This window comes from Punica granatum, chromosome 8, assembly GCF_007655135.1.
Source record: "Punica granatum isolate Tunisia-2019 chromosome 8, ASM765513v2, whole genome shotgun sequence".
Classification (NCBI taxonomy): domain Eukaryota; kingdom Viridiplantae; phylum Streptophyta; class Magnoliopsida; order Myrtales; family Lythraceae; genus Punica; species Punica granatum.
This window is the reverse complement of record NC_045134.1, coordinates 26,575,900-27,124,083: the sequence shown is the minus strand read 5'-3', so window position 1 is coordinate 27,124,083 and position 548,184 is coordinate 26,575,900. Positions and strand designations below refer to the sequence as shown.

General features: G+C 39.5%; 82 protein-coding genes, 1 long non-coding RNA gene, 1 other non-coding gene and 4 pseudogenes across 123 annotated transcripts; 37 read left to right on the top strand and 51 right to left on the bottom strand.

Moving 5' to 3' along the window:
* The window catches only part of LOC116188905, a 1,163-nt pseudogene extending 290 nt beyond the window's left edge, over positions 1–873 (bottom strand).
* Positions 874–4,645: 3,772 nt separating this feature from the next.
* On the bottom strand, positions 4,646–5,891 carry LOC116187217 (metalloendoproteinase 3-MMP-like). The gene has a single exon (XM_031515854.1). The coding sequence runs from the start codon at positions 5,839–5,841 to the stop codon at positions 4,924–4,926; it is 918 nt and encodes a 305-aa protein (XP_031371714.1). The 5' UTR covers positions 5,842–5,891; the 3' UTR covers positions 4,646–4,923.
* A 1,447-nt stretch (positions 5,892–7,338) lies between these two features.
* On the bottom strand, positions 7,339–8,500 carry LOC116188904 (annotated as a pseudogene).
* Positions 8,501–12,348: 3,848 nt separating this feature from the next.
* Positions 12,349–13,419, bottom strand: LOC116188916 (metalloendoproteinase 3-MMP-like). Its single transcript, XM_031518366.1, has one exon. It carries the CDS (start codon positions 13,389–13,391, stop codon positions 12,480–12,482), a length of 912 nt encoding a protein of 303 aa, XP_031374226.1. The 5' UTR covers positions 13,392–13,419; the 3' UTR covers positions 12,349–12,479.
* A 1,502-nt stretch (positions 13,420–14,921) lies between these two features.
* Positions 14,922–18,573, bottom strand: LOC116187787 (beta-hexosaminidase 2). Of its 10 annotated transcripts, none has more exons than XM_031516717.1 (4): positions 18,214–18,573; positions 17,145–17,210; positions 16,135–16,959; positions 14,922–15,980 (listed from the first exon to the last, which is right to left on the bottom strand). In XM_031516717.1, the coding sequence occupies exons 1-4, from the start codon at positions 18,419–18,421 to the stop codon at positions 15,031–15,033; spliced, it is 2,049 nt and encodes a 682-aa protein (XP_031372577.1). In that variant the 5' UTR covers positions 18,422–18,573; the 3' UTR covers positions 14,922–15,030. The 10 variants fall into 10 exon arrangements, with proteins under 10 accessions (XP_031372577.1, XP_031372579.1, XP_031372580.1 ...); XM_031516719.1 differs by having other exon boundaries at positions 18,319–18,573; XM_031516720.1 differs by having other exon boundaries at positions 17,145–17,915; positions 18,140–18,451.
* Positions 18,574–18,927: 354 nt separating this feature from the next.
* On the bottom strand, positions 18,928–21,830 carry LOC116187788 (serine/threonine-protein kinase STY13-like). Its single transcript, XM_031516728.1, has 6 exons — positions 21,069–21,830; positions 20,743–20,875; positions 20,460–20,655; positions 19,884–20,008; positions 19,582–19,740; positions 18,928–19,473 (listed from the first exon to the last, which is right to left on the bottom strand). The coding sequence occupies exons 1-6, from the start codon at positions 21,203–21,205 to the stop codon at positions 19,159–19,161; spliced, it is 1,065 nt and encodes a 354-aa protein (XP_031372588.1). The 5' UTR covers positions 21,206–21,830; the 3' UTR covers positions 18,928–19,158.
* A 452-nt stretch (positions 21,831–22,282) lies between these two features.
* On the bottom strand, positions 22,283–26,354 carry LOC116187786 (protein JOKA2). Of its 3 annotated transcripts, none has more exons than XM_031516715.1 (7): positions 26,054–26,354; positions 24,423–25,465; positions 24,211–24,304; positions 23,820–24,065; positions 23,480–23,629; positions 22,760–23,392; positions 22,283–22,645 (listed from the first exon to the last, which is right to left on the bottom strand). In XM_031516715.1, exons 1-7 carry the CDS (start codon positions 26,075–26,077, stop codon positions 22,547–22,549), a joined length of 2,289 nt encoding a protein of 762 aa, XP_031372575.1. In that variant the 5' UTR covers positions 26,078–26,354; the 3' UTR covers positions 22,283–22,546. The 3 variants fall into 3 exon arrangements, with proteins under 3 accessions (XP_031372575.1, XP_031372573.1, XP_031372574.1); XM_031516713.1 differs by having other exon boundaries at positions 24,211–24,331; positions 26,054–26,353; XM_031516714.1 differs by having other exon boundaries at positions 24,211–24,328; positions 26,054–26,352.
* Positions 26,355–28,192: 1,838 nt separating this feature from the next.
* LOC116187784 lies at positions 28,193–31,587 on the bottom strand (annotated as a pseudogene).
* A 7,082-nt stretch (positions 31,588–38,669) lies between these two features.
* On the top strand, positions 38,670–40,142 carry LOC116188453. Its single transcript, XM_031517826.1, has 2 exons — positions 38,670–38,910; positions 39,707–40,142. Exons 1-2 carry the CDS (start codon positions 38,788–38,790, stop codon positions 39,860–39,862), a joined length of 279 nt encoding a protein of 92 aa, XP_031373686.1. The 5' UTR covers positions 38,670–38,787; the 3' UTR covers positions 39,863–40,142.
* Positions 40,143–40,433: 291 nt separating this feature from the next.
* LOC116188451 lies at positions 40,434–42,202 on the bottom strand. 2 transcript variants are annotated; one of them, XM_031517825.1, is made up of 3 exons: positions 41,935–42,202; positions 41,538–41,802; positions 40,434–40,861 (listed from the first exon to the last, which is right to left on the bottom strand). In XM_031517825.1, exons 1-3 carry the CDS (start codon positions 42,089–42,091, stop codon positions 40,831–40,833), a joined length of 453 nt encoding a protein of 150 aa, XP_031373685.1. In that variant the 5' UTR covers positions 42,092–42,202; the 3' UTR covers positions 40,434–40,830. The 2 variants fall into 2 exon arrangements, with proteins under 2 accessions (XP_031373685.1, XP_031373684.1); XM_031517824.1 differs by lacking the exon at positions 40,434–40,861 and having other exon boundaries at positions 41,108–41,802; positions 41,935–42,201.
* Positions 42,203–46,270: 4,068 nt separating this feature from the next.
* On the bottom strand, positions 46,271–49,932 carry LOC116188383 (ferric reduction oxidase 8, mitochondrial). Its single transcript, XM_031517698.1, has 8 exons — positions 49,307–49,932; positions 49,082–49,175; positions 48,814–48,999; positions 48,478–48,715; positions 48,055–48,382; positions 47,699–47,957; positions 46,679–47,403; positions 46,271–46,593 (listed from the first exon to the last, which is right to left on the bottom strand). The coding sequence occupies exons 1-8, from the start codon at positions 49,467–49,469 to the stop codon at positions 46,421–46,423; spliced, it is 2,166 nt and encodes a 721-aa protein (XP_031373558.1). The 5' UTR covers positions 49,470–49,932; the 3' UTR covers positions 46,271–46,420.
* Positions 49,933–53,225: 3,293 nt separating this feature from the next.
* Positions 53,226–55,250, top strand: LOC116187032 (U-box domain-containing protein 33-like). The gene is made up of 5 exons (XM_031515611.1): positions 53,226–53,702; positions 54,000–54,118; positions 54,200–54,318; positions 54,404–54,612; positions 54,735–55,250. The coding sequence occupies exons 1-5, from the start codon at positions 53,444–53,446 to the stop codon at positions 54,824–54,826; spliced, it is 798 nt and encodes a 265-aa protein (XP_031371471.1). The 5' UTR covers positions 53,226–53,443; the 3' UTR covers positions 54,827–55,250.
* Positions 55,251–56,050: 800 nt separating this feature from the next.
* LOC116186965 (60S ribosomal protein L27a-3-like) lies at positions 56,051–56,728 on the top strand. The gene has a single exon (XM_031515527.1). The coding sequence runs from the start codon at positions 56,118–56,120 to the stop codon at positions 56,562–56,564; it is 447 nt and encodes a 148-aa protein (XP_031371387.1). The 5' UTR covers positions 56,051–56,117; the 3' UTR covers positions 56,565–56,728.
* Positions 56,729–58,374: 1,646 nt separating this feature from the next.
* On the bottom strand, positions 58,375–60,564 carry LOC116186963 (myb-related protein Hv33-like). Its single transcript, XM_031515525.1, has 4 exons — positions 60,378–60,564; positions 59,966–60,141; positions 59,713–59,842; positions 58,375–59,436 (listed from the first exon to the last, which is right to left on the bottom strand). Exons 2-4 carry the CDS (start codon positions 60,096–60,098, stop codon positions 58,629–58,631), a joined length of 1,071 nt encoding a protein of 356 aa, XP_031371385.1. The 5' UTR covers positions 60,099–60,141; positions 60,378–60,564; the 3' UTR covers positions 58,375–58,628.
* Positions 60,565–66,991: 6,427 nt separating this feature from the next.
* On the top strand, positions 66,992–70,043 carry LOC116186962 (histone deacetylase 6). Its single transcript, XM_031515524.1, has 6 exons — positions 66,992–67,620; positions 67,797–68,237; positions 68,321–68,463; positions 68,896–68,986; positions 69,075–69,214; positions 69,729–70,043. Exons 1-6 carry the CDS (start codon positions 67,072–67,074, stop codon positions 69,784–69,786), a joined length of 1,422 nt encoding a protein of 473 aa, XP_031371384.1. The 5' UTR covers positions 66,992–67,071; the 3' UTR covers positions 69,787–70,043.
* A 147-nt stretch (positions 70,044–70,190) lies between these two features.
* LOC116186964 lies at positions 70,191–71,311 on the top strand. Its single transcript, XM_031515526.1, has one exon. The coding sequence runs from the start codon at positions 70,258–70,260 to the stop codon at positions 71,212–71,214; it is 957 nt and encodes a 318-aa protein (XP_031371386.1). The 5' UTR covers positions 70,191–70,257; the 3' UTR covers positions 71,215–71,311.
* On the top strand, positions 71,308–73,366 carry LOC116186961 (putative pentatricopeptide repeat-containing protein At1g64310). The gene has a single exon (XM_031515523.1). It carries the CDS (start codon positions 71,345–71,347, stop codon positions 73,019–73,021), a length of 1,677 nt encoding a protein of 558 aa, XP_031371383.1. The 5' UTR covers positions 71,308–71,344; the 3' UTR covers positions 73,022–73,366.
* An 11,828-nt stretch (positions 73,367–85,194) lies between these two features.
* Positions 85,195–88,359, top strand: LOC116187390 (protein LATERAL ORGAN BOUNDARIES). The gene is made up of 2 exons (XM_031516058.1): positions 85,195–85,603; positions 87,354–88,359. The coding sequence occupies exon 2, from the start codon at positions 87,357–87,359 to the stop codon at positions 87,927–87,929; it is 573 nt and encodes a 190-aa protein (XP_031371918.1). The 5' UTR covers positions 85,195–85,603; positions 87,354–87,356; the 3' UTR covers positions 87,930–88,359.
* Positions 88,360–105,450: 17,091 nt separating this feature from the next.
* On the top strand, positions 105,451–106,175 carry LOC116188224 (oleosin 16.4 kDa-like). The gene has a single exon (XM_031517435.1). It carries the CDS (start codon positions 105,530–105,532, stop codon positions 106,052–106,054), a length of 525 nt encoding a protein of 174 aa, XP_031373295.1. The 5' UTR covers positions 105,451–105,529; the 3' UTR covers positions 106,055–106,175.
* A 306-nt stretch (positions 106,176–106,481) lies between these two features.
* LOC116188223 (pollen-specific leucine-rich repeat extensin-like protein 1) lies at positions 106,482–109,259 on the bottom strand. The gene is made up of 3 exons (XM_031517434.1): positions 108,901–109,259; positions 107,782–108,015; positions 106,482–107,703 (listed from the first exon to the last, which is right to left on the bottom strand). Exons 1-3 carry the CDS (start codon positions 109,063–109,065, stop codon positions 106,708–106,710), a joined length of 1,395 nt encoding a protein of 464 aa, XP_031373294.1. The 5' UTR covers positions 109,066–109,259; the 3' UTR covers positions 106,482–106,707.
* A 1,077-nt stretch (positions 109,260–110,336) lies between these two features.
* Positions 110,337–115,121, bottom strand: LOC116189595 (galactinol--sucrose galactosyltransferase-like). 3 transcript variants are annotated; one of them, XR_004152432.1, is made up of 8 exons: positions 114,829–115,121; positions 114,368–114,708; positions 113,628–114,223; positions 112,214–112,391; positions 111,744–112,111; positions 110,936–111,623; positions 110,712–110,834; positions 110,342–110,607 (listed from the first exon to the last, which is right to left on the bottom strand). XR_004152432.1 is itself a non-coding variant. In XM_031519317.1 (6 exons), the coding sequence occupies exons 1-6, from the start codon at positions 115,119–115,121 to the stop codon at positions 111,066–111,068; spliced, it is 2,334 nt and encodes a 777-aa protein (XP_031375177.1). In that variant the 3' UTR covers positions 110,855–111,065. The 3 variants fall into 3 exon arrangements, 1 of the variants encoding a protein (XP_031375177.1); XR_004152431.1 differs by having other exon boundaries at positions 110,337–110,834; XM_031519317.1 differs by lacking the exons at positions 110,342–110,607; positions 110,712–110,834 and having other exon boundaries at positions 110,855–111,623.
* Positions 115,122–123,000: 7,879 nt separating this feature from the next.
* On the bottom strand, positions 123,001–124,764 carry LOC116188902 (probable E3 ubiquitin-protein ligase HIP1). The gene is made up of 5 exons (XM_031518356.1): positions 124,359–124,764; positions 123,664–124,091; positions 123,451–123,549; positions 123,241–123,369; positions 123,001–123,141 (listed from the first exon to the last, which is right to left on the bottom strand). Exons 1-5 carry the CDS (start codon positions 124,762–124,764, stop codon positions 123,001–123,003), a joined length of 1,203 nt encoding a protein of 400 aa, XP_031374216.1.
* Positions 124,765–141,663: 16,899 nt separating this feature from the next.
* LOC116187530 lies at positions 141,664–143,282 on the top strand. Its single transcript, XR_004152085.1, has 2 exons — positions 141,664–141,733; positions 141,856–143,282. It is a non-coding gene; the product is annotated as an uncharacterized LOC116187530 (long non-coding RNA).
* Positions 143,283–145,974: 2,692 nt separating this feature from the next.
* Positions 145,975–149,175, top strand: LOC116187712. 2 transcript variants are annotated; one of them, XM_031516620.1, is made up of 10 exons: positions 145,975–146,134; positions 146,373–146,478; positions 146,582–146,741; positions 146,986–147,040; positions 147,128–147,252; positions 147,347–147,439; positions 147,738–148,010; positions 148,139–148,353; positions 148,450–148,671; positions 148,822–149,175. In XM_031516620.1, exons 1-10 carry the CDS (start codon positions 146,052–146,054, stop codon positions 148,927–148,929), a joined length of 1,440 nt encoding a protein of 479 aa, XP_031372480.1. In that variant the 5' UTR covers positions 145,975–146,051; the 3' UTR covers positions 148,930–149,175. The 2 variants fall into 2 exon arrangements, with proteins under 2 accessions (XP_031372480.1, XP_031372479.1); XM_031516619.1 differs by having other exon boundaries at positions 146,091–146,225.
* A 3,688-nt stretch (positions 149,176–152,863) lies between these two features.
* LOC116187714 (short-chain dehydrogenase TIC 32, chloroplastic) lies at positions 152,864–156,070 on the top strand. Of its 3 annotated transcripts, none has more exons than XM_031516622.1 (8): positions 152,864–153,177; positions 154,225–154,456; positions 154,628–154,707; positions 154,794–154,947; positions 155,039–155,117; positions 155,286–155,378; positions 155,457–155,519; positions 155,632–156,070. In XM_031516622.1, the coding sequence occupies exons 1-8, from the start codon at positions 152,940–152,942 to the stop codon at positions 155,803–155,805; spliced, it is 1,113 nt and encodes a 370-aa protein (XP_031372482.1). In that variant the 5' UTR covers positions 152,864–152,939; the 3' UTR covers positions 155,806–156,070. The 3 variants fall into 3 exon arrangements, with proteins under 3 accessions (XP_031372482.1, XP_031372484.1, XP_031372483.1); XM_031516624.1 differs by having other exon boundaries at positions 155,473–155,519; positions 155,632–155,772; XM_031516623.1 differs by having other exon boundaries at positions 152,865–153,177; positions 155,286–155,373; positions 155,473–155,519.
* Positions 156,033–158,396, bottom strand: LOC116187715 (kinetochore protein SPC25 homolog). The gene is made up of 8 exons (XM_031516625.1): positions 158,118–158,396; positions 157,890–157,955; positions 157,653–157,799; positions 157,425–157,538; positions 157,259–157,348; positions 157,033–157,152; positions 156,646–156,884; positions 156,033–156,477 (listed from the first exon to the last, which is right to left on the bottom strand). The coding sequence occupies exons 1-8, from the start codon at positions 158,284–158,286 to the stop codon at positions 156,466–156,468; spliced, it is 957 nt and encodes a 318-aa protein (XP_031372485.1). The 5' UTR covers positions 158,287–158,396; the 3' UTR covers positions 156,033–156,465.
* A 1,129-nt stretch (positions 158,397–159,525) lies between these two features.
* LOC116187713 lies at positions 159,526–162,333 on the bottom strand. The gene is made up of 7 exons (XM_031516621.1): positions 161,668–162,333; positions 161,457–161,543; positions 161,094–161,315; positions 160,617–160,781; positions 160,467–160,520; positions 160,236–160,382; positions 159,526–160,091 (listed from the first exon to the last, which is right to left on the bottom strand). The coding sequence occupies exons 1-7, from the start codon at positions 162,025–162,027 to the stop codon at positions 159,714–159,716; spliced, it is 1,413 nt and encodes a 470-aa protein (XP_031372481.1). The 5' UTR covers positions 162,028–162,333; the 3' UTR covers positions 159,526–159,713.
* Positions 162,334–167,641: 5,308 nt separating this feature from the next.
* Positions 167,642–169,805, top strand: LOC116215854 (plant UBX domain-containing protein 10-like). Its single transcript, XM_031551643.1, has 4 exons — positions 167,642–168,452; positions 168,776–168,955; positions 169,044–169,202; positions 169,294–169,805. The coding sequence occupies exons 1-4, from the start codon at positions 167,886–167,888 to the stop codon at positions 169,519–169,521; spliced, it is 1,134 nt and encodes a 377-aa protein (XP_031407503.1). The 5' UTR covers positions 167,642–167,885; the 3' UTR covers positions 169,522–169,805.
* A 2,128-nt stretch (positions 169,806–171,933) lies between these two features.
* On the top strand, positions 171,934–173,083 carry LOC116189234. The gene is made up of 2 exons (XM_031518802.1): positions 171,934–172,217; positions 172,413–173,083. The coding sequence occupies exons 1-2, from the start codon at positions 172,008–172,010 to the stop codon at positions 172,776–172,778; spliced, it is 576 nt and encodes a 191-aa protein (XP_031374662.1). The 5' UTR covers positions 171,934–172,007; the 3' UTR covers positions 172,779–173,083.
* A 510-nt stretch (positions 173,084–173,593) lies between these two features.
* Positions 173,594–176,319, top strand: LOC116189244. Of its 4 annotated transcripts, none has more exons than XM_031518815.1 (5): positions 173,594–173,955; positions 174,374–174,440; positions 174,652–175,050; positions 175,241–175,581; positions 175,836–176,319. In XM_031518815.1, the coding sequence occupies exons 1-5, from the start codon at positions 173,875–173,877 to the stop codon at positions 176,040–176,042; spliced, it is 1,095 nt and encodes a 364-aa protein (XP_031374675.1). In that variant the 5' UTR covers positions 173,594–173,874; the 3' UTR covers positions 176,043–176,319. The 4 variants fall into 4 exon arrangements, with proteins under 4 accessions (XP_031374675.1, XP_031374678.1, XP_031374677.1 ...); XM_031518818.1 differs by having other exon boundaries at positions 173,594–174,075; positions 175,836–176,221; XM_031518817.1 differs by having other exon boundaries at positions 173,596–173,955; positions 174,679–175,050; positions 175,836–176,221.
* Positions 176,320–178,630: 2,311 nt separating this feature from the next.
* Positions 178,631–182,203, top strand: LOC116189305 (LRR receptor-like serine/threonine-protein kinase GSO1). Its single transcript, XM_031518907.1, has one exon. The coding sequence runs from the start codon at positions 179,008–179,010 to the stop codon at positions 181,948–181,950; it is 2,943 nt and encodes a 980-aa protein (XP_031374767.1). The 5' UTR covers positions 178,631–179,007; the 3' UTR covers positions 181,951–182,203.
* A 4,296-nt stretch (positions 182,204–186,499) lies between these two features.
* On the bottom strand, positions 186,500–193,369 carry LOC116187051 (homeobox protein knotted-1-like 2). Its single transcript, XM_031515632.1, has 6 exons — positions 193,324–193,369; positions 192,836–193,228; positions 192,506–192,622; positions 192,034–192,169; positions 187,363–187,631; positions 186,500–186,865 (listed from the first exon to the last, which is right to left on the bottom strand). Exons 2-6 carry the CDS (start codon positions 193,193–193,195, stop codon positions 186,710–186,712), a joined length of 1,038 nt encoding a protein of 345 aa, XP_031371492.1. The 5' UTR covers positions 193,196–193,228; positions 193,324–193,369; the 3' UTR covers positions 186,500–186,709.
* Positions 193,370–199,323: 5,954 nt separating this feature from the next.
* On the top strand, positions 199,324–204,774 carry LOC116189284. 2 transcript variants are annotated; one of them, XM_031518880.1, is made up of 13 exons: positions 199,324–199,900; positions 200,135–200,270; positions 200,366–200,502; positions 200,697–200,898; positions 201,025–201,263; positions 201,351–201,462; positions 201,571–201,715; positions 201,806–201,948; positions 202,177–202,346; positions 202,435–202,746; positions 202,839–202,894; positions 203,100–203,314; positions 203,400–204,774. In XM_031518880.1, exons 1-13 carry the CDS (start codon positions 199,682–199,684, stop codon positions 204,575–204,577), a joined length of 3,264 nt encoding a protein of 1,087 aa, XP_031374740.1. In that variant the 5' UTR covers positions 199,324–199,681; the 3' UTR covers positions 204,578–204,774. The 2 variants fall into 2 exon arrangements, with proteins under 2 accessions (XP_031374740.1, XP_031374741.1); XM_031518881.1 differs by lacking the exons at positions 199,324–199,900; positions 200,135–200,270 and having other exon boundaries at positions 200,366–200,506.
* A 213-nt stretch (positions 204,775–204,987) lies between these two features.
* On the top strand, positions 204,988–205,962 carry LOC116216082 (glutaredoxin-C1-like). Its single transcript, XM_031552007.1, has 4 exons — positions 204,988–205,169; positions 205,311–205,399; positions 205,506–205,604; positions 205,684–205,962. The coding sequence occupies exons 1-4, from the start codon at positions 205,114–205,116 to the stop codon at positions 205,776–205,778; spliced, it is 339 nt and encodes a 112-aa protein (XP_031407867.1). The 5' UTR covers positions 204,988–205,113; the 3' UTR covers positions 205,779–205,962.
* On the bottom strand, positions 205,833–207,637 carry LOC116216081. Its single transcript, XM_031552006.1, has 4 exons — positions 207,025–207,637; positions 206,579–206,878; positions 206,202–206,252; positions 205,833–206,079 (listed from the first exon to the last, which is right to left on the bottom strand). Exons 1-4 carry the CDS (start codon positions 207,581–207,583, stop codon positions 206,024–206,026), a joined length of 966 nt encoding a protein of 321 aa, XP_031407866.1. The 5' UTR covers positions 207,584–207,637; the 3' UTR covers positions 205,833–206,023.
* A 1,267-nt stretch (positions 207,638–208,904) lies between these two features.
* On the top strand, positions 208,905–210,992 carry LOC116187561. 2 transcript variants are annotated; one of them, XM_031516336.1, is made up of 5 exons: positions 208,905–209,114; positions 209,765–209,869; positions 209,976–210,231; positions 210,369–210,446; positions 210,528–210,992. In XM_031516336.1, the coding sequence occupies exons 1-5, from the start codon at positions 209,076–209,078 to the stop codon at positions 210,662–210,664; spliced, it is 615 nt and encodes a 204-aa protein (XP_031372196.1). In that variant the 5' UTR covers positions 208,905–209,075; the 3' UTR covers positions 210,665–210,992. The 2 variants fall into 2 exon arrangements, with proteins under 2 accessions (XP_031372196.1, XP_031372198.1); XM_031516338.1 differs by having other exon boundaries at positions 208,913–209,114; positions 209,774–209,869.
* Positions 210,962–213,340, bottom strand: LOC116187558 (U3 small nucleolar RNA-associated protein MPP10-like). Of its 2 annotated transcripts, none has more exons than XM_031516333.1 (9): positions 213,068–213,340; positions 212,900–212,955; positions 212,626–212,755; positions 212,399–212,509; positions 212,165–212,302; positions 211,731–211,799; positions 211,603–211,644; positions 211,384–211,452; positions 210,962–211,174 (listed from the first exon to the last, which is right to left on the bottom strand). In XM_031516333.1, exons 1-9 carry the CDS (start codon positions 213,143–213,145, stop codon positions 211,145–211,147), a joined length of 723 nt encoding a protein of 240 aa, XP_031372193.1. In that variant the 5' UTR covers positions 213,146–213,340; the 3' UTR covers positions 210,962–211,144. The 2 variants fall into 2 exon arrangements, with proteins under 2 accessions (XP_031372193.1, XP_031372192.1); XM_031516332.1 differs by having other exon boundaries at positions 213,050–213,339.
* An 836-nt stretch (positions 213,341–214,176) lies between these two features.
* On the top strand, positions 214,177–216,287 carry LOC116187560. Of its 2 annotated transcripts, XM_031516334.1 has the most exons (6): positions 214,177–214,256; positions 214,297–214,420; positions 215,076–215,180; positions 215,287–215,542; positions 215,680–215,757; positions 215,839–216,287. In XM_031516334.1, the coding sequence occupies exons 2-6, from the start codon at positions 214,382–214,384 to the stop codon at positions 215,973–215,975; spliced, it is 615 nt and encodes a 204-aa protein (XP_031372194.1). In that variant the 5' UTR covers positions 214,177–214,256; positions 214,297–214,381; the 3' UTR covers positions 215,976–216,287. The 2 variants fall into 2 exon arrangements, with proteins under 2 accessions (XP_031372194.1, XP_031372195.1); XM_031516335.1 differs by having other exon boundaries at positions 214,184–214,420; positions 215,085–215,180.
* Positions 216,288–216,434: 147 nt separating this feature from the next.
* LOC116187557 (U3 small nucleolar ribonucleoprotein protein MPP10) lies at positions 216,435–220,366 on the bottom strand. Its single transcript, XM_031516331.1, has 13 exons — positions 219,411–220,366; positions 219,264–219,319; positions 218,990–219,119; positions 218,763–218,873; positions 218,529–218,666; positions 218,095–218,163; positions 217,966–218,007; positions 217,747–217,815; positions 217,466–217,537; positions 217,325–217,378; positions 217,092–217,233; positions 216,923–216,985; positions 216,435–216,845 (listed from the first exon to the last, which is right to left on the bottom strand). The coding sequence occupies exons 1-13, from the start codon at positions 220,137–220,139 to the stop codon at positions 216,832–216,834; spliced, it is 1,689 nt and encodes a 562-aa protein (XP_031372191.1). The 5' UTR covers positions 220,140–220,366; the 3' UTR covers positions 216,435–216,831.
* A 1,014-nt stretch (positions 220,367–221,380) lies between these two features.
* LOC116187033 lies at positions 221,381–223,715 on the bottom strand. The gene is made up of 8 exons (XM_031515612.1): positions 223,056–223,715; positions 222,897–222,930; positions 222,577–222,801; positions 222,353–222,442; positions 222,205–222,270; positions 222,025–222,116; positions 221,878–221,925; positions 221,381–221,773 (listed from the first exon to the last, which is right to left on the bottom strand). The coding sequence occupies exons 1-8, from the start codon at positions 223,424–223,426 to the stop codon at positions 221,656–221,658; spliced, it is 1,044 nt and encodes a 347-aa protein (XP_031371472.1). The 5' UTR covers positions 223,427–223,715; the 3' UTR covers positions 221,381–221,655.
* A 2,284-nt stretch (positions 223,716–225,999) lies between these two features.
* LOC116215829 lies at positions 226,000–228,344 on the bottom strand. Its single transcript, XM_031551603.1, has 6 exons — positions 227,950–228,344; positions 227,664–227,777; positions 227,431–227,511; positions 226,849–227,021; positions 226,641–226,737; positions 226,000–226,406 (listed from the first exon to the last, which is right to left on the bottom strand). The coding sequence occupies exons 1-6, from the start codon at positions 228,253–228,255 to the stop codon at positions 226,296–226,298; spliced, it is 882 nt and encodes a 293-aa protein (XP_031407463.1). The 5' UTR covers positions 228,256–228,344; the 3' UTR covers positions 226,000–226,295.
* Positions 228,345–234,532: 6,188 nt separating this feature from the next.
* Positions 234,533–237,836, top strand: LOC116188564 (probable BOI-related E3 ubiquitin-protein ligase 2). Of its 2 annotated transcripts, none has more exons than XM_031518010.1 (4): positions 234,533–234,809; positions 235,380–235,490; positions 236,599–236,699; positions 236,978–237,836. In XM_031518010.1, the coding sequence occupies exons 2-4, from the start codon at positions 235,385–235,387 to the stop codon at positions 237,512–237,514; spliced, it is 744 nt and encodes a 247-aa protein (XP_031373870.1). In that variant the 5' UTR covers positions 234,533–234,809; positions 235,380–235,384; the 3' UTR covers positions 237,515–237,836. The 2 variants fall into 2 exon arrangements, with proteins under 2 accessions (XP_031373870.1, XP_031373869.1); XM_031518009.1 differs by having other exon boundaries at positions 236,341–236,699.
* A 1,355-nt stretch (positions 237,837–239,191) lies between these two features.
* Positions 239,192–242,381, top strand: LOC116187750 (triose phosphate/phosphate translocator, non-green plastid, chloroplastic-like). Its single transcript, XM_031516674.1, has 9 exons — positions 239,192–239,773; positions 240,271–240,393; positions 240,513–240,665; positions 240,924–241,009; positions 241,143–241,227; positions 241,400–241,519; positions 241,620–241,697; positions 241,824–241,953; positions 242,089–242,381. The coding sequence occupies exons 1-9, from the start codon at positions 239,360–239,362 to the stop codon at positions 242,163–242,165; spliced, it is 1,266 nt and encodes a 421-aa protein (XP_031372534.1). The 5' UTR covers positions 239,192–239,359; the 3' UTR covers positions 242,166–242,381.
* A 193-nt stretch (positions 242,382–242,574) lies between these two features.
* Positions 242,575–244,387, bottom strand: LOC116187751 (GDSL esterase/lipase At5g62930-like). Its single transcript, XM_031516677.1, has 6 exons — positions 244,213–244,387; positions 244,022–244,099; positions 243,467–243,607; positions 243,286–243,362; positions 243,074–243,199; positions 242,575–242,867 (listed from the first exon to the last, which is right to left on the bottom strand). The coding sequence occupies exons 1-6, from the start codon at positions 244,309–244,311 to the stop codon at positions 242,699–242,701; spliced, it is 690 nt and encodes a 229-aa protein (XP_031372537.1). The 5' UTR covers positions 244,312–244,387; the 3' UTR covers positions 242,575–242,698.
* Positions 244,388–246,913: 2,526 nt separating this feature from the next.
* On the bottom strand, positions 246,914–248,744 carry LOC116187752 (GDSL esterase/lipase At5g62930-like). Its single transcript, XM_031516678.1, has 6 exons — positions 248,558–248,744; positions 248,370–248,447; positions 247,821–247,961; positions 247,646–247,716; positions 247,434–247,559; positions 246,914–247,231 (listed from the first exon to the last, which is right to left on the bottom strand). The coding sequence occupies exons 1-6, from the start codon at positions 248,654–248,656 to the stop codon at positions 247,063–247,065; spliced, it is 684 nt and encodes a 227-aa protein (XP_031372538.1). The 5' UTR covers positions 248,657–248,744; the 3' UTR covers positions 246,914–247,062.
* Positions 248,745–262,835: 14,091 nt separating this feature from the next.
* On the top strand, positions 262,836–270,591 carry LOC116188322 (pantothenate kinase 2). Of its 3 annotated transcripts, none has more exons than XM_031517600.1 (23): positions 262,836–263,060; positions 263,473–263,889; positions 264,472–264,684; positions 264,928–264,986; positions 265,416–265,532; positions 265,688–265,807; positions 265,912–266,006; positions 266,119–266,212; positions 266,330–266,461; positions 266,595–266,707; positions 266,810–267,002; positions 267,431–267,639; positions 267,877–267,921; positions 268,009–268,057; positions 268,266–268,348; positions 268,540–268,656; positions 268,741–268,804; positions 268,929–269,075; positions 269,195–269,353; positions 269,447–269,530; positions 269,766–269,960; positions 270,080–270,151; positions 270,246–270,591. In XM_031517600.1, exons 2-23 carry the CDS (start codon positions 263,580–263,582, stop codon positions 270,339–270,341), a joined length of 2,766 nt encoding a protein of 921 aa, XP_031373460.1. In that variant the 5' UTR covers positions 262,836–263,060; positions 263,473–263,579; the 3' UTR covers positions 270,342–270,591. The 3 variants fall into 3 exon arrangements, with proteins under 3 accessions (XP_031373460.1, XP_031373461.1, XP_031373462.1); XM_031517601.1 differs by having other exon boundaries at positions 262,877–263,060; positions 263,476–263,889; XM_031517602.1 differs by lacking the exon at positions 262,836–263,060 and adding an exon at positions 263,114–263,382.
* A 3,455-nt stretch (positions 270,592–274,046) lies between these two features.
* Positions 274,047–276,738, bottom strand: LOC116216064 (dof zinc finger protein DOF5.6). The gene is made up of 3 exons (XM_031551982.1): positions 276,455–276,738; positions 275,340–275,551; positions 274,047–275,192 (listed from the first exon to the last, which is right to left on the bottom strand). The coding sequence occupies exons 1-3, from the start codon at positions 276,503–276,505 to the stop codon at positions 274,457–274,459; spliced, it is 999 nt and encodes a 332-aa protein (XP_031407842.1). The 5' UTR covers positions 276,506–276,738; the 3' UTR covers positions 274,047–274,456.
* A 16,430-nt stretch (positions 276,739–293,168) lies between these two features.
* LOC116187577 (serine/threonine-protein kinase ATM) lies at positions 293,169–319,434 on the top strand. 3 transcript variants are annotated; one of them, XM_031516364.1, is made up of 79 exons: positions 293,177–293,372; positions 293,518–293,626; positions 293,712–293,855; positions 294,042–294,203; positions 294,289–294,484; positions 294,564–294,720; positions 294,795–294,934; positions 295,011–295,098; positions 295,471–295,574; positions 296,406–296,504; positions 296,822–296,878; positions 296,983–297,034; positions 297,414–297,488; positions 297,669–297,710; positions 297,805–297,875; positions 298,297–298,345; positions 298,720–298,791; positions 298,932–299,084; positions 299,176–299,250; positions 299,436–299,623; positions 299,758–300,355; positions 300,470–300,541; positions 300,662–300,829; positions 300,978–301,103; positions 301,200–301,327; positions 301,852–302,011; positions 302,206–302,252; positions 302,356–302,419; positions 302,638–302,712; positions 302,941–303,063; positions 303,266–303,451; positions 303,561–303,682; positions 303,764–303,833; positions 303,924–304,051; positions 305,357–305,501; positions 305,584–305,724; positions 305,811–305,909; positions 306,006–306,052; positions 306,324–306,498; positions 306,594–306,815; positions 306,975–307,046; positions 307,151–307,220; positions 307,963–308,080; positions 308,176–308,299; positions 308,620–308,757; positions 308,920–309,030; positions 309,256–309,303; positions 309,407–309,511; positions 309,606–309,692; positions 310,112–310,426; positions 310,495–310,607; positions 311,081–311,147; positions 311,222–311,296; positions 311,840–311,953; positions 312,349–312,513; positions 312,604–312,702; positions 312,901–313,052; positions 313,141–313,342; positions 313,424–313,471; positions 314,264–314,347; positions 314,773–314,856; positions 315,129–315,209; positions 315,366–315,455; positions 315,539–315,601; positions 315,756–315,896; positions 316,003–316,059; positions 316,174–316,233; positions 316,435–316,532; positions 316,646–316,754; positions 317,064–317,153; positions 317,270–317,349; positions 317,447–317,525; positions 317,880–317,926; positions 318,021–318,120; positions 318,229–318,360; positions 318,460–318,594; positions 318,683–318,748; positions 318,874–319,017; positions 319,175–319,434. In XM_031516364.1, the coding sequence occupies exons 1-79, from the start codon at positions 293,295–293,297 to the stop codon at positions 319,250–319,252; spliced, it is 9,048 nt and encodes a 3,015-aa protein (XP_031372224.1). In that variant the 5' UTR covers positions 293,177–293,294; the 3' UTR covers positions 319,253–319,434. The 3 variants fall into 3 exon arrangements, 2 of the variants coding, with proteins under 2 accessions (XP_031372224.1, XP_031372225.1); XR_004152094.1 differs by lacking the exons at positions 316,003–316,059; positions 316,174–316,233; positions 316,435–316,532; ... (9 more) ...; positions 318,874–319,017; positions 319,175–319,434 and having other exon boundaries at positions 293,169–293,372; positions 315,343–315,455; positions 315,756–315,834; XM_031516365.1 differs by lacking the exons at positions 293,177–293,372; positions 293,518–293,626; positions 293,712–293,855; ... (9 more) ...; positions 297,414–297,488; positions 298,297–298,345.
* A 92-nt stretch (positions 319,435–319,526) lies between these two features.
* Positions 319,527–322,683, top strand: LOC116187578. Of its 2 annotated transcripts, none has more exons than XM_031516367.1 (4): positions 319,527–319,668; positions 319,759–319,815; positions 319,920–319,992; positions 321,599–322,683. In XM_031516367.1, exons 2-4 carry the CDS (start codon positions 319,766–319,768, stop codon positions 322,202–322,204), a joined length of 729 nt encoding a protein of 242 aa, XP_031372227.1. In that variant the 5' UTR covers positions 319,527–319,668; positions 319,759–319,765; the 3' UTR covers positions 322,205–322,683. The 2 variants fall into 2 exon arrangements, with proteins under 2 accessions (XP_031372227.1, XP_031372228.1); XM_031516368.1 differs by having other exon boundaries at positions 319,573–319,668; positions 319,759–319,819.
* Positions 322,684–324,495: 1,812 nt separating this feature from the next.
* Positions 324,496–327,386, top strand: LOC116189421 (synaptonemal complex protein 1-like). The gene is made up of 2 exons (XM_031519077.1): positions 324,496–325,792; positions 326,552–327,386. Exons 1-2 carry the CDS (start codon positions 324,505–324,507, stop codon positions 326,569–326,571), a joined length of 1,308 nt encoding a protein of 435 aa, XP_031374937.1. The 5' UTR covers positions 324,496–324,504; the 3' UTR covers positions 326,572–327,386.
* Positions 327,387–330,905: 3,519 nt separating this feature from the next.
* On the bottom strand, positions 330,906–335,401 carry LOC116189236 (peroxisomal membrane protein PEX14-like). 2 transcript variants are annotated; one of them, XM_031518804.1, is made up of 12 exons: positions 335,144–335,398; positions 334,646–334,890; positions 334,473–334,512; positions 334,202–334,395; positions 333,894–334,083; positions 333,701–333,790; positions 333,371–333,441; positions 333,213–333,258; positions 333,058–333,125; positions 332,117–332,161; positions 331,977–332,045; positions 330,906–331,584 (listed from the first exon to the last, which is right to left on the bottom strand). In XM_031518804.1, exons 1-12 carry the CDS (start codon positions 335,178–335,180, stop codon positions 331,129–331,131), a joined length of 1,551 nt encoding a protein of 516 aa, XP_031374664.1. In that variant the 5' UTR covers positions 335,181–335,398; the 3' UTR covers positions 330,906–331,128. The 2 variants fall into 2 exon arrangements, with proteins under 2 accessions (XP_031374664.1, XP_031374665.1); XM_031518805.1 differs by lacking the exon at positions 331,977–332,045 and having other exon boundaries at positions 335,144–335,401.
* A 453-nt stretch (positions 335,402–335,854) lies between these two features.
* Positions 335,855–338,600, bottom strand: LOC116189238 (peroxisomal membrane protein PEX14-like). Of its 3 annotated transcripts, none has more exons than XM_031518807.1 (6): positions 338,459–338,600; positions 338,293–338,360; positions 337,591–337,854; positions 337,338–337,516; positions 337,074–337,207; positions 335,855–336,957 (listed from the first exon to the last, which is right to left on the bottom strand). In XM_031518807.1, the coding sequence occupies exons 2-6, from the start codon at positions 338,330–338,332 to the stop codon at positions 336,759–336,761; spliced, it is 816 nt and encodes a 271-aa protein (XP_031374667.1). In that variant the 5' UTR covers positions 338,333–338,360; positions 338,459–338,600; the 3' UTR covers positions 335,855–336,758. The 3 variants fall into 3 exon arrangements, with proteins under 3 accessions (XP_031374667.1, XP_031374668.1, XP_031374669.1); XM_031518808.1 differs by having other exon boundaries at positions 335,855–336,939; XM_031518809.1 differs by having other exon boundaries at positions 337,338–337,492.
* A 79-nt stretch (positions 338,601–338,679) lies between these two features.
* LOC116189235 (putative pentatricopeptide repeat-containing protein At1g56570) lies at positions 338,680–341,875 on the top strand. Its single transcript, XM_031518803.1, has one exon. It carries the CDS (start codon positions 338,715–338,717, stop codon positions 341,157–341,159), a length of 2,445 nt encoding a protein of 814 aa, XP_031374663.1. The 5' UTR covers positions 338,680–338,714; the 3' UTR covers positions 341,160–341,875.
* A 166-nt stretch (positions 341,876–342,041) lies between these two features.
* On the bottom strand, positions 342,042–342,121 carry TRNAL-UAG. The gene has a single exon. It is a non-coding gene; the product is annotated as a tRNA-Leu (tRNA).
* A 167-nt stretch (positions 342,122–342,288) lies between these two features.
* LOC116189237 (CASP-like protein 4A3) lies at positions 342,289–344,150 on the bottom strand. Its single transcript, XM_031518806.1, has 3 exons — positions 343,423–344,150; positions 343,090–343,225; positions 342,289–342,798 (listed from the first exon to the last, which is right to left on the bottom strand). Exons 1-3 carry the CDS (start codon positions 343,998–344,000, stop codon positions 342,604–342,606), a joined length of 909 nt encoding a protein of 302 aa, XP_031374666.1. The 5' UTR covers positions 344,001–344,150; the 3' UTR covers positions 342,289–342,603.
* A 2,226-nt stretch (positions 344,151–346,376) lies between these two features.
* On the bottom strand, positions 346,377–350,844 carry LOC116188471 (protein EXECUTER 2, chloroplastic). Its single transcript, XM_031517853.1, has 11 exons — positions 350,346–350,844; positions 349,825–349,941; positions 349,677–349,742; positions 349,091–349,197; positions 348,919–349,000; positions 348,047–348,742; positions 347,649–347,775; positions 347,357–347,523; positions 347,178–347,252; positions 346,928–347,020; positions 346,377–346,835 (listed from the first exon to the last, which is right to left on the bottom strand). The coding sequence occupies exons 1-11, from the start codon at positions 350,691–350,693 to the stop codon at positions 346,734–346,736; spliced, it is 1,980 nt and encodes a 659-aa protein (XP_031373713.1). The 5' UTR covers positions 350,694–350,844; the 3' UTR covers positions 346,377–346,733.
* A 17,633-nt stretch (positions 350,845–368,477) lies between these two features.
* Positions 368,478–373,078, top strand: LOC116188901. Its single transcript, XM_031518355.1, has 4 exons — positions 368,478–368,711; positions 369,646–370,047; positions 372,130–372,199; positions 372,987–373,078. The coding sequence occupies exons 1-4, from the start codon at positions 368,550–368,552 to the stop codon at positions 373,076–373,078; spliced, it is 726 nt and encodes a 241-aa protein (XP_031374215.1). The 5' UTR covers positions 368,478–368,549.
* A 204-nt stretch (positions 373,079–373,282) lies between these two features.
* Positions 373,283–374,228, top strand: LOC116187351 (RING-H2 finger protein ATL64-like). Its single transcript, XM_031516009.1, has one exon. It carries the CDS (start codon positions 373,599–373,601, stop codon positions 374,070–374,072), a length of 474 nt encoding a protein of 157 aa, XP_031371869.1. The 5' UTR covers positions 373,283–373,598; the 3' UTR covers positions 374,073–374,228.
* Positions 374,229–374,890: 662 nt separating this feature from the next.
* LOC116188991 (aldehyde dehydrogenase family 2 member B7, mitochondrial-like) lies at positions 374,891–376,155 on the bottom strand. The gene is made up of 3 exons (XM_031518471.1): positions 375,784–376,155; positions 375,618–375,679; positions 374,891–375,522 (listed from the first exon to the last, which is right to left on the bottom strand). The coding sequence occupies exons 2-3, from the start codon at positions 375,671–375,673 to the stop codon at positions 375,249–375,251; spliced, it is 330 nt and encodes a 109-aa protein (XP_031374331.1). The 5' UTR covers positions 375,674–375,679; positions 375,784–376,155; the 3' UTR covers positions 374,891–375,248.
* Positions 376,156–376,260: 105 nt separating this feature from the next.
* On the bottom strand, positions 376,261–377,810 carry LOC116188992 (aldehyde dehydrogenase family 2 member B7, mitochondrial-like). The gene is made up of 4 exons (XM_031518472.1): positions 377,184–377,810; positions 376,881–377,051; positions 376,681–376,709; positions 376,261–376,431 (listed from the first exon to the last, which is right to left on the bottom strand). Exons 1-4 carry the CDS (start codon positions 377,220–377,222, stop codon positions 376,401–376,403), a joined length of 270 nt encoding a protein of 89 aa, XP_031374332.1. The 5' UTR covers positions 377,223–377,810; the 3' UTR covers positions 376,261–376,400.
* Positions 377,811–379,933: 2,123 nt separating this feature from the next.
* Positions 379,934–383,883, top strand: LOC116188900 (annotated as a pseudogene).
* A 4,744-nt stretch (positions 383,884–388,627) lies between these two features.
* Positions 388,628–391,072, top strand: LOC116189019 (spermidine synthase 1-like). Its single transcript, XM_031518500.1, has 9 exons — positions 388,628–389,022; positions 389,207–389,283; positions 389,549–389,671; positions 389,782–389,886; positions 389,994–390,066; positions 390,181–390,252; positions 390,361–390,559; positions 390,633–390,759; positions 390,850–391,072. The coding sequence occupies exons 1-9, from the start codon at positions 388,659–388,661 to the stop codon at positions 390,913–390,915; spliced, it is 1,206 nt and encodes a 401-aa protein (XP_031374360.1). The 5' UTR covers positions 388,628–388,658; the 3' UTR covers positions 390,916–391,072.
* A 43-nt stretch (positions 391,073–391,115) lies between these two features.
* Positions 391,116–393,068, bottom strand: LOC116189020. The gene is made up of 4 exons (XM_031518501.1): positions 392,596–393,068; positions 392,046–392,126; positions 391,582–391,721; positions 391,116–391,495 (listed from the first exon to the last, which is right to left on the bottom strand). Exons 1-4 carry the CDS (start codon positions 392,920–392,922, stop codon positions 391,249–391,251), a joined length of 795 nt encoding a protein of 264 aa, XP_031374361.1. The 5' UTR covers positions 392,923–393,068; the 3' UTR covers positions 391,116–391,248.
* A 5,990-nt stretch (positions 393,069–399,058) lies between these two features.
* Positions 399,059–400,295, top strand: LOC116187613 (protein NUCLEAR FUSION DEFECTIVE 2). The gene is made up of 3 exons (XM_031516449.1): positions 399,059–399,268; positions 399,342–399,427; positions 399,673–400,295. Exons 1-3 carry the CDS (start codon positions 399,194–399,196, stop codon positions 400,088–400,090), a joined length of 579 nt encoding a protein of 192 aa, XP_031372309.1. The 5' UTR covers positions 399,059–399,193; the 3' UTR covers positions 400,091–400,295.
* An 86-nt stretch (positions 400,296–400,381) lies between these two features.
* On the bottom strand, positions 400,382–404,685 carry LOC116187612 (RNA-dependent RNA polymerase 2). The gene is made up of 4 exons (XM_031516448.1): positions 404,092–404,685; positions 401,948–403,845; positions 401,636–401,786; positions 400,382–401,356 (listed from the first exon to the last, which is right to left on the bottom strand). The coding sequence occupies exons 1-4, from the start codon at positions 404,635–404,637 to the stop codon at positions 400,598–400,600; spliced, it is 3,354 nt and encodes a 1,117-aa protein (XP_031372308.1). The 5' UTR covers positions 404,638–404,685; the 3' UTR covers positions 400,382–400,597.
* A 260-nt stretch (positions 404,686–404,945) lies between these two features.
* Positions 404,946–407,763, bottom strand: LOC116189533 (probable inactive receptor kinase At2g26730). Its single transcript, XM_031519229.1, has 2 exons — positions 406,025–407,763; positions 404,946–405,740 (listed from the first exon to the last, which is right to left on the bottom strand). Exons 1-2 carry the CDS (start codon positions 407,340–407,342, stop codon positions 405,178–405,180), a joined length of 1,881 nt encoding a protein of 626 aa, XP_031375089.1. The 5' UTR covers positions 407,343–407,763; the 3' UTR covers positions 404,946–405,177.
* A 137-nt stretch (positions 407,764–407,900) lies between these two features.
* On the bottom strand, positions 407,901–410,586 carry LOC116189534 (ubiquitin-conjugating enzyme E2-23 kDa-like). Of its 2 annotated transcripts, none has more exons than XM_031519230.1 (7): positions 410,432–410,586; positions 409,927–410,003; positions 409,676–409,755; positions 409,362–409,476; positions 409,203–409,255; positions 408,876–409,004; positions 407,901–408,342 (listed from the first exon to the last, which is right to left on the bottom strand). In XM_031519230.1, exons 2-7 carry the CDS (start codon positions 409,968–409,970, stop codon positions 408,212–408,214), a joined length of 552 nt encoding a protein of 183 aa, XP_031375090.1. In that variant the 5' UTR covers positions 409,971–410,003; positions 410,432–410,586; the 3' UTR covers positions 407,901–408,211. The 2 variants fall into 2 exon arrangements, with proteins under 2 accessions (XP_031375090.1, XP_031375092.1); XM_031519232.1 differs by lacking the exon at positions 410,432–410,586 and adding an exon at positions 410,239–410,386.
* Positions 410,587–411,866: 1,280 nt separating this feature from the next.
* Positions 411,867–418,636, bottom strand: LOC116215947. Its single transcript, XM_031551775.1, has 5 exons — positions 418,135–418,636; positions 417,129–417,500; positions 412,719–417,009; positions 412,440–412,550; positions 411,867–412,287 (listed from the first exon to the last, which is right to left on the bottom strand). Exons 1-3 carry the CDS (start codon positions 418,276–418,278, stop codon positions 412,750–412,752), a joined length of 4,776 nt encoding a protein of 1,591 aa, XP_031407635.1. The 5' UTR covers positions 418,279–418,636; the 3' UTR covers positions 411,867–412,287; positions 412,440–412,550; positions 412,719–412,749.
* Positions 418,637–421,079: 2,443 nt separating this feature from the next.
* LOC116188542 (11S globulin subunit beta-like) lies at positions 421,080–423,256 on the bottom strand. Its single transcript, XM_031517974.1, has 4 exons — positions 422,821–423,256; positions 422,458–422,732; positions 421,786–422,316; positions 421,080–421,698 (listed from the first exon to the last, which is right to left on the bottom strand). The coding sequence occupies exons 1-4, from the start codon at positions 423,191–423,193 to the stop codon at positions 421,306–421,308; spliced, it is 1,572 nt and encodes a 523-aa protein (XP_031373834.1). The 5' UTR covers positions 423,194–423,256; the 3' UTR covers positions 421,080–421,305.
* A 3,298-nt stretch (positions 423,257–426,554) lies between these two features.
* Positions 426,555–429,152, bottom strand: LOC116188543. Its single transcript, XM_031517975.1, has 2 exons — positions 428,711–429,152; positions 426,555–427,962 (listed from the first exon to the last, which is right to left on the bottom strand). The coding sequence occupies exon 2, from the start codon at positions 427,912–427,914 to the stop codon at positions 427,054–427,056; it is 861 nt and encodes a 286-aa protein (XP_031373835.1). The 5' UTR covers positions 427,915–427,962; positions 428,711–429,152; the 3' UTR covers positions 426,555–427,053.
* Positions 429,153–429,685: 533 nt separating this feature from the next.
* Positions 429,686–431,899, bottom strand: LOC116188544 (RING-H2 finger protein ATL48-like). The gene is made up of 2 exons (XM_031517976.1): positions 431,656–431,899; positions 429,686–430,296 (listed from the first exon to the last, which is right to left on the bottom strand). Exons 1-2 carry the CDS (start codon positions 431,729–431,731, stop codon positions 430,121–430,123), a joined length of 252 nt encoding a protein of 83 aa, XP_031373836.1. The 5' UTR covers positions 431,732–431,899; the 3' UTR covers positions 429,686–430,120.
* A 777-nt stretch (positions 431,900–432,676) lies between these two features.
* Positions 432,677–436,447, bottom strand: LOC116188550 (protease Do-like 9). Its single transcript, XM_031517983.1, has 8 exons — positions 435,726–436,447; positions 434,944–435,143; positions 434,666–434,846; positions 434,335–434,526; positions 434,022–434,254; positions 433,781–433,882; positions 433,317–433,472; positions 432,677–433,229 (listed from the first exon to the last, which is right to left on the bottom strand). The coding sequence occupies exons 1-8, from the start codon at positions 436,300–436,302 to the stop codon at positions 433,131–433,133; spliced, it is 1,740 nt and encodes a 579-aa protein (XP_031373843.1). The 5' UTR covers positions 436,303–436,447; the 3' UTR covers positions 432,677–433,130.
* A 4,198-nt stretch (positions 436,448–440,645) lies between these two features.
* Positions 440,646–443,867, top strand: LOC116188370 (rac-like GTP-binding protein 3). The gene is made up of 8 exons (XM_031517677.1): positions 440,646–441,128; positions 441,764–441,851; positions 442,062–442,171; positions 442,265–442,328; positions 442,851–442,915; positions 443,049–443,114; positions 443,285–443,382; positions 443,632–443,867. Exons 1-8 carry the CDS (start codon positions 441,024–441,026, stop codon positions 443,669–443,671), a joined length of 636 nt encoding a protein of 211 aa, XP_031373537.1. The 5' UTR covers positions 440,646–441,023; the 3' UTR covers positions 443,672–443,867.
* A 309-nt stretch (positions 443,868–444,176) lies between these two features.
* Positions 444,177–451,532, bottom strand: LOC116188369. 2 transcript variants are annotated; one of them, XM_031517674.1, is made up of 6 exons: positions 451,010–451,147; positions 450,301–450,867; positions 449,514–449,885; positions 445,114–449,418; positions 444,846–444,958; positions 444,177–444,755 (listed from the first exon to the last, which is right to left on the bottom strand). In XM_031517674.1, exons 2-4 carry the CDS (start codon positions 450,448–450,450, stop codon positions 445,144–445,146), a joined length of 4,797 nt encoding a protein of 1,598 aa, XP_031373534.1. In that variant the 5' UTR covers positions 450,451–450,867; positions 451,010–451,147; the 3' UTR covers positions 444,177–444,755; positions 444,846–444,958; positions 445,114–445,143. The 2 variants fall into 2 exon arrangements, with proteins under 2 accessions (XP_031373534.1, XP_031373535.1); XM_031517675.1 differs by lacking the exon at positions 450,301–450,867 and having other exon boundaries at positions 451,010–451,532.
* Positions 451,533–456,851: 5,319 nt separating this feature from the next.
* On the top strand, positions 456,852–462,494 carry LOC116188215 (nucleobase-ascorbate transporter 6). The gene is made up of 15 exons (XM_031517424.1): positions 456,852–457,313; positions 457,660–457,816; positions 458,034–458,131; positions 458,226–458,402; positions 458,655–458,755; positions 458,943–459,018; positions 459,108–459,167; positions 459,361–459,545; positions 460,198–460,294; positions 460,707–460,793; positions 461,004–461,062; positions 461,154–461,245; positions 461,369–461,446; positions 461,568–461,728; positions 461,999–462,494. Exons 2-15 carry the CDS (start codon positions 457,708–457,710, stop codon positions 462,215–462,217), a joined length of 1,599 nt encoding a protein of 532 aa, XP_031373284.1. The 5' UTR covers positions 456,852–457,313; positions 457,660–457,707; the 3' UTR covers positions 462,218–462,494.
* A 251-nt stretch (positions 462,495–462,745) lies between these two features.
* On the bottom strand, positions 462,746–464,811 carry LOC116188216 (LIM domain-containing protein WLIM1-like). The gene is made up of 5 exons (XM_031517426.1): positions 464,451–464,811; positions 463,797–463,893; positions 463,660–463,694; positions 463,450–463,539; positions 462,746–463,376 (listed from the first exon to the last, which is right to left on the bottom strand). Exons 1-5 carry the CDS (start codon positions 464,589–464,591, stop codon positions 463,047–463,049), a joined length of 693 nt encoding a protein of 230 aa, XP_031373286.1. The 5' UTR covers positions 464,592–464,811; the 3' UTR covers positions 462,746–463,046.
* A 1,551-nt stretch (positions 464,812–466,362) lies between these two features.
* LOC116189432 (flavonol 7-O-beta-glucosyltransferase UGT74F1-like) lies at positions 466,363–468,564 on the bottom strand. Its single transcript, XM_031519089.1, has 2 exons — positions 467,780–468,564; positions 466,363–467,286 (listed from the first exon to the last, which is right to left on the bottom strand). Exons 1-2 carry the CDS (start codon positions 468,425–468,427, stop codon positions 466,537–466,539), a joined length of 1,398 nt encoding a protein of 465 aa, XP_031374949.1. The 5' UTR covers positions 468,428–468,564; the 3' UTR covers positions 466,363–466,536.
* A 1,571-nt stretch (positions 468,565–470,135) lies between these two features.
* Positions 470,136–473,707, bottom strand: LOC116189242 (calmodulin-binding protein 60 A-like). Of its 2 annotated transcripts, none has more exons than XM_031518812.1 (7): positions 473,452–473,707; positions 472,774–472,852; positions 472,622–472,674; positions 472,024–472,529; positions 471,563–471,723; positions 471,226–471,435; positions 470,136–471,140 (listed from the first exon to the last, which is right to left on the bottom strand). In XM_031518812.1, the coding sequence occupies exons 1-7, from the start codon at positions 473,541–473,543 to the stop codon at positions 470,508–470,510; spliced, it is 1,734 nt and encodes a 577-aa protein (XP_031374672.1). In that variant the 5' UTR covers positions 473,544–473,707; the 3' UTR covers positions 470,136–470,507. The 2 variants fall into 2 exon arrangements, with proteins under 2 accessions (XP_031374672.1, XP_031374673.1); XM_031518813.1 differs by having other exon boundaries at positions 472,024–472,514; positions 473,452–473,630.
* A 4,482-nt stretch (positions 473,708–478,189) lies between these two features.
* On the bottom strand, positions 478,190–480,574 carry LOC116215934 (putative DNA glycosylase At3g47830). The gene is made up of 4 exons (XM_031551756.1): positions 480,118–480,574; positions 479,213–479,413; positions 478,724–478,780; positions 478,190–478,642 (listed from the first exon to the last, which is right to left on the bottom strand). The coding sequence occupies exons 1-4, from the start codon at positions 480,535–480,537 to the stop codon at positions 478,385–478,387; spliced, it is 936 nt and encodes a 311-aa protein (XP_031407616.1). The 5' UTR covers positions 480,538–480,574; the 3' UTR covers positions 478,190–478,384.
* A 2,813-nt stretch (positions 480,575–483,387) lies between these two features.
* Positions 483,388–486,075, bottom strand: LOC116216045 (U-box domain-containing protein 38-like). The gene has a single exon (XM_031551962.1). The coding sequence runs from the start codon at positions 485,477–485,479 to the stop codon at positions 483,896–483,898; it is 1,584 nt and encodes a 527-aa protein (XP_031407822.1). The 5' UTR covers positions 485,480–486,075; the 3' UTR covers positions 483,388–483,895.
* Positions 486,076–487,066: 991 nt separating this feature from the next.
* LOC116216047 (ankyrin repeat and SAM domain-containing protein 6-like) lies at positions 487,067–490,126 on the bottom strand. 3 transcript variants are annotated; one of them, XM_031551963.1, is made up of 7 exons: positions 489,877–490,126; positions 489,583–489,722; positions 489,224–489,309; positions 488,527–489,083; positions 488,306–488,380; positions 487,871–487,933; positions 487,067–487,446 (listed from the first exon to the last, which is right to left on the bottom strand). In XM_031551963.1, the coding sequence occupies exons 1-7, from the start codon at positions 489,919–489,921 to the stop codon at positions 487,393–487,395; spliced, it is 1,020 nt and encodes a 339-aa protein (XP_031407823.1). In that variant the 5' UTR covers positions 489,922–490,126; the 3' UTR covers positions 487,067–487,392. The 3 variants fall into 3 exon arrangements, with proteins under 3 accessions (XP_031407823.1, XP_031407825.1, XP_031407824.1); XM_031551965.1 differs by having other exon boundaries at positions 488,527–489,075; positions 489,224–489,255; XM_031551964.1 differs by having other exon boundaries at positions 489,224–489,255; positions 489,877–490,116.
* A 13,122-nt stretch (positions 490,127–503,248) lies between these two features.
* Positions 503,249–506,012, bottom strand: LOC116187293 (E2F transcription factor-like E2FE). The gene is made up of 11 exons (XM_031515946.1): positions 505,769–506,012; positions 505,632–505,699; positions 505,492–505,544; positions 505,316–505,396; positions 505,160–505,216; positions 504,966–505,074; positions 504,760–504,827; positions 504,577–504,649; positions 504,416–504,477; positions 503,864–504,266; positions 503,249–503,563 (listed from the first exon to the last, which is right to left on the bottom strand). The coding sequence occupies exons 1-11, from the start codon at positions 505,873–505,875 to the stop codon at positions 503,478–503,480; spliced, it is 1,167 nt and encodes a 388-aa protein (XP_031371806.1). The 5' UTR covers positions 505,876–506,012; the 3' UTR covers positions 503,249–503,477.
* A 2,348-nt stretch (positions 506,013–508,360) lies between these two features.
* Positions 508,361–510,710, bottom strand: LOC116187140 (serine/threonine-protein kinase fray2). The gene is made up of 6 exons (XM_031515742.1): positions 509,961–510,710; positions 509,746–509,797; positions 509,570–509,659; positions 509,301–509,365; positions 509,049–509,201; positions 508,361–508,948 (listed from the first exon to the last, which is right to left on the bottom strand). The coding sequence occupies exons 1-6, from the start codon at positions 510,558–510,560 to the stop codon at positions 508,898–508,900; spliced, it is 1,011 nt and encodes a 336-aa protein (XP_031371602.1). The 5' UTR covers positions 510,561–510,710; the 3' UTR covers positions 508,361–508,897.
* Positions 510,711–511,244: 534 nt separating this feature from the next.
* On the top strand, positions 511,245–514,450 carry LOC116187139 (protein EDS1B-like). The gene is made up of 3 exons (XM_031515741.1): positions 511,245–511,914; positions 512,655–513,455; positions 513,584–514,450. Exons 1-3 carry the CDS (start codon positions 511,573–511,575, stop codon positions 514,298–514,300), a joined length of 1,860 nt encoding a protein of 619 aa, XP_031371601.1. The 5' UTR covers positions 511,245–511,572; the 3' UTR covers positions 514,301–514,450.
* Positions 514,451–515,466: 1,016 nt separating this feature from the next.
* Positions 515,467–518,063, top strand: LOC116187138 (protein EDS1B-like). 2 transcript variants are annotated; one of them, XM_031515740.1, is made up of 3 exons: positions 515,467–515,857; positions 516,312–517,103; positions 517,223–518,063. In XM_031515740.1, the coding sequence occupies exons 1-3, from the start codon at positions 515,594–515,596 to the stop codon at positions 517,943–517,945; spliced, it is 1,779 nt and encodes a 592-aa protein (XP_031371600.1). In that variant the 5' UTR covers positions 515,467–515,593; the 3' UTR covers positions 517,946–518,063. The 2 variants fall into 2 exon arrangements, with proteins under 2 accessions (XP_031371600.1, XP_031371599.1); XM_031515739.1 differs by having other exon boundaries at positions 515,467–515,977.
* Positions 518,064–529,563: 11,500 nt separating this feature from the next.
* On the top strand, positions 529,564–533,811 carry LOC116187694 (TORTIFOLIA1-like protein 3). Its single transcript, XM_031516593.1, has 6 exons — positions 529,564–530,176; positions 530,524–530,912; positions 531,162–531,270; positions 531,385–531,944; positions 532,395–532,814; positions 533,110–533,811. The coding sequence occupies exons 1-5, from the start codon at positions 529,765–529,767 to the stop codon at positions 532,788–532,790; spliced, it is 1,866 nt and encodes a 621-aa protein (XP_031372453.1). The 5' UTR covers positions 529,564–529,764; the 3' UTR covers positions 532,791–532,814; positions 533,110–533,811.
* Positions 533,812–534,649: 838 nt separating this feature from the next.
* On the bottom strand, positions 534,650–539,097 carry LOC116187695. The gene is made up of 4 exons (XM_031516594.1): positions 538,925–539,097; positions 538,160–538,336; positions 535,742–536,869; positions 534,650–534,981 (listed from the first exon to the last, which is right to left on the bottom strand). The coding sequence occupies exons 1-4, from the start codon at positions 538,937–538,939 to the stop codon at positions 534,955–534,957; spliced, it is 1,347 nt and encodes a 448-aa protein (XP_031372454.1). The 5' UTR covers positions 538,940–539,097; the 3' UTR covers positions 534,650–534,954.
* Positions 539,098–540,676: 1,579 nt separating this feature from the next.
* On the top strand, positions 540,677–544,987 carry LOC116188208 (pentatricopeptide repeat-containing protein At1g74850, chloroplastic). The gene is made up of 4 exons (XM_031517411.1): positions 540,677–542,589; positions 543,035–543,349; positions 543,429–543,536; positions 544,337–544,987. The coding sequence occupies exons 1-4, from the start codon at positions 540,749–540,751 to the stop codon at positions 544,659–544,661; spliced, it is 2,589 nt and encodes an 862-aa protein (XP_031373271.1). The 5' UTR covers positions 540,677–540,748; the 3' UTR covers positions 544,662–544,987.
* The last annotated feature ends 3,197 nt before the right edge of the window (positions 544,988–548,184 follow it).

Sequence of the window (548,184 nt, the reverse complement as noted above, 5' to 3'; positions counted from 1 at the left end):
GACCATTCTACCCCTCCACTCATTAAAGCGGTCGGTCGCTTCTGCGTACCTCTTCATGCCTTTCTCGTCCCTGTTCCCTGACCACATTGCCTCAGCCATTGCCGAAGCCCTCGGCCATATCCGACTATCCAGCACGGTGGGGTCTGCCTGCTCTGACCACAGAGCAACCTCCCCACCAAGGACCAACTTCGCCTCCTCCTCTGTCAACCCGTAAGTGATATCATAATTGTAAATTGTCTGCCAGGTCTTAAATGGCCCGCACCATGAGTTGCAGGTCCCTGTGTTTCCTGCATTTCCCTGGTCGTACTTGGAGTTGTTCCCGATGAAGTCCCCATGGCCACAGTCCAAGTAGTAGTAATCTGCCCAGGACACAATTGCTCGGTAGCCTGACGAGACAATCGCCTTTGTATTGTTGGGACCATCGTTCCATGTCTGCAATATGGTGTTTTCGGGTGGGAGGAGTGATCTGTTCACCCTGACAGTTTGGTCCAACAAGACATCTTCCCAGTAGACCACAGTTCGGTTCATCGACACGACCTAAGGGAAAGTGGAGTTGAGGAACATCTCGAGGATTTCGCTGAGACTACCGCCCTTGGAGAGGAACTCCTGGATTTCTGGGTCAGCCTTCCAACAGCCTGGCACAACCTCATCAGCTCCAGCATGATAGAAAGGTTCAGGGAACATCATGGTCACATCGCGAATGACATTCTTCAGGACTTGGTAGGTTTTCGGGTTCAACGGATTGAGTTGACCAGCTCCCGGTTCTGATGCTAGCCGGTCCTCCCATTTATATCCAGCGGGCCACCAGAACATGTTCGCACAGGCCACAATCTCGGGATATGCTTTTGCCCATGAGCCGGTATGACCTGCATATGAATATATATGTTCAAGTTATTAGTTTAGATCAATGTTTCAGGGTAAAATTTTCCAGCTCACATTTACAATCAGTATAGTAAAATGCATAAATTTGGTCCGTAACTGTTTGACGTTATACAACCAAGTTTCCAGAGTAACACTCTCCAGGCATATCATTAGATCAGAAAATATTTACAAAGCCCACGACATACACACAAAGGCTAGCAGCATTTATTGAAACACACCACCCTGACAGAACAACAGAGAAGCATAGATAGGGTAATTCTATTGGAATTTGGAAAGTAACTTATTTTTAGGGATCAGATTTGTTTTTTAAATAAATATAATATTAAGTGATTTATTATCTATAATATATATATATATATATAATTCTACGTGGATTTACTATTTATGAAAATATATCATCTAATTTTTATTTTGAAAAATAAATATAATATATTAATTCTAAGGAAGAATGATTGGTCCCACAATCAGTAATTTATAATTTATTAGAGTTTTAAAAAATAAAAATAATTTAAAAATTCGAGAAAATTCTATTAAGATAATATATTAATTCTAGGGTTAACGGCCTAAAAAATACAAACTTCTCACATTTTATCAATTCTAGCACGAATTTTTTTCTTGATCTAAAAATGCACGAACTATCAATTTGATATCAATTTTAACACGTTTCAATTTTTTTATTAATTTAAATGAGAATCGACGGTCACACCCTCCGATCGCAATAGACGAGGTCTTCAGCAACATTATGGGGGCAACGGTGGGCCCCGGTGAGGTCCTCACTACCCAAATTTGAAAAAAGGAAAAGTAAAATCAAGAAAAGAATGAAGGGGGTAGGTGGTGAGAGTCTCAACAGCGGTCGCCATCCCTCTAATTGGGGGCATCGTAGACCTCTGTCATCATGAGCAACCCCTATTGGGTAGGTGGTGGTTATCGTTGAGGCCCACCAATCGAAAAAATAGAAATTGTGCTAACATTGATATCAAATTGACAGTTTGTGTATTTTTAGATCAAGAAAAAAAAGTTTGTGCTAGGTAAAATGTGAAAATTTTGTATTTTTTAGCAATAAACCCTTAATTCTAAGAAAGAATGACCAATCCTAGAATCAGTAATTTATAATTTATTAGAATTTTAAAAATTCAAAATAATTCAAAAATTCGAGAAAATTATATTTAAAAACTAAGCATTGTGAAGTCATCTAACTGTGCCTACTTTTATTCTGCTTTCATATACATATATATAGATACTATTGTATAAAACAAAAGATGAGGGCTTAATTTCACCTTTTCTTTCTAAATTTACCCTTACTAATATTATTAAGGGTTAAATGTACTTTGCCTCTCGACTTATGAGGTGAAATTAGGTTTACCCTCCGACCTATGAAATTTGGCAGAATGCCCCCTCACCTAATCTAAAAATAAGCGATGTGACTCCCGGATCAAATTTCGGTCAAAATTCTGACCAAAACAAGTTTTCATAAATTGATTATCATTAATCTGATCATCAATTGGTCTTCCTTTTTCCCCGTGACTCCAAACGTTCACCTCTGCCCCTGAAAACCAATTATGAGATACACTCTGTGATATAGGATAATATATATATATATATATATATATTTATCATGCAAGCATAAATTTGTTGATATGCTTCTTTTCATTTGAATATGATTATCACATATTTTACATTTTAGAAATATATAGGACTTAAGAGTAAAGTGTTCAACTAGATTTTAAACTAGACGAATAAACAATATTATATTAGATTGCCCGGGATTCACGGAACCCCGATGATTAACCGGGCGAAACTCGGACATCCGGGTCAAAGAAAAGAAAAGAAATATATATATATATATATATATAATATGTAGTGAATAAAGAAAATTAGTCATAATTATAGATTTATTACTCAAAATTGATTTTTTTTTTAGGAATCTGAAATTATGAATTATTTTATTCAGTAGCCGTTCCTCGTTTTCGTAATTAGGAGTTGAGATTTCTCGGAGCTACAGCATTAATTGATTAAGGAAAACTTGTTTTGGCCGGAATTTTGACCGGAATTTGGTCTGGGAGTCACATTGCTTATTTTTGGATTATGTGAGGGGACGCTCTGCCAAATTTCATAGGTAGGGGAGCAAATCTAATTTCACCTCATAGGTTCGGAGGCAAAATGCATTTAATCCTATTATTAATTAGTAAATACTATTAAATTAAAATTAACTTAGTAACTTTCAAATATTAACTACCGACTGTCCATCTTTTTCTCCATTCTCTCCTCTCTTTTCCTCCCTCTTCTTCTCCCTCCCTCCCCCAATTCAACCGTACTCACTAACATTTTTTATTTAATATTACTTATTATCATAATTTTGGCAAATGTTATTAATTTTTATCATAGATTCCCAGGAATTTAACTATTGTTAGAATAAAAAAAATAAACGGTTCTTGTATACCAAATTGATCAGATTTTTCGAAATCTAGCAAATGATGAGTTTGAAACTTTCAGTTTAAAAAAAGGGGGATGACTTTGTAATTTATATTAATTAAAAATAACGTGCTATTTCTTATTAAAATAAAATTTTATATAATTGATTTATACAAATATTCCTCAAAATTATTAATTACTTTTCATATCACTAATCATAATATTTCATACTATATTCTTCTGGATAAATTTCATATAATTCCTAAAATAATATTTAAAAATTAATTGATTTTTAAATCGCCAATACTAATTATAATATTACATATAATATTATTCTACACTGGATGTTAAATAATTATTATAACTTCTCGATATAACTTAAGTACATAGGAAGCGTATAATTTTATAGACGAGTTTTGCTAAATCCTCTTAAAAACTTTCCAATTATCTTCCTAAATTATTCACGATGATATAAGTTATCATCTTTTTTTAGATCTCCACGGTCATTTTATTAGATATAAGTATGAGGAGAATCATTATACACATTTTCAAGAATAATTTGGCATTTTGAATTATAGATAGATTTGTTTTCGATGTGAACCATAGTATTCGGAAGCTAAATCGAATCCCGACAAATCTAATTGAGCTGAATCGGTCTACAAAACAGTTAAACTCTCGCAGTGTGGATTGATTTATAGATAGACTATGAATGCTGAGTCATTATTATTCTTACCATTACTTTTGCTATATATCAAGAGAAATTGGAATGCGTTACATGTCTTGGAAACTTCGGACTCTCCATGGTATTCCTACGGAGGTACCATCAGATTTCTCGTAGAGGATATCATAATAACGAGACATGAAAAACACACGATTGAATTGATTTCTGAATAAAGAACACAAGTAATTGGACTGACAAATGAATATCAGGCATTTTTCTATGGACCAGCACGCAAGCATATATTATCAAGAAAAACCGGCACGCCATGTCATATAAAATTCACGCTAGCGCTCTTTCCGATCTTAGATTAATTAATTTGTTTGGTATGAAGATATTTCTCTATAATTGTTTTCCCAAGTTAAACTTTTACAACGATGGTCGGAAGAACTTTTAAAAACCAAAACAGTTGGTATTCTCATGTTACAAATTCGGGGTCACATCTTACATGTATATAAAATAACAATTTTATAATAAATTCTCAATAAAATATTCTCAGCAATTTAATAAGTATAATTTTTTTCCCCAAACAAATAAATGTACTTGAATGGTGCTATCCAGAACATATGATTGAATAAATCAATTTTTGAACAATGAACACGAGAAATCAACATGTAGAGTTGAGAGATCGAGTTAAACAGTTTTCTGAACCACTCAAATTTATTATTTCATATATTTTCTAGAGAGGCCATAGGCCTAATACAAAAAAGAAAAAAAAAAAGAGAGAGAATAAAAGCACATGAAAAGTCCCATTAACGAGATCAAACTCGGGACCTCTGCGCTGAGGATGGCAATATTTCACCTTTAACTCGAACAAACAAGCAACTCCTTATTTATTCCGGCGGGTACTCCTATTATATCTCTGTGTGTGTATGTGTGGTGTGTAAGATAAGAGACCATGCAAGTCTCACTTATTGGTATAAAGCATTAATTCCTTGGATATCATCGTCATGCAAACCCTTAGAAACCCCCGGACTTATACTTGGGAACATGATTGCACCCGGAACCTGGCTGTGCCCTAGCCCGAGGAGGTGCCCGATTTCATGCAGTGCCACTGTCTCCAAGTGGAATGCCCCAGGAGTCGGTCCCACGGAGAATCGCTCGTCCTTATCGTAGTGGAACCACCCCCTGGTGGGGGCGAATGCATGGGCTATGGTCCCACCCGGCCCATCGAATGGCGCGCCGTCCCCGTGGTCCCTGCGTTCGAACGCGATCTGGAGATCGGCGGATTGGTAGTCTTGGACCTGAGTAAATGTGAAGTGCGTGGCAGAGGCCCACTTCTGGAAGGCCCGTGCCACCGGGCCAATCGCTTCGTTTGGTGTCCCGGATAAGAAGCCATAGGTGAGGCGGTACTTGTTGCTCGGCCACCTCGGTCTATTCGGGAAGAAACTATAGTGTCCAACCGTGTGGAGGGACCCTGGTCGGTGGTGGTTCCCCTTCCTCCCGGGACGCATCGAATTGGTGCCATTGATGATATCAGGGACACCGCAGCGGGGCTTTGTCATCTGGGAAACCGTCTCGGAATCGAGGGTCCCGGTGGCCTTCATATGGTAGTTCTGCTGGTATGTCTTAACGGCTTCCTCGAGGAGGTTGTCGAACTCCTCATCATTGGCGTGGAGGCTGGAGTGGTTGTAGTGCAAGTAACCGAACTTCTCCATGTAGTGCTTCAGCTCGAGGATGCCTTTGGTCTTGTTGCCCTTGTGGCATCCCTTGAGGCCATTGATGAACTCGAACGGCGAGCGGTTTTGGTCTGCTAGGGCCGAAGAAAAGAGGAGGGGAAGGAGGAGGAGGAGGAATGAGAGCGAGGAGATGAGCTTTACAGCTTCCATGATTCTGATTAGGGAGGGCTTAGTGGTTTGTTTGTTTGGTATGGGTTGTGGCGTTTGTGGTTCTATTTATAGGCTTCTGCTCAAAGCTCTTCGTCTGAGGTGAGCCCTTCTTCTTTTTTAACTTTGAATTTCGTCCTCTAACTCATATAAATAATGCAGTTTGGTCCTTTAACATCCAATTAAGTTGATTTGGTCAAATTGAACGTCCATATCATATGTATGTAACAACATAAAGTTAAATTTTTTGAAAAATGAACAATTTTCTCGATATAATTGAAAAAATATCCTCGAAATACGTGGTACTTTCATGTTCAATGTGTCGAATGCCCTATAAATACAAGACCTAAAAATGCTTTTCTCTTTTTTTTTTTCATCATCGTCATCATATTACTCATTATAATTTCCCAGCATCCCAACTCCTATAGAATGTCTCACTTATAATTCATGGTGTTTATTATGTTTATACGGTCAAATATATAGTTTTGAATATATCTTTTCCTAGTATCTATATATATTTATGTATCATATATGTTAAGTATTTATTTTTTGCTCATGCAAAAGCTGACAATAAAATTTCTCGCAATGTGCAGGTATTAACTAATTATAGGCCTAATTTCACTAATTCGAAGCCCCTAGTTTTTTTTTTTTAATGTAATTCCAAAATTGCAAGTCCCTCTTTCATCCGATTCAATTCTCAGTAGTAGAAAATTATACTTTTTATCTCCTCCCTTTCTTAAACTTTATCAGTTCCACGAGTAGCCTTCCTTGTGAAAAGAAGACCTTAGTATTTAAATATCAGAAATTATCCACGAACGTTCTGAGGAACATCGAATTACATTTCTGACCAATCAGCTTTGAAGAAGGGGGTCTTTCTCTTTCTTTTTGCTATTTTCTTCTTTTTTTCTACCCTCAATTGGACGCTAAATCAAAGGGGTAAACGCCGGTTGGCTTTATTAATTTTAAAGTGGACGTTGTCTAGACGAGACGACCTCCAACAAGGGGAAGACAGAGAGCCATGGACTTGGAAGATCAATTACCCCTACGCTGACTGACTTTGACGATGAAGCTTTGGCAGTTCCTCCCACGACAAGCTGAAACCCCACCACGAGAACGAGATCCCGTCTTCCTCGATGTTCATACGGAAACGATGAGCTCTACATCATCTTGGAGTCTTAAATCACGGGCAATGTGACGGTGGTCTTGTATCAAGTTTATAACGGGCCAGGTTAGAGAGCTTTTGGCCCTGTTGTAGTCTCGTAGAAGCTTATTATTTGGGAATAAACGCAGCCACAAGTCTTTGGCCCAGGGAATTAATCAGACCTCACGTGATCGGGTCGAGCTCACCTTGATGGCCCAAATGAAACGGGCAATTCCCCTTAGAATCAAAACTTTGCAAATTGATCTCCTTTTATGACATTGTAATATGTGATTACATCGTCAGGCATGTAGTGATGTTGGTACTGTCAAGAATCATCGAGATACAATAATATATGCTATTCCTAGGACGGGTAGCGTACCATCCGATGGTCGGTGTAACCAATATACATGAAATGGGCCATCGACTCACTCTCTCAACGATCCTTGAATCTATTAGAATGCAAACTCTTGTGAGCACATTGATTTCTGAATAGTGAACGTAACAAATCAACAGACGGATGAATCTGACATTTTTCTGAATCAAGAAACAAGCAATGGATGGATGCTAAGATGAGTTGACAGTGTCGCACATCCCGGGGTTCCGAGCACACCAAAGAGGCTGAATCGGCTCAGCTCGAATCCCTCTACTGACCATTCTACCCCTCCACTCATTAAAGCGGTCGGTCGCTTCTGCGTACCTCTTCATGCCTTTCTCGTCCCTGTTCCCTGACCACATTGCCTCAGCCATTGCCGAAGCCCTCGGCCATATCCGACTATCCAGCACGGTGGGGTCTGCCTGCTCTGACCACAGAGCAACCTCCCCACCAAGGACCAACTTCGCCTCCTCCTCTGTCAACCCGTAAGTGATATCATAATTGTAAATTGTCTGCCAGGTCTTAAATGGCCCGCACCATGAGTTGCAGGTCCCTGTGTTTCCTGCATTTCCCTGGTCGTACTTGGAGTTGTTCCCGATGAAGTCCCCATGGCCACAGTCCAAGTAGTAGTAATCTGCCCAGGACACAATTGCTCGGTAGCCTGACGAGACAATCGCCTTTGTATTGTTGGGACCATCGTTCCATGTCTGCAATATGGTGTTCTCGGGTGGGAGGAGTGATCTGTTCACCCTGACAGTTTGGTCCAACAAGACATCTTCCCAGTAGACCACAGTTCGGTTCATCGACACGACCTAAGGGAAAGTGGAGTTGAGGAACATCTCGAGGATTTCGCTGAGACTACCGCCCTTGGAGAGGAACTCCTGGATTTCTGGGTCAGCCTTCCAACAGCCTGGCACAACCTCATCAGCTCCAGCATGATAGAAAGGTTCAGGGAACATCATGGTCACATCGCGAATGACATTCTTCAGGACTTGGTAGGTTTTCGGGTTCAACGGATTGAGTTGACCAGCTCCCGGTTCTGATGCTAGCCGGTCCTCCCATTTATATCCAGCGGGCCACCAGAACATGTTCGCACAGGCCACAATCTCGGGATATGCTTTTGCCCATGAGCCGGTATGACCTGCATATGAATATATATGTTCAAGTTATTAGTTTAGATCAATGTTTCAGGGTAAAATTTTCCAGCTCACATTTACAATCAGTATAGTAAAATGCATAAATTTGGTCCGTAACTGTTTGACGTTATACAACCAAGTTTCCAGAGTAACACTCTCCAGGCATATCATTAGATCAGAAAATATTTACAAAGCCCACGACATACACACAAAGGCTAGCAGCATTTATTGAAACACACCACCCTGACAGAACAACAGAGAAGCATAGATAGGGTAATTCTATTGGAATTTGGAAAGTAACTTATTTTTAGGGATCAGATTTGTTTTTTAAATAAATATAATATTAAGTGATTTATTATCTATAATATATATATATATATATATAATTCTACGTGGATTTACTATTTATGAAAATATATCATCTAATTTTTATTTTGAAAAATAAATATAATATATTAATTCTAAGGAAGAATGATTGGTCCCACAATCAGTAATTTATAATTTATTAGAGTTTTAAAAAATAAAAATAATTTAAAAATTCGAGAAAATTCTATTAAGATAATATATTAATTCTAGGGTTAACGGCCTAAAAAATACAAACTTCTCACATTTTATCAATTCTAGCACGAATTTTTTTCTTGATCTAAAAATGCACGAACTATCAATTTGATATCAATTTTAACACGTTTCAATTTTTTTATTAATTTAAATGAGAATCGACGGTCACACCCTCCGATCGCAATAGACGAGGTCTTCAGCAACATTATGGGGGCAACGGTGGGCCCCGGTGAGGTCCTCACTACCCGAATTTGAAAAAAGGAAAAGTAAAATCAAGAAAAGAATGAAGGGGGTAGGTGGTGAGAGTCTCAACGGCGGTCGCCATCCCTCTAATTGGGGGCATCGCAGACCTCTGTCATCATGAGCAACCCCTATTGGGTAGGTGGTGGTTATCGTTGAGGCCCACCAATCGAAAAAATAGAAATTGTGCTAACATTGATATCAAATTGACAGTTTGTGTATTTTTAGATCAAGAAAAAAAAGTTTGTGCTAGGTAAAATGTGAAAATTTTGTATTTTTTAGCAATAAACCCTTAATTCTAAGAAAGAATGACCAATCCTAGAATCAATAATTTATAATTTATTAGAATTTTAAAAATTCAAAATAATTCAAAAATTCGAGAAAATTATATTTAAAAACTAAGCATTGTGAAGTCATCTAACTGTGCCTACTTTTATTCTGCTTTCATATACATATATATAGATACTATTGTATAAAACAAAAGATGAGGGCTTAATTTCACCTTTTCTTTCTAAATTTACCCTTACTAATATTATTAAGGGTTAAATGTACTTTGCCTCTCGACTTATGAGGTGAAATTAGGTTTACCCTCCGACCTATGAAATTTGGCAGAATGCCCCCTCACCTAATCTAAAAATAAGCGATGTGACTCCCGGATCAAATTTCGGTCAAAATTCTGACCAAAACAAGTTTTCATAAATTGATTATCATTAATTTGATCATCAATTGGTATTCCTTTTTCCCCGTGACTCCAAACGTTCACCTCTGCCCCTGAAAACCAATTATGAGATACACTCTGTGATATAGGATAATATATATATATATATTTATCATGCAAGCATAAATTTGTTGATATGCTTCTTTTCATTTGACTATGATTATCACATATTTTACATTTTAGAAATACATAGGACTTAAGAGTAAAGTGTTCAGCTAGATTTTATACTAGACGAATAAACAATATTATATTAGATTGCCCGGGATTCACGGAGCCCCGATGATTAAGAAATATATATATATATATATATATATATAATGTAGTGAATAAAGAAAATTAATCATAATTATAGATTTATCGGTCAAAATTGATTTTTTTATGAGGAATATGAAATTATGAATTATTTTATTCAGTAGTCGTTCCTCGTTTTCGTAATTTGGAGTTGAGATTTCTCGGGGCTATAACATTAATTGATTAAGGAAAACTTGTTTTGGCCGGAATTTTGACCGAAATTTGGTCTGGGAGTCTCATCGCTTATTTTTGGATTAGATGAGGGGGCACTCTGCCAAATTTCATAGGTCGGGGGGCAAACCTAATTTCACCTCATAGGTCGGGAGGCAAAGTGCATTTAACCATATTATTAATTAGTAAATACTATTAAATTAAAATGAACTAAGTACATTTAAAATATTAACTACCGACTATCCATCTTTTTCTCCATTCTCTCCTCTCTTTTCCTCCCTCTTCTTCTCTCTCCTTCCCCCAATTCAACCGACCTCACTAACATTTTTTATTTAATATTACTTATTATCATAATTTTGGCAAATGTTATTAATTTTTTATCATAGATTCCTAGGAATTTAATTATTGTTAGAATAAGAAAAATAAACGGTTATTGTTTACCAAATTGATCAGGTTTTTCGAACTCTAGCAAATGATGAGTTTGAAACTTTCTGTTAAAAAAAGGGGGATGACTTTATAATTTATATTAATTAAACATAAAGTGCTATTTTTTATAAAAATAAAATTTTATATAATTGATTTATACAAATATTCCTCAAGAATTATTAATTACTTTTTATATCACTAATCATAATATTTCATACTATATTCTTCTGGATAAATTTCGTATAATTCCTAAAATAATATTTAAAAATTAATTGATTTTTAAATCGCCAATACTAATTATAATATTTCATATAATATTATTCTACACTGGATGTTAAATAATTATTATAACTTGTTGATATAACATAAGTACATGGGAAGCGTAAAATTTTATAGACGAGTTTTGCTAAATCCTCCTAAAAACTTTCCAATTATCTTTCTAAATTATTCACAATGATATAAGTTATCATCTTTTTTTAGATCTCCACGGTCATTTTATTATTTTATTAGATATAAGTATGAGGAGAATCATTATACACATTTTCAAGAACAATTTAGCATTTTGAATTATAGGTAGATTTGTTTTCGATGTGAACCATAGTATTCGGAAGCTAAATCGAATCCTGACTAATAGTAAATATTAAAACTCTCGTAGTGTGGATTGATTTATAGATAGACTATGAATGCTGAGTCATTATTATTCTATCCATTACTTTTGCTATATATCAAGAGAAATTGGCATGCGCTACATGTCTTGGAAACTCCGCACTCTCCATGGTGTTCCTACGGAGGTACCATCAGATTTCTCGTGGAGGATATCATAATAACGAGACATGAAAAGCACACGATTGATTTGATTTCTGAATAAAGAACACAAGTAATTGGACTGACAAATGAATATCTGACATTTTTCTGTGGACCAGCACGCAAGCAATCGATAGGCACCGAAAGATTGTTTTGCTATATTATCAAGAAAAACCGGCAAGCCATGTCATGTAAAATTCACGCTATTGCTCTTTCCGATCTTAGATTGATTAATTTGTTTAGTATGAAGATATTTCTCTGTAATTGTTTTCCCAAGTTAAACTTTTACAACGATGGTCGGAAGAACTTTTAAAAATCAAAACAGTTGGTATTCTCATGTTACAAATTCGAGGTCACATCTTATATGTATATAAAATAATAATTTTATAATAAATTCTCAATAAATATTCTCAGCAATTTAATCAGTATAATTTTTTTCCCCAAACAAATAAATGTACTTGAATAGTGCTATCCAGAACATATGATTGAATAAATCAATTTTTGAACAATGAACACGAGAAATCAATACGTTGAGATGAGGGATCGAGTCAAATAGTTTTTTGAACCACTCAAATTTATTATTTTATATTTTTTCGAGAGAGGTCATAGGCCTAATAGAAAATTAAAAAAAAAAAAAAGGAGAGAGAGAATAAAAGCACACGAAAAGTCCCATTAACGTGATCAAACTCGGGAACTCTGGACTGAGGCCGACAATATTTCACCTTTAACTCAAACAAACAAGCAACTCCCTATTTATTCCGGCTGGTACCCCTATTATTTCACTTATTTGTATAAAGCATTAATTCCTTGGATATCATCGTCATGCAAACCCTTAGAAACCCCCTGATTTATAGTTGGGAACATGATTGCACCCGAAACCTCGCTGTGTCCTAGCCCGAGGAGGTGCCCGATTTCATGCAGTGCCACTGTCTCCAAGTGGAATGCCCCAGGAGCCGGTCCCACTGAGTATCGCTCGTCCCCATCGTAGTGGAGCCACCCCCTGGTGGGCGCGAATGCATGGGCTATGGTCCCACCTGGCCCATCGAACGGCGAGCCATCCCCGTGGTCCCCACGGGCGAACGCGATCTTGAGATCGGCGGATTGGTAGTTCTGGACCTGAGTAAATGTGAAGTGCGTGGCAGAGGCCCACTTCTGGAAGGCCCGTGCCACCGGGTCAATCGCTTCTCTTGGCGTCCTGGATGAGAAGCTATAGGTGAGGTGGTACTTGTTGCTCGGCCACCTTGGTCTACCATCGAAGAAACTATAGTGTCCAACCGTGTGGAGGGACCCCAGTCGGTGGTGGCTCCCCTTCCTCCCGGGACGCATTGAATTGGTGCCATTGATGATATCAGGTACGCCACAGCGGGGCTTTTTCATCTGGGAAACCGTCTCAGAATCGAGGGTCCCGGTGGCCTTCATATGGTAGTTCTGCTGGTATGTCTTAACGGCTTCCTCGAGGAGGTCGTCGAACTCCTCATCATTGGCGTGGAGGCTGGAGTGGTTGTAGTGCAAATAACCGAACTTCTCCATGTAGTGCTTCAGCTCGAGGATGCCTTTGGTCTTGTTGCCCCTGTGGCATCCCTTGAGGCCATTGATGAACTCGAATGGCGAGCGGTTTCGGTCTGCTAGGGCCGAAGAAAAGAGGAGGGGAAGGAGGATGAGTGAGAGCGAGGAGATGAGCTTTACAGCTTCCATGATTCTGATTAGAGAGGGCTTAGGAGATTGTTTGACAAATATAGTTTGGTATTCGTTGTGGAGTTTGTGGTTCTATTTATAGGCTTCTGCTCAAAGCTCTTTGTCTAAGGAGAGCAATTCTTCTTTTTTAACTATGAATTTCGTCCTCTAACTCATGTGAATAATGCAGTTTGGTCCTTTAACATCCAATTAAGTTGATTTGGTCAAATTGAATGTCCATATCATATGTATGTAACAGCATATACTTAATTTTTTTGAAAAATGAAAAATTTTCTTGATATAATTGAAAAAATCTCCTCAAATGCATGATACTTTCATGTTCAATGTGTCAAATGCCCTATAAATACAAGAATTGAAAGTTTTTTTTTTTCGATCGATGAATTACTCATTATAATTTCCCAACATTCCAACTCCTGTAGAATGTCTCACTTATAATTCATGGTGTTTATTATGTTTATATGGCCAAATATATAGTTTTGAATATATCTTTTCCTAGTATCTATATATATTTATGTATCATATATGTTAAGTATTTTTTTTCTTTCATGCAAAAATTGACAAAAAACTTTTCGCACAATGAGCAGGTATTAACTAATCATAGGTCTAATTTCACTAATTTGAAGCCCGTAGTTTTTTTTTTATAATGTAATTTCAAAATTGCAAGTCCCTCATTCCTCCGATTCAATTCTCAGTAGTAGAAAATTATACTTCTTATCTCCTCCCTTTCTTAGTGTTTAAATATCAGAAATTTTCCAATAACGTTCTGAGAAACAACGAATTACATTTTCGACCAATCAAATTTGAAGAAGGGGTCTTCTCTTTCTTTTTCTTTTTTCTTCTTTTTCAAAGGAGTAAACGCCGGTTGGCTTTATTAATCCTAGAGCGGACGTAGACTAGACGAGACGACCTCCAAGAACGGAAAAACAGAGACCGATGGACTTGGAAAATCAATACCCCTACGCTGACTGGACTTTGATGATGAAGGTTTGGCAGTTCCTCCCACGACAAGCTGAAACCCTCCTCGATGTACATACGTAAACGATAAGCTCTAAATCATCTTGGAGTCTTAAATCACGGGTAATATGACAGTGGTCTTGTATCGAGTTTATAACGAGCCAGGTTAGAGAGCTTTTGGCGCTGTTTTAGAGAGCGGATTTGGGAATAAACGCAGCCAAAAGTCTTGGCCCAGGGAAATAATCAGACCTCATGGGATCGGGTCGAGCTCACCTTGACGGCCCAAATGAAACGGGCGATGCCCCCTTTGAATCAAGACTTTGCAAATCGTTCTCCTTTTATGACAGTTTAACTTGTGATTGTATCGTCAGGCATGAAGTGCTGTTGGTACTGTCAAGAATCATCGAGATACAACAGTATATGCTATTCCTAGGACTTCCTAGGACAGATAACGTATCATCCGATGGTTGGAGTAGCCAATATACATGAATTGGCCATCGACTCACTTCTCTCAACGATCCTTGAATCTATTGGAATGCAAACTCTTGCGAGTACATCGGAAGAACAAGATGACAATTACGGGGAACACGTGATTGGATTAATTTTGGAATAGTGAAACGTAACAAATCAACAGACGGATGAGTCTGACATTTTTCTGAATCAAGAAACAAGCAATGGATGGATGCTAAGATGAGTTGACAGTGTCGCACATCCCGGGGTTCCGAGCACACCAAAGAGGCTGAATCGGCTCAGCTCGAATCCCTCTACTGACCATTCTACCCCTCCACTCATTCAACCGGTCGGTCGCTTCTGCGTACCTCTTCATGCCTTTCTCGTCCCTGTTCCCTGACCACATTGCCTCAGCCATTGCCGAAGCCCTCGGCCATATCCGACTATCCAGCACGGTGGGGTCTGCCTGCTCTGACCACAGAGCAACCTCCCCACCAAGGACCAACTTCGCCTCCTCCTCCGTCAACCCATAAGTGATGTCGTAATTGTAAATTGTCTGCCAGGTCTTAAATGGCCCGCACCAGGAGTCGCCGGTCCCCGTGTTTCCTGCATTTCCCTGGTCGTACTTGGAGTTGTTCCCGATGAAGCTCCCATGGCCACAGTCCAAGTAGTAGTAATCCGCCGAGGACACAATTGCTCGGTAGCCTGACGAGACGATCGCCTTGGTATTGTTGGGACCATCGTTCCATGTCTGCAAGATGGTGCTCTCAGGTGGGAGGAGTGATCTGTTCACCCTGACAGTTTGGTCCAACAAGACATCTTCCCAGTATACCACAGTTCGGTTCATCGACACGATGTAAGGGAAAGTGGAGTTGAGGAACATCTCGAGGATTTCGCTTAGACTACCGTCCTTGGAGAGGAACTCCTGGATTTCTGGGTCAGCTTTCCAACAGCCCGGCGCAACCTCATCACCTCCAGCATGATAGAAAGGTTCAGGGAACATCATGGTCACATCGCGAATGACATTCTTCAGGACTTGGTAGGTTTTCGGGTTCAACGGGTTGAGTTGACCAGCTCCCGGTTCTGATGCTAGCCGGTCCTCCCATTTATATCCAGCGGGCCACCAGAACATGTTCGCGCAGGCCACAATCTCGGGATATGCTTTTGCCCATGAGCCGGTATGACCTGCATATGAATATATATGTTCAACTTACTAGTTTGGATCAATGTTGCAGGGTAAGATTCTCCAGCTCACATTTACAATCAGTCTAATAAAATGCATAAATTCGGTGCGTAACTGTTCGACAGCATACAACCAAGTTTCCAGAGTAACACTCACCAGGCATATCAATTTCGGGCAGCACCCTAACCCCATGTTCCAGACCAAACTGAACGATCCGAGTAACATCTTTTGGAGAGTATTGCATGTCAGGCCCATAGGAGCCCTTGTCGGCAAGACCTGGCTCCGAAGGCAACAACAACGGGAAAGAGTGGGAGTCAGTGATATGCCAATGGAACACATTGAGTTTGTTGCCACTCATCGCGCCGATCATTCTGAGAATGTCCTCGACATTGTAGAAGTTTCTTGAAGTGTCCAGCATCACCCCTCTGTGCTCGAAGATGGGCCAATCCCACACTTCCATTCCCGAGGCCACGTGGGAAGGGTTGCCCCACACAAGCTGCGAGAAAGTCTCGAGGCCCCTCATAGCCCCCCAGGCTGTCTCGGCGGTAAGACTGGCCTCTACACCGGTGGAAGGGATCTTAAGGTGGTAAGACTCATTCACACCGTGGACAAGAGGCGCGGAAAGGTCATGTATAGTCACGATCAGGGACTGTACAACAGACCCATTTGTGAGATTGACTGTTGGGATGACTAGAGGGTGGTGGTGCTCAGTGAGGATGAGGTGGAGGTAGCGATACACGGCAGTGGAGAGGTATCGATGGTTCGGGGAAGTGATTTTGAATTTTGGGGAGAGTAAAGTTGCTAGCGGCAAAGGCCATGACACGATTCTTGGTTTAGGCCATAGGTTGATTACAGCACATTGGACCAATGTGGCTGAGCTGAAGATCATAACGGCCATGGAAAGCAATGTGAAAATGGCAGTGCCATGGATCTGGTTCTTGTCCATTTGGAATCCCGTAAGATCAGAGGCAAGAAAACTCGCTGCAAAAGAGATATCAGTCGGTGAATGGGGAAAAGAAAATTGTAATCCCATATCCAGATAAATGCATTAAAAGATTATTCCCCTTTCCATAGGCACGAGGGACTAGCACAACTTGAAAAGAAATCTTCTGGAGATCAAAGAACATGTATTATAATCGAAAAGCAAAAAAAGTTAAAATCTCAACTGCCTAAAGCTTGGCATGCAATGCCTTTCTTGACAGATTCTCGGTCAATGTTGCAAATGGAAAAACCTACACGAGACAAAAGATCTAATAGATGTATTCCATGGAAATGCATAAGCTTCACTAAAGAGCGAGAGAGATCAGTTCAAAATTTTGAAACTCGGAATTCGAACAGAACACGTATTGGCAAAGCAGAAATACATAGCACGACGAACAAAGTCTAGGACTTTCCCTTGCTAGGAACCACATCAGCACAAATCTAGAAGGAAAGCCAAAACAAGATGAGACACAATGCTGCAGATGCTGCATAACTTCTCCTGCCCAATTTCATAGTCGGTTCATGGATAAGGCACTGAAATTCTGAAAATGACAACCTTAGTTATAACACAATGCCAAATCCAAGCCAAAAAGAGGAACTGCTAACATTTGAACACAAGAACTGCTGCTGTTTTCCTCCGGAGTTGTCTGAACCAAAATTCGAAAAATGAGGTTCAAATTCAAAAAGCCACTTTCTGTTTATTTGCCAAGTCAACTGCATGGGCTACTTCCAATCCGACCTATATATTTGTTCATCGGCGTCTAAACAAATAGAGCGAGCTGGAATATTCTTGATAAACAGTAAGGCCTATACAAGGAAAACTAACGCCCAACAGTCAGACATCACACTGTTTTCCTCCGGAATTTCGGGACCCAAACCTTAACAAATGAGGCTAACCCGAATAGCCACTTCCTTTTCTTTCGCTATGTCAGCTGCAAGGCTGCTCCCGACCCAACCTATGAAATTGTTAACCAGCACCCACTTTATTCACCCAAAAATGCTACAGAGAGAAGCAAAGAAACAGAGACATAGCTCAATTCTTGAGAAGGGCAAGGGTATACAAAGAGCCCTCATGCCCATCAGTCAGACATCACATTGAAATCCAGAAAACACCCAACAAATTCAGCAAAACACGGGACAAGGCAGAGGAGGAGAACCCTGAGATGAGGCAGCGGCTTACACTTGCAGAATAGCTCAAACCCCCGATGCAAGGCATGAGAAGAAGCAGACAAATATATAGTTAGAGACACCAACCGTGAGGAGGAGGAAAACGAATTGAGTAATACAAAACAAGGAAAAGGAGTTGGGAGCCGGCTCGATTTTTGTCCGCCATGTGTTTGGCATTCGAAGGGCGCTTACCCTTCGAACAGAATACGATTCCATTGATGGGTTTGGGAGATCCTGACTTTACTTCTTTGTTTTCGGAATTTCCACGGCGACTTGTCAAGATTCCAATTTCCATTATCGAATTTCCCCCTCTGTCACTGTTCCTGCGTTAATGCCAAATGGAAGATGCCTAAGCTTTCATGGTGATGACGACGGCGATGATGACTATGATACTTAGTACAAGGGCTACGCGACAAGGTTGTATCTTTAAGGCCACAACACGACATGAAGACAAGTTTCCATTAGCTTCATACTTCGTTTTGCGAGAAAATCTAAGGAAGTCTCCGCTAGCTTTCTGATCCCTTTGTTCAATCAATAATCCAAGGAACACGTGATCAAGGGCCGTTTAATACGCGACATTACTCTTCATATTCTAACTTCTTTTAGCAACTCGACATGAACCGTATTTTTGTTATTTTGTCCGCCAGACAAAAATCATGGATCGGAAGCGGAATCAAACTTGTGCTTTGCCACCCTCTCGATCCTAAAAAGAATGACTGAAGCGCATTACTCGCCATTCCAAAAACTCATTGGGGTAGAGCTTGTAGACATATCCAGAGTGATCAGTCGAGAAGGCAGAGGTTAAGTCATGGAATGAGATCGCCCTGAATTCTCGACAGTTGATAGTTAATAATATAAGCCGCCTCTGCATAAGACGACTACAGCCCAAGTCGTCTTGTGTCCACCAAGGTGTCAAAATTTTCTTACTTGGGGATCAAAAAGCCTCGCCTTTCCGTTGCTGCCTATGGATCATAGCGCGACAGATGGACCAACAGAAGTTACAGATGCTTTGCTTTGCTTCTGTTTTAGGGGTCAATAACACTGATCGAAGCAGAAAAAGCAGCCGTTTGGCTTTCTCACTGATTCTGCTTTAGGGGTTTCTCCTGAATCATCACGGATCGCCATCAGTGAGCTTGTACCAGGAGACTCAGGGGCCAGGGCACTGTTCTCTGAAGTGAAGAACCGAGAGGGAATGACAGGCACAGGTGGAGAGACGGTGTACAGATGATTGAGGAGCATCTGAATTATCTGGCTGAAGTTGGGCCGAGCTTCTGGGTCCTCCTTCCAGCAAGAAGTTAGAATGAAAGACAGTTCCTCGGGCAGGTTATCAGCACTTGGCCGCACATTCTGAAACCAACCATATATAAAGATGCATTTTTCTGATTATTTATCAGTTACTAGTCGGGCAAGAAAAGACCAGCTTATAGTAGGAAGCTTGGAAGTTTTGGATATTACCTTGAAGGCGGCTGCGTAGGCTGCCTGGAGGTTTGACATGCCCTCGAAAGGCAGCTTGTTATGTAAGAGCTCCCACAACACGATTGCAAAGCTGTAAGCGTCGACTTTGTGGTTGTAATGCTTCTTCTCTCCTCGCCTTAAAGTAACAGTACTGTACAACTGCCCAATAGATTAGCCAGAGAGTTTAGCACGGAAAAAGTCCCTATACAGTCGCGTTCTCTGCAGTTAAGTGCAGTTAGCAAAGAAGATTTCGGAGTATAACAATATGGTGATTAGTTCAGGCAAAGGCAGAGTTTATGTACCTCTGGAGCCATCCACCGATACGTCCCAGTTTCTGCGGTCATCATCTCTGTTAGTGACTCTTCTCTTGCTAGACCGAAATCGGCCAGTTTAACGGTTTTGTGGTCAGCAGTCAGCAGCAAATTCTCTGAAAAAAGGAAAAACTAATGACCAAACTTCAAAGGTTAATTGGGGAAAATAAACACATTCATATCAAGTTTGACTCAGACATCGTACAGCAAAATTTGCAGTTGTCCAGGGTTACATTCCCGAATCAGTTTCCCGAACTAGCATTTGGCTTTTAGATAAAGAACACTAGGACACCTGATGGAGGTTCCATGAAGAACGCTATGACACCTCAATCAGTCCTCTATGACTGCATACTACCAGAGACCCCATCCAAAAACACATTACCTGAATCATGGAGCCTTAATAATTACGCGAAACTTTTGAGAGGTAACGTTGATATATACAAAAAATATCTTTCTTACTAAGAGCAAAAGAGCCTCATTCGAGTTAGCTGAAAAAGGAAAAGTATTTCTAAGATGTCGGTACGATAGTCTAACTTCACAAAGACCAAGCAGAGGGACACGACTCACCAGGTTTCAAATCACGGTGTATGATACCGTGACTGTGCAAACACTCCATGGCACGAGCAATATCAAGTGCGAAACCAACTGCCACTTTAGTGTCTAAGCACCGAGGCCTCATGCTCACCAAGTACTTGCGCAGGGTCCCTCCAGACAAAAGCTCGGTAACTATCACCATCACAGGCTCCTTGCAGGCACCTACAAACTGTCATAACCCAACACTATTCATCAAGCTCAATTAGTTCCCAAAACGATAGTACACGAAAGAGGCATTCGGGCCAAAAATATCGACCTTGACCAAATTCTTGTGTTGAACTCTGGACAACATTGCAACCTCCCGAGCAAACCTTGCCTCTATCTTGGCAATGTCCTCTGGTGTCTCTCCTTTATGAACCATCTTAATTGCCACAGTCTGGTTCTTATATCTGAAGAAACCGAAGAACAGAGGCATCTCATCAACCAAAAGATTTTCAACCCGGACACAAAGATCCATTCACCGTAACAATTCTCGAAGGCCAGAACGCCATGAGATTCTAGCAAGAATGCCAGGGGAAGTGGAACAGACAACAAGAGAGAATAGAGTAAGTGAATATCCACAAAAAAAAAAAAGGAACTCACTTTCCCTCATAGACTTTGGCATAAGCACCTTCACCAATCTTGGGCCCGACAAAGAGATGATTTGGGTCAATAAGCCACTTTGCATCCAAACGGAACTCATCAGCAGAGAAGAACCTGCTCCCAGATTCCATCATCATTTTCTTGCTAGAGGAAGGAGGAGGGCAGCAGCAGCAGCATCTAATTGTAAGACACCAAAAGAAAGCTTTAGAGCATCCCTAGGACTTCCATCTCCATGGCTACAAAAGGATGCGCAGGGGACAACCCAGAAGGGGTAAGGATTCTGAAAAGACAGGGGCAGACCTTCACTATGACAGGGAATGAGGATAAGCTGACATGACACAGAGGACCACACAGGACTTGCAGGAACCAGAACAGAGAGGTGGTGCTTTGCTGGTAATCTCATGGAGAAGAGAGGGGAATCCCCCCAAAGGGGCATAGAGGATAGATAACACAGGATCAAGTAATCAATCAATCAACTCATCAAGATTTCTTTCTTTCTGCTCCAGCTTTGTTTGACACAAGAAGTATTTCTCGAATGCTTCCACTGTTGATTTGCAGACAGGAATCGATCAATGAGGGAAGAAAAGAAGAAAAGAAAAGAACAGGCAAGGGAGATTTTTGTGAACATTGACATAAAGGGTGCGGGAGCCATAAACTAATCAAAAGCACATGCAAACTGATCTCGTCAAACAATAGAGACCCCGGAATAAGAAAAAGGGGCTGTTCTCTTCCAATTATTTTCTAGAGAAACAAACTAAGCCTTGATCGATCGATTATATTAATGGTTTTATTTTTGTAGACCTAAGAAAATAATATCACATCATATTACGAATGAGGAGAGGGGCAATCTTGTACTTTTGAGCTCTATTGGATGAGAGTTGACTTGATTGCAGACACAGCTCCTCCTGGTCTGATAATAATAAAGAGTACTGCACCTGCCCGTACGGTCCGCCAAAGCAGGACAGAGTGCAGAGAAGCCTCTTTATCTTCTTCTTTGACTTTTTCCTAGCGTAGTTCCTAAATGCAAATCTCGCTTGTAAATCCCCAATTAACATGCCATGTTACCTTTTTTTCATTGATCATTGCAAATAAATATTCAGATAGCAACTGAAGAGGAGACATGAGCTGCTGTCACCACACCGGTGCGACCGAAACTTCCCAGTCTCTACCCATATTACCAAGGGCACCATTAGAGCAAGAACAGAAAACCCGAATAAGCAAATAACAATGTACACAGCACGAACCCAGTCTCTATTGCATATAAGTAGAGATGCAAATAAAAGCTCTTACAGAGCATAGTCAAAACCTAAGAGAACTTCCGCCCACAGCTGCGAGAAGTTCCAAACCCGACATGACAACTAGAAAGCATATCTATCCCAACAGAGAGTTTAGTTGCAAGTACATAAATACGTATATTTATTCTAAAACAGTTCCCTCACATCTCTATATTTATTTATCAACTATAGAAAGGAAGTCCCTTAAGCCTTCTCTCCGGTGAGAAGATCCATCACGACCCGCCTGATGCTCCCATCATTCTTCTTCAGCAACCTCTTGTTCATCTCCTTGTCACAGAAACCCTGCAGTTCCATCGGTCGAGTTTCAAAGTAGACAAGAAACAATGGTGACGGATTAGATAAAAGAGTTAAAAACAGGGAAAGCTATAATTAAACACCATGATTTCACTCACTCACCATCTCCTGTAGCTCCTCGAGGATAGGATCCCAGTCAGAAACACCACAGAGATCATCCACAGACTGCTCCAGGTCATATGAGTTCATCCTCAAGACCTCCTTGTTCAAGTCGACCTGCTTGAATCCCATCTCAGCCAGCTCCTTCAGAAGGTTCTGCTCAACATCACCCTTTGCACCAGCATTTCCAGACGGTACCACTGCTTCCTTGGCAGGGAACAGTGGTGCAGAAGCAGGCGCAGAAGCAGGTGCAGGTGCAGGTGCTGGTGCTGGTGCAGCTGGAGTGGCAGGCGCAGGAACCGATGCCGCAACTTCGCCCACATCAGATGGATCAATGATGGGATACGAGATAGTCGAAGAAGACTCAGGAGGGGCAGATGCTGAAGCAACATTTCCAACCAAGAGAGCATCATCAATAGGAAAGTTTTGCTCCTGCTCTTTCCCCCGCTGCTCCTCCGCGAACGGTTGCACTGGCTTGCCGGCTGTAGTGGAGTTGCTGGGCCCGAAGAAGTCATCTACACCACCAGCAAACTGAGAATTCATCTCCTGCAGTATCGTACCAATGGTCTCAGGAGGCAGATTCAGGTTTAAAGCCCCAGAGGTCTTGTCAGCAGAATCATCTGCAGGAGTATCAACCTGTGCACAGAGGATAATATAAATCAAGCCAATACTCATGAGAATTCAATGCATTATAAGATAGTAAACAGGAAAATAAGTCGCTACCTGAATAAGGACCCAGACCCGCTGCCCAAATTTGTGACCAGAGGGAGATGCCATCCTCCAGTACGAGATGTACCGACCAGGTGAGGCAGGTGCAACAAAGTCAAGAGCAATATCAAGTTCCTCATCTAAGTGGACACCCTGAGGAGGAACCTGCCAGTGTATGGGGAAAACATAAAAAGACCACATCAAGCCCAACCATCCATGTATTTTGCAAAGATATGCAAAGATCAAATGCATTGTTGGCAGATAATACAAATAGTTATGCAAGTTATGACAGAAAAGGGTGTACCCAAGCAGTTCTCTTTGACACATCCAAAAAGCCATAATGAACAGAACCTACCTCTATTTCCACCGAATCCTTCTCACTGAAATTGTCACCTCCAATCCAAACAAGCCTTGTGCCTGAAACCCAATCAAAGTTGCCATTGTTGCGCATACGCCAAATCTTGGTGAAGGGGGTTGATGGGGCCATGACAGTTCCATCCATTATGGTGACATCAGAAACAAAGCGACTGTCTAGCTTGGGATGACCACGTTTGAACGCAGGGCGTAACACATGTGGTAGTGTTGGCGGGATCCAAGGTTGCTGAATGTGTTGGTTGGAGAAAACAAAAGCATGTTTCAGGTTCAAAGAGACTTTGATAAACCGAAATCGATTGCCAAACAAATTAAATCATTACATAAGCCGACAGCAGAAGAGTAAACTAAACCACTATTTAAATGGCACATACAGGTACTTGCTTGAGACCCCTCATGGATCTGAAAGACATGGGCTTGTCTATGCGAATATAGTCACCCTCGCGTCCCATTTCCGCAAAACAGATGCTGCACAGGTCATAATCAGCTTTCCTGCTTGGAAAATAACAACAGTATAAATTGAAGTAATTCCAAAATATACTTTAATTGAAGCTGACTCTGTCTGGATATCATAGCTCAAACTTACACAAGTGACTTGTACCGAGGTCCAGTGATAGGATGAACGCCACAGCCATCACAGCGAATACCCCTGTGGAATACCCCACCGACATCCGTAGGCTTGCAGCCCCTTTTAGAACGACACATGCCATGCGAGGGCATATTTCCCTCATTCAGAAGAGGCAATCCCCTAAAAGGGCATAAACTAGAGCTGCCTGTAAATCCCATGGCCTGTGGGAAATTCCTATTTGGAAGAGCAGTAGTTTCTGCTGAACCTGCAGAGCAACTAGAGCCACCAGGTTTTCCACCAACCTTCTGCGACTCCTTCATATCACTGGCAGGGTTCAAGGTCACAGTTGGATCAACATTGAGATCGATCGGATGCAGATCAGCAATAACTGGTGGGTGTACACTGGGAGTAGCAGCTACAGAATCCCCATGCGGACTCTTTTTGGAGCACGTGCTACTGGCTGCTTTAGGCAGCACATCTGGTGGCATGCCTGCCTCCTTGGTGCCCTCAGCAGCTGTAGCAGGTGACGTAGAACTTGCAGAAGCACCCACCTGTGAGACTGGATTCAAGAAAGGATGCCCCACCCCCTTCTTCACCAACTGCTCAACCAATTCCACGATTGTCGGACTTGAGGATGTAGATTTCGAACGCAAGTCCACAGAGAGCTTCGAAACCGCCTCTCGAAGTGTTTCTGGCACAGTCTTCATAACTTCTGCAACAACAGCATGAATATTGGGAATAGGTTGTTGCACACTGGGTGACCTCCGTGGTGTAGAGCATCCACTGGACCTGGCGTATGACCTGCCTCTCCTCTCAGTGTTTGGCGTCACTATAATCTTCAGGAATTTCAGGTTCTGCCTCATTACATCACGCAGATCATCGTCATCAACAAGTGTCACTATGTCCCCATCCTCGTCAATGTAGGTCAGCGTCACATCAGTATCAGTAGGGAAGTCAAAGAGGCTGAAGATCTTTGCCTTCAGACCGAGCATGTCCAGATCCAGATTCTCATTTCCATTCACGCGGGCATTGAACCGCCTCAGGGTGTCCCCATATTGGACCTATGACCATGAACAGGACAAATGAGCCCATAATCCCAACTCCTCGAGAGCAGAAAATCATACACCACACGTAAAGCACCATACTGTCTTTCGCTGATAACTCAGGACAATCTCTCGTGGTCAAAACTAATAGAGAGAGAGAGACAGATAAGGCAATATTTTTACTTTCATTGCAAGAAACCTTAAACCCCAAGTTCATACAGTCATCAACTATTAGCTTGCTATAAAACCCGAACTCGTATCCTCAAGTAAGCGAATTTGATCAGCCAGAAATGATAACTTAGGGTTCAGTCGAACAATTTTAAAGCCCAAATCAATCCCCAAGCCGACTCGTAAGAGGGCAAATTTCCACAATAAAACCAAGGCTACCAGGCCACCAAACAACTAAAGCAGATAACTTTATCACCCCCAAACTCGATCAACAGTCAAGACAGGCTGAAATTCTCATGATTTCACACAAGATGAAAAATTGTAATCGAACAATGAATCAACGCATCAGACATCCAACCCCATAAACAGATTCAACTAAGACACGGTGAAAACCAGATTAATCATGGGAAAACAAAAGGCAAAAGCAAAGTCGCTCACCTTGATCACGAGAGTGGACTCCATTCCTCTACTAAGCACGCAAGTCAGTCTAACCGTTCCCGTGAGCCGCAGCAGGAAAGGCTAAAAATCAAGAACGGAAAGGAGCTAGAAAATCCAAAGTCCTAACCCTAGATTGATCGGTTCAGGAGAGAAGGAACCCTCCAAAATATGTACACGCCGTTAACGATCGCCCCCACCTCTCTGAGCACGCCACTAAGCGTACCCGTAAGCCGCTTCTCTCGCTCTCTACTCTCTCACTCCCTCTCCCCCTGGGTTTCCTGTATGTATGGTATGTCCGTGGGTTCTCTTCTCTTCTTATTTGTCGTCTGCCTTGGCGAAGAAGATTAAAAATTAAAATACAATTAAAATAATAATTAAAATAAAAGCAAATGAAAAACGCTGTTTAGTATTTGACTTTCGACTATGTCTTCTTCCCGAAGAAATCTCCGCCATTAAGGAAGCTCAGAGAGAGGACGACGCTCGAGACCACCGTGAGACTGACCGTAGGCGAGCATACCCTTCGAGGGGCATATCGCTTCCTGTTCCGACGAGAGTAGTCAGACGTGAGGAAATCAGCCGTCGGATGTGATTACATTTCAGGAATCGGACGGCAAGTCCACCATCCACGTGGTGCTTATAGTCTTCTCACGTGTGGCCTCTGGTGCTTGCTTGCTTGCTTGCTTGCTTTATTGTCGGACAGTCATATTCTTATTACTTTTTTTTTTTGGCTAAATTAAAGGCTATGTCGGGTTATTGGCCCGCAGTGGCTGCCCCAATTAAGAGAACCTAATCACCACGAAATGTTCCTTTTGTCATATCTCGTTGAGGATTTAGCTCAACTTAGTCACCGCAGTCCCACCAAAACACGAGTGAACTAAATCCAAGACCCACTAGATCAAGTATTATGGGCTGGCCAGCACTATCCCATAATACACCTACATAGTAGCGAGCTCTACGTTCTCAGTAAGGTTCGAACTCATGATATTCAAGAGGAGCGCTTGGAGTTTAACCACTAGACCGCCGTGCTGATGGTATCATATTTTTATTACAACTAGCTTTTCTTTTAATCCGTGCATGAATTTTTAAAAATGTCACAATTGCTTTTTCATTAAGTTATATATATTCTTAAATTGAAAGCATTCAGTAATTAGTGCATACAATAACAAATTCAGAATAATTGAAAATGAATTATGTTACTAAATATGAATGAAGATAATGATATTACTTAGAAAACATATTTCATTTTATGAACTCATTGTATTTTATTAAAAATAGTGCAAATAATCTATTTTTAATAATTTTTAAATAAATTTATCCAATTACTATTTCAAAAGTGTTCAATATTTAAAGTACGTATTGCATATATTATATTTTTATTTTAGTTACTAATCATATTGAAAAGTTTTTTTACAGATATTTATTTTAAGAAATTGTATTTTTTTATAAATAAATTATGAGATTATATATTTTAAATCCATAATATATTTATATAATAAAATTATTAAGTATTTAATGATTTACATGCATCTACTAATCTAGTCTTAATTGTAATAACTATTTATTTAGACATTTACTTTTATAACTTATATCATATATAAAATTACTTTCTAAATCCTATCTATTATGGGGGATATAATTGTATATAAATATAGATATTTTCTTTTTAGTAGATTAATCCGAATCAATGAGCATGAAAAGAAAAACATCAAAACGAAGAAATTACATCAAGCAAAAGCTGGATAGAGAGCTCCAGCAGTGTCAAGAAAGAATAGCGGTGATAGCGGGCTAGGGAAAACGTCCGATGCAAGTGTTAGCTGAGCCGCTAAAAGAACCATGCAATCTGCATAGGTGTTACTTGCAAAAGTGTGCGCGATCGAATGGGCTCTTATTGGGCCCATGTGGGCTGGGCCTTTCCAGTGGGGCTCTCATTGGACTCTCCCGTTGGGCTCTTTCCAGGGAGCTCTTATTGAATCACAATCGGGCGAATAAATCGTTAATTCCCTGTGTGCTTCCTCAGCCGGAAGTGCGAGCTTTGATCAATTTCAAATTTCAAGAATGCAATTCACTGCAAATCCAATGCCAACGCGATGCACTCGTACCGAAAGCTTCTTTAGACTCAAATTTGATATAGGCATCAAGAATTACAAATCATGTGGGTATTGACTTTCATATTTTGCAAGTTACAATAGGATATACCACGGTAGAAAAACGAATGAATTCATAATTTACAATCAAAAGCACATGCCATTGGAAAGATTTTACATTACATACATGGGACATTATTCGAGACACAGATTTCTACGAGACCTCGCGCCAGTTACTATTATCATGCATCCTAAAACAGTCCTGGAAGCAACGGAAACAGAGTTGTTCGACCAAATGATACCGAGTACTAACCATCCAGCTCTCGTCTTGTCTTGCAAGTTCGCCATCTTCTCCCTCGGAAAATGCACGAGGCTGCCTCTTCACCATGAATAGCCTGATAGCTTCGATCCCTTCAGACACAACCTCCACTGGTGGAAACACCAGAGGATTTTGGTCCAAATTCAGTTTCATCAGCTTGTTGAGGCGAGCGAAACTCAAGGGGAGAGTGTGGATCTGATTGCTACTGAGATCAAGCTCCTTGAGTTCGGTCAAGTCCCCAATTGTGTCAGGAAGTTCTGTGAGGTCTGTGAAGTTACTGCTCAGGTTGAGGGTCCTGAGGTTCCTCAATTTCCCAATTGAAGGTGGGAGGCCATGGAGCTCGTTGAAGTGGACATCAAGATGCCTCAGAGATTTCATCTCACCGATAGAAGTAGGGAGAGATCGGACCTTGTTGTATTGGATGGAGAGAACCTCTAGGTTAAATAATCCGTAGCCAATATCTGTGGGCAAGTAGGCAAGGTTGTTGAAGCTCACATCCAACTCCACCAGTGACCTAAAACCACTTAAACCAATCAACAAAATGTTCTTCCGTGCAATCACATGGGAGTCAGATGATAACATCAGAGTTAAAACGTCATGAAAATTACACTATCCTCCCATACTTCTACAGAGAACAGGCCATAAGACTCTGCTACAAAGACATGGGAGATCTTCTGAATGACGTCAACTTTTCGAGTCCTTCGTCCCGGATGTGGCATAACTGTAATCAAATATTATACCTGCAGCAGCTAATGGTGTCGGGTAAGGTGCTCAGCTTATTCCCTGATGCATTCAAGACCTTCATTTTGTCCAATGACCCAACTGAGTCAGGCAATGACGATAACAGATTCGAAGAAATGTTTAGCTCCTCCAGTTTGTCCAGAACAGCTACGGAGTCAGGAATGTCCTGTCAACGTCAAAGAGGAATTCAGATTTCAGAATTACATTTACAAGTAGGAACGATCTTCGCAGTGCTAGTTATCTCATGGCAGTTCACAATGATCACTTTTGCTTACTAAATCTGCTCGATTAAGACTTTATCCTACTTACTGAAAGCACAGACCTCATACCAGCTAAGGTCTAGGTCACGAATTGAGAACGTTGTCCCAAATACATATTATACATATATAAAATATATATATATATATATATATATATATAATTATGGCAGAGGCAGGGACCACGTGCTGGCTGCACTGATGAAATGAAGGTGGCAAAGCAGGAATATCACAATATTCCAGTGCATAATAAGCCTATGAATTTACTCCAATTTGTCCAGTAATGGACATTCTTAACATCATTGGTTGAAGCTTCCTATATCCCGAGTTGGGACGTTTCAGAAAGATATTGCCCCACTAAGAAAGAGAGAATTCTTTTTTTTCCTCAAAGTTAGCAAGATTTTATGACGTACAGGAAACTAGAATCTTCAGAATTTGATCTTTAGCAACTGTTTGGTGATGGTACCCTATCCAAATTGCATTCCAGAATCCATTTCGTTCTTAAAAGGGAAAAGGTGAATGTTTTCCGAAACCAGTATAAGCAATGATCACTGGGCATGGAAGAAAGAAGCCCCACAATCATTCCGATAAGATTATTGACAAAGACTGCACCCCATTGCAGATCTTCATCTCGGTTTTCCTATAACCTCAAGCATGTCTGAAGAAACTAAATTTGCTACACCGATAATCAAGGTGGAGTGGTGATCGATGACCGATTTTATATAAGCCAATAAATGAAGTCGAGAACTAAGGCTGTAACTGGCAGCTTCCATCTCCTTCTTGACTACTTCTCTGCTTTTATTAATGATTGCCTTAAATGCCTAACAACCAAAATCTCATTTTGGCCACAAAAGCCAACTATCAGTACAGCAAGAGCAGTGTGCCCCAGTCCACACGAACTTCATTTCAACTCATCAATGACGAGCTCCACGACAATCAAGCCCCTAATGATGATTACAATCAAACCCCAGATTTGATCAGATTGACCATTGAGCCAATTAAGAACTATAACAAGTCAAATGTCCACACTCAGACATATAAATCTCTAAATGTAACAGCTTTATCATTTTCATGAAGAACTAACAAGCTAAAATCCACCTTCCCAATGCATATACTATTGCTATGAGATTGCTCATGGAACAACTGAGACGAGCATGAGCTTCTCAGCTTCAACATGAAGAAGAAGCCGAGGAGAATTCTATGAACTTTGAAGAACGATATCATTGGAAAGGAATTGACTTCAGCTACTAACCTCAAGCTGATTTCCAGAAAGATTAAGCACAACTACACCGCGAATTCTCCCCATCAACTCGTCCGGCAGAAACCTCAGCCTTCTCCCCGACAAAGTCACACGCTCTAACCTGCTCTTCTCCAGTGAATCCGGCAGCAGATTCATAAACTCTAGAGAGACCCTACCGCTCACGCGAGGCTCAGCATACCGACGGTTCTTGGTCTTCTCCTCAGCTGACTCGTACATCCTCACCAATCTCTTCTCCGCCTCACGCAGCAACCTCTCGCACTCCTGGTGCATCTCATCCAGTGACACAATCGCCCTGTACGCGCTTATCTCCTTCTCCGCCGCCTCCCTGCACGCCCTCTCTTTCTCCGCCAAGTGTGCTCTCCACTCCAATCTGTCGAGGTTCTCGGGCCTCGGCGACAGGACAATTTCCTGGAGCTTCTTCGACAGCCTTGCTTCGACCTCACGGAGCCTGGACTTGGCGGCGTCGACCTTCTCGTGGTCCGGCCGCGAACCGAGCTCCAGGAGCGCCTGTCGTTTCTGAGCCACGTCGGTCACGATCTCGCCACGACAATGATTAGGAAAAAGTGGAGGAGGAGATGGAGGCGCGGGTTCCTTCGACCCCACGGACAGGGACCGAGCGATTGCCGTTGAGAGGATCGTACGGGTCCTCGGGCTAGGAGCACTCCGAGCGGCGACAAAGTGAGATGAGGAGGGTCTCGGTGGCCGTTGCGCCGCCGGTTTAGTCACAGAGAAGGAGGAGGAGGAGGAGCCGCCCATTCCGTACATGGCCGAAAAATCTTTCACCGTAGGCGTTCACCGTTAACCAGTTCTAATGGGACCGCCGGAGATGGAGGGCGGGGAAGTTTTGACAAAGAGAGAGAGTGAGAAGAAGGACGGCGCGGGGGATTAAAAAGAATAGGTTGCTGACGTGGCTCTGACCTGAGTATAAACGAACGAGCGGTGGGACCTCCACGTCAGCCCCCCGGAGTATTGGAAGTTGACCATCTGGCAAATATTGAATTAAATACACGGTGCAACAACTTTTAAATAATTATACATACGATAAAAATAAATTATTTCTATCGATAATATATTACTTAAATTTTTAATAAATTACTAATGAAAAAAAAGTAAAACAAACGTATTTCGATATAAATTAAACAAATTTTAAAGTAAATTACGTCCAAAATAAGTAAAATACTTATTCTTTATTTAAATTTTTAGTAATTTACTTGATTGGAGATGGGAAGGGAAGACTAGAAATCGATTTGCACTCGAGGGGAGAAATTATGGGCAGCTCGTGTGAACCGTGGATCGAATCATTAGGTGCAATCGAGGGTCGTCAAAAATATTTATGGGCAAAAATATGGGTATGAGATTGTGGTTTTACAAAATCATGGACATTGTACGGACGGGATTTCTATGTTGAGATCCAATATGATAGAGATATTGCCAATTACCGTAATTATCTTTTTTAGTTAATGCACCGTAGAATCACCTATCTTCTTTTCTAACACCATAAAGAAATTTATAAAAAAAATGTCATTTTCAATTTGCAAGAATGAGTTTGAGATGGGAATACTCGAGCTTACGTCTCCATATGCCAACAATACGAAGTAGGAATTTGTTGAAAATATTAAGATGGAATTGGATTCATACTCAGAAATGGAAAATGCATATCTTCTTCCGTATGCAAGAGGATCCCGACTAAGCTCACATGCATGTGCTCCACATGATACTTTCATAAAGTACGAGGGGTCCCGACTCTGCAGTCACCAGGGGCGGAGCCAATGTAATACCAGGGGGCAATTGCCCCCCCTGAACTTTAGTTTTTTTATAATTTTGCCCCAAAATTATGTTAATTTATGAATTTTTCTATGTAAAATTTGCACTTTGCCCCCCTGAAAAAAAATTTATGTACTATTTATATCAAGTAATATTTTTGCCCCCTGAACGAAAATCCTGGATTCGCCCCTGGCAGTCACAATCTACTTTTGGGAAAAATAGTTTGACGGGCATAAGCATGCTCAATTTGGGAAAATTCAAGAATCTGAAACATGTTTAGAACAATTTATGATGTATCATTTTTAAGTATGCAAAGAAATCAACATTGATTGGTTCAAGCGATTCGGTACTTGTTCCCCTTTAATAAAGTCTCGGCTTCGAATCTTGTGAGTGATTCATATCCTCTTTCTAAACATAATTCATATATATTATGCATGAATCACATTGTTATATAATTTTGATCAAACACACGTAAAACTCATGAGTTGATCATCACGTTTCGCAGCGGAAAATGCTTTCATTTATTTTATAGGATATCAATCTCCTAAATAGTGTCAAAATGAATTAGTCTATGACATTAATTTCAACCGATACATTACGAATAATTAAATTTAAAACAATAGTTATAAAGTTTATAGAATATTAATATAATTTGAAAGATTAAGCTATTTAGAATGTTTTAATTATTGTTTTTATACATCATAAATTAGATACGTCTATATCACTATAGCAAAATCGGGCTTTGGTGATTTTTTTTTTTACCTTGGCCGGCACTTTAAACGTCGGGAAAAATACTCCCGACGTCTTTTTTTGTCAGTAGTGCACCCGTTGGGAGAAATCTCGCGACACTTTCAGAGAAACGTCGTGAAAAATCACCCTAGGCCGATGCTTTGAAAGCATATGCAAAAAACCATGCATATGCCGACATTTGAAAACGTCGGCCCAAAACATGCCCAGGCCAATGTTTCCAATGCTTAGGCCGACACCTCAAGAGGTCAGCCTAAACAAGTCTAGGCCGAAATTTAGGAAGCATCGCCCAAAACCATGCCTTGGGCCACGCTATAAGTGTCGGCCTATATCATTTTTAATTAAAAATTTAACAATCCATTGTCAACAAATTAATAACTTGTTGTGAGTGGTAAACTATACCACTAGGTACATTTACCACTGACAACAGGTTGTCAAGCTTTTGACAAACAATTGTCATGCCTTAGAAATCAAGAAAACATCTTAAATCATTCAAAGAATCACAATACAATTTTCAATACTCAACCACAACTTTGAATCATTAAAATCCAGCATAAACATCTTAAATTGAAAATCATCATATATTAATGGAAGTTCTCATTCAAATGAAAAGGGGTAAAAGTAATGAAAAAAATTGAAAGAGAGAGTCCATTAGCATGAGAGATCGAGGAGAGCTTTGAGAGGTCGAAGAGGAGCCACCGGTAGTAGTGGCAGCTTCAGGAAGGAACAAAAAATTACAGCGAGGGAATGGAATGGGAAACTGTAGCAGCAATTCAAGAACGGATTTAAAAGAGGATGTCGGGACCATCATGTTGGTCTTCATATGGTTGATGTGTCCGATGGTGCTTATGTTGATGTGCAGCTTATTCTTCTCGAACTTAACGAGCGATTAGGGCACGGTCTCAGGAGGAGGAGCTGATATGAAGGTGATGATGGGGAAGGACGGGGATAGAGGAGGTAAGGAGATGGAGGACGATAGTAGAATTGATAATGGAGACAAATGAGGAGTGGAGGAGGGAGGAATGTTATAGTGGCGATGGTGGTAGAGTGAAGATGGCGGCAATGAGAGGTGATGGAAGATAATGGTGATGGTGATGATGATGGATATAACAGAGGATGGGAATGGGTCATTTATCTTTTGGGGCAGTTGAGAAGAAGAAAGGAGAGAGGGGAAGGTTGTCTTATATGCAATCCAACCTTTGAATTTTTGGATTTTCAAATTTTCAAGCAAGGTATGAATATGATACATACTTTTAGTTGTTCAATTGATCTATTGTGATACGTGGTCATGCCTTTCGAGGATGTTCTTAAGCTTTGGAGGAAATCTAGGCCATAAGAAATTTAAAAGTTATTTTATATGATCGAAATGTTGGCATTAACTTGGTCTTTTTATTTTTACTTTGAAAATGTTGTGTTGTGGTTTTTCCTGTAAGTTTTAGCGTATAAACTTGCATATAAGTTAGTTCTTCATATTATCCTTATACTTTAAGGACAATGCCTTAGCTTCTTGATTGGGCCTCTTGGAGCTTGTACCACAGTAGCAAAAACCATTCTACTATAAAAGGCTTAAAGCCATATCGTTTACTTAATAGATATCGAAAGCCTTCGCAATATTTTTTGTAAGTAAATCAGTCTTTTGATAAATAGCCAATGTGAATTTGAGTCGATCAACAACGTACATAGCAATAAGTTAGACGTTCTCTTTTCAATTTGAGACAACTATTGAAGGTCAACGTAAATTCTAAGCGATTAATTTCATTAAAATTATCATCAATAATATCTTGTCTTTTATAACAACATTGCCCTTTTCATTATGCGCTACAAATACCAGCGACAAGAAATTGTCATATGACGACAACGTGTTACCTCTCACACTTTCATACTTTGATAACACTTTTGACAATATCTAATAGTAAAATGACAATTTGTTGACAAAAAAATTCAAATTTTCGAATGAGCGAAAATTTTCCTGCTCGATTTTTTTTTTAAAAAAAAGGCCGTCGATTTTTTAGCGTCGGCATCAATCAAAAAGTGTCGACCATGGCCTCTGTATAATGACATTTTTTATGAAGTCGGAAAAGGTTCCTAAAGTGTCGGCATAGGGACAACAAAAGCCGACGCTTTTCAAAGCGTCTGCTAAAGATGGTTCAATCTCGACGCTTTTCAAAACGTCGGGATTGACCAATTCCAGCCAAATTTTCCCGATGTTTTGCGTTGCGTCGAGATCAAAACGTTGGGCTAGGTCTGTTCTTTTGTACTGTAGTTTATGTACTAACAAAAAAAAGTTATTTAATTGATTTTCTTAGTGCTTTTGTTTACGCAGTTAAAACTCTAAAAAGTTAATCATAAATAAATTTATTGTTGAATATGAACCTTATTGATTTTTGAAAGGGTACTATTGATAAAAAAAAGTAACTCATTTAAAGTGAAATTAAATTTTTAAAACTCAAACAAATATTTACTTATTAAAATTCACCACTTAATTTTTTTTTTATTAAATAGAAGATTTTGTTCAAATAGATCAAGAAATATATTATATTTTATGAATGTCGTGTGGAGAGTTAGGAGAGTTCATTCATTCAGCTTAATATATAAATTGTTATTATATATGAATGATTGATTTCATTAGTTTTGATAATCTACGAGAGAACAACCTTATGTCACTAAATTTCTAGTGGGGAAAAAAAGGGAAAATAGCCTAGAAAATTACATAATTTCCCTAAATTCTCCATTTTACCAAATTTTCAAATTTTAGCTTAAAAAATTGAAACATTTCCCTCAGTTTCCCCTATTTACCAACTCGTCAATTTCGACTCTAACAGTGCTTGTCCATTATTTCTACCTACGTTACAGACGGAGTCAGATGTGAAAAATAGAGCAATTGGCTTTAAGCTAAAAAATCAGATAGTTTGTCAATTTTTCATAATCCACCAAAATTGTTTGACATTTTTCCCAATCTATCGAAATATCAAAAACTCAAAAAATCACATTTTTCATATGTACCCCAATCTACTAAAATGTGAATTATAAGTTTGAATTACAAAGTCATATATGTATATCATTTTGAATATTGAAAAATATTGCATATATCCTAACATCTGTAATTTTTCTCAATTTTATCACAACCTATGAACATGATACGAGGCACCCCAATGTTTAGGGTGACGTCTCAAATCTATCGCAACGTCAATATTCCGTTAATTTTGGACGGAAAATCTGACGTGACAAATAATAGTGCTGACGTGGCAGCGCGTGGGTCACTCTTGTGTTGGCTGACGTGAAAAGTTCATCAGAACAATTTCAAGCTAACTATTTTCATCGCTCAGACCATAATATTGCGAATTCTTGGATGCTATGAAAAGCTCATACATAAGACTGAGCATACAACTACGAGTTCTCTCAAATCTTTTGGGCCATCCACTGCGAGAACAAAGAGAACTCGCAGTTAATGGCCCGAGATATTTGAGAGAACTCGTAGTTACATGCTCAGTCCTATATATGAGCTTTCCGTAGCATCCAAGAACTTGCAATATGGTGGCTCGAGCGATGAAAATAGCTAGCTCGAAATTGAACCGATGAACTCTTCATATTAGCCAACCTAGCAATGACCCACCCACTATCACGTCAGTACAGTTATGTGTCATGTCAGATTTTTTGTCCAAAATGAATGGAATATTAACGGTGCTATGGTTTTGAAACGTTACCTACACGTTGGGATGCTTTGTGTTATTTTCATATGTTAGAATAAAATTGAGAAAAAGTATAGATGTTGGGATATATGCAATATTTTTTGGTATACAAACTGGCATACATATATGATTTTGTAATTCAAACTTATAATCCATATTTTAGTAGATTAGGGTACATGTGAAAAGTATTTGAAATTTTTTGAGTTTTTGATATTTCGATATATTGGGGAAAAATATCAAATAATTTTGGTAGATTAGGAAAAATTGACAAACTATCTGATTTTTCAGTTTAAAACCAATTGCTATATTTTCCCCGTCTACCACGTAAGTAGAAATAACGGTCACGTCAACACCATTAGAGCCGAAATTAACGAGTTGGTAAACGGGGGATACGGAGGGAAACGTTTTGATTTTTTAAGGCAAAATTTAAAAAGTTGGTAAAATGAGAAATTTAGGGAAATTATGTGATTTAAATTTTTTTTTTAAAAGGCACGGTTTAGAGAATGGGCCCACTTGTAAACACCTTCGACTCCAACAGAACAGATGTTTTCAGACTCAGATTTATTTGAGCTAAAAGTCGTTTCATGCATTGAACCAAAAGTGAAATTTTATTGTATAAGCCTAGGAAATTAATTAATTATAGATAGATAGATATATAAATTAAATAGATGTTGCCCATTAGGATCGCAGTGCCGTCCGTGACCTCTCGAGGTAAAGATTGGACCAGCCACCCCGACACGGCAACTACTCCTATAGGGCCATTCTTATGGACATAAATTTATATATATATATATACACAGTATGATAATCAACTAGATTTCAAGATAAGAGATGTCTTCTTTTTTTTTTTCTATTTTATTTTTTCTCGGCAAGAAGATAAGAGATGGTACTTCGACAGTGATATATGTTCTCTTTTTAAAATAAAGAAATCAAAAGTTCAATTATGATAAATAAGATGTTTCATGTATATTTATTTCTCCTCATTTCCTGTATGAGACTCATGATCTTTTTATTTTAACTTAAAAAATTGAATTAACTTATTTGAACATAGGAAGAGCTTGACATGGTTGGTTTTATTATTAGATTATTGTTGTGTTATTATCAGTCACCTAGAGAAAATTCTGCATCTTTACCTACCACTTTTTTTAAGTTACTATTAGTATTAATAATAATAATAATAATAATAAATTTATTTATATAATAATATGATAATTCATATATATTGATAATGTAGTGTATTATTTTTTTTAAAAAAAATCTACGAAACCTTATCCTAAAGTATCACTTTGCATTCGGGGCTTCACAATCACCGAGCCCTGTTGACAAACCAACGCCCACTACTTTCTATCTGTGGCGGCCCAATGATCCGACCAACGAAAAGACCCTCCTCGTATTCATTCTTACTCATAAACACCGAAAGAAGTTGATTGGTAATGCCCGAATTTCCGAGTGACTTTACTTATATGGGTGCGGCGAAATTGCAATAGGATGAGTTGTGCATGGAATCACGGGACGTCCTCTTCTGCTCCAATGCATGCTATCTCCAAGCCTCATCGACTTCTCGGAAGGGAAATTACGATTTGTTCTCAGTTTCTCTGCGATACTTTTAAACGAAATCTCCGGATTGCACACAACATTGTTATGTCTCCGCTACGCATGGATTGGGCCTAAGGTCGACTGGATTGAGACCCATATGGTGACTGGAAACCGGTGATACGTAAACCTTAGGGGGCAATCTGTCAAGTATAAAACTTCTGGGTGCCTAAGGTAATTAAATCAAACATCAGAATCCCCTGCCCACGGGCGATCGAGCTTTTCAAGCTGCAAATCGGAGCTCCGGGGGGCATCAGCACAAGGGGGAGGAAGAGCGCCATGTTGCAGTTCCCGGCGTACTCGAGGATAATTCCGTCGTCGTTCCTGCTGCCGTCGCAGTGGCCCCAGCCTCAGAACGAAGAGATTCTCCTCGCCATGGAGGAAGCGGATTATGAGGAAAAGGTAAATCTTTCATCAACCCACCTCTCTCTCCCCCCCACCATTCCCCGTCGGCGACGCTAATTCAGATTGCTAAGTAGACGCTCTGTTAGGTTCCAGCACTGCGGCTGCACCCTTGGGTTTCCTTTGATTTCAGATTGATCAGTTGCTGGCCTGAATAATGACATGACTGATGAAGTTAGGGATTCTGAGTTATACTCCTTCTGTGGAATCGATTTATATGCCGCATTGATCGATGGAATTATCCGAATTGCGGTGATGAAAAGTGAAAATGTGATCGTATGTATTCTATTGGTATACTCGTACGCTGTTTGTGTAGCTAATATTGTGAAACTCAGAAAGACCATTCATGTTCGAGATGCTTGTATCGGTGTTTAATCGGTCCAGAAACTCGTAAAGGAAAGGATAGGAATTTGAGGTTTCTAGTTAGCTTGGTGGGAGGCTTTATAGTCTCCGGTGGAAGACATAATTCGGAGGAACTTCTAGACTTTGAAATTAAGAGGGTCCAAATGGGAGACGTTCTGCTGTTGTAGGAGGATATGTTCCCAAGTTTAGTTTAATCGGTGATCAACAACAAGGGGTTTCACATACCGAAGGAAATTCGAGTTCTTATATTGGCACTTTTAGATGCAATGAATGTTTAGCACGACTAAATGAAGAACATGTTTGGTGTGAAATTTGTTACTTAACCATCCCATTGTGCGTTTAAGGGAGCTGTCTTTCTAGTGTCCGGCAGCAGCTGTTTTTCAATGATCTCACCTATATGGCCTGTCTGTCTCGGAATGGATAATTTGTGCAGTTAAATGAAATCAGGAAGATCGACAACAACCTCACCGTGGTTGGGCAGACTACTGCCCACGTAGACAAGGAAGACTACGACAACGATGCTGATGATGATGATGCTGATAATGCAGAGGAGTCCGAGGGCGATGAGTTTGAGCAGGAAACGGTTTGACGCTGATGACTACCCTCAAGTTTGATCTTTTCCATCTTGCACCTTCTCTTGCAGCTTGACAGATACATATATGCATCTTGTAGGTTTCTCAGGCACTGGTATTTCTTCTTGTCTCTGCTGTGCCTGTAATATATTGACTTTGTTCCGTTTCTTTCTGGCATCAATTCAGAGTTTCAGTTTTGTCCTGTGATACTCGGTCGGTGTCGCCGCTCAATGTCAGTTATCAGTTCCATGTACAATTCTGGCCTGAATAATCTATTATTGGGTGCGATTGGACCAATTGCTAGCATTGGACTTCCTTTGAAATTCTCTCGTGTGGGAAGAATTCAAAGTTTTTTTCCCGAGCCCGATTCCCGGTCGTCGCAATTCTTACAATGTATTTGAATGGTCTGCTCCGCCAATTCAACACCCAATGTAGTCATAGCCCTTAAGCTATTAGGTGCCACATGTTATCGGGCATTGGCGTCAAGAATCCTCCATTGATGATGGACTGATGTAACACATATTTGTCCAACTCGAGCACCTTCTGCGCTGATGTTTTGCGTCTTTGACGCGACATTGGATTATCATGTAAGTTGCAAAGTCATCTAATCTTCGTCCCGTTCAAATTCAATGAATGCTTTGATGGGTTGGGTAGAACAACCGGCCTTCCCTGGGCCCTTATCACTGTCAGTTGGCCAACTTGCAAGGGTCCCATCTGATTGGTGAAATAATTGACCATTTCTAGGAATCAACTATCATTCCACCTCAGACATTTCTGTCCTTCTATCAAGAAAAGACTGCTTCCGCGTCCGATTAATTCAATTGATTAATTTGACGGCAGATTTTTATTCTGTTTGGTTCGATTCGATTTATGTTCGGTTCCATTAATTAATCCCATGCGGCTTTAGCCACGGCTTGATGCTTTCTGACTCAAGGCTGGTCCCAGAAGGTTCGATGCAAATGAATTGGTTCCTTGCATTATTTATTCACCACAAACAATCCCCCGTCTTCACTGACCTGCAAATGCAAATAACCCAAAAAAAGAAAAACGTCAGTCATGAGATTCACAACGCAAAATCAAATAGTTCAAAACATTTAATGGAATGAAATGGAAAGGGGGGGAAAAAAAAAAGAGGAGAAAAATAGTATGGTCACCGGGACTTGACCCGGAATTAGGACGGGAACAGAGGACGAAATGTTAATAAGATAAACGACGGGAATGGAATGACGCTTGGGGTGATGATCGGAAAAAACACGGCGATGAAGTCGGGAAAATTTTGTTTTTGAAAAACCAAGCGGAGTGGCTGCGGGCACAGATCGACAGATATCAAACCGGAAAAATCTCATGGAGTCGAATTTGTACAGTCTCGTCAAATCAACCCACAAATAATAAATCGTTTTAATCTAATTCAATTAACTATGATTTTCGTCGTCGTCGTCTCTCTCTTTTCTTTTAATTGTAATTTCTTTTGCTGTTCCTATAATTAGCCCTCAATTCCGCTGTACTTCCTTATGCGGGAGCCTGGTCCCATAATTGCAGCAGCAAGGAGCGCTGCAGAAAACCCTGGGCCCTCCGCAAGCATAGTGACGGGGGTTTATGCAACGCGGATTCGCTTCTCCGCCAGTAAATCTGACCGGGAAACGGCGCGGAGGGGAGCGGCTCCGGCGACCGTAGAGTTCGCCGGGGAAGTACCTCGTCGGCCGGTAGTTGGATATCGGCGACTTGTAACTGGAGAGATCTACGGTGGAGTGAGAAGGAGAAACTTGTTTGAGAGATTCTGGAGGTGAGAGGACGGCTCGGATTTTCTGATTCGGCGAAGATCTGTCGTACTCTTCAATGATGTTGGCCAAATCCTCGTCGGACTTGACCGAGATCAGCGTCTCCAGGTCGCCGTTCGGCAACTGACACCTCAACGTGACGGAGAATCCGCAGAACTCCACGAGCTTCACCATCAGCTCTGCAATCACACCGCACAAGCCGCGAACGCCGTTAACTCACAGACAGACAGACCTCACCACACTCCGCACCGCAGCAACAACGAAACGAAACGAAACGAAACGAATCGACCAAGGGGAATGGATCAACGGACCTGCATAGGACACGGAGCGGTCGACGGAGAGGATCCTGGTGAAGCCACCAAGGTAACGGAGCTTGCCGTCCGGTCTACGTGGCGCAATCGTGCCGCCGTAGCTGCACAGGAATTTGATGGTGCTCGAGCAAGAGCTGACTTCTGATTCTCTCACCATCTGGTTTGGCTCCGTCTTCTGCTTGGCAATGGCGACTGAGAAGGTTCTGCAGAGGGCTTCGGGGGCTCTGCTTCTAAGCTTCAAAAACCAAGTCGAGCGTTCCGGTGGTATATTTATAGCGCGGGTGGGGGGTTGGGACCCACGCTCGGGGTTTCAGTTTTATAACCTGAAGGGAGGGAAAGGGCAAGGGCGCGTTTGGTTTGTTGACGAAGTTACGACGTTTCCGGTGATTCGATTATTCGGATATTCGTTTTCTTTCGGAACGGAAAAAGTAAAGAATGGGTGGCTCAGTGGGGGGCTGGCCCACCGGGGCCCACTGAGTTGGTTGTGTTACGTGGGCCTCATTTTGGTAGGCAAGCTGGCAATTTCCATAATTTCTTGCTCACTATTTTCCCGGAAATTACGCGTGAATTATGTGTACGAAAAAGGCAGGAAATTCCGAAATTCCTTCGGCACAACATGGGTATTGCACCGTTAGTACCAAACCTTTTTAAAATGTGACATTTCGATATAAAAATAAAAAGAAATCATAACAATCGTGTACAAAAGGGTTTTAAATTGTAACAATGTTAGACAATCCGTCAATTTGAGTCCAACAGGATTAATGGTTTATGATGTAACATCCTGTGTAGCAATTGACATGCCATCTATCGTTGATGTGGCTACTATGTCGTAATTGGGAAGCACTCTTGCTTTAAAAATATAAAAAAATTAAACGTAAATATCGAAATTACCATAAAATAAAAATAGTTATAAAAGTTCTAAAAAATAAAATATAAATATAAATATAAATAATTTGAAAAAGTAATTAAATTAAACATTTTTGCCCAAATCTGAAAAAAGGATAAAAATAAAAAATAAAAAACCCTAAGATCGAGTGTGGGGAGGAAGGAGAAGGGAAGCAGCGAAGCCATCGCTCCGACTCCGACTTCGGCGAACCACCCGCATCGGAATCCTTCTACTGAGCTCGGTCACAGCGCCTTCCCTCCCTATTGACCTCAGCCCATGCTTCACCGCCACCAGCAACATCCCCTGCCTCGACCTCGAACCTTGCACCACCACGAAGCTGCATCTTTGGTGAGTTTGTGAGCTCCATTTCTCTTTACGATTTGGCCGTGAGCGCCTTCCCACCCTGTCGACCTTAGCCCATGGAGGTCTCAAATGATCCGCCCTTTCTTTCTGCGTCTCATGCACTCAAAGTTTTTTTGTTCAAACATGCACTCAAATGATTTGTCCAAATTGGAAGATCTCAGTCATTATTTTCATTATTTTTATTTATCTTTTTACTTTTTAAGGATTTCTTTTTATTTTATTTATTTTTACTCTTTTTATTTTTTCATATTACTTTTTTTTTGTTTTTATTAATTTTCATATTTTAATTTTTAAAATATTTTTCAATTTAATTTTTTAGATTTGTTTTTATTTTTTATATGTTATATTTGTATTATTAAAATATTTTTATTTCATTTCATTTTAATTTAATTTAATTTAATTTTAATTTAAAATGATATGTAGGAGCCACGTATTCAAACTTTACTATTAGCGGTCCACACAGGAAGCCACATCACAGGAGTTAACGCCGTTAGCTTCAAATTGATGAAATGTAGTATAATATTACAGTTTAGAAAAGAAACGTGCTCGATTGTTATGTTTTTTTTGTTTTTGTACCAAAGTGTTATTTTTCAAAAATATTTTGTACCAACGATACAATTTATCATGCACAACACACTTGGGTATTATATGGTATTCTCTTTTTTGTCCTCTTTTTCCTCCTTTTTCCTTTTCTCTTTTTCTTTTTTCGTGTCTATTTTTATTTAATAATATTCTTTCCATTTTGTCCATGTGGCTAGAGAATATATCAATTAAATTGTAACAAGCAAGTAAGTAAATATTAATCAAGCCAATTATTGCAATATTATTGACTCTTCCTCGTAGGAGCACTTCAGATTGGTGAGACTCGTGTACAATATTCCAACTTTGGGTCTCTATTAAAGATTCTTTTTTTTTCTGTGAATAAGGTGTATATGTTTCAATTCTTATAAAAAGAAAAAATCACCAACCTGATTTGATTCAAGCAGTTCGGCGTTTGTTTTCCTTAAATAAGGTCTTTGATTCAAGTATTATAAATGGATAAAATTCACGTTGAAAGAGTTTTATTCTCTAGTGGCCACTCGGTTCAGACTGAATTAATCAGAACTCATTGTGTAAATTTTTCATTTGGACCTACACGAACTTGAGCTCATTTACAATCCAAAAGGTTAACTTAGTAGATTGAGCCCTCAATAACTGACCATGAATCGTACGTCCTCTTCCGTGCTCAGGTGAGAGGGGATAGACACCAGACTAGCCTCAAGCTCCACACTCATGCTTAACTATAAGTGCACCATTAACTACCTCGGAACTAGACCGGGTTATTCTCGGGCTTAATTAACACGAGTCGCACTATTAGCTGCATCAAAACTGGATATAGCATGGTGTGAGCTTACACGTATGCTCGAAAGCGTAATCCGCTCTGATACAGTGTAAAATTCCCGCTTGGGCCTACACGAACTTGAGCCCATCTGCAACCAAAATGTTAAACTAATAGGTTGCTGAATCCAAGTCTCATATAAGTATGTGGTTCTTTCTCAATTTTTTCACGTGAGACAACGTATCTCAACATATTGAGTTTTCAGATATCATGATGTACACAAAAAAGGCCCATTAGTTTTAAATCTATTTATTGTTGATAATAAATGTTTTTATTTAATATTTATGGCAAAAATTTTAAATTTATTGGGAGAATTATTTTTTCAGATTATTTTCAATCTTTATTCAAGAATCGGAAAAAAGTTTTAACTTTTCAAGAAACATGTAATAAGAATGATGATATAAATAAGAATTATGTTTCCATCTTTTGGTGTATATATATAAATTAAGAATGATGATAATTTTATCAATGTTTTTTTTTACTATCTATTCATGAACTAACGCATTTTTCTAATTTTTCAAGAAACAATTTAATATTATTGAAAACTGAGGACTTTTTTTATTTTTTAAGTATAAAAATTAAGAATGATAAGAATTTCATTAATATAATTAAAATTTTCGAGTAGTCATAAAGACAATCAACCACGAGCTAATATGTTCATGAAAAGTAGTATTGTGATGCTTTCTCATATCATTTTCCAAATTTTATATATTATAATTAATAATGATGGGATTTTTCTGATTCTCAGTTGATTTTTACCTTTCTTGTTAAATAATTTGGTACGCGTAATAATCTTAATTTAAAACAATGCAAAACTATGAATATCTTTCAAACTTAGAATTGTACGTAAAAAGGATCGATCGTATAACTTCTCACTGGTCATTTGGATCCACGGAACCTGAATGCAGTGGACCTCCAGTGAACTCAACAAAAGGTCGGAGTAATCAGAGGTAACCATCCCAACCTCATACATATTCGAACTCAAGGAAACATGAGCCAAGAAAAACAAATAATAATTCCCGAAATGTTGTTTTTCGCAAGGTCTTGAAATCAACGAAATCACGTTTTTAATTATAATAATTTGTACAAAAAGAAAAAAAGAAAAAAGCATCGGAAGGTTTTGTGCGATGACGTGGAGCGGCCAATGAGATGAGAAGCCAGGCAACACTCGGCCAGTAGTTAGAGAATTTTTTAGATTCTTCTGTGAAGTAAGACAAGACAATTAATTCTGTTTTTTGTCTGAAGTGCAAAGACAAGACAGTTTCCTGAAGCTAAGGAAAGAGGATGAGCAGTGGATTGGATGATGATGATGATGATGATATTCAAATTCAGTTCAGTGGCTTATCCCTTAGGCCCCAGCACCAGCTTGGTCTCCCATATTATTTCCTCGAGAAAATGATTTTTGGGAAAACGACAAAACTCAATCCCATTTCAGTCACAGACATGGCAGATTCCCTTTGTATGGCCTGGGCTTGAGGATGAAAGATGGTGGCTTCCGGTTAAGATCCGAAGGTATCGACCATCATCAGAAGATAAAAACAAAACGGCATGTCAATAAGCTTTATCATCATGAAGGTATCCATTTTGGCAAGTTGGACCAGTTGCAATTTTACGATGGGGGGCGATGCATGGTCTGATTCGAGAATAATCAGTACAGTCGCAGACGCCCATGATGCTGGACCATGGAAAAGTCCTCTGCAAACCACAAATAATTCGAGAAACAAAAGCTCATTGCTTCGAAATTCGTATTGAGTATGCATTTTCATGCACTTTCCTAATTAATCATAGTGCAGTTGCGGCGACATGCATAGGAGGAATAGCTGCAAGATTTATACATGTATTTGTGTACTGGAGTGGGATTAGAGAGCGAAGTTGAGGGAGTGGAAGGTGAATTTTGGTCTTGTCCTAGCACTAGAAGCCGGGTGAATTTCTCGGCATGCTCTGGCCACGGACTCTTTCATGGACTCAGGTCCGCACACCAGCACTACGACATTGGACCCTCCTGACTCACCCGGAAACTTTGACAATATATCTGCTCATGCGATAATTAAGATCAATGTTAGGGTCACAGGGATGACAAAGTTCTGGTGGGACATGATAAAAGAAGGTGGATTTACCTCGGAAGTTCGGCCTGCCGCCAAAGTAGATCTCATGTTCCTCGAGATCATCTGCTCCTGTTCCTCTAGGATCTGTTTCGTAGAGATTTCTGTTGCCGGCTTTCTTGGGGGGGGAAGGTGGTATCTCCTTCTTAAGCCGCCTCCATCTCAATAGGATTGCCAATATGGCACTCCCTACGATAGATAGGAGGAATGAAGCCACAAGTATCAAGTCGATCACCGAGGATGGAATCTTGTCTTTGGCTTCGAGACCCTTCGCCTTAAGTTTGGGCTTGACGGGTTTCTTTTGTTGAGGAAGAAAGATATGGTTGAGACTCAGAAGGAGCACGAAGAAGAGGATCGCAGCAATCAGGGCAATAGCGGCCATCTCGAGCAGAGTCCCCGGCCCATGGGCTGTATGGTTAGCCGATTTCGGGTTGAAATGCACTGTCCGGACTTGAGAAAAACCATCTTGAAATATTGTTCTTGAAGTCGCATCAGACTGCTCTTCCTGGGTTACATAAACTTTCAGCTTCAGATGATGTTTTTCCCCCGTTTGCTTCCATAGAAGATGCGAGATCGAGCGCAGTAGGCAAATGTCCTGCGACTTCTTCATGACATAAATGAGCTGAACTCGTTCGGGAAATCTAAAATTGCCACTACTTTGGGAAGATCCAATCTCCTGGATTATGCTCAGAAATGGGGTTACCCCGATCCCGCCAGCGATTAGAAGTATACTGTCATATCTGCACGAGAACTGACTTTCGTTATTACATGGCCACGCCGAGCAATTCTTGGGTCCAACAGCTGAATATTCAGCCAGAGCTCCCATATGAAACGTTATTCTCCTTATACAAAACGTTATTCTCCAAGTACGAAAACATTTCGTACAAAACATCTGTCGACTGATTGTTTTGTATGAAACGTTATTTTCTTGATGAAAGGTTATTTTCCGAGTACGAAAAAATTTCGTAGATTAAATATTCAGCCGCTGGACTCAAGAATTTCTCTACGAAGAAATGACTCCTGTCATACATATACCTGAGGAAGTTAATCGAAGGAGGACCGTAAGGGCCTTCAATATATACAGGTGGGCAGTTAGTCTGCCCAGCATCTGAAGCGAGCTCCTCGTGTATCATCCGATAGAGATCATTAGTCCACTTCCCTTCGCATTTGGCTATGATAGTGATCATCTCTTCATCAGCAGCAGAGCTCGAGGTTATGCTGAAAGGGTGCCATTGGAGTTTTGATATCCTCGGAATCTTCACGAAGACAATGCTTGTAGGGGCATACTTCAATCCTACGAGTCGGAAAGGCAGCAAAATTCTCAAAAACACGAACTTTATTTGATGCATGGCAAAATAAACTCATATTATAATAGAAGATAGTTTATTTACTCGGGTCTTTTGGTATAGTGAGTTCCATAGCTCTGCTAGAGAAAATTGTTGCCGAGAGAATGCAAGTTTTGGGTCTCGACTGAATGATTCTCAGTATCTTATCGAGGCCGAACAAAAAGATTCCAGGAAAGACTGTATAGAAATGCCGGTCTCCCCCATGAAACAAGAAGAGCAATAGGAAGACCATGTATAGATGGTGAGCATAGTAGAAGATCTCGAACCGCTTTCTCCTTATCATAGGAAGAGATGTGACCCAAATAATAAGGCCTGTCATGAGAGCGACCTCCCCCGCCAGGTATATTCGACCCGTTTTTTGCCATTTCCGGATCTGCTTATCAAGAAGTTATAGAACAGAAATCGGCATAACTAGTAATTCTGATTCAGATGATGGAGAATAGGAAAAGTCAGTGAGAAAGCGATGACCTCATCTTGAATGTGGTGGCTGATTGCCCATACAAAGAGCGTGCTCGCCCCATGAAAAGTTGCAAAGAATATCAGTGCAGTCCCGAGCCATATGTGGTACCTGATGGAAGATTCAAACTGGATGCCGATAACCCGGAAGAGCGGCATCACTCTCAAGACCGGAAAGAGTAGAAGAGCCAAGCAGGCTTCTGCTAACAGGCCAAACCGAGTTGCCACCCTTAAGTACTTCAGTTGCCATCTGCAATTACAATCACCAGCAAGGTTTTGTGATTCATTTATCCTCATTCCCATACTGATGTTCGGTATGATCAGGAGCAGAAGTAGTACACTACTCACGTGTTCAACGCAAGCGATTTAATTGGCATCAAGTTTTTCAAATCTTTATATATTCGGGCATAAAAAGTCCATACGAGGAACAGAATGAAGAGGCAGATCGCTAGAATTTCTGCTGCAGACACGACACCCAGAAGACTGCTCACTACAAGTGGATTGAAGAGAGCAGTGACTGCACTTCTTGATCGCCTAATGTTTTAATCACAGAAAGAAAACAGCATTATTTCGGATTATACCTATGATCTTGAACTGTTAAAGTAAACTTCACTACCTTCGCCTCATCTCGATGGACTTGAAGTTCAGGTAAACCAGTCCAATGATGGCCAGCGCAATGATAGGAAAAGTATAGACAGCAAAGTTAAGACCTGAAATATTTATGAGACGTTTTTTAAATACAAGCACAAATCAGCAGTGTAAAAAAACCGTGCTTTTTTTCCGGACCGTGAGTTTCAACATGCAGTAGATCAGTTACTGAGAAAATAGACTGCAAGATTACCATAATAGCCGAGTATGGCAGTCCTAACGTGATCCTCGGCTCTGCGCCATTTTCTGGTCCATAAGTCAGTAGGTTTCAGAAGCCAAAGAGAAACCCAACTGCCGAGTATCAGGATCATCAGTATTCTTAGAAGGCCAACGACCAAAGCTCGTGCCACTCCCATCTTCGATAAGTTACCGCTCAAATGATGAGAGAGTGAGAGATTTTCCACCGGAAAGACTATTAGATCTCGGGTTTATTTGGTCTCTGGAGAAGGCTGTGTATATAAAGAAAAGAAAGATAGAGATTGTGGGCAGCCAGCCCCACCATTGGCGCAACACTCAGGAGTGCCCATCGCTTCGTCTGCCTCTTCTTCAATTTCGAAATCACATACTTACAATCACAGCATTCTAAATGGAGTATCCATTTCATATGATGTTCCCCTCCGCTGATATCATCTTTGAGGACAGACTCAGGCTCGGGACTGAAACTTTCATGCTGTGAGGCCTCAACTACCTGCAGGTCGACTGCTCCTGGAGCTCGGCTATGGTGGGATCACCTGTTGATACTTCGTGATTTTGAGATTAGATTTTACTGTCGTTGATAATGAGATACTCTCCTGTTAACAGATAATGGTCTCCTGTAGAGCCAAGTAGTGGAGCCATGGTCCACCAAGCACTACACTCCCATTATTCTTCTTATTCCCCTTCCAATTTGCAAATAGAAAGAGACAGCAGAGCACTTCAAGAAAAAGCTCGTCCCATACGACATCGACATGGGTAATGGTACCTCGAACATATACCACATGCAATTCGGATACTATACCCTTTTTCTACAGTCGATTTTTAAGAGCTTGCTCCATCCGAGAAAAGTGCAGTAGTATGGGATGAGATACTCTTGGAATCTCTATGAATGAAATGAAATAATCATAAGAGGATAAAGGATAGAATCATAGAGACAACTTGTTTAATATATACATACGTATGTACGTACATACACACAAGCATACATACATACATACCTACATACCTACCTGCCTACATACATGATACATATGATCTCTCAACAGCTCAGTCCTAACAACCAAATTCCCACCATGAGATTCTTCAAAGATCTTTCAGAATTTGACCCAATGGAGAGTTAGCATACTGACCAGAGAAGCAAAGATTTCTTTATCCAGTAAAGGTTTGTTTTCCTTGCGAAGTCATGGAAAAAAGGAACAATTTCTCTTTGCACCATATGGTAAAACTGCTACAGGTTTCGACCCCAAAAGCATCGGTTGAGTAAGAAGTTAGCCGATGATTGTTGATTAACCAATTCACTATTAGTACCAACTTCTGGATTTGTGAGGAGCAAATTTCTGGTGCTTGTGCAGAAAGTAATTAGTGCTAGGAGAGGAGCACGTTATTAGCCTTGACGTAGACAGAGCACTGGACCGCATATTCATTTACAGCCTCAAATTGTATTTGGTTGGATGCATTTGGTTAATTTAGCTGAAAAGGGAAAGAGAGACCACAATTTGGCACTAATCCTCTCTTGCTAATTAGGCCTCAGACGCCCGAAAGCCTTCCAATACCCACAACTCATGTCATCGAATAGAGCCCGTTGAATTGGGAAATGGTGTTAGATGGGCCAAACTAAAAGCTGTCCATTGCTGCTCAAATGCAAAAGCGGAAACAAGAAAGGGACAGATTCCTATCCCTACTTTCTGAAAAATGACTTATTCTTTTTTTTTGGATAAATGGTAGAGACTTTTATTAATCAAAAGGGTTTACATCAAGAGACCATTTACCCTGTACATCATCAACAACATTAAATAACTCCCAGTCTACACCTCAAGAGAAAATTGATTAACTATTAGCACTATCAAGAGGGTAAAAGATGTGATGGACTATAACAGAGTTTACAATTTTGTGAGAGAAACGGGGAAGCACATATAACTTTGCTTTTACATCTGCAAAGATCTTTCGAACCATAGCCGCTGTAGATGCGGCTTGTCCTTGATAGATTCTAGCGTTCCTCTCTCGCCATATGCTGTAAATATAGTGTGTCCAAAGTAACTTTAGGCAAATCACATCAAGCTTCTTGCCTCGAAGAGAGGATATCCAACGAAATTCCGTACTCCAGCATACTTGTGTTCGGTGTAAGCCGATTCGAGCCAACAAACTTCTCCAAATTCCTTGGGTGACTGGACAATCAAAAAAGAGGTGGTCGCGAGTCTCCCACTGCATATGACAGAAATCACATTCAGTTGCTTGAAACTGAATCCCCCATTTGAAAAGACGATCCTTCGTCGCTAATCTGTTATGTATACAGAGCCAACTAATAAAAGAAGAACGAGGAAAGTGCCCATCAAACCAAATTGCATTGCTCCATTCAATTCTTGGACTGCTGGGCCTTAAACACTTCTAGGCATTAGCAAGAGAATATTGCCCCGATTTGTGAAGAGACCATAAAACTCTATCCTGGTTGGAAGGTTCGAGATTAGCGGCCATGTCTCGGATCAAAAAGGCTTGTGGGTCAGAGCTCCTCGGCCAATGCCAATGGCCTTCCGTTAGAACAGCGCTAACATTTACATGCTCACTAAGAGAAGGGAAGCATTGAAGTCCTCTGCAGCAAAATTTGATCAAAGGTCCGACTGGAAGCCAATTATCATGCCAAAATGAGACTGTTGTGCCAGAGCCAACTTCACAACTAACATAAGGAAACACCAGAGGTCTAAGTTGCATTAGTTTCCTCCAATTCCATGAGCAATCTCCAGGTATACGTAAAGACCAAAGACTTCGGCCTTTTGTTAAGTGCTTCTTGGCCCACGCAACCCAAAGGGATCTAGAACTCACTAGGAGAGACCATAAGTTTTTCAGCACACAAACCTTGTTCCACAAACTTAAATCTTTGATGCCGAGGCCTCCCTCAGCTTTGGGAAGACAAACGGTCTCCCAACTGATTTTGCCCCCACCTGTGTGTTGTTCTAGACCTTTCCAGAGGAAGGATCGACATTTCTGATGCACTAGCTTTACAACTTGTTTCGGAAGAATGAAGTGGGAGCACCAGTAACTGGCCATACTAAAGAGGACAGAGTTGATCAATTGCAATCTACCTGCAGAAGACAGGTGCTTCACAGACCAACTCTTGATTCTTTTCACAATTCTCTCAGTTAGGGCTTCACAATTCCTTGAAGAGAGTTTCCCAGATATAAGGGGAAGACCTAAATAACGCACAGGGAGCATACCTCTTTTAAAATGACTTATTCTTTAGAGATGTGATGGTTCTCCATCAGAAGTTCTTAGCAAACTGCGTCCCCAGACTGAGAAGATATGAGTAGCATTAATGTTCGTTCATCCATGCATTGCACTCGATAGTCGAGGACGATGAATTGATGACAATCACATCACACTGAAACTTGATGCTCAATTTTAGACCGAACATGCATCTGTATTCTTGAATCGTGGTCCACTGCAGTTGAAGATATTGACAACAAATGTTTATTATCGCTAGGAATTGATACACGAATAGAGCTGCTCCATTGTTGACGGAGGAGCTTTTGCCAACATCTTCGCATGCATGTGCCTGACAATAGGGACATTCGATGGCCCTATGACAAAGAATATGAGGATGGTACCCAAGATTCTGGTCTTCTGGCTTTTGTTCCTCACATTGCTATTGCTGGAAGTCAATCCCATGCCAAGCACTAATAAAAGATATAAAACAATGTAGACCAAAGCAAAAAAGAATAAAACAATGAACATGACCTTCTGTTCAACCCAAAAAACAACATCAGCAAAACATATATATATATATATATATATATATATTATGTATCACGTATATATATGTTATGAGTGAATTATATATATTTGGTTGTGTGTGTGTACATATGATATATGTATTATGGAAAGGGTGCCCACTTTACACATAAAATACAGTAGTTTACTTCTTGGAGCCTGCAAACCTTGACAAAGGAGAATCTGCCCTTTCCTTTTATTTTTGTGCGCTTTGAGAGCAACGACTCCTGGCCCCTTTAATAATTATATGATGATGATGACGACGATGTCGATATCCTAATCTTCGCTCACTTCCATTGTTAACTCCTCTCACCTCAGCCCTTCTTTCTCTCCTTCTCATCCTTCTTCGGACTTATGTGAAGGAGAAGAAGATATGGAGGAAGATGGGCAGGTTGAGACCGTGCAGTACTTCAGGAGCACTGGAATGGTGTCGCCGGAGATTGTGGAGATTGGAGATGACAGCAGGAGCATGACCGGGGGTAGAGATGGCACCTGTCAGGACGTTTACGTGGCAGTCGGTAAAGATGATCTAGGTGTTGTGAAGTGGGTTCTGGATCATCTTGTTACGGCTGCCAGTGGTCGGGTCTTCCTGGTCCATGTCTTCCCACCGATCACTCACATTCCCACCCCAGGTAAGTAAAGGATCCTCTGTTCCAGGACAAGTTCTCAATGGAGCAAAACTTTCCTCAACCGGCTCATGTAGCTTTCAATTGTGTCATTCGAACTTAAAATCGTGCATAGATTCTTATGTTTTCTCAATCACTACGCTGTGGCACGGATTCAAGAATAAACAGTTCTGTTCCTCGCGACACAATCCGAAATAACTTGGATGGGAATGGTAGTAGAGACGGATAATTCTCGCCGCATTAGCTTTTTGCTGCATAATTCTCTTTCTGGCCTTAAAATTGCTCCATTGGATCTGAATGAAGTTGGGAAGTTGTCAAGGAGCCAACTGAGCCAAGACCAAGTGAGAGTATACATTAACGAAGAGACGAACAGGAGGAGGAACCTTCTGCAGAAATACATCCGCCTATGCTCCGAAGCTAAGGTATGAAGGAGGAGCATCTTTGCCTTTTGTCCCATCGATGGAAGTGTTGATTTACCAACGTTTGGATCCTCGCACTTATAGGTTACAGTCGACACTATGCTTATAGAGAGCAACTCGACAGCGAAAGCTGTTCTGGATCTTATACCTGTGCTTAACATCACAAGTCTCGTGATTGGAACGAAGAGATCCCCTCACTCGAGGTAGGATGTCCGGTTCAACTAATTTTAGTCTCACGATTTATCTGACTTGGTCTCTTGCTAATCCTTTTGGCATTTTCCCGCAAAGGCGATTGGTCGGAAAACTGTCAAAAGGAGAGTTTGTGAAGAGGAATGCGCCGGAATGCTGTGAGGTCACTATAGTGTTCAATGGACAGAAGGTTATAGAGATTAACGAGTCCAGAGACCCGAACCGCCCGTCTATGAGAACCTGTTCCCCTGGAGATGAAGCTTCTCGGCATCCGGAGAGGAGATTCTTTGAATGTGCATGCTTTCCAGGCAAGTTTGACCGATATATCATGTTGGCGCTGATTCAAGCGACAACATATCGTGTCAGTTCGCAATGTAATTTATGTTCCTTTTATTAGAATCAGAGTATGTTATGAATTATCCATAAACAGTTTGTAGGCCCAAGGTTGAAGAACTCCAAGAACCCATCAGTCAAAACTCAGGAGGCTTCAGCAATGGAAAGATTGATAGGATCAGAAGATAGTTCCTGGATAGGGGGGAACTGCAGCCCAGAAAGAAGCACAGACCAAGAGGCGATCATCGAGAGTTAGACTGCACGGTAAAGCTCGAAAATATTTTTCGGAGATGGACCAGCAGAGAAGGGCTCATTCTCTTGAAAAAGTATGTTCCATGAGAAGTCCTCAACACAAGCTCCTGTTTTGGGCTCAAACTCACTAGGAAAAGTAAAATGAAACATAGAAGACGAAGAAGAACGATGATTTGAAATTAAGGAACACGTTCAAGTAATTCAATGCTAATGCTTTGCGCGGATATATACATATACGATGTGACAAGTAACTATTGTTTTGCCTACCTGTGCGTTACACAAGCTTATTTTATTTATTTATTTAGTAAGTATTTGTATTTGGCGATTTATAATGTTCAAATATAATATTAGTTACCATGCATTTTGGATTTTATCCTTTGGGACTGATGGGGCTCGAACTCGGGTTGGTTCAAGCTGTCCAATCCTTGTTCAGCTTAAGCAATATCTCGAGTTCGAGTACTTGTGAATACAGAAAATTTATGCTTGGAGAATTTTATCTCATAATGGGTCGACCGGGCTCTACTTGATTAATCGGAGCCTAATTGAGCTTTCGAATATTAGGGTTCACACTGAAAAAAATATAATATTAGTTTTTATCTAATCCAACATGTTGTAACCACTTTTCAAATTCCTTAAAGCGAAACATATTAAAAATAAGAAAATCTCATTTCATATTCACTCTCGCACATATAACCACCTCCCGCAAACTCCTGTTCAGTCACCATTTCAAAGCTTCTTACAAATCTCCACAAATCGAGTTTGCATCAAACATAAAAGCAATCGAGCACGTGGAAGGTGCGTGCATGACGGCTAGTATATGTTAATTGCTCGATATTTTAACACGATTATAAAACTTATATATAAAATACAAATACCATTCCCCTGTAATTGAAAATGCTTATTATAAATATCATATAGAAAAGTAAATATTGTTTTTGAAATTATTAAAAAAGTAATATAAATTGTTTTAACCAAATAAAAAGAAAAGGTGAATTATTGTAATATTCTCTTTCACTGGGAACTGTCAGGAAAATCCACTTAGCATTCAAAGCCCAGAACGAAGGGCCCATGGGCTATAGGTCAAAGCCCAGTTTACTTGTCAAAGGGCAAAAGAGTGAATTCGAGGTCGATCAGCAAACCTGATAAATCCCTTCGAACCAAAACCCTAGCTCTCAGTCTCCGCCGTCCGTCTTTGCAGGAAGGAGGAAGAAGCAGGAGGAGAGGCAAAATGACGACCCGCTTCAAGAAGAACCGGAAGAAGCGCGGCCACGTCAGCGCTGGCCATGGACGCATCGGGAAGCACCGGAAGCACCCCGGAGGCCGCGGGAACGCCGGTGGTATGCACCACCACAGGATCCTCTTCGACAAGTACCATCCCGGCTACTTCGGCAAGGTCGGGATGAGGTACTTCCACAAGCTCCGGAACAAGTTCTACTGCCCGATCGTCAACATCGACAAGCTCTGGTCCATGGTGCCGGAGGATGCCAAGGCCAAGGCCAAGGCCACAGCGGACAAGGCCCCGGTGATCGACGTCACGCAGTTCGGGTACTTCAAGGTCCTCGGGAAGGGAGTCTTGCCGGAGAACCAGCCGATCGTCGTCAAGGCCAAGCTGGTGTCGAAGACCGCGGAGAAGAAGATCAAAGAGGCTGGCGGAGCTGTTGTGCTCACCGCTTAATTAGGTTAAGCTTTTCGCTTCACTGTGTTTTCTACTTTCATTACGTTTTTTGCGGATTGAGATTATCGAATTAGATGTTATGTGCTATGATAGAATTTTCCTTGTTGATCGTTCCAATGGTGAAATTCCTCGTCTTCAGGCTAAAGTTACAACCTTTGCTCAAATGTCGGCATTGTGTTCTAAAAATCCCATTTTTCGACATTGTGTCGGATTCAAGCTTGCGACGAAATGCTAATGCTTATGTTTTGGGGGTGATAGTGTGCCTGATTAGGATTGCCCTGTGCTCGTCTCTTTCATAGCCATTCATGAGCTTAAGTAGCTTAGATGGAGTAAGATGGAATTCCCGAGTGATTTCGGTGACGATTAGACATGATTAAGGTAGCTGGTGGGTGTTTTCTTGGACTGAACCATGATACTAGCAGTCAACTGGGGCATGAAAACAGACCAACAGCATGTCTTTGATTAGAAGCTATGGGGTAACTTTTGGGTTAAGGAACCATTCCTGGTTGTCGCTGGTCCTATGCCAAGTTCTACATTTCGCAATGCCATGCTTCGAAGAAATGTAGTAAACAGAATTGGCAGGAGGAATGATTGTGTATGGCTATTCAATTTTGCTCCGTATCAGATGTTGTCACGAATGTGTATACTTGCTCATTAGGCCATATAATCAGATGAGGATCCGTAACCTTATCCATCAGTAGTCGCAAAAGCTTATCCTTCTCCGCATAATTGGCAATATGGAATAACTGAGGCTGTGATCATCTTCAGTAGAGGAAACCGAGGCAGCAAACATGGAATAGGAACCTGTTTGCCTTGTCCATCACTTCACTTCTCTCAGAAGTGATGTTCATATTTGATGCCATGGAAGAAGCAAGCTCTGAAGTTTTGCTTTGTGTTTCAGCTAAATCGTGGGGCCTGGGACCATTGCAAGTGAATGGGAAACCCGGAAATGTTTTGTTTCCTTATTTTTCCGGGTGATTCGAAGGTTATATAATGTGGCAGTTTAGTTAAGAGGAGCTGCCAATTGCATTCTTTGATATTTATTGAATTGCTGCTTGAGGGTATAGTTACGAGATTGTACATGCAATATCTTTGTCACACATTGAGTACGCATACTTGAATTGCTAGTGTTCTCCCTCTGCATGCAAGAATGTTGCGAATGGTTCCGTCAAATTCCGGGATGCATCGTAAGGGTCTCTCTCTTCAGGAGATCAAATAACTGAAGGTCAATATATATGTCCCGAGAAAGGTTTCTCTCTAATGCACGGAACCGAGCATTCAGATGTCTTGTGAAATGTTCGGTTTTGTCTCCGATAATTCGCGGGTTTCCTTCATCAATCTGCACGGACTACTTCCACTCGTTTCATACTGGGGAAGTATTATTAATTATATATTCCAATTAAGGTGGGCCTTTGTTTGATGAAAGAAGCAATTGGTTTGATGATTCCTCCTAGTGGAATGATGAACTTCCTGCCGAAAGATGCGGTTGTCTTTAACCTTCTCTTTGATTATGGTTCCTGTTAAAAACGAGGTCGAATGGTGCCACTCATAGCCGATGAATTATTATTCGATGCCACTTATGGCCGATGGATGAATTATTGTTCGACAGGAATTGTTTAATATGGTCATTATCGTTTTCAATGATATTTACGTGCCATGTTGTCAAAGGGAGTTTAAGTTTTCGATGCGTTAATGATTCAACGGAGCAGGAAAGAGACAGCCATGAAAGTAGCTCCACAACTCTGCGTTTTGATTATAATCAGTTGGAAGAAGCCATGGGAAAGAACAAGAAAACATCCGGACAACGAGATCAATGAAACTGTTTGCAATCATATCATGTAGTGTTAAGAAAACTATGTGGTGTACATACCACAGGAAAGAAATCGTATGCATTGGTCAGTCGACGTCGTTTTATCTTCTCTCTCTCTAAGAATACCCAAACCAAAAAAAAGTTATCGAATGAAAAACCGTCTGATCATCGATCTCTCATACCTCCTCCGGGATGTAAGTGTGCTCGTACATACGTTCTAAGTAAATGCTCACCATATGGGAGCATTGAACCGATCAAGGTTTCTGTAGTAAGAGGGGCCGGTCGACTGAAGATGTTAACGTACATGAAGCGTACAAGTCCTGGAAAACGTCATAATCTTCTGGCATCGATGTTAAGTGATAGTCCCCAAAGTCTAATGCGTTGTGCGAAGTGATAACCGACTGTTCCTGCTGACTCCACGGACTGGGCTTCGATGCTTCTTCGGACTTAGTCTCGCCGAGCTGCTGAAACTGATAGGGAGAAGAATTCACCTTATTGCAATAGCCTGATCCCCAAGAGAAAGCTGCATTTACAGTATTTTCTAGATCATTGTTTATCTGATAATCCCTAGTCACTGATGACTCATTGAAGAACAGATAACTCATTCTCGAAGCCAGGTTGTCGGAGGAAATTGATTCTGCCCCGATGATGCTCCCATGACCAGTGCAGTTGGACGATCTCATGCTTGTGCCAAGGGCCGTGCCATAGCTGACAGGATGATCAGTAACTGCTGCTTGATGGAAGTCTAGAGTGGCCGAAGGGTCGAACGTCTGTTTGTCTGTGCTGATTATTCCGGCGTTTAGGGAGAAGTCGATGGCCGGGTGAGTAAGAAGAAATGCGGGCTCGTTCGGTCTATTAATAACTAAAGGTGGTGGAAGTGAAGAATGCTCAGCCCCGGTTGAGCTAATGTTCTCACATGTCACTTCCACCTCCCTGGTGATTGGCTTGTGGGTTGCTGGGTCAATTCCTTGCTTCATCAGCTTCTTCTTCAGGTACGAGTTCCAGAAGTTCTTAATCTCGTTGTCCGTCCTTCCCGGTAACTGCGCTGCAATCTGGGCCCATCTGAAACAGTTGTATACAGAGTAAGATACTGAACACATGAGATAGAACTTCTGTAAAAAGTTCATCTGGCAGGTAAGCATCAACATTTTGCAGTTCAACATCGACACCTCGCATGCATGCGATCGTGGTTGATGCGTGAATGAAGGGGATCGTGTTGTGGTACAACTCCAAAAGATAACTCTTTTATGATATAACAGTCGGCTGCACGAGTAATTAGGCAACAACTTCTATATATATATATATATATGATCAGCGAAATAATATATGCATATATACCGATTGCCAAGAAGCTGGTGAAGGCTGAGGATGAGATCTTCCTCTTGCTGAGAGAACATTCCTCTCTTAAGGTCAGGTCTCAAGTAGTTTATCCACCTCAGCCTGCAACTCTTCCCGCATCTCTGCAACCCTGCACGCACGAATCATTGTTCCGTGTTTCCGAATAATATCACAACCAAACCATACTTGAAAATATAGTAATATCTATGTCTATTTAATTAATAATAAATCCATAAGGTATATATAAATGTACCGGCCAGCTTGGGGACAGAGCTCCAGCAGCCGATGCCATAACGGGTGATGTAGTTAAAGAGCTTCTCATCTTCCTCGGGGGACCACAGCCCTTTCCTCAGCCTCTGCTTCAGACAACACGAGTGCCGCCCCATCGATCTATTGGTTTTGTTCCCCCTTCTCTCTCTCTCTCTAGCTCTGTCCCAATGAGGAAAAACCTTAGCTCGATCAGTCACTCCAATGATTTATATAACATACATATATAGCCTATGTAGCTATCTAGCTTTAGCTACTAAATGAGGCAATGTTGCATGGGAATACAAGAGGGCTAGCTAGCTTGCAAGGATCAGACATATATGTCTGGTTTTGTGTCTGTGATAAATATGATGAGAAGGGATTATATTAAAGGCCAGATGAACAGTTGCAAATCATACTTAGAGTTCAAGCTTATTAGGGCAGAGAGAAAGATGAGAAGGGAGATGAAGAAGAAGAAGAAGAAGAAGAAGAAGGGAAGTGATGAATGGATTATAGGGGACAAGTGGGTTTTACGCAAATGGCGGGGGGAGACCTAAGCTAGCTAGCTGGGCCTGCTGCTTTTGCAGGGCATTGGATTGGTTTTTAAGACACCTCTCATCTCTCTCTCTCTCTCTCTCTCTCTCTCTCTCTCTCTCTCTCTCTCTCTCTCTCTCTCTCTCTCTCTCTCTCTCTCTCTCTCTCACTCACTCACTCACTTATATTAATCTCGATTATTACTAATTAATTAATGCTTTAGGAAATTGGTTAATGGTTATATGTATTTGGAAAGAGTGACTAGCATGTGTAGCACAGTGGTGCACATCTCATTTCGTCAATCAAGAGATTGCAAGTTCGATTCCTCTTATGAGATTATTCGTACTTCTTTATTAGTTCTATAAGATTTATATTTCATTGTATTAAGTTTATAAATCTCCCTTATAATAAAAAAGTGCTGGTTTTGATATAGTTAATTTATTATACATAAGGATCTGGATAATACATTTAATTTTCTCTCAACGTGGTTTTTTTTTTCCCTTATGGGATCAATATATACGTAATAGCTTCAGATGACATTCGATATTTAATAGCTTCTGATGACATATTTAACTGGTATTTAAGCTCGACAATTGTATTGTTTCATATATATGTACTGCTATATGTCGGACTTATTAAATTTTTTCATCACCACGTATGAAAGATATATGTAACTAGGCAGTGATTTGTAACTAGTCCTCCCCCATTAATTGACATGTGGACATAAGAATCTATGTCTACATCAATATATTATTTAATTTAGACTCCTCCCATTAGAGCTTATAGGAGCTATTCATTCGGTTGATGAGAAGTTTTCGTTCATAACCCTCAGCTTCTGGAATATCGACCATTTGTATCCCCTGTACATTAATATATACCTATTTTTTTTTTTACATTTTCACAATCAATTTATTTTCGAATTTTTAAAATGTAGTTACATATTAGATATTTTCGAGGAGATGATTTATTTCAAAAATTTTGTTATTATAAAATCCATCCATTACAATAATATCAGTATAAAATAAAAATTGTAAAAGAATTCGTGCAACCAGCTGGATAGATGACTAGTTTGTACTTAATTTGTAGCCTTGAGGAAGCCTCCTAATGGTATAAGCATGTGTCAAATTGAAATTCTCCGCCTGCTAATCAACTACAAATTATGTTGTTGTAAATAATAATAATATTAAAATTTTAATATTATTAGTGGGGAGTGGGCATAAGTACTATTGAAAACGAAAAGGCTAGTGTCGTTATATATCATTAAGTCAAGGTAGGTAGATATAATGATATTGCTTCAATTTACCCTACCAAATAAATTGTGATTTTTATATAATATATATAATGGGGCCACATTTACCGAAAGAAGAAAGCTTATTAACATATGGCCAACTTGTTTAATTCATATAATAACTTTAGTCTTTAGGTACATGCCTGCATCTTGTGCGGGTTAAAGTTATTTTTTTTGAAAGAAATTGAGACTTATTTTCCAATTGAGATTTTTTTTTATTTTCATGATAAATTTTTATGTTTATTTGATATTTTATATAATAATTAAGTGTTATAATTAGATGTAGGTCCACATTTTAGGCAGCTTATACATATCGTTTAATTTATCAATAATTTTTTTTGAAAATATTAAGTACTTGTTCGCAAGTCGATAAATTATTTATTCAGAAATTTTTTTAATTAATGTTTATACTTTTCAATGAAGAATTAAATTCTCCGACCAGTTGAAAAAAGGATCAACCATGAACGTAACCAAGGTAAAAAAGTGAATCGTGATGCATTTTTCATCTTTTTGTACCGGTCTTGGTTTTTATGTATCATAATAGCGTCAGTTGGTGCATTAAGGTACCAGTAGGGCTATATCTCTCTGGTAAAAATATGTGTCCGATTTGTTTATGTGTTTGATTAATAATACTATTACTATCTCGCATTCGAGTAATTAACTGATGCAGCTCTCTGCTCCACGATGAGGGGCTTCTTTGATGCTGGTATAATGAGTGTCCTCGCTAGCTAACTTGTTATCGCGTTGAGTAATACATGCGGCTTGATAAAGTGCGGTTGGCAAAACCCGCCCTATGATGATTAACATCGATTAGCATCACCTATCATAAGATAACATATATATATATATATATTGGCCGGATGAATAGCTAGCATATTACTAGACTCGATCGGCCGACATATATCCTTGTCAAAATATTAATAAACATAAACATATATATATATATATATATATATATATATTTGTAGCATTTAGGTACCCATGATCACAAGTTCTGGTGTGTAGAGATTCTCGTGTCGAGCTATGGTCGTGTTGTAATGAGTAACTGTTGAGGTATGATAAAGCTTTACCACCGAACTCCTACATTGCCTCCCCGTTGCTTTTTTGACTTCGAAACTCCAAACTGAACCACCTTGAATTTGCTTATATATTCATCCACATAGATTTTCAACTGAAAAAGTTATGGATGGTTGTAATAAAATTGTAAATAAAACTGATAATTTTATTTTACAATGCGTTAACTATTCAATTTAGAACTGCTCAAAGGTCATATACTGATAATATTTTTAGGAATAAGTCTGGTTCATCGCATTTTATGCCTTCAAAATATAGAATATTAACAACTTTCAAATTGTACGTCGGGCAGATTGCTTGGTCGTCTTAATAACTTGTGGCAATTTCCAACTATGTATGCCGACAATCTTTTTATGATATCGAAAATTTGATCAAGGTCGGCTCGAGCGCCATACATAAGAATATATATGTAAATGCAAGACTCGTATATGTAGTTTGACAGTGATGTTATCGTCTCCTTTTCCCCTTCCACGCCATTCTTTTATTGGCAATAGGATGGATGTAGCTCTTGAATTCTCAATTGCTGCATGCGAAGACACATGGGTCACTCGAAAATAACATATGTATTGATACGGCAATTATTAATGCCCAACCAAGCCAAGCCAGGCCCTGGGCGACAAAGGATCCCAAAACCGATTATCTCGATAAGGTATTAAATGATGCCACATTGAATCACTTCCAAGACCCATAACCCATAGGTCAGCGAGTTCGACTCATACTCCCTTCAATGGCATGGGGATACAACCCCTCCCCCGTCATTCAGGATGTCGAACCCCACGACCTGTCCCTCTGAATGGTGATAGTTAAGATCAATAATAATTTATAAACGTTAATCAAACGGATAAGCGCGACCCCAAGTCTAGAAGTGGTATATGACCTCAAGTGCTCTGCAAACACGATAAGCTTACAAACTCACAAGACGGGGTCGATGGGATTGACCCTATGGGCTCACGTCGGGGCCCTCGACCCTTTGAGGATCGAAGGGCTTGGGGGATCGAGCCTTAGCCCCTTGCCCGGGCTCACCTTGGGGGCCCGATGCTCTATAAATACGAAACTCCTTATACAATTTAAGGGATTCTCAATATACAATCTCCTTACGCACACTCTCTTTACCCCACTCCACGTATTTGACTTGAGCGTCGGAGAGGGCTCTCGGGCAACCACTCGAGAGCTTTTCTTGAAGGTATGGGACAACGATCGAAGTCGAATGAAGTAACCCGAAGATTTTTTCCGCATCATGTATATATGTATATGTATATTTATATTTATTTATGTATGTTATGTTCGTCAATATATATAAATATGTTGTCGGGAGATCCTAAAGTTACTTTGGGAGGCGTTGACGATGATATATAATTGATGATGTCTAATGAAAAAATAAAAATTGTGTGTATATATATATTATTCATGTTGAAATAAGCGAAGTCCTTTATGTCTTGTATGTGTCCTCTCTTTTTCTTGTCCTTGTGACCGAAGTGACAAGATAAAGGGGATAGAAATATCACTCATGCATGCCAATCACAAGGAGAAGGAGGGAATTAATAATTAAATTTTATTGTCCCTTGCTATTACAATGCATTAATGAATACAAGATCGCTTACCGATCGATATTTTAATCATCTAACAGGTTGAGATTACTTTGAGCCAATCCGCAGATTGCTCCGACTCTATGACAAATAATCACTTAAAATGGCCACATAAACTGCCACATAGATTTTCTCACGTGTTTGTCAATGAAAATCAACAATCTTCCCAAGCGAATCTCTCGTGCATTTTAAAGGATAAAGGTATAAGAACCAATTTTCAATATTGTGAATTTATCATTCTAACAGCAAATTAATTAAATCTTCATTTTCAAGAGAAGATGATCACTAAATGATAGTGACCCCAGAGCCACTTCTTCTTCTTATTCTTCTTCTCCCGTCCGGCCCCATTTCAATTTTTCTCCTCTCACCTTTCTTCCTTCCTATCAAAATGATGGCACTTTATTGGGTCCTAGCTCACATTTTTCTTGTCTCCAAGGCAATTTCTAGAGCATCCATCGCCCATGGTTGTGCGGATGGCCCCGTAGTACTAAACCTTATCAGGTCCGGAGCCAAAAAAAAAAAAAGTTTTGATCACACTATATATAAGCACGGAAGTTGAATTTATATATCTTCGAAAAATAATAAGGAATCTAGCTAGTAGCTACCAAGGAAAAGTCATAATATTTGTTATATTACCATGATAATGAAAGGAGCATTTTTTAATATATTTTTTCTATAAGTTATTATTAGAAGATAAATTTAGAATTGGACTTTTTACTTTATTTAGACTCCAGGCTCTCGCTAGGCTAGAGGAAGAAACTAATAATTAAAGTGAGCAAACCCCTTTATGCTAATTTGGTTATAGTTGACAAGAAGTTTCCTGACCGGACAGTGTTCATTCAATAATTGATTTCATCTGAATTCTCATTCTTTATTGATCTCTCTACCCTCAAATGATTTGATATACTCGAACAAACAAAACCTACATAATTGCCTTAAACTAAGGGGTTAACTTGAGTTTTAGGTCATTAGGTAGGTAGTTTGATCTCTAATTAACCCACCCTCCCCTTATTTTGGTTTAAATAATAATTAGGTAAAGGGTCTCTGGAAAAAGATTCCAATGGCTTTGTAATATTTATGGACCCAACGAATTTATTGATGCACATAGTCCATGCACATCAATTACAATTAATTAATTTATTATGATTAAATCACCACGTGTAATGTAATTGATAAATTTGTTCTATGTGAACAAAGTTTACCTATAATGCACAGAGACTCAAGAGGCACTCAAAGGATATCGTGATCAGGCAAACACAGACACCGAAATCAGAAATAATCTCTCAGACAATAAGTTGAATATATTCGGTGGCATCTCATTAAAAATAAAAGGGTAAATTTCGACGATATCTCTTATAGTTTGTACAATGACCAACGACACCTCCTTCTTTCGAAATTAGTCACAAACCACCTATCTTTTCGCTGATTTCTACTGTTTTTTTCCCTCAAATTTGATTCAGATAAAGGAATTAGATAACGGGTAGGTTTTTGTTCCGTGTCGTGGAATTCACGCGATCAAATGAATGTTCTCTTCGTGCTAGGTCAGTGAAATGAGGGGTGGTGTGGCTAATTTTTGAAAGGAGGAATGTCGCTGGTCATTTCACAAATTATAAGGGGTATCGTTGAAATTTACCCAAAATAAAATCCATCTTATATGATTAAAGCCTTTCAAGTCAAGAGTCGCAATTAGATCGAGTGTGCCTTGAGAAGAAAAGGCCTCCCGCGGGTTTTTTCTCGACTGATTGGAGGTAAAAAAGAGAGAGATGGATGATCATAAAAGCCGACGAAATGGTTCCAATGTCTCCCAATACATATGATGTTCAAGAAAACATGATTTGACACCCCCATGATAAACCCTAATAATCGATGTCTCCCTAGAAGAATCTCAGGTCCACATCTAGCCCTCAGCTTGATTAGTGTGTGTAATTTTCAACTTTCTCTCACATCATGCATATTCTCATTTTCTCGGTTCGAAACTTGCAGCATATATCATATGTACGCATTACAGTTTACCATGATAATAAATTTCGAGATTCTAAATCTGAACGCCTAAAGAGCATAAAGGTTGTGCACGTCAAATCTTCTTAATCTTCACCTTACTCATCAGTTAATCCGAAGACCGGGTCCGAGATTTCATCTCCTAGCGGTGTCCGAGCGCGAAGGCAGTAGATATGTAATCACATTAGTTTCACATGAATAGTACGAGAATACACAACTGAGTACTAATAGACTCGAAGCCGGTTGTGCGAAACCCTAAAGCCCACTTTGGCCTAACCGAGAATTAATCAGCCCAGCCCACAGTGCAAGCCGTTAGATAAGCCGAGGCATTGCTAAGTATGGGCCCCAACTGGCGGATTTGAATGTTATAATTTGGGCCTCCAATGGACCTCGTCTGGTTCGCCCTCCAGCCTGCAAAGATTAGCTACCCCGGGCGCAGCGTACACCCTAAAGATAACAGCCGGGCACTCACAGTTGGGTCCTCCCTACACCGGGAGCATTTATTTTCAATACAGAACCATGAGCTTGAAGAGAGAGGAAGCCTGTCTTCCACATTGCTCCGCCCCGTTTGACTCTCTTCTTCCCCAAAATTTCTATCTCTCCGACAGAGAGGGACAGCATCAGTCAGTTGAGATGGCGGACGGGATGGCGGGCAGTGGGGCTTCGCTGCCGTCGGTGGGTCCGGACGCTAGGAGGCGGCGGGTGAGCTACTTCTACGAGCCTACCATCGGGGACTACTACTACGGCCAGGGCCACCCGATGAAGCCCCACCGCATCAGGATGGCCCACAACCTCATCGTCCACTACAGCCTCCACCGCCGCATGGAAATCTGCCGCCCCTTCCCCGCCGCACCCTCCGACATCCGCCTCTTCCACTCCCCTGACTACGTCGACTTCCTCTCATCCGTCACCCCCGAAACCATCGCCGACCTCGCCTTCTCCCGCCAGCTCAAGCGCTTCAATGTCGGCGAGGACTGCCCCGTCTTTGACGGTCTTTTCGGGTTCTGTCAGGCCTCCACAGGCGGCTCTATCGGCGCAGCTGTTAAGCTGAACCGTGGAGACGCTGATATTGCCCTGAATTGGGCTGGCGGTCTCCATCACGCCAAGAAGTCTGAGGCTTCCGGGTTCTGCTACGTGAATGACATTGTCCTTGGCATATTGGAGCTGCTCAAGGTCCATAGAGTAAGTCTCTTCTTTGTTTAATGAATCTGAAGTACTTCGGTGCTTGATTGATTTGGTAGATGTTCGATTTTCACGCTGGTTCATGAACTAGTCGGGTAAAAGTGAGAATAGTCTGTTCCGATGCATGCTTCTGCACATTGATAGCTTGTTATATGCTGCTCCTTGTGAATTCGCAGCGGGTTCTTTATGTGGACATCGATGTTCACCACGGGGACGGAGTAGAGGAGGCATTTTATACCACTGATCGAGTCATGACAGTTTCCTTCCACAAGTTCGGGGACTTCTTCCCTGGAAGCGGGCACATTAAAGACATTGGAGCTGGTTCAGGGAAGAACTATGCCTTGAATGTCCCGCTGAATGATGGAATAGACGATGAGAGTTTCCAGGGAATATTCAGACCCATCATTCAGAAAGTTATGGAAGTATATCAACCTGATGCAGTCGTTCTACAGTGTGGGGCTGATTCCTTGTCGGGTGACCGCTTGGGGTGCTTTAATCTGTCCGTGAGAGGTCATGCCGATTGCCTTCGGTTTCTGAGATCCTTTGATGTCCCCCTGATGGTATTGGGAGGGGGAGGCTACACTATGAGGAATGTCGCGCGTTGTTGGTGTTACGAGGTTGCCCTTCCTTTCTTTTTAAGCATACTAATTTTGAGATGTCTCCTGGTATACTGTCCTCTAGAAGTATTTTCTTTGTGCAGACAGCTGTTGCAGTTGGTGTTGAACCCGATAATAATTTGCCTTACAATGAATACTACGAGTACTTTGGTCCCGATTACACTCTTCATATTGACCCTTGCAGCATGGAAAACCTCAATGCACCGAAAGATTTGGAGAGAATCAGGTGATCTATTTACCATTCTTTGACTTGTTTTACAAATATTATTTGAACTTTTAGTGTCTTATAAAGTTTGTTAAGTAGATCAGTTGCAATGGAACTCGTATGGTAAGGAAAGGAATGGATAGAAGGGAAAACCTTGGTTCATTTTCATTTACTGTGTCCAGAGGTCTTCTGCTAGCTCAGCATGCGTTGTGTGGAATAAGGAGGTGCTGCGGGTGGTTGAAGTTTGATATAGAAACTCTTTCTACGTGTCTATTGGATACTTGTAAAGAGAAGACGAGCCATCCATGATATGAATTATTAACTGAGATCCTCATGGATGGACATGATTCAGTTTTCACCGTTGTTTACTGTTGTTCCAATGTTACCTCTGCAATCCTTATTCGTTCCACTCCTAGATGTGTGCTCTTTGCGTTCTCATAAAATGTTGTGCAGGAGCATGTTATTAGAACAACTCTCAAGAATACCCTGTGCTCCCAGTGTTCCGTTCCAGACAACACCAGCCACCATGCAAATCCCAGAGGAGGTTGGTTTTGCAAGAAGTATAAGTTCCTGCAATTAATTTTCAATCTGTGGTCTAGTTTCGCTCATTAGCGCAAGTTACTCGAGTGCAGGAAGAGGAAGATATGGATGAAAGACCAAAGCAACGCATTTGGGACGGTGAAGGCTATGACTCTGAGTCTGAGCAAGAGGATAAGAGTCGACATAGATCAATGGAAACTGACGCTCTGAAAGTTGAAAACATTGAGACGAGGTTTGGTGTTTCTCATCTCTTTTCACATAACCGGCTGCCTGAAGTTGTTGCATTACATAGCTCCTGTGATACTTCCCCATAAATTTGCTTACCAACCATCATGGGCACCAGGTTTCCTTCTGGTAGTTCCCGTGTTTTTGCAACTTAAACTGAAACTAGACAGCAAATCCCAAGAGTTCAAATTTAGGAAATTATCAGGCATCTTATCCAGCGATAGTATTAGCCACGTCAATCAGAGAGAGCCTGGGAGAAAAAGGAAAATGGGGCACCCAGCATGAGAGTGCCGCATCACTTTCATTCTTCTGGAAACAGAAAACTTGAAACGGCTAAACTGGTTCTGCACGTGTTAAGAGTACTAGTCGGATCACTGGGCAAAACTAGTTAGGCACATAGTAACGTAGTGCAATAGACTAATGTCCTTTTTAGATCTCTCCCTGGTTTTTATTCTGCCGATCATATTCAGTGCACCCCTCTCCGCGCGGAACGTTGACATGATTGTTCTTCTCCAATACAGGGATGTCCCAGTTACAGATAAAGAAGAAGATGCAAAAATGGACGAGCATCCCTTGTGATAGATATTGGCTTCGTATAAGATTCTAAGCCTTATCTATATCCATTTTGCACGAGAAGTCCCTTAGCATGAGATTACTGTTTCGACGCAACGGCTTGTCTTTCTCGAAGGCGTATATTTTATTAGAGCTTCTCTAGGAGTGTCCCGCTGAAGGTGAAATCTGTGTAGTTCAGTCAACAATAGAACAGACTCTGTATCGTCGACATGTCATACATATATTATGTTTCTTCATGGACGTTTTTGTTTCGTGAAGCTTGATGAGTTGGGATATTTTTATTTTCGGTGGGTGAGACAAGGGGACATCCATAATCTAATCCTCGCTCGGGCATCGATTTTGGCCAGCAACATGATGTTTTGGGCTATTGATGACCGAACAGGCCCATGGAATTTCCTTATCTTTCGGTTTGTTTTTGTTGGTTCAAAGTTCGCTCTCAGAATGCGCCGAGAGTCTCAGTGAGACAGAGATAGAGAGATGTCATTCGCCCTCAACCATATTAGACCGTTAATCTCTCACCATAACCAAATTTCCCTCCATTTCCCCTTCTCGAAATCTCGGAACTCGATTCCCACCTCCTCCCATTGTTCGGAACTGCCCCGTCTCGATCCCTTGAGATCGAAACCCGACACCCACGGTGATGGTATCCCTCCCGAGGATGTCAAGATCCTTGCGAAGTTCAAGTCCCGGTGCAACTACATTCGTGTGCTCGAGGTCTCCCGGAAGGCGGACCACCCTTTCGCTGGGTCAAGGCTGCTTCTCCTCGATGGGCCCGGGAACATCCACAGCATCTCCTTCCTCTTCAAGTCCCTGACAGGGACTTACTTTGACGTGTTTGCCACTCTGCCGCCTATCCTGCCCCCCGGGCCGGTGGGCCTACTGGGGTTCGGGGCAGGGTCCGCCACGAAGCTGCTGCTCGAGCTGTACCCGGAATTGGTGGTCCACGGTTGGGAGCTCGACCCATTGGTGATTTCCGTGGGGAGAGAGTTCTTCAACCTCTCAAAGCTTGAGAAGGATTACTCAGATAGACTATTTATCCACATCGGAGACGCGCTCCAAGCGGGCGTGAAGGACGGGTTCTCGGGGATATTGGTCGACCTGTTCTCAAAGGGGAGCGTGATCCCGGAGCTCCAGGATCCGAATACTTGGAAGAAGCTGAAGAAGTGCTTGAGGAGAGATGGGAGGGTGATGGTGAATGTGGGAGGAAGCTGTGTGGAAGCAGAGGACTCGGGACGGGAGGGGAAGATGGCGATGGAGGAGACATTGAAGGCAATGAAGAAGGTTTTCGGCGGGAAAGTTCTGCTCTTGTCTCTGGGTTACCGGAAGGAGGATAGCTCGATTGCTCTCACGGGCGATCTCCCGAACCGAGAATCATGGAAGGAGGCACTGCCCCGAGCTTTGCGGGGCTACGTCGATATGTGGACGCCCTTTTAGCTTCTAAATGAGTTGTTACAGTTGAGGTGTTCGTGTTAATTCCTCAGAGAGACTTGCACTATTGTTTATTCATCAATATATTCTCGAGTCGAGCAGATTTTTGGCGTTCGTTCCCTTTTCTCAAGTCGATATGTTCCTCCGTTTTCGCTTGCTTCTGTCCGAGCTCTCGAAGTTCCAGCAGACCCTCTTGAGAACCAAGCAGCTGCACGCTTTGATCTTGAAATTGCGCCTCTCCGACGATCCGTTTTACGCCACAAAAATCGTTCGTTTCTATGGCATGAGTGGCGACTTTGACTATGTGTGCAAGGTGTTCGATGGATGTCACCACAAAAGTGTCTTCCTCTGGAACTCTATAATCCGTGCCTATGCACGGGCACGGAGGTTCAATGAAGCATTTTCCATGTTCAGTGGTATGCTTCGAGGCGAGACAAGGCCCGATAGCTTTTCCTATGCTTGTGTTATACGTGCTTGTTGCGAGAGCAGCGATGTCAACAGATTACGGCTTTTCCATGGAGGAGTTATAGTTTCAGGGCTGGGGATGGACCCAACATGTAACAGTGCACTGGTAATGGCTTATTCGAAGCTGGGACTTGTGGAGGAAGCAGGACGTGCTTTCAGTGTGATATCTGAGCCTGACTTGGTGATGTGGAACTCGATGATTTCGGGCTATAGTTGTTGTGGTTTGTCAGTATGCAGCTTGAAGATGTTTGTGGAAATGCAAAGGCTGGGGGAAAGTCCCGATGGTTATACTCTGGTTGGGTTGATTTCGGGTCTGGCAGGTCCTGATTCAATTCGTACTGGGGAAGGAGTACATGGTTTCTGTTTGAAAAGCAGTTTCGAATCGAATCCTCACGTGGGAAGCTGCCTTGTGAACATGTATGCAAGATTCAAGTGCATGGACTCGGCTCAAAAAGTTTTCGCAGGTCTGATCAATCTTGATTTGGTTTCGTGGTCAGCTCTCATAACGGGATATTGTCAATGTGGCGAATACGAAAAGGCGAGTTACTTCTTCAGGAAAATGATGGGCACGATCAAGGGTAGGAAGGTTGATCCAATTCTGATTGCGAGCGTATTAGCTGCAGCAGCCCAATCAGCAAATATAGGAATGGGGATTGAGTTACATGGATCTGTTCTTCGGTGTGGGCTGGAATCGGATGTGATGATCTCCTCTGCCCTCATCGACATGTATGCGAAGTGTGGCTTGTTGGGCTCGGCAAGGCGTATCTTCGAGAACATGCCCAAAAAAAACGCTGTCTCCTACAACACAATAATTCAAGGTCTCGGGCTTTACGGGCTAGCTTCTGAATCATTCAGAATGTTTGATGAGATGCTTAATGCCGGACTAGAACCCGACAGTTGTACTTTCTCGGCCCTCCTATGTGCCTGCTGCCATTCTGGTCTACTGAATGATGGTAGAGAGCTCTTCACAAGAATGGAAGATGAGTTCCATGTCCGCCCCAAGGTCGAGCACTATGTATACTTGGTGAAGCTTCTCGGAATGGCCGGAGAGTTCGAAGAGGCGTACCAGTTGATTGATTCGTCGCCTGGACCAGTAGATCCTGGAATCTGGGGTGCACTATTGTCTTGCTGTGAGGTCCAAGGAAACTCAGAGATGGCAGAGGTTGCAGCTCGGAAGCTCTTCGAGACAGGTGCAGAGAAGGGCGCGTACAGGGTCATGCTATCAAAGGTATACGCCCGGGATGGAAGGTGGAGCAATGTGAATGAGCTGAGAGACGAGATGACGGATGCAGGACTTAGAAAAATGCCCGGGTTGAGCTGGATCGGAGGCACCGGCACCTACTCTTGAGATCACCTGTATTTGAAGACTAACTGCACAGAGCTACTGAAAAAAAAAAAAAAAACCCAACTACGGAGGATCGTGCTGTAATGTTATGTTAATTTTCATCGGATCAATCACGGTAACGGCCTCGTGAGACGAGTGTGCGGGTTATCAATTCTCTTCCAAGTCTTGCCGTGGATGTATTATCTTCCATTTTCAACTGTTGATTGCATACAAGGATCATAAGTTGCTGTTCCATCCATCCTGAGTTCACTGGGCCTGATCACTAGCCCACGAGCACGTTCATTGTATGGGCCAGTCCATAATCCCCTGGCCCTAAGATAATATGCATGCTGCAATTGCTTACGGATAGTACATTAATATTTTTACTATTTACAAGAAAAGAAAAACGAAAAAAGGGAAAAAGAAAAGAAGGCTTTCAATATAAAAAAAAAACAAAAAACAAAAAACAAAAAAAGAAGCATAATCACATGATGGGGAACATAATTAATTGATATTGTTTTAGGCTTTTTAATGATTTTGTGTAGATTTAGGTCCAAATTGGGCCACTTTATAGGGCTCAGATGAGATTCTGAGAAAGCCTATATGCATACTTATGCATACTACAAAAGATAGATATATATATCATATATATGTGATGTATAGGTAGGGAGGCTTTGCTTTCTCGCAAGAGAAAAAAGAATCAGAATCTTTTTGCGGCGAAATTGAAAAGAGAGAATGTTACATGTAGAAAAAAGAAAAAGGGGGTTTCTTTGAGCCTTTTGCAGTCTAATCTAATCTATTGAATTGAAGTTAAACCCTTTGGCTCTGGGCTTTAGCCTTAGCTTAGCTTTAGGCGCCCTCTCTATTTATGTTTCCTTCCCTCTTTGCCAAATTAAGCAAATCTCATATGAATATATATGCAAATGGGCTCATTCTCCATCTCCCCTCAAGAGGCAATCAAGAAATTCTTCCCGATTAGTCTTTGCTCCACGAATAGAAGTTATTAAGAGATGCTGGGATCGAGAATTTCGCAATGTGGTTCATAACTTGTAAGAGGAGTTGTAATTTTTATCACTGGAGTAAGCATATGTGGTAGGTAGATTTTATGCAAATCGCGGTAATAGTGAGGTTTTGGCAACTTTCCATAAGACTTTTATATGTATTTTTTTTTATGAATGGCGAATTTCATTAATCAAAGTGATTACATCTGAGGCCATTAACCTAGTACAACATGAAAGACTAAGCCCCAAACTCTACCCCAAAAGGGAAACTAATTAGTTGTGACCAAAATCAGAAGAGTTAAACATGTGACCGACTAACGTAGCATTTACAATTTTTTGTGAGAGACGGGGGTAAACACTCAGTTTCGCTTTCACATCTGCAAAGACTTTCTGAACTATTGCCGCTGGAGGAGAGATATGCTTTTGGTAAATTCTGACATTCCTCTCTCGCCATGTACAGTATATGTAGTGAGTCAAAAGAAGCTTGAAGCAAATAACATCAAGCTTCTTCCCTCGAAGGGAAGCAATCCAGTTGATTTCCGTATTCCAACTCATCGTAGTTCGGTGCAAACCGATTCGAGCTAGCAAACTTTTCCAAATTCCTTGGGTAACAAGACATTCAAAAAAGAGAAGATCACGAGTCTCCCTCTGCATACTGCAAAATTCGCACTCAGTTGACGCAAGCTAAATCCCCCATTTTGATAGCCGGTCTTTAGTAGCTAGTTTATTATGAACACTGAGCCAGCTAATAAAAGAAGAGCGAGGAAAATGTCCATCAAACCATATTGCACTTCCCCATTCCACTTTAGGGCCTCTCGATCTAAGACACTGCCAGGCATTTGCAATAGAGAATTGCCCAGATTTGTGAGGGGTCCATAAGACTCTGTCCTGGTTTGAAGATTCGAGAGCTGTGGCCAAATCCCAAATACAAGTAGCTTGTGGGTTCGAACTCCTCGGCCAGTGCCATTGCCCTTCCACCAGAACTGCACTAACTGTTGCATGCTCCCTGAGTGAGGGGAAGCACTAAAGTCTTCTGTAACAATATTTGATCAACGGGCCAACAGGTAGCCAGGTATCGTACCAAAAAGACACAGTTTTGCCTGAACCAACCTTGTATCTAATATAAGGGAACATGAGAGCTTTGATCTGCATTAATTTCCTCCAATTCCATGAGCAGTCTCCAGGCATCCGTAAAGACCAAAGACTACGGCCTTTTGTTAAGTATTTGTTTGCCCAAGCCACCCAGAGAGAGCTCGAATTTATAAGGAGAGACCATAAGTTCTTCAACACGCACACCTTGTTCCACAGAGTTAAGTCCTTGATACCAAGACCTCCCTCAGCTTTTGGGAGGCAAATGGTTTCCCAACTGATCTTGCCTCCACCTGCAAATTGCTCAAAACCTTTCCAGAGGAAGGATCATATTATATGTATTACTTTTGAATATTTGAATTCAACTATGTATATATGTGCGTGTGTCTCAGCTAGCTAGCTACGGCACGCTTATACGTGTCTAGATAGAATATTGCGCAGAAACATATTATATATATATATATATATATATATATACATTATGTGTGTGCCTTTGAACTAAAAAAAGAAAAAAACATATGGATCGGGCAGGCGTGCTTCTCTTTGCAGTCTTGGTACTTGACATTCTCTTCTCTCCCTTTTCTTCACAAAGCAAGAGAATTAATATATAAGCTTTCCCCTATGATATAGCACATTATTATATACCTGCAAATCTACAAAACTTCATTGTAATTAATTATCATCGTACATATATATACATAGGTCAATTTACATTCATCGAATCTAATTTGTTAATTAGCTAGCTAGCTAGCTAGCTAGGAATGCAGCCAAGCGATGTATATTTTGGGGAACGAGCTGAGCCCAGATTGGTCATAATTAAAAAACAAGCATGTGATAAACGAACTTGTTCATATGTATATATACTTCTACCTCTTGTTGAGTCACATAGGCTAAGCTCCTCTTCTGCTATCTTCTTCGTGTTTCTTTGGTCTGATGTGGCTGTGAGGGTCTTATTCGCTTGCATATTGACCGAAACTGTTGGGGATTTGTACTTTGGGAAGGATGGTTCGGAGACGAAGACGAAACCAACCTCGAGGTCGGGGAAGATGAACTTCAGAGATGGTCGAAAAAGGTGATGTCGATCATGAACTCGGAGCCAAAGAAAATGATAGACACGATCTTCGATGTTAAATAATTGCTTCGAGGCACAAGTCAACGCTTTCCGAAATAGTTATTCGCCCCCACACAAAGTTGGTAAAGGGTTTCAGCGAATCTCTTCGAGGATACAACGAAATTTTTTTTGTGTTCTACGATTTAGCAAACTCGTAAAATACCCTAGCTTGCGTTTGGTTTTCAAGTTGGATTATAATCCAACTCAACTTGATTTTGTGCAATAATTATAAGTATTGACAAATATATTAATGTGTAAGATTATATATGTAAATATATTCGAAAGTATATGATGAATTTATTATTAAAAAATTAATTATAAAACAGTTATAAATTATTATTTAATGGCATAAAAAACAAAACTGTAATGATTATATTATTGAATTTGGGAAATAATATAATTGAGTTGGGTAGAGTTATATTACTATTCAAAAACTAAATGGAGCCAGCTCACTCAATATTCTGGAATTGTTGTTAATTAATTGGTCAATTGACTTTGGTCACCAGAGCCTCTATTTATTTGTTTTCAAATAGGCACAATCGGGGAAAAAAACATGTCTTTTATTTAGGTCGTGTCTCATGAAGAAACTTTTTAATTAATTAATTAATTAAACTTTCAGTCACGTATTAACCATAACCAATGCAATGCATTGGTTAAATGAACATTGACACAAATAACCACTTGTGCCCCTTCAATGCAACACCGCTTAGCTGTAATCTTCCATCAAACACAATTGACTATTTAGATACGTACATATATATATATATATATATTAAAATTTCAATTCCGTCTACTAAATACGTGAACTTCACCAAGTAATTACTGAACATATAAACCCATTGAATTTACAATCTACTTTCTCAACAAACTAATCCTCTCCTAATGAGACAGGCAAGTGCACATTCGCGTGCCCGTGATTTATTGCGCAAGAAGAATATATAATGCTCGATAGAGTTAAAAAAAAAGGAAAAAAAGAAAATCTGTGAGCAATTTCTATTTGGCAAGAATCTAAACTTGTTCTAATGAAGGTTGGATTTCGATGTTAGGTTCTCATGGTAATATATATATATATATATAATGGCATGGGATAGCTTTTCCTAGAATGGCAAAAGCTGCCCTGCAACCGCGGATAGATGCTCGGCCCCTCCCACAATAATTGAGGGAACATAACTGATAGATGTGAAAAGAAATCATAGGACGAACAAGCATAATTTATTTTAACATGCAACTATTTATACATATATCCCCTTAAAAATTTTAAAAAAAGAGAAAAAAATGCAACTCTATATATATACAATTGGCTCCAATCCAATAACTTGTTCAAGCATTAACCATCATCATCCTGGGCGATCATATGCACACTCATTCATTGACTGCCTGGTGATGTCGTATAATTACAGAAGACACAATGATCGCATGACCATCGTTGATCATAAAATATATAAAAGTCTTTAAATCTTAATTTCTGAATACGTACGGGGTGGGGACCTAAATTATTTTGCCCTAATATGAGTGCAGTGTCCAAGAGAGTTTGTGACCCCCACTATGCATCTACTCCACTTGGGGATTGAGAAGATTTAGTCTATTTATCTCTTCTTTATATACATATATATAAATATATTATTGTCAAACAGAAGTGTGTTAAAAAAAAAAGAAAGAAAGAGGGGAAGGACAGAAAAGAATAGGGAACGACCAAGATGGTCGTGTGGGAGGCAATTGAGAAAGTGACCAACACCAACAAAACGTTTATATATATATATATATATGCGTGTATATATATATATATGTACATTTTTGTTATATATACAGGAAAATTTTATGATACATCTATACTATTATTTAAACAAAAGTACGATTTTATAACAACTTTCACATTTGTAGAATAGTTGAAAAGTCGAAAATACCATTTTATTTTTACTTTAAATATCATATAATTCAAAACAAAATAAAATATTTAAGAACAATATTGTCAATTTGATATTGTTCTCCTCTCTTTTTTCCTTCCACGTATCATTCACTCTTTATATTTCTATATTCTCACTCAAAGTCTCAATTCCACATTCTATAACTTTTTTTTTTTCAAAATTTGTCTCCAATATTTACTTTTTCATTTTGGAGTACGCATTCCGCTTGTAATGCGGGTAGATCCTCTAGTATGCTTGAAATGGCTTTTATAATACATACATGTATTTACTTGAAAATTCTCAACTAATTTACCTATAACTCAAGTAAGCTATATTAAAAATAAGTAAATTACTTGAGATCAAATAATTTACTTAAAAAAATACAAGTAGTTTATTTATATGCATCATATATATATATATATATATCTTCAATCGTATGTATTGTAGACCAACCCGCGTATACATGTACATAAGTTTATATGATTTGTTGACTGCCAACATAAAAAACAAGAACAGTTTCATAAATAATGATTTTTTCGTTTAGACCATGTACATTGTGAGTCTCTCTTTGGGTCTCTATTGAAGGCTCACATGGGTTCTACAAAGACACCACATTATTCGAAGAGAGACCAAAAAAAGAGAGATTTCGAACTCCAATGGTCTGCCTCTCATCGGTCTCTATTGTGGTCTCACAATTTTTATTTCTTAAAGAAAAAAAGATTCCTTAAATGTGTGGTCCACTGTTCGCCACGTGACCTAGAAAAGCAGGCCACACGGCAAAAGAGCGAACGAATCCTTTGCCTATCTCAGTTAAAGGAAAAAAAAAAAACTACTGCCATGCAGTGGTAGCATGGCAGCCCTTGATTGGACGAGCAAGCCAAGGGAGACGTCCCTTTGCAGAGAGATGCATCTCTCTCCGTGTGCCCCCTACAGCGCCCACGCGTCTCAGTCTCGATCTCTCTCATTGTCACGTGGGCATCAGAGACCGAGTGGGAGATCCTGCTGTACATGGTCTTAGAGTAAGTTCAATGGGAGTTTTTTTTTTTATGCCACATCAACAAGCAATGATCCACTCCCATAGAGGTACTCACTTGAAAAAGTCACTCCAATGGTTAACATCCACTTTAGGTGCCCATAGGGGCCACACATTATTTAAATTATATATATAAATAAATATGTATTTATATAATATTAATAATTAATTAATTAATTGAGCATATAAGAATTAATTAATTAAATTAAATTTTTTAAAGGAAAAATTCTTTTTTTCCTCAATTAATTACATTATTATTTATGTTCTTTTTAAATTAACTACATTATGAATTTTTTCATTAAATTCTTCTTTTCTGTTTTCTAAGAAAAATTTAAAAGTAAAAAACAAGGTCAAAGAGCCATTGGGTTCTTTAAACTTGTTTTTTAAAGAAAAGTTAGAAGGCAAGCTGCATCGACTTGAGAGCAGGCCATGCCGCCTACTCTCAATGGTTGAGCACTCGTTTGGGGGAGTGCCTCCACAAAGGCACTCTCTCGAGGACACATAACCCCACCCCAACGGGAAGGAGTGTTGGGACCTATGTCACTTACCCGCCACGTGGCAAGCGACACTCTACTAGCACCCCATTGGACTTGGTCATAAGGACAACTACATTTCTCTTTCTTCCTGAGGCCCCGCTTGACTCATAGAATACAAACTGATCTCACTTCCTCTACCTCTATATATACATACATATACTCGTACATATAGTTATGTATGACTATAAAGTATTACTATACTTTCCACATTGTAATAAGTTTACCAATTAGTGATTCGACGCGATTCGGACTAGATTAGTTGGGACCCTTTGAATTATCGAGTACCAAGAAACACACCAAAAAAATGTTGCTATACTTTCAAATGTCCTAGGTTGTCCCTTAATTTCCATAGTTGTGATTATTAATTACTAACTCACAAATACCATTCTTTTTTCGGTTGCAAATGAGACTTCTAAATCTAGTACAATAAAAAACAATATATATAGTAAAGGAACACTGATAATCACTACTAAAAATATAGGGATTAACGAGGGATCAAATCCCTTGCTAAAATTCCCTCGTTAATCCCTACCTAATCCCTTGCTAAAACTTAGCATGGGATTAGCGAGGGAACATTAGGATCCCTCGCTAATCCCTAACCAATTTAAAAAATTAAATCAACTTTATCGAGGGATTAGCGAGGGATGGAATCCCTTGCTAATCCCTAAACAAATAAAAAAAATATTAAATAAACTTTAGCGAGGGATTGATGGATTAATGAGGGCCAATCCCTCGCTAATCAGAAAAAGAAAATTAAAACTCTGTCAACATTTGACCATTAGCTAGCTGGCCTCCTATCTGCTGTCTTCCTCGATTCCTCTCTCTCAAAAGTGATTTTGCACAGTTTGTACGAAAATCCCAGATATATTTTATAACTAATTTTGCTTATATATTAATTATATTGATATTATACCCAAATTTTATAGCAATTATAAGCTTCAAATATTAAATGGAATTTTCTAATATAATTTATATATAATAATGTGTATGCAGTTTGTAAGTGGATATTGTGGATAATGGTTCGTATGTTTGTTTTGTTTCCCAATCAGAGGACTTGGTTTGTTTTAAAGTGTAACAGGGAATATTTTTGGTATTTACAGAAATAAAAATACAAAATATTATCATAAATGTAAAAGTATAAGTAATATAAATATAATTAAGTGTAGTAGAATGACAAGTCAAATTCGATATAGCTCAACGGTTAAGGAGTTTGCCATGAAACGTGTGAGGGGCGGATATGGAGGAGAAGCGGGAGGTCCCGGGTTTGAGACTTGGTAGATGCAAGGTAACAGAGAGGCCTCGTAATTAGGGAGGGGCCGCTAATCCCTCCTAAATAACAAGGGAAAAATCCCTCACTAAATTTAGCGAGGTCATATTTGCGAGGGATTTGGATCCCTCGCTAATCCCTACATTTTTAGGGTGAGTGTCACAAGAATTATTAAATCCGAGATATGATGATTATTATACCCTTTTAATCACAAATATCACTCTTCATTTCCATGTTCCTCTTTTTGCACTTTCTTCCTCATGAATAAAAACAAAAGAGAAGAATAATCTTTACATATAATTTGACTCTCTTTGTTATATTTATGACATGTCTAACCCAAGCATGAAGTTGATTTAAAAGGCTGAGTGGAAGAAAATTAGTTGACGTTAATCTTCTATTTGAATAGAGGAAAATGAAAAAAAAAAAAACAGAGGAGAAGAATAGAGAATTTTATATGAAAAGTTTTGAAATTTTCGTATAATTTTAATTTCTCTCCTCTCACTTTTTTTTCCCTTCATTTTACCAAAAAAACGCGTCTTCACTCTTCATCAGCTAAATTGCCTTATATATATATATATATATATATATATTTATACATATGTATGTATGAATATATTCAATGTGGCCTTCCATTGTTTAGTATTTATAAGGGCTTAATTTGATCACATCATGTTTTTTTTTTTATATCTAACATACTATTATTTAAGTGAGAGGTTGATGCTGTAACTGCGATTCTAATTATCTAAGATTAATCATGTTGAAAAAACATAAAAATGTTGAAACACCGCGATATCTGCCAATTAACTTCTCAAATAACTGCCCCATATTTTTAGCAACAAATGAAAGGTAACAAGATAAAATTTCACAATATTCACACTCATAATTCATGACAGTTTCAAGCAAAACTTTCTCCACACCTCCCCAAATTTCACGCTCTCTTTCTCCTAAAACTGCAACTGCCACAATAGTCTTCCAAATTTAAGGCCACTGTCGCTCTCAAAACTGTAACTCCAAAAGGAATACACGTGGATGTTTGGATCTATATTAAAGATCATGCAAAAAGAAAGTAAATTTTTAGAAGTTTAATTTCGTTTGAGTCAAGACGAGTGTGAATTTTTCTAAGATAAGTGAAGGGTATAGATTTTAAGTTAAAATTATATATATTCTCGTGTGTAGCGCGAGTCATACTCTAATGTATTTTAATTGCATGCACGGGCGTTAGCTTATTACTCACTGCCCTGGCTAATTTTCCTATACCATGCGTCTATTAATTTAGATAGTTTTCCAAGTAATAGTATTCATTAATAATTTATTTTGATGACTGATAAGAAATATCATTGATTAAGAGTAAATAAAGTACGCATACAAAGCAGATATTACCAGATCCCATCAGACAAAATATCACCAAGAAAAGGAATTAGCATCATGTCGGGAGAGCTTTACTCTTTAGTGAGTCAACCCCGCTCGACTAGATTAGTTAGGATTCAATTGGACTTCCGGATATTAGGATTCTCACAAAAAATGAAGGAATTAGCATAAAGACGTTGGAAAAGAAAGGAAACAAAAATCTAATAAACAGAGGTAAAATGTCACAACCAAACAACAAAATCTGCAGCTCTGTTAACTCTTAATTTGACCAAATAGTTCGCAAAAGCATTTGAATCTCTAAAGATGGTATAATGGAAGGTTAGACATGACAGATTTTAGGAGGGTGAGACGAGCGCTCAAAGAAGAGTATCTTGCTATGTGGCCAATCTAGATTTCACTTTATCTAAAGCAGACTTCCACATAGAGAGATTTATTATAGGGGAGAGGCCAATAGGCAGACCAAGGTAAGAGATAGGGAGTATCCCATATCTGTCCTTCATAGTTATTTGCAAAAAGAACGGCATGGTCATAGTTAACTCCAATACCCCCTAAAGAGCTTTTATGAAAATTCACTTTCAGCCCATAAATCAGTTGGAAATAGCATAGTGCTTTTTATATTATCTAAATAACAAAATTTATTTGGGCAAAAAAATGAGGGCGACACCGGCAAATTGAAGGAGAGAAATGTTGAGACCTGAACTTGGTAAAGATATACCTTTTGTCAGGCACAAATGTTCAGCATTCCTCATAAGTTAATAAGAACCTTCAAACTAGTAAGTTAAAAAGAAATGGTGACAGCCATTACTAGAATAGCGACCCGAGCAGTGGACAAATATTGCATGATCCATCCTCTCCACTTAGCTCCGAAACCAGTGGACTCGATATAAAATCTATGAAGCTCCACGTAACTGAATAATGGAAACCAATTAATCTTGAGCAGAAAGTCCTCCAGCTTATTTTTCTTCGTACAATCAATAAGTTAAGAAGCGATAAGAACACTGTTTAGAGATTAATGTCCCTTCATAAAAGCGTATTGAACCTCGTTGATTACATTCTTCATGACTCCGTGGAGTCTTGAGGAAGATAATTTCTTTTGCTAAAGGGGAGCTTCTACCTCATAAACAGAGTTTAGGGCCGCATCGGAATAAAAATGTATATATAAATTAATTAGTTTCCCAAGTTATATTACCACTATGAAAATATCCATTGATAATTATGACCTATGGACCAACCAGTGATGATTGAGGGAGAAGCCTAACCATAGGGGCCCCCCCAAAATTCTATAAAATTCGAAAGCAACCAGCAAACTCTGTACCTGTCAGAAAATTCAATCCTGCAAAAACTTTTCATCCCATCCCATGTAAATATTTTCACCGTTTCACCTTCACGTGTGATAGATAGTGGGAAAGTCAATAATTTTGCAACCATTGAAATAGTCTTCGGACCAACAGACAATAGCCAAACTGTCTGCAAGGAAAATCTTCTTTGATTTCGAAAAGCTGAGAAAGTGATATATATGTTTATTAAACATATATATAAACGATATACAAGAATTAATATACACAGTCCCTCTCATTATAAACTGAAATTCATGTTTATACTGATCGATATTCGGAATGAAGTGGCTCAAGGCCTTCATCTTATGATAATACATTGACATTATGATATAAAAAGGAAAGCAAGTTCGGAGACTGCTTCTATGTCACTATAGATATACATATTTACATTCCCAGTCAATAATAGTCAAAAGCATGTTAATTATTATAAACGTTTATATGCAGCTTTCCGTTTCTAGACAGTTACATACCGGCCGGGGTCTCTTCTCTTTTGACTCAAAATTAGATAGTGAAAACTGCTTCACAATTATAATAATCTAATTGCGAAAATTGTTTGACCTTTCTGATTGTTTTCCTTTTGAAATTCATGAAAAGCAAGACGTATTGCAGCATATAGTAAACACCATATATGCACAAAACGACATACATACAGATTTTTTTCGTTAATTAAAAAAAATCTATATGTATGTCGTTATAATGGGTCTTGGCCTATTTATAACGACATACATATCGATAATGCTCATAAAAAAGACATAGATAAAACTTCTCTTATAAAATTGCCACAGGAGATAAGAGATGCTATATATATATATATATATATTACCATTTATCCTGCTTTAAAATGGATTATCTTCATCTACCCTTATTTGGTTTTCTATTTTTTTTTTCTTTTTGGTATACTATGATATTCAGAAGCCAAAAGGATCGGCTCATTAACATGCAAAACTCTATCCCAATAAAGGTTTTCCCCCTTTTATTTTCTAGGGCACCATAGAAGTTCTTGCATTTTCCGTTTTAATGAGTGTACTTATATATTAGACTCTAAAGATGATTCCTAAGCTACCTTTAAATAATGAAGTTAAAGTCCCATATTTCATACAATTTATATATTTTTCTATATGTGCTGCCTCATAAGCACCTTTAATTTGCGAAGTACACTTTCCATATGTAATGACAAATTAAGTATATATATTGTTTCCAGTGCATGAGATATAGATTTATACCCTTTTGATAATGAAAACATATTTAGAGGGAAAGGGAAGGGGGAGCGGTCGAGGTCGTTCTTTTCATCGTGTACTAGTCATTTATTACATTTCTCTTCTGCTTCCTCCCCCAATTGATCAAACCCTATTCCCTCCATCCACTAAACAAAAAAAAAAATCAAACCACGACATGAGATGCAATTAGTTTATTGTGCTCCTTATAAACAGACAATAATTAATTACTTGTTTCGTATAGATGTTTGACATACCAGACGCAACTCATGATTAGGGTCAATTCATCATCTGAATGAAAGTTATTATCAACTAAGAAGATGAGAGAACACATGTGATCCCATCGAAAAAAAAAAGAGAAAATGAAAATAGAAATTCTCTTTGCCTTCCTCTTCACACATTTGCCTCTTTTTGTTGCTATTGAGTTTTTATTAGCATTCCCTGTGTGTGTCTGTCAGGGCTTCTCCTCTCTCTCTCTCTCTCTCTCTCTCTCTCTCTCTCCCCCCTCTCCTCCTACTCCTCCTCCCTTCTTCCTTGCTCTCTGTGTCTCTACCTCCTCCCTATCTACACACTGTGTCCAATTAGGGTTTCATGTTCATCCATATTTGATTTGCTTTTTTCTCTCTAGCTAGGAAGAAAGACTCTTCCAAGCTATAAGGGGAGGTTATATCCTATCACTTTCTACAGTCTCACAGAAAGAAAAAAGGCTTTTGAAAGAGAGGGGTGAGATCCCTATAAGGCAAAAGGTAATTCCCTTTCCCATTCTTCTGATCAAAACTTGCGCATGTACAGAGACCTAATTGATCGAAAACCATGTACACACACACATATATACATATATATAGGTATGTATGTCCTTTCTGCTGAGCTTTCCTTGTGTCTGAGTCTGCTGAGAAAGAAGTAGGATATTGTGCAGGATGTGTTAGGTAAAAAATTTTCAATTTAGCTAAAGGGTTCCTGCAGTATATAGATAATGTAATATTTCATAATTATATCATCATAGTTGATTAAGTTTACTTTAACTAAATATTTACATATATATTCATTGAAAAAACTTTCACATACTTAACCCAAAAAAAAAGGAACTTAGAATCGAATGTTATATATATCTATACATACAAAATGTAGAGTTACTTAACCCATAGCCAGCTGGAAAAACACAATCTAGAGTTACACATATATGCATATTCAGCCAATGATGAAACATATATTTGTTCATGCAAATGGACACAGTTCCTGTCACCTAAAAGAACAATTCATTAATGATTAAGGAAATTGTCCAACAATGTCAGAGAAAGGAGAAGAAAGAGAGAGAGAGAGGGTTTGATGCGTAGAAGTCAGAGTAAGAAGAATTAGTTTCAAGGCAAAAAAAAAAAAAAGCTGAAGGAGTTCGAGGATTTGTCAGAGACTCAGAGGAAATATATTTCCATATATAATATATATACATAAATACAAATTGTGTAATGCATGTATATGAGTTTTAATTAAATTCGTAAGATCCATATTCAATCTTTCCACAAATGTTTCAGAAAAAGGATTTTCAATCTTTCTGTTCGTTTTCCTTCCGAACTTGTGACTGGTTTGAAGCTTAGAAGGATGATTTCTCCTTTCTTCTGCAGATTACAGCAATGATTCTTTTACAAAATGGGCATTGTTTCCCACCAGGAAAAAAGAAAATGGAGGCATTGGTTCTGAAAAGAAAATGAAGGCATTGGTTCTGAGTCGATTGTGATTGTGATTAGTCTAATTAAGACACACACAAATTCATCCCAAAAAAATTTGAGACATTCAAACCTACAGAATGAAAATCTTTCTTAAACTATATATAAGTCAGAATTAGTGAATGAACTCCCAAATTCATAAAACAAGTAAATAATTCCATGATTTAGCAGCATTTACAATGTCAAACCAGTCGGTATACATAATATCATCACAAGTAGCCAGTAGGTATATTTTCTCTGGATAAGTCTATTGATTGAACAGATTTAATAACATCATCACTTAGCCAAAATTTACCCAAACAAAAAAAACAAACAGGTTGTTATATAAAATGCAATAATTGTAAATACAGCCTCCAGGAAAACTCCGGTAGTATGTTTTACAACAATTAGCAACATAAGCTGGTATTATATAGCGGGCACGTGTTATCTGATTTTTCCATATCAAAAGAGAGGAAGATGCATGCAATTAGTAAAACCATTACAAAATTAAGAATTTTAATTAGTAGCTAAAGTAATTGATATTTGAATGCACGGCTCCACTGTGCTTTCAACTGAAGGAAAAGAGTTCTGCTTTCTCAACAATTCATGTGACTTTGTTTATGTGATTTAATGGAGAAACGAGCATCGAAAGAGATAAAATGCATGCATATACTATGTTTCATATCCATAATGATCAGCCAAATAATATATATATATATATATATATATGTAGCTTAATTTATGAGTGTAATTAGTGGGGTTAATTTTTGTTGTACATATGTGTGGGGTGGCAAAGATTATGTCGTCATCGAACAGCTCCTACAACTCACCCTGTGCCGCGTGCAAGTTCCTGCGGAGGAAGTGCATGCCCGGCTGCATATTTGCACCCTACTTCCCTCCTGAGGAGCCCCAGAAATTCGTGAATGTTCACAAGATTTTCGGGGCGAGCAACGTGACTAAGCTGCTCAACGAGCTCCCACCGCATCAGCGGGAGGACGCAGTCAACTCCCTGGCCTACGAGGCAGAGGCCAGGGTGAGGGACCCGGTATACGGCTGCGTGGGAGCTATCTCCTTCCTCCAGAGACAGGTCCAGAGGCTCCAGAAGGAACTTGATGCAGCCAATGCGGATCTCATCCGTTACGCATACAACGGCGCCATCCCTCCATCGGCTTTGCCTCCCGGGACAACCTCAATGCAGCCAGTACTACCTGTGGCTCGCCGGCGGTCCTCAATGGAGTTTGCCGCAGACCCAGGCAGCATAAGCAACGGAGGGGGCGGCTTCTTTCAACCTCCTCCATATTCCCTTCCGTGGGACAACAACCTCTCGGGAGACATCAATGGAGGTGGAGGAGGAGGTGGTAGTATGATATGAAGAACTGAAAGATCATCAGTTCTTGAATAACCACTCCCTCTTTATATGCTTAAGGTGTGGGAGTATATATACGAATTATTTATACCGGGGATGATCTCTATCTATATCTATAGTATATGTGTCACATGGACTAGCTTACACAGCTAGGCCAGGATTTTTATTTATTAGGGTTATCTATATATATATATATATGTATATATTATATATCATCTTCCCCTGCTAAAAGACCATATACTATATAACTAGGTTTGAGCAATTTGTAGTAGTGACAATGCATTCGAAACCTAGAAAACAGTAATGGGGGGGCTATATATATAAATATATATATATATATATATATATGCATATGTGGTGTGTGTAAGTGTATGTGGCTTGCTAAGGATTTTTTAGCATAAATTGTTATTTGACGTCAATATTTACTTGGATGCAACTCGATCACAAAGCATGTGTATGCATGTGGAGTTGCTATTCTCCCTGTCAATTATTTATGTGGTTAATAAGGGGAATAAATCAGACACAACTTTACTTAAGTTTAAAGCTATTGCATGCCATTATTCTCTCTCTCTCTCTCTCTCTCTCTCTCTCTCGCGTGCTTCAGTCTACGCTCTTGTGATCTCATGTATATATGCATTCAATCTACAATCCTCTCATCAAGATTTTGTCAGTGCCTTTACTAACTTTATCTTGCTCTCTTTCTGCCGCTTTTTCTTGTTGATCAGGACCACGTTTTTTAATTCAACTTCTGATCAATGGATTGATTTGATCCCGATCTGCGTTTCTTAGCCCACTAGATTAATTAACGGCACCTAACTTGTAATTAAACTTTAATGCCTTTCGATATGCATAAGTCCATTGCACGGTATAATGTATTAGTTTTCATTGGGTGCTTTTAATCTAGCATATTTGGGAGTGGTTTGCTGACAGTTGGTGGTCGTGATCGGTGTGAGGTTATTGTTGCTTTTCTGGTAATAGCTAGGATCGCTCGCCAATTGCAGCTATTCTACTGTAATTTTGATTTCATTAAAATGAAATAAGATCTTCTTTCTTATTAAAAAAATAAAAGTTCTTCGCACGGTGCACATCAAGGAAGAAATATATATACATCGACTAGGGTTCCAACATATGCAAATTAATGCATATACAAATATCTATTACCTTTAGCTAATAAAAGCATATGATTGATGAAAGATGAGAGTCTAAACTATTTAATCATTAAGTATAAAATCACTTAATGAAATAAGTAGAAAAATTTTTACTTAATGAAATAAGTCATTTTTCACTTATTAATGCTCTTTACTTTCTCACAAAACTTTTCTCATCTTTATCATCCCTCCCCACTTCTTACACATTTCCTCCCTTAACTAATTAAGTGCTTAATTTTTAAGCACTTATTTTATCAAACACCACCTAAGTCCTTATACTTTTCCTTGAGCGTCCAGCACATTTCGATTCAATTTGTTAATGCCCCATTCTTGACTATCTTAACCAAGGTCCAAGGCCACAGGCCAGAATATTAAATTTTCTTGTATATGTCATGTAAATGTACGCTATATACACTTCTCGATGAATAACATATATATATTTATATATATATATATATATTTCCTTGTTACACCATTAAGATACACAAGCGAAGTTGGGCAACTTGCTAGCAGTCGGCATTCAAAAATTGAACTCGTTCATGTCAAATAATGGGACAAGATATTAACGTTGACAAGATGTAAACAAAATAAAGGAAAAAGAAAAATGAAATCTCTGTTCCGGAATCACACAAGACCAGTGTATGCGTCCGTGTGTGTGTGAGACCGTGACGTAGAATCGGTGGGGTCGTCCTTCCTTCCGATGATCGATCATGACTGGTAAAAGATATAATAAATAAAGCATATAAATAGAAGTCCTGACTCATGAGGTATTATTAATTCAATAAATTAAGTAAAAATATTTGAGGAAATTAATATGGGAGAAGATCTCTCGGATTCTGAGATTTCTCTGATCTGCTGCAATGCAATTTCACAGTGAGAGAGCTGTCACGTCCGGCCGCTTGTCCTCGATCGATCCCTCCATCTCCGGATCATATCCACACATACCATTCACACACAATCGCAAAGAAACCCTAATCTCTCTCTCTCTCCCCCCCCCCCCCCCCCCCCCCCCCCCCCCCCCCCCCCCCCAAATTCTTTCTGGGATCAGATAAATTAGAAGCCATGATATGAAATATGGTTTGAACCCAAAATATTTCAGGACAAAACAGAAATTCGTGCACCGGCCAGCAATGATGTTGCACCCGATGGGCTTCGCAGCTTGGTTGTAAATTGTAATGCTCACCAAATACACTTGGTGAACTCTTTCTTTTCCACTATTGACTTTTTTTGTTGTTGTTGTGTGTGTGTGTGTATGTTGTTCTTTGTTGTTTTCCGGATTATTGTTTGATCTCTAGTTTGTGATCCGTATGAAGGAACTGTTGAGGACATGAATATATACCAGTTGAACGATCTATCCCGTGAAAGTAGTAGAATTGTATCTAAATCAATGAAGGTCATGCCATGCTTCAAACAGTGTTATTTGGACGAATGTCTTATATTCAAAATAGTTCATCTTAATAATAATTATATGCTATATATATAGATAGTGGGGGTTCCTTTTCTTAGGACTAATTATTGAACCGAAGGGGGAGGAGCATTATTTTATCAATTAAACCGTACCAATTGCGCAGAAGTTAATAATATTCTAAAAAAGTGGGTTTTGGTCGTCTCTACTGTAAGCTGAGAGCAGCGGCAGCGGCAGGGCAGGCAGTCAGTCACTAGTCAGAGTTTGTGTGTGAGTGTATGGGGGAAAGGAAAGGAAAGGAAAGGAAAGTAAAGGAAGGAACAAGGAAGGAAGCTGTTAGGGTTTGTCTGCAAGAAATGAAATTGTGTGTGGTGGGGTGTGGTGTGGGCCGGGCTAATTCTGTTCTTGGCATGCATGTAGGAAAAACAGCAACAGTTCCCCACCCCACCCCACCCCCACTGTTACTGTACGTTATTGTTCCAGAATCCCTCTATCAACCCGTCAATCTCTCTGCTGTTTTTTTATTTTGTCTCCAAAATATTTAGACGTAGAAACGAAGCAAAAGCTAGCAAACAGAAGAGAAGAAACTGTAGACACAGTTGTATATATGTACATCTACACGCACATATATATAGATATATCATGTTCTTGTATATATGTATACGTAGACATTAAATTTTGTGGTGAATATATATGTAATTACTAGAGTTGGGAAAAAGAAGAATCCCCGATCGAGGATTAAACGTTTTATGACCTGATCAGCTGACGGAACATCATGGTCTCAGCAAAAAAAGAAATAGAGGACAATTGGTGGGGCAGGTATTTATTATACAGTAGATCAGGGTGAGAGCTGCAGGGCCGTTAGATCCAATAGAATCTGAAGCAATGTGTGTATAGTATGGTATCGTATAGTGTACTACTGATCAATATTCCAAGCAAAGGAAGGAGGAATGAATTTGAGGGGGGGAATTCCTTTTCATAAACCCTGTTGCTCTTGGTGGGGCTCAGCTCAGACATTAATCTTGAGAATTGAAAGGGAAATTATTAGAAAGGTCTTTTGGAGTTTTCGGAATGGATGTTTTTGATGTGCCATAGCACAAAGGAATGTCTTTGTCTCTCTCCACTCCTTCTCTCTCTCCATCTCCGTCTAACTAGCGAGAAACTAACACCATAAAAAAGTTAATGTTATTAAATTAAGCAATTGTCATAGAAGGAAGATGGTGTAGTGTTATGGCGTATACTCTCGCCTATCAATCAAGATATTACAGATTACACTCTTATTGTGGGACTATCGGTACCCTTTAATTAGCTATTAGAATTTTTATTAAATTGTATTAAGTGGACCTCCTGTATAATCGGGAAAAAAAAAACAATTGTCATCTCCTATGACTAGCTATTGATGATCACAGATATGTGTATATACATATATTTATCCACCTTATTTGTATTTGCTATATAATGTCATACCATTTTTATCCCAGTTATTTTCTTATTTGGCTATACAAATATGTTTTATCAATTTCTCACTTTCTAGGCATGCAAGGTGTAAAACAATTTCTACTTGATAATTATGTGATAGACTTATGATTAATTGAAACTTCAATATATTCTATTTATATTAGATGCTTTACTACATTTTTATGGCTAATACTACATGGTTGAGCAAGTCATAAAATATAGTTCTCAACTAATTCCTCAAATAGTTGAAAAAATTAATTTTTTATCCTCCATAATTCTTCTTTTATGTGAAAACAAATAAATTAGTCTAACAATAAAATAATGCATGGATCCAGGGCCCATAAATTATAGGCCCCAATGGAAGAATATTGTAATCAACATATATATATATATATATATATATTGGTGAATAATATACATATATATATATGTATGTATGTATGTAATACTAGCTTTTTTGTCCATGCGATACACGAGTTACTATCTAGAGTAATTATTTTTAGATGGACTTTTAAAAATTTTCATATCACAAATGAAGTTTTCATTATATTATATATTCTTAAATTGAAAGCATTCAAATATTAGTACATATGATAACAAGTTTAGAATAATTACAAATGAGTTATAATACCAAATATGGATGAAAAAAATAATATTATTTAAAAAACATATTACATTTTCTTAATTATCAATTTCTAAAAGAATGCAATGGATAACCTCTATGTATTTTGTAAAAAAAAGTGCAAAAAATCTATTTTTTAGTAATTTTTAAATAGATTTATCTATTACTATTTGAAAAGTGTTCAATATTAAAATATACTTATTGCATGTGGTAGATTTTTCTTTTAATTAGTGATTATGTCGAACAGCTTTTTATAGATATTTATTTTAAGAAATTACATTTTTTATAAATAAATTTTGAGATTATATATTTTAAATCAAGAATGTGCTTATATAATAAAATTATTAAGTATTTAATGATTTATATGCATTTACTAATTTAATCCTAATTATATATACATTTATAATTATTTTATTTAGATATTTACCTTTATGACCTTATACTATATATGGAATTACTTTTTTAATCCTATTTATTATGGGGATACAACTTTATATATATAGATTGTTACTCATAGTAAATTAAGGTTTTCTTTTATTCTATATATTAATTTTGACTCCTCAGTGACAACTCTCATTTAATTCGTGCAATAGAAGACTTTTATAGACAATTTCTTAACTCGCGATGAATCGACACTTTAAATCCATACCATTGATAAGAATACATAAAATTTTACAAATATTCCATTCTTTAACTAACATACACTATATAAATTAAAATTAATGTACTATAATTGTTGTCTCTTAGTTATTTCTCCGATAGCACTCAACATTTTTCCACAAGTAAACTAACTAGGAAACCATGGTACAATAATAAATTAGAAATACAATAAAATAGAAAAATACAGAATGTGCACATAACATATACAAATAATCGGAATACAAAAAAAATTATGTATGTGGTGAGTTGTGGTCCCTCTTCAAATAATATTCATAAATTCGACTTTAAAAAATTCAAAGTAAATACAGGAAAATACAAACACTGGCACAACTTGCTAATTATCGGACTCCATCATCAATAATACACATTTCATAATCTCAATTATCAATAATACGTTTGTTAGTATAATTCATAAAAATGTCAATTAAAAATATTTCAAAGCATTATTCCACTGCATTTCTAAAATATATCTCACAATATGTTTAAAAAATATTTCTCATAAAAAATTGATTAAAATATAAAAATACAAAGGTCCGCACAATGCGCGGCACCAACGCTAATATTTATACGAGATAGACCGCATGAAGTCCAAGTCACATCGGCGATAATTAATGTCATTAATCACATATAGACTTGGAAATTAAATAGCGCAAACTAGCTGGATAACAAAAACTGTGGGGACCTCACTAATTTGCAAATAGTAAAAATGACCTTGAGATTTGTAATTGGAGATTAAATTTTCTCTAGAAGGAGGAATATAATGCAACGCGCTTTCACTTAATAATGGATAGATTATTTTAGTTCATTTCTCACGGTGAGATTATTTGTATCACTTTATTAGTTATTAAAATAAAATTTTTATTTCACTATGCTAAATCTATAAAGTTCTTTTTATAATAAAAAAGATATTTCTGGTTCAATTCACTTTTTTCACAATGTTTCCATTTTCTATATGATCATTTCCGATTTGTTTCACACAATTATATATTTAGTAAACTGCTCATATTTCATGAAGTTCCCAACACGATCGAGGAGAATTACAAGAACCTCTGTATTAATTCGTCTCGCAACGTTTGATAAGCCAAAATCCTCCTATTGAGTTATTATGCATGCATGCATTCAGTATGCAAAAGCTCGTAGAGCATTCAGTATATGAGATCAACGGAGAAAATTCTCTACAACCAATATATTAGCAATGAAATGGACATGCATAGATATATAGAATTGATCAGAGGATTGATACACACACACACATATATATTTATATACATATCCAATTGCTGAGATGCACGCTTGATAGAATATTGCCCTTGCTTGCTAGCTAGAATCTTCTCAGACAATTTGATGTCAGATAATTGACATGATCGTCTACCTGCCCCCATTTCATATTTCATCTGCACGCTTTATCCGAGAATTACCTATTATTTAGTTGGACACACGCAAAATATATATATATATATATATATTATATCTGTGGAGGGATGGATATAGGGAGGCGGGGGAGTCGCCCCTTTCTACTCGGAAAAAATTATGAAATTTTTATTAAAATTTATCAATTTTATTTAATTTTTAATGAAATTATCATATTCTCTTTGTATCGTACAAAGTTCCTTTAAATTTTATCCCCTTGGACCAAATTCCTAAATATGTCTCTATATCTGCGTGTGTAACATTAAATTAGCCCATTTGGTAATGGAGTTACACTCCATTTTCCCTCGAATTCAATATAATTATTACTATTTTATCTTTTTTTCCTATTTAATAATAAATTCTTACATATATATTTTCTTAATCATTTTTACAATCAATTTTTTAATAATAAATTCATCACTCCACTTCGTTCTTCTATTAATTCAACAATATAACCATTATTTTTTTCTTTTTTCTCATATTTAATAATAAATTCTCACACATATTTTTTTCTATACCATCATTATAACCCACTTAAATATATGATTAATTACATAGAAAAGCACGACTTTTATATTTTTTTTCTAAATATAGCACGACATTTAGAAAATAACACAGAAACGCACAACTTTTGCATTTTTTCCTAAATATAGTACGACCTTTGTATAGTACGTTCTTTACACTTTTTTCTATATATAGCATGACCTTTAAAAATAACACAGAAATGCAGGACCTTTAGACACGATCTTCTTTTTTAACGTGTCAGAATTGCAGCTAAACCTGAAGGTCGTGCCTTTTTTTTATGTTTTTTTAAGTTCATGCTATATTTAGGAAAAAAAAACACGCGTGTTGCACCCGAGACTTTAGAATTTAAATTGTGAAAACACTTTTTTCTTTTTTTTGGGTAAGATAACGAACTAAGAGTAGAAAATGTTGGAAAAATAATATGACAACATGATTATGATTAATGGAGTTAATAAAAATGCAATATAGTATTGTACGTATATATATAAAAGTTGAAACTTTTCACCTGGTTTCAATTGTTACTATTCTCAAATTCTTATTAATCACCAAAGTGAAAAACAATATATATAGTCTAGAAAAAGATTCTTAACAAACTAACTAATAATGAGAATACCCTCTCTTGCCAATTGTTTATATGATTATGTTCTTGATATTGCCTCATTTAGTCGATCTGTATTGTTCATAGTCTAATCTCTCCATAAGCACGATTCCTTCAACTTGCCTTGTCAAGACTACCGGCGAATGTGTTAGTTTTTCTTACCAAGTCATACAAACCTTTATAATATAAGTATTAATACCTTGTCTGTGCATATATGCATTATGTGCCAAACATAAATATTTTTTAATTGAAAGATCACGTGTTTGGTCCTGGTACTCACGCATGTTGTATTGCTTTGGTCTTGGTACTCACTATGCCTACATTTAAAGTAAACAATATAGAATGATTCGTTGAAGATTCTTGTAAGATGAAATTCTGTAGATCATTTTATAAATAGTTAATTGATTATATTGGTTGTAAATAAAAAAGGTATTTGACGCATCGACAAATAACATTTTCTACCTTTAATTATATATATATATATATAATATAGATGGTGCTACCTTCTCATACCCACTTTATGGGCTAGACTTACATGCAAAAGTAAAAGGAGGTTCAAGTACCATAGGAGAAAAATAAATAGATAAGAGCCCTTGAAATGAAAGTGCGTGGTATTATTTAACTGTAAATAGTATTACCTAAAAATAAAGAATGAAAATTTACGATATCTTTTCATCTAAAATTGCAATGTAATTAATAAACTGAAAAAGAGGTGAATAACGCAAATAGAGAATTGCGAATGATGGACACATATACTCTAAGCGATGTATATACAGTAACTTGCCTTTATGGTGACAATGTATGACATGTATTATGACTGATTGCTTTTTCTCTAATAACTTGATTGAAATAGAAAAATATTTTTTTCAGACGATACACATTGTTTTATCCTTATATTAGTGCTGAACTCTTTGGAAATTAAGATAGGTGGCTGATTAATTAATTATAATAAGCGGATGAATCTAGATAAAAAATGCAATAGGTGGTCCTCTAATGGGGCAAACCATCCATTTGATTTTGAAATCTATTTGATGCTTGATAAAGAGTGCCCAACTTAAAAAGAAGATTACTAATAAAAAGAAACTTAAAAGGGAGATTATAACAACATTCGATGCCATTTCTAAGTAATGAATAAACAAACAAATTCACATTGAATAAATAACCGGATGAAAAATTGCTGGAAAATGGCAATAAAAAACTCATTAAAATTGAAAAAAATGGTCTTGTGATTTAAAATACTCAAATATGTAGGCACTTATCTAAAAGACTAAACTTACATCAATGGATTAATAGGGAACTTCAAAAAGTATACGTACATGATTGTAATGCATATGTTCACTTTTTATTATTATTAATAATACAATGGAAATCCATAAGCCTATCGTACGAAAATTGAAACTGAAAATTAATAAAATGCATAAGTAGTCCCACGATGATGATCGAACCTGTAGTTTCGTGATTGTCAAACGAGAGCCTACAAACACTCACTTTTTTATATTTTCATTTGACGATCCTCTTATCACAGAAAACTTTTATCATTCCAAAGTGATTATCCACCATCTCATGCTATTGGAATTCACTCTCATTTTGAGAGACATGTGGCCCTGAAGAGGTAATATTATGCACCATATAAGAAAAAAATCAAAAGTATTATATGTTCATGAAAAAAATATTACAATACTAAAATTTTAAAAAATGAAATATATAACCCTTAAATGAAATGAAAAGTACTTTCTTTCCGTGAAAAAATATATATTGCAAGATATAAGAAGCACATATCTATGGAAAAATTAATTCTCGCATGTTGTTGCATGTCCTTACCGAATATTGATTTTCTCATTTTATAAGAGAAAAGCCTTCAACTACAATATTTCAGAGATATTAATGGGAGTTCGGCTGATCTTCACATCGCTTACTTTGATGAAGAATGGTATAAAGAGACGGTGTCTCAGAAAATCAATGAGGGAGAAATACCCTTGGACCCCTAAACCATGAGCTGGGAGAAGTCTAATTTGGCCTGACCTAAGTAGTTTTTTGGGAATTACTTCGTCCATCATCACGAAGGAAAATCCAATCCTGCAATTTCCAGTGGCCTCATAAAAAATAAATAAAAAAATAATAGAAAATTCAATAAAAAATTGCCAAAGCGAATTAAAATCACAGCGTGCTCGCACGCCCCACGACGGTGTGCCGTCCAGCCACTGCATTGTCAACGTCCCCAGTGGCCTCAAATGCCACCAACAACCTCGCATGTGCCTGGAATCTAGCCACCACGGCACGAGAAAGTGAGAATCGAAGAGAGGGAGGGCTGAAGGAGAGATCCACGAAGGGACGGCGGCTCGATTCCAGCCATTACAACTATGTTCGAAGTTGCCAATACTGTTTGCGCTACCGTAAACAACTGATAGATCTCTTTGTGCCATCTACTTCAGAGAAACAGTGTCGGTAATTAAACAATCAAAACGAAAATATGCAAATCTGTCGTTCATCCAAATGATTCCGATATATGATCAATGGATATAACAAATTGTCTCGCCGTTAAATTTTCGCTTGAAGATACATACAAATTTTCGATATCAATAAGTTTCAGTTTCTGAAATCTGTCGGTACACAATATGGCCCCTTTCACTTCGACAATGCCCCCCTTTGTCTTGCGAGAGGATGAAGAGACCAGCGACCTACACCTACCTCCTCCTTGCATCGCATTATTCCCGGGCTCTTTCTCTTTTTGATTCAAACTTCATCAGGTAGTGGTGGCTCGATTACGGTAATCACAGCTATGGGTTAGGTCGCTGGTGACATTCCAGGGAGACTTCGAGCACTGGCCTCAACGATGAAGTGACAGGCCGCCATGGAAGGTCTTTTTTCTAATGTACGCAAGTTTATTTTGCCTTAAGAGGTGCTATTCATTTTCATGAAAAGACATGTGGTGTATAGATTCGTTTTTTATTTTGTTGTAAACTCCTTTTCTTTGTTCAAATTGGAATCGAAAATTCTTATCATCAGATTACCGGAACAAGGGTTAGGATCATCATAATTATTAAATTCAAATCAGCAAGTATGGCATTTCTACCTAAATTGAGACAAAAAAAAAAAGTTTGACTAAGTGTTAAGCAATGAATGTTGAAATCGGACATGTGATGCATCAATCTTTTAAAATATAAATTGATATTGAGAAATGAGAATTGAAAATTGAAAATTGAAAATTGAAAATTTGGAAATCCATACCTTGGATAACTCGGTCGAGGATGACGTGAGGCCCCAAAAAAAAACACCGCTGGGTGGACATTCTTGGACATGCTGTCGGCTGGCCGAATTGAAGGAGGATCTTTTCACTTTTTTTCAATAAAAAATTCGTAACAATATTTTAAGGAATAAAGGAAATTTAGGACAACTCTTTCGTAATAAGTGAGTCGGCTATGGCATTTTGGTAATAGCGATCAACATTCGACCGCACAAACAAAATAATGATCATCAATCTTGGCCTCCGAGCAATTAAACAAAGGAAATTTGAGAGACAATGTTAAAATGAAGATCCAATTCCTGCCTAAGTCATCATAATCATACGTACACAACCAGTTACAAAAATGAAGCGCAAATATGTAACCGTTTTAAGAAAATAGAGCAAATGTATCTGCAATGATAAATGAATCTTTCAAAAAGGCATTTCTAAAGGGACCTCAAGCGACAATTGAAGATAATTTACAATGAGTACAGAAATGGAACATAACTATATTATTAATGGTAGGATCAAAAGTCACGAGTCGAAAGTGTATGAGAAAAAATCATGAGAGTATAATCGTACTTTCTGAATTATCAAAATTGGAAAATCACTTTCGAAGTATTCATACTTTTATATACAGTATAAAATTTTATTTTTAACACAAACATATATACATATATATATATATATATCCTTTTTTTATAACAACTATTCTGATTTGTGTAATATATTTGCTATTTAACATACAATAAAATATGCTCTAAATTAATAAAATTAGACTAATTTTGAATGGTTTGATAAGCATTTTTCAACTAATGGTCTCAATGCACTATATGTTTATCTAATCGAACAATGTGTAATATGTATATCTTTACAGATATTCACACAAAATCTATTATGCATTTTTTTTAAATACAAAAATTTAATGACATTCTTATTTCAAATATATAATTTTTATTTTTTTACATTACCATAAATTCACATATTACAATAATTTTACCTTTATAATAATAGAAATTAGATTAAAATATATTTGCATTCTAACACAATAAAATATGCTCGAACTTAATTTGAAGTTTTATACGATAATCATTTAATAAAATTAGGCTAGTTTTTAATGGTTCGACAAATATTTTCCATCTAATGACCTCAATACATAATATATTTATCTAATAATTGTATAATATACATATTTTAATAGATATTTGCAAAAAATTGGTTACGCATTTTTAAGTACAAAATTTGATGACAATATTATTTTTTTTATATTACCATAATTCATATATTACAATAATTTTACCCTTATACCAAGAGAAGTTAGATTAATACCTAATTGATAATTAATTGTTAGCATACTTAATTGTCGCTCATTTTTTAAATTGGGCCTTCTAATAAGTCGAGAAGATATTGGGTTTACATAATTGGGTTTGACCTAATTAAATCAATTCTCTTCATTTTTTGTATATTATTTTAATAATACTTTCTTTTAATGAGAGAGCATTTACTACAATATGATACAATTTTATTTATATATATGGATTTGAAATGGTAATGGACTTAAACTACACTCCATAGTAATTTTCTATGTATCGTACATTTGCGCACATGTCAATCTTTACCGTGATATATTCTTCCACCTTCTTGTCCATCATGAGACCATCTCCACCGGATATTTTGGGCATGTCTCTCCCCGATGGAGATGTCCCCCCACAGAGCAACCATACATGAACCGTCACTTGGTGGCTCATGTCAAAAAACTAAGCACAGCTCTTTTTGCCTTGCAGGACCCATTTCTCCAGCCAGTGGCGTGTAGCGGGGCCACACAATTACTTTTCTTTTTAAAAAAAATAAAATGTTGGGGCTTTTTAACTATGGGGGAAAAAGTATGAGACCACAATGAAGACTTGATCAGAGACCGATCATTGGAGTTTCAAGTATCTCTTTTACTTAGGAGTATCTCTCATCTATATGGTGCCTATGTGACAAAAATCAGGCCCACTTTAAAGACTCATGGAAAGACTATTGCTGGAGATGGTGTAACCATGTATCATCCATTGTTCATAGACGAGACATTTTCTTTTAGATGGATACAATCTTTTCGAGAAATTGTGCGGTGCACACAACACAAATAAATACTATATGATACAATCTTTTCTTTTTCTGGATAGTTACGGTATGATACAATCAAGTAAAGTGAAAGTCTAGGTTTTCATAATCTCTATAATTTAACACTTCAAAACATGTGTTACTTACATTCGTTTTAAAGTGATTTACTACGGCTGGCAATCAAAAAAATTATTTCCTAGAATTTTAAGTACTTTGATTTCAAATAATTTATTTAAAAATTACATAATTTACTTGATATTGTGGTACAATCACTAGCTACCATAAATGATGCACATTGTATGTTGATGGATATGCATGAAGAAAAGTATATATACATAGGAGAGAGTCTTAAGGCCGTTTGGATTTAGAGTTAAAGTTACATTGATTTTGATTTTGATTTTGATCGTGGAAAATGACAAATGAGATGTGATTATAAATTTGATTTGGGAAACGTGTGTTTTTGTTGTGTAGTGTGTTGAGTTAAAATTAAAGTTAAAGTTAAAATCAAATTTCTTTGAATTCAAACGGAGTGCGATGGTCAAGACACCGACTTGAAACCAAAAGGTCTTGGATCCAATCCTCACTAGTGGGACGTATGTACCTTTTTATTTTGTCTAATTTTTTATCTTTGTACTAGACTCATGAGCATCCCTTATAATCGACCAAAAAAAATTATATATACACAACATCTATACGTAGATACAACTAAAACTGTTGCATATTGGGAACAATTGTCAAGTTAATAATTTTTTTCTATTTTTTTATTTTCATTTTCTTGCTTTTATAATATGTGTAAACAATAGCACATGACCTTAAGTTTTTAGAAATGGTATGCACATTTCTCTTCTCCACACATTTAGGTAGCAGTGACGAGTCCAAGTCCATGAGTCCTGAAGTAGTTACGAGTCAAATCTTACATCCTGCTGTGGATTTGGGCTCATACTATTATGGCCTATAGGAGTTGCTACGTTGATCGCCACCCGAACCCTATTATTCATAAAAAGAGAAAATAAAACTTACATTGCCACAAAAGTGAATACATTTTTGTGAAAAATAAACTTCTATACAATTTAAAGATTATATATCAATTATGTTAAATAATGACACAATAGATAAATTTCAATTTTTCAATTTCATTAATGATTAAATTATCAAAATTTATTTAAAAAAAATATAAAATGGAGCCCGCAATCAAGTGCGGGGCCGTTTCGCTAGTACGTATGTATAATCTGTGTATGCATGTCTTCAGCAATAGGCACATGATTTGAATTGAGGGGTGAAATGAAATCCTTAAAAGGACCAATCAGAAGATGCTGATTCAGATTAGGAGGAATTTTATCAAAACTTGAATAATGATGCATGAATTTTCTTAAAACCTAAAAATTTTAGGAATGACAAGATTTCTACACGTCATTTATGGACTAGAGTGGGATTTCTTTTTTCTTTTAAACTATTAGGATTATATGCAGTCGGCATAATAATTAAACAAAAATCAGATCACAGCACATGCACCGACTTTGTTATGGTTTGAAGCCCTCATAAACCTTCTCTTTTTTTTGTTGGCATCACTTTTTATTAGCGCTGAAAGCACAATATATATAAATTAAACTGATTTTGTCAGATCTCCAATGATAATGCTCATGATGACTCCCATCTACATGACCATATAATTTAATATAAATCATTGAAATTGTATATCTGCTCTATGTAAACGGGGGTGGACTAAATATTATTCTCTCCGGCCCCTTTAGGATTTACAATAATAAAATATGTTCTCTGTTTTTATATTGCATTCATTATTAATCAAATCTTGAAAAAATGGAGAATATGAGGATACGTATCTCACCATAGATTTCCTGCATCGACTGGGGAGAGGGGACGCCCTTTTTAACTTTTTCTGATTCCTCTTTTCCCTATCTTTTATTTATACAGTCAAAGTTATTAATTTATTTTGATCAAAAAACATTAATTTATTAATATGAGACGACGAATAATATGTTGAGAGAATTTAATTGTCACTTTTGAAGGCGGCTGCTGTTGACCGATCACCCCTCTAGTAAAGATGCTTATGACAGATGATCATTCATTCGAAATTGGTCCGAAGGAATTCACGTAAATTCCTTTGGACCGTGGAAATAAACAAAGGGGAACGCACAGCATCCGTTAGCATATTTGTAACTGCATATTAGATATTATCTGGTTCGCTCGGGATTGTGGCGTGGATCGAAAATTCAAGAACATCATTATCATTATATATGCGAATACTTATCTCTACTATTATTATAAAGGGAGAAAATTTTAGTTGGTCACTCTTACTTGTCAAAAAATACCCATACTGTTTTTTTTTATATCATTAAGCTTTGCTCTTTATTGATAACAGCCATCAAAATTACAAGCTCAAGTATTTGGGAGAAACAAAAGAAAACAGAAACTGCAGTACAAACGGAAGAAGAAAATAGGACACAGCAAGCTACTGAGGAATCCCCAAGGCTTCAAGTAATCTCTTTCGTTGTGTAGTCCTTATCTTCCTCTGCAGATTCTCAACCCCCATAAGCCTCCCTTGAACTACAGACTTGATACCAGCAATGTTCTTCTCGAGTAATACCAATAATGACCAAAACTCTGCTCCATACTGGCAATCTCGTAACCAAAGGATAGATGATCTCTAGTTTCAATGGCTGCAGAACAGATAACACAAGTGCCGCCAATACCTTTCCTCCATCTGCAAAGCTCTATCCAATGTGGGCAGCCTATTGAGGAAAGCCAACCATGTGATAAAAAACTCTGTCAAATGTGGTACACAAGGGTGGAACCAAAACAAACTTGTACCATTCCACCTTCTCCCTCTTATGCCTCAAGACATTCCATGTACCTGCAACAGAATAATTCCCTTTACTATAAGCAAGCCAAACAATTTTGTCCTCATTACTGTCATCTGGACTGATTTCAATGGCAACAGCATGAAAAACTGATTGCATCTGTCTATGCCTACTCCTTTCCCTTCTCCAAAAATCACTAGAAAATGCAGTCTCAACAGTGGCTTGAGGAGAAATCCCGGTAATTAAAGAACCATTAGGAAATTGGTCTATTAAAGGACTAATAGACAACCAGTTATCAAACCCAATAATGCGTGTTCCTTCCATTCCCTGTAGTACGCTTCACCAGTGAATAAGCTGTGTGCCTGAGTTTGAGCAATTCTCTCCATGCATAAGAGCAGTCACTAGGGCCTGTAACAGACCAAAAGCTTCTTCCCTTCAAAAGATAATACCCATACTGTTTATTATTCAATTAATAAGGAATTATTAGATCAAGATTAGAAAAGTAAATTCAAAAAATAACCTGCAACTACCTCTTCCCTACTTTCCTATTTTTCTCTCCACCTATTACTCTCTCCATTGATTTTTTTTTTCATTCTCATCCACCTTATACATTGTGCACGATGATCTATAATGAAGAGCTAGGTCCCGTTAAATCTTTTTTCTTTTTACGGGCTTCTTTCTCTTTGCCGAAACTGGGAATTTGAGCTTTTGGGCATTCATCACGATATCTTGCTGAGAGAAAAGAAGGGGAGAAAATAAAAATAAAAATAAGAAGACTGAATCTGTAAATAAACATTCAATGAGTGTCACTCAAAAGTAGAAAGACGTGGGAATAGGACTCCTTCAAAAAGCGAAAGGACCGTCATGTACAGCCCACTCTAATGGGCCGGACTAAGCTTGAGAGGCTCATTCGTACAGGTCAGCAAAGTAGCCTAACCGGGTGTAAGTGAGTCCAAATGAGATGGGCTTGGGCCCTGAGTCAACCACCACGATCGGCCCGTAGAAATCGACCCATACATGGTTGTCAGCCCAACGTAGGCAATGGCCGACAACATTCTCAAGATTCCGTAACGAGTAAGATACTTCCTCGGTGGCATAACCGACTTTCTAGTTAAATACATTGCTTTTCCGTACTTCCCATTTTAGCAATTACTGCACCTTCGACCTGAATAACAGATACGAGTGTCCTCAATCCCCCTTTTCATTACTAACAAAATATTCTTCACAGTTGATGTTATTTCATTCAGCATTTCATCATCACAAAACAAGCCGACTCCCGAGCGAGGACTAATTCAAGTCTATTTAGGACACTCGTGGACTCGCCGGAAACGGAAAAACTTGAGATGAGATTGACAAAAATGATGGTGACCGATGGAGATGAATTCATTCATGGGATATGTACGAAGAGAAGTCCTGAAGAAAGGAACAAACTTGTCATCTCATGCATTGCATGGCATTGCTTCCATTTAAGGCAAGTGTCAATCTCCCTCTCCACGTGTCCCCTCCCCTGCCTTCGCCTCACTTCCCATAAACTCCCATTGATCCCTCCCTCAGCTCACTCTTCCAGACTATCCATTTCACTTCGCTCCCCCCCCAATCATCATCATCATCACATAGCTTTCCAGCTCATCAATGGCCGAGCACCACCGTCTCGCACACCACCAGCGGCCAGCCGCGGACACGCAGAGCATCAGGGAGCTCTTCCGGATGGGACCCACTAAGTCCCAGGTGGTGGTCGTATTGACCCTCCTCCCGGTCGGGGCCATCCTCCTCCTCCTCGCTGGCCTCACCCTCGCAGGGACGCTCATCGGCATCGCGGTCACTGCCCCTCTGTTCGTCATCTTCAGCCCCATCCTGGTCCCTGCCACGCTCCTCATCGCCTTTGCGGTCACCGGGTTCCTGACCTCAGGCGCGTTTGGGATCACCGCCCTGTCGGCAATCTCGTGGATAGTGAACTTCATCCGAAACATGAGGGGGGCTTCGCTCTCTGAGCAGGTGGACCACGCCAAGCTTCGGGCCCTGGAAACGATCGGTTACCTGGGCCACCGGACCAAGGAGGCGGGTCAGGCAATACAGGACAAGGCCCACGATGAGGGGCGAACCCATGAGGGTGGAAGGACGCGTGAGGGCACAAGGGCCACAACCACAACCACATGATAGATAAATCTTCGGGTTATCGGCTGGTTTCAGGCTCGTTATGGACTCTATGCATATGTTGCTTTGATGTTGTTTCATATATTTCAAATAATGGATAACGGACTTTATGCTCCTTGCTGTAGTCCTCATCTGCTAAAGAATCTTGCCACGATGAATTCGACACATCCGTGCTTCTCTCATCGAGATGGTTAATGGGTACGGACCTTCTAAATCTTGTCGAATCAATCGGTAGATCTAACTTCGCTTCTCCCATACCATAGCCGGAAGGGATAGCGTATGTACAAAAAAAAAAATAGAGTACAGGCTCTACCCAATTAGAGGACCTGCCTTCCCGGCACGGGTATACAAATTCATAGCAGGGTCCTCACGAGCATACAAATTCGTGGTGTTCGGTGTTCATCCCAATAGAATCATTTTGTGAATCACAGTTAACCAGAAACAGCACCGTGACATTAAGCTCGGCTATGTAAGTTACGCATAGGAACTTTGCACAATGACAAACCATCATAGGACAAGCAAACACTAGAGGCATAGACAAACGCTCTGCACATACACATGTACAATGACAAGCAGCAGCATTTTTAGTTTTGAAGATCAAACCGGAAGAATCTTCTTTTCCGACCATATCTAGGGGAATGTAATCTCCGACATTATCACCGATTCTGTCCCTCATTGGTCAGTATGTCCAGGACCACATTGAGGTCCACAGGCTGCCCTCCGTCCTCAAGCCTCTTCACTGTGGCTCTCACCACATCCCTCCGGAACCCCATCCCGACAACCCTGTCCACAACATCATCAGCCGGCTCCTTGTTCGTGCTTCGATCAGGACTCCGCTGTGGATCTTTGATGGAGACGGTTGGTAATGCCTGTGGCAATATCCGGGCCGTGGGCAACTCTGAGTACCCACCATTATTACTAGACTGCATGGGATTAGAGGTTTCCACGGTCGGATTGCCCCTGCTACCCCTGGAGAGAGAGTTAAAATCAGAATCCATTGATGGATGGGAAGGTACGTCCATATAACGCCTATTTGTTGGTTGTTCAGGCGGCTTCAAGTAGGGACTATCAAACTGCTGGAAAGAACCACCAATCAAGGGCGAGTAGAACGGATTATGGGTGCTTTCCCCGGACAACCAAGGTGAGTAGTGAAGGAAGTCATTGCAATGAACACTAGATGGCGCTTGTTGGGTAGGTGGAGGAGGAGTAGGAATAACTGGTTGTTGATGGAACTCGTATATTCTGGGTGGAGGTATAGGTGAGGGTTGATAAGGAAGATGATGAGGCTGCGGTGGAGCCGACTGCGAATGTGGAATGGGTGGGATCTGGTAATATACTTCAGGAGGTGGCGGGGGAACCGATGGAGGAGGAAGCTGTGGAGCAGGTGAAGGGTTGATGTGAGGTGAATGAGGAGAAATGTGAGCTGGGAGAGTGCTGGCCTGCTGTGAAGCTGCCATGGGGATGGGGATGGGAAGTGATTGAGCGGATTGTTGAGGGACGGAAGACGAAGCTTCTTGAACTGCTTCCGTCTGAGCAGTGGTCTCCGGCTTTTTCAGGTGTGCTTGAACCTTCGACATTGCAAGCTTAGAAAGCTCTATTCGGGCCTCAGCTATCTCCTGTTTATCCCTTATATCCCGAGTGCAGTCTTGGACCTGCCATTTTCAGGTACTTGCTTAGTAGAGAAAATGAACACACAGCAAAACTTTGAGAATGCAAGCTGATAAGCATACCTCTCTTAACAGATGCTCAAGCTCCCGCAATTTCCCATCGGCCCTTCCATGGTAAGAGTTAAGAGATTCCTTGAGATCATCGACTGCATTCTCCATTCGACGCGTCCTGCTCTCAAGTTGAGTGAGCTGTGCACTTACACTATTGACAGCATGAAGCACTTCATCAGTGTGCTCTTTCATTCTCCTGTCGATCAGTGAAAGCAAGGCTTCATCGAAGGAGCTCCTGACCTTCCCCTGCCCACATTTTGCAGTATCAACTTTAGTGATCATGGAATCATCGAATGACAATAATATCATTTCTTGAATCAACAAAGACGCATTGCTACAAGACGGCTGAGTTCAAGAAGAAATTCTCAGAATGTCCATGACACTTCAGATATACAGCTCTAGAGCACTTGAAGGGTCATCTGGAGTTTCAGTAATAACTAATAACCCAAGAGCATTCCGACTACCCAAACCCATCTGCTGAGTTATTTGCATCTCGAATCACACTATCAGGAAACTATGGTGAACTAACCAAATTGCTACTAAACACCATCAGAATGATCAATAACAGCAGTATACTGGAGCTGCTAACCTTCCCCTGCACATGTTCTGCAAATTCAACCTCGGTGACCCATTAAGTCTAGTAATGTTTGCGAGCAAGAAATCATCGCTTGGCACTATAAATTACCTTCATAACCAGATATGTTTCTCGATTTAGTGAAGATGCCTTAGCTACAAAGACTGTTCTCTTAAACCAGAAATTCTCTGAATGAACTATATAGCTCAAAGAGCACTAAAAGGATCACCCCGAGTTCCTGTAAAAACTTACGAGCATCCCGACTAGCCGATCCCCAAAAATCTCCCGAGCCATCTACACCTTGAATCGCACTATATAACAAAATATGATAGCCTAACCAAATTGGTCCAATCTAGACCATCACTAAAACTGTACACCACCATCAGAATGATCAAGAACGGCAGTGATCGAGAGCTATGGAGACGACCCAAGTAGGAATCAAGCTGAAAATCCAAAAATCCGCAGGAACCATTGACGTCCTAATGAACAGCCAAGCAAAGGATTATAACACACAGGCAGGGAGCAAAAGAAAGAGAGAGAGGAGACAGTGATCATACTGCGTCAGCAGAAGTCTGAGGCTGTGAAGGGTAGAGGCCGAATCGAGGCGAGAGGCTGTCTTCGTAATCATAATCATCGCGGGTGTTCCCGTGACCGAAGAGATCATCGGACAGGGAACGGGAAAGCCCAGTGATCTCCTTGTCCATGTACTCCGACGTCTTCATCGAAGGGAGCTCAGTTGAGAAATATCGCTGCTTTCTTCGTCTTCCGAGCTGTTCGGTGAGAAAGGAGGAACCTTTCTACAGGGCCGTGGACTTGCAGGTGGCAGAAGAAGCCAAACCCTTTTTCCTCCCTTCGTCTTGCTTCTTCTTCTTCGTTACGTCTCACCGGCGACCGGAGGGCCCAAGGCTAATCATCGAGAAAAATATTCTGTGGTTAAAGGTGCGTTTGGATTGAGAGTTGAGTTGAGTTGAATTGAGTTTTAGTTTTAATTGATTTGTAATGATTATATTGTTGAATTATGAGAAAAAGTGTGAAAAAATAATAAATAATTGAGAAAAAATAATAATTAAGTAATGATTGTGTTGTTGAATTGTAAAAAAGTAATGAATAATTGAGAAAATTTAATATTAAAAATTGAATTGAATGATTAAAAATATTTATAAAATAAAAAAAAATAATGATTGTGATGTTGAATTGAAGATAAGTTAAGTTGAATTAAATTTTATTGTGAAAATAAACAGACCCTGACAGCCACTCGATTATGTAAAATATTATTCCCAAATGACAAGTATTCACTACAATCCTCTTTCTTATTTGACGTATTACATAATAAAGTGATTGTGTATTATTATTCATTGAAAATTTTCTCTGATCATCATCATATTTTCTCCTGTCCACAATGGATATCCACGTGGCGAGCATCGGTTCATCCGAAGCCGTGATCGGAGCTGAGCTGTCATGCAGGTGCAGGCTCCACCTCAGGACACAGTTCCTACACTGGGTGTACATGGGCCCGAAGAAGTCTGGGATATCATATCTTGATCGGGATACGTTTGCCCACCGATGAAACTGTTAATTTCAACAACACATGGGTTGAAGACACATGTCCTCATTGAATCCCCATTTGTACATAAGTATATATGTATATACATATTTTTTATATGAAAAATTAAAAATCAAGATTTACTGAGAAGGGATTTCAATTTCCTTATGATAACTAATGAAAGATGATAAGTCAAGGCTTATGGCAGTAGTTTGGACAACCTATCGTGGGCTATAGAGGGAAGAACAATGCGGAGCCGCTGCAAGCGTCAGTGACTGGAAGATGTTGCCCGATGCTCCACCGTTTCGAAAGGCAGAAACTACAGTGTGATCGGACTGGGATGGACGGGAACGGCGTAACTTTGAAGGTGGGAAGCCACAATACACATCAGAACAAGTAATACAACCAACCCGACTTGTCCATGGATGCCCAGCAAGAGCTCGTTACAAACAAGCATGTATTAGAAATTATAATATATGATTCTGTATTTAGGGAATATTATATATCTGTATTGGGAATTAACAGCAAGAGATCATGACAACATAGACAAACGCATAAAGAAGGGAGGGGTCCAAACAATGAGAGGACAATTAGGAGTAATTCCTGGACAATCTTTAAGGCATGGTTCCACGACAACCGGGACCTTAATCAGGTCAAGGCCCTCCGTCTTAAAGACAAACTCCTTGGTGTTTACCAGTTGCAAAGAGAAGCAAGCATGTATCTACATGAATAGAAAGACCAAGTAAGAGTGCACTAAATGCGATAGCAGAAGAGATAAGAGGCAGCAATGCATCGGTATACGGAAAACCATCTATGATATCTCACTTAGTGCCGCTTATTCGGTTTTGATGTCTCATCTTGAACCACATGTTTGGTTCGATTCCTTCCAGTTATAAACCCAGGAACCCGCTTGCAGAAGTGAAGATTCCATCCATAGCTCTTCCTACACTGTTTTGATTGCCAAAAAATGCTTCAGGTACCACGAAGTTACAATTACTGAAAGGCCATTAATACAGAGTAATTGATTTGTCGATATTCCAATTTCTGACCATATTTGCAAATTCACATGGCTGGAACAGATGCCACCACTGATGAACTTGTAAAACCTGTCTAGAAGAATTCTTTTAAAGATTGTGGCATCTATATTACAAAGCAAATGGACTACATATCCCTTATGGATCAAAACAAGTACTCAATCACAGACACCTCCTTGGAGCCGGCCCATGGCACTTGAACTTCCACCATTTGGTCAGCATATCGAAACTTCACCTCTGCCCCATTAATCTTACAACTTCTCGGCTTCTCTGATGTGAAAACACTCATCTCTCCACTTCCCCGAACCCCAACCCTCACGGAGCCTGCCTCTTCATCGAACTCCATTGACTGGACTGCTCCGCCGGTGTTGAGCATGTTCACCAGCCCAATCACAGCAAATTGAATGGAGTTTACCTCATTCACAGGAGAGACTGTTAGAAGCTCGTAATTGAACGGTTCGAGAGAGACCTCAAGGCGGTCCTGAGACTTCAGGAGCCTCACCTTCTGTTCTTTGAACATGTAGACCGCGAAAATTTGAGCATCCTTGAGAGAGACTGGGCTGCTCGTGTTGTTCCATTCGATGTCATTAGGACTTGCGGTGTAAGAAACAGCATGTGAGAATTCGGAGAAGCTCCGGTTCTTTCGGGTTTCGCGACACCATCCCCCTCCTTGGCAGTTGAAAAGTCCTAGGACTCCTGTGTACTGTTTTACAAGCAAATCACGGATGATGCATGAGATCCTGCATAACTTAAGCAACTGTAGTGATCGTGATCGTGATCGAGATTGAATTCAAGAAGGGCTAGGCTATAATGGATGGATTACCTTATTAACGTTCCATATCTTGAGCATTGTTTTGCCATCGTGTAAAGGGTCTTCGAAGAGGCAATCTCTAGTGGGAAGTGCATAGAATTGGCATCTCAGGATGGAACCGTCGGGCAAGACCAAACTCCTGAGCAACTTGAAATCATGTTTGCCGACACAGTCGCTTACATAGATCGGCCCACCAGAGATAGCCCTCGAGGCAGCATGGAATTCCGCACAAGGGTGAGTGGACTGGAACATGTCCCAGTCTGGGTGTATGAAGTTGACCATCCACAGGCTGTTATAGGCGCAATGCACCATGTGGCAGCCCTGAAGCCAGTACGTACCGTCCGGGACTCCCTGCGGGTCCGTGCACCAGAAATCATCACCTGAGTGCAAGAAAATGATTGACTTAGTACGTATGAGGATCTATATTTACAACTAGTGCTATTTAAGGAGCCAAGGAGAGTCTAGGATCTCAGGACACTTACCAACACGACCAAGAGAAATGGCCTCCGTGCCGAGGAGCATGAAGTCATTGCAATGTTCCATGCTAGCAATCACACCGTTGCCATTGAAATGCTTCCTAACTGAGGTAGTGAGTGCCTTATAATAGGCTTTAGCAAGCTCCACTCGACCACCGAAATCCTCACATAGCATCTCAAGCAACTATAGGAATCAACCAAACAACAAAACAGTCAATCAATAGATCAAAATTTTGGTCAAGGTACCGTTTAAATAAGAATTATATTCAATTAATAAGCTGAGAACATCTCGTGGTTCTATAAAAAAAAAGGCCCTTTAATTTGATCTTATGGGCTTTTATGATTATTGGCCCAGATATTCAATATTCTTCTGAAGAAGCCCAGCCATAGCCTGTACACTTTGGGCCCATTTTCGAAGAAAAAAATACAAACTAGATAGTTGATGATGCTTTATATGTGATCTATATATGATAATCTACCTACCTATCTATCTATCTATCTATCTATCTATCTATCCATTGAAGAAGTAAGACAAGAAAATAAAGTATTTCATGGATTTTTCGTATACGCAGTGCCAAAATCGATTGATCGATAATACATAAATAGTTGCTTGATTATTTCTTTTAATGCAATCGGACTTTGGCCCCCAATTTACCAAAAAAAAAGAAGATACTTTAGGCCCCGTTTATTTTCAAAGAATTTGATTTTAACTTTAACTTTAACTTTAACTCAACACACTACACAACAAAAACACACGTTTTCCAAGTCAAATTTATAACTACATCTCATTTGTCCTTTTCCACAATCAAAATCAAAATAAAAATCAAAGTAACTTTAACTCTGAATCCAAACGGCCCGTTAAATACTCCACAGCCACGACTGTCCACAAGCGCAATTACATGCTGTCTAGACAAGTTGGTGCATTAGAACTCACCGGTAAGATTTGTTTAACATTTTAACTCTAAAACGAGCCGCAAAAATGCTAAAACGAACCGAATTGCGACGAGTACTCAAGGAACGTAACTAGTCGGTCCCTCTTCGGAGTGAATCAAATGGATTTGAACCCTGCAAGGGATCGTCTATAGACTTTGATCGCTGTATACACTCATTGTTATTGATTGAAAACACTTTTATTTATAAGACCATTCATGCTACTGCAACGCGTAGTCTACTCAGATTGGCAGCAACAAAAATCCGATCTGGTCATAAAGATTTCAACATCGCGTCTAGATTTCTCTACGACGTACTTACATATAGATGTCTTTGAAACTTAGAAGATCTGGTCATAAAGGTTTTTCTTTTATTAAATTCATATTTCTCGCTTGTAATAATAATAATAATAAAATCATCAAAATTCAGGGACAAGATGAGCGATTAGAAGTCAAAGCATTCAACAGGAGAGAGCTTTCCAGAGACTTACATGGATCACATCGACCTTTACGCCATCAATGCCGACGGACTGCAGATGTGCGTGCAGTCTCTCGTACATTTCCTGCACCTCCTCCGGTGGGACCAACCCGATCCCACTATTCACTATCTTATCCACTGCTAGATCCTCCATGGTCTTCTCGAGCCCCGGGGACAGCCTCGGCCTGATCACCTTCGACTCGGGCATGCCCGGCACGTCTGGCCTCACCCCGCCCCAGTAGCCGCACAGCGCGTGCCACACGTACACGTGCTCCACGCTCCCAAACTCCTCCTTCAGGTCCCTGATGAAGTCTCCCATGCCCTTGGCGCCGGGTTGCCGGGGGCTCCTGTAGTCCCGGAACTTGTAGTTCTCCTCGAACCGGACGAGCCTGCAGGGCATCTGCTCTCCTGCAGCCGTCCGGTTCACCCCTTCCTGGTCCGATATTGGGTCATCGTCGTGGCATATCGACTGCCATCCGTCGTCGATCAGGACCATCCCCGGAGGGCACCCGCCCTCGACTAGGCCCTTCACCCCTTCCCAGACTCCTCGAGGGTCCACCTTCAGGTAAAATGCGTCCCAAGTGCACCACCCGAATTTATCCACTATGCCTAGATATTAATTAATAATTGACTATTAGTTATTTTTATATGATTGATGATTAATTTACGTGACGGAATATCTAATCAAGTACATAGACGAGAATATCTCGCGAGTTAAAAATAAAAAAGAAAGTCGTACGATTATATATATACCTGGAGGAGTTTTCTCTTCAAGGAGCTTAAATGACCCCAAGTGGACCCTGACTTCCTTCATTGCCTCCCGGACTAGACCGAACGGATCGTCACCGGCTTGCATATAGAGGCAGCTCCGGAAGCTGGATCCGAGCACACGAGTCGACCCGCTCTCAACGCAGATGTCCAAATTGTCATTCTCCCCGGGCTGGAGGGAAGCGCGGAACTGTCCTTCCAGGAGGGGAAGTAACAAGACATAGGGTCGTCCTGTATCATTCTTGTCCAGGATCATCATCTGAGTCTCGTGCTCCACGTCCCGCCCATTGCGGCCCACCAAATGTGTAGTCCACCACACCTTGAACCTGATCAAGCAAATATCATACACATGATCAATCAATAGTATCAACTAGATAGATATACGGAACAAACGGACGGTTTTGTGTTTCGAAACTTCAGGCGACGTCTATGTACAGTTATTGAACCTGAAAATGCTCATGAAGCGTAGGTTCCTAAGCCTGCCAATGGGAACCACGTGGCGGCTCATCGGCTCAGCGGCATTGAACCCCACGAAGCATCCGACGGTGGTCTTAGCCTTGCCCGCAGAGATCAACAGCGATGGAGTGGCCATGATGTTCTTGGGGACATCGGTCAGGATCAGGTGGCCGTTGGCGAGGAAGTTACCAGCTTCAAGGGTCACCGTGGATGGGAACGGGATCTTCCCATCCGCCACCCCCATTACTTCGGCCGAGTTCTTGGTCAAGCTTGGAGGAGCCATTGACACCGTAAATGGGAGAGTACGTGGGAACTTAATAGAGTGGTTGTTTGTTTATGATCGAAGGAGAAAGGGAATATGGGGAAGGTATTTATAGAGATTTTGGGTAGTGATTATGTCATAATGAAACAAGATTACGCCAAATATTGGTATTAGCCTATAAGTCGAGGACACTATGTGTTCTCCCCGAAGAAAAGTTGTACACTTAGGAGGATTTGAACCGTGCAATATACCTTAGTACAGAGGAAAGGAAACTTGGTTGTGGATCAGTGGTCGTTTTATGTTTTTTCTTTCGATGGATCGTTTTTATTATGTTTTTTTTCCTTTTCTCGCTCAAAGGATCGTCTAATGTTTGTAGGAGCAATAATATGCACAAGTTTGGAAGGAGTTTCGCTCTCACTTGATTTATTAAGGAATTATATGGATAAATAATCACCACTCAGAATATGTTGTGTATTAGCATTATATATATTAGTTTCAAGAACAATAGTAACGGGGGTTTTCAAACGGTTCGGCGTTTATTTCGATTAAGCAACTAAGATTTCGGATTCGAATATTGTGAAATGAATAAAATTCACGCTGCGAGAGCTTTACTAATGAATTGACCCAATTCGATTTGGATTAATCGAAATTCATTAAACTTTCAAATATTAAAAAATACATCGAAAAAAGAAAAGTTTCAAGAACATTCACTTTACATGCGCGTAGAAAGTGGTCCGAGGCTACTAATAATTGGACAAAAGAGCAGAACATCATACACCGACGACATGTGTTTGCTTTGCATGGTATGTTACATATTAACTGAGCACCGGATGGGATATCTGAACAATAAGAAAGAATCGAATTTCACCATCATATAAGATTTTTCTTTTTTTTGGTTGATTATGAATTTAATATAAAAATTAAAATTAAATAAATAGATACGGATTATGCCATTAAGGAGAGACGATCGAGAACAACTTAAATCCTAGGGAAATTCACGGCTGATACTTCTTCTCATGGTTTAAGAAATTTTGGAATTTAGCCATCAAATCATTCGTTGCCCACTTTTCACCATTATAGATCAACGGTAAGACGCCTTCAAGTGTTGATCTGACATTGAAAAGAAGGCAAAGGAGCGGTTCAACAACTGAACACGAGCAATCCCCAGCATACTTATGTCATAGATTATCGTAGAAGAGTGAGGAACTTTCGATTATACGGTGACTATATTTATAGAGCTAACGGGGAATTATATGAGAAATGAGATGGAGACAACTAGGTGAAATTTTAGTACGAGAATTGAACCGTATGCGTATCATTCCATGGAATATCAACGACTAGACAAATCAACTTGATCGAAGGCTTTCTCCAACATGAAGGATCGTTTCTTTCTGGGACCAAATTTCAGAAGGGGCCCCACATGCCGCAGTCTTGGGGTCGGGAACTGGGCTTTAATTTGAATGAGAGGAGAAATATGATGCGATGATGTAAATGGTTCTCTTATCTTTATATTTCTTTATTACCCTTTAGGGTTAATAAAAAAAAAACATAAATTGTCATATTTTAATAATTTTAGTATAAATATTTTTTAACTTTAAAATACACAAACTTTATATTTAATAATAATTGTAGCACGTCGTCACATTTTTCGTTAATTTGAACGGAATCGAGGTCACAGAGGGCGCCAACGATCCCAATCGGGAGGGTGATGGCCTGGATCATGGCTCCACCCGCCGGAGGGTGGGGGTCTCGATTCCGGCCACCATCCTCCAATTAGGGTTGCCGGCGACTTATCCCAATTAGGGTCGTCGGCGCTCTCTGTAGTCTCAATTACGTTCAAATTAATAGATAATTTGATGTTATACTAGAATCAAATCGAAAATTTGTACATTTATAGATTAAGAAAAAAAAAAATTCGTGTTAAAAAAGCTTATGTGTACGTGTGTGTTTTATTTTTATTAACCCTATTCTTTAATTTATTCGAAATTCTCGACCTTTCGTTTGCTTTTCCAGACGTTTCTGGTCTCCTCTTCGGCAACTTCCATGGCAATTCCCCCAAACGGATCATTTATTCCGGAAATCATGCAACTTCAGCGGTACGCCGCTACCATATGTTAATTAAGCAATTAATGCTTTGATGAGATGCATCGATCGTCCTCCACCCGGAATTTTTATTTTTCAATGCCATGAGGAACACGTACGGCAATGAGAGATAATTAATAGATATGTTATATCTCAATCCCGTAATCAATTCAAGAACGAAACAAGATCTATATGTATAGGTATCGATTGGCTTACCAGCTTGTCGGTGGTAGCAGCATTTCATTGAGCTCTATCGATCATTGCATGGATAATTGTCAATAATGTAGCGGGAGGTCTAAAGCGGAGAAACTTACACGACTATAATATGCATGTGTCGTCGTGAATCTTTGGCCCACCACTATTTGTATGACCCATCATCGTATTCGCATCACCCAGCTTGAAGTTATGTTTGAGCCTATGAGGAATCCGAATTATATGCTCGCCGCAATTGGCATGTTAGCACTTCAAGTGGGCTTATTCGTACGTACCTATAACCCCAACATTCTGTTTTTGGTTGTATTTGCTCAATCTTAGGCAACAACTTGGAGTATACTTGGGTAGTATAATTAAGGTGGCCGTTCCAGGATTTTTAGATACTAGGAAATAAAAAATAAGTTTAGAAATTTCAGATCTCATGAAATGTTATATTACAGTGTTTGATAAATATATTATATTTTTGAAAAAAGTATACGGTAATACTATATTTCAATGTTCGGTGCGGAAAATAGATTGATGAAAAAGATATGTAATTTTATAATAATATTTTTGTTGATAACGTATTTAGGTGAGCAAAAATTTAAGTCAAAATTAGATTTATAATTAGTAATAAATATTTACTTCTTATTTCATTTAATAATAAATTAAAAATATCTATAAATAAAACTAAGAATTTCAATTTACTTTTTTTGGCAATATCAATTAAGAATTTTACTTTTTAAAATGATTATGATCAGTGTTTTAAAAACAAATAAATTGAAATAAACAAAAAAAATTATATATTTTCAAGTAAAATATCTGTTTTATAAATACATCAATAGGCCTTTTTCTTTTACTTTATAATTGCAAATATTTATAAATACTAAATAAAATGAATAAATATATTTTGTTTTCAAAAAAGATGAAACTTAAAAATAAAATTAGACAAAGAAAAAGGTTGAAGCTCGGGTAAGTGGGTATAAGAATGTCGAAGTAAAGAAAAATTAATAATAACAATAACAATAATAATAATAATAATAATAACAAAATGTTTGTCTTGCTTGTCAATACTTTACAACAAACAATTCCACCAATCTTTGTTTAAAGATAGTGTTTGGTAACGAAGTTAAATTTGATTTTAATTTGATTTGCGGAGATGAAAACAAAAGTAACTGAGGAAACTATGTGAGAGAATTTAAAGAAGAAAATAAAAATATAATGATTGTGTTGTTAAATTGGGAAAAAAGTGTTAAAATTAAAAAAAAAATATTGAACAGTTGATATAATTTAATATTAAAAAATTAATTTAAATAATAGATAAGAAGAAATATGAAAAAAAATTTGAAGAAAAATATATAAAATAATGATTATAATGTTGAGTTGATAGGAAAGTAAAGTTAAATTAAATGAAATTTAAACGAACATTAATAAAACCAAGGGGGAAAATTTTTTGGAGAATTGAGGCTACTGGGCACATTACGCCTAAAAAGACAATCCAGGCCGTAGAGTCTGGATTTTTTTTCGTGAAAATCCAAATTTTATATCCAAACAAACAGGCTTGGAAAAATCGAGATTACCGATTTAACATCACACCCAAATATATAACTAGGGTCTGAAACAGTATAGTACTTCTACTTATTTTTATTATTTTTTGTTTGAATTCAATATGAAGGTCGAAAAGTTATAATTTGTACAAGATAGAAATTGTGAGAGACGAGAATCTCACGAGGCATGTCCAATCAGATGGAGATATTATTGCACATGATCTTCTCGCAAGGTATCTGACCTAAATAATAATAACAACTATAAAATGAAAATAATAAATTCACCTACCATAGAGTTATCTCTTTTCGTGAACTATTATCATGCCCCGTTTGGATTCAGAATTAATTGATTTTAACTTTAACTTTAACTTTAACTCAACACACTACATAACAAAAATACACATTTCCCAATTCAAAAATTTTAACTTTAACTTTAATTCGATACACTACACAACAAAAACACACGTTCCTAAGTCAAATTTATAATCACATCTCATTTATTCTTTTTCACAATCAAAATCAAAATCAAAATCAAAATCAAAATAACTTTAACTCTGAATTCAAACGTCACTGAGTTATCTAGAAATCCGTCCTAGCAACTTCGGAAAAAATATATATATAGATATCGATAAAGTGTTACTCATCGTGGCCAGTCTTTTTATTTTCAGGAATTCTGATGGGTATTATGCAGCCAATGTGACTAAGTAATAACTTCGGACATATGCCACGGACACAAACAGCAATATATTTGTATTTATGAGCGTATTATGGAAGCCAGCAAGTGCAGTTAATTAAGGAATTGCCGCATCACTCCTTAAAAAATGAAACAACCTTTTTTACCATCAAAGTTGACGATCTAGTAGTTCTAAATAGAACCGGTAATATTTGACACGATATAGATACGATACGAAATTAAGCAGAATGGGGTTAAGATTAAATGTGTTTCATGTCTAAACAGGTCAAACCAGTTTAGACATGATAAATAAACGTGTTTAAATGAATTCAACTTTTGTAATCCGTTTAGACACGGTTAGACAAGTTCATATTATGTGTTATTGTGTTAATATTTTTTTTTCACATACTGTATCAATTTATAGAAGGAAATACACTAAAATCATCTAAATGTATTTATATAAATCATCGGTTTATGATTTTTTATCATGTCAATCGTGTAGTAACGTGTAATTAAAGTTACTAGTGTCGTATTATATAAGTATAATATCTACCTAAAGGTAATAGTGTCATATCGTGCATGTAAGTATACATACACATTTAGACACACTTAGTTAAATGGGTTAAACGTGTCGTATCCGTGTCAATCCGTAATTAAACGTGTCGTGTTCTGGTTTAGAGTTTTTTGATACGAATCCTTTTAGACACGGTCTGTTTAAACACGATACGACACGTATTTCCACTTCTAGCTCCAAACTTATTCAAGTGCTATGGTAATGTCAAGATCCCAAGTTCAAATCCTATCTATGCATTTTTGTCAAAACCATTTGCTTGAAGCGTGCTCTTTTCTTGGATTTGAGGGATACCAACTTTTGTAAACTATACTAGGCTTTAGGTGGTGCTACGCTGATAAGGCCAGTGCTACAATAGTTATTCAGTTCGTCTAATATGTTCGCAGTTGAACACAAGAGTTCGAACATTGTGTAAGGGCGGCAAAGTTGCCATCATTACTGCTCGTCATATTACTCATTCTTGAATAATTATAATTATTTTCCTAAGAATGTAAAAAAATAATTAAAAATAAATATTAAAAGTAATCTTTAAATAATTTTTAAAATTATTAACAAAATTTTTCATAAATATCAAATGAATTATGTTTTGTTATTTTTATATATTCGTAACACAGGTAAGCTTGCACCTTGTACGAGAACAAAAATAATGACCAAGGGAATTTTCATTGGATTATTCTACAAACGGACTCAAGAATTGAATTTGGGACGAAGTTTTTTTATTGAAATCAAAATATATGAATTTTTTTTTTCTAAAAAGGAGTCTGAGTATAGGAAATTTTATCAATGGAGAATTTTATTAAAATTTGAGGAGTAATATGCTAAATTTTCTTAAACGTCAAAATTTTAGAATAACGATTGTCTTTCTCAATTGGCCCACAATCAATCCCTAAATTAATCAAGTCAGAACCTTTTTTATTTTTATTTTTAAGTGGAATGCTATGGTCCTAATTATTATGATTAGACAAATGGGCCATGATCAACAAAATTACAATGATAACTCTATAAAAAAAAATATTTTTATCTTCGTTACTGCTTATATTAAATATTATGTTTGATTAATATTATATATTTTCTTAAATTTTTAATATTTATGTGCAATTGCCTCAACTAAAATAAAAAACCATCAGAAACATATGAACAGTTCAATGAATTTATTATATTAATCTTTTCGTCTTTCATGATCGTAAATAATTTCGATTTCGTGAAGCTATATAACAACATAATAGTATATCACCTATGATATAATTATTGGTGACCAGATAAAAGATCATGCAAGGAGAAGTCTCATTTATCCTACATGGGTGATGTTCTCACCGGAGTTTTAGTATTTTATATAGATGTATATATATATATATATAGATACTTAGCCTGCAAGAATAATATATAATCTCCACTGTGTGTGAGGCGTTGAGTTGAGTGTCACGAGGAGCTGCCATGAAGAATACACGTAGCCATTGTGTTGCATGGGGCTTTCTTTCCCGTGCTTTTTTCACGTGATGCCATGCATCGATTTATTCCCATTTTACCCTTTTTTCCCCTCATTTTTTACATTCTTATTTTTTTAGAAGTAGATTTTATTTATTTACTTATTTATAATATCATGTTTGTTGAAATCCAAAAAACCGTCGAATTAAGTGGCAGATTCCTCTGCATGCATCAGTGTTGTCCTGATAACTCATTTTATTAGTTGCCCACCTTGTATTTACATAAACTTGTCAATGAGAGGAAAAGAATATTGCATTACTTTACTGTCGTTTTTTCGTATGCCATGTTGCTATTATTCAGCGCGACTTCCATATCCTTTTATTTTCCATGTCATATTCCGAGTCACATTTCCATATTATCGATTCCAAACCCGAGCTATGTTTTCATTCACAGTTCAGTTCCCCGCTTCTCATCGTATACTATACGGGTCGTATATGATGATCCAGTGGACACAATCCACGTTCAAAAGCCCATAGCTTCGAGGCTCTGATACTGGGCTAAGGCCCAAATATATGCCCATTAGCGGGCCTCTTCCCGGGGTTGTTCAGCCCAACTCCCAGTTCGCCGGCAACGTCAACGGAAGCGACTTCATTTTCAGTCCTCTTTCATTGACCATCGATCTGCGTCTTTACTTCATTATCGGCTCAGTCGAAGGTATGATACAGAACAGAACCAATCTTATTTGCTAGGCAAAATTTATCTGTTCAGATTTCTTACTCGGAGGATGTCTCAAAACTAGGAAATCGTATGCCAACTTCTGCTCTACTTGGGGAAGTACGAATTACTATTTCCAACGGCTATAAATCATTCATTTTCTGGAAAGAATCATATCGATTTTTTGGACAATGTAACAAAGTGGAACCGAGTTTTACGGTCGTTAATTTATGCTAAGTTGGAACCACATTAGTTGCCATATGTGATTCCCATTCCACATCATCAACACTAAAAAAGGAAAAAAAGAAAAAAGAAAAAGAAAGGTAAAGTTAATAAATCATAAATGGAAAATTATCTACACTCGCACTGTAGAATATTAAATGGGCACAGGTCCACGGTGGGTGTCGAAGAGCAACTTCTATGCGGGAGGCTGGTTTTACAGTTACTGTTTCTTTTCTTAGTGTTGCTTGAAAATCAAGAAAACGATCTGAGTTATCAGATCATGCAGAGACTCTGAAATGCGAAGGACATAATATAGGAAGATGAAAATAAAATCACAGTTTCTTTCCATTTCTAGCAGTTGATGAATGAATAGTCATAGTCATGTTACATGCCGATCTGCTCGCATTCCTAGTCTGTCAAGATTCGTGAAGGCAAATCTCACAATAATCCTAATCTTACTCCATAACTGACTGATCATTTTGGTTTTTGAGGCAATGCTTCAGATCTGCAAATGGGACATTTCTTCTTCACCCGGAGCCACTTCTTTATGCAATCTGAGTGGTACTCATGCCCGCAATTGAGAGTCTGAATCTCATGCTGATCCTCGTAGACATCCTATACATATTAATGCATTCGAACGAGACAGCAGTCAGAAAACGCAGATGGGACTCGAATTGTGTTCTGGAAGTACTCGACAAGAGGATGAATTGGTACCAGACAAATGGTGCAAGAAGTTGCCTCGCGATTCTTCAGAGAGGTTGATGGCTGCTCAATTGTCTCGAGCCGTCCGATAATAGTTTCATCGGCCGACCTGGTACTCGATCTCATTGATTCTATTATGTCCTGCAACCATAATAATGCTATAATGAGAGGAACATGTCAAGGTAAGATTGCAAAAGAAGTGCAGATTTTAGCTCGGCTCACTTCAGTTATCCTTGAATCAACGGTTACATGATTCTGTGTTTCAGCATCGACATGGTCTTCAGTTTCCTCATCATCTGAGAAATCTATTATCAAAACTTCCTGCACACGTCCCCCGTGAAAAAGACAGACAACACACATACAGGATAGGTATTATCAGCACTTGATAACAGAAAAGGATCAGAATATGAATTGTGAGCGTAGAGAGGATTATACATCATCAAGCAACACTCTTGCGTGGAAATCTCGGTTCTGTCTCGAGTTTGTCTCGTGCCCAGGCTCCGCTTCTCGAAGCTGCTGTATCACAGAAGTAGGAGGACCCGTACTCCTTGGTGCATTCCCGAGTATTCCTGAGCCTAAGCCAGGGGGTGTATTCGCAGAAACCTGAGGAGAATCATCCCTCGGTGCCCTCCTCTGAATGCCTGAGGACGAGCTTGCATCCCCAGAAACATGTGGAGAACTATACCTCGGGGCAGTGCGTGATGGTGGTCCCGGGCAACACATAGCATCATTGTGGCCCGGCTGGTTTCTTCCTCTAAGACCAAGATGTTGCGTGTCGATGGGATTGTGATGCGGATTGCTGATATAAGGAATGGGAATGTACACCGGCACCTGAGGAGGTCCGAAAAATACTATGTTGCTCCCTGGAAAGAGAGACAACCAAAAAAAAAAAATCGAAATCGATCATGTTTTCCAATAGGTGAGAAAAGAAAAGCAATTGCCATAAGGAGAACGTCTGATCCCAAAATCCTGGGAAGAAGAAACAAGAATACCAAAAGCTAAATGGCGAAATTTTTCAAGAAAATTTAATCTTTTAGGCAAAATATCAAGAAAATGAAGTTCTAAGTCCAAAACCGACAAGTTCCATCCACACGAAGCACAGGTCTGTCAAAATGCATAGATTTATCTACCGTGCATATAATCCGTAGCAACAGGTTGATTCCAAGCTATAGCTCCTCCACCTCCATTGAAAGAACTGATGCTTGGCTCTGATCGGTACCACCAGCTGTGAGTGCTGACTGCAGCGCTGTATAAACCGCCATTTCTGTTAACCAGTGAATTCATTCTGTATGCAGCAGATGGTCCTCCAAGATCCACATGAGCGCTCGGAAACTGATGGCCGGGTACATAAACAAAAAGGGCCGAATATATTGTTGGGCCCACACCAGGGTAATATAGATATGGAGCCGGAAAATGAGTAGGTTGAGAAATACTGTGCTGTGCCATTGCCCCGTTTGGTTCATTATTCTCATGATGCTCGTGTCTTCGAGAACAATAGTTCTGCTCCAAATTGGAGCATCTGTCTTCAGAACTCATGGGAACTTATTACGCCAGATTGGTTGATCCTACAGAAACGAACAGCGTTGTTCAACAGATAAATCGACACTCAACAAAATATGTAGCAAGGCCCCGTCGATTCATACGGGATGAAGATTTGGCTACTCTAAGGTCCAACAACCGATCTTTGGATACGTGGAAACAGCAGAACTAGAAGAAAAGTCTGTATTGAAACAAAAGGATCCTTTCCTTCTTAAACTTCACCTGATCTGCAAAACGTGGGAAAGATTGAGTGCAGAGCTTTGTCCGCTATAAACGACTCCACCAAACTCAATGAAGAAAAGGAATAACCAAGAAAAGCGAATCAAACGTATAAACCTTTTAACAAGAATTGAACTGATCTGAGTTATACATAATAACTCGATGAGAAGATAAACTAATACGAGAAACTATACCGTGCTTGTGGCTGGTCATATACACAGACATAAGAAAAGCGAGAAAAGCTAAGGTTACCTTGTTGACTTAATGATGGAGACTCAAGCTTGCGGAGTTGTAAGTCCTGCAAGACTCGAAAGCAGAGACAGGGTAACGTTTTTTATTAAATGTTGCAAAATGTGTCAAAATCCGAAACCGAGATATATAACGGAAGCAAGGAAACTGAAAAAATCCCGGGAATTTCGACAAGTTCTTTTCAAGAACCAAGCAAGAACCCGGAAATTCAAGAATCCAGAACCAAAAAAAGAATTAAGAACCGTTGAAAAGGATGAGGCTTTGATTTGGGGTCCTGGAGAAAGCTCTTTTTTCCGACTATTTGTTCTTCTCCCGCGCTTTTTGAGTAACGGTAAACCGCCAAGCCTGGAACATATTTATATTTATACAGAAAAAAATATATTCATATTTAATTTAACTGGATTCGTATATTTCTAAAAGGAACATAATTGACTAATAGCTAATGATTCTTTTCTCAGTGGTAAATATTCTTTCATTATTTCCATTTTTTTAGGAATGTTCAGAACTTTTATGGATTGAATCTTCATCGGCAGTTCATAATCTTAGATTCTGCTCCATTCGAATTCGGAGCTAATAGATTTTATAAAATTTCCATCAACTTATCAACAGTGATCGAAAATTTCTTGCCTACACGTGGTTTTTACATAAAAATAACGAGCTCGTTCGATGTTCGGAGACCCACATGACTCCAGAGCCGGGCTCACAGTGCATCGATGACTCCTATTCTCCATGCATAAACGTCGAATCAAGTGTAAGCAATAACTAAAACCAAGATCCTCATTATTCAAACATACTTACCAACAGGCAACACGACAAGAAGATGAATAACAAACGCCATAAATTAAGCTTGATGGCCTTTTGTTATAGGAATTAGATGGACCGGGGTCCAGGCTATGGGCCTGCCCATTGCCCGATGGAGTCAAGAGGTCAGCCCTTCTTCCTCTTCCCTCCCTCCCTCCCTCCCCTCCGCTCTGCAAACTCTGTCGCAGAAATTTTGCAGAGGCTGAGGAAGAAACAGACGGTGAGGACACAGCTGTAGAAAAACCGAAACTTCAACTTCCAGCAGCTCAACCCCAACTGGGCTGAGCTCCAGAAAATAATACGATTAAAGCTGTTGATTTGATTCACCTCTCGTTGGTGTTCTTGCAGAAGCTGCAAACCCTCAGCTCGAAACCTCGTAGACCCTCGGAAGCGTCGAATTTGGAACCTTCTAAATCGGTGTTAGGTACCCAGAAACACAGTTTGATGCTTCTCTTCTTTCATGCCTATTCAGACTTGAGAATGGACTAATTTCATTTGCTTCATTGACTGTATTGACTAATGAGTAAATGTGGAAGCTTTATCTGAAAATTTCCTGTAAAAGAACAGGGAGAGTAATTTGAGGACTTTAAATGTAAAGAATAGTTGAAAATATATATTGGATTCAAGAAAACATTGCTGTATTGAGTTCTTTCGCCGTGCGGTTTTTACTCACTAGTCAATACAGTCAATGAATCACTTTTGATTTTCTGAATGCTGTTGGTTGTGCCTTTGCTTGCAGGAAAGCGCAAGGATCGGGATGATGCAGAACCTGATGATTCTCGGCCTAATCCTCTGATTCCAACCAACGATGATTGCGGACTCCATAGTATTGTATATTATTATTTTGTAACTCCATTATACATTATTTCCGGATTAATTACCCACATAAGAACTTAGATTCAACAATGGCTTCTGTAATGTATCATATATCCGGTTAACTATCGCAAAGTATCATACATCCAGCTTGGAAAGAAATAATAATAATAAATTAAACTGATGATAATCTCGCCAGCTATAACATAAGAGATAAAAGGTAAAATGTTCGAGAGTCCTCAAATAATATATATCAGCACCTTCATCATTGTCTAGCTAGAGTGAAAGAAAGCTATTACATGCCTTTGACGAGGTATATATCAATCAATTGACGTGAGGCGAAACAAGACTCTCAACGTAAGTCTCCATATCTAGATATAAAGCGGGACAACCTTGATCCGAAAAGGCCGGATGGGTAAAGGCCATCAATGAATCTTCCTCCAGGTAATATGTGCCTATCTGAGGACCACACCGAGGTACAAAAAGCATGATAATCTTCCCATCTTTCAAAATCGGAAACATTTGAGCGTATTCAGCAGGTGGACTAGCGAGTTTATTCTTAAATCAATCATGTGAGAAATAGCACGACTTGGTCCAAGTTGAGTTTAAACCACGGTGGTCCTTTATAATCCAAACCTCGGATTCGTTCACACGATTCTGATGATACACGACGAGGCATCCTCCTCCAGTAACAGTTAACTCCATATATCATTTATTAGGATAGGGCTTGAACTTAGACAGTGCCAACTTAACATCGCAGAATATCTGCTGGTGTGAACGGTGTACCCTATTTAAACAAAATACAATACATAAAAATAAGAGAAAGATACACATATTCCAATATTGGAGAAAGTAAGAATTGACCTTACATTTTCCATCAGCGCATCTATCATGTGGACTACTACGTTTCATAAAAAAACTTAACAGATCTGTAAAGCACTTATTATTGTAATTCATATAATTACAAGTATCACCCAAGATTTTGCATCTCCTTAGACCCCTATCTTATCATTGACTGGGTAATCTCATCATTGCCGCTCTCCAACTGCCTTGATCAACTGAATCGAGATATTTATAATTTCCATGAAAATTATGAATTATCCTCATGTACTCATTGAGATGCTATAATGTCACATGTCCTCTAAGTAACTTGTAGCGGTTACTGTTTGAAAATAAAATGACAAGTATCACGTGGCACAAATAACAAAAGGAGTGAGGATAAGATAAGATAATTCAAATAATTAGAATAACTATTCATATACAAAAGTATTAGAATTATAAGAAAGTTTTGAGAAATAGTACCGTATTCCGAGATCCTGCAATACATACATAAACTCATTCATGTCCTTTGGCAGGCTTATTCTTCCGAACATATCCTTAATAATGTCATGAAGACATTTGAAGTCATCGTTTTCAGCTTGCTCTTTGTGCTGAGTTGTACCACTGAGCAGCCTATATAGTTTCACATCGATAAACTTTGCCTCACCACTTGATGAGCTTGCATTATCATATATTAATACAATGTTATCTATAGAGAACTTCCTTGCATATGCCCATTCCTTTTCGTGAATGCATATCAGACAATCCAAAAATGACTTTATTACTTTCTCTATATCATGATGGATATACAAAACCCTAGGATGATACTTCCCTTGGTGACTCTGTGTATCTATCAATTCATAATTGCTTGGAGCTAGTCCAAATTTCACAGCGCTCGTACATAATTGTCGATCTTCCCACGTCGATTATGAAGGAGCGAGCGAGAGACTTGTGAGTGATATTGAGTGTCTCCACCAATTCTCCAACACCATTGTTTTGATTATATCCCCTTAATGAAACTTCGAACGGGTACTGTATGTCGTCCCTAATGATCACAATTGTAGTCCTCTTGGCATTCGTGATAAATTCAACTGGTACTATCTGCATCTCTATTAATTTTTTGAGGAAAGAAGGAGAATAATTAGCGAGGCTGACATCTATATTTTTGCAAAATTCAACGATGAACTCCAATAGAGGATAAAAGCGAAATGTTCAGTAGGATTCAAGCTCTCTCATGCAAAAGTTCAAAAGCAGAATCAAGAGGTATTCTTTCTTGGGTGAGCAAAGTATGATAGAAATCAAATACACTTGGCCCGTGAAGATATGATGGCAATCTAAACTGGCCGCTAAGTAAACTTGCCATAAATTCTAAAGAATCTTCCAAGTAAAACCTCAAAACCCCCCAAAATATATGCCAAATTATTCTTGAGATTAGCCCCCTCTAATGTACCTCAAAAGACTCACCACCCCTGAATTGCTAAATTTTGGTTTCACCCCGCTTTTAGATCCTGAGTTTGGTTGTATACGGTTTGTTATGTAGGCCACCACGACGCATGTAGTAGGGTTGTGTTGCAATTTTTATATGGATCAACCCTATATTCTTTTTCATTTTCCTTGTCTAGCCCAAGAAAGGGGGAAAAAATCGGGGGAAATCTTGACTAGAAATACCATGGTCCCTACATGGACCTTAAAAGGGACACATATCACTTAGAAACAAACTCAACAGAGCAGAGTGGCTAATAATGCAGCAGTACCCTCCACTCCATCAAAACATTTAAATAGAAGCAATTTGGAGAATAATAGACTACTTAATTGAGCTCAAATTGCAATCATACATCAAGCTTGGAAAGAAATAATAATAATAATAAATTAAACAGATAATAATCTCGCTAGCTATAACATAAGAGCTAAAAGGTAAAAGGTTTGAGAGAAATCAAATAATATATAGGGAAAAGCACAAAAATCTCTTTTGTGATTTGGGATCGGGACAAATTGCACAATATACTTTTGTTAGGGACAATTAGCCCCCTTGTGGTGTACTCCGTTATCGTTTTCAGTATTGAGCGTCTCCACCAATTCTCTAACACCATTGTTTTGATTATATCTCCTTAATGAAACTTCGAACGGGTATTGTATGCAATCCCTAATGATCACAATTGTAGTCATCTTTGCATTCGTGATAAATTCAACTGGTACTATCTGCATCTCTATTAATTTTTTGAGGAAAGAAGGAGAATAATTAGCGAGGCTGACATCTATATTTTTGCAAACTTCAATGATGAACTCCAATAGAGGATAAAAGCGAAATGTTCCGTAGGATTCAAGCTCTCTCATGCAAAAATTCAAAAGCAAAATCAAGAGGTATTCTTTCTTGGGTGAGCAAAACATGGTAGAAATCAAATACACTTGGCCCGTGAAGATATAATGGCAATCTAAACCGACCGTCAAGTAAACTAGCCCTAACCTCTAAAGAATCTTCCAAGTAAAACCTCAAAACCCCCCAAAATATATTCCAAATTGTTCTTGAGATTCCCCCCATCTAATGTACCTTAAAAGATTCACCGCCCCTAAATTGCTAAATTTTGGTTTCATCCCGCTTTTAGATCTTGAGTTGGGTTGTATACGGTTTGTTATGTAGGCCACCACGGCGCATGTAGCAGGGTCTGGTTGCAATTTTTATATAGATCCAACCCTATAATCTTTTTCATTTCCCTTGACTAGCCTAAAAAAGGGAGAAAAAACAGGGGGAAATCTTGACTAGAAACACCATGGTCCCTACATGGACCTTAAAAGGGATACATATCACTTAGAAACAAACACAAACAGAGCAAAGTGGTTGATAATGCAGCAGTACCCTCCACTCCATCAAAACATTTAAATAGAAGCAATTTGGAGAATAATAGACTACTTAATTGAGCTCAAACTGCAATCATACATCAAGCTTGGAAAGAAATAATAATAATAATAAATTAAACGGATGTTAATCTCGCTAACTATAACATAAGAGCTAAAAGGTAAAAGGTTTTAGAGTCATCAAATAATATAATGGGAAAAGTACAAAAATATCTATTGTGATTTGGGATTAGGACAAATTGCACAATGAACTTTTGTTATGGACAATTAGCCCCCTGTAGTGTACTCCGTTAGCCATAAGGGATTACGACGTTAGTTTTTTTTCATTTTTAGTCCTAAATCTTTGACTTTTTAATCATTTTGGTTCTAAATATTTTTTTCTTTTATCATTTGTATTCTCAACTTTTCATTTTTTTCATTTTAATCCTAGAAAGAAAATTGAAAGAAAAAGAGGGGTCAGGGCTGCCAATCAACGATCATGACCCCTCAGCGAGGTTGCTGGCGTCCTCCGTGAGTATCGGCGACCTCGGTGGAGGGGTGAGCTCGCCGATCTGCGACCCCAACACTTGAATCGATTGGGAACTCCGAGTCGGAGTTCAAGTTGAGTTTAAACCACGGTGGTCCTTTATAATTCAAACCTAGGATTCGGTCACACGATTCTGATGATACACGACGAGGCATCCTCCTCCAGTAACAGTTAACTCCGTATATCATTTATTAGGATAGGGCTTGAACTTTGAAAGTGCCAACTTAACATCGCAGAATATCTTCCGGTGTGAACAGTGTACTCTATTTAAACCGAATACAACGCACAAAAATAAGAGAAATATACACATTCTCAAATATTAGAGAAAGTAAGAATTGACCTTACATTTTAAACTAGCGCATCTATTATGTGGACTACTACATTTCGTAAGAAACTTAACAGGTCTGTAGAGCACTTATTATTGTAATTCGTATAGTTGCAAGTTCACCCAAGATTTTGCATCTCCTCAACCCCCTATCCCATCGTTGATTGAGGAATCTCATCATTTTCGCTCTCCAACTACCTTGATCAGCTGAATCGAGATATTTATTATTTCTATGAAAATTATGAATTATCCTCATGTACTCATTGAGATGCTGTAATGTCACATGTCCTCTAAGTAAATTGTGGCGGTTACTATTTGAAAAGAAAATGACAAATATCACGTGACACAAATAACAAAATGAGTGAGGATAATATAAGATAATTCAAATAATTAGAATAACTACTCATATACAAAAGTATTAGAATTATAAGAAAGTTTTGAGAAATAGTACCGTATTACGAGATCCTGCAATACATACATAAACTCATTCATGTCCTCCGGCAGGCGTCTTCTTCTGAACATATCCTTAATAATGTTATGAAGACATTTGAAGTCATCGTTTTTAGCTTGCTCCTTCTGTTGAGTTGTACCATCGAGCAACCTATGTAGTTTTACATCGATAAACTTTGCATCACCACTTGATGAGCTTGCATTATCATATATTGATACTATGTTATCTATAGAGAACTTCCTTGCATATGCTCATTCCTTTTCGTGAATGCATATCAGGCAATCCAAAAATGACTTTATTACTTTCTCTATATCATGATGATATACAAAACCCTAGGATGATACTTCTCTTGGTGACTCTGTGTATCTAGCAATTCATAATTGCTTGGAGCTAGTCCTAATTCCACAGCGCTCGTACATAACTGTCGATCTTCCCATGTCGATTGTGAGTGATATTGAGCGTCTCCACCAATTCTCCAACACCATTGTTTTGATTATATCCCCTTAATGAAACTTCGAACGGGTACTGTATGCCGTCCCTAATGTTCACAATTGTAGTTCTCTTTGCATTCATGATAAATTCAACTGGTACTATCTGCATCTCTATTAATTTTTTGAGGAAAGAATGAGAATAATTAGCGAAGTTGACATCTATATTTTTGCAAAATTCAAGGATGAACTCCAATGGAGGATAAAAGCGAAATGTTCCGTAGGATTCAAGCTCTCTCATGCAAAAGTTCAAAAGCAGAATCAAGAGGTATTCTTTCTTGGGTGAGCAAAGCATGATAGAAATCAAATACACTTGGCCCGTGAAGATATAATGGCATCTAAACTGGCCGCCAAGTAAACATGCCCTAACTTTTAAAGAATCTTCCAAGTAAAACCTCAAAACCCCCAAGATGTATGCCAAATTGTTCCTAAGATTAGCCCCCTCCAATGTACCTCAAAAGATTCACCACCCTTGAATTGCTAAATTTTGGTTTCACCCCGCTTTTAGATCCTGGGTTGGATTGTATACGGTTTTTATATAGGCCACCACGACGTTTGTAGTAGGGTCCGGTTGTAATTTTTATATGGATTAACCCTATAATCTTTTTCATTTCCCTTGACTAACCCATAAAAGGGGGAAAAAACAGGGGGAAATCTTGGCTAGAAACACCCTGGTCCCTACATGGACCTTAAAATGGACACATATCACTTAGAAACAAACACAACAGAGCAGAGTAGTTGATAATGTAGCAGTACCCTCCACTCCATCAAAACATTTAAATAGAAGTAATTTGCAAAATAATAGACTACTTAGTTGAGCTCAAATTGCAATCATACACCTAACTTGGAAAGAAATAATAATAATAATAATAATAAATTAAACTGATGATAATCTCACTAGCTATAACATAAGAGCTAAAAGGTAAAAGGTTTGAGAGTCATCAAATGATATATAGGGAAAACTACAAAAATCCATATTGTGATTTGGGATTGGGATAAATTGCACAATGTACTTTTATTATGGACAATTAGCCCCCCGTGGTGTACTCCGTTAGCCATAAGGGGTTACGACGTTAGTTTTTTTTTTTCATTTTTAGTCCTCAATATTTGGCTTTTTAATCATTTTGGTTCTAAATAATTTTTCTTTTATCATTTCTATCCTCAACTTTTCATTTTTTTCATTTTAATCCTAGAAAGAAAATTGAAAGGAAAGGAGGGATTGGAGCCACCAATCAGCGATCATGACCCCTCCACAAGGTCACCGTCGTCCTCCGTGAGTACCGGCGACCTCGGTGGAGGGGTCGAGGTTGCCGATTTGTGACCCCAACCCCCGAATCGACTAGGAACTCCGAGCTGGAGTTCAAGTTGAGTTTAAATCACGATGATCCTTTGTAATCCAAACCAAGGATTCGATCACACGATTTTGATGATACACGACGAGGTATCATCCTCCAGTAACAATAAACTTCGTATATCCTTTATTAGGATATGACTTGAACTTTAGCAGTGCCAACTTATCATCGCAGAATATCTTCCGGTATGAACAGTGTCCTCTATTTAAACCAAATACAACCCACAAAAATAAGAGAAATATACATATAATCAAATATTAAAGAAAGTAAGAATTGACCTTACATTTTTCACCAGCGCATTTATCATGAGGACTGCTACATTTCGTAAGAAACTTAACAGGTCTGTAGAGCACTTATTATTGTAATTCGTATAGTTGCAAGTATCACTCAAGATTTTGCATCTCCTTAGCCCCCTATCCCATCGTTGACTGGGGAATCTCATCATTACCGCTTTCCAACTGCCTTGATCAACTGAATCGAGATATTTATAATTTTGGTAAAGATTATGAATTATCTCACATGTCCTCTAAGTAACTTGTGGCGGTTACTATTTGAAACGAAAAGGACAAATAGTACGTGGCACAAACATCAAAGCGAGTAAGGATAAGATAAGATAATTCAAATAATTAGAATAACTACTCACATACAAAAGTATTAGAATTACAAAAAAGTTTTGAGAAACAGTACCATATTCCGGGATCCTGCAATTAGGGGTGATAATTCGTGTCGTGTTGTGTCTAAACGGGTTCGTGTTATCGAAGTCATAACCCGTACACAACACGAATATTAAACGGGTCAGGTTTTAGAAACTCATACACGACACGTTTATATCCGTATCAACCCGTTTAGACACGTTTAAACCCGTTTATTGAAACGTGTCATAATAGGTACATGTATGCACGACACGATTATAAACGTTATCCGAACACGTTAACACAACTTGTTTATCCGATTAACTCAGTTACCCGAATACATTAACACGATATGTTTATCCGATTAACTCGTTTACCCGAACACGTTAACACGACATGTGTTGGATTTGATGAAAGAAAGGAAAAAAATTAGTTTAGGGACTTAGGAAGTTAGGATTACATAAGGATATTTTGGTAAATCCAAATACATAAACGGATTAACGGGTTACATGATTATAGTAACACGATTAAACATGTCTAAATAAACATGTTTATTCGTGTATAATGGGGTTATACGGGTTCAACCTGATAAGACACGCTTATTAACCGTATTTAAACGGGTTTGACCCGTTTAGACCGATTATCAAAAATGTCCAACCCAAACCTGTTTAACTCCGTGTCGTGTTATCGTGTCGTGTTAAATATTGCCAGCCCTATCTGCAATGCATACAAAAACTCATTCATATCATCTGGCAGGCTTCTTCTTCCGAACATATCCTTAATAATATTATGAAGACATTTGAAGTCATCATTTTCAACTTGCTCCTTCTGCTGAGTTGTACCATTGGTCAGCCTATATAGTTTCACATCGATAAACTTTGTCTCACCACTTGATGAGCTTGCATTATCATATATGAATACTATATATCTATAGATAACTTCCTTGCATATGACTCTTCCTTTTCGTGTATGTATATCAAGCAATCCAAAAATGACTTTATTACTTTCTTCATATCATGATGGATATACAAAACCAAAGAATGATACTTCCCTTGGTCACTCGGTGTATCTAGCAAATTCACTTTTCTTGGAGCAAATCCCTGAGGCTAATTCCACGGCACTCGTACATAACTGTCGATCTTCCCACGTCGATTATGAATGAGCGAGCGAGAGACTTGTGAGTGACATTGAGAGTCTCCACCAATTCTCCAACATCATTGTTTTGATTATACCCCCTTAATGAAACTTCGAACGGGTGCTCTATGCCGTCCCTACTGATCTCAATTGCAGTCCTCCCTGTATTCGCGATAAATTCAACTGGTACCATCCACATCTCTGTTAATTTTTTGAGGAAAGAAGGTGAATAATTAGCGAGGCTAACATCTATATTTTTGGAAAATTCAATGATGAACTCCAATGATGGATACAAGCGAAATGCTCCATAGGATTCAAACTCCCTCATGCGCAAGTTCAGAAGCATAATCAATAGGTATTCTTTCTTGGTGAGCAAAGCATGACATAAGTCAAATACACTTGGCCCGTGAAAATATAATGGCAATCTAAACTGGTCGCCAAGTAAACTTGCCCCGACTTCTAAAGAATCTACCAAGTAAAACCTCAAAACCCGCAAGATATAATTTTTATATGGATCAAGCCTATAATATTTTTCCATTTCCCTTGACTAACCCAAGAAGGGGGGGAGGGGGGTGACTCTTGGCCAAGAACATGCGGATCCCTACATGGACCTTAAAAATGACACATATCACTCAGAAACAAACACAGTAGGGCAGAGCAGCTAACAATGCAGTAGTACCCTTCACTCCATCAAAATATTTAAATAGAAGCAATTTGGAGAATAATGATTATTTCATTGACCTCAAACTGCAACATTATCCACTCAACCTTATATATAAAAACACCGAGACACACATTATATGTATATAAATCCCCTAATACGTAAAAAAAAAAAACACATGGTAAACCCAAATACTGCATCAGACCTGTGCAACTCATAAGTTCATAATCCTATAACAGAGTACACTCACTCGGCAACTTTTTCCTATTAATATAATAATATCTCGAATATCCAAAACAACAAGAGGAAAAAAAACATATATGTCTGGCAGGAGGCTCTTTGACAGTCTATTGGACTTGAATATCACGCGAAGATGCCAATGTTCGTGAAATGCGAAGCTCGAAGAAGGACAAAAAATGAGTATTGAGAAAAAAATGATTTTTACAGCAGAGAAGTAATACAATGCAAGCATGGCGCTTAACGAGGACGACAATCTACAGGCGGGGTGAGGAAGAGAGAGAGAGCTCGAAGAAGCTCACCTTAGTAGGAAGGATGGAGGGAGTGGAGCCTTGGAAGAAGAGAAGAATAATCTTTTGCAGAGAAACGAGCGAGAATGATAATATATATATATATATATATATATATATATGAAGGACTTTGCAGTTTTTTTTTTCCTTTTTTTATTATTTTTCTTACAGATCATATGTATATCTTCTATGGGAATGTAAATTTCTTATTGCTTTTTGCCGTTTGCAATTTGATAATTATTTCTTTTTTTTGATAGGTAGTTTTGATAATTATTTCGATTCCAATTATATAGTTAACATTGTACTGATTTCTTTTTCTCTCAACCCAATTCCTTCTTCCCTTCTATATCGGTTACGGGAATAATTTGGTTCTGGAATTTGAAAGGGAAATTGGTTACGGGATGGTTAAAAGTTTTCAAAATAAAAAATCGTGGTTAACCGTTTTATGCCGAATATATATATATATAGTTTAATTTATATTATTATTAATTATTATTAATGTTAACATAATATAAATATCAATGGGATCTTTGTATAATCTAAATCAAAGAAATGTCAAACAATATAATATAAATCCCTAATCGGCATGAATGTAATGAAGTCTGTTAATTTCTTGATTTCAAATTTTTTTTTATTTTCTGAAGATCACTACGGTAACCGGTTATTTTTCGGAACGATTTTTTATTTTTCATTTTGATACGATTACGGTTACTGAAATTCTTGAACCGAAAATTTGGAATGGTTATGGTTTATGCTAAAAGCCGTACCGTGCCCCACCCCTACTTGAGCTCGCGGGGGAGGTGAGAGATCTTGGGAGCGATGATGCTCGCCGGGGAGCTCTGTGGCGAATGAGAAGCTCGTGTATGGTTTCTTCATGCTTAGACTGTCCAAGGGAGCTCAGCTGTTCGATCGGTCAGCGGCGCCGTCTCTCAGCAGCTTCCGCAGCAATGGCGGTTTGTAGGTGAGTGGTAGTAATTTGAAAATTCGATGAGATCAAAGGGCATAAATTAGGTTGGCCCGGGATGAATATGCCTTATTGCACCACACTGAATGCTGCTTCTGGATCGGGCCGGAATTGAGTATCCATCGGGAAAGCTCATCCTGACAATTTAATTTCCTTTTCTGATTAATTTCCTTCTTTTATTTTATATTTTCCGAATGCTGTTGGTTGTGCCTGAGAAAGTAATACTCTTGCTTGCAGGATACCGCAAGGATCGGGATGATGCAGAACCTGATGATTCTCGGCCTAATCCTCTGATTCCAACCAACGATGATTGCAGGTATCTGACTCCATATTCTTGTATATTATTATTTTGTAAATCCATTATACATTATTTCCGGATTAATTACACACATGAGAACTTAGATTCAACAATGGCTTCTGCGAGAAAGAAAGCTATTACATGCGTTCGACGAGCTATATATCAATCAATTGACGTGAGGCGGCACATAAGTCTCCATATCTAGATATAAAACAGGACAACCTTGATCCGAAAAGGCTGGATGGATAAAGGCCATCAATGAATCTTCCTCCGAGGAATATATGCCTATCCGAGGACCCCACCGAGGTACAAAAAGTATGATAATCTTCCCATCTTTCATAATCAGAAACATGTGAGTGTATTCGAAAGGAGGACTGGCGAGTTTATTTTTAAATTAATCGTGTGAGAGATAGCACAACTTGGTCCAAGTTGAGTTTAAACCACGGTGGTCCTTTTTAATTCAAACATCGGACTCGGTCACACGATTCTGATGATACAAGACGAGATATCCTCCTCTGGTAACAGTTAACTCCGTGTATCCTTTATTAGGATGAGGCTTGAACTTTAGCAGTGTCAATTTATCATCGCAGAATATCATTCTGGTGTGAACGGTTTACTCTACTTAAACCAAATACAACAAGGCCTGACGCACCATCTCTTGATCCTCCATATATATATAATATATATATATATATAGTGTGATCACCTATTCCATATAGTACTATACATAATATTCTTTGAAAATAATCATCCTTGGTTGGTGGATCACGAAATTATAGGGGCATATATAGCATTATATATATCATATAGTTCTTTTTTTTCCCGGTTTGGTCCGTATAATTGGAAACTCGCCCTCCGCTTGAAATCTTTCTATACTATATATATATACACACACATACTAGTAATTAAAGGCCATGTGTTGCTGCGGATTTTAAAATTTTGAGTTTTATAATTTCTTATTCACAATTGGTACACATGTTGGAACTGATGAAAGAATTACAAAATAAAAGATACCACGTTATAAAGGAGATGATGAGATGATTATATGAAATTCAATTTGAAAAGTATGAACTGAAATTTATTGAAATTTCAATGATATATAAATTATTAAATAATAAAAAATACATAATATCTGTTTCAAAAACTTCTCTTAATGGAAAAAAATTTCTCACCTAAATATAATAATTTTATGTGAAACTTAAATAAGCAAGAAAATAAAAATAATAAAGAAATAAAAGAAAATGAAGTTATTATGATGATAATTTTATGAGATTTTGTTAGCGGAAAGATGGAGACGGGGGAGCTATGTAAAAAGTACAACAATATTAAAATGATTAAGACAAGAAGAAGTTGGTGACAGTAGATAGGTTTATCCCAATAGTTAAAATAGTAAATGTATATTTTAAATATATATAAATACTAATAAAAGAAATAGGATAGAGTTGACAAATGCAACCACTCTTGAGAGTAGATATTTTTTTGCTACTTCTCTTTGTAGACGTCTTTGTGACTATGCTTTAGCTTATAAAATATAATATAGTATAGATAGATATAGATATTTGTATATTGTTTGCATTTTACAGACTCGGAAGTAGGAATATACACATGTAGATGTACTTCTACTTAATATATTCTCTTAATCTATTATTACTAATATAAAAAAAAATCTCATTTTTGTGGCTTTTTTTTTGGTAAGGCATATTGTAATAATTATAATCTACATATAATATAAAGTTATATCTCATGCAGTAAATATGGTTATAAAGGTAAATATTTATAGATATAGAGGTACAAAGGTCAATATCTATACAATTAATAGGGTTAAAAAGGTAAATGTTTATTGAAATAGGGTTAGAAAGGTTAATATGTACATAATATTTACTTCTCTAAATAATTTAGATTAAAATTAATTTAAAAATAATAATTAGAAAAGAAACTTTACCTGAATTAATTATTGTAGCTATTTTACCATCATTCTAGATAATTTTATTTATAAAAAAATTGATTTCTGATTGATAGGTTAACTATATAATTTATAAACGAACTAAATCTTATACTTACAAAGTTCAATATATTATTAAACTATTGCAAAACAAATCTCCTATAATTTAAAATTTATGTTGAAAATTTTATGATAGCAAATAAAATTTATATTATTTATAATAACAAATTAAATATTTTATGTGCATAAAACTACAATATAATTACATGTGCTTTTGATCTTGTATAGTTTATGAAAAATATTACTTTATTTAAAATGAATCTATAATTAAACTTGAAAAACATAAAAATTCTCCACCATAAAAATTAATTATAATCACATCTAAAGCAAGAGATTTGTAATTATAATCACATCTAAAGTAAAAAATTCAAGAAATCTCTGTAAAAAATTTATTCGTGCATTACACGGGTGAAAGAAGACTAATTTTTTCCTATAATATGGTGTTATCATATAATTAGAGTCCAATTTTTTCTCCTACCATGAGGGAACTAAATTGAAAAGAAGGTAAAAATATCCCCAAAAATGGGGCAATAACGTACACACATACATGAATGTTCTTAAAAAAATAAAATCCCGCGTAAATGATAAAAACCCCCACCCCAAAAAAAGAAAAAAAAAAAAAAATATATATATATATATATATAGATATATCTACTAGATTATCAACCCGTGCTATGCACGGGGATTTTAACAATTTTATTTAAGTTTTAAAAATTGATTAGTTTTAATTTTATTAATTACTTAATTAGTTCCAGCATTTCTTTCGCATCCTCTTTATCTAAGTAGGATAAACATTTGCCTGTTGTTCACACACCAATATTATTCCTCCAATAATGCATGCATGGGATAATTTGCTAGAAGGAAATAAAAGTTTAAGGGTGAGAACAATGTGTAAAAACAATTGCAGGGGAAAAAATTGAAATGAATTGAAGAAAAAAGGTGTAAATGAAGACCGTGGAATGCTAGTGAGAGAGAGGGAGAGGCTCATATATTTATTAGTCAGTTTGAATTACAGTTTTTGAGTTGATGACAGGTAAACAAGTGGAGGTGATTTTGTATGTAATGAGTTTGTTCGCCCGATGGATCGTGCTGTTGACTTCCGTACACCTATTAGTGGCATTCAACCCCGAGATTTAAGAAAAATTTGGCAGAAAACTCTCTTCCCCGCCCCTAGCTCTTATCTTATTCTGTCTATATCCATCAGTAGATGATTAGGTCTTGAAATACTAATTAGTAGCATAACTGAAACTTTACAGCCTTCTCCTGATAAAAAATTTTCAACAGGTACTGCTATATATATATATATATATATATATATATACTCATATATATTGAGTCATCCAGAGGACGATATGAGGGACACCTCTCAGTATCAACTCTTTTACAAGTAGCTATCTGTCTCTTTACATTTTCAAAATGAAAATTTTATTACACACGCTTGGGCACACGTGTTTCCATGAGAGGGGTGTGGGATACGCCCCGGGCAGCTTCTTATGCTGCGTTTAGTTTCAAAGTAGGATTTAAAATCAGATTTTGATTTTAAAAAAGAGTGGTATAAATGGGATTCACCATTTGACTTTGTATGAGTTATTTTGTTTTGTTGTGAAAAAAAAAAAGTGGTATAAATGGGACCCACTCTTTGACTTTGTATGAATTATTTTGTTTGTTGTTGGTAGAATTAGATTAAAGTTGTAATTTTAAAATCACATTTGCAAACCAAACAAGCCATAATTATGGACTTACTATGTGATGATACCCCTCTTGTTAATGCAGAGAAGGGCGCCGAGAAGCTCTACGGCACTTTGCGTCTGAGTTCCTTGGTATTACCATTCAGAATGGGAAGCACAATCCGGTAATTCATCTCTCTGGTACATGGTCAATAAAATTGCATAGAATACATGACATGAAATCGCGAGTATGTGCTGGAGTTGTATTTTTTATCTGATTTATTTATTATTCCTTCTTCTGTTACAGGTAGAGGATGCTCGTGCTGCAATGATGCTATGCCTGAAGAATTGTAAGAGATGGGAGATCAATATCATCATAAGACCAAATCAAACTCCAAAAGAAGCAGAAGAAACAGAAGCCAAAGAAGAAACCCAGACAAGACGACGCTTCTTTACAAGACGGTCCTACTTCGACTGCATATATCCTAGCATATCTCACGATTTGACCGAATTCCATATGATCCGCAGAAGCTGACCAAGCAAAATTAGTAAACACTGCGAACGGCCTGATTTTAACAATTATTATCATTATTCATTTGTTTGGAGACCTGAAAGATGATGCAGGACCATCGAAGAAGAGGTCAACTTCTTCTTCGTATTCTTCTCGCAGTTCTCGTTCCTCACTTGGTGAAGACTTCGAAAAGCTTTCTGATGGGCTAACAAGTGGCAGCCTCGATCAACTGTAACACATTAGAAAGAGAGAGAGACAGATATGTTTGGTTACCATATCTTCCTCATCTTCATATGCATCAGATGCCCTCAAACTACTGGCATCGGGTATGATAACCACCTCAGACTAGCTTGGGTCGTGAGAATGTCGCAGGTAATGAATTCTCTCTCATCTCGGGTCCTCTTCAGTGTTTTTAAATAATTTTTTCTTGATTCCATTTACACGTCTGCAGTTTTTCTCTTGAAAACTGGAAACCAGCTCTGATGTCCTGTTTGTTCTGCATTTTTCTTGGAGATTTGAAACCGAGGATGGGAAAGCTAAGCATACGTCCTCAGCCACAGGAACAGAAGACACATGACTAGACTGTCTCTCTGATCCTTGCCCATGTTCCTCGGACTACACAGCTGTAACAGCTCTCGTAGTCCCTCGGAACCCATGAAGAAACCCGAGAAGGAATCATCCCAGGAGGTTCTGCTCCGTGTCCCCAACAAAACCTGCCCTCCCGTGGAGAAGAATATTGACAGAAGAAAATCCTCGTCCAAGAAGGCTGTTCAGGATTGCTTTTCCTCCTCCTCTTCTTCTTCTTCTTCTTCTTCTTCTTCTTGTGATGACGATCAAAGTGGTCACCTTCATTCGCCATCCTCGGCTGAGAAAACGACTCTCGAGGTGTGGAACGAAGCAGTTAGAGGGAAAGGTTGTGATGGAAATGAGAGAGATCGAGTCAAGGAGGAGATCCCCGCGTCCCGTTCTTCCAAGGGCTCTGTCTCTACCGCCAAGTACAGGAAGGGAAGAGGTGGGGATTGATGAAAGACTACCGACAAACTCTCATCCTAGAATGAGCAAATCCAACAGGCAGGACTCTCTCAACCTCTCCGATTTCTTGCCACGGCAACACGGTTAAGAGGCAACGCTGCGATCACGAATTACTGAACTTTACTGAGCATAATATTTTCATACTCAGTCAATGATATATAACACTTTCGGCTGCAGAACATTTCATTCTTTATCCGCACTCATCCCACCCACTCTTTTAGGGTTCGATGTGATAGAAATCGTCTATATCTTTGATTTCGTCACCAGTTTCCCCAATGTGTGTTACTTTCCCACGTTACTCTCCTCGAAAAGCATATCCAACAGTTTATCCCTTCACCAAGGAAAACCGGAAATGCTTTCAGAAGCATCACTTATTTTCCAGGGGACGTCAAATTATAGATCTTGAATAAGTAGCAAAGAGGACATGAGGCGGCCGCCTCTCTGTCGAACAAAGTCGATAAAGAGCAGGGGTGCGCTCGAGTATGAAGAGTTGCATGTAGGTACTCCGATACCACATGTAGGAGCTCTCACAAACTCTAACTAATATAATTCGGTTCCGGTGTGGTGAGTTATTAAATCTCGAAAATATTACACAATACACACACACTCTCTCTCTCACAAACACACACTCTTTAGCACACTCACGCTCTTGAGCACTTACATTTCACACCTCTGAGGTGCTTTCCCTGTTGCGTGTGCTCACATTCACAGCACAATGCAAAGATCAGCATCGGCGGACACGTAAAAATTAAATAAATAGATACGGATTATGCCATTAAGGAGCGATCGAGGACAACTTAAATACCAGGGAAATTCACGGCTGATACTTCTTCTCATGGTTTAAGAAATTTTGGAATTTAGCTATCAAATCATTCGTTGCCCACTTTTTGCCATTACATCAATGGGGCCTACTTTCCGCCATGGATCAAAGGTAAGACGCATTCAGGTGTTGATCAGACATTGAAAAGGAGGCAAAGGAGCGATTCAACAACTGAACAGAAGCCATCCCCAGCATACTTATGCCATAGATTGTCGTAGAAGAGTGAGGAACCTTCGATTATACGGTGACTATATAGACAGAGAGGGAATTATATTAGAAACGAGATGTAGACAACTAGGTGAAATTTTAGTACAAGAATTGAACCATATGCATTTATCTTATTATAGAATCGAGAAGGAGTATCATTACATGCAAGGGCGGAGCCAATGTATAATTAGGGGGCAATTGTCCCCTTAAACTTTAATTTTTAAAAATTTTACTTCAAAAATATGTATTTTATGTCAAATTAATATTTTATCCTCCTAAAAAATATTATTTATGCAAGTAATATTTTTGCTCTCTCGATGAAAATTCTGGATCCGCCTGATTACATGGAACATCAACGACTAGACAAATCAACTTGAGCGAAGACTTTCCCCAACTTGAAGGATCGTTTCTTTCCGGGACCAAATTTCAGAAGAGGCCCCACCCTTGGGGTTGGCAACTCGGCTTTAATTTGAATGAGAGGAGATATATGATGCGATGATGTAAATGGTTCTCTTATCTTTATATTTCTTCATTACTCTTTAGAGTTAATAAAAACAAAAATATAAAATTTTCACATTTTAAAGCACCAACTTTTTTTTATTAATGCACGAATTTTAAATTTGATAATAATTATAGCACGATATCAAATTTTTCGCTAATTTGAACGAAATCGATGTCATAAAGTGCGCCAACGACCCCAATCGAGAGTGTGATGGCCAAGGTCGTGGCTCCACCCTTCAAAATCGAGAATATTTCCAATTTAAGGGTTCTTCCGATTCCGAAGGTAGGGGCCTCGATTGCAGCCATCACCCTCCAATTGGGATCGTCAACGCCCTCTTTCGGATTGGGGTCGTCAACGATCTCTATGGCCTCGATTCTGTCTAAATTAAAGAAAATTTTGATGTCGTGCTAAAATTGTTATTAAAGAAAAAAATTCATGCTAGAATTCTTAAAATATGGGGAGTTTGTGTGTGTGTTTTTCTATTAACCCTATTTTTTATTTTATTCAAAATTCTTGCGTTTGCTTTTCCAGGCGTTTCTGGTCTCCTCTTAGGCAGCTTCCATGGCAATTCCCCTTAATGGATCATTTATACGGGAAATCACGCAACTTCAGCGGTACGTAGCTACCATATGTTAATTAATTTTTCAAGGCCATGAGGAACACGGCAATGAGAGATAATTAATAGATATGTTATATCTCAATCTCGTAATCGATTCAAGAACGAAACAAGATCTATTTGTATAGGTATCGATTGGCTTACTAGCTTGTCGGTGTTAGCAGCATTTCATTGAGCTCTAACTATCGATCATTACGTGGATAATCAGTAACGTAGCGGGAGTTCTAAAGCGGAGAAACTTACACGACTATAATATGCATTTCAATGGACTTCTTTTCTTAGTATAATCAACGACGACGGTCTCCGGTACACCTGTCGTCGTGAATCTTCAGCCCCCACTATTCAACGCAACTTCCATATCCTTTTATTTTCCATGCCATATTCTGAGCCACATTCCCATATTATCGAAAGCAGAGATTGCTAACTAATTATTCTCCCACGTTCATAATCAGCCTCCACTTCCCATGAACCAAACTGCTAAAGCAAGACGGAGCATTCCGATTCCGATTCCAATTCCGATTCCAAACCCAAGCTATGTTTTCATTCACAGTTCAGATCCCCCGCTTCTCATCGTATACTATACGTGTCGTTTATGATGATCCAGTGGACCCAATCCACGTTCAAAAGCCCATAGCTTCGAGTCTCTGGGATACAGGCCCAAATATATGCCCATTAGTGGGCCTCTTCCCGGGGGAGTTCAGCCCAACTCCCAGTTCCCCGGCAACGTGAACGGAGGCGACTTCAGTTTCAGTCCTCTTTCTCCTCAGCTTCTGTCTTCTCCGGCTAGGACGAACGCGCAGAGCAAACTGAAAATCATGGCGGGAGATCCACCGGATTCGCAGCAACCAGATTGCTCCTTCGTTTGGGATGAGGCGTCTCAGCTGTACTACCATGCCGGGTATCCTCTTTTGCTCTTCAATGTCTGAGTTCTTTAGGATTCTTCTGTTGAAGGGCAGGATCATGTTCATCGAATCAAGATACAATCACCCGTGAGCATCTCTTTTCGACTCTCCTGTTGAGCTCTTGGGGCTTGATTGCTTCTGATTCAGAGGCTGCAGCTGGGGGATTGCTGTTGACGTATCAAGATTTGTGCTTTTGTTAACGAGTAGTCATAAGTTCTTTTGATTTTTCTTCAGGACTGGATTTTATCATGAACCGAATGGCGGGTGGTACTACAGCAGCAAAGATGGTGTTTATTACAAGTTCGAAGATGGGAATTATGTGCCTTTGGAATCTAACATGGTAGCGTTCGTGTTCTGGTGTCAATCCGGTTGTGATCATTGTATCCTCTTTGCTGTTCATCTGAGCTGCGATGATCATAATTCTCCATTACCCTCTGCTTCAGGTGGAAGAATCTGACGCTCATCAGTGTGAAGGAAGTTCTTCTGTGTACCCCGTTCAAGATGAATCCTCTTCTCACTCGTGTGCTGGTGGGTACGAGAAGTTATTTGTAAAAGGAGATGGACAAGATATAATTGGAGTTGCACAAGACAATAGTTTTTCCGGTAAACCATCTTTCGGCACACTAGTTGCTTCCATTAACTAAGGAATTATGAAGATAAATGGTTACATGACGTTGTGAAGTTTTGGGATTTCCATTTATTTGCAGCCTCATGTAAGCATAGGGTTTTGCCTTAGACACGCTCAAGAGTTTATTGATAAACAGATGGTCACACATTGGATGTCTCGGTAACGCTTAACAAGTTAGGTGTGTGGTTCTTATGACATAAATCTTGCTTGTTCCGACAGGCAGCCTTTGTGCGGAAAGTCCTACTCCTCAAAATCCACCCCCACCATCGGAATGGTACTGTTATATTTCTGACATGTACATTTAGCTCTTCTATATTCTCTGTGGTTGACTTTTGAAACTAATAATTTTAAGTTCTGTCAGGTTAGAGGATACACTCATCGAACTTTATTTGTCCAATTATTCCAAATCTGGAGCTGATGCTAGTGAAGATGCGGCAAAATCTGTAGAGGCATGTAACAGGACCGATGTTAATCTGTTATCGAATGGTTAGGGATATGTCTTCTATGCAATAGTTATATTTTTGTGTTCAACAAACTGCTCATATGGGCTATGCCTTAATGGACATGATATGCAATGCAGAAGAGAGTGAAGATTACGAGTTAGAGGAAGGAGAATGGATTCCAGAGGATGACTATAATCCATCTGATTCCATTGGAAATACTTTATCTGAAGGTATTTCAGTTTATGCGATCTGATCTTTTTAATCTATGTCCATAACTTTGGTTTCTAGGTTTCGATGCTGACAATTTGGCAACGTCTGTAAAACCTTGTGCTCTGAATTTTATGATAATTAACAAGGTAATTGACAAGGTGGTGCAGAATTTTGTGAGGATCTTGCTTAATGTAGTCAAATTTTGTAGGTCAACACTCTGAATGCTTATTCTCAGTTATAACTTCAGACCAGAAAAGAGGTTGTTTGCCCCTCAAAGGATAAAAGATTTTTATGGATTTGGTATTTTATCTCATGCAGGATTCAATGAGGATGAGGAGAACTGGCGAGCTCAATATGGTCAGGTCACTCAGGTTCGCGAAGAACTTGTGGTAGATTTCCCAGTCGTGGATTTGTGGGACTGGTCTATGGTAAGAGGAGCAGGAAAGGATGGAAAAGTTCAGGTGGCCCGTTTAGTTGGACGACCTGTCAAGCAAACTGTTAAGCTCCATCCCTCAGTGCCCGCTGGTGGAGGCCTTCTAAAGACTGCTCCAATATGCCAAGTGAGCTTCGATCTGGTACGAGTTAGGACAGGTTTGGTTTCCATGCAGATTTTCGCCATTTACATATAGTTCTTTGAATGGAAAAAAGAAAAGAAAATGTTTGTCCTTAATTAGTATCCTCAATCTTTCTCTTTCACACCTTGGAGTTCTTCTTTGCAGGACAAGTATACAAGTTGCGAAGTCCTAGTGCAAGATACTTAGCTTCCCTGTCTTCATATGATTCTTCCAATCCAACAAAAGATTGGGGGTTCCCTGACTTTTCAGTCGATGACCACTCTCTTCCCTTGTCCAAATCCCGCAAGAACAGCAAACTTAAATTAGCTGATGAGGCTGGAACTAACATTATGTTAGATCAACTGTTAGGATCTGAGAAGGTAGGTATTAAAAGAAGGGTACTGTGGACCTTCTAAAAATTGCTTGCAGCTATAGTAGTATGGCTTGCAAGTTGACCTTATCGTTCATGTTAACAGCATAAAGAACAAAGATATAGGGACAGAGCTGCTGAGAGAAGAACCTTGCATGGTGGTTTCAGTTTTGGCCCTGGACAGAAGAATTCTCTATCAAATGCTGATGATGCGCAATCTTCACCACCTTCTGTGTCCACAGAGGAAGCTGCAGCAGAGGCCATGAACATGACTTTTGGAGCTGGTAGTTATGCCCGAAAGGTCCTCGAAAATATGGGCTGGAAAGAGGTATCTACAGTAAATCAAGTCTCAGTCAGTAGTAGAACGTGCTGTATCAAATTATAAAGCTGAGATCTTCAGCTCTATTTACTTGCAATTGTCTGCGTGGTTTAGCCAATTAAAATTTTAGTAACTTATGAAATTACCTCTTATCATCAGGGAGAAGCTCTAGGCAGCAGCACAAAGGGTTTACTCGAACCAATTCGGGCTGTTGGGAATGTTGGCAGTGCTGGGTTGGGCTGGCCTCAAAGAGCCAAACACAAATGAGATGCTCAAGCTCTCTCTTAAGAAGTATGTATGACCACAGTATGTATTGTTTCTCTTCAGAGGGACCTTGTGCTTAGGGCAGTAGATAAATGTCTTGTTACCTAATGATGAATAAGATAAATAGGATAGTCCATGCTTATTCAACTTGAATTAAATTTTTCTAAATGAAATATTGACATGTTGATTTAAGATGAAGCATTCCCTCAATGCCTATCATTATGTTCATAAACAGTATTATACTTTGGATCATCCTGTCTTCTCATATGAAAATATTGGGAACATGCTGACCCTTTAAGCATTCTAAGATTAATAATGCAAACTCTATCCATACTAACTGTCTCATGTTATTGATGTGTTAATGCTGCCGAAAACATTTTGGTGTTAAAATTCATTGTTAGATTCACTGTCAAGTAAATGAAAACCTGCAGGTCCGTTGACTTCTGTATCTAGTCTACAATCTAGAATAATAACTCCAGATCAGTTGTGATAGGCTTCTCTCATGCTACAGGCTGTGAATGGGAAATTCTCGGGTTCTTCTCTGCAGTTAGTAGTAGTATGTTGAAGTTATTTCTGAGGTTGCGCTTTAATTTCAGAATAATTGATGGTGTAGGCCGTCTTCTTCTTCTTCTTCCTCCAACTTCATCAATGGTTGAAATTGCTGCATTTTTCTGGCATCGATCATACAACTTAACCCATCTAGTCAGTCTCTACCCCCAAAAAACTTTTGCTGCCTCCTCTTTTCACCTTCTGTAGAAACTCCATTCGCTCCAAGTCCTCACTGTGAAAATGGCAAACACTTTATTCTGTCCTGAAATGAGTTTTGCTGTTGAGATTTGATTTCCTCTGCCGACTCTTTTGCTAACACCCAGAAATATTTTAATCAGTAAAAAATGAAAGCAATCACAAGTTAGCAAAGTTGATTGTCTCTGCAAATGAGTGTCTATGTGGAGGTTTTGTGCCCAAATCTTTCAATCAAGATGGCATGCTAGTGCAACAAAAGGTCCTAAGCTACTTCTATCTTTTTCTTTTTTATATGGAATTTAAAAACCCTGGAATTCATCTCTTTTTGGATAGATTTGCTTCATGGAGATGAAGACAAGCGACCTTTTCTTGGAGAAAATCTCTTGGTGTTGATTATTGCTTAACATGTTGATTACTGATTACCATTTGCATAATTTATTGGCTGATAATCTTGGATTAGAAGGCCATGATGAGAAAAGATCTCAGCCCTCGATCATGTTTCCCTTTCCCCCTTGATTGGCTCATACTGGTTGCGAGCCCCACCTTCATGGGGGACCCCACCTGCCATCCCACGATTGGCATTTGGCACGTGTGGAGCTGCATATTCAGAGTGATATTAATTTTTTTTGTGACCTTTTCTCTCTCTCTCTCTCTCTCTCTCTCTCTTCTTCTTCTTCTTTTTTTTTTCCCAATTGGAGGCTACTCTCAATGTTGTTCATGGTTGACAAAAGTCTGGCTTAGGTTTGATGATTGATCGGAGGAAAGTTGAGTGCTTGTCGGCAGGTTCTTGTTGAAGCTTCTTGTTGAATTGAATCAATTCAGGTAGAGAAATAAGGAATTTTTGTTGTTGGGAGGGGACACGATTTGGACATACGGGCCCATATGGGTCTTTGATAGGGGTGTTCTTGTCATTCTACCTCTCCATCATGGGAATTTTGCTTTATTCTCATCCCTTTTTACCTGTTTGGTTAAATGGTAACAAATTTGCAAATTGTTGGGTGGAGAGAGGCTTCATTTTCTGGGTTAGGTGGCTAATTGTCTTACTTAAGGGGTTACATGCTATTCTAAAAGTCCATCTTGTGGAGTTGTTGGCCTGGCATATTAGATACATCGGCCGTTTCCGTTCAGATTAATTGAATGTAATCGAAATGGTCTCTCCGACGGTGCAAAACAATGGTACTTTTAAATTTTTCAGGCTTTTTAAGGCACCGTATAACATTTTGGACGCACAGTTCCAAAGACCAAACTGGATGGAACGGTGCCTGGCTCTGCCAACATGGATGCACTAGAAATTGTTTCCTAGTTCTTCTTGCAAGCTCAAACTTCTTCCGACATGAAAATCCGAATTCACCGACCCTTTCTTTCTCTTTGATGAAGCTAAGAGCTCTTGCCCGCTTTATGCTTTTGAATTATGGGGATAACATGGCTTTTGTGCTCAACAAGAAGGGCAAATAAAAAGCACAGTGAAAATGCACCATATATAATCAATCTTCACTTTGACCCTTTTTAGGGCCATAATTGTAATAATGGATAAAGCATAGCACAGCAATTGGGTGAAATTGAAATTGAAAGGAAGAAAGATAGACTAGAAACCAAAGCAAAGACGATATCACATGTGAAACCACAGCATCAAGTGCTCCATAAACCAGAGGCAGCTCTATGAGAGTTGTACTCAACTTGGGAGACCATTAGGACCCACTCCTACTCCCAAGCAAAAGACTTCATTGTTGGAGGGTCGACTTCGACCTCGCCTTGCCCTCTAAAGTATCGCTTCTTTTCAGACCAGATCAATAGTTAGCTGCATTAATCCGTGACTAAGGTTGTGGGGGGAATATGATGATTGACCGACTAGGTTGATCGGGTCGGGAAGAGTCGCATTTTATCTCCGGTCTCAGGGTCGGAAATGGAGCTATCATGTCTCTGAGTGGAAGATAATGGAAAAGGAAGGCAAGGGATGGTCCAAAATTGCGACAAAAGTGAGGGTTGAGAGGGACACAATAGCACGCAGCAAAAGCGTCTTTGTCTGTTCCCAATCTCTTCATCACTCACTGAAAATTTGGAACTTCTCGAACGTATTTGTTCCTTTACTGATGATGCTGTTGTCAATTATTTGTTTTTGTACATGTGCACGTGTAAGACAGTCCATGATGTGGTCTGCTGCCCCCGTATTCAAACTTGAGAGACACGGAAACTCGACATAAACGTTTAATTTGAAGTACGCAGACGGATCGAGTCGAAACAGTTCGGATGGACAGCCTACAACAAAAGCACATAATAAAAAGTAAAAAAGAGCTGATAGTGTTGTTTGTTCATCTTGGCTATTGATTTTGCTTGAGAATAATGAAACCATGATTAATGTATAATTAGTGTTTTATAATCTGTGAAGTTAAGGAGTCATGTGTTAGAGGACAATTTGCTTCCCTAATTGTCACATCCAAACTACTAATCACATTGCCTCACCTAAAGTGAAAAGGAGCAAAATCTACAGTTCCGCAAAACTTTTACCTAAACTTTCACCCACCAAGAAGTGAAAATTCTTGACAGCAAGTTCAATCGACCACTGATGACAACACCCTGATGTCATGGCTGTTCCGTGTTATTCGTGGTTCTCTCTGCACACTGTCAAGCTCAGCCTGCATGCAGGAAGGAGTACCGGTATAGACCGATCATATGCTTGAGATATGTTCCTGATAAACCATCCATGGAACTTAAGCACTTAGACATATGGTCTACCATTGAACACTGATAGGAATCATTGCAATAAAGGAAAATGTGAGGAGTTGACTGTAGATATTATAATTAGGAGAGAAGACAAGACGCTAAAAAAGTTCCATTTTCACACTGACAACATATTAATACCAAACCACGAGATGCAATGTAACTAGTAAACTGTATTTTATAAGGGTTCGAAATCATCTGAAAGCACTTTGTGAACCAAGCCTGAATGAGAAGTAGTGTAAGAACTCGGAAAAAGGAATATTTCAGTCCCAAGCTTTGGTTTGTGCTAATTAAGGACTTGTGCTATCTGTCTATGGACCACACACCGTGCAATAGTTGCCTTCTAGACCCACCAACCGTATCCCAAATATGGTCTCCCAAAGTAAACCAATTAATTATTATTATTATTATTATCACTTTTTTTTTCAAAAAAAAAAAAGGAAGAAGAAAGGGGAAAAGCCTTGAAAAACTCTGACTTATGCAGCAGATTGGTTGGTTCTCAGGGTGTTGAGAGAGAGGGAGAGTGAGCGGGAAGGGGTCAACAGAGAATTATGGACTATCAGAACATTATAAATCCTCTATACATCTGTGGCTTCTTCCTGACAAAGCTTGCCTCTCTGTGTCTTGAACTCCTCAGCTGTGTCCTGATGAAGGAGACCCTCAGGTACTTGGCAGGCATTGCAGGCCCGAGCGGTTACGGTTCCAACTCCACTGCCGAGCAAGTCACTGAGTTGCCCTCCTGGCCATCATGCTCACTCTTCTCTCCTCAGCTCACCGCCATTGTCACCGGTAAGTAAGTAAACTAATATATAATAGAAATAAATCTCTGTTAAGTAGTTTATCTCTCTGCGTCTATAACGATGAAGCTGTGGAATATGTTTTTCCACACACTCTCTTCCTCCTCGGAGCTTGAGCTCGCCGACAAGGTCCCCCTTGGCAGTTGAGGATCCCTGCAATCTGTGCTTTGCATTCCTCACTGTGGAGTGTTGTTTCTGCTGTGCACAGCTCACTGAACTGGCTGCAGGTATATCCTCGGGTGGAGAGGATAGCCGATATATATCGAGACGATTGAAGAGAGGAACATAGTGAAATTCGATTTTGGATTGTTCGAGTAGAACGTTTGCACAATTCTTCGCTTGCTGAATTCTGATCGCAGTCTCTTCTCTCAGTTGACAAAATATTCATGCAGCAACACTACGCATTTATATGTATTCTTGCTTTTCAAAACTTCCAAGACGAATCTCATTCTTCCTCACTGCCCTATCCATCCAGAACACGCCACGTGAAAAAGCTAGAAGCGATTGTCAGACAATTACCAGTCTCTCATTTTCGTTCAAGTGTTTACTGTATTCCATATCCGATTACTGTTCTCATCAAACATGTGAAGAATAAACAGTTCTATGTTGTCCCCCCTCCACCTCCTCCATCCACTCACCATTACACGAATTCGCGCCGAGATCCTCTCACGCTCAAGTCTCTCGGCATGATTTGCCATTGAATATATTTGCAGGACCAATGGCAGACATAGTTTCCATCAGCTTACGTATATAATAAGTTGGTAGCCATATCATATATCATATATATATATATATATTATTTCGTGTGGCTCTTTTTGACTGTAGGAGGATATGGTTTTGTCTCTTGTGGGGCCTCATCCTGGACTACATGGAAAGGAATATTCTTAACATTAGATTTCTCTTCGGTTAGTAAGATTACGAGATGTCATTCGAGCGTCAACCTGATCTTAGTTATGATGTATGTTACACTTGGAAAACCGGAGTCCATGCGAATGGAATTATAACAAATGAGCAAAGAACTGATCTCCTTTTTTTACAGGGGCAACTTCGGGAATAGGAGCTGAAACAGCAAGGGTGCTGGCAAAGAGAGGGGTCAGAATAGTAATTCCAGCAAGGAATCTCAGGAAGGCTGAGGAAGTGAAGGAGAAGATTCTGAGGGAATCTCCACGTGCTGAGATTCTTGTTTTGGAGATAGACCTCAGCTCATTCACTTCCATAAGCAGATTCTGCTCAGAGTTCCTCTCCCTAGGACTGCCCCTAAACATCCTCATGTAAGTTAACAAGAATTTCCCGAAAAACGGGATGTCGTGCAGTGTCACACGTCCCTGGCCCGGAATCATAGAGGTCCTAGATTTGGACTTCTCGTGTCCTTATGTTTCTCTTTCCTCACAGATTCGACCTAAAACTTATTTTTCTTTTGCAATCGGACCCTCGTTCTGCAGAAACAATGCAGGAGTGTTCTCTCAGAAGATGGAGTTCTCTGAGGAAAAGATGGAGATGACATTTGCAACAAATTACTTGGGTAATTAATTTAATGACCAGATAATCTTATTTTTTAAGATAAGATAAGAAAAACTGTGTTAATATTATCTTTTGCTATGTTTACAGGGCATTATCTGCTAACTGAGCTGCTGCTGGAGAAGATGATAGAAACAGCCGCAGAAACAGGCGTACAGGGAAGGATCATCAATGTTTCTTCGGTGATCCACAGCTGGGTTAACAAGGAGACCTTCTGCTTCAACAAAATGCTCAGCCCAAAGATGTAACGTCCTCCTTATCTATGATTTGTTGCCATATTCTCGACTCAGTCCCCCAAGAAACATAGCATATGTAATTCCCGCTTCATTTTGCAGTTATAATGGGACCCGTGCATATGCTCAGTCGAAACTGGCCAACATCTTGCATGCCAAGGAAATGGCAAGACAGCTGAAGGTATAATATGATAATATCCTACCATATTACATTCCCGGAGCCAAATTCCAATTATTAGGACTCAGGTTATCATCTATTTTCCCATATTTTCTTTTCAGTTCGGGGGAAGTATGTAGTTTCCAATATACCGATACGCTTCTTCCTTTCTGATTTGATTTTCTTCTGCAGGCAAGGAATGCGAGAGTAACCATAAATGCAGTGCATCCCGGAATCGTGAAGACTGGAATTGTTAGGGCACACAAAGGCTTTATTACAGGCATGGTATTCTAAAATATGCAACAAATTTTACCTTTAAAAGGGACTAAAGGAAAAAAAAAAATCTAACCTAATGCATGAAAGACCTTTGCTTCTGCAGATTCCCTATATTTCATTGCATCCAAATTATTGAAGACCATATCTCAGGTTAGCCGCATGCACCGGCATTTTCTTTCAATAATTCTGTTGGCTCAGCTGCGCAAGGGAGTTTACAACATTCAATGACCCATGACATTAAAGGAAACACATGTGGTTGCAGGGGGCATCGACAACGTGCTATGCAGCTCTGAGCCCCCAGGTGGAAGGGGTCAGCGGGAAGTACTTTGCAGACTGTAATGAAAGAGCCTGCTCGGCTCTAGCGAATGATGAACGCGAAGCGAGAAAGCTATGGAAGCAGACCCGAGTGATGATTCAGAGGCGGTTGGGTCAATGACGAGATTAACCGAAAAGATTCTTTCTAAACATATACGAGCTCATGATTCGTGTATATAAATATAAGCCTAGAATACTCGAAAGAGAAGAAAAAATGTAGAACTATAGGATCTCAGAGTCTATAACAATAGACGATGAAGAAGTGAAGTACATGTAAATAAGTTTCTTCACAACAGCAGGAACAAGTGTTACTATTATAGCAGATCTAATAATGATCAGCTCATGTCATCTCAAAATCGAAATGAAATCCCAGAAAATTTCTTTCATCGGCTCTTTTGCAGCCTTTCTTGCGACAACAGTATCTTTCCTCCATCGGTGAAATACAAAATAAATTACATAGTACGATCACCAGACAGGAAAGCAAATGTTCTCCCAAACAACCTTATTTCACAAAACGAAACAATGATAAAACATCGCAGTTGTGGGAAAGACAAGCAACCCGAGAATAACACCTCTCAAACATGCTAATTTGACGAGTACAACCAGGGACCAATGGTAAGCTGACGTCTAGTTACCTATGGCCACAGGTTAGATGCTTCATTTGGATGATCAAGAAAGCAGGCAAATTTTGAGTCTAGAACACAGAGTAGCAGAGGATGTACTTCGGATAATAATTTGTCAACATGGTCACAAGACATGATCTATCTGTGACTAACAGTCATCATTTTGTAACCTGCCATGACAAAAAAGGATTATGACCAACGGATCGCCAAAACACAAATGGAACCATGAACATATCATTGACATAACTATAATATTTCGAACAGCTGAATAGGAATAGATGAAAAAACAGAAACAAGACATACAAAAGTACAGACTACACCATTGAACCAGACAACACCTTAGTAAAACGAGAAGAGCGTCGAAGAGATGATGCTGATCCAGAAGACAAAGCTGATTCTTTAGCGGCTCTCCCGGGGTTAGCTTTCTTAACATTCTTGTTAACTTTGGTATGTTGAAACTGATCCTCTGGTTCGCTTGTTGGAGTTCCGCTTATCTCAGTAGAAACTGATGTGACTGGAGCAGACACAGAGACTGTCAAAGATTCTTGAGGAAGAGCTACCATTTGGGGCAAGGATCCTGTCAGGTCAAAAACTCTTATCAGGAATACAAGAAATTCTAGATAATCTGAACTAAAGCAGAGTGGGTTTCCATTAAGAATGAATGGAACTTCTGAATTTACAACGAATTGGACAAAGAGTAAATAGATCATGAGGTTGTCATCTACCTTCTGCTGCTTCTTGAAATTTTCTTCTCATAATCCTGACAAATTTATAAAGATCATTGCTTTTGTTCAACTCGAGGACCAACTCCTTGGTGCTGTCTACAAGTGGATCACACTGCAATACTGAGGCAACGAGGGAGAAATATGAGTAAGTAACCAGAGTTCAGCTTCTTGTTGCAACTTCAAAGCGTCAATCAGCAAAAGCAGTGGAAGTAAAACAAATACTTACATGTGTATGTATCATTTGCATGGCGAATGGTGAAGGAGTACACATGATCCGGTCTTTTCACATCAACATTGTTGAACATGAACTTAACCCCTACAAGGACATGCCACCTATTTATATCCCACCATGAGAAAGCAACAATGGCATGTGTCATCAATGATATGCTTACCACTTCCACCTTCAATTCTGAGACCAAGGACCCGACTGTACCATGAGATTGCCTCCTGAATCTCCTCCTTCCATTTAGCTCCTTGTTCATTCTTCTCTTCTGCTGCTGCCAAACCTTTAATTGGAAAAAGTAATTGAATTAAAAATGCCAGATCGACTAGATCATTCTTGCTAGCTCTAGCAGACGTTTCTGGCAGGCAACAGATCAACAAAACGAAGAGGCACATACCCAGTGATTCACGGGACATAATTGCCGCGTATTCATCTCTCCGAGCCTTCTGATCCTGCAAAATTCTCTTAAGTTCCTCGACCCTAGCTTTTATTGCAGAAATGGATTCCGTAGTAGCCATCCGCTTGGCCTCAGTACGGGTCTTAACTACATAATCAAATGCGACAAGTTCAACGAAACCACGCTTCAGCAACGGAACAACTGATATACTAATATCGAACAAATCAGGGGGCAGACCTGCAAGGGCTTTGACAAGCTCATCCTCTGCCTCTTTCAAGCTGCTTTTCATCTTCAACAACCGTCCTAGACACAAAAGTTCGCACATTTTCAGCTTGATCCATCTAAAAACCAAAAGGGGATGCCCTAATTTCCGCTTCAGACTCCACGGCCGAGAAAGCAAGGGTAGAATTCCATTCAGGGATGTGAAGCCGACAGCATGAGAAGTAGAGAGGGGCAACAACTGACCTTGATTTTGGACGGTCTCTTGCGATTTGGTCTTGATGGAATCGAGTGCGCCGAGAAACGATGAAGCGAAGGAGTCCATCTTCTGCCGGTGAACTGACATCTCTCGGTCGCACATCAGCCGCAGCGACTCCATCTTCGTTCTCGCGGGCTCTTCTTCTCTGATCTGCATCGCGCTTCTCACTCTCAGTCACAGAGACAGTGAAGAGAGAGAGAGAGTGTGTGTGTGACTGCGTTTGAACGATACCTCTTTCACTTCAGCCCGCGCCATTCCTGCTTCGAAGATAGACACGGCTGCAAAGAAAAACGTATAATTGGAATCGGTACTTAAAATTTTGTAGTTTCTAATTGTAGTCCTCATACATTCACTATTATCCTATCGAGTGCTCAAACTATCCACAAGCTTTAGTTGGGCTAGTGGATCCTCTGATGGGCTCTCTTGGGAGGTTTCTTCGAGGTTTGGGCTCCTGAGCCTACAATCACATGTTTTTGAGCCACATGCATGTGGGAGGCACCCATAATCGAGGTCGCTCGATAGTCTCTGCGCTCCGACAGTAGTTTCAGGCATGAAACTAGAGGGGGTCATTTCGGAAACGGATCCCATATTGTTAAAGTGTTACCACAAACATGATTTATATGGTCTCGATAGAACGAACTGCAACATCTGCGGTTACCATAAACATATTTTTATTGTCACAATCGTATCATGAATCTGATAATATGTGACATGTTGTCATCTTGTTGATGAAACTATCCACAAAATCAAATTCTAATTAGAAAAATGAGGTTCGATGCTGTAAGGATTACAAAAATTGAAGGAAAATGGAAAAGTAGTAATTGTGTTATTGATTTTTGTTGTGTAGTGAGTAGAGTTAAAGTTATAGATAAAATTTGTGTTTGGTTTTAAAGTTAAGAGTTAAGTTTTTTATTTTAATTGAATTATAATGATTGTGTTGTTGAATTATGAGAAAAAATATAAAAAAGTAACGAATAGTTGATAGAAAGTAATGATTATGCTGTTCAATTGAAGATAAGTGGATTAGAGTTAAAATTAAAATTAAAAATGGTTTTTGAAACCAAATAAGCTTGACTTGATTTGATTCTCATTGTTAGATTTTTTCCCTCCCTATCTTTCTCTCCCCCACTTTTCCCTTTCCCTCTCAGTCAAGGATTAAAATGGGGCAATAAAGTTTTGACTGCTTGAGCAACCCAAGAAAGTGCAGAGACCAAAAAGCATGGGGAACCACTCCATACAAAGAGAACATCACAGCTGTTCTTCTTCTGCAATTTCCTTGCTTTTCACAGCAAAGATTTATCCTTAACCTTCACTCTTTCTAGTTTGTTTCCTCCTGCACATTTCTCCTATTTGTTCTGTAATGTGCTTCTAATTTGCCCAACAACAGCTTCAATATGGCAACGTCAAAACAAGACACTGCTGATGTATGTCTATGTTGGGCTTGATTTGTACATTATATAATCTTCGTATGAAGTATGTTTAACTGATCTTTCAGGAGAAAGGGGGAAATTCCATTCTCAAGGGATTAGAAATGACAAAAAATTCATCTACATACTTGCCGTAAAATCTAGTTCATATTCCTATTATGGACATCTAACATTCCTCCCGGGACCGCCATAATAGAAGTACATTCCCCACACGCTGTTCCTCCCTTGCCTTATGTCGTAACAGTTTGGGTGGTCTGCCAAGAGGCGTAGGTTTTGTGGAGGAATCAAGTTGTTGTCCCAATCCACAACCTGGAGGTTCCGGAAGTACGAGGCCTTCCTGAACCCTTCCCCGGAGAAGTGGCCGCTGCCCATCTGCGTCGCTGTGTGGATCCCTCGTGACCTGAAGTTCACGATTTCTCCCCCGAACTGAATCATGTTGGCGTGGTTCCTTAGGTGGCTGAATATGAATGCAGGCCAGTACCCGACTAGTAGCCCAGACCCGAATTGCAGCCACCAGTGCCCATGCTTCGGGTCCTACATAACATGTTCCGAAATTTGTTAAATTTAGGGAGAGTCATACATATTCTAGCCTCATAAAATCGAATCATTCTTGTAAGATAAGTTCTGAATTATATCTACTATTTTCCACTCGTAGTGAATAATGTGAAATGAACTTACCTTCCAGATCATAACACTGATATCAAATTGCCGGCCATTGTAAGAAGACCTCGGGGAGATGGCTGCCCCAATAGCAATTCTACGGTTCGTTTGGACAAAGCCTGAGCAGAACAGGTTGTAGCATCCAGTTGTTTGGTATGCATCGGTCTGCAGAGGAATCTCAATTCAATACATCTTTGAGCTACAACTATGTCTGACATTCCGATGAAAGTAAGCAAAAATATCACTTACAGTCCAGTAAGTGAAGAACCTTGGGTTGTTATCTCCATATAATTGTGGACTGACCTGTTCGGACAAATTGCGTCATGGATAATTATGTAAAAGTTCTTCGGCGCAAACTTCGTAAAAAGGAAAACAAGACCGGAGCGTCTACAGACTTGCCTGCCATCCTGCTTCTATGGTGTTAAGATCATTCCCGAACGAACCCGAGATGACCCAAATCTGTGACAGGCTAAACTCGTATTGTTCCGTAACGCGTGGCGCCCACACGTTTATGCTCGCCTTCGCTCCATAGTACTGATCTCCGTTGACGAATGCTACTGCATGCTATAGAATGGACAGCAATCAATCGGGTGATGGAGAATTGAAAAAAGAGGGAGGAAACAATCAATCCTCGTCTTGTATGTTATGTCAGGTCAAACATCAGAGGCTGTTGTGCTGTATCTTTCATTACTAAATGCTTGGCCCTCCCATGAACTTAATGTATAACATGACTGAAAACTACATAGTTTTGATTGCTGCAATATGAATGGTAAAACAAACTGTTGTTTCGAACGGAAATTGAGCATTTTCGGTGAAAGACCTACGAGGGGAGCCGGAAAACAAGACAGAGAAGCATCCCATGTGAAAGAACTTTACCTCGTGACCACTGCCGGATGAATCTCTCCTTACACTCCTTCGCCGCTTTCTTCCGAATCTCCGAATAGAACTTGCTCGAAGGACATCCTTCTCTGTCGTCCTTCGGATTGGAACAGTTCCTTCCGGGCATGAATCCCCATTTTCTGCCCAGAGCTGAAAGATATCAGAGGACTCTTCTGCACTTGTTGAGGACTCATTGGCCTTTGGTCGGTCGGGCGGATCCTAAAAATTTACTTCCTTTTATTAACTCTCAAATGTCAATGGCAAAACAAAATTCGACAAAAAAAAAATCTAAACTTGATAATTCAGGAAGAGTCGGTGAAGCCATAAAATTGATGAACGAATGAGACGGGCGCCAATTACCAATGGCTTCTGCCCTTTGAGGAGGGGATGGTCAAAAGCAGGTTGAAGGTGAGCCTCAACACAGTCTATCAAATCACCGTCAGAGCTCTGCAATCACAAAACATGATAACAGACAACACATTATAAAAATCCCACCTTTTTTGTATTGACGAGACAGCATGGAATGGAAAAAAGAGAGAGAGAGAGAAGGAAAAAAAAAAAAAGAGCAGGCCTGAATGGTCTTGACAGAGGGCTTGTTGATTCTCTTAAGCAGGGCATTGACTCTTCTCAGCTTCCTCAGCTCATCAACCAGCCGGAGAGTCTGGTTTGCTGGGGTGGAGTGGCCGGAAACTGCTGCCTCGGTGGTCACTGAAGTGGCAGGGGATAGCAGGGAAGCAAAAACAAGGAAGATGACAAACAACATCGAAGGACTTCTGTTAATGGAAGAAGAGGAAGAAGACAAATTTGAGGAATGTCGTCTGTTGGGTTGTTCTATGTCGTTGTTTTTTTTGTGTTTTTGGGAGAATCTTGGGGGTGTTTGTCCTGTTGCGAGATAACCAAGAAACGGTGGGAATGAGCTCTTGTTCTTCATGATGATAGAAATGGAGGATCAATCTCCATTTAAGCTACGGGAAGAAATAAGAAGAAGAAGAAGAAGAAGAAGAAGAAGAAGAAGAAGACCGAGGGACAGAATGACTGGAAGAGAGGACCCCAGCCCCAAGAGGAAGAAAGAACAAGTCACTGCCTCCTTACTCACGATTTTCACCGTATGGAAGAAGCAAAGACTCTGTCTCTCTCTCTGCAAATGGAAATGGAAAGGGAAATAAAAATGGGAAATTTCTGTGTGCGGTCTCTCGTCTCCCTGACAGAGATTTAGGAGCCTAGCCTTCCTTCAGGTACAAGCATATATTAAGATGCATGGTCCATGGCGGCATGTTTATATGAGCTGTACATTTCCATGTCCTAAAAGAAGCCCATTAAAAAAATATTAAAAATAAAGCCTCTATTATTCTCACATCGTAATAAGAAACAAATAACAAAAATGAAAATTAAAGAAACATATTAAATGTAATAAGCTATGAACACGATCAAGTGAATGATGATCGTCTAGCTTGGTTTTTAAGGCGATGTTTTTCTATTGGAAGTGTTAACATGGTAGACGGCTTCAATAATCTCGTGCTACCAAGTTCTATATATGTACCTTCTTTTTGTATATTTTTTTTTCTTGGGGTTATGCGAGACAAAAAATAGATAGCGGTTGTGTTTGCTCTCGGCAACCTATGATGGGATCAAGATGTGAATATCTGTGTCTGTAATGACATAACTATATGTATAAAGCTAAGGGTGTGCTGTGCACGAGTCTTGACGAACTAGATGAAGGGCCCGTTATTGTGCATGGATTGTTGAATTATGCAAATAATTGTTGATTAATAGTAAAAATTGACGGAGGTAATGAGTTGAAGGAAAAAGAAAATCTCAAATATGAGTTTATAATATGTTGGAACATGGTTTTTCCAAGCGTCACATTGTTTTTTTTTTTCGGTAAAGTCAAGGGCATGGCCCAAATTACAGAATCATCACATAGTTGCTGCCGGATTTGTCTTCCATATCATCATTGCCTTAAATACAAGCAGATTTCTATAACAACACAAAAGCCTTGGTGATTTTTACTCTCTTTATCGTTTTGAAAGGATATACCTTCAAAGAGTAACTTCTCAAGAGATTGCTTCATCGAATAGAAGCGTGTATTTTCAATAATGAATTCTTAGAGAGATTTTGCTAAGTTACATTTATATGTGAATGTGTATGTGACTATTGAAATTTCACTAATGGATAACTTTTGGGCTTATTCAAGTGAAGAATTTTTGGACTTCGACTGAGGACTAAAAACTTTCGTGAGTGGAGTGAGTCGAGTGACATTACTATATTGCACCATTTATCAACTAATTCGTCATCAATGAGAACTTCAAAAGTCATTCAACCTAAAGGACCTCCATCCTATGGGAATCTTCTGTGGTGTTGTTGTTCCGGCTTTTGTTATTGTATATACAAAGATATATGCCAAAGGCTATTGAATCAACAATTTAAGTAGTCCAAACACAATTCAAGTTATAAACTCTACTCAACGCCAATCATTTCTCTCGTCTCAACTTTTATTTCTTCTTGCTCTCAAAGAAGGTTCTTTCTTCTTCTTCTTCTTCTTCTTCTTTTTTAAGATTCCCGCTTCGTTGGGAGGTTTTGGAATAACTATAGAAATTATATTGCTTTTCGAAGAGTTCTGAGATAACTACTGGAAGTCGAACTTTTTTCAACTACATATACGTGTCTTATGCTTTCCATGAGTGCGAATCTTCCCAACTTCTGTAACCAAGGTCGACAAATGATATTGAGCTATTTGTCACAGTTTTACTTGTATTGACACGAAAGGTCACGTAATTAGAGGCTGGCTTCATTCTACGTGCTCCATTGCTTCTACTCTTCGTTTTAGCTTTTACAGATTGTATACAGATGAATAAATGCAGTTTCCACCATACGAAACCATAAACAATTGCATATCTGTGTTCATACTTTGCTTCTCATCTCTTATTTCAAAAATACAAGAAGGTTTTCTCAATTTTAGTATAGAAAAGTAATTATTTATCATGAAGAAAAGTTTTTTTTAATTATATATTCATTTCTCTATAAAAATGAAATAATTAGCGAGAGTGAAAATACTTTTGCTTTATTCTTTTGAAAGTGGGAGAAAATATACTAGAGGAGAATTGTTTTTATCAAAAAATTTATAATGCTTTGTTTGGTTGTTAGTGTGATTTTAAAATCACACTTTAACTGAATTTTACTCACAATAAAATAAAATAATTTATACAAAGTCAAAGGGTGGGCCTCATACATAACCATTTATACAACTCTTTTTCAAAATCAAAATCTGATTTTAAAATGTTACTTACAAACCAAACGCAACATAAATCTTGTATTTTCTTTTTGCCGGTTATGAGGGAGAACCATGAATCTAATAAAATGAAATATAAATCCTAATAACTAATAAATGAGCACAAGTAATCCCATAATGAGTACTGAACTTGAAATCCCTTCATTATCAGAGGAAAATGTGTCCGACTACATTACACCGTCTTTAATATCTTGTGATTTATTTTGCTTTCCTTGTGCTATTACTTACTAATGGAAAAACTTATCAAAAGGTAATTTCCCATGTCATAAAGAAAACTAATGTGCAGTAGTGACACTTAGTTTCGGTATAAAATTAAGAAGTTTTAAATTCGCTATTATTTAGTGTAATTATTTATATTCATTTATTTATATATAATATATAATTACAAAATGGATATTGAAGATTAATGTCATCCTTCCAATCTTTAAATTCTCAGCATCTCATGATCCACCCCTTCATATACTCCATGACACAATTAAGCAATTTTATTTATTACATGATTGACATTTATTAACCACCACATCATTTAAATCATCGCATTAATTGAACCATAAAAATTCTAACATAACATTAATTAATCCATAATATTAATCTATTCCTCACAATATAATATAATTATTATCTAATTATCTGTAAATAAAATAACATAAAATATATAGTTGGATAATAATCTCGCTCAATGATCAAGCGAAGCGGTTAATTTATATTATTTCATTACCCTTGTAGGTACATAAGACTGTCTTATAATCTAGAAAAAGAAAATTTGAAAAGTTATTCGTTAATTGATCAGAAAAGAGTGGCAACTTTATGCATCAGAAAAAAGAGGAATTATAGCAATTTAATTTATAGCAGAATAAAGTTAATGCTTTTCTTGGTTGTCGCTCGAACAATTTAACGCTGATTATTTTACAAAGGGTATAATTGCTGGATGTGGGCAGTATAAAAGAAAAAGGTAAAATGAAAATTCCCAAATAAAAAATAATATTAATAATATTTTGCTCAAGTCGAGGCAGTATTAAAAATGAAAAACGTGTCCAACTCAGCAGAAATGATGACTGAGCCCACGGTCCTCGCCATTCAAGAGCCTGGCCCACACTCCCCTCCTCCTTGATGGTGCGTTAATTATGATGTCTTCAGGACGTCGCGGCCCCAACAAAAATAGGACCCATTTATTTACCAAAAAAAAAAGGACCCATTTTACCAGCAATAAGTTAATCAATAATAATAATAATAATGATAATAATATCTCACTTGCTAGTTAATGAAATTAGATCAAGAAGAGGCATCAATGCAAATGCTACCATAACTAAAAGATTCAGATTTAATTTTCGCGAAAGTAATTAACTTTGCCTTTTTGTTAGATAGTTTTTTTTTTTATCTTTTTATTAAACTCAGGAATCTTATGATTGAAAAAAAATTCAATTAATATGTAAATATAAATGTTTATATTTTTCTAATAAAATATGTGAAATAATTTAGAAGTTTATTAACCTACAAGGAGAAAAGAGGCGCTTGATGTAATAACTTAACAATGATGATGAGGAAAAATTGTTCGTTCACAAACTAGTGTTTGTTTTATTAATATGTTCAAAGTGACGAAGGATTATAAGAGACAAAATTTTACTTGATTAGATTGTCCTCGGTTTCACGAGGAGGATAACCTTCCTCGAACTCGTAAGGTGATAGCAAATACTTCACTCCTTATTCTATCTTAAGAGTGCGTGCCGTTATAGTGACACCGCGTCGGATCTGCGTGAGACCCGCAGACACTGTGACATTAGACGGTGAAAAGACGTGGTGTCACCCTTACTTATTATCATGTTAGAAAACGCCTCTATCTTAAAACTTGATAACGAAAATGAAATTATAATAATATCTCTGTAAGACACTTTTTGGCTAGGTATTTTTCCCTCTTCTTCTTCATCATCATCAAACAAATTTAAAATAACAAAGACACTTATTCCTAACTTTTCACAAGACACTTCGCCAGTAACTTAAATCTATCATATTTCAACAAATGATTATGAATCTATTAAACTGCCATAAATAAACTTATTTGCTAAGGTTTCTATTTATTAGTCAGTCTCAAAACTGCAAAGATAAATTTTCCATTTCCTACTATTTACCGCAGACTATATGCATGTGTGTGTGTATATATATTTCGTATATTGTACTATGGTTGTCATTATTAATTCCAGATAGGTAGCTACAACAACCCTTTCGGTAGTGACTGAACCTTGAAATTCCCTTAGGCATGCCTACACTTATGATGGAGAATAAAGTTTTCATGGGGCCCTTTTGGCATAATCTTATCTTTTTCTGGGGCCCTGTGCAAACAAAAAAGGTTGCATGCCACTAACCTAGGACTTTTCCATAAATTTCAAGTATATCCCTCAACTTCTTCTCATTTCACAGGTAAACCCAAACCCTCTAACTATCTACTTTTCTGCAGCAAAATTGAAAGCAATCACTGTCAAGGAATATTGCTCCATCGCCCCAAATTTAAACACCAATAGCCCAGCAATGGTCTTGGCAGTGAGGCTGAACCTTTATGGCTCCCTTTTAACTGTTGGCCCTGCAGGATTCTATCCCGGCTCGATATTCTCATACCGAAGATCATCACCCGATTAGTTTCCATAGATAAAATCCTGCACTTACTCTACCCTGAGAGAGTAGTTATTACGGATCTCCAAATCAGACTTATTGAATCTAGTGGGGACTGCTTCTGCTGGGGTCAAAAGGCTTAAAGGCTGCATTCAGTCTTAACTGTAATCCCATTTTCAAATTTTGCAGTGGGAACAATAATGCGGTTTCTAGAATGAAGTAGCACGAGATAATTGAAGCTTAGATGACTATAAGGTATTATTTCTGCAGGCTGCAGCAATAATACCACGTCAAGAAAAAATAATCCTTAACTATGCTGTAAATAATCCTTAAGCAGAGACAACTGCAGCAAGAGACTTATTCGATATCCATCGGTTCTTGCGACTTGGATACTGATGTCTTATTCGTACCTAGAGGGATAGGATCTGATACCGATGTCATGAGTCGAACTCTTGCTCTCGCTCCCAATACGCAGCTGTCTCCGTTTATCTTTTCGGAAAGTTAGAGCTGTCAATGCAGCTTTTGAGAAGCTTTATGTTCAAGATTGAGATGAAGGACGGACACAAGTTTGATAAGAACTATATTGTTACTTCCAATTTAACTTTCCCTTCAGGGAATATTTGAATTTCCAATAAGACGAAAGAGAATAATGTGATCTCGGGAAATTTTCGAATCTCATACTCCGCGCATCACGGCTTATCAGCTCAAAAAGTTTAGGAAGTTAGATTCTCGAACAAGCAAAGTGCGGTTTCTGAACTCTGCCAAAGTTGGAGCAGAAAAGAGGATGAAGCATCTTCACCTTCTTTTCTACACTGTTCCAGTACTTTCACCTGAAGCTAAGGCATGGTAAAATCCTTTTAGTATAGTTCCGATTCTGCATAGCGAGTTCGGGAAAAATGTCTTGTTCATGGAGGGAAAATTCCCAGGGGAGTGGAGAGGCCTCCAGCAGGGGGATAGTCAGGAGAATGGTAAGCCTGCCCCGGACTGTGATCGGAGAATTCTCAAGAGCAGTGGGCCAGGGAATGGACATGATGGGATTAGGGAGTAGAAGACGCCAACCCATCCCTATTAACTACCCGGCTCATCCCCTAGAAGAACACCTGGTCTCTGCAGTCCCTGATGAATGGGCATTCCTCACTGCTTTCGAGCAACAATACGGGCCTAGTCACCCCTTCTTCTACACCTGCCGACTGACTGAGGCGCTGAAGATAGCAGAGCAGGACAAGAAGTTCCTGTTCCTTTACCTTCACTCGAAGGAGCATCCTTTAACGCCCTCCTTCTGCAGAGAAACACTGTGCTCCGAGCTCATGGTACAGTTCCTTGATGCAAACTTCATTTGCTGGGGAGGCCTAGCTCATAGAGGTGAGGGTTCGCAAATGGCTGCAACTTTACAGCCGGGAAGCTTTCCATTCTGTGCATTGGTTGCTCCTGCTCCTGGGAATTCCATCGCCGTTTTACGACAGGTCTGTCTGAAATCACCGTTAATTAGTACCTGCAATAATACCAGCCGGTGTGCCTGTTCTATACTGTTTTACAACTCTAGGAATGTCAGTCAATGTGAATTCTGCTTACACTATTGGCAACCACGGTACTGGCTTAATCTTTGTAGTAGGTTGTTCGAGGATCACTTAAGACGTGATAGAGCACCCGTCCAGTTCGAAGCTTAAACTATTATATAAATAGGCTAACGAACATTACAGGAGAGCAGGCCAGTGCTCAATTGTGGTTCTAGTAGACTTTTGAGTTTGTCACTTGGTTTATTATATTGAGTGCGTCGTGTGAGTAGATTGAAGGCCCAATTTCACCTTTCGAGCTGGTGGAGATACTTCAGAGGACAGTAGAGGAGCAAGGACCGGCATTTGGCCTTGGAAGCAGTAAAGCCGAGCAAGAAGAGAAGGTAAGAGCCGACCGTAGGCTCAGAGAGGAGCAAGATGCTGCATATCTTGCAGCTCTTAAGATTGACAAGGTAAGGACAACAGGTATACTCGATACTGACTTACGATACTCAGTGCCACAAAATATGAAATGGACCAACCTTTTTTTGCCCGTACTAGGATAAGGAGTTAAGGAAAAGCTCACAAATCCGAGATATCGGTCGAAAACCGGTGGAATCACCAAAGAAACACTATCAGAAACCAACTGAGACCCGAGCTGCTATAGATTCCACTGACAAAGTCCTCGCACCTCCAGGAAAGAACCCGCAGACCACACAGGTATAGCATTTTTGTGTTCAAACGAGACTTTACGATCTGTGCTTTAAAACTAAAGTTGCTGTTTTTATTTGAATGATTGGAAATACTGCAGATACTGATACGGTTTCCAAACGGGGAGAAAAGAGAGCAGAGCTTCTCCTGCTCTGATGAGATCCGCTCAGTCTTCCGTTACATTGATTCGCTAGGCCTCTCAGCGATTGGACCTTACAGATTAGTCTCGAGCTTTCCTCGGAAAACATATGGCGCAGATCAAATTGGGATGACTCTTAGAGATGCCGGTCTATATCCTAGAGCTAGCCTCTTCCTGGAGGCCCTCTAGGCGCTTCATTTTCATAGACATTTTATGTGCTAAACTATGATCTTATGCAGTATAACATTGCGATAAAATTCTCTTATGGAAGCTAGTGTGGAACTCTTTGCCCACTTGTTCTCAGCTCTCGGTTTCCGTTGCAAGAAACCTTATGTTTCTTCTGTCAAGACAGAAGAAACTTTGGCTCACTTATTTTTGTATTGCCCTTTCTCATCTTTAGTTTGGGCAAACCCCTAAGATGGCCAATTCGAACTCAGGGCATGTCGGATATCTCGATCTCAAATTGGGTTAAACTCATTCTTGGTATTAAATCTTCTTTAAATACTACACCAGATATATGCCTTGGAGCCGATATATATGGATAATTCATATTTATGACAATGATATTTATTCTGTTATTCATAAATAGTTTATGTTTCATGGAGTTAGTCCATAAGAAACTTGACAGATGTTTCATTCTCAAAAAAGTTGAGAGTATGAGTGACGGAGTATTCTGATATAAGTTTTTTTAAACTGTTCACAGCCCTAAGAATTTTAGCTGAGCATTATCATTCCTAATAAACCGTCACATCTATCTGTATCCATGATTCGTATAGAGATACTAATCAGATGGAGTAGCGAGTGACATGCTATTTGATAGCTGATATCGAGACAAACATGTGGATATTTATAGAGATAAATGAGTCGAACTGTGACATGCAAATGATTCACGTTGAGCTTGTAAAATATCCACTTGGGCCTACACGGACTTGAGCCCATCTGCAATTCAAAAGTTTAAGCTGATAGGTTACTGGACCCAAGCCTCATATAAGCTTGTGGTTTCTTTCTCAATTTTTCGATGTGGGACAACATATCCCAACACCCGCCCTCACGTGGCAACGTGTGGTCCAACATGTGCCACGTGCCTTAAACATCCGCCCTTAACAACTGACCCGAGCTGGGCATCCTCTTCCTTGCTCGGGCAAGGGGGGACAAATACCAAACTAGCCTCGAGCTCCACACTCGGGCCTAACTAGAGGTGAACCTTTACCTACCTCGGAACTGAACCGGACCACTCTTGGGCCTGATTAACAGGAGGCGCACTCTTGGCTACCTCGAAATCGAATCTGGCGTGGTGTGAGCCCACATGAGTGCGCGGAAGCATAACCCGCTCTGATACCATGTAAAATACCCACTTGGGCCTACACGGACTTGAGCTCATCTATAACCCAAAAGCTTAAGCTAATAGGTTACTGGACCCAAGCCTCATATAAGCTTGTGGTTTCTTTTTCAATTTTTCGATGTGGGACAACATATCCCAACAGAGCTTTATTGTTATTAATAAATATTATCTAGATCGTATTAGTGCATATAGTTTTTAGACCTGAGATGGCACGATTATCTCATATGTAGGTAATTAGAATTTGTTCCTGCTTATATACTTGTGCTAAGCATGGGCATCCGGCAGATGGTGGTCCCAGTTAGTTGTAAATAGAGGTGGGTGTCCAATCGAGATGTAATTTATTGACCTAAGTAAACATGAAAATATTATATGGGTTTGAGTTCTGTTTTTTATCAGGAAATCCTTGGCCAATGTGGATGGATTTAAATAAAAAAGAGTATCTAGTTTAAGTTTTATAGATCTATGAATATAAGCTCAAAAGTTCTATATGGTCGGCTATAGGATTTGACATTAATCATGACCCTGGCTATATTGGGATCTGCAATAAAGGGGCTCGAGTGCATGGTATATATGGTCACAGGTTCATCAAGATGTCATGATCGCATATTCGTCACTATTTGAATTATCATGATATATTGCTAGGCGTCACTCATGGCCTTTGGGAGCTAGGGGTATTTTGGAAATTGTGCTTTTGGTTGTGGAAATGAGTTTCTGATAATGTCAAGATGGTTGACATTATAGTCTCATCGCCACATAGTGATGAACCTAATTAGCCACACGCAATAGAGCGTGTTTGAGCCAAGAACTAGTTGATTTTAATTAAGGTAATTAATTAGTAATCAATATTGGATTAGACTTGCATTATAGTTGCAAGGGGGAAGCACATCCCGTAGTCAAATCCAACGTTGAGGTGAACTTGTTTAAGGAATTATTATATTCGATATAATAATACCCTTAAATGAAAAGTTACTATATAGGTAGAGCGCCTATGTATTAGTAAGTGCATTATGATTTTTCTCTTTTGAAACTAATGTGAGTTATAAAATAATTCACAGATAATTTTAGAAATTACTCAAGTCATTGGGACTTATTTGCGAATTGTGAATTAATTATAACTGGTAAATAAAGGCCAATTGGAAAATATATAAACATATATATAGATATAGGTGTGATATATTTGTGTATGGCTGAGTCAGTAGATGACCCTATTTCATGCCCAAGGAGAGAATAAAAACAGAGGAGGCCCACAGCTGGTCAGCACCAAAAAAGGAACAGCCGCGTCCATTCTCAAAGGCCGATTGGAGAAAATTGTTTTTCGTTCATCACCCATTGTATGTGGAGTTCACTGTCCAGTCCACCTTTGCTCGAGAGTGTAGTCCGATTGTGTGGGCGACTCGTGGAGACTAGTTCGGGTCGAAAAGGAGCAATCCCTTGGCGAAGATGCATTCATGTGGATGAGTTAGAGGCCGAACACTTGAGCGGCTTCAAGAGATTATTCAAGAAGGCGATTACTTGGCGGTCTTGTGGGGATTTTTCAAACAAGGTAACTATCGATAAAACCTAGTAGGATTGTCAAGTCGACATCATTTAATCGTGAGAAAGTGATACCACACATTCGGAATAAGATTTCGGATGTTGATGTATGAATGAACGAAAATTTAAATTATCGTTTATTCCGCTTCTGTTACGTTTTGATATCGTTTTCTAACAAGATGTCCACCATAATTTCTTATCGCAGGCTGTCATTTGTATGGACTTCCTTTGGGAGCTCCATAACAAAACTCGACTTGCTCCAGGGACTCTCAATCCCCTCCTGGCAGCTCAAACGATCAACAACAACCTTCAAGCATATGAAAAGGCCTGGTATTCGAAGTTGTCGCAGTCACAGGCTGCTTGCAAACTTGAATGCTCCTCGGATCAGCTTCATTTCTATTTGGATGCTCCCATCAAATCCTCGGGCTCCCGGCCCGGCATTGCTACAATCAACACCAAGGGCCCTCTTGTTCATGCTTGGACCTTCAAAGACTCTGCTCGAGACTCCTTTCAAGGCGAACTTTTTGCTGCAAGAAAAGCCATTGAGTGTGCGCTAAGTCTCCAACCTTAGCCTTTCTGGAGACGCAAAGGATCTGGTGGATGAACTGAACTCAGATGTCGGGGTTGCCACTACTACTTCTTTACCAGCTATTCTACATGCTTTGGATCTTTTGTCTGTTTTTGATTCTTGGCACATTAGGTTTACTCCTAGAGAGAACAATTTTATTGCTCATAACATTGTTCATTGGGATGCCTGTATGGAAATCACCAGGCCTTTAAACATCTCCAAGCTCCCACAATCCCTTCTTGTTCGGGAATCGGAGATGGCTTAGGCCAAGTGTTTTCTCACTTTTATTTCTAACTTTTCAGTAATGGATGCCTTTATTCAGCCAAAAAAAAAAATTACGATAATTCTTATACCTACCACGTTTTGAAAGGTCTCCCACTAAAACTGTGGCGTTAGATAGTTTAACATGATCGGCTCTTGTACCTGTGATCTTTGAAAAATATCAATCTAGTAGCTTTAACCAGGCTTGTTAGCCTATAAACAATGCTTGGCAAAGAGCTGTCGCATTGGATATTCGCTCACTAGCTGAATTCGATACCCGGTCGACTTTTTTTCGGTTACAAGAGAGACACATGAACCTAGTACGAATACATGACTGGTCAAATTGATACCTTCAAATTCAAGACATGCAAGCCGAAAGGCATGGATTAAGCGTGAGTATGAGGAGCATTTAAGCACGTTACGAGAATGATCATATTCAGATACTAGACTGAGCTTAGGCTAAACGAAGAGCTCGGCCCAAAGCCCAATTTCGGCCCGGCCCATAGAGTGGAATGTGATCGGAGAGTTGACTATGCAGGTGCCGATAAGCTGTAGACGATGTGGGACTGAGAAATGCTCTGCAAACGCCCAGCGAGAACAGAGAACACGAATAAAGACAAAGACGACGACGACGACGACAACCCTTCTCTCTCTCTCTCTCTTTCTAGCCTTCTTTCTTTCGAGACCCATAACCTCAGATTCTCCGAGCCGTCCAAGATATTCCATATGGGCATCTCTGAAACCCCCTGAAAGTCCGTCAAGATGGAGATGGTGAAGTAGCTCTGCTTCATTCCGTATTCAAGACTGGGCATATGTTGGTTGCTTCTTGCCTCCAAGAATGGCGATCAGAGTTGGTCCCTCCTCCGTTTCCTGTGTTGCTTCACCTGTTTCTTCTCCCTTCAAGCCCAGGAACTTGCAGGTAATACTCTTTGATGTTCTTCTGTGAGGTTTATTGGCGAAGCGCATTGGCTGGCTGCTTCACTAGGGATGCTCTTGGAGTGAGCTCGTCAGCAATTTTCAGAAATAGAGCATGAGAAAGGCAAGCAGACGATGCCCGAGTGAGCTTTACTCAAGAAAATTTCTTTGGGTTATTGGGATGATACATTATGCAAATGGGAATAGGACATTGACTAGTGTGTTTAGTGAGCTAAGGGTAGTGTGCTGATGTCGTTTTCGAGGGTAAGGAGGTCGGTTGGATTCTCAGACAGAAGGGCTCCAAATGATTTGAATAGCTTATGTGCTGTGGGTTGGTTCTTCTTTGGGTTGGGTTGGGTTGGAGAAAGTTTATACTCAAAAGTTCCGAGTTTCGTCTCTAATTTTCATTCTTGAATGTACAGCTGAGGTTATTGAGGATACCATATGGAAGCCGGCCATATGATGCCCACTGGGTTAGTGATGTCAAAGGTAGATATCGGAACTCGAAGTACATCTGGAAGTCTCTAAAGTTTGTGTAGATATATGTTAGCAGAGATAAGCGATCTTTCTTGTCAATGGGGAAATCATGGTTAATGTTATTGAGGTGAAAATTTTTAGCTGTGTTTTGTGCGGGATGAAAGCTTGCTGTGATAGATTTGAGTAATTGTTTGTAATTATTGTTTGTTGGTATCATGAACAGTCAAATCTTACCACTTCCTGCCTGCAGTTCGGAAATTGAAGAGAATATTCCCAATAGTTAGGAGTACCATCTCTGCAGTTCCAGGAGAAGAGCCACAATCTGATGAGCTTGAATCAGATGCGGCAGAGCAGGAAAGTTTCCAACCGGATTCTGATGATTCCCTTCCTTCAAGCAGTTCATATGTCCAGTTCGAGGGATCTGATGGAAGGCCGGGCTTTGTATCATTCTATAATCGGCCATATGGGAGAGACAAAGAAGCTCTCACATTTTATCCAGAGAAGGATCAGAACAACTGGCAATGGTTCCTTGGCCCAACTGTACTTGTGACCTCCTTCATTCTGCCTTCACTCTATCTCCGCAGGATACTCTCTACCATATTCGAAGACTCCCTGCTGACAGGTGATGGCATCAAGTTCCTTGCATTTTGTATCTAGTTTGATTTATTTTCTTAGGTTTCCTTAACTCAAAATTGAGATAATCATCCAAATGGATGGGTTGGAAATGGAGGGTCGCAAATTTTTCATTTGTTTTGTCTGGGTTATACTTTTTGTTTTACCTAACCATGGATTTCTGTTTCCATCTTTTGCAGATTTCCTGATATTGTTCTTCACAGAAGCTTTATTCTACTGTGGGGTGGCAATCTTTCTTCTGATTATAGACCGCGTGAGGAGGTCTATAGCATTTGATTCGGCCGATGCTCACCAACGTACTTCTCTTCAGTTTGGGCAGCGAATTTCTTCTGTTGCTACTCTTGTACTTAGCCTCATAATCCCTATGGTGACCATGGGCTTTGTGTGGCCATGGACCGGCCCTGCAGCTTCTGCTGCTCTTGCTCCGTATCTAGTAGGAATTGTTGTCCAGTTTGCATTTGAACAGTGTGCTCGGTACAAGAAATCACCTTCATTGGCTGTGATTCCAATCGTATTTCAGGTAGCTGAAGCCACGAGCTACCTACTTTTATTGATCTGTTGTTACTCTTGAAGCCTCTCCTTTTCCCCCGTTTTTGTGGTCCAACGCCCATGCATGCCACTCGATTAGCCAATGATACTATGGAGGTTGCCTGTGGGCCTCGTCACGAGGCCCATGTGCGAGTGGCATGCCAGTCGAACCTGAGACATTTGCCATGCGTCAGTCCACTAGCTTATGTAATCTTAACAATTATGTTTCTCTACTTTGCTTAACAGGTTTATCGATTGCACCAACTAAATCGAGCGGCCCAGCTGGTGACTGCTCTATCCTTTACCATCAGAGGAGCAGAGATGACTTCACACAACTTGGCAATAAACAGCTCTTTGGGAACTCTCCTGAACGTCCTTCAGTTTCTCGGGTTAATATGCATTTGGTCACTCTCGAGCTTCCTCATGAGATTCTTCCCTTCCACCACGGACTAAACAGGAGCACAACCGAAGCAGCAGTAAATTCTCTGTTCTTTATGGTTTTTTCCCTCTCTTGAATATCTAGAAAATAGTTCGACTTCACAATTGGACATGGTGGAAAGTAATGTTGTTGAGCAATTCTTGGTGCATCTTTCATACGGCCTTTTAATGGAAATTCTTTCCCTTGATTTCGAGGAGCACTGTTACCTGTACATTACATTTCAATTCCCTGTAAAAGGATCAGCATGCTGTATACAAATGCAGGAGGCATCAAGCCTTTGTCTTTACTGGATCTCATTTTTTGCATTAGGTGGTTATTTTACTGTCGTAGATCTTGCTTTTCCGGTTCTTCCAAGTTCAGTCTTTGACATTTGATATCCGAATCAACTTGCGCCCAAATTTGATGGCTCTGTTTGGGCCCATTGCAACTAGCTGGTCCAATTTATTGCGTCAATGGCGAGAATCTAATCTGATACTTGACTTTGCAATGGTAGCCTGTCCTATTAGCCTACACCATTGCGTGCCTTCAATTGTAGGGAACTCTCTTCTTGAACCAGATAAATCTTGAGAACTACTTCTCGGGGCTACTACACGCAAAACTGTGTTCAATCCCTACTTAACAGGCGCAAGTCGGTTTCAGTCGTTTGTACTCAATTTGTCCGAGATCCTGAGCCGAATCGGACTTTGAAGAAGTAAAAACTCTGATGTAAAACTAAAATCTTACACAATAAACTGCAGAATCAAAAGTAGGGACAAAAGTCAACACCTAGTAGCTCATCATTGAGGAGATCTAACCAATCAGATTCTGATGATGAACACAGGTCATCAAGTCAAATCTAGTTTTTATGCATCAAAACTGCTCAATAGATGTAGTGGTTTGGTCCAGGATTCTCCTTACTGGTCCCCCTTCTCAGCAGAACTCCATGCATTGAAGTGCCATATTTATTCAATCAAAAGTCAATGGAAAATAAAAATTAAAAACAAAAGGAACACTCATGTTTTAGATTTCTTCTCTTGATGAATTGCAGAAAGTTTTCTTTACTGCATCGTGTAACCAGAATTTTTCTTCTGCAGCTGATGGAAACAGCTTGATATAACAAGAATTCGTTTAAGTCTCCACCAACCTATATGTTCATATTGATAATAAAGATATGCGGGAGTGTTTCTTTGTATCATAAATCGTTACGGTAAATTGACCCGATGTCCCATTGGACTTCTTTTGTTAAATAATATTCACTGCCTTCAATCACTCACCTTCTCCTTTGGCAGCACTTCCTTTGTATGTATACCATCTCTGCTTTCCCCATTTCAAACTCTCAACCCGCTCCTCGATTCATCTTACTTCTTGCAGATAATATTTATTTTTAATAGAAAAGACACCACAAAAGTTTCAGTGGGAAAGAAAATTCAGTTGGGAAATTAAGCACAATGCATATGTATATATAGGACAGAACTTTTCCCTTCTTTGTCTGCTGATATGTTTGATGTGAGACAAAGGGCTTCCCTGAAAACTAAGAAAAGAAAAGGAAAGCTTCAAATCAACGAAGAATTCCTTATCAAAGAATATACCCTTGTGATATGTACCCCTTTGTCCTCTTCTGTTTGGGCTCTTTGGCGGCCAAGAATCCCCCCCAACACATCTCTTTGAATCTGCAAAACCAAACTCTCACATGGTCTTGGATCTTTGTTGGGCTCTTTTGATTGAAAATAATGCTTTAATCCCTAGTGGTCGTCGTTGTGTTGGGGTGTGGTTGTGTTTCCTCTGTTTTCTTCCTGTATTTTAAGGTATTAGGTGGTTTTGGTTGTAAGAATTATGTCCTCATCCCTCAAATCCACGAGACCTAAACTAATCAAATCTTTGGAGAGATTTTTGAGCCAGAAAACTTTCAAAGTCAAGAAATTCACTGGGTGAACTCGGGAAAACGAAATCTTCGATCGTCTGTAGTGAAAGAACTCGTCTCTTTATTGGATCGGTTTCAATCGGGACCCTTGATCTATAGAACGTGCTGGGTATGTGGACGGTCTGCCATGCACTGAGCATGTTCTGATATGCTCCTCACCAGCATCAGATATTGGCAAATAGCTTAATGGGTCTGTACCTGATTAGTGGGCAGTGCTTGAAGTCAACTGACCACAACTTCTCACAAAGTCAAAACCTTTTCTTAATCTTCTGGCACTATTCTGCTCATCCTAACAAAATTTTCTTTAGGGTGACTCAGAGACACACCCCGGTGATGAAAAAATAGATAACCTGCCTGAGTTCTTGAAAACAGGTCTCCGAGTCGATTTCAAATCGAAAAGCTCCTTTGTGGATAAGTGCAGTTTTTCAAGGATGCAGAGTCATATTGCCATCTCCAATATTTTCACATAATTAAGATCTTGCACGTCTTTGATATTCTTGAAGCCAAGAAAACACACACTTGCCATCATCTGTGTTGGGTGTCCAGTAAGCAGAAAGAGGTGGGCCCCTCCCCTCTCAAAACCCTCTTGTGTTTCCACTGCAATTGCCCATCAACAACATCCTATTCTTATCCCTCACCCCACCAGACCTTCCCATTCTCACAAGCTATTATATAACATTTGCTGCAATTTTCCATCATTGCCTTGACAAGAAAAAGTTGAAGAGGCAAAAGAAAGAGCTACCATGCCCTTTTAGCCAAAAAGGCGGCCATTTCTAAAAGTGTGTTGTTAGAAATATTAAATCATGTTTTAGTCGATTAACGATGCTTGCTTCATTACGTGATGCTTAGTCAAGCCCATGTTAAGCAGCACTATATAAGTTTCAGCTCATTAAGCTTCTGTCATCTCTCTCTCTCTCTCTTTCTCTCTCTTGTTCCTTAAGCGTCCATCTCGTCTTCACTCATTTCATTCTTCCATGGAACTTGAATTCCCAAAGGACATATGCAGATTCGATCCAATATAGTATCTGATACTGAAGAGTGAAGGTATCGTATTCGTATCAAGGATCATATGTCATGAAATGAATATGACTCCAATGATTCGTTTGATTCTGGCTTTCATCACAACTGCTGCTCTTCTCTCGGTTTCTGTTGGAGATGATGCAACAGAATCCTACTGGCTCCAGAGGATTAAGTCGGAACTATCCGATCCTTCGGGATTTCTACAGAACTGGTCACCAGAGTTTCCAACCTGCAGCTGGAATGGACTTACATGTTCATTCGATGGGGCCCACATGGTCGGAGTGAACCTCTCCGGTTCAGGAGTCTCGGGTTCGATCTCGCCTGATTTCTCCCGCCTTGGTTCCCTTGAAATGCTGGACTTGTCATCGAATGCACTCACTGGGCCCATCCCTCCCGCCCTCGGGAGTCTCCAGAATCTCAAGTCCTTGCTCCTCCACTCCAACTCTCTCTCTGGTGAGATTCCAAAGGAGATAGGCCTCTTGAAGAACCTTCAGGTGCTTCGAATAGGTAACAACCTGTTAACCGGTGGAATTACACCGGAAATTGGGAAGTTGGCGGAGTTGAGAGTTCTGGGTCTTGCCTACTGCCAGTTCAGTGGGAGTATTCCCACTGATATTGGTAGCTTGGAGAAGCTGACTTCGCTCGACTTACAGAGCAACAGCCTCAGCGGTGGAATTCCTGATGAGATTGGAGGCCTCGAAGCTCTTCAGAACTTTGCAGCTTCGAACAACTTGCTCGAGGGCAGCATTCCTTCTTCACTGGGACTCCTCGAATCTCTGCAAATCCTGAACTTGGCAAATAACAGCCTGTCCGGGCACATTCCCGTCGAGCTGGGTCACCTCTCCAATTTGCAGTACTTAAATCTCCTTGGTAACGGACTTTCAGGTGAAATCCCATCAGAGCTGAACCAGTTGGGTCAGCTTCAGAAGCTCGACTTATCGAAGAACAACCTCTCAGGACCGGTAAACTTCCTAGGCAGCCGGTTAAAGAACCTTGAAGTTCTGGTCCTGTACGATAATGTTCTGACTGGTGGAATACCAGACAATTTCTGTCCAGTAGGTTCAAGCTTAAAGCTCCTCTTCCTAGCCCGTAACAAACTCTCAGGGACATTTCCTGCAGAGTTGCTGAAGTGTTCCTCGCTTCAACAGCTCGATATTTCTGATAACAGCTTTGAGGGTGCCTTACCAGCGAGTATCGATCAGCTGGAGAACCTGACTGATCTCTTGCTCAATAATAACAGCTTTACCGGGACAATTCCTCCGGAAATCGGGAACCTCAGCAGCCTGGACAATCTCTACCTATTCGATAACAGGTTGACAGGAGGAATCCCGAGGGAGCTCGGAAAGCTACGTAAGCTGAGCAGCCTCTATCTTTATGATAATCAGATGTCGGGAAATATCCCAAGGGAGCTCACCAACTGCACGAGCCTAACAGCAGTTGATTTTTTTGGGAACCACTTCAGCGGGTCCATCCCCGCCATGATAGGGGACCTCAAAAGCCTTGTCGTGCTTCAACTGAGGCAGAATGATCTATCGGGCCAGGTACCCCCGAGCCTGGGTTATTGTGAGAGCCTCAGGCTGTTGGCTTTGGCTGATAACAAGCTTTCTGGTACACTGCCTCCCACATTCAGATTCCTTTCCAAGCTCAGCACCATCACACTCTATAACAATTCCTTCGAGGGCCCACTACCTGAGTCTCTCTCCCTTCTGAAGAATCTCCGGATCATAAACTTCTCCCACAACAAGTTCAGTGGATCGATACGGCCTCTGTTGGGGACGAGCTCATTGACTGCTCTGGACTTGACGAATAACAGCTTCTCAGGCCCCATTCCTGCCGAGCTGTCCACATCAATAAACTTAAGTCGCCTCCGCCTCGCACACAATCGACTCTCAGGTGAAATTCCTCCACAGTTGGGTCAGCTCTGGAAACTCAACTTCCTTGATTTATCGTTCAACAAGCTCTCTGGAGAAATCCCACCTCAGCTCTCAAACTGCACAGAGGTCGAGCATCTCCTGCTAGGTAACAACAGGTTCACGGGAATGATTCCTCCTTGGCTCGGTGGTCTAGGTGAACTCGGGGAGCTGGACCTCTCGTCCAACAGCTTCCACGGAATCATACCAAAGGAGATAGGAAGGTGCTCAAAGCTCCTAAAGCTCTCCCTTCACAGCAATAGCCTATCGGCGAAGATCCCAACGGAGATCGGAGACCTGGGCTCTCTCAACGTCCTCAACCTGCAGAGGAACAACCTCTCTGGCTCCATCCCTACGACGATCCAACAGTGCAGGAAACTCTTCGAGCTGAGGCTCTCAGAGAACCTCCTGACAGGCCCGATTCCACCAGAGCTGGGGAGGTTGAGTGAGCTCCAAGTAATCCTGGACCTGAGCAAGAACTCCTTCTCTGGTGAAATTCCGTCATCTCTAGGAAACCTGATGAAGCTAGAGAGGCTAAACCTGTCCTCCAATCAGCTCTCAGGACAAGTCCCGGCTTCTCTAGGCAAACTCACAAGCCTCCATGTGCTGAACCTCTCGGAGAACAATCTCCAGGGACAGCTTCCTAGAACCTTCTCCGGGTTCCCCAGTAGCTCCTTCTTAGGAAATGAGAGGCTGTGCGGTCCTCCGCTCAGATCATGTCCCTCATCCCAGAGCCCGAAGAGAGTGCTCTCGAACAGGGAAGTTGCAGGGATCATAGTCGGGATCGTCTTCACTTCCACAATCATTTGCTTCATCCTGCTCTACATCATGCTCAGGATCTGGTCTAACTGGAGGAGAGTCTCCATTTCAAGCTCTGAAAAGGGAAGCGGAGGAGCTGAGCATAAGATCAGGGAAGAGGTCTGGGCCATTGGAGACGATGAGATATGCGAGAAGAAGAGGAGAAATGGCGAGTATTGGACGGTCAACTCGATCCCGGTTCCTTCCAAAGACAAGAAGAACTCATCCAATAATCCCACCTGCATTTTCCAACTCAAAGTCGATCCGCAGAGCTTAGACAGTACTTTGGTTTAGTGTACCTTTTGTTAATCTTGTCTTTCTTAGTTTGGGGGGTATTTTCTTTCTTGATTCTCTGTCTTAAAGGAAGTACAAACTAGGAAAAACTCATCCATTCAATCTGTAAAAGGTGTCAGTTCTTCGGGCGAGATCCTCCCCGGTTTTGCTGGACAGTTCAGTTCAGTTCAGCAACTTCACTTCATCTGCACTGCAGAGAGCAGCAGATTATAAGATTTCACTGAGATGTAATGGAAACATTACAATACATACATGCGTTAGGAGTACAGTTTCTTTCGAGGATAAAGCTGAAACTGACTATATGGAAAAACGATGAATGTATATGCCCTCATATCCGGTTGACAGCTCAACTGATGATTAGTCTCATTCATCCATGAAGGAATCGCCCGCCTAAGTTCATGTCATCATTCCGTCTCCGACCAGAGACAGCTCGGAGACTTGAGAATCTTCCTATCTTTTCACCAGACAACCAAGAGAAAAAAAGAGCAGAAGTTGAGAACTTCATGATGGAATTGTGGAAAGTGGTGAGATGGAATGGAGTATGGTGCCTACTCTTTTGGAATGCTGAGGTGTTATGCAAAATGATTTCTCATGTGACTAGTGTTTGATTCCATCTCATGTTTCCCCCTTACTCTTTCTCTGTCTCTGTCAAACCCACCATAACAAACGTCGCTGTCCCGTGAGGCCGCCCATCATCGTGAAGTTCGGATAATCTTATAGAAAAATCGGAACAAGAAACCAATCGATATATGAAATTAACACGTGCATATCTCTACATTCAAAAAGATGCGGCACAGCGCCAAGTACCTGGGCTGGGCCCAAATGGTGGACCGTGCGAACCCCATATATCTAGTTTTCATATAGATGGACAGGCCTATACATATCAGGCTCATCGACGTGTCTTAACCATGGACCGCAACGGGCCTCATCCAGGCCCACCATTTGTCCTTGCTTGTTCTCTTAACCACTAAGATTAGAGTATCATCAGCCCAAAATTGAAAGCTTCTGGGCCTGCTTAGTGGCTGACATATAGAGGCGGGATATCCTGTTACAGATGGACCATGTAAAGCCCATAGTCGATAGATTCTATGTAGATGGACGGGCCTAAATACACAATAGGCCTCATCCTGGCCCAACTCGGTCCGCCTGCCTACATTTGTACTCGGGCAAGTCTATTCAAAAAAAACAAAAAGGGTGTATCACAATCACACACTCGTTCGTCTAACAATAAAAATGTTTTATGTTTAACATTCATTGTGAAACTATTCATGTCATTTATTAGCTATTAGAATTTTAATTTTAAAATCAAATTATATGCGTGTGCGTTTATTGAAGCACATTTTATATCATTTTAACAAGATCACTATATATATATATATATATATATATATATATATAAGGAGAACTAATCTCGGACGAGAGCAACAATAACATGAAGAATAGACCAAGAGAAAGATGTTCAAAATTATGTAACCAAACTCGTCCTGATATCGACCCAGAAAATTGTCTTTATTAAACTTTTTTTTGTTAATAAATTTTTTTTAACTCTACTCCATTTTACTTCACTTATCTTCAATTCAACAACACAATTACTACTTTTTTCTTTTTTCTTCAGTTTTTTTAACCATTCAATTCAATTTTTAATACTAAATTATTTTAACTATTTATTATTTTTTTACACTTTTTCTTATAATCCAACAACACAATCAATACGAACCAATTAAAATCAAAACTCAATTCTAAAAGCAAACACAACCGATTTTCGTATTTTAAATAACCTTCTTATTTAGAGCACTTTGGTATCATGATAAGATTATGAATTATCTAAACAATAATATATTTTTAAGAGAGTAACAATTGTATCTTGCACCCATTAACCCCGGGGTCCTGGGATTCACCAGGTGTCTTAACTTAATTTTATGTGTTGTTTCTTTTGTTTCCTTCAGCCTTTCAAGCCCGTTTTGATCAACAAAAGAAAACCGTGAAATTAAACACCTCGTGGTTTCGAAAAAATATAAAATGAACTGTGTGTCCAACAGATTTTGGATTTAGGTGACTTAGAAAGCCACTACCTCTATATCTTTTTCTAAATATAACACGATTTTTGAATGGTAATATATAAAAGCGCGACATTTGCACTTTTTCCTAAATATATTACGATTTTAAATTTAATTGCGCATTTATTTAGCCAAATTATAATGATAACAGCTAACATAGAGCTAACGGTACCACGTGACTGAATATGATTGGACGAGTAAATCTCACATGATTGGACGATAACATCTAATATGAAGCTAATAGCGCCAGATGCCACTCGTTCAATCATGTTGTGCCACATTATATCTTTAACTCTCGCTAATTATTATCTTTATAATTGATGGAATAATTAACGTCGTGCTAGAATTACAACTCAACCTAAAACTCTTGCATTTATATTTTATTTTTTAAAGGTCGTGATATATTTTAAAAAAAGTATAAAGATCATGCATTAATATGCTATTTTACAAATGTCATGCTATATTTAAATATATATATATAGAAACTCTTGTATTTTTGTGTTATTTTTAAGATGTGATATATTTTTTAAAAAAGTATAAAAATCGTGTATTTATATGCTATTTTACAAGTCATTATTTATGAAAAAATACAAAGATCGTATATTTATGTATTATTTTTTAAAAATCATGCTATATTTTAAAATATATATATATGTATATATATTCCGTACATGTAATAGTCAGATAGCAATTGAACTACGACGGAATCTCATATCTCATTCATAATATCTTATCCGAACCATGAGTAGACAGAATTATAAGAGCAGTTAAGGTCAAATACCATGGGGTTTAGTTTTAATATTCCTTTTGGCATCAGCTTTGTAGGACCGAATGCGAAGTGGAAGGTGTTAGACGACCATACCGAAAATGTAGCAGAAGCATGATAAATAATAAATTAAAATTTTATTCATTCATATATATAGAATCGACATCTGAAATCTTATTCCGAATGTACGGTATCTTTTTGCTACGATTAAACAATGCTAACTTGACAATCCTATTATGATTTTATCAAAAAATACGTCGTCTGCAAAATCCCCGTTCGACTGCCAAGTGATTACCTTCTTGAATAATCGCTTGAAGCCATCAAATGTTTGGCCGCTAGCTCATCCACACGAACACATCTTCGCCAAGGGTTGTTCCTTCTCAACTCGAACTAGTCTCCACAGATCGCCCACACGATCGGACTACGCTCTCGAGCAAAGGTGAAACAGGTGGTGAACTCCACTTGCAAAGGGCGGCCAACAGAAAATCAATTTTTTCCAATCCGCCACGAGCAACGACAGACACGGGCTGCCTTTTCAATTCACCTCTCTCCCCTGTTTTCTCTTTCGGTGAATCTGTGTTTTTGGCCGTGAATCCAATTTCGCAGATTCAGCTATATATACATATATATCACACACACACACACATATATATATATATGTATTTATGTTTACAAATTTGCCAGTTAGTGCTTAGGATTATTTAGTAATTATAATTAATTACAATTTGCAAATAAGTCCCAATGACTTGAGTAGTTTCTAAAATCACCTGCGGATTATCTCATAACTCGCATTAGTTCCAAAAGAGAAAAATCGTAACACTTACTAATATATAAACATTATATATATAGTAACTGTACATTTAAGGACACTCTCATATCTTATATAATAATTGCTTAAACAAATCCGCCTCAATATATGTGGTAGCACCCCTACAAACTATATTGCAAGTCTAACCAATAATTGATTACTCATTAACCGCCTTAATTAGAATCGATTAGTTCTTGGATCAAACACGTTCTATTGTATGTAACTAACTAGGTTCATCACTAAATGACAATAAGATTATAATGTCAACTTCTAAATATCGAAAACTCCTTTCTAACAAAAACATAATTTCCAAAATGTCGTTAGCTCCAAAAGATTACGAGTGACGACCAACAACATATCATAAATCTCATCTCGATTAGACACCTACCTCCATACACAACTAACAAGGACCACCGTCTGCCGGATACCCACGCTTAGCATAAATATATAAGCAGGAGCAAATCATAATTATCCATGTTTGAGAAACTCGTGCCTTCTCAAGTCTAAGGATTGTATGCATTAAAAAGATCTAAATAATATTCATGGACAACAATAAAATACCACGTGAATATTTTCTATACGTCACAATTCGACTCACTTATTTCTAGAAATGTCTCATGTCTATCTCAATATCAAATATCGAATAACATGATAATCACTATTCCATCCTTAATAATATCTCTACCGGAATGATAGTGCCCAGCTAAAATTCCTACGATCGTAAACAATTTAAAGACACCTATATCATAATACTCCATCACTCATATTTTCAACTCTTTTAAGTCTTTAAGAATGAAAGATCTATCAAATATCTTATGGACTTACTCCATTAAAACATAAACAATTTATTAAAAACAGAATAAATATCATTGCCATAAATAGATATCATCCAATTACATATATCGACTTTAGGACATATAATTAACAGCAGGTGCGAAATAATCAGCAATACAAGGACATGATGTGGTAGGAGTTTATGTTCAAAATATTATACAGGAAAATATACGCCATAGATCTTATACATAAGAGCATATATAATGTGTAAATATAAAGTCTGAAATTAATACATACATAAATTTCATATACATATGTGTATATATATGTGATGATGATGATGATTGACGATTATCAGGAAGGAATGAAGGGACCATAGAGGGACTCCATCAGAGAGAAGTGCATGTGGTCGGAAGGTTTCCAGTGGCGCTTCCTCTGGTTGATGAACCAGTTGTTGATCTGCTTCTGGTCCAACCCCGTCGACTCTGCTAGAGCTACCTTGTCGACTTCCTGCATATTCATTAATTAATTAATTTATTTATTTATTTATTTCAGTACATACATATGTTTTTTTGGGAGCTAGACCACGATATATCCACCAACTATCGGTAATTAATCACCACAAAGGGCGACGGCTTTTTCATGGCATAGTACGTAAGTAAGACCACTTCAATCAGTTACAATTCCTACAACCTTAGCTGGACAAGACCATATGTAAGTATGTATGTATGCATATATATATATATATATATATATTTTGGATGGGTAAAATGCATATATTCTTCATATCTCGGTGCAAACCCTATCTCGAATGCCAATGTTAACACCATATTAACGATGGGATGCAAAAGATCCTCTTGCCACCCAATCGATCAGAGTGGAAGAAATATTCGAGCCTGTCATTCGACTATTAACTAGCTAGAAAAGTAGCTCCATGTACACGTGAGAACTGGTATATATTCTAGAGGCATGGTTTCGAACTTGTTAAAATAATATATAAAGATTACCGTCGGGTATGGCCACTTGTAATGAACATTCCACCACTCGAGCAAAATGTCCCGAGCTTGTTTGGGCAGCTTTCCCCTCTTCTTCTTCTTTGAGAACTCGTGCTTCAGGGCGCTGATGTATCCACTGTACTTGCGCATGAGCTTGTCCATCAGCTCCCTATCTTCCCTGGTTCGGTAGCACTCCGAAGTATCGATCTCTCCTCCGCTTAGGTCATCATCCTCCGATGAATCTCCAGTGCAGCAGTACTCCTTATTATCATCTGTCCCAACTGGAAGTTTAATATCAGCAACACTGGACCCTTCGGTAAAACAACATGCATGCTCCTGCTAATTAACTTACTAACAGATCTCAAAAGTCAAAAGCCAAGCCACTATACAAAAAATTAAGACAAATGACACTTGACCTTATACATAAAATCTAAATCGAAGATGGAATTCGGGTTATAGTTTTCTGTATTCAGACGTTAAAATACGTAGCGGCTGCCACGTTCATCAACGTTGCGGTTCTCAACGCGACCTAATTAAGTCACCATAGAATTTTTCCATCAGTTTTTCTTTTTATATTAATTAAAAAGTAAGTCGTATAGCTGAAATGCAATGTCTTTCTTTGCAGTTCTGATATTATTTGCAATGTCTAAATACCCGAGGATGAAGAACAGGAAACCCTAACCAATCTTTGAGCAGGAAAAAGAAAAAAAGAAACGCTAACCGATCAGTTATCATCACCTCAAAGGCGGTATGAGGTCATATTGTAGAAAGACTGGAAAGCATAGGAAGGGAGGATATGACTACTAAATCGAACAGTACTGTCAGAGGAAGGGACAGATATCTGATCTGATCAGATTCTGAGTTTCGTTTTGTCCAGTCATTTACTGTAATATATATCCTATCTATATCTATCTATATATATGTATATTAAGAAAAAAATTAAGGGGATGTTTGGTTTCGCGATTTTAATATAATCACAATTCTAACTTAATTCTACCCACTATAAAACAAAATAACTCATACAAAGTTAAAAAATGAGTCCCATTTATATCAATTTTTCCCACAACAAAACAACATAACTCATACAAAGTCAAAAGGTGAGTCCCATTTATACTATTCAAAATCAACATCTGATTTTAAAATCCTACTATGAAATCAAACGCAACCTAATATGGTATTATTATTCATTGAAATTTGAAAGTTAAAATACTTATAAGTAAAAATTTATAAATTCATTCCTCACGAATATTTGCTCATTAATTAACAGCCACAGACTCAGACACAAAAGGGAAGAGAGAGAGAGAGAGATAACCCGCAAGGCACGCAGCTTTCAACTCAAAGTCCCCCAAGAGGCACAGCTTACTAAGCACTGTGAGCCTATCACTGCCCAGTGGCGGTGGCAGAAGAGATACCGTACATCGTCTTTATCTAATTTACCTACTATTTTTCTTTTTTTTTCCAAATTAAATTAAATTAATAATAATGCACACCATTATTGCAAATTAAGCATAATGTATGAGTGCGCTATGAATTCATTGCAAAAATAGTTGTATCAAATATGCAGCCAATGTTCGAGCAAAAGAAGGAAAAAAAAAAAAAGAGCCAATGCAGTTTCTTTCTACTTCAACACATGAGTTATTGCGGTTCTAGTTCGAATCACAAGGGAGTCTACAATGTTTGTTTAACCTATTCCGGCTATACTCTACGCAGAATTAAATTCTAGGGATGACATATCAACCGCCGGAACATTGAAGTAGACAGAATATTCAAATAGTGGTATGATTCCTCAACCTTGTTCAGCTAATTTTAATCGAGTAAAGGCACAACACTAAGAGAGGATATACCAACTAACCGCCATGATCCCAAACCTTAATCTGTGGGATTGCATAAAAAAATCGAACACACTCCGACGACCGAGCTGAGGACCACAAAGGAGAAGTACCACTACTTGTTATAAGCAGCTTTCCCTCAGACAAAAATGCTAAAAATAGCGCTAAAGATCCTCGCTTTTTGATACTAACCACATACATGTACTAATAATTAAGAATCACCTGGGCGACAGAGCTTATCTGGACCAAGTGTTATCTGGACCAAGTGAGCAAGGATTATTAAACCCTTTCATTTTTATTCATATCATGCATGCACGCATGCACACGCATACATAAAAATGTAATAAACCTTAAAAGCAAGGAGATACACCAGAATCCAGATAATATGGGAGGGATTCCATCGGTCGGGCATGAAACCACGAGCTAACATAGTGTACATAACTAAGTTAAATCTTCCAATACGAAACCTACCTGCGTTCCAATATTCAGACATTCAGTTCGTCAAGGAATCCTCAGTTCGCTGTAAAGAAGTTACATTTGCTTTCTCTTTCAGTTCAGGTTCCTACACAATATATATATATTAAACTACAATTTATATGAATTAGTTTTGTTTGAGACGATGCCGTATATACAAATCTGCGAGAGATTTATACTTCTTTTAAGCGTAAATTAGTAGCGAACATCGAGCTCAAAACTATTTTAGTGTCTACTGGGGCAAGTCCCGGTACATTAATCAATTCACGATGAATATTGTTTGATACGGATCATTAGCAACAAAACTGTCTTAGAGTCTTGACAAAAAGAATAAACTAACCCAGTTCAACAACTGATATCCAAAATGAAACCCGCATATATATATAAATAATCCCATCTCATGGTATGGTATGTCCTATAGATATCAGTCATTTGTTATTCTAGAATCAGTGAGGATGAAATCACAAAGAAGGAAGAAGAAACTAACATCGATAATCATTTTATGGCGAAAATAGAAAAACCATCCCTTTTGTTGTTGCGTGCATACTGGATGTACACAATAAATGTAAAATCAAGTAGGAAATATTCATCGATGTTGGTGGATTAGTCATCGATCTCAAGGTGGGTGGTGGTGGTGAAGGTTTCTTCAGGGACCTAAAGAAATTTGCCACTGCATCTACTGCAAATATATTATCTAAGGAACAGGATTCCTTTCCTTCCGACGAAATATGACTACCCATTCAGCAGAAGAGCTGAAGATCATGCATTCAACTATATTTCAACCCTACGAAAAATACATTTGCATATACTTGTAAATGTATATACACCCACCAACATCATTGTAAGCAAATTAAGCATCGACCATGGTGGATGTTAATTATCACGCCGTAACAATAAAAAGATTAATGTTCTATGCAACATTAACAACCGCGCAAGAAAGTTAAATAGTCTACTCATGCATTAATACAGGAGGAGTTAGGAAAGAAAGAATACAACCGAAGTTGCAGGAGGGCCCAAAACTAATTGAAAATGTCACCTCAAAATTGCCATTAATATCACCAAACAAGTGATTCAGACCCTCAACTGTTTGTGCTTCTCTGAATTTTCAAACTGAGAGGGGGGTGGGGAGGAGAGAGTGCGTGAAGACCAGCAAGACACGAAAAAAGGAAAAGCAAAATTAAAAGGGGAAAGGGGAGGGTGAGAGCTTTGGGTTGCAGTACTGTTCCTAAGATCTTGTGCGCAAGGAGCTGTCTTTCAAAGGATCTTGTCATTGTGGACAGCTGCTTGCCACCCAGAACTAGCTAAGCTAGCTCGACATTGGTACGTAGATACAGACAAACTAATGTCTAAATGAAATTGCCTTAGTGTCAAAAATTACCTCGCTAAGAAAGATTCTTGTGCATCTGCATTTCAGTATATATCATTTGGCAAAGTCACGCAAACATAAGCAGCTTCCTATCTTTTTTGATAAGCAGCTTCCTATCAAATGAATAACGAATCTTTCTCAACGAGGGCTTTGGGCCTTCCTTTTTCTTTTTCTTTTTTTCCTTTTTGATAAGTAACGAGGGCTTTTGGCTTAACCGCTACCCCGACAAGGATCCAAATCTTAATCAATAATCACCAGCAGGGTTTTTAGCTAGGTTCCCAAACTTAAGACAATTAATTTATTTCGTCAACCTCTTAGGAATCCGATGTTATGAATAACATACATTGCAAATGCAATTCTGAAGCGACATTTGTATATAATTAAGACTCGATGGCAGATTATTATGTAGATTTTGCTTTGCCTATTTGCTCCATGCAGTAAAGGGATGGCTTAAATTTCTCGCTATACTTATCAAAAGAAAGAAAGGAAAAAAAAAAGATCTAGCTAGGGTTTTACTTCGGTTGGCATACAAAGCTGTTGCTGTGCCTGTGCGTGAGAGAGATCACTAATTTCAACCTGAGAAGAATAAATATTCTTCAATGGCAGCTTTCTTGGGTCAGAATGTCAGGACCAATGAAAGGGATTTGGCCCCGCGACAGCAACGACTGTTCTTCACGTGAGGCCGTCCATCTAGTTAACTTAATTCTTGTTTTTCTTTTTCTTTTTTTGCTCGAAATCTAGTTAACTTAATTCACTAGGGTTTCTTGTACTATATCCACATTTATATATACCTAGCCTGAATAACTAACACATACATACATACATATATATATATATATATATTCATCCCAATGCACAGAAATTAATTTATCCTATACATCACCCATATGATCCATTAATTAATTATAAACATGACAAATGATGTGTTGTAGAGGCAATGAGGCACACAAACAGTTTAAATGACTTGATGAATATAGAATGAAGATATCACTTATCAGAGAAGGAAGAAGAGACCTGAGGCACAGTTTGTGGAAGAACCACTGCAGAGTGTGTTGAGCTGGTTCTCGATTTTCTTCAAGAAGGAAGTCGCCTCCTCGAAAGGCCTCGAAAGATCAGTCTTGTACCTCATCAACGTGTCATGGTATGCTTCCTGAGGTATTAATTCAGGGGTACAGACAACCATCAATTGTCAAAATAATTTATTCACCCCAAATCATCAATCAGGAAGAACAAGCTATAGCAGTCACCACTGCACCTGGTCTAGGGCTCAAATTTCTCAATTCATGGATCAATTAAGGTCTAGGCTAGTCTCAAACATTAATGATGACGGGTTGGATTATTTAGGGCTTTATCTGATCTCGTCCAACTCTCGGATTGGATTAATTAGGGCTTGATCTGATCTCCTCCAACTCTCAGAGCAGGTTGAGAGTATGAGCCGATCAAAGTGAACAACAAATTAGGGTTTTCACAATGGGTGAACACATACCATGAACTCGTCCAGTTCGGGATCGGCACCCAAGCAGTGGTTATCTGTTGTACCGTAATCCTCGTTCTCACGCCGGATTCTTTCCAGCACATCGGCCACCTCAGCTGGCGCACCCACCTGTCCATTTGAAGTCAAATTAAGACAACTATACTTTAGCCTATGATTGTGCACACTCATCGATCATTTATATACCATATTTATATACAAACACGCACAGTAAACTGGTGTCTAATGTATTGGTCCATTATGCCTTTGTGCGTTGTGTGAGTATATCTATACACGTACATTCATTTCCCTACAGTGTATACACACCCACACACACACACACACCTTTTGACAATCAATATAAGCCTGGAGGAGTTTAGGGTACAGAGGGTGAGCTGCAATCTTAGCTCGAGCCATCGCCACTGATAAACTATCTTCCTCCCCCGCCTCCAGCACCATGCCTGATGCAGCGTCGGACACCGCCGCCGATGAACTACCCGGCTGCAGCTGCATCCAGGGGCCGCCGCCCGGCCCATACACCACGGACCCCGCAGGGAAACCCTCTCGGTGATCAGGGTGGTGGTTGTAACCGCCATCGGCAATCAATGGAGGAGGTTGCTGCTGATGATGATGATGATGGTTAGGAGGTTCATCTCCGTAGCATGTCCCTCCGTACTGTATTTCATACATGCCCTCCTCCATCATTGACTGTTCTTTGAGTGATGTTGAGCGAATGAGCTGAGAGACAGAAGAAGATAACTGTATAAGAGGGCATGTATGTATTATATATATGGAGAGAGTGGGAGATCAAGGGATGGTAAGTTTTGGCGTACAGACAAAGTGCGGAAGGAAAGAAAGTTTTTCCAGAGGGAGAATGTTTTAAGCACGAGTCCCCCACCCGAAACTAATAGGTTTGGATTCGATATTTGTCTATTGAAGATATGTGCTTCTTTACTTCTATTTATTTAAAAGAACAAGCTAATCTGAAGAGAGAAACAAAAAATTAATTAGAAAGAATAAAAATTTATTTTTCAATTACAATAAAAATCAATATTTAATATAATAAAATAAAAATTCTAACAGTTAATTAAAAGATACGAATAGTCTTATTAAATATCAAATTAAATTCTCTTAATTAGGAGGTGAGAACGTATATCGTTACACTATACTATCTTTAATAGAACAAAAGCTAATTAAGCAGCAGAGCGGGTTCCTGATGAGTTGAGCTGAGATGAACTGAGCTGAGGAATTTTGCTTTTGTTCTCGCGTAGGCTCAAATTAAATTAAGGTTGACGTAGATTGATATTTATTTAATTTATTTATTAGCTTGCTTTAGCCTTTGCTCCCCACTCTCGTTGAACTAGTTCCTGCCAAACGCGCAATGTCTGGTGCATGCATATCTGATGTTTAATACTTTAAAGCAGGCTGGGCAAATTAATTAGTCCGATTCGCACTCTTCCAGTAAGGAAAAAATCTATCATTTCATGAATAGACTCTCATAGTCATTAAATCTACGTGGAGTGAACTAATTTCTTTTTTCTTTTTTTCTTTTTTTTTTAGCCGCGACGCCAAATTCTACCGAAAAAGTTAAATTATACAATAACGGGATATGGAGATTCCAATAACATCTCTCCGAAAAAGACCTTGGATACCTAAAAAGTGAAAATTGTGAAAGACCCCACATAAGATCTGAGAAGAGAGTTTTGTGTGCAGTGATCATCTCCATTTCCTTATCTGTGTAAGCATTGTTTCCGCTTCAAAAAGCTTTCACCAAAAGTAAGAAAAGTTGAGGAGTAGCACTTAGTACAATTTATAAAATTATTGGTCCGTTGGAATCAATAAATTATGGGTTAGATCTTTGTAGTAAGACTCCTTATACCCTTTAAATTGCTATTCTATTTTTGTGCTATGCTTCTGAACCTCCTTAGAGTCGGAAAAAATAAAGAGTTATTCTTATAAGGATTATGTTGAAATATATTTATTCATTAATATGCTTACTCACTTGCTATATTTTGGATTAACAGACACTGACTTTTTATATTTTATCTTATAATTTTATCGTTGATACGATTTCCTTGGGTGTGATAATAAAAAATAAATAATTATCTTCAACGTGGTAAAGTAGCCCCAAAAGATATAATAATCATAAATTAAACAAAGGGCTCCACATTAACACAATTTTATTACCATATAATAACGGAGAATATATATGTATGTTTTGGTGGACCCGTGATAAGGTAATTATAATAGCTCACTGTTTTTAACATACAACTAGGGCAACGTGTACGCATTGTGCTGCGAGACTGAAATCTTTTCAATTAATAATATTATAATTGTAATTTATACAATGTTTGATATAACACATAACCTCAATATATATAGTAACAACAGTATTAAAATCATAAACTTTTGATTGTTAGTAGAATTATAGACTTCTTATTACACGATACATTGATTAACATATATATTACAAGATACAAAAGTCAATATCTCTTTATATTTTGTCTGAAATTATTTCTAATAATTACAAAGCTATCTATCTAATAAATCGGGGTAAAATTGTAAAATAAGTAACATGTTATGGTCAAATTATTATGAAATATTTGAAATTAAATTAATGTAAATAGTTATATAATTAATTCATAGAAACATAGTTATATAATTTTCAATACGCACACAATTAATTATAAATATATTAATGCTACACAATAATTAAAATTATAAGGATATACTCAATTAATTAAAATATAAATATTTTACATTGACAATTTTCAGTATAATAAATAAGTATATATATAAACCAAGTTTGAATATATATATGTGTGTCTGTGTGTAATAAAGATAAATATTATTAACCGTACATTATTCTTAATTTATTTATACTGACAACATTATATTAAACATTTTTAGAAGTATTATATGGCTTAATCTTATTAAAACTTAATTAAATAAATCTTCCATCGAAATGGTTAGGTCACTTTATGTAAAATTATTCAAATAAATGAAACTTAATTTATTTAATATGAGAAGAATAAAATACAAACAAATACCAAAATGATAAAATTTTAAAGATTCTACATTATCATTCTTTCATAATATAAAAACTAAAGATTTAGAATTTTTAGAATTTTAAAATTATTTTCATAGAAATAAGATCGACAATTGAAAGGATGTATATGAATTCATTTAATAAATTATTTACTTATAAATTAAATATAAATTCAACATCATATGTCCAACATTTACAGTATTAAAATTTATAATGTATAAAATAAAAATTTATGATATCGATATAAACTTTAATTCATATTATTTATTATTTTCATACTTAAGTTTTCATTATAAAATTTTCTTCACAAAATCCGTGTAACGCACGGGTTCAATAACATAGTGTATTATATATTTGACATGCTAAAAAAAAAGTGTTATTTTATATATTTCGATTCTCAAATTAGGTTAATTTGGCCTACTTTTTTTTTTCCATGTTGTCCGTGAATAGCCGCTACTCTCTGTTTAGATTGGTTCAAGCATGACATTTACATTGAGTCTTCTAACACCTGCGGCGGAATTGCTTCTTACAGCCTTCTATTGAAATTTAAACTGAAAATATAATGGAGAAATTCCCATACAAACTGAGTTAGTATCTACCCATTGATGATTGATATATTTTTAAATTGTCTAAAAACATGTTTTCTTCTTCATTTCTTTGGAGGCAAAACGCATCTTGTAAAGTGAATGCTGAGTGCAATATCTATTGAAACTACTTTTTTCAACGGGAGGAAATAATAATATATAACGGGGGTGTAAATGATGAAAGTGAGAAGCGTAATCTCACTAATACGGCCGAAACAAATTTGAGAAACGTGACCTAAATCCAATCAGAACCTTCCTCGACATAACCTTCGAATGAATCCATAATAATTAATTAAAAAAGGAATACCCAAAAAAAATCAATAATGAACAATTAAGTATATAATTAGTTTTTCTTAGTGAAGGGTTTGTCTGTTTAATCATTAGATTGATGCATTCACTCCCTCCATCCCATTAAATTAAGGAAAAGCAATTCCTCTTTTGCGAATTAACGCCGCCAGACATATACCAAACAGGGCATTACTTCCTATTATTATATAAAGGATTTCTAGGCCTTTTATTTTATTTCTCATTTTTCATTCAACCTCGGCCATTTCATGTGAATGCAGGAATTGCCTATGGTCCTCGACGCAGACCGTCGACGACCACGAGGTCCGGGGCGTTGCACGGGGGTCTTCGCTTTGGCAGGAAGGACTGTCCTGTGACAGTCCTCCGGCACGTCCCTGGGACGGTAAAAATTTCCCTTTGAAAGCATTGCATGTTGATGAATTTCAGCCCATAGGCCCATTATCGACTGAAATTGGGCCTTAAGAGGCCGCGATAGCGGGCTTTTGAGAAATCCATCTTCGTCCCAATAATTTCAAGTTTTCTCAGAACCTTTAATCGACCGAGATTCTCGAGTTGTTCGTTGTCTACCATCCCCCTCCCTAAAACACCAAGCGCAAGATCCTCGAGCTTGCATCGACAAGGTTACCGTCCCTGTTCATTGCGAAGCTTCCGATAATATATATCGCTGGCCCTATGCATACCCGTAGCCCGATATACATGTCATAAGCACGGACATAAAAAAGCTCCCATCTACAGTCCCAGACTTTTGAGAAATGCCATGAACATAGCATCCTCAGTATTCATAGACGGTAAAGAAATTGAGTGCCAACGGAATGATTTCCATTTTCAAGTCCGTTAACATACACAATGTATTGCATGGTAACATACATGAATATTGATCGCATTTCTCAGTGGAATTAATGTTGTCAATTTAATCTAGCGAAAAAAAAAATTGTTGTCAGTTTAATTTTGTTCCTTCTGCTGGACCATTTTTTTGTCTTTGTTATCTATCCTTAATATGTGCAGATGCAAGTCAGAGAAGAGATGATGAACGTGAGGTTGAGCTTCAAAGACCTTTCTTCTACCAGTGGATGATGGATTGAACGATGAATGATCGATGAAAGAGACCTCAAAAGGGGTGGTTTCTTCCATAACCTGTGTCTTTTTGCTCTTTTCTTTTCCCCCCCTTTTCTTTGGGTGTAAACACCGGACTAGGTCCAAAAGCATTAATAGAAAATCAGCGAATACATAATCGAAGCATGATGGTCCCTGCAACATCGTCAAAAAGAATAAAATTGAGCCCATCCGGCCAATGACTAAATCTATAGATGCCAAGAGCAACGAGCGCGCATAATTTGCTAGTCAGTCTGCATACTTATTTCTTTCTTGATATACATGCTCCACTACAACCGTCCATTCCAGAAGCAATAAAGCTGGGATATCTGTGATAATCGCTTCATTGATCCCGACACAACACGTAAGAAAGAAGACAATCAATGGAGGGTTCATTCAATTCCTCATTTTTTGCATTGAATTTGCCCATGAAAAATGATGGTTCCTAGATACGTACATTCATGGTGGCCCCACTTCCCCTCCCAATATAACAGCACGACGCATTAACACCGAGCTTTTTTTTTCAACAAATGCCAAAACTATTGAATTTCATATAACATTGACTATTGATATTTTCAGTTGCTCAATTTTTTTTCCCCCTAGCCATAGGCTATTCGTGAAGCAATCATACCGCAAACGATCGTTTAGTTGGAGTGGGACAAAAAAAGAAGAAGAAGAAAAGGTCCAATTTAAATCTCGGTAAGATTTCTGTGATAATTTGTTTCATTATCTCTAATAATATACATGTAGAACTTAATGTTCGAGATATCTTATTTACCATGCATGAGCATGATTCGCCGCATACATATGAATTATCATTATCAGCTCTTTGTTACATAACAAAGAATTGTCTCCAACAACCTTTTTCACATAATGTATAGAGAAAAACCATATCGCGTCGGATTGGCCAATGAACATATGAATGCTATGAGTCTGGTGAGAAATAAGAAGAATCGAATCGCATCGAACTATTGTGAACAAATTATACATGGTGGACAGCTAGTTCGAAGAGTACTTACATGGGCCACATTTTTCTTAGCTGGAGTTGGATGAAACATGGGGTCCTTTGATCAGAATCTGTGCTTCGGCCGCAGCCTACACAATTTAATATTATAATGGTTTCTTGGCAAATAATTATACGATGATTCAATTTTGCCTTCCCCTTTTTAGCATACAAAATATAAAATAACAATTATAGTATATAATACTACATAATGATAAATGACGTGTGCATCTGACATGGGAAAACATGGCCTCTCTGTCCCTGGAAGCTGTCCATGCACGTGCAAACTATTCTCCTTTTTCTTCCACTTCAAAGACCATACTGTAACGATTTACGATTCCTTCCGGTCGATCTCAGTTACCGAATTATTTACGTAGCTTACTGTGTGTTTGGTTTCAAAATTAAAATAATTTTGATTTTGATTGTGAAAAATGACAAATATTGTATAGTGCATTGAATTAAAGTTAAAATTAAAATTTTTGACTTGAGAAATGTGTATTTTTATTATGTAGTGTGTTGAGTTAAAGTTAAAATTAAAATTTTTATGATTTTAACTCTCAAAACAAATATGCCATTAGAGTTCTCACAACCTAAACTCGACCAACCCGATAATGATCCGACACGTATGGCATGACATCGGTTTTTCGAACGTTGAACGAGCAGTTAATGGTAAGGCTCCGGTGCCTTGTTGAATTTAATGCAAATAAACGTCCCTCTGTCTATGTTTCTCTCTCTCTCTCCCTCTCTCTCTCTATCTTATCTAACATGAAGTTCTGCTTGTCCAGGAAATTCAGTGTCATGTCCATCAGGAGTCCATCCAAATCCTTAAGCTAAGCTAACATCTCCACTCCCACAGAGACATTATACATACTACTCTCTCTCTCTCTCTCACACATTGTCCTGTTGGTACTGACCCCCACTGTCCGACCTACTTTATTAGCCATTTCTCCCTCTAAACACTTCTCGTCCTTGTTCTCTCTTCTTTATACCCGCACTCTCAGCTACTCTGCCGCTCCTTTCTTCTTCTTCTTCGTCCTCTGTCCTCTGTTTCTTCCATACAAAAGCCACGAACATGTCTGTCAGAATCCCACCGTAGATTGTGTGTTCACTCTCACAGCCTCTGCAGCCCACCGGCAAATTTTTAGGCTGCTACTCAGATGGATTCAGGGGTCGGGTTTCTGTGCCGGGTCTTGTCACTCTCCCTGTGCCTAGTGATGGTGCCCCTCTGCAGCGGCTCTGATGTGTATGTGAAGTTCTCGGAGACTCCTCGCGCTGTTTCGCGTAACAGGACAGCTGCATTCTCGTTTGAAGCGTATGTAGTGGATGGGAATGCGGCTCCTGCTGGTTCTTGCCCGGACTGCAGCTTCAGTTGCAAGGTTCTCGAACCCTTTTTCCCAGTCAAAGTTTCACGCATCTGTTCTTGATTGTTACATGCATAACTGAATGAATGATTGCTTCAGTCACCCAAAAAGGTTTGCAACTTTTTGTTCCTACGTGGGATGATTTATGGGCTTCTTTTGTCATGTGATGGGAAATCTCGGAAAGAAATTTCACACTTTCGGGCTCATCATGTCGGCTTTCTTTCAACTCGTTCAATGTCTTTCTGGCAGCTGGATGATGGGATTTCTGCAAAATGTGAAGATAAGGAGGCTTCATACTTCGGGTTAGAGGATGGAAGCCATTCATTTGAGGTCTGCACCAATGGGTCTCAAGGAACTGGCTGTGCTTCATACAACTGGACAATTGGTCAAGAAAACTCCCAACTTTTTCTCGATTTGAAAGAGCAAGTAGTTGAGTTTTAGATGATTTGCTGATATTATTAGCTGATGCTGTTCCCACAGATACGGTTCCTCCGACAGCGAATGTCACAGCTTCAGCGTCTTTTACGAATGCCCTTAATGTCTCTGTTGCGATATCTTTCTCAGAACCATGTCCCGGCAGAGGAGGTTTCCGATGTTCTTCCACGGATGCCTGCAACGTGAGTAGGTGGCTAGAGCCTGCATGCTAATCATAGCTATTTAGTTACTTCTTGCTTCGCCTTCGCAACTGTTTGGCCTATGTATATCTACCTCAAGAGCTGGAAGATTCAAAAAGAAGGAACTTACATTTACTCTGCATTTGATCGGATTATCTTCCTGTTGACGGAGTATAACTTCACTGATCTCTTTACAGCTTCTGGTATATGGACCTGGGCAAGTGATACCGTCCTCGCTTGAAATGCTCGACCCAAACATTACATATTCTCTTCTTGTAAGCATATCATCTAGTGTTCAATATGGGCGATTGATCCTCGTATCTGACAAAAACTTCTGCACCGACTCTGCTGGCAATCTCTTCACGAGGACGGAAAGTTCGCGCTTCTTTGTACATATCGGTATCTGTGCTTTTTCGTTCTATTCCTTGCCTTGATCTACCTGTTTTTCCCATAGTTTACAGGAGTAATTTTTCTGATAAGTCATTGTTTACAGAGTAACTGATATTTGAAAAATGCTAATTACAGATAGAAGAAGTGTTTTTGTCAACTTGAGGACTCACATTCCTGAGCAGCTGCTTCAACTTGATAATGTAATCAGAACAGTGCAAGCTACAAATAACTATGACAATCTTAAGGTGTACCTGTATTTCTCCGAACCCATCCTCAATTCATCGGTGGAAATCCTAGGTTCGCTCAACACAAGTCAGGGTCTTCTTCACCCAATCAATAGCAATACCCTTGCAAATCGCAGATTTGGCTTCATGGTCAGTTGATTTATGTCAGGTGTAACAGAATCTGTGTTTTCCCCTACAAGTTCTTCTCTTGTGATCTGATTTTCGTATTTATTTCAGGTGACCAATTTATCTAGTATATCTATAGTAACTGTGAGCCTTGGGACAGATACGATAATAAGCAGACAGGGAGCTTCCATTTCTCCTATTGCGCCGGTTACTTTTCTCTATGGTACAGACCCGATTTCTTTAAAGAAACCGAGCTACCAAATCCTATAAATTTGTTTTGTGACTCCTTGTTTTCTGTTTTATATGGAGATGAATGACATTGATATTTCAGATACGGAGAGGCCAGCTGTGAGGCTGAGTACCACTTCAACATTTAGGACTAAGAAGCCCAATATCCCGATATTAGTAAAATTCATGAAACCCGTGTTCGGGTTCAATTCGTCAAATGTAGTGATACAAGGAGGGCATTTGAAGAGGCAAGTACTTTTACTGACACCGACAGATGTGTGAATAGGACCTTTAAATCTGCATAAACTGATTTCACTCCATGTGGTGTTGTTCTTCAGCTTCCATGAAATAACTCGGAGCCGATATGCAGTTGAAATACAAGCAGATGGTGATGTCATATCTGTTAGCATACCTGCGAATGTAACAGGAGATATCGCTGGGAACAGAAACTTTCCTTCGAATTTTCTACAAGTGAGGCACTGTAAGTTTCAATCTCTTGCCTGTTTTAGCAGTGTACTTGGCTCCTTCTAGCGTGGAAGCTGCGGGTATCCGCCAGTTTCACATTTCTTTTCATCTCAAGAAACAATGAAAATAAAAACAAACGAAATATTAATTGCACTCTAACGTTTGAATGTGTTTTTTTTTCCCTCCCCTCTTTTTGTTATCTAGCATATATACTTTGATCCGACTAATCTATCTTTATGTACAGATACTGTGCCCATTGTGTCCCGCGTAGTCTCAACCTTTGCAACAGCGGCTTTCCTCACCACTGCTTTTGTTTCCGGGCTTCTCACCTTTTCCACAGCAAGTCTTCAATCCATCGGTGCCTTTACAAGGCCATCTTCAGTCTTGACTTCAGAACCTTCGAGAAATCTATTTGTATGTCAAACTCTCTTTTTATTGCATATGTTAACCTTTTTGAATCCAACTCTATGTGCTAATTGAACATTCCCATGTTCCCGTACAGAGGATTGCATGCCACATTCAAGTTTTTGCTCTGTCCCGGTGGTTAGCAGTTGTATTGCCAGTTGAATACTACGAGCTTGCTCGGAGTCTTCAGTGGAGCATTCCTTACTTCACTCTCCCGTGGGAAGCCGGGCATGTTGAGCCCATTGTGGTTGGTTCATCTCCTCCTTCAAGCTCGAAATTCCGCCATGCCAATATTCTTGGTTCCAGAATTTACGAAAATATGGCACATCCTGGATTTGGGAGCTCAGATAAGGAAGGTTCTGTATACGGGTTGCCCCTGTCGCCAATGGAGTACCACTCATTTTTTGAGGTTCGAGAAGCTTCCTTTCTACTATATCGCATTCACCTTCATGAGCTCTGGATGTACTATGTACTTACAATGGGATTGATTAATGCTTGCAGACAGAAAATACTAGACCAGAAGCTGAATATATTTGGGACCCGCAACATGCAAGCGGGTAAGCAGCCTACATTCTTTTGTTATTCACTGTACTTTTGCTTAAACCAGACTATACGATGAAGCCATTCCATACAAGTAGAGTTCTAGCCAGAGAGCTTGCCATGATACAGTGGCTGCACTAATTTTTAACATGGACATTTATAGACATTCTTTGTCATTACTTTCCAATGTTGCTAAGGCTTATCCAATGGTTTCTCTTGTAGGTGGAGGGATTTTGATAGGAATATGTTCTGGTTGGCCATCATTAGTGGGAGTTTGATTTTTCTGCATTTGTTGCTTCTGTTAATTCTAAACTTCAAGAAGAAAACTTCCAACAATCAAAGTAGTTATGGAGTGCTCACGTTTCCAAGATTCGAGATATTTCTATTAGTGCTCGCGTTACCGTGCACATGTCAGGCCTCTGCTGCTCTTATCAGAGGTAGCTACCACCATTCATTTATTTGCGCTCCGAAATCACGGAAAATTTCTTACCTCTTCTGTTTTGAAATGGTTTTCTGTTGTAGGCCGAACTTCCTTGGGGGTTATTCTTGGCATTTTTTTGCTGATATTTGTGGCCTTGGGGCTGTTATTATTGCTGATGTTCCTCTCCATTGGAATCACTTTTGGGAAACTCCTCCAATACAAGGAAGTCCACCAAGAAGGCCAAAAGTTCCACTGGTACCAGGAACTTGTTCGAGTAACCCTTGGCCCAGGCAAGAGAGGCCAATGGGCATGGAAGAAGCAGTCAGATTCAGTTAACCTGATCAAGTTCGGCCCTCTGTTCGAGGATCTAAGGGGCCCACCAAAGTACATGCTATCGCAGATCTCGGGAGGGAGTCTTCAAAAGCGAGACCGGATCATTGCATCGGATGATGAAACCGAAGATGCAGAGGCTCCCTTTATACAGAAGCTCTTCGGGATCCTAAGGATATATTTCACTCTACTTGAATGTATCAAAAGGGTTTGTCTCGGGATTGTGGCTGGGGCATATATGGGGAACTGGTCCTGTAAAACTCCATCTGTCACCTTACTATGCATCACTTCGTTCCAGCTCTTCTTCATGGTACTGAAGAAGCCCTTCATCAAGAAGAAAGTCCAGCTCGTAGAAATCATCTCCATTGCCACTGAATTGGGATTATTTGCGTCTTGTGTTGTTCTCCTCAGAAAGGAGTTCTTGGAGGGAGACGAGTCTAGAATCGGCATTTTCATGGTTGCTCTATTCTTAGTCGGGTTCTTTGTGCAAATGGTCAACGAGTGGTATGCTCTGTACTTACAGACAAGGCGGCTCGACCGGGTAGATAAATCATTCTTCTCAGGCCTGAAAGTGGCTTCTCTTGGACTTCTTGTGGCCATCCTTCCAAGGAGGATGATTCCAAACCTTGAGAGCAAGCTTCGATTGAGTGGACACGGGGATGGAGATAATGGAGTTCCATCTTCCGAGAGAAACAGGAGCTCTGGGAGCAGGAGCTCAGGGTCGACCGATAAACCGTGGCTAAGGCAGTTAAGGGAGATGGCGAAGGCTAGCTTTAGCAGAGAAGGGTCGGCGACAACAACCCCGAACGATCCGTCTAGTAGCCGAGCCAAGTGGAGTGGCTTTTGGGGGAACAACAAAAGCAGCAGAACATCAGGGAACACTTCTTCGGACTTCAAATCGAAACCGAGGGGGCTGTACAAGGAACTGGAGGCTATTTTTGCATCCTAGTGAAATCTAGACCAGACATTACCCAATTCGACATAAATGAGAACATTTTTCGAGTTCATTAACATTTGTATTAATCTTCCGAGGATGTCGTGAGATGGGGTTGTGTCCCTTTTTGTGTATACATATTCATCAACATTTTCTGTAAAGATAGTACTTTTCAATCTATATATGAAAACACACGAGTATGTATGGCTGCATCTTTTGACCCTTTGAGAAAGACAAATTTTCAAGTGTTTCAAGGGAGCATGCTGACGGTGAAGCCGATGAAGGGAGACAAACACTCCCCCCCCTCTCTCATTCATTGCTTTGCCAGCGGACTCTCTCATGCAGCAGACACCTGTTCTCAGTTCACCCCCCCCCCCCCCCCCCCCCCCCCCCCCCCCCCCCCCCCCCCTCTCTCTCTCTCTCTCTCTCTCTCTCAGTGGCAATCAACAATATATCAACTAGCGGAAGAGATTGAGGGTGGGCGGGTCTTTAGCTGACTTATTGAGTAAGAAGAAGAAGAAGAAGAGAGGAGGGCAACACCTGGAGCGGAGATGGCTCGGAAGAAGGTTCAGGAGATTGTTTCCACCACTCCAGTGGTTGTCTTCAGGTATGCCCCAAACCGAAAAATCTTCCCTTTTCATCATATTTCATTTCCATGAAATAGGATAGAAGAGGAGGAATATAAAACATGAACACAGTTTCCATTCCAAGAACATGTGCTGTTTCCTTATATCAAAGCTGTCTGCAGCAAGACATACTGTGGGTACTGCAAGAGGGTGAAGCAGCTGTTCACACAGCTCCGGGCAGTTGCAAAAATCATAGAGCTTGATGAGGAAAGTATGAACATTTGCCCACCAAAAATAAAATAAAAATTCTGTGGATCTCTTCTTGAACATAATTATGATTGCGATCTAAAGTCCTTTTCCTTTGTTTATATGGTAAGGTGATGGGGGAGAGATGCAGTCAGCTCTGGCAGAGTGGACTGGGCAGAGGACTGTGCCGAATGTGTTCATCGGTGGAAAGCACATTGGCGGCTCTGATGGTAAGTCCAATTACAATCCTCTGGTTCATACATAAATACATGTATATGTAAAATCATTGGATCTGTTGTGTTTGTACAGTTGTGATGGAGAAGCACCAGTCAGGAACACTGGTGCCACTTCTCACGGAGGCAGGTGCAATTGCAAATAATTCAGCTCAACTTCACGTCGTGTGAACTCTCCCGGAATTATGCCATGGTCGTAAACAGATCAGAACACACCAAAAAAAAGAGGAAAAAAAAAAAAGGAAGAATAAGAATAAAGATGGGTGTCCATATCCAGAGACTACATGTTGTTGTCTTAACATAGTAATGGCTGCTGTATCTGCTTATGTATATTACGTTTTCTTCTTTCAATGAATTTACCAAAAATTTGTCTTCAAGTCCCACAGGCTGCTGTATGAATTCTGAACGCGCATAGTTCAGCTTGTGTTGGTCCTTGTTGTCACCAGTGCAGATGCACATATCATCAGGATCCCTGCAGAGGACAATGGAGACTCGTAAGCGTGCAGATTGGTACGCAAGATGAGAAAGTTCTTAGGTATCTATGTGCCACAAGATGAGAAAGTTATCAGGTATCTATGTGACGTAATAATTTACCTGTTAATATGTTCAGTAAGCTCCATCTTCCTCTGCCCGATCCTGAAACAACTGTAGAATAATCGAGGTCGGAATTCAGCATATCGAACTTATACATCTAAACAGCTTAAACTATGAAAAGCCGAAAACCATAAAATGAAGTGCATTTCAGCCTGTAGACAGTTTGATTCTTAGACTATGTACTGCTATGATATGGCTTAAATGGGCCTTTCATTTATTCGGTTGGTATCATTCTATTACCGGAAGTACCGAATGAAGAAGGATCGGCAACAGAAGTATTGAACGGAGAATGATCGGCAAACCACAAGTAAACAGAATCAAATCACAGACAGTTTGAAGGCATTCATAAGCAGAGGTCCTGTAAATCGATCACTTACTCGAGTCGCAGTTCGATGTGGAATTAGAACTCCCGCACATGCACATCTGCCTGATCCCGTCACTGCCATAGCCACAAGTGCCACCCGTAGCCTCGCATGCTCGGCAAAATTCGTCATTGCCCTGCACTGAGTACTTAACTCTTATCCCGTACGACCAGTCAGTAGGCCCAGCAACCCGCAAGGGTGCGAGACTGTATGCACTACTGTAGCCTTCGCACTCTAGCTTTGAGAGGTTTATAGCCTTTATGGCCTCATACGGCAGAGCACAACACTCCGGTGGACCCGACCCATACACCCGACCTATTAACAATCATCTAAATTATTAAGTCGATCGAGTGATGATATATCTGTTATTTGATGAATATATCTGATCTGATATGTACGTATTGAATGAGTAAAGGTTTTGGTAACAATGATGTACTAGGAATAGTTCAGACCGAACGCACCTCGACTTCCAACCCGTTGCGTGCCCAGAAGGCTCCATGCGGGACAACTGTAGTACTCCTCACACCCCATGCCCGATACGTTCCGACAGGCCAGGTGCTTCCCTGGGAATCCTTGGAAGAGTGGGGACCGTGCGGAGCACCCAATGAGCAGGAACACGTTATTGCCATCAGGGGCCAGGTAAGGTCCGCGCCAGGGCTCGACCACGAACCCATTGCCCTTCCCACCTAGCACAATGGTCTCACACGTGGACAGATGGGGGTCGTGGAGGGTGAGGGCGCTGTAGGCATAGTCGATCTCGAGGACCCTGTAGGAGCCGGAGCTTATGTGGAGCATGAGCACATCGTTCATGCAGAAGAGGAGGTCCCGGAAACCCGGGTGACCGCAGCCGTATTGAAGGGCGAAGGGATAGTCTATGGTAATGTTGCCACAATAGGATCTGCAGATGTTGGTGTGGGCAATGCTTGAAGAGGTTGAGATTAGGGCTGTGAGAGTGATGAAAAACACTTGCAATAGCATGTTGTTGGTGGCCATTGATGGGCTATTGATCAGTAGCGGCATTGATGGAAGAGACCACTCATAGCTAGTGAGTCTTGGACTATGGAGAGATACTTTGCTTGTGCTGAGGAGTGGAGAAATTATTTTCTTTCTTTTTTTATTTTTATACGACCTTTTAAGTAAGATTACGAGGTATTCTCAATTCATTACACGATACCAATTCTCAATTGTCAATTTGAACAATCATGATATAACTAAAAATTTCATATAAAGTCAATTCACATTTAGCGCAGTTTGTCAATTATATCATATTTCATAGTTGATTTATATGATTTTAATTTTTTTTTTGGGAACTTTTGCTCACATGGTGGTGGGGTTCAAAGAAAGCTTGAAGAATCCAAGGGTGAATTGTTTTATGGGGTTTTCCTTCACTTTTTTGAGGAGGTAGGGGATTTGAATATGGAACAAATCTTTTTTTGGATTCAAAGTTGAATGTGAAACGATACTTATGACTGAGTTTGCTTTCAATATGATGAAGTGGTCAGTATAGCTCGACCGAAGAAGAGGCCACTACAGAGAAAGGTTATATGACGTCGTTCGATCTTAGTGAGAGTCGTGTATCATGCACTCGTTCCGATTCCCTTGAGTGCACAACTGCACAAGTTTAAAAAGCAAAAATACAAGGTTAATGCCCTGTTTGGTTTCATGATATTATTTTAGAATCACAATTCTAATTTAATTCTACCCACTACAAAACAAAATAACTCATACAAAGTCAAAGAGTGGGCCCCATTTATATCACTTTTTTCCACAACAAAACAACATAACTCATACAAAGTCAAAGGGTGGGCCCCATTTATACCACTCTTTTTCAAAATCAAAATCTGATTTTAAAATCCTACTATAAAACTAAACGCAACATAAGTAATTTTACATCGTGCTACAGCAGTGTTATCATATTTATAAAGTGATAAGTATCCGAACACTTCTCGCGAGAGACTGGGAGGTTATGGTGTGCTGCATACTTATAGAAAAAGTAATATTTGTGCGGATTAATTTGCACGGATTAACTTGTCCAAATAGTTCTTTCTCGACCTTTTAGTGTTTATTTTCTGTATTTGGTTATTAACGATTTAGACTATCTATTGTTACGCGATATTATTGAGATCCTCGTATCCCGTTCATGTGTTGCTTAATTTTCTTCTTGGGCATATTTCCCTTTTCTCTACCAAAAAAAAAGAAAGGAAAAGTGATAATACTAATTTAATTCAAAAGAAAAAGGGACTTGGTTGAAAGACAAAAATAAGAAATGAGTGAATATAATAAAAAGAAAAATATTGGGCGAGTCTGTAATTTGAGAAAAGTTATCTAGCTCACTTCCCCACTGCTTTTGCCATGGCGGTCGGTGGCATATACTTCCGGCTTCCTTGACGGCTCTGAAGTCTGAGCGAGTTGTTGCTGAATCGGCAGGTCTCTCCTTGTCAAGCTGTTCCTCTGATCTGCTCCGAAACCTAGGGTTTTAGAGGATTACGCGGACTCCATTCTTGAGCAGTCGATGGAGCCTGTTGGGAAATCCGAAGAAACCCCTTCAATTGTAAGAACCTCGTAACTCTCTCCCCTCAACTTGTTCTTCAGCTGCCAATGCAATGTAGAATTATGGTGGAAGAGAATGCAGAAAGCTACAGTTTTTGTCCGTTTGGCTCTGTTCAACTGATGGTTTTCGCCTAATAGGCGTGATTATATTTGTGAATCTTGATCAATTCTACTTCTCTTTGAACGTGGTATTTGAATAATGAGCGAAAAACTCCAGCTTTTTTTTGGCATCAAATCATTCCAGCAGTGTTCCCCAGCTTCGGGTTCAGTACCGCCAAATCCGTGCTTCTTCGTAGTATTTGATTTTGATTGGATTTTGTTCGCTTGGAATTGAGAGTTCATCTTTCTTTTCTAGCTCAAATAACCTATATATAAGCTACATGTATCACTTCGATTTCAAGGGATGAACATTGCACGCTGTGATAGGAAAGGCTGAATAAAAAAAAAAGTTTTCGATGACCTTTTGATAGCAGAAACTTATCCGTTCTCTCCCACTCTGTATTGTGCATTCCAACTACTAAGGAAGCAGCTCTAGTTTGGCTGATTTATTTGATATGAAAAACCTGTGCTTTATCCAAGTATTTCGCCTGTGGGTGACTTGTTTTGATCAATGTGACTTGCTTGAGAGACTCAGCTACTTCTCCTTATTAGCATACTCAGAAGAGAGCTGGAACTGTCAACTGGGGCACAGCAACTGTTGTCGGAGTGTTTGCAGGCCTTTTGTACGGAGGCAGCAAGGAGGCTTCTGCTTCTGTTGTAAGTTTTAGCCGTAAAGAGCCAATGCATTTATGTGCAAGTTTATATCTCCTCCCTGAACTCTTGTGGCTACAGTTCTGTGGACAATTTACTTGTTTCCTTGCAGAGCAAGGATGCAGAATTGATGCTGAAGCTTGGAAGCACGCCAGACAAGCGGGAGCAGTATCGACTGATGAGAGACGCCATGGAGAAGAGATTTATCCGGGTTGCACGAGGCTCCATTGTAGGAGGAGTACGCCTTGGAATGTTCACGGCAGCATTTTGTGGTCTACAAAATCTGCTGGCAGAGAAGCGAGGAGTTCGCGATGTTCTCAATATTGCTGGAGCCGGTTCAGCAACTGCTGCAGCATTTGGTCTCCTCTGTAAGAAATTATACTCACAAGCACTTATAGTGTCTTTTATTCCATTATCATTCTAGTATATTAGTCTGATATTCTCATTAGAGAGGTAATATGTTGGTAATAATTTTTTAATCTTATGTCGTTTTATTATGTGCTAGTACCGGGATCGTTCATGTGGCGCGTGAGAAATGTGGCTCTAGGCTCAGCCTTGGGAGCAGCAGTATGCTTCCCTCTTGGTGAGGAAACAGAATCAATTGTTCATTTGTCACAGGCCGAACCTTTTGGTTTGATATAGCGGTTTCATTCTTACTTTGAAGGTTGGCTCCAGTTGAAGCTCGTGGAAAAAGCGAACGAAGGGAATTCTGCCATTCGCCAAGGATCTGATCAACAGGAAGGTTCGAGGAGTGGTGTCAGTGCTGCAATAGACAGGCTCGAGGGGCACTTGAGTAAATAATGTACTCATGTGGAATTGCTTAATTGACTCCAAAGGAAATCCAGCGTCGTGCAGGTGGAAAATCCAGTTATATAAGAGCAAGATAGGGAAATCAGCAAGCCTTATGAGAAGGCTGTTTCTTTGTCGAGATCTCCTAAGTAGAGCCAGAAAGATGTTTGCATTGCCGATTTTCCAATATTTGGTTGTTTATGATAGATTTGTGAATCTAAGGGAGAAGTTTTGATGATAAGTTCATCATAGTCTGAGGTTAGACCCAGCCTTGTAGCTTAGACTCTTGTTGAATAATGATTGCAAGAGTAAGCAATAAAACTTCTGCAATATTCTTCCATTTCTCGATACCATAGCCAAGAAGGCAGAGATCTGCCTTTTATTATATGCAAGCACGATACAATTTGTGGGATCGTATGATATCAACCTATATGCAAATCTATTCATAATCGGTACTTTCACTTGACTAAGCCACGAAGTCAATCAAGCGACTTATAGCAACCTCTTGAACAGCAATCCAGCCTGGGGAAAACATAGAAGTCAAAGAACAGCGAGATCCTTACTAATAATCTTCAGATGTGTAGAACAGGGCAAGTTAGTGCAATGTGACAGAGAACTTATGGAAAATCAGAAGCATATATTCGTAGCTTTCAGTGAAGGTGATACAGAATGCTTGCTGAAGAAGGGGATTGGGGAAGAAAAGGAAAGGGAAGACAATTCAAAAACTGCACCTCTTTTTTCTGCTCATCAGTGAATGACAATGGGGCGGCGACCGGATTTGTCTTCTGTGCATACTCTTCCTGAAACAGAGATAGTTTCATCAGTTGACGCATTTCAGCAGCAAATGTTTCCATCACATATAGATTCCACATCCCATGCTATAGTCACCGTAAGGTGAAGAAAGGACGTGATGGATGTCGAGAGTAGTATAGCCAGATAAACAAACTAACCTCATAGATTTCAGCCAGACCCTTCTTGCTCTTGTTGTCATCCTATAAAATTGCAAGCAACTAGCATAAATAAGTTACTTCAAACCATTTTGACTATCAAAATAACAGAATTAAATGAATAGCCTTACCAGTTCTTTCAATTCTCTGGGTGCTTTAGCAGGTAAACTGGAAGGCTTCTGAACATCATCAAAATGCCCCTACAAGAACCATGGCATAGACTTCTTTTTATCAGCATTGAGAGTATAGTGGTTCTACAACATATTTTAACCAAAAAAAAAAATTTGTACACCAAGGCTATAACTTAGGACACAGAGAGAGAGAGTACCAAGAAAAAAAAAACAGAGAGAGAGATTATGATCGTGCTCTTTCTGAATGGAAGTTTATTTATGTTCGCGCTTGAGAGAGCAAAGAATGTTATAAAGAGCAGTTCCTATATAAATTACATTTACTATAAGCAAGGCCCTTGTCCAGTTCATCGCAAACGTTTACTATCATTTGCGTAAGGGAGAGTGCTCGTTGATATCATATAAGATCTTCAAAATAAAGAGACATAACATCTTACCTCGAGGATCGTTTTCCGGATCAACTCTTCAAGTGATGCAGTGACCTCCTCAGTTATAACCGGTGCAGGTCTAGCATTGTGCTCAAAATCTAGATCCACTTCCAGAGCACTGTTCTTCGGCCTTGTTGCAGCTGTGACCTATGCTCATAACCAAAACGCAGTCTTCCAAATAAACACTTGTTTCATGTGTATAACCATACCAAATGCCGATGTTTTACCACGGATTAGTTTTACCTCTCCTTGCATCGTCCATGCCTTCGGCTCCAAATTCGCCTTTTCCATTTGCTCTATTTCGGCTTTGAGGTCCAAAAGCTCCCTTTCATGGGTGGAGAGATTTTTCTTTTTCTGAGAATGACGATAACCAAGTCAGAATAGCTTCCATTAATGTAGTGCTATTCATCGACACTATAAACAGCATCACACGCATTTGGAGATTTAATCATGGAGCCCCAGTTCACTACCTTCTTTGCAGCCGCTCCATCATTATCATCATCTTCGTCATCAGTGCTAACATCTTCTTCCGACTCATTGATAACTTTGGGTTTTCTTTTGGAATCTTTCTTCTTTTTACCACCAAAAAAATCTTCATATCTACATTGGAAGATAATATGAATGAGAGAAAAAGCTACATCTCGATGATAGCAAGAGGAAATCACCCCGTAACTATTCGTCGCTGCTAAAATACACCAGCAAGTAACAGAAATATGTCCGTAAGAGATTAACCAACTATAGTACCTTGCCAACTTATCTGCGTCTTCATCATCTTCATCGGCAACACCAAATGCTCCAAGCTGACAAGTTCAATTTTTTAGATGAATACAGGCAAGGGCAAAAAAAAAAAAAAACGGGGCGAAATGCATGAAAACCCAAAATTTCCATTCTCACCTCATCATCTTCCTCCGCATCTTCATCTTCATCCTCGTCCTCCTCTTCTTCATCCTCATCACTCTCATCCAAGTCCTTTCCTTTAGCTTTCTTCATTGGTCACATGGTGGTGGGGTTCAAAGCTTGAAGAATCCAAGGGTGAATTGTTTATGGGGCTTTCCTTCACTTTTTTGAGGAGGTAGGGGAATTGAATATGGAACAAATCTTTTTTTGGATTCAAAGTTGAATGTGAAATGATACTTATGATTGAGTTTGCTTTCAATATGATGAAGTGGTCAGTATAGCTCGACCGAAAGAAGAGGCCACTACAGAGAAAGGTTATATTACGTCGTTCGATCTTAGCGAGAGTCGTGTATCATGCACTCGTTCCGATTCCCTTGAGTGCACAACTGCACAAGTTTAAAAAGCAAAAATACAAGGTTAATGCCCTGTTTGGTTTCATGATATTATTTTAGAATCACAATTCTAATTTAATTCTACCCACTACAAAACAAAATAACTCATACAAAGTCAAAGAGTGGGCCCCATTTATATCACTTTTTTCCACAACAAAACAACATAACTCATACAAAGTCAAAGGGTGGGCCCCATTTATACCACTCTTTTTCAAAATCAAAATCTGATTTTAAAATCCTACTATAAAACTAAACGCAACATAAGTAATTCTACATCGTGCTACAGCAGTGTTATCATATTTATAAAGTGATAAGTATCCGAACACTTCTCGCGAGAGACTGGGAGGTTATGGTGTGCTGCATACTTATAGAAAAAGTAATATTTGTGCGGATTAATTTGCACGGATTAACTTGTCCAAATAGTTCTTTCTCGACCTTTTAGTGTTTATTTTCTGTATTTGGTTATTAACGATTTAGACTATCTATTGTTACGCGATATTATTGAGATCCTCGTATCCCGTTCATGTGTTGCTTAATTTTCTTCTTGGGCATATTTCCCTTTTCTCTACCAAAAAAAAAGAAAGGAAAAGTGATAATACTAATTCAAAAGAAAAAGGGACTTGGTTGAAAGACAAAAATAAGAAATGAGTGAATATAATAAAAAGAAAAATATTGGGCGAGTCTGTAATTTGAGAAAAGTTATCTTGCTCACTTCCCCACTGCTTTTGCCATGGGGTCGGTCTGTCGGTAGCATATACTTCCGGCTTCCTTGACGGCTCTGAAGTCTGAGCGAGTTGTTGCTGAATCGGCAGGTGGGAACATTTCTATGTGGAGAGACGTTAATAGCTCAAGGTCTCTCCTTGTCAAGCTGTTCCTCTGATCTGCTCCGAAACCTAGGGTTTTAGAGGATTACGCGGACTCCATTCTTGAGCAGTCGATGGAGCCTGTTGGGAAATCCGAAGAAACCCCTTCACATGTAAGAACCTCGTAACTCTCTCCCCTCAACTTGTACTTCAGCTGCCAATGCAATGTAGAATTACGGTGGAAGAGAATGCAGAAAGCTACAGTTTTTGTCCGTTTGGCTCTGTTCAACTGATGGTTTTCGCCTAATAGGCGTGATTATATTTGTGAATCTTGATCAATTCTACTTCTCTTTGAACGTGGTATGTGAATAATGAGCAAAAAACTCCAGCTTTTTTTTTTTTGCATCAAATCATTGCAGCAGTGTTCCCCAGCTTCGGGTTCAGTACCGCCAAATCCGTGCTTCTTCGTAGTATTTGATTTTGATTGGATTTTGTTCGCTTGGAATTGAGAGTTCATCTTTCTTTTCTTGCTCAAATAACCTATATATAAGCTGCACGTATCACTTCGATTTCAAGGGATGAACATTGTACGCCGTGATAGGAAAAGCTGAATCAAAAAAAAAAAGTTTTCGATGACCTTTTGATAGCAGAAACTTATCCGTTCTCTCCCACTCTGTGTTGTGCATTCCAACTACTAAGGAAGCAGCTCTAGTTTGGCTGATTTATTTGATATGAAAAACCTGTGCTTTATCCAAGTATTTCGCCTGTGGGTGACTTGTTTTGATCAATGTGACTTGCTTGAGAGACTCAGCTACTTCTCCTTATTAGCATACTCAGAAGAGAGCTGGAACTGTCAACTGGGGCAAAGCAACTGTTATCGGATTGTTTGCAGGCCTTTTGTACGGAGGCAGCAAGGAGGCTTCTGCTTCTGTTGTAAGTTTTAGCCTTAAAGAGCCAATGCATTTGTGTGCAAGATTATATCTCCTCCCTGAACTCTCGTGGTTACGGTTCTGTGGACAATTTACTTGTTTCCTTGCAGAGCAAGGATGCAGAAGTGATGCTGAAGCTTGGAAGCACGCCGGACAAGCGGGAGCAGTATCGACTGATGAGAGACGCCATGGAGAAGAGATTCATCCGGGTTGCACGAGGCTCCATTGTAGGAGGAGTACACCTTGGAATGTTCACGGGAGCATTTTGTGGTCTACAAAATCTGCTGGCAGAGAAGCGAGGAGTTCGCGATGTTCTCAATATTGCTGGAGCCGGTTCAGCAACTGCTGCAGCATTTAGTCTACTCTGTAAGAAATTATACTCACAAGCACTTATAGTGTCTTTTATTCCATTATCATTCTAGTATATTAGTCTGATATCCTCATTAGAGAGGTAATATGTTGGTAATAATTTTTTAATCTTATGTCGTTTTATTATGTGCTAGTACCGGGATCGTTCATGTGGCGCATGAGAAATGTGGCTCTAGGCTCAGCCTTTGGAGCTGCAGTATGCTTCCCTCTTGGTGAGGAAACAGAATCAATTGTTCATTTGTCACAGGCCGAACCTTTTGGTTTGATATAGCGGTTTCATTCTTACTTTGAAGGTTGGCTCCAGTTGAAGCTCGAGGAAAAAGCGAACAAAGGGAATTCTGCCATTCGCCAAGGATCTGATCAACAGGAAGGTTCGAGGAGTGGTGTCGGTGCTGCAATAGACCGGCTCAAGGGGCACATGAGTAAATAATGTACTCATGTGGAATTGCTTAATTGACTCCGAAGGAAATCCAGTGTCGTGCAAGTGGAAAATAAGAGCAAGATAGGGAAATCAGCAAGCCTTATGAGAAGGCTGTTTCTTTGTCGAGATCTCCTAAGTAGAGCCAGAAAGATGTTTGCATTGCCGATTTTCCAATATTTGGTTGTTTATGATAGATTTGTGAATCTAAGGGAGAAGTTTTGATGATAAGTTCATCATAGTCTGAGGTTAGACCCAGCCTTGTAGCTTAGACTCGTGTTGAATAATGATTGCAAGAGTAAGCAATATAAAACTGTTGCAATATTCTTCCATTTCTCGATACCATAGTCAAGAAGGCAGAGATCTGCCTTTTGTTATATGCAAGCACGATACAATTTGTGGGATCGTATGATATCAACCTATATGCAAATCTATTCATAATCGGTACTTTCACTTGGCTAAGCCAAGAAGTCAATCAAGCGACTTATAGCAACCAACTCATATGCAGGGTCAAAATTGTTGTATTCGATACATCCATGAACATTCTGATAACTATTTTAAGTACATTGAAGGCCATCGATGTGAGACTAGACTCGAGCAAAATGCTCGGTCTCTATAAATCTGCCTTTAACATAGCTTATGATGTATAACTCATTGAGATTGGATGTTTGAGCAAAAATCACATCAATTATGTACTCTTTCTAGCTCAACCATGAAAGCCCGAGTCTTTTCCCAACTGAGCAACTGCATAAACGGGGCTCCTGAGGAACCTTCTGTTTCATTTGCTCGGACTCCTCAAATCTTCCAACCTTCCCAGTTAAGAGGAGCTGATGCAAACCTTAAATTTCAGATGAACCATTGCAAAAGTTTAATCTTCATTACCTGCATTTGCACAGAAAGTTAGAAATGAGGATGCAATTAAGATATAGGGTAAGACATCATAAGTAATCAAGAAAGACCTTCGCTTCGCTTCAGCAATGGAGCGGTACTAGCCTTCCTTGCTGCTCTTTTTGCCGACTCAGCTGTTAACAAGGAACTAAGTTAGAAAAAGCTATAAATTGGACGAGTTGAAGAAAGTGAGACAGGCAAAGATAATAAAAAGCAGAAGAGGTTCCTCCTGTAAATTACCTTTGTACTTCCTTTTCTTGTTGGCTCTCCTCCTCTTCCTCTCTGCTTGTGTCAACTCTGCCTCATCTTTAATGTCACCTTTGCCAGCAAAAACCTCCTCGGGAGCCAACATGGCCGCATCCGAGACTGCCAAAGGTGCAATCTGCATGAACAAAGCCAAATATGTTAAGATTCTCGTACTCGACCACCAACAATCTTTTATAGTTTTAGGGCTAGTGGAGCAAATCTAACACCTCTTCCATTGCAAGAGCAGGGACATTAGTTTGGATGGACATGTCTTCTATTACCTGCTCAGAGGAAAAGAATAGATCAATAGAAGCAATAAGAAGATGAAGGTAATATATATGACTATTTAGAGCATGTATTGTACATACAGGTTTTGGAGCAAAATTGAAATGAGAGAGAGCGTCCAATTTTAAGCACAACCTCTTGAACAGCAATCCAGCCTGGGGAAAACATAGAAGTCAAAGAACAGCGAGATCCTTACTAATAATCTTCAGATGTGTAGAACAGGGCAAGTTAGTGCAATGTGACAGAGAACTTATGGAAAATCAGAAGCATATATTCGTAGCTTTCAGTGAAGGTGATACAGAATGCTTGCTGAAGAAAGGGATGGGGGAAGAAAAGGAAAGGGAAGGCAATTCAAAAACTGCACCTCTTTTTTCTGCTCATCATTGAATGACAATGGGGCAGCCACCGGATTTGTCTTCTGTGCATACTCTTCCTGAAACAGAGATAGTTTCATCAGTTGACGCATTTCAGCAGCAAATGTTTCCATCACATGTAGATTCCACATCCCATGCTATAGTCACCGTAAGGTGAAGAAAGGACGTGACGAATGTCGAGAGTAGTATAGCCAGATAAACAAACTAACCTCATAGATTTCAGCCAGACCCTTCTTGCTCTTGTTGTCATCCTATAAAAGTTGCAAGCAACTAGCATAAATAAGTTACTTCAAACCATTTTGACTATCAAAATAACAGAATTAAATGAATAGCCTTACCAGCTCTTTCAATTCTCTGGGTGCTTTAGCAGGTAAACTGGAAGGCTTCTGAACATCATCAAAATGCCCCTACAAGAACCATGGCATAGACTTCTTTTTATCAGCATTGAGAGGATTGGGGTTCCACAACATATTTTAACCAAAAAAAAAAATTGTACACCAAGGCTATAACTTAGGACACAGAGAGAGAGAGAGTACCAAGAAAAAAAAAAGAGAGAGAGATTATGATCGTGCTCTTTCTGAATGGAAGTTTATTTATGTTCGCGCTTCAGAGAGCAAAGAATGCTATAAAGAGCAGTTCCTATATAAATTACATTTACTATAAGCAAGGCCCTTGTCCAGTTCATCACAAACGTTTACTATCATTTGCATAAGGGAGAGTCCTTGTTGATATCATATAAGATCTTCAAGAATAAAGAGACCTAACATCTTACCTCGAGGATCCTTTTCCGGATCAACTCTTCAAGTGATGCAGTGACCTCCTCAGTTATAACCGGTGCAGGTCTAGCATTGTGCTCAAAATCTAGATCCACTTCCAGAGCACTGTTCTTCGGCCTTGTTGCAGCTGTGACCTATGCTCATAACCAAAACGCAGTCTTCCAAATAAACACTTGTTTCATGTGTATAACCATACCAAATGCCGATGTTTTACCACAGATTAGTTTTACCTCTCCTTGCATCGTCCATGCCTTCGGCTCCAAATTCGCCTTTTCCATTTGCTCTATTTCGGCTTTGAGGTCCAAAAGCTCCCTTTCATGGGTGGAGAGATTTTTCTTTTTCTGAGAATGACGATAACCAAGTCAGAATAGCTTCCATTAATGTAGTGCTATTCATCGACACTATAAACAGCATCACACGCATTTGGAGATTTAATCATGGAGCCCCAGTTCACTACCTTCTTTGCAGCCGCTCCATCATTATCATCATCTTCGTCATCAGTGCTAACATCTTCTTCCGACTCATTGATAACTTTGGGTTTTCTTTTGGAATCTTTCTTCTTTTTACCACCAAAAAAATCTTCATATCTACATTGGAAGATAATATGAATGAGAGAAAAAGCTACATCTCGATGATAGCAAGAGGAAATCACCCCGTAACTATTCGTCGCTGCTAAAATACACCAGCAAGTAACAGAAATATGTCCGTAAGAGATTAACCAACTATAGTACCTTGCCAACTTATCTGCGTCTTCATCATCTTCATCGGCAACACCAAATGCTCCAAGCTGACAAGTTCAATTTTTTAGATGAATACAGGCAAGGGCAAAAAAAAAAAACGGGGCGAAATGCATGAAAACCCAAAATTTCCATTCTCACCTCATCATCTTCATCCTCGTCCTCCTCTTCTTCATCCTCATCACTCTCATCCAAGTCCTTTCCTTTAGCTTTCTTTTCCTTCTTTTTGCTCTTGCCAGCATCTCCTAACCCGTATTCCCTTGACTCATCTTCCTTCAAATAGTCTTCCAATTCGTTGATCTTCAAGAAACCATCTTCAATCCCTCCGCCTCCCTTCCCTTCCTCCTCTTCGTCCTCCTCATCTCCCTCCCCATCCTCACTTCCACTCTCCTCACCATCCTCAACCCATCCCTTCTTTCCTCCTTCCTCCATTCCCTCCTCATCTTCTTCGTCCTCCTCGAATCCATCTGCATCCATATCCTCCAAGCCATCAAGATCCTCGCTTTCAATCTCTCCTGCAACCGACTTTTCCGAAACTTTTTGGCCTTCATCTGCAGACTTACTTTCCCCGAAAAATCTTGAAATTCCACCCGGATCCTTCTCGAACTGCCTCACCACCCTGCGCAGGCTCGATATCAGAGGCTGCGACTGGAGGTCAATCTGCTGCCAGATTTGCTCGGCATCAAAACCATCGATCAGTAGCTGCTCGAAAGGAGATTTCGGACAGAACGGCTTCAGAGACGAGAAGAGGTGGGACGACGCGGTTCGCGCTTCCTGAGAAAGCGAAGGATTAGGTGCAAGCCACGCCGGAGGTTCCGTGGACTTCAGTCGGTGTAGAATCTCCATGCCAGCTTGATTTGGAGTAGCCATAGACAGCGTACAATAGCAGCTTCCCTTAATTCCCAAACAAAACAATGGAACTTTTCTCCTGCATCACCATCAAGGGACCCCAACTGAAAGCAGAGCGCCGTCACCTCCTTCACTTCAGCCGGGCAATGGAGGTGCGGGCGGCCCAGAAGCGGAAGAAGTTACAGTCGCCGGTGAAGCAACGGAAGCTCTGCAGGGTTCAGGGAGAAGCAGCAGCTGAGCAGATAATGCTTGGAGGGTTTAAGGAAGACGAACACGGGCAATATGGGCCTTCAAAATGCCGAAAGACAGACAGGATATGGGCCAGATTGGCCTTGATCTGGCCCACCAAATAATTACGGGCCTTTTAAGATGGGTTTTATTTTCTTCTTAATTATCATGTAAAAGTGTGCGCAACTATATTATATATTCTTTCATACTTCCACCCTGATTTTAGTTTCGAATATGGAAAATGGAGATCGTCTCCACAAACCATATAGCCCCTTAGCTATCATTTTTCACAAAAGTTGTTGTCATAGAGTTTTTAGGACATAGAATAAAAACTCATACTTACCATAAATGTGTCAATCAAATTGAGAATGAATTATATGCTTGTATTTAAATGGTAAAAATTTTGCTAAATAAAGTTGTAATTTTAGAAAACTTACTTTATTTATTGGTTTTCATCCTATGCCCCGGAAAAACCCTTTCAAAAAAAGTTGCTGGCAAAATTTGAGAAAAAATATTATATAGTTATATCTCATATTGATATGATGAGAAAGAACTAATAAGATTTTTTAATAAAAAATAATTATGGTAATTATTCAAGTGATTATCATAAATTCTCATGATTTTTCATTTATTTGTTTTCATCGAAATTTTGTTTGTTGTTGCGCTTATAAGCCCCACTCAATCCGCAAAGAAAATGCTTCATCGTCCGATTCGCATGCCCACTCTCTCACATTAATTAATTGCCCTGGATTGTGTCAATAATTACAAATTACCACTCGTATCTATTCACAGCTTTTTTCGGAGGTTTGACTTCGGCACAAATAGCATTACTCGATCCGCAAGTTAGGAAACTGATTGTATGGTCGGCCCGTGTGGTCGACCACATTTTATAGAGTTTCTGTCGGGGCCAAGTACCCACCGGCGGGAAAAGATTGAGCAAACCGGTTAGTCGGTGGGTTAACTTGCTGGCGTTCAAAAGCACTTTGCAAAAAGTAGAAAAAAGATGTATCATTATTATTTGTGTTTTTGTGATCTTTGACCCGAACGTTTCCGAAGCACCTCGTGGCCAAAGATAAGTCGAAACTCGAACGACAATTAGCGTCACAAATCGACCTTAACGGAACAACTCGTCTGCTACTCCTATCTGCTTTATCGTGATTTCTTTCATTTGTTTTTCGGGTTACAAAAATATCGTGCTTTTTAACAAATATAATCACCGATTCCCTAATTTCTGTATCCTTCACTCGAGTGATGTAAAGAACCTCAAAGGTGAACTCAATCTCTCCGCGACCTGCAAGTCCATCCCGGGCTACCTTGCATATTGATAGGACTGGAGGAACCATCTTGCCAGCAGAGAATGCTTCAGCTTTATCACGAGAGCAAACACTCCGTAGCACGGGAGGTGCATCAATGCCACCGACAAGTACCTGAAGATCCCCGAAGAACAGAAAACATCTTAGAGGTTTTGCAAGAACCAGTCCAAGTTCAGGCCGAGAATTCAGGACATTCCTAGAGAAGGTAGGGGACGTACCATATTGGAGCGTATCGAGAAGACAAGTCGAGAAAAGGATAAGGCCACCTGTTAAATAAACAAGAAACTTTAGTGCAATGAATGAATTAACCAAGAACAGAATTGCTACTCAATCGAGAGACGACGAATGTGCTATTCAAATCTTACCAGATTGGAACACAGGCATGGAGAATCCACTGGAATATCACGAAGAAGACCGTCCATGAGAAGAAGTATGCAATCCGAAACAAAGGGAATCGCTGAAAGAGGAAAACATGTGGTCTGAGTTCAGCTTGTTTGTATCAGAAGGGGAGGGAAATGGATAAGAAGTTAATAACAGGACCTTACCAGGCAATTCAAAGCTGCATCGATTAGAAGTAGAACGACGTTGATGGTATGCATATTGATATCCAACTGCAAAATGTTCAAAGTTCCAGTTAGCGAAGCATTTAAGGAAATAGATATATTTCCGAACGGAGCACTTTGCGATGCTTACAAAGCTCAGGCGGTAGTGTTTCTCCATGAGAAACGGGACAATTATGAGCCAGAACACGCAGTCCGTGAGCACCACAGCTCCTGCATTCACCTGTTTTAGCCGAAAAACACCAAGAAATCACATACCAAAACAGGATAGCATTGCTAGCAAATCGCCATTGGCATTACCCGGAAACCTTAATCTATTTTCTCTGTGAAAAACTCCGCGAGGTCTAATGATCTTACCTGGAAAAGTATTTGAAGCGCGTATCCCCAGAATCCCGAAGTCTGTCGAGCTTGGTCTATATGCGGGTCTGGGGCTTTTGAAGAAATGGATTTTATGAAATTCTCTGCAGGTGTGGAAGCTGCAGATATTCCTCGTTCTGAATCAATCTCCACGTTATTGATCCTTTCGCCTCCTGCTGCATTGTGATTCTTGAAACATCCACGGACCGAGAGCAACAGACCGAGCTATACAACGGGAAAGCCATTAATGGAACAATGTGAGCAGGACAGGCATTACAATCATCGAGACGGAAGAAGAATAGAACAGACTGAGGAATTACCCCAAAGTAAATGGTGATCAATGTGCAAGTCCACCTGCTCGGAAAATGAAGAAAATGTTAAGCCATGAAGATACTCGAATAACTTCGGTTAAGCACTATTGTGTTGTAGCTATCAAGACAAACTTGTGAATAATGCGATTAGTATCCAAGAAATCTTACTGAGTGTAGTAGTAGTATATGCTCGGTCCATCAACCACAACTGCGGCGATGAGCATCAGCAGGAGTAGAGCGAAAGCAAGAGCCCGAAACCCGAGCAGCCAGGCTGGTTGGACCCCTTTCAGACACGGACTAAACGTCTCCTCATCGTACAAGATTTCTGCCTTCCCCTGCTCGGTTTCTCCGCCACCACGACTCCTCCTGCTGCAGAAAGGCTCGTACTTCCGGATGAGAATGGATGCGAGGAATACCGCGATAATGATCCAGACACCGCAGAGAAGGACCCTCCAGTTGAGCCAGTAGCTCCGGGCAGTCGTGTCGCTCGTAATGGATGGCTTCCAAGACTCCTCCGAGGAACCTGTGAGCAAACCCATCTCTTGAAGTTTACAATTCACACCCCCAGGAGCAAACAAAACAGAGCAGAGAGCTGAGCCAAAATGGTGACTTTATGAATGAGGATGTGAATGTCACACTGAATTAACAGGACGCCGTTGATGTCTGAAGAGCATGGAGATGTGAACGCAATTTGGATGTGAAATACAGAGCAAAGATGGAAAGGGTAGCACAGCAGCGTAAGTCTGAGCAAAGGAAAGTGCTGATTCTGTTCGGAGAAGATGAAAGAGCATAGAGAAGAGCTTTGAACCTTTCAGTCTAAGTTTCCTCTCTCTCCATGAAATATATATATATATATATATATATATGATATGTGTGTATGCATACATGTTATATACAGAAATAAAGCTGACACGGGGAAGGTGAAAAAGCAATGTGGTGAAAATGAAATGAAAGAAAGGAATTTAATTCCTGCTTTTCCTCTTTTTTGAATAGAACTTTTTTTTTTCTTTAGATTGTAAAATTGTTCTAAAGCAGAGGAAGTGATCTTGGTTTAGTGCATAAGGCGCACTCGATCCTCAGCAGTGAAATTTATGTGTCCCTTTATTTAGTTTTATTTTCTTTTTATATTACTCCGATTATTGACAAAAATCGAAAAAAGCATATGTTCATGTTGGTTACTAAACATGTCTAATTAGACTAAAATTTAGTTTTATTTTCTTTCAGCGTTACTTTGATTTTTGACAAAAATTGAAGAACGCATCTGTTCACATCGTTTACTGAACATGTCTAATTAGACTAAAATTCACGAAGAGTTATAGCCTTGATGAGTTCGTTGCGCCGAATGATATTTGTCCTGATTTGGTAATCAAAAGCTTTGATATAAATGATTGGTTATTGAAAGCACAAAAGCTTGATATTCATAATTATGGCTCTCGTTATTAGCTTCCTGTAGAAAAAGTTAGCCTACATGTCGGAGATGGCATGGCACTAGGCAGCTGCCATAACAGGGAATTGGAGACGGATTGGGATATTGAAACTACTGCAGATGGAGTCGATACTGGTTCCATTCACTTGTGACTAAAGACAAATCTTGAAATTTGGTTTAAAGAGGACGAAATTCAAGAGAGGTAAAAGAATAGTAAAATTAAAATGTCAAGTAAGATGAAATAAGATGATTTCATAGAAAAAAAATTGAAAAATTCAACATAATATATATATATATATATAAGAATTTTTGTAATATTTAGAAGTTCAAGTAAGCGATCGTACCACGCACACCCTAGATCCAACCTGATAGCAAATATATATGTGAAACAATTTAGTGCCCACTTTCTGAATTTTTTTTAATAAAAACAATTTTTCTGATATTAAAATGGGTGTGGATTGATCTCCAAGTAATTACTCAAACTTAACACGTTGTCACAGAAGCTATTTTATTTTATTTTTTAAAACTTTTTTTTCTCTCTGACGTGGACAACGACTGGTCATCTAAAGTAACCAAAGTGTAGGCCCACTAGAGAATCTCTTTAAGCTCAAAAATGAAAATTGTCATTACTATTTTTATTTTTATTTTTCAGCAGAAGAAATTATGTCCGTATATGTATTCATGTATGTCTCTTTCTCCGCACGCATCCTATTCCTTTCACTGCAAGCTATTCAGTTCTACAAGTAGAAGTTGGCGCAAGCTATTTATTACCATAAGGTCCATAACTAGCCAGCTAACAGACATTAACTCGGGATCGTGTCATTTGTCAAGAGATGTGCTTTATCAAAAGAAATGGTCGGGAACTTAGACAGAACGCTAGACGTTTGTGTCATGATATTGGTTGTGAAGACCTTGTCGAGCTTCTCGGTTTCCTACCAAAACACGGACAGAGTGGAAGTCAATGTCGTATTGCACTTTAGAACAGTTTCCCGACTTCCGACTGCGGAGGTTCGACGATCTCCTGGGCCACAAGGAAACGGGCTGATGTCAGATGACAGCATCTTTCTTTGGGCCGAAGCAAAGGTAGCCCAGTTTTAGTGCTGGCGCTTTCTCAAGGTGCAGCATGAATCAGAAACCCAGACATCACCCAAAAGGCATGAAATGAAATCTGACTACTCGGCAATCAGCATATACAGCATATGACATGAGGCTGGAAGAGAGATGAGTTAACGAGAGGAGAGATACCTGACATGTCTGATAACATTGACAGAACCGTCTTAAGAGAGAACCCGAATAGTCCAGTTTCGCTTCTCGATTGTGGAGCTGTTGAACCGATGACACTGCATACATATATATGCGGGTACCGGGAGAAAGGACTGAATCATATGCATCAAGAAATTCATTTTCCGTGTTCAATAGGGAGAGAGAGGCAGCGAAAATCACACGGTTTTGATGCTCCTCAGTTACGTCCCTTGATGTCCAAAACCAGAGTGTTGGGAACTCAGAAAAGATCAAAGAAAGCACGTCTCAAGTCATTCCGTCCCCATTTGAATTCGTGTTATTAGGATGCCTCATCGAGCGGGAGTCCCCCCCACGATCCCTTAGCAACGTTAATAGAAACTCGACTTCAAGAGACCTTATACGTCTTTAAACCAGTCATCAGAGGTAGAACTCCAGGACCGGAACTGAATGACGAATCAACACCAAAAATTTTGTCCACTACCATGAGAATTAACACAAGTTCTGCTCGAAGGACTCATCGAACAACATTCCTACTTACAATAGACACAGAAACCCGACTTCTGCCCTATCATTTGGCGGAATGGAGTGCTCTTCGTGAGATATTCTCATTGATTCTATATTTACGATGATAGATACGATATATACATGCTTAAAAATCACCAAATTACGGCTGCTTGTAATTCTACTAAAGCAACAACGCCCCACCGAAGCAATTTAATCTTCCTTATATGCTTAGGCTCTCAAAACGCATCAGAGTCATCTCCCAACGTGGAGAGGGAAAACGGGGCAATGGCCACATTGAATGTTGGAGCCTTTACTCTGTCGACATGTTTCATCTCGAACTCTCCTTCCTGCTCTCACAGATCATAAAATGTACCAAATTATGCACGGGTCAATTCCGAGGTTCTCAATGCCTTGGAACAAAAACCGCGTCGCCGCCTTTCGAAAACTAGACTTAGTTTCACACTAACAGGATCCAAGAAGAAGACAGATTTTCACCCGTATTACGTGAATGCAAGTTATCAACAAAGATTCTATTGTTTTGTGGTTAATATCTAGATATTTTCGAATTGACCCAAACTTACCATTCTGCCACTGGGTGTGGTCAGTGGGCACGCAGAGGAATACTCGAAGCCTGTCCTAGGAAGTATAACTGGTTGTTCACCGATGACTCCGGTTCCCCTGTAGCACAAATAGAAGAAATCGTATTACGTATATCTTCACTGCCTCCAGTACGAGGAGTATACATGAGACTTAAGAGGGAATACCGATGGCTTTTTTGGGTTAACTCACCATACATTCTCAGTTCTACCATTAGCATCAGTTATGATCCAATGTCTCCTAAGAAGTTGAACAGGGCGGTCCGAGTTGTTAGTAATCCTTATTCTGTAGGCGAAGAAGTATTGGCCCTTGGTAGGCTGACTGCGGTTCTCGATGTACACACTCTTAACTTGAACCCTGACACCCTGGAAACGAACTTCCAGATCGACAATCAGGCCAATAATTTTCAAATTCATCAGAAAAACAAAGGTGTGCTAACACCAACCCTATGAGCATTAAAACTTTAAAAACTTCCCCCGACATTCAAAATGTCATCATTCAACTATACACTGACCAGTCTCTGGAGGACGATTATGGGACAGTTGCGTAAACTTTCCCATCCTATAATACGAACCGAGGAATCTGGTTTTAGTTCTCAACACTGCCGACCATGAATTATAGGCTTTCTGGTAAACTTGTACCGGAGGAAACTGTGGAACATTTATTCATAGATGCACGTGCCACAAGAACTAGAAATCCTGGAGAGGGACCTAACGCGGATCCACTCATAAAAAAACTCGATTTTTACAGCACCTCAAATTTGATGTTACATACCGAGGTCGTTGCATCGCTTGAACATCTTAAAAGAGAGTGAGGCGCTATGTCTTTTAGCTCATTCCGATACTTCGCTGCGTCCTGTAACGGTTAACCCCAGTATATCAAAAAGCACAGTCAGAACCGGTCAGCCTGATTACAGCTTATCCAAGGCACAGATCATATGCTATAGTGCTGCATAAGAAAACAGGATGTTCTGAAAATTTGGATAAAACAATAAGAGAATTGAGTACCTCAAACCTCTCTTCGGCAACCGCCTCTTTCATCAGTCTCCGAAGCTGAAGAACCGGTTCCTCTTCCTCGAACAACTTCAGGGAATCGCGAAGTCTCGCAGCTTCTTCGTAATCCTGAAATCGCAACTACAGTTCAGCCTCTTTCTCAACCGTGGCATTCGATATGATTCACCACACTATCCAAAAGATTACAACTTCGGGACAAATCGAGCTCCAATAGGGCAATGGCGTGGCAGTAAAGAGAGAGAGAGAGAGAGAGAGACACGAGAACGGGACGCGGGCGTACCTCATCTTTGGCGGCGACCTCCATTTGCTGCTTCAGCAGGGCATAGGTCTGGTTCCTTGACAGGAACGAGCGCGGGTTCGAACTCGACACCGAACTCTGCCTTGACCTGGAGCTCTGGCTCTCACCGCCACTGCTGACATTCCTCTCCGGGGAAGAAGAGCAGGAGACGATCCTACAGCTCCTAGGGACATCCCGGCTACCTACCACCGGCTGTCTCCTCGAGCCGATGGCCTCTGCGCAGGCGCCCCTCTTCGATGAGGCCCCGGCGCCGATGTCCGTGAAAACTCTGAGGCTTAGGGAATGCATCTTCGCCGACCACTACTACTGAATTCTCTCTCCCGCCCCAATTAGAGGCAATCGCCCGCTGCGTCGCCGAACGATTTTTCCGGGGACACTTATCCCCAAAAAAGCCGTTTTATCCGTTACCGAGATGAAATTACCTTGAGGACCCTGAATGGTGGGATGGAGGGGCGAATATGCGAGGGTAATATTGGAATTGAGTTCGCCGCGCTGTCCCTGTCCACGAGTCTGAGCCACCCAAGCGGGAGGCTCTCAGCAGATATTCGCTTCGCGTGGAAGACAGGTGGACACGTGTCGTGTGGACCTCCCCGCTACCTCTAAATTCCATGTCTGCTGACGTGGAAGGAATCGCGGCTGAGGAATTTCCCAACCAAAAAAAAAAAAAGTGTTGTGGAGCCCAGAAATTCACGATATCTATTTAGTTAATTTTTTGGTCGTTGGCAAAAATAAATGCATACAGGCCGCGGTTCCCCTGCATATGCTCGAGTCTGGAGGCCCGTTTCGGTCGAACTTGGTAACCATTCATTGTAGCCAATATTTTTTCTTATTATCGTAAATGCTTCAATCGCGACCGCACTCGTACGAGTCTACTCTATTATCTTATTTGCAAATTAGCAATGATACAAGTCTCTTGATTCCTTATGATATGTTAGGCTTGAAAGCAAGCTGATCATGGTCTGTCTCACGAGAATCGCGGGCACTCAAGGCCGGCAATTAATCCTTTCGAGGGGAGTCGGGTATTTTAAAGGATGCATCTCTTGGACTTATGGGCTAGGACTACTTTGTTCACCCAAAAGCTCTCGTTGTCTCCGCTGAGTCCGAAACAATGCATGAAAAAGGCTCGTGAACGTGAAGTATTTTCTCAATGCACAAATGCTGTCGAAATGGGTATTCATTCAAATTCTCTTCATATTTTCAATTCATGCATTGCACGAAAGCAAAATTTTCAATCCACATTGTTGTAAGAAATCTTTTCGATCTTAATAAAAATCAAAAGAACTATAAAGCTTCGCTTGTATATTACAAAAAAAAAAATGTCAAACGAACTTTGTGACAATAAATTCATAAAATTACTAAATTCGTAAAACCTTTCAATCAAATTAATTTTTAGTTAAAATAAGATTTAGAATTTTAATGTCAAATTTTAAAATTCTTACGTTATTTAGATTCACATGTGTCGGTACATATTTGTTTACACTCTTTTTCTGCACTTCGCGGTAAATGCAGGACTAGGGGTATAAGTCTCACAAGATCAGTCCATACGAGGAGAATACCCCGCAATTGAAGCCCATCAAGCAACCCGACATATAGAAAAACGGCATCAATCACAAAACGGCTCCACACCACGTATCTTTATATTTATCTTTACTTAATCGCACACGCGCCTTACATATTTACTTTTTATGCACCATTTCCTTATTATGCAATAGCTTTCTCAAGCAATCCCATCAATTAGTTGTCATATCCTTCTACCCTACTTTGTTCCCAATCAAGGACGTTTTCATGAGCTAAGATTTTGGCCTCAAAACATCCTTTTTGGCTCCTAGTAGTCGAACGCAACATTTCATTCCACTTCCAGCTAACTCAACTGTGAAGCTATCCAAGTCATTCACGAGCCAATCTAGGCCATGAGCTTCACCTAGAGCCCGCTTCTAGCCGTCTCGACATCATTAGTGTTAGCACTTGTATTGGCAAGAATCCTAGCGGCCAAATCCTCGGAACACGTAATCATCTAACCATCATTGTCAACCATTCCAACGACATCTCTCCTAAACCCAGCTGCTAACTAAACCTATGGACTTTGGACCGTGGCACTACGCTCTAGCATGGTAAGGTCGGCTGGTGGTTTCGCTACTAATCCTCAGGATTGCACCCCGATACACTTGGCAACCCTAATCTCGTGAAAGATCCGCCAAATGCGTGTGCCGAAAGTGAGATTGCAAGATTCTGCGCAAAATAATGCTTTTCAAATTTAATCTTTAACTCTTCTTAAATTTTTTATATTAAAAAAGAATTCTTGCTAACTATCTAATGGAAACTTTATAAGAACCATATTTTCCTTAATTTAATTTAATATAATTTATTGCAACAATAAGATCCTCAGCTCATTCTGATCCCATTAACTTGATCATGATCATCACGAGGCCTAAGAAACTAGGACTTGTTTAGACCCATCCACTCAATCGTGCTGCTCGGTTGCCCCGACCCGATTTCGCTGCCATCCACGACCGCAAGACAGCATAGAAAGAGCAAAAGTATTAATCCCATCGCTGATTCACCCGCTAAAACTGAATCCTGACCCCTCTTCCTCATCAGTAGCGGGTTGGTGGATGGTGGCTCCACCAGCCCCCCTTCCCTAACTGGTCAGCATTATTGTTCTACCGATCAATGCTCCCCCGCCTACATCCCTAATTTAGCCCACCCAATATGAAAATGATAAGATATCAAGCGAGGACACAATCGCAAGACGCAATGCTTACATCCTTTAAGATCAGCGACAAGGCAACTGATTAAAATTAATGATTATATGTGTTATAGAATTTTTGTGCTAAAAATACCAAAAAATTCATGCAAAACAGCTAAGACGACGGCCATAATGTGATACGGGTATTTTTGTAGAAAAAATTTTCATTATTGTCGAGCTATATCTCAAATAATTTAGTGTGGTAAACTTACGCAATAATAAGCCCATTCCATAATCAGAAGCTCCGATTAATAGTTTACAATGACAAGTTCGATATTGCCGACTAAGGATACCGCCATGACTGCACAAGAAAGAATCAATGAGATAGATGGAATTTTATATAATATTCATGATGGGCCTTTTGCCCATCTGCCAGCATCTAGACTGGCTCTTTTCATTTAGTGGACAATGAGAAACTAATATATGAAATTTGAACCAGGAGTTTTAAGTCACAAATGACTTTTTCTTCTCGATGAATAAAATGGTGACTAGCAGTGATGACAACATTGCCACCTCCTGCTATGCAATGTTCAAGCTCTCGTGTTCAACCGCGAACATATTGAACAAACTGAACAACCAACGTAAGCACTGACCCCCTCAACGTAGCACCACCAATAATCTAGTATAGTATATAAAAGCCCCAAGCAGAAGCCAAAGAACCCACTCTAGCATATGTCCTCAAGGGATTCGAACTAGAGACCTCGGAGTCTCCAAGTTACATTAGAATGAGCTTGGAACCACTAGATTATTACCCCTGATGGTAAGTCACAAATGACTTAGCATATATGGGAGTATAACAAACGTACTAAGGACGTATACAATGAATTCATAAAATTCCTAGGACGAGTCGATAATTAAATTTGGTAATTCTTTTTTTTTAGAAATCTATGTAAGTATCTAGTTAACTAGTGTTCAATCCCGTGCGTTCATGGTTTTATGTTCATATATTTACATTTGTACGAGTAATAATTATCACAGTTTAAGATATTAGTTTACTTATTAGTAATATTCATCGAAAATAAAAATTCCCAACAATCAATTTTCAACATTAATTTTCAATAAAGTTGTATGAATGCTTTTGAATAGTTTAATTATAATTTTATAATCAACGTTCTTATTATGTCTTGTAAATTGATTTAATTTCTTTCACAATTTTAGTTTGGGTTATATATATATATATATATATATATATATATTCTTTTATATTATTTTTCAAATTTATAGAATCTTTTTTCTAGATAATGATTATTATTGTACAATATAATATCATATTTTTCAATTTATATAATCTTCTTTCATGGGTAAGAATTGTTACTGTTCTACATAATGAGATATTATATATACATATATATTTCTTATTATTTTAGAATTTATTAAAAAATACATTTCTATGATTCATAATTCTTATCTTTAATACGTTAAATTTTATTTTTAAATATGTTCGTACATATATATGTTTAATTCTCATGATAAAATTTACATATGCTTATTAATTTTAGTAAGAATATAAAAAGTTTTATATCAATTCCTATAAGATAGACTCAATTTTTATAATGTCACGTTAAGTTGATTGTTTATATACACTCATTACTCATGCATAATTAAGAAATTACAACTGAAATTTTCTCTTAATTGTATTTAGTAAGAGATTTACGAGCATTTAATTGCATTTATTAAATATTTCAATTATTATTCTTTGTTTTAATTTTAATTTCCATAATCTTTTAATTTTATATAATGAGTAGGAGATTCTGATATATTAATTGCATTTATTAAAAAAATTTAATTATTATTTTTTTTCATATTTTTAATATTTATTATGCACCTAATCTCGTTTATTGTGTACCCAAATAAATTTTAGTTATATAGGTAGATGTGGTTAAATTATTCCACACGATAACTTCTTGTTGGAAATTTTCCTTCCCGACATAAATTATGGAGGCTGGAAGAAAAGTATTAAAAAAAACTACAAGGATTCGCAGTTTTATACACACATATATACATATTTATTGAGGTCGTTTATTCATAAAAAAATGTTGAGGTCATTACTAAATTGTTCAATAAGGTATTAAATAAGGTATTAATTAGGATTGGTTCAACCAATTCGATACTCATTCTCCTTAAATAAGTTTTTGAGTTCGAGTTTTGTGAATGAATAAAATTTTTGATTGGGAGAGTTTTACCCCTTGGCATGCCGACTCTTGATTAGAACTGGATTAGTCGTGACGTGTTAAGTTTTCAGATATCAGAATACACATAAAGAAAAAAAATATCGAATAAGACTTTTTGCCATTTTAAATATATTTGAATTTCAGACAATTAAAATAACTTCGAAAATATAAAAATTTTAAGTCAAAGAGAAAAAATAAAATTTAATCAACTACGAAAGATTGCTTGGGAGGGGACTGATGAGGGCCTCATTGGAGGCCATGATCCCTCGACCGAGATCGTTTATGACCTCTAAGGCCATCGGTGGCTCGATTTATAGAGTGGTGGACACAGGTGAGGCTCTCAACCCCATAAATCATAGTTGAAACTGAGAAGGTCATCTCAAATTTTGAGAATGGGGGCCTCACCGATAAACACTAGCCCTATAAGGTCCGTGATGGCATCAGAGGCCTATTGTGACCTCAACCGAAGGGGCCACTACCCATGGAGATTGAGGCCTAACTCTCTCGATTTTAGGTCTCGATTTCTGACAATATGTGCTTTGCTAAGGGGTCACTATTCTTGCAATTAAGGTCCACAACGAAGCGGGAGACCACAATGCTTAGTCAAGAAGGACACCAGTGAGACCCCACTAGCCCTGTTCGTGACTAGCACTCTTTAAAAAAATATTGAATTATTTTTGAAATTTTGAGATTATTTTTTATTTTCAAAACCAAAATACATTTAAAAAGAAGAAAATGTATAATATTTTTTTTACTTATTTAAAATAATTTTTTTCTATTAAAAAAACTCACACTCCTTCTACAAAAAAATTGAAAAGTTAAATAAAAAAATACAGTAGTCCCCTTCGTTTGGAATCAATTCTTATATAAATTATTTGAATTCATTTCTTTTTATTTTAGTTCAATTAAATTTAATTATAAATGAATTATGTTGTTTGGAATATTCATGGATTTGATTTAAATGAATTGAATTTTATTGTTTGGAATGCATTTTAGAATAGAGTTAATTTATCTATAAAGGAATTTAATTTTAAATTAAGCTCGTAACAACGAATTGAAATTTTGGCCAAATCTTGTTAATTTCGACTCGATTTCAAATCTAACAAAATTTTTGCATTTTTGATCTAATTCTTATAACTTTTGTAATCCAAACGATAGAATTCAATTGACTTCTTATCAAATGAACTGAATTAAAGGGGTGGTCTAATGTCCATTGGCATGACCCCTAACTTGGAGATCGGGGAACGACTCTTTGGATTTTCAATCTTGATTTCTGATGTGTAGCCTCGCCTAGGGCCACCATCCCCGGCCTAAATCCTCGATAACTTCAGAGGCCACTGATGCTCACCAGGGGTGGTGGGCGACGGTGAGGCTCCTACATGCCCCTTCTTGCAGCAGTCACTTGTTTATCTTTTCATTTTTTTTCCTTTTCAATATTCGAGATTATTTTTATTTTCTAAAATAAAAGGCATCAAAAATAAAAATAGAGAAAAAGGTCTTGTTACAACATTTTGAAAATCTAAATTCGCTCGTTTAGACAAAAATATCAGCGAAGGAAAAATCGTAACTGTGAAAATACTTATAGGAAGGAGATTAAATTAGAAAGGGAAAAAAAAATGAAAAAGGGTGAAGTGATGAAGGCAGTGATGGAACAGAACGACAATACCAACACCAACACCAACTCCAACTCCAACTGGTCCTCCGTACAAATGGAATCATCCCTTTCCCCTTCCCCTCCTTCCTCCTCCTCCTCCTCCTCCTCCTCACCTCCCTACCCACTTTTCCCATCACCTCCATCATCGCCATCGCCACTATCATCTCCCGTCGTCCTCCCTTCGCTGATCGCCGTCCGAGTCTTCTCCTGAAACTCCTCAGATCCGGCGCCGATTTGCTCGATCGGGCCCCTCGATCGGTCGTCCTTCCAGGTACAGCTACACCTTTCAGTTTCCGATCCATGGGCTGGAGTTACAACTGTTCCTTGGTCCTTGCTTCTTCGGAGTCTTTTGCGTTGCGGTTGGGATTTGTTTGTTTCGCTTTCACCCCCGTTTCCCTCGATTTCTGGTGCAATTTATTGCTGCCAGCGGTTCACTGCTAACCCGAGTCTGCGGTTACGTATTGATTGGATCAGAGGTTACACATTCAAGGCGTTTCTACTCCTCTTTCCCCTTGAATCAAGCGTGATTGGTAAACCTTCCGTTGAGGCTTGGATTGAACTCTACAGGTTCCGATAAGCCTGCACTGCGACGATCGCATATCTGCATTCTGATTTTACTTGAATCGGCTTCGATCGTTGTATGTGGTCAATTAGGCCGAGTTCACTGCCCTGAATATGATGATGCTACAAATCTCATCTTATGTCTTATCTTGTTGTTCGCTTCCATTTCGTCAATGATTCATCTCTGCATTGTCTTGATCCTGTCATGTGTTGAGTGTTCACATATCGTGCTTTTCAGGCTCGTCCACTGACCTATTGTTGTGCCTAATGTTCCTTTCAGGAGTAATGTTTGGAGGCGATTCAAGCAACCCTGGCTTTCCTCTCTTGCTTGGGGATAGCCAGTTCCAGTATGACGCTAATGTGATGCCTCAGCTGCAGTTGTTCGGTGACTGTGAGTTCAAATGAGAACTTATGCTCATCTTTTTTTCCTAAGAAATTTTGTGTGATATCTAAGCTTCCAAATTTCTCTCGCACTGTTCAGATTTAGTTGGTGAATGCCCTCGATGGTGGTCTATCATGTTGATAATATGTCTTGCAATCAGCATACTTTTTTCGCTTCCTGAACTTAAATTTTTCTCCGTGCAACTTAGTTCTCTCTGTGCTTCTGAGATTACTTGGGGGAGGACTGGAGCAGATTGTTTTGTGAATCCTGGCGTGTTATGTACGAGAAAAACTGACTTTATCATGTCATGTCATTTTTTGGGAATTCGAGAAGCTCTTTTGTGGCTACTGCCTTGATGTTAAACTTCTTCGGAGACACTGAGTTAATTCACATGTTCTTGTGCACGTAATCGTTGAGCTGTTGGTTATAACTAGCCACAGGGAACATTCTCTTTTCGAATTTTCTGCGTATAACGGACGATATGCTTCTGTATTTCTTACTTAAAGCGCCATAGGAGTACTAGCTGTCCTTCATTCACTCCTTTGGTAGACCTTGCACTCCATATGTCATGTACCTATTCTTACTCATGGATCGATAGAAAACCTCCTCATTATTTTGTTATTTTGATGGATATGGTCATACATAATATCCAGTTCTGCTGCCAAATTTTACACTTGCCCTTTGCTTGTGGAATTTCCTAAGCCTTAGTGATCAACTTGAACTCTAATATGTCCCCGCACTCTCCATCTTAATTTTTGGCATTTACATCTTTCCAATTTGTTGTCTATCGTATTTCATATCCTTTTATTTCCTTATTTCTTTAATTGTTTCACAAACTAGCATTTGCATTTTGTTACAGATACAGTTGGAGGTAATGTTGGTCATTTAAACTACTTAGGCAAGAATCACACAGTTAATATTGGCCAGCCAGCTAAAAGATTTAAGGAGGCAGAACCTATTTCTAGACAGCGAAATCTTATAAACCAGAGTGATAAACTTTTTCAACATGAAGCTGGTAACTCTGGGAGCATTTTCAATCCACAGCCCGTGTCAACAGGGCTGAAACTTGCATATGAGGAAGATGAGCATAACTCCTCCATTTCCTCTGTCAGCGAAGGCATGACTGCTACACTCCCCACTATTCTGTCTCTCAACAATAACTTCAAGAGCGAGATGGATCGACAGAAAGAGGAACTTGATCAGTATATCAGATTACAGGTACTTATGCCTTCTGGATTTGCTTTGTATCGTAACTCATGTTTCTGGGATCAGTTTTACTCTAATGATAAACAATTTCAGAGTGTTTCGTCCCCTCTCGTTTAGTTTCAATCTTAATCGGAGTAGATTTACTCATATATAATAGCACTCCAGTTTTGCAGTGGCTATTAGATTCTTGTTGCTCGATCAACCAAACCTTACATTGCTTTGTTTCTGATGCACACGGTTCTTCCATCTGGTTTGACTGCTCATGGAACCATTTCATTGTTATGTATCAGGAAGAAGGCATCGTAAAGGGTGTGAGGGAACTCCAGAGAAGGCACACTGCATCATTGTTGAGCGCGATAGAGAAAGGGGTAGGCAAGAAGTTACATGAGAAGGACCTCGAAATTGAGAACATGAACCGCAAGAACAAGGAACTAGAGGAAAGAGTCAAGCAGGTTACGATGGAGGTCCAGTCTTGGCACTACAGGGCAAAGTACAATGAGTCTGTAATCAACGTTTTGAAGAACAACTTGCAACAGGTGGCGGCACAGGGCGCAATGAACAGTAAAGAAGGGTGTGGGGACAGCGAGGTTGATGATGCTGCCTCATATGTCAATAGGAACCCTCTTAACTTAATGGACGGTTCGGGGACTTCGGTTTCCGGGAAGACAAACAAGATGAGCTGCAGAGCATGCAAGGTGAAGGAGGTGTCTGTTTTGTTCTTGCCCTGTAGACACCTATGTTTGTGCAAAGACTGTGAAGGGTTCATCGATCTCTGCCCCGTCTGTCAGGTAATGAAGACTGCAAGTGTCCAGGTATACCTGTCTTGAAATTGCGTCGCAGCCGCCTTACAAGGCAATAAAGATACTAGGCACTTGTGCTCTTCATTGCCTTTCTGTGTCGAGTCATACTATCAAAAAATGAAGATATTGCATGTCCATCATCGTGTGCTCCTATTTATAACTAGTGAATCGGGTTTTTGCCTGGTTAATGAGAAAATCCTTTCTTCTTTGACCTTGCCATTTCTCGTTGATTTGAGTTTCTGGTTAAATTTGAGATTTCGATTCATTCCATTACTGTAAAGATTTTGCTCCTTTCCACTTCTTGGCGCAAGAACGCTTTCCTGGGTTAAAAATTGAAAGTTCATTTAAAGTCAAAATTACGGCACTCACATTATCTTCCTTTTTCCCGTTCATGAGGCATGAAAGTAAGACATTCGTGTGACTACTGCTACTTTGACTATCTTTCATTGATTCGAGTAAGCTTGTTCGGGCTTTGGATTCATTTCATCACTTCATTTATCCTCATCGAGTGGGAATATACCGTGCTTGTTTCATCTTTTTCCCAATTCACATGGCATCAAAGATAACACATCTGTAGAGCTACTTTCTTCCTTAGACAATTTTCACCTGGCATGTAATTTCATTTGCTAGTAAGAGATCGGGATGGGCAAATATTGTGATATGGGACGTCTTGCTGTTGCTGATGAGATTAGAATACAAAACACAGGATCTATGTTGTTTCGGTGCCGAGCCCGTGGTCCAGAGCAAGTAGGCAGGCAACTAGCAGTCTCTTTTGGGTTGGTGCTGCTGAAAGCTCTTTGTTCCCTTTCAGGTTTGACCCTTCCGGTCCACTTGAGTCACTCCTTCGGTTGCAATACATATACAGTTTGGGGGGGAAAAAAAGCTATGAATATTTGTTGGAATGAATGAATGAATTAATATGGCAAGAGAAATGTCCCATTCACCTCTTACCGACAATTCCACTCCCATACCAAATTTTGTTGAACAATGTGAGAAAAAAGAGATCGTTAGATGTGGTACTTGTAAGGTATAGCCCACCACATGGATAAAATCCAATTATGTCGTGCTTACACGATAAAATAATAGATGATTCTTTTCAATTCACACATAAATATCGAACCTCATTCATCTCATTCATTTTCAGTTAAAAGCTTTTCTATCTGCGTTGAGGAGTGATAAACCCAATTGCATCTGTAATTCTTCGACTCCATAAAAGCGTTAACGATGACTGAAGACAGAACAAAAACATATTTTTTTGGTAAAGGCAAAAGGGACTTGAACTAATAAATGCCAAAAAATCTAACGTCTTTCTCAAAGAAACATATCCTCCTAGAATATCCGATAATTCCAATCCCAGCTTTTCATCTTTTATTACAAGAAAAATGCAAATTAAATATATCGAAAAATATTTAGTGCAATCTTCATTTGATTGAATCAAATGATTTCAAATTCGATATTCGTTGTTGTGAGATTATAACTCATACCTCTCGTGATCTCAGACTTTATTTGCAGTAACGTAGCAACTTAAAATCTAGTGAAGTCATCTCAAAGACAGAGACAAAACCAAGCCGACTTGAATGAGAAATTTGGGGGAAAGAACGATTCAGTGCGTGATGCAGATATGAGCAGCCTCACCTAACGTAACTATTAACCATTCAGCAAAAGAAAACGTTACTATCAACATGTGCATAAATAAATAACATCGATCGATTCACCAACCTCGCTTTCGCTTCGCTTCGCCTCGCCTGCCTTTGCCTCCTCCCATCGGCGGAGTCTCCCACGCTTCCTTTCCTTCTCTCTCTCTCTCTCTCCTTTTCTGTCTCGCTGTCTGTGTCGGAGCTCTGAGTGTGTATTCGTCGTCAGATCTCGAAGATGCAGAGCTCGGCCTTCGCTCTCTCCCCTTCCCTCCCCTCCTTCCACAGGTCCCCCTCCCTCAGGACCCGTCTCACTTGCCGCGCCCTCGCCCCCGCATTCAAGTTCGATCCCATCCGCATCTCCGCCTCCTCCAAGCTGCCCTCCAGCTCCGATGCCGTCTCCGGCCTCTCCGGCTCCGCTCTCCCCTGCCGCTCCTGGTCCCTGTCCTCTTCCAAGCTCAGGCCTTGGAGCGGCGTCCAGCATTTCGGCTCCGATCCGCAGCCGGACCGTTTCGAGGTCAGAGCTGCCTCGGTGCCTGAAACGGCTGGCGAGGGTGAGAAGTCGGGCAGCTTGATGAAGACGTTGCAGCTCGGGATGTTGTTTGGCCTCTGGTATCTCTTCAATATCTACTTCAACATCTACAACAAGCAGGTTCGCCACAGGCTCTGCTTCTCCTCCTCCTTGTGCTTTCTGCTTTGGAATATGCCAATTTGTCGTTGTATAGGGTTGGCTGCATTATAGGATCTAATTCGTTCATTTGGTGAATTATTAATCTACTGCAATGCAAAACGGTATTTTTGAATCATAATTTCATTTTCCCGTGTTTTTATTTGTGATTGATAATTTGATGGAAATTGCATTATGCATTCATCGCGCTGTGGATTGTCCCGGCCCGATATGATTATCTGAGCACGTTTAGTTTGCGGAACTTATTGGATTGTCAAAGCAAGTGGAACCAGCCGAATCTATGAGCTGACAAATTGGGCGCCATCGGCGATTCTCGAGTTTCTTGTTAGCCCATTTGATAGAATTATTAGCATGATGTTTGCCAGATGTGGATTTTATCAAGTTGCATTTTACGATTAGAAAAATCAGTACTGAAATTATCAGTATGGCAATATTAGATCTGACGGCGACATTCGTTGCAGGTTTTGAAGGCCTTCCATTATCCAGCAACTGTTACTTTGGTTCAGTTTGCAGTAGGTTCAGTGCTTGTCCTCTTCATGTGGATTACCAATCTCTACAAAAGACCGAAAGTCAGCAGGTCCCAGGTAAATCTTTCTCTAGCCAGAGAACTGATGTTTGTAGTATTTCAAGTTCCGGCCCAGGTCCTTTTATCTTTGTTTCTTTTGATCTATTCTAATTGCTGTCATGACTGTTGTTATGGCAGCTGATGGCAATTGTGCCACTAGCGGTGGTGCACACTTTAGGTAACCTTTTCACCAACATGAGTCTCGGGAAAGTGGCTGTTTCATTCACTCACACGATCAAGGCTATGGAGCCCTTCTTCTCTGTTGTTCTGTCTGTAATGTTCCTAGGGGAGGTGCGTGGTTTTTATAGCTCTGAAATTTGCTTCTTTCTGATTTGTCACTTGGTATCTTGATCGAGAATAATCCAGTGAACCATATTATTATCAAGCTGAACCAACCGAATAAAACTGCATGACTAGCTTTTTTGCAACTATAATATCATATAAAATTTCATTGCATGTGATTGTGGGTTTCTCACTGCAATTGTTACTTAGGCTGGAGTTGTGTTCTTAGTTGGAATATGTTGAGTACGCATCTCTTGTATCCTGCAGATGCCCACTCCCTGGGTCGTCGGTTCCCTTATTCCGATTGTTGGAGGAGTTGCTCTAGCATCAGTCACAGAGGCCTCTTTTAACTGGTGAGAGATTTCAAACTAAAAGCAAAATAAGATCCTCAGGGGACTAGCTACGGTTCCTCTGACATTTTCCTAACACCAAGCGCAGTTGAGTTTTATACATATTTCTTATGTCTGACTTGGCTGTTTTTTTAAGGGCTGGATTCTGGAGTGCCATGGCTTCAAATCTGTCAAATCAATCCCGTAATGTTCTCAGCAAAAAAGTCATGGTTAATAAAGAGGTAATCTAGAGTTCACAATCTCAACCTCCGAGATTCTAATTTGTTGTATTTTCCCATGTTGTACTCTATAGCATGCAGCGTTAGCTAGTATATTGCTAGTAATAATTCCTCCATTGCAATTTACACATTTGTATATTCTGTCTCGAGTCTTCACACAGTTGGTTCTTGGCAGGAATCCATTGACAACATAACTCTATTCTCTATAATAACTATGATGTCCTTCATTCTTCTGTTCCCTGTGACCTGCTATCTGGAAGGTGTCAAGTTTTCTCCAGCATACTTCAAGTTAGCTGTGAGTGTCGCCTGACTTCAAATAACGTGGAAAAGGACTTCTCAATTGTTTATGGTTTCTCTTATTGATCAAGATTGAATTTTGTCATATTGCATAACAGGCGGAGCAAGGTATGAATGTCAAACAAGTATTGACCAGGTCCTTAGTTGCGGCGCTGTGCTTCCATGCTTATCAGCAGGTAACTCAGCAGAAATCTTATTGACCATCTTGTCAATTGATGTTCTTTAGATGATATTCCATCTGCCGCAAAATAAGGCAATTTGTTTCCTGATATGCTGACTTTTATGTGTGGAATGGCGCACAGGTCTCTTACATGATATTACAGAGAGTATCTCCTGTCACTCACTCTGTTGGTAACTGCGTGAAGCGGGTTGTGGTGATTGTCAGCTCCGTTATCTTCTTCCAGACACCCGTTTCCCCCATCAACTCTCTCGGTAAATATTAACTGGACTCAGCCTGAAGTTTACTTTAGTGCCCTGACAGATTTAAATTTACTATAGTCTTCAATTTAATTCAGTGCGCAAGTACCACTGCTTTTAATTGGTGTTTGGCTCCTCTGCATGATGCAGGTACTGGCATTGCCCTCGCTGGAGTGTTCTTGTACTCGAGGGTGAAACGTATTAAGACGAAGCCGAAGACAGCTTAAGAGTTCTCATGGAGAAATTTTTTTCGGGTAGATTGTGATATTAGATGTTATATTCATCCCAAAAATCAAGACACGTTAATGCCTTAGGCCTAGTGAGCTCATTAGTTCTTCACTTATCGCATTCTTATCCATCATTGCAATGTTACATTCCCTGAACCATTTTGTTCGTCTATGGTTGCTAAACAAATTTTATCAATATGCGTCCATTGTCATTAATTTGAGAATGCAATAGGATGAAATATGAGATTGCCTTGTAGGATAACAACACGGTCTCGTGAATATTTTTGAACCTGAAGATGTTTTTTCTCGTCTAAGGTCGAGTGAATCGCCAAGTTTCTCGATATTCTTCTTGCCTCTACGTTCATCAACATTTAATCTGTGTAATGAATGTCTGAATTTGGATGAACCATAGACGCATTGAAAAATGCCAGCAGCTCTATTTAGAAAGTAGTCCATACAACGAAAGTACCAAATACACAGAATAAGACCATGACCGGCTTATCGTGTTGGGTTTTGAAAATGCAATTGTTGGCCTAGAGGCACTTCTGCTGGAAAGCCTTCTCAGGGTTCTTTGGGTTGATCTCAGAAGAGTGAGGGCAATCAAGGGGCATCTCCTCAGCAGAAAGCCAAGCTTCACTGAACAGACTGATCACTTCCTTGTACACCACTCGATTTCCCTCTGGCGTCAAGTGTAGCCCATCACTGTTCATAAATAAATGCTAAACAATCTTAAAACAAACGAGGCATGAACGGACATTCCTATATAGATTTGGTCTGAAGATGATTCCTCTATACCCAATTAACCACAAAAGGATCAATTGCCATGACCTTTGTGATCCGTTCAATGATGATACGCTATAAGTAGTTGCAATGATATGCTTTGGTGATGGGTTTTGAGCATGACAAACCTCAGGTACTTTTTCTGCCAACCTTCGGTTTCCTGCATCTTGGACCACAGGTCGACTGAGAAGAGCCCCAGCTCCTTGGCCACCTCTATGCACCCCTTGGCATAAGTTCCTGTCGCCTCGTTGGTCCTTTCAGCATGACAAGAAGAATTAGACAGCCTAAAGAATTGAACAACAATCTGTAATGTTTGAAGAAAGAGAGGTCGTGGAGATACCGAGCAGAATTTTTACGACGTTCCTCATCGACCGGAGGCGGGGTGATAAGAGCGATTAACATGGTTGGGTTGCACTCCTGCAATACAGATTACAGACATCTAAATGACCACTGATCGTAACAAAATAAGAGATTTGAAGAACATTCAGAGGTAATTGCATTGGAGAGGTCCGGATTTGAACCTTAAGATGACAAGCTATCTTTCTGAGATTGTCCTTGTACTCTTCAATGGGAACATGTTGCCTCTCGCTTGATCTCCCCAAGAGAGCTGCATCGTTAGCCCCGAAAAAGACCGTGGTAGCTACTGGAGGCTTTGACGAGTCCTACAAGTAGAGGGCATATGTATCACATCTGTGCATAAGACTGGCAAAGCATGCGAAGTTCCTGAAAAGATCTTGGGACTTCCGAGATACATACATACATACATACATATATACATACACACACACACACACACACACATATATATAAGAAACTAAGAATAGAAGTTAATATCTCCATTAGATCAATCATAGATGGTTCACAACTGCAGCCCGAACCCGAACGGCATTCGAGATATTCCCCGGATCAAGAATGAGCATATTTATTTCGCAAAATGCAACTAACTGATCAGAGATCAGAATTGAATCAGCAATCCACAATATGAATACAGCTCGATCGATTCGATGAACCCATTTCATATTTCACTCGGATGAACAGCTGAATGCAATAGCTAAGAATTGGAACCTTCAGCTCACCAGAGGGAATATGTGGTGAAGCAAGAACAGGGCCCATCTAGTGTTGTAGCCGCCGTACCCACGAACCACCACATCGGCCTGATTTCGACGTCGTCGAGAAGAGAATCAGAAATCCACCCAGCTCTCAATCCATGAATTGGATGAAGATAATAAAACTGATAATCTGATGAGTAATTGAGTAAAGGTAGAACCTTGCGAGAGTAAGTGTCTGTGAGAGAAGCTCCCCAACCTCCCGAACGGAAGGATTGCTCGGTTATGGAGTCGCCGAACAGCACGATCTGTGGCCTCATTCCCTCTCTCTCTTTGATGCTTTTGGGAGAGAGAAAGCTTTGCTTGGACAGTTGGACAGTGCTGAGAAAGAGGAGAGGTTGAAGAATGAAGAAAGATTCTACGACGTCGTCGTAGGTATGGCTATTCGATGACGAAACAATAAGGCAACCTCGGATACCATCCAGCCGCTGAAACGTTCAGCGACTGGTTCTCCACCGTTGGATTTGTTTCTTTCTATCTTCGGGCAAAAGACGTGAAAATACCCGAATTTTTAATTTTAATTTTTCAACTCTAACATGAACTTTTACGAATTACATATAAAATCATGGACTTTTACTTTTAATTTTCCGGTCTAGCTTCCATTTTTTCAGTTATTTCTTGCTAATGCAGCAAATGTCCCATTGACGTAGCAGGCGTCCACTGACATGGGAAATGGAATTTTTTTTTTTATAAAAAAAAGTGCAAAATCATTTCACAAAAAATACACAAATGAAGATATAATAAATTAAATAAACGAATAAAAATAAAATTCACAAACATGAGTTTCCTTGGATGATTTTGCGACGACCCTTAGTCCTGCGCGCCCCTCGCTTTCCAACCCCCCCATGTGTAATCCTTATTTTCCCATCGAATGGGAACCAACAAAATTTTAATATAGTCTAATTATTTATTAGTTTCATTACTCATTAGCTTGTATTATTTATTATTTAGTGGCGTGGACATAACCAAAAATTGGTTGATTTGCACTAAATATGTATGATGGACTAAACATTTTAAAATTAATGTAGCCAAATTTATTTATTTAAAACTCCAATTTTAGCACACTTATAGAGCTTGCAAGGGAATTATCCATAAGTCACGTGTTCTGAATACCTACATAATATTCGAATTGCTTCTCGTGTTACGAGAAAAAAAAAATAAAAGTTTGTTTCTTTGTAAACTCTTTGATTAACCAACAATAACATTATATATATATATATATTAAATTATACAAATCCAATTTTTTCAAAAAAAATTCTCAATTTACAGTGAGTTTTTAGATTTTATATAAAATATTATAAGATGATACTCAAGCCAATATTTGCTCTCAATGTTTATCTTTTTAATTTATAATTATTCACATTATGTATTCAATTATAAATCATATGATATCTTCTTACTCAACCCCTTTCATCATTCCTTTTGCACCTATAATATTAAATATATAAACAAATAAATAAATTTTGATGTGCTTATAATTATAATTGCTTAGTTATGTCTAGTATCAAATATGCTCTTTATCTTTTTTACACACAATGCATAATTTTGGTGTCATATATTACCCTTCATATCATTTTAAGATCATAATGCAATACCATACATTTGAATGCATGAGAGAATTTGTCACTTTATTTATTAAGAAATTGAAATTACAATGTTAGATGTATTTAATTATGTAGTTAATTTAAGTATTTTTGTAAAAAGCGCAAAGAAAAGAAAAATGAATAAGAAAAATAAAGAAACCAAAGAGATGAAATGTGGCTTCATAATATGCAAGAACGCGATCTATTTTAATTATATAAGATTCATAATAGAAATTTAATTAAATAAAATTAATTAAAAATTGTGGCATAGATAAGCATGAGAAAAAAAAAAGGAAGAGTTGATGTAACGGATGTCGGCTCAATCCAAAGGAAATTATGTCGAAGTTTTACAGAGTTATTATGAAACTATGTGACTAGAAATTGATACTTATGATCGCATGTAGCAAGAGTTTTAGTTTACTAACAAATAATTATTTACAAAATTAAACTTAACTTAACTTTTTCCTTAATTCAACAATACAATCACTCTTTTTTTTATATCTTTTTCTTTAAATTCTCTTTCATAATTTTTTTATTACAATTAATTTTTAAAAGTCATTTATCTCACTATTCTTTACTTTCTTTCAATCTCAACACTTTTTTCTCAATTTACCAACGCAATCATTACTTTTTAATTATATTTTTCAAATTCTTTCACATATTTTTCCAAACTACTTTTATTTTCATCTTTTTAAATTAAACTTAATTTTATTACCAAACGCTATGATAAAGATTTAAAGGTAAATATATCTTTTTTTTTTGTTTTTGCGGGAAAATGAAAAAGAAAATGTCGGATTATGAATCTTTACCTTCCAACCGCTGACACTGGCGGCCGATTCCAAAGTCCCCATTTTTCCAATTATTTTCGGTTCAATTAGAGCCCTAATTTTTCAATTCATCCACTCCCCTCCTATTGATTGATCCATTTGATCCAAATCTTCTTCTTCTTCTGCTCCTCCTCCTCCGCCCATTAATGCCTTAGGCCTAGTGAGCTCATTAGTTCTTCACTTATCGCATTCTTATCCATCATTGCAATGTTACATTCCCTGAACCATTTTGTTCGTCTATGGTTGCTAAACAAATTTTATCAATATGCGTCCATTGTCATTAATTTGAGAATGCAATAGGCTGAAATATGAGATTGCCTTGTAGGATAACAACACGGTCTCGTGAATATTTTTGAACCTGAAGATGTTTTTTCTCGTCTAAGGTCGAGTGAATCGCCAAGTTTCTCGATATTCTTCTTGCCTCTACGTTCATCAACATTTGATCTGTGTAATGAATGTCTGAATTTGGATGAACCATAGACGCATTGAAAAATGCCAGCATCTCTATTTCGAAAGTAGTCCATACAACGAAAGTACCAAATACACAGAATAAGACCATGACCGGCTTGTCGTGTTGGGTTTTGAAAATGCAATTGTTGGCCTAGAGGCACTTCTGCTGGAAAGCCTTCTCAGGGTTCTTTGGGTTGATCTCAGATTGGCGAGGGCAATCAAGGGGCATCTCCTCAGCAGAAAGCCGAGTTTCATTGAACACACTGATCACTTCCTTGTACACCACTCGATTTCCCTCTGGCGTCAAGTGTAGCCCATCCCTGTTCATAAATAAATGCTAAACAATCATAAAACAAACGAGGCATGAACGGACATTCCTATATAGATTTGGTCTGAAGATGATTCCTCTATACCCAATTAACCACAAAAGGATCAATTGCCATGACCTTTGTCGTTCAATGATGATACGCTATAAGTAGTTGCAATGATATGCTTTGGTGACGGGTTTTGAGCATGACAAACCTCAGGTACTTTTTCTGCCAACCTTCGGTTTCCTGCATCTTGGACCACAGGTCGACTGAGAAGAGCCCCAGCTCCTTGGCCACCTCTATGCACCCCTTGGCATAAGTTCCTGTCGCCTCGTTGGTCCTTTCAGCATGACAAGAAGAATTAGACAGCCTAAAGAATTGAACAACAGTCTGTAATGTTTGAAGAAAGAGAGGTCGTGGAGATACCGAGCATAATTACGTTCCTCATCGACCGGAGGCGGGGTGATAAGAGCGATTAACATGGTTGGGTTGCACTCCTGCAATACAGATTACAGACATCTAAATGACCACTGATCGTAACAAAATAAGAGATTTGAAGAACATTCAGAGGTCATTGCATTGGAGAGGTCCGGATTTGAACCTTAAGATGACAAGCTATCTTTCTGAGATTGTCCTTGTACTCTTCAATGGGAACATGTTGGCTCTCGCTTGATCTCCCCAAGAGAGCTGCATCGTTAGCCCCGAAAAAGACCGTGGTAGCTACTGGAGGCTTTGACGAGTCCTACAAGTAGAGGGCATATGTATCACATCTGTACATAAGACTGGCAAAGCATGCGAAGTTCCTGAAAAGATCTTGGGACTTCCGAGATACATACATACATACATAGACACACACACACACACACACACACATATATATATAAGAAACTACTAATAGAAGTTAATATCTCCATTAGATCAATCACAGATGATTCAAAACTGCAGCCCGAACCCGAACGGCATTCGAGATATTCCCCGGATCAAGAATGAGCATATTTATTTCGCAAAATGCAACTAACTGATCAGAGATCAGAATTGAATCAGCAATCCACAATATGAATACAGCTCGATCGATTCGATGAACCCATTTCATATTTCTCTCGGATGAACAGCTGAATGCAATAGCTAAGAATTGGAACCTTCAGCTCACCAGAGGGAATATGTGGTGAAGCAAGAACAGGGCCCATATGGTGTTGTAGCCGCCGTACCCACGAACCAACACATCGGCCTGATTTCGACGTCGTCGAGAAGAGAATCAGAAATCCACCCAGCTCTCAATCCATGAATTGGATGAAGATAAAACTGATAATCTGATGAGTAATTGAGAAAAGGTAGAACCTTGCGAGAGTAAGTGTCTGTGAGAGAAGCCCCCCAACCTCCCGAACGGAAGGATTGCTCGGTTATGGAGTCGCCGAACAGCACGATCTGTGGCCTCATTCCCCCTCTCTCTTTGATGCTTTTGGGAGAGAGAAAGCTTTGCTTGGACAGTTGTACTGTGCTGAGAAAGAGGAGAGGTTGAAGAATGAAGAAAGATTCTACGACGTTATTATATATGAAAATTCAATTAGATCCGATTAATTTAATTGAGCCAGATCGGCATAATAAGAGATAAAAAGCTCTCACAATATGAGTTTTTTCTATTCATAAAATTAAAACTCGATTAAAAAGAATAAATATCGAACTGCTAGCTTATCTTTTGTCTTGAATTTGTTTTTTAATCGATGATTTCCTTTTGAAGATTACCATCAAGAAACGCACTTTGTGTGGGCCACAACGATTAGAAAAAAAGGAATTTTTAAGAAGCACGTTGGCAAATGTAAAAAATGAATGATAGTCGATATAAAGAGCTAAAGCTGCACTTTACTAATTATATATATGTGCATATGGACATCAAGAAGTTTAACTAAAAAGAAATTAATATAATAATAATTGATGGGTGGTAGACGAAGACTTTAATTGATAAATCTTATATAAAAAGGACTAATCATTCAACGAAAACCAAAGAGAGTTGAATTCTTTTTTTTTTTTTTTTGGGTTTGGCAAGGGAGTCGAATTAGCTCATTGGATGAAGCAGCTTCCGTGAAGCTCACACAACATGCTAGCAGAGCTTGTCTTTTTTTTTTTTTCGATATTCGTCTTGATATCTGAAAATTCGATTCAACTCCGACTAATTCAATTAAATTATATCCGCACAATAAAAGATAAAAGCTTTCACAATATAAGTTTTCTCTATTCATAATATTAGAACTCGAGATTTTACTTAAAAAAATAAATATCGAATTGCTAGCTTGTCTTTTGTCTTGAATTTTTTTTTAATCAGATGAGTGTAATTTGACAATAAATTTCAATCCTTTCCTTTTGAAGATTACCATCAAGAAATGCGCTTTGTGGACCAAAATGATTAAAAAAAGAATTTCTCAGGCTTATTTGGTTAAAATTACACTTTAATTTAATTTTACCCACAATAAAACAAAATAATTCATACAAAGTCAAAGATGAGCCCCATTTATATCACTTTTTTTCATAATAAAACAAAATAACTCATATAAAATCAAAATGTGAGCCCCATAAATAATCATTTATACTACTCTATTTCAAAATCAAAATCTGATTTTAAAATCCTATTTTGAACCCAAACATACTATTAAAAAGCAAGTTGGCACGGGTAGAAAATGAATGATAGTCGATTTAAAGAGCTAAAGCTGCACTTTACTAATTATATATGTGTGCGTATGTACATCGAGAAGTTTAGAAATTAATATAATAATAATTGATGGGTGGTAGACGAAGACTTTAATTGATAAATCTTATATAAAAAGGACTAATCATTCAACGAAAACCAAAGAGAGATGAATTCTTTTTTTTTTTTCATTATTATTATTATTTTTTTGGAGTTGGCAAGAGAGTCGAATTAGCTCATTGGATGAAGCAGCTTCCGTGAAGGTCACACAACATGCTGACAGAGCTTGTCTTTTTTTTTTTTTTTGATATTAGTCATGATATTTGAAAAATCGATTGGACCCCGACTGATTCAATTCAGTCTTATCAATTAAGAGATAAAGCTCTCACGACATAAATTTTTTCTATTCGTAAGATTAGAATTCGAAACTTTATTTAAGGAAAATAAATGTCGAACTGCTAGCTCGTCTTTTATCTTGGCTTTTTTTTTATTAATCAGATGAGTGCAATTTTGGCAATAAATTTCGATCCTTTCCTTTTGACCAAAGATTACCATCAAGAAACGCGCTTTGTGAGTCAAAATGATAAAAATAAATAAATAAATGAATTTTTAAGAAGCAAGTTGGCACGGCTAAAAAATGAATTACAGTCGATATAAAGAGCTAAAGCTGCAATTTGCTAATTATATATATGTGCATATATACATCAGGAAGTTTAACTAAAAAAGAATTAATATAATAATAATTGATGTGTAGTAGACCAAGACCTTAATTGATAAATTTTTTTTTATAGAAAGGACTAATTATTCAACGAAAATCGAAAAGAGTTGAATTCCCTTTTTATGGCTCCTCTTTTGCTCCTTGGTCAGATCTGGACGACTCCTCGCTGATCTTTCCAGATCTGACCTTGATGTAAGCAGGGTTGGATCTGACTCGGCTTATCGAGTTCGGTCGGATTGGACCCATCCTATTCGGGTCGGGTCCAATCAGTTTGTGGGTGTCTGAGGTGCTGAAGTCGTAATGTGTCGACCTCTCCCTCTTTTGTCCCTTTTGTTGCAGGTGCCTTCCCCGTCTTGGCGTATTGGTCGGCTCTTGATTTGCTAGTGGCAGAGAGAGAGAGAGAGAGAGAAGTTGAGAGGTGTCTCAGCAGAGGCTTCCGTTTCGTTCCCGCAGGGCTGAAGCGACGGGGTATCCGATTGGCAGAGCCGCAAATATAGTTTTGCATCTTTTTTCACTGTGATTGTGCTGAAACATCTTTTGTCTGCCTTTTACATTCCGCCCTTGTTTTTTTCCTCCTTTTTTCATTTCTGATAGAGTGATTAGTGGCTTCAGGGATTCCTTTTGATGCAGCTTACATTTCGTTTGTGGGTGCTTGTCATTCCTTTCATGCCTGTGCTCTTTCTAGCTGACAAATTCCTCTTCTCCTGGGATCTCTGAAGATTTATTCTTTTACAGGTTGGTTAGATTGCCCAGCATTTTGGTCAAGAGATAGATTGCTTCATTCCTTCTAAGGTTCCACTTGGTGAATCCTTTAATGACTGTATTCCTCCTGGGAAAAGATACTCGTTCAAGCAAGTGAATCCGATCTCGCCATTTCGCAGCTCAGCTTCGGCTTTTTTGATGATTTGATTTGAGCATTGAAAGTTTGGCGTTGGATTAATCTATGGGGGAATTGGGGTTTACCCTTTTGAGTTTGGACTTTTGTGGAGGAATCAAATCTGAGCCATCTTCCGTTTCCAATTTCACGAGCTGTGCTGTGGGCTTTGGGCTCAGTTGCATTTTGCTTTGTTAGCTGGAAATCTTCAGATTAAGATCTGCCATTTCCAGTTCTTTAGCTCAAACACTACTGGACATGGAATCAGTGCTGCATGTTCTGCAGGAGACCTGTTTCATTCTCTGGAGGACCAATTCAATAGTTTACAACGGTAGGAATGTCGGACATGTGTATAGGCACTTTTTTCAGTTGTAATGACAGAATTACTATCCTCTATGTTTCAGTTTCTGTGTAATGCAGTTTTACAAACCTTTGCAGATAAGTTAATGAAGTTAATCTGTTGTTCTCTGAACTTCTTCTGTTCTGTCCAAGAACCATTATGTTCCACTGTTCCTTATCAAGTTTATTCCCTCTACCAAATAGCTTATTTGCTATATCCAACTGCCGGAATTTGCAGTACATGGACAAAAGTGCATTGTGAACCATCTGATCAAACAAGTAACGTTTTCATGAACCATCTGATCAGTACTAATCCATGAAACATTTTCCCCTCAAGGACATTCATTGAATTCCCAAACCCCAAAAGCATGCAACTGATAACAATTCCATCAGGATAAAACTCAGTATACTGCATTTTGTGAAACAAGGAAATGCATTCCCTCATCTTCCTGACCCTTGCATGTACCCCAATCACTGATGTCCACTTGAATATATTCTGATCTACAACTTCACAGAAAGAACGATATGCCTCATCAGGGAATTCACACTTTGCACAAATAGACAAAACTGAAGACCGAACAGCTAGAGAAGACCCAGCTCTAATTTTCACCATTAGACCATGCAAGCAACTACCCTCCACTAAATCTTTCCTCTAGACCTGACAGAAGCTGAACAACATTTGTTCAACAAGATTGTTTCAATAAAATTAAGGAACCCGACAGCTATATACAGTATAATTATAGGAATCAGATAAAAAGTTTACTATGCATTGATGGAACTCAATAAACAATCACATATGAAGGAAGTCAATATACCATTGAAGTTTATATGAGATACGTACCAGTCTTTACAAGCCTAAACAAAGAAACAAATCCCTTCCCCTAGATATAACAAATACCAAATCCATATAAGACTTGGATTTGGTACCTGTTATACAAAAAATACAGTGTTTTCACAAGCTAACATGCATATCTATATTTAACTCCCCAATATCGAAAAGCTTAGCGCCTAATATTAATACCTTTAGCTCCTTCAAACTTTACATAAAGAACCACAATATATACCTTGGATCACTTCTAACTTTACAAAAAGAACCAGAGTATATACCTCATATCACTTCCAACTTTACAAAAACAAGCACAATATATACCTCAGATCAAAAAGTTCAGATTTGGTCAAAAAATTACAAATGGCATTACCCAACATTTCGTCACTGTGAAGGGGGTATTTGGTTGAGGTTAAGGTATCTAGCAAATCTTTTTGCACTTGCAGGACCAGCAGCATGCATGGTTTCCAATGACAGTGATTGTTGGCCCCTAAAAATGAACTGAGTTTGTACTGATCTGTTGATTTGCGGGATCGGGGGTACAGTCGATGGCCTCACAGGAGGGGTCTTGAATGCAGGCACTCCCCTCACAACACTTTGTTTACCTAGCATTGCCATAGTTGGTGTTATTCTAAAGCCAAACCTCCACTACAATGTCAAATACTTAATATCAGCATACTCAAATAGCCAATACATATTCAATGCTTCAAACACATTAGTACATACCATAGATGAACTTGATGCAACTTGAGATGGCACTACTGAACTTGAAACAGTCACTCCTGAACTTGAAGCATTCCTTAACTGTATAATAGAAATCTTTCATGCTAATCAACTCATTTGCAAGTTTACTTATAAGGAAAATAATACTACTTAATATATACCTGTGCTGATGGACTTGGCCTTTCAGGTGGAAAATCTCGACCTACCAGAGGAGTCCCCTGCATTGTGAGCAATTTCATTATTAGAAAAATAAAAGCACATCAAGTAAAGCATAATGAAAAATCTTTAAACATGTACATGTGTTGAATTAGTACCATCAGCCGATGCAGCTGCAGAATTAGTTTCAATAGGCTTAACATTGGATTTCCTTGAGGAATTTTTTCCTTTTTTCTTTGAACTTGAAGCAATTGAAGGACCTTTGCAAGTCCTAATGTTGTGTTTACTACCTCCACACTTCCCACAAACTATGGGACCTAAGCTTCTTTTCAGCTTGTATGGATCTTTTAGTTCCTCTGCTCCTTTCTTCCTTTGCTTCTTGGGACGACCGGGTGGCCTCTTTAACTTTGGAGGTTGGACAGGGTCCTCACTTGACTTTGTCCAATATTCCTCACCAGCAGTCGATTTCATGAAGAAATCATAGAGCTGCTCATGTGTGCTCCTTGAATACCATGGATGCACAAAATCTTCAGGCTTCAGATTATTAAAACCAATGCAAGCAACTGCATGCATACAAGGAATCCCAATAAGGTCCCATTATCTGCAAGAACATGTATGCATTTATAGGTCCACAGCACATTTGGAATTTGGAGGGCATGAGACCTCAAATTTAACCATATCAGGATCACCAGCTCAATGTGGAGTCCACGCAATAGCTCTATTTTTCATGATCTCCAACTTAATTTGAATTTTAGGACAGAGTGGACCTTTCTATTTGGCCATTTGCAGCTTGCTCCTTGTCATCTTTTTCATAATGTACATTCCGATCCCTTCAGCCATGGTGATAATGGGCTTACTCTTAACTTTCATTATCTCAGAATTGAATTGCTCGCACATGTTATTTGTCAGTGAGTCATTCTTTGAGTATGTATCAAATGCTGACCTGGTCCATCTGTCAGGTGGTAATTTGCTCAGCCAAAGCCATCCTTCTGGACTGATTGTCTTCAAGTGATCCATCCTCAGTTGAAATTGCTACTCAGTTGCTGCTCTAGCACAAGCCTAGAATGCATCCTTCAACTCCTTACCTGGCCAATTCTTGTTGAAATTGGCCCATATATGTCTAGCGCAAAACCTATGTGGTACTCCTGGGCAAATCTCCTTCAGTGCATCATCTAGGCCCTATAAATATGAAGTAATTAGATTAGCAATAAGCAAAGGTGAATACATAAGTAATGAATGAAATAAATTAAATTTAAATATACCTTTTGCATATTAGACGTGAAGCTAAAACCATTAAGCACAGGATCCCCTAAGTCATCCACAAGATTTATGAGAAACCACATCCAATTTTCTGTGTTTTCCACATCAACTATTGCATATGCTATTAAATAAAAGGCATTATTTCCATCTTGAGCAACAACTGATAGAAGTTGGCCCCTAAAATATCCCTTCAGGAAACAACCATCTAGGCCAATAAGTGGCCTACAACAACTCAAAAATCTAGTCTTACAAGTCTCCAAGCATACATACATTATCTGAAAATGATGTGAGACTAGAGCAACATTCAGTCCCACGCTCGACCCCAGATTGCTTTTTAGAAGTTCATTACAGTAATCTCTTAGCTTAGCATATTGTTCATTCTCTGAACCCTGACATATCTTATGAGTAATACATAGGGCCCTGTAAATCATAGCATCTCCCACTGTCACTCTATATGAGTGCATCAGGTAATCATAAGCTTCTTGTCCAGTCATGCTTGGTTGGAACCTAACCCTTGGAACCAATTTACTTGCCACCCACTCCCTTGTGGCCAACTTATTCTGTAACTTTATACAATATGTATGTTCACTTACGAAGGTTTTCACTTGATATGTGTTGGTCTTCTTGTTTAGTGAGCATAATATAATCCACTTACACTCTTTCTCCACACATTTCGCCCTTACCCTTATGGACTCATTTTTCTTAAATCGAACTTCTCTTCCCCTACTAATATTATAATCCCTCACTGCATTCCTAAACACTTTTAGATTTGGAAATTCCATCGCAAGCTCTATTGTAATATGTTCAAACTCAACTGCTTCAGTAAACACTAGTAGCTGCACAATCTCCCCATCATTCTCATCACCTTTAAGAGACTCTAACTTATCTGTGTCACAAGCATCAGAGATGGCCAAATCCTCCACCACAACATTTATCTCTTGCTCTGCAAATATTTTCTGTTGTTCTACAAACAATCTCTCTCTTTCTTTAGTTGTTCTTTGCTTGAACCTGGTTTTTGTGTTTTGCCTTTTTCTTTTAGCTCTCGATTTGTCTTGCATTTGAGCCTCTTCGATGCTATATCCACTAACACTAGCAACTTGCAGTCCAGACCCTCCAGCACCAGCACTGCTAGTTCCACGGGGCGCAACGGAAGCGAAAAATGAACAGAAATTCAAAATTTCCTACCCGTGAAACTAATTCCAAGACCTACTAGAAGAGTAAGAGTAAATAAAAGCGTACCTGGAATATTTAAAGTTGTCGACCGAGCGTCCCACGCGTGACGCCTCTACTGGTATCCACACCGACTTTGTCGACGAGTTTTCGAGATCGGCGGTGCTAGCGACCAACACTCGAAAGAAACACCCCGATGCGACACCCGAAATTTATTAGACTAATGGACCTTATTTGAGTTGAACAATTCAACTCAAATTATATATATATATATATATATATATACTTATATGCACACACATGCATATACTACGTGTATATATATATATATATATTAGCAAATATATATGCAGCACACATATATATATATGTCTCTGCTGATTTATATATATATATGCACATTGCCCCCCTTTTTATAAGCAATATGGGGGGGGGGGGACAATTCAAGTCCCTGGCCGATGTGGGACTAACCCAAATTGGGTTTCCACATTACATGTGTCCATACACATGTCTATTCACGTAAAAGCCATGTGTCACCATATTGATCGTGCATCAATTAGGTCCATTTAATCTAATAAATCGAGTCTAATTAATCAATAAATTTAATCTCATTAAATATCCGATTAATCGGTCGCACCATAAATCATCTAATCTCTATTAGACGATTTTATTTGTTTCAAGATATCTCTTCAATTTAGTCGTAGTGTGTGACCCTGTAGGTTCCCAATTACGTTGACAGTAATATCAAAATCTCTATTTCAATATTACAAACAGTGAGTGGCATCTAGCAATGCATCACTGTTACTCAAGTAATCGGAAAGTCAATTTCTCGACGAACCTTGTGACCTCCGTTACCGTGTAATATAATCCCTTTGTCCTCTATATCTCTATTGAGCCCAAGGCATGGTCGATGACATCCTTGTATGGCTCAATATCTCTTTTTCTTGGTTTACCGGTTAAGTCTATCAGAACAAATGAGCTCGATATCATTATATCGACTCATTTGGGTATGCATACACTTTTAGACTTAACCACCAAGTGGCCGTGAGATATCGCTCCCGTTTCGTAGGAGGGACAAATCCTATCTTGATCACTCACATTCCTCTCCATACTCTGTGGTATACCCAATAACTGTCTTTATAACCATCCTGTTACAGTGGCGTTTGACAGTATCAAAGTATATGACATTACATGTAGGAATCTATGGTGACCTCAAGTCAAAGGACCATTACATTATAGTCACTTTGAGATATGCTAATGACAGTCACGTAACAACCCATGTAGCAATCTCATGGCGGATCAGTCCAATACACATTACTCTTAATGTATACATGTGATGTGATTTGATATCTCCATATCCATGACCTGTGAGACTTGGTCATCAATCAATACCCACAATAGTCTAACCGTATTATCGTTGTCCTAATTAACGATAATACTTTGACTATGGACATTTAGGAATAATGTTCAGTAATTATAGGATCTCACAATCAAGTCACACTTGATGCCTATTGAACATACTATTCCAAGGACATTATTGTATAAAATCATATTTAACGCAATCTACACAATAACATATATGCCTCGTAATATAATGAAATACATGTCATATTACAGAACTGATGATAGATTGCCTCTAGGGCATACACCAATTCCCAACAAGCACATGTGATGTACTCCCTCCAGTAGCAATAAATTCAGGATCATCATCATACCAATCAAGATACAATTCAGGCCCCGCGTTATCGCCATTGTCCTCGACATACTCCCATGCCATACTACAATAATCCAAAAAACAATGGGCATACTTAACATGAATTGAAGATCAACACCCACGCATTGCTGAGTAACACATGCTGAGTGAAGAAAAAAAATCCACTCAATGACAACAACCAGAATCAAGGATGGAAGCTTCAAATACTCTTATAACAAAAACGCTGAATATAAAACATAAATCTATATGGTCCTTTTAAGATTCACATTGGATACTAACAAAACTGGTAGAAGTTATAAAATACAATGAGGTTGCTAGGTCTTTTATCTCATTACACTGGGAGACAACCCTAATATTTTCTTATGGTAAGACAACTCAAAGTAGCCACAATTTTTCAAAGCAATCTAAAGAACATTATTCATAAAAACATAAAAGAGTGTTTAATTTCAGCATCTGAAGATTTAATGAGTGGTTTGGTTGATGCCCGCTTCTTATGATCAAATGTCTCCCTTGAGCCGTTTATTGCTTTGGAAAATTTATTGGTTTCATGTCTACCATTGGCAGGGGAAATTGATCTATGCGGCACTGAAGATCCACCATTGTGCATGTAATTAGATACTTCAGTGCATGTTTTCAAGCCAGAAAGCATGTTTATTGCTATTAGGCAACTGCATAAAAAGATTCCCATTAATATCAAAGCAGCAAATAGGTATTTTACCATACTTCAGAGTTCCACCTGAATGCCAAAAGGATAAATGAATTCACGCTTGAAGTTTTAACATCACTTTTACAAAACACCACATACCATATGGTTGTCACCCTATGAATCTTCCACACCACCAATCTGCTTCATCAGAGACATTCTTCTAACATTGCAGCAATTTAACAAATTTTGTTCTTTCAACAATAGTCATGCTACATAACTTACTGATGCAGCTACGCCACTATTCTATAGTAAACATAAAGATCCCATCTCAGCCCCACCCAAACACACACACTAAAAGGCCCCCAATTAGACTGTCAATTGCATCGCTCTTAAATGGGAGAGGCCACTAATGCAAGTCTTGCTCAACAATATCAATGTGTTCAGCTTTTCACATTTTGTTTATTTGATCTTCAGTCTTTCTTTATTGTTCAATAATCACGATTAGAAATTCCTTGAAAGATCCAGCGTCCAAAGCTTATGCTCAGGTTTTTGCTCCTCATGATGGTTGGGCTATTAGGAAAGTTGTAGCTACGAGAATGTATGCCCTCCCTACAAGAGCGCAACTATTGAGGAAACTCAATGAAGATGGTGAGTCAGTAACCTCGATGAATGTCTGATTTTCTGTTTATGAACAAGTTGGTTGACATTATCGGGTGGCTTCCTTATTCTGTTTGCTTATTCCTCTATATATTAGCCTGTAACGTGCTAAACTTTAGACTGCTTTAGCCCTAACATGCTACAATTTTTCACACAGGAGATGCAATCTATAGCTACAGCTACAGCAAGTACTCCTACTTCCAGGCAACAATTGTTCTTCCGATTTATTCACTCATTTTACTTTACTTTTTCTTTGCTTTAACTTTGTGTTCCTCTGCTGATACTAATTTGTCCTTCTTTAAACAGAGAGCAGCCACGGCCTGCCAACGAAAAGATCGACGGGGAACAGTAGGGGACCACAGTTGGTTTTAAAAAAGAAAAAAAAAAAGAGCAAACTTTATCATCATCTGGGCCATAACAACGCTAAATAGGAACAGTAGGGGACTGCATTTATTACAAATAACAACACATCAGAGCAAGAAGAGAAGTAGGGGACCACAAAATCGACAATGCAAGCAATAAACACCATTGCCTACCTTCAGATTTACGAAGCTAGTAGCACACTGCATACACAGAACCGATTTTCTTCAAAACCCAAAAACCAAAATGCTTAACACAGGACTGATCTTCTTCGAAATGCACAGAGACGATTCCTTTTCGTTTCCCGCCCTTTGCCACAGTTTTCTGAAACAGATGAGAGAGTGGAAGAACAAGGGAGGAGACAGTAGAGAAGAATAAAAAATTTAAAGGCACAGTTCAATGAATTGATGAATTAGTCCTCTAGAAATTGACTATACATCACATTTACCTCCAGAAATTTTTTGGATCACTTTAACCCTCCAACATTTGGACGGAATTGGACGGAAGTGGACGGAAGGTTGAATGTGATGTAAAATTATAAAGTGAAGGTATAAACTGATGTTAAAAATTTCTCGAGGTAAATTTGATGTACATCTAATCTGTGAGGGATCCATTTGTCAATTTACTCTTTCTTTTTAGCTGTCTTGCTTCGCTTTTCACTGCTAATTTCCTCACTTCACGTGGTACCTCTGCTTGATAACTCAAATTGATTGCAGTAGCGCGCCTCTTTGTATATTGGAATGGATTCGCTTAATTTTACACCCTTCGCTTCATTTTCAATTCTTCGCATGCGTCGCTTGATCTGCAAGTTTCGAGTAAAATCATAGATCTTCAAGCTCACGCAGCTTCACAAACATAGCTTTTCCAATATTTTTCGTTTATTATTTTATTAAGTGTCCAAGCTGTGATCTCACCTCGATTAGGAAGCACTCTTTGGGCTGCCTCATTTGAGCGTACTGATGAGCATCGCTGTGGTGCATCTTTGAACCAAAATTTTCTGTGCTGTGTTCATGCGCACAGAGTGTGGTATCGAAGGTGGCGTATGACCTCTCAGCCTTATATTTTTGTTTTCGTTTTGGCCTTCTTGGGGGGCGGGTGAACCTCGTCGCTTGGTGTGGAATTTTCGCAGAGCTGAACATTATGCCTCGAACTGGGTGGACCTTTGCTCTGTACTAAATTTGTGTCGAATTTAGTTGAATTGTCATTCACAATGCAATCTGACGGTTGCTGCCAACATGCCCATATCAGCAAGGCTAAGGTGCTGCGACTAACTCAGCTCGTTGACACACCTCGCTTCTTGCTGTCTGCCTCGCTACTCATCGGACCTACCATCTTACTGCAATTCTTTTGTCTGTTACGGGCCTCGCTCCCTGGCGATGAGGAACTTCGCTGCTCCCGCAGCCCTCGCTACTTGGTGATGTGACTGGCGGAATGGATGCTTTGTTGTTTGCTGCTTGGCGGCCTAAGGCCTCACTCTTTGCTCGAACACCATAGTGGTGAGGTTTTTTAGCTCCTTGTTGCCCATGTCACTCTTAGCAAGTTCGGGTTTGCCCCCTTTTTATTGAAAAATCATCGCTCGAGTTCAAGAGTTGTTACCTTGATTGAAAACATGAGGGGGGCGGCGAGATTCCCGCATGCGAGATGTCGCTATGTCTAATTTCCTCGTCAGGAGAGTCAATTTTGCCAAGTCTTGCTATATTATCATTATAGATTAATTAATGAAAAATAAGATATTAGGCAATATATTACTAAATCCTAGATACATTACTGTCGTCGTTGTTAATATTAATATTAATAATAGTATTATTATTCTACTTTTAAGAAGGAAAAAAAGGAGTAAAAAAAAAAAGAAGAAAAGAAAAGAAAACGACCTGTGAAATTTTCGTTCTTCTTCCATATCATTTTAAAATCTCTAATTATAAAATCATGGACTTTTACTTTTAATTTTAAAATTAATGTAGCCAAATTTATTTATTTAAAACTCCAATTTTTGCACACTTATAGAGCTTGCAAGGGAATTATTCATAAGTCACGTGTTCTGAATACCTACATAATATTCGAATTGCTTCTCGTGTTACGAGAAAAAAAAATAAAAGTTTGTTTCTTTGTAAATTCTTTGATTAACCAACAATAATATTATATATATATATTAAATTATACAAATCCAATTTTTTTAAAAAAATTCTCAATTTACAGTGAGTTTTTAGATTTTATATAAAATATTATAAGATGATACTCAAGTCAATATTTGCTCTCAATGTTTATCTTTTTAATTTATAATTATTCACATTATGTATTCAATTATAAATCATATGATATCTTCTTACTCAACCCCTTTCATAATTCCTTTTGCACCTATAATATTAAATATATAAACAAATAAATAAATTTTGATGTGCTTATAATTATAATTGCTTAGTTATGTCTAGTATCAAATATGCTCTTTATCTTTTTTACACACAATGTATAATTTTGGTGTCATATATTACACTTCATATCATTTTAAGATCATAATGCAATACCATACATTTGAATGCATGAGAGAATTTGTCACTTTATTTATTAAGAAATTGAAATTACAATGTTAGATGTATTTAATTTAAGTATTTTTGTAAAAAGCGCAAAGAAAAGAAAAATGAATAAGAAAAATAAAGAAACCAAAGAGGTGAAATGTGGCTTCATAATATGCAAGAACGTGATCTATTTTAATTTGTAAGATTCATAATAGAAATTTAATTAAATAAAATTAATTAAAAATTGTGGCATAGATAAGCATAAGAAAAAAAAGGAAGAGTTGATGTAACGGATGTCGGCTCAATCCGAAGGAAATTATGTCGAAGTTTTACAGAGTTATTATGAGTGCATTTGGTTTTAGAGTTAAAGTAATTTTGATTTTGATTTTGATTTTGATTGTGGAAAATGACAAATGATATGATATTATAAATTTGTCTTGGGAAACGTGTGTTTTTGTTGTGTAGTGTGTAGAGTTAAAATCAAAATCATAATTCTAAAATCAAACTCTGAAACCAAACGGGTTTTATGAAACTATGTGACTAGAAATTGATCCTTATGATCGCATGTAGCAAGAGTTTTAGTTTATTAAGAAATAATTATTTACAAAATTAAACTTAATTAAACTTTTTCCTTAATTCAACAACACATTCACTCTTTTTTTTAAAATCTTTTTCTTCAAATTCTCTTTCATAAATTTTTTTATTATTATAATTAATTTTTAAAAGTAATTTATCTCACTATTCTTTACTTTCTTTCAATCTCAACACTTTTTTTATCAATTTACAAACACAATCATTACTTTTTTATTATATTTTTCAAATTCTCTCACATATTTTTTCAAACTATTTTTATTTTCATCTCTTCAAATTAAACTAAATTAAATTAAATTAACCTTACTTTTATTACTAAACGGTATGTTAAAGATTTAAAGGTAAATATATCTTCTTCTTCTTTTTTTGCGGGAAAATGAAAAAGAAAATGTCGGATTATGAATCTTTACCATCCAACCGTTGACACTGGCGGCCGATTCCAAAGTCCCCATTTTTCCAATTATTTTCGGTTCAATTAGAGCCCTAATTTTTCAATTCATCCACTCCCCTCCTATTGATTGATCCATTTGATCCAAATCTTCTTCTTCTTCTGCTCCTCCTCCTCCGCCAATTCTTGGGCGGGCTGTCATCGCCACCGGCGAGCTCGAGCAGAGGTTCTCTCTGCTTTCCCTCTTCTTTAAACCCAACGCTTAGACCAAAGCACAGCACGTTTCTAGGTTTTGATTAGCTCAGCTCGAGCCATTCGCAGCAAAAAGTATTGTTTTTTTTCCGCTGTGGGGTTGGGAAGCATTAATATTGTAGCCGCCATATCCGGTGCTCCCCCCTTCCCGCGGTCGGTCAACTGAAAAAGGATGTCTTTCTCAAACCCTATTATATACACATTCAATGGACATCATATTATTGTTTCTCTCCCTCTCTGGGTATTAGGTAGAACAGTGAATCATAGCCATTGGTTTACTGGGTTTGAGCTCTAGTGTAAGTCTATGTTGTTTCTTGCTCACAGCTCTATCCGCTTAAGGTAATGTTTTGAGGCTTTTGTTCTTTCTATTACATTTTCTCTGACAGCAGAAGAGGGCTAGAGTGGAGGACAAGTAACTAATCTCTGACCAGAAACAGTTAAGGGTTGGGTGGTGGGGTTGGCAGGGAAGTGAATTGAATTGGGGACAGCGACAATGGCTGGTCCAACTGAAGACTACCAAGATATTCTTGTAAGTAACGATATAAAGCATCAAGAAGAAGATACCACTGGAAAGAACAAAAGTTTGGAGAAGTTGGCGGGAGTGGGAGGAGAGGAGAGCCAGAGTGCTGCTGCAGAGAGAGATATGGCTCCTCCGGCTGGGAGTTCGATCCACCGGTCGGGTTCAAGGCCGCAATTGGACCTCAGTAAGGCTGAAATTCAGGGGAATTTTGAGGAGAGGGATCCCACGATTCTTTTGCCCAATCAGTCTGATGACATCTCTCACTTGGCTCTGGACATTGGAGGTATAAATCAGTCTGATTTTCTTCCCTTTTGCTTTTCAATTTTCTGTCCTTTTAAGAGACTGTCAGTCTCTTCATTTTCAAGACAAAAGACACTTCACTTTTTTAGAGCTATTCATTAGCTGCATGATTTGATTTCCATTTTACTTTTTTTTTTCAAATGATTATGCTGCGCTTGACTCTTATTGATTCAAGATTCTCTTTTCATTTCCTTTTATTTATAAAAATAAATTATTCCACCAACTTCAGCTTGCACTTTTAATTGTTGACGTCTGAGTTTATCCATTGAGGTTCCGATTTTTCTGTCAGGTAGTTTGAAAATTTTGGGCCGTAGAAATTCGGGAACTTTACCAGCAATAGCAGTGTTTAAATGCATATGTGAAGTTACATGCCTTGTCTGCATGAGAGGAGCTGCTCGATCTTTCTGTCTCTCACTGAATTGTCTGGGGATGGTTATAGTAAATCGTTAACTGCAAATTACAAAACAGTATATATGTTTCAGTGGCTAACTTTCCAGTTGATTAATGCATTTGGAAATAAGCAGCCTTGTGAAGCATTGGCTTATATATGGTCTTTCACTGGCAGGTTCTCTGATCAAGCTGGTCTACTTTTCGAGACATGAGGATCAGTGGAATGACGATAAGAGGAAAAAAACTGTGAAGCAGAGATTGGGGATTTCCAATGGCAATAGGAGAAGCTACCCTGTTCTTGGTGGAAGACTGCATTTTGTTAAATTCGAGACCCATAAAATAAATGAGTGCCTAGACTTTATTTATTCGAAACAACTCCATCATGGCGGTATGATTTTAATTTGCTTGTGCCCTCCAATAGATAGGCGTGTTTCACAACTGAATCGTTGATATCATATGCACCAGTTTTTTGTTCATATTTGGACCTGTTTGTCTCAGTGGAACTTATTATTGCAGACATTTTCTGGACTTAAGCAGTGGGAAATTTTTATGTTTATATTTTGTTTTTAGGGTTTGGGTTGGGGGAGTCAGTTTTTTCACATTTAAATTTTGGTTTCTTGCAATGCTACAGGTATGGACTCTCTTAATTGGGGTTCCGGATCCCCATCCAGAGACAATGCTGTGATAAAGGTACAAAGAATCTGTTTAGACTACGAAAAATTTAACATTTCTCAGCACTCTTTGCTATTTATGAGGTTAGTTTGTATGGACTTCTGATAAATAGATTGCCATATGTTCCATTTAAATGTTTTATAAAGAAACCTATACCCAACTGAGATGGGCGAGCAGCATAATCTGCATTTATTGTTAAATTATATATCTATGTCGAAGTTCTTCATTTAAGATTCTCCAAAATATAATGAAGATTAAGGACTAGGCAAATGATGGAAAAATTTCATATTACTTATTTGCGGATTTGTTTATTGCTCCAGTTAGCAGTTATGCAGAAGTATCTTGCAGGAAGATTTACTTATATAATCTGGCCTTTATAATTGGCTCTGTGTTTTCTTTCTTTCCTCAAGAAATATGCAAAAATCAATACGTTCATCTTTTGAGAAGGCCACAGGTGGTGGAGCGTACAAATTTACAGATCTCTTTAGAGAGAGGCTTGGTGTTAGTCTTGACAAGGAAGATGAAATGGACTGTCTTGTAGCTGGAGCAAATTTCCTACTTAAGGTGAACATTGTTGGAAGTATTAATCATACTAATTCGATCATAAGTGAGAGTTTGTCTAAGTGGTCTGAATATATGCAAGTATATATGTTACCAATAAATTTATTTGTAATTTTGATATTATTTACCATATCTCTTTTGCACTATTTGATGAGCAGGCAATTCGTCATGAAGCCTTTACTCACATGGAAGGTCAGAAAGAATTTGTGCAAATCGATCCCAATGATTTGTTTCCTTATCTCCTCGTAAATATAGGATCTGGTGTTAGCATGATTAAGGTATGTACGTCTGATCTGAAAAGTTTACTCAGTCACCTCACTTTTAACTTTCCTGTTCAAGTTTGGCTGATCTAATTGAGGCTTTTACTTCGGAGTTTCTGTAGGTTGATGGTGATGGCAAGTTTGAGCGGGTTAGTGGTACTAATGTGGGCGGTGGCACGTATTGGGGTTTAGGAAGGCTATTAACAAAGTGCAAAAGGTCATCTAAATAGCCTATGTTAGTCTTGTGTTATTATCTTATGTCCTGTTCTCCTTCTAGAATCTTCTAAAAATTTATGTCAATTCAATTTTTTTCCCTCTTTTGCTTTCAGTTTCGACGAGTTGCTAGAACTGAGCCAAAGGGGAGACAATAGGACTATTGACATGCTTGTTGGGGACATTTATGGTGGTATGGACTACTCCAAGGTATCCCATTAACTGATGATTCTGTTTCCTCTGTTTTGTATGACAAATTCATGATGAAAATTCTTTAAGCTTATATTTTAACAGACTATTAATTGAAACGTCATCTTGTTTATTCAGATTGGTTTATCTGCGTCCACCATTGCTTCTAGTTTTGGCAAGACGATATCTGAAAACAAAGAGCTTAAGGACTACAGACCTGAAGACATTTCCTTATCTCTCTTGCGAATGATTTCTTATAATATAGGACAGGTACTTTGCTTCCCATTTTGTATTAATAAAATTTTTGAATATCTATTCCGGTGAGCAAATTTTTGAACTCGTTAAATTGTTGTCTCTCTGCTACTCAGTTTTATTTATTTCTTTATTGTTTGATGTTGCCTAGATATCTTATCTGAATGCCCTTCGGTTTGGGCTTAAGAGAATCTTCTTTGGAGGTTTCTTCATAAGGGGCCATGCTTATACAATGGACACAATATCCTTTGCAGTGCAATTTTGGTAAAATTGTGCCTTGGATGCTGGAGATATCTTCTTTCATTTCTGATCGGCACATCAAACTCATTATTAACTCTTTATGGTGAAATGTCTTTACCTCTATAGGTCAAAAGGTGAGGCACAAGCAATGTTCTTGAGACATGAAGGGTTTCTGGGAGCTTTAGGTGCGTTTATGAGCTACGAGAAGCACGGTCTTGATGACTTGATGGTTCATCAGTTAGTTGAAAGATTCCCAATGGGTGCACCCTATTCTGGAGGAAAGATTCACGGCCCTCCACTTGCGGATCTGAATGCAAAGGTAAGATTGATGTGTTAGGATATCAGTGGGACCCATTAAATAAAGTTCCTTGAAAAACAGTCCTCCCATACTGTGTTGGGGTACCAGCGAGTCTAAAATGGAGAACATGTTGACCTGAAATGACACCATGATAAAGATTCTCTGAGACATATTCCTTTTATCTTTATGATAGTCAGGCTCTACAGTGTAGATGCCTTACCATGTGGGCATATTATTCAAGCAAAAAGTAGGAATAACTTATTTGATGGGCCCGAGAACCTCCAAAATTTAAAGTATGCAGTCGTTATTGGCCAAAAAAGGTCAGATCAAGTTGGCATTAATAACTGTTCCTCTCATCTCTGTATTCAGATATCTTCAATCTCTTCAGGTCAAATTTTCATTTATGGTTTGGGTCAAGGCGAAAATGTCTGATGTGGGTTTGCCTGCAGATTTCTTGGATGGAGAAGTTTGTCCGAAAGGGAAATGAGATCACCGCGCCAGTTCCTATGGCTAAACCGGGAACCACTGGACTGGGAGGCTTTGAGGTTCCTTCATCGAAGGGAGGGATTCTGCGGTCTGATGCCAGTGCTCTGAACGTGGGTGTTCTTCATCTCGTGCCAAATCTGGAGGTGTTCCCATTGTTGGCAGATCCAAAAATGTAAGAAAAGATTGTAACTAGTGCTGCTTTGATGTTCTCGCTAGATATTCAACCTCTGAAAGTTTGCCAATTAGGTAGGTCTACTAGAAAAAGAAAGATGAATTGCAATCAGACTGATGCAATATGCATTAGAATCTAGCAGAGGTGAAAACTTGTTGAGGTTTATGTGTTATCATCTTGTATACATGGTTAAGAGCTCGTGTATGTCTAATGGGTGTGGTAACTTTTGTATTTCAGGTATGAACCTAATACAGTTGACTTGTCAGATCATGGTGAACTTGAGTGAGTACATGCTAATTAGTTTACTGATTCAATTTGGAATTATGAATAAAATCTGTCCTTTGCTTATTGGTATATATCTGACTGAAGGTATTGGTTCACTGTGCTACTGGAGCATTTGCCTGACCTTGTTGATAAGGTAAGCAAAGATGCCGACATCATTGTTATGGATTTTCCCTGCCTAATAAGTTAACAAGCTCTTAAGTTTATAGCAGTTTCCTGCTTCTCTATAATAGCCTGGGAGACATTTCAAAGGTCCCGAAACTCGTAGGGCATGCCGGTCTTTAGTGACATCAGAACTTGACAGAGTTGTGATCAATATAATTTTTCTTTAATTTATTTTCCAGGCAGTGGCAAGTGAAGGCGGAACTGATGATGCTAAAAGGAGAGGCGATGCATTTGCTCGTGCATTTTCAGCCCATTTGGCAAGGTAACTCATACTGAAGCAACAATTCTTTTTTCTTTTCTTTTTTTTTTTTAGACTTTTATTCCTTTTCTCCTTCTCTTTCTTGTTGGCAAGAGAAAAGGATATGCCATCATCAAGATTTGCACTGCTATGTTATGTAATAAGTGACCATGTACTCTGTTCAATACTCCAACATTTATTTAACCCATTAAAAGGTTGATGGAGGAGCCAGCTGCATATGGAAAGTTGGGGCTCGCCAACCTCTTGGAACTGAGGGAAGAATGTTTGAGGGAATTCCAATTTGTTGACGCCTACAGAAGCATAAAACAGAGGTAATTCTCTCGTCCTGATCAACTGAAGGCATATAACTCTGCTACTAACCACGTAATTTTGTTTCGTCCTCAACAACTGTCTAGGGAAAATGAGGCATCTCTTGCTGTTCTACCTGATCTACTGATGGAGCTCGATAATATGAGTGAGGTAGAGGAAACATGGTTTCACTTACAGATGTTCACTGGTTACAATTAGAGGGGGAGGGGGTGAGAGAATATACTAACATATTAAACCTGCTATATATATTGATTGGTTTTTCTCTGAATTGCAGGAGACAAGGTTGCTTACTCTAATTGAAGGCGTTCTTGCGGCAAATATATTTGACTGGGGATCCCGTGCTTGTGTGGATCTCTACCACAAAGGCACAATCATTGAAATCTACAGAATGAGTCGAAATAAGATGCAGAGACCATGGCGGGTAAGCAGACGAAGTCAAAAAATTGCAATTTAGAATTATCATTTTATATATGAATTACGTAACACGATTAAAAAAAAAAGAGAGTAGGGAAAAACAATGAAATTTCACTTGTGATACAGGTGGATGATTTCGATGCTTTCAAGGAGAGGATGCTGGGATCTGGGGGAAAGAAGCCTCGCCCACATAAGAGGGCTTTACTCTTTGTGGACAACTCAGGTGCTGACATAGTTCTGGGCATGCTTCCCCTTGCAAGAGAGCTCCTCCGACGTGGAACTGAGGTGATTATCTTAACTTTTATTCTCTGTTATTGTAGCACACAAGATAAAATTGGTTCCTTTATTTCTTGAGATTAGAAGATATCGGTCTTTCAGGTTGTTTTGGTTGCGAACTCCCTTCCCGCTCTGAATGACATAACTGCTATGGAGCTTCCTGATATCGTTGCTGAGGCTGCCAAGGTAAAGCAATCATACGTTAAAGAACAAAAATTTCAGTATTGAGCGTACTAGCTAGAGCAGCACTGATCTGCTTCCTTGCAATGGAGCTGAGATGCATTTGAACTGGTCTGAGTTGACTGGTTTTTTCCATGAACGGTCGTGGTCAACCCATCGAACGCTGGGTCCTTGCCTAGATTGAATTGATAACCTCTTGAGAGCTAAATAAGAATTGTACCAACTCTTTCTGGTTCTACAGCACTGCAATATTCTTCGTGGAGCAGCGGAAGCGGGAGGTCTCATCGTGGATGCAATGACCAACTCGCTGGACGGTTCAAAAGAGAGCTCTCCTTCCGTCCCTTTAATGGTGGTCGAGAATGGGTGTGGCAGTCCTTGTATCGACTTGAGGCAGGTCAGTTCTGAGCTAGCAGCCGCTGCTAAGGATGCAGACTTGGTAAGATTGCTTCTGTTCTTTCCTTATGCATAGTCTTTGGAGAATTAACTCATCGTAGAAGGCAGCGAAGGAAGAGAAAGTGAGGTAATGAATAACACGGTAGAGTTGGTAATTCGCAGATCATATTGGAAGGAATGGGTCGAGCTCTACACACAAACTTCAATGCTCGATTTAAGGGCGATGCTTTGAAGGTAAGTCATATGAAGATCAGAGCTAGCTCCTTGCCTCGGCTTGTTATGATAAGATGGAAGAAATCTATAACAATGTACGCCGTTCATTTTGCAGCTCGCGATGGTGAAGAATCAGAGACTGGCTGAAAAGCTCATCAAAGGCAAGATATACGATTGTGTCTGCAGATACGAGCCTGCCAGTACCAGTTGAGCCACATATTGCTCCCATTTTATCCGGCTTCAGCCACTTTGCCAGTTAACTCTCTCTGGGTTCGGTCTGTATGTAGAATTGAATCCCCGAGTTTCGCTTAGAGATAGTAGGGGGTCAATATAGTAGGGTCTACTCATGAGCTGAGGAACAGTTCATATCAATTCTTCTCGTTGTATCTAATAGTTACAGATACCATGTTTCTGTTTTTCTTAATTATATCGAAAAGCAAAAAGAGTGCATGCATATGATACTTGTTGAAATGGTTAAGAGGTTTAATCGAACCACTATTGGTCGAAGTAAACACAGACTGAAGAGATCGAAGTCTGATCTATAAACCGGACTAGGTTGATGGGATCAAATGTTTGGTCGAACCCATGGATTAAGCATTAAGTAAGCCCTCTCCTATGTTGTTATTCGGGAAAACGTTTAGTTGTGAAACCCGAACTCCGAATCTATTAATTCCAGATCGGTCGAGTACGTATTTCTCTTGGGACGGTGTTTTGTTGCAAGCAGATGAGGCCAGTAATATCAATGAAGGCCCGATTAGACAATCGTAGTGCGGTATTATCTTCACATGATCTAATGAATACAGACGTAGTTCTTTTGCCAATCGAGATTGAGTTCGCATTGACTGATAGTCACTTGTTCAAAAGAGATAAATGCAGTTTGTCCCCAAAGTATGAGGTGGTTTTAGGTTTGTCTCCGACCTTTAAAATTTTGCATGTATTTTCAGATCTAAGTAAAAAAATAAGCAACTGTGAATGGAGATTTTTCTTCTTCTTATCCAAATGACCAACTTCAGGAACATTTTCCTTTCGCGTCAGATCTTCAATTAAGGTGTTTTTGGTGTCTTTAGATATTCAATTGAAAATTCGAAACAATAAGGAAAAATATCATTAAAAAAAAAGAAACGAGGTCAGAATTCGAATTTTGTCACAAAATTAAAAAATTTACTATGTAATAATTCTTAAACTGCTCAACGAAATTGAATGTTATAAGACCATAAAAATATTTAATATCAAAAATAGCATATTAGAGAATCATCATTGATTTAGAGGGAGAAAACTCAGAGTAATTGAGAATCAATGGATGATTATCTGATGATATGTTGCTTTCGACTTTAAATTTCTATATAATTAGACTTTCAAGGTCATAATGAAGCTATGGACATTTACAAAATTCGAATATTGACCTTTTTTTTTTTGGCGTCACAAAAGATATTCCATAGTACAGTTCTCAATTGAGTTAAATGCACTTTGCCCCCTGACCTATGAGGTGAAATTAAGTTTGCCCCCCAACCTATGAATTTTGGCAGAGTGCCCCTTCACCTAATCTAAAAATAAGCAATGTGACTCCCAGATTAAATTTTGGTCATAATTCCGGTTAAAAGAAGGCACATGTTGATCACATGTCAATTTAATGGGGGCAAAATTATCACAGGGAATAATTAATCAAAAATTGGATTTTTGCAAAATTAGGCTATTTTGATTGTTCGTCTTCCCCGATGTCTATAGCTCTTCCCCGACCGCCAGCACCATTGCGAATCTAGTTGAATCCGGCAACCGTCGGCCTTCTCTGCTCGTCTGCCGCAGTTCATCATTCTCTAACCATCGTCCGCCTTCTCTACTTGTCCGTCATCTAGCCCTCTTCATCTAGTGATTTTTCGATTCCTTGCTATTGAGTGCCATTGATTTTCCATTGTTGCATATGATGTTCTAATTGGTTCAATTTAGTGTGTGGGTGTTCTGGGCAGCTCAAAATAATCATTATCCCTCATCGTCTATGTGCAATTTGCTGGTTTTCTGGAATTTCCAAACGCCTACTCTGTGTTTGTGTTGTTCTGCAAACATCGGGAAAGACGAACGATCAAAATAGCCTAATTTTGCAAAAATTCAATTTTTAATTAATTATTCCCTGTGATAATTTTGCCCCCATTAAATTGACATGTGATTAGCATGTGCCTTCTTTTGGTCGGAATTCTGATCGGAATTTAATTCGGGAGTCACATTGCTTATTTTTGGATTAGGTGAGGGGGCACTCTGCCAAAATTCATAGATTGGGGGGTAAACCTAATTTCACCTTATAGATCGGGAGGCAAAGTGCATTTAACTCGTTCTCAATTATGTGGCAAAATTTGAATTTCGATCTTGTTTTTTGATGTCATTCCTTGTCGTTTCGAATTTCCAGTTGACTCTAAATTGAGTGCTCCACACAACATTTCCAGAGATGCTAGGAACACCCCAATGGAAGGTACAACGTAAGAGAGAGATATTTCTGGAAATATATCATATGGATAATTAGAAGAAAAAAAAGTACCAAATCCATACTTATTACTCAATCCATACTTTATTAGTTCTCTCTTTTACTGTCCACATTTTTTTTCTTTCTCTCTCTAAATTTCTCTCCTCAGTCTCTTCCCTTCTTTCTACTCCCCTCATGTTGAAGTCTCGCTCCTCTCTCACCACGTAAACAAATTTTCTAAAATAACTTATTTTTCTCTAATTTTGCATGATTTTAAGGAAATTGACATATAAAATTATTTTGCATGAGTAAATAGACATATAAATTCCTTATGAATACAAGGACTTGTAAGTAGTAATATATCGTCAAATAATACAACTCATTGTGTAAAAAGTGCATTCAAATATTAGCACGCACGCATAAGTATGCAATATGTTACCTAAGTTATTACATTGGATCCGCAGGAAGTGCGTGAGTGTACAAATTAGTGGCTCATAGAAAGAAGGATTTTTTTTACCTAAAATGACTCATGGTTTACCCGTTTTATCAAATTTATCCTATGTTTTTTTTTGTCAAATCTATCACATGGTTTACTTTTTGCATCAAATCTATCCCGGTGTTATCTTTTCCGTCAACATTTAACGGCCGTGCTGACGTGGCACGTGGAGAGATAGTGGGCCACACTTGTCACGTGGACGCCACGTCAGCACGGCCTTTAGATGTCGATAGAAAAGATAATGCCGGAATAGATTTGATGCAAAAAGTAAACCATGAGATAGATTTGACAAAAAAAAACATATGATAGATTTGATAAAACGGGTAAACCATTGGTCATTTTAGGTAAATTCCCCTAGAAAGAAAAATGATAGATGGCTGAAATTCGAAAGGATTATCGGATTGCAGCACTAGTTATTGGAGTTCACGGTGAAAGCATGAATCACGTTGTACTGTTAATTGAGGAAGAATATTGTTTAACTAGACAACCCTTTTATTAGCCTAACATTTTAGAATCAATACCTACGTACAACGAATTTATCGGTTGAGATCTTAATTTAAACATACGATACGAAAATAAATAAATACTTTGAATTAAATTAATTAACAATTAGCAGCTGCCGCCTAAATTGAAAGTAAGTAGGGGCACGAAGCTCGAAGAGTATTTTCTTGCTTTCACTGAAAACTAACAACTTTTCCTCATCCAAAACATTATTTAAAAGGAAAAAAAAGGAAAAAAAAAAGACATCCACCCAAAAAAAAACCAAATATAGAAAATACAGTTTCATAAGCAAAATCTTTTTGCTTAGAAGCAAACAATAAGAGATAAAGAAGTAAGTCGACGTCTGAATAAGAATTAATTTCAATTAATACGTTTATGATATCTCGTGATCTTGTTAGGAAAAAAAAAACACACGTGAAACACAGTTTTTTTTTAATTATATTCTATATAATTATAACCAGCGAGGAAAAGAGAAGAAAAAAACAGCAGCACTCCCCATATCTTCCTCGTAGGAACAACAAAATCTTAGTAGCCTACCTTAGCTTAGCTTTGAAACAACAACAATATATTCATGTCTTTCACACAAGACAAGACACAAAGTTATACTAAAATAGGAAAAATTATAAAACAAAGAAAATTACTATAGTTCGTCATCACAATCAACAGTGATAACATTCACTAGTTCGATCTGCAGCAGCCACATTTCTTGGACTCTTCGGGTTTCAACTCTCGTTCACACCCTTCTGCTGAGTCGCCATCGGAAAAATATCATTGGCTCGCCCTCTCTATCCGACGGATAATTGTTAGTCAAACTAATTAACAGATAGTATGCAAACGCACATAATCTTCGAGTTAAGAACTTCAGATGATCATGACTTCAGACCAAGGGGTTTGTTGCGGGGGAACTGTACTCATTGATCATTCCGGTCCATGAAGATCCCAGGCCATTGAAACTGTAGCCCCCGAACGTGGTGTTAACGTTGTTCTTCCCGGCGTCCGAGCAGTTTTGGTCTTGCCACTCTAAGGAGAGCAACTTAGGGTTTGGCTTCACATCCATGGCACTCTGGTAGTTGTTCTCTATGAAACTTGCTCCCACGTTGTTAGGGACATCGATGGCGGACGAGGAAATAATCCCATACGGAGAGCAAAGCCCGTGAAAGTTCGGACTGAAGCCATTGCCGCTCAGATCTCCATAGCCGCTGCTGCTCAGCACTCCGAGTTGTACTTGCTCTGATGCAGTGTTATTGCCCATGAAATCATAGTTATTCCGACTAGGGTTGTTCCCTACAATGGCCTCTAACTTGCTCTCCATGAAGTCGATGGGGCCCGGTCCAGGCCCAAACTTTCCCTCCAAGAAACCGTTTGCGGCCCCAAAGGACCCGTTCCCGAGCAAACTGCCGAAGTGAGATGAGAGCTGCGGTATGTCATGAGGGAACGAGAGGTGGAGATCAGTCGGGTTCCGGCCCGATGAGGAGGAAGAAGATCCTGGGTTCTGAATCATCATGGGGCTGTTGTGATGTTCGCTCGGTTTCTTAGACGAGCTGGCCTTCTTGTTCTTCCGGCACCCGCCACCCACAGGAATGTTCCTTAGGGTTCCGCCCTTGGTCCAGTACCTGTTGAAAATCATAATGTTTGTTCAGCTTCACTATAACACAAACTCATGAGTCATGAGCCCAGCTAATTATGCGTCATCGACTCGAGTTATCGATGATGCAAATGCAAACATTACATTGGCGAGTTGGTACAAGCCAAGCACGTACCTCCGGCATGTCTTGCAGAAGTATCTGGGCTGGGAGAGGCTGTAGTTGTTGTAGTAGCAGAACTTGGTGTGGGTTGACTCGCACCTCGGGCACTTGAGCGGCTGGTCGTGCTGGGGTCTGAGCCTCCGCTCCATGAGAGGCCTTGAGCACGCGAGCATGTCCCCAGAGGGCGAAGAAGAAGAATCCATGCCCGAATCATCGTGAAGCGAACCCTGATGAAAGTTACGGCGAAATGTCATCATCCCAAACCTTCCTACATTTCCTAATCCGTAAGTACATATGAATGCATTGTATGTGCAATTGAGAAAACACCCAATATTGCAATATTGTGATGGGACAAGACATTAATGCTCTGGCTGGATTCAGTGTTTCAGTGCCCAATAATGCAAGGGATGATTAGTACAGTCCGAATTGTCCTTTCAGATATCATAAGATATCATCTAGTTCGTGCAAACTGTGGGGGATGGGCTGGTTTCTCTTTGCTTTTGTCCGGAAAGCGTAAAACTCCATCAACAACCGTTAGATATGGCTCAAAAGTATACTACGAGCTTAATCCAATGGTTGTCAAGTGTGCTTCACATTTTCGAGATGAAACCATAGAATTTCCCGTAACGGACCGGAGAATGAGAAAAATACTATTGGGCACTTCTTCCAAGGAGGTTCGTGCCTTTTTTTTTTTTTTGACCTAGAGGAGATTTGTCCCTGAAGTAGGGAAACAAAGCAAAAACAAGAACAACACATCTTCCTAAAATGGTAAAACAAACTGACTGACAAACTTCGAGGAATTGAAGAACTCTTTATATGATAAGCTTTTTCTATTTACACTTTGGACTTGAATCATCTTTCCGTCTTTAATTCACATCAAAATTTGCACATTTCATACCATATAATAATGTATGCAACTATGAATAATAATTCTTTCTATTCTTTCGACAAACAGCGTGCATAATGAACTGATAGATTACATACCATTGTTTGATATCACATTGTTGTGTTTGATATATGATGAGTGTGTATCTAATTATATAAACATATAACACGTTAATAATGGAGTGATATTGCACATTATGTATATATCTATACATATGTATGTATGTATGTGAAAATGTGCGTACCTCTAGCCAGTGAGATGAATCCATGCACACTTGCAATGAAGTGAGACCCATTTCAGATCAAAATGGGGGAATTGCAGAGGTAATTAAGGTAGAGAGAGGATTCAAACTCAAATTAGGCCAAAATTAGCTTTGATGTTCGAACTTCAAGCCCACAGCTCCATTATCTCTCCAACTTCACCACTACATTCACAGAACAAAGTAAACTCAGACAGAGAGAGAGAGAGAGAAAGAAGTGATGAGGAGAGTGGTGTTCTGGGTGGTGGGAGGACGAGAATAAGAAGGGAGAAAAAAGGCAGTCCTGCGAGAGAGGGAGGGAGAGAGAGGAGGGAGAAGGTGATTGATTAATCAATTCGGTGTTACCGTCTCGTATTCATATTTTTTTTTCAGTTACAATAGGAGGCTCATGACCTAGTATAAGAAAATGGAAAGAAAATTTAAATAAAGGGGCTCGGGTAGTTCCACTGATGATAATTGAATCTGAAATCTCTAGGTTACCAGATAAGAATATTAGCCATTATACTACATCCTCTTTCTCCGTATTTTATTAATTCAAATTAGTAGTATATACGAGTGGAATGAAATCCAAATTTTACGTATTTGTTTATGTATATGCTTAATTAAGATATATATATATATATCTATCAACTAGAATATATGAACTCAAGTATGTAGTAATATGATGAATTTCATTGCGGAAAAGCATAATCAGTTGAAAAATTATATGTTGCTTCAAGCTCTTAACAGTATTAGAAATGTCCAAGACCACGACACATCTTAGTTACTCATACGGCGTCGTCATAGTCAGGTATCAAAACATGCATTTGAATAGAAGTACGTTGAGAAGGCTACCCCGATCGGTCTCAAAGTGATGAATATTATCATATATCAGTATATTTTTTTATCGTCAATATCATCGTGTCAATGCTACTATCTTTGTTGTATTATATATTACTACATGTCGAATTTTCATGCAGTATGATTTTACATATACATAGAGGTTATTAATTTAAACTGTTCGACTCCTATTTCTTTTAAATGAGTTCTTGGATTCAAATATTATAAATAGAGAAAATTCATAATTGAAAAATCTTTAGATTCTATTGGATTAGTTAGGTCCGTTAAGTCTTCAAATAACAGGTGCATAAAGAAAATAGATAGATGTACGCCTACAGTATCCATAGCTAGAAACAGACAATATAGACCCGCTGCATGAGCCACACAGACCGTCGGTGGTAACATTCTCGTGGGGCCCACCTGTTGGCCGGCCGGCCCGGTTGTGGGGGCCAGGGCTGATCTCAACTTGACTGGGATGAGATTGCCCGCTAGGGAGATCGGACGGCAGCGATGTCTCTGGGGGGGTTTGTCTGGGACAATCTGAGCCGCTTGATGGGGACGGTAAAGACGAGAGGGAGAATATGTACGTCAGAGATAGCGGCTTCTCCGTCACAACTCATCTGATCACTGTCACTGCCTTCATCTGACGTGACCGCATGCTTGCCCCGGGAATTGCAAATTATTATTACATTAATCATTTCCCCATAAAATCACAAAATATCTACGTTTTATGAGCGTGATTCTCGCTTGAGTTTAATTTAGCCATGGCAGTGAGGTTTGTTTGCTGTAGACTCGGTGTCCTCGTACTGCATGTAACGTCTCTCTATGAATGTCGTACTTTATCGACTGCATCAAATGTCGTGATTTATTACGTTATGCTTAATGATAACAAGAAAAAAAAAAAAGGTGCTGTTCTCTCCCTGTCTTGAGTTTGACGGGCGGAGGGGGAAGGAGTTGAGTTTCCCGATAAAGAGGGGAATTCTACTTGGGGGCCCAAACACGTGGGGCCCACTCGCTCTCCTCCCACAAGCAAAGTATAGATTCTCCCCCCAAGCCGGGCCAGCAGAACCTTAAAACCAGCCCTCTCTTTGATATCACGTGCCTCACCTTGCTAGCTTGGTTATTATGGGATTGTAATCGTAATGTAATGGAGCTATCCACATCGTAAATATATGGAAAGCAGGGAACGACCCAAGATTTGAAATTAGGAGTCGATATTCTAGAGAGGACAAATGATAAGATAACTTTTTTCGAGTCAGAAGTGCGAATATAATTTTTTTTAATAAAATTTAAAAGATTATATGTAAATTTTCTTAAAGAATGAAAAATTTTAAGAGGGGAGGGGGGCGACTGCCGTACAGTCCTCCCTTGATCCGTCCGTGACGAAAAGAGCTCATCTCCAATTGGAAGTTTTGTATGTTGTCAGGGACAAACCCAAGATTTGAACTTAGGAGAGGCGAGATCCTTCAAGGGGCAAATAGTAAGATAATTACTTTTGAATTAGGGGACGAATATTGTGTGTATATTGTTGAAAATGTTGCCTAATAATATTGATAATATATAGAGTTGCTGTGGATAAGATACAATCGATCATTTATATCACAAACAGGATTCCACCAGCTGTAGCAACTATACGGTACAGAGAATATGTTTACAATATTCTATATCTATATAGTATTTATGTAATCACTAAAGTTTACAATATATACGTCGTACACGATGTCAAAAAGTTTTTTTTTTTTTGCTTTGGATAAAACGAGATTGGAACCCAATGGAATGGAAAACCTACAAATGAAAATTAAACGAGAGAAAGATGGAGTAAGTCAGCCCAAGAAAATTTTTTAGAAAATAGACCTCTGATGCCGTTGGATATATATATATATATGTATGCATGTGATAGTCATGAAGTCTCAAAGGTAAATTCAATGACCATCTCGCCATCTCAATTGTCGGGAAGACTTCTTTTGGTACAATGAGAATAACGTAATGTCATGTTGGGACTCGGGAATGCGTGGCAGTAATTAACATTCGAGCCTTCTACTCGGCGATGGTATTAGCGGTATACATACATTCTCTAAGTTTGAGGATTGAGAACATTACCAAGATTGACGATATTATCGATCAGAAGGGTATAGGAAACTGACGGAGAGCGTGGGACCGGCGGGGCCGGGGGGTGGCGGTGGACACTTTATTCACTTGGTGGGTACAAACTGTGAACATTGGGTCCTCTGTGGAGTTGTGTTCTTGAAGCTACCAAGAATCTAGGCAACCACCTCGGTGTCTATATTCAGAATGTCTCTCTAAAGCAAATTCCTTTCATGCTCTGTCTTGTCATTCATCCATCATTCTCCTTTTCTTTAAATTTTATTCTGGTGAGGGGAGATTTCAAATTTTCCATTTGAAATACATAAACCCTCCATGCATTTGCTTTGCCCGCCTTGGCAATTTAATTATTAGAACGCAACTAATTATTAGTTATTTTTAATCCCACATTTGAATTGTCCAGGCCAGAATCACGAGTCGTGATACGATCGACAAATTGCGCGACCGGTGGGTGCAGCTTATTTACTATATAAGAGTTCGAAACACATTCTAGACATCCTGTCGATTCCGATGTGCGACTTATAGTCTCAACAAATAATGTGAGAATACCTCTTAGTCAGTTTAAAAATATATACAACCATGAGATGTGGTATAATTGATAAACTATATTACCAGTAGATGAACTTTACCTGCAATACGAGCATAGAAGACTTGCCAAAGAACTATGCCCGATAGATTTACATCATTTCATATGACTGATTCACCTGATTATCGTATTTGTGCTATCTAATTCTATTTCATCTTGGATTTTGAAATTTTTCTTTTTTAAAAAAAATTTGTTGCATTCTGCGATTTGTCGTGCATGCTATGTCCAAAAACTTTGTCTTTCATACTTTGAAGATGCACATGTATGTTGTCCTCATCATATGGACAGAATGAAGGGTAACTTCTTCTTGGTGTAAGTAAAGAATACATGCATGGATAAATAAATTATGGTAATCTTAATTCTCAAGTCTCGTCCAAAAAAGTGAAAATTTACTTTATCATAACCCTTATATATAAAACATTCCATCTTTAATTTCAATCCTTTTGTTTTTGTTTTTTTTCCTTTTCTTTTTTGCTTTCTAACATTTGTTTCTAGCTAATGAAAATGGTCGCAAAAGGGGCACCTCCCCCAACATCTAAAGACGCATTCAAAAGTTTGATCTCTTAAGGGAAACTCCCACACTATATTATAACACTAATCACGGTTTTCCTTTTTTCCTTTTGGCTAGGCTGGACCGATGGTCTCGATCGGTCCTCATACACAATATATTTAACATATTTAACACTAGCTCTTTTTTTTCTTTGGCCAAATAACACTAACTCTTTTTAAAGAGCAACTAAAGCAGAAATCTAGCATAGGAAAATATAGACACTTAACTAACTATGAGTTTATTAAACGAAGTGAACTAACGTACCGACTCCGACGGGAAATAATTGCATTTCAAGAAATACTAATAATAGATAAAAACAAAATGGAGTTGAGGATAGTTCTAGAATTGATTCATGGCCCCATGCAATCGAACCTTCAAGGGGGGCGGACGCAGGATTTTGGTTGGGGGAGGTGAGGAGGACAAATAAGAAGATTAATCTTCAAAGTAAATGGGCAAACATATATAGGTATTTTATATGAAAAATCTAAATAAAATATATAATTTTCTTTATAATATCAAAATTTTAAAGAAGCGATTGCTTCCCTCGGTCCATTCAATCTTCACCTAAAAAGGTACTCTCCCAGAAAAAAAAAAGGAGAGATCAATACTATAGTAATAAATAAATGTCAATTGAAATTTTTTCAAAAGCATTTCTTGTGCATTCTTTATTTAAAAAAAAATACTTTTACCAAATTATGAACCTCTCTTGTTATCTAAAAGATTGCCCCGTTCCAATGGAAGTGCTCGAAAAAATTTGTTGGTATGCAAATGAAACAAAAACATATCGGAGCATATAATGGTTGGATTTTGGAGATTGGGTGTGGGGTGGTCCGTCCTTCCTCATGATTTTAATTATTAATCGCAGTCAAGAGGGAGCAAATCTTACCTCGTAGTTCCCGTAGTCAATCTATGTCAGTGCAGTTGGGCCCCACTTGCATTGCTTTTCGAGCCACGTGGACGGCAATGATGAGACCAAACGAGAAACCCGCGCCACCCCAAGTTGGGATGCTGGGACCATATCATTGCTTGATCGAAGGATAAAGTGAGAGGATCATCATATGCGGCCGTCTTCGCTTGATCCAACGTCGAGGAAGCTCTCTATATTATTGTTTCTGGGACTCCCATTACTAAAGAAATTATTGGGCACTCATTTAGCAGTCACTGTTCAATAAATCAAATGGCGTAAAATATTTATCCCGTCCCGACCCGAGCCCATAGGAGTCCCCTACCACGGGGCCACCCGCCGAATCCAACGGTTGGAGGTGCCAACGAACCTTCAGGACGTGTCAGGATTAAATTCGTATATGGCATTGCATCATATGTGCATGCATAATTAATGATGGTTACGATAAAAGGAATCAATTAATTAATTAAGCCTTTTAGATTTTATTTCTCAATGTCAATATAATGTTATTCTTCACTTTTTCAACTTGAACAAATAAGAGATTTCATATGTGAGAACCAATTTGTTAAAAAAAAAAAAGGATGGAGGAAAGAATACTATCATTCTCTATAAAATAATAAAAGAAAAGGATTTAGTGTGCAATGACAGTTAATCTTTGAAATTAATAGGTCACGTGTTTCAGTTCGCTAGTGATTTTTCTATAATTTAATTATTTTCCTTTCCTATGGTTTTTCCTTTGCTATGAATTTAATTTAATTATTTTATTTGTAGTATGAATGACACTACAAGAATATTAGCTTATTACTACAAAATATTTTGTCAAAATATGGTCGGTATTTATCACCAAATGTTTCTCGTGACAAATTTTTTTTGTCATAGTTTTCATTAAAATAAGCTCGTCTTAATAAGTTTGTCGTGACAAAATATTACTTTATCACAATATCATATAACATATTGTGACAAAGTTAAATTTTGTAGTTATAAATCATTTTATCATGACAAAATGAAATGTCACAATGTTAAGATAATTTCGTTGCAATAAATGTCGCTTGTCATAAAAAATCGATCTTTAATTTTCGAATGAAATATCTCGTGATAATATACTTGACGAAATATTCGTCAAAATAACAAAAATAATAAAATTAAAAATACTTAATTAGGAATAATTAATAATTTTTTGAAAATATTAATTTTCTAAAAATTTATAAAATTAAATTCCTCTTTTCACGAATTCTTTCGTCATGATTGACAAATTCTTTCATCATTATTATTTTGTCTATAATTCACACGGTTAATTTGGCGAATGTTATTTTTATTCAATACTATAATCATAGGCCAAATTGGACGAACAAAATTAGTGAAAAACGAAAGCAATACAAACATTTTCAACTAGAATAAAGAGCACCAAATAGATATTAACCCATTAATCCAAAGTTATAATATTAAAATGTCAAAGAAATTCCAAATTACAAGTCTAAGAAGAGAACTACTTCTACTTGAACTTAGAAATTAAAAGAAAACATCCGAAAATATAGTGATGATCTTTCTAGAAACCATTCACGTGATGAGTCATGCGTCTCCCATTGTCCAAATGCACTTTCATCTACAAAATACAAAACATAAAATTCAATCAGAATGTTGTAATTTAAAAATAATACATATGTGATGGCTATGGTACCACTACTCATAAAAATTAGACTGTTATGTGATGGCTATCATGCCACAACTCATAAAAATTAGATTGTAATGCTCCAAGATCTTACAACAGCCCTTATCCATAAATAAGGCATCTAAACTATAAGACTACATCATCAAAATGCAAGATAAAAGTTAAAGTCTCCATAGAAAAATAAAAATATGAACAATTATCTTAGAACAAAAGGCTGCTTTCGAGAGTTCAAGAGGCTATGACGGAATGACTATAAAATAAAAAAGTAATTGCATGGAGATCAACAATAAAAGGGTTAGAGAATATTTGGAAGGATGTCAAGAAAATTATGAGTTCCATCCTATAGAAAAATCCAAGCGTATCATTTTTTATCAGTAACCCAATTCAATTTATTGGACAAACAAAACAACTTTGTTCTATATTCTATGCAGTTGATGTCCATTGAATAACTGAAATCTAACCAATATAGCCAATAGATAGACAAAAACAGAAAAACAAGAAGTTGAAGCTTTTTATTTACCGTTAAGGATTTCAGTGAGAGGTGATTCTTGCTTCAAGTTGACCAAGCAAATCTCGAATTTGGGCTTCCAGACTGGCATGTGATGACTGCAATATTCCTATATGAGTTTGTTGACTTTCTATTTGAGCTTGTTGACTTCCAATCTTCTACTCCAATACTTGACGAGATTCTCTCTCAGAGTCATTACCTTCTGCATGGAAACGAGAAGTTGATCTTGGCCTAGCATGACGCCTCGTACCATAGCCAAGTCCACGAGTATACCTAGATTTTGGATTCACAACTTCCTGAAATATCTCTCTTCATGTTAATGGAATGTCGTTCTCTGTTGGTTGTGCATGCAAAGCCTTCATTTGCTCCTGTGAAGGAAAAAATATTTTATCATTCAAAGTATCACTATTACTAACAAGGAGCACAAATTTATTTACAATCTTAAGGCTATCAAATCGTTGAGTTGAGAGAAACTCTAGCAAAGTTCATGCTATTTCAGTTAGTTTCCCCAGCACAACGGTCGCTCACTCGCTAATTTTTCAAAAACGCCTATCAGTACTCAAACTGGGAAATGAAATATCAATATTGAACCTAATAGACTACAGGCAAGCATAATTATAAACATTTCAGCAAATAGCAGTGCAAACTTGTCATAAATTAAAAGCATTACTAACCTCGAAAAATCTGTGACTACTCATCCAAATCGTCATCGTCGTCATCATCATAGTCATCTTCATTAGAATCATCGAGATATTCATCGAATGTATCATATTCTTCATCAACAAAATCATTCTCAACATTGTTGTCCTTAACTTGTGAAAGTAACGTGTTGGAATCAACATCTATAGGCATTACATCATCCCAATGTAGTGGTCCGTCAATTTTATCATCGATGTCAATTTCACTGATGTCATATGATTGATCTTGCTCATATGGCTCCTGATTGGTATCCAATTATTCGCTATCAGATCTCATATCTCTCTCAGGAACATTATAAAGATTTCGAGAATGTGCCTTCTGTACAATTCTCCAACTGCCTCCACGTTTAATATCATTAACATAAAAAACTTGCTCAACCTGAGTTGCAGGGACAAATGGATCACTCATGTACCACGTTCTACTGGTGTTAACGCTAATTAAAAGTCCATCTGACCAAAATCCGTTTCGCTTGTCCCCCACATTCCACCACTTGCATCCCAATATAAAAACACGATTCATATTACCATACTGCAGCTCGATTATATCCTCTATCACACAATAAAAATCATTTTCTTTTGAATTATGCTCTCCCTTAACCACGATACCGCTATTTTGTGTTTGAAGGGTCTTATCACAATCTACAGTCTGAAATCTGACTTCATTCACAATCAAACCACTATACTTCGCGACTCGTTCATTAGGGCTCATTCCAAGTACATACAGTTGATTAGAGAATCCAATTGAATTGTTCAGCCGATAATTTGTAACCTAGCATGCACATATAATTTTTCAAGAATTTAGTTGGATAATAGACAACATTAACTGGAAATAAATAAACTAACACTTACTTGAGTTTTAAACCAACTTAAAAATTTATCTTGATGTCTTTGCTTCACATTTGCAGGAGATTCTCTCTCAAGCTCCTCTTTGTGTAAACTGCAAAGTCCCAAAGATTAATTATGCACCAAAGAAATATGCACAATACTACAATAAAAAGATATGTGCATTATATATTAATATTCTTACTTTCGGTTAACATCAATCTCACTGCAATTATGGAGAACATACCATTGTATTTTATCTTTATCAGATTTGGACAAAACTTGATATTTAGCTGCTCCTAATGGCCTCGTCTTTTGTTTAAAAATAAGAAAGCCACTCAATTCATCTGTTTTGCTCCCATCATAATTTATGTCCTCTCGATTAAATCGTGTTTCAATACCACGAAAATATGTGGAACAAAAATTAAGGCATTCCTTGGCAATATACGCTTCAGCAATCGAGCCTTCTGGGCGAGCTTTGTTGCGCACAAAATCCTTTAACGTCCGCAATAACCTATATACATTAAACAATTAAAATATCTTAACCTATACAAGAAATGGACATAATAAAAGTATAGAAACTACCTCTCGACAAAATACATCCAACGATATTGAACCGGCCCACCTAAAACTTCACGTGGTAAGTGGATAGCTAAGTGAACCATAATGACGAAAAAGGTTGGTGGATAAATCATCTCAAGTTTGCACAATATTAAAATGATATCATGCTTCAACAGTTCCAATTTTTCTCTGTTCACAACTTTAGAGCATAGTTCCTTGAAAAAATTGCTCAACTCCGAGAGTGCGACATATACATTCTTTCGCAAGAATCCATATGATGCAGTAGGAAGCATTCGTTGTAAGAATATGTGATAGTCATGACTTTTCATACTGGAAAGCTTAGCAGCATCATTGGCCACAACACGGGAAAATTTAGACCCATATCCATCATGTAACTTAACTAGTCCTAGCCATCCACAGAGCTTTCGCCGCTCTTGTAGTGTGAGTGTATAACATGCCTGTGGAACCCATAACCTATCACCATCTCGTTGTAAATGCAGCTCCTTCCATATACCCAATTCTTCCAAATCCAAACGAATCTTGATGTTGTCCTTTGTTTTCTTCTCAATATTCATCAAAGTGGACAAAATATTTTTGCATATATTTTTTTTCTATATGCATGACATCCAAATTGTGTCACGGCTTTAATGTTTTCTGGTAAGGCAATTCAAAAAATATGCTTTTTTTGTCCAATTCAGTTCACCATCTGATGTTCCCTCTTCCGCTGATTAGGCGGCTTTCCAAATCTTACATTCTCAACTTGCCTCAATTGTCTTAACACATGATCTCCAGATAATTCTTCAGGTTTTGACCGGTACTCCGACTTACCATCAAATTTTTTACTTTTTCTCCATGAATGTTGTGAATCTAAGAACCTACGATGACCCATATAACATTGTTTCTGTCCATTTTTTAGTGTAAATGAACAAGTGTCCTTATTGCATATTGGACAAGCTAACTTCCCTTTCGTACTCCACCCAAATAACATTCCATAAGCTGGAAAATCATTTATGGTCCATAATAATATAGCATGCAACTGAAATTTCTCATCCTTGTATGAATCATGTCTCTACACCTTCTAACCATAACTCTTTCAACTCATCAACCAATGGGCGTAAATATATATCAATTTTCCCAGGAGAATCCTTACCGAGTATGAGCAAGCTTAACATGATAAATGGCTCCTTCATGCATTTTCAAGGAGGCAAGTTATATGGAATAAAAAACACCGCCACATACTGTAGGTCGTACTCATGTTACCAAAAGGATTGAATCCATCGCTTGCAATGCCTACTCGAACATTCGAGGATCTCGAGCAAACCAATCATGTTCCTTATCAAACTCTTGCCATGCTATAGCATTAGCTGGATGTCTTATTACACCATCTTGAACACGCTTCTCTTTATGCCATCTCATATCCTTTGATGTTTCCTTAAACATGAATAAACGTTGAAGTCTGGACTTGACAGGAAAGTATCGCAGCACGTTATGGGGAATCTTCTTATGTTTAAGAGCACTATATTTCCACCGAGGAGCTTGACAATTTGGATTTGGACACCTATCAAGATTTTCATGTTCCTTTCAAAACAATGCGCAATCATTTTGGCATGCATCGATCTTTATATAACCAAGACCCAAATCATGCAATAATTTTTTCACATCATAGTACGATTTTGGAAGTGTCTCACCTGCTGGAAGGGCACTTTTGAACAATGTCAACATCATATCAAATGCTTTATTGCTGCAATTCTCTATTGATTTAGCATGAATCATTTTCAGAAGGAATGATAGCTTAGAATATTTCAAGCAACCATGATATAACTCTTGGTTATCATCATTTAGAAGTCTAGAAAATTTCTCCATTTCACCTTCATTACCCGATGCATTTTGGTCAGTGGAAGTCTCTCCAAAAGATTATGCAAATGTACCTCTTTGTAGATCCTCTAACAGCTCTGGAATATCATTATATATATTGTCACATTGATCTTCAGAAATATGATGATTATGAGTTTCCTCGCCAACGAGATTATGATTAGCAACTTGGATTGTTTCACCATGATGTCTCCAACGAGTATAGTCTTCCAGAATTCCATATAAAAGGAGGTGCCTCTTAGCCTCTGACAATTGTCTAAAATAACGATTTTTGCAATTTTTGCAGGGGCATCGAACTCTACTACCAGATTCGGCATGCTGAGTTGCGACACACATAAACTCTCGAACCCCTTCCGCATACTCCATACAAAAATGATCCTTGAGTTTCATCCAACTTCTCTCCATCTATTTTCTGCAAAATTGGAAAAAAAAAACTTGGTTAAGATCAGTACAATCAACTAAACCAAAGAGGAGAACTAAGCACCACGGTGACTTAAGGAAGAAAAATATTAACTCATGGAACATATAACAATTGCCTAAGTAGTCTGCAAAATTTCACGAGATTGATTGTCGTCAATCCAATTGCTTTTGTAGGGAGTACCAAATATCAAACTAACATGCAATATCAGTAAACAATCAAACTAAAATTCATTTGGCAAGAAAACAATCCATCGAAATTTTTAAGTCCAACATAGACAAGTAGCATAGACAGCCAAAGCTTATACATATATTTGTATGGAAGAATACAATGAAGTTGGGTTGTGCTCAGATCGTGTGCCACAGTAGGGACACCTTCATTGCCTGCGAGTACTATCCTCATGGAAATGTCATTGGCGAAAAGCCCTACTAAATCAACATTCTCTACGGATGGAGTAGTCGCAAAAATGTGGGCTATTCTGAGTTTGCAATACCCCAACTGCTCTAATCATTATCCACTAACAAGTTTCTGTTGGCACGTAAACTTGATCTTATCGGTAAATGCTTTGAATGGAAGAAGTTTCTAGCGTCATCAAAAAACGATGAGTGCTTTGACTAGTGGAAGTTTCTAGGGTCATTGGATAGTGATGAATTAAATGGGAGATGTCATTAATGGAGTAACTAGAATCTTCTCTTGAGATATATAAATATGTAATATGATGAATTATGTAAAGATGAGAAAAGGAAGAATATATCAGTAAAGTCTCTCTTTGTTTCAACATCCCCCTCTCCTCTTGTTTCTATTTCTCTTCTAAACCATACATAGGGTAACGGTTTCTTCGTGTACAAATATGGATGTTCATTACATGTTAGACGCCGAATAAGCAGATTCAGGCCTACGAATTCCGTTCTGAGTTAAGAACAAGAGTGTTGAATCAATAAGTGGCCCAAAGAATGGATACTCCTAAAACTGAATCAAATTGACAGAGTTTCACAAGATTTACATTGATCTCCCTAATCTTGCACAAAACTGCCAAAACCCGAAATGTTGGTACAGTGTAACCAACAACGACGAAATTTTCTCTGTTGAAGGCACGAATGGGACGAAGAGAGAGCTCAACTGCAATTGGGGAGGAGAAGATGAAGAGAGAGCGACAGGATCCAATTTTCATAGATTTGGGGTTTCTAACGAATAAATTGAGAAAACTTGATATTTAGCTGCTATATCAAGGATTATATTGTTAAGATTCTAACGAATCTTAGTAAAAGGATTTTAAAAATAAAAAAAATATAGATGATATTATTTAGATACCACAATTGACCGGAAAATATACGTTTGAAAAATTGAAAAATTAATGCATTTAGATCGTATTATTTGAAAAAAATTTTAAAACTTAAGCATATTTTTTGCAGTTAACAAATATGGAAATTAAAAAATTACGAAATTATTCTATTGATGATCACATTTTACCAGAAAGTGCTTATTTATAATAAAATTATGAATTTGTGAATATTATAAATTATTTAAAAATAAAAAAATCAAGGATGTTTCGTAAGTAAATAATAATTCTTTTGATAAAATCATTCATCATGAGAAATTATACTATATATTGTGAAAAATAATTTGTAGCTATTAGTTGAAAAATGAAATTATCGAGACATAATACAGTTGTCACAATATAACATGTCATTAATGACGCATATTTTTGTCACTGTATTTTCTAATATGATTTTTTTGTGATAAAGTTATAGCAGTGAAATAATTTTGTCACAATATTACAGCTATGAATCGTAATGGATTGTCAGTCAAGACAATCGTGATAAACAATCGTGATAAAATCACATTTTGTCACCGTAAGTATATTATTTGTGACAAAATGAAATGACAAATTGTTTTTTGTCGCGATTAGACAATTATTCTGACAAAATTATCTTTTATCACTATATAATTGTTTTTTTTTGACAAACATATATCTGTGGTAAGAGATTTTGTCATAATAAAAAAAATTTCTTGTAGTGTGAACACTTGAAATCTTAGGAACTCCTTTTCCTTTTCTTTTTTGGATAAATCAATTGGGACAATTAATTCATGTACGAGCTGTCGTACTTATTTTGTTTGCCACTACCCCTGACTTGAGTTTTTAAGTTAAGACAATTTAATTTGAATTCATTGGTGAGAGTAGGTTGAGAGATTTGCTTTACATTAAACAAAGAGATCTTTGACCACACACTTCTATCCAATTGGAATCAATAAGCGCCAGCACAAAAAGAGACTGTATAGTTTAGATTAAGCGATTAATTGATCTGCGCATGCTCTCTCTTATTCTCATTGACTATATCGATCAATATGATCCCGTCTTTCATTCGATCCAACTATTAGACTCGTCCAATTAACAATAAAATGACGAGATCCGAGATTATGTACTGTATGTCTTGGCAGCTCGGTAAGATATCATGATGATATATGCATCTGGTATGTATGCATAGGGAGAACTACGATATTTATCAACTCAAGCGTGCACATTGGCGTTTTAGAATATCAATGGCAGCAGAGAATTCACCCCGCACAGCTAATATGGTGAAATAGAAAAATTATCAAGTGTTCTTATGAAAATGACCAGAACTGCATGTTTCCATATTTATTGCAGGAATTTATACCGAAACCGTCATCCTATGAGTTGCAATAAATACCGGCCATGAATATATGTTACGCTGTATAAGGTTCGGAAATATGCATTAGACTCGAAACCCTGCAGCGATATATATCTCTCGACCATATGCGTATTTATGCATCTAATCCGGTCGAATAATTAATGTAACATCGGAGACGTCGCTGTGAACGAGCATGGGAAGTCATGACGGCCGATCGTCGCATGCATGCGTGCGACATTAATTTGATGAAACAGTACGAAGTGGCCTCGCGACGCAGTGTGCCATAAAAGTCAAGACTCACCACCACTATCTGTCGAAAGAGGAGATTGTATAGCTATTACTACGTGGGGGTCGGGGGACAAGATTTGTACAAGATCCGATTCTGAAAGCTAATATATATAATTCTTCTATTAAATGTAATATATCTATTTATTGCCCGTATATATTTTTCTCCCTTCTGGCATATAGAATAATAATATTAATTCATTCATTCATCAAATTCGTTCTATATATTTTTGCATGCATTATTAGCAGACGCTGCAAAAGGTCATGTAAACCCACGGGCAGGGATGGATTGAGGGGGACCCGGGGGCGGTCCCCCATTGGATTGGGGAAAACTGGTGGAATTTCTATTGAAAATTGTCTAATTTATCAAATTTTCAATGAAATTATCCTCTTTCGTCCCTCTTGACTTTACGATATAAAATTTCTTTAGACTTCGCCCCCCTTTGACAAAATTCCTAAATTCGTCCCTGCACACGGGACTCAATTGTACGTACCGTTAGGTCCGGTAGCATTAACGTGCGTGGTTCTTGCCCATTATTCCCGACGACTTTAAAATCCCGCGTAATATAAGTTTCACTTATACAAGTTTATACAAGTTTGCGTAAGATGTGAGGAACCTCAAATTAACTTCAGGTGAATGAAACCTTGTTTTGTAATTAATGATGTGCGCATTGACTTCTCCACGGGCGATAACGAATTTGAATTTTGACATATATGGATTTGACATCCGGTTAAGTATCTCGTAATCTCACCGGGTAAGAAAGAAAAAATAAAAACACGAATGCAATATTTGTGAAATATGCAATCCTTTACTCTACTAAGTAGTACTGACCCTGCCAAACTGTGTGCGAACGAATTAAACGTGGCCAATTTTTAAAGAATGGGGTTTAGCAGATAATTTCTCATTAATATATCTGACTAATAGTTAATTTGAAATTGGGAAATATTATACATAGTGGAGTGAAATTGGACCCACACGGTGTCGGATTCACCATGCCCGGCACCCTCGGCCTTCAGTCAGCCTGTGACCGACCAAAGATTGACCAAGTTGACAGTACAGTTGTGTCGATGCCTGCATATATGTATCTATACACTATATATATATATATATATATATATATATATTGAATACGATCGAAGACCATGAACTAGCTAGTGTAGCAATTTTTGGTCTCTTTCACATGCACGTTTGTTGTGTATCTTCTGCCAGGGAAGAGCACGTACAATGACTTATGATGAGATATGTCCAACAAAAGAACAAAACCAAACAAAAGAGAGAATTAATTCGGGGTCTATTTCTACTGTTCTGTCGGCCATCGGGATTGGCATCCTCATCAGTCGGGGCTCGATCCGTGCAATTAATAATCAAAGATACAATTATGTTATTCGACTTTGTCGGACAAACAAAAAAGAACACTGCAGTTTATTATAGACAACGAGAGTTGCAAATAAATGTATAATAACTTTCCCGCTGCATAACTCAACTGCAGAGTATCTCGATCCTCACGGCAAACTGCTCGTTATCATCCCGCATGAACGACCGCTCAGCGTCAGTTCCATGCCCAATGATTGAACCTTTCTTCAGGTATTATATTGCTGCTGGTCGGAACAAAATGATCGTATTTGGGGTGTTGAAGTCGAATGAAATGATCGAACGACATCTGGGCCCAAATAGAGAGCAAGAATAGCCCGCTTTGATCCATATCCATATATATATATATATATATATATACACTAAAATCGGGCGGGTCATTCTTTCGAGAGTTAAGCTGAGTGATTCAGCAATACACGACCTTGACGGATTGAAAAGAAAGAGCGAATCGGGCCAGACCCCTATTCTGCTCGCCCAATTAGCTAATCTGGGCCCGAGGGTCACTCTGATCCATATATGTACTAAAACTTGGCCAAGCCAGTCTGTTGAGAGTTAGGCTGAGCGATTAAACAATACACGGCCCTAAAGAGATGAAAAAGAAAGGGCGAATCAGGTCGAGCTCCTATTCAACTCACCCTAATAAGCTAATTAGGGCTCGGGCCTTGATCGAACTATATGTGGCCCAGATAAAGAGAGTGTATATATCGGTCGGACCACTGTTTTACTCATCCAATTAGCCAGTTAAGGCCCCGACCTTGTCGAATTATATGTGGGCCCAAATAGAGAGCACATACAGATAGATCAGCTTGCCCCATAATGATCCATATCCATATTTATACTAAAATTGTGACGGGCTAAGCTGACCCTGACTGAGGTCGTCTTTTCTCAGCTCGGTGTCCTGTCTGCTTTTCTTTACTCACACACAGACACCATTAACCTTCTTCCCGCCAGCCACTTGAACCTTCTCTCTCTCTCTCTCTCTCTCTCTGCTGAAGGCCGATGCTTCAATGGCCGCAGCTGTCACGTCAAGAGATGTTCAGGAGATCGTCTCCAAGCTCTCCTCCGACAAAGCCAAGCCCCGAGAAGTACTTCTCACATTTCCCCGCCTTCCGTCCATTTTCCCTTTTTTTTTTTTTCTTGGATTTCTAATACACATATCAAATGGTTCGGTTGAGCTCGATGTTACCGCAGATTGAGCTGACGATCACCGTTTCATATACTTGTTTCTAGGAAGGAATAAGGCTGCTGAATACATGGTTGGATGGAGAACGATCCATCGCCTTCTGTAACTACCTTGCACACAACACTGCTCAGCTTAAACCAAATGAAATCCCTCACTGTGAGCTAGCTAATCATGATTTTTCTATCCTATTTTTCACCCCCCCACGGCAAGCTCTTCTTCTGATTATGGATGGTTCCTGCAGCCGAAACCTGGCCGTTTCTCGTTACGCTGCTGATTCAGTGCGCGTCGCTCGAGGTATCAGCTAGCAAGCGACGATCGCCCAAATTACTATACGCGAAAACGCTGAGAGTCGTGGTGCAACGAGCCGAAGATAGCAAGTTCTCAGGTCACCTTTTGATTTCGGTTTCAAGACGATGTAGATTAGTTTTCCTTACATTGGGCGGCCATAATTTCTGGGTTTGGTCCGTTTTTAGCTTTATGTTGGTTTCATAGTAGTAGGTTTGTGATTGAGTGCCCGAGTTGCGGTAACTTCGTCTTTAACTCGAATTTGATATCTATCTCTTTTTGCCAGGCTGCACATTGCCTTTGTTATCCGTGGTCAAGCTTCTGTTTAATCACATATGGGATATTTCAAGCAATGTTCCGAGCTTTCAATCCGAATATGGCTTGATTCTGCGGCATCTTTTGACGATCAAAGACTATCGTTTCCACATGAGGAGGAAAATATATTCCAGTGAGTCTCTTGGATTCCTCTGGCTTACTTATCTGTTACTATCTGTTAGTTGCTCATTACGTAACTTTTATATGCGTTTTGCAAGGCCTGATGCTTTGGTACATGGAGAAGGTTGAGACTAGCCTAAATGAGAAGATTACAAGTCTATCTAATCCCAAGGAAGAAGTTTTTCGCTGCATTTTGACGCTGCATTCTCTCCTTGAGAATCCTCCTGGGGACTTCCCAGAAAATCTAAGGGAAGGAATAGTTGAGGGCTTTGTTGGGATTTTCTCTGCTGTAAGGTATGCCACGATCTTCTTCCACACTTTCCTGTTAATTAATTGTTCCATATTATTCATTGACATTATGCTTCAATTGCAGGGATGAAGGAAAAATTTCCCGTAAGCTTATTGAGTGCGTAAACATGTATTTGCTTCAGGATGGTCCAAATCTAGGGTGTCTATCTTGGAAAATCCATGAAAGTCTGCAGCAATTTGTGTTCCGCTATTGGTTGACTTCGCACGATCGGAGTCTCAAGGTACTTTTCCTTGTCCTATGGCAAGTTGAAATATCTTTTTCTGTTTCTGTATTAATTTGAACTATTTTTTGCAGGATGCATTTACTACATATGCAAGGTTGCAATTAAATCTGGAAAGGGACATTGGTGGTGAGAGTTCATTAATGGATCAACTTGTTGACGTTGTTTGCAAGGAACTAGATCAAATCTCTATGTCTAGCAGTGGAAACCCTAGGTAAAATTTCTCTTACGTGTCATTTTTCTTTTATATGGTATTTGCATGCTGAGTTAAATAAATAGCATGTGTTCAGGAATGAAGTTGTTAAAGATGACAAGGTGGGCTCCCTGAGTGGCGCGCACTGCAATTTAGTTGAACTTGGCGCTCTTGTTTTTTATAAGGTATATAGCCCATACTCATTATTTTATACCTGTGCATTAACATCTAGATTATTTGCTATGCCTGGTTTTCTTTTCGCTTACTGTGTGAAATTGGAGAATGCTTGTGGTAACGCAGTATTTCTTGATATTGTTCCCGATGAAAACTTTGGGACTTTCTTTTTCCAGGGATGCCATATGCTTAATATCTTGAGTGCCAGTCTCTTTCGCTCTAATTTCTTTTTGTATAATAACATTTCTGCACCTCAAACTCAACACATAATGATGCTCAGACGCATGCAAGAGCTTATTGAGATATCGATGTTCTAGTGGACTTATTTCCTTTCCCTGGGGTGGGGATAGAGATTGGGCTTTATTGACCATTTCCTCTTTTAGTCATGTCGACACATAATAAAAGCACCTGTGGCTGGAAAACGGGCTAGAAGAGAGCATGCTGCAGTTCATCTAAAAGAAGCACTGATGAAAGGGAAATGGTTATGGTATGCTTTCTGTCAAAACTGTATCTTGGATTCAGATTGTCCTTATGTGATGGCTATGCGTATCTTGTAGATAGAGTGAGGACTGCAAATTGTTTGGACGGTAAATTTATCCCATCTTATACGATGCATCGAATTCTACTAAGAGGATGTAGTCACCAGATGCCTCGTGAGTCCGAAGACATCATTTGACTCCTTGGTTATCCTAATATGGTTGGATTCCCAGAGTCCTTAGGATCCTGATGTCTTAAGGGTGTTTGCACATCCCTGATATAATCTGGGGCCTTCCATTTGTTGTGAGGCATTCTGGAGCATTGTCAGGACTCAGGCTTTCTGTGTATCCAGTGTGTTCGAGGCATCTTATGGCTATTAAGTGTGCAGGATGTTGTGAAATATCCCATCGCTCTCAGGTGGATCAGTGTTCCTGAGGCACTCTAAGCTGCGCAGGGGTATGGTGGTGTCTAGGGGTGGTTATGATATAGGATATGTTGAAGCTTCTGGGAAGTTTAGTGGATCCCGGGCATATCAGGGTTCTAAAGGGTCATGTGGTCCTGGGATGTTCCATGGGAATGTGGGGGTGTCTCGTGGTTGCTGGATATTTGGGTATTCTGGTGTTTCATGGGGAGGTCTTAGGCAGTTTGGAGATCAGAGCGTGTCCTGTAGATTCCATCATTATGTACCATGATAGCTAGGAAATGGGTCTCGATTTGTGTTTCTTATCCAGCGTTAATTGTGTTGGCCATGCCAGCATTGGCCTTTTTTTTTTTTTGGGAATCTTTTCATTTGCTTTCTCTTCATTCTTTTTTCTTGCTTACATTATGTCTCCTATGACAGGAATGCCACATTTTGTTGTCTAACACGTAAATACTACAATCGCATGAGCAAAGACTATTTCTTCTCTTGGTTTGAGACTATATACTCCAAACTTGGAAGGTACCTTCTGCTTTTACTCATAGACGGTGCTGTTCTTCCCTTTCCTTTGCGGATTATAAAAGTTTGAGGCTATCTGCTAGATATTAGAGGAGGTCCTGTATCAGGTGGACGCTGAAGGATATAAGTTTTTCTCGTGTCCAATCCCATAAATAGGATCTTAACAAATTCTCCTTTCCTTATTGTTGCACCATCAACTACATCCAACTTTCTTATGATTTCTTTTTAATGTATTATTATCATTGTCGTTGTCGTTGTTATTATCTTACTAGCATAAATCATTTTGATAGGTTGAACTAATGCCTCCTTCAATATTGCAGAATTATGAATGATGCCAATGTAGAGCACTCCTATGATGGTCTATTTTGGACTTTGAGGTAGTTTCATGCTCTTGAAATGGTGTACCAGTCATTCAATAAATTTACATACTAATTGCTGTCACGTACTGAATTTAAGGGTATGATTCTCCTTGTTTCTGAAGGAGTTTGCAGGAACTCTGTTCTGTTTTGCCACTTGCAGATTTAACAAAAGAGGTACTTCTGGGCAGGAACTCGCTCACCTATTGGCAATAAATGATTCTTTCTCCTTCAATTTCTTATTTGTTATGGGTTATATTTCTAAAAATAGTTTTTTTTATTTTTTTGGTGGGGGGGGAGACAACTACAAGAGCAGTTTAAGAGACTTTATTTCACATACTTGATCTAAATGTGGCTGCAAAACTTAAGTTCTTCATAGGAAGTATGTACAGTTTCCTAAAGATGTTCTTACTTCTTCCTCTCTTTAGCTCCTGTTTAATGCAAAAAGAACTCCTATGATTGGTGCAATATAAGAAAGTCAAGCTTTGTTGTTGAAATTTGTTTCATGTTCCCACCTGTTTTTATTGAAAGTAATTCGTTGGAAAAAATCTCACAGATTAGCTCGGGCTGGCAGTTGATATGGAATACTTTGATGCATGGCCTTCCCACATTCAGCAACGTCACAGCAGTTGTAAGTTGTGCTTTTCTACTTTCTTTGTCCCGTATTATGCCTTGCAATGGCGGAGCTCAGTAGTTGTGATTTCTTTTTTTCGTTTGACCTGTCAAATGTTTTTGGGTGCTTCCAATAATACAATTGAACTCTTTACAGCTGAAAACAAACTAACTGTCATTTTCACTTATACCAATGCAGGTGGATGTTGCTTTAATGCTTCTTGGGGACATAATTGCAAGGGTGATTTTCTTGATCTGGGGAAACATAATTGCACCATTTATTTATGTAACAAAGCGAGCTGATATTCAGCTTCCATTACTGGTGCTTTTTCCAGGACCTTGTCAGTACTTGCATAGTCCCTGAAGATGTTTGGGGTCTTCAATTATTCAATCAACTGCCATCACTGTAAGTTCATATCGTGTTTCACGAGCCACGATGGTTAAATGCTATCAATACCTCTTACAAATCCCAACACTTCTCCCATTTTCCCTCTGTTGGACCTCTTTGAGAAACTTATAATTGGGGCCGTTTGGATTTAGAGTTAAAGTTACTTTGATTTTGATTTTAATTTTGATTGTGGAAGAAGACAAATGAAATGTGATTATAAATTTGACTTGGGAAACGTGTGTTTTTGTTGTGTAGTGTTGAGTTAAAGTTAAAGTTAAAATTTTTTAATTGGGAAATGTGTATTTTTGTTGTGTAGTGTGTTGAGTTAAAGTTAAAGTTAAAGTTAAAATCACATGACTCTGAATCCAAACGGGGCGTTTGTTCTATAAATTCTTTATCTTTGTTGCTGATCTGATTGCTGAATTAAACACTCATCCAGGTCTGTTCTGTACTTCATTTCCATTTACTTCTCAAGGAAGGGGTCTCAAGTGAGTTCTTTAGACTGACGTCTTCTAGCTTTAGTATTTGTTTACCTATTCTAGCATGTAAAAGCTGTTGCATGCATTTTCTCACTCTCTACTTTGTTTATCAAGACTTTTTTGTTTTCTGCAAATCTGTTTGACCATTTGTCGGTTCGTTTCCCTAGTTGAAGTTTGTATCAAACAGTGAAACTAGGCTGTGGTGCTCAGTTCGTTCTAAAGGACAAGCAAAGATGAATAAGAGTTTATTGTACACCAAGATTCTTATTGCTGCTAGCTTGTTATGTAAATTTTCATAGCTTAGCAGCATGAGATCAGTGCAATTCATTATGTTGTATTTTATTATTGAGAATCTGTTGTGCCATGTTCTGATGTTGTTTCAGGGTGACCTCCGGGATATGTTACACCTTAGGAAAAGCCTCTTACAAGCAGTTTTAGGTCATCTAAGGTGGCAGGTCTGTGTTTTTAAAATCTTGTGTGATGTGGTCATTGCTTTGATATGTATTGCTGTTCCAACTTCCTTTGACCTCTTTGCTTCACCTTCCTGATAGATACTGAAGAGACAATAAACTCATTTGATAGCTTAATTTTCCAGGAGTCTTCCATCTTTAGTGAAAGGATTGTCTTATTATTCCCAGCGGCTGTGTATGCCCTTTGTGCTGGTCATGCTCCTTTTGAATGTAAGCTTAAAGACATTTCATCTTCAAGCTTGCTTAATGTTGCTGAGGCTTTTGATGGCAGGTTCAAGGTAAATGACGAGATCGTTTGTGCACTTGGCTTTCCTAATGGATTATTATGACACGCTTTCTACTTTGAAACTAAATTTTGATTGCTTTCAGGGAGAAGATGATCCAAAAATTTTCGACTGCTCAGTTGAAGCTCTTGCCAGAATCAATTCATGCTCTGGTGATGAGGTATGGAAATTGAATTTTTAGAACATTAATGGGTTTTAGTGGTTATATGACTGGTGAAAGAAAGAGGGGCATATTTTTCTTTTTGCTGGTGTCAGGAAATTTGTTAGTTGTTTTCTATCTTTTTTATCTGGGGAAAGGAAAAGCGTTAGTGCTTATCTGCTGTTTTTAATCTGATTCTTTTTTAGGTTTACCTGGTGAATTGCTGTCGAGGTGTACGTCTTCCTCGACAATTAAGAGATCAGCTGCTGCATGACATGGAAATATATATTCAAGGAGCTCTTGTGCAAGATGAGATCAAATGCAGGCCTTTGCAAGATGTCATCTATGTTTGTGCTTTATACGCTAATCTTATATATGGTTCAGTTTTAACCAGGTCTGTTCTTCTCTCTAGATATTTTGGTTGGTTAAATTAATATTGTGCTTTTCAGATCAAAGACTATGGGTTCTGTTTTAGATTTTTGGATTGCTGGTTTGATCTCCCTCCATACTCTGACAATTTTGTTCCAGGCAAAAGGAAGAAGTGTCACCATTTCTGTCAAAAATGGTCATTGCCCTGTTGGAACTGTTGGATTGTGCCACTGCCCTTATTGAAGAAACCCAAAACAGTTTTCATTCTCAAGGGTGTTTGGGCCCTGTTTCTTTGTGTGATGGAACAAGTTCCATTTTATCATCTTTTAGAATATTTGTCTCCTCACCCATATTTACGGAGCTGAGGAATGAAAAGGCTTTGGATGCTATATCTTATTGTGTGATGAAGCAATCGATGGAGAGGCTTTTGAGAGCAATTATTGGACTATATGAAGGAAATATATGCAAAAGAAGCCCTCAGCCTGATATGGACTTCTCTGCAGCCGAGATGCCTGAGTCTGTTCGCCCTATTCCAGATAATATAAGTCGGATTATGGATATGGAATTGGATGTGGATGCAGATTTTAAAGATGCTGATATTTTTTCTGTGGGTGGAAAAGTCACCTCAGGCTTAGCCTTCTCTATGGAGAAGTGGAAGTTAGGCATGGTATCACTGCTTTCATGCTTTCTAACAGTTTTACATGAAGCTACGTGGAATATCCTTTATGATTTAATGAAAAGAGAAGAGAATTCTAAGGTACATTGAGCACGTAACCATTCCCCCTTATTCCCATTTGATGGATTTCTTCTGGTTTATATAGCCTTAAGCTTATTAACTATTTTCCAACTTTCATGGCATCATTGGGAACAGGTTCATGAGAATATGTTACACCACATTTGCCAGCAACCATGTTGGTCCTCCAGTGAGAATGTTTCACGCGTGGTACGCGATGATTGTGTACTTAACATGTGAAATGCTTCCTGATAAAGAAAGTACTAGAACTGTTTCAACTTAGCTTTCTTGAGTTCTTTATGCTATACCACTTCTAGCTATATTTTGCAGGTTGAAATGATAGATGACATGATGAAGGAACAAATTGATCTCAAGCTGGACTGCCATTGTCTAATAAGTGACATCCGCAGTTTTATTGGTGCCTTTTTATCCTCAGAGAAAAATGCTAAAAAGGAGAGACAGCACTTTCTCTCTCTAAGAAAAGAAGAATTTGACCAAGTAATTTGTCTGTTTTTGTTCGATGTTGTATATATGAATGATAAGGTGGCAATTTCTTATGATTAACATATGTTTGATTATCGAATAATTAGTTGTGTTTAAGTTTTGTTGTATTTTATGACGTCATTTTCATTCATGTAACTTGCAGGACTTTACTCAACTTGGAGAGCTTGTGATGAAAGTTGCTGAAGTTGACCTCCTTGATTGGTCAGGACGAGTGAAGCTGGTTGATAGCATTTGTGATTTCATTTTACTTTGTCCTAAAGTTGGTCAGGTGATTGCCAGCATGTTGCCATTTTCCTTTCCTCCATTCATGAGCTGACTCTTGATCTTTCTGTGGGTTGACTTATAGTTTTGTCTGTTACTCCAGATGTTGATTGAAAGGTTGCTTCTAATGCTGCGAGATTCTGATTATCGAGTGAGAGTCTGTGTGGCTAGACGCATTGGGGTTCTTTTCCAGACATGGGAAGGTCATATGGAGATGTTCCAAGATATATGGTATGCCTTTCATCAGCATATCATCTTTATTTTATGCTAATAAGCATTTGGGACATGTTTGGCATTTGCAAAGTTATTACTTATTTATTCATCAAAAAGTTATCAACTTATTTGGGTTTTCTGTGGTGTCTCACTTTTTATTATTATTATTTATTGATTATTATGATAAGGAGATTTTGATAAATAAATTCCAGTTTTCATTCCTTTTCATGGTATGATTATTAATTTAATATGCATGGCAGTGACTTAAGGCTTCTTGTCATAAATACTTGTATATTAATGCCCTTTCCCAAACTCAATGAGAATGTTGTTATATGATTTGAAAAGAAAAATCTCACAAGCATCATATTAGAAAGCATCTCTCTCATACCCCCACTCCCACACATCCTCAATAAAGATATTTGTTGAAATAATGTGCACTTTTTCTCTGCTGCCAATTGACTGTTCTTTCTTTTGTAGTGGTACTTGTGCTTCAATGCCAAGGCTATTAAAAGATTGCCTTAATCTGTTGTCTTTTTATACAGTTCCAACTTTGGGTTTCCTCTGGTATGCTGCTTAAAAGGAAAGGTGATCGTCTCGGCAAGGGAGGTTTTAGCAGCTGCTCCACAGCCTCGCCAAATAATGGAAACTGTTATTGCTACGTTAATGCATATTGCATTACACAGTGAAATAATTGAGATGGAGGTACTTTTACTTCACTAATGGATCCACCAAGTGTCCATTGGATCTCTCTCTCTCTCTCTCTCTCTCTCTCTCTCATGTGCCTGTTCACTTGCATACACACACAACATGCAGAAATTTCACTGAACTTGTCCCTTGCAATTTTTTACTGAGAAAGTCTTTCTGGGGAATTTGATGGTTGTTTTGGATATATGCAGGCTCTTTTCATGGTATGTGTCATCTCTGCAATTGATCCTTGTCAGAGGTACCATTGATGTGTTTTTTATGTTTCCTTTTCCTTTATATTTATCTTTATTAGTTATTCTGTTTTCATGATTTGATCTGTACTAATTGATTCTTCTCTCTAGAGAGTTGGTGAGCATAGTGCTTGACAGCATATCCAAAGAGCTTCAGTATGCATGTAGGTCAAAGGTAAAGCTTGCTATATGAAAACTTTCCTTTCGAGTGTACATTCTCACCTTGTTGATACTTTTTTGTGTTGTTTTTTAGTTTTTATTTTATTATTGATAAGTGCACCCTCTTGATACTTTTACTGGCACAACTGCACTCTTTCTCAAGTAAAAAAAAAAAAAAACCTGAAGTCTTCCCATTATATTTTGATGCTTTGAATTTATTTGGATCAATTACAGTATCTGGAGGAAGTTCTGGGATCTATGATATTCAACTGGGTTGCCTGCAATGTGAATTTGGCTGCACTTGTTGAGGTAATGCACTTCTGTGTTGGGAGATATTATTAGTATCCTGGAGATATCAGATGCCGTGCTTTTCACATTGCTAGAAAAAAAGCTACGTCTCTTTTATTTTTAACTATCACTTATAGAGTAGGAAAAGATTGTGCATGGTGGAGAATCTTTCTTTTATAGCCTTATCCTTTGAGGAGTAGGAAATGATTTGATATCATCATGTCACTATTTCATGATTGTCTTCTGCAGATAAGGCGAATATTTGTTTCTGATGCTGAACCGAGTTACTTCATGCAATATTGTTGGCAGTGGCTTCTTCCCGCACTCATTCTGCATGATGAAAGCCACAATCAGCTCAGTTGGCTAGCTCAGGTAGCAGAAAGTTTTAGCTTCTATTTCTCTTTGGGATGGGCGGCGCTTCTGCTAAAATCTATAGCTGAAATGAGTTCGTTTGTAAGATAAATTCATTAGAAAACTAATATAACTTCTTGTAATACTGATACGCGTCTACCTTATCTTGTTTTTAGTAATTTTTATAATTTCTTGTGTTTGCTGACATGTGATCTGATGCCAGCTTGTTGGCCAACGAGTGAAAATCCTTGTTCGGAATCATTTTGTGCCAATATTTGCAGTCTGTATTGCATTACACTGCTCTAGGGGAGCTGGGTCAGAAAAAGGAGGGGAAGCTCTTCAACGTTTCATATTGCAGTTTGCAGAAATATCTGAGACTGAAAGAGACAAGCTCATTAGGAAGCATATGGTTTGGTTATACTTCCATTGGTTGATTAGTCTGAGGTTCTAATTATGTATATAAGCATTTGCAATCAATCGAATGAAAAGCTCCTTTTGTTTTTCCTTTTAATATCCAGGTATCTATAGTCAGCCATGTTTTGTCTCTTGTGTCTAACACGTCAGAACCCACAATCCCTTTCTTTCCAATGGATACCATAGTGCGTGCGATTCAAACAGTTGTTGATGGATTTCTGGACATGTATGTAACTTTGTCATCGACATTCATCTATTTCCTTACTATTTATATCTTTTATTGAATCTTCATTCTTGATTGATGAAGGGGGGAATATCGTACTGGTGCTGGCGTCATTGATAAGATCAACATTTTTCGTCCTGATAGAGTTTTCATGGTGAGGGTTCCTCTCTATCTTTCTTTTCTATTTATTACTAGTAACTGTAATACTTTACAGAAATGTTGAAGTAACCATCACAAGTTGCAGTTTATAGTAGAAATACATCACAAGATTACCGCAGCGGTCCATCACCGGCATAAATGCCACCGATTGGCTGGAATGGAGGTTCTCGTTGAAATTCTTGGGCACAGGACTGCTGTTGTGAGCACTTTGAAGTGAGTTCATACTGAACTTTTACGCAGTTTATGTAACATAGGAACATCTTAAATATCCTGGTAGGGAACCTAATTTTTCTTCCCCCCCTATCCCACCAAATCGCGGGTAACATACCCAATACTCTGTTCTACTTTTCCTGATAGACTGGCTAAGTTATGAAAAACATAAAAAAGAGATAGTATTAAAAAATATTCCATATTGACCAATCAGAATTATCTCCCAGGATATATAATTGCCTCAAAAATGTTAACAGAAAGATCCTTAGAATACCTGGAGATTCTTTTTTTTGCTGCAATCGGAAAGCAAATCAGATTTCTTTTTGCCTATTATCGTTGCCAACAATCTGAACTAAATTAGTTCTTGTGAGCTCCTTGGCTAAAATGACTGTTCTTTTTGAGTCCCTTCTTGTAGTTGCCTCTTATACATATACAATTTATACTAGTGAAAACCCTTTTGAGGAAAAGCAAGGTTTTACCACATTTTTTTAATCAACCCTCAGTTCCACGTTTTCTTCAACCTTTTTTTATCTCTATATTATTACATGTGAAAAAAATTATAAAGTCTAGGAGTATTTATTATTTTCCCGAAGATACAGAACGAATTTTAGAAATTTTAAGTGCTTGTTATGTTATAATTATCGAATCTTCTATAGATGTACATTTAACTTCCTTTTGATGCTAAGTGTATTTAATATATTTGATTTTCTTACTCCTTAATTTACAGGATGTACAAGCTTTCGTTCTCTCTGCCCCCCCCCCCCCAAAATAAAGAAAGTATTTCAGTAAAGCTAATCAAATTAGATAAACTTGATATTTTCTGTACAAAGATACAAGTTGCATCCAAACTTGAAGACCTTCACATCTTCTACGTGACATTGAGCTTGCTAGCTCATGAATACATGCATCCTGGCTATTGTATTGGAGATAAATCAATTAGTATATTTAAAAAAAAGAAAAAAGAAAAAAAGAAGGGAGTAGCAAGCAAAATGTTTGTGTGCTGTTTAACGCGGATGGAGTAGTTAACTAAACCAATATGAACAGGAAAGGCATGAGATTGATGGGACCATCACAGAATTATCTCAGAAAAAAAATGCATAAAATTTTTACACTCACGCACAAGTAATAGATGGATTCATCCTCCTGAAGTTAGGTAACAAAAATACACTAGTTTCTTCCACGTATAAGAATGTTGCACAACACGTGGGTGAAGGGGCTACTTACATATGATTGTAGATCAATGATGAGTTCAGAGATTATCTTATTGCGAGATATCTGTCAAGTTCTCTGACCAATATGCCTTTCCAGTTACCTTCTCAATTTGACTGGGCAATACATAGGTTGCCACGCTGTGCAAGATCAATGCTGTCGGATAATATCCAGTCTGCTGGATACTGTTGAAAATAACGTCACATCCAAAGAAATCATTTGTGTCTTGGGTGAACAATTACAGGTTCATATCTTGTCAATTCCATATTTATTTGTATTCATTCACTATATTTTATCATGTGATGTAAAAGTCTACTTTGGTGCAGTTTTTGGTGTCGAAGTTAGTGGAGTCTTGCTGTTTATCCAGTCCTAATGGAGAAATTTCACAACCTGGGTCATCCCAGGTTTTATCCGTGCTTCACCGGCTAACTTTGCGATCTGATCCATCTCTCCATGACTATATAACAGTAAGTTACCCTTCTAAGGTTCTCTTTTTTATCTGTAATTGTTCTGTTATCTGCTCGAGGGGTTGAACTTCAATTATAATTGCCAGGAATTGGAACCTTTTCCGGTTATAGATATGTTGGGTGAGATTCGGAAGTTCCATGAGGATTTATGCCAGGACTACTCTCTTAGAGATCACTTGTTGAATGTATGTATGCAGCTTTGATTACTTTCAACTATCTATTTGGCTTTGGTGTTTTTATTTTTACTTGCTTCTTACACTCCCTTTTTGTGCATACGCCAGTTTGTCAAGAGATCTTGCTATCTTCCACCTAGACTTCTTCTTTGGAGGTTGGCATCCATTCTTGGCATATCATGAATATATATTTCTGGTTAAAAAGAATGTTCTTTCTCCAAGTTTTCTGCATTTGTTTAACTTACCCTACTTTTCTAAGGTTGGTTCCTTTTTGGGGGGATGCGCCCTATCTGTCCTTGTGCTGAAGATGAGTCGCCCCGAGGCTGGGGTTCAAGCATATACTTCTTGAAAGATGTAGTTTTTCAAAGCGTCTTCTCTGTAGTTTCAATATATTGTCTGAAATGCTCGCTTTTTGCTCCATTGCAGTCTTCAAGCACTGCATAAGAAATTTTTAGCTGCAGTATCATTTCAAAGAGAATGGGAGAATGGTGCTTGGCATGAAGACCAAGAAGTTGTGCAAGCAGTTTGGACTCTTGTTCGCATCTGTGCCTCAGATGATGCGGATGGTGTTAGAATGTTGGTTTCTGATTTCATATCAAGGGTACATCCGCTGACTTTTTTCCTCGACTTTCAACAGTATAACTTCATCTAGTGGTTCATGCTTTTCATTACATAACTCTTTTCTTTCTTTCAAAGGTTGGTATAGGTGACCCGCACTGTGTTGTCTTCCATCTCCCTGAAGGCTCAAGTGGCATTCATGTTTGCGAACATGTTAATTCTGAAAGTGCTTCAGAGGTCAATTTTACCCTGAATACCAGCATATCTGATGAACTCTTGGTTGCTCTATTGAAGCTCTTGAAGAAGTATCTAATGGATGATTCTGTTGTGATTGTTGATATGACATCTCAAGTACTTAGGGTGAGTCCAGAGTGCTATGTTAATCTTATTCTATTAAATTCGATATAGTAAAATATGCAGTCAAAAGTGGTATAATAGCATTGAATTTTTCTTTGCCTGTCGAGTGAGATATTGCATTTCAGGTATTCTGGGGGATACTGATAATTCCATCTTAACCAGGGAATACTTTCGACCGAAAGGGGTCAAAGTGCATTATTGTCTTTTGGTTCCTATGAGAGGTCCCTTATTGAGGTCAGATAATTGTAGTGGTTTATTTTTTCTGTTTAACTTTATGTGCTTTTGTGCTATTCCTTTTTTTTTTTTCTTTTCCCTATAACAGTTATCCTCTGCTGTAGATTCACTCTAGGGGTGTTAACATGGAGGTGGTGGAGAAACTCCTGTCAGAATTAGAGCAGAAATTCAAGGGTAAGGACACATTTTGAATATTTTGCTTGTCCTTTTTCCCTGAAACCTCATGTCTTTTAGTTTGGCCCTTTGTTTAGCTATGGCCTTGGTCAATCACTGTTTGCATAAGATGGTGAGGGGTAAGTCATGGCTTGAGGCTGGTCACAAATACTTCTCTAGTCACATTTATGATGATGAAAAGTCAATTCAATTATGATAAACACATAACTGGTGGTTGTCGAAATAAGGGGAGATTGTTGCCTCTTATGTGGGAATCTATTATTTTGCATCATAAGCTCTACATAAGTTGGCAAGTTTATGTATCAGTTGGCTTCATGGTTTTGTTCAACTAAGGTCGTAAACTTTTATAATGGAATATAAGGCATATTAAGTAATAAATAATAAATTACCACTGTCATCTCTGACAAATCTTTAGATCAGAGGGTTCTTTTAGTCTCAAAGATTCACATGGTATTAGATTGCAAAATTTGAAACTCTTTGGATGTGTTTGCCTACGTTTAATTAGTCCCACACAATGGGCTTTTAAAACTATTCCAGCCCATGGAAGAGTAATAAGTAGATTGATCACATCGTTGTCTTAGAAAGTTTATTTGATAGAACATAGAGCAGTATGTAATTTTCACAATCCATATGAGCTTATGTTTTTCTCCAAGATTTTCTCTACATATTAATGATTATCTTTGTTTTCTCTTCCTCGTAACTGCTCCAATGATATAACTTTTTCTGTAACTCCAATATGCAGCTGAAGCTATGCCATTAGAGAAGTCCTCTACATGGGAAACTCATGGTAAAACTTTTGAGGCGTGGATCTGTCCACTAGCTTTCTCTTTGATTGGGCACTGCAATGATGTCATCCTGCGGTAATGCCATTAGAATAATTTTTTATTAAATTATCTCCTGGTTCCACTTCGCTTTCCATAGAATTCTTTCACTGATTGTTTCTGTACTCGTCCAGATTATGCCAAGATATTGTTTTGCTAAAAGCAGATGTTTGTGAGCTCCTGTTGCCGAGTATTATGGTTGATCTTGCCAGAAGGAAGGATTTGGATCGAAATCTTCATCGGTCGATCTCTTCACAGGTTGAATTCTCAAGTTAATCAAATAGTTTTTATACTGTAATTTGTTGTTTTATTTCTTTATCTGATGGTGTTAATAAAAGTTGGCTAACACTGATAAAAAGAAAAAGGAAGGTTCCTTTATTTGTACTAGTTAAAGGTGCGGAAAGAGAGTCTGAACCCTCGGTAAACAAAAGTCTACATATCAGTTCCAATGCTACGCCTTGAACCACTCGGCCATCTCTCCTCGATAATGATTTTGTCCATGGTTTCTGTTATTTCTGCCTGCTTCTATGTATTTGAACAAAAGAGGGAAGTTCAATTTTTCGTTGTTTCCTCTGCAGGTTCAGGAACATATATTTGTTGAGACAAATAACTTAATCAAGTCTGTTCAAGTATTTCTGAATGCCCTTAATGAACTTCGTATATGCTATGTTATAGAAAGATCTACTTCAGTTACTTCAAACCGAGAAAGTTCTAAGGCAAGTACATTACCCTACACTTTCTTGGGTCTGCTTTATACTGTAGATTTTGTGCTTAATAATGCTATATACATAAAATTGTACAATTACCTCACTGCAGTTCCATTCTTCGGTACACTGAACTACAAATATTTGTCTTACTTTTCTCTCTTTATGATCCAGCTTGCGAAGCCTTCTAGCTATGGATCAAGAACTCGCTCCGCCTCCACAAAAAATATAGATCATCATGCTAATTCACTTCCTTCGGCAGTATCAACATCTTCGTGGGAAAAGGTATAGTTTCTATTGGTCTGCTCATTTAAAGTTTAATTTGTTCTCTGATCCTCTTTGAATAACTTCTCCATGGGAAATGGCTTTCATTGAGTGCTCTTGTTGGTATCTTAGTGGAATACACGATAAAGAATTTGCTCTCCATCTAACCATCCTTAAGTTTCATATTACTTCCGTGATATTATGGCTTAAAGAAGTTATACTGGTTCTCTGTTTTACCCTTTTCAGGTCTATTGGCTGTACATTGATTACCTTGTTGTAGCAAAGTCAGCTCTGGTAAGTCCCTAAGTCCGTCTGCCTGTCCGTTTGCACTTCTGTCCTTCCGTCCCTTCATCCCACCTTTTTCTGTCTATGTGAGTAGTGCTACTCTATTTTGCAGGTTTGTGGTTCATACTTTACCTCTGTAATGTATGTGGAGTATTGGTGTGAAGAGAATTTTGACAATCTCACATTGGGTACTCCAGATTTCTCCCCTCAGGAAGTGGTACATTTGCTTCAACATTTTCTTTAGTCTCAAACTTCAAATCCCATTCATTCATGAACTTCTCTCTGCCTTGTCTTTCTCATCTTCGCCACAGCTGCGGCCCCACGTTGAAATACTTGTCTCAGCAGTCACACAAATCAACGAGCCTGATAGTTTATATGGGATAATTCAGACACACAATGTAAGTGCTTGTAATTCTATAAAAGCATCTGTCTAAAGCTTTGTGGACCTGCCTAGGACATGAATGTCATCGGCTGAATCTGGATCCCCTCCGCGAAGTTACTAATAAAAAGGTCCATGGACCAACAGTCGTAATGTCTTGGACGAATTTATCATCTTCACTTAAAAGGGAAAGAGGAAGTAAATAAGAAAATACATTTTTGCCAATTCCTCGTGATGATCCATGTGATAAGAACAAGTTTGGTCGGTTTGTCATTGAAGTGTGCTTTACTTTTTTGAATGGTAATATGAGTGTATCAGTTGCTTTTCTTAGAAGCCAGAAGTAGAGGGCAGAGTCCGTTGGTTTGTAACAACGGTGACCACTTATCTGGCTATTTATAGGTGGGTTCTAACATTGTTTTTCTTCACATGTATCTGAAGTTGACATCTCAAATTGTGACCTTTGAGCATGAGGCAAACTGGAGCAAGGCCCTTGAGTACTATGATTTGCAAGTCAGGTCAGAAGCCATGGTGCCGTTAGAAAATGGATCTAGAAGTTTGATAGCAGGGCATTCTGAAACATCCTTTTCATCATGTTCTCCTACCAATGATGCCGTGAGGCTTGGAAAGCCATATAAAGGTCTGATTAGATCCTTACAACAAATTGGTTGTACTCATGTGCTGGATTTGTATTGCCAAGGATTGACTTCTCGAAAAGGGCAGTTCGAGTATGACCTAGAATTTGCTGAATTGCAGGTAAGCGTTACCTGATTCTTTCTTAGATATCAATGCTACCTACTTTAACTTGCTATATCTTTTTGCAGTATGAGGCTGCTTGGCGTGCTGGGAATTGGGATTTCTCCTTACTTTCTGGGTCTTCTGCTTCGTCTTCTAGCCAACTGATTAGAAGTGACCATTTCAATGAGAGCCTGCACTGGTGAACTCCACAATTTCCTTCATCTCAAGTCATAGGATGCTTCAGTTTTTTAACTTTCTGCACTGTCTTGTTCATAATAAGATAGCCATGGAATTATATGTTGTGATCTCTACAGAAACTGAGAAAATTGTCCATCACTTACAAAGCTTAAATTATTGTAGGATGTGATTCCATCCCCCCCCCCCCCCCCCCCCCCCGGCTTATCTGGGACATAACCATTATAGTGTCTTATTGACCCATATAACAGGTTATTATAATTACAAAATGTTAGAGACATCTATGAGAGGGTTAGTTGATGGATAGTTTATCCTAGCTTTTGGAGATAGTAAATTTTCTGATTTTGTGATATATTTTAATCTTCTATGATGGTTTATGAACTACCGAATTTTCCTTTTCGAGCTATATCTTAAATCTGTTGTCAAGTTATATCTCACTCATTAATATTTCTTTAACTCGTCTCCATGGATAAATAGTTGTCTGCGAGCTCTGCGAGAGGGAGATTTAGATGAATTCCTGGGGAAGCTGAAACGCTCAAAACAGGTGATTTTTCCTATATACTCTACCATAAAACCTTGTTTCATTTTAGGTACTCATGTTTCTTTGTTTTGTTTTAGGAGCTTGTACTGTCTGTCTCTCATGCAAGTGAGGAGAGCACTGAATACATCTATTCAACAATAATTAAGCTCCAGGTAAGCAAGTGTCTGTGGCTGCTTATGTAAAAAGAAAGCTGTGTGGGCTCATTAGCATTTATTTATCTTCTGCTTAACAGGCTACAAGCCCGCAAACGGCTAAAATTTCGAACTTATTGCAATTTTGGATATTCACGATGTTTCATCTTGCCTTCTGTTGCATGACCTCTGTATTCGTTGGCACTATAATCATAGCACTTTTAGGGTTTCCGCAATTTATTCAGTTACTGTTCTTCGTAAGGGGCTGAACCTTCTTGGCGTGCTTTAGTGGAGGTTTATTTACTTATCCAAAAATATATGTACACACAGACGTATACATATATGCAGCTAAAGACTATTAATAGGGAGGTTTAAGAGTGCATATATTATGTTCTAGTGAAAAAACATGAGGAAATGCCTTGTTTAGGTTTCAAACTCTGGTCATAAAATCCTTTCCAAAGCTTCATCTTAGGTGGAAAAGGAATGAGAATGTTTTGTTTGTATTTGGTTAATTTCTCTCTCATGTGTTTACAATTCTATCTGCTACATCTTTTACCTCCGCAGATTCTATGTCATCTTGGTACTGCTTGGAATTTACGTTGGACAGACTTTCCATCAGAAAGATCAAAAGGAGACCTGAAAGTGCTGTCTGAACCTGTGATACCTACCATTGAGCAGGTTTCCAGCTTTTCCTTGTTCCTTCTTCTTCTTTTGCTTAATATTATCATGGTATATTTAAGGTCTGAAAGGGGATAGTATCTTATCTGTGCAAAAATTTGCAATTCCTGATTTTATCAGCTGTATATTCTTATGTTAAGTGCCCTTATTGAGAGCATTCTTACAACGGCAGCCTCTGCAGTTATTGAAAAGCCAATTTTCATTTTTCTTCATTTCTCAGCATTTCTCTTGCTGCTATTGAAATGCTTTATTGTGCTTTCTTTTCTTATATATTGGCAGTTTTTTTTTTGGTGATGCGTTTATTTCCAGGAGCTCTGACCAATCATATAGTATTGACTGCCCGGTTTCCATTGAATTTTCTATTAACTGACATATGCCTTTAATTTTCGATTCAGATGACATGCCTAAATTCTGACTGGGAGTCCATTTTGAGACGGACACAGCTGCACATGAATTTGTTGGAACCTTTCCTTGCATTCAGGCGTGTTTTACTCAATATATTGAATTGTAAGGACTGCTTGATTCAACATCTTTTGCAATCAGCTTCGACACTTCGTAAGGTGTACTTCTAAAACCCTGATATTAAAAGTAGCTAAGACTTTCTTCAGTGGCTAACTTTTATCCCTTCCCCATGTGAACCTTCTGTATAGGGGGCTAGGTTTTCTCTGGCGACTGCAGCTTTGCATGATCTAAAATATCTTGCTGCTGGAGACAGGGAGCATTCTTTAACCTCATATTGGCTTGGAAGGGTATGGCCACCTCTTTATATAAACATCTCGGATTCTAGAAAACTGCTAAGCCCTATTGACTTTTCCTGGCTTTTCTTGACCTTATTTGATACTTCTGCTTATCATACCAGAGATATCAAAGTAAAGATGATTATCTACAAGTATCTGTGAGCTACCTCTATCCTAAAATAAATCTGTTGTCTTTTCTACCATGTTCAGCTGGAAGAAGCTAAGCTTCTGAGGGCCCAAGGCCAGAACGAGATGGCCATCAGCTTAGCTAACTATATCTCACAGAATTCCACACTGTATGAAACATCTTCAGATGTGTATCGTTTGATTGGCAAGTGGTTGGCAGAAACTAGATCAAGCAAGTTAAGCCGATTTCTTTAAATTTACAATTAGTTTTTATCTGTTCAAAAAGCCCAGTTTTCTTTGTACTTACTATTTTTCTGACTGCAGCTCTAGGACTATTTTGGAGAGCTACCTAAAACCTGCTGTGGCACTGGCTGAGGACCAGAGAAGAACCCATAAAGGGTTTATAGAAAGACAGAACCAGACACATTTCCACCTTGCACATTATGCAGACGCTCTATTCAAGAGTTATGAGGATAGACTAACTTCTAATGAGTGGCAAGCAGCTATGCGTTTAAGGAAACACAAGGTATGTCTTTTGAAAATCGGAGAAAGTAGCCACTAGCCAATTATCTTTATGACCCTGTTGATCGAAGGCATGATTCTGCAGACACTAGAGCTGGAAGCACTTATTAGGCGACTGAAGAGCTCAACAAAGGCAAGTTCTTTCAGATCTATCATCTCGGATGTATCTGGCATCCTATAGAATTTATCTATTTATATCTATATCTATCTATGAATATATATAAATATATTAAGCTAAAGAAGAGTTCCCAGCCATTTGTCATTCAATGGTGGTTTCTAATAAAATATTTTGAAACTCCATTCTCTTTTTCTTTCTTCTCAATAAAAAAAAAAGTTTAGATGGTGGGGTATTTACACTAAAAATATAGATTAGGCTGTAGGGCCTTTAAAAGGGTCATATTCTTGTTCTTTACATATTTACTTTTATATATGTGTAAATTTATCATACTCTCAATAGCACAATCACTTGAGTATACTTCAAGAATTTTAGTACTTTTCCACTAAAATGATTTTTTCAAAGAATAATGCATTATATATACGTTTTCTTAAGGGGTCATATATTACTTATAAAAAAAATAATATAAAATTTTCCAATCTTTTTCTGAATGTTCTTTATTTCCAATTTCTAAACTTCATGATCTTACATGTGAACTTTTTTTTTTGTATAGAATGATCTTCATCATATGTATTTTCTAAATTGAATGCATCGATACGCATTTATTTTCTCATTTATTAGTTGAATTTTCTTTTAGAAACAACTATATCCTTAAACATATACACGTATTTTATTATTATAAGTTTATGCAATTTTTGATAATAAAACTTTAGAACTCTGCATCACACGGGTGAATTAACCTAGTACATTATTTGCGGATTTTCACTAAATTGTGTGCGCTTTTTGAGAAGTTATTATATTACTTATTAGGGGGAAAAGACCGATTATTCAGTGAAAATACTAGAACTGCAAAGGCAGCTTGCGATGGATAAGGAAGAAGCTGAAAGATTGCAGGTGAATGTCTCTCTGTATGGCTTATGATATTTTGAAATGAAAAGTTTTGCCAATGTTTCTCATCATCCATAAGCTGAATATGCTTAACATGATATGTCTATCAATTTTGTGGACTATGTAGAGGGACAGAAAGAGACAGGCTTTGTTAAAAGGAGTGAGATATCTTCTCATGCTAGATGTATCTAGAAAATGGATGTACATGCATTTAATGTTTTCTTTTGTTTTGAAAAAGGGTTTTTAACCCACTTGGTGCCCCATTTAATTATACAAGATCACTAACATTTGAAAAAGAAATTGTTTCAATAACTATATCTCAGGAGCTTTTGATGGACTTGTCGAATTGATTACAGAATAGACATTGCATTGATATGTGTACTAACAATAGTCACCTAAGGATCATCTTCTGCCTGTCTTCAAAATAATAGGATGACCGGGACAATTTCCTTAGTCTGGCATTGGAGGGATACAAGCGATGCCTAGTCATTGGAGACAAGTATGATGTGAGAGTGGTAATCACTTTTTACCTTGAGGATTCTGCTTGCAAGTAATGATTTTTGAGGCAATGTAATCCCAATGATGATCATTGCATGTAAGATTATCTTTATTATGATTGTAAAAGTTTCAGTTCAAGAAGAGTATACTTATGATCTGGAGGTTTCCAGCTTGCAGAAGATATTGCCACATCGTGCTAGTTTTAATCATTGATGTTTCTCTTCATTTTTAGTTTCATAATCTACACCTTTTTAGACTGACACCATTACTATTCATTTTTCCCAATCAGGTGTTTCGACTAGTCTCCTTGTGGTTTTCTCTTTCTTCTAGACAAAATGTCATAAATAACATGCTTAGCACAATTGAAGAGGTAAAATATTAGCCAGCTCTATTACCTTTTTGTACCACAGAAATTTATCTTTATTGGGATTTGCTTTTGTTTTTTGCTGAATCCTGAATAATTGAGAGGGTCCTATTCCTTTTCTATAAGAACTATGTTTTAGCCTGTTATTGGAACAAGCTGCAGGTGCAGTCCTACAAGTTTGTGCCACTAGCTTACCAGATTGCTTCAAGAATGGGAGGCTCAAAAGAGGGTCACAGGAAAAATAACTTTCAGGTTTGTATGACCTTCAGTACCTGCAGCTTCTTCCTACGAAGGTAACCTGTTCCACTATTAACATCCGGAATTGCATTCTACAGTTTGCTTTGGTCTCTCTTTTGAAGAAAATGTCCATTGACCATCCATATCATTCGATCTTTCAGGTACTTAAGTTCAATTTACTCATTTGTCCAATAGATAAGATGTTGATTGTTTTCTTAGTGTTGTAGAAGGAGAAATTGCTTTCCTCATGAAATCATATTTACCGTTCTCTTTCTTCTGAATTCAACTAATTTATTATATATGGTCCATGTCTAGCTTCTAGCTTTGGCAAATGGTGATCGCATCAAAGATAAGCAACGAAGTAAAAGCTCATTTATTGTTGATATGGATAAGAAGCTTGCAGCAGAAAATCTTTTGAAAGAGTTATACTCATATCACGGAGATATTATCAGCCAAGTAACTTCGACCAACCATGCTTTCTGTGATATTTTAACCTATTTTCACTTCTTTTGATGTATATTTCTGAGATATTAACATGTTTTCCTTTCCTTTCCATGCACAGATGAAGCAAATGGTGGAGGTGTATATCAAACTTGCAGAACTAGAAATAAGGAGAGAGGTTAGTGAAATGGCTTTGTAACTCAAACTTTGTATTCTCCGTGGTAAAGCGGTGAAAGGTTTCTGCATGAAGATGTATTAGGCTTCGTTTCACTAAAACCCGTGCTTTTTACAGGATACCAGCAAGACAATGAAGTTGCCAAGAGATATCCGCAGTGTTCAACAACTGGAACTTGTAAGCATGCATCTTACTAATTTAGACAAAAATTATCCCTCTTCTTTTCTTGAATTGTAGGAGTATCTGTGATAACCCTAAACAAGATATGAAATGTCTGGTGGTTTGTTTAGGAAGATCCTTGTACATTTTCCAGAAGTTTTGTTTAATCCTTCAAAACAATTGCCAACTTAAAAGCTATGTGCTGCATCTGATGTACAGGTGGTGCCAGTAGTAACTGCTACTATTCCCGTTGATCGAAGTTGTCAGTATCGTGAAGGCACCTTTCCACATTTTAAAGGACTGGAAGACTCAATCATGTATGTTACAGGCATTTAACTTCTCTCTATTGAATCAAAGACAGAAAAAGCCCAAGAAATGGAATGTGGGATGCTACATAATGCTAAGTTTAAATCAAAATCCTTTTGTGCAGGGTGATGAATGGCGTAAATGCTCCAAAAGTTGTTGAATGCCTTGGTTCTGATGGTCAGAAATATCGACAGCTAGCAAAATCTGGAAATGATGATTTAAGACAAGATGCTGTAAGAATTTGAGCTGAATGCCTTCTATTCCTTACTGTTTTGCAGAAATTTAGATTAATAGACTTTCTGTATTCTAAAAGTAAAAAATACTCTTGTTCTTAATAGGATCTATCTTCCATTTGTTAAGGTTGCTTAATTCAATCTCTCTTCCAACATCTATTTCTGTTAATTTCCTGGTGAAATTCTCATAATTTTTCTTCTGTAAAGATGATACATCCTTCATCATGGTAAACCTTTAGTGGAATTGTTGGATGTTTGTGAGTGCTACGCATGAGGCATTAGCTGAAAGTATCAACTGTTTGCTTGCAGGTAATGGAACAATTTTTTGGTTTAGTCAACACTTTTTTACAGAATCATCAAGATACTCGGAGAAGAAGACTAGGTGTGCGGACCTATAAGGTATCATCTCCTTAGATGGGATCTCGCAAATACAGCATTTTTCTATTCCAAAAATGTCGATTACATCTTCTGTCATATGCTGGTGATGAAAATAAACATTTGTCTCTTTAAAATAGGTTGTTCCTTTTACCCCCAGCGCGGGTGTTCTCGAGTGGGTCAATGGCACTGTTCCTCTAGGGGATTACCTCATAGGAAGGTTAGTTGTATCATCAGAGACATGCTTGTCCCTCTTTTCAGTTTTGTGGATCTTCTTTGGTTAAACTTAAAAATTATTATGTCATGTCTAATTTCAGCAACAGAAATGGTGGTGCACATGCGCGGTATGGGAAAGGAGATTGGACTTTTCCGAAATGTCGAGAGCATATGAGTAATGTAAGAGTCTCACATTGATGACTGTATCTCTGATCTACAGTTTTTATTTTTAATATTTTTGTTTTTTTGTTTTTTGAAAGTGAAGATCTTTTGGGGTCAATCTCACCAAGGATATTTTAATTCTCTTCACATAAAGTCTTATAGATAATATTATGTTTGATATTTTAGTTACGAAATCATAGGACAATTTATCAGTTTCATAAGCTTGAAGATTATAAAATGCCAAATGAGAATTTTTAGAGTTGCTTCTATATGAAATTGAAATAAAACAGTCCATGAAATGCCTCGTCTTTCGAAGGAAGACTTATTATATGTGTTCATATATTTACCGGCTTTGTTGTTGGTCTTCTGCAGGCAAAAGACAAGCGGAAGGCATTTCAGGAAGTTTGCGAGAACTTCAGGTAATCCTACTGGTTGGGATAAAGTATGCCTTGGTTGATTGATTCTATATTTAATCAAAGCAAGATATTATTTAATTGCTGGCATCTCATGCAGGCCTGTAATGCATAACTTTTTCTTGGAGAGGTTTCTACTGCCTTCTGATTGGTTTGAGAAGAGACTTGCTTATACCCGAAGTGTCGCAACTAGTTCAATGGTTTGTATCTTGATGCCTTCTCTGATGTGGATCTTAGGTGTTGTAATCATCCAGGAATTGGTTTGACTGAAGTGGTTGGTAAATCTGTTGAGTTTACTCTTAATCCAGGTGGGTTATATTGTTGGTCTTGGAGATCGGCATTCTATGAACATTTTAGTTGATCAAGCCACAGCAGAAGTTGTTCACATTGATCTCGGTGTTGCCTTCGAGCAAGGCTTGATGCTTAAGACGCCAGAACGGGTGGGGGTTCTCAAAATCCCAAGCTATGTCCTGTGTTGGTTATTCTTTTCTCTCCCAATTTTTGTTTTACTAATGTATCATGAGGATCATCCTTTGCAGGTTCCATTCAGACTCACGAGAGATCTTATTGATGGCATGGGAGTTACGGGAGTGGAAGGTGTGTTCAGAAGATGCTGTGAGGAGACCCTCTCTGTGATGAGGACAAATAAAGAGGCACTACTAACCATAGTGGAAGTAGGACCTGTGTTCAAGATGAATCTTCATGAATATGCAGAACTCGATAATTCAAATCTTAGTACTAAGGAAAAAAAATCTCTTGCAGGTTTTTATCCACGATCCATTATATAAGTGGGCTTTATCCCCTTTGAAAGCCTTGCAACGTCAGAAGGTATTTTATTAGCTTCATCTCGATGAGTGCGTAATTGGTCTTTTGACGATTTTCTGAAATGTTTTTGGAAATCAATCTGGAGCTCCTCCACACTTGAAACTAATTTTTGCGGTCCCTGCTGACAGGAAACGGATGATGATCTAGAGATGTGCTTTGAAGGCTCTCGAGAAGAAACTGAAGGAAATAAGGATGCTGCAAGGGCTCTAATGCGCGTCAAGCAAAAGCTCGATGGATATGAAGGTGGTGAAATGAGAAGTCTTCATGGGCAGGTAATCTTTTCTTTCAGCAAGAAGTTTTTAATATTCGAGCAAGCAAAGAAAAGAAGATCCAGTCTCCCTCTCTTTTCCATGTTCGACATGTGACCTGAGATTTGCTCTTTTACATTTTTGATGCGATGAAAATTGATGTGTATAAATTCCTTTCTAGGTTCAACAACTCATACAGGATGCGATCGATCCCGAGCGGTTGTGTCAAATGTTTCCGGGATGGGGAGCTTGGTTGTGATGTAAATAACTAGCTGTTGCACTCCAAATGACACCCAATAAGACCATGTACAGGCGGCATTTTGATCGATTTGTGTGTGTGTGTGTGTGTGTGTGTATAAATTCATATTCACTCGAGTCATGTATTGGGTGGAATTGGTGTTAGCAATGACATGAATGAAAATTTTATATATTTTCGGTGGCTTTCATTATCTTGGTATCTTGCCCTTCATTCCTTTTTTTGTAATTAGTCTTACGATCGTAATTGAAAGAATTGCTCAAATAGTTGCTTTAGAACACAGATATTCCATACCATGAGCCAAGATTAAATCGTTGCTGAATCGGGTCGCAAGAAATTTGAAGCGGGCAGAAGCAGTTGATTTTGGAATTCGACGAGTACTTGCGCGCAAGCTTGTTACCAACCCATCCATAAGTCAGGTGAGTGCATATCCATACTTGCAACTTGCAAAAAGTGAAAATTTTCTATTTCACAGAAGTTTGACTTTGTTTATGTTCTATTTTGTGCAGCTTACTAATGTCTGATTACAGTCGACACACATTGTGGCTGCCCGCTCATGCTTTCTGGTGGGTAAGCTTCCGCGTTGTCCTTCCTCTCATGACACGAAAACTTTTCCTTACTCATTTTTACCTCATGTGCGACCTTTTTACGATTGCTCATCTTATTATAGCTTATTACACGGCATAAGGAACATCCAGACTTCGCAGTTTCGAGGTCCTGTTGATATTCTCATCCGAAACAAGGTAAATATCCTTTACTGATATAACGCGTCATTCTTCGACATATAGTTGCACTTGGTTAGTCGCAGCTGATGGAAGACATTTCTCATCATAGCAATAATAATATGAGAAGGGCCACTAATCACGCCATCAGTTGTGAAATTTGGCCGCAGTTTGACAAAACCAAACCCAACCAAACTCGGCATCTCCTAATTTTATGCTTTCTTATATCATATCATCATCTGACCATTCTCATCTTCTTTGCAAGTGAAGACAAAAAAAAAAAAAAAAAAAATGCAGTGATATATAAATATATGTATATATTTTAATCAGTGCAGTGAACATCGTGAATCCTATGATTAGTTCTTCTTTTTTTTTTTTCCCTATTATTTCCTTTTGAAATTTGTGGGTGGGATGCCAACGAGACAAGTCATATTGTTGTCCAACAACATTTGGTTACATTCTCCGACGAAGGGTTGGTTTAGACGGGGAGGCAATTTACTGCTACAGATGAGGTCTCAGGTTTAAATTTTATTGGAAGGCCGTGGAAAGTGATTCCAATATGAATGCTAGTGGCCTGGTTACATTCACCAATAAGAGGTTGGCTTAAGCGGGGAGACGATTTTACTCCAATATTTATGTTCCGTTTGCTTTCGTAGTTAAAATTACAAAAATTTTAATTTTAATTTTAATTCAATACACTATACAATAAAAATACACATTTTTCAAGGTAAAAATTTTAACTTTAATTTTAATTCAATACACTACACAATCATTTGTCATTTTCCACAATCAAAATTAAAGTTACTTTTAACTCTGAAACTAAACGCACCATTAAGGTCTCGGGTTCAATTTTTTATCGTGGAAAGTGATTCCGATATGAACATGACCGGCCCAGGAAGGGATTAGATCAGAGTTTTAGCTTAGGATGTTGCATATACGGTTACATCCAAGCTAGTTCTTTTTTGGATTACATCAATAGAACTCCCTTTTTTTCTTTTTTTTCCCCCCCTTGGTGTTGGTAGGTAATAAAGTACAAAAAAAGCTGAATGATACAACCTATGCATCATCAGCCGTTATCCTTCAACATCTCATCTCATCTAAGATTTTCGGCTATCATGACATGATGTCCGCTAAAAGTTTACGGGAACTAGGATTGGCAATAGGTTTCGGATCCCGTCAGATTGAATGTGGTCGGTTCTCGGTTAGAACAATCCTGTCTGAGAAAACTTTGGAGGCCGCATACCAGAAGCTCGGAATTCATCGGTGATAACCGAGAAAAAGGTGCTTTCATTTCTTGAGATGTAATAACTTAGGAGCCACTCTTTAGTGAGAAATCGTTCTGTGGCCGGAATTTTTGAGTCCCTTATTATGTACCAAACTCGGTGCCGACCCTCACCAAACCTAATCATCTCCCATTTCAATCTTCCACCTGTCCCATTGATTTTCATTTCCCACTCTCACATTATTATTTCATATTTTCTCTAACCACTCTATACCCTTTATTTGAATTTGATTGATCTTCCTTACCCGTATCAAATATTATATATATAAATACACATATATATATATGTACACACATAACATTTGCTTATCTTCTCAGTTCTCCATCCACATCCCTCTTTTGCAGGTTCCAGAGCTGTCCCAAATGCAGGCATCTCCATTGCTCTCATCATCAACCTCAAACTCGAGGTCGTTTTTCTTCGATTTTCATACTTCCTCTGGAGAGGGTTCGGAGCCACTCATTGTCATTGGAATGGAGCCAGACCCGGATGAATGGGAAGATGAGGCTGAGTTCACATTTGCTTGCACCGGACAGCCGCTGTCATCCCCAGTCCCTGCTGACAAGATCTTCCTCAATGGCCAGATCCGGCCCTCACATCCTTTTAAGTTCCCAATGAGGAATGATGGGCCCAATTCTCATCAGCAGAAGAGACCGGTCAGGGAGCCACTCGGGAGGCTGTTCAGCCAAGAACGAGAGTGGAATAGCTCGAGCTGGCATTCGTGTTCAAGCTTGGGTTCGGGATCTCATTCATACGAGGAAGACGAGTTCGAATGTTTGGCTCCCGAGATGTACTGTCTGTGGAGGGCAAAGGCAGCGCGAGAAGTAAAGAATGTTTTGGACAAGAAGAAGAAGGGTGATGAGCCTGGCGGGAACATGTCAGTCTCAAAGAGATGGAAGATTAAGGACTTGGTATGTAATCATGGTAGCAAGAAAGTGCGTGATGAGCCCTAGGACTTGTCCAAAACTCGTCGGCAAGGGCTCTGATTATTGTCGGCCAACAGGAAGATTAAGACGTCCCATGATTCTAAGCCCCAAAAAGTTGCCCGAGAAATTCCATGAATAGTCATGCTCATTTTGTCAAAAAAAAAAAAAGAGGAGGAGAAATTCAAGAATCTTGAGATGCAAGCTTGCCCAAGAGAAGTACCTCTGTACATGATTATGTTTATATCTTCAATTGATTGGTTCTTTCCCACATTTTTTTCTGAAAATTTTCTAGCGAGCAGCCGGACCATAACACTTTGTTTGGATAGCTCTTATGTAAGGTTATGAAAGGGTGGGGGAGGATGGGCTATGGAGGGATGGGATGTTGTGGGCTATGGAGGGGTTCTTTAATTCTCTATAATCTATGCTTGGATAAACTTCATTAAATGATGGGAGTGAGATATTGTGAGAATTTCAAAAAAATCTTGACCCTCATTTATTTTTTATAATTTCATCTCAGTGGTTGATTTTTTTGTTTCTTCATAACATCTCAAATTTGTGATATTAAAATATAAAGGTTATGAAGGGTTATGTAGGGATTAGTAATCCCTCCATAACCTTTTCCTCTTCAAAATTTTAACACTATGTTTGGATAATAGGGTGAATAATAGGGTGGGATGAGTTATGGAAGGATGGGGTGGGATGGGATGGCTTATGAGGAGATTTTCTTAACCCTCCATAATTTATGCTTGGATAGTTGCAAGAAAGGATGGGCGAAAAACTATAATCATGTTATTTGACCATTATACTTTTTTTTATATAATGCACGAATAAACATAAATAATATATTATATAATATTTACAATATATACATATAGGTAGAGATATGGATATATGTACTGACACAGCGTACACACAAATAACTTGTCACAGATCCATTGATTCTGTAGAATACGAGGACTACGACTTTCAATTCCTTATTGATTTTTCGAATTCCTAGAAAATCGGCATCCAACTCGAATCGAATCCGAGAATGAACGAAAGAGCACAATAGCTCTAAACTTTATTAGATGATTAAAAATGCCTAAATTACATGTAAGGTATAAACTTTTATTAAAATTATAAAAACGCCCAAATAACATAAAAATGTCTGTTTTACGCCTTAAATGATGGAATTCGGCCTAAATTTCGTCTTTTCATAGCTAAAGGCGTGAGTTGTGCTCTGAAGGCCGTTTCCCTTGAGACAATATCATCAGAACCTGTTTTTCTCAATGTACCGATTTGTCATGTCTTCTGCCGCATCATATACGCTGTATAATGTATCATGTAAATGGATACATACAGTCATATAACATGTATATGTATATGTATATATATATACATATGTATATATATATATACAAGAACCAAATGAGAAAGGGACGAACAACTGATATTGATATACATATATAAAAGAGGTCTCGTTAAAATAAATAAATAATAGTGGTGTATATATAACAGAGGTGTATAGAAAAAGGAAGGTATATATAACTACCATAATATATATACACATAGGTGTATATATGAACAAACAAAGGTGATAAGGTTAAAGAAGGCATTATTGCAATTTCATAAAAAAAGAGGGTTAAAATTGATTTTGACAACTTATACCTTCATAATACCTAAAATTAGTGGAATGAAAGATTGAGCCTTAGGTGGGTTATGGAGGGTCAAGTAATTTCACCATAATCTTTCATGCCCTCTTTTTTTTAATTGCCAAATATGGATTGTTTTAAACCGTTCATAACTCTCTATTCAAACAAAATGTAAAAGCCAAACATAAGTTATTATAACTCATCCATAACCTATCTTTTCATAACCCTCCATAATCTTCAATCCAAACAAGATGGATAAGTTATATTAATCGGTTTTTTTTATTATTTTGCATTGTTTAGGTCCTTTTATAGATTAATTTTGTCTTTTTCTACATTAGTAGTAGGTTGATTATTCACAACATCAATTTGACCATCTATCATATTAATTTGGCCCTTCACTACGTTAATTTCGTCCTTTCCTACATTAGTTTGGTCCTTCACTACATTAATTTGATCTTTTCGATCGAGTAAAAGGGAACATAGTAAGGAAAATTCTATTGAAGTAGAGGAAACAAAGGGAGAAAGGGAGAGAGTGTTGGTGGTCGCCAGAGTCGACTGGAGCCTCCGGCGACCTCTGAACCTCTCTTGGGAGAGGTTGCCAAGGAGGAGTCCCCTCACTCGAATGATAAGGGACAATGTAATGAATGACCTTGTTGATGCAAAATTTATGTGAAGAATTTAATTGATGCAAGTTGCATGTCCATGACGCGGACCCACATGCTTGGGCCCAACGGGGATTGCTCGAAATGGGCCGAAGCTCACTCTGATCCACGAGGAGTGGGCCCAGGGACTTGGGCCCAATTCGTGGGTTCGGGGGGTTCTTCTTCTTCCTCCTCCTCCTCCTCCTCCATCTTCCTCCTCCTCCTCCTCCTCTTCATGTCACATCACGGAGAAGATTCCGTCGCAATCGCAATGGACAGAATCGCGGCGGATCTGCGGTTAGTTCCCTGCAAGAAAGAGAGCTTGCGCAAAGGTTTCGAGCAAGCCCTCCTGCTGGGGCTGCAGTGGGAGGAACTGGAGGAGCATTTCGACTCCATCGCCAAGTCCTTGGACGAGAGGCTCGAGAACCTCGAGGCTAGGGAGGGGTCCATCGACGACATTCTCCGGAAGGAGAAGGACTTGGGTTCGATGGAGAGGAGGCTCGAGGAGTTGGGAAATGCGTGCAGGGAGAAGGAGGAGTTGCTGCTCCGGGCGAAGGACTCGCTCGCTGGTTGTGTCCTGGAGGCCGAGGCTAAGGACAGGGAGCTGATCCTGCTGGGGGATTCCGTCACAACGAAGACGCTGGAGCTCGAGATAATGCAGAGGATGATCCAGGCCAGCTCCGAAGAACTCATGTCGACGGAGGAGAGGACCGAGTGCGTGCTGGAAGAGCTCCGGGGTTGTTTGCGCGAACTTGATTGTAAGAGGGATGAGCTGCAGCTGGTTGTGAGGGCATTCGACGAGTGCGTGAAGGAACTCGACTCGAAACGGAGGGAATTCGCGAGGCTCGGGAAGTCCGTGGAAGATCTCTCAGCAGAGGTGAGATCAAGAGAGGGTAAACTCGAGGCTCTTGCGGAGGGTTCAGATCGTTACTCCATAGAAATCGACCGGAAGAAAGAGCAGCACACCTCGCTCGAGAAGATCTCGAGACAGTACTCGGAAGAAATCGAATCGAAGAAAGCAACTCTTGCTTTGCTCACCGAAACAATCAACCGAGCCCGTGGCGAACTCGAGTTGAAAGAGAAAGAGCATAGTGCGATAATCACCTCCATCGAGAAGGATAACGCCGAGCTCGTGAAGAAAAAAGAAGAGCTGGAGACCCTACTGAGTTTATTGGTTGAAAGGGAGAAGGAACTCAAATGTAGAGAGCGAGAGCTCTCTTCAATCCAAGCTTCGATAGCCGGATGCTCCGAGGAACTAAACTCGAAGCACAAACAACTGGATGCAGTGAGAAGATCTCTAGCTGATCTACGAGCTGCGCTCGGTTTATCAGAGGAGCAAACTCGTAAGTTTCTTCCTCAACTCTTGCGTGATCCTTTGAATACGTGTCTATGTAATACAACCAACTGCTCGGTGTTCGTCACGGTGACTTTCTTTGACTCCAAGGATTCATGCCTGTACTATGCATCCCTTAGATAAATTAAATCAGTGTTTGCTATAACAAGTGTCGATAATTTACCTAGTGGAGAGTGCGAATTCCTACTTGAGGCGTGGCTTTGCGATATAGTTCGTTGTCTGGCTTGCTTTCTGATAGTGTTCGACTTTAGGTGTTTGGGATTGTCAATGCATATTCAAAGCTTGTGCACAATTCAATTGGTGTTTCCGACAACATTAAAGTCTTGCCTTGATTTCCTGATGCTCAACTTTCCGGGAAGAAGGTCCACTGTTGAACATACCTTACGATAACATAGGAATCATATGATGGATCGATCGGTTTTAAGGTTTTACTCTATGGTTGATAGGAGCAAGTAATTGAAGTATGTGTCGGATTATAGATTTCTCATCAATGATGTTTCAGTTCCCTCTAGTCCATAGACTGGTCCCGCATCCGCTATTGTATGATTTTGCATTTTGTTCGAGCTGCAGCATGTGTGTCCATTGTCGTCCTTCTGCATCCGAGCTTTGGATTTTCTTTATCTTTTGTTCTCCTAGTATTGGTCTCGGGTAGCACTTATACGTGTCTAATGGCTAAAGAATAGAATTCGCATGATATGCTTTATGTGTGGCGGCAATAAAAGCTTGCTCACTTGTATTCTCATTGCAGCCCGTCTCGGTCCTGCCTAGGGACGTTTTCCTTCTGCAGCAAGCCCAGAAGAAACTGAAATCCCATCATCCCAAATTTCAGAGCTGATACCACACGACATTGGTATAGAGATTGGTCAGTGCAGTTACATTCCTTAACTCTTGTTTTAGTTCAACATTGCCTCCTTCACACGGTAGCACAGTATAGATTGAAGTTAGGCATGCTAATTACTTGGCAGAGCATAGTTTAGTTTGTTCTTCAGACCGTAATTACTAATCCTTATGATTAAACGAAGTTAATATGATCAGAATTCGAATTATGGATAGGATATGGGGCGGCACTTTGCCCTTTCTCTGTATTTCTTCATTTCCTCATGATCGGGATACGATATGTGCACAAAATGTGGAAGGATGGATCAGGTTTGGCACAAGCCTCTACTCAGGGAGAGCACTCTTATCGATCCTATGGACAATAACTCAAATTGTTGCCCTCGTAAGTCAGGACCGGCTATCTAACAAAGTGAGTTCTAAATGAGTTTTGTGAGACGACATATACAACCATACGATGAAAATGTACAGGGGGAGACCAGGGAATGTATATCCGCATAATGATATGCGTGCTGTGGGTATTCAGAAGAAACTTTTTCTCTGATTGCGTGCTTATAATCAAATTCCTTGTACTGGAATTTCAATTAGCTAGGAGAGGTCTTTCAGTTAGTGCAGTCTGCAGTCTTCTCGCAAAGAACGTTGCTCGAAAGATCTTGACAAGAGTGGCAAAACTGCATGTGCATTATATTGCAAATTTGGAAAGCATATTTTGATATATAAAGGCAGGGGGCAGAAAGCTCTTTTTTACATTTTAAGGCAAAAAGAAAAAGAAAAAAGAAAAAAAAAAAAACAGAGCATCCAAGGCAGCACAATATGAGGCCATCTACATATGTACTCGTACATGAACTGATCTTTTAGCTTGCGTTTGGTTTTCGAGTTGGATAATAATTCAACTCAACTTGATTTTGTACGATGATTATAAATGTTAATAAATATGTTGATGAATATATATATATATATATATATGTATATGTATATATAGATGTTAAAGTAAATGAAAAATTTGTAATTAAAAAATTGATATATATATATAGATATGAAAGTATATGCGAAATTTATTATTAAAAAATTAATTATAAGGATAGTTAAAAAAAAGTATGTGAGAATTTATTATTAAATTAAAAAATATATATTTTAAAAATAATAATTTTATTGTTGAATTTTGTGAAGTATAGAGTTGAATTGAGTTGAGTAAGATTATGGTCTTAAGACCAAACATAGACTTGTGGCTCGTGGGGTGTGCGTGGTCTCGAAGACAACAGACTCTTCTTTTTCTTTTATATTTGGTTTGGTTTGCAATCCCTGACATGTCCGAAGTTTATTCATATGAGTTAAAAAATTTGTGATATTTGATCTTTTATCATAAAAATCATGAGTGCCCCCGCTGAGATACTTAAAACCAACTAAAAAAATGCTAATTCATTTTTGTCCACGTAAGTTTTCTTGTAAGTTCTAAGCAAAGTATAAGAATTTTTAGTTGGTCCATGATTAATTTAGAAGGAAATAATTTATTATGATATATAAAAGCCGACAAGTGCTTATAAAACATCGTTTTTTTAGAATTCTTAATTCGTGATTTATCACCCTTTGAATAGCTTAGAGAATTCAATTTCTAATGAGAAGAATCGTGTATTTTTCTTTTTAAATCCCAAATTAAATAAATTTTGTTATATTTTATTTGATATATCTTATCAACAAACTTTAGATATATGTCCATATTATTTTATGAATTGATATATAATTTTGAGTCTTTTGAAAAATTAAAAATCTTCTCGAATATTTAAAAAAATTCATCGAAAAGAGGTTTTTCCAAATTCAATGCACTTTCTATAAATGGTAGACTTGAAAATTCATTCTAGACATATATCTTCAATTTGTTTTAGTTTATATATATATATATATGTGTGTTTTTTCAATTTGTTTTCTTTTTTATTAAGCGAAACAAATGCCAAATCATTTGAGTAAACCCATGTTGGTAATATGTACACGTTTTTGGATGAGAAAAAACCATTTCAACTTTTATAATTATGTAAAAAATTGATTATAAGAAAGAGAAGTCATTGCTTAATTGAAACAAATATTTTATAACGCATTATAGAAGAAAAAAATGGGGAGCAAAGATACTCATTTGAAATGAGCTTTCTTTGATGTGGTTGCCCCTCCTCTCATTTATTGTGATGGATGTATTATGAGTGACGGGGAGGAAGAGGGATTTTTTTTTTTTTTTTTTGCTTTCCTCCTTCCTGCTTTCCTCCAAGACAATTTGGATTTTTGAATCTATGATTGTCGTGTCGCGATTTCTTTTTCGGCCTTTTTAATCACTAATTCATACAATCACATAAACCAACCAAATGAAAGGTCACTTGGAAAAAAAGGATCGTCATAATGGTTTTGTTTAAATAAAATCCCTTGGGCCGAGTTGATCTAAACTTGATACCAGTGGTTAGGTAATCCTAGGAAGGAATGTAAGGAATGTCTTCACCTTAGCGCTTTCCTGCGGCTGCTCTACCATAGCAGCTTTGTCCATCACAACCCAGCCAACATATTGGAAAACTTCCAGAAGAAGACATTCCCCTGAAGCCGGTTCTAAAACCAATCGGAGCCTTGCACACCTGTATTGGAATTTAGCTTGCTCAAATCCGAGGACATTCCCCCGTTTTAAAAAGGAATGGGGTCATCTTTAGACAGGTGCTTCGTTCAGTTGATAGGGCCATGCATGGTATTCTCTCAGTGAGAAACGATAATAATGTTTCGCAGCTTATATCGTTGTCTCCTGCAGGGTCCTTACATCGATGAGGAGAACCGGCACCGGCAAGCCCTATAAGGGGCACTTTTTCGAAGATCCTTACAGACGGAGCTGTACATGCGTCCTCGTCTGGATCAACCCTTTCTGGCACTGCATTCCTAATGACAAACTTGGAAGATTGTCGCCATCTTTTGGATAGTCTTCCTCATGTCATGGTTTTGTATAGCCCTCGAAACCATGTTCGGTTAGCACACTTGGCTGTTAAAAAGGCAGCAAGTGTTGGGTTGGTTGGTTTATGGTTTGCTCCCACAAGACCGTCTGCAATGGCTGACCTGTTTAAAGACCATCTTCTGCTAATAAATTATTCCTTTTCACAAAAAAAAAAAAAGAAAAGAAGAAGGTTAAGGTTGTTCATAATTTGATTTGGGTGATAGCGCGTCTAATTATTCAGAATCTGTTATACAAAAAAAAAAAATTGATTAGACCATCAAACTAATGACATATTAGTCAAGATCGGGGGATTTGTCTATTCTTCTTTTAAATGGAACTTTTTTTTTTTCCCATGCCACTCTCCAATCGCTAGATTGAAAATGACCCAATACAATCGGAAAGAGTTTAGCGCAGTTATGCATGTCATCGCCTGATAACTAAGATATATCAAATTCGCTACTCGTGTGGGATTACCCGTGCCATTTTTATTTAGCTATTAAGATTTCTTTTATTAAATTAAGATCAATGAGCCTCTCTTATAATAATAAAAAAGACCCAATACATACAAAGTGCAAAACGAAATAACTTTTTTTATTATCAACAATGATTATTTAAACGATTCGGCGCTTATTCTCATTAAATAAATTCTCGGGTTCGAGCCCTGTGAATAATGAAAATTCTTGATTGGAAGAGTCTTAGTGACCCGACCCCGTTTGAACTGAATTAATGAGTACCGTTGGACTTCTAAAATCTAAATATCAAGGTTTAAACATATATATATATTTACTCCAATGGAAAGTCTAGCATGACCACGTGTCATATGAGACACAGTCATCATGACCATTCATCCGCGAGACCCACGGGGCTCACACGTGATGGACGATCATGATCTCTCGATGTCACTTGACAACGGGTCATACTAGACTCAATTTTTCCAAAAATAAAGCTTTCTAATAAGAAAAGATGGAGATGGAGAAGTTCAGGGGTAAGATGGAGAATCCAGCATGATGGAGGATAACAGCCACGTAGGATTCCTTCAACCAGGTGTGCCACGTTATCTTCAACGTCAGCAAATTTAGCAGTAACTAACGATTTGATAGTTGTAGTAATGGAATGAAACTTTATATATTTTCAGGATAAAATTTTAAAAATTAGTAAATTTGGGACAAGCTTGAAACATTGTGCGTTCCTACACTATTTGATGACATGTACGTAGGATCATAGGACCCACCCGTATGTGAGGCTGCGAATGTATACAATATCACAAATCGACCCCGCACGCAACCTAAGTATGATCACTACATCAAAAATCTAGCATAGATAACTCGAGATATTATTCACTGCATTTATAAAATGACACAATATGTTCAAAAGGATAAATGTCCACTTTGTACAATAGGGCCGCCTACAAAAGGCACCATGTTATATTCTTGTACATGGGCGTTCCCTTCGGCTTTGTATGCTCAACAAACAACAATGACCGCATTTATAGGTTGCTCGGCTTGAGCGGATCACCTAATCCAAGTTCATTTTCTTTAGAAGTTGTTGCCTTCCTCCCGCTGTACCTGGTTCCCACCATTACTATCTGCTGTTCCACCTGACTCGGATATATCAGCTGACTTTACCGACTCATCCATTGCATCTGAAGGGCCAAACACTTTTTGCTCATCAGACAGTTGCTCCCTTGGGATTGAGGGCTTCGGCCTTCTGATGGCTTCCGCTGCCTCCACCATGGCCACAGGGGGTGGTTGTGGTGGGACCCATGGATGCTTAATGGGTTGCTCGAAGGAACTTGAACTATGGGTCATGGTTTTCAGCTCATCTTCATGCTCCATTTCAGAGATCCTCAAATTCTTCGCCGGTTGCCCCCGAAGGCCTGAGCTAATGGCCGGCAACTGAGAGACAAACCCATTGTTATCTACACTTCCAGGGTTCAACTGATATGGAAATGCTTGGTTTGAGCTCTTCTGGGTCTGACCAGCTTCCCAAGGCTGCCCAAGCAAAGAAGAACAAATCACTACACAGATAGAATATCATCATTATTATACTTTTTTTCACAATTTTCCCACACCTAAGTTCCATAGCCTTGGGTCCACTACCCTGATCATGATTTTCCCACCCCATTAGGGAAAGGTCAGATTTATGAGAAATCATGGTAGATTTCATTTAGTGGGTAGTGAAGATACTTTCTGAACCGAAAGGTGAAAAAAGTACTCCAAATAAGCTCATTAAACCGTGCTTAAATTGATTCAGATTCAAAATTCAAGTATGCAGCAATTACTCCTCAGATTTAGTTGTTCCCATTAGTCAGGATTCGTGAATTATAAGACATGAAGAAGAAAGAAATTGTCGAATTTTAGGCAAGGAGGCTTCAGGAAGCAACCTTAATTCGAGGAGCTACCCGAGAATTAGATATTGGCTGGTTTGGGTTGGGGGGTGAATCATCTATGTCCTGTGAGGAAAGATCATATTAATATATTAAACATACTGCTAACACCAAAAGAGGGATTAAAAGCAGCTTACCTTAACGTTTGGAGGTCTTTCCCCCCTTTGTACCATAGCCATGATCTGCCAAAGAATAATGAATCAATAACCACGAAAACTACGGGACATTATATTCAAAAAATCAAGAATTCCATGATGCTAAATAGGTTAGACGGGACCAAAGAAACTAATATTGAGCCAAGCAGCATATTTTTAAAAGTGCATGGCAGTTATGTATACTTGCGTTGGTCTTTTCTCCTTCTAAACTTGCAGAGAGAACCGGTTTCTTGCAGCTTATAGTCGATGCATCAATTGGTTCATCCAAAAAAGAACAGCAGTCACCTCATATATAAATAATCTATAAATGGACAAATGCCACCATTAAATGGCACACAATCACGCGTCCACTTCTGGGGTCTCTGTGAGGCTAAAACGGCATTTCTACAGAAAAAGAAATAATACATAGCTCTCACGATGACCAGCAAGAAGTCCAGTTTTCATGCCTTCCAGGACTTATCCAAAGGGGTCATTGCGACCAACAGATTAAATGATAATCATAGTTATCACAAGAAGCTAAGGTTTGACTATAGAACAAATCTGTCTCACACACGTATCAGTCCTGACTCTTGACAATGTCATTGAATGATTTGCTAAATTTAGGAGAAGCAAGTGTAAGAATTGCTTATCAGTGTATGTATGGTCTCAGTTGGCTCAGAAAATATATGAACTAATTAAGTCACATTCAAAATTTTACTCCAATCCAATAATTCCTCGACTAGGTATGCCTCCCTCCATACACCCAACGACAACCAAGAAAGGCTACCTAAAGGACTGTTAGAAGCCCTCTCAAAAATGAAATTCCCTAGTTTCATGTTAGATAACAGGGGCATAAGACAAATAAGCAACATGTTGGCGAGCTCAACAAGAATATGATAGACTGTCCACATAATCCCGGTCCAAAATATTAACTAATATGTTACCTCCATATAAGATTTTGGATGAGGTGCAGCAGAGGGCTCCGTGGATGCTTGAGGAATAGATGATCTGCCTGTTACAATAACCGTATGAAAATTTATTTAGTCGGCAAAAAAATAAACATAATATAATAAATTAAAGTGGTTGGGGCTGGTCTGACCTGCTGTACGGTAGTCCAAATCTGCCTTCCCATTAGCATATGGTTGCTGTTAGGAAAAACAAAAGCAGATCAGGAAACCTTGAACAAGAAATTTTCTAACACCAACGAAAATTGTCTTGCTTTGATTTCTCATGACTTCATGATTCTACTCTTCTCACCTTTGAAAAGGATGTAGGGGCTGCAAGGTCTCTACTAGACAAGGGATTCCTAACATAGGAATTTGCTTGACCTGAAGAAAACAAGAATAGATTTTAAGCAATAACCTACTTAAGAAAGAAAAATAGTTGCTTTCCCAAGCATGTACGATTAATTAGAAATATTCTTTAGTGTTGAACAAGTAAAAATAAGATTAGTACTTAATGACACCAGAAAGTGCCAAGGAAAAAAGAAAATTTTCCTGCCAAACCTCAACTTCACGTAAGAAAAGTCCATTCATACAGAAGATAAAACCTAGTCGCAGTTTGATCGTAAATCAAGTTGTTTCATACCTTGTAAGTTCTTCACAGCAACACCTATCGACTTCATTTCTCGTAGTTGAACATCTAACAAGTTCATAATCTCCCCAAATAATTTTTTCTCTGAAATGACAAGAAAATGAACAGATTTAGAATAGCATGTCGAGGAACCCTAGGCAAAGGGGGGCAGGTCTAAGTGAATAAATCCATAAAGGAAAAAAATCACCTTGAAGTTTGGAATTCAACAATTCCTCACTTGCTTTAGCCACATCTGCAGCTGCTGCGGCAGCCGCTTTGGCTGCAGCCGTGGTTTCTTCAGCCAAAGTTGGCTTGAGGTGAGTTTCTTTTGGGATGCCATTTTCTTCTCCCATAACAACTGCTCGTATCCATGACCTCAACCTTGGAATAACCGCTTTCTGGAAATGTATATGCCATCAGATAATATGCATAGACAAACAGAAATGATGCCAATCTAACTAATAGAGCCATCTAATTTAATTAGATGGTCGTAATATCCAGTGTATTAGTTGATACCTTGACAAATATGATTGTCCCAGCACCCGATCCCGCTAAAAGTCCTACAGCAAGTATAGCATGATACCAGTGAAAACGGTAGCGATTAGCAGGCACCACTGAAGCTATAACACCAGCACGTGCAGCTGTTGCAGGCTGAAGAGCTTGTACAGGACCTTGCTGCTGAACGTTTGCGGATGATTGCAGTTGCCCTTCTGCATTATCAGCGGCCAAAACTATTAGAGATGAACCAGCACTGCTTCCACTAGTATCAGAGAGAACAATTAGGTACCTTGAGTGGCAGTAGGTGCCTGTGCACTTGGAGGTGGGTCCTATCGAGAAGATAAATTGTCGGTTAGACAGAAATCCGCGCTATAAAATGGTTAGCGAAAAGAACACCTATCTTCTGATATTCAGAAGACCGAGAAGCAATATATCATCCAAGATAAGAAATTATCGGCTTACCGGCACTCGCCGAAAGGCTTCGTCTATCTCCTCCTTCGTGAGGCCTTTCCTTTCAAGAAAAGACCGCCGGTAAATGACTGGGGAACCTTGGACCCTGGGGTGTGAAAGAAACTTCACGGCATTCTGGACTTGCTCCTCTCGCACAGGTTCCGAATTCACAAACACTGATGGTGGGGACTTAGAATTTGTATCTTCGGTCCCCGAAGTTTGCGGATCCCCGGAAGTTTTCCGAGCGAGCTCATCAGCTGAAACATATCAATTGTATTAGCTAAGATAGGCAGAGCCCTAATCAGATGAACTATGAATTCACTCACGAATCACGAAAGAACATCGAACTCTGCTATATCACGTCAGAGATGAAACGAAAATTGCAAATTGACGCCATTAATTTCCAATTAATACAGAAGCTGAGTCCTTTAGCTTCCATACTGCATGTTCTGAAACCAGAAATTGAGCAGGATTGTGAAAACTGAAGAGTACAGGGGAGAAATCGAGGACCTGGAGTTCGGTTACCGCCATCGGATTGAGTCGACATCTCCGGCCTTCTTCAGCTGCAGAACCAAAGAAAACCTCCGACCGAGTCGTGCTCAACGGCAGGAGGAATCCGTAGATGAAGGAGCCTACTTTGCCTTTACTTACTTACCGGAGACGACCTGACGGGGGAAGGAAGAATAGAGAAATGTGCAGCGGAGCCGGCGAAGTCTCGAAGCTCTCAGCACAGCCTGAGCGGAGAAGCCATTGACAGACATAGCAGCACGGCTCTGACGATGATCACCGCTCTGGTGGTGGGGCCTGCGTGCGTCCCGACTCCCGCGTGTAGGGCCGTTTTGTCGATCCCTGGGCTATAGCCCATGAAAAACTTCAGTCGGGGTTTGGGCCGGACTCCGTCGGCCTAAATGAGCTCACTTATGAATTGAGCCCAGATCCATGTGAATTCGGCTCTCCGGACCGGTCCTCGTGGTAGTCCTCAGCAAAGTGAAACTCGCGGTTATAGCACGTCGTTCATGACTAGGAGAAACGTTGGTCCAAGGACAACGCGACGCGAACGTTCGGATGGTTTATGAAGATCTGACGGTTTTCAGATCAACATCGGTCCACCATCAGTGTACTGAGCTTGATCCAGTAGTCGCAATGAACCTTAAGACAGACTTTCTTGTGAAGACGTATAAGCATGCCACAAAAACGCAAAACTATGTCCAATCGAATAACTGAAGGTCAACAGATTTCAAAATACTAACACATAACACGACCAGGATACATTTTGAAAATCTGATATGATAATGATACATTAACATGAGCTGTCATATTTGCAGCTGAGAATTGAGGTTGGAGCTTGAAACTCGTACTTCGATTGTGCTGTTGCAGCCAATTTCAATACCGATGCATTGCTGCTGCCGAGATTCGAGCTATACTTATACAAGAGACTTCGGACAACCGATATAGGTCCAGAATTTAGAGACTAAATGAAAGGATTCTCATCTTCAATCCTACAATTGGAAGTCTCTCATTCAGAAACTTGCAGACATAGAGACGCATACCACTACATAAAAAAAGCTATCCTCAAAGACAGTAAGGGGTTGATGATGATGCCATGAAGCATTTACTTATTGCCTCTTTCGATTCAAGAGCTTGGAGAATTCAAAAACTTCACTCTGAAACTTTTCTCAGAAGCTCTTCATCCCTGCGAGGGCACTATTTTCTGATATTGGATGGACAGGAAGATTATCGTGCTTAAAATCATTCACCAGCTGCTTCAATTCCAAATGCAGAAGTAGCCAAACCAATGCCGCAATGGTTTCACTTTCCTTTCCTCTGCGCATTCTCAGGTCGATCTGTTTTCATGGTCAGAGATGGATAGGTGCGAAGTTGCAGACATCACATAGTCTCACTCTGTAGAAGTTCGGTGGACATGGTGACACGGGTGCATCAAAAATAGATGACCAGGCATATCCTTTAACTCTTGGAAGGGGTTTAAGGAGACAACTGGTGATGTTTGGATCTCTTTTAACAGATTCAATTCTAGCCTAGACTATGTATATGGTGGTCAAGAGAATATCTGCCTATTCGTCAGCGAGCCATAAAAGATCTTTGATCAGCACAGAGGTCAAGAGAACTACGGAACTGCTGATGGATTTGTCAGAAGCTCGACTGATTTTCTTAGGTAATCCAGTGCACCAGAAACATCGTCAAAGGCCAATGCCCCGACAGCAAACTTTGCAACTCTGTGGGCCTCTGCAATTTTCTCAGGTGGCGGCTGGTAATTCAAGTCTGAGACATCCGATTCCGACACATTTCTGTTACACATTGAGCAACTGAGTCGTGATTAGTTATTTGTACAGTCAAATCACTGTAGAGACAATAACTAGATGGAAGGTAGGAAGAGAGAAGAACAACTGGCGATGACTCGACAAAACTTTCAGCAATTAACCTCGTATAATCAAGTTTGACATCTTCTGCTGCGCTTTTGCCACATCGACAGCTCCCTCGGCCTTCCACCAAAGTTGGACTGGAACCAGGGATGACTTTGTAAATCCAAGACTTCAACCTTGGAATGAATGAATTCTGAAGGATAAAACATGCCCGTGGACAAATGAAATAACATAAACACAAGAACCAATCTACCAAAAAAAAAAAAACAATTCCACAATCGTTTCAATTTCCATCATAGAAATATACAAGACAATATTAATACCTTGAGGAAAATGGCAGTTGCGGCACCTGATGCTGCTAGAAGTCCTATGGCAAGGATGGAATGAGACCAGTGGAAATGGTACCAATGGAGAGGCCTAAGTGAAGCTATAGCACCTGAGGGCTGGAGAACTTGCAAAGAGACTTGTGGCCGATCATCTGTTGATGATTTCAGCAGTGGTTCTATCATAAGCCGCAGAAGAGAACAATCAGAGACACAACTGTACAAGAAAATCCTTAAGAGAAAATGTAGCTACCTCGGCCAATACGAGCCGCTTTTTCACGCTGAAGCGCTACATCTATTTCCTCCTTTGTGAGGCCCTTCTTTTCGAGGAAAGTTCGTTGGTGGACAACCGGAGAACTTCTGACTCTGGGGTGGGAAAGAAACTTCATGGCATTCTGCACTTGCTCCTCCCTCACAGCTCCTGAATTCAGACAAACTGATCGGCCTGAACTTGCTTCTGCATCTTCCGTTGAAACGTTCTTCGGATCCTCACTCTCTCTTTGAGCAAACTCGACAGCTGAAACGCAAGAATGATCACGGCACTTGAGTCCCAGGGTAGTCCAGAAAATGAGAAAATAGCTAGTACTCAAACCAGCAAGTTTACACATATATGATCAAAACGACTCGATCGAACTGTCTGGTATCAACAGCCATCTTAGTAACATACACGATCATCTGAATTCCCACACCGACTCCTTCATTCAGATAATGCAGATTCGCTATCACAAAGTCCCATAATTAAACCAGTTCACCTGACGTAAATTTCGCGAGGGAAAAAAGGGACTAAACCGATGTTCCAAGAATCTTCATAATCCAGTTATAGTTGCCGTGAGGTAATTTTAGTTAGCACTTGAAGTAGCAGACTGAAGGCGATGAAATTCAGACCGGGGAACTCGAAAGATCAACCGACAATGAAGGAAACACGAAGAGGAGCATGGAGATTGAGAGTTGATACCGGTTGATTGGGCTTTACAGCCGGCAGATTGAGATGACATCTTCCGCTCGCCACCTCCAGCTCGATAACTGTAGGGACAATAACTGGTGAGACAATAGGAGAGTAAGTGGAAGAAGATCAAGCATTGTGGAACCTCTGATTGAACTTCAGAGCAGCAAGGACTCACGTTAATGGCGGAGCTTCGCTGCTTGCGATGATGAAGCTTGACCTTTAACTTCGCAGATTATATACACATACATACACGTATATATGTATATGTATAGATACATAATGAGAAGGTAAAGTTTTTTTTTTTTTTACCCGGGAAATTACGTTATGTTTCCCGGGAAATTTTCTACTTCTCCGCCATTGACGGCGACAGGAAATGAACTGCGATCCTCTCCGTCATCGATTCCTTCGCCTTCTGTAGACGGATTCAGGAAATGGCGGTAGCCCAGTTCTCGGTCTCGAGCGTCCTTCAACTATCTAGCCACTGCAGGAGCCGACAAACTCTCTTTGTTGATCGCGTAAGTTATGGTGAAAGCTCTGCTTGCGTTCGACTCAGCTCCGTCTGTCGATACCGGCATCGTCAACCAGAAAGCTCGCCTCTTGTGCGCGCTTTGTCGAGAGATTGCACCGCAGTGATCGACGATGTTTCGTGGTTCGCTAAGAAGATCGAGGAGTACGTGCACGAAGGGTTGTTTGAAGATGCAGTGATGGCTTATGTTCAAATGCTTGACTGCGGACTACCGGCAGAGGAATTCGGGTCATTCCCGTCTCTGATTAAGGCATTTGGTGCTGTTTCGGACGTAGAAATGGCTCGACAGATCCACGGGCAGGTGCTCAAACTCGGAGTTTTGGATGATATAAGTGTTGCCAATTCTATCCTTGGGATGTACTGGAAATGCATGTCGGGTGATGCTCTTCATATGTTTGAGAAATTGCCCGAGAGGGACTCAGTCACGTGGAACACAATGATCTCTGGGTTCTGCCGTACTGGCGACTACTCAAGGTCGATGGCAGTTTTCAGGCGAATGGTAAGCGAAGTCCCCAATTTGTATCCCAATCGAGTTGCCTGCCTTTCGGTTTTTTCAGCTTGTGCTTCGGTTTCTGATTTGACGCGGGGCCGTGAAGTCCATGGTTATGTTGTCAAAACTGGCATGCTGCATGATCAGTTTTTGGTTACCAGCCTGATCGATATGTACATGAAATGTGGCGACGTAAAGAGAGCCGAAAATGTTTTCCAAAGGGCTTTGTCTGACAACTCTTTCAGAGAAAATCTGGTAATTTGGAACGCGATGATCTTCGGGTATGCTTCCAATGAGAACACGCATGAGGCGCTGACACTTTTATTCAAGATGATAGATTTGGGTACAAAACCCGATTCTTCAACAGTGGTGGCTGCTTTAATCTCATGCTCACATTCTTTGCATATAGGCATCGGCAAGCAAGTGCATGGACTTGCTTATAGAATCGGACTGGAAGATGATGTGAGAGTTCAGACAGCTCTTATAGACATGTATTTCAAATGTGGCGATGCTGAAGCTGGTGAGAAGATATTCGGAACTTGTCAAAACAGTAATGTAGTCATGTGGGGTACTGTGATCTCCAACTTTGCAAAGATTGGCTTCCCCTCTAAGGCGTTGGATTTATGCCATAAATTTGTGAGGGAGTATTGCTTTGCAGATTCGGTGATAGTTTTGGCTGCACTGAGGGCATGTTCGTCCCTGAACTTGAAGCAAACTGGCATGGGATTTCACGGCCTCGCCACAAAGATCGGGCTTGCTTCTGATGTTTTGGTTGGAAGTGCCCTGGTTGATATTTATGCCAAATGTGGGAATATCAAGTCAGCTGAAAATGTATTTTGTGGACTGTCTTCAAGGGATGTGATCTCATGGAATGCACTGATATCGGGATATGCCCAGAATGAGTATGCAGATGAATCTCTGAGGGCACTTCGAGATATGCAATTGGAGAATATTAGACCCAATTCGGTAACAGTTGCTTCTGTTCTTTCCGTATGTGCTCAGTTAGCTGCCATGAATTTGTGCAAGGAGATTCATGGTTACGTATTACGGCAAGGACTGGAGTCGAACATTCTCGTGAGTAATGCTTTAATAACCACCTATGCAAAATGTGGCTACATAGACGCTTCTCTCTGTATATTCAACAATATGGACGAAAGAAATCAGATATCATGGAACTCTATACTACTGGGATTGGGAATTCATGGGTGTGCAGAGGAAACATTCAGTTTATTTGAGAAGATGAAATCATCGGGTGTGACGCTTGATCACATGACTTTCACCGCTCTCCTTTCTGCTTGCAGCCATTCAGGTAGAGTTGATAAGGGTTGGGAGTACTTCAGAAGCTTAATGGATGAATATAACCTTGAGCCTCGACTTGAGCAGTACACTTGCATGGTTGATCTTTTGGGCCGAGCTGGGAATTTTGAACAGGCATATCATCTAATCTTGTCCATGCCTTGTGACCCCGACGATAGAATTTGGGGTTCGTTGCTTGGTTCATGCAAAATCTACGGTGATGAGAGGCTCGCGAACATTGCAGCCAATCACATTTTTGAACTCAATTCAAATACTATTGGTTATCGTGTCCTCCTCGCGAACTTATACGAAGATTATGACAAGTGGAGCGAAGTTGATAAGGTTAGATCAGAAATCAGAGATCGAGGGCTCAGGAAGACACCTGGTTGCAGCTGGATCGAAGTTAATAACAGCACCCATGCTTTCAGTGCTGGAGATTGTTCTCATGAAAAGTGGCAGGAAATCTATGCTTGCCTTGGAAGTTTGACAGCAGACATCACAAGAGAAGGTTATGTTCCCAGATCAAGCAGAGGTTGTTTCGGTCTTGACGTTTCTTGTGGTTAAAAAATTTCTACCTGGGAAACGAAGAATTTGTTCAGCTTTGGCTGCACCAGATGATCTGCAGCTTTGAGGGCTCCTTTTCCTAATCAGATGATGTTCATAAGGTTCAACTCCAAAACTTTCCAAGCAGCTTGATCTTCCATCCTATTCCTGGGAAGGGTATTGTGCGCTGTTCCCGTCGTTTCCCATGGCGCTGTTCAGAAGCGATTTCAAAACCTTGCAGCGTGTAAAATTCCTTACGGTTGCAGCAGGATCTATGTGGTGTTCATAAGGTTCAACTACCTTCAAAGCAGCTTGATCTTCCATCCTATTCCTGGGAAGGGTATTGTGCGCTGTTCCCGTCGTTTCCCATGGCGCTGTTCAGAAGCGATTTCAAAACCTTGCAGCGTGTAAAATTCCTTACTATTGCAGCAGGATCTCTGTGGTGTTCATAAAGGTTTAACTCCGAAACCTTCAAAGCAGCTTGATCTTCCATCCTATTCCTGGGAAGGGTATTGTGCCCCGTTCCCAAGTACCTCATACGCACAGCTCGTTTCCTATGGTGCTGTTCAGAAGCGATCAGAAAACCTTACACCGTGTAATTCCTTGCGGTTGCAGCAGGATCTCTGTTACTAAATTTGGAGCTTGCACTCGAGATCCTATCAGTAGGTGGCCTCCAGCAGGACATTACATTGTTCATCTGAAATGGCATTGAGTTACACCATATTGATCCCCTCAAATCTTTGGTCTCTTCAACTCTGGGAGATATGAGCATTTGCTCACTCGCTGCCTACTTATAACTTACCCCTTTCTATGCCATCCCGCGGTCAGCCAGTCTGCGCACCGCCTTCCGACTAGTCAAGAGAAACTACAAATGATGAAAAAAAAAAACAAAAGATTATAGATTGACAGCTGTGGGATTTGAACCCACGCCCTTTCGGACCAGAGCCTAAATCTGGCGCCTTAGACCACTCGGCCAAACTGTCTTGTTGACCCTGTCGTTCTGCTAAAATTCTCTCATAAAGCATATATGATGGTAGCAACTCTTCTAACCGTGAATATTATCCGTTCATAACACTTAAACCAAGAATCTTGATTAAAAGAAGGGCACGGCAAGGAACTCACGTTGGTGAATACACTATGTGACAATCAGTGGGATTAAAAGAGGACAAATCTATCATTTGACGACATGTCGAAAAACTGGCACAAATGTTCCTCTCAAGGTTCATAATTACAAATCTAAAGTGAAAGACCAAGTACAAGTTTACAGGATGGAAGATTGATCGTAGAGAACGTCCACTGGGTTTCACCTCCAGGGAACTTCATTGATGGATCCCTGATTAATTATTGTTCGTATGAGGAAGGGGGAAGAGAGAGAGATAGCAGACTATGCCTACCTGTACAACTTTAGAGAAGGAAGAAAACAAGAAAGAATCGAAGGAGAAGATCCGATCGAGTGCTCCCTGGATCACGTAAAATCCCGGGTCCAGAGGCCGTAACCCGAGAGGAGGGAGCTGAATGCAAAAGCCAAGAATGCTAGAAATGCCAGAGCAATTGAGGCACTGGCCATCTGGGTGAATTGGTCCTTCCCCCAGTTCGTCTCCCAGTCATCGACCCGGGTTGCTGCCGCCGATGATGCCGATATTAGCAGATATGATAGGATCTGCACCAGGTCAAAATTCGTAACCATCACCGGTTTGCTGAAGATTGCAGAAAAAAAGAAAGCAGCCCCATAACAGCATAACCAAAGGGGACAAGCTCCCGAGAATAGCCGGTCTTCCGGTATATAGAACTTGTATAATAACTTCTGTAAACAAATGACCCGTTTCTCTCTAGTTTAGAGAAGAAGCCCTTTCGAGACTTCTAGTAGCGGCATCAAAAGACCCCGGCCTCTGGAGGCTCGACACTACAAACAACATCATATTGGGCAATATGAGACACAAGAATTGCTTGCCTGATCCATGGAGAAATCGAAGTGACGACGAAGGTGGTGCCCGATCACATGTTTCCCAGTGATCAAATGGTAGGCTGAGCAGTATGCTTGGAATCCCGAATATACGAATCCGATAACATTTATGGTTAGACAGAACCTGCAAGAAGATCAGCTCCATCATAAGATCAAATGGGGCAAGACCGTAAAGTATCCAACTCACAAGAACAATTCAGCACATTTGTATTCAAAACTGCCAACTTTTTTCGGTTTCTACTACCTCTACTAGCCGTTCTCGGCTTATTGGCTGAGACTAATCCAGATTGGAAAAATTGGTACTTTTTATTTGTACTATACCTGTATTCTCTATAACGATCAAAGGAATCGCCGCTCCATCCCTGAGTCTTATCGGCCGCCATTACTGCAAAGGAGCTCATGCAGATAGCCGCCTCCAGGACCCTCGCCCAAAGCATTGCCTTTTTCATCATGTCCCTAGCTCTCGATCTCCTCAGGATGGTCGTCACCGCCTCCGATTTCCCGTCCTCCCCTCCTCCGCCTCCTGTCGCCGGCTTCCTTGCTGAGGCAGGCGCGTTCCCATCCGCCGCAGTCGGATGATTCCGGCTCTCCCTTTTGGGGACCGATGGCCGGAGAGGAGACGGAGAGCACTGGGTCTGCTTGTCGATGACGACGATGGCCTTGGAGTTATCCGGCCTCTCAAGGTACGCCGCCGGGGAGGCGTACGGCGGGGACTCCGTCTCGGATCGGAGCGGGGAGTGGAACCGGAGCGGCGAGTCGGGGTACGCTGAGGACTCGGAGTTCCGCGATGAGGATTTGTTCATGGCGTTCCTGTGATGCTGCGGCTGCTGCTGCTGTTGCCGGCTGTGGTTATGGTGGTTGGCCTGAGCTTGAAGCTGAACGCTTGTCTTGGTCTCCATGATTGAGCAGCTGATTGAGAGCTTTAGCTCTAATTTTAATGAAGATGGCAAGTGGGTCCGTTTGGTTTTGGTTGGGGGGGAAGAGAGAGAGAGAGAGGAAAGAGAAAGTCTCAAGCTTTCTCGCTCCGAACGATGTGACTCTCTCTCTCTCTCTCTCTCTCTCTCTCTCTCTCTATCACTCGCAGTTACAGTGAGAAGAGCAAAAGGAAGAAGACGACAGCCATAGTCTCACTGGAAGTGAAAAGCTCAGTCAACGACCGTAGCCATTCGACCAATCACTGATCGTCACGTGTACAGAACAGCGATCTCCATTGACCTTACTCATGACATTTCCAAATTCAAAATCAGATGGTTAATTATCACATGAATTCCAACTAAATCAACATAATGTTGATTGAGGTTTTGACACAAACTTCAATCCGATGTTGACAAAAACATCGAAAGTATTTACCCGTGTAGATGGATCATTCGATTATTAGCTTTCGCGTAGCCGAATTAGCAAATGCATACCCAAAAAAAAAAAAGAAAGGAACTTTACAAAGTAGCTTTAAAGGAGCAGCCCAAAGCAAAAGCAAAGCCCTTTTGGCAATGCTTTCTTTGACAGTGGATGTGCTTTTCTGTGAGTTAAGAAAAGGGAGAAAAAAAAAAAAAAGCATGACCCAAAAATTTATCTTCTCTTGAAGAGATTCCTAACTTTTCTACGTAAAAAGTCTCATTCCCACTTCTTTTTTAGCTTTTTTTCTTTCCAAGGGAAAACCACCAATTTGGACTAATTTTTTTATCGGGTATCGGCTTAGTTCCGATCATTAGGTACTTATGAGAGAATCTCATACTCTTATAGTGCAAGTAGATTATGTCCGTATGAAATATAACTTAACAAACTAATTGATTCATTCACATAAACCAACAGAGTGAAAGGTGTCACAAAATAGAAATCATAGATCAAAAAATCTAGGAGAAAAAGCGGAGAAGAGGAAAGCAAAAGCATCCCTCTTCCTCTCTGGCTCTCATAAATTCATAATACATCCATCACAAATTCCTTCGCATATTGCGTTGTCTTGGATGCTTTTCCTTCTTTATGTCTTAAAAAACAAAAAGAAACTAGCTGACTACCCCGTTGCTTTGCACGGGAAGAATAAAAAAAAAAAATTGTTTCGGTGAAAAGAAAATGTTACAAGTATATACACGAATTAAAAGTTTATTAGAAGATATTGAGATATTAGGAATTATAAGAGATGATAGCTAAAATAAAACAATCTATACATGTATTTCTTTTTTGTCATAATTCTTTTAACGGATAATCAACCATTGTAGCGCTTCAAAATTCATTATGCTATAGACAAATCAAAAAGATGAAAGGAAAAATTCTCATGCCAATATGTGACAAAAAAGAATTGGATTAAAATAAATATATCAATTAAAAGAAAATAAAAAAATTCTCATGCAAATATGTGAAAAGAGAATTGAATAAATATAGTGATCAAATATATTAATCAAAATAAAATAATAAACACTTCAAGCAAAATATGATCATAACAAAACTAAGGAAAGGGAAACTCTACGAAGCCTTTTTGAAATGACCAAAATGACCTAAGATCGGTGTGGACACCGAATGAGCATGCAACATAATGTATATATGTATAAGTTTGCAGAGTCTCATACACTTCTTTATAAGTGGAAATATGATGATACAGGTTATAATTTATACAGCATCTATATACATAGTTGCCAATATATAATATAAATTTATATGTGAACGGTCAATATATATTTTCAACTATATATAGTTCCTATAATGTATCTTCATATATATATATATATATATATAGCTGCCAATATAAAAATTATTTGTATTCTTAATATGTAAGATTGTGCAACATCTCTAGATTCGTTAATATTGGTTTTCAACATTATATTTTGCTACAATATATATAAACTGCAATTCAATTGCTACAATATACAAATTTTTCTGAATAAAAAGTAACGTGTATAGTGTATATTATGTTGGATTATCCGTAAATAATATATATATATATATTATACTGTATAATTAATGATAAAAAATTTTCTTAATACATAAATGATAACATAACAAAATGAAAGAACTTCATTTTTTATTTTTTATGATGTGACGGCGTGAAAAGTCGATTCCAATTTTGTTTATATATATACACACACAGATTTCCTGCCTCTCTCTTTATATCAAAATCTGCTTTACAAATTTGCAATACGATGCACACGCAGTGTGAAGACCTCTCGAGCAAGATTCTTCGAGAACCGAAGGGTATCTTAGCTCGGAAAGCTATCAAGATCACAACACCACCATGAAAATCAGTAACTGTCAGGAACAAAAGCATCCCGTCAGCAGATCAGAGATGAACCTTCAAATGTTGTCTCATACTTTATTATATCTATTTATAATTGTATATATATGCTCAGCAAAATCTCCCCCATGACATTGGGATCAGTCAACCTTCGGTGATGATAAGCAAAAACAGTATGCATCACGAATCTAAACGAGTGTAAAAGAAGACACTGAGAAGAGAAGGAAAAGTACAACAGTTGAGATATCCAAAACTCTATACAAATGAAGGACCCCGGATTTATCTTGATCAGACACTTGTGATCAGGCTTTTCACAGAGAAAAAAAGCCTCGTTGCTCAGCATTTAGATTGCTCAAGTCATGTTTGTGTGCCAAGAAAGTGCGGGGAGGTAACGGAGTCTGATACCAACTCAGTCAGGTAACTTGAGGCGGTTGAAGAGAACAAGGAAACTTTGCTCCGGGACAACGTACAGGAATCCAAGATCAGCACCTTTCAGATAGGGTCCCATGCCCTACACATATAAACACAAAAAGAACCAATGTTATATGATGGAGAAACCTCATTATGATGGTTAAACAAAGTTGCTCAGGGTATGAGTACCACCCTGCCATTCAGTTGAAGAAGCTCCCCCTCGACCCATTTGGGATTTCGGAACCCAAATTCTGCTATTCTTCCCTGACCTTTGTAACTAGCAACCTAAAAGAAAGGAGTTTCTGAGTAAATATTCAGTTGGAATTGTCCAAATGGCAGGCCTAGGTTCTAGTAAGATCCTAGGCCAAATGGAAATGACTTTTTGAGAGAATAAACAAGAAAACCGTCAAAATCTTTTGATGAAAGTTCAAGAGAGATTTACCACTCCTAATTCATCTGGGTACATCCCGCGATTAGAAGTTCGGCCCCCTTTTCCAATTTTAGCACGAAATGTCACCTATAATATTCCGCAGATCCTCTCCATTATTAGCATTAAACCTCCAGGTAAATAGCTCGGATCAATAAAATCATTGAAAAAGAATTTTTAAGAGCTAAACAGACCTGCCCTGCTGGTACATTGAGATCCCCAGTCAACTTCACTGCCTCCACATATTCAAAAAATTCCACTTCTGATTGGCTATCATCAGGGCTACTATTCCAGTGCCCAAATTTACGTCTCAGTTGTACCACTTCGGTTCCATAAGGCCCGAATGCACCGACATAAAGGCCTGAAATTTCGCAACTAGATTTTAGTCCTGTGATTTGAACTAACTTTGAAACGTGTATTACCAAAAAAGAAAACTCTCATAGGCAGACATCAGCAAAGGAAAGGATAACCAGAACTAAAACCCACCATCAAGTGGATCCAAATCGCCTCTAGAAGTACTGATTCGATTGAAGGTTGTGAATTCAGATAGCTTTTTACGTTTCTCCGCCTGAGTAACAGCAAGTTTCACTATTTCCCGCACATTTCTTGAAACCTGCATGAGCAAATATATATGTTTCTTTAATGGAATTTCAATATTTCGTAACTGTGCTGAGCAGGAATACACTACTACCTGTCAACCAAAATAAAAGGAGATAATAAGCCAAAAGAAAACCTAGAATGCGTAGAGGTCAGATCCCATTTCAAATGTTTAGGACCAATAATACTCAATATGATCAATTTCGAATTGGAACCGAGTAATAAATTACTTAGGTGTCATGACTAAGATTCCTGACCCTTGAGGATTGGTTCTTGATCTCACTCACCTTTGGTGAAACCTTGTCAGCAGCCCAAAATGCCTTGGCAACATCAGGTGGCATCAACTCGGAAATACCTTGAGCTGCTATAGCTGCCACTTTTACCTTTGACACTTTACTATTCCCACTATCCTGATCTCGATTCTGACCAGGAATATGCAACAAGAATGAATCCCTCTCCATGTCCTTTATCTCAGCAGGAAGACGAACGAACTCATCCTTTGAAGGAGCCTCCTCATTATGAACAACCCCACCGAGAAAAAGCTTCATATCCAATTCCTTCTCATCCTCTTCGGCACCGTCAGCTTCACCCAGAACAACCTCATCTGTCTGAATTCCTTCCAAATCATCATCTTCATCTTCAGAGCTATCCACAGAGCTTGTGTCTTCGTCATCTTCCTGAATCAGCTGCTTCAGGGAATCAGTCTCCTCTATCACTTCCTCAGAAACATTAATATTCATAACTTTTACTTTCAATTCCGGGATTTTCTCCTTGAGAAAGTTTATCACACTCTTTATCCCTTCCTCGGTTGCTCCTTCAATGTTCAAGCCCTTCTCGTCATTAGTCTCAGTCTTCACTTCACTTTCCTGCACATCTACTGAAGCTGCATCATCCACTTTAGCAGAGGTTTGAGCTTTTGAGGATTTGGAGGAAGAACTAGTGGAGGCAGCTGAACTCCCTTTGGTTCGATGCAGATAGACTACCTGCAAGAACAAAGTTGAAACCATCTCATGTGAATATCAGAAGAAATAAAGCGAAGCCCACAGATTCCATTTTCTATCATAGTTGTGTTGAAATCTTAACTATGGCTCTTAAGGTTTTCATTCAAAACTAAATCCTAATGTAGAGAAGCTATGAGAAGAGACAATCTATATCTCACCTGCATAGCATATGTTTCATCAGTTTCCTTGACCACAAAAATTTCAAATAATGGAGTCCCGGGGGATGCTGTGACCAACTGCCTGTGATGAATAACACAATCACCAGCCATTATATAATATAAAGACCAAAAAGAGGAGAGCGAGAAGAATAGATGAAAGAGTACCCCTTACTTTGGGCTGTAACTCCTGCCAACAAATCTGCCCACACCAGGAGTGATGCGTATAAGCCTTCCAAAGGGGTCATCCGAATCCTTTGAATAACCAACCCACCATCCTACCTGCCAATCAACCAGAAGAGGAACAATTATATCAAGAAAGACCTCCTTTTCTTTTCTGTATAAGTACCCAAAAGAATAAAATGGAAGTTCATATCAAGAAGGTTCCTCAAAATGATTTAACCCATGAATTAGACCACTTGACATTTTGCTAAAGGATGTTCATTTGACGGGAAGATCATTCATTTGTGAGGTTCCACCGACTAATATGACAGTATAACAACATGTTTCGCAACTGTTATGGTTAGGTGACTCTGCAACAGTTCATGATCTTTTCCAATTTATATCAAAGGGCAAATAAAGAGATTAACAACTTCTTTCTTTTCTATTACCTCTAATCTTATATGTATCGATGGATTATTCATGATGAACGAGACAAGTTAGAAACCATTAACAAGAGTGAAATTTTGTCAATGTTTATGCACATACCCACATAGTAAAAATAGAATGCTTGCCTATAAAGATCGTAAGTTGAGAATTACCAGTCCGCTTCCTGTATGTTTACACAACCTTGAAGCATCATGGTATCGCTCCTCTTCAATCGCTTCCTGCAAATAAACAAGAGAGAATTAATTAATCTCTAAAATAGTAAAGCCAGCAGGAGCTTGCAGCATCATATGGTGTCCTGACCTTCAACTGACACATGATTTCAGATATAGCATCCTTGGATGTAGCTTCTGCAATGGCCATTTTCAATTTAGCGGCTTCATGGAAGTCCTCCTTCTCAACTGCTTCTTCGAGTTGAAACTGAAGGAACGTGATATCATATCAAGTCAGGTCAACAACTTTCAAATTGCTCTTTTTTCTTCCCAAACCCCCAGTCGGTATCAATTACTGTTCCATGGAATTCAATCTAATCAAAAAAAGGCAGACCTTGGCGTATCAGACACCTGAAAGACAGTTTTCACTGACTACCAAAAGAAACATTTGCAGGTGGCGCTAATGGAACCAAAATCCTCTTTAACTTCTTCGTCCAAAGACTACATAAACTATGGCTTAATTCTTTCACAGAGCCATGGAAGAGCATCAAGAACCCAAAAAAGACGATGGAATTCAAGGAAAAATCACATTTTGGCGACAACCCACTAAACATTTTCCCTAGCAACTAATCCCAATCAAGCTCGGATGACAAAGGAAGAATAAAGGCGCACCTTGAGAACTGAAGCGAAGCTCTCCGCCTGTTCAATTTCAGAGAAATGGCGGCTCCACCTGTTCCAATCCCAATCAGAGTAAGAACTTCCCCCTCCGGCGCTGCTGCTAGTATTGACACCACTGCCACTGCAGCGGCAGCAGGATGAACTCGAGCTCCTGCTGCGGGTTCTCTGAGCGTGTGAAACCAGACCACCGGGCTTGGCCGGACCTAGGACGAAGCAGCAGAGGTTACTGCCGTTTTTCCTCGATTTCTGGGCGGCTGAGAAATCGATGTGGGGGAAGGGCCTGACGAGCTGGGAGGCGGGGAGAGTGTGGTGCCCAGTGACCCAAGAATTGGCCACCGCCATGGCTCCTCGGCGGTGCTCTGTTCCCTCCTCCGGCTTCCTCCGATCTCAGTCCCGCCCACGAGTGGTGCCGATTGGGAGCTTCCGGAAATGGATAAAATCGCCACAGAAAGAGACGAACAGAGTACCAAAGACCACAATCGACTTGTATTGTTTGGTTTGGGGGATTATTTCCCGTGTGGACATTTGCTATCATCGGATCCTGTATCATCCCACGGTCCAAGTTTAGTTTTCAGAATCGGACCGGATATCGGCATATTTTGTAGATTCATACGGTGCGTTTGATTTCAGAGTTAAAAGTAATTTTGATTTTGATCGTGGAAAAGGACAAATGTTATATAGTGTGTTGAGTTAAAGTTAAAATTAAAATTTTTTACTTGAGAATTATGTATTTTTGTCATGTAGTGTGTTGAGTTAAAAATTAAAGTTAAAATTTTTGTGATTTTAGATCTGAAAATAAACATGCGAGTAGATACTGGGGGTGAACACAGGTGGTAGGTTCAATTTTTCTTGATAAAATTTCGAACCCCTTTCTTTTTTAGACTAGTTCTTTTAGCATAAAAAACCATCCAAAAACTATTTGGGGGATAAAAAACCAACCAACCACCGTTTGGTTCTTCTCGGGTGGTTTTTCAGTCCCCGAATATAGCAAAAAATGATAAAAGTAAACATAAATGAAATGCAACGAAATAGAAAAAAAGTTTCAAAACAACGTAATAGATATCAAATTTAACAATCTAATTAAGATAAAACATTCTTACCATCATAGACAACAAAGTCGAAATAATAGAAGTATGATATACAAACTAAGAAATTAAGAAACTTAAGTGGAAACAATAAACTTCGGGTGTGTTCGGATATCACCCGGTTGTTTTATTCGGGGACCGTTATTTCGGCTTGGTTTTCTTTGGCCTTGAAAACCACTTGAAAATCATTTAAAGAGAGAGAGAACCTATATTCTAGGGTCGAGTAGGTTCGGGATTTTCGGACTTTCGATTTTTCAGCTTTTCTCTGACACTCCTAGTAGATACCATGGATATTTTCAAGCTTAAAAGGGCGGTGTTTAGTCGATTTAACGATCCACTCCGCAAGCGTAATCCTTCTGTAGCCACTTTTGTCATTTGTCCAATTTGCTAAACGCAATAGGCAAATAGTGGTTGAGCGGCAGAGGTTGTTATGCCACGGTAGCGAATAATATTAAAATAATAAATAAATATAAGAAATTGTAAAAAAAGAAAAAACAATCAGAGCGAGATAGGGGATGAGCATCCCCGCCGCCCATCAGCCCTCGAATAGAGGGCACCAGCGGGCTCAAAACCCGCGGGCGACTCAATTGGGGGATGGATGGGGGCGCTACGCTGCATATCCACCTCTAATCGTTTATATGTCCAGTAATAATTTTACATGGTATCAGAGCAAGTTACTATTTCGCGTGCCCACAACTCATCGACTCGATGTCAATAGCAGCCAATAGTGCGTTCATATTAGTCCCCCATAACCCGAACACGAAATAAGATGCTCAACTCGTAGTTAGTTATTGAGAGCAGGTGTTCAATGGAACGTGTAGGCATATATGAAAAATAGACCACACATTGCCATGTGAGGGCAGGTGAAGTTACTATTTCGCGTGCCCACAACTCATCAACTCAATGTCAATAGCAGCCAATAGTGCGTTCATATTAGTCCCCCATAGCCCGAACACGAAATAAGATGCTCAACTCGTAGTTAGTTATTGAGAGCGGGTGTTCAATGGAACGTGTAGGCAAATATGAAAAATAGACCACACATTGCCATGTGAGGGCAAGTGAAGTAAAATGAATTAGTCTCATGTGGATTAGAGAAAGAAAAATAGTTGAACTTAAAAACCTAAAGAGAAAATGGAAAAGATAAAAATGTCAATAGGAAGGAGAGAGAGAATCTGTGATCGTTGAATGGAAAAATTATTTCATGTTTGATTCATTTGTTATAGTGTTTATGAGAAAGAATATGCTAGGTAATTTTTATAGTGAAAAAGTATGAAATGGCGCCTTGAAATTGAAAAGTCATGAGAAAGAATTCGTAAAAGTTAGTTTTTCTATTAAAACTAATGAAATGATGCCATACTACTAAAAAGACGCAATACTTAGTAGCATTCGTATTTTTTGTGTAAATGATAAAATAGTAATATTATTAATTTACCAAGAGTAATAAGAAAGATGGAGGAACACTTTCGGAAGGGTCGTATTTAGAAAAGATGTACAAAGTTTAACTCAGCTGAGGCAATATATGATAAAACATGTGAGGTAACAAATGTTGAGAATAAACAATAAATACATAGTTGAAAGTGTGTGATAAAAAGGCATATTAACAAAGCACACAAAAAATGTGGAAGTAAAAAGTATGAAATGAAATATGGAAATTTACGAAGGATACATGTATCTTTTGGAACTGAAATTGGGAAAACAATCACGTAATTCATGGCGATAAAACAAAGAATGTATGAACATGTTAGGATAATAGAAGTTGAAAACGAACATATAGTTCGATGAAATTTTAAAATTGTAAATCGTTATGAAATAATAATAAAACAAATATACATGTGATGAATGGCTAATTCGGTTGAGAGAGATGCGAGGCAATAAAGTGTCGAAAATTAGCAATGTATAGAAAGAACATGTTTATATATGTAGTAAAAATATGCAACCAAAAGTCACCAGCCAAAAAGGTGAGACGAAAAGTCACGAGGATATAAGAGCATTTTTGAAATATTAAAAATTGAAGAAACTTGTCATACTTTTATATATAGTATAGATATATTATATATACATATATATATTCTCACCCATACATATATTTATCAACAATTACAATAATTATTTTTTGACTTTTCTTATTTTAAAAATAGAGTAGAATAAAATCTCAATCATACTCTAAAACCAAATCCAATTTTTCTCTCGGAATTAAATTATCCACACTTTTTCGTTTGATTTTGCAATCAAGTTTTTAAAAATTTAACTTTAACTTTAACTATATTCACTACACAGCAAAAATCAACAACATAGTTATTACTTTTCCCTTTTTTTTTGTAATTTTTAACTATTTAATTCAATTTTTAATATTAAATTCTATCAACTATCCATTACTTTTTTCAAAAATCAACATCACAATCATTACTTTCTCTGAACTATTCACTGCTTTTTAACATTTTTTCTCATAATTCAACAACACAATCATTACAATTCAATTAAAATCAAAACTCAACTCTACTTAACTCTAAAACCAAACATACCATGATGATCCCATCAAATCCAACTATCAATTACTCACTGCAAATAATCTTGGAGTTTAGAGCTCATACTTTTTCCTAATCAAATTCTCCATCTACTTTTACATCTATATACACATCAATATATATATTCTCACCCATACATACATACATACATACATACATACATACATATATATACATATCCCATCACTCATAATTTTTCCTAATCAATTTCTTATCTACTTTTATATCTATATATACACATATACATTATCACCCATACATATATTTGCCAACACTTATAATAATTTTTTTTCTCTTTTCTTATTTAAAAATGGAGTATAATAAAATCTCAATTCTACTCTAAAACAAAAAACAACGGTCTCTCGGAATTAAAAAATCCAGAGTTTGATGATCCCATCAAATCCAGCGATCAATTGCTCACTGTAGATAACCTTGGAGTTTAAAGCATTATAATTTTTTTTCCATAATGCGCTCACATAATTGATTAATTAAGCATAACAAAGAGTTGTGGGGATTGTTTTATATAATTTATTTATTACTTATTAAAGGTACCCGTTGTTAACTAAAAATTCTATCATACATACGCCTAAAATGCATGTATGATGTCAAAAAAGGATTAGCGCATGCCCTTGCTTGATAACCAATAAATTTCATGTTCGATACTCGTGTGGGACTACTCGTGCCCCTTTATTTAGCTATTAGGATTTCTTTCATTGTATTATGTCCATGTGCATCCTTTAAAATCGAAAAAATACATGTATGATACATAAAAGTATTTACCTGAAAATTACAAATAAATTACTTAAAACTTAAGTAAATTATATAAAAATTAAGTAACTAGTTACATATCCACACGTTGCAGGGATTTTTATAAGAAAATTAATTAAGTTTGATAGCTTTCGCAAGTAACTATAAGGTATATATTTGGATTGAGGGGTTTGGGTAGGGTGAGATGGAATTTATGGCTTGTTTTGTTTGCAAATGTGATTTTAAAATCACAACTTTAACATGATTATACCAACAACAAAACAAAATAACTCATACAAAATCAACTAGTGGACCCCATTTATACCACTTTTTTTTCCACAACAAAACAAAATAATTCATACAAAGTCAAAAGATGAGCTCAATTTATATCACTCTTTTTCAAAATCAAAATCTGATTTAAAAATCATATTTTGAAACTAAACGCAGCATTAGAATCAATTGTTTGGATGTTGGGGTTTTTAAAAAGAGAGAGGTTTGGTGGGATTTCAAACCCCACCAAATTGGTGGAATTATATGTGTTTAATTTTTTATTATTTTTTAGTGTAATTGAAAAGGCATAGGTGGTTTATATTCCACCATCCCATCCTTTATTAGTGATAGCCAAACAATGGTTGGTGTATCCTTCCCAACCCGACCCCTTCAAATCTCACCCCATCGAACCCTACAATCCAAAACAAAAGCCTAAGGGGTATGAACAATGATGAAATATATATCAAGCCAAATGCATCATCCTTTTATCTTTGCGGAGTTCTCAATAATTCCTTATGCATGTCATCTTTCTCATAGCTTTTGATAAGGAAGATTTGATCATGAAACCTTTACTAAGATCATCATAGAGACGGAATCCGTAATTTTTTTGGTTGTTCATAAAGAATCCTAAATTTTATTAATGTAAAGAGAATAATACCTAAACCAGTTGAAACTCTACATCTCTTATAGTTCTAGCATCGCGCAATATTGCTCTTCCAAGCTTGCAGCTTGAGGACCCTCATGTTGCACAGACTCCTAAATCAAGGACTAATGTCTTCCTCGTCTCTCGTACTTTGCAACCATGGGCTTGGTTTGTAATCCACTAATAATTATGCAAAGCACTCAAGCATAGAAATATGAATATTTATAGGATATTTGGTACTTTGAACTAGAAAAAAACTTATACATTAAGATATTTTTCAATTATGGAGAAAACCTTTTTATTTTTCGAAAAATTCTTTAATTGTATATCACTCCGTACAAATAATATGGACAAATGTTCATGATGCATTGAATATAATACGAATAAAATACAGTAAAAGTTCATTTAATCGGAATCGAAAGGTCAACTAAACGTGGAGCTAGAGATTTATAATTCGAGTGCAACTACAATTCGCTTCTCAGCTCTTATTCATTATAAATTGATTGCTTGAGATCAAGTAATTTACTTAAAAAAATATAAGTATTTCGGGTTGGTCTATGATATATTTGGTTGAAAATACATGTATGGTAAACACAAGTAAAATACATACGTGATGAAAATGAATTATGGGAGGTGTCAATTAATATTTGAAAATCAATTTGAAGTTTATAATGGTTGAGGAAAGAGGTTTAGTGAAGTGACAACAAAAACAATTTGTAAACGTTTATTTATGATTTGCTTTTTGAAAAATCTGCATAGACATGACTTAGAGAATTTGAAGAAATGAGCGAACATGAACTGAGAATTTATCCAAACACACATAATATATCAGCGGGTTATATGCCTCGTGCATATGTATTCATGTATGTGTTATAGTAAGTCAATTAAACGTCTTATATATATATATATATATATAAAGAGAGACAACTTAAACGTGATCTTTTTGCAGTATAAAGGGCATACGGTATAGATGATATAGGTGAAGTCGGACTAATCGAGCGGTGTCCAAAGCTGAGAGAATTGGATCGGGTGTCGGTTGGGAACAATGGAACGGGTTAGATGAAGTGAAGCGGGCCGTTCATCTCCACTCTCCCTTTGCCGACGACATGGGCTAAGGGCCTTGGGCCTAAATAATATGTGCACCCAAATGTTGTGGGCTATGGTTTATAGGACCATATTCTGAGGCCCATATCAATAGGTTATATTTTGCAATTCTTTAGCATAAGTAGCTCGATGACCAGGATCGATATTAGAAATTAACAAAAGAAATTAAACCTTAAATCGAGTAGGTGAACAGTGAACACTGTCCTTTTCTGTTTTTTTTTTTTTCTCGGGCAAGGGTCAAACTGAGTCGTGATAACGCAGAAACAATATATTAGATGTGTTGCAATTTCTTTGAGTCTCGTGATTGAGTTTTCAGTCACGGCACAAATACAAAATCCTTACTCTTACAATATAAGAGTCTTGATTTTTTGCTCAAAAGCTGAAACTCTAGTATTGCATGAGTTTTATTTTTGTATTTGCGCCGTGAAACACCTGTGACTGGGCCGAGTCCCAATAAGTCCATGGAATGTCTTTTATTTTATTTTATAGGAAAGTAGTCTATGGGATGTCAATTCATTATGGGAGTCTTTCTTTTCCTTGAAAGGAGGAGATTTAGGAAATTTTATTAATTAGATAACGACGTAAAGCCTATTTTTATATGAATAAGGGGAGGTAAAAGCAAAGAGATGATCAATCACGAACTAAAGATTTATTCAAAATGCTTATGTAAAATATTCTTGCCACACGAATGAGAGCCTTCAAAGAGAAAAGTCCGAATTAATATATATAAATAGATGGTTCTCAATCATATTTTCCTCACACTTTCGATTATTATTTTCTATCCTATTTGACAAAAATTTTCCTTCCAAAGGAAGAAGGATAGCATTCGATTTTAGTGGTGGAATTATTCGTATCTTTTTATTAATTATGAAGATTTATATTTTATTATACTAAATTTATAAACCCCGTTTCTAATCGGAAAGGGAAAAAAAAAGAGTCTTTCCTTCCGGTTCCTTTCTGCCGAGGAAAAGTCTTTGATTCCCATTTCGGTGAACTTTCTCCTTTTCTGATAATTGCTTGTCAAAGTCTTGTCCGTGTTTTTTCTTCTCAATCCATAGGTTTGATTTTTTTTTCAATCAAAGTCTTTGTCATGTCCTTAAATTCCTTCACCACACCATCCAACAACAGTGGAGAGACTCCGTGTTATGGTGACACGGAGTTACATAAGAATTTTTTTTTTTATATTATGGTTTTCATTAAACAAATATAAAGTTGATATGTTACTATCTGAGCCGATATGTGTGTACATTAAACTATTAAGCTATTTCATTATTATATTATTAACGTATCGATTTGAGCCAATATGTGTATATATGTTTACGATTATCCTAGAAAAATATAGCCAGCTAATCGTAAAGGAGTTAATATGAAAGAGGGAACTTAATCTCATAAAAAATATTTGAGCATCACTGCTTCCTTCATTCATGGCCTTAAATTCTATTAATGCATGCACATCCACTACACTTACTATTAGGTCAATTGATTTGTGATGCTGATAAATGAAAAGGTTGGTTAAATTAGGGTTTCTGCGACTTCTCTTGATCTGTAAATGAAGGACTATCTCAAGTTGAGGCTCTTTCGGCAAAAGTTGTCCAGCCGAGAAATTTGCTCTATTTATTTTAGTCTGAGAATAGGTTTGATTTGCTCCACCTACGGGAGCCGAAGCATATAAAGGAAGGTTGCCCGATCTCTTATCAAGGAGAGTCGGGTGCGTCTTCTCTTTCTGCCTGGGCATTTTTTTTTTTGGATTACAAAAAGAGGCTCATTGGCTTAGTACAATGAAATAAAAATCATAAATATCTAATAAAGATGAACTGATAATCCCACTTGAGTATCGAATTTGGAACCTATTAGTTATGAGGTGAGGGTATGTGTTACTGCGCTACACCCGTTTTTCTGATTCCTAACCTTTTAAAATAAATAGAAGTTACAGGATTAGTTTATGCATAATTTAATATGCAAGTACATTGAATATAAATAAATAAAAACAGTAGGCAAGTAGATGAATAGAGAAATCAATATTGTATTGGTTTAACAATGTATGGCATTTTATGCCTCAACCATAACGACTCATACGAGGCCTTCGGTTTCTTAATAAGAAAATTTGGGTTATCAGAAACCCAAAACGATTAGGACATGAAAGGGAAGGGCAATATCTAGGAAAGATGAAGAGAATAATTTATACTTACAAAAAAAAAGAAAAAAGAAAGAGAGAATAATGAATGGATATTCAATTAAAAAAATGTTCATGGTTCGGTTTTTTAATTTGGGGAAAGGAAGAAGGGATGAACAATAGTTGAGAAAATTATAACATACTTGCAAATGACATAATATTATTGACGCACTCAAAAATATAAATGGGGATGAACATTGGAGAATCTACTATGTTAAGAAGGAATATACTTCCAAAAGTCAAAATAATTGATATTAGAGATGTTATATAAATGTGCTAAAACAAATACTTACAACGCGATATATATAAACACCACGAAAAAATTCAATTAATCATATATATAGAATTTTGAGAACGATAGTGTACATAAAAGAAAAAAAATTATGATATATCACTATGAACTTAATCTCATAAACAAAATAATGAAATTTAAAAATAAAGATGACAAAACACTATCTTAAAAAGAGTGGCTAAACAAATTTTCTATTATAATTACTAAACTTAATTAATGTAATTGACAAATCTCCATTAACAATTAGCTTAAATATCATATACGACTTATTTGACCATATTATAATAATCAACTTACTCCAACTTCTAACAAAAAAATTGAATAATACTATTTGAAAATATTTCTGATAAGAAAATTGGTTCTCAAAATATAATAATTATAATAAGAAGTTATATATCTAAATATAAAAGAGAATCTCTGCAATGCGCGAAAAAGAAGACTAGTAAATGTACTATAAGATGAAACAACGACATTCAATTCGGAGCTTGCATGGTGCTGCTGTAATTCCGAGCTGTCGAAGGTTGAGGCCCTACAACCCCTCGCGTGAATTGGCTCGACAGAGGGCATATCGGAGTTTTACAAAAGTCATGTCAGCTTGAATGTTACAACAATAGCTCCTGAATAACGTATGAGAGAGAAAGAGAGAGCGAGAGAGAGAGAGAGAGAGAAGCATGTATGAAAACAAAGAGAGTTGCATGGGAGAAGACCAGGCTTAATGCGGCGTTGGTCAACTTTAATAGGCACGTGAACAAAAAAATAAAAATTAAAATTAACAGCAATTATTTTTAAAAACTTTCGGCACGGCAAGAGATTTTTATTTCTCAAGAATTGATTTATTTGAATATTATTACAAATAATTTGAATACTTGAAAGGATATACATTGAATCGAATATAACAAAAAACTGAGATATAATTTTTTCATGTGACGGTGTTAAAGTCATTTTTAAACGAGGAGTTAAGAACTTTCCATTTTGAATTGTGGCGGCTTCACGACATTGCTCCCCCGCTTCGATTATGGATGAATATACGAATCTTTTTATTAGAAATTTAATTTTTCGAGCAATTCAAGATTCAATTAATCACGAGCTTGAGAGTTCACAAAAGACGACCATCTCGGGATTGCCTGAGCACACTGTGAGCCTCGTATGGAATAGCGGCGGAGTCGGAATTCCAATTCTGACCCCAAAGTGCAACCGGACATGGGCTTTAATATTTTGTAGATAATAGATTATCCCTTTACCCAAAAAGATAATAGGTTATTCAAATAAAGAAACAGCAAAGCATTGCTGGTCGTTGCGAATCATGCCGTTGTCTGACTTTCTCGGCCGCGGCAATTTTCCATGGAGTGGGTCGACGCGAAATTAACAGTACAAATTAGTCAAAGAAATAATCTCTCCCTGCTTCGTAGAAAATGCTATTCCCAAATTCGGCTTCGGAAGTTTCTGCACAGTTCTCATTTTTCAGAAACGGCGATTGACTGACTGTTCTGCCCCCAATCTTACGTAATATATATATGAATACACAAAATAAATATCTTTAAAGATTAGAGCAAGAATGGCTGAATTCCTCAGTTTAGGTGAGGTGAGTATATTCTACTATATAGACACTGTACATGATTGCTAAAGGAAAGTACATAAATGTATATCGATACATGCCTAGAATACAACAATTATAAATGGAAATCTATGATCGCATATCATCCTCTATTACTCCCCGGCAAGCCGAACGGGGAAGTCTCCACGTGAAGCTTGGATCGAATATCAGCAAAGCGGAATGACGATAAACCCTTTGTGAGTCCATCAGCTAGCTGATCGCTGGAGTTGATAAAACAAATAAGAAGTTGCTTGCCCATAAATTTCTCTCGCACAAAGTGATAATCAATTTCAATGTGCTTAGTTCTGGCATGAAAGATAGGATTCGCCGCAAGGTAAATCGCGGAAATATTGTCACACCAGAGAGTGGGAGGATGACGTTGTGATATTCCCAGTTCTTTAAGAAAGGACTGTAGCCATAAAATCTCCGCCGTGACATTTGCAACACTTTTATACTCTGACTCGGTACTAGACCGAGCTACAGTCCGCTGTTTCTTGGAGCTCCAAGAGACTGGATTGTTTCCAAGAAAAATCACAAACCCACTGACTGAGCGACGATCATCAGGATTTCCTGCCCAATCAGCGTAAAAAAAACCATGAATGGACGATGTAGAACTGGGATGAAGATGAAGTCCATGAGTGATGGTTCCCTTTAGATACCACAAGATTCTTTTCACGGCTTGCCAATGAGTAGTGGTGGGATAGTGCATGAACTGACAGACTTGATTAACTGCATAGGCAATGTCAGGTCTAGTCAGAGAAAGATACTGCAAGCTGCCCACTACACTTCTGTAGAGTGAGGGATCCTCAAAAGAACTTCCACCATGAAGAGAGAGCTGAGATCCCGTAGTAACAGGAGAGCTAATAGGCTTGCAATCTTGCATAGCGGTGCGAGCAAGGATGTCATGAATATACTTGGACTGAGTGAGATAGAGTCCAATGGAATCCCTGCGAGCCTCTATGCCAAGAAAGAAATGAAGTGAGTCAAGATCCTTCATAGCAAATTCCTTCTGCAGAGCAGTGATTATCGATTGAAAAGGTGCTCCTGGTGTCCCAGTTAGAATGATGTCATCAACGTAGACTAGGAGATAAATAATGTATTGTGGTCCCCAGAGCGTGAAAAGAGAGGAGTCAGCCTTGGAATTTGAGAAGCCAAGACGCCGAAGATAGGTGCTAAGTCGCTGAAACCAAGCCCTAGGAGCTTGCTTAAGCCCATACAGAGAACGACGGAGTCGGCATACATGATCAGAACGGGAGGGATCAACAAAACCAGGAGATTGGTCCATATAGACTTCTTCAGTGAGATAGCCATGGAGAAACGCATTCTTGACATACAGCTGTCGAATAGGCCACTGAGAAGAAACAACACTGGAGAGGACTGTCCGAATGGTGACCGGCTTGATAACTGGACTGAACGTCTCTGAATAATCGACCCCTTCCCTCTGATTAAATCCTTTTGCCACTAATCGAGCATTGTAGCGATCAATAGTGTCGTCAGCGTTCTGTTTAATACGATAAACCCACTTACAGCCAACAACATTGTGAGCAGGAGATGGTGGAACAAGATCCCACGTATTATTCTGAAGTAGCGCCGTATACTCCTCCTGCATTGCTGCTCGCCAAGCCAAATGTTTACGTACTTGAGCAAACGATCGAGGCTCGTGTAATTCTGCAGAGACAGTGAAAGCAGAAGGATGACGAGATATCATAAAACGAGGAGGAGGAAGAGTTCCATCCTTGGACCGCGTTGTCATCCTGTGTGTATTCTGAGGAACAGGTGTAGCATCAGAACCCACGGTTTCCTCAGCCGGTACTGTAGATCCTGCAGACTGGTCAGAATTCTCAAGAGTGGGGATTTGTGGATCAGTAGGAGTAGTGAGAGAGTTACGAGAATCATGAGGTGGTAGTGAAATAGATGAGGGGACAGGAATATGTGTAAAGGTGGTACAAGAAGAAGAAGGAATAGACGTACCAGCAGCACATACAGGCCCAGGGGAGGACCCTAGAGCTGTCCCCGAGATAGGTGACACTGTCCTGTAAGGAAATGAATGCTCATCAAAGACTACCTTAGTTGACAGGAAAATTCGACCTGTGATGGGATTAAGACACCTATGTCCCTGATAGTGATAGGGATACCCTAGAAATACACAAGGCTGAGACCGAGGTTCTAACTTATGACGAGTGTAGGAACGAAGATATGGATAACAAAGACATCCAAACACTCGTAAATTGGAGTAATTTGGAGTGTGACCATGAAGGATTTCATATGGTGATTTGAGTTTAAGAGACTTGGTAGGCAGTCGATTGATAATATGTATTGCGGTTTCAAAAGCATAGTCCCAAAATTTTATAGGAAGCGAAGAATGAAAGAGTAATGAGAGACCTATATCAACGATATGATGATGCTTTCGCTTAGCAGACCCATTTTGCTGAGGTATATGAGGACAGGAGATTTGATGAAAGATGCCATGACTTGTAGTTCAGACTGAAAATCTGCTGATAGAAATTCCTTAGCACCATCAGATTGAAAATATTTGATTCGATATCCATAGATATTCTCAATTTGAAGACGAAAGGCACGAAAAACACGAGGCACATCATGTCGAGATTTTAGGATATAGAACCAGGAGAATTTGCTATAATCATCAAGAAAATGAATATAGTAATGATGTCCAGTATGAGAGGTAACTGGTGCAAGTCCCCAAATATCTGTATGAATAAGCTCAAACAGAGACGTGATTTTATGATGAGTCAAAGGAAATGAGTTATTTATTATTTTCCCTTGTTGACAAGCAGAACAAACATAGTCAACATGGTCATTATTAAGAGAACAAGAGGGACTCAAAGCACGACGAATGATGGGAAAAGAGGAGTGACCAAGACGCTGATGCTAAAGAATACTAGAACTAGATGTGGACATATGAGCTTGAGGACTGTCAGTGTGCCTGTCTCTCTGGTGAAAGCAATAGAGCCCGTCCTTAACTGGACCACGCATAAGCTCCTAGCGAGTATGAAGATCCTTCACAAGAAAATAGTTCGGGTGAAGCTCAAAAAACATCTGTTATCCTTGGCAAATTTAGATATAGCGATAAGATTTTTGGAAATATGTGGTGCATATAGGATATGATTTAAGTGTAAAGGACGTTGAGAAATTTTAATGGTAGAGGAACCAGAGGCTAGAACTGGAAGTGCTTTACCCTACAAAGACATTATCTGAAGTCGGAATGTCATCACGGAGATTAAGATTGGATAAGTCTGACGTCACGTGATGTGTAGCACCTGAATCCATATACCAGTCGAGGTCATGGAGTCCCGGAGAGGAATTGTGGGTTAGATGTGCCTGAGCCCCAGAAATGTGATTGGATGGACAAAATGGTGCTGTGTGACTTGCACGATTACACAGCTGACATAAGACTGCGGATCTGGGCCCAGAGTACTGAGCCGACCCAAAAGAAAGGTTGCTGAATGAAGTTGGGCCTCGGGCTGAATAAGTAGATGAGGTGGGCCGGTGTTGGAAAGGCCCAGTCGGTCCAGTAAACATTCGCGAATCGCGAACTGGACCCGCGTCGAAAAACTGATTAAATTGTCTGTCCGACTCGAGAGCTTCTCCTCCTCCACCCGACAGCGGATTAGGGTTTCCGCCTATTTCTCTGCTCGCCCCCTCTCCTGATGAATTCCTTCCAGAGCCGCCCTTGCCCTTCCCTTTCCCTCCTTTACTATTCGCATAATTAATCTCGACCGGGACTGGTCCCAGAAGACTCGAGAGGGGCGCGGGAGAAGACGCGGCAGTGGGCATCGTGTTCTGGACTGTTGCATAGAGACGGCGCTCCACATGGCCGACCAAAAGAGATTGAAGTTCCTCAGTTGTCATGGTAAGCATGCTCTCCGATTGGGTAAGGATGATCGGTTCCCAGTCGGAACCGAGTCCTGTATAAATACGCCTGTTGATTTCTGCATACGTTTTTGGCTTTCCAATCTGTGCATATCGTAGGGCATGTTCCTTTACTGAGTTAATGAATTTCACCATTGATTGATCTCTCTTTTTCAGGTCACGCCATTGTTGATCAAGAAGGTCTTCTTGTGTAGCGATTTGAGTGAGGAAGGCAGTGGCAAGCGACGTCCAGGCTTCTGAGGACGTTTTGGCAGAGAGAATGGTTAAACCGATTTCTTCGGTGACTGCCAACATTATGCAGGTAAGAGCAAAATTGTCCCTTGACTGCCAAGTGAGATAATCAGAATTTGCATTGACTGTGCCATCTGCTCCTGTTGTGGTTCTGCTTGGTATTGTGACTTTGCCCTCAACATAATCAAGTAGCCCATATGTAGTAAGCAGTGGAGTCATTACTCCTTTCCAATATAGATAATTCCTGCCATTTAGTTTGACAGGTATGGTTGGAAAGGACGAAGGAAGAGTAGTGAAGTTTGAAGAAGAAGAGGGAAGAACCGTGAGGGTTGAGGAGGAAGAACTATCAGCCATTGATGCCGAAGAAAAGAAAGATAGCAGATAGGTGAGTAAGAAGAATAAGCAGAAGCAAGGAACCGAACCAAGTGGGTGTTACCCTGCTCGGGCTCTGATACCATAAAGATTAGAGCAAGAATGGCTGAATTCCTCAGTTTAGGTGAGGTGAGTATATTCTATTATATAGATACTGTACATGATTGCTAAAGGAAAGTACATAAATGTATATCGATACATGCCTAGAATACAGCAATTATAAATGGAAATCTATGATCGCATATCATCCTCTATTAATCTTGTTATATTTAATTGTAGATTTAAGTTGAAATATTAATTAAGTTCTCTCCAATGTTTCATTTTCCTTTTCACCCAAGACGGCATCTCAAATGGGACCTTACTTGTCATTGCACTATATGATTGAGGGGCGTTGAGTGATGATGGGGATTTTGATGGTTTGCGTGATTGGAATTTGTAGGAATTTGATTAATATGTAAATTTATTTGTTTTTAGTGTTTCTTTTATGCTTCTTTCCTATCTCGGTTTCACTCTTGAAGAAATAAAATGGAACGCCCTCAGTTGAAGCCGAACGCACTGATGACGAAGCTATTGCATAGGAAATACTTTGTTGTTAGGAGAGGGGAAGGTTCTAAAAAATGGGCGTGTAATTTTGAATCATAATTATAAATAAAAAAGATTCTAAGTTTAATTCTTACCGGTCAGAATTTCCCCTTCTTTTTTTTCTTTTCCTTACTTGTATCGGTCTTTTCTATTGAAAGGAAGAAATCTCTTTCATCCACCAAAAAAAAAAATTATAATCCCTTCAATGTAAATTTTACTCGCCAAACCTTACACGTATTAAGCCTTTTTTTTTTCCCAGCTAGCACCTGATACCTAAAAATCAAATGAGCCTCTAGCTATTCAAAGTTCAAGTAAACTCGACCCACTAAGAAGTAAAATCAACCCAATCATGAATTTTCTCCATTTACAATACTCAAACTTTAAATTTTAATTAGAATAAAGAATTGTCAAATCACTTGAACTAATCCACATAGTGATTTATATAAATAATTAATGATTAGGATGAGGTTAAATGATAAAATCATACAAACAGTTACCCACCACTTCTGATCTTTTTTACTGGAGTAAATTGGTTAAAATACTCTCGAGAGATGAAAGTTGTCTCAACTGCACCTTGATTTATTTTTTACATCAAACTAAACCATGACAGTTAAAAATTACATCAGCACAACCCTTTCATCTATGTGAAATATCAAACGAAATCATCTGACGTGGTTTTTTTTATTGTTTCTTTGTTGCTTTCCCTTTATATTAACAGAAGCCGTGGGATTGAAATCCCTAATCCCCAAATTGAAGAGCCGAAATCCTTATCCTCCAAGATCCCTAATCAGCTCGGAAATTTTGCTAATGGGCACTTCATATTTTTCGAACCATCCCCAAACTGTAGTTTCACTGGGGACCATCATCAGCTGCCAGTTCCTCATCAAGAGCCTGGTAACTTTTCTGCCCCATCTTCGGTGCTGAGCACAGAGGTAGATTCTCTCCCTTTCGATGACAATGATTTCTGGGAAACCGTCTTCAATTAGATCAGTCATATGCTCATGGGGGAAGACAAGGAGGAGAAACAGAGTGAATTTTCAAGACCCTTTAGATCTTGAAGCCACTGAGAAATCCTTGTTCGAAGCCCTGGCTGAGCAATGTCCCTTTTCCCCAAGCAATTTCACATGCCGACCATATTCCCTAGATAATAGCTTCAATGATAATGATTCTGGAAATAGCACTGATTACGGTGGCAAAACCAGCTCCCCTAGTAGTTTCAACTCTATCGAACCTCAGTGGATCGATGATTTCGGAGAAAACAACCTTTTCCTGTTGCAAAGTCCTATATCAGGGAACTTCATTCTTCAATCCACTGCAGACTCTGGTTTGCAGCCGACAGATCCCTTGGTGAGTACGCCTCAAGTCCAAACTTGTATACTCAGAGCGATTTGACCCTACATTTTCAGAGTGGGGTAGAGGAGGCGAGCAAATTCCTCCCAAAAGATAATCAGTTCTTCATTGATATGGGGTCGAGTTCGTTCAACCTGGGTTCGAAGGAGAAGCCTTCGACATGTTTAGTTTTTTTGGCTAAATAAAAGGTCGGGAGGGGGAGACTAGCGTAGCAACCTCCTCTGGAGACCAGAGGGGCTCCACAGCCGCCATGGAATGTTCCATTCGCCCGAATGGATAAAGGGCTCGGTGAGACATAGCCCACTTAGGTCACCATGACCCCACTAAAGCGCACAGTAGACTAGAACAGCTCCCATAGGGTAGATGACAAGGGTCTACTAACGCAAGCGCTTTCGTATTTGAGTCGAGTTTCAACCCCTTAACCTCCCCTTGGAAGACGAAGTCCGTTACCAACTGGGCTACCACCTTAGTGGTTTTGACAGGTTTAGTTAAGATGGAGAAGGAAGAGGAGCAGTATTTGCCTCCTACTGGGAACTTGAGGACCACGACCGGCTTGTATCACCAAAAAACACCAAACTCCACTTCGATCTTCTTTTTCTAAACCCTAAAAAGAAAAGGAACTTCACTAAACAGAGAATGTTTGATATTATCTGAAAGTCACACTCAAACAGAGGAAGGAAATAGAAGTGAAATACTTTTCTTATTTTATTTTTCGGTAATTAACATTCTTTAATTTTAGTTCATTTTTAATCAACTACTACATTATCTAAAAATTTTCATGTGTATCACATGTCAGCATCTAATAGTTATAGTGCGTGTAAAAGGGATAGGAAGAGGATAATGTAAGTGAATACTAATTCAGTTCATGTTGAATTGATATATTAAGAGATAAAATTCTTTTAAAGTGATTTTTTTCATTAATAAAAGTTAAATTCGAGATCTTAATTAAAAAAAAAAGCATTGAATTCTTTTAAATCAATCCGCGTTTGTTCAGAGCCATTCTTCTAGCTGTTCCCCCTGGACAGACGCAACCTACTAAGGTCGATTGCATGTGCTCCGTACTTTGTCCTTTTTGTGAAATTTTTTTGTTGCTTCTCGGCTTGTAGCTAGGTGGCCGTGAAGATTCCCATTTTGTTTCTTCTTCCTTAACAAGTTAGGGTTTCATCATACGTAGAGAGAGGGAAACTGGTCTCTCTCTCTCTCTCTCTCTATATATATATATATATATCATCAATTAGGTCCAAGTGAGTAGCTCCGTAGAGGGGCAAATAACATTATATATACAGTAACTAGATAATTATAAGTAATAATAATTTCATCCTCTAAGAGAAAAGTAGCAATGGAGGAGAAGACAGGGAGTATAGGTAGAGTTAATGAGCGGCCAACAGCTGGGAAAATGATTGATCGAGGAACAGTCGAGAGGAACCAAAGAGATCACATGAGGGGTCTCTGCAACGAGCTCTTCTCCCTTCTTGCTCCTCGGCATTTCACCACTTCCAAGGTTCTCTTTCCATTTCCTTAGTGAGGTTAACAATGAATCGCGACAATGATATAACAGTCGCATTAGAGATATTAGGGTTGGAGAATTGCGCTGTAATGTTGCTGTTTATATATTCTTACATATCGATCCGAGCCAACATGTATATATGTTTATGGAATTATATATATGTAGGAGCTAGCCAATTAGAACGGAGTCATTAACAGAGAGAACTTAATCTCATGAAAGCTATTTGAACATCAATTCCCTACTTTTTTTTAGGTTATAAAAATACAACAAAATAGAAATCTTTATAGTTAATTAAAAGGCAAGGGTAGTAGTTTCACGACTCCCATCATGAGAATTAAACATATAATCTTTTGGTTGAAAGATGAGGGCTTACACCATTACGCTATACTTTTTTTTTTCTCATTCATGGCCTTAGATTCTATTTATGCATGCATACACATGTACTATTAGGTCAAGTTTGTGATGGTGATAATTGAAAAGCTGTTCTTGTTAGGGTTTCTGCGCAGAGTCCCTCTATTGATCTGTAAATTATATATATATATATATAGGTATATAGATGCATGGGATAGCTATGTACTACGTTTATCTATGTACAAAATCCATCCACCATCATTTTGAGGAAAGCAGCAGCAACACTAGCTTCTTAAACTCGCAATGATTCACACACAGATTGTTCAATAAAACTAACGTTCTGTACATCTAATTTTTTTTATGATATACACATAAATATAACGTAGTTTCTTTCTAATGGAATACTGTTTCACGAGGAGCAGATTTATGAGGATTGAGCTGATTCACCAGGAAAACTGTGTGTGTTATAGTATATCCGTGTGTATTACATATAGTTCGATTTCTAATTATTTCTGTTCTCCGATTACCTTTGGGGGGGAAAAGAAAAACACAAACCTTTCACCATTTCTATTTTCAGGAAATGCTATCACTGCAATCCCAGATTGATGAAGCCGCATCCTACATCAAGCAACTTAGAAGAAGAGTGGAAGAACTGAGGGTGAGGAAAGAACAAGCGGCAATCACGACCAGCATAGTCGCAGGCGACCATAACAACGACAACGGTGATTGTCAGATGATGGAACAGGATTCAGATGAGTTAAGGGTTCCGATTCTTGAGTTGAAGGAAGTATTCATGGGTTCTGGTCTACAAGTTAACTTGATAAGCAAAAGCAGCTCGAACAAAAGTGACAACAACAGAAGCAATTTCTTCTCAGTATCGTGCAAATTGATTGGTGTTCTTCAGGACGAAGGAGCTGAGGTTGTTGATGTTAGCTTTGTCCATAGAGGCTCCAAGGTTTTCTACTCCATCCATGCTCAGGTAACTATATATTTGTGATTTAATTAACTCATCTTATCTTTACACATACACGATAAAATACACATCTAATTTCCGGCGCAATGTCATTCCATTTCTCAACAAATAAAGTATGTGCGAAAGATTAAGAAAAGTCCTAATTACAGTCCATATATATTAACAAGCAGGGCCAGATTTCCTCCATATATCTATATTATATAGCCGATCAATCATGCAAGCTTGTTGTGCAGTAACTGTTAGCTCACTGAAATATTCATTTATCGAAGAATCGGAGCATGACAACTTTTGACAATCCAAATCACACCTCGAGTTCATTAGTTAATTTATGTTTATATTTTCAGGTGAAAATATTAAGAATCGGGATTGAGACTTCGAGGGTACGCATGAGGTTGGAGAAATTAATCGCACAACTTATTTGATGATTTTCTCGGACATTTTTTTTTCTCATGATCAAATTTATGGCGCCCATGGATCTCTGGCTGAGTTTGCTTGGCGGAGTAGGACGATCAGTCGGAATTTGGTCAGCTGGGATTAGAAGACGACCGGACTAAATCACATTCGAGGATGAAGAGACAACAACGTCCATTATTTCTGCCGTCCTCCAACAGGTTGTGCAGATCGTGAAACGTTAGAACTTTATTCTTCCCTTCCTAATAAGCATGGATCTCGTGCCGTTTTTTGCTCCTTGTTAGCATGTCTGAAATGTTCCTCTGCAGATAATAATTCTCGAGGAATCAATGAAAACACTGCGTATCCATGAAAAATAACGGCGTCACAACAGAACATCCGCGTGCCTATTTAGAACATGTAAATAAAAAGAAACCCTATTATGTCCAGACACGGGCCCATGTGATATTTGTAAGATTAATTTCTAATATAATAATAATATATTATGCTACGGAATAAACTGACCTTAAGACATTGCTTTGATAACGTCGATAATTTTCACACGTCTCACGAGATGTCTAGATGGAGACACATGCCCTGTTTAATAGGCCGAACTAAAAACCGCTCAGAATATTATATCCTCATATATCATCCCATCAAAATGATATTAAATTATAATTCACAAGATATGGAATATGTCACTTAAATCATGGAATATATTGTGACATGAGGGTCACCTAATTGAGAGATTATTTCCTTAATTATGTAAATACACAATATATTCTTACAATATTTCATCGTTGGTCCAGAGAGCGTTTCGCTCTTATTTCTAATTGAAAAACGCCCCCAATTTTGATCGCACGTGGAAGAAAAGACCTTACCCTGGACACTTTTGTGGGAGGAGCCCAATCGACAAAGGCCTGCACGGACTAAACCAATGACCAGAAACACTGAATGTTTACATATAACTGACATGTTATTAGAACATATATATCGCTGTGTAGATTGAGAATTGAGATAAAAACTACTATTTTATAGTTTTTCTGAGTGAAAAAAGAAGCAATTAATTAGAAAAAAACAATCTAACAAAGTGAGTATTGGGCTAAGCAAAGTGGTCATCTTGCAAGTTATAGGACATCTCGCATCATAATTAATTGAATAATTGAATCCCTATCTACCAAGAAATCAAGAGTGCGTTTGGATTGAGAGTTGAGTTGAGTTTTGATTTTAATTGATTTGTAATGATTGAATGGTTGAATTATGAGAAAAAGTGTGAAAAAATAATAAATAATTGAGAGAAAATAATGATTAAGTAATGATTGTGTTGTTGAATTGTGAAAAAGTAATGAATAGTTGAAAGAATTTAATATTAAAAATTGAATTAAATGGTTAAAAAAATTTTAAAAATAAAAAAAGTAATGATTATGATGTTGAATTGAAGTTGAGTTGAGTTGAGTTGAACATTTTTTCGAAAACAAACACACCCAAATCATCCCTAGTGTCCTGCCAGGAAAAAAAAAATCGTTCCTAGTGAGTCAATTATACATTTCATGCATATGCATTTATATATATATATGTAATAAATTAGATATTGATATGTCTATGACTTTTTTTTTGGTAGGGGATATGTCTATAACTTAGAATCTACAAGTCAGTTTCAAGAATATGTGGATTAAATATATTAACTTGTGTGTCTAGGATGACTGGGCACAATCATATGATGGGCTGTGCCGAGAGACACATGATCCTTCCAGTGGATTTGGGTATTGTACATATATATAATATCCGTTATATTAAAAGCAAGTGGAAGCTGATGTACATATATTATATATATAATGATTTTGAATATTCAGAAACAATCATTGAATGGAGTACGTTGCATGCTCATAGGAAAAAAGGGAGAGAGAATAATGACTCTTGCAATGACTATTTGGTTGAGAAACTTTGAAGTTTGAGAAAAATGATGACGAAGTGATCGAATAGTATAGAAAATATTTAATGAGTATTATTCATTCACTTTGATTAAATAAAAATTAATTAAAATATTTATAAATGAGAATTTGTGAGCCCATTGTGGAGTCAATTTCATTTGCTCTTGAGTAAGGAAGTTTTAGAATTAATTTTCATCTTTCAAAAGGGTCCGTTTTGTTTGATTCACGAGTAAAGTAATTGATCCATGAAAATGAAAGACGAAATTTTTCTAACTACGTTTGAAAAAAATATCTCCCAATCAATAAAATAATTTTTGAAAATTTTACGACTTACTTAATTGTTTCATTGGTTATATTTATGTTATATCGCATGTCCCATTTTGTATGTATGAGATTGAGTTTTCGTCGTTGAGTGGAAAAAACAGAGTATCATACAAGATCGGAAAAAACCAAGTTTCATCCTATGACACCTAGAGAAACATAATAAATTACCTCCAGATAGCTAATTACTCGAAGTAAAAGGAGCCATGTCTTTGGAATTGCACATTCCGGTTCTCATTTCTAGTGACTTAGGACATATGTTCTCGGAGATACTGTTGCGACTTTCGTACCCTGAATTTGCAGGGTCCGATATACTTTGGCTCCGGCCCGATTGTTCGTCCAGCGATGGTGTCTTGAAGTATATATCATTCGTCATTGGGAAGTTTCCTTCATGAGAGAGTTTTGAGTGTTGTCCAAAACAATGGTCATGAGGGAATCATGGTTTAATTTTATATCACGAGGGTTCAAAAGAAGAGTCTTTTGGCAATGAATAATCCCGAGCAACCATATAAACTCTTCCATTGGAATGGAGGATCAATTTAATTTATCAGTCAAATTAATATTAAATTTCTTCAAGGAAAAATGTGAAATTATCAGTCGGCATCTTGATTTTTTTCCCATAATAATTTAATAATACATCCTTTGTCCCTGTTTCTCTCTCTCAAGTTTCCGTTTTAACACACACACACACACACACACATGGAGGCAGAGGCATAGCCCTCCATTTCTTCTTCGAGGCTGCTCTGTTTCTGCCTTTCCAAGCTACCCTGATCAGATTGGATGAACAAACAGACGCACACATCTGAGGCGAACCAGTCGTGGGGGTCTCGACAACATCAAAGATTCCGAGTTCCCGGCCCATAAAATGATAACAAAAACTGGGGAGGATTCATCTGCTCTGTTTCTGCATCTGCCATGACAGTCTCATTTAACATGGTAATGGAAATTGTCCTGTCCCTGGCCCTGCTCTTCGCGGGGATAGCTGTGCTGGTGGTGATCCACATCTACGTGGTCGGAAGGGCATTCCGGGACAACAGGTACCCGAATGGCCGAGCCAGAAGCTTTGTCCAGGGAATTGGTCCGACGCCTCCGAGAATATCCATCGAAGACCTGCAGAAGCTTCCTCAGTTCACTTGCAAGTCGGCCTCGCCCGCAGTCGAATGCACTGTATGCTTGGAGAGCTTCCGGCCCGGGGACAGTTGCAGGCTGCTGCCCAACTGCACGCACAGCTTCCACTCCCACTGCATCGACTCGTGGCTTCTGAAGACTCCCGTATGCCCAATCTGCAGGGCCGCCATTAATCCTCCGCCTAGCTGCCAAGCTCTCGAGAACGAGGAGGGAGGAGAAGACAGAGCATCTCCAACAGATGTTCATGTCGAGTTGACATAGGAACTATAGGAAACTGAGCAAGCAAGAACAGAACTCCATCCGTTAAAGCTTGCTCCTTTATGATTCAGGACAAGATTCATAGGACAGGCAGATGAGAAAACAAGAACATCAAAGTCTGTAATTTTTGGAAATCAGTTTTTCTTTTCTCGTATGTAATGGAAAACAGGTTCCCTACAGATTCTAATTTAATTTTTTTTCCTTAAACTTTCTCTGTCATAAGATCTCGTGGATCTTCCTGCCCATCATTTGCTTTTAGCCATGCCTTTTCCATGGTGTTGTGGTCCCCGATGGGACCAAAATCGAACAGGACGACTCATTTTCATCTATGATAATTGATAATTGAGAGGTTGAGAATATATTACGGAATTATGGTTCGGCTCGATCAAACTATCAAACATTGGACTCATATATGGAATCTCATCAACTGTTCTGAAGGATGTAAAATTGGGAAAGGATGTAATACGGTGGATCACACCCGCTTTCACCTAGGTTATACTTTTTTATTACTCTTGGGATTAGTCTAAGATACAACTCGCTGAAAATGAATGTATTTAATTTTAAAAAGATGAGTCAAGTAATTTAATATATTTTTAACATAATTAACTTGAATTATGAGTAAATTACTGGAAATTTTTTAAAATCGATGGATATTTGTCATCCACGTATGGATTGCATAATATACGTATTAGACATGCATTTTGACTACGTGTATTGTAGAATTTTCATTAACACTCTTGGTCTGAAAGAAAAGACGTTAAACCATATTTGATATTTCAAACTGAAACGGTTCCTTGAACATCAGAATATATTTCCGCTCTTGACCTCGTCGAGGCCTACGAGGCTACTCTTCAAAGACCAGGAGTTGCGATGATGCTCTGCGTGAGGTACAGAGATGCGGAATACGGAGTGGTACGCAGGCCATGCATATGTGTATATACTTTGCGTATGGCTTATTGATGATTGGGCTTTAGGCCTAAGAAGGGTTCGACCCTGTGAAATTTCAGCTAATCGGGTCGTTGAGCCTCCATGCCGAGACCCAAATTTCGATCCAACCACAAGAGGAAAAGCATATCATCATTCCATCAAACTACGCATCAACCTCCTCATATCACATGTTCCTTATTTTCCATGTACAATCAAGTAGATATGTGTCTCTGTATATGTAGATCTTCACTTTCATAACCAGGCAGGGTTGCTCAACGGAGTGATGATGGCCTTCACCTGCAAGTATGCGTTGAGGCTATAGATCCCCTTCTCCCACCCGATCCCGCTCATCTTGTACCCTCCAAATGGGATCGCATCATCAAACACGTCATAGCAGTTCACCCAAACTGTCCCGACTCTCAGGACTCGTGTCAGCGTGTTCGTGGTGTCCACACTCCCTGTGAAGACCCCCGCTGCTAACACATACAGCGTGGGATTCGCCCTCCGTGTCACTTCATCGAGGTCCCTAGGACCAGAGAGAAAACAATCAGATACTGCACTAGACGTATCTAGTTGACATGCATAACAGCATGCTGTGGGAAGACTGTCTGGTCAACATACTTGAATTTCAAGATAGTTTGGACTGGGCCGAAGATCTCATCCTGAGCTATCGGCATGTTGTTCTGATCAAACAAAGCATATCCGACTCAGTTTCATGTCATGAGGTGCTCAAATCATGCCACGGAGAGATGCAAGTCATTGATCAAGCAGCACAGGTGTTTTGTACCAGAACGTTTGAGAAAACCGTGGGCTGCACGAAGAACCCTTTGGAGCCAATTCTTTGCCCTCCACACTCGAGAGTTGCACTGCTTTTTTTTTCTTTTTTTTTTTCTGTATCTTATGTATCGAAGAACTTTCTCAAAATGCTCCGTATCAATCTGAGATTTTCCTCTCCAAGGTTATAGTTTGATAAGAGATGTAAAGAGAAAACTCAAACTCATGGTACAAGGAGAATAAATGATATATACCTGAGGACCTTGTTCGACACCCTTCTTGAAGGGATCACCGACCACCCGACTCATAGCACGGGCCTTTGCTTTCTCAACAAATTCATCATATATTCGCTCATGCAAAAAAGTTCGAGATCCAGCACAGCAATATTGGCCCTATACAGAAATCCAGGAAAATTTTTGAACCTTTCGGTGATTGCTGTCATCACAGATGTGCAACTTATATTCGATTCGAGATTATACCTGATTGAAGAAAAGAGCAAAGGGTGCAGTGTCTACAGCCTTGTCCACATCTGCATCCTCGCATATAATGAAGGATGATTTTCCTCCAAGCTCCAGCATGACAGGCTTGAGATTGCCCTTTGCCGCAAGTTCGAGGATGATCTTACCAGCCTCAGTTGATCCTGTGAAGGAAAGCTGCAATCCTGTATGTGAAGCAACATAAGCACATGACAACGAAACTGAGCTATTGATCATCCTTCAACAATGTGTCTAAGTCTAAGATCATGTTTTCGAACTATATTAGGCGCGTAGAGTCATTCCCAGAAGAGAATGTTCTCTCACATTTCTTGTTTGTATGGCAACAAACTCGACAAGTTCTATGAAAGAGTAATTTATAAACATTAGGAAAAGAAACCGCACATTTGAAATTCGAACTTCTTGCTAATGAATACCTTGTCCGCCTCCATATGGCTCGCAAGGGCTGCCCCAGCAGTCGGTCCATAGCCAGAGACAACATTCAAAACACCCAGAGGAAGGCCCGCCAGTTTTAGATCAACAGATTCATATAGGAAAACCCGAAGACAGAGAAGAAAAAACACCGACATAGGCTAAAAAGTAATCTCAGAGGAATCATTGAGACCGGGAGACTTACCTCATGTAGAAGTTTAGCAGCATAGAGAGCAGTCAAGGTGGTCTGCTCTGCACTCTTTAGGATGACTGTATTCCCCCGAGCTAGCGCTGGCCCCACCTTCCAAGCGAATAGGCTGAGGGGAAAGTTCTGCGGGATGATCTGGCCAACGATGCCAATAGGTTCGTGAAGGGTCTGCAGATGGTAGTTCCCATCAGCAGGAACTTTACAACGAAGAATTACGCCAAGTTTATGATCCGGCATGTTAGGATATCATGTAAATGATGTTGTACGGAAAAAATTTATCTGCGTAATAACGAAGGAGACCTGCCAGTGAAGGCAACTCAGAATGTAAAGACTGCTCATAGGGCTTCCCGTTGTTCCATGTCTCTAGGGCCGTGAGCTCCTCGCTGTGCTTTTCGACCAGATCAGCAAACCGCAGCAGAACCAACGACCTCTCCTGAGCCAGAAAGGTCAAGCACGTAAATGCAAAATACCGGATAAATTATTAATCTTTCAGTGTTGTACTAGGATGAGGCCAGGGTCCCTCATTGAACGCCCTGCGAACGGCGGACACTGCCCTGTCGATATCTTCATGATCCCCTTCGGCCACACGAGCAATCACCTCACCAGTCCGCGGGTCGTAGGCAGGGAAAGTCTTGCCTATTTATCCACCAGCACATCAACTTCATCACTTAATAATGTTGAGTATGGCTCGAATTTTCACCCGAGATTTGAAGGCAATGGAAAATACATAGACTGCGGACAGTTGACTGCAATATATGAGTTTTCTTTCAACTGATCGATACATAACAGAAGCACTCTCCGTAAATCTACCGGTAAGCAATCCTGCAACAAGACACTGATGATTTGCTTGAAGTGATCGTGCAAGCTCCAGATAGACAGTAGGTTTTGTCACTCGTTTTTGTATGTCAAGTCCTGGAATTTGGCTCTTGTTAGGCTCATCCGACCGGGCAACTGATCTTGCTCCCCGAGAATATGTTTGGTATTGAATGCTGAGCGATGATTAGACATCATTGAAAATAGCAAGAGATTCACAAATACAAAAGAATTAATTCGTGGCGGCAAAGAAGATCAACAAATTGTTTAAAACTCAAATAGAATAACAGAAGCCCAATTTTGTAGGTCCAGTCATCAGCCCATATAAGTATATACTCTAAAGTTCTTTCCCGCTTAGTAATTTCTAAAGGAAAAAGGAAATGCAATACCGCAAAATTACACCCGGTTACCAGCGCAGGCATGCGTTGCACACCCGCCTTGATCGATTGATTTATTTATAAAATAATGACACGTGGTACAACTATAAATCATTGGCGGGGATGCTAGCTTGTTAGTATAAAGAAGAATTCATAGGGACACATTTATGTAATCGAACTCTTAATAAGAGGGTGAAAAGGGGGAAAAAAAACAATTAAGGCTTCTGATGTGAAATAAAATTATTAGGACTTGATCTTCTCTTGATGTTCCCTAATTTTGAGATCTTCAACTGGTTCTCCCACTGATATTTCGTGTGTTAATCAAACACTTGATTCCACAGAAATAAACGTTAGTGGGGCCCAGGGTTGATCTCGAGAAAACCTTATCCGACGCTCAAGTGAGAACTTCTATCAAATCAATAGGAATCTTTTTCGGGAAATGTTCCCTAACCATGAACAATGAAAGAGACACTGGTATGTTTGGTTTTAGAGTTAAGTAGAGTTGAGTTTTAATTTTAATTGAATTGTAATAATTGCGTTGTTGAATTATGAGAAAAAAAGTTTTTAGAAAGTAATGAATAGTTGAGAAAAAGTAATGATTGTGTTGTTGAATTGTGGAAAAAGTAATGGATAGTTAAGAAAATTTAGTATTAAAAATTGAATTGAATGGTTAAAAAAATGAAGAAAAAGAGAAAAGTAATAATTATATTGTTGATTTTTGTTGTGTAGTGAGTAGAGTTATAATTTTAAAAACTTGATTGCAAATCCAAACGGGCATTTATAGAGATTTCTCCCATGTGTCGTGGGCCTAGCCCAGACTTAAGGCCCAGTCTGAAGGCCAAGGGCCCATAAGGCTTAAAAATTCAGGTAGATATTTCACCCAAGAAAGTGTCCTCCTGTCGATAATATCAACTTAATCAACACGTTGAGCCACTCATACATTATTATAGCTATAATAGAAAATAAGAAAACCTGCTCTTTATTGTGCTCAACCTATGGAAAGGGACGTCGGGTACCGTATAATAATTACGAGATTATTGCTCTAACCGAACTTCTCTTTTCCCCATGTGGTGGAAGGGGTGGCGGCCTGTGCTCCTACCGACCGCAGCAGATAACGGACCTACCGAGCCCGCCCGATATTTTCTGGGTTGAGAAGTAAATGTTGATGTCTATGATATGGGTTAATTAATAATTTAATTCAAAATATTCTCTCCTTTTTAAGGTATAGAAATAAATGACAAGCTTTGAAATGGAGGCAATTGTCGATATACAGGGGCAGTGCATGTTAAACATGGTTGAAACTGGGGCCTCTTATCTTATTTATTGGGATTGTCGGCACATTTTTTTTTTCCAAAAATTCTTGTATGTCACGAATATATCACGTGATATTGTGTCATAAAATTTAATAAAAAAGGATTTTTTTTTGTTCGGTGTATACCCTCATGATATCTAGAAGCTTAATGATTCCCTAACTAATCATGCTCAAGTCGGACCGGCTCACTAAGAAATAAAGCTCTCATAGCATGAATTTTTTCCATTTACAAAATTTAAACACAAGATTTTACTTAAGAAGAATAAACTCCGAACTGCTTGAATCAAACCACATTGGATTTTATTTATTTTTAAGTATAGCATCATGCTGTCAACTAGTACTCTGATGTGCTACACAACTATTGATTTTTGACACATGATATTATTAGACTTTCTCAAAAACATGAGCAGACCAATGTAATAAAAGAAGAGGCACCGCATCAGTTATTCTCGTCTCTATGCAATAAAAATTAAAGCCCAACGCCCTATGTTATCACCGGAAAAAATCCAGAGTCGAAAAATTAAAGAAAGAATTTCAATTTGTTGACAATGGCGAAGAATGTGAGCAGCTACTACCATGTGGATTTGCAGGTGAAGGAGAAGAGGAAGTTGGAAAAAGATGAAAACGGTGATCATCAGGAGATAAATGTCATCTCGTCACCATGACCAGTTCTTCCTCCCGCAAATGGCAATGGCGGGAGAGGTTTGAAGTTCTGCATTAATGGTGGCAGAGGTGTAATCAACAATGGTGGACTATCAGTGTCAGTCCCTGCAGCACCTTCTGATGCGATTCCCGCCAAGAATGACGAGACCCGACAACTAAAGGAACCCAAGATCGTTCCACGATCAGATTTGAGTGACAAACCTTCGACCCGTTGTTTACGACAAAAACAACAACCTTGGTATAACTGACCTCAACCCGTTGTTTAATGTGAAACAAGAACCTCGGTATATAGGAAGACGCCACAAACGGTGATGGAAAGCCGTTTGATAAGTCGATGAAGACGCCACAAACGGTGGTGGAAAGCCGTTTGATAAGTCGTTGATGAACGCCACGGAAACTTCCGATAAGTTCGAATTAGTTCTTCAAGAACCAAAGAGAATACTCTCATAATTTTCTGAATGTTTCTTTTAAAAATTGACTAAGATGAATTTATATAGACATAAACTAATCCTAATCTGGCCATATCTCCTCTAAAGATAAGGAAAATAAAACCTAGAATATCGATAGAGATATGACATAATCTATAAAAATATGAAATCTAAATATCCCTAGAATATCTATATGAGATTTAAACTTTAAACAAATCTGATGATATCTTCTCTTGATTATCAAATATTCTAGAAGCTTCCTTAAACACTTGCTGAATTTAGCATTGTCCAGAATCTTCTATAACTTGAATAATGTTGATGGATCTTTGTGGATCACGTGATTCATGTCCAATGGGCCTCCACGAATTTGCTTGAGCCCAAACTTCTTGAATCAGGCCGTTGAGTTCATCTTTAAACTTCTTTGCTCGTGCTCGCGTAATCGGTCCAATTGAAACTTGAGCTGGATCCCTTGAAGTCGTGCTACAATTTGCATCACCTTCTCTTCCACCTGTGATCTCTGGCTGGTATGCTGATGTTTCCTCTCTTTGCCCAGGTAAGTATATGCCGGTTTAATTAAATCGTGTGACGGAGCTGTTAGAATGTTGTGTACATAATATTGAGAACGTTCAGCATTGCTCGGTTTTCGCTATTGTGCTGGCTGTTTTACAAATATCTTCTGGACAGGGGAAGCACGTTTTTATGAGGTGGAGAAGGTTCTGTTCCATGGCAAGTCCAAATACCAAGAGCTTCTTGTGTTTCAGGTGATTAATAGATCCCTTGCTCGATTCAGGATCCGTAAAAGCATATCTCATCGCGTCTGAACCAATATAATGAACTCGATCCAACGAACCCGATAACCCAGTTCAAACGGTCGGACGAGAAATTGAAAGGGTAGTGTAAACATCACTTCAAATTGAGCACTCAATGTACTACCCTTTTTCTTTTTTTTTTATCCATTTTCTTTGTTTTCTATTTGCATCTGTCTTAATTATTCATGATCTATTAAATTTTAAATTTTTGATAGTCCACGAAGCATGGCAAAGTTGCGATATTGGATGGATGTCTTCAGCTCACAGAGAAGGATGAGTTTGCTTATCAAGAGATGCTGACCCATCTCGCTCTCTGCTCAATCCCTAACCCTATGAAGGTAATTAATTAATTAAGGACCCTCCAAATACATATGTATGCGTCATGCATAATTATCGTTGTAATGAATTGGTATGTGATGTTGATCAGGTTTTGCTTGTTGGAGGTGGGGATGGAGGGATCCTTCGGGAAATATCTCGTCACGCTTCAGTTGAGCTAATCGACATATGCGAGATTGACGAAATGATCATTAAAATATATATCAACAAGCTGACATATCTCCGTCGATCTGAAGTTCACTAAGACCGCATGAGTTGACCGACTGATATATATGATACATCCATAATGGCACGTCTTTGATTTTTTTAAGGCTTACAATAAATTCTTCCCCGATATAGTAGTTGGATACAAGGACCCGAGAGTCCAAGTCTACATCGACAACGGTACAATTTATATCCATATAAATTTATGTTGTTTTTTTTTTTTTTTTTTTTGTAATTTGGGAGGCATATAAGCTTAGTACAAGGAAAGAAAATTAAGGTAAATAAAGGGCACATAAGTCCCACCGGTGAATATCAAACCTAGAACCACTTGGTTCAAGACTGCGCTTTATGCAACTGCAATAAGATTCCTTCCTCAAATTTATGTTCTTTTTTTTTCGGTGTGTACACTGGTATTCAGAAGCTCATTGGGGTCTGACTAATCCAGTCGAGAGATCGAGCATTAAAGGTTATTCTCCCTCCTAATAAGTGCGTTTCCCGAGATTCGAATTTGTGTTCTCCTTCTTACGAGGGTGAACTATTTACCACTCAGTCAACACTTTTGTTGGTAATTTATGTTCTTTTAACTACATTGAAGATGTTCCCAATTCTCTTAACGATTGGGACAGTTTAATTATGTGCAGGAATTGCATTTCTGAAGAAAATTCTCAAGGCACATACGATGCCATCATTTTGGATGCATTTGTGGAGATGGGTATCTGTCTCTTTTACTCTAAACCTATATATTCGGGATCGGGACTGCGAGGATTAGTATGCCGAAACACGGAAATTTATTTGAGTGATAATACCAATAATTCTGTGATTGTGGAACTTTGTTCCAGGAAAACATGCAGTTGAGCTTGCTGATGATGATATCCTACAATCAATCGCAATGACGCTTCGACCTGGTGGGGTTGTATCAATCCCGTCTAACAACCCATGGAGCATAGATTCCTCGATGGAGGATATCATTCTGAAGTGCCGGAACATCTTCGGAGGATCCGTCAACTATGCCTGGACCACAGTTCCATTGTATTACAAGTACGAGTCCTCCCAACTTCTATACGATCTTCTTCCTTCGATCTTTGTTTGATGAGCTACAGTACTGTTTTTCCTCAGCGGGACGATCGGGTTCCTGCTCTGCTGCAAGAAGGGACCAAAAGTGGACTTCAAGAACCCCATAAACCCTCTGGGTCCAGACGACCTTGGAGTGGCCAAAGGACCAACCAGGATCTACAACTCTGAGGTAAGTTTTTCGTTTTTCCGATTGCTAACAGAACCGAAAACAGTTCTCCCGAATCAAATTCTGACTGGAAACAATTTCACAGTTCATGCTGCTGCGTTTTGCCTGCCGTCGTTTGCCAAGAAAGCAACTGGCTCCGAAGTCGCCCGAGCCACGACCCAGATAACGCTGTTTTTCTTTTCGTCCATCAGTTACCTTGAACACGTCGATATTTTTCTGTTGCCGAACAATGTTTATCCAATGCAAATCAAAACCACTCAAAGCTCCCAACTTTCTTCACTTTCCAGAGAAACAGAAAGGTTCCTCTTGTCACTTTTCTCGCAAGACGATTCCTTTTGCTTTCTCAGTATATAGCATATACAAAAGAAAGGTTCCTCGGTTCATTTTCAAGTAATAAGTCAGGAAGCAACGGTTTCTAGAAGTGGACCGGACGTCAAATGGATCCGAGCTATGGATCCATCACTAATCCACAAATTACCAATGACGGATATAACAGAATCACTCTCGGTCCTTTCTTTCTTTTCTTTACCAGTGAGTGATCCTGCAATAAGAAACTAATGATCACCACCTTGCAATTTCCAGAAACACAATTCTCTTCCGACCGGCCAACCACTCATGCTCTTACAAATATGCTCAGTACTGAATGCTGAGTGATGAGTCAGACATCATATTGTCAATAACAAGAAGAAATAATCCGCGGCAGCAGACAAATACATCATATTGACAGTTGATCTTAGCTATATAATAGGTTGGAAACGGGAGGATTAGGGTCCATTTACTTTTGAAAAAATTTCAAAATTTCCATAAAAAAAAAATTTTAAATAGTAGAGAACTACGAAAAAGATGTTTACTAACGTAAAATTGAAATGATTTTTCTAAGAAAATTTTCTTTTCCACTATTCAAATTTGTATAGAGATTAGAAAAGCTTTGTTTTTCTTCTGGTGGATGAAAAACTCTTCTTTTAGTTTTCTAATTTGCCATTAGCCAATTCTTTCCTTTTCTCATTTTTAATTTATGACTTTCCTTTCTTATTTATTAAATATCATTTATTTCCACAAGATTTGAATCCCAATACTAAATTAGTGATTGATTTACTATGAACTACGATTTTTAAACTTTAACTTACGTATTTTTATCTTTTTGAGTGGAGAAATATATGTAGAAAAGGAGAATAAAAGTAGAGAAGAAAAGTTAGATTAAATTTTCTGAAAGTAAACAGGCTCACAGCTCTTGTACAACATTGACTTGAAACTTATAGGCCCCAAACTTTCAATAAGCTTTTAAATTATGTAAAAGATCAACTCCCAGGCCCCAAACTCAAATAGGAAAATAGAAGCTCAACGCAGTGAGCTCAAGTAAATATATTCTTAAATTCTATCCCTTGTGGCAGAAAAAAAAATCTCTCTCTTAGTAAGTTCAAAAGGAAAAAGAAATGCAATGCCACAAAATTTATATATATCTCTATAAATCTATATCTATATTTTCTAGATCAAATCTAAATTTATATCTATATCTAAATCTATATAAATAAAATAAACTTACGTCCTTTTAGGAATTGTGAGAGTGAGTATGAAAGTTTTTTTTTATCAATTCTAGCATTCTTTTCTCATTATATGTTGTTTTTATAATTTAATTTATTATATTATATACTTTATTTAGTTTCTAATAAAGAAAGAAATTTTGTCCACATACGTATTTTGTTTTATTAATGGATTATTCATAAAAATGTAAAAAGAAACAATCAATCCTATTACCCCCCCCCCCTTTTTTTTTTTCTGTGCTTGAACCCCATCATTACGTTCCTCAACAAAATACACAGATGCAGAAGTCGCTCTATACATCAATTTCTTTGCCTCATGTTTTTTTTTCTTAAAAATATTTTGTCCAATGTTGTTTATGATGAGTATAGTAGGTTGCAAATTCAGTGGGCTTATTTGTTCAATAAATTACTAAGTGTAATTCGCATATTAACTGGACGAAATCAAAATTTCAGTTTAATATATATATATATATATATGCCGTATTTACATATTGAGGAACAGTTTTGACCGAATATATATATATATATATATGTACATATCTGAGTGTATTTATATATTGAGGAACAGTTTTGATCGATATATATATATAGATATATATATATATGTACATATCTGAGTGTATGTGTGTGTGTATATATATATATATATATGTATTGGACGGTCAAAAATGCATTGACCGACACTTGCATAATGGGGCGGTTATTTGCAAAGGTAAATGGCAGCAAATAAAAATATTCCTTCGTGCGAAACTTCCTTTAAACACGTCTTTTCTCCTCAATAGTGTCTATTGAACTTTAATAAATAGAGGTTGTCCTCGATAGTACTAATTAAAGGTTGTGTTAGCTGTGGTACAAATTTTTAAAATTACACGATATGATATAATTATGAGTTTTATGTTAATTATGGCATAACTTTGTATTTTCTATCAAAAACAAACGGGATGCATACATGGCGCACACGTGAAATTTTTCTGGGTCTCAATTTTTGCCAAATAGATTCATGTCCGTAACACACGACCTGACCCTAGTTTGGCCACCTGCATATCCGATTCCCATTCTTTCATCAGCAACTCTGTTCAGCATGTCATTTTGGGGAGAAAGGGGATCGGGTGGGTGGGCAGCCAAATTCGGGTAGGGTCGCGTGGGGTTACGTACATGATTTTATTTGGCAAAAATTGAGACCCACAAACATTTCACATGTGTGCCATGTATGCATCCCACTAGTTTTTTATGAAAAATATAACGCCGTGCCATGATTAACAAAAAAAACTCATAGTTTGTGCCATGTCATGTATTTTGCATAATTTCTTTATCATTAATTTGATTGTTGCTATTCACAATCAACTTTATCTCTTATTTTGTTAATATTATTTTTCATATGCGAAATCCTATAGGAAAAAACTAAGATGGATAGGAGTCAACACATTTTTATAGTAACAACAAATTCTTTTTTTTTTTGGAACTATTGAATACGACAATGAGATACTTCACTAGTAAATTAATGCGATAAAAATAAAAAAGATGAGTGGGCCAATTTGCTAGCATTAAAATATAAGATAGGATGGGATTGATATATTTAGAAGCGTTTGGATTCAGAGTTAAAGTTATTTTGATTTTGATTTTGATTGTGGAAAAGGATAAATGAGATGTGATTATAAATTTGACTTGGGAAACGTGTGTTTTTGTTGTATAGTGTGTTGAGTTAAAGTTAAAGTTAAAATTTTTGAATTGAAAAATGTATATTTTTGTTGTGTAATGTGTTGAGTTAAAGTTAAAATCAGTTAACTCTCGATCCAAACGGGCCTAGGAAAAGGGTTGATTTTGGTACTTAACCTTTAACATTTTTGTACTTTTAGTCCTAAATCTAGTCCTTATCCTTCTACATTTGATTCACTTTTGTTCCTTGCGTTATTTTTAAATGGAAACGTTGATATGGCTTCTTATTTAAATAAAAAGCACTTTTCAAAAAATGATAAAAGTACAAAAAAATTAAAAGATGAAAAATCGAAAGGGAAAAGGTAGGGGCCCAAGGGAGCTCGCTGGTAACCACTCTTCCCCATTTGAGGTTGCCGATGGCCATAACTTCATCAATGGCCTCAAAGGGGGAGGAGGGCCACCGGTGAGGACCCTTCCTCCCTAATTAGGACATTCCAAATAAGTACCGGACTAGGATCTCTCAATTAGGGGAGGATGAGGCTTCATTGGCGGCCAATCCTCCTCCTTTGAGGTCGTCAGCAAACTTACAGGCCATTGGTGATCTTGAAGGGGGAGGGGTGACCATCAACAAGTCCCCCTCTTCCCCTAACCAGGAGATCCCAACCGAGTTGGGATCTCCCGATTAGGAGAAGAGCAGGGCTCACTAGCGGCCATCCCTTCCCCTTCGATGTTGCCAATTGCATGTAGGTTCACAAGTAATCTCAGAGGGGAGAGGTAGCCGCCGGTGAGTCCCCTTCCGACCCCTTACCTTTCTCATTTCGATTTTCAAACTTTCCTTTTTTTTTATTTAGTATTTCGAATATTTTGAAATTAATTTTTTATTTAAATAAAAAGCAACATCGGTATTTTTAATTAAAAACGTAATAAAAGGACCAAAAGTGAAGTAAATGAGAAGGCTGAGGACTAGAAGTAGTAGAGAAAGTTGAGGACGAAAATCTACCTTGCAATATATTTACTTGCACCGACCATTTCCTCTTATATCCATATGAAGAAATATCTTATACATCCATCCTTTACATCACGTGATACAACGAATTGACAAGAGGAAACTATGATATTTAACAATGATTTTTGCATGTGTGATATAGCGTTGATAGTCGGATTTCTATCATTTATACATATTGAGTTATTGACACATGATGCAATAATAATGTTAGTATTAAATTAGGAATTTCATGGGGACACATAATGAAAGCGAACTCTTAGTATCTCATTTACAAAAAAAAAAAAATCCTAATGAGGGTCAAAAAGTGAAAATAATTATAAGGCATAAAATTTCCATTAAGGAGAAAACATACTTGTTGAAGAAATGAATTAACCCATAACTAAGCTCAAAAAAGCCCGCCTCCTCATCCTCCGGTCAATTTGTCATCTTCTTGAGTGGAAATAAAATTCAAGTTGATAGGTAATTACCTTCCTTCCATTTACTTATATATAGGGCTTAAAAGATTCAGGTAGATATTTCACTCAAAAAAATATCCTGTAGATAATATCAACATATCAAGAGCGTTGAGCCACTCATGCAAATACGGCTATAATAGAAAGTAAGAAAACGTGCTCTATGCTGTGCTCTACCTGTGGAAAGGGACGCCGGGTACCGAACAATAATTACGAGATTATTATCTAACCAACCGCGACAAATAATGTACAATATGTCCGGTGTTGAAGTAGGCCAACATTTCGCAATTGGGTTTTATTTGGTTATTTCTCCTTGAAAGCCATTCTTCTCGACAAACTTCTCTTTTCCATGTGGGGGTTGAAGTAGAATCAAAGGAGGGTGTCTATGCTCGTACCGACCACAGTAGATAACGGACCATATCGAACCTGCCCAATATTTTCCGGGTTGAAAAGTTTTTTTTTTTGTCCATGAATATGGGTTAATTAACCCACGGGTTAATTTAATTTGATTCTCACCTTAGAAACAACTTAGATGGTTTGGAGAGGCCGATATATAGGCGCAGTACATATATGGAAAACACGCTAGGAACTGGGAACTCACATTAAATACATTTGTCCATACATGCATTTGAGAAAGCATGTTTGCAAACGAGTATATCACGGGACATTATGTTATAAGACTCAATAAAAGAAGTTTCAATCTTATTTTTTTAAACGACATTATTTCACAGATATATAACCAATAGGTTTATGTATTAAATAACTGTTAGTTTATGACACATGATACGTGTGATATACCTATTAGACTTTCTCAAGAAAGAAACAAGTGCGGACAATCGTAATTATAGTGAGGCCCCAGTTTCTTGGCTAATACATGGATCTCTATCAGTTATGCTCATCTCTCCATCCGTGCAATATAAATTAAGGCCTGACTCCTCATGTTCGCACCAAAAAAAAAAACAAGAAATCCCGAGTTAAGAAATCAAAGAAAGAGTTTCGATTTGTTGACAATGGCAGCGAATGTGAGCAGCCACTACCATGTGGATTTGCTGGTGAAGGAGAAGAGGAATTTGGAAGAATATGAAAATGGCGATCGTCATCGGCAGATAAATAATGTCATCTCATCACCATCATCAGTTCTTCCTCCGGAAAATGGCAATGGTGGGATAGGTTTGAAGCTCGACATCAATGGTGGCAAAGGTGTAACCAGCAATGGCGGACTGTCAGTGTCAGTCCCTGCAACACCTTCCCTTCCTCCTGTGATCTCTGGCTGGTATGCTGATGTTTCCTCCCTTAGCCCAGGTAAGTATATTTCTTTGGGAGAAAGATTAAAAATATATGCATCATGAACTATATATACGTATGCCAGTTTAATTAACTCGTGTTCCGGAGCTGTCGGGAAGTGTACGTAATCGTGAAGCGAATGTTCAGTGTCTATCGGTATATGCATTGTGCTGGCTATGTTTTACAAAAATCTTTCGGACAGGGGAAGCACGTTTTTATGAGGTGGAGAAGGTTCTGTTCCATGGCAAGTCCAAATACCAAGAGCTTCTCGTGTTTCAGGTGATTAATGGATCCCTTGCTCGATTCAGGATCCCTAGAAACATATCTCTTCACATATGAACTTGATCCAACGACCCCGATAATCCAGTTCAAACAATCGGACCAGAAATTAAAAGGATAGGGTCAACATCAGTTCAAATTTGGCAATTAATATAATTATATGTAACTTTCTTTCCATATATATATATATATATATATTTTTTATTGTCTATATCTATCTATTTCTTAAATGATTCATGACCTATCAAATTATATTTTTTGATAGTCAAAGAAGCATGGAAAAGTTGCGATATTGGATGGTAGTCTACAGCTCACAGAGAGGGATGAGTTTGCCTACCAAGAGATGCTCACCCATCTCCCTTTATGCTCAATCCCTCACCCTAAGAAGGTTAATTAATTAATTAAGTCCTCTTCAAATTAGATCATATATATATGTGTGTGTGTGTGTGTATCATACCTAACTCTGGTTGTAACGATTTGGTAAATGTCATTGATCAGGTTTTGCTTGTTGGAGGTGGGGACGGGGGGATCCTTCGAGAAATATCTCGTCATAACTCAGTCGAGCAGATCGACATATGCGAGATCGACGAGATGATCATCGATGTAATATATTCAACAAGCTGACATAGCTGAATTTCGCTGATAAGACCACATGAACTATCCGACTGATCTGATACATCAATAATATATGCCGGTTCGATTTCTTTCAGGCTTACAAGAAATTCTTCCCGGACATAGCAGTGGGATACAAGGACCCGAGAGTCCAAGTCTACATCGATAATGGTACTATCCATCACCATATCTATATATTTATATAAATTTTACGTAGTTAAAAAACTACTTACATTGAAGACGGTCCCGATTCTCTAACGATTGGGACGGTTTTATTATGTGCAGGGATTGCATTCCTGAAGAAAATTCCTGAAGGCACATATGATGCCATCATTCTGGATGCATTCGTGGAGATGGGTATGTGCCTCTTTAACTGTCAACCTATATACTAGTAGTCTGCTGAAACCTGGATACCCATTCGAGTGATAATATCAGTAATTCTGTAATTGTGAAACGTCGTTACAGGAAAACATGCAGTTGAGCTTGCCGACAATGATGTCCTACGATCAATCGCTAAGGCGCTTCGACCCGGTGGGGTTGTGGCAATCCCGTCTAACAACCCATGGAGCATAGATTCCTCGATGGAGGCGATCATTTTGAAGTGCCAGAACATCTTTGGAGGATCCGTCAACTATGCTTGGACCACAGTTCCATCGTATAATAAGTACAAGTCCTTCCAACACCCATACGATCTTCTTTTGTTGATCTTTGTTTGATGAGATGCTGTTTTTCCTCAGCGGGACGATGGGCTTCCTGCTCTGTTCCACAAAGGGACCTAAAGTGGACTTCAAGAACCCCATAAACCCCCTGAATCCTAACCACTTTGGAGTGGCCGAAGGACCTTCCAAGTTCTACAACTCTGAGGTAAGCTTTTCAGTTTTCCGATCCTTAACGGAACAGAACAGAACAGAACAGTTTTCTGGAATCAAAATCTGACTGCAATCAATTTGACAGATTCACGCTGCTGCATTCTGCCTGCCATCGTTTGCCAAGATAGCAACCGGCTCCGAAGTTGCCTGAAGCAAGTCCTGGATAGAGACATATAAATGCTACTGCTGTTTTGTTTTCGTTCATCGTTTACCTTAAACATGGCGGTCTTTCTGTTTTTTCTTTTGGCTAGATTGATGTCGATGTTCCTGTTAAAAAGTAATGTTCTTCAACGCAGTTTCATTTAGCAGACAGCATAAGACTCCTCAGAGCTTGCAGTCCGTGAATGCATATTCAGACGCTACTATCAAACTGCTCGTAGATACACACACATACACAAGTATCAACCTCATCCTACATTTTCCAACAAGCTATAGCCTCGCTTCTGTGCAGAAAAATAAGCCCGTGGAACTTCCCATATCATCCCTACAGGGGAAGCTCAGATTCCATAACTTTTGCGTTCATGGAGAGTATACACAAACCATGAGGCAGGAAGAAATAAGTGGCTAAAAACACGAGAACCCCAAGATCGGCCTCTTCCCCGACAGCGGGTCTTCGAGGGTCGACCCAATATATCTGAGTCACACACCATAAACAATAGAGACTCGCGATGACTAAAATGAGTTTAGTTGACTGATATGACTTTCTTCTGATGGAGTTGTGCGACTTCACTCTGCAAAATCAAGAAAAGATACACCTCTGAGATGATTGCCGAGTGAATGAGAGACAGAAGAGACGCGTAATGCAGGGAACACTCACCTATTTATGTAAACAAAACCGCAAATTAGGCAAATGCATAAGAAGCCGGTTACTATGACAGCATCAGGGTTGATGGGAGCTCGAGTTTTCCACCAACCAGTGCTTAAAATCCATAAATACGTGGAGGATTGCCCATTTTCCTGCATATTGGGACAGCCCATTAACTTTAAAGTAGAAGGAAGAACGAAGAAGACGAAAACAACAGAGGGGAAAACGACCATGACAGTGTTCATTTGGATATCTCAAAAGATTTAAGACGATACGAACGACGCTAAACTCTAAAGAAACTCCATTTGCAATTCTCTGACACAGTTATTAATGTAAAGATAAAGCATAGAACCCTCTTTGGGGACTATTTTGGGCTATCAGGAGAAGGAACATCTTATAGGAGTATCCATTTGAGAACCAAAGTGACAATCGATACGACTGACAAGCGTGACTTTGCTCAACTGAAGATTTATCACCTCAAACAGGTGATCCAGGAAGAAGTGGGATAAAGAACCAGCCGCCACCAGCAAGAAGCTTTGCCATTTAGTGAGAGGAACCTGCAACAAGAAAAGAAGAATTCGACAACTTTATGCAACTGTCACGGCAAGAGTTCCGATCCAAAGACAAGGCTATTTAATAAGAGAAGGGCGCTCTCAGCAATTCTCCGATCAAGAGACCATTATGAAACATCAAATTCCAGGTACCCAACGGCCTAAAGCCACTAGAATGATCACTGAGTTTGTGATGCTCCATTTCGTTTTCTCAGGCAAGTCAGGTTGAAGTAATTGATTCGCAGTGATCACAACTGAGAAGCTCAAACAACAGACTTCCCTCAACCAAACTTGACACAGCTAATACTGTTTCTCTCTCTTCTCCAGGAACTTCTTTTCAGCAAACTAGAGATGATCCAAGATCCTCAAGAACCCGACTTCCCGACTTCCTTGCACTCATGCAAAAGCTGGAAGCCGGACGAAAAGATCAAATTTTCATCATCGAAATCAGAAGCAGCAGAGTCTGATGACTCACCCCAGAGACAGAATCAAGGACACCCTTTTGGATCAAAACCTTGGAGGCCCAAGAGTAGAGCACGCACAGGGGCAGCCCAAGAATCAGCACGTAGTAGAAGGGGTGGTGGACGGCATTGGCGAGGAAGGAGCCGAGGGAGCCGGAGCCGAGGCCAAGGTCTGCGAGAACGGACCCTAGCCACTCGGAGAAGGACCCCGTGTCCGGGCCGAAGAAGGTGTTGATGGTGTAGGTGAGGGTGTGGTGTGGGGTGAAGCGGCCGTTGGAGACGGTGGTCAGGGCCACCCCGGACCCCATACCGTACATCAGGTGAGCCCCTGGTCCCGGCATGGCTTCTTGGGTCTGCCGGGATCCTGTCGGAGGGTCTCTGCCTCGATTTCTTTCCTTCTGAAGCGATGGCTATGGGATTTCTTCTCTTTATCAAAAGCAAAAAACAAAGACCATTTGACAATTCTCTCAATCAATGGTCCTGTCCTACCATGAAAATGTTAATGATATGCCCATTTGAATAATTTTTTATTAGCAATAAAATTTATCCTATTATTCGTATATTATATATATTTATTAAAATAAAATTCTTAAAATATTTTAAATATTTTATTCTTAAAAAATTAAGAATATGAATAATGGAGTATTTCGGTAATATTTTTAAACCGTTCACAATCGTAGGAGACTTAATCGAGTATTATCTCTCCGGATAAATTGTCACATTTGTATGTATCCATGTTTATTATATAGATACTAATGAAAATTGAGTAATGAGTGTCATGTTATCTGATAACTATTGTCGGAACAGACATGTGATGCTTATATGATAAGTAGTCGAATGTGATATTCAGATAATATTCATATGGTAATTTACCAATGTCAATGAATATTATCTAGATCGTATTAGTGCATATAGTTCTTAGACTTGAGATGAAACGCTATCTCATGTATGGGTAATTAGAATTTGCTTAGCATGAGTATTCAGCAGATAATGTTTCTAGTTAATTATACTTGAATGTAGGTGTCTGATCAAGATGGAATTTACTAACCTGAGTAAACAAGGAAACGGTCCTATGGATATGAGTTTTATTATGGATCGAGAAATCCTCGACCAAGGTAGATAGACTTAAATAGAAAAGGGTTTTTGTTTAAGTTCTATGAATTTAAGAATGAAACTGGAGAATCTATATGGAGATTGTTTCCTTATTCTATTTTAGGAAAATGATCTAGAGAAGTTTAGATATCAGTTTCCTATTCTAGAGTCAAGAGATGTGCATTCCCTCTATATATATGCTATTCACCTCATTGTAAGGGGACATATCAGAAAACACCTATTGATGAATATTTTGAATGAAATTGCCTAGAACGTTTCATCTCTTTCTTATCTGAATAAGTTCATTGTTTAGTGGCGAAAACTCCAATTCTTATCGTTCATCCTTGAGCATGGCGAATCAAAGCGACTTTTTACTCGTGGCGAGTTATCTTATCGAGTGAGTTTAGTTGGTTCTACCATCCACCCTTCTTTCTTATCCAGTTCTGGTTCGTGAGCCCATCATTTGGTATCAAAGTGAAGGTTTTATTCTTGTTGGCCGAGTGAAATACGTGAAGGAGTGAACACACGTGTGATTGAGTAGATTTTGCTAAATATGGGAAGATAATGACTAAAAGCAACCTCAAACGAGTTCGAAGAGGGCTTACTTTCGACTAAGACCTGCTCCTAACATTCCCATGAAGAGAAGAGATTTTAGCACGGCTTAAGCAAGTGACCCAAGCCCTCGACAGTTCAGGTGGAATAAGAAGACACCTATGGTTGCAGAAGGATTATCGCCTAAAGAGAATCCCGACTTTCAACGGAAGTATGAGTGCTGTGGAATTCTTGGTGTGGATTTCGGATGTGGACCGATTCTTCGACTACTACGGCATCCCCGATGATGGAAGCCGAGTTGATAGAGTTGTTTATCGGTTAAAGGGAAAAGCTTCTACTTGGTGGGAGAAATTGCAAAACAATCGTCTTCAAGATGGAAGGGATTTAGTATTTACGTAGAGGCATATGAAACAACTCTTAAAGGTCAGATTCTTTTATTTGGAATATGAAGAACACCTCTATGAATCTGAAGACGGTTGCATGTAGTCTACTTATCCTCTTAAGAATGGAAAAACAAATGTTTTTCATATGACAATTGTTGATGTTGAGGAAAAAGTACAACTTGAAGAAGCTTCTATGAAGGGTGACAAATTAAAAGAAGAAGAAATAGAATCCAAGAATAAAGCAGCTCAAGCGTCACAGGATGATAATGTTCTGATTGAGGAGGATTTAGCGATTGGCAAGATTTTTCAGGAGAAACTAATTTCAAACTCTCCATAGAAAGTCTAGACTGAATTGATTTTAAACTCAGGCCAGATGGAGATTCAAAGTGAAATTGCCATGGAAGATTTATTAGGGGTGTTAAGTCCAATCGAGTCAAAGTTAGCCAAAGCATATATGACTCCACCGGGAAAGCAGCAGCAATTCAGCCAAAGTGATGGTTAGCGCGGAAGCAAAAAGAAGTCGATCTATGAAGAATTACAAGAGAGAGTCCGGACAGAAAAGTTGGTCATTAAGTGGCAAGCTAAAACGCGTTGAACCACACACATGAAAACTAGCAGAAGATTGATGAAGACTCGAGGATGCTTTTTTTTTTTCCAATCGAGAGGGATGTGCTTCAGATTGTAGCCCAACACGTATTCGAATTTTCGGGTCCAAATACGCATTCTAGAAGACTATGGCTGCTACAAGAAGAGAATATTAATACAATATAGTTTCTCTTAATTAGATATTATCTCCTATATTAACTTGAGTCAGTGTCTTAAGTTTCGTATTTAAGATTGTTTCATTATTCTATTTTAGGAAAGTAATCTATAGGAGTTTAGATGTCAGTTTCTTATTATAGAGTCAATAAAGGTATCTTCCTATATATATATGCTAAGAGGATATCTCAGAAATAATATTTTGAATGAAATTGCCTAGAGTGTTTCCTCTATTTTCTTATCTGAACAAGTTCCTTATTTAGTGGCGAAAATCCCGATTCTTATCATTCATCCTTGAGCATGGCAAATTAAAGTGACTTTTCTTACTCATAACAAGTTATCTTATCGAGTAAGTTTAGTTGGTTCTACCATCCACCCTTATTTCTTATCCAGTTCTGGTTTGGGAGCCCATCAGCCATCACCTTTTATAGGCATTAGAATCCCACTAGTATGCCAAAGTTCCCACCATCATTTACTCTGATACGCTCGCGACGGTGAAACGATGCCCAATCCAAAGGTTGAAGGTGAGCAGGGCTAAAACGATATGACGTCTAGGGGGCACGAGAAGGATTGACACGAATTGACCCCCTATCTGCTATGGGATCAAAGCTGATCTAATGGTGCACAGACACTTGGAGTGTGCTTACGGTGGGGTATATTCCGCGGCCATGGAGCGACACGTATCAATGACTTCCTCGACCACACGTGCCCGAGTAGGGGGTCAATGTTGGGGACAGGATTTCGGCCTCCAACTCGATGCGGCCCGAAATGCCCAGCGACCCGAGTGAGTTTCAATGAGGTCTAATCTGGTCATTCACGAGGCATGTCCAGCCCTCCCAGCGAGGCCCACTCGCGAGACCTACTTACGAGGGTCTGTCGGTATGAGTTATAATAGGAAATTTCCTATAACTACGGGATACACTTGCTAATATACTGGGGAATGGGATACGGAAATATATCAAATATCTAGTCATGATGGAAACAAAATCTATTTCTAAACTCTCTATAAATACATGCGTTTTACATGTTTCTCGAGTTCATCAATAATTCACTATTTTTCCCAATATTCACGGCTCACACTAACTTGAGTATCGGGGAGAAAAATCAAGCACCACCCTCAATCTTCCCTTTGTGTAGGTATTCGAGATTAGACGTGAGTTGTGGATCAAGTCTCTTCATCAAATAAACGCACGTGAGTCACTCGTGATTTGGACCCGAATTTCATGGTCCTAACAACACCCATTAACATTGGGGTCCTAAGAGCGTCCACAATAGTTGGTCCCAAGTCCTATTTACTTGAGACCTACCATCGTGCCACATAAGATGGAGTTGGGGTCATCCTCAGACTATCTCCAATGGGAGAAACTCCAAGGGTCTCTAAAGTGGAACAATTTTTGCCACATAGGCATCACATAAATGAGTGATACCCTCAAAAAAAATAGAGACTCGAAAGTTTAACGGTCGGTTTTTTATCAGATCTTCATTGTGGTCTCACACTTTTTTTTAGTAGTAAAAAACCCCACACTTTCTAAAAAAAAGTAATTGTTTGGCCGACTGCATGCCACGTGGCTGGAGCAGCAAGCCCCATAGGGCAAAAGAGCCTCTTTTGCTCATCGCTTAAAAAAAATAAAAGTTGTTGCAGAGGACATGAGCCGCCACATGGCAGCTCATGATTGGCTTAATGCCTTCTCTATGTGGAGAAGCTTGTCTCTCTGCAGAGAGGATACGAGCGCACACTAGAGCGAAGCGCTCCGCTCTGCTCCAATGGAGCACGTCTCTGGTCAAGAGAGATGTTGTGGAGACAGTTTCAAATAAGGACTCACTCCCACAATGGTTGGTCCCAATTCTCATTCAAATTGTGGCCCCAACATATTATTTTCATATTTAAAAAACGAATTTGATATTTTTATTAAATATGTTATCCTAAATGTTATTGATTATACATTTTTATTTTCGGATCCGATGAAAAGTTAATTTTTTAACTTTTGAATTATTTTTAGTTGAAAGTTAAATTATTAATCGGATAAAATATAATATATAATTTTGTATGTTTTTGAGAAAATATTTGACACTAAATTGGTTCGGATCCATATTTCGGATGGAAGAATGGATGAAAATGCTTGTAAGATTTCAATTGGAAAGTAGGAGGAGTGGAATTTGTGTGAGAAATATTTGGATTTTGGGTAGTACTTATAGATTTATTTTTTAAATTTAAAAATTTTAAAATATAATTTTGCCCCTTGAGAGCAGCGCTCGTTAAAGTAGAGCTGCTAAAAAAAACCAAAAGACTCGAAAATTCAAGCCGACCCACACAAACCTATCCGAATATTTAGGTTTTTTAGAACCCGGTTCGATTCTAGGGTCAGTTTACTTTTTGTAGCTCGGATTTGGATACGGTTTCGAGTTTCAAAGGTGAAAACTCATCTGCCCCAAACCGACCCGAATTTATATTGTTTGTATGATTTTGTGTTTGATAAAGCTTTGACCCCTACAGGCCTTTAGTTATATTTGGTGATAGTGATTCTACTATGGTCTATGGAGTTTCAATCATCTCTGCAAAGTTATTGTTGTTAAAGTTTTGTGTGGTTAATCGAGAATTTATCTTATTTGTATTTTTTTACCGAGTTTTTCTTTTAAATCTTTGTTGTATTCGGGTTACTAGAGAACCAATCCGAAAAAATTGGATCCGTGGAAGGTCAATTTTCTTCTTGATTTCGGATTTGGTTCTCGGGGATGATTTTTAAAATAAAAAATCCAACCACTTCGAATCCCTGAAATTTTTTTTCATATCTGCACCGAGTCACCCCGTACACAACCCTACCTTAAAGAAAAATTAAAAAGAAGAAAGAGAGTGTGACAACCACGTCTATCATGGAGCGACGTCCAGCCGGCCCCGTCCCGGATCAGAGGGACGGGGCTGGGAATTGCCTCTACCCACAATGGGGGGGATAGGCAACTAGAATGCTCCCGGTTGTTAGCATCGAGACCCAAAAAGTGCCCCGTTACAATTGTTTTAATAGATCCACCACTATCTTAATAGATACTGAGAAATGGAATATAGTTTTGTTTTCGTCCAACATCTACTTTAATCAAGTGAACTTTTTTGTTGCATAACAATGTTTTTCAATGACAATTCATTTAATCGAGTGAACCTCCGGCTATGATCACCGTCCCATACCCGCAACAAAGGCCCGAGAGCCGCCTCCAACGCTCAAGCTAAAAGAGTAGTAAAAGTGTGTGGAAAAGTGTACTCTTGAGTTACTTTAGAAAGCCTCCAATATATACCAATAACGGAGATAATGATTTCATATAGAATATATGAAAATCTTTTGGGCTTGGTGATGGACCTAGAGGCCTTTATGGGCCGTTATCAGCTTATTGGACATTTACAATGTTATACAACGGCCTACACATCACCTCTCTTGTTTGTCCACAACAAAGAACAACAAAACAAGTTATTCTTTATGGAAAAACAAGAAAATTGTCGATCGAACATACAAAGATCAACCATGGCTTGTAGCCCCGCCCAAGTAAAAAAGGAACAGCCATAAATAAAAAAACACAAGCCAACCGAACCAATGTTTTCGAAGAAGAAAAACAATCGAATTACTAGGTGTGAGGTCAAGGAAGAGGGCGGGTCCCACATGCTGTGGTTGGGCTGTAGTCTAGTGAGCCTTTGATGTACCCTCAAGTAACTTCCCCAAGAAGGTCTTGACTCTTGACATGAGTATGTGTGTGCGTATACATGTGAGACTTGATTGATACTCGAAAGTGCAGTGTTACAGAAACAGAGAGGAGTGAGTGGAAAGAAGAAAAGCCGAAGAAGATGATGAAGCTCCTCTGCTTGACTCTCTTCACCGTCGTCTGCTTCTCCTTCTCCATCGTCCCATCAGTCTGCAGGGTATCTCTCTCTCTCTCTCTCTCTCTGATGAGACTGGGTTGATGAAAGATTCTTCCCTTACCCTTTTCCGCAGGTAACAAATGCGGCAGCGGATCAGGGGCTCAAACCCTCATCATCTCCCTTTGAGGCAGCCCTTGTAACCCTTCAGAAACAGATCGGGTGAGAGCTCTGTCTTATTTGCTCCATAAAGTTTCGATTTTTACTCGTTCTGACCATTTTTATGCCCATAAATGTAAGAATTTGCATTTGCCCCTTGTCAGATTTTTGGGATTGCTGAGGTTTTGTTTCCTGTGATTTTCAGCACATTGGCAGTTGCGAGAATTCTGGTTTTTGAGTCTATGTTTCTTGGTTTCTGTTTCGAATTCAGCTGATGGGCTTCTTCGTTTCTTGTTCTGCGCTTACAGTTACACGTTCGAGGACATCGGCCTCCTCCGCCGCGCAATGACTCACTCCTCGTTCTCCGAGGAGAACAACAGGGCGCTGAGCATCCTCGGTTCAAACATCATCGACGCGTCGGTCTCTTTCCAGTCGCTCCGTAAGAATATCGAGATGTCCCCAAAAGACCTGACTCGACGCATCGCAGAGATCTCCAAGGTGGAGTCATCGTGCGCGGTCGATGGGACGCGGTTGGGGCTGCAGAAGATTATCAGGGTATCTTCCAAGACTGACCCCACGAACCCATCAATCATCTGCGGGGCCTTGAGAGCTATTTTTGGGGCCGCTGCGATTGATAAGGGGGAATGCGACGGTGCTGGGGCTCTGTTCTGGAAAGTTCATGTTGGTGGTGATGGTGAAGTTGGTGGAGCAGCTCTTGATCTGTGATTTCTATGCTTTTGCTGAGTTGATGTTGTGTTTTCTGTAAATGATGATGATGATTATGACAATATTAGTGTCTAAATCCGACTCTGTGAAAGTTTGCTGTTATAAGCGTGGTTTGGAGAACCTGAAAGTTGCATTTCAATTGTCCAAGTTTCTTCGGTTTCGACAAGATGCCCTGCTGGTGCAATCTAATATGCGTGTTTTGATCCTTTTCTTGTGCGTTTGATAAGAAAGGATGGACAGCAGAATTCAGTCTTTCTCAAACAAAGTCACACAAGCATCACATATGCGATAAGATGAATGGACTATGTCAATGCAAATTGATGAATATACTTAAGTGTATCCAATAACACAACATCGGCCGTCTTACAGCTTACTTGCTGACAAGGAATTAGACAAAGTTCAGTAGAATACAAGTGAAATTACCATGTCATAACATCTACGTTCACATGTTATTTCTAATCTTAATCCCAGAAGTTCCCAATCTTTCCTGCCAAAGATCGACTGGTCTTAACTCTTTCTTTGATTCTCACCCTTGATATTAAGCAAGAGGTCACCTACAATCCATGGGAAGCTCAGGAAGTTGAAGTCTTCCCGACAATAGGACGGATGATAAGTTACATGGTACCACGCCGAGGCCAATTTCTGTCTCTCGTTTGGCTTGCAGCTGTTCTCGAACCATCCTTTGGCTTCATTATGTAGGTTCTTCACGGACAGCTGCATCCGATCCTTCATGTCCCCGAACTTACGGTTATCTCGTTGAAGATACATTGCTCGGTTGCGCAAATTGCCCGTCAAGATTTCGTCCTCACTCTTCGTGCCGTAAAAGTGCATCAGGGCACTTAGTTTCTCTGCATACGTTTCCCTGTGACGATCTGCTGCCCCTAGGAAGTCCCTAAACCCGTCAACCTCAAGATCAGTGTCGTAACTTGCCTCGGCAACTTGGCAGGACCAAAGAAAGTTCGACTTATCGGGCTTGGAGTCGAGGGTGGCCCGGTAGAGTTTCCCAAAGACTCCAACAGAGGTGTACATGGGCTTGTCAAACCTCTCCATGAAATCTGGGTACTCTCTCGGCCTCAGACTCCTAGGCATCTCAGCCGGTGCCCCAGTCTTGGCAAAGTCCACAGCCATGGAATGCAGGTTTGCAAGTTCTAGACATTTCTCGCTCCGGGCTTTCTCAGGTTCGCGGTCAGCATGAACCAAATGTGCAGTGGAGATAGCACCAAGAGTGTCATTGATCATGTAATTTATGAAGAACTTGTAAATTTCCTGCAAAAAGAATACAGCAAAGTCGAGGCTTAGAAATGAAGTACTTTTGGTAGCGAATGCCTGTTTTTTTCTGCTAATATCGGAACAAAAGTCATATTGCACTTTAAAAGATCTGCATTTTGATAAAAATATATATATTATATATATGATAGCCTAGACTTTATTCTCTGGAAAAACAAGAAAATGGAATCTAAAATCTAAATGCAATTTTTTCCCGGGGTCGCTCTTTAAAGCAAATATAAATTTGACACTTATAATAACCATTTCAACAGAAATCACCTCTGGGGTCACATCGTGATCCATTATACGCAGTCTCCTTGCAGTGTAGTCCATGGGAGTCTCAATATGAGTCGGGACAAGGTCCTCCTCCCAACTTACAAAAAATAAGTCTCCATCAAGATCACCACCAGAACATTCATTTGGATGAGGCCTGCCAGAATTAAAAGCAGTGAACCATGAGAAGATACATCTAACACATGCCAAATGATCCAGAATGGAGGCACAGAATGATTGATCCTTTTCTTTAATTTTTATTTTTATTTTTATTTTTGTATTTTCCAACATTATTGAGTGAGAAGCGCAACTTTATACCTTTCTCCTTTCTGGGGAAAGACGATGCAGTCCATCAAACCCTTCTCCTCTAACTCCACTTTGTACACAGCCTCGAGCACTCTGATATCTCCAGGGTGAAGACAGGGATTCTTTGTTACTACAACCTTCCCAAGGACTACAGAGGTCATGTCGTCGATTTTCTTGAAAAACTTATGTTCACCTCTATCTTGCTCTTCTTTTGTGAGGGTAAGTCGGACATAGACTTGGCCATATTCTAGCAGACCAGTCTCATCCAAACAGCCAATTAGGATCCGACCACCTGGGACATGAATTCGGCATCTACTTCTCAGATCAGCCAACTGTGTCTCATGATGTGCTTTAAGCATCATTAAGAGGTAAGGCTCGGTACTCGGCTCGTACCCAATAAGCAACATCTTCACCAATATGTTTCTTCGATCTATGCCACTTAAACTCTCCAAGACCTTCAAAGCTGCCTCCTTGTCAGTCAGCATTTTTGCTAGCACAAGCAACTGTTTCTGCTGCATTTCCAAGAACACTTCGTCCTCAACTCCTAAGGTCGAGAGAAGAGAAATGATCTCCCTATTCAAGTAACAGGGCATCGCCTCGCTCCACTTGGTAACATTGAGCATGGTGTTCTCAGATTCAAACTTGCGCATACTCGCACGAAGAGACAGTTTCCTGAAAGAGTCACGATCTACAGCAATCACACCCTTGTAGCCCCCATATCGAATCTGAAATGCTGAAGGGGTATCACCTAACCCGCACTTCTGAGCAACTTGCCGGGCAAATGCTAGAGATATCTTTCCAATCCCATCAGAAAAGCAATAGTCAACTCCGTCTTTGTTGACTTCAACATCAGGGATGATCTCAACATCTTGAACGGGGACGCTGAGGGTTTGGAACGAAGAACTGAACAGTTGACCCATTCTAGCAGCACATTTGGAGACACTCCGAATCTTCTTAAAGCAGCCCATCCACTCTCTGATCTGCTCAGCAGTCACATTATCATTGGAAGCAAACATCCAAACGGAATTTGACCTGAGTTGACTGGCTGAGAAAGCCAGGAACTGAAACCTTTTCCCTCCGATCACAATCCCTTCCCGAAGAATAGTCAGTATCCGGTGGTATAGTCTGGTCCTAAATGGTTTCGCAAATATACCATTATTAATGCTCGCAGAAATGGTGTTAGGAGGAAGTTTGCTCCAATCTTCCTCGACGAAAGAAACTCTCAGGAAATCAGAAGCATATTCTGCAAAGTGCTTCACCACATAGTTTGAAGACTCGAGTTCAGGCCCAAGGCAATATATCTTTGACGGAGTAATCAGAGCCCTGTGGCAGTTCATAACGCGATCACTTAACCTTTTGTGAGATGATGACTGCGAGCTTTTCTGGTTCCTTCTGAGGAGATGCAACTGAGTCTTCACCAATGAGACAGGGTTGAAACAGGTGAGCGTCAGACGGTGAAGCTTCTGAAGAACCAAAATGGTGGTATCGACATCTAATGGGAGAAGGGTATCAATTAGCTCATAAGCAGCTGCTAGACTAATCTTCTGAGTATGGATGAGAACGTTGAGCTGATAAACTATCTCGTAATCTAATTTCGGGCCTTCATCACAATCCATGAGAGGAACTGTCTCAGATGAGGAGTGGAAATCCTCCCCCTCGTCTAGGACAAGATCCAACAATTCTTCTTTGTAGTACGGAAAGCTCGAGAAAATCTCCGAAGCCGGTAGTCCATCCCTGATCTCCCAGCAAAAGGTATTTGACTGCCCGATTGACTTGGAACAAGTAAAGTCCATCGTTCGAACCCAGAGAAAATCGAAATCCTCTCTGCAGATGTGGTACCGGTCTGGTTTGAATTTCGATGCCACATCCGGTCCAGAGATCCTCTCGTAAATTCTCGGCCCATGTTTAAACTATGAAAGAGAAACAACCCGAAGAAACGATCACTACTTATTACCTTTCAATGCAGATGATCAGAGAAGGACAACATCAGAGACAATAACTACAAGATAAACATTCGTATCTCCGAGACGTTTCTTCCCGCATTGTATTGTATCAACGTCTTGTCTCAACTAAGAACACAAGCAATCATGTTATACCATAAGGACTAATTCAACGGTCTAAGCTGGAAAAGTGCAAGAAAGGTATGGCCTTTTTACCTTCAGGAGCAGAGCATTGAGCTTCTCGCTGCCCAGACAGCACCCAACACTCTCCAAGACATCCTCGAACATGATCTCGACCTTGTACTTCCAAACCCCGTCCTCATCCTTCCCGACCCAAAACTCAACCCTCCTCCTCTCCGGCATCACCCAAACCCTAACATCCTTCCAGGTCTCGAGCTCGCAAATCCGATCGTCCTCCACCATGAACCCCACGTGGACGACGCTGCTGTCCTCCACGCGGTGGTGGGCGAGGGCCGGCCTCGGGATGATGTCATCGAAGGTGTCCGAGAGCTCGAAGGTCCGGGATTTCAGGCTCAGGGGCAGGGACTGGGCTTTGGACTTGAGCTCGAGGGTGGAGAACTGCACGCGGCCGAAGCCCCGGGGCTTCCAGTTCCGGTGGTCGGTGACGATCTCGAGGGCGAAAACGGAGCCCGCGCCGAGCTGGGACTCGAGATAGGTCAGGAGGTCCGAGGCCGTAATCGTCTGCGGAATGTTCGTTATCCGTAGGGTCGGCCGCTCCGCCGCTGCCTCCGTCGCGTCCATCGCCGGCGAGAGAGAGGCCGGGGGGGGGGGTGGTGGGGGACTGGATTCTGTGAGTGAAGTAGGATGGAGGGAACTGGAAGGGGAAGCTGAGAAAGAACGAAGAAGGCGGGGCACTTTTTGCCACGTGGCAGCCGGACTCGCGAAGCGGGGCCCACTGACCAAGGTCAACAAATCGTTGACATTACTGGCAATATGTGGACCCCGAAGATCTATTTCCCGCCAAAATATTTCATTTTTAATGCTAATCTGAAGTGGAAAAAATAAAAATGATGTTGTATTTGTTTTCGATGAGATCGCAAGTTGCCAAGAAAAAAAAAAGAAAGAAGTGTTCTGAACATGTCATGGATTCATAATCATTGTCAAGCTTATCGGTTGCTATAACGAAAGTAATCCGATAAAATATTATTTTGAAAAAGAATCATAGAAATGCCAAGAGTATGAACGGAGTTCCAGTTAAAAACTCTTCCATTGCTGATGTATATCAAAGAATTCGATAATTTATCGATCGATCGATTGATTTCGATATTATATATCTTGAAGTCAAGCTTCGGACCATGTCAGGGATCTTTCGTCGTCCTCTTTGATCTTGCTCACCATAGCCGCGACCAGGCTCATGCTCGGCCTTTCCTCGGCAGAGGGATTAATGCACTTGAGAGCAACCTGTAACAGGTTTACCATCCTTTCCTCGCTGGCTCCTTCTGAGGTCAGGGTCGGATCAAAGACTTCCACGGTCCACTCCTCTCGGACCGCCGACTGGACCCAAGTTGCCAGGTCGTACCCGTTGTTTTGGACCATCTTCCCCGTTAGCAGCTCGAGAAGAATCACTCCAAAGCCGAAGATGTCAGCACTAAAAATGCCACTCCTGCCACTGGAATTCCGGTTATTAGGAGTATACGCGGGGTCTTGATCGTCCACGGGCATTAAGCCGTATTCGCTTATCCACAGCTCCATGTCCCGATCGAAGAGGATGTTTGTGGATTTCAGGTTCCCGTGAGCTATACCATCCACGAGAAGCGACTCGTGCATGACAGCAAGGGCCTCTGCAATGCTAACTGCAACACTGAGCCTGCTTCCCCAATCGAAAGTTTGGCTGTCTCGGTTCCCTGAAACCGACAATTCGATGCACAAATTCTTTCAGTTCATTCGATAACAAAAGTAGAATCGATAAGCTTCCTGCGTTCAATCAAACTAAGAGATTGAAACACTTGCAAAACATATTCCAAAGATGTTTTTTGTCCCAGAAGACGAGTTCCCAATGCTGCCATAGAAAAATCGGTCATTCGGAATGCAGCTGAAAATGAATAACGGGAAACCGTCCCAGTTTTTGACAGACCCACGGAAACCAACTGACTTTAGCCGGAAAGAGAGAACGTAACTACCGACTTACCGTGAAGAAGGGTGAAGAGACTCCCGCTCGGTTGATACTCATAAACCAAGAGCTTCTCCTCATTTGAGCAATAAAGCGCGAGTGCTGGCAAAACCTTAGGGTGCTTCGCCCGATCAATCTTCTCCATCCTACTCCTGAACTCCTCTTTTGAGATCCTCCAATCCCTAACCCTCTTCACCGCCAGGAGCAGCCTGTCGCCGAGCATGACTTTGTAGAGGCTCCCATGCTTTCCTCTCCCAAGCAGCTCCGCCGGGGCCCTCAGCAAGTCCTCGAACCTCAGACCCTTTTTAACCAACCGGTTATCCATAACCACAAGCGAAGATGAAGTCATTCCACTCTCCATCGATGTTATGGAATACTCAGATCTGTTTCCTCGGGTGTTTATCGTGCTGGAATTACTAGTACGGTTCGACTTGTTATTGCTTCTGCTATTGCTAACTTCCGATGCCGTTCCTGATTTCACATTCTTGCGACAGTCTTCTTTCCTCTTGGCTCTACGGGACAATTTGAAGGCCACCAGGAGGACAATGATCAACAGGCCAAGAAGTATGTAACCAGAATAGACAAGAAACCGTTTCAACGAAAACCCGCCTTTCTTCTTCGGTGGTGCGGCTGGGGGACACACATTTGGGAGCGGAGTCCCACACAGCCCGGGATTCCCCGAGAAGCTGGCTACCCCAAACCGGCCCTGGACATCAGGAATTGGGCCAACCAACTCATTGTTGGAGACGTTGAATTCGTCAAAGTTTGCAAAGTCGAATTCCGGCAGTCCTCCTTCAAGGCGATTGTCCTGAGCCAGGAACGAGAGCATCCCAGAAATTCTAGCCAAATCTGGCAATTCCCCAGTGAAGTCGTTACCAGAAAGATCAAGCCTTTTCAGGTTATTCAGCCTCGAAAGGCCCTTCGGAAGCTTGCCAGAAAACTTGTTGCTCCTCAGGTACAAGTGAGTCAAGCGCTTGCATTTTGCTATTTCTTCTGGTATGACTGCGCTCACATTGTTGTCATTGAGGCTCAGAACGCTGATAGTTTTCACTGAGCAGAGGGAATCACAGTCGAGAATTCCCGAAAGCTCCAGGCCTTCGAGAACGATCTTTTTGACTGTCTGAGATGGAGAACTGCAGGTCACGCCCTTCCACAGATCAGCACACGGGTCAGAAGACAAGTTCCATCCCCAGCCAGGCTCTCTCTGTGGGGCAAGTTTGTTCATGAATTGAACCAGTGACTTCCTGGTCCCTTCATCCACTGCATATGCTGCTGCCGGTAGGAAGAGGAGGATAGAGAGCACGGAGAATACCCGGAAAAAGCGCAACTGAGCCATTCTTTCCCGGGAAAATCGGCCAAGAAAAATCCGTGGCTCGATGGGTTTGATAAAGCAGGGCAATAGGGAAGGAGAGGAAGGTTTTGATGAAGTTTCTGTGTTGAGATTTGAGTGCCATTTGGCTGAAGTTCCAAAGGCATAGCGGCCAGTGATTTGCCAGTAGGAGCTTGGGAATAAGCCAAACAGCCTAAACTAATTGTTTACTTATTATTAAAAATTAAAAAGTTGTTTTAAAAATGAAAATTGGGAGGCCGGCAGCTTTGAATTGATCTGGTTCAAGGTCATGTTCCTTGTCCTAGTGTAGTTGTCCTGTCATCTTTATTATTCGATGTTGATAACCTTATGTTCCGAATTGCTGTCAGTTATGTATCTGGTAGGAAATCAGTCTACAAAGGTTTACCAAACGACTATCATCTCAGAGTCTCAAAATGGAAAAGTTTTTGTGTGTCTAATAGTTGTACCTGGAACTGGTAAACCCAAAAATCTTCTAGCAAATAGTATCTCGATAGCAAGTAAGGGAAAACCAGTGTTACAGAAAACAAATGCGAATCTTAGTAGTACCATTTGAATGCGACTTTATTATCTTATGAGAAAACTAAGAACATAGTCTAGATTCACTAGAGAAAGTGAACCCGAGCTCCCTCCTGAGCCCATCACCACCATCAAAACCAGTAATTTTCACTTAATAACTCTCCGTCTGCTTTCCTATAATGAACAGCTAATATTTCACCTCCCGATTTACAAATCGAATAATCTGTTGCTCAAACTGAACAGGGAGTGAAAGAGGCGACATACAATAATGGTTCCTCCTCTGATCACCCTCCCATTATAGAGTGCTATTCTGCAGTATATGATCCCTGATTACTTTGTCACGGATCCACGTGCCCTGGTATCTCATCATCACTCGATTCACTCCCTTTACTGCTGATCTCCTCATCATCACTATCTTCCTCTGCTTGATTGGTGATGTGCTCCTTCTTTGCATATTTTTCGCAGTACTCTATGCCCACAAATGAGAATGATCAAAACAATTGTTGATTGCGTTCAGTATCTATAATCGAATCTAAATGAAGGTAAGCATTTTCCAGCAGATGATCATGATCCTACCGTACCTAAAAGTGAACAAACTACGGTGCCATCTTAATTTTGTTAACTGGTTTAAGCAACTTCTGACATTCTAAGGAGATGTCCAATTATAACACCATCATAAGCAATAGCCGGGGCCCCAGTCCAAGCAATCCTCTCTTTCGGTATTGAGGCAGAAAAAACAAATATATCAGCACCACTTCCATTTCATTGGTAATATAACGGGATGATATGATCAGACTACCAAAGCTCCACTTTATCAATTAAAATGATGAATTGAATAACCGCTTCTAATGGTCCCAAGACAGGAAAGCCCTCATAAGTATAAATTTACTCTCCTTATTCCTTACTACCTTTTCGATGCCAATTAATTATTGAAGGCCAGGTTATTCCCAAGAGAGAATTCGAAGGCTGAAGAGATAACTAGGAAACATGAACAAACTTCACCTTTCACTTTTAAATCATACTGCTTCTTGTCTTTCATCATCAAGGAAGCGGCATCACCATTAAGTGGGTCTGATGGATTCGGATACAGCAAAAGCTGGGGAAGGAAAACTTCAAAAACATTTAAAAGATCTGCACCAATTACCAAACAAAAATTAGTTACCCATAGAGGTTGCCATTGATGTAGGTAAGAAAGATCAAGAACTGAACTAACTATTTCTATGAGCACTACGACTAGTGAGGGGAAAATCCTATTTATATCAACAATCGTCACATAGAGAACAGATACCATAGCCCTTCCCATGAAAAGCTGAAGAATATAACACCCACCAAACATAGGACTCCATGATTGGTTGATGACATCTAAGCAGACAGATCCAGACCTGCAAATTGGCCAGAAATTCAACAGGAAGTATTATCGTCATTAATAAATTCCACAGAAAAGGGATGAATCTGATTGCCAACTTTAGCAGGATCAGGATTGCTCACATCTCGTCAACATTTGGGTGATATATCTTGTTGATGAACCCAATCGAAGGAGACTTATAGGGATATGATTCTGGGAGCTCGACACGGATCTTCCAGACCCCACCTTCATACAGGCCTGAAACCACATTAAGACGGGCATCAAAAAAGGCAACAGACATAAGATTCAGGAACCAAATTGAACCTAGATAATTACATGATTCGTATATCATCCGACACTCAACATGAAAAGAGAGGGAGAGAAAGGGAGGATGGGAGCAAAGGAGAGAGATGACATCAACCGAGAAACTAAAAGAGAAGTAGGATCGATACTATACTTTCTTTCGGTCCATGGAATTCCACGTTGAACTCATTGAGCCCATCATTGATTGTCTCCACATTGTAGTCACTCATCATCCTGAATTAAACAATTTGTTTCCCTTACTTCAGGACACGGTAAAAGACGCAACAAACGGCTAGCTTTTCGAGTTTACAAACATCCCGTAGTACGTATGGCTATTGCCAGAGGTCAGAGTTCCAGAAGCAGGGAAATACGAGACCGGGAATGATTAACGAACAACAGACTTACAACTTCATAACATCCATTTCTCTTCTCTTGCTTGGAGACGACATGTTTTATGCTCATAAACTGTATAATCCAAACACCTGACAAATGACAATCCAAAGTTAAGGAAGTAACACTCCTCTCTTCAGTCAATAGTAAAGAAGAAACCACACACGAAAAACATAATTAGATTATGAAAAATCGATGAGCTGACTGTATCAGTTGGAATGCATAGACACGGAGAATATCACAAACAGTGGAAGAGAGTAATTTGAAGATATGAACTTAGAAACAATGCCCGAGGATGCTCGATTGAGATAATGTGTCGGAAATTACGAGCCAAATGGAGAAATTTACTCCTTGTAGATCGATCGCGGAAGCAATCAAATAGCATCAGAAGACGATCTATTGCAAGATCACGCCTCCAAAAATACGCAAAAGAACAACGATTGAGCAGCCTAATGGTCTGATCAAACGATCTTCAACAGTACGAGGTAATTATGAAGACATAAAGCTGCGTGAATCTTACGGCGGCAGCTGGAACCGGAGACGGCCGAGAAGTTTGATCGGAAATGCCGAGGAGCAAACAGAGAATTGAGATCGGAACGCGAAATGGGAGTGAAAAATGGCGTAAAAGGGAGATAGAGAGTACTGACTATTGTTGTCAGACATTTTCAGAGAGCACGTGTCAGGAACAAAGCGGGTGACGTGGCATAAACTTTTCGGGCAAGGGGGGAGTTACTGCGTGCGTCGGGCTCACGTTAGCCCCAGCCGTAGCGGGTCCCACGTCGTTCACGTAGAGGTTGAGCCGGTCCGGGCGATTATTTCTCCAGAAATTGCTGCAATTCATTTTAATACCGAAAAAATTGAGAAAATTATCAATTTGGTACAGGAGATTTGTCCAAACCTCCGATTCATTACGTAAAGAAATTTTGCCATTGGTAAGTGAAGTCCGATTTCGTCTATCAAAATAGCTCGGCACCAAATTGCCATGACGGAAATCCTACATGCTATGTCACGTGTCTTAACGGCGTTAGGAGAATCAATAAAAAAAACTCAAATCGAATGTATCACGTAAAAAAAATTAATATTTTTCCAAAGAAAAAAAAGGAAAAGAAAAACCGAGAGGGGGGAGCTCCACCGACAGTCGTCACGGGTGGAGGTCGTTTGCTGGGGGCGGCTCCGGTGGAGCTTCCCTTCCCCCCAACCTTCCCTCCTTCCCTTCTCGTTTTTTTCCTTTTTTTTTTTGTCTGTCATTTGGTTCGACTTGATTTTTTTTATTAATTGTCATTTGGTTCGATTTGATTTTTCTTTAGTAATTCTCCTAACCATTAAGACACGTGATAGGCCACGTAAGATTTCCGTCATGATAATTTAACATCGGACTATTTTGATAGACAGAATCGAACTTTATGCACCATTTTGATGGCAAGATTTCTTTACATATCAAATCAGATGTTTGAGCAAACCTCACGTACCAAATTGATAGTTTTCTCGAAAAATTTATCTTTAATTAAGTTACTAGCTAACTAGGAGTTACTAGCTGATTAGGTTTTTTGCACGTTTTTCCCAGCGGACCGTTCTGATAATATGATATATTCGTCAAGTTTGTATCGCGCCATAGTTGTACACTTATATGACATCCTGAGAGGCCCAGACCACATCGTTGATGTACGTTCCAAAGCGGCTACATTTCTTTCATACGATCTGCCACTCCAAGCGCATTTCTGGTTTTCAAACTATCACCACCACCGTCACTCCTGCAAGCCGCCTAAACTTCATGTCGGAAGCATATGTTACTTTTGAGTCCAGACTCGAAGCCATGCGCCTCAAGTCCTAAGATATGTCAAGACTAATGTTCGGATTTCCGATAAACCAAACGAAGGAAGACAGACTGCAGGCTCTACAGAATGAAGCACCTGAATATTTGCATTGTTATGAGAGAAAAGGGCACACGAGAGAATAGGCAAGTGCCTTGTGAAGGCAACCTCGATAGGACCTAAAAACAGCGGAAGGATATATTAACTTAGAAAGAAACCAAAGATCCCACAGGGAAGGATCCTGCAGAATGCCATCTTGAACCCGACATTCCTGCCATCGGGAAGTATTGGCAAAGGATGTTTCAGTTCAGTTCCATTAAACAGCACGAAAGGGTCGATTTTTTCCCTTAAGTATGAGCAATGCAAATGCCTTCTTTTGTTTCCCCCTTTCCATCAGTATAAGAATATATACAAAGGGAAAATGTGTATCTGCAGCCCCAAGAAAGATGTCTGGAAACTTATTTGAGAGAATCCTTGAGATGCTCTTCTAGGCTTGGACGACATTGACTTCGGCTACGGATCCAAGTTAGATGATGACCTCCTCGAGTTAGCCCAAACACAAAACCTGATAAAGGAAAAACCAAAGGAGAACCTCCTTAATATTGCATACGAATGACTAAATGAGATAGTAAATAAATACAATGAGAACAAAGTCGCTGCGAACTCAACAAAAATTAGCATAACATGCTTTCCAACCGACACTCAACAATTCCTCACCTCAGTTTGCAGAACAGAGAGCTCTAAAGATTGTCTATGTTCCTCCGTCTTTCTTCCACATGTGTCTCATCTTCCGCATCAAAGTGAGAAAGGTCATCAAAAACAAGCCACCTACAAGAACATGGCATAATAACCTATGAGTGACAGGTTTCTGATTCCCACATTGCACTTTATTCAAGAGTCTCGATTTTTGCAAAAGAATGGGCGGAGGACAATATATAGCACACAAGAAATTATCCTTCAACTTGAAATAGAATATGATAGACATAGGAAACTTACAATCATCATAAGGGAAGCACGATTGAGACTTTTACTGCGGCCATGATTGTCTGTATCCATCCCATCCTCCTTCAGGCTCTTTCCTCTTAAGCAGCCCACTATTTACTTGATACATCCTTGATTGCTCCTCAGGTAAGGCTTGCTGGCCAGCAACAGACAATTGCCTCAATCCAAGAGAAGATGTTTCATCTCGGCCTTCCAGTTCATGGCCACCAGGCCCACTATTAAGGTCCAGTCCTTGCCGGCTCCATTTCTTACTGCTCTCAAGAACACTGTTTCCACTGCCATCTGGAAGACTTACCAAGTAAGGCCGAGAAAATTGGGATGTGACTGCCGCAGCAGGTCCCAAAAGCTGCGAATGCACAGGAGGGATCCCTAGCCTTCCTCCGGATGATGGATCCACATACGTTGATGGACTACCTGAAAGGCTTGCTGATGGTAAAGGAAAGCTGGTCCCGAAGGGGAAGATGGAGTACTGAAATGGAGCTGATGGAAAAGGCACGGCTGGAGAAGATGAAAGCACAGCCCCTCGGTACATCTCAGTATTGAAGGGGATACCACCACCGCTAGAAGGTCCCAACATCCTTGGTGGGCCCCCACCAGCAACAATAGGGAAAGATTGCTCCCCTCTATCAGACAAGATAGATGGAACTGTTACAGCCGGATAGCTGCTCACAGGATGAAACCAAGTTGAGAAATTTCCCACCTCAGCACTGTTCACCCGAATCCCGGGAACAGTCTGCTGATGGGCAAGCACGCTGCTCCTCAGCTGCTGCTGGCCTGAAGTTGATGGTTCAGCAGCATCAATTACAGGTCCATCGTTCAAGTCAAAGTCTCTACGTGCACCTGCATCTGGCTTACGCCTGTTGCTTGTTGAGTAGTTCACACATTCAGTAGGAGCTTCATCGGCACAGTTTAAATCAAGACCGAGCCCCCCAGAGCTACGAGTCGGTGCAGGACTAAACATCTCCTGATGGGCCTTCTCAAAGTTACTCCTCGAGTTGTACAATGAAGACACCTCGAGAGGAGAACACTGAGGAGCTGCATCCTCATTGATTCTCTCGTCTGGAACATTCAAGTCAAAATCCAATGGAGGACGACTCTGTCTTCCTGAAGAAATGTCGGGAGAATGAGTGGTGTATGCAGTAATACTAGGCATCTCCATGATCTTTCTGGGTTCAGCTGGGCGAAACGCGCTCGTGGCCGCTGATCCCTTCCACCCAATTTCCACTTTGGCCCTCAGTAGATCATCGGGAGGAACAAATGTTCCTTTTGCAGCTGCAGCAGCCACAGCAATTGGAGCAGAAAGACTTGCTGATGATGAAGAGGAAGCAATGGGCAATGGGCTAATCAAAGGAACAGCAGCGGCTGAAGATGCAGGAGAATTGAAGCTAATAGATTCACCGAATTTCCCATCCTCAGCGCTAAATCCCTCATTCAAGTCAAACTCCAATTTTGTGTCTCTGTCCGTAGGCCCTGCAACAGAAGCATGGGCACCAGATGAATTGCATTTCGCTGTCTCATTGGCTTCTTTGCTGCTTGGGACTTCACATCCTCTAGATCTGCCCCTCGCATCCATATCTTGCCAATTAAGGTCAGTTGATGACTCGGAAAAAGCTCCACCAACCTTTTTCTCAGAGGCTGCCTCACTTTCTACATGTTTCTCGATGCCTGACGCAGGTCCTGCAACAGTCTGAATGCCCAAAACTATTGAAGGATCTGGTTTCTCATCCTGCTTATGTTTGTTTACACCATCCATTTCACAAACCTCCGCTGCCCTAACCCCATCAGCTGCATTTAGTTCTTGCTTGGTTGCCTCACATAGGATCTTTCCAGTTGGCTTTGCCTCTACCTGCCCCTGATCAGAATCTCTGTTCGAAGTCCTGCCTTCATTGCCAGGTAGAGATCCCACCTCAGCAGATTCTGCTTCAGACTTCACATTCAAATTATCATCGACAACCCTATCTTCAGGCAAGATTGAGGCGTCAACCTTAACTTTGCCATCTAAATGCGGTTCCTCCAGCAATGCGTTCTCTTTGGACTCTTTCCCACCTTCAGAAACTGTGTCCGTCCCAGAAACAGAAGCAGCTACGGCTGAATCATTTGCCTTGTTCCAAGAAGATAGTGCCGCAGCTTGATCCGCATCTACACAAGAAGACTCCATATGCATGTCCAGCTCTTCACCAGCTTGCTCCTCAGAGCGTGAGGTTTTACCATCTGCGTTGCTGGAATTAACTACACGAACCTCAGAATGGTCTTTCTGAGTAGACTCATCCACATCTTTAGATGCACGATCATCTTGTGAATGGCTATCTTGAGGTGATGGCTTCATTTCAGGATCATTACCTTTGCAGGAAGGTTCCACAGATAAGGAATTTTCATGTGGATTGACATCTGGAGATGCCACTCCGGACTCGAACACTTCACCTGCAGCCACACTAGCAAGCAGATTCATTCCCATATCATCTCCAATGGCAACTGATGCATTGGATTCAGAATAATCAACACAACTCTCAAGTAAAGCCTTCATGGAACTCATAGAAACCTCCTGCGCTTTACCCAGCTTCAGCGTGTTCCTCGGTGATGACACAGTATTTTTCAGCGCTTCCTGCGTCTTCTTGGTGTTTTTGCCAGTCTTAGAGTGCTCCGCAGTGGGACTGGCATCAACAGGCCTGTCACCTTCCTCGCGTGCATCAGCATCTGTAAAATCATTCCCTTGCCAAGATTCCGGATTGGCATCAGAGGACACACTGGCTTGAGAAGCATCAGCTGCCTCTTCTACAACAGCATCCAGTTGATCAGGCCTATCCAAGACCACTGGAGAAGAAGCTCTGCTATTCATCACAGAGGATTCCTCAACAGACCCTCCTATAGCCCTTTGAGCAGGACTTCGACTTCTATTTGGAATCTTAACAATCAATTTGTGACTATTCACCTCAGGAGGCACGTCAACTGCCTTCTCATTTGTTACTCCAGACTGAGATGCTTTATCTGGAGCAGCATTCCGATACAAGGAAGGAGTCCTGCTTGACCCAGCCTCCCGAGCAGATGCACCTGCTGCTGCGAAACCATTCGATTTCCTAGAACGAGATGACCAACTTGGCATCTTGTTCGAGGCAGCGTTTGAACTCCTTGCATCTTCCTTCACAGAGGCACCACCAGTTCTGGTGTGGTCACCTGAACAGGACTGGCTATTATTGAGAGACGGGCTAGAACTGCTGCTCTTTTCATCCCTTGATGTTGTTGAAGGAATATCGCTCAAGCTGCTGCTGAGGCGGGGCTGTCCATCTCTCAAGTTAACACCCACTGAGGCCTGAGGAGTAGCCGATTTTGTCGACCCCGGAGATGGAGAAGCAGACCTAGAAGCTGTTTCGCCCTGAAGGAGCTTCGCTGGAGCAGTTTTGGAAGCAGAAAGCTGGACACTGGGGCTCTTAGGGGCACCTTCTGAGGAACCACCTTGGTTTCTGTTCACATGAGCAACCTCAGGTACTCGAGACCTCGCAGACCATGTGACAGCCTGATTTGAACCCATCTTGGCATCATTCATATTCATCTCAGCCTCGACACGTTTCTTCCATGTGTCAACTAGACTCCGCGCCTTCTTCTGAATTTCCAAGTTCTTGTGTGTCCGTAAATGATTCACCGACTTGCCAATGTTGCACATCTGCAAGGCTGGAAGGTTTACGGGGAGTTTGTCCAGCGCACGGAGCAGAACCAAGAGAAATTCCTCGGCCAATTTATCATTATCCTTGACCCCACTGCTATCATCAGTCTTTCCTTTATGAACATCTTGAAGCCAGTCATCCAATATAGACAAGCCCCTTATCTGAACAAATCTGCTCAGGCAATCTGGCTTCTCTGTGCCAACAATTACATTTGTAAGCATTGTTCGGGCAGTCAAATCTATTTTCCTCTCACTTATCTCGATAAGCATTGCATGCACTAATTTGTCAACACCTTCTGTATCTACCAGCGGTCCCTTCTCTACTACTTTAGCAATCTCCGATTTCAAGAAGCTGTCTGAACTATAGCGACCAGGATCGCCATCTCCCATTTTTGCTAAACGTTCACGTTTCACAGGATCTGAGCTCTGGTCTACACGCTCTCTTTTCTTTCCTTTGCCTTGAGATGCCAAGGACGCAGCATTCTGCAGACCTTCAGAGCCAGTTTTCAACTGTGATGTTGACATTGAACCAGTCATCTGTTTCGGAGATCGACCATTCGGTTGCGCAGAGGCATGCATCTCTATTCGCGTCTTGTACAAAAGCTGCTCTACTTCTTGTTGACGTTCCTACGGAGAAGATAAACAAGAAGTTAGCGATAGGTAAGATATACAACTATCATAACATATATGTTTGTACATATACAAATAATGCACAAATATAGGGAAACAAAATGCCTGAAACTCACATTAAAAGAACCCTTGTCAGTTAGCCACCACAGCTGCCTGTTTGCTATGTCATATACCCGACGACAAACAAATGAAGAGATCCCAGATGGAAGCTCAACACCTTTGGGAAGAAATGCAACTTTACACGGATGGAGTAATAATGTAGAAGGAATCTCATTCTTCTTAAAGGTGTAGAAGATTTCGTTTGGCGCAGCATCCAACAAGACGCCTTTGCCAAGTTTAACTTCAGTGGGACGGTAAAGCCAATTCACACCCAACTTCAAGTTCTTGTCCTTAGTTACAGTTACCCAACAAACTATTCCAATGGAAGGCGGTGATTCCTGTAGCAGCTTAAAAAGGGCAGTGTCTCCTACGCTAATCTTGCGTCCGTCCTGCAAAAAATGAAGCTTGGTATCATATTATCCTACATTAATGAGAAAAATCATCCAATCTCTAAGGGACAAAAGTCAGTTCACATTGATTCTCTCTTAACAAACCACAGAACCGATAGGAGGACAAAATCTATAAGGCTAATACTCGCAGTCCCCGTCGGAAACTAAACCATCTCTTTCAGGGAACATCCCAAAGTTTGGAGAAATTCTATTTATGAACCCCGCCCCTAATCCTTTTCCCAAGTAGGCCCCTCCTCCCTCAATTTTATAGAGCTCCCCTCAATTTGCCACACCGAATATGCAAAATCCAGTCCCATCCTCCCCCACCCCCTCAACCAAAAAACCAACGCACGTCGTGAATCCCACTTGCAGACCCGCTCCCGGCCATATTTCATGCCGTATGAATTGTTTCCAATGAAGTGAACCCATACACTTCCCCAAATTGGTCTCACCGCCACCGCATCATAATTTGTACACTCTATTGACCCAATAAAAACCAACTCAAAAAGATAAAGAGATGATCTTTGCCCGAATGGTGTCTCAACAGCTTAAGCAATTGGAACAATGTCGCAAACAACCCAGACAAGGTAGGAGCAGAAGCTGAATGGTATGTCTAATCAAGAGAAGACGATACCTTGAAAAAGAAGCTCGGAGAAGAAGACGCAGTAGAAGACAGGGAACCGTCAGAATCACGCGGAGCTCCTAGGCGCGGGGGGACAGTCCGCATGTGCGGATTCCCGAGCTGCTTACTCGCCTCCTCACCTTCCCTCCCATGCATAGCCTTGCATTTCCCCCAATCTCTTCAATCCCCGCGACTACCATCAATCCTCCACTTTTTTCCTTCGCACACAACCGCACCTCCCGAAACCCTAATCAGATTCAAACCTATCAAGAGAAACACCCTCCCGAATTCCTTGCCAATTCGAACGCCACCAATTCCACCTCGACGAAACCCTAGCCACCAACAGAAACCAGCAACCCCCTAAATTCAGCCTCGGATCGTCCGAAACCCGCGGGAATTCGATGCTCAGCTGCGATCAAGAGAGAGAGAGAGCGATTGTTCGGTGATTAGAGAGAGAAGGAGACATCAAACATCAGAGAGACGCACAGAGTGGGCAAAAGGGAGAGACGAAATCGGACTTCACCGAGAGGAAGGGCAGATCAGGTAGTTCGGGATGGGGAAAGGTAACCTGTCCGGGCGGTGACGTTTAGTGAAATGACGTGCCAATAAAATGTCTAAGAGAGATGAGAATGAAACAGAATGTGACTGCGCTGCATCCGCTTCCTCCAGTGTTGACTAATCTTAAGGTCGTTGACTTGAGCTGCAGGCGAGATTACCGAATTGCCCATCAAAACAGAGCTAATTTGTCTCTCAAACGCGGGCATTTTCGGAGACGAGGCATTTTCCGGAGTGCTGGTGCCATCTCATTACATCGATAGCACGAATAAAGCAGCACCAAACCATGCGAAAATCGACGGCACTGTCACACTATGCGAATCGCAATCGGTTGCAGCTGATCGAAGGAGCAAAATTTTGCTCTCGAAGATGCTTCTAGGTAGGCAAAGAAAGATCTGATAATCACGGGACTCGTGCAATCATCTCGGGTTCGCAACGAAGGCCGACTCGAGAGTGAAAAGAACATCCCACTGAATCAACCTTCCCACGCATAATCTGAATCAACAGTCTCCTTTAAGAAGCTGGAATGGACAGCATAACATCTGATAAATTGCCCATTGCAGCAATAGGCATTTCCAATATACATGACTTTGATATCGCGACTTGGAGTTACACGACATTTCCAGAGGGTATGCATATGGTAATCGATGGAGACGCAACCAATCAAGATACTGAATGGAATTTCATGTAAAGAATTACGCGAACTACCAACCCGCGGATCGTCCTTCCTGAGGAACAACTAGATTATACAAGCATCGTATACCTTAAATTAAACTCCAACGAAACTGATTTGTCCCAAACACTTGCCCGGGCATTACATAATCAAAGGGTGGCATTTCCTAAAACTTCGAGGTCCTCCGCCAGGAAATCTCAGTTATTCTGCCAGAACTTCGAGCTCTCATCAGCTTCTGTCCGTCCCAACTGAGAGTTGCCCTGTCTAAAGCTGATCAAACCCGCAGTTAGCACTCCCGCAGTCATCAGGGCACCTATACATATCGAAAGTAGATATGATTAATCCTAGTAACAATCACATGAAATAATTGCTATTGGAAGTCGCTGAAATTACAGTCCGTGGTATTGTGAGGATCTAGAGATTCTTTAGAAGGATATAGCAAATTCGCTCCATACAATGATCCCATCCCAACCTCATCAGTATGGAGACAAATCTCATAATTAGGATTATTACGTACTACAGCCTAATTATATATGCCAAGTCAGTTGACAACGAAACAAGAAGATATAATAAATCTTAAATGTTTACATCACAACTAAGTACAACAAGCCTAGAATTGATTTCCCATCCTCTTATCTCCAGAACTGATCATCTTAAAGCGCGGAGCTAAAACAAGCGAAAGGAAGACAACCACTACAACTCTAGCAGAAGTCATCCTGCAAATGGAAAATAAAGCCAACAGAAACTCTTCCATTCTCGGGCATGACAAAGCCCCTCTCTACCTGAAAAAATTATATATTGCAGAAATTTGTGAGATTCCATGATGAAACATAGAAACCACGGCAAAATATTGACACATTAAGAACACTGGTTTCTCAAATTACAGCCGTAAAATTCTCACTTTGAGTTCAGTCTGCGATTTTTCACCTGAGAACAGACATAAAACGTGAAGAACCTATTCCTACTGCAGCCTAAGCACCACCAGGTTGCAGATCTAAACATTTCCATAGTATATCACCCATCACAGATTTAATAGACTTCGCAAAACAGGCAAACTCGTCGCCTCCGAAATTCTAACCGTCAAGTTCACTTCTTTTTTTCCTAATAATACTCGGGAGCATTACCCCTATTCAACGAACTCCAAAAACAATTCTTTCTTGCATAGGTCGGGGGCATGAAAGTTCCCCAAACGAGGAACCCCAGTACAACGCCATTAGTGGATGCTATCTTAAGTCCTAAGCAAGCCCCCTGGGAACTTTAATCCATTTCGTCCGACATTAGTCGCTTACTCTCCAAACACGATTCTTATAATTTTATAAAGCTGATGCGATTGAAATACGCAAACCCGTGTTGGGTCTCCTCCTGCAGTTTGCGACATCGATGCTGCGATAAACATTCTCAAGCTGTTCCACAAGATACCTCAAAACAAAATCCCGAGAAGAACCGGGTGACCTTAAGAGGGAAACCAATCTCCCAAAGCCGAAATCTCAACAATGATAATGTTACAAAACCAGCCCAGCTCAAACACCACCAAAATAAGAACGTCTAAACCCCAACTGAATAAGAGCTACCATGGGTCTACGGCCTTCAATAGTTTTTCCAGCATTTTTTTTTCTTTGCATAAACTTGTCAAGTGTTCTGCTAGGGATCATGTCCATCATAATAATAATAATGATAATGATGATATAATTTGTAATGATAATAATAATGATAATAACAATGATGACGATGATTTGACTCATGCAACAGGTATTCATTGATTCCCGAAAGTGCAAACTACACATAAAAAGGAAAAGGGGACACTTACATAGACACTTCCATTATACTCCTCGTACCTAGGAGGACCTTATTTATTATTCCAAATTCATGACCCTTCTCCCTCTACACTCGTAAGCTCTGCTAGCTCTTGGATCATTAAGAGTTACATGACCTAACATTTTTTCCTAGTTAATAGCTCAATCCCTCCTTCCATGTACCGACCTCGACCCCGGGCTAAATATGCCCACCTCCTCTCGATTGTACTTCAACCTCCTGGCTTCCTCTCTCGAGATGCCGTACGAGTTCACCAGCACATCCTCCGGCATGGCCCGGAGCACCGACAGCCTCCCGGCAAGCGGTACAACCATTGCGTTGTCATTGGTCCGGAAGGCGACCCACTCGAAGCCCTCGCTCCCGGCTTTCTTGATGACCACGAAGTTCTGGGGCACGACCAGGACCTGGTTCTCCTGTACCTCGCCATCGAACACAGCCCGGCCCAAGTCACCAGCGATCTGGATCCGTGCGTTGCCCCTGGTGACATAGATTATTGCATGGCTGTTCATGTAGAAATGCGGAGCCACCACTGCATCCTGGAAGTGTACAGCGCGTGAATTAAAGACCTTGATAATCAAGTAAGAGGACACGAGTCGTTGTATAGATGTATATATGCATATTACCCGGTAGAGGACACCCCTCTCGGCGGAGAGCTGGAGGTAGCTGAGGATGGGGAGGCTGAAGCTATTGAGGCTTGTGATTCGTCCAGCCCGGGGGTTGTAAAAGTCGGCTCGCACCGGATTTTCGATGTTCTCCTTCAGCCTCATTGTGCACAGCGTCTCCTCCAACCCATTCGGGCTGTAGCCGCGACCTTGTCGTGGGCTCCACCATCTCTCCCTCTCCCTCTCCCTCTCTCTCCCCCTCTCCCTCTCCTCCCATCCTTCTGATCGTCCACCCTCCTCTTGTCGTGGGCGTATGACCTGGAGCTCCTCCCGGACCTCCACAATGTGGCCCCTCCTGTCGTCCTCGCACCTCAGCCGCCTGGCGAGCTCACTCTCAACCCCGAATGACTCTGCTATCAGCTCATCGTCAAAGCCCTGGAATATGTTCCCAAAGTTCCCCCCCTGTTGGCCGCCTCTGCCTCTAGTACTTTGGCCACCACGGCGACTACCGCCCAAGAATCCTTGTTCCGGGTTCCCGGCTAGGAAGAATTTCTTGAGGAGATCGAAAAAGAGATTATCAGTACACAAATTATAAGAACAAACATAAATCAAAACGATTTTGTTTAAGAACGAAGAGTCATGCATGCAATGTCGGTCGAAATCTCTATCTAGGACATGCATTATTTCACATACCCGGATGTTCTCGTCGAGCTGGTTCTGCTCGCTGCTGGTGTAGACGATGGATACTAGCACGAGGTCGGATTGGCCCTGGTTGGAAATCCAGTGCGAGATGCCGGCCGGCAGAGCAAGGACGTCCCCCTCTCGGATCTCTCTCACCTTCTGGTGCCTATCACCGGAAACCCTCTCGCTGACTCCGCGGCTCTCTCTTCCTCGGCCTTGGAACTGTGATTCATCAGACTGGTACGTCTCGGGGCATCCTGGAATAGCTACTCCTTGTAGACCCCTCCCTGCATATATATACAAACATGCATATTTCATTACCATTACCAAGTCTAGGCATTGCAGATGGAGGACGGACATATCGATATACTTTACCTTGCACGACATAAAAGAGCTCTGGTGCATTGGTGAAGGCAGGCAGGTATAGCCCGTTCCTCCGGATCACATGCCTGAGGAAGGTGGCTCCAGCGCAGATCAACTCATTCTCGTTCTCATCCCAGATCTCAGTGACCCCAGCCTCGGCCTTGATCGTGCGAGAGGGTTGGAGAACGTTCAAGTTCTCAAGCCGGCAGTCAGCCCTGAAACGGAGTGGGTGCCTCTGCTGCCGACGCGATTGCAGCTGCCCCCCTTGCAGCCCCTGGCCCTGCCACTGCCACGGCTGCTCGAGGATCTGTCCGAAGCAGCCGTGGACGAGCACCAGAAGCCCTAGGGTAAGACCTAGAGAGAGTACGCTAGAAGAGGAAGCCATGGCCTAGCCAATGTTTATAGCCAAGTTTTGGTGGGTTAATGATGGAGAGGTAGAGGCCGGGGTGAATGGGGATTTATAGGGGAATGGAGTGAGGAGTGGCAGTGGGACGTGGCCGGGGGGTTTGCATGGGGAATGTGTCTTTACTCTTTGCATGTCTGCGAGAGGCCTTGGATTGTTTACACATTGTGGTTTGACATGAGATGTGGCGATGAACAGCTGCAATACTAAAAAACAAGGCAGCAGCAGCTCCTGGCACTATCTTTGATGAGAAAATTTATAATGTAAAGTAGCAGAAAATTTGGTTAAGATGATTTGGTATTTCTTATTCTTAAATAAGATTTCAGATTCTGGTCTTATGGATGAAAAAAATCCACGATTAGGATAGTTTTACCCTTTGTTACCCAGCCTTAAGCCAAAATTATGTGGGAACTGCTGGAGTCGCTTAAGCCAAAGTTACGAAAATCAAATCAACATAACTGTGAATTGTTGCTTGCCCGAATGAGAGCAGTCTTAAGAACTCAATGAGGAAAGAAGATCCAAGCTAAGTCTCTCTCCAGGCAGGTCTAGATAGATTTTCTTCCAGGGATTGCCTCCATAATAGTAAGCGGTCCCGACCATAAGTGCCACGGTGGCACCTTGAACCACGACACCAGCTCTCATCAGCTTCTGTCCGTCCCAACTGAGAGTTGCCCTGTCTAAAGCTGATCAAACCCGCAGTTAGCACTCCCGCAGTCATCAGGGCACCTATACATATCGAAAGTAGATATGATTAATCCTAGTAACAATCACATGAAATAATTGCTATTGGAAGTCGCTGAAATTACAGTCCGTGGTATTGTGAGGATCTAGAGATTCTTTAGAAGGATATAGCAAATTCGCTCCATACAATGATCCCATCCCAACCTCATCAGTATGGAGACAAATCTCATAATTAGGATTATTACGTACTACAGCCTAATTATATATGCCAAGTCAGTTGACAACGAAACAAGAAGATATAATAAATCTTAAATGTTTACATCACAACTAAGTACAACAAGCCTAGAATTGATTTCCCATCCTCTTATCTCCAGAACTGATCATCTTAAAGCGCGGAGCTAAAACAAGCGAAAGGAAGACAACCACTACAACTCTAGCAGAAGTCATCCTGCAAATGCAAAATAAAGCCAACATGACATCCTCTTTGAATTAAAGAATTACTTATCTGTCCCCTCTTAGATCACCATAGCCTATTCTTCTGAAACATAGAAACCACGGCAAAATATTGACACATTAAGAACACTGGTTTCTCAAATTACAGCCGTAAACTTCTCACTTTGAGTTCAGTCTGCGGCTTTTCACCTGAGGACAGACATAAAACGTGAAGAACCTATTCCTACGGCAGCCTAAGCACCACCAGGTTGCAGATCTAAACATTTCCATAGTATTTCACCCATCACAGATTTAATAGACTTCGCAAAACAGGAAAACTCGTCGCCTCCGAAATTCTAACCATCAAGTTCGCTTCTTTTTTTTCCTAATAATACTCGGCGCATTACCCCTATTCAACGAACTCCAAAAACAATTCTTTCTTGCATAGGTCGGGGGCATGAAAGTTCCCCAAACGAAGAACCCCAGTACAACGCCATTAGTGGATGCTATCCTAAGTCCTAAGCAAGCGCCCTGGGAACTTTAATCCATTTTGTCTGACATTAGTCGCTTACTCTCCAAACACGATTCTCATAATTTTATAAAGCTGATGCAATTGAAATACGCAAACCCGTGTTGGGTCTCCTGCAGTTTGCGACATCGAAGCTGCGATAAACATTCTCAAGCTGTTCCACAATATACCTCAAAACAAAATCCCGAGAAGACGGCGACCGGAACCCGGGTGGCCTTGAGAGGGAAACCAATCTCCCAAAGCCGAAATCTCAACAATGATAATGTTACAAGACCGGCCCAGCTCATTCCAGAACCATTTCAATTTGCAATAATTTCAGTTGACCTTCGCAAATTATTCAAACTCCCGAAGCAGCCCAAATAAAATGGAATCAAAAGCAGAGAAAGCAATAAACAGAAGACAACTGAGAAGAGGCGAAATTCCATGTCTTCGAAAAACTCTTCCAAGTTGGGCTCTGGTTCCCCCATCCTTCTTCCACTCCAAGCTCGACGAATCTCCAACAAGAAGAAGAAGAAGAAGAAGAAGAAGGAGCAGGTGCAGAGGAAGACATGTCCGATGAATTAACAGAAACTGTGGGAAGGCGAAAGGCGCGGTGGTTTTTATAGTACGTACGGAGGCCTTACTACATGCATCGGTTCGGCCCAATAACAGTTCTACTGGTGGGCTTGGCCCATGCCAATTACTACATTGTATAATTGAATTTTTTTTAAAAAAAAATTCATGTTAAAATGAATTCTTATAATTATATTTTCAGTTTGCATTCTGGTATTCGGAAGTTCAATAAATGTTCAACCAACTCAGTTTGATTCGGATCGTCTCATTAAGGAATAGAGCTTTTCTAATCAAGTATTTTTCATATTCACAACACTCAAAGCCAAGACCTTATTTAAGGGAAAAAATGGCTGAGCCACTTGAAGAATTAACGCTTAATTTCGATTTATTATGTATATATATATAGATCTTTTCTAGTTATTTATGAGTCATTCATAATACATAGCTTAATCACTAATATTTTATCAAATTAAAATTTAATATTTGTTATGTTCATGATGCTCGATCAAACATAATGGCAAGCGGCATGACAATATCATACCAAGAACCATCGGCACATAAGATTTACTTTGTGGTGCTTCGATTTTGCTAATCAAAGAATGCTACTTATAACAACTTTTTGGACGAACAAATATCCTCTCAAATTTTCAATGGAATAATTGATTATAAATTATATTAAATCAACTGATTGAATTGATGAAAAAACAATTGACATGTAGTTGCATTATGTACTTACTTATATTTATAGTTCGTGATGATAAATATTATATTTCAGTCTTAACACGGCTAGAACAACTCCAAGCATATGCCTCTGAAAGGAACTTCAGAAGTTAGATTCGATTTCGACCGGCACAACCGTTTTTTTTCCTGGGAAACTTTGAAGATACGTGATGCTGCAAACTCGGACAAATTCAAATGTTTTTCACCCGATCGAGATTCCAAAGAATGATAATTATCCAGCTAACTGACGTAAACTACCAGCTCAACATAACCGCTCAGATCCTGTACCTCGTTTGGCTTTCTGAAACCCGATGCCTATTCCCGGAGAGGCCGTCCAGCTCTTCCTCAATAAACCCAGAGACCTACAAAACCCAATAGGTAGAACCCAGACAGGAAGCAGCAGCCGATCTATAAGATAAGATATACATCTAGCAAAAATCAAATGAATATATGGCTTTTATGTCTTAAGATCATCAGACATCGCCGATGGTATGCAGTGGGTTTTGAGGATATCGAGGGTCGCTTCTTTGGCAACGACTTCAATATCTTCTTTCAAACTAGCTTCTGTATCTCGTAGGTAGAATATCTACATATATATATATATTAACTCTCCGATTGGATCACTGTTTGTTTTCTGTTTACAAAATATACTTAAAAGGCATTTGATGCCACCCACTTATTGAAATTCACTGGCCCATGCAGCAATTGCTGTTTACTTCGTCTGACATAGCCAGAGCAGGAATTTCCTGGGATGAGATTTCACAATCTTGTTCACATTAATTGCAGCAGCATGAAAATGCATCCGAAATGTTGTATCTTCACCAAATACGTATGGGATGACAGCGTCTTGTTTGCGTTTCAAGGTTCCTGCAGAAATGAATGATCAAAGAAGCGAACAATCTGCACAGACCCTGGATCAATGCAAGTCTCAGTTCTTTGGACCTGTGTCTTTGACCAAGAGTGACTTGCCAGTCTCCTCAAATGACTTGACTCTTTCAAGTCCTGCTGAAGAAGTCGCTTCAGGAGCCAGTGGACCTACAGATGTCGAATCTAATGACTTAAACGGGACAGAACCCATCTTGGCATCGTTCATATTCATCTCAGCCTCGACACGTCTCTTCCATGTGTCGACTAGACTCCGCGCCTTCTTCTGAATTTCCAACTTCTTGTGTGTCCGTAAATGATTCACCAACTTGCCAATGTTGCACATCTGCAATGCTGGAAGGTTTACGGGGAGTTTGTCCAGCGCACGGAGCAGAACCAAGAGAAATTCCTCGGCCAACTTATCATTATGCTTGACCCCACTGCTATCATCAGTCTTTCCTTTATGAACATCTTGAAGCCAGTCATCCAATATAGACAAACCCCTTATCTGAACAAATCTGCTCAGGCAATCCGGCTTCTCTGTGCCAACAATTACATTTGTAAGCATTGTTCGGGCAGTCAAATCTATTTTCCTCTCATTTATCTCGATAAGCATTACGTGCACTAATTTGTCAACACCTTCTGTATCTACCAGTGGTCCCTTCTCCACTACTTTAGCAATCTCCAATTTCAACGAGCTTTCTGAACTATAGCGACCAGAATCGCCATCTCCCATTTTTGCTAAACGTTCACGTTTCACGGGATCTGAGCTCTGTTCTACACGCTCTCTTTTCTTTCCTTTGCCCTGAGATGCCAAGGACGCAGCATTCTGCAGACCGTCAGAGCCAGTTTTCAATTGTGATGTTGACATTGAACCAGTCATCCGTTTCGGAGATCGACCATTCGGTTGCGCAGAGGCATGCATCTCTATTCGCGTCTTGTACAAAAGCTGCTCTACTTCTTGTTGACGTTCCTACGGAGAATATAAACAAGAAGTTAGCAATAGGTAAGATATACAACTATCATAACATATATGTTTGTACATATATAAATAATACACAAATATAGGGAAACAAAATGTCTGAAACTCACATTAAAAGAAGCTCGGTATCATATTATCCTACTTTAATGAGAAAAATCATCCGATCCCTAAGGGACAAAAGTCAGTTCACATTGATTCTCACTTGACAAACCACCGAACCGATAGGAGGAAAAATCTATAAGGCTCATACGCGCACTCCCTGTCGGAAACTAAACCATCTCTTTCAGGGAACATCCCAAAGTTTGGAGAAATTCTACTATGAACCCCGCCCCTAATCATTTTCCCAAGTAGGCCCGGCCTCCCACAATTTTATAGAGTTTCCCTCAACTTGCCACACCGAATATGCAAATCCGGTCCCATCCTCCCCACCCCCCTCAACCAAGAAACCAAAGGTCGTCGTGAATCCCACTTCCAGACCCGCTCTCGGCCATATTTCATGCCGTGTGAATTGTTTCCAATGAAGTGAACCCAGATAATTCCCCAAATTGGTCTCACCGCCTCCACGACGTAATTTGTACACTATATGACTCAATAAAAATCGACCTAAAAAGATAAAAAGAAGATGATCTTCGCCCGAATGGTGTCTCAACAGCTTAAGCAATTGGAGCAATGTCGCAAACAACCCAGACAATGTAGGAGCAGAAGCTGAATCGTATGTCTAATCAAGAAAAGACGATACCTTGAAAGAAAAGCTCGGAGAAACAATCCTCCACTTTTTTCCTTCGCACACAACCGCACCTCCCGAAACCCTAATCAAATTCAAACCTATCAAGAGAAACACCCTCCCGAATTACTTGCCAATTCGAACGCCACCAATTCCACCTTGACGAAACCCTAGCCACCAACAGAAACCAGCAACCCCCCAAATTCAGCCTCGGATCGTCCGAAACCCGCAGGAATTCGAAACATCAGAGAGTCGGCAAAAGGGAGAGACGAAATCGGACTTCGCCGAGAGGAAGAGTAGATCAGGTAGTTCGGGATGGGGAAAGTTAACCTGGCTGGGCGGTGACGTTTAGTGAAATGACGTGCCAATAAAATGTCTATGAGAGACGAGAAATGAAGCAGAATGTGACTGCGCTGCATCCGCTTCCTCCAGTGTTGACTAATCTTAAGGTCTTTGACTTGAGCTGCAGACGAGATTACCAAATTGCCCATCAAAACAGAGCTAATTTGTCTCTCAAACGCGGGCATTTTCGGAGACGGGGCATTTTCCGGAGTGCTGGTGCCATCTCATTACATCGATAGCACGAATAAAGCAGCACCAAACCATGCCAAAATCGACGACACTGTCACACTATGCGAATCGCAATCGGTTGCAGCTGATCGAAGGAGCAAAATTTTGCTCTTGAAGATGCTTCTAGCTAGGCAAAGAAAGATCTGATAATCACGGGACTCGTGCAATCATCTCGGGTTCACAACGAAGGCCGACTCGAGAGTGAAAAGAACATCCCACTGACTCAACCTTCCCACGCATAATCTGAATCAACAATCTCCTTTAAGAAGCTGGAATGGACAGCATAACATCTGATAAATTGCACATTGCAGCAATAGGCATTTCCAATATACATGACTTTGATATCGCGACTTGGAGTTACACGACATTTCCAGAGGGCATGCATATGGAAATCGATGGAGACGCAACCAATCAAGATACTGAATGGAATTTCAAGACACAAATTTCATGTAAAGAATTACGCGAACTACTAACCCGAGGATTGTCCTTCCTGAGGAACAACTAGATTATACAAGCATCATATACCTTAAGTTAAATTCCAACGAAACTGATTTGTCCCAAACACTTGCCCAGGCATTACATAATCAAAGGGTGGCATTTCCTAAAACTTCGAGGTCCTCCGCCAGGAAATCTCAGTTACCTGCCAGAACTTGTAAGAGAGGTATTCTCCATCACGGGTTTATTTCATTTCCATCTCCAGAATCCTACAAATTGTGTGGGAACTGCTGGAGTCGCTTAAGCCAAAGTTATGAAAATCAAATCAACATAACTGTGAATTGTTGCTTGCCCGAATGAGAGCAGTCTAAGAACTCAATGAGGAAAGAAGATCCAAGCTAAGTCTCTCTCCAGGCAGGTCTAGATAGATTTCTTCCAGGGATTGCCTCCATAATAGTAAGCGGTCCCAACCATAAGTGCCACGGTGGCACCTTGAACCACGACACGAGCTCTCATCAGCTTCTGTCCCAACTGAGAGTTGCCCTGTCTAAAGCTGATCAAACCCGCAGTTAGCACTCCCGCAGTCATCAGGGCACCTATACATATCGAAAGTAGATATGATTAATCCTACTAACAATCACATGAAATAATTGCTACTGGAAGTCGCTGAAATTACAGTCCGTGGTATTGTGAGGATCTAGAGATTCTTTAGAAGGATATAGCAAATTCGCCCCATACAATGATCCCATCCCAACTTCATCAGTATGGAGACAAATCTCATAATTATTATTACATACTACAGCCAAATTATATATGCCAAGTCAGTTGACAACGAAACAAGAAGCAATAATAAATCTTAAATGTTTACATCACAACTAAGTACAACAAGCCTAGAATTGATTTCCGATCCTCTTATCTCCAGAACTGATCATCTTAAAGCACAAAGCTAAAACAAGCGAAAGGAAGACAACCACTACAACTCTAGCAGAAGTCATCCTGCAAATGGAAAATAAAGCCAACAGAAACTCTTCCTTCTTGGGCATGACAAAGCCCCTCTCTACTTGAAATATTTTTATGTTGCAGAAATTTGTGAGATTCCATGATGAAACATAGAAACCACGGCAAAATATTGACACATTAAGAACACTGGTTTCTCAAATTACAGCCGTAAACTTCTCACTTTGAGTTCAGTCTGCGGTTTTTCACCTGAGAACAGACATAAAACGTGAAGAACCTATTCCTACTGCAGCCTAAGCACCACCAGGTTGCAGATCTAAACATTTTCGTAGTATGTCACCCATCACAGATTTAATAGACTTCGCAAAACAGGCAAACTCGTCGCCTCTGAAATTCTAACCATCAAGTTTACTTCTTTTTTTCCTAATAATACTCGGAGCATTACCCCTATTCAACGAACTCCAAAAACAATTCTTTCTTGCATAGGTTGGGGGCATGAAAGTTCCCCAAACGAGGAACCCCAGTACAACGCCATTAGTGGATGCTATCATTTTGTCTGACATTAGTCGCTTACTCTCCAAACACGATTATTATAATTTTATAAAGCTGATGCGATTGAAATAAGCAAACCCGTGTTGGGTCTCCTGCAGTTTGCGACATCGATGCTGCGATAAACATTCTCAAGCTGTTCCACAAGATACCTCAAAACAAAATCCCAAGAAGATGGCGACCGGAACCCGGGTGGCCTTGAGAGGGAAACCAATCTCCCAAAGCCGAAATCTCAACGATGATAACGTTACAAGACCGGCCCAGCTCATCCCAGAACCATTTCAATTTGCAATAATTTCAGTCGACCTTCACAAATTATTCAAACTCCCAAACCAATCCCAATTAAATGGAATCAAAGGCAGAGAAAGCAATAAACAGAAGACAACTGAGAAGAGGCGAAATTCCAAGAATTGAAGAGGCGGACGGCAAGGAAAGAAGACGAGGCTTACCGACAGGGACAAGGGGGTTGCGAGGCGGTCTCTTGTCTTCGAAAAACTCTTCCAAGTTGGGCTCTGGTTCCCCCATCCTTCTTCCACTCCAAGCTCGAAGAATCTCCAAGAAGAAGAAGAAGGAGGGGCAGGTGAAGAGGAAGACACGTATGATGAATCAACAGTAATTGGGGGAAAGCGAAAGGCGCGGTGGTCTTTATATTACGTATGGCGGCCTAAATCGGCCTCTTCTCCGGCCAATAGTAGCCGCCCATGGCCAATTTCGTCTTAAATTTGTTCGGGCCAATAACAGTTCTACTGGTGGGCTTGGCCCATGCCAATTACTACACTGGTACAATTGAATTTTATTTTAAAATACATGTTAAAATGATTTTTTATAATTATTTTTCGGTTTGCACTATGGTATTCGAAAGTTCAATGAGCACTCGACTAATTCAGTTTGAGTCGGGTCTGCTCATTAAGGAATAAAGCTTTTATAATCAAGTATTTTATCCATCCACAATACTTGACCCCAAAACCTTACTTACGGGAAGTAAGGGCCGAGCCACTTGAAGAACTAACTCTTGTACGTAAAATGAATTCTTATAATTTCCATTCATTATATATAAAAATCTTTTTTATTTATTTATAAGTGATTCATAATACATATCTTAGTCACTAATATTTTATCAAATTGAAATTTAATATTTGTTCTGTTCAATATATAAACTGATGACGCTCGATCAAACATAATGGCAAGCCCCGCGATAATATCATACCAAGAACCATCGGCACATAAGATTTACTTTGTGGTGCTTCTATTTTGCTAATCGAAGAATGCTACTTATAACAACTTTTTGGACGAACAAATATCCTCTCAAATTTTCAATGAAATAAATGATTATAAATTATATTAGATCAACTGATTGAATTGATGAAAAAATAATGGACATATGTAGTTGCATTATGTACTTATATTTATAGTTCATGATGATAAATATTATATTTCAGTTTTAACACAGCAAGAACAACTCCAAGCATATGCCTCCGAAAGGAACTTCAGACGTTAGATTCGATTTCAACCTGCACAACCACTTTTCCCTGGGAAACTTTGAAGATACGTGATGCTGCAAGCTCGGACAAATTCAAATGTTTTTCACTCGATCGAGATTCCAACGAATGACAATTATCCAGCACTCTGATGTAACTACCAGCTCAACATAACCACTCAGATCCTATACCCTTGTTTGGCTTTCTGAAACCCAATGCCTATTCCCGGAGAGGCCGTCCAGCTCTCCCTCACTAAACCCAGAGACCTACAAAACCCGATAGGTAGAACCCAGACAGGAAGCAACAGCCGATCTATAAGATAAGCTATACCTCTAGCAAAAATCATGATGGTGTGGCCTTTGAGCTTTTCCTGTTCCCGGATCCCACCAAAATCAACATCCAGAGAGGAAAAGTACAGCCATAGTAGTCAAATGAATATACGGCTTTTAAGTCTTCAGATCATCAGACATCGCCGATGGTATGCAGTGGGTTTTGAGGATATCGAGGGTTGCTTCTTTGGCAACTTTTGTTCTCAGAACTACAATCTGCAGAAACACCTTAAGTATTTAAAATTAGAAGGCAAAATTATGAAAGCTGACAGGGAGAGATTAGGGATGTAGAAGGAGAGAGACCTGTTGGTATTCAAGATCGAACTTCAAGAACTCCTCCTCACAGCTCTCTACCATGCTTGCCAAGCTCTTGAGGTTCTTCACAGGCTTACCATTGAAAGCAAGAACCTGAGTGTTGACAATATCCTCGTACCCAATATTGATATCAGCCACAAGAACCTATATGGTTTACAGATTTGCCGATAAATGACGGTCAGACTCAGAGTGATGTAAGTATCATAGGCCAGGCCCCAATTAAGTAACGGCATTTACCCACATCCTATAATCATTGGATTCATCAAACACTTATGACAAGTAATGGCAGCTTTCCTTAACATGGCATCTACTCATACAGTTTTCCTTCACATGGTATAAGTTAATAACTGAAAATCCAAAAATTACTGTTTATGGTGGGTTGAAGGAAGGAAGCAAATGAAGAGTACACTGCCATGGGGAAAGAAGATTATGTGCATAAGATGTTTATTTACCTGAGAAACTACGACAAGCTGCTCGTCAGGCGATTGCGGCATAGAGTGCAAGAGTTTGTCCAAAAGTTTGACTGGAGCTTCATATTCATAATCCTTCCCATACTAGAAATCCATCCAAAGAAGAATCATAAGTAGAAAAACTTTGCAGCCTACACTAAATACTATGAGGACGTATTGATTAGTAGAAAGTGATGGTAACTATGCTGATCTCAAGCACAAGATTTGCAGAGCAAATACAAACCTCAGACCGAAGATAGGGGACAGAAACTGTTGAGAACACAAAGCCAGCAATAATATAATAAGAAGGAGGTCTGCCTCTGTTGTGAGAAGGGATGAGTCTCCTGTGGGAGGCAAGTTTCACATCAAAAGTAAGAATCTTGGACTTCCGCAGAACTTTGATCACCGAATTATCCCCAGTATACTTTTGCGAGACGAGATAACTAAAGCCTATTCTCTCACCATGCCGGAAAGGAACTGAAGAATAGCCCAAAGAACAAAAATTAAGTGAAAGTTCTTAAGAATCTTGATCCAAAAAAAAAAGGAAAAAGACTCGCCTGTTCCATCATTGGCAATATCAACACCATCGAAGCCGAGAATGATGTCAGATGGTTTTAAAACTGCATGCTCCGGAGAGGTCGGATCTATTCTCTTAATGCGAACACCCTTCTGATCAGACTTCATGCCCATTGCCATGCGCAGATCCGGATTTTCCATTTTCTGCCACTCAATTCCAAGAATCGGAAAACCTGATATCCAAGGGCCACCCCAACTAAAGGTCTCAAACACAGCTACTGCCGTATGCAATCATATAGAAAATATAATGCCAGAGTCACAAATTCAAATTATAAATTGAACAAGCTAAAACTGAATAATGTGAAGTCTTACCAGTATATGCTCCATTCTTCTCGTAGTCTTGAATGAAGTGCATGATCACAGGTGTTGGTATGACATAACCGATATTCTCCGCATCCTCATGTTTAAGTGATTGAAATGCAATGCCCACACAGTTACCCTTATCACTGAAGGCTGGCCCACCTGAATTCCCCGAGTTTATCGCAGCATCAATCTGAAAACACGTCCATTAAATATAATAATAATTATTATTATTATCGGGCAACTCGATCAGTTGTCACTAGAATTACAAGAAATCATGCGAATGAAACCTGCAGGCCAAGAAGCTCGGTTGACCCATGAACATAAGATAAGATCTCAATCCGCGATACCACCCCACTTGTCACAGATATCGTGTCACCACCAATAGGATAGCCCACGACCGTCACAGCATCTTGAAGGGCAGGCAGCTCCCCGAACTCTACTGGCAAGACTCCTTCCCAGAATTCATCATCATCAACAGTAAGCATAGCTGCAAAAACCACAAACATAACTAATCAATTTAAAAAGTTCAAGTAAACTACCCACTATTGCTCCTCCAACTAGTAGCATCAAGATCTGTACTAGCTCAGCAAAGAATGTGTCTCTCATTCCAATGCCACCACCCCATGTTTCACTAAGCAATTTCCTACGAAGGTTCCCGCTTATACTCACCTCCCAAATTCGCAAACCGAAGTTCCTTACAGAACTCCAATGTTATTATCATTGCATACAATTTTATACAGTGAATTCCAAAAAGCAATGATGGGAGAGAATGAAAAATTTGGCATGCCTGCCTTGTAGTCATACTACATGAAACCCCCTATGATATTAACAGAACAAGCTCAAACTAGCTCAAGGAAGCTCGAACTGCCAGTAAGTACGATAAAATGCAAAACCCGATAAAATTTTCAGGCAAACTTTAGCATGATCTATGGCAAGTTAGTCTCTTTACATGTAAAAGTTCTTCCTTTATCGAAAATTTAGTCAAAGCGAATCCACTGCAGTCTGGAATAAGCCTGAGAAGATTGCAGACAGAGTGAGAAGGGGGGCGGGGTGAGAGAGAGAGACTTACCAATGTCGCATTCAGTTCCAATGGCTAATACCTTCGCAAGGTACTTAGTATCAGACCCTCTCTTCTTCACCTTCACCTGGGTATAATGCTCCACCGAGTGGGCGTTCGTCAGAACTCTCCTCCCCTTTATCACGAACCCGCTACTGCTACTACTATACTGCCTCTTCCTCTGCCACGGGAGAGAGAAATTCGGCTCCGTGTGCACGCAGAAGACCTTCACCACCGCGTCCATGGCGGGCACCATCCTCGCAGCTGCCTCCGCGGGGCCCACCGAATCGCAATGAATGAGGGCAAGGTCGCCATTTTCAACCGCCCGGGGTACCGCCCTCCGCGAGGGAGAAACCACTGGAGAGGAAGGTTCCGACTTCTGGACCGACTTGGACCGCTTCTTCGGGCGGCCCCCGCGGCGGCGGTGGTCAGATGCTGAGGGCTCGATGAGATCGACGCTGCCGACGGATAAGACCTCTTCAACCGCCGCCGCTGCCGCAGCTGTGGACGGCAAATCTAGGGCATCCTGGGAGGGGCTTTTGGGGGTGGATTTCGGCTTGCGGCCTCTCTTCCGTTTGGTGTCGCCCATAGTTCGCGGGTTTTTGTGATGATATTGGAGGGTTTAAGCCATTGATATGGAGAAGGAAGCTCTGCTAAAAATGGCGGAAGGAGGGAGAAGCAGAAGCAGAAGAAGGCGAAGGGAAGGAGACGGTGAAGAGATTTCACACTGAAGGCGACATTTTTCTTTCTTTTTTTTTAATTATTATTTTTTAAAATTTTGGCTTAAAATGGTACTTACTAACTAATTAGCCAGCGCGCACCCGATTGATTTTAACAGTCTAAAATAAAAATCGAGAATATCATTCGCACTCAAAGGCCTATATCCGCCTTAATACAAAAGGGTTAAAAATTTAAGCGTGGTTGCAAACATTTATTAATTTTGTATTAAGATGGGATTAGGTGATCAATTGCGAAAGGAAGTGTTGATTTCATCTAGATTGCTAAAGTAGAAATTAGTTTGCACGTGCGTGGTGGCTAATAAGAGTTATCACGCATGCGCGGAGCACGATTGCTTTCGGGATTGGCGCAAAGTCGATTATTGGCTTGAATTATTGAACTCGTTATACTATTGTTTCGGATCAAATTTCAGATAACGGATGATATAAAAAAGTAAATACTCGATCAAAGTATGCTAAAATATGCGCAAATAAAGGTAAACATAAAATTCAAGTAAATACTCGATTCAGGCTTTTGTCTCATATTTAACTACCAGAAAAATACTCCGATCCAACATCTATTTATTTTATTAATAAATTTAAATCGTACATGTTTAACAAAATCATTAGCAGATAATCTGTAAATACATACACACACGAAAAAAGACAAAATTGGAAAATGAGTAAATAGAGAAGAAATTGGCTCAACTCTCCATGGACCTTCACCTTCAGCCATTTCTCGGAGACCTGAAGGCAGCCAAAAAAGATATCCATTTTGGAAAGCGATTAATCATCAGCGAAGAAGGGAAAAAGAAAAGAAAAGGAGAAAAAAAACAACTAGAAATTGCAAATTAACAGTAAATTGATTAATATTCCTTGTAAACTTCATTGGAAACCTCAAATGAGTATCAATTCCTGAAATAGAGAGTGGAGATTAAGCAAAATTGAACATGAACTGGAACCTAAAATAACGAAATTATTATTATTGAATAAGCAATCATGCAATATGCGTAATAAACTCTTCTAAAAAATTAACCTGAAATGGGGAAAAAAAGGATTATTATAAACTGGAACGTTTTCAAAGGCAAACGCAACCAAAACAACACATCAGATAAATTACTTTTCGTATTTGTTTTACCCACCTTTTTTTTTTCTCCCCTAAAGAAGGACAGTTCATTAGGTACTTTGAGGAAAAGGAAAAGGAATTGTACCCCTGATTACCCTTGATTACCCCTTCTTGGAAGGTAAGAAATAGAATATGCGCAATGATAAGTTATTAGGTAATCCTATCTAGTCATATGATGTAAAAAAGCACCAATCAAATTGCATGAACTAGAGATTTTGTGCTAATCACTCGGATTATTGTCATAATTATTATTCATTAAAGAATTCTTATTAATTCTTTCTTACCACGTCATTTGAGGTGGGATCATCTAAAATTTTATCCGGCAAAAAGATATTGCAAATATTTTAAGCAAATACATCACTAATCGGAAAAAAGTAAGATTATAATATGATTTTACAAAATTTGATGGAGGATTTTAGAGAACTCTCCAAGTTCGATGCCCCCGTCCCACACCTCGATAAACGTCATACACGAGAGAGAGTGATGAGGATCGCGGGCATGATGATGGGACTAATGGACACGAGCTTGGAAGTTGGATTCGTGAAGAAGGAGCTGATGCACAAAATATTGGAGGCTTGCATGTTCCGAGTTAACCAATCACACAAGCGAATGTAAGACAAATCCAACAAGTTAGGGAGAGCTTGATGCTGGACTTTTCGGGCCAAGAGGAGTCTAATTCAATTGGGCATTCAAAGGGCTTTATTCAATTGACTTACCATGAGATAGTCAATAGTCCACCCAATATTGGAGTGTTTGCACAAGGAAAGTTCAGAAGTGCTGAAGATGGAATAACAAAAAATGTCAACTATTCTAGGCGACCTTTATTTAATTTCCTTTATTATTTCAGATTTTATGATACTAAGGTTATTCCGGTTGCCAAGTTGATCACTTTCCAGTTTTTTCCTAGGCTTATATAAAGGAGACAGAGTAGCTAATCAATGGCAGACTATATTATTTTTGGGGAGGTTTTCTCCTTTGTTCTTCATTGAACTCCTTCGAACGATCAAGTGTGAATGCTTGTGAATGTTCTGCACATATTGATATCATTAGTTCTTGTTTCTTCGTAAACAACGAATCAATAATCATTGTCTTGATATTGTTGGTTCTTGTTTCTCTGTAAACAACATGTCAAAAATCTTCTTTAAATGAATCTGTATTTGGCGATCTGGTAATTCATTTAAATTGATCATTGAGTTTCACAATCATTCGTGAAGTCCACATCAGAGAGGTTGATGTTCTTACGCTTCTAACTCGACGGCGAGCGAATGCAGATGTCGGATATGTCATTTATTAATCGGCATATTTTGGTGAGTCGAGAGCCCTAATGGAGTAGCTCAAGCCCCCATCGGCCCAAACCACTTATTCTTAATTTATAGGTTAACTTTACTTATACGAATCGTAATTTATCAACAGTACTAAAACTCGTTATCATTACTTATAGAATTTTGTCATTATCGTTCCATTATTAATAATAACAATGATGTATATTTTGATTTTGTGTAAATTATGGAAACGCACGAATTTGATTAATGAAATTCCATTCAGTTGGATTCCTAAACTGATCCGTTTTCCTCTATTAATTTTGATGATTAATCATATATGTACAATATAAACTTAATTAATATCAATTATTAATTAGTGCGCTCATAATTTGGGTCAGCCCATTGGGCTGATGGCCCAAATAATTTGAGTCTGTCTTTGATTTGCCTCTCGGATAATCGGATATATTACAATGAAGAAGTGGCCTGAAACTCGGCAATAGTATGGTCACGGACGCTTGTTTTCGCTTCTTATAGTCTGTTCGATACTATGAAAGAGATGAGATTTCACGATTATATAACATGCACATCATTCCCATGTAGCACCACCAACATGCCGTTAAGGTAACAACAGCATTGATCTATGGGTCGTTATCTCGATCATCGTAGATGGTCTTACGTACAAAGTACGTGCTATATCTTTGCTGCAAATAAACATAATATGAGAACTGATCTTAGGCTTGTTTCCTTTGGATTTCGATCACACGATGCTTGAAAGAAAAGTGAGTCAATTTTCAAGGCTTTGATTAACCAAATTGAATTTTTGCAAATTTGCCCACTTCTGGAATCTCATTATAGTGGAAAGCATTGAAGGATAAGCAATCTTTCAGTTGATTATGGAACTCATGATTAATTCAATCAGTGCCCTATTCACTAACAAAATTGCATTTTATTATTTAATATTTACTGGTGCTTTGATTTTTTTTTTGTTATTATTATTATTTTTTTTATGTTTTATGAGGTAAGGGGATAAAATTGAATGGAGAATTTTTTTTTTCCAATGAAATTATAATGCGTATATATTTTATCGATTGTAATGTAATTGCTCCTTATTCGAAAATCAATTATTTTTTCTGATCTATAAATTTTCCACCAGCCTATCGGTAGAGGTAATATAGTGCAAGCACGTGCATGGATGGCTTCCCCAAATACAATTACCCGAGAGAACAAAAACGAAAACATGATTTTAATACATTTTAACTCTGATGATGAGAAGATGAAATTGGATATATCTTAACATAATTTTCCATCCTAATAATTTTTTAAACACCTTTTATATGGGGGAAGGGTAATTCCTCTTGTCTCTTACCTTTGCTTAATCTTTACTTCTCGTGTCTTCTTCTACCAAACCCACGTTCAAGTCCACCGATAATTATTTCATATCCGAATTTTTTTCACACGTAATTTCCCTCATAATCATGCATCAGAAAAAGACCTTGAACCAGCGAAATCTAAAATAAAATACGCATGCACTCAAACGATTTTATATGCAGTTTCAGCTAAGCATACGTTAATTTTCTTAAAAAATGAAGAAGCATAATTTAGATGACCAACTAAATAGACCAAATAACTGCAATAGATTAAAAACAATTAAATTCTATGAATTACTTACGTAGCTAAGGCCTGCACATAGCTTAATGTTCAATTTTCTAATGTATTATGAAAAGATTAACAATTAATTAAAGATGGTTACGACCCATTAAAAATATTGCACCCATTGACAGGAGTTGACCACGCGCCATGGGAGCTGCGCTGAGCTTCTTCTTCTTCTTCTTGCCTCCATTCTTAACGGCACCTACTCCATTAAAGCTCTCTCTGCTGTCCCCTCTCTCTATGTGCAATTTCTGGGATTAATAAATGCTCCCAACAGCAACAGCAGTAACAAGTTGTCTCATTTCCCAAGCTATAGAGCTTCTGCAATGAAATTTAACAGTGACGGGCAATGAGTGAGAATCATGTGATCTTCCACCTCCCGTAAAAGCCACCATTAATTTCCTCAGCCGAGGAAACTGACTGAAACAACCCCATCTCAATTCTCGTCTCTCTGAGCTGAGCTGAGGAGGAGTTTCTTCAATTTTTCTTTTTTGTTCTTATCTTTAGATATTTCCTTTTGTGGGGTTCCTTTCTTTCCTTCCTTTTCCGTTTCCCGATGGCTGCAAGTGCTTCGAGGTTCATCAAGTGCGTGACAGTGGGCGATGGGGCTGTGGGGAAGACCTGCATGCTCATATGCTACACCAGCAACAAGTTCCCTACCGTAAATGACCTTCCTCTTTCTCCTTCTTCAAGATATCTCATTCTCATCTGGGGTTCTGCTTTGCTCCGTCACTGTTGCTAAATTTAGTGCCTTTTCCTCGTTTTCTCGGATAGTTTGAGGTGTTTCTGTTTCTGGGTTTTGCTTGCTGTTGCTGTCTGTATATATGTCAACTCTGAAGCTTTTGAAGAACTTCCAGCTAAAAATGCCCCCTTTTTTTTCACGTACGAAAGCGAAAATGTGAAACTAGGAATTCACCAGAATCAGCTCTTTCTGATGTGTTCATGTCTACCTATGCAACTTTCAGTAAATTACTGATCATTTGTGTATTTCGAGGTGTTTCTGCTTCTGGGTCTTGCTGTTGCTAACTGTGTTTGCCGACTCTGCTGCTTCCTGGAGAAGCTTTAGAACGACTTCCAACAAAAAATGCCTTCCTTTTCTTCTGTGACAATGAAAATGTGAAACTGGGAATTCGCCAGGACCGGATGATTCTCCGTGGAACTTTCAGTAAATTACTGATCATTGGATTAGATAAATGGGATTTGTTTGAAGATGGTTGATTTCATGATTTATAAACATTGATCTCTCTGTGCGCTTTTCCTTTGTTTCTCTAATAGTTTTCTCTTAGCGCTGACCAGGATTACGTACCAACAGTTTTTGATAACTTTAGCGCCAATGTAATAGTCGAAGGCACCACAGTCAATCTTGGACTTTGGGACACAGCTGGTATGACCTTCGTTTCTCTAAACGTGATCGAAAGCATTAGTAAGGCCAATATTTTGAATTTGAAGTATAATAACAAGGCAAACAAGAGGTAGAGAGATCTGAGTGGGGGGTCTTCTGCTCTGGTTTCAGGAGCAAATCTTAGTCGTATGCAACAAACTGCTGTTACGGTAGCTTAATTATGTTGAATATGTTTGGTGATGATATGTATAGGTCAAGAGGATTACAATAGATTGAGGCCCCTGAGCTACAGAGGGGCAGATGTCTTTGTACTGGCTTTCTCATTGGTCAGCCGTGCCAGCTACGAGAATATAATGAAAAAGGTGGGACTGCTAGACTTGTACTTGGTTTCTTGGTTCGATGAATTCTTGGGGATAAAGAGGTGTACCATGTTAATGATATTGTCTTGTGGCCAGTGGATCCCTGAGCTCCAGCACTATGCTCCTGGAATCCCTGTTGTCCTGGTGGGAACCAAATCAGGTGCGTCAAAAGATCCATAGAACAGATGGTTTATTAACAGCCCTGCTATTGGTTCTATTGGCATTTCTTGCTTCCATTTGGATATTCCAATGTTTCATCTTAGTATTTTCAAATTCTCTTTTCTACTTTTCCTTTTACTAGCTTATTGCCCATTCCTGCTGGGAATGCACTCTGAGCTGATCTGGTTAATGGTGGCTCGTGGGAATTGTCGTTAATTAGCTGATACGAACTGCTACACACTGCACATGCTATTTGATTAAGCTCTGTTATCAATTATATCAGACGGTGTGCCTTGTTTTCATAGATGTCCTAATTCAAGGATTCAGCTCTTTGAACTGCGGCACGATTTAACAGCCATATCCCATATACTTCTGAATTAACCACCTGCTTCATTCAGTGAGCTAGAACAGTGGAGCATGTTGTCTCCCACCAATTTGTTGCTTTCATCCTCTCATCATATATATTGCAACCAACCCGATGCTAATTTTGACTGTCTCCGCATGCCATTATTTTGATTTGTAGATCTTCGTGAGGACAAGCACTTCTTGGCAGATCACCCAGGACTGGTCCCTGTAACCACTGCCCAGGTTTTTCCATTTTTCCTTCTCTTTCCATTTTAATCTCCTTTGAACTTTTCCTCTACATCTTGTTTGCATGTTATTTGCAAGTTATGTCACTCATTGCTGCTAACGGTGATGGCTCTTATGTTAATCATGTCAGGGCGAAGAACTGCATAAACAAATTGGGGCTGCCTACTATATAGAGTGCAGCTCGAAAACTCAGCAGGTGCCTTAAGTCAATCTTTTGTTTCACTAACCGAATTCAACTGACTCAAAGTTGTCAGTCGAAGACTTTATCTTAAGCCTGAGAAATGTTACCTATGTGCGAAAGTTGCAGAGGGCAGAAAAATATATCCATCTGGTATATCCACATTGTAACTGTTTTCTTTATCGCAGAATGTGAAGGCAGTCTTCGATGCTGCAATTAAGGTTGTCATCAAACCCCCACAAAGAGAAAAGGAAAGGAAGAAGAAGCCCCGTCGAGGATGTCTACTGTAAGTAACGTTGCTCTTGCACTAAAGCACTCACAGTGAGAGTGAGTTGTGACGAGTTTGGATTCTGGAACCATGCGCGAGTTTTTTCAATTTCAATTAGTTTGAAGTCGATCATCGTCCCAACAGTTCAATCATAAAACAAATTCTGCTGAAAATATTATTGGCAATCTGCATACAGAGTAATTCCGTTCTACCATAAAACTGTGGGTGAATATTTTGGTTTAACCTTTGCATATGTTTGAATGACAGAAACGTCTTCTGCGGAAGGAGCCTTGTGTGCTACAAGTGAACACCACCGACTATCGACAATAGCATGTCATCAAGTCTCTGAAGATCGATTCATTTTACATTCAGTTATACACAGTATCTGCTCCGTAGATAGCTTTCTAGCTACACAGCTTTTCTAAAACTGACTTGTAGCGTTGATTACGTCCTTGCTCTGATATTTATGAGACAGATCTTTTATATTACTCCAGCTCTGGAAATCTCGAGTCTCCTGCTCGAATCTCATTTACACCAGATAAAGAAACTGGAAACTTGCGCGTTCAACTGAGAGGAGAGAATAAATAGCCGGTAAACCAGGAGAAAGAACCAATGATCGAAGTTTCGTGTTATCGTAAATTGTTTTTTCTGTTTTTTTTTTTGGGTGTGTTTTAGAGTTAATTCATATGTTTATCCATCTTTCTCTGCATCTTCAGTTACGGTGCATAGGCAATCTTTGTCCATATATTCTGTCGTAACCGAGCTTCTTTTTCCAAAGAAAAAGAAAATGTTGCGTCCAAGTTCATCAAATGGATGAGAAAGGATAATGAGATTAGTGATTTCATGTTTGTATTTAGGAGAGTTTCCAATAAACCAAATGACGAAAAGGGCAAAAAGTCGCGGGATTTTACAGAATGAAGCACCTGAACATTTTCATTATGCAAGAAAAGGGCACAAGAGAATAAGCAGTGCCTGATGAAGACAACCTCAAAAGGACCTAAAATAACAGCGGGACATAATATGAACCTTAAAAACCCAAAGCTCCTGCAGAGACGGCTCCAGCAGAATGCATCTCCGGCCCCACATTCCCACCGTCAGAAAGCATCGACAGACGATGACGATTCGGTTCAGTTCCATTAAACCTTGCAAAGGTTCCATTGCTTTTGAAGTACGAGCGATGCAAATCCCTTTCCTTTTTCCCCTTTCCTTTTTCCCCTTCCGTTGGTATAAAAATATATACAAAGGGAAGATATGTATCCGCAGCCCCTCAGAACAAGTCTATAACTGGTACGAATATTCTTCGAGACGTTCTTCCTGGCTTGGACGAAATTGACATCGACTACAGATCAGAGTTAGATGATGACCTCCTCGAGTTAGCCCAACCCCAAAATCTGAAGAACGAGAAGAGAGCCTCATCAATCACTCTATAAGGAAATGGCAAGGTTCACATGTTTTCCGACCGAAACTTCACGAGTCCTCACCTCAGTTTGCAGAACCGCGAGCTCTAAAGATTGTCTTCATCCTTCCCTGTTTTCTACCATCAATGTCCCCCTCTTCCGCATCAAATTGAGAAAGGTCAACGAAAACAAGCCACCTAAAGGAAACATGGAACAATGATCTATGAGTTACAGGTTCCCGAAATCCTCTCCCCCCATATTTTGAAGAAAACGAGTAAAGGAGGATAATATCTAGCCGATAGGATATTGTAGATCAACTCAAATTAGAATATCATAGACGTAGAAGGCTTACAGTCTCCATAAGGAGTGCAGGATGGGGATTTTACTGTTGCCACGAGGATTGTCTGTATCCATCCCACCGTCCCTCAGGCTCTTTCCTCTTAAGCAGCCCACTGCTTACTTGATACATCCTTGCTTGCTCCTCAGCTAGCGATTGCGGGCCAGCAATAGACAGCTGCCTCAGTCCAAGAGGAGACGTCTCATCTCGGCCTTCCAATTCAGGGCCACCAGGCCCGGTATTAAGGTCCAGTCCTTGCCTGCTCCATTTCTTATTGCTCTCGATGGCACTGTTTCCACTTCCATCTGAGAGGTTAACTGCGTAGGGCCTAGAAAACTGGGATGCGACTGTCCCAGCAGGTCCCACAAGCTGCGAATGTACAGGAGGGAACCCTAGCCTTCCTCCAGAAGATGGATCCACATATGTTGTTGCATTACCCGAAAGAGTTGCTGATGGTAAAGGAAAGCTGGTCCCAAAAGGGAAGATGGAGTACTGAAATGGAGCAGATGGGAAAGGCACGGCTGGTGAAGATGAGAGTACAGGCCCTCCGTACATCTCTGTGTTGAACGGGATACCACCACCAGTGGAAGGCCCCAGCATTCTCGGTGGGCCCCCACCAGCAACGATAGGGTAAGATTGCTCCCCTCGATCGGACAAGATCGACGGAACTGTTACAGATGAATAAGTGCTTGCAGGATGAAACCAAGTCGAAAAATTTCCCACCTCAGCACTATTCACCCGAAGCCCATGAACAGGTTGCTGATGAGAAAACACGTTAATCCTCTGTTGCTGTTGGCCTGATGTTGATGGTTCAGCAGCATCAATTACAGGTCCATCATTCAAGTCAAAGTCTCGACATGCAACCGCATTTGGTTTACGCCTGTTGCTTGTCGAGTAGTTCACACTATCAGTAGGAGCCTCATCGACACGATTTAAATCAAGACCGAGCCCCCCAGAGGTACGAGGGGGTACAGAACCCGCCATCTCCTGATGTGCCTTCTCAAAGTTACTCCTGGAGTTGTACAATGAAGATGTCTCAAGAGAATACTGAGGAGCTGCATCCTCATTGATTCTCTCGTCAGGAACATTCAAGTCAAAATCCAAGAGAGGACGATTCTGTCTTCCCGAAGAAATGTCAGGAGAATGAGTGGTATATGCAGAAACAGTTGGCATCTCTGTGATCTTTCTGGGTTCAGCTGGGCGAAAAGCGCTCGTGGCCGCTGATCCCTTCCACCCAATTTCCACTTTGGCCCTCAATAGATCATCAGTGGGAACAAATGGTCCTTTTGCAGCTGCAGCAGCCACAGCAATCGGAGCAGAAAGACCTGCTGATGGTGAAGAGGAAGCAACGGGCATTGGGCTAATCAAAGGAACAGCAGCAGCTGAAGATGCAGGAGGATTGAAGTTAACAGATCCACCATATTTCCCATCCTCAGTGCTGAATCCCTCGTTCAAGTCAAACTCCAATTTCGTGTCTCCATCTGATGGCCTTGCAATAGAAGCATGGGCACTAGATAAATTGCATTTCTCCATCTCATCGGCTTCTTTGCTGCTTGGGACATCACATCCTCTAGACTCCCCTCTCGCATCCATGTATTGTCCATTAAGGTCAGTTGACGGCTCAGAAAGAGCTCCACCAACCTTTTTTTCAGAAGCTGCTTCGCTTTCCACATGTTTTTCAATGCCTGAAGCAGGTCCTGCAACAGTCTGAACACCCAAAGCTATCGAAGGATCAGGTTTCTCATTCTGCTTACTTTTATTTACAGCATCCTTTTCACTCACCTCTGCTGCCTTAAGTCCATCAACAGTCTTCATATCTTGCTCATAAGTCGGCTTGCATAGGATCATCAGAGTTGGCTTTTCTTCCACCTGCCCTTGATCATCTAAATCTTTCTCCGGTTTCCCACCTTCCTTTCCAGACATAGTTCCCACTTCAGCAGCTTCTTCTGATTTAACAGCCAAACTATCGTTGATGACTCTACCTTCAGGCAAGATTGAAGTATCAACCTTAACTTTTTCATCTATGGTGCCATCTAAATGTGATCCCTCCAGTGATGCACTCTCCTTGGACTCTTTCCCTTCTTCAGAGTAAATGCCTGCCTCGGAGATAGAAGCAGCTACTGCTAAATCATTTCTGACCTTGTTGCTCCCAGAAGATGGAGCTGCAGTTTGATCGCCATTTACACTGGAAGAATTCAGACGCACATCCTGTGCTTCACCAGCTCGCTCATCAATACATAAGGGGTAGGTTTTACCATCTCCTTTGCTGGACATAAGAGCAGAACCCTCAAAATGGTCTCTCTGAGCACACTCACTAACCAAGCCTTTAGAAGCATCATCATTTCGTAAATAGCTATCTTGAGACACTGGTTTAACTTCCAGATCATTGGCTTTGCAAGAAGGCTCCATTGACGAAGGGTCTCCATGTGGAGAACCATCTGGGGATGCCGGTTCAGACTTGAACATCTCTCCTGCTGCCACACTAGCAAGCAAATGCATTCCAACATCATCTCCAATGGGAACTGGCGCATTAGCTTCGACATAATTGACGCAGCTCTCAATTAAAGCATTCATGGGGCTCAAAGAAGGCTCCAATGCTTTACCAAGTTTCAATGTGTTTCTTGGAGACGATGTAGTACATTTTGATACTACCTGTGTCTTCTTGGTGTTTTCATCAATATTACAATGGTCCTCGCCAAGATCACGATCAAGTGGCCCACATGCAGTCGGAGGATCTCTAAAATCATCCCCCTGCCAAGATTCAACATTTGCATCCGAGGACACATTAGCTTGAGAAGCATCTGCCCTCCCTTCAACAACAGTGCCCAGTTGATCAGGCCTCTCCAAGTGCGCAGGAGAAGAAGGCCTGCTGTTCATCATGGATAAGTCATCAACAGATCCTCCAGCAGCCCGTTGAGCAGGACTACGACTTCTAGTTGGAATCTTAACAATGAATTTGTGACTATTAACTTCAGGAGCCACATCAGCTGCCTTCTCGCTTGTTAATCCAGACTGAGATGCTTTATCTGGAGCGACATTCCTATGCAAGGAAGTGCTTCTGCTTGATCCACTCTCCCGAGCAGATGCAGCTGACACAGGAAAACCATTAACTGATTTCCTATGACGAGAAGCAAGACATGGCACCTTGTTTGAAGAAGCACCAGCAGAGCTCCTTGCGTCTTCCTTCACAGCAGAACCCCCAGCTTTGACATGGTCACCTGAACAAGAGTGGCTGCTGTTGTGAGACGGACTAGAACTGCTGCTTTTCTCATCCCTAGATGTTGTCAAAGGTACATCGCTCAGGCTGCTGCTAATGCGGGGCTGTCCATCTCTTAAGTTAACGTTTGGTGAGGTCTGTGCAGTAGCTAATTTCATTGACCCTTGAAATTGAGATGCAGACTTGGAAGCTGTTTCACCCTGGAGGAGCTTTGCCGGAGCAGCTTTAGAAGCAGAAAGCTGGACAGTGGGGCTCCTAGGGGCACCCTCCGAGGACCCACCAATGTTTTTATTCGCATGAGGGGCTTCAGGAAGACGAGACCTAGCAGAGCCCGAAACAGTCTGATTTGAACTCATCTTGGCATCATTAATATTCATCTCAACTTCGACGCGTTTCTTCCATGTGTCAACTAGACTCCTCGCCTTCTTCTGAATTTCCAGGTTCTTGTGTGTCCGCAAATGATTCACTGACTTTCCAATGTTACACATTTGCAAGGCAGGAAGGTTGACAGGCAGTTTATCCAGAGCACGAAGCAGAACCAAGAGAAACTCCTCGGCCACCTTATCATTATCCTTGAGGCCACTGCTATCACCAGTCTTTCCTTTATGAACATCTTGAAGCCAATCATCCAATATAGACAAACCCCTTATCTGAACAAATCTGCTGAGACAGTCCGACTTTTCTGTTGCAACAATGATGCTTGTAAGCATTGTCCGAGCAGACAAATCTATCTTCCTCTCATTTATCTCGAAGAACATCGCTTGCACTAATCTATCAACTCCTTCTGTATCTACAAGTGGCCCCTTTTCTACTACCTTTGCAATCTCCGATTTCAGCGAGCTTTCGGAACTGGAGCGACCAGAATCACCATCTCCCATTTTCGAAGAACGTTCGCGCTTAACAAGTTCTGTGCCCTGATCCTGGCGCTCCCTTTTTTTCCCTTTGCTTTGAGATGGCAAAGATGCATTATTCTGCAGGCCGTCTGCACCAGGTTTCAAATGTGATGACATTGGACCACTCGTTTGTTTAGGAGATCGACCATTCGGTTGTGCAGAGGCATGCATTTCTATTCGCGTCTTGTATAAAAGCTGTTCTACTTCTTCCTGCAGATTGTGCAGAGAAGGTTAATAACAGGAACTAACAATGAGAAAGAGATAGAAATAAAAAAGTTCTGGACAGCAAGATGATTGGGACTCACATTAAAATGATCTTTGTCAGTTAACCACCATAGACGCCTGTTTGCAATGTCGTACACCCGACGGCAAACGAATGAAGAGATCCCTCGCGGAAGTTCAACACCTTTTGGAAGAAATGCAACTTTACATGGATGGAGCAATGATGCAGCAGGAATCTCATCCTTTTTTAAAGAGTAGAAGATCTCGTTCGGCGCGGCTTCCAACAGGATGCCTTTGCCTAGCTTAACTTCAGTGGGACGGTAGAGCCAATTCACGCCCAACTTCAAGTTCTTCTCTTTAGTTACTGTAACCCGATAAACCAAACCAATGGAAGGCGGTGAATCCTGTGGCAGCTTGAAAAGAGCACAGTCTCCTACACTGATCTTGCGTCCATCCTAGAAAAGAAGATGACAGACACAATGAAGCAGCAGTTTACGGAATGGACAAGATCTTTTTCTCAAACATATAAAGCAAGGCGTTGAATCAATTACAAGGAGAAGTGAAATTACAAAGCCAGCTCCAACAGCTATGTGCCAAGTCATATTTACTCCAAATAACAAAGCAAACTATGACATGGGAAGCAAATATGATTCAGGACACAGTATTCAACAGCCGAAACAAATCCATGTCAGACCGCAAAACCCCAGCTCTCCAAAAGACAGGACCTTACGTCAGCAAATGGATGAATTATTTATAAAAGGCAATAGAACGTCCTGCCTGTCAAGGGCACAGATTTCACCATAAATGCATATACTAGATGTGCGGTCACAATATAAGGTGCAGCTATCAACCATGAGGACAGTACGATACCACATTCAATCTCCACAAGTAAAGACTTCGCGATCCAAATATGTGAAGCATCCCGAGGAGATCTTCTTTAATATCTGATAAAATTTCCTTAATGAAATTAACCGAGATCAACGAACGTAAAAAGAAAAGGTTCAGCTTCAGCCATCCCATGTCATCTAGCCAGAAAGCAAACTGGCTATCGTAAGCTCATACCATCAATCTCGCACAAGAACTAAACCATCTTCTTTAGGAAGGATCAAGCCGGGAGCTGGATAGAAAGTGCACCGTCAAACTTCTGACAAAATTCCAACGACCTTCAGTTAATTCTTTTTGCAATTTAGTCCCCGCGGCGATTATACAGAGCTTCACTTAGATTTTCGGGCGGAATCAGTAGCACACAAGGCAATGGCATTTCCCCCCTTCGAACCCAATACTCATCCTAAATATAATGTCAAGCCTTCTCTCAGATACATATCGTGACCTGCAAATCATTTTCCAAATGAACCGATTCCATATACTCCTCAAAAGTGCGATCACCTCCAAATACTTTATGCAGCCGGGAGCGCATATCAACCAGCTCACCCCGCCCTAATTGTCAAGAGAATAGAGCAACCGCACAAGCTAGCAAATGACAGAACCGTCCGGAAAACAATAGCTGAGCTGAATCATACGTATACACACACACATATATATTATATAATTATATAAGAGGATTAAAAGAAGATTATACCTTGCAAAAGAAACTCGGTGCAGAGGAGGCAGGAGAGGATAAAGAACCTTCAGAGTCACGCGCAGCTCCTAGGCGCGAGGGCGCAGCCGGCATGTGCAGATTCCCGAGTTGCTTACTCCTCTCCTCACCTTCCCTCCCATGCATAGCCTTGCATTCCCCCCAATCTCTTCAATCCCAGCGACTACCATCAATCCTCCGCTGTTCTTTTTCCACGCCCACAGCTCCGAAAACCCCTAATCAAACCCGAGAAGAGAAACCCCACGCCGAATTCGAACGCCGAGGAGACCTAATTACACCACCAGGAAACCCTAGCCACCACCACGGAAGCAACCCAGCCACCAAATTCAGCCCCAGATCGACTGCAACCCGCACGAATTCGAAGCTCAGCTCCGATCTTAGAGAGATAAAGAAGTGAAAACCCGATAATTAGAGAGAGAAACGAAAGAAATCAGAGGGACGCGGGTTCGTAGCGAGAGAGAGAGAGAGAGAGGGAGGGAGACGACGGTGGCAGAATGGAAAAGATGAAATCGGGACTGAGGGGCAGATTGGGTAGTTCGTTACGGGGAGACATAAAGTGACCGGGCGGTGAGGGTTGGTGAAACGAACGCGCGGGTAAGTTCGATTGATTGATGAAAGGAGAAGAACGTGACCGGACTGCATCCAGCGTTGACTGATCTAAACGTGCGTTTGACTTTTGGATTTATTCTATTTTTAATCGCCTAATTGGCCATTAGTGAGCTGATTAAGCAAGCAAGGCGAGATTACCAAACTGCCCCCGTCCAAGGGAAGCTAATTTTTGTCCGGTACCGCCGCAGTCATTTTTCTCTGATCGAGAGAACTGTGCCAAATTTATCCAATTTTTTTTCCGGAGGGCCTCGATCTCTTCGATATTCAGCCGATCAGTCCCTCTTAACTCTATGTTTACATCTTCACGATGACTAGAATGAAAGTAAATGAAAAGTATGGGGGCTAAAGTGAAACTTTCACTTCCCAGTGTCCATAATTGACCGTCTGCGCAAGCGGAGAAGAGGGGGATAGATGAGGTCGGGGGATTCGTCAAAAGTTGGGGACGGATGTTCGAAATCGAGGGTCATAGAAACATATAACGCGAGGAGCTAAAAAGACCAAACCGAAATTATTTCGATATCCTCAAAATTCTAGTGGATCTGACAAATACTTGTGATGTCTATACAACTTATAGAACTATATTAAACCGTGTCAACGATTGCCAAGGTGAATCAATATATGTCACTGTGCAGTGTTATTTAGCTAGTGCCGTATGTGATATGAACACGCAAATGACAGGGGCACAATATCGATGGTGACTATGACGGTGACCGTGGTCATGATGGGAGGTGGGGCAGTTAAGGTTGTTTGTCGGATAAATAGTTCATAGGTGTCCCCTGACACATACACGCACTAATGAAAGGGCAGTGAGTGAAAGTTTGCTGCTGACTTCTGGGAAGGCTGCAGCCCTTTGCTGCATTAAATGGGTCTGCCTCTGCCTCTCTGTATAATGTTGCAGGAGGTGGCTGACTGATGATATCATAAGGGTCATGCCTAAGTAAGCATTTCACCGTAACCATAAAACCCATTTGACCAATTAGGGGAGCCTTATAGGGTACCTTGATGACCCCAGTGGGGCAAGGTGAAGGAGTGCGGAGTCGCGACCAAACCCATTTTCGTAATTAGCATTCCGAATCTGGTATCATGATACGGACCCCATATATAGATGATGAAAGCTCGACTTCTGGTCTCGACGGACGATCTCAATTTATTTATTGACATTACACCTTACTAGAGTCGAAAAGGTGGTATACATTTATTGACAAAAATGGTACAATATAGTCATAAAAGGTTCTTCAAGACTCAAGAGCCCAACATAGTCAAAGTTGGCAAGCCACCAGAGAAATTGAATGGGCATGGGCTTCTGTAATTAGGCCCGTGGAGACCAACTTAATTTCAAGGGCCCGTTAAGGAACTGACAGGTTGAAATTCTAGTGGACCCTTGAAAGCGAACTTGTGGCCCATCTTCGATTTTTTATTTTCTTTTTTTTGGTCTAGCATTAGTTAGAAAAATTAATAATTAAAATCAATCAATTTATGCACTATTTTTTGGTACAATTACTAATATTTACGCTTTTTTATTTTGATTATGGTACAATTATATTCTTATATGACTTAAGCATGATGAGAGAATATGTACCATACCATTTTTTCCTTTTGTAATTCGTTTCTTTCTTAATATTCTCCCTGTGTAATTCGTTTTTCCTTCTACAGAGAGATTTATGAAAAAATCTCTACGAGTTTGGAATAAACTACGATCATATATAGAAAGAAAGTCATGCAACTCAAAGAACTTTTACGATATGTCAATATTAAATGAGTAAAATAAGTATTTCTTCATTTTTTAAACATAAGATGTAATCGCGATTTCAATTAATATATTTCAATTATGTTCATTTCTATATAAACTTTGATGACCTGCCATAATTTAATAATAACTAAAAATATCATTTATATTTATATTTTACGATCTATAATTAGCGAGTATTGATGACCGAGCGTAGCACGGGCCATCTCCCCATTAGATATGTAGAACAGACAAAAAATAGTAATAGTATGCGCGATGTAAACTCGGGGTAGTGTGCGGTGACTGGCTCGTCAAGGGACGGCCATTCGACATTTTTTTTTTCGAGGATACATACATTAACATAGACCTTATCGGAGGAACGAGAGGTTCAAGCTTCAAAAGGGCAGCCAGCCATTCAACGTTTTTTGCCAACTAGTTTTGACCCCAACCCCTACTTTTCTTGGTGTAGAGATTGGGTATTAGTAATGGGAATTTTGGGTATCTTCTAAAGGAAGGGAAATCAAGCCCCCACCTCGTCTCTTCACTCCTTTTCTCCCATCTCCTTTAGTTTTGAAGTTACCTTCTTTGAAGCAATAGAAACTTCCCAATCAATTCACGTATCACAAGGAGTGATGTTCGTATATATTCGAATATTTTGGACTTACTTTATAAAATGTCTGTATCAACTTTGCTTTTTTCCTTTCTGTATAATGATCATTCTGTAGATTTTAAGCATATATTTGCATCGTGTTTAAAGAATTAAATTTATCGAGGGAAAAGAAAAAGATCCCCGCAACCTAAAGGTCTCATCATTTTATGGGACAAGCTTTATTCCTAATCCGCTAATTAGGGTTAGGTGGTTAGAGACAGATTAGACCCTCCCTTACATTTAAAATAAAAAATAATTCTCCAAAAGCTTTTACGTTATGATTTTTTTTTCTTTTTTTAATTCTTGATTGATGGTAATGTCCAAAAGGGTATGCATTAGACTAAACTTATACGGGTTTGGACCATCTGCAACAAAAAATCTCAGTGGGTTACTAGACATAACCACATATAAGCCACTTCCTTTTTTATCTTGGGAGTGCAGCTGGTCTTAAATCATGTGATGGAAGCGCGATAGGAACTATTAAGACAATTACTGATATTTGTACGACCAAACTTTATTATGTTTGTGGAGGGATACTCCCAAACACTATCAAACTCAGAATACATGGGTATTTATAGATTTAAGACACGAGTTATGAAACAACTCTTAAACTACCACAATTACCCTAAATTATTCCAATACATTAAATAGACACGAATATATTTGGTTTTAGAGTTGAGTTTAGTTTTAATTGGTTCGTAATGATTGTATTGTTGAATTATGAAAAAAAAAGTGTGAAAAAGTAATGAATAGTTGAGATAAAGTAAAATGATTAAGTAATGATTGTGTTGTTGAATTGTAAAAAAAATAATGAATAGTTGAGAGAATTTAATATTAAAAATTGAATTGAATAGTTAAAAAGTTTTAAAAAGAGGAAAAAGTAATAATTGTGTTGTTGAATTGAAGATAAGTGGAGTTGAGTTAAGTTAAAAAACTTTTCTAAATCTAAACACACCAGACTCTTAAATGAACTTGGTTTACCGAAAAGACTTCACTCTTCTAATAGCCTTCCTTAAATCGAGCTCATCTCAACCATCCAAATCAATTTCTTGAACTTAAGGGAACTGTCCGCCTTCAACGGATGTCATTGCTGTCTCGATTGTTGGAATTATTTGGACAAATGTTGCTACTTGTTCAAATTGAACACCAATGCAGCAAGAGGTTATTCCAACGTTTCGGTTTAGATTGTCCATACATTAGAACCAGTAAGAGGAAATTATGACGTTCGAATTAATACTGTCAGAATATGAATACTGAGTAACTCTCCTCTTACCTGAATGGCTCTTAACTTCACCATTCTATCACCTTCTCCCAAATGATCAATCCTTTCGCTGCATTAGCCCAAGCACTCAGTAAAACATAATCACAACCATGCTTGAATCCATGCATACCTCTAGCCACGACCATAAATGTCAATCCTGACACTTTGTCCTACTTGTCCATGAACCCTCCCGGACTAGTTTTGCACCTTCAGCCATGACCACAAATTCATCCCTGTCCGTTAGTCCTCCTGGGGTGGTTTCTGTGCACTTTTAGCCACAACTACGAACTCATTCCTGTATGGTAGTTTTTATGGGCTACGAACTCACTCCCGTATGGTAGTTGTGCCTCCATCTAAGTCCTCGTTTTAGGACTCCAACAAGCCTTTGTCGCTGGGATACCTATACCCTCGATGTCCATAAACTTTCTCTACGGTCCTTGCATGCGCGCCCTTGATTGTTCCTGTTGATGACGACAAAAGCCCCAAACCAGGTTTTCTGCTCCTCCTGATTCTACTTTTGCACGAGCATGATTTTCATCACCCTATCCTGGAGGGAGAGCTCCATGAGATGTCCACAATTTGGTATTCCCTCAAGATGTTAGACCATCTATAACAAAAAAATTTAAGTCAATGAGTTACCAGACCTTGTCACATATAAGCTCCTTTTTTTTTTTGGCATCGATGGGGGACAATTCATTTGTCCTTTGACTCTACTTCCATCATTATGAATATCACGTCGACCCGTCATATAATTTTTGCTATATTATCCCATGATCAACTTTCAAAATAAGAATCCCTTAATTTGAGACAAAACAAAGCCAATAAAGAAAAGGAAATTGATGATTTTCGATTATAAAGAAGTTCTATAAACTCATTTATCCAAAAGAAAGTAGTTACATGGATTTAGTTAACAAATTAGAAATTAGGAGCAAAAGGCAAAAAAAAGAAGAAGCTATATTGTCAAAAATCATATTTAAGAGTGTAGCGCAGTGATACATTATTTTGTTTGATAGCAAAAAATTTTTATATTTAACTCGGAATTACCTTTTTATTAGTTATTGAGATTTATATTTTATTGTATTAGATTCATGAACCTTATTGTAGCAGAAAAATTTGTAATTTCACAATCTCCCCAAGGTCAATTATCTAAAAGAATCTAACTCGTCGCCCGTCCTTTTATTTCAAGCAGTTTCATTTTTGTTAAAGTAATTCAAACAGTTTAATTCAACCAACGAAAAATCGTTTTGTCGGTTAAACTTGGAAAATTGGATTTTTTTTTTCTGTTCTTGCCATAAATGTCAAATTCAGAGTGCATTCATGATTTTATCGAGAATTTCTTGGGCAAAGAGAATGAAGAGCGAAAACAATGAAGCGAACCATCAGCAATAAATGACATTTAATCAAATTCCGCAAAGAAAAGAGAAAAGGAAAAAGAATTCGACAAAAAAATTTCCTTAAGCCAAGCAAAGCTTAAAACAGTGGACTGATTCACTGATCAGTGTCACTTACTAGTAACCGTTGCATTGTTAGCATCAAAAACAGCATTATTCATTGTTAATGGAGGAGCTTTCCCCTTCTCCTGTCCCTGTCCTCTGTCCTCTGCCCTCTGCATTAACTTCCCTTAATCAGAGAGAGAGAGAGAGAGAGAGAGAAGCCATGAGCAGAATGCTTAGTTAATGATCTTCCTCAATCCTCAGGTTTTAGCAGCTCCCTTGGGAAAAAAAAAAAAAGAAAATCAAAGAGAACAAAACAAAATTTCTCAGGGGGTAGAGTGAGAGAGAGAGAGAGAGAGAGAGGGTCCTGCTGCTGGGCTGATCTTTGGGTGCAGAGCCTCCTGCAGATTCTGTTACCTTCACTTTTTGCTCACGCCTTTCTCGCCGTATTCCACATTGTCTCTTCTTCCTCCTCCTAATCTCTGCTACTCGGAGCTATTATCCGCCATTACCGAGCCACGGCCTTACACTGCTGAGAACCCTTTTAGCTCTGTAATGTAATGTCGTCTTCCCCAACTTGAGGTTTTTGCTTCTCTAGGTGTGAAAAGGTACCCCTCCTTTCCTCTCGCTTTTCCTCTTCTTTTCTCTTGCTGAGATTCACTTTGGTTCTCCACTTTCTTCTGCATATACTGTTTTTCCTTATCTTCCTGTCCCTTCCTCTTTTTTTTCGGTGAAATCTTCCCTTTTCCTTAGCCGACCTTTCTTTTCCATATAACAGTGCATCTGGTTAGGCTTCTTTGCCTTTGTGAATCTCTTGTGGATGGAGTGCTTTCCGCATTTTCTGCTCATTTCCACGCACCCTTTTGTGCTTTGGGATCTCGGTTGTGCTTAGATTTGGGTGTTGTAGTATAATACACCGCTTTGATTTACTGATTCTTGGTGCATTGTCTAGAGAGAGAGAGAGAGAGAGAGCTAGAGGGAGACAGAGAAGGAAGCATTTCAATGGCAGGCGGAGGAGGGGGAGGAGCAAAGGCGGAGGAGCCACAAGCACACCCACCAAAGGATCAATTGCCAAATGTGTCTTACTGCATTACCAGTCCTCCTCCATGGCGTGAGTTCCTTCTCTCAGCTCTCACTTACCATTTTTTTTCCACAGATTCACCGGTCTCTGGTCAAGGCTTTTAAGGTTGCCTTGATAATGTAGGAGTTTCTGAGCTTTGAGCTGAAATCTTTTGTAGCCTATGTTGTCTGTTCTAGCCTTGTGCTGTGTTTCATAAGTGAAACTGACTGAGAAACCGATTTGTTGGAATGTCGGGGTCGTAATGCAGCTGAAGCTATTCTCCTCGGCTTCCAACATTTTATCGTGATGCTGGGGACGATTGTTATCATCCCCACCGCTCTCGTGCCTCAGATGGGAGGCAGAAATGTAAGACTAAAGAATGCTGAATATAAGAATATTTCGTTTGCAGTTCAAGTTCATTGTTTCATGTAACTGATATTAAAACCTTGATCCCAAACAGGAGGAGAAGGCAAAGGTGATCTCCACCTTGCTGTTTGTCGCTGGTATAAACACACTGCAGCAGACATTGTTCGGGACAAGATTACCTGCTGTCATTGGAGCATCTTATACCTTTGTCCCAACCACTATTTCCATCATCCTTGCTGGTCGATACAGTGACGACTCTGATCCTGTAGAGGTAAAAATATAATAAACCCAGCCTGATTTTATCTTGTGCTCTTCCTAAAATATAGACCCAACCCATGTCCACTTCAGAGATCAGTTGTTATGTCCACATTGTCCAAATCTCATCTTCGGAGTGCAACTAATTGATACAACAATTAAACAACTTCACTGAAGTATTTCATGTAGCAAGAGTAGGAAATGGGTTCAGTGCATCTTTGCAATATGGACCTTGCTGACATTTCCTTACTCCCCGATGGCTTCTCAGCGGTTCAAGAGGATAATGCGGGCAATTCAGGGATCTCTTATTGTTGCTTCTACTCTTCAGATTGTTCTAGGATTTAGTGGGCTTTGGCGTAACGTTACAAGGTCAGTTTCAGCTTCTTTTTTGTCTTAAAGGAAATAAATTTTTCTTTGCAATACAAAAGAATGCAATTCTGGGCATAATATGGGAAGCACATCTACTGCAACTTTTTTATGAATGCTAACTTAAAGCATATGAAAGAATGCAGAGGCTGGTTTTTACTAACCCTGATGAGAAACTTTACATTTGCAGGTTCTTGAGCCCACTGTCATCAGTCCCATTGGTGGCTCTAGTGGGTTTTGGGCTCTATGAGTTAGGGTTTCCTGGTGTAAGTTTTCTGCCTCATATAGGCTGGTTACTGGATGCCTACAATGTTAAATCTTGATACTCAACACCAACTCTTATTTGGATTTTCAGGTTGCCAAATGTGTGGAGATTGGACTTCCGGAGCTGATACTTTTAGTCTTTGTTTCTCAGGTATGGTCTTTTATAAACAGTAACATGGGGATCTCCATGTATATTTGTGAAATTATCCCTTTCCGTTCAACTTTTTTACAATTGCCTCTGTATTGTTTTGTCTTAGAAAAAAGCCTCATATTTCTAGTGGCTTCTATTGTTGTCATTACCATTCTTGAAAGCTAAGATGTGGTTACAAATGATGGTTTTGCAGTACATGCCTCACATAATCCACTCACGGAAAAATCTGTTTGATCGGTTTGCTGTCATCTTCTGTGTTATCATTGTGTGGATATATGCCCATTTGCTTACTGTGGGTGGGGCCTACAATGGTTCGCCTCAGAAAACTCAAGCGAGCTGTCGCACGGACCGTGCGGGTCTCATAGATGCTGCTCCCTGGTAAGGATTTCCTCTAACTTTAATTCACTTCTTAACAAATCAAAGAGGAACCATATCATCGAGGTCATGATTGAAAAGCAAATTAGATTAAGGCGGAAGAAAAGATAGCAGTCAAAAGTTGAGGGAAAAATGTCCCTGGCCTCTGTTGTAGCAGTAACTTATGCAGGTGTGCCTCCCCATCTGTGTTTGCTTATCTGGTGAGTGGTGGAAAAGGTTATGTGCCTGTAATTCCAAAATATGAGGGACTTGGATGCTATAAATTGAATTAGTTAGGTTCGCTAAGCCTTTTTTGCTTATTTACCTGAAATAAAAGATCGAGGATCAGGTTTAAGACAAATTTGTCTACTTGATGAAGAAAAGGTTCTTGCTGGCTTTGTTCTCGTTTCAGTTGCTGCTACATTTGAACAGATGTAGGGTCATTAGTATCACCCACAAAGGCATACTTAGAAGGCAGTATCTCTGCCGGGTCGAGATCTGAAGAAGGCCTATGATGCTAAAAGTTTAGTTATTGTCTCAAGTTTAGACCATTTTTAATATTCTTATTCAGCAGGTATATCTAGTTTTTCTTTGACAACTCTGTGATGTGATACGTATTCTGTCTTTAAATTAAATTTCATGGTTGAAATCATACTTAACTGACATTGAATTGCAGGATAAGAGTCCCGTACCCCTTTCAGTGGGGACCACCTTCATTCGATGCCGGTGAAGCCTTTGCAATGATGATGGCTTCTTTTGTCGCTCTCGTAGAGGTTTGATTTTATCTTCTTCGATGTTTAGAAATTATTCAAACTAACCCATATTCTTCTTCTTGATCATTAATGATGAATAAAAGATTTTAGATTAGATGAATAACTGCGCCAAGAAAGTGCAAACCAAATACAAGATCATTCAATAAGGAAAACAAAATACAATTCCAGTTACGATAACTTCAACCAAATAATTACGATCTGTTACTGCTTTTTGTACAATGAGTTGTTGAATGGTTTTCATTGGCTGTGGAAAGCGATTAAAGTTTCTTGGCAGTGGGTGTTCGGTGTTCCTATGCTTTTTTTCTACTTTTGGATTACTGCAAGTGGACGCCTTAAATCTTTCGTTCCTTTGAGATCATTCGGTACTCACGCCCACTCTTCCTTTCTTTCTCTTAAAATTCTTCATAATTAGTCCACCGGCGCTTTCATTGCGGTGTCAAGGTCTGCAAGTGCAACTCCATTGCCCCCGTCAGTCCTCAGCCGCGGAGTTGGATGGCAGGTAATTGATTTTTTCTATTGTAATGAATCCTCATGTGTTGGATTGTCCTTTTCAAGAGACTTTACGGTCCAAAATCATGTTTTGAAGTACAGATCCTGCGTGCTCTCATTTCTGTTTTCTTCAAAAATGATACATTGGGAACTGGCAAAGCTTCTTGAACCAAATTGAAACTCCTCCAAACATGAACTTACAGATGATTGCCTTGCTCAGGGTGTTGGCATTTTGATATCAGGAGTATTTGGAACCGGAAACGGCTGCTCTGTGTCGGTGTAAGATATTTACACCAAAGCAATGCACCCATTTTACCCGAAAAATGAAAACCTATCATTTACAAGTCTTGTCTTTATTGATTCTCTGCAGAGAAAATGCGGGTCTGATAGCACTAACTCGTGTGGGGAGTCGAAGGGTCATTCAGATATCTGCTGGGTTCATGATTTTTTTCTCCATTCTTGGTATGTTAATTGCCTTCCAAGGCTTTGATCAACAATTACACATGCTTAGTCTAAAAGAAGGTTTCCCCTTTCTGCTTCTGTGTTTTTTATTTTTTTACCAGTCAATTATTACTGATTATGCAGGTAAGTTCGGAGCTGTTTTTGCATCAATACCTGCACCCATTATCACTGCTCTCTACTGCATTTTCTTTGCATATGTGGGTAAGTTTGTCTTCTTCAACCAATCTCATCTGCATTTTCTTGGAACTGATTTATATATCTTGAGTTGATTGTTAATTTATACAGTAAAAGAATGTAATTCGCCATTTTTGGTGCTGTGCAGGCGCCGTGGGTGCGAGCTTTCTCCAGTTTTGCAACCTCAACAGCTTCCGGACAAAATTCATACTGGGCTTCTCTGTCTTCATGGGTTTGTCTGTTGCCCATTACTTCAATGAGTACACAGCGATCAACGGTTATGGCCCAGTTCACACTAGTGCAAGATGGGTATGCATATCTTTCTTTCCTCGAATTTCAGTTTCAATGCAGGCTCTGCTAGTTTCCGTCAAAACTGTGTTCACTCTTGAAAATCTTGAAAAACATTCTCGACAAAAATGAAGCTGAGTTAGGCAGCTAGGATTTGATGTTGATCTACCCATCTAATTGTCTTGAAACGGCCGGAGTCCTATTCTTAGGCTTTTAGCTTCAATACCATTGAAATACGTGGACCCTTAACTTTTGGTTTCTGATGCAAATCTTTGTTTCTTCTCCTGGCAGTTCAATGATATGGTCAATGTTCCCTTTTCGTCGGAGGCCTTTGTTGCCGGCATCTTGGCATACTTCCTCGACAATACGCTGCACAAGAAGGATGGAGCGATCAGGAAAGACCGGGGCAAGCACTGGTGGGACAAGTTCCGGTCCTTCAAGGGCGACACAAGGAGCGAGGAATTCTACTCCCTACCCTTCAACCTGAACAAGTACTTCCCATCCGTTTGATTTTGTAGAACCACCAAGCCACAAGAAACCATTTCGATTGGTCTTTTTTTAAGTATAGTAGGTGCATTGCTACGCTGAACCTTGGCGTATATATAGAATAGAATCTTCTCCCTTATAGAAACATTAGAACATTAATGTTCATTGCTTTCCGAGGCTGAGGGGAAGAAGAGTTTGAGGTGATTCATGAAGAGGAACATTATTAATCGACATGGTAAGACTTAAATAACAAGCTTTCCTACTCAGTATCATTATCAACTAGGTGCATTGATCTGATGAATTGCCCTTTTAAAGGTTTTGACGAGCTTGCTTGTTTCGGATTTCTTTTATCGATGATGTGGTATGATATGTACTGAACTAGAAATAGAGCACGAGAGGCCACCAAAACTTCAGGTTCTGGTTCGAGTTCTCAAATGGATTGTTGACGGTTTTGCTCGATTCCACTTTGCAAGAATTCAACTAGGATGCAAACCAATTCGCAGGCCGGTTTTGGTTCAGGCTAGCGGGCGCTTGATTCGTGCTAGCATTGAAAAACCTTAAGACTCGAAAAAATGAAATTCCTTGGAAATGATGTATTACACAACCCTCTGAGTTTGCTACAATCTATTGTTGAAGAAAAATGAAATCTCCGTCTTTGACTATCATATGCACTCCAACCTCACACAAAAGAAGATATAACAACAAACCATGTCTATAATCATCTACAGAGACAAAAATCAATCACAACCTCGATCCGGCACTATGAAAACTCATCGATCGGTCACCCAAAATGAACCGGTCTAGCATATGAGAAAAGAATATCGAAAAACAAGCAAGAGATAAGGGTGAGTTTTCATGCAGTTCCATTCCCATTCTCGGTCACTGTCACTGTGAGTTCTTTCACCACCTGCTCGTGATTATCGAGCTTGGTAGATTGCTCGTGATTGTCGAGCTTAGCAGATTGCTCGGGATTGTCGAGCTTGGCAGATTGCTCTTCGAGCTTGGTGAACTGCTGGTGATTGTCAAGTTTGCTGAAGTTGCCTTTCTCCTTGAATAGTTGGCTATGGTGGTGTTTACAGTAGATCCGGTTCTCATGCGTTACGTAGTTCAGTGGCGTGACCATGCACCCTCCTCGAGCGCATCTGAAGCAAGGCCTGTGGTATGATTTCCCATCGACTGCCACCTGAAAAGAGGATCACGAGATAGCTCATCTTCCGAAACTTTCACATAAGCCAATCTATATCACCGTCCTCTACCTTTTCGATTGGGTATACAGTTTTCTTGCAAGCAAGACACTTCTCCTGGGTTCCGGCGAAGAAACTCGAGAATCTGCTGTTGGTTTGGACCTGAAAAGGCAAGTGATCTCACTTTCATAAGAATATTTAGAGGATTCTACTACACGAAATCTTAACGAATCGTACAGCAAGATAGAATAGCAGCTAGTTTAAGCACAGATGGAAAGGTACCTGATCGGCCGGTCTGTTAACAGTTTTCGGAGTACCTGAACAGAAGAAGAGGACCGATCAGTAATTGACAGAAAACGGGAAACCGATCATCATCGGAAGGAACATAATCACATATAAATATATATGTTCACAATCACCTTCAAAACTTTTATCTAATCGTCCAGTCATCTTGAAGAGCTGATCGAAATGGGGCTTGCAGTATAACACGCCGTCGTAGGAGGAGTAATTACCCAGCTGCAGAACATACATGAAGTCAGACACTGAACGGCGTAGGAACCGGAGAACTCAAACTCGTCTCAAACTTATCAATCTTCACAAGAGAAGGCCATAACAAGACAAGTTACCAATCTTCGAAGATTGATAACTTGTCTTTTGACGGATCCACAGATGGCATCTGGTAAGTCATGGCTATCTTACGAATCCTCAAACTCGTCCAGTTCAGGACTAGAAACATAACCCGAAAGGATCAAACTGTGTTCCTCAGTCAATCATTCCAAGATGCAACTATCAACGAATATTGAACCATCAACCAGACAGATCAATTTTTGGGTACTAATCAACGAGTTACCATCACGAATCATGATCATCGAACTGGTCCTCGATGTCAAATGGGAAGAACTAAAACACAGACAGGACAAAGTACCAGTAAAACAGAAACTTCAGCTTCAACCAATTCTCCCCAGTGTTTCTGAACAGATTCATAACCTTCCCAACATTAACTCGGGCACTATAAGAAGCTCGAAAGATGTTAAAACTCAGACCGGAACCCGGAAGAGAACTGCTTCAGTTACCTTGAGGGTGCCCTTGCAGTGATGGCATCTGAAGCAGGACTTGTGATAGACTCTGTTATCAGCTGTGAGCTCTTCAACCCAATACACAGTCTTCTCACATGCCGTGCACTTCTGCTTCGTCCCTCCATATGAACTTGCCATCTCCTCTTCTTCCTCAATTCAGAGCAGAAACCAAAAATCAAGAATCAGCCCACAGAAGCTGAAGAATGAGATTTGAAGATGAGACAGAGTCTTTGGCAGACTTTTTTAGAAAGACAGAGAGACAATAATAAAAAAAAGGGTCGATAATAATAACAAAAAGCTTGAACTCATGGTTGGCCAGCTGGTCCAGTGGTACGGGTTACGACTCCCTTGGTAAAGATTCAAATTCGAGCCGTCAGAGGGTTTCGATTTAAGTGATCTGTGTGATCATTAAACTGTGCGACTCTTACGATAAAGATCTAAATTCAATTTGCTCCCATTTAATCGAGCTGTGTTATTTTCTATGTTGCAGAATGTTCTAGTGGATCGTAAAAATTTAGTCGAGTGCAACCGAACATCCTCGTTATTAAAAAAAAAACTCCATTCATTCCTTACTTTTGCTTTATTTTGATGAGCTGTGGTTTCTTTCTGATGGGAAGTAGTTGATTTTTGGCGCGAGTATGGAACTCTAGCGTACTCGGTCTTCCCCTGACAGGGGCAGGGGAGTCATTTCGCGACACGTTTCTTTCTCAGATATGAATCATGACGGCGCCAAATCATCATCCGAGGATTTAATTTTGTCCCCCGAAGACAATAAAATATGTATTTTTTTTCTTTTGCCGGTCAACCACCAAGGCCGCGAATTAGTCTGATTAACCAATTTTTAAGATACTAATGACCTCGTGAAAGTGGATTTGCTCGAATGATCCAGGAAAATCATACATGTTATCTTGGAAAATTCAAAAGGACGATAAGATAGTTCGGAAATGAAATAGAAAATAAATCATAAAGACAACAACGATTTGAATTTTGAGTCACTTTCAGTTGTGCGTCTCCCTTTTGCGAGTCGAATCGAACGGCAAAGAGGAGGACAAGTTGAATATAAATAACTTTATTTGTCTAAACAGCCGACTTGGACCGAAAGTTAGGCCTAAAGTCCAACTCATCCCACGTAACCATACCTTAACCTTTTCATTCATTCACCAAATAATTTTACTATTTAAATTTTAAACCCCCCCAAAAAAAAAAACAACAACAACAAAGTCATGTTATGGCCATTATGGGCCTTCCTCGTGGTGGAGCCCTTTCCTAGCACTATAGCACAATACATATTTTAGTATTTTGCAATGGAATTCGCATTGATCTAGAAATTAATAATGTATTTAGTTTTAGAGTTAAAAGAGTTGAGTTTTGATTTTAATTGGGTTGTAATGATTGTTTTGTTGAATTATGAGAAAAAAATATGAAAAAGTAATGAATAGTTAAGAGAAAGTGATAATTGTGTAATGACTATGTTGTTGAATTGTTGAAAAAGTAATGAATAGTTGGTATAATTTAATATTAAAAATTGAATTGAGTATAATGGAGTTGTATGTTAGTTTATAACTTTATATATGTGGCCTACATTTTTTAATTGAAAGAATTGATTTTTGTTGTGTAATGAATATAGTTAAAATTATAGTTAAAATCTTAAAATCAGATTGCAAAACTAAACGGGGTGTAAAAGATTTTGGACTCGATTATGTTTTCTGTTTTATTAATTATGAAAAAATCTCCTTAATTAACTTCAAAATAATAGGATAGTTTCCTCATAGCTCCTTTCCCGGTAGTTATATTTCATCCCGCTATTGTCCCGCTGTTGCCAGGAAAAATAGGATAAAACCGGTCGAACGTGTGGCTCAGATCCTCGCCGAGCACTTGCATGCTCTCGAGCTTCCTCTTGCGCTACAGCTTTTGAATGGATCTCATAGCAACATCCAGGATCCTCCTTTGTTAACATAATTGATAAAAGGTTACGATTTACATAATTATTGCCATTAAACGGCTATTCAGACTCCGCTTGAATTCTTATGTAGAATGAAATAGACATGTTATAGAATGATTTCATTAGCCCTTGAATTATCTCTCAATCGATCTTTCTCCCACGCTTGACCAGCTTCGCGATGAACTCTTCAATGTTCCTGTCTGAGCTACCGCCTTTACTAACTGATCCTTTGGCTTTCTCAGCCCAATTCGACGCATTCGCTCTGAACTCATCGCTCCTCTCCCCGTCCATAACTTCATGGACACACCTCTCGATTTCCCGAGCAGTCAGGATCCCTGCCTCATCTCTCTTAGCCCGGACGCCCAAACCTAGGACCTCATCCACAAACTTGGCATTCATCGGTTGGTCGCTCCATATCGGAGCACCCACCATGGGCACCCCAAGGCTGATCCCCTCGAGGGTCGAGTTCCACCCACAATGGGTGAAGAAGCAACCCACGGCCCGATGGGCCAATACTTCGAGCTGATTGCACCATTCCACGACTAGCCCTCTCCTGAACGTCTCGCCACCCGAACCGAGGCATCCTACCGGCAGTTTGTCCTTAGGGTAGTCCTTCAACACCCACAGGAAGGGCTTGTTTGTGAGTTTCAGGCCCGAGGCGAATTCTTCAACCTGGGCCTGTGGGATCTTGGCCATGCTACCAAACGAGACATAGATCACCGAGTTGGGCTCCCTCTGGTCCAGCCATTGGAGGTAGGGCTCATTGGAAGGGTCCCACAGGTTGGCTCCATAGGCTGTGTCTTCTTCACTCTGATGTGATGATGAATAGGCCAAAGGAATGAGAGGGCCCACCATCACCAACGGCCATTGCCCGGACATTGCTTTCACTGACTAATCCACAATCAAAAGCAACAAAAAGTTCAGAGAAAGAAAACGCAAAGAGGATAAAGCATAGATGCTATCATCAATCACTCTAATAGAGCTGCAGATTAGAGTTGCTAAAGAAGATAATCATGATCCAGAACCAAATCAAATTCAACCCGAAAGAATTATTCTTTTAGGTCCGGTTTTTCGATCGGTCATGATCATCTGCTTCTTGAATCTGGGATAGAAAACAAAGCGAATCTATAATGTTCTTTGGCAAAACAAGCGAATCGAGCTGGATGCACCTCATGATGCAGAAAGTCCCAAAACCATAACTCGAAAACCGGTTCTCTTTGGTTAGGATCTTTTGGTGACGGGGTTGGTTTCAGAGAGAGTCGGTAATCCGGAATTCAGCACGTCAATAGTATCACTACCTTATATATATATACATATATATATTTTTTCCCGAAATTTATAGGATGTCTCGGGGCCAATAAGTGCAAAAGGAATTGCTGTTTACCTCAATCTCCAGCTCTTCAGATGAGTTGCAGAACACAAAGTCATGCTGGTCGAGAGTTGCATACATTCCCATAATCACACTCAAATAAGCCGACTGGTCCTCGGGCCGTGCAAGGAAGGTTGGGAGCTCACCATGCCTGATCGGTGGAATCCCCGGCACTGTCAGCGGCTGATCATCCTCCTCCAGCTTCACCGGAAAGCTCAACTGTCCCCTGTGGATATGCCAAAATAGAGAACTAACGGATGCAGAGACGGTCAACAGAAGAGCCGAGTAGATCCCAAACTTCCTCGCCACGTCCATGGCCCAAGGAAGAAGAGAGTCGTAAACTATGCAGGTCACGGGGTCCTCGGTGTGGATGAACTTCTGGACGAGATCAGACAGTGTTTTAGAGCCAGCCGTCTTGAATGATTCCAAGTAGGCTTCAGTTGAGGGGGCGAGGCTGAAGCCGCCCTCATCGAAACCGTCGGATATCGGCTCGAGGCCGATGGTGGTGGATCGAATGGAAAGGATGGTGTAGGGGGTGGTGGCAAAGGTGGCCCTGAGGCCCTTGGCAGCTAAGCGCTTCGTGAATTGGAGGAGCGGGTTGATGTGGCCCTGTGCCGGGTAAGTTAGCACAACGACATGGCTTCTCTTTCCCTGTTCTTCCATTTTGCTTTCTCGCTTCCTCTGCTTCCAATTCCTTATAAGTGCGAGCTACGATTTTATAGAGGCGCCTTCAGCTTGTCAATTGCAAGTTGAACTCTGCTGCTAGACCTGCAGACGAAAACAATACACGAAGTCAGTTCATCGAAGCTCGAGACAAAGAAAGATCAAATACAAGGTTGTTAGAATATCAATTCAACGTGGAATTGCTATTCTAACAACCTTGTATAGGATCATGAAATCGTGAATCGAAAAATCAAATTGTGAATAGTAAGATTCTATCTATAATTTAAAAACAACGCATATATACATATATATAAATATGTATCATACTTTCCTGAGCTAGAGAAGATCAATCCTTATTCATTCAAATAAAAACCACAAACTAATAATAGATCATAAAAATACGAGACATTATTACAAATTATCGAAAATCAAGGTCCAAATCAGGGTTATCAGGATCGTGATCCTAGGATTGGTTGGGAGTCGTAGGATCGTGAATCGTAGAATTGAGTCGCGGGTCATAAGACTCTGTCTATAATTAAAAAAGAAAAAAAGTATATATATAACATACTTTCATGTTCATTATAACTCGTAAGTCACAACTTTTGTCTAGTATAAAAGATCAATCCTTGTTCATTCAAGTTTAATAAAAACCACCGATCAACAATAAGTCATAAAAGCACACGACGTCATTACAAATTACCAAAAATCAAATCACAGTTCATAACTCAAACTCTCGAAACAAAAATAAAAAGCTAACAACATAACATAGGATGAATAAATAGATCAAATCTATCCAAATCTTCATCGCCAACACCAACATTATCGACGCACAACAGGACAGCAGTAGAGAGCTTGAAGCAGACAACAGCATACAACAGTGCTCGAAGGAAAACGATTATAATCGGCAATTTCAACCGAAGGAGGAAGGACGACGATTACAATCGGCAATTTGAGAGGGGGATGGAGGCAATTTCAATAGGAGAATGCAAGATTTGAGCAATCGGAGAAGGTACGACTGGAGTATTTCCTTTCTTCGAGACTTCGACAGAATTCAGAAGTCATGAGTCAATTTTCCATTCATTCATCGATCAGTAGAAGAGGGAAAAAAAAATCCAGTCGGGCTGCTCTATGGGCCGAACAACTGAATTGGGCTTGGTCCAATTTTTAGTTTTGAGTCTAATGTAGGATCAGTAGGATCTCACCGATTCTACGATTCTAAGATTTCGATCCCCGAGGTGAAATCAGGGCTAATCTCCCGTGAGAATCCTGCGATTCAACGTCTCGACTCGCGAGTCTAATAACCATGATCAAATATTCATGTTGATGATTAGGACTATACCAAGGAATCAGAAGCCTGCGGTCCACCTTGTAGCTCAAATCGCAGGTCCACCTGACTATAGCATTAACAAGAGATTTTCAGGCAGGTGATCGCCACATGGACGAAAACACAGGAGGAGTTTATTTGTTATCCAATAAGCAAGATAGATTTCGAAGTAAGCAACGGTATAATCTTTAGCCTCAGAAGAAAATTGTCAAGTGCATGGATTGACTATTCAGCTTGAGTACTATACAGACAACAAAAGAAAACCTGATTTGCTGACTAAATAGAGCCGCATTAGTTGAATAAATGCGTAAAATAACTGATGCTTTGTGAATATAATGTCTCTATATATATGGCATGTTCACAGATGGTCCATTAGAATGCTCAAAGACAGAAAAGAGAAACTCAAGGCATTCATTTAATCAGCATTACTGCAACACGTGATACAACGTGAAAAGCGAGCGAGCATTTAGAAGCCAACATTGCCACTTCGAGTTCAACCCATCAGGCAGCTCGGTCGCGGCTCCCTAATCTGCCAAAGCAGATCTACATAGATATAAATATTTACATAAGATATAGCTGAAAACAAATTGCCAATTACGCCAAGAAGCAGCCCGAAAAGCTAATAGGCAGCCCTCACCATCTTCGTGGAATGTGAGAAATGCTTCTTTATAAGCAGCCCGAAAAGCTATTAGGCGCCCTCACCATCTTCGTGGAATGGGACAAATGCTTCTTTATACGGGATGTAGACATAACTCTTTACCACCTTTCAGGATGTGCACGAATTCGGGTTCTTCTAATTACAATCTTCCTTATCGCGAACCACTTCAAGACACTGAAGAGCTTCGTCCACCTCCTCTGAGCATTGCCTGTAGAATTAGAAATGGACGAACGCCTCAGTAGGAAGCTATCAACTGCACATTGGAGATCAGCCGTAGACTCGAAGTTTGGGATCTGCGACTCAAGGGGGCAATCAGCGTCGAAAAACTGGAGATGATCCTCATCAAAGAAATCTTGTGTGATGGATCTCGTGTCGCACATCATGGAGGAGCTAACTTGCGTGGGAAAGCTCAGGGCCTGATCATATCGAAGAGCCATATTTTCTATGCTAGGCAAGGAATAATCATCCAACCCGCTAACATCCCCTGTGGAATAGATGGATGAGATTATGTCAGGAGATGAGGCACTGGGTTGTGTGTAATCGAACCCACCAACTCGATCAGAAGCCATGACCCGGTTACTGTTAGAATTCTCAGTCTTGGGCGAGCTTGTGTTGCAGATAGTGGTGCTTGCCACACAGGAAGAGCTGCCTGCCAAAGAGGATTCTTCGTCGAAGCATACTACATCCTCCCAATGCTGGAATGCCGAAATCACCAAGCCTTGGGCATCAGTCTGATGGTAAACAGCAAAATCAAGAAGTCAGAGAAAAGCAAGCTAGTTCTTCACAGCCAAACAGATGGTGGTTGTAGGAGCTTGCCTTTTGGGTTTCGGACAATTTATCGATTGGAACATACTGACATTCTGAAAGTAGTCCCATCACTTGTCCGATGATATTGAAGACGACACCTGTTTTAATCTCCGAGGCAGGAGGAGGGAAGTACAGATAAACTCTCTTATCAAGGACACATGTTCGTGCATGATCAACTGTGACTTCCCACATCTTTGCAGACATACCGGTGCCCAATATCTGGAGATCCACCAAGACAATATACAAAATCAAAGGAAGTGGATAACTCAAACACCCCATCTAGATGAAAGTTGAAATGAAAGGGAAGAATGAAGTGGAACTCCTGCCATTAGAGTAAACAACTTACATTTCGGAGCCTTGATGGGTCTAAGGATAGTAGAGTAAGGAAATCCTTTACAGTGAAGATGTTTTCTCGACTAAGTCGCTTATGGAAAGCTCCATCTTTCCCAATCTTTTCTAGTCTCCATACTTCATCGAGCAAGGAAGGAGGGTGGTGCTTCTTGTATACTGAAAGCACAAACAAGAGTGATATTGTAATTTCCTCCATATCGGAGTTGATATATCTGCACCTAACCTGATGTTGGGTCGTCAACTAACTTATACAATTTAGATAATTCAAAAAATGTAAAATAAAGTGAAATTTATAGTTACGATAGCTTAGGCATGAAAATCCATATTTATTGTAGAAATCGATCGAAAATAAAATATGAGAAAAAAGACCACTCGCTAGATCTGCTTCACTAAACTTTTTATGATGTATAGGTCATCATAACTCATAGTAAAGAATGTACGGACAGATTTACTTACACTCTCCACGGTGATCTCGGACAACAAATGATTCTGTCTTTGCTTCCTTTATTCGAACACCTTCAAAGTGATCCACAACTCTTACTCCGAGCCTGAATCTTCGGCTCCTTGTCCAACTGGAATTATCGGTGAAAGAAATCTCACCCACCAAGCCAATTCCATCTTTGAGATTCAGAACTGCCTCTCCGGTCAGAAGGGGCTTCTTTCCTTCCCTCTCACGAACAATATTATTCTTGAACTCTTCACTGGTCCAGTTCTCACCCTCATCACCATCAAAATCACCCTCAAGGACAACAATTTCAAACTTTGCCAATGACTCGGGTCCGGAATTCACAATTTGTCCAGTGAGCATATCAATTAAGGCCACCTTTAAGGCAGAACAATCTTCACCTTCAATTCGTGCACCGGTAAATACAGGAAGAGAGAGACTGTTCAGGAACTGCAACTGCAAGCTCCTCAGCTCAGAAGCATGTACTTCTTTCCCGCAACTCCTGGAACAAGTGTAACTGCAATTCATGAGTTCTTGGAGGCCAAGAAAAATTTCCCATCTTATGACAAGGGGGGACGGAAATGCCGTAATTCATTGGTGGTTGCTTACCTTTTCATGGAGTTCATATGCTTTCTCAGAGCAATTTCAACTTCTTCTTTCACCTGTAATTCCACAATATGATGAATCTTACTTATTCTGTCAACAAGCAACCGTCTCATCAAAAATTTCCATAATTCAAGTTTTGCAAATGGAAAACTCACCACTTTACGGATCAATGGCTCCAAAACTGGCTCCAGCAAATGCTGAACAGATCGCATCTTCATCATATCAACAACCACACTAGACAGTCATAAAGCAAGATCAGAGTCCAACCAAATTGAAATATCATTCACTACAAGGGAATGCATGTCCAGAAAAGAACGGGTACTCTGATCACCACAGATCACTAGAAGTCCACGAAGCAGTTTAACTTAAAAAGCAGCTTTATAGTGCCTGCTAACGAAGAGAAAACACCCATCGGCCGCATAAAATTTCTGAGAAATCTTGTCACCTCAAAGGTCAATTTTCATGGAGAGACTGTAAGCTCGCTTAGCAAACACAAGGCCCGCACTCGTGCAATGCTGTCTACCCTTCAGTTCATTATGGGACGACACAAACTAGCTGGTACCATAGTAAACTACGGTGATTCAGGGACAATACATCAGATTCTCGAACTTCCGGACTCCCAAAGAATCAACAGACTCACATGGGTCCTCCTTAGTTTTGAACAGCTATATCACGATGACATGATCTAAGCTAATAAAAAATCAGAACTGTTGCTGTTTTGTCATGAACAAAGAACCAACAGAATTCCTCGGTCAATTTAAAAAGAAAAGAAAAGGTTAAATCTTTGAATAAAATAACAAGACAAACTTGACTCTCAGCAGTAGTAAGAGTACCTCTCGAAGGTGGGCATCCTTCGACGCTTATCATCCACCCCGCTGCCGTCCGACCGAGTCCTCCCGTCCTCCTGCTGCCGTTTCGGCGACATTGTCGGGAACCCAAATGACCCAAAACTCCCGACGCCGGCGTTTCAGGTGAAAACTGGGCACATTGCAGTATGAGAAGAGAATGTCTTGTATTGATTGATTAAGGCACATACATATATATATGTGTGCGTATTATATATATGTATATACGAGGGCAATGAATGCGAGGAAGAGGAATCAAACGTTAATGAGCAATGAATGACAAGGAGCCAAAATGGGATGTCTTCTTCCTTACCCGTAATCTGAGTTTGGCCCAGTGCGGGATGCTTCCTCCCTCAGCATGTCTGTTTCTGCTATCTTATCCGAGAACAGGAAGGCACGGAACCGTACCTACCCCTGTCTTGGCTCGGCTTGGCTCGGCTCTGTGGTTGCTAAGGGGCCGTTTGTTTGTTTGTTTGTTTGGCTTAAGCCATGGAAACCGGTTTCATTTCGTGCCAGTGAAATGGCTATGCTACAGCCTCTAGTAATAGTATCATAGTATGCAATCTCAGGTGGTTTGGCCCAATGATTAAGGGGTAGTCCATGTAACCACTTGATTTGAGTTCAAAACCCTTGAGGTCAGAGCGTTTTTAGCGTGATTACCCACATCATACGTTGTGGGAGTTTACGAGTCCCGGAGAATTAATCGAACGAAGTCCAAACGCCTTTGGATTACGCAAATGAAAAAAAATAGCCTTTAGCATGCCATAATTCTATAAAGAACGAATATACTAACTTGGCAATGAGAATTTCTTGAATTTAAGTGAAGATATATCCCGTTTACATAAATATGCGTAATTCGAGGATGTCCGTTTTGTCATAGACAAGCTTCCATTTTTATGGTGAATTAACGACTCATCAATTCTTCTAAAATTCAAAAAGAGCTTCTAATTAATTATCACTTTTCTTTTAAATATATCCGCATATATTTTAAGTGACTGTTAGCATCGTATTATAATTCATGGACACCATTATTCAAGTGAGTATTGATCAGTAAAAGCGTATTGTCACTATCCCGCATGATATACCCCTTGATTGTATATGTTTCGTGCCACGATTGCATGAGCCTTGGGCCCGCCTAGCTGAGTGGGATGAAGTTCTAATTTTAAGCCACGGGATTGGGAGGGGGGAGCGGACGGGAGAGGGCAGGACCACGGGAAACGCGTTGTACGGGACGGAGGGAAACGGGATGGGAAGTTGCCGTTTTCAGTTTCCTAGTTTGGCGCCTTCCTTCACTAGTTTGAGTTTGACTCGTCTTATTTCCGTACGACTTCGGCCCATAGGTTTGTGTGGGCCCGTATTGCTTGTGTCGGCCCACAATGCTTGCGTGGAACCATTTTGGAGTTCAAATATGTTTTTAAAATTTTATCTCTAATTTTAATTCTACTCACTGCATAACAAAAATTAACAATACAATTATTACTTTTTTCATTTTCTTCAATTTTGTTAACCATTTAATTCAATTTTTAATACTAAATTTTTTCAACAATTCATTACTTTTTTCACAATTTAACAACTAAATCATTACTTTCTCTCAACTATTCATTATTTTTTCACATTTTTTCTCATAATTCAACAACACAATCATTACAAACCAATTAAAATCAAAATTCAACTATACTTAACTTTAAAACTAAACAAACCAGTACATTTTTGCAGTTAACTATCCGAACTCTCATGGAGTTGCAGTGTCCTCTCAGACTCGGTTTTTCGTTAAAAGAAGATGAAAATACACACGAAAGTACTCGTAAAACAAAGATAGAATCCGCTTTCATCAAAACTCTTAGCTCGCCGTGCTACGCGTGACTACGTAACTATAAAATCGCATCTTCATGTAAAATACTAAATATTTTTCTATCAGTTACGTGTCGTAACTCGTGGTTACGTACAACAACTTACATCTAGACTTAGTAGGAAGAACTTCACAGGCAAGGGAGGAATCGAGACTCGGAGCTCGATTTTGTGAAAGTAGTGCAGGTTTTTTAAGCGCACGAGTACAACTAACGAAGAGTTAAGCGTGTGTTGAGAATTGGTTATCTCAAATAGGAAAATCAAAAAAGAAAAACTTGGATATATTTTTAAATATTTATAAGTTAAGTGAAATTTTTTACGGCGAATGTATTAAAAAGATCGATAGCGGATATGAATAAGAAATGTTTTTGAAATCAAATCGAGATATAATTATGATTTTTAGGAGGGGTAGGAAAGAGACAGATGGAGTAGTCACGGTCAAAATATTTTAATTCTCCACCAAAGATGTTATGTTCCAACTTATTTTCCAGGAATCTTCCTACTGCCTAAACACATCACAAAACAGAGTTCAGCCACTGAAGTACGTTTCCTAACAACAGTCCCAACATTTCAGGCATCCTCCGAACCTGTCCCATCCACTCATGTCCATTTCGAGAGTGAATTATTGAAGAAAATAAAAAAAAAAAATCGGGTTTTTCGATCTGATTCTCGAAGTTGATGCTTGAAAGAAACAATCACGACTTTATGGTGCCTCGAAGGAGCCTTCACGAGAGCCTACAATAGATTCAAAGATTCGAGAGAATTATGTCAATCACATATCACTTTCACCAAAGATTTAGAGGACGATGGAATTTACGGATTCCTCGCACCGTTTGATGCTTCGCATCCCTCAGCTTGAATGAAGTATTGCTTATATCACTTATCTCTTGGTAACCCGTTTCCATACCCAAAATTAATCCGCATTAATCCTAGTACGGTACTGCATGATATGAATCTCATGTGACAAATTGAGAATCAAGAAGATTTTGTTCGTTTAGCGCAGTGATACGCACTTTTGCCTGTCAATTAAAAGATTGTAAATTTGATACTCAATGGGACTACTCATATTCTTATATTAGATATTAGAATTTTCATTTAATTGTACTAAATCCATGAGCCCAATTCGTAAACGAAAAATTAAGCAAGTCAAGAAAAGAAATGGTCAAAAAAATAGTTAAGAAAAGAAATGCATAGGAAGGATGTCAATGATAAAGATGAGAAATAGTCTTATAAGGGGTAAAAATTACTAATAAGTGAAAGATAATTTATTTCATCAACTCAATTTTTTTTACTTACCGACTAAATAGATTAGTCATGGCTTTGTTTGTTTATGAAGTAAGTCATACTCCATTTAATTCTACTTTACTTATCTCTCCATTTAACAATACAATCATTATTTTTTATCTTTTTTTTTTTCAATTCTCTCACATATTATGTGTTAACAATTATTACAATTAATTTTTAATATTAAATTCTCCAAACATTTCATTACTTTTTCCTCAATTTAATAGCAAAATCATCATTATTATTATTTTTTACTTCAATTTAATAATAAATTTTTTACATTTTTTTAACTATTATTACAATTAATTTTTTAATAATAAATTTATCCAACTACTTTTACTTTCATTTCGTAGAGTTTAGTAGAATCACATTCTACTCTATTACCAAATGCTACCTTATATTTCATTTTTTTCTATCTCCTATTATTTTTTCATATAATTAACTTGTACTTAATTTTTAAACGCTTATATTTTGATTATAAGAGAAGCTCATTCACCTAGTATAATGACATAGAATTCTTAACAACAAATAAGAGACACGAGTAGTCATTAAGTATCGAATCTAAAATCTCTGTATTACTAAGCAACAACGTGCGCCATTATACTATGTTCTCGTTTAAGCAATTATTTAATTAAATTGTGATAAATTATTCAGGTTTGGCATAACTGTTTTAAAGTAATCAGAGAGGAATCAATCGCAGAGAGCCTACAATAGGCGCGTACAATCGATAGACTTATATATCACTTTTGACAAGAAATCTGCAGTACATAAGAATCGGGATGATTAACAAATTTATTTACCCTATTTCAAATTGAAAGCATGCTGGCAATCGGTTCTCTTCCATACGCGTTTTTATGCGTCGAGTCCGTTACAAAGACAATCTTCTGCTGCATTACATGAGTCTCATATGAAACTATTCGGATTGAGAATCTAGATAATTTCGGTTATTCGAAATAATAATTAGAAAGGAGTGTTCAACCAGAGAACGTGCAATGACTTATCGGGGTCCCGTCCCGTCCACCACCCCCGCCTCCCCCCCCCCACCAACAAAAAAAAACAAAACGAAAAACGCGGGCGTCCTGTCCTACGTGGCCAATGGCTTGCCACGTGTCTATAATCGTGTGCGGCCCGAAATCGTCAGAGAGTGGGGATATTCCCTGACATGGGTCCACAAAGAGCCCATTATTGCTAGAGATGGGCCCACTGGGGTCTAGTTGCTCGCCTAATGGGCTAAATGTTTCAACTTCATAACATCAAATCCCTCAATAATTGCATTTTCTTAAATTATTTAAAAATAAAAAGACAAATCTTCTTTGTAAGTTTCCTTTTTTACATAATACACTGAACTGACAAATGGCAACATGGTGGGGTCGCAGGAATGTAGAATTACGCTTAAAAAATGGGTTTAAATTCTTTTAAAATGAATGCAAACAAAATGATAGTTCAACCCGAACAAGAAAAAGAGAAGATGGTCAGTTTTAAAGGACTTCCTTCTTGAGAAGTTTTTATTGGGTCCAGATCTCTCAAATGATTATCTCTAAGACAGTCAAATCTGCACTGGGACGGTGGGCTAGTGCAAACTATGGGACTCGGATAAGTTTCCATCTTGAAATATCATTTTCGTCATCACTTTCTCCGAAATGTGCTAAAACAGACAGCTTTTGCTTGTTGTCCCAGAAAGCATCAGAATATTAGCCAGCAAGGACATCCTTAAGATACATGATTTTTTCTACCAATCCAAAATATTATGCATCAAAGAGGCTAAGCCGATGCCAGAGACCAGAAACTATCACGTCGATTCATTGAACGCGTCTTGCTCGGAAGTCTCACAGTAGTTCAACAGAGGACAACTGATGGGAAGGGATTCCTTCCTCCGGGGTTTCTCCTTTCTTTTACTGCACTCAAAGCAGAGTTTTCCATGGGTGAACAGGAGGCAGTTCAGGTCGAATTTAAGTTCATCTGGGATCCGTCGATTAAGATGCAGATATGTCTTGTTTCTATCAGCCCCCGACGGAACCCAACCCATCCTCTTTGCGATCTCGAACACCTGCATTTCAATTTTTAAGTAAGAACATGGTCGAGAAGATGATTGCAAGTGTTGCAAAATCTATGTGATGACAACACTCACATGGGTGTCAACTGGGAAATCGTCTTGCTGGAGATTAAACATCAAGACACAAGCTACCTGCCAAAGTGTTTCCAATTGATAAAAAGCTCGAGCAAAAACCCAAAGGCAGTACTAAATAGGAACCCGGATAAGAAATGAGCTGCATTGAGCAAGTTTAGTGAAAAATTAACTAGAGGAGTCAAAGTCAATCGTTCTCATTTATAGGATATACAGCTATATTCTGAGACATGAACATGTGGATTGCGATATTATCTTTTGAGTATTGTTCCTCATCATAATAAGACCGCATCCCCAAAAAATTCCCGACAATAATTGATTCGCAACCTCAAGTGGACAGTGAGTATGAGATGAGACTGAACTTCATCATGTAAAGATCAGATGCAACCGTTTTGCATTTTGATATCAGGGACATTTAGTAGGCCCGAGTGCTCCTACTCTATACCACCATAATTTAATCGAAATACACATTAAAATGAGAGATGAAATTACCGTCTTGGGACCAATCCCTTTGAAGTTAGACAGCTCAGCCTTAATTTCATCAACCGACAAGTCCCGCAAGTACTCCAAGCATAATTTGCCCCTCTTCTCGAGCAAGGAAGTCAGTATGTTCTTGATGCAAGAAGCTTTTGTCGGAGCTAACCCCCCACATCTTATGGCGTCTTCTATACATCTCGGTTCAGCAGCAAGAACCTTGCAAGTCGAAACACCACAACTCAACCAAGTAAACAAAGAGACAGATAAGGGATTGAAGAAGGCTTGTCACAGTTCAATAACATATCAATAGACATCCAAAGATGCGGACCTTTGCCAGCCTCTGTAGTCCAAGAACAAGAAAAATATACAATCATACGAGAACGAAGCATGGCAAATTGGAGATCTTTATCGCAAAAAGATATCACGAACGACACCCGACATGAAGTCACCAATAGTAACCAGGAACTGACACAGCATAGCATATGGACCTGTTGATGCTAATTCAGCATAATTTGACTTTGCTATATCTCACAAATATCATTTGACACCCCAAGGTGTGAACTTTCAGTATCCTGGGAAGTCCAAAAACAAGATAAACTACATAAGTGTCAGAATCCCCGACGAGAAAAAGCATGGCGGTGGATTGGAGACTTCAAATAACAGATATCGCGAGCAAAAACCAATATGAAATCACCAAAAGTAACTGAAACTGACACTGCATATACACATTTTGATACTAATTCAGTATGATTGGACCATTTCAATGAGGGAAAAAGGAAATGCAGCTCATTTCCAAATACTCACCGACTAACGCCTGAAAAGAATGGCGCCTAACTGAGCAGAACATACCCAACTGAGCTCACAACAATAGGGGAAAAAATTCAGAAAATATGCTTCGAAAATTACCCAAGAAAACTCACATTTTCCCATGTGGGGAAGCTTGATTTCAGTGAAGCAAAAGCCCTCTGGGAGTTGACATCGGTGGTGTTCTGCGACAGGACAATCTTCACCAGCCCATCTAACACACTCTCATCATCCTCATCCCCATCGCCATTGTCGTCGTCGTCTAACTGCTCCGATTTGACACCACACTGGACCCCATTGAGCTGCCTCCACCTGCGGTACTTGGCAAACTCCGGGGGGAAACCATGGAGGGCTAGGAGGTCGTCCCGGACTGCCCGGCACTCCGCCGAGCTGGGCCGCGTGTTGTCCGGGTAGGGCTCTGCGTTGCAGGGAGCTGCATTCGTGCAGTTGGCGGGTTTGACTTTGACCGATTTCTCCGAGGAGGCCGAGCTCGGCGGTGACCGGAGGAGCTTCCTCTTTCGTGGAGCTCTCTGCATTGTCAGTTCCCGTCCGAGAAAGGAAAGGAAAGCTTGGTTGGCGGTGGAGAAGCCTCCCGCCTCGGATTCACAAATGGGCCTCGTTTTGGGCTTTCTGTTCTGTCCGTGGACGTGATTTATCATGGGCTCAAAATATGGGCCGTGGGCTTTTATCATAAAGGCACCAAAAGCCCGGAAATAGAGAAGATCAGAGGAGGAAGAATCTCTTCTGATTGCATGGGGAAAATGTCCATCGACTCTTTCGATAATTAAAAGGCATATGCAATTCAAAGAGATCCGGCACATGCGTGGCCGGATGAAGCTAAACTTTCGGACACCACAAGGAACTTCTTGAGTACGATACACTGTCGCTTCTTTTTTATTGTTCTGCTCTTCGCTTGTCTACGACTATTGCTCGGGTCTGGTGTTATTGTTGCACCTCAATTCTCAAATGCTAGCTTGCTGGTACATTAGCTTCGTTATCAGCCACACTCTTTTGATCCGCTGGAAAATATTTATGCTTAGTATCTGATCATTATCTTTGTTTGTCTTTCCCAGTTGTATTGGCTGAGAATGGGAGGCTCAGAAACATGGAGAGCATCACGAAGAGGTTCATTGAGTTGACCATGGCACATAAAAAGGAGAAGTCAGTGTTACCGTGACAAGTGTCATTTTGAGTTCTTGCTCCTTTCTTGGGATGCTCCTGATTTTGGATGTAGAATAGCACAATATGACAAGTGAGGCATGGCAGTGTCCTGGCCACCAAGTACTTCGAGATTCCCTTCCTGATTTATAGATTTAGCACTCCAGTTAAGGTAATAAATATGCTTATGATTTGACATAAATATCGAGGTATTATGCACTATTTCTTCTCGTAAGAACCCTGGTTAATTTGAGTGTCAGAAAAGAAAATTGGACTATCATCCCGATCTTCTGTTTTTGGAGGAGAGAACTAGAACTGCATATGGATTCAACGGTTCATAACAAGTAGCAATTGAAATCGGTAGGTATATATTCACCATTGTGTTTAAATTTTATGTAGGAACTTCGAAGAAGAAGAAATACCAGGAGAAGGAAAAACATCAGTAGCAATTGAAGTTGGAATATATAAACCAGATGTGATTAAGGTTATGGACGACGGGGACCTGCAAATTAACCCTTGGGATAATGGACAACAACACATTTTTTCGGTGCACGTCATCCCTAAGTCGCCTGTCACGGATCATAACTATCTCGTGGTATTAAACAATCCAAGGGCTAGCGAGTATTTTATCATAAAAAGAACAAGTTTTATTTTCACGCTGAGGCCACTTTGGTGCGAGTGAAATGTTTATCTTCAGTTGCTCCGCATTGACATCATATGTCACTTACCGAGTCATTTCCAAGGATCGTTTCGTGCATGACTTGGTACTGATTATAATACCAGTGTCCACCTGACCATGACTATGCCATCACCGAGAATTTTATGCCATATTCCCGGATCTTCCATTTTACTACCCCGAAGCAATCTGATATACGGAAAGCATAAAGAGCTTTTTTTCGTAAAAGAAAAATATAAATGATGTGATATGATTACATGATTAGATTATGTGATATGATTATGTTGAAAAAGAGAATTGAGGATGGAAACATCTTTATAATGAATCATCGAATGCCGCGCCGACATAGTTCCAAAAGGAGCCATAGAATCACTGGATCTCATGAAATTTAGCATAAAAGTTTAAAAAATAAAAGGAAAAACACAAAAACTCCCATATGATTTGGGATCGGGATAAATCACATCATGTTCTTTTATTTAGGACAATTAGTCCCTTTATGGTTTGCTCAATTAGACATAAGGAATTACGACATTAATTTTTTTTATTTAATTTCAATTCTCAATTTTTAACATTTTAATCATTTTGATTCTAAATTTTTTTCTTTTATCATTTCTATCATTAACTTTCCATTTTATTTCATTTTAGTTCTATAAAAAAAAATCAAAAGGGAATGCAAGGTGAGCCCGTCAATCGGCTACCCCGACCTTTCCACCGAGATTAATGGTATCCACGGAGGACAGCGGCGACCTCAATAGAGGGGTCGAGGTCGCCGATTGGTGACCCCAACCCCGAATTGATCGGGGACTTCATATCCTCGGTCGGGGCTGCCAATCGACGACCCCAACCCCTCCACCGAGGTCGTCAACGTCTTCTGTGGGTATTGGCGACCTTGGTGGAGGGATCGGGATCACTGATTGGCTGCCTCGACTCCTCATTCCCTTTCAATTTTCTTTATAGGATTAAAATGAAACAAAATGAAAATTTCAGCATATAAATGATAAAAGAAAAAGATTTAGAAACAAAATGATTAAAAGATTAAAGATTGATGACTAAAAAAAAATTAACGTCATAATCCCCTATGTCTAATAGAGCAAATCATATGAGGCTAATTGCCCCAAACAAAAAAAACATGATGCGATTTGTCCGATCCCAAATTACTATGGAATTTTTGCCTTTTTTCCAAAAATAAAAGTCAATTTCAGTTGAAATTTTATTTAACTATTAATGTTCACCAAATCACGTTGAACTTTTCTTCATAGTGCACAGCTGGGTTGGCGGGTCAACACGGGTCATCTGCATTCAATTCTAGTATAGACTGCCAAGCCAATAAAGTTTCAGTGTTCACTCGGCGGCCAGCAAGTCCCGATCAAAACCATTACATCTTCATAATTCCTGTCGTGTTAGGTTCAGTCGGTCAACAAGGCCCCATCAAAACAATTAGAGCTGAGAATTCACATCCTGTCAGATCTATAGCATATCCGATTATGCCGAGGCAGCAAAAGTAAGTTTATTCAGAAAGAACCTGATGAGAGTTTGATGTATGGAAGAGATAGAAGAAAAGCTGAGGAGCCCAAGCCAAATGCTATTCCAGGAATTCAAAAATCATTCTTCTGTTCAGACTGATTCTGTCACATGTACAGATTCACAAATCACATTACAAAGCCCTCTGTATAGATTAAAACATCAGCAGATTGATCAATTCAGGGACATACGGATTCTCGGAAACAAAACCTGAACACAACGATTCCCCGACTACGTAGTTACCCTGACAACCTAATATATACACACATAACACACACAAAGCCTCGCAAAATTATCAACAGTTAGCTTTTGGACCGTAGACATCCGTGTTTATACCGAGACTGTTGCGGTCCATCTACCAGTTCCGTGTTTCAACAGATTTTACTAAAGGACGTGTTGTGGAGGAGTTGAACTCACCAGCTTCTCTGGCACTATTTCATTAGTTGCAGAATGAACAGACTAAGATGAAATTCGTCGACCGATTTACCAACACTGCACAAGAATTTTGTCCGATTGATTCCAACATGTGACGATACCATTTATCGGGTCCGCCTCACTTCACCCGATTCAAGGAAAGCCTCCCAATCCACGCTCTCACGGCTCTCCACGTCCTCCCTCCCTCTCATCATCTCCAACAGCCTCTTGGCCTTCTCCCTCGCCCTCTGGCTCCCCGTTTTCTCAACCTCCCTCAACAACTCCACTGCCCTCGCCTCCTTCAGGAGCGACTTGAACCTGAAGTTCCCTTGACTCAAAGTGAAAAGGGCTGAGACACAGTTCTCTCTGGTTGATTCCAAACCCTTCCCTTCACTCTCTCTCAACAACTCGACCAGGACCTCGACCCCATTACTGTCAAGCATCGCTGCTCTTCCCTCCGGGCAAGCAGCTAGGTTGCACAGAACAAGCAATACCCGGCTCGTTAAATTCCCCACCTTCACCATCTCCAGCAGGTTGGGGATCGCCTTGAGGTTAACTAACTTGACCCGGTTGGTGTTCACCAATGTCAAGTGATAAAGAGCGAGCGCAGAATCATTACGAGTTTGCTCACTCTCCGATCTCAGAGCATGTAAGAGAGGCTGCAGAGCACCTAAAGCCCCGATAGCCATCTTATTCTCTTCCTCGAGGGCTAAACTGAACAAAGCACCAGCAGCATGACTCTGGGACTCACTGAAGCCCCCCGTCAACACATCGATTAAGTACGGGATGGTACCTGCACGCACAATCTTGACCTTGTTCGAGACCTCGAGAGATAAGTTTACCACCGAGGCATTGGCATCAACCTGCACGGAGTCGTACCGTGAGATTAGAAGGGGCTTCAGGGCAGACAAGAGTCGCGAAGTGCAGAGGCTCGCCCGGCTCTCAGGTCTCGTTTTGGTTATGCTCCGAAGTGAATTTACCGCCTTTCCTTGCTCGAACACATCATTGCTCCTCAGCTTCAAGACCAGTTCCTCCTCTTCAGGGTTCGGGTTAGTGTTTGGGGATCGTACTTGGGCCGGGTTCAGGGTCTCGAAATCGAAGAATTCCAACGACGAGGACGACGAGGAGTAACAGCAGGGCCGGGTCTTGAGGGGCAGAGGCGTCTCGGCCGTCACAATGACCGACTCTTCCGATGAAGAGCTCGAGCAGAACCGGTCTGCAACCGGGTGACCCAGCTCGCTGGCGGCGTGTGTGTGAATCACCGTCGGGGGGTTCTCAGCCACTTCCTTCAACAACTCCCTCTCCGAGACTGGAATCGGCCCGCCTGCAACTACTTCATCCCGAATCTTCGCACGGACAATCTTCTCGACGGAGTTGTAGTCCGGTGGCTGAGGGTGGACGGAGCCGGAGCTCTTGCACCAGCTGGCGATGGCCGATTGCAGGGCCAGGTTAGGGATAACGGCGGCGAAATCCGGCCGGGTCCCAGATTCAAGAACCGGGCAGAAGCCCAAATCTTTGCAGACCTGGACGGAGACTCGCTCGAAGGTCTGGCCGGTGGAGACGACGACTGGGTCGGACATGAGGGAGTCGGAGATAGGGCAGAGGAACTCCTTGGGGGGCGGCTCTCTGGGTCCCTTTTTGGACTTGGGGGAAAGGGACGACGAGCGGGAGAAGGAGATTTTCCATCGGTGCCTTCCATTGCCGCCCATTCTCTGCAATTTCAGTACCTCAAGAAAGGGACTGATTCATCGAGTTGAAGGCTGGGAGATTGGATGTTGGGGGAGGGAGGGAGCTTGCTTTTGAGGGTTCAACCTCAATCAATGGCATTGGAGGAAGCAGATAAAGGAGAGACCTTTGGAGGCGTGTGGGGACTGAGTCAGCTCACCTCACCTCACCTCACCTCCAGTCAGCTCAGAGGAGAAGACGAGAGAGGTTCCGTGTCTGGCGGCTGAGAGAGGAGAGAGACAGAATGAGCTGGAGAGTTCCTCTAGCCCGAGCCCGACCAGGTGAACCGGCCGGTCCGACAGGGTGGGTTCTGGTTCGCTGACTCTTCTGACCTCCTTTGGCTGCGGTTGTTGGAAAATGTTGAGACTCCGTTGATCTTCCGTTTAAACCGTTGACGGGGAACATACCAGTCAACGGTATCTGTCCTCTGGGTTTAAGACAAAATAATGCAATTATTAGTTGATAACAATAATATAGACTTTCTCGGGGGAATGTTTAAAAAAATTGAAAAAGGAACCGAAGAACAAAATTTGTGACTTCTCATTTGTATCAAATCTAGATGGTAAGTGTATCGAAAGTTTTGTATTGGGTGAAATCATCCAGGGAAGGTAATTGATCAACTTGCATATCGAATCAAATTCCTTTTTTTTTTTTTTTTTTTTTTTTCATGTCACAACTAATCGAATGACAGCTGAAATCCGACATGCCATTCCCGTAGTAACGGCTTTCATCGAATTAGAGTAGACTTTGCCCCTCCAAAGACCTCTCCTTTCATATATGGCCACCCGCAGCTTTTATCCGATTCTCATCGGCCATGAGAAATAAATATCCGCGTGGATCTGCATTTCAATTTTTTCAGAAAGAAAGGGTATGAGCATTAACGATGTTCAAACCACCGGGCTTTTCAGTGTGGAATCAAATCTTGATCGATCAACAGGATGTAACATGTAACTATACACTAAAAGTAAATGATCTCAGCAGAATGCTACAGCTCCAGACCGAATTTCAAACCCGAGAGATGTCTTTCTGAAGTATAGAATGGTAGGTAGCCCACAATTAAAGATAAAACAAGCGATTGAAGCAAAAAGCAAGCAATACTTTTCCAAATTAAAAGGGTCTAAAAGTGGAAGCACTTGCCGTATTTCCTATGAATTGGAATTTCCCCTACCTTTTGTAGTGCATGCAGATATAAAGTATGTATAGACAATCAATCGATCAATCATTCCTCTTCTCCATCGGATTTCAAGTGAGTCCTGCAACTATCCTAGACCACATAGAAAACGGTGCCCCTTCGGTCGGGGCAAGACCAGTCCCGGAGACCTAAAACCGTTGGATGGGGAGCCTCCTGTGGCACGAAAGCTGTCTCCCCATCCAACGGTCTTGAAGTCTGCATGACAATCCAGCCCGGGACTGTAGATTTTTCCCCCTTAGAACAAAGTGACAAAGCATCCAATATGACAAAGTGACAACTACAACTTCCAAAAACTCTTACACTGGAGCCACATTTGACAACTCATGCGATTGGGCCTTGTTTGCTTCAAAGAATGGACATCCTCACCTTTCGTATCAAGTTGAAATGGGGAGAAACAACATATTGTATAGACAGAGACAGCCTTACAAAAAGGGCAACACTTTTCATCAACTAATATTTCACACTGAGCAATGTTACAAAAAGAGACAGCCTCACTCTAACGACTTCAGAATGATTATAGCAATATACAGATTCATAGACATGATTGCAAGTTTGTAGCTGTATCAAATAGATTTTACTAACAATGGTTTGCCTTACAGAACAATAGCCACTTTTCTCCGCCAACAAAATATGGATAAGAATGATGGCAAAATTTGTAAACAGGATGCGAGTTCCCGCATGAAGTAATTGGAAACCCGAGCAATACTACATTCTCCTTGAAAGAGATGAGAGGGATAGAAGAATCTTCCTCCTAGGCCCCTGAGAAGTGAACAGTTTTTGTCATAAAAAAACATGTTGAGACTCTCAATCAGGAACTTTATTCGCAGCAGTCCAATTTCTCCCAACATGGGCAGGCATAAGGCTTTCTGTTTTCACCAATACTTTTAAGGGAAAGAAAAACAAACTCAACGCCTCTAAGTATTGAGCCACGATATAGACATTCAGACCACCACTTTCGATTTAGATTTCGGCCAAAGACCCAACACCAAATACTATGCAGGACATAATCATTCAAGAGGGGCTGTAGGCATTTCAAGATATATCTCTTTTAACAGTTTGTACCACAATCTCTTTAGAAAACCAATTTGTTAAGAGAGCACCTTCCTAACAAGAACAGTTTATCTCTGAGCTATACGAGGAGGAAAAAAATAAAACTCTGATATGGCAAAGAAGCTAGATATACCATTGGTATCCCCAACTCCTTGAGATCATTGTCCTGCATATGCTTTAGCACAGTCATGTCAATCTGAAATAAGTAAAGACGTGTACCATTATCAGAGCAAGAAATGTAAGCTGCGGGCCACTAGCATCACCAGCATCAGTGTATAAAAACATCAGATTTGAATTCCGGTATACTTTGCAGACCCAGCTCAAGTTGTCAAATCAAACTAAGTTGGTAGCATGCCCTAACACTTTGCCAACAAAATACTAGGTTGCAGCTAAAGATTACCTTTTCAACAAGTAAGAAGATCATTAAGCCCTATCCTTCAAATCCTAAAGGAACAGCCCTTTTCAGTCCTTTTCAGTTAAGACGTGTGAATTTTTGAATGACCGGCAGCACTCACAAGATTAGCATCTAAGGAGAGGGAATCCAAATAGCAAAGCGCGGAATACTCACTTCCTCAGCCTGAAAGAGAATAGCATACTTGCCCAAACCAAGTGAATTCAAAAAATTCCCAATGGTAAGTGGTTCCTGTCCATGCCAAAGAAACCCCAACTATGAGTGGACTCCCCAGAGGCTTAATCATGATATAGGGTCTTTTCTTATGACCACAAAATATCTCAACATTATCAAACATCAAAGGCATGTCAATGACAAGTAAGAGCAGCTCACTATACCAGATATGAGCCCTGCTGCAGCATGCTGCTCTGAGGATGCTGTCGTGGAATGGGTCTTGTAGCTTCAACAGACAAAGTTGTTCTTGTCTCTAAAGGCCGCACATGGTCATAGACATTTTTTCCAGCATAGGGAGGATGCTGTGATACTTCAACTGGTCCATGTGATAGTACTTGGTGCTGACCATTCGGTAGTTTCAGTGACAAATGTCCCATAGAAGCTCCAATTCTACTATCTGGAGATCCATATCTCAGTGAGAATTCCCTTGAAGCCCCCGCTATCCTATCTGGAGATCCATGTCTCTGTCCATCCCAAGAAGAGTAAGACTTCCTCACTGCGTTTAGCTGGAGCAGATCATCTGCACTTCTAGTGGGTGAAATTCTCCGTAAAGAGCTCTCTTGTTCGGGGTCACGCATGTGCTGCCTTGACCATGTACCCAAGGTCGAAGTTTTTGCTGTTGATATATTACCATGACGGCTCATGTTATTATGGTTTCCGTGAACTTGCTTCGCTTTATTCTTTTGCATGAGCTTCACTCGAAGGTCCTCCTCCTGCAGTCCTTTGGCAATTTATGACCAAAGTTTACAGAAAAAAAGAGTTTGCTTATACCTTTTGCTGCTATGAGGGATCACAAGACATATAATTTATATCATCTAATGTAAAAAGAAAGCGATTCATCTGGTTTGGCTCCGTCCTTACCATTTGAACTCCCATTAATATCCCCGCGTTGTCTGCAGTCATTCCACATCAGATCCAACACTCTTCTTTTAGATGTCTCATCGAAACTAAATGCCTAATTTAAGAAATGAGAATGCAGAGCAGAACGCTTTGTCCCAAAAAAGAAAATTCTCTCGACAAATTATAGCTCTTTCCAGAAAAGTGCTGCCCATGACGTGAAGAAGGCAATCAATTTTATAAGAACCACAGTCAAGACAAGACAGCGACACGAATGCACTCATGATCCAGTAGAATGTCGGAACCTTTATTCTCAGTTCCAACTTAGTGCAATCCAATGACATGTACATAAATTCAAGCTAAACAGTTAAAACTGAACTAACCGCTTTGCATTCGAGTGGCTCCCAGACCGAACATTATTGGCATTCCCGCCAAGTCGGTCTCTTATCAGCCTCTTACTGCCCGATGATGGCAGAGAATTGAACCGAGATTCATTGAATGCGTTTCCTTCCCTCTTCACCACCTGGTCCAAAAAAACACCGATTGAGCTTACTTTCTAACCCCCCAAAGTTCCGATCGATCATAAAGTGCAATCTCAGCTTTTACTATCGTAACTGTTGAATTATCAGCTGAAAATCAGAAGAGCAACAGACATTTTCACGAATCAACAAACTTACCTGACCAGAGCGGCCGAGAGTGATGGTGACCCGAGGCCTGGACATGTCAAAATCCTCCAATGGAGCAACAAAACCTCAGATCATCGAAATCGTGGAGAAGGAGACAACAGATTAAACGTCGGCGGGATCAGTGGCAGGTAATTCGGATCAGTGCTTCGCCAACGTACAGACTGAGCTGAAGAATTCTTGGAAACGTACCGCTTTAGCCAGGAAGACCGACCTCAGCTTGACTTATACTTTCCTTCTTCCTCTCTCTCTGTTTTTTTTTTTTTTGGCTGAAGGCAATCTGCGTTCATTGTATCCCCGGCGGTGAGATAACGTCAGTCACAGGCAAGGCCAGTCAAAATAAAAAGGTTCATGACCTAAAAAAGTGTCGACTTTGAATATTTTTCAATTTTGATGCGAATTTTATTTTTTTTACAAAAAATACGAATTTTGATTTTCTTATCAAGTTAGACATCCGTGTCATTTTTTATCAATTTTCTCGACATGACGGAAAATAGTGACTATGTGGGAAACGTTGTCACGTCATGTTAGCAAAAATAACAAAAAAAATTAAAGAAAAATATAAAAAAGAGAGAAATGCTTTGATTGGAGAAAGAATGAGAGCCCTTGCTAGTCACCGTAATCCCGATTAGGGTTGTCATTGACCTCGAAGGGTGTCGGCTACCCCAATCAGAAGGTTGTGACCTAGATCGACTCCCTATCCATCGAAATTGGAAGAATCCCAAGGGTGGCTGTTGGGATTGAGGCTCCACCCGTAGAAATAGGGAGAATCCCTAATTTAAGGATTTTTCAGATTCCGCCAATCCACTGCTCCCGTAGTTAGGTTTATTGGTGCCCTCTAAGGTCACTACTTCTCCAATCGGGGGACGGTGGTCCACCCTTTCTCCGATCAATGCCTTTCTCACTTTTTTCCTTTTATTTTTTAAATTTTTTGTTGAAGTGGCATGACACAATTTACAGTGTAAATACCGTTTTCCGCCGAATCAGCAAAATGGATGGAAAATGACACAAATGTCTAAAGTGATAAGAAAATCAAAATTAGTACATTTTTTTGCCAAAAAATAAAGTTTGTGCCAAAATTTTAAAAACGGTCAAAGTTCATGCTTTTTTGGATTATTAACCCAAATAAAAATCGAAATGTACGATCAAATTGTAAAACGGTAAATTTGTATGAGTAATGAATATAATATTTTATTTACCAAAAAATGAATATAATATTTTAAAAATAATTTTATGCATATTTTTATGAAATATAATCGAGGTAAAATTGAGAACAATTTTATTTATAGTTTCTAAATGTCAATTTTGCACAAAAAAGTGGGGTTCGAATAAATTATAAATCAAATCTCCATTTTTCTAAACCGTAAGAGCTTAAAAGTTCATTAGTCCCTCTAAAATTTGGACTGAAAATGATAATGAGTATATATATACATAGGTATTTAAAGTATACTCTTAAAGTTCATGCGACGAGAGACCTCCGTTCGTCTAATGAGAACTTTCGCGTAAACTCCTCAAGCATTTTCCTTACACTCGGTTGATTGTCATTCCTTACATCAATGAATTTCCTTTTCGTTTTTCCTTTTCCTTTTTTGTGAATGATGTTAATTTCGGCAGAGATTTAATTTGCATTAATTAGTTAATTAATTGATTGATTGATTATAATTTCTAATTTCAATCCCTCTGCTACGCGCCTCTGTACGTTACAATCTCCTCCTCTTCTTTCTTCTCCTCCTCCAATTTTGGCTCTGAGGTTTTTTCCTCTGCTTCTTTGTGTGCTGGGTCTGCCATGGAAAGCCCATCTGGTTCTTTTGCTGGCAAGTGGAACTGAGGAAGACAAAGACACATAGACCAACTTGTACATGAAAAAAGAACTGAGGATTTTTTTTTTCTCTATCGACCATTTTGTCTAACCCAATATGGTGTATTTCAAGCCTTGTTTTTGTTCAAGCACATGATTCACTTTGAATATGAATCAGCAATTGGCAGGCCTGGGAATTCCCAAGCATGTCTTTATAGGTCTGCATTGTCTTGGCATTATTAGTTGTTGCTAATCGCACTTCCACTTCAATATTGTTTCTTTGTGCTCATCTGCTAAATAATACTGGTTCCCTGTGTATTTCTGCTATTAGAACTAAGAAGATTTCACATGGTGGTGTTGATGATGAGCAGGCAGGATCAGTTATATTAACATATAAGAGGTTCTCACACAAAAATTTCATTGCAAAGAAAGGAAAAAATAAAATAAAATAACACAAGGACATGTAACTAAGTGAAAAATAGAGCATGGCGTTTACAAGTACATTATATTTCAACATTTTCTCCTTATATTATTTTTTTTCTCTGTTATAATGGTTTCTCTTTATATTATTTTATGAATTCCGATTTTGAAATATTCTTCATCGCTTGCATACTTTTATACTTGCTTGAAAAAATATCATCAATTATATATTTGTCAGTGAATGCTTTTCCATCTATTTGATATATTATAATAATAATAATAATAATAATAATAATAAATAATAATAATAACTATTAAAACTAATCTCTATAACTATCGTATTTTTTCATGCCATCTATAATTATTACAAAATTTGTAAATCTAATTTACAAACTATTAACTAAATCAAGCGATTGCAAAATTTATTTAGTAATGAATCTGTGCATGTAATTTATAAAACATAAACAATAAAACTACAGGTCACCATTCCATTATATTTCTAGATGTAGTTAACGTAAGATTAGCTAAAATATATAAAAGTAGACGCCCGTGCGGCGCACATGCAAGAAGACCAATTAGTTTAATGTTTGACTCGGTAAAATCGAGTTTCTACTGTTTTTACTAAATAAACTTTGATTTCTACACGAGTATACCAAATTTAAAGTTTCTAAAATAAATTGACTCGTCATGGAAAGTGAAAACGTAAAATAATAAGTTTTTAATACTGCGTTTGGTTTCAAAATAGGATTTTAAAATCAGATTTTAATTTTGAAAAAGAGTGATATAAATGAGATCCACCCTTTGACTTTGTATGAGTTATTTTGTTTTGTTGTAGAAAAAGAGTGGTATAAATAGGACCTACGCTTTGATTTTGTATAAGTTATTTTGTTTTGTTGTAGGTAAAATTAAGTTAAAGTAGAATTTTATGGTGCGTTTGATTTCAGAGTTAAAGTAACTTTGATTTTGATTGTGGAAAAGATAATGATTGTATAGTATGTTGAGTTAAAGTTAAAGTTAAAATTTTTAACTTGGAAAATGTGTATTTTTGTTGTGTAGTGTGCTGAGTTAAAGTTAAAGTTAAAATTTTTGTAATTTTAACTGCGAAACCAAACGGAGCATTAAAATCTTATTTTGAAACCAAACGACCCATGAGGGTCGGAATCGAGTTTTTGACAACATTGGGTCATACGGGAGCGCCATTGGATATCGGGAGGAGTTGGGCCCACAGTGAAGATCATGGGCCCAATTATTTGAGCTAATGGGCCGACAGATGGGGGCCAACAGTTTCATTTTCTAGCCACGGGTCCGATAACTAATGCAATATTTTAGTGAGCTCACTAACCTTGGGCCTAAAAATGGCTTCTGAATCCAAATTTTCAAACCTGGACAGTCTTTCTCTCGATTCTGATCACGCACATATATATATATATATATATATATATATATATATTTTGGATAAGTAGCGGGTACATATATATATATGTATATTTTATATACGAAAACCTCAAATTCACAATTAATTATTTTGATGTGCTTTGGAAGGGGACATGGTTATTTCACCGTTATATACACCTTGTAAGAAATTACGGGATTGAATGCTGATCCCAAACCAGTTGCTATAGGTTGTGCTTGTACGTGAGATAAGGTTGCATGTCGTATACATGATTCCATTCCATTCATCTTCATTCAATCAAAGCCGAACATGGCCATATATATGAGTTTCAAATTATTAGGGATATGTGAGCACTTCAGATGTCTCTTGGCTTTCCTTTATCCTAGCACCCACCACCTGATTTAAGAGCCTTGATTTTCGGCAATATTGTTGAGGCCGCCGTACCCTGTCTCTGTATTTCTTAATTTCTTTTATTTTTCAGGTCCTCTTGGCTCCGTTTTACTATTGAAGGATTTTTTTTATATAAATATATATATGTGATATTTTCACGATATTCTCATATTTGATGTATCTCGATGTAATCTATAAATTCTCCTCACATTATATATACATCACAGGGCAACCCTATTGGGATATCGCCTACAAACTTACATGGTATTAGAGCCACACATATACGTGGCTTTCTCTCTATTTTCTTCTTCTTTCTCACCTTGTGGTAAATATGGCTAAGCAAAACTCGTCGAGTCCACCTACGAGATAAATTATATATATATATATAAATAATATAGGGAAAATGACAACACATATCACAGTTTAAAGATAATTTTCACCGTGCATCACATTTTGAAAAATTTTCACGATGCATCACCAATTTTTTTAAATTTTTCGCCGTGCATCATTTCCGTCAAGTGATGGACGGAAACCTAACGTGGTTATTTGAACAAACGGTGCCCATGTGGCTGCGCTTACTCAGCATCTAAGTCCCACTCCCTTCTTTCCCTCGCCCCCAATTCCGTATTTTCTGCCTTTCTCTAAAACAAATAGTGTCTTTTCATCTCCTCTCACAAGCAAGCAGAGTTGATCAAAACCCTAAATCTTCAATGATCACAAGAAGGATAGATGAAATTCCGAAGGAGAAAGATGTCGATTGTTGAAGGGTGTCGACTACTTGCCAGAAGAGGAGCAATCGTTGGTACATGCATGAGCAAATAGAAGGATCGATCACGGGTACTGTCTTATTCCATTTGCATGTGGACGATCTAAGATGGTGTTGATGATGGCATTAAAGTTCATGATGGTATATAAAATGATTTTTTTAGTTGCAGGAAGGGTAAAACTTGGATAAAGTTGGCGACTTGGAGCAGTTGGTGTCATGCCAGTGAATCATGTCATTCTCATCCCAACAGAGGAAGACAATGTAAGTTCAAAATGATAATTTGATCGACTAGTTTGGCATGGTTTTTTTGTCTGCTGCTAGAAGACTGAGGATCAAGTGGTGTGTACTTTGAGTCTTTAGTTTAATGGTGTCCTTCTCAGCCCACAGTTTTCTTATCTGCTACTAGAAGACTGAGGTTTAAGTGGTGTTTGTTGTTGAGTCTTTAGTTTAGTGAACTTGTGTTTTGTTATTGTAGGGTGAGAACTAAATTTGGTATGCAACTATACTACGAAGGCCACATGAAACTAACTCCGCCAGTTGAGTATATTGTTGGTACAAGTTGTATATTAACTATGAATGTTGATACAAGGTTGTGGCATGAGATGAAGGGGCATCTAAAAGACTTTGGTTACAAAGAACCTAAAAGAATGTGTTATTTACTTTTTGAAAGTAGTTTAGATGATGGTTTGGCTGACATGAACACTGATCCTGAGGTGATGTCAATGGCTGAGGTTAGATTGAAATTTGAAATAGTTACTATGTATATTGAATTAGATAGGATGGAAGATAATGACGATGAGGGTGATGAGGACTTTGATTTTGAGAGTGATGGTATAAGGAATGACACTGATGATAATGGTATGGAAGCAAGGGAAGTAGGTATGGTGATGAAGATGACACTGATGATGATGTTTGGAAAGGAGAGGATGGTGAAGAGGATGAGACTGAAAGGAATGATTTTGATATATGTGGGTATGAAAGTGTTAGTGATGACTCTTTTTCGATACCATATGAGAAAGACAAACGAAGTATCGACCTCAGGATCACCCATCACCACTTCTCTTTACCGATTGCAACTGAAATTAGGGGAAATGAATATGCAAATGAAGCATTGAACTGAAATGAACCATACCAGCTGAGGAAGACAAACGAAGCATCCAGCTCAGGATTGTCGATCGCCTCTTATCTGAAATTGGGGGAAATGGGCAAATTGAACTGAAATTTGGGGGAATTGAACCTAAGACCGTTTAATTGGGGCCGGGGGAAAGAAGGGAGTTGAACCCAGATGCTGAGTAAGCGCAGTCATATGAGCACTTTTTATCCAAATAATGTGCCACGTTAGGTTTCCGTCAATCACTTGACGGAAATGCTGCACAGTGAAAAATTTAAAAAATTCCGTGATGTATCGTGAAATTTTTTCAAAATATGATGCATGGTGAAAATTATTTTCAAACTGTGATATATGCTGACATTTTTCCTATAATATATATAGCAAAATGGAGAAACTAATTAAAGGAGAAAACTGGCTCGCGCGCGTTTGAAAAGAAAGCAAAGCAAGCATGCTTGCCAACCGTGGCGAGGTGTGTCTTCACTTCTTTTGACGAAGTGAAAGCATGCGGAATTATATTTTACACATATACATGTAGACCAGAAAAAAAGAAAATAAAAAAAATGTTTTGTTTCCGTACGCGATTTGATTATTCAATAATTTCTCAATTATTTTTGTCATCACATCAACACAGAAAGACCTAAGTGTAGTCAAAATTCCCATTCCAAAAAGTGCAAACGTACTGTATTTTAATTTTTTGATATAATGTCGTTGATGTACACCACCCAGTTTAGGATTCTTCGCACCAGTTCGGAGCAGTCGATAATTAAGACTTTTGCAGACGAAAAGAAAGGAAAAGAAGAAAAAAAGGGAGCAATTGTTAGTCCATGACAATTGCCAGCTGCAGGCAGAAATATATAACTGCGAAGAGCCCACCTGCACAGAAAAACTAAGAATATTTTCGAGATTTCACCCAAAAATCAAAGCCACTGCAAGAACGTTTTCGATGGAAACGACGGCGAGGAGCTAAGGCCGCTGATGCAGAAGCAGTATTTCGACTTGCATGACTCGTTCAAAAAGAGTGAATTTGCAGAAAATTAAAGGGAAACCCTACCTAGTTTGTCTCTCTAAACCTCTCCCCTGCCCTCTGTTAATTTGCTATATATCTACCAGCAGATGTATCTTGCAGTTTACCTTTCTCATGAGCAACCGACGACATGCAAAGCGAATGCATATATTTTTACTTGGATCACTATATGGAAGACAGGGAAAAAAAAAAGATCGAAAACATCTATAATAATCGAAAGAATATCTAGAGTGACTCTTTGGGTGTGTGAAATTATGGAGAGATTATATAATGAAGAGTACGAAAGAGAAAACATGGTCCTTGGACCTATTTGACTTTCATCAGAGGTAACATTATTCATCGATGAGTATATGAATAAACAAGCATGCTACGGATGGAGAAGACAAACATCGATCTCGACAGAAATATCTAACTAGAACTCTGTTACTTGGTTTTTGTTCATAGAAATAAGCAAAAGTGCACGAACGGATGATGATGAAATGAAGCACACAAAATAGACTTACAGACCTTGGAAATTAAATGAAACATCTGTATCCGAAAACTGATGAAACAACTTGGAGAGAAAGCTGAATGAAGAGATCGAAGGATGGTGTACAACCCTAAAAAATATTGTTTGATGTAGCAAACAATAGAATTCGGACCGAGACGCTTGATTCCCCGAGACGAGAGAGAGAGAGAGAGATAGAGAGCTAGCTAGCTAGCACACAATCAAGAATCCTCCCTCAGCTCATGACAAGAGATACCGATGGTGCGGCGATGATCATCTGCTAGCTTTTAGCTCTAGGGCTTTCCGGCGAGCACGATGAAACCCTCTTGAGATTGCATCATCATCTTCATCTTCTTCTCCTTCTTCTTCCTCCTGATCTTGTTGTGGCTGGGGCCTTGCTTTTGGTCGATAAGAGATGAAGAAATGGTGGTGGTGCTGGTGATAGTGGTAGGGTTGATGGATTAGGATGGGAGGCTGGGAATGGCAAGAAAGGATGGTGAGGGGGTAATGATGATAAGTCAGAGAGAAGGAGAAGGATGAAGAAGACATTATGATTGCTCTTTGCCTCTCTCTCTCTGAGCCCCTTCTTGTTCTTGTTCTTGTTCTTTGTTGATGATGATGATGTTGTTTTCTCTCTCTCTATCTGTCTGTCTGTCCTTCTCTCTCTCTCTCTCTCTCTCTCTCTAAATTTGTGTGGACTCTGGAAGACTGGAACAACAAAAATCCGATGTATTTCGTGCCCTAGAGAAATTAATATTATTAATAATTTCCTTGAAACCCTAAATCATCTATCTGTCTGTCGGTCCCCTTTTTCCTTTTAAGATCGCGAGCGGGATATCATCAACCTATCTGGCCGAGACCGATCTGATCACCGTTTAGATGATGGCATTACTTTTTTTTTTTAGGCAGCAGAGGCTGAATACAAATAACTTAAACAAAAATAAAACGGGATAAGGCGACCCCTGCAATATCGCCTAACAGTAGTGAGAGCACCCCATTAGGAGTTGAATGAAGAACATGCGTCCCCAAGGAAAGATTAATCGCCCTCTTCGACAACCAATCCGCGCAAGTATTCCCTTCCCGGTACGTGTGTTGGATGCAAACCTCCCAATCCCTTTGCAATAGATTTCAAATGCTCCTCTGCAGCAGCTGAAAACACGACGGACACGAGTCCTGTCTCGATATCAATATTAGAACCACCATAGAGTCTATTTCAAGGATAAGTCGTCGGCACCCTGCATTTCAAGCTAATTCCAAACCCATTAAAACTCCCCAGAGCTCTGATACATGATACTTCTAAATCATTTTGAAGTGATACACTGCGGTTAAAATCCACTAATTAGGAGAACAATTTACTGTTGAGCCACATGCATTCTTATGATTTATAATTTGATATTATTAATTCTTTCTATTAATTGAAACCCTAGTATTCATCTCTTTCACTGTCAAAAAAAGGGAAGAGGAAGTATAAGGACATGCCCGTGGGTGTGGTTAAGCTTTTTGGTGCCCCCACACACACCTCAATCTTCTCTTCTCTTGTTCACTCAAAGGCAAAGGCAAAGGAAAGGAGTCCACTCTTTTTCTATAATGTTAATGGGGGAAAAAGGAATCCATCCTCGGAGGCAATATCTTGCACGCTTGTGTCCCATCTCATCCCCTCCCTCTTTCTCACCATCTTTTCGAGCTCTTTCAAGTTCTTTTTCTTTTTCTATGTTTTTATATTTTATTTTTTCGGTCAGAAGGAAGCTCGTCTAGTATAGACTAGATCAGAAGAATATATAAATGGATACAAAAAAATTCTACGCACTAATGAGAACTAAAATTAAAATTTATTAGTTCTCAGTCGAAAGAGAGTGTCATTGTACTCGACCCATTCTCACTTCTTTAATTTTGACATGCTTTTAACAATCAAATCAACTATATGTGTTGTTGATTTATTAAAATTTTTCACATGATATAAGAGCCTTTTGATGTCTAATACATGCATCTTGCTTGTTCACAATAGATATAGTCTTACTCAGATTTGGATCTTAGCTAGGTGGAGCAAAGTGAATCCAGTGAGCTACTTAATTAGATTTGCCCGTACACCTTATTTTTGGTTGTTATGACGAGCGACTCATATATAGTCTTGTTGAAGAGTCCTTTGATCATGACAAATTTGACAAGTCTTGTTAGAAGTGATTTGTATCTAGTACTCATGAATTTCTTTTCGTAATGTTAACTAATGGCTGCCCTAGTTGCTTATTGATTAAACCTTTTCGAAAGCTAATGTATATAATTGGTGGTATATCTATGTAGATCGATCGATACATAGACCCTTCTAAAGGAGCGTCTTGTTTTTTTCTTTTTATATTGCATAATTTATTAACTAATATATGTTATAATATACATTTTCCACTAACTGGAAGTACTGATGCATGATTGGTGGCGTTCCACAGCTGATTAAATCATAATTAATGAATTATTAAGTATTTTTAATTTTCGTGAGAATATGCAAATATTCCTTTGGGTGCAGGAAGATGTTTATTTTATTCGACACAGCAAAAGGCTGTTTGTGACTGTATGTGGGAGAGGATGAATGAATGAATTGGATCAAAAGCTTTATCGGGTAGAGTTAAAGATGGAATTTTTTGCAGAATCGAGAGGTTGATCCTTCTTTCCTCACACACACACGCATATATATACACTAATTGGTATTTGAGTGTATATATATGCGTATTTGAGTGAACATTCTTAATTTAAAAGATCGTCACAATTTTTTGACTCTCATAAAATTCAGTTCTTCTTAGAACAGATAATAGAGGATATGATTGAGGATATTCTTGAAAATAGGATATTAGATTTTAATAGTTTATATCATATATACAGAGTAAAGTTTAATTTTAGGAAAAATAATGTTTGTAAAATGAAGCGTTTCCTTGAATAATAGTAAAGATATTATACGATAGTATGTTTTTACTTACGTTTATAATTATGTATTAATTAATTAAATGGTATAAAATAATCAATAAGTGACAGTACACAAAAGGAATCATAAAACTCAGAGACTAGGGATGAATCTTAAAGAAAACCGAGGAGAGACGCAGAGGTTTGAGTACTTTGAGGAAAAATTCAACCATGGGGAGGGGCACGAAGCTGTTTCTGTTCCCCAAGTATATGTATATATGTCATATGTATATATATATATATATATAAATATAAACCTCTATTATTGAATAACATAAAAAACTTTACAACTTAATGAGTCAACCTGACCGAATTATATTCAAGAACCGATTAAGCTTTCAGATTAGGGCTCACACCAAAAGAAAAGAAGTATCTCTTCTGATCAATTTTCTCCTCTTTATTGCATCAAGTGTAGGGCATTAATGACACAGCTTCATAAGCAGCTAAGTATGCTCTGGTGCGTGGAAAAAATTCGGTTATAATCATAGAAATGTGATCCTTTTCCATCCTTTATGTAACTAATCGAAGAGTTTTAGTGTGTTTGGTTTTAGAGTTGAATAGAGTTAAGTTTTGATTTTAATTGTGTTGTAATGATTGTGTTGTTGAATTATGAGAAAAAATGTAAAAAAAAGTAATTAATAGACGAGAGAATTTAATATTAAAAATTGAATTGAGTATAATTGAGTTATATGTGGATTTATGTATGATGCCCACCTTTTTTACTTTGAAGAGTTGATTTTTGTTGTGTAGTGAGTAGAGTTAAAGTTAAAGTTAAAATCTTAAAATTCGATTGCGAAATCAAACGGTAGCATTTATGCGTTATGTCTTTCTATTCTAAAGACGATGTAAATATGGTTCGTTTTTCATTTGTTGATCAATCACTTGATATGCATTCATATATAGTATTGAGTATTAATTGGAAATGGAAATACATCTGTACACAATACACATGAGTACTTTTTCTGGGTGATAGTATATATACATGAGTTTATTGGTATCAGAAAAAAGAGTATATAACAAATTGTACCATATATATCCTACATACATAGATATGAATGTATTCTCCTCCGCCTATAGATAACATGCTCTGTGTGTCTTCAAATAGTCATATTTATGCATATTTTTGAAGGAAAACGTACATTCGTTTACCCAAAAAAAAGTATATTCATTTACCCAACAAAAAAGAAAAGAAAAAGTGTATTGTCGTAGTGATAGCTAATGGAAGAAAATAGAGAGGGAATAAAAGTTTGTCTTTATGGAATGGACTTCTTCTTTTTAAATGACAGATGCAATTTATTGATAATATCAATTTTTATGAAAGTGTGTTAAAACAAAGCAGAAAAGAGGAACCCTAGATATATACGAAAAACACAAGACTTACTTAAATTATATTTCTCAAGCTAAACTGATTTGTTACCAAAAAAAAAAAAGAAGTTGTAGAAACTAGAATTATGTATAAAAGCCGCTTTAGGACTTGAGTGATCCACAATAAGTCGTAGCAGATCGAGCCATTTGATTTCATCGATTCGCTCCACTATAAGTCACTTTGGATTTTAGTTAATATAATTAATGTATGATCACATCAAATCAAAGATCAAATTCAGCTAAGTATGGAGTGTCTTTGGGCAAGTGACTTTCATGTTTGACCTCTGATAAAGTTGCTCTCTTGAGCCAGTCCTTCCTTCCCCCACCACTTTTCCTCCAAAAATTTCACCTTACCTTTTCTAATTAAATAGGAAATGTGTGATGCCTTTCCATTTTACTTTTTTCCTTTTGGGCCCAAATTAACCAGAGAGAAATTGCTATTGCTAGCAGCTAGCGCTTTTTTCTTTTTTTCTTTTTCCCTTTTCTGTTCTTTCTTGCAATTTCTTTCAAGAAAAAAAAACAGTGGACACATACTTCTTTAGAGGGACAAAAGTTGAAAATTTTCCGGAGATTCAAATCTTTTTAGCTCCAAAAGAAGGTCCAAATGTAACATCAAAAAGTTGCCATGTCTCCTTCACTAAGCAAGCTTGCTAGCTAGCTCTACCTAGATTCCTTCACTTTAAAAATTTCGTAGTACATCAATATCCCTTTACTCATAAAATTCGGATCGAATCTTTAGTCAATGACTGATTTTATCTACTCATTGCATGCATAGATTCATCACATCAAACTTCACTGGAGAAAAAAATGAGTTTATACGAGGCTTGAAGTCACATGTATGCTCTCTAAAGAGAAAAATATGTGATAGTAACTCGTATTTTAAAAACACCTAATAATATTTTAAGATGAACATCCGTGACTCATGTGCTTTAACAAGGAAAAAGTTACAGAAATATTCCCCCACAGGCAACTGTTACCTGTTTGGCTCCTCCCTATATGCATGCCTTTAATCATTACGTTGGAGAAAGTAGGCTCACAAACATATCACTATCCTCATCAGCACCCCCATATAAATGAAGTATGAACATTGTACCAAAACCAAGGTGGGGCCTCGACAGTTTTCTTATCAGCAAAATGGCACATGAACGTGAATAGAATTATTCCTATGTCCTACAATGCATCCGCAATTTTTGCAATCGGCCCCATGATATTATACATGATTAGCTAAGCTAGGACACTATCACGGGGACAGATCGATGTTGGCTCGAACTTATCGATTGTCTCTATATATGAGATGCAGTGCAGCAAGGACATTCAAAATATCAGCAGGCTAGACAATTAAATAAAGTGCATGGGCCATGCATGAGGGAACAATTCTCTCACCTAACAAATTAAGTTAATCTTTCGGCTAAAAAGGGGTCAGCTTATAATAATAGATAGCGGGCCTATACAGGCCGATGATCTTTATGTATTGGACCTGCTCACAGCAGGCCCGTTCTTTCCGTGGTCGGCCCATTACTATTCGGTCCCGAACTGCTCGAGTGTGGTTTGGTCCACTCCCGCTTTTGCAGTTTTTAATTTCTTTGCACTTGGGATTCCATCCGGTTTAGATCAACCAAATAGAAAGTCGATATGTATAGCACGAAGAATCAAGTTAATATATAGATACAGAAAAGATATAAACACCATGCCGAATATGATGAAAACAATTATACTTTGTTCTGCTGCCTTAACTCGGCTTTCTCATGCAAATTTGCAGCAAAAAGAAAAAGTTCTGTTGAATAACCTACACAGGCATAATATTGATGCATAGAGATTGTGCATCGAAAGCTTAGGTCGGACCGGTAGTATGTCTAGTATATACTGCGGTTGTACAAGCATTTACTAGATCATTCTCAACTTCCCGTCGGCTTCTTCTCCGCAACCTCATAGAACCAAGTGTTCCATGCTTCTATGTAATGAGAGAAGAGGTCTCTCAAGGCTGCAAAACCGACCACAAAATTTTTCTGAGCAAATTAGGTTGCAGCATTTCTTTCGAAAGACAGCGGCAGTGTCCTCACAGGTTAAACCATCCAACAGATGTTACAGATTAATCAATCATGACGAAAATGTAATATGAGCATTAGTTCATACTACTTAACAAGCCTCCGAGATTCAAACTGAAACATACCTATAAACGCTATTTTCGGAGAATAGTTGCTCCCTTCATTATGATTATTCACAGTCATGCGATGATTTAAGCAATTTTTGTCGTAATAGCGTATGAAGCATTCAGTATTACCTTGATTTTGATAATGTGGACGAAACTTGGATGCAAAACTATCCCAATCTTGTGGCTGCTTAACTTTCCTACTCTCAGGGGCATCACCCTTGGATGCATCAACGGGCGCAAAGGGACCAAACTGGTAATGTTGAATCTGTCTTGATTCCTTCAACTTGCTTCCATTAGACTCACCGACCAAACTCTCCTGCTTATATAGTTTTTGCACCTTTGCCATGCAATTTGAATCCCTCTTAACTGAGGAACTCCCCTTACTTCCGTCATGAATGGTGTTTGTTATATCAGTCCCAAACATTCTCTTCTTAGGGTCCTTGATCTCCAGAACACTAGCAGTTCCGACATCAGATTTTGGTTTCGGCCCCAACCACCTGAAGGCAGGCTTTCTGGTGTCGGAAGTATGGGTCTGAAATAGAGTTGACAGGACAATTTGGACAACAACAACGAATTCTCCCATTAAGAAGACCATCTTGAGATCAATGCCACAATATAATATTAACAATGTGTAATGTGTTGGGTGGTCGTCCTCATAAGTGAAAGCGAGGATGTTATTACCTTCTCAATAAGGTTCATGGACGATAACACGTTAGCAATATCGTATAGCCTTCTAACTTTTGCTGCAGGATATTTGATTAAGAAAAGCTCCGTCAGAAGTCCAAAATTCTCAAACTCTTCCAGGTTCCAAGCAATGGAAAGCGCAAAGATGAAAATGTTACTTTTCAATATTGCAGAATTGCGGCCATCCCCCAGCAGTAGTGACGCGGCTTCATCAAGAGAGTGCATGTTCACCTTGAAAACAGTTCCCAATCAAGTCCAAGACATTCAGCAGATGTGACAACGAAAACGAAATATGCATACTGTATTGTATTGAAGCAATTTAAGTATAAAAGCTAACTCACGTCAGTGCAGACAAAAAGCTTAACAAAGTTCTTGGTTAGGAGCCCCAGTGATTTCTCTCTTCTACTATCTGAAAAAGAGAAAGACATATTGAAAAGATACTGCTAAGTACAATTCCCACACGATCATTGTCCCATAAATTTTGAACTTTTCCTCAATATTCCCAATGAAAATCTCCTTTCATAATTCTAAAGTGCTTACTACTCACCAGCTCTAGATGATGCAGAAACACTGGGCATGGAAGCATCAGACTTGTCATTTTGGCTTCCCGTGTTGGGATTGGATAAACTTTCGTCGTCGTCGTCATCTTCTAATTCCTAAGCGCGGGAGAGAAAACACAGATTTACTATAGTTTTCTCAATAACAGAAAATCAAGCCATCTGAATTCTAAGGAGGTCTCACTTTCACACAACTCCCGTCAACAGACCCATTGAGAGACCCCTTCGTTGGCCCTTCCTCCTGAGATTTGCAAAACAGTATCAGTGCCATCTCCAAAGAGCTCTATTTCTCGCTTTTCAAGCATTGAAAAGCCAAAGCACAAATAAACAAAACACATACCGCCATTAGCTCCTCCAAGGCCCTCGGAATTCCTCCGAAACCCTTCCAGGCGTACTTATTCTTTGCCGTCCTAGCAAGCATCTAAATCCAGCAGCACATAAACAAATCATGTCCATGAATGAAGAAACCCCCGAAAACCAGGACAGAAACTAAACACGCCTGTACGGGAAACTCACCCCGATGCTCTCCAGCACATTGACAATGTCATAAATGCGCCGCCTCTCAACACCTGCAGAACCCAAGCCAATGAGATCAGCAAGCTCAAACGCACCAAAGCTCATCTAGAGAAAACATAGCCATCCGGTTAGTGGAATACCTAGCTTTGACGTGGCATCATCCAGGCAGATTGATTCGATGCCTTCTCGGTCGTAAAGGCTCAAGAAGCTGCACCAAACCAATTCGAATTGAGATGTAAATGAATTAGGAGAAACAGAGAGAGGAGGCGGAGAGTACTTGGTGCAGAGAAGGCCGAGGGATTTCTGCTTTCTACTGTAAGAGTAATGCCTTTGCAGAGACTTAGCGGCAGAATTGGAGGTCAACGTCGTTGCTCGTTCTTCCATTTTCTGAGTCAAGTCAAACCTCTGCCTGCCCTATGTGAGAGACTTAGCGGCAGAATCGGGAGGGACGACTATGGCGGATTCAGGTCAGCGTCAGGAACGGAGACCAACGGAAAGACGGAGGAGGAGAGGAAATGAGGGGGAAGGTTTCCCGGGTTCCATAGATTTGAAAGTGAACGGCCAGAGAAGAAATGGGCCTCTCTATTGGGCCTAGCATACCCCAAACCGTGGGCCTAACGCCCAACACGACATTATCAGGCTTCACATCCCTCTTTTCATTTTTGCTTCTTCCTACGCGGGGACTAAGGAAGACTCCTCTGTCGTAGCCATGCATAACCAGTAATTGATAATAATAATGATGATGATGATACCTTGACACAGATTGCAGAGCCCAATACATAGAGCAGTAGATGATAGTCGAGGATAAGTTTCGATCTCTTTCGAAAGTTAATGGAGCTGAGTTCGATATCGAAATACTTCCATTGATAATTTTTTGCCGTTTGGACCTTGGATTGCTCCATAGTGAAGTGAAGGTTCTAACGGGAGGATGATCTTCTCATCCTTTCAAGAGCAACTAAAGCGAATATTAGAAGTATCAATGGCACTCTAGACAAATTTTGCTCTTTAATTGCTCGAAATCAGACCCCTTTTTCTCCCGGAATACTAATGCAGACACGAAGAGAAACGCAAAAGCCATTCTAGGTATGAAAAAGCTAAAAGAAGTTGCCAAATACCTAGGAAACCCACTCTTCATCAAAAAGAGAGAGAAAGAATCCTCCAAGTTCCTTATTGACAGAATTAAAAGCAAACTTACATCATGAAAGATAAGAACACTTTCCTGGGCGGGTAGAGCCACTTTGATCAATTCAGCAATTAACAATACGCCAATCTACACTATGTCACTTTTCTGACTTCCAAAAGCCACATTAAACTCTATCGACAAAGTGACAAGAAGATTTTGGCGAGGGACTAACAAGGAGGAAGGCAAAAATGAAGGACTTGGCTTCCGAATGCGGAGGACTCGAACAAAGCGATGTTGTCCAAAACTGCATGGGCTCTAACAAGAACAAATGACAGCCTCGCAGGCAAGGCTCTCAAGGCGAAGCACAGTAACTTTCTAAATTCTTCTAATCGCTCCTCGCCCTCACCAATATGGAAAGGTCTCCAATGGTGCAGGGACACCATACAGGTAAGTACATGCTATTCAATAAGGGTTGGCTCAACCACTTTAGCTTGGACAGACCCATGGATCTCATGAAAGGAATGCCACAAAGCATCACCCAAGCCAGATGTAGCTCCAAACTCAGATATAAAAGTTTGTGATTTGATGCTCCTTCACCCGAAGAGATGGAACATTCCACTACTCACGAACATCTTTGACCAAGAAATAGTGGAAAACATTCTCAAGATACACCTACCACAAGAAGACCACGAAGACTCAGCACTTTGGACTCCAAACACTTCGAGGAAACATTCTTTCAAATCCTTCGACCTCATAGATAAGAAGCATAGATTCTTAAATCATAGTGGAATAGTGTGGAAAGCCATTTGGAATTTAAAAATTCTCGAACACTTTAAACTCCATCTTTGAAAAATAGCTAGTGAAAGCCTCCACCGGTTTAGCGAAGAAAACACCCCATGTTCTCTTTGTAAAACCAGTTTCAATAAATTTCAACATCTCTACGGAGATTGTATCTTTTATAGTGTTGTCTGTAAGGAATCACCTTGCAATATAAAACTCAAACTTCATTCCATGTTCTAGTCCAAAGGACCTGGTTAATTATGTTGCTTGCCCTCCACGCAGTTTTCTAACTAATAGCTCTGATAGGACTATGTTTTCTCTATATGTAGCTATCACTCTATACCAACTGCGAAACTCATGTAATGAAATCTTGCATGCAGAAAAAACAATAGACCTCCATGAAATGATCAAAGAATTCATAGGTCCTTCGGGGAACATAATGAGAGCAGACGCAACAAGAAGAAAGCTCGCACTCGCGATCTCTACAACTCCAAGCATCACAGGAGCCTACATGACCTGACTAAACCATCATCAATACAGATGCATCCTAGAATTACAACATATCATGCCTAGCGAGAATTCTACGACGCCTGAACAGTCCACCTACACTTTCATGGTTCCAAGTAACGAATGAGAACAAACCACTTAAGGTAGAAGCCCTCCTTGCCCTCAACATAATTGCAGAAAAGAGGATTGAAGAAGATTTGACTACGTTGTGATGCATTGCTAATCGTTGATGCCATTTTGCACCCACAAAACTGTCCATGAGAAATTAGGAGCATAGTCTCGGATATTTTTGTAACCCTAAAACTTTTTTCAAATTGATTATGTTCATGGATCCCCAGGATGGATAACTCCCTAGCCCATGACTTGGGTCAATTTGACTCTTTGTCAAACTTACACTCGCTATGTATTTTTGAGGATTATCCAGATGTAAGCCTATGAATCAATGTAAACACAACCACCTATTAATAAAGTACTTTATTCAGCAAAAAAAAGAAAAAAAAGAAGAAGAAGGTTCTAACGGGAGAAAGAAGATACAACTGCAGAAGTTCATGATACATCTCAAGCGAAACAAGAGAGATTTACCATGATCTCATACCCAAACATACGCATTCCCGGAATGTTTCACCAAATCTCAACCCCCACCCCCCACACCACACACCCCCGGCGCCCAAAACGCCAGGAAAAAAAAAAACCGAAAAGATAAATACTCCCTAAGCCTCAGTTAATTGCACCAAATAGGCTAATTACTTCCACTCGACCAACAGAGACCAAAAGGAACGGGACTTGTAAAGCAACGGCAGGTTTGCTGATTTTGGGAGATCAGCTGCAAGTCATCTTCCCAAATATAGCTTTTACCTTCATGGAAGTCAGTAAGCTTGTTTTGATGCCTGCCACATTTCAGCAATACAACAGAAAAAATATTGCAAGATGCAGCTCTTGATGATCCGTGCAAGACCACGATTCAGATTCCTCCAACTCTTGAATATCCAACTCCAACTATGTTTTACGAGCTCGGTCTCGCCATGAACCTTGCTGCCTTGCAAGAACCTTCATGAACAGCAAAGGTGACTCTTTACTTTCTACCCATAAAGGTACACAAAGACGAAGAAAAACTGCGACTGGGCCGTCATGTAACTCATCACATTACCTTATCGCTTAAGAGGTTTGTAGCAGGGTTGTTCTCATTGCTTGCTTTATTGTTCCCTTCCAAATCGGCATCCTCAGTAACATCTGGAGCATGTGCCGACGATCCAAACATGGCCTCATCATGCGCAGCTTTGATTTGTTCCTCTCTTCTTGCCTACAGGAAGACAAGAAAGATGCAGGGAAATTGTTCAGAAATCTACTAGTTCCTATCACGCAAATGAAATCCCGTGAGAAAAACCAAACCGGCGATCACCTCCACAGCAGAGAACCGGAAGCTCTGGCCAATATGCTTAACAAGAGCAGCATCATCTTCGGCAACTGCAACAATTAACGTACTATATCATTTATTCCCTTCACTGACAGACACTTATTCACCAGAAGAACATAATCCTTTCCAAGTTCACTACCACCAAGAGTATTCGCTAATAATGTAAAACTTCAGTAAAATCGAGGCAACCACGATTCGCAATCAAAAGTATTGATATTCAGAGAGAAAGGACAATCACAAAAAACGATTTTAACCTTCGATTTCTTCATCGTCAAGGGGAGTGTCCTTGTCGAACTCAAATCTTTCCCAACCAGAGCCCATCCCATTGGCTTCATCTCTTTCAGCTGCAACAAATCAATCAGGGAGATAAATCAGTACACGAATTTATCATTTTGATCAGTGGAAATTCTTTCATAAAGAGGTCGATTACAAGTTTCGGCAAGCTGAAGCTTCATCTTGGCTTTAACTCTTTCAGCTGGAGTCTGCTCGAGATGAACAAGACGAAGGCGTTAGAGACCAACACAAGAAGCTCCGGCAGACGATTCGACTTAATCGGATACAAAACGATGAACTGGACAGAGCAAATGCTGCAAAATGGAACCTTTGAAAAAACGAAATGCAGCATTCAGCTGTGAGAAGCATTACCATCCGATCATACCCATCGATTAGCTTGGAGTAATCAGTCGATCTTCCGCCATCATTCCTCTCCTTCCTCACCTTCTCCGACCTCCTCTGGTCTCGAGGCGAGACACTCCGCCTATTCCCTGACCTCCGAGGTGAAAAACTTCTACTCCGACTCCTGCTCCTTCTCCTTCGATGCCTGTCCCTGTCCCTGTCTCCGTGCCTGTCTCTGCTCCGGCTTCGCCTCCTCGAACGCCTGTCCCTGTCCCGATCGCGATCCCGCTCTCTGCTTCTCGACCGGTGCCGTCTGTCCGAAACCCTAGCCTGGCGGTTCCTATCAGCATCACCGTCCCGGTCCGGTTTCTTCCTGAGCTTGTTCTGGATGGACTCGAGCTGAGCTTGCTTCTCGAGCTCCGAGGCCTTCGTAGGGCTCGAGGCTCTGACGAAGCTGCTCAGGAAGGAGGAAGACGTGGACGAAACGAACGCGGAACCTCTCGCAGGCGGTGGTGCCGAGTCGTCTCCGGCAGCTGAGGAGGAGAAGCCGAGCCCTTGCTTGAACCTCGCGGCTCCCCCGCCCTTCCGAGTCAGCTCGTCGTAGTAAGCCGCCGCCTTTTCTTCGTCCATTGCCGAAGCTGCCGGTCTATCGCCAACGGACGGAGACCGGAGCGGTCACCGGTTTGGCCTCCCGTCCTCCTTTTCGGCGAGAACCGCGTTACGATGTCGTTTCTGTCCAAACCAAAGCGCAAAGCATCATACCATAAAAATACAAAAAAGCCATCATTGTTTTCCCGTAATTAGAAATACAAATACCCCAATTATTCACCGAAAAAAATAAAAAAGAAATAGCCCAATTAATTGGGCCTGTCGCGAAGATTATCTCTTGGGCCGACAGCCCATTTCTCGGAAATGGATTGCTGGGTCGGCCTTGAACTGATGTAACGGTTCGGAGAAATCAAGATTTGTTTTTTTCTGTCCTTTTCGTAGTTTACTAAATTTAGTTTCGATGATTCAGGCATGAGATGAAAGATCCAGGAAGGACTTTTGTGGCCATCCTGCCATCTTGTTGATGAACACCCCGGTTGCGAATTGCTCCAAGGACTTTAAAATGAGATTGAAGTCTTTCGAAATTAAGACTCGGGAATCGGATTAAGAAGAGAGACTCGTCTTAATTCGTTCTGAATTCAGCCTCGAACGTAATTTAAATTCATCAGTTAACCTTGCACGTCAGTCTTGACCGTAATTTATATACTTGTCGGGTGACAAATCAGAGAGGAGGAAGGGAAAGTTCCGAGCGATGGAAAAGAGCTTCGACTTTGGTCGGGTCTTTCTCTATTCCTTTTAGTTTACCCCTTCCGTCCCTATATGGCGTCTCTCCTTCGCGGTGTGGTTCGTCGAAGACAATGTGAAGGAAGGAAGGAAGGTAGGAACGGGCCAAGTCAACTGAAGTGGAATCAAGTCGACGAGGAGCCAATGACAGAAATCCCCACGAGCAACTACCCCCACCAGGCCCGGACAGTGGGGGCATTTCGGTAAACCCAACGCCCGCCATCTCTGCTCTATAACTACCAGCTCAGCTGCGCCCAATCGCCATTGATCATTCATTCACCAAACCCCAGAGAGGAAAAGGCCCCGACTGATGAGCTTACACATGGCGGAAGACGGCGGGCTGGGCAATAACCTCAGGCATGAGACGGTGAAGAGAGCCTGCCACTTGGCGTTCAAGGCACATAAGAGCCCGGAGAAGGGTCCCGGTTACCTCGCGGAGAAAAGGAGCTCGGAGTCGATCTTCTCCTTCGCCGGGTGCTGGTCCCCCGACGAGTGGTTCGCGGGCGGAGCCGGGGCGTTCGGGGAGGCTAAGATAGATCTCAGGCAGTTCCCTTGCCTGAGGAGCATCAGCAACGACGAGCTCGCCGTGGTCAACCAGGCGTTCCTGACCAAGTTCCTCCTCATCTTGGAAAAGTCAACGCTCCGCAGAGAGGTAAAATAAAAATTTATAAGAAAATTATCTGAATTTAATTGATTGAGGCATTTAATCGTGTAAATGTGTATATATGTGCGTGTATTTATTAGATTAGAATTATATATTTACAAAAGCCAACTTTTTTCGCTGAGATGGAAAGATATATTCGCATAAAAAAGAAAATTTGTTTATAGTTACTAGATTTTGGTAATTATTATTTACGAAACGAAAATTAATATAAAGTCAGTTTGAAGGAAATCAGCAGGTTGCTTAGTACTAATGAATATATATCATTGAAACAATAAGATGACTCCATTGAAGGCAATAAATCGATCGAACAGAGGAAGAACCTAACATCTGAGCCCATATTAAAGGGTCAAGATCGAAGGAGAGTATGTTCCCGAACGTCTACGTCCCCATTTATATGGTGGTGGCCCATTTAAATGGTGTCGGGTGGCTATCCGCATGGACTTCACGAAGAGGATCTGACTTATCTAATATTACGTAAGGGCTTGTCTCGTGTTGATTGTTCATGTGAGCTGAGGAGGAGAACGGCTTGCCGTTGCCCGGTTGATCCATCACTGACATTGATCCTCTTCGGTCACGATTAGTATGAAAAAATGAAATCGAACCAACCTGTTAAAATGTTCATATTTTTCAGTAAGATCAATAGATTCTATTTTAACCCAAATGCGATGCGTTTGGACAATTGACTCCATGGCCATATTTCGGGAACTGAATGGTGTCAAATTTTTCAGGTGATGAAGGCTTTAGATGATAAAAAGCAGATAATATTCACAGGCCATTCCGCAGGAGGCCCTGTTGCAATTTTTGCAACCATATGGCTCTTCGAGCACCTAAGATCGCTGAAACAGATCCAAACATCATTGACATCCCACTACTGCCTCACATTCGGGTCTCCTCTTGCCGCAGACCGGATATTCTGCCACGCGGTTCGTCGCGAAAAGTGGTCTGACCACTTCGTGCACTTTGTGATGAGGTATGACATCATACCCCGGGTCCTGCTCGCTCCTCCCTCTTCCATGGGGGCAGCCCTCCCTGAGATCCTCTCCTTCTTCAACCCAAACTCCCGAGGCCCGAAGAACTTGCCCGTTGAGAATAGTGCGCTGGCCTCCGATTTCTTCGTGAACGTCCTGAGGAATGCTTCTTGTGCTGCAAGCCATGCCGCTTGCACTATGATGGGGAGCACGAACATGCTGATGGACACGATCTCTGGGTTCATCGAGCTCAGCCCTTACAGGCCTTTCGGTACATTCGTGTTCTGCTCCGGAAATGGAAGACTGTTTGTGGTGAAGAACCCTGATGCTGTTCTTCAGCTGCTGTTCTACTCTCTTCAGCTGAGCTCCGAGGGAGAAGGGCCTGAGGTTGCGAAGGCTTCCTTGACCACACATCTGGTGTATGAGGATGAGATAAACCAGAACTTGGGAAGGGCAGATCCAGTTTACTTCGACAAGTTTGTAGATATACCGTTGAACTCCAATGATTCTATCGGCACCGATATGAAAACCATAGATGACGCCCTTACTGACTTTGGTCTGGTAAATATCCTTTCAAGGGGTCCTCGATGTACAAGTTCAAAAAACTTCTGCTCATATAGTTCTAACTATTATTCTTCCCAACCATCATTTTCCCAAGTGCAAGATACTTACGAGGCTTTAATTTGCAGGGTGCGCGGGCAAGGCTGTGTCTCCGAGCTGCGATAGGATTGGAGAAGCAGAAGTTCATCAACCAGTCCAAGATCGAAGAGAGGAAGGGGCCAATGCAAAAGGCCATGTCCGAATTAGAATGGTATCGAAGCATTTGCGAGACTCGAGGTGGTTATTACGATTCCTTCAAGCAAAATAAGTATAATGAGGACTTCAAAGCTAATGTGAAGAGACTCGAGCTAGTAGGATATTTGGACGAGATCGTGGAGATGTTGAAAAGGTACGAGCTCCCTGAAGGGTTTGAGGGTCAAAAAGAGTGGGTTTATCTTGGGACGGAGTTCCGCCGCCTCGTGGAGCCCCTCGACATTGCCAACTACTACCGACACTTGAAGAATGAAGACACAGGTCCATATATAGAAAAAGGAAGGCCGAGACGGTATAGGTATACCCAGAGATGGCTAGAGCATTTTGAGCAGAAGCCCAGCGGGAGTAGAGGGGAATCCATCATCTGGGCCGAGGTGGAGGAGCTGAGTTTCAAGGCCTACAGTAATGAACCATTTACTGCCCTTAGGCCAAAGATCAAAGAGATCGAGGAGAATCTGAAGAAATGGCTTGAAGAAGAAACAGTGGCAAAGGATGCCCTTTCAGAGGGCTCGTCGCTCGTCAAGCTGTGGAAAGATCTCCGTCAGAAATATAACGAAGTGCAAGACATAACAGGATTCATCAGCAGCGGCTGAGGACTTCTGCAGTTTTCATCCGCTCGAAATAAGTACCAAAACGTGAAATGGGAAAGAAGGAAACCGACAGGCAGCTGATTGCTCGTGAATGTATGTCACTGTATTCAACTCATCAGAATAAAAGGCTTTCTTCAGGAGTTAACCTTGTCAGTCTCTATTCATCTCTCTTTGGCCGAACCGATGAGAAGAGGGCCAAGTCTAATTATGTCATTCAAAACCATTCCTATTTCTCAACAGGCTTATCCGAATGTAAATAAAAGAGTGACATTGCTAAGCTTGCAAGTTACAGTAGAAGTATTACCAGGAAATAACCAGAAGAGCTGCCAGTGCTGCAACTGCAAAGATCCATCACCTGAAAATCAAACAAAATGAACAAGCCGAACAATTACTCAGTTATCTCATGCTGAAATGTACTTTCAGCTCGGGCACAAAAATACTCACCAAGATAAACTAAACTTTGTATCTCACCACTTATCCAAGAATCCTACAATTATTCTGCTCCGACATGTAAACCGGAAAGGCATCTGGTTCTTCTATGTTGGTACTGCTGGTTATTCCAATGCGTTATACATGAGCACTAAAAGCCACTTCCCCCGCGGTAACTGATCCAAATGCTTTCTCATTAAGGTTCTCTCTTTCCAAAAGAATTTAAAGATTACACGGGAATTTGAAGACGGTCCTTTGGTCTATTATCCTAGAGCAAGATTCTTTTCATCAAATCAATGTAGTGTAGCTCCACTAGACCAAAGACTTCCTCTAAGCCAAATATTCAGGCATCTAATTCCTCTACATCAATAACAGTGTGGATGACAATGAAATACGGGCTTCCATACCATATAGATCTCTTGCTTCAGTTGCAAGAATGACCAAGAGATATGGAGCAAAACATTTGGAGCTCAAATATATCGAATGAGCAAATAGAAGTGTGCACGTACAGCATTTGAGGGCCCGGGGCATCATCTAGCCCTCAAGCATCTTTATTCGTTTCTGTCGATTTGAAAGTATCCTGGCATGAAAGGTTACATTAAGGCGAATAACACTCTCCTCTAACATTCCATCACTTTCCACAAGATGCTGATTCTTAGCAATAAGAAATGCATTCACAGTTCCAATCTTGTCCCCGTTGCAAAGGAAAAGTAAAAGTTGTTTGGGTTCCATGGAAGAAAAACTTTGATTGAGCCATGAGCAACTTTAATTGGAGAAGAGCATCTCCAAAGACCCAATAACCGGGGTGAGACAAGTAATTCCAACAATCCTTCTCTATAAACATCATTCCTGTAAACTACGATCATTATGCAGTGTTTCACAAAAGAGAACTTGGGGAGAGACCTCAAAAACATGGGTGAAGAGAGGCAGGAGAATAATCTTGAAGTGAGAGCAAAGATTATCAAGAAAGCTTTCCATTATGCCATGAAAGCTCACAAGAATCCAGAAAAGCCGTTTGTTATCAGGAAGCGCTGCCTCTCATCAAACGTCATTTTCGCCTTCCCGGGCACTTGGTCTACAGCTGACTGGATCCCTACGGAAACAAGCACCAGACACTTTGGACAGGCCAAGGTCAATCTCGAGGTTTTCCCTTCTCTCAGAAGCATAGGCAATGATGAAGCTGCCTCTGTCCATGATGCCTTTCTCCGCAGATTCTTATTAATTGTAGAGAAGCCAAAGTTCCAAAATGAGGTGCTCGGTTCTCCTCTTCAGTCCCTTCTGATTTTACCACACTATTAAACTTTCTGTGCCTTACCGATGAATTTCTTGGTAGTGTTGATTTCCGATAGTGAGAGCTGCACATCTTTCTCATTTATAAAGCAAATTTTATGGATTCATCTTCAACCTCTATGAACTTTCATCTTAATCTACATTTGTTAGGTTTCATCTCTGCTCCTTGGTACCAACTGTAATACCATCATAACGAGGCCGATCAGTAAATTGAGAACCTGTCGTTCATGGTTCAACATGCATCCAAATATAGCAAGAATCCTTACTGATGTAACATAATATTTCCGAGTTTCAGGTGGAAAAGGCTCTGAAAAGGAAGAAGCAAATAATATTTGCAGGCCATTCCGGAGGTGGTCCAGTCGCAATATATGCCACTGTTTGGCTCTTTGAGTACCTCAGATCAAAGAAGATTCAAGCTTCATCACCTTTCTGCTTAACTTTTGGTTCTCCTCTGATGGCCGACCACATATTCGGTCATGCCGTCCGGCGTGAGAAGTGGTCCGACTGCTTCATACATTTTATTACCAGATATGACATCATCCCTCGAATTATGCTTGCTCCGCCATCTTACACAGAACAAATCCTTCCGGAAATTCTCCCCTTTTTCAGTAAAAATTCCCAAAATTCAACACAAACATCCCTGGAAAATGATGAGTTCGTCACGGTCGTTTTCGAGAATGTCATGAGAAATGCTTCCAGTGTTGCAAGCCAAGCTGCCTGTAAATTAATGGGTAGCACAAACTATTTAGTGGACACCATTTCCAGCTTCGTTGAGCTTAGCCCCTATAGACCATTTGGGACGTATGTCTTCTGCTACGGGAATAAGAAAGTCTTAACGGTGAGAAACCCTGACGCCGTGCTGCAATTACTGATTTACTCTTCTCAACTAAGCTCCAGAGACGAAGGATCTGAGGTAGCACAGATGAGCTTGAGCGAACATTTAGCATATAAAACCAAACTCGACGAAATAGCCGGAAACCAAGAGATTTATTGCTTGGACAAATTCCGAGAGTTGCCCCTGAATTCAGAGGAATGTGCAGACAGTGAAGCTCAAACCATCAACACAGCCTTAAATGAACTCGGTCTGGTATGTCGGCTTAACTCAGGATAGATTTCATAGATGCTTTGGAAAATTTATCTTGCAGAAACAAGCAGATTATTCGTGAACCATCGTGCACATAGTTAATGATGATATTACTTTTCTAGAGTGTAAGGGCAAGACTATGTCTGCGTGCGGCTAGAGAGGCAGAGAACCATAAGATAGCTAACCAGAAGAAGATCGACACCAACAGGGACAACATGGAGAAAGCCATGACTGTATTAGAAGGTTACCGGACTTCATGTGAGACTCGAAGAGTGGGATACTATGACTCCTTCAAGCTACAGAAATACCAGGAAGATTTCATGGCCAATATAAAGAGACTCGAACTGGCGGGCATGTGGGACGAGATCATCGAGATGTTGAAGAGATACGAGCTCCCAGATGGATTTGAGGGAGAGGATTCTTGGGTGGAGCTTGGAACGAAATACCGCCGCCTCGTGGAGCCCTTCGACATCGCCAACTACTATAGGAACTCGCTGAATGCTGACACTCAGTTGTACATGAAGCCTGGGAGCAGGCCGAAACGATACTGGTACACTCAAAGATGGCGTGAGCATAAGGAAAATATACCGAGAGGGTCGAGTGGAGAATCCACTTTCTGGGCTGACGTGGAGCAGCTCAGAATCGAAATGATCGCCAACAAAACACCGTTCAATAGCGAGAAGGAGAAGGTCTTGGAGCTGGAGGAGAATCTGAAGGCATGGTACGACGCGACGCTGGTGAAGAAGGATGTGTTCTTGCCCGAGACAACTCTGGTCAAATGGTGGAAAACTCTCCCTGAGCAACACAGAGCATCATCATGCATCAAAGAACTCATAAGCAGCTGATTGTAGCAACTTTGCCAGTAATAGCAGACGGAGTGTAAGCTCAAAATGACCTGATTGTTATGTATATGAATAGCATGTAAAATATTTAAATAAAGAAAATATCGAAATCGACCGAGAATGACCCTTCCACCTTAACCCAAAGACAAATCAAGCGATTGCGTAAGATCATAAGTTAATAGCTGGAGGGGTGTCAAGACCAATCAGTTCATACCAGGAAACGGCAGTTGCTCAATCAAATGAGGACAAAAGCTGCTACAAATGAAGGAATACGAGCATCGTTTACCGAAACCAGCTCAATCACTTCCAAAATCATCACCAGAAGAACTGTGGCGATGTCATGCATTAAAGAAAGTCATCAGCAGCTAAGCTCAGCAACTTGGCGAGGAATCGCATACAAATTGTAAGCTATATACACAAGTTTGCTATCAAGCGATTGGATAAACGTTGGTGATTCGACGGGAAATGCAGAGATTGAACAATTGTACCAAAGGAACAGCAGTCGCTCGGTCGAATTTGGACATTCTTCGCTCTGGAAGTAGGAAGAAAAACATCGGTCATCCACACCAACATGATCGCATGCTAAATCTCCTGAAACAGCTGGGAATGAACGGATGCTTCTGGCGGAGAAGCGGAGATGAAAAGGGCGGGAAGGGAACGACGGAGGGAACGGGAAGATGGATATGTTTTTGCCGGGACCGGGGGAATATATGAAACCACGAAATGACTGATATAGCCCTAGCGGTCTGCTTTATTTTCTCAATGGACCATTGGGCGCAGGAGGTGACGGATTGTTTAGGGACGGGCCCAAGCCCATGCGTATCGAGAATGCGTGTTTTCCCTCACTTGTGCTGACGGTAGGCCCATTATATGTTGTCTCGAAAAAGCCCAAAAAAAGCGATTATTTCTTTTGAACCCCTCATTCAAGATTTTTTTTTCGATATGTACCATGATATCCAAAAATCTAACGGACCCCAACTGTTACTAATCCAGTTCGAACCGGGTCGATCCACTAAGGGGTACGGCTCTCCAAATCAAGGATTGTCTCCATTCACAAGACTCGAACATGAAGACATTATTTAAGGGAAAAGCGTCGAACTAGTTGAACTAATTATCGTTGGTAGATTTATTTTTTTTTTCGATTATAAAGGATTGGTTTAGTAAATGAATAAATAGAGAAAGCGTATCAGCGTTCTCATTTAGGAACCAAGAGGTTCCAATTCAATTCTCGTTACTAGGATTATTTAAGCTCGTTTGTTTAAAATTTTATTTTCTTATATTTTAGGTTCAAGAAATTCTCTTGTAAAAAAAGGGGAGAAATTGTGAGAAAATAAAGGGATATAGGAAATTTCTTTCCCTAATAAAAATCGAATCTAAAATCTGTTAATTTCATATAAGATGAAAACATGTAGAACTATACCATATCCAATATCTCAAATTGTTTTTGTTATCAAAGATACATATATATGCTTTCGAGAAAATTTTAGATGATTTTACTTCAAATGAAATAATGATGAAAAATCAATAAAAATTCTTTAATAAAAAATAATTATGATAATTCTCTGAGTGATTAGTATCAAGTCTCAAACTTCATGCAATTTAATTGGTATTTATTCACGTCACGTGATGATGAGATAAGATCACCCAACAACTTTTCATATGCTTTCAAATTATTAGATGCTTGAACATTTGTTGGACCGACGACACCAACCTTGATCCGGGCGTAGGAGATCAAAACAATGCCCCAGCTCGAAACAAGAAGTTACTGAGCAGATAACAAGATCACGTCGAGTGTTGTCAACTGACAAGACCATGATTTGAAATTTGACGACGCAGGCCGATCGGCCATGCCATTGGGGAATGTGAAGTTAATGTAGATATACAAAGAATAATTCACTCAGTCCTACGATATTTTGAAAATTATAATACATATCGTATTAATTTTACAATTAACACAATATTTTAAATTTTTTTATGAAATAGCACAACACGCAATAATTTTATCAAATAGCACAAAATTTTAAAAAAAATTCACCATATAACACAAAAATTTGAGAAAAACTAATGTCGTGTTATGTGATGAATTTTTTTCTAAATTTTGTACTATATAGTAAAATTATTATTTGTTGTGATATGTCATAAAAAATTTTAAAATATCGTGTTGAACGGTGAAATTAATACGATATGTGCTATGTGGTGAAAAATTTTAAAATATCATAGTGAGTTTAACTCATTTATGAATGCTTGAAATGTGCATGTATCGTGTCGTCGAGGCCACACGGAGCCACCAAATTTGAAAAACACGACTTCAAGGAGAATTAATGCAAAGCGAAGAATGTAGAGGGGATTGGGCATGGGAAGTGAATGAACCTGAAGTTAATGCCGTCACCATCCCTTGTTGTTCATCTCTCTATTTCAAACTCACCTTACGGATCCTGCCTCTTCATCTCACAAAATTCGACCTTATCTTATATATGGGTGCTTTGGCCCTAGATAGAGCCCTAAGAGTACACTTACTAATAATACTCAGCTTTTCGTGTCGGTATCCCAAAAAAACAAAAAAAGTTTTGAGAATGTCATTTTGTGAACATTCACTCTCAAAGTAATTTTTTAAAACTCAAATATGAAAAAAAAAAGCGTAAAATAAATCCAAAAACCATTTAATATGACATTTTACCATTTATCCAAAAAAAAACATTTTATCATTTATTAAAAAAAAAATTTTAACTAATATGCTGTAAATGGTTTAACTATAACTTTTACAAGACTGCTACCAAAACAATAAAAAATCTTTTACCACATTATTCTTAGTTCATGTTAGGTTAATACTGGGGATATATGGACAAAGATGGGGACTAAGACTGGCATATGACCCCACAAATTATATATCTCCTATAAAATTTTGTATACTCTCTTTAGTTAATTTTGCTGCAAATTTCTCATATTAACCTTACCAATATTTATCATGTTATTAATCTCTCAAAGTTTTGACCCCCTCTTAGTCGAAAAATGTATAGGTCCATTGCCCGGCTTCATATGTCAAGTCTATATGATCTATACAAACATGCCAAATGCCAATTATGTAACATGAATAGCAAAGTTGAGGATTAATTAGACTAATAAACAATGAAGGAGACCATTGATCATATAAAAAAAAAGAAGACAAAAGACATTAGTGAATCCTCTTGGCTTGCCTACATAGCATGTAAAAACAAGACAAAAGTTGAGGATAATTAGGCAAATAAACAGTGAAGGAGACCATTGATCATATAAAAACAAGACAAAAGACATTAGTGAATCCTCTTGGTTTGCCTACATTGCATGTGAAATTATGAAAGGATGGATTGGACGATGGAATATTGTAATGTCAAAGTCTACCTACCATTATGCATTACATGTTACTTGATGGTCTCTATAGCTTCAAGACAATATAATGCTCCGTTTGTTTTCAAAGTCGTGATTTAAGATTTTAACTTTAACTTTAACTCAAAACACTACACAACAAAACACACATTTCAAAAGTCAAATTGGTGGGCCCCATATATTATTAAAATACAATCCCATTATAATTAATTATCTCTACCTTCCATTCATTTTATATTTCAAAAGTCAAACTGGTGGGCCCCATATATTTTTGTCTTCTTCTACAATCACAATCACAATCACAAATTCGTGACTTTAACTCCGAAAACAAACGCATTGTAAGGGTCTGTTTTCACATAAAGAGATCGAAAGACAAAGGAAAAATTATTAAAAAATACATATAATGAGAAATAATTATTAGTGGTTCCGTCACGTGATGACTTTGATGGTCCCTTGCCATGAGGAAAGGGAAGTTCTTTTCTGATCTTTAACTCTTGCTTCCATTCTAAGTCACACCATCTCTCAAATAACAATTGCTTATGGGGCCAAGGAATGGCGAAGGATGTTGAGTGTGCTTCTGCGTGTAAATTGCTTATAAGTATACGTGTGTGTGAGTATGTATATATATATATATATATATATATAAGATCACAATCATGAAAAAGTAAAGAATCTAGCTAGCTACTTGAATGATTCAATCATCTAAAGTCCTAGATGTTGGTATGTTTGGTTTTATAGTTAAGTAGAGTTGAGTTTTGATTTTAATTGGATTGTAATGACTGTATTGTTGAATTATGAGAAAAAGTGTGAAAAAATAATGAATAATTGAAAGAAAATAATGATTGTGTTGTTAATTTATAGAAAAAGTAATGGATAGTTAATAGAATTTAGTATTAAAAATTAAATTGAATGGTTAAAAAAATTGAAGAAAAATGGAAAAGTAATAATTGTGTTGTTGATTTTTATTGTGTAGTGAGTATAGTTAAAGTTAGAGTTAAAATTTAAAAAACTTGATTGTAAAACCAAACGGGCTAAGGATTCTATAATCCCACATCGAAAATATACAAAGAAATCATGGATTAATTAAAAAAAAAAGTGGGTGTCACCACCTAATAATTAGGATATGTTTATTATTGGAGAATTTCTCAATTTTTCATAAAAAATTTCTAAAAAGTAGAGAACTATAAATATATATATATATATATATATTTACAAATATAAAAATGAAATAATATTTGTAAGAATTGTTTTACTATTTCAATTTGTAAAAAAATTAGAAAAGTTCATTTTTTAATACTTCAATTTTCCATTAATCAATTTCTTTTTTACAAGATAATTGAGTAGACCGTTCTATTAATTTAAATTTTGGGGACACAACTAATTATAAACTCAGTATATATGTATATAATGTTTATATACGAGATTTTTTATGTGTAAATACTTCGATGGAGATGTGCCGTATTTAGTCACTGCATGTGACGTCAAAGTCTTTATATTTCGCGAGACCAGGTATAGTTAGAGTTTGGGATCGGAGACCCCAAATGAACTTATTAATTACAATCAAACCAATTTGATTGAGTGATTTTTCATTATCTGCAACCTTTTTAAAATTAAAAACTCTAGAAGCCCAAAGACAATTGATCGATGCGTTTCGTCATTGCCGTTCATCTGGATATGGCATATACGCCCGCCGATCCACCTTTTTTTTTTCCATAAGATATCTCCTTGTCCAACATAACACCCCAGCTAGATAGTTAGATCTCCATCTATGGATATACAGAATGGAAACATTGAAAGCATGCAATATATATGCGCGCCGAAAAAATAAAAAACAATATATATACATATATACATAAATACATATACATATGGAGATTAAATAAGGCAAGAGAGAACGAAGGGGAAGGGGGGATAGATTTGTGGGACCCAGAGAGGATGCGAGTCGACCATTGTGGAGGTGGCGACCATGCCGTGTTAGGTGTCTCGTGGTCATCCACCTCCAAGAAACCACTGAACATGGACATTCATGTAATATCAAGCCCTTGGACGTTTATTAAGTTGCATGCAAACAAAAACATCATCATCAATCTCACAGAAACAGATCAGACAGTCCATGACCGATATACATACACGTATATAATACACATATACATATATGGACCGACTCAGAGGTACGTACATACATTAATTCCCATTGATCATCAGTTTGCATGTGGCGCCGGATGTGCATGCATGTGCATATATAATAATAATAATCATTCAAACCGCGAGAAAATATTAGATGGCGCGTACTAACACAACAAAGTGGCACATGCTAATTCCAATCAAAAGTCAAGAAAAATATGTTTAAAAAATTTATAGATTACACAGGATAATATATGCTAAATGCTAATTGAAGAGTTGCATATCACAATGTCCGCATTAGTTTCACCAAATATTTTCTTAAAATGGCGCAGTTTCACTGACAATATATATGGGGATGCAATGGCAATGCGATGCATGAGATCTTATGTATTGCTGTCTGCCGCTGAGTCAACAGACAATAGTTCTTCTGTTTGAGCCAATAACATCTGAATTTCAATTATATATGGGCAAAAACTATATCATTGTGGGACAATATGCATATATATATATATATATTTGTGTGGGGACGGATAAATCTCTTTACAAAAACTATATCATTGTGGTACAAAAATATATATATATATATATATATTTGTGTGGGGGACGGATAAATCTATTCGAAAAGCGTTTTACGCACCTTGAAGTCTTCCCCTTTCACAAATTCGAGAGATTGTGTTCATCAGAATTCGAGCGTGTTCGTGTTCATCATCGTCAGCTCCTCCATTTCGAATTCCTCATCCCCAACAGTTGCATGCAGACAACGTTCCAAATTTTTCTCTCTCTCTCTCTTTTTTTTGGGTGAGTACACTGTTTCAATTTTAGTATTTTACTATGGAGCACCAAATGATGCTTTGCATTTCTCGTTTGTTCGACCGACGCCCATGTAAGGTGCCTGCATGGTTTCAGATATATATACATAAATATAACTGAATTTTATATATGCAGTGATGGTTATGGTAATTAACACTTTGCAAATCATGCTTGCGGTCACGGTTCCTTGAGGAATTCATAAATGTAATTAACTCTTGTTTTCATGGACTCGATACACTTGTGTTTAATTTGGTGATATTATTGGAGCTATCATGTCTTGTCTCTATATTTCCTCACTGTTAATTTTTTAATGCATTTGAGTTTCCACCCTCGAATTCACCTAAAAAAAATAAAATTTGGATGAACTAAATCACGACGTACAGGGCTCTCAAGGTCCTACGGCTACTATACCAATGCTATATATTCATTGAGATTTACTGAAGAGAAAGTAAAATAAGAAGTTTAATTAATTGTTAATTAACAAAATTTCAATTTATCTATATATACAGTATATAGAAACCGGAAGGAATTTCCAGATCGAGATCGCTTCTCGTAGGATAAATGAGGCCTTACGTTGATTGTTCCCTTCCTATCCCAACCAATTGTTGATTGACGTTTGATTTAATATGATTATGAACTTTTTTTTTTTCGATGGTGTCCGGTACTGTAATAATCGACTAGTCCACCGAGCGGTGTATTGTACGGCCCGAGGCCCTCCAATTAAACCCCAGACTCCTGAAAGAATAGAATCCTGAACCTGACCTACTGCTTGTTGTCAGTTTATCAGCGGGTCCAATCCCTCGTTGGTGATTATGAACTCATTTTTTTAATTCACGATCGTTGGTGATTATGAACTCATTTTTTTAATTCACAACTCATTTTCGTGCTTCGGTCCATTCCTTATTAAAAAAAAAATTCGAACTCATTTTCGTTTTCACTTTTTATTTTCCTAATTTTGTTTGATTGAGCCGACAAAAGGCCGATCCCAGAGCAGCATCTGAGGGCCGTAATACACTGTTCATCGTGATCAAAATCTTTTTTTTTTTCGTTCGGATAATTCAAATATATATCAATATGTATTTATTTTTATAAATTTTGCTCAAAGGGATAATTAATTATATGCAGTTCGGACACAAAATTATGCTGGAACAATATGATATATTTAACTGAGGTATAATTGGAGAGCTGTTCTCATAATTAATCGTACATGCACTCTTATGTAGACCTTTTTCTTTTCTTTTTTTTTTAACCGATGTATAATCAGATATCTAGAAGTCCAGTGGATCTCGACTAATTCAATTCGAGCCGAATTTACGCTTTCTTTTTTTGGGAGTTAGTACATTTAGCCCATTTTATAAATGCTGAAATTATGAATGAAAGCAACTTAGAAGCCTTTTGACATCACGGTCTAGGTCATTCAGACACTCGAGCGAGATGAATTCCCATAAAAAAGTTTAATAATATTTCGTGATTTCGCAGAAAAATAAAAGGATGCAATTTCGTAGGAAAATAATATATCTGAACCAACTAATACATGAATATATAACTTAGGAGGACCCACTGTCTCACCAACCGTACCTCATATTCCCTTCGAAATTAAACAATTTCCCATGGGACGACCATACAAAAATTAAGGAATCTGTTTCATGGGGCCACATCACAGACAGAGTTGATCGAGTAGGTAGGGGAAAAGTTGTTCTCTGTGTTCCAACTGAAAATCACTGTTTATTACTGATTAATCTCTAATAACGTGTTAATCATATGCCCGAATTGCTAGAGACCTGCGATCATTATGGCGTGACTAATCGGTCAATTCTAAAGCGTGAAAGCAAAAGAAAAGTAGGGCTGAAGGATCACCCTTGCCGACGATCGATCTCTCTTACATTCGGATTCACGTCAATGAAATCTTTATCAGTCGAGATATATTAAAAGCATCAAAATTAAGGTAAATCATCCTTATCACGCTTTCAAATCAATTACATATGTTTAAGATTTTTAGAAATTCGGAACAGTTCTATAAAATTGCAAAATAAGCAACTTATCTTCTAAAACAAGTTTTTTTCCGTCTTAAATCGCAAGTAGGAATTCATCCTTCTCGGCCCGACTCAATCCTTTCACGAATTAATTGATCACAAGAAATTGGAACATTGTCTTGGTTAGGGGGGAAAAAAATGAGCATGGCCATCTACGTTCATTTTCTTTTAACTACGAGATGTGTTATCATATTTCGCATATCCCAGAAACTGATCGTAGGTGAAGTCAGATCAACAAACTGACGTCTTCCTTAGTAAATTAATAAGCAAAAGTGAGTTGTTGTACTGGTTCTTTAAACAAATCTAATTGAAGACGCACAATATATATACTAGCAAAAAGAGCAATAAATTCATATTTTTGATGTGTATGTTGGTATTCGGAAGTTCAGAATTCAGCTCAAGACGATCAATTTATTAAGAAGTAAATCTCTCTTAATATCTATTTTCTTTGTATAATAAATCCATATTTTAAATAAAACGAAAATCACTGCCAAAAAAAAAAAAGCGGAAAACCAAACAGGAGTCTATAAGTTTTAGATTTAGAATTGAGTAAAAGTCATTATTACGAGAAGGGCAAATTGATGGCAGGAGCAGTGGCGTACAGGTTCACGCGCCTGCACGAGCACGTGACGTCCTTAAATTTGGCGCTAGATTACCCGCATTAACTGCCGCTACTAAGGAAAATTTTGCAGTGTCGGGACGGAATGGTTCCAGAATAACATAATCAGAATTTATTTATTTTGTAGTTGGCTAAGTTATTTTGGACTTGTTTCGTCCATGGATTGGATAAGCTCCCGCTAATAAATTCCATTTTAGATTTGCATAAGGGTGAAGCTAAGAAATTATCTCGGGAAGGTAAAATATAAAACGAAAATAGACGTATATATCTCGGGGGATAAATACTTTAATAAAGGCATATTTTATAATATTTTGAGGAAAAATTGGGGTTTTGAGAGAATCTCAAGGGGGCCAATTGCCCCCCGCCACCGCCCTTGGATTTGCATGATCTCATATCATGTTTTGTCATGTTCGCTTTTTATTTACCATCAGCCCCTCTCTTTTATCTGACAATTTTGTCGATAATCTTATCTCGATATTGAACGAAAATAACTCGTGTTTGTCATAGCAAATTTATCGATTATTCTTAATATCAACTATGAATATTCAGGAATACAACCTTTTTATTGAGCAATAATATTACTTTTTCAATATGTGGGTTTCTTTTAAAATAATCAATCCAAAAAAAAAGGAAAAAAAAAAAGAAAAAGAAAAGAAAAGGGGGAGCTCAAAATTGCAATGGGACAGAGGAGAGGAGAGGAGGTGTGGATTCAAAGCCCAGTAGGTGGCGAGTCACAGAGGCAAGGGAAGGCGATGGAGTAGCCATCTCAACGCTACGCGGGCCCACTCCACATCCCATTCCCATCGGTGAATCTTATCTATCGGATTAAGGGCCTCTCCTTTTTTATGCTTTAATTTATTATTATTATTATTATTTATTGTGATGATAATTATTTTTATTTATATCCACAAAAAAAAGAAAGAACGAAAAGATAACTGAATATAATAAAACTTCGGGTGACATTCTCTCCTATTTGTTCCTCCCGAATTTTTCCAATCAATTATTATATTTTATGTATATCTTTAATTTGCTTCAAATTGATATAAGATATCTGTATTAATTGTTTTAAACAAGGAGTACCTGGGAAGTGGAACTATTTTTCACAAACAAGTAGAGGCCCTGCAAGTCTTAGAGCCATGTAAGTAGAACGTTTTGAGTTGAATTTGCAATTACTTCAATATTTTATCTTTTTTTTTTTCAATGTGAACCATAATATTCAGAAGCCCAATTAAGTCCCGACTAATCCAATCGAGCTGGGTCAGTTCACTAAGTGATAAATCTCTCTCAACATAAGTTTTATCCATCAACAAACTCAAATTTGAGACTTTGTTAAGAAGAACAAGTTTCGAACCGCTTAAATCAATTTACGTCAGTAATTTTTTATCTACATTAAAAGTTGCGTTTTTATGCTAAGAGTTCTATTGGTAGGTCATTTCTATAATAACCTTATAATATGCACCATCCAAATGGAAGCATATATCATAGAGATATTCACGGCTTATGGAAAGTTATTAGATAAGTCGTGCTATATACGTGGATAGCTTGAATTTCGAACAGAGAACGATATCTTTGGTAGAGCAAGTTGAATTGGCAAAGGGAGCGCGATGATTATGCGAATTTATTGAAAAATTAAGATAATATATGCAAAATATCAAAAAATAACGAATAAGAATATTGTACAAAATGGTTAAAATTCTCACTTGTTCCTAGAGAGCGAAGAGTATAAATGCTTATTGGCAATGTTACTATCGTGAGATCAAATAAAGAAATATTACAAAATTTGGGAACCTAAGATAAGCAAATTTACGGGTCGATACATCTCTCTCGTAAACTATATGCCGAAACTCACGCGAGCTTGTCCTCATCTAGCGTACATCATGCTATCTCTCGATCATTGACGCTTTAATCCTAATGTTTAAGTTGCCTAATCAGGAATTGTCCAATCTATGCTTATTCCTAATCCTCGAGACCATATGCTAATCGAGCTCAATCCACTCCAATAGGGTAGACAAATCGGCTTACTAAGAAAAAAATTATTTATATCAAAACTTGTAATGCATAAAATAAAATGACCCACCGAAGATAGAACACGCATAAAATAAAATGTCCTAGTATTAATATATATATATATATATATATATATTTTTCATATAGTTTATTTATATTAGTTATTATTTTTCATTAGGCGTTTTATATAAATGGGTATATATGGCCTAATGGCAAGGATAAATCTATTATACATAGCAATTTTCCAAAACTACCACAGTATAATTAAGATAATAATTCAATTTATTACAAGGATAAATCTTCTATTATATAAAGCAAAGTTTGCAAAATTACAACTGTCTGTCAAACTTTTAGTAATTAAGATAATAATTAATTTATATTCTCAAATTGGTAAACATATTTATAGCAAGTATAAGATCTAGATTCCATTTGATGTCATAGAAATCGAATTAGGAAAAATTACACGAAACATCAAAAGAAAATCTGATTTGTCTTTTTTCGGAGAAAAATATATAATGTATGTACACATAAAAAGAAAATAGAAAAAGAAAAATTAGAAATTTTCCATATGTTAGGAGAACGACGCCGTTTAACTAGTCCACAAGCAGTCACTCGCGACGACCCCACCAGTGTTCTGGTAGTTTTTAAAAGGTAAGGGACAGCACGACGCCACCAGCTCAAAAGTGCCCGCACAATCCTTCCTTCCTTCCTTGCCCCCCAACCGCCACCGGGAAAGCGCGCTCCCGCCACCCCCGGCTGCAATGCCGGAGATTCTGGAAGCTCCGCCGCCCAGCCAGTAGCTCTCGCCTCCTCCTCTTCCTCCTGCCACACCGTCCGAGGAGTAATTTCGCAGCTCTTCCGCAGCAATGCCGCCTTCCTCCGCCACTCCTCCGCCGCCTCAGAGCCTGAAGCAGCGGGTGCTGATCTGCCTCACGAAGCTCTCCGACCGCGACACTTACGCCCTCGCTGTGACCGAGCTCGACTCCATCGCCCGCTCTCTGGATCCTTCGTCATTCCCCGTCTTCTTGTCCTGCATCCAGTCCACCGACACTGCCGACAAGTCTCCCGTACGAAAGCAATGCGTGAATCTTCTGGCCACGCTGTCTCTCACTTACGGCAACACGCTTTCCCCGTACATCGCCAAGATGCTCACCACCGTCACGCGCCGCCTCCGTGATCCCGACTCCGCCGTGAGATCCGCTTGCGTCAACACCGCATCTACTATCGCATCGCACGTCACTAAGCCCTCCTTTGAGTCTTTCGTGAAGGCATTTGCTGGTAGTGAAATCATCCGATCAGTTTCTATTTAAAGAATTGTGCTTTTTTAAGTGTTAATAGAGAAAATCAGTTTTCCATTGGCTCTGCATGAAGATTTCGTATACATGAAATTTTTCGGGATGAAGAAGATCAATAGTCGATCTTGTTATAGTAATCATGATGTCAAGGCTCGTGATGGATGCCACATTTCTAGCGAACGATCGGTTTAAAATAGATATGATCTGAGAATTTCTCCATGTAAATCTGCATATGATTTGATTCCTAGTTGATTGATCCTTTCGATATGATGAAGTTGGCGCTTTTAGACTGATACAAGCTGAAATACGATCACGGTGTGCAATTTGCAGATGCCCTTTTCACAGAGCAGGATGTGAATGCTCAAATGGGAGCTGCCCTATGCTTGGCTTCTGCGATTGATTCAGCTCCCAATCCTGAGCCAGCAAAACTGGGGAGGCTGCTGCCGAGATTCGAGAAGTTGCTGAAGTCTGATGGGTTTAAGGCTAAGGCAGGGGTTTTGACACTGATCGGGAGCGTGGTTGGAGTCGGTGGGGCAGGGAGTGTTGGGGCATTGAAGAATTTGATGCCCTGTGTAATGGGGTTTCTGATCTCTGAGGACTGGGCAGCAAGGAAAGCAGCTGCAGAGGTACTGTTGAAGTTGGCAGTGGTGGAGAGAGATTTGTTGGCAGAGTACAAAACTGGGTGCATGAAGGTCTTCGAGAATCGAAGATTTGATAAGGTTTTGGGCTATGATCTTGATATAACTATGCTGGGTTGGACAGGGCATGTGAATTAATTATAATAATGCAATATTTTATGCCTTTCGTTCTCTGTAGTTCAACTAAGAGGTTGATTTCTTGGCAATCTGGGTTTTATCATACCTAATTTTGTAGTTTGCTTGTTTGTATTTGTTGCTTCATGACTATGGGGCTCGGTGATAATCTTTTGAATATGAGTTTGAGATTCATGATGTTTGTTGGTTTTGTAGGTGAAAGTTGTTAGAGAGGTCATGAATCAAATGCTGGAAGCCTGGAAGCAGGTTCCCGATATATCAGAAGAGATCTCCCCGCTGAAACATTCGATATCTTCCTCAAAGGGTTGGATATTTATAATTAGCTCTACATATTCTAGACAAATATTTTAACTGTTGTGTCATTCATTGTCACTGTATGCCTGATGCTGGTAATTTTTTCTTCATTATACTTGGACAGAAAACGCAAGTGATGGAAAATATACAACAGGGGCAAGAAATGTTTCTTCTGCTGGTGCTCAGATGAGGAAGAAACATCCATCAGCAAGGTCAACTCCACCTGATAGTTCGTATACAACCCCTGCGAGGAAGAGAAGTCCACTAATGAACAGTGATAGAAACTCAGCTCCTGCAAGTATCCGAAAGGTGGACCAAAAGAAGCCTTCAAATTGGAAAGTTGAAATCGCTGTTTCCAATTGTTCCTTACCGAGAGGAACTGGTGAGGATGATCCTAGGGAGGGAAATGAGAACATTCCAGACAGAAGCAATGGAGACATATACGGGGCTTCGAAGCCGGAAACAAGGAGAGCCCTGTTTAGTAAGAATTCTGATGAGAGGGTGCACAAGCTTGGGGGGTTCAGGTCTGGATCTCGTGTGGCTCCTTGTAATGAGGAGAGTTCCGAGTCTAACACTATCCAAGATCATCACAGGAATCACAAGGACAGCGAAGATCTATCTTCAATCCGTAACCAGCTGGTGCAGATTGAGAAGCAACAGTCAAGCCTACTAGATCTCCTGCAGGTTTGTTACCTTAAGCATAAAAATTAATTGAGATAAAAAGCACTACACTGTAATTTTAATCTAGGAAGAGACTTCCCATTTAAGAAAGATATGTAACATTGCCATTCAAAGAAAAGGCTATAATTAGTGGCTAAAAATAAAATAAATCGGTATTCTCATGTACATAGGCAATTATTTGCTGATATCGGTTGCCAAAGATTTTGGGTTAAAGCTGGTGATGACACTTATATTTGCAGACTAGGTATGCTATATCTACCATTTGGTGAGTAATTATCTAGATATAAATTTCTCTACGCTAAGTTTCAGGTTCATATTTCCATAATTGGAGACTACTCTTTTGAAGTTTCTATGATAACAGAATCAGATGATAGACTTTCCTGATGATAGAGTCAATTACGTTAGTGTTCTCCAGCCTTTCTTTCTGGCTTACAAAATTTTCATGTCACACAGAAATTCATGGGGAGCTCCCAAAGCGGATTGCGTTCTCTGGAGACCCGTGTGCACGGTTTAGAGTTGGCACTGGATGAGATCTCGTATGACCTGGCAGTAACGAGTGGAAGGATGACTCAGACCGACTCCTCTGCGACCACTTGTTGCATGCTTCCATCGGATTTTTTGAGTTCCCGGTTCTGGAGGAAACACAATACGCAGAGTCTGAGTTCGAGGCTTACTGCTTCTACCCGAACTCCAGCAGCAGCTGGGATGCGTTTCAGAGCAGACAGAAGTGATGCTGAACTTTATGGATTGGAGAATTGTAGGTTTCAGCATCGGGGTGGTGCTGGGTTTATCGTGAATCCGTTGGCAAAGATTCACAGTGACTCGAGGACAATCTCAGACACAGCATAGTAGCCAACACAAACAGCTGATGCAGTACGTTATCCTTCAGTCCTGATCTCCAGCACAATTATTTGCCTTCATATATATTCTCGACACAATTATTGTTGAATTCCACGCTTATATCAGAACCACTCGAACTGATTCCTTATTTATAAAATCTAAAAGCAGTAAACATAATTATAGGATCTTTATTTTTTGTTTTTGCTTGCAATGATTCATCTGCAAGATTCCACTTGATAGTTGAACTGGTCTTACTACCGCATAGTTCCTCCATTGTCTCTGTTTCTGATCAACTACCTTGATTTTGAAATGTCTGCTGCGGTAACAGGTATGTCCGATTCCCAAATTCTGAAGGTGGCTATTCACTCCTCATCTCTTATACCGAGAATTGCCACAAGAGAGAACAACCGATTCAGAGTGTGAACTCTAAATATGCTGATTCGATCCTCCAATCGCATGGATTTAGCATGCCATAGCAGGCAGTTCTCCTCTCGGGTTGCTCATGAGGGTAGCGTCCTCTCTCTCTATCTCTCGATCTGAATCGATACCGAAGGAGCGCCTTAGGAAGCTTCTCTTATATCTTGCTAGCTATAAATGATATTACACCCAGAGGGAGGGGTAAAAGCAAAAAGGTGAGGCTAGTAATGAATTTGGGCAATATATCTACAGCATGGAGGTTGAGATCGACCGAGATGCATCGTTAGATAGTTTACCTTTTCGACCAATTAGCCCGAGTAATCGGTCAGCATGTAAGGTCTCCTCATATCATTGTGTCTTCTGTGTGGAGTAAATCATGATTATGTGCTGTGCATCTTTCTGTGCATTATAAGTTAAGAAATCTCTCTTGCTAGTCGCTACTCATATAATGAAAGGGGCAGGGCCTCTGTGGCGCGTCTCTATTGATTGTTCCAACGCATAGACTTTGCATGCGATAGCAACTCAGTTTAGATGTGTATAATTATCGGTTTGGTGTGAGAAAAATCCATCATTGTCGCGCATGTACATGTGCGTCTGTCACGATTTCTTTCGACTGTTGCGTCCGCCTTTTCACCCGTTCACATTGTAAAAAGTCGATCTGATACTTTTCAGGAGACACTGATAAATCCTTGAAAGACTGTCATATTTCCCCGTGTACAAATGTGTGTATGGGTGGACTGGTATACTTTAGTTTTGCTACTAATAAGCTATCCATGCCTCGATGTAGATCGGCTCAACTTGACCGAAATGGGTTTAAGGCGCGGTGATAGAAGCATCAGTCGTTTTCACTATGACCCGTTATTGTTAGCCAACTTGAGAAATACAACTGTTCAACTGAAAACCAAATTATCGTTTTCAGACATTGGCTTCAACATCGAAATTAGCTAGAGTATTACATAGGGAGCTCAGTAAATATGACTTTGGGACCTAATCAGTTATGCAAAATCACACTGGTCGATTTGAACTGTGTTCTCTACAATTTGGTAAAGGTGAGGTCCAATGGACCTCTTAAAGCACATATATAGTCGACTCTCCGGGTCCTGGTACCGGTCATGCAACGGCGAGGACAGTACGTGGCGTTTTCTTTTTATGAGTGGCTCATTATAGGATTTCACTCCAGATCCGGCTGACCTAACCGAGCAGCGGCAACAATGATATGGGCATCGAAATGGTAATTAAATCCCAATTTCCAGGACCCGAAATGTCAATAGAACTCACCAGAGATGAAGACCAAGTCCAAAAAGTGCATGTGGTGAGCTATTCTGATAATGTGTGTTATGGACACATATCTCTCCGATCTTTCAAAACCGAACCAACTCTCAGAGGTTATAAACACCTAAACCGATCTCAAAAAAACCCCTACGAACACCTCTACTTTTCGGAAGGAATGATAGCCGACGACAACATCAAATACAGTATACTTTTGAACCCATTATCTGTAAGGTCATTCTGGATACAGCTTGAGCAATTAAGGATTGGCAATAATAAAGCTCATCAGGGGGTTCGATCATTCTCGACTACTTCTGATACTGTCGATGGTTCCAAGCAATATCTACATATATATACCATACATATGTAACTAAAGCACTACCTTGGCAATAGAAGTTGCCCCTTGTCAAAGTTCTTCAGCTAGATATTGTCTTCCGAACTATCCTCCAGGCACAAGTTGATGCAGGCCCAGCTTAGACGCACACCATCATTTCTTCTGAGATAAAGTAACGAGCTGCAAATTAGAAGCAACATTTCAGATTTAGAGATCCTGAAACTGATAGGAAAAGATATGAGTAAAATCCACAGTTTCATTGCCGGAGACTCAGAAACTGCGACATGATATCTCTGGGAGGACATAGTATCACATACAAATCAGCAATACTGTTCCATATTCATGGAAGAAGATTACGAAATGCCACTGTAGGTGGACAAAGAAGAGACTGAAGCCGTGAAGATAGTAATGCAACATTTGGTTCAAAGGAACAGATTCTTCATTGGAAAAGCCATGAAAACCACAATCAACACGCAAGGCGATTTCATTCCTTTGAATTTCTATCACTAATGCAGCCTAAGAGATTTAAGCAGCTAAAACAATTAATGCAGTCATGAAAGAAAAATAGTAGCTCAAACAATTAATGATTGTGCATAGGCATGGATTTATAAACTGTGATTGTGTTTTAATCAACCAAACCATACGAGGAAAAACCCTTCAATAAAAGCACAGAACAAGGCCGTACAGAAGAAGAATGATGAATGATGCCAGTTTAGTAAAAAAATTCTTGAAACTTGAAAGGCATATTCCCGGATATATGAAAAGGGAGGGCTTGAGTAAAATCCAGAACAGCCAGCTGTTCATTCTGCTGCCATTGTACATAGTCCCCACCAAAAGTTTCACGAAATTCACCGCTCTCTTATCTATTCACTGGAAAAAGGCACAAAAGGAAAAAGAATCATATAATAAGAGTCAAGCAGCTTAAATAAGAAAAACGAACCTGCTCAGCAACTTCAATTAACTGAGTATCTCCAGATGACACCAAGTCAACCAAATCCGACTCTCGGAAACCATTGCAATCATCATCTATTTCCATCTTTGGAGTAATCTGGTCAACTGTTGAATTCCCGTCACAGAATTGCCCTTTTTTCCGCCTTCTTTGGAAGGTGTACTTAAGGAATTTACCATTACGTCTATCTTCAAGAACAGGGTCAGCTAGATTAGATACATCTACATGCGATGTTAAGTCATTAACTCTACCAACATCGGATCTGCCAGACGAAAAAGTTAAAGCCTCCATCGGTCCCTTTTCCCGTCTTGTGAGTGCTGCTTCTTTCAATAACTTGCTGTCATCCCTTGTATCCCAAAAACTACAAGGTCTAACCAGTTCCACATGACTACTGATGATAGGACGTTCTGATTGCATGCCCATTTGCTCTGTATCCAAGGCTAATCTACGAGCATGATGAGATTCAAGAGAAGATTCGGAGCAATAAATGTTAGAAGCTCGCTGCACCACTACTGGCAGGGGGATTTTACCTTTCTGATATCTAGTTGTCCTTTTCCTTTTTATGTGGAAGGACTTGGGAACCTCAAAATGGCTACTCTTTCCATGTGTCTCTGTCACTTCATGCTCATCTGAATCTTCTTCCATACCAAATGGTTGGTCAGGACTTAGTTTGGGAATCAGACATAACGTCTCGTTTTTTCCTTGCAGCCCATTTGCAAGATGATCATCCTTTCCAGGAAGAGACATATGTCCACAAAGTTTTCCTCCGAATGCTTGAATTTTCTGAGTGAATGAATTATGATAGAGCTCAGTCTCTTCATATCCCATCACTCTCGCTGAAAAATCCAGGTTATGAGCATAAAAATGGGTGTTGTGAGAATATCTTTTAGAAGCTTCAAGATCATTCCCCACTATTGGTTCTCCGGAAGCAGTGCCAGGCCCAGTACAAGTTCTGTTTGAAGAACCCAATCTATAGGACGTTACCTTTGCCAGCTCAGCATGTGCTTCTCTCAATTCTCCTCTAAGCTCTTTTTCAATATCTTTAGCTTCATCAAGCTGTGCTTCAAGCTCATCAATTCTTTTCCGTTGGTTGATCGAAATTGCTTCCGCTTCATTTGTCTGCAAGTAATCCATGCAAAGTTTAATTACAAGTCTTAAACCATGAGAAAAGCTCCGATATGGTAATCAATTACATCTTTAATGAAATGTCATATGCAGTCGGCATGTGGAAATGACAACAATGGAAAAGTTTAGCTTTCGGTATGCTTCTGCATACTTAACATGCTTATCCAAGGAATTTCCAGCCAAAACTAAATGTAAGCACCGTGAATCTTCTCAAGGGATAATATAAACTAGGTTAATTGTTTAGAAGAAGATAAAAGAGAAGGGATAGTCGGTTTCGAGTGACCTGATATAGAGCATGTGTAGATGGATGTTCGACACGGGGAAATACTACCAGTAATAACCACTAATCACTGATTTGAAAGCTCAGAATTGTTGCTACAATGCACAAAATACCGTGCATCTGTCTCTGGTAAGCGCAAAATGCTTTCAAGCTAAAACACGAAAGATGCTTGGCCCAGTGCCAAACAGGAAAATGCTTCAACATTATTGCTTTCTTATACCATACAATTCGAGCAATGAAAAAGATCTCTCTTAAGCTATTCTAATTTTCACATGCGAGAGTAGGTAAAAATGCAATTGCATTTCTAGCAAATCTATAATTAAATCTATAACTAATGCCCTAGTAATGTTCAAGCTTAAATGCTGGAAAATCATCAGATAACTTCGGTGCTAATCCTTGCCCTATGATTATTTGGCGCTTAAAGATTTCGAACATAGAATCAGGAAGAACTTTGAAAATTTTAGTTTGAAAAGGAGAAACTTCAAAATGGGGAAAAGTGTCATGCACATCATTGTTGTTGAGGTCGGTCACTGGTGAACCACATTAGAAACTCATCGGGGCCAGTGAAACAGAGCATATAAATGACAGCGAGCTAAGTAAAATATGCTTCCACAAATAGTTGAAGTGATCAGATAGAGATCTGCAGCAATGGACATGGTTGGTGCCTATTTTTATCCACTTGCTCAGAATAATCTAAAGGGTACCTGCACAATGAAAACATGAAAGCCGAGACATTTACAACCAAACGAAAGAATATAATCCTAGTGATTTCACATCTTCTCATGTTAACCCACGCAGAGAAAAGGCACAAATAATAAGTAACCAAAGAATGGTCATACAGCTAGGATGACATATATGTGCAAAATGTACAGATGTTGATATGATAACATATTTCCACAATCCCTTGCTGGATGCTTGGACAAGAGTAATGATCACCAACCATCTTGCAAACAGACGATAACATCATAGTGGGAAAATCGTAAGAACCTCTTTTGCAACTATACCTTATCATCAAGCATTTTCTTTAACCTCAAAAGCAAATGCAGTCCCTCGTCTTTCACCTCAGACAATTCTTGGTCAAGTCGCAGCCTTTTCTTCTCAGACGCCATAACACGACAAGCTGCCTCCTTGGACACATTCATAATTATCTCAGCATAAGCCTTCTTTAAGGCGCTCAATTTCTAACCAGAAGACAAAGCACCAAGAAATATTACTCAGAATTAATCCAAGATAACCGCACTAGGAAAAGGCAAAACAAAAATCCATCGTCAAGGTCGAACTCCAAAAAGACATAATCAAGCAAAGACTGAAAACAATTCCGCTGCCTGGAAATTCATAACGGAAAAGACTAAAAACACAAGAAAGCAGCAGAACTAGCAGGAGTGGAGTCAAAATGAGCCTCCTTGATCAACAACAACAGAGAATGATAGGGTGCATCAGAGATATCATAAACCCACAGGGAAGCTACTCCATAACTGCATAGGGATCACCAAAATCGCATTTCGAAAATCACAACCGAACACATACACAACCACCGGACCTGACCGATATCCACCGAACTTCAGTAATCGAAAACCGAACAAAAATTTGACCCTTTTCGCTGCATGACGATCGCCGAGATCGAATCACGCACCAGAAGCAGCGCAAGGCAGTAAGATCGAAAGCCATAACCAACCGCATTCATCCATACCGGACAATTAAAAGCTTCAGAGAGAGGGGGGGAAACGAGGACAGGAGAAATTGCGGCAGAAGAAAAGACAAACACTTACCGCTGATTCGTCCATCTTCTTCCTCGGCACTTCGCGGGAGCAGCTCGGAGCTCGTCGGACGGACTCCGCCGGAGAGCGAAGAGCGAGTGGAAGTTTCAGAAGAGTTTCATCTTCTTTGGCCTGTGAAGCAGCAGCAGCTGTCTGTTATGAACTGAAATTCCAGTTGCCCTTACGAGTCTGCCCCTGGGTATCCATTTTATCACGAAGTGGCCACAGGCAATGCGGCCCCGACCCGACGACGCCCCGGTCCGGTCTTTCCCTTTCTGGGACTTCCCCTTTCGTTGTCCGTGGGGCGGGGCTCCAACGAAACCGGTCCCACGGCTTCCTCCGCGTTTGGACCAATAAGAATCATCCACGTGTTCATCGCCGGACTTTCCTTATACACGTGGGCCCCACGTATAAGTAAATGGCACGTGATGAAAATCCTTTCGTGGGCCTGATGGGCCGGCCCAAGCATCCGAAGTCGGGGGTTGGAACTTGGAAGGATTTAAGAGAATAATACAATTCAACTCCATAAGGCCTTGACTCATGGGACTCTTTGCATTCTTTTGATTCAATTTCTTTGTCATTTCATCTTATCGAATATGTAATTACCGTCGCCACTAAACCGCGAAGTTTGCTCTATGCTTATTGTGTCATTGCATGCCAAAGCCAATGTGGAGCCTGAAATATTGAGTGTATAGCGCAGAGTTTTATAATTCGAGCAATGTTTTCGTATGCTAGACATATAGTGAGAAGATCAATAGGCAACTCGAGTGAAGATAGATAGCGAGGCCTACATTAGTTTCAGCTCGTTTACCTGCTGCAAGAGTCCCTATTGGACTTTGCAGGTGGCTAGTAGCCATCAAATTTACGTGAAGGGTCGGAGCTTAAGAGAGCTCTAAATTCTAATAGCAATTGGATTGTCAATGCATTAACCGCCACCTTAAATTTGTTAGGGGAAAAAAAAACCGATTTTGAAAGCATCTCCATCTTGCCAAGATCTTGGACTTCTTAGTTCACTTACAAGTCTTTTCATGTGCTCTTCTTAATAAGCATGCAATGCAAGTATCTTTAATTCTTTACAATAGCTCTTGCTTCTTAGAGCTCCCATCATACTCCATCGAAAATGAAAAAATTTTACATCCAGGAGAAGGCTGGTCATATTACTCTAATGGTAAATTTGGAGTGGCCATCCTAATGGTAAATTTACCGTTGCAAGCACTTGAAACTGTATTCGAAAGAATGGAGATGATATGATATGATTTGGCATGAGTTTCTTTGGATCTCCCCATCAATACCTAGCACGCTTTCATTTCTTGGCTGGCTATGAGAGACAGACTTTCTAGTGGCCCATCCATGATGGAGTTGTAATTTTCGAGTTAATGGAAGAGCAATGCTTAATGATCGAAAAGAGAAAAAAAAATGTTTACATATTACGTTGGAAAAAGTGGTACATAATCATATCTTATGTCAAATCTACACGTGAGTTTCTCGTTTATATAGGCATGATGCAATATGTTTACAGCTATAATATGCATCATCATCATAGAATTTATTACGTAATGGCTTTTCATCACCGAAATTGCAAATGATAATTCCACCAAAAAAATAAATTGCAAATGATAATACAAATTGCGGGCGCGGGAAAATATCTTTTTGAACCGGAAAAGCGAATCCATGGCCCGCATATATTTCCGACAACCCGGCCCATAGATCTCAGCCCCGACCCGTACATCCGACCCGGTTTATCCACCTTGCTCTTCTCTTCGTCCTTCATCACTGCGCCCTGCCGGTGAGCTTCCCTCCGCTCCTTCTCTCGCTCATGGTAGCGAAGGTATAACCATGGCTGTCTCACTCTCTCTCCTCATACCCACTCAGGCTTCTTCTCACCGTCTCAATTCCATCCCCGGAACTATATGCTTCCCCTTTAGCCGGAGAGTCTTCACCGTCCAGCGGAGCTTCCTCTCCGGCGAGCGGTCGTTCCTCGGCGCCGGGAAGGCCAGGGCTAAGCCGCGGGAGCTGGTCCTCGGCAACCCCTCCGTCACCGTCGAGAAAGGTAAGTACAGCTACGACGTGGAGACCCTGATCAACAAGCTCAGCAGCCTCCCGCCCCGCGGCAGCATCGCCCGCTGCCTCGACATGTTCAAGAACAAGCTGTCCCTCAATGACTTCGCACTCGTGTTCAAGGAGTTCGCCCAGCGGGGCGACTGGCAGCGGTCTCTTCGCCTCTTCAAGTACATGCAGCGGCAGATATGGTGCAAGCCGAACGAGCATATCTACACGATCATGATCAGCCTCCTGGGCCGCGAGGGACTGCTCGATAAATGCCGGGAGGTGTTCGATGAAATGCCGACCCACAACGTCCCTCGCAGCGTCTTCTCGTACACTGCGCTGATCAACTCCTACGGCCGGAATGGTCAGTATGAGGTTTCGCTTGAACTGCTTGATAGGATGAAGAGTGAGAGGATCTTACCGAGCATTTTGACTTACAATACTGTGATAAATGCCTGTGCTAGGGGCGGTCTTGATTGGGAGGGCTTATTAGGTTTGTTTGCCGAAATGAGACATGAGGGAATTCAACCGGATCTTGTGACTTACAATACTCTGCTTAGTGCTTGTGCTAGTCGGGGTCTCGGAGACGAGGCCGAGATGGTGTTTAGGACAATGAACGAGGGGGGAGTAATTCCCGACATAACAACTTATAGCTATCTTGTTGAGACATTCAGTAAATTGGGCAAGTTAGAGAAGGTTTCGGAGCTGCTGAAAGAAATGGCATCCGAAGGGAACTTGCCAGAGATCACGTCGTATAATGTGTTGTTAGAGGCATATGCTGAATTGGGTTCGATTAAAGAAGCTATGGACGTTTTTAGGCAGATGCAGGAGGCAGGGTGTGTGCCGAACGCGACCACTTATAGCATTTTGTTGAATTTGTACGGGAAGAATGGGAGATATGACGATGTCCGCGAGCTGTTTCTTGAGATGAAAGTGAGTAATACCGAGCCGGATGCAGCTACTTACAATATATTAATTCAAGTGTTTGGTGAGGGTGGTTATTTTAAGGAGGTGGTGACTCTCTTCCATGATATGGTGGAGGAGAATGTCGAGCCAAATATGGAGACATATGAAGGATTGATATTTGCATGTGGGAGGGGAGGGCTTTATGATGATTCCAGGAAGATGTTACTTCATATGAACGAGAAGGGGATTTTGCCCAGTTCGAAGGTCTATACTGGGGTCATTGAAGCATATGGGCAGGCTGCCTTGTATGAGGAAGCCATTGTTACCTTCAATACAATGAATGAAGTAGGCAGCCGGCCCACTGTTGAAACCTTCAACTCGCTTATTCATACATTTGCACGGGGTGGACTTTACAAAGAGGCCGAGGCAATATTGATAAAGATGGGGGAGTCTGGAGTTTCCAAGAACAGGGATACATTCAATGGTATGATTGAGGCATATAGGCAAGGAGGTCGGTATGAAGAGGCTATTAAGACTTACGTGGAGATGGAAAAGGTGAGATGTAATCCCGATGAGCGGACACTGGAGGCAGTTTTGAGTGTCTACTGCTTTGCTGGTCTTGTTGACGAGAGTGAGGAGCAGTTCAGGGAAATTAAAGCTTCTGGACTATTGCCCAGCGTTATGTGTTACTGTATGATGCTTGCTGTTTATGCGAAAAGTAATAGGTCAGTCATCACTCTGCACATTATTATTCGAACATTCGCTTGCTTTCCTTTGTACAATGTCCTTTTGTTGCTTGACTTTTATGTTCCCGTGCCTCACTAGATTAGTTTCTACTAAGGTGACACCTGTGTGTTCCTCAATCCTGCATGTTAGGTGAATGGTTGACTGCACGATGATTTCATATGTTATTTTCTTGATTCTTGAGTTTATTATGTATGATATAATTCATGAATCTATTAGATGTAAAACTTTTTTCATTTTTTATTTTTTTGGGGTAATCTGGAGTACTATCAATTCTAGAATTACTGGTAGATGAGCTGGTTTTTTCCTGTTCTTACAAGTGCAAACTCTCTTTGAAGTTTGAAAACTTCCATGAAAATGGGATCGCCTGTTTCATTTCTCGTGAAAGGTGTGTCTATAAATTTAACAATTGTAGCGGGGTTGCAGGTGGGACAATGCGTATGGTTTGCTGGATGAGATGTGCATGGACAAGGTTTCGCAAATACATCAAGTAATTGGTCAAATGATCAGAGGGGACTATGATCATGACTCAAATTGGCAGATTGTTGAGTATGTTCTCGACAAGCTTAATTCTGAAGGATGTGATTTGGGGGTGAGATTTTATAATGCACTTTTAGAGGCACTTTGGTGGTTGAACCAAAAAGAGCGTGCTGCTAGAGTGCTTAATGAAGCGACAAAGAGGAGTCTCTTTCCTGAACTTTTCCGTAAAAACAAACTTATTTGGTCTGTGGATGTGCATAGGTATGCGCGGATCTTTCTCTAGTTTTGGTCATGTTAACTTAACTTCCACGGTCAGTCTTTGACGTCAATATTATGACAGATTGTGGGAAGGTGGTGCATATACTGCTTTATCAGTTTGGCTTAACAATATTAGCAAGATGTTTGGGAGTGGAGAGGATCTTCCACAGCTAGCAACCATTGTTGTTCTGTAAGCTTCCATTCTTTCCCTTGAAATAATTCTCTTATTAATTATTTTATTTTTGGGATAGAGGGCATTTGGGATGCAGAGGCAGCTTCTGAGACAATTAAATTGGCCGAGCTACTTTTCTTCAAGGGTAGCAGTCTTTTCTTTTATCAGAGGGGGGCAGAGAGAGAGATCCCAATTGCCTCCTATTGGAGGATTTGTTTCTTCCATTCTAGTTCTTACTGAGGGTTCCGTAGTTCTCCTGACATTAGCCACTGGTATTTACAATTTATCCTTGTGGCTTGCGCATATTGAGCCCTCTTATAGTCCCCCGTGCACCATCATTGGGTATAGGACTCTACATTTAAGTAATTGTTTTAGTAACCACTTTATATTATAATACATGATAATGGTCTTCCAAATCAGTGGAAATCTGAAAGTGCAAGAGAAGGGAGAATTACTGGAAGTTTTGCTTGGTTTCTTTTGGGGCTAGAAAGCCTAAATGGATATACCGGTCATCTTTGCCTCAACTACTGTTAGTTGAAACAGTGAAGCAAGACTATCGATCTGCAATTATTTTGGAATAGATTCTCAGTTACAAGTTTTATTCTGTTTAGTCCCTTAGCTATGTTTAATCCTGGATTTGCACATCTTGCTTTATGAGTTGATCAGTCCATGCAACTATTCCGGTATAATTGGATTTAACGATGTGAAGTAATACTTAAGTTTTGAAATTGATTTGGGATTTAGGATTTCTTTCTTGCATGATGAGCACGTGCTTCTATTTCTTTAACATCATGTTCTTAAATTCTTTTCCTGCGCAGTCGAGGACAGATGGAGAAGAGATCATCTGCAGAAGATACTCCCATCACAAAGGCTGCATTTTCCTTCCTCCAGGATAATCTTTCATCACCCTTCGCTTTTCCTGGTTGGAACAAGGGAAGAATTGTCTGTCAAAAATCACAGCTCAAGCGAATGTTGTCAGGTGCTGAATCTCCATCTGAGGGGTCCAAAAGTGATGCAATAACAACTTTAAGCAATGCTCCTTTTCCTCCTCTACGGGTTATGACTTCCATGAGCCAAAGTCATAGGGTCGAACCTGAAGCAAGAGGGCAGAAGAAATCGGAACTTTTAGGTAGCACAGTTTAATAGGCAATACAAATTCCATCTATCAAATATTCGACCTCGAATGTTTATTCTTCCCATCATAGAAGCAGGAGTTCAAACTGAAAGGATAATTGCTCTCTGAGCTTAGTGTTTACCAACTTTTGGGTCGAGAAATTATGAGCTCACACTGAGCATTCTCTGGCCGTCTTCTTTATGGCCTTAAGACAGCATGAGCTTCAATCTCGAATGCTTCACTTTGGAGTGAAGGGATGATGGGAAGTGATGTAATTTTGTAGCTCTCCTGCATTAGCTGAAGGTGTACATTAAGTTTCTTTATGTAATAAAGGGCTATCTTTTTGGCTTTATAAGCTTCCCTTTGTCCGGTCACATAGCATGGGCAATCTGGAAAATAGACCAACAATGAGAAATCGACCCTGAAGATCAGCAGGCATTCTGTCTCAATCAGACTCTGATAGTACAGTGACACCCCCCAACATTTTGCTACCTTATATTTTATGAAGCAACTATGTGAAACTGATGCTCATCGTATTGACATCCCCGTGCACGAGTCCCCCGACCTCATTAACACATTTTTGTTAGATCTTTCCTTTTCAAAGGTTTCATCCGGCAAAGGGGAGGTTACTTCCCGGAATTGTTTGGCCCCAAGCTGCTGCTTGGATGGAACTTTCAGAGAAAGCTCTTTCCAGGTAATTCTGAATCCCAAACCTCTTCAGTCGACTGCACTGCAAATACAATGTTCTTTCTGATGAATTTCCCTTAAAGAAGGGGGCCTGTTTGACTCGCTTTGCCGTCGTACTTCTACTAAAGAGTCTCTGTACGGGCATGTATTTTCTTTGGATAAGTAAGAGTATATTATTTTAACTGAAAGTGGACAATAGTTGTCGTCATAATAAACCAACTGAAGTTGTGCCAGTTCCGGGACAGAAGTTGAACTTTTGTATTTATTATGATAACAAAGCCAACCCATTGCATAGCCCAGATAGACCAGGGTGTGGTCCATTTCAGCTAACAAATACATAATAGACTCTCGCTTTTAAATTTTGGCTGCTATCGAATATCGGCATACATCTTATCTGCTGAATATACAGTTTTTTGCCAGATGATTACATGCACAAATACATACATATCAATGTGATCAGTGAGAACACATATACTATAGCGAGTAAAACATAGAAAAAGCTAAAAGCCTATGAAAAGTCTCATGTTTTCCGACCTCATAGTGTTTTCGGGTTATGGATGAAATATGAGATGAAAGATGTGCCCTTAGTGCTTTCCATTTGGCCCTCTTTCTTCCTTGCTCCTTTTGCTTTACGAGGGGTTGGTGATTTGCTTTGACACTAAGGAAACTTATCATGCTTTCTCATGTACTCAATGCCTTGATTAGATCAGGAGGTGGGAAAAAGCAGATAGTTTTAATAAAATCACATGCCAAAACATGCATAAAAGAATCAATAGAAGAAAGGAGAAATGGACGTCAGGTTAGCATTGAAAAGGGACGAGGGCAAGCCTCAAATTTTGACCATTTGGTGGAGCCGGAGAAAATCACGAGCACCCGTCTAGCTTTGGGTTTACGCTCGTCGAATCTCGGGCAACACTTAACCTCATGAATCTAAACTCTTATCTTCACCTTTCACATCTTCCCATCCCGAATCTTTGCCCGTCCCAGATTCCATAGTTCGTAACCACAGCCATAGCAGCTCTCCGGTTTACCCTGATGCGCAAGACTATCCACGACAATGATAAGCTTCTGCCTTTTCAGTTGAATCTGGACTCGGCCATTTCTTGGCCGAATGAGCGATGGTTATTGATTGTGATAGGATCCTGATGGGGTTGTATCAGTTGCTAGTCGTGATCATTCGAGCCCCGGCTAGATATTATTCCGACTTTCTTCTCAGAGATAGGGAATCTCCAAAAGACAAAAAAAAGGCAAGAGGTGGGGTGGAGAACTGGACCGACTGGTTAGTGTGAGGATGGTGGTGGAGCCCCACATCACCTTATCTTAGCTTATCCTTCTCCTATACACACCCCACCATTAAAGGTGAATATAAACGATCCGAACAAAAAGCTCTGAATAAATGTAATAATGTGTACGGATATCCCATCAACAACATTAAAGAAAACCCGAAAAAAAAATCTCTGGTATATCTCTCCCTTCTCATTTGACAGTGAGGGAATATCCCGACCCCAAATTGGCCCATATCCCATCTACTCTTCCACCTACGACCTTATGATTTGCCCACAAATCCCTATTGCCATTCTCCTGTGCATGAACATGGCCAATTGCCACACCCATTTAGTTGATATGACCCCACTACATGGCAAGGACTTTATCGCGTCACCGCTTAACGGGATTAGACGGGTCTGATTGACTTGTATTAGATGCCAAGTTGCATAATCTGATGAACGGACATCATTGTGCTAGTTCTAATAGGTGTGCATACTCTCTCGTTATGTGCATGTCGGGGGTGGTCATTTATATCATCGGTAGCCATGGAATCTCTTACCCGCTTCAAAACGTTTCTGGCAGTTGGTGCAGTTGTGAGCACATTGTAGGAACAGTACTTGTCTCGGAACCACAGTAATTGCGAAGGTAGTGGTGGAATGGAATGGACGTCTTAAGGGAAACAAATCAACAAATCCTTTTATCTGGCCAATCATTAAGGGCTTGGAGAGGCCTCCATTGATGATGTTGATGGCTGGTTTTGAATCAAAGAGGGACCAATGATATTCGGATTTTTCTAACCAATATGTGCCGCAAAAGATAAATTACCAAACTTATCATGAACATCTCTATCTTCAATGTGATAATGAAATAAAATGCTTGGATTTATTTGATTTGATAACTTGATGTTTCTAGTTGCAGTAATGAAAATCTGCTTCATTTTATTAGATCTTATTGGGGCATATGTATTATATAGGTAGGAAAAATCTGAAATATTCTATAACGTATTTTTCCACTGGGTGCCTATGTGTACTCTCTTTTATGTTAATGCCAGCTGGGGTGTACAGAACTCCTGTACCTTTAATTAGCAGGTTTTTATCACGTTGCCTTTGCTTTTTCTTTTTTCTTTTTTTACTAACTCGGAATATTCGGATTTCGCATGATTAATTTTCAGGGCTCCGTGAACCCTTGGCGGCGCACGGAGCGGATAATTACGTCAAAAGCACTCTGGTAGTCCCAAAGGAATTCGAACTCGAGTCTCGGTACAAACTTGAATGTACATTAATCATTAAATCGATCCCTTTACAGTTACGTTGCCTTTGCTTTGAATGGTTAAAAAAGGTGGAAAAAGCAAAGCCCATCAAATAATTTACTTGTTTCTTTATTTGATTAATTAGGTTATTAAGGGGACATAATTTGCTGGACACTGTGATATGGACCTGAGATTAATTAATTTTTTATCAGAGCAAAATAATAATAATAATAATAATAATAATAATAATAATAATAAAAAGATCAGACAAAGTTATTGTCCTAAGGTTGACTAGATTCATCCTCCCCAAAGCAAATTGAGTGTACTGTAGAGGAAGAGATAATATTTTC

Coding starts and splice junctions, on each gene's coding strand:
- LOC116187217 (XM_031515854.1), bottom strand. CDS start 5,841: ATGGAAGCTGTAAAGCTCATCTCCTCGCTCTCATTCCTCCTCCTCCTC.
- LOC116188916 (XM_031518366.1), bottom strand. CDS start 13,391: ATGGAAGCTGTAAAGCTCATCTCCTCGCTCTCACTCATCCTCCTTCCC.
- LOC116187787 (XM_031516717.1), bottom strand. CDS start 18,421: ATGGAAATTGGAATCTTGACAAGTCGCCGTGGAAATTCCGAAAACAAA. Junction 16,960..17,144: donor TGCATGCCAAGCTTTAGGCA/GTTGAGATTTTA, acceptor TCTCTTTTGCAG/CGAGTTTTCTTGCCTCTGAT. Junction 15,981..16,134: donor GCCCGAAATTGATATGCCTG/GTGAGTGTTACT, acceptor ATTCATATGCAG/GTCATACCGGCTCATGGGCA.
- LOC116187788 (XM_031516728.1), bottom strand. CDS start 21,205: ATGATGATGGAATCTGGGAGCAGGTTCTTCTCTGCTGATGAGTTCCGT. Junction 20,009..20,459: donor ACACCGTGATTTGAAACCTG/GTGAGTCGTGTC, acceptor TCCTTTTTTCAG/AGAATTTGCTGCTGACTGCT. Junction 19,474..19,581: donor CCTACGCAGCCGCCTTCAAG/GTAATATCCAAA, acceptor GGTTGGTTTCAG/AATGTGCGGCCAAGTGCTGA.
- LOC116187786 (XM_031516713.1), bottom strand. CDS start 26,077: ATGGAGTCCACTCTCGTGATCAAG. Junction 23,630..23,819: donor AGGATTCGGTGGAAATAGAG/GTAGGTTCTGTT, acceptor ATACACTGGCAG/GTTCCTCCTCAGGGTGTCCA. Junction 23,393..23,479: donor GGGTCTGGGTCCTTATTCAG/GTAGCGACTTAT, acceptor CTCTGTGCACAG/GTTGATACTCCTGCAGATGA.
- LOC116188453 (XM_031517826.1), top strand. CDS start 38,788: ATGTTGCAGTTCCCGGCGTACTCGAGGATAATTCCGTCGTCGTTCCTG. Junction 38,911..39,706: donor AAGCGGATTATGAGGAAAAG/GTAAATCTTTCA, acceptor TAATTTGTGCAG/TTAAATGAAATCAGGAAGAT.
- LOC116188451 (XM_031517824.1), bottom strand. CDS start 42,091: ATGGTGAGAGAATCAGAAGTCAGCTCTTGCTCGAGCACCATCAAATTC. Junction 41,803..41,934: donor CCGCTCCGTGTCCTATGCAG/GTCCGTTGATCC, acceptor GTGTGATTGCAG/AGCTGATGGTGAAGCTCGTG.
- LOC116188383 (XM_031517698.1), bottom strand. CDS start 49,469: ATGGGAGTGGCACGAGCTTTGGTCGTTGGCCTTCTAAGAATACTGATG. Junction 48,383..48,477: donor GCCACCACATTCAAGATGAG/GTCATCGCTTTC, acceptor CTTGATAAGCAG/ATCCGGAAATGGCAAAAAAC. Junction 47,958..48,054: donor CACTATACCAAAAGACCCGA/GTAAATAAACTA, acceptor TCCGACTCGTAG/GATTGAAGTATGCCCCTACA.
- LOC116187032 (XM_031515611.1), top strand. CDS start 53,444: ATGGAGGAAGATGGGCAGGTTGAGACCGTGCAGTACTTCAGGAGCACT. Junction 53,703..53,999: donor CACTCACATTCCCACCCCAG/GTAAGTAAAGGA, acceptor ATCTGAATGAAG/TTGGGAAGTTGTCAAGGAGC. Junction 54,319..54,403: donor AAGAGATCCCCTCACTCGAG/GTAGGATGTCCG, acceptor TTTCCCGCAAAG/GCGATTGGTCGGAAAACTGT.
- LOC116186965 (XM_031515527.1), top strand. CDS start 56,118: ATGACGACCCGCTTCAAGAAGAACCGGAAGAAGCGCGGCCACGTCAGC.
- LOC116186963 (XM_031515525.1), bottom strand. CDS start 60,098: ATGGGGCGGCACTCGTGTTGTCTGAAGCAGAGGCTGAGGAAAGGGCTG. Junction 59,843..59,965: donor CTCTGTCCCCAAGCTGGCCG/GTACATTTATAT, acceptor TCGTGCGTGCAG/GGTTGCAGAGATGCGGGAAG. Junction 59,437..59,712: donor CACCAGCTTCTTGGCAATCG/GTATATATGCAT, acceptor CAACTGTTTCAG/ATGGGCCCAGATTGCAGCGC.
- LOC116186962 (XM_031515524.1), top strand. CDS start 67,072: ATGGCGGACGGGATGGCGGGCAGTGGGGCTTCGCTGCCGTCGGTGGGT. Junction 68,464..68,895: donor AAAGATTTGGAGAGAATCAG/GTGATCTATTTA, acceptor AATGTTGTGCAG/GAGCATGTTATTAGAACAAC. Junction 68,987..69,074: donor CCATGCAAATCCCAGAGGAG/GTTGGTTTTGCA, acceptor ACTCGAGTGCAG/GAAGAGGAAGATATGGATGA.
- LOC116186964 (XM_031515526.1), top strand. CDS start 70,258: ATGTCATTCGCCCTCAACCATATTAGACCGTTAATCTCTCACCATAAC.
- LOC116186961 (XM_031515523.1), top strand. CDS start 71,345: ATGTTCCTCCGTTTTCGCTTGCTTCTGTCCGAGCTCTCGAAGTTCCAG.
- LOC116187390 (XM_031516058.1), top strand. CDS start 87,357: ATGTCGTCATCGAACAGCTCCTACAACTCACCCTGTGCCGCGTGCAAG.
- LOC116188224 (XM_031517435.1), top strand. CDS start 105,530: ATGGCCGAGCACCACCGTCTCGCACACCACCAGCGGCCAGCCGCGGAC.
- LOC116188223 (XM_031517434.1), bottom strand. CDS start 109,065: ATGAAGACGTCGGAGTACATGGACAAGGAGATCACTGGGCTTTCCCGT. Junction 108,016..108,900: donor CTCAGACTTCTGCTGACGCA/GTATGATCACTG, acceptor AAATGTGGGCAG/GGGAAGGTCAGGAGCTCCTT. Junction 107,704..107,781: donor TTGAGCATCTGTTAAGAGAG/GTATGCTTATCA, acceptor TGAAAATGGCAG/GTCCAAGACTGCACTCGGGA.
- LOC116189595 (XM_031519317.1), bottom strand. CDS start 115,121: ATGGCTCCTCCAAGCTTGACCAAGAACTCGGCCGAAGTAATGGGGGTG. Junction 114,224..114,367: donor TGAAGAGAAAACTCCTCCAG/GTATATATATAA, acceptor ATTAATATCTAG/GCATAGTGGATAAATTCGGG. Junction 111,624..111,743: donor AGATATGGAACGTTAATAAG/GTAATCCATCCA, acceptor CTTGTAAAACAG/TACACAGGAGTCCTAGGACT.
- LOC116188902 (XM_031518356.1), bottom strand. CDS start 124,764: ATGAGTTCTGAAGACAGATGCTCCAATTTGGAGCAGAACTATTGTTCT. Junction 123,370..123,450: donor TTGATTCAAGGATAACTGAA/GTGAGCCGAGCT, acceptor TTATGGTTGCAG/GACATAATAGAATCAATGAG. Junction 123,142..123,240: donor CTTCTTGCACCATTTGTCTG/GTACCAATTCAT, acceptor TAATATGTATAG/GATGTCTACGAGGATCAGCA.
- LOC116187712 (XM_031516619.1), top strand. CDS start 146,104: ATGAGGCGTCTCAGCTGTACTACCATGCCGGGTATCCTCTTTTGCTCT. Junction 147,253..147,346: donor TGTTAATCTGTTATCGAATG/GTTAGGGATATG, acceptor TATGCAATGCAG/AAGAGAGTGAAGATTACGAG. Junction 147,440..147,737: donor TGGAAATACTTTATCTGAAG/GTATTTCAGTTT, acceptor TATCTCATGCAG/GATTCAATGAGGATGAGGAG.
- LOC116187714 (XM_031516622.1), top strand. CDS start 152,940: ATGGACTATCAGAACATTATAAATCCTCTATACATCTGTGGCTTCTTC. Junction 154,708..154,793: donor ATTTGCAACAAATTACTTGG/GTAATTAATTTA, acceptor CTATGTTTACAG/GGCATTATCTGCTAACTGAG. Junction 155,118..155,285: donor AAATGGCAAGACAGCTGAAG/GTATAATATGAT, acceptor TTTCTTCTGCAG/GCAAGGAATGCGAGAGTAAC.
- LOC116187715 (XM_031516625.1), bottom strand. CDS start 158,286: ATGCAGATCAGAGAAGAAGAGCCCGCGAGAACGAAGATGGAGTCGCTG. Junction 157,539..157,652: donor TATGTCCCGTGAATCACTGG/GTATGTGCCTCT, acceptor TTCCAATTAAAG/GTTTGGCAGCAGCAGAAGAG. Junction 157,349..157,424: donor CAGAATTGAAGGTGGAAGTG/GTAAGCATATCA, acceptor ATGTCCTTGTAG/GGGTTAAGTTCATGTTCAAC.
- LOC116187713 (XM_031516621.1), bottom strand. CDS start 162,027: ATGAAGAACAAGAGCTCATTCCCACCGTTTCTTGGTTATCTCGCAACA. Junction 161,316..161,456: donor TCAAAGGGCAGAAGCCATTG/GTAATTGGCGCC, acceptor GTAAATTTTTAG/GATCCGCCCGACCGACCAAA. Junction 160,782..161,093: donor CATCCGGCAGTGGTCACGAG/GTAAAGTTCTTT, acceptor TCCATTCTATAG/CATGCAGTAGCATTCGTCAA.
- LOC116215854 (XM_031551643.1), top strand. CDS start 167,886: ATGTCTTGTTCATGGAGGGAAAATTCCCAGGGGAGTGGAGAGGCCTCC. Junction 168,453..168,775: donor CCATCGCCGTTTTACGACAG/GTCTGTCTGAAA, acceptor TCGTGTGAGTAG/ATTGAAGGCCCAATTTCACC. Junction 169,203..169,293: donor AGAACCCGCAGACCACACAG/GTATAGCATTTT, acceptor GAAATACTGCAG/ATACTGATACGGTTTCCAAA.
- LOC116189234 (XM_031518802.1), top strand. CDS start 172,008: ATGTGGAGTTCACTGTCCAGTCCACCTTTGCTCGAGAGTGTAGTCCGA. Junction 172,218..172,412: donor GTGGGGATTTTTCAAACAAG/GTAACTATCGAT, acceptor TTCTTATCGCAG/GCTGTCATTTGTATGGACTT.
- LOC116189244 (XM_031518815.1), top strand. CDS start 173,875: ATGGCGATCAGAGTTGGTCCCTCCTCCGTTTCCTGTGTTGCTTCACCT. Junction 174,441..174,651: donor CTGGGTTAGTGATGTCAAAG/GTAGATATCGGA, acceptor TATCATGAACAG/TCAAATCTTACCACTTCCTG. Junction 175,051..175,240: donor CGAAGACTCCCTGCTGACAG/GTGATGGCATCA, acceptor CATCTTTTGCAG/ATTTCCTGATATTGTTCTTC.
- LOC116189305 (XM_031518907.1), top strand. CDS start 179,008: ATGAATATGACTCCAATGATTCGTTTGATTCTGGCTTTCATCACAACT.
- LOC116187051 (XM_031515632.1), bottom strand. CDS start 193,195: ATGATGGAGGAGGGCATGTATGAAATACAGTACGGAGGGACATGCTAC. Junction 192,623..192,835: donor CTTATATTGATTGTCAAAAG/GTGTGTGTGTGT, acceptor TCAAATGGACAG/GTGGGTGCGCCAGCTGAGGT. Junction 187,632..192,033: donor TTCCACAAACTGTGCCTCAG/GTCTCTTCTTCC, acceptor TTAAACTTCCAG/TTGGGACAGATGATAATAAG.
- LOC116189284 (XM_031518880.1), top strand. CDS start 199,682: ATGGATTCAGGGGTCGGGTTTCTGTGCCGGGTCTTGTCACTCTCCCTG. Junction 201,949..202,176: donor TTTTCTACAAGTGAGGCACT/GTAAGTTTCAAT, acceptor CTTTATGTACAG/ATACTGTGCCCATTGTGTCC. Junction 202,747..202,838: donor AGTACCACTCATTTTTTGAG/GTTCGAGAAGCT, acceptor TAATGCTTGCAG/ACAGAAAATACTAGACCAGA.
- LOC116216082 (XM_031552007.1), top strand. CDS start 205,114: ATGGCTCGGAAGAAGGTTCAGGAGATTGTTTCCACCACTCCAGTGGTT. Junction 205,170..205,310: donor ACTCCAGTGGTTGTCTTCAG/GTATGCCCCAAA, acceptor AGCTGTCTGCAG/CAAGACATACTGTGGGTACT. Junction 205,605..205,683: donor GCACATTGGCGGCTCTGATG/GTAAGTCCAATT, acceptor GTGTTTGTACAG/TTGTGATGGAGAAGCACCAG.
- LOC116216081 (XM_031552006.1), bottom strand. CDS start 207,583: ATGCCGCTACTGATCAATAGCCCATCAATGGCCACCAACAACATGCTA. Junction 206,879..207,024: donor GCAACGGGTTGGAAGTCGAG/GTGCGTTCGGTC, acceptor GATTGTTAATAG/GTCGGGTGTATGGGTCGGGT. Junction 206,080..206,201: donor CTTACTGAACATATTAACAG/GTAAATTATTAC, acceptor TGTCCTCTGCAG/GGATCCTGATGATATGTGCA.
- LOC116187561 (XM_031516336.1), top strand. CDS start 209,076: ATGGAGCCTGTTGGGAAATCCGAAGAAACCCCTTCAATT. Junction 210,232..210,368: donor TGCAGCATTTGGTCTCCTCT/GTAAGAAATTAT, acceptor ATTATGTGCTAG/TACCGGGATCGTTCATGTGG. Junction 210,447..210,527: donor AGCAGTATGCTTCCCTCTTG/GTGAGGAAACAG, acceptor CTTACTTTGAAG/GTTGGCTCCAGTTGAAGCTC.
- LOC116187558 (XM_031516332.1), bottom strand. CDS start 213,145: ATGAAGAAAGCTAAAGGAAAGGACTTGGATGAGAGTGATGAGGATGAA. Junction 212,956..213,049: donor ATGCGGAGGAAGATGATGAG/GTGAGAATGGAA, acceptor TGAACTTGTCAG/CTTGGAGCATTTGGTGTTGC. Junction 211,175..211,383: donor CTGATGAGCAGAAAAAAGAG/GTGCAGTTTTTG, acceptor TGTTTTCCCCAG/GCTGGATTGCTGTTCAAGAG.
- LOC116187560 (XM_031516334.1), top strand. CDS start 214,382: ATGGAGCCTGTTGGGAAATCCGAAGAAACCCCTTCACAT. Junction 214,421..215,075: donor CCGAAGAAACCCCTTCACAT/GTAAGAACCTCG, acceptor TCTCCTTATTAG/CATACTCAGAAGAGAGCTGG. Junction 215,181..215,286: donor AGGAGGCTTCTGCTTCTGTT/GTAAGTTTTAGC, acceptor GTTTCCTTGCAG/AGCAAGGATGCAGAAGTGAT.
- LOC116187557 (XM_031516331.1), bottom strand. CDS start 220,139: ATGGCTACTCCAAATCAAGCTGGCATGGAGATTCTACACCGACTGAAG. Junction 219,120..219,263: donor GACGCAGATAAGTTGGCAAG/GTACTATAGTTG, acceptor CTTCCAATGTAG/ATATGAAGATTTTTTTGGTG. Junction 218,008..218,094: donor CCAGAGAATTGAAAGAGCTG/GTAAGGCTATTC, acceptor CAACTTTTATAG/GATGACAACAAGAGCAAGAA.
- LOC116187033 (XM_031515612.1), bottom strand. CDS start 223,426: ATGGGTTTGCTCACAGGTTCCTCGGAGGAGTCTTGGAAGCCATCCATT. Junction 222,802..222,896: donor TGATCACCATTTACTTTGGG/GTAATTCCTCAG, acceptor CCCGTTGTATAG/CTCGGTCTGTTGCTCTCGGT. Junction 221,774..221,877: donor TCTCGATACGCTCCAATATG/GTACGTCCCCTA, acceptor GGGGATCTTCAG/GTACTTGTCGGTGGCATTGA.
- LOC116215829 (XM_031551603.1), bottom strand. CDS start 228,255: ATGCATTCCCTAAGCCTCAGAGTTTTCACGGACATCGGCGCCGGGGCC. Junction 227,778..227,949: donor AGGTCGCCGCCAAAGATGAG/GTACGCCCGCGT, acceptor TTGCGATTTCAG/GATTACGAAGAAGCTGCGAG. Junction 226,407..226,640: donor CCACACCCAGTGGCAGAATG/GTAAGTTTGGGT, acceptor CTGTGAGAGCAG/GAAGGAGAGTTCGAGATGAA.
- LOC116188564 (XM_031518009.1), top strand. CDS start 235,385: ATGTTTGGAGGCGATTCAAGCAACCCTGGCTTTCCTCTCTTGCTTGGG. Junction 235,491..236,340: donor GCTGCAGTTGTTCGGTGACT/GTGAGTTCAAAT, acceptor ATTTTGTTACAG/ATACAGTTGGAGGTAATGTT. Junction 236,700..236,977: donor ATCAGTATATCAGATTACAG/GTACTTATGCCT, acceptor GTTATGTATCAG/GAAGAAGGCATCGTAAAGGG.
- LOC116187750 (XM_031516674.1), top strand. CDS start 239,360: ATGCAGAGCTCGGCCTTCGCTCTCTCCCCTTCCCTCCCCTCCTTCCAC. Junction 239,774..240,270: donor TCAACATCTACAACAAGCAG/GTTCGCCACAGG, acceptor CATTCGTTGCAG/GTTTTGAAGGCCTTCCATTA. Junction 241,228..241,399: donor AAGTCATGGTTAATAAAGAG/GTAATCTAGAGT, acceptor GGTTCTTGGCAG/GAATCCATTGACAACATAAC.
- LOC116187751 (XM_031516677.1), bottom strand. CDS start 244,311: ATGAGGCCACAGATCGTGCTGTTCGGCGACTCCATAACCGAGCAATCC. Junction 243,363..243,466: donor AGATAGCTTGTCATCTTAAG/GTTCAAATCCGG, acceptor TCTGTATTGCAG/GAGTGCAACCCAACCATGTT. Junction 242,868..243,073: donor TGGCAGAAAAAGTACCTGAG/GTTTGTCATGCT, acceptor ATTTATGAACAG/TGATGGGCTACACTTGACGC.
- LOC116187752 (XM_031516678.1), bottom strand. CDS start 248,656: ATGAGGCCACAGATCGTGCTGTTCGGCGACTCCATAACCGAGCAATCC. Junction 247,962..248,369: donor TTCACCACATATTCCCTCTG/GTGAGCTGAAGG, acceptor CTCTACTTGTAG/GACTCGTCAAAGCCTCCAGT. Junction 247,717..247,820: donor AGATAGCTTGTCATCTTAAG/GTTCAAATCCGG, acceptor TCTGTATTGCAG/GAGTGCAACCCAACCATGTT.
- LOC116188322 (XM_031517600.1), top strand. CDS start 263,580: ATGGCTGGTCCAACTGAAGACTACCAAGATATTCTTGTAAGTAACGAT. Junction 265,808..265,911: donor CTGGTGTTAGCATGATTAAG/GTATGTACGTCT, acceptor GAGTTTCTGTAG/GTTGATGGTGATGGCAAGTT. Junction 268,805..268,928: donor AGCTCGATAATATGAGTGAG/GTAGAGGAAACA, acceptor TCTGAATTGCAG/GAGACAAGGTTGCTTACTCT.
- LOC116216064 (XM_031551982.1), bottom strand. CDS start 276,505: ATGGGTCTCACTTCATTGCAAGTGTGCATGGATTCATCTCACTGGCTA. Junction 275,552..276,454: donor ATTCATCTCACTGGCTAGAG/GTACGCACATTT, acceptor AACTTTCATCAG/GGTTCGCTTCACGATGATTC. Junction 275,193..275,339: donor TTCTGCAAGACATGCCGGAG/GTACGTGCTTGG, acceptor GATTTTCAACAG/GTACTGGACCAAGGGCGGAA.
- LOC116187577 (XM_031516364.1), top strand. CDS start 293,295: ATGGCCGCAGCTGTCACGTCAAGAGATGTTCAGGAGATCGTCTCCAAG. Junction 294,935..295,010: donor TCTAGCAGTGGAAACCCTAG/GTAAAATTTCTC, acceptor GCATGTGTTCAG/GAATGAAGTTGTTAAAGATG. Junction 315,456..315,538: donor ACAGGAAAAATAACTTTCAG/GTTTGTATGACC, acceptor TGCATTCTACAG/TTTGCTTTGGTCTCTCTTTT.
- LOC116187578 (XM_031516367.1), top strand. CDS start 319,766: ATGTCTGATTACAGTCGACACACATTGTGGCTGCCCGCTCATGCTTTC. Junction 319,816..319,919: donor CTGCCCGCTCATGCTTTCTG/GTGGGTAAGCTT, acceptor ATCTTATTATAG/CTTATTACACGGCATAAGGA. Junction 319,993..321,598: donor ATATTCTCATCCGAAACAAG/GTAAATATCCTT, acceptor CCTCTTTTGCAG/GTTCCAGAGCTGTCCCAAAT.
- LOC116189421 (XM_031519077.1), top strand. CDS start 324,505: ATGTCCATGACGCGGACCCACATGCTTGGGCCCAACGGGGATTGCTCG. Junction 325,793..326,551: donor TTTATCAGAGGAGCAAACTC/GTAAGTTTCTTC, acceptor TTCTCATTGCAG/CCCGTCTCGGTCCTGCCTAG.
- LOC116189236 (XM_031518804.1), bottom strand. CDS start 335,180: ATGTCGACTCAATCCGATGGCGGTAACCGAACTCCAG. Junction 334,396..334,472: donor GGCACCTACTGCCACTCAAG/GTACCTAATTGT, acceptor CTGATAATGCAG/AAGGGCAACTGCAATCATCC. Junction 333,442..333,700: donor TGCTGTGAAGAACTTACAAG/GTATGAAACAAC, acceptor TGTTTTCTTCAG/GTCAAGCAAATTCCTATGTT.
- LOC116189238 (XM_031518807.1), bottom strand. CDS start 338,332: ATGTCATCTCAATCTGCCGGCTGTAAAGCCCAATCAACCG. Junction 337,208..337,337: donor CAACTGCCATTTTCCTCAAG/GTATTAATATTG, acceptor TTTATCCTTCAG/AATTCATTCATTCCAAGGTT. Junction 336,958..337,073: donor GTCAAACTTGATTATACGAG/GTTAATTGCTGA, acceptor ATCACGACTCAG/TTGCTCAATGTGTAACAGAA.
- LOC116189235 (XM_031518803.1), top strand. CDS start 338,715: ATGGCGGTAGCCCAGTTCTCGGTCTCGAGCGTCCTTCAACTATCTAGC.
- LOC116189237 (XM_031518806.1), bottom strand. CDS start 344,000: ATGGAGACCAAGACAAGCGTTCAGCTTCAAGCTCAGGCCAACCACCAT. Junction 343,226..343,422: donor GATCGTTATAGAGAATACAG/GTATAGTACAAA, acceptor ATCTTCTTGCAG/GTTCTGTCTAACCATAAATG. Junction 342,799..343,089: donor TCGATTTCTCCATGGATCAG/GCAAGCAATTCT, acceptor GACCTGGTGCAG/ATCCTATCATATCTGCTAAT.
- LOC116188471 (XM_031517853.1), bottom strand. CDS start 350,693: ATGGCGGTGGCCAATTCTTGGGTCACTGGGCACCACACTCTCCCCGCC. Junction 349,001..349,090: donor GGCAGGAGTTACAGCCCAAA/GTAAGGGGTACT, acceptor TATTCATCACAG/GCAGTTGGTCACAGCATCCC. Junction 347,253..347,356: donor TCAATGTACCAGCAGGGCAG/GTCTGTTTAGCT, acceptor GGAATATTATAG/GTGACATTTCGTGCTAAAAT.
- LOC116188901 (XM_031518355.1), top strand. CDS start 368,550: ATGGAGGAGAAGACAGGGAGTATAGGTAGAGTTAATGAGCGGCCAACA. Junction 370,048..372,129: donor TCTACTCCATCCATGCTCAG/GTAACTATATAT, acceptor TTGTGTGTCTAG/GATGACTGGGCACAATCATA. Junction 372,200..372,986: donor TTCCAGTGGATTTGGGTATT/GTACATATATAT, acceptor CTGAATTTGCAG/GGTCCGATATACTTTGGCTC.
- LOC116187351 (XM_031516009.1), top strand. CDS start 373,599: ATGACAGTCTCATTTAACATGGTAATGGAAATTGTCCTGTCCCTGGCC.
- LOC116188991 (XM_031518471.1), bottom strand. CDS start 375,673: ATGCCGATAGCTCAGGATGAGATCTTCGGCCCAGTCCAAACTATCTTG. Junction 375,523..375,617: donor CAAACTATCTTGAAATTCAA/GTATGTTGACCA, acceptor CTCTGGTCCTAG/GGACCTCGATGAAGTGACAC.
- LOC116188992 (XM_031518472.1), bottom strand. CDS start 377,222: ATGAGCAGTCTTTACATTCTGAGTTGCCTTCACTGGCAG. Junction 377,052..377,183: donor TGAGTTGCCTTCACTGGCAG/GTCTCCTTCGTT, acceptor TACCATCTGCAG/ACCCTTCACGAACCTATTGG. Junction 376,710..376,880: donor CTGCTAAACTTCTACATGAG/GTAAGTCTCCCG, acceptor CTGCTGGGGCAG/CCCTTGCGAGCCATATGGAG.
- LOC116189019 (XM_031518500.1), top strand. CDS start 388,659: ATGTTCGCACCAAAAAAAAAAACAAGAAATCCCGAGTTAAGAAATCAA. Junction 389,887..389,993: donor TCGACGAGATGATCATCGAT/GTAATATATTCA, acceptor GATTTCTTTCAG/GCTTACAAGAAATTCTTCCC. Junction 390,067..390,180: donor CCAAGTCTACATCGATAATG/GTACTATCCATC, acceptor TATTATGTGCAG/GGATTGCATTCCTGAAGAAA.
- LOC116189020 (XM_031518501.1), bottom strand. CDS start 392,922: ATGCCGGGACCAGGGGCTCACCTGATGTACGGTATGGGGTCCGGGGTG. Junction 392,127..392,595: donor TCCTTGATTCTGTCTCTGGG/GTGAGTCATCAG, acceptor TTCTTGTTGCAG/GTTCCTCTCACTAAATGGCA. Junction 391,496..391,581: donor GGTTTTGTTTACATAAATAG/GTGAGTGTTCCC, acceptor TTGATTTTGCAG/AGTGAAGTCGCACAACTCCA.
- LOC116187613 (XM_031516449.1), top strand. CDS start 399,194: ATGATGAAGCTCCTCTGCTTGACTCTCTTCACCGTCGTCTGCTTCTCC. Junction 399,269..399,341: donor TCGTCCCATCAGTCTGCAGG/GTATCTCTCTCT, acceptor CCTTTTCCGCAG/GTAACAAATGCGGCAGCGGA. Junction 399,428..399,672: donor ACCCTTCAGAAACAGATCGG/GTGAGAGCTCTG, acceptor CTGCGCTTACAG/TTACACGTTCGAGGACATCG.
- LOC116187612 (XM_031516448.1), bottom strand. CDS start 404,637: ATGGACGCGACGGAGGCAGCGGCGGAGCGGCCGACCCTACGGATAACG. Junction 403,846..404,091: donor TCAATGCTCTGCTCCTGAAG/GTAAAAAGGCCA, acceptor TCTCTTTCATAG/TTTAAACATGGGCCGAGAAT. Junction 401,357..401,635: donor ATCACGATGTGACCCCAGAG/GTGATTTCTGTT, acceptor TTCTTTTTGCAG/GAAATTTACAAGTTCTTCAT.
- LOC116189533 (XM_031519229.1), bottom strand. CDS start 407,342: ATGGCTCAGTTGCGCTTTTTCCGGGTATTCTCCGTGCTCTCTATCCTC. Junction 405,741..406,024: donor TCTCTTCACCCTTCTTCACG/GTAAGTCGGTAG, acceptor TGTCGGTTTCAG/GGAACCGAGACAGCCAAACT.
- LOC116189534 (XM_031519230.1), bottom strand. CDS start 409,970: ATGTCGTCTCCAAGCAAGAGAAGAGAAATGGATGTTATGAAGTT. Junction 409,756..409,926: donor GAAATGGATGTTATGAAGTT/GTAAGTCTGTTG, acceptor TGTTTAATTCAG/GATGATGAGTGACTACAATG. Junction 409,256..409,361: donor CACCCAAATGTTGACGAGAT/GTGAGCAATCCT, acceptor GCCAATTTGCAG/GTCTGGATCTGTCTGCTTAG.
- LOC116215947 (XM_031551775.1), bottom strand. CDS start 418,278: ATGCATGGGAGGGAAGGTGAGGAGGCGAGTAAGCAGCTCGGGAATCCG. Junction 417,501..418,134: donor CTCCGAGCTTCTTTTTCAAG/GTATCGTCTTCT, acceptor CATTTTTTGCAG/GACGGACGCAAGATTAGCGT. Junction 417,010..417,128: donor CTGACAAGGGTTCTTTTAAT/GTGAGTTTCAGG, acceptor TCTTCTCCGTAG/GAACGTCAACAAGAAGTAGA.
- LOC116188542 (XM_031517974.1), bottom strand. CDS start 423,193: ATGGCTTCCTCTTCTAGCGTACTCTCTCTAGGTCTTACCCTAGGGCTT. Junction 422,317..422,457: donor AGCTCGACGAGAACATCCGG/GTATGTGAAATA, acceptor GATCTCCTCAAG/AAATTCTTCCTAGCCGGGAA. Junction 421,699..421,785: donor AGAGGGGTGTCCTCTACCGG/GTAATATGCATA, acceptor GTACACTTCCAG/GATGCAGTGGTGGCTCCGCA.
- LOC116188543 (XM_031517975.1), bottom strand. CDS start 427,914: ATGCATGCCTCTGCGCAACCGAATGGTCGATCTCCGAAACGGATGACT.
- LOC116188544 (XM_031517976.1), bottom strand. CDS start 431,731: ATGGGGGAACCAGAGCCCAACTTGGAAGAGTTTTTCGAAGACAAGAGA. Junction 430,297..431,655: donor CAACCCCCTTGTCCCTGTCG/GTAAGCCTCGTC, acceptor CGATATGTATAG/GTGCCCTGATGACTGCGGGA.
- LOC116188550 (XM_031517983.1), bottom strand. CDS start 436,302: ATGGGCGACACCAAACGGAAGAGAGGCCGCAAGCCGAAATCCACCCCC. Junction 433,473..433,780: donor AGCTTGTCGTAGTTTCTCAG/GTAAATAAACAT, acceptor TAAACCATATAG/GTTCTTGTGGCTGATATCAA. Junction 433,230..433,316: donor TCGATCTTGAATACCAACAG/GTCTCTCTCCTT, acceptor GTGTTTCTGCAG/ATTGTAGTTCTGAGAACAAA.
- LOC116188370 (XM_031517677.1), top strand. CDS start 441,024: ATGGCTGCAAGTGCTTCGAGGTTCATCAAGTGCGTGACAGTGGGCGAT. Junction 442,172..442,264: donor ACGAGAATATAATGAAAAAG/GTGGGACTGCTA, acceptor TCTTGTGGCCAG/TGGATCCCTGAGCTCCAGCA. Junction 442,916..443,048: donor TCCCTGTAACCACTGCCCAG/GTTTTTCCATTT, acceptor TAATCATGTCAG/GGCGAAGAACTGCATAAACA.
- LOC116188369 (XM_031517674.1), bottom strand. CDS start 450,450: ATGGGATGGCTGAAGCTGAACCTTTTCTTTTTACGTTCGTTGATCTCG. Junction 449,886..450,300: donor ACTTGTGGAGATTGAATGTG/GTATCGTACTGT, acceptor CTTCTTTTCTAG/GATGGACGCAAGATCAGTGT. Junction 449,419..449,513: donor CTGACAAAGATCATTTTAAT/GTGAGTCCCAAT, acceptor CACAATCTGCAG/GAAGAAGTAGAACAGCTTTT.
- LOC116188215 (XM_031517424.1), top strand. CDS start 457,708: ATGGCAGGCGGAGGAGGGGGAGGAGCAAAGGCGGAGGAGCCACAAGCA. Junction 458,756..458,942: donor CTTTGGCGTAACGTTACAAG/GTCAGTTTCAGC, acceptor TTACATTTGCAG/GTTCTTGAGCCCACTGTCAT. Junction 461,063..461,153: donor AACGGCTGCTCTGTGTCGGT/GTAAGATATTTA, acceptor GATTCTCTGCAG/AGAAAATGCGGGTCTGATAG.
- LOC116188216 (XM_031517426.1), bottom strand. CDS start 464,591: ATGGCAAGTTCATATGGAGGGACGAAGCAGAAGTGCACGGCATGTGAG. Junction 463,894..464,450: donor ACTGCAAGGGCACCCTCAAG/GTAACTGAAGCA, acceptor TATGTTCTGCAG/CTGGGTAATTACTCCTCCTA. Junction 463,540..463,659: donor TTAACAGACCGGCCGATCAG/GTACCTTTCCAT, acceptor TTGCCTTTTCAG/GTCCAAACCAACAGCAGATT.
- LOC116189432 (XM_031519089.1), bottom strand. CDS start 468,427: ATGGAAGAACAGGGAAAGAGAAGCCATGTCGTTGTGCTAACTTACCCG. Junction 467,287..467,779: donor CTGAAGAGCTGGAGATTGAG/GTAAACAGCAAT, acceptor ATTGTGGATTAG/TCAGTGAAAGCAATGTCCGG.
- LOC116189242 (XM_031518812.1), bottom strand. CDS start 473,543: ATGTCGCCGAAACGGCAGCAGGAGGACGGGAGGACTCGGTCGGACGGC. Junction 471,724..472,023: donor CCGAGATCACCGTGGAGAGT/GTAAGTAAATCT, acceptor TTGTGCTTTCAG/TATACAAGAAGCACCACCCT. Junction 471,436..471,562: donor ACCCATCAAGGCTCCGAAAT/GTAAGTTGTTTA, acceptor GTGGATCTCCAG/ATATTGGGCACCGGTATGTC.
- LOC116215934 (XM_031551756.1), bottom strand. CDS start 480,537: ATGCAGAGAGCTCCACGAAAGAGGAAGCTCCTCCGGTCACCGCCGAGC. Junction 478,781..479,212: donor AAGGGATTGGTCCCAAGACG/GTAATTTCATCT, acceptor ACACTTTGGCAG/GTAGCTTGTGTCTTGATGTT. Junction 478,643..478,723: donor ATTTCCCAGTTGACACCCAT/GTGAGTGTTGTC, acceptor ATTGAAATGCAG/GTGTTCGAGATCGCAAAGAG.
- LOC116216045 (XM_031551962.1), bottom strand. CDS start 485,479: ATGGGCGGCAATGGAAGGCACCGATGGAAAATCTCCTTCTCCCGCTCG.
- LOC116216047 (XM_031551963.1), bottom strand. CDS start 489,921: ATGTCCAGGCCTCGGGTCACCATCACTCTCGGCCGCTCTGGTCAG. Junction 489,084..489,223: donor TATTAATGGGAGTTCAAATG/GTAAGGACGGAG, acceptor AAATTGCCAAAG/GACTGCAGGAGGAGGACCTT. Junction 487,934..488,305: donor TTCTCTTTCAGGCTGAGGAA/GTGAGTATTCCG, acceptor TACTTATTTCAG/ATTGACATGACTGTGCTAAA.
- LOC116187293 (XM_031515946.1), bottom strand. CDS start 505,875: ATGGAAGAACGAGCAACGACGTTGACCTCCAATTCTGCCGCTAAGTCT. Junction 505,397..505,491: donor ATGTGCTGGAGAGCATCGGG/GTGAGTTTCCCG, acceptor TGCTGGATTTAG/ATGCTTGCTAGGACGGCAAA. Junction 505,075..505,159: donor TTGACGGGAGTTGTGTGAAA/GTGAGACCTCCT, acceptor TCCCGCGCTTAG/GAATTAGAAGATGACGACGA.
- LOC116187140 (XM_031515742.1), bottom strand. CDS start 510,560: ATGGACGAAGAAAAGGCGGCGGCTTACTACGACGAGCTGACTCGGAAG. Junction 509,798..509,960: donor TCGATGGGTATGATCGGATG/GTAATGCTTCTC, acceptor CATCTCGAGCAG/ACTCCAGCTGAAAGAGTTAA. Junction 509,202..509,300: donor TCCGGTTCTCTGCTGTGGAG/GTGATCGCCGGT, acceptor GTCTTCCTGTAG/GCAAGAAGAGAGGAACAAAT.
- LOC116187139 (XM_031515741.1), top strand. CDS start 511,573: ATGAGCTTACACATGGCGGAAGACGGCGGGCTGGGCAATAACCTCAGG. Junction 511,915..512,654: donor AGTCAACGCTCCGCAGAGAG/GTAAAATAAAAA, acceptor CAAATTTTTCAG/GTGATGAAGGCTTTAGATGA. Junction 513,456..513,583: donor CCCTTACTGACTTTGGTCTG/GTAAATATCCTT, acceptor TTTAATTTGCAG/GGTGCGCGGGCAAGGCTGTG.
- LOC116187138 (XM_031515739.1), top strand. CDS start 515,594: ATGCAGTGTTTCACAAAAGAGAACTTGGGGAGAGACCTCAAAAACATG. Junction 515,978..516,311: donor AGCCAAAGTTCCAAAATGAG/GTGCTCGGTTCT, acceptor TCCGAGTTTCAG/GTGGAAAAGGCTCTGAAAAG. Junction 517,104..517,222: donor CCTTAAATGAACTCGGTCTG/GTATGTCGGCTT, acceptor TTACTTTTCTAG/AGTGTAAGGGCAAGACTATG.
- LOC116187694 (XM_031516593.1), top strand. CDS start 529,765: ATGCCGCCTTCCTCCGCCACTCCTCCGCCGCCTCAGAGCCTGAAGCAG. Junction 530,177..530,523: donor TTTCGTGAAGGCATTTGCTG/GTAGTGAAATCA, acceptor TGCAATTTGCAG/ATGCCCTTTTCACAGAGCAG. Junction 530,913..531,161: donor AGAATCGAAGATTTGATAAG/GTTTTGGGCTAT, acceptor TTGGTTTTGTAG/GTGAAAGTTGTTAGAGAGGT.
- LOC116187695 (XM_031516594.1), bottom strand. Junction 536,870..538,159: donor AGAAAATGCTTGATGATAAG/GTATAGTTGCAA, acceptor GATTACTTGCAG/ACAAATGAAGCGGAAGCAAT. Junction 534,982..535,741: donor TAATTGAAGTTGCTGAGCAG/GTTCGTTTTTCT, acceptor TCTAATTTGCAG/CTCGTTACTTTATCTCAGAA.
- LOC116188208 (XM_031517411.1), top strand. CDS start 540,749: ATGGCTGTCTCACTCTCTCTCCTCATACCCACTCAGGCTTCTTCTCAC. Junction 542,590..543,034: donor GTTTATGCGAAAAGTAATAG/GTCAGTCATCAC, acceptor GCGGGGTTGCAG/GTGGGACAATGCGTATGGTT. Junction 543,537..544,336: donor CTAGCAACCATTGTTGTTCT/GTAAGCTTCCAT, acceptor TTTCCTGCGCAG/TCGAGGACAGATGGAGAAGA.